Source organism: Lycorma delicatula, chromosome 8 (assembly GCF_047948215.1).
Source record: "Lycorma delicatula isolate Av1 chromosome 8, ASM4794821v1, whole genome shotgun sequence".
NCBI lineage: Eukaryota > Metazoa > Arthropoda > Insecta > Hemiptera > Fulgoridae > Lycorma > Lycorma delicatula.
In genome coordinates this window covers 117380342-117957057 of record NC_134462.1, presented here as the reverse complement: position 1 = coordinate 117957057, position 576716 = coordinate 117380342, and the positions used below count along the sequence as shown (strand labels likewise).

Below are 576716 nucleotides of genomic sequence, written 5' to 3'. Positions count from 1 at the left end.
ATCTGATCAGGTCCTGGTGCTTTTCAATTGTGAGTCTGATGATTTGACTGATATTTTGTCAGATGATCTAAATATCTGTTGAGTTGTTACGTGTTCATAAATACTTCTTTCTGCTTCCAACCAGCTGGCATCAGTCACATGGTTTTTGGGTTGAGAACATAGTTTTTTCCAAAATGCTTCTGTATCGTCTTTGGTTGGAAGATCTTGCATTATTTTTTTGTGCGTAGCCCTGTTTCAGTCCATTTTAGAAACTACTCTCATTCTTCTGCGATGCAATGTTGTCCCTTTTCCTCTGATTTGATTTTTTGTACCGTTTCAGTCAACTATTACTAGAATTAGACAACTTACGTGTCTAATTCTAATTCGCAGATTTTCTATGTGCCTCTGCAGTCGTGTTTGCCATTTAGGCTGTTATTTCTTGTACATGGTGTGATAGGCATGATTGTTAAGTTGTGTCACTGATAATTCTGTACAGTATATTATGGAATATAGTCGAGAGACATACCCAACTGGACGAAAGCTGGAAGAATAGCATTTGCTAGTCTTATTAGAACTAAAACTAATGACTTCTTATGGTAATGAAGTTTGGGAATTTTAGGTCTGAGAGTTGGATCTACTTCTGACCATATCAGCAAGTACGTTTCGAGTCCTTGTACAACTGACTGTTTTAACACATTTACAGGCCCAGGGTGGAATGAGTCCTCATCCCTTATTTCCGTTAGAGAATTTCGGGATATTTGGTCTTCATTTTTGGTTGTTGGTGCCTCTGGTTCTGGTGTATATGGAGATGATGATTGATGATGTTCTTGCTGCTGATCAAGGTTTTCTAAAACTTGTGCTTGAACACCGTGCTCTGCTGCTAACCGGTTAGAGATATCCGTCAGTTGTCGCTGCTGATTAAGGTGCTCTGCACTTGCCTTTTTATATTTTCTCTCTCTAATAATGGTAATCTATTGTTTATGATGATTTTCTTCTGATCCATTAATTTCTGTTCTGTAACATTTGTGTATTCCGGAAATTTCTACAAAAAGTGTTCTCCTAATTAGGGCCTGTGAACGGGTTGTTTTCTAATTGTGAAGTGAGGTAGTAGCACCAGATAACGTGTCTTATTTGATACATTCTACCATGCTATGCGTTGCCTTAGTTTTCCTGCTTTGGTGGCTACTGGCTGACCGACAAGCAGAACATCCGCACCTAGGTTTTGTGTTGCCATTTCCAGTTACCGTGCTTCCAATCTCCGACTCGGGAAACTTCTTCCCTCCCCAGAGGGGGACTGTCCGCTAGTAGTCCCGTTGGCCTGTGAGTCCGAGGTTTGGTTTCTTCTTCTAGGAACCAGATTATCACCAGTGTAGGGGGTTAGCCTGTCACTGGGTTTCTTTTTTGGTCAGCGGGCGGTATTTTATTTCCCCCCACCTACCCTACATAAATGTGGAGGGTTTTCCAAGCCACTACCTGGGGACGCGCTCGATGGGGGACAGAAAACTCCACAAGCGGCTGTTATTATTTAAACTAACTTTTGATATTTAAACCAATAGTACAAAAAAGCGCACTGTCACACACATTCGTATTGTAATCTACCTTATTATATCGTACCTTCTCTATCTCTCTCTCTCTGTGTGTGTACATAGAGATATTCAATTATTTATTTTTAATTTATTATTCTTTTTAAAGGTGGTTGACAATTTTTTCATCCTCCAGGATTACATTCCTTTTCTCCTTTACCCTCCTGAATTAATTTCAAAACTGACAGATATATAAGAACATGCAACAATGAGTAATATCATCCCCACACAAAATATTAATATTAATTATTTTTTCCATTTTTAAACCAAATTTTATGCCCAAAATTATTATTATTATTTTTTTTTTAATTTTTACTCAAGTACTAGTATATTATATATCTAATTAGGGAATTATTGAATTAGAAACTGATCTACATAGTTAAAAAATTACTACTTTATGGTGTCTTTGAAATCTTTGGTCCGCTATATTGAATCAAATCTTTTTTAGAAACGGATAGTGAAAGTGTGATTCATGATTTTAACGTAATATATTAGGATAAAAAGATGTAAAAATCCGTCCGGTTCTTTGATAAATGTCTTTCTTTTCGAGTTATAATTAATCAAATTTGTAAAGACAAAAAATCGCGGTTGTAATAAAAGAAGGTAAAATGCTCCGCAGTAAATTTGTTTTTCATAATTACAGCCAATAATAAACTTTAAACAGTTGACGTTGGAATTAACGGCCTAGATACTAATAACAACACTTTTAGAATAATAAATAACAAATAATAATAATATTAATAATACATAATAACTAATAATTTGCAACACTCTTCTTAAAACCAACTTCAAAGGGTTTTAAGTTCCCTAGGTTTGGTCTTGACAGATTTTTATTTAAAATATGCTACAGGTTTTAAAATAGTAATGACTTAATTATGATATATTTACAGTAAAATTGCGAAAAAGATCAAAATGTTTAGTAAAATAATATGGGAACGAGTTGATCCTATTTATCAAATAATGTTTATACTTTAAAAACTATATCACATTAGAGTATAACTGCTTAAAAAAAAAATAAAACTTTTTGGTTAAATGTTTTGGGTCCCACTTGACCACTTCGACCAAACGATGTTTTTATCGTCAAAATTATGTGTGTATTTAAAGCATAATTCCTAAAAAAACAAAAATTTTAAAAGCAATTTAGGGTCTATTTCAAGACTTTCTTGACAGCTACCTCAAGCAATATTCTTAACACAATAGAAGTATCAGAAATTATGAAAACATTTTATATAAATTTTAAATTCTGTAAGTCGGATCCCATAAGACTCTTTCTTACAAAGTTCCCTTGTTCCCTTGTCATGTACATTAATGTTAAATGCGACTGCAATTTCAATCTTAAAAATTAAAGTTTAAAAAAGTAATAATTTTAGGACGGATCCCCTTGTTTTTGGGAATAAATAAACTTTTAATTAGTACGCAAGTAGTATCATACCGAAAAAAATAGATCCTTTTGAGATAGTAGCATTTGATAAATTTTATTTTATTTTATTTTTAGTATTTACTGTTTAGAAGTTATATCAGAAATATTTAAGGTCTTTTTTGAAATTAGAAGAAGAAAGATAATGAGAAGTCTCATTCAGAAAAGTAAATAGTTTTGAGGAGCATTTGCTAACCTTCATTATTTTATACTTGCTGATTGAAAAGTTATGTATGGGTTCCCATATTTTTATAACAGTGCATATATTATATACTCTAATTTTCATGATTATTAATATTCTTGGGAAAATTCAGAAAATATTATTCATTGATAATAAAAATACAGATTGATTATTTTTTTTCTATATTTACTACTGAAAATGTAATTAAAAGTTTGAATACTTTAACTCTGTGTATATCCATATATATATATATATATATATATATATAAACACTCATCCCCCTAGAATGATTACATTTTTATTTTTTTTTAACTTTTATGACATATCGACTTAATATTTTACAAGCTGATAAGAAATTTTTAAAGATATAAAACGGTTAGGATGTATATTCTAAAAGTAGGACTTGTGTTAAGTTGAAAAAAATGACTATTTCTCTCAACAACCGTGAATTTTTTCATTGCTCTGTTTTTTTGTTTTTTTTTTAATTAGGAATTATCACAATGGAAATAGTTTTCAACGTTTATTCCACAGTTACAAGGTAAATTTAAAAATATTTTGAAATGAAGTTTTTAAAATTGGATTGCACAAAAGTTAGAAAATATTGTTATTCGAGGATATGTATATATATATACCTACGTGTAAAGTTTTGTGACTCGAAAATCTCAAAAACCTAGGTGGATCAATTTCATTGAAATTTCAATACAATGTAATAATATACTGGAAGATGTGCACGTGGAAATTATATAAATACTGGTTGAGTCTTTTTGAGTTACGCTCTTTAAAATTGAAAAAAATTGAGGTTATGTTGACTGAAGTGGTGTAATTTTCATAATCGCTTATGCTTATCAGTGGTGAGCGAGTTGAAACTTAATGCTTGTGTGTAGGGTCGAATGTATGTTATAATCTGAAAATCAATGCGTTACGGAAACAAAATTCGGTCATATTTAAGAGTTTTTTTCTTAAATATGTTTTATAATATGTTAAAAAACACTAATCTAGCTAAGGACTAAATTATTTTTCTAATTATTATACATTACATGGAAGAAATCTATGAATGAATTTCAACACTGTAGGAAATATCAAATTTTAATTTATGTGCAATTTAAGTTAAATTTTAACACTTTTATTAATTTTAACAATTTTAATTGTTAAAATTAATAAACAACAATTAACAATTTTAATTGTTTTATTATCAATTGTTAATTGTTAACAATTTTAACAGTTAATATTTTGGCTAATATAAAATCAATATTTTTATTATTTTTTCTTAAATTTTAGAATGTTTTTCTTATTCAAAAATTCTACTTAAATTCTAATTATAAAAACAATGATATAATAATAACAAATCATAATAAAGAGGAAATTAAATATACGTTTGATGGAATAAACGTTTAAAAGATTATTAAAGTATAATTAACCTTCGTCTAAAATAATCGTTTAATAAAAACTAAGCGTAATCATTGCGATTCCAAAGAAATATTCATATATCTTTGTGTATGTATGTGCGCTCGTTCACACGTGCGCGTGTGTGTGTCAGAGTAAGTGTTACTTTGTAAGGGTTATAAATCTGTTTATGCTTTAACAGTTTTACTTCATTAAATATGAAATATTTGCCATCAAGTCACAAAAGAAAAATTAAGGTGTTTCTAGAAAATAATATTCTCTTTATCTTAGTTTAGCGGCAAGAATATTAAGGTTTAGTCTCTATCTTTCTAAAACTAAAATAAGTCTTTGCTCATCTACCAAATTTAAATGAATCATTCTAAGTAATTCTACTTCAAAGTTTGTTCACCAACCGTGAAAAAGTTCAGCTGTTGAATTGAGCAACCAAAAGAAATCAAGATCACTCTGTATTTACTATTGTATATATATAAACATAAATACACACGCACACAGTCACAACTAGACTAGGACAATTAAAGAAGTACTTAAATACTGTGGGGGCGGAGTTATTTCTGCCCTAAATTAGAGGCGGTACATAGCTTGAGAAGAAACCAATGGTCCATACCGTTCTGACACTTCTCTGTGTAATGACTATAATTTTCTGGCGAGAAATATACGCCTTCAATTCATCTTGTTGAGTAATTTTTTTTCTAGTTTTATTTTATTTCTTATTTCATTGAGCCAAGTTTTATCTCTATCATTACTATTTTGACTAACACTACTTTAAATGATTATTAATTATATGTTTATGTTGTTGTAATCGCTGTTAAGTGAAATAGAGTTTAATAGTTAATTAATTTAATTATATACTCGAGTATATTTAAAATTATTAAATCTTTAATATAAAACAATCTGATGTGGACACCATATTACTTCTTTGCACGCCTATTAAATTACATACACACATTTCTGCTGTACTTCATTTAAACTTATTTCATTTGAAAAAACGATACGATCCTCCAATTCTTTAATAAAGTAAACAGTTGCACAATTGCTGAAACTAGAGAACGTGTACGCAAATTAAAATCAGAAGAATTATATCAAACCAAAGAGCGATTAAATGATTGGCAACAAAAAGCAAATAAACGAAATGAGAATCAACTCCGATTTAGGGAGAATATTGTGAGTAATTTACTAAGAGATAAGAATTTTTTGCAGTTAATTAAATATCGGACATGTATGCCTCAAGTGTATATGTTGTTCTTGTGAGGGTCTATTTTTCAGACACTCTGTAATTAACTTTAATATAGATAAAGTTGAACAGAAATTCCAGAATAACTAAATAGAATTAAAGAGAAATTAAACTAGAAAATCTAAATCCAACAACAATACAATTCTAAATTAAAATTTTCAATTAATATTAAATAATCAGATATTTCACCAGATCTGTTACATCTACTCATATGTATATAATAATGTCTATTAAATTACATATACACAATTCTAAAAGTACATAAAATTTTATTTCACTAATAACTTCTGATTTTTAAAAATATTTTTTCTTCATTTTTATTATGGACTTATTAGTTATTGTAAAACCTTTTTTTACAATCACGGATTAATAATTATTAATTAAATATTATATTTAAATTTTTTAAAAAATTAAAATTCATAAATAAAAAATTAAAAAAAGGAGATGTAGTCTGATTCAAACTGATGTGGCTCCCTTGTATCTTCCAAGATAAAAAAAAAAAATAGAAAAAAATCGAAAAAATTAAAATTGTAATTGAAAAACTTGAAATGAAAATTGAAATTGAATTGAAATCTGAAAACAGAATTTTTCCGCGATCGCGATACTTCTTTTTATTCGTATAAGTAAGTCAAAATTATAAATAAAATTTGTAGAGAAAGAAAATTAAAAAAAAAATCTATTTAGGCCATTTCTGTACCGTGTAAATACTTACGTATGGTTTTAATCGTTTTACTCCAGTAAATTTTTTATTTTTTGTGAACAATATAATTATTTGTAACTTTTTACTACTATCATTTTTTGAAGTCGGTCTTTATTTTTATCTCCTATAAATTACTTTTCACATGTTTTAGAATATTTAGTACCTATATATACATTATTTTTAATATATGTATTATATAATTAAAATGTGGGTAGGCCTGTTAAACGGACTTTAAAGGAATTGCCATTAAGGAAATGATTGTTTAAGGAAAAATTAGGAAAGAAATGCCATGATTATTTCCGCAGAGACTTCTCAACAATGATAATGTAGACTCCCACAAATGGAACGTACAGCAGTCGACTGTTACGGAATGGAAATCTAAAGTCATGCTCATCGTGTCAATTTAATAAACAAACTTTTGTCAAACGAAAGCAAGAGCAACGTTCTCACCGCCTTGACCTGATATACGAAGAAGGAGAGTTACCGGAAACTGTACTCATAAAATTTGATGACGGGACTATCGGTCTCAGAATGAAAGATGTTGGTGGTTGCGTAGCCATTTCACCAGTTTGTACAACATTCCATGCGACAAAGGGATACGGAGATGTCGAGCGCAGAATGCTATCTCTAATATTAAGCCCTGCAGTAATCGTTCACAAAATGCAGGGTAAAACTCATGAAGGGTAGTGATAGAGTTCGAGAAGATAAATTTTGTCAGGGACTGATTTATGTCACTCTTAGTCGAGTTAAAACTTTAGGGGGCATCGTCTGGTCTGATTTGGACCCAAATAACTTATTAAATAGACCATACGGTGAGAAAGCTCTGACAGAAATGATGAGGTTGCGTTATCTATCCAATTTATGGATTTCGTTATTGCGAGTAGACATTTGGCATGGTTTTCGAATATTCGGTTAAGAAAGTGCTTATAATAACTATAGAAAATTGTTTATTGCAAAATTATAATATTTAAATCGCTTCGTACAGGATGATGTCGTTTGGGATCTTGTTGTATGACTATTTATTTAATATTAAAAAATTGGAATTTTAATTGCAAAATTAGTATCTATTATTGCATAATATAAATATTTATATTATAATTTTGGAATTAGAGCTAATACACTTTCACCATATTATATAAATATTAATGTAGGTTTAATATTTATATGGTGTTTAGAAGACAGTAGCCAAGAAAAAAAAGAAATGATTGTTTTTATATAGATCGTTAGAAATTAATTATTAATATTATTATTAATAACCTAGTCATACAGGGAACAGATCAATACGGTACTGGTGCGAGCGGTAAGCGGCTAAGGGTGTTCAGTAGTTCAGTTTTTTGGTAATTCTCCTAAGATTATCATCGGGTTTTTTTTTAATTTATATGGGACCATTCCGAAAGTATACTATCCCGATTAAAAATAAATTATCAAAATCAGTTTACGAACGTTGGATATATTGCGTTTTGTTTTTTGTCTTCAGTTATTTGACTGGTTTGATGCAGCTTTCCAAGATTCCCTATCTAGTGCTAGTCATTTCATTTCGGTATACCCCTGCCTACAATTTTTTTCCTTTTACCTGTTCCCGCAATATAAAAGCTACTATTCCAGGATGTCTTAATATGTGGCCTATAAGTCTATCTCTTCTTTTAAATATATTTTTCCAAATGCTTCTTTCTTCAACTATTAGGCGCAACACCTCTTTATTTGTCACTTTATCCACCCATCTGATTTTTAACATTCTCCTATAGCACCGCATTTCAAAAGTTTCTAATCTTTTCTTCTCAGGTACTCCGATCGTCCAAGTATGTAAAGCTACGCTCCAAACATATACTTTCAAAAATGTTTTCCTGACGTTTAAATTAAATTTTGTTCTAAACAAATTATATTTCTGACTGAAGGCTCGTTTCACCTGTGTTATTCGGCATTTTATATCGCTCCTGCTTCGTCCATCTTTAGTAATTCTACTTCCCTAATAACAAAATACTTCTACCTCCATAATGTTTGCTCTTCCTATTTTTACATTCAGTTGTCCATCTCCGTTATTTCTACTACATTTCATTACTTTCGTATTGTTCTTTTTTATTTTCATGCGGTAGTTCTTGCGTAGGACTTAATTCACGCCGTTCATTGTTTCTTTTAAATCTTTTTACTCAGCTAGAATTACTATATCATCAGCAAATCGTAGCATCTTTATCTTTTCACCTTGTACTGTTACTCCGGATCTAAATTGTTCTTTAACATTATTAACTGCTAATTCTATGTAAAGATTAAAAAGTAACAGGGATAGGGAACATCCTTGTCGGACTCCCTTTCTTATTACAGCTTATTTCTTATGTTATTCGATTATTACTTTTGTTGTTTGGCTCCTGTAAATGTTAGGAATCTCTGTATTTGAACCCTAATTTTTTTAAAATGCTGAACATTTTATTCCAGTCTACGTTATAGAATGCCTTTTCTAGGTCTATAAATGCCAAGTATGTTGGTTTGTTTTTCTCTAATCTTCCTTCTACTATTAATCTGAGCGCTAAAATTGCTTCCCTTGTCCCTATACTTTTCCTGAAACCAAATTGGTCTTCTTCTAAGACTTCTTCCACTCTCCTCTCAATTCTGTTGTACAGAATTCTAGTTAAGATTTTTGATGCGTGGCTAGTTATTGTGTAACATACAAAAAAATACAGTCGAATTGATAACCTCTTCTTTTTGAAATCGGTTAAAAAAAATTAATCCAAGGAACCATTATAAAGATATTGGATTCATGATTACGGGAATGTATGTTATATTTTTAATCTACAGTTTTCTTATTTCTTTTCATGTATTTTTTTTTATTAATTCGAAATCCTTTGAATATCATAGTTATATCAGGTTAGATTACATTACGCTATAATAATAAAATATTAAACAATGATAATGACAAAAATAGAAACAAATCTCTTCAAATCTTTAATATAGATTTTGCAAAGTTTCGTTAAAAGAAATCGTTCACATAAGCATTCAGAAAAAACTTAAAATGGGTCCAGAGATGAAATTATTCTACAAAATTAAGAAAATATATTTATGTCAATGAAATATGTTTGTATGGCCTGAACAAAAACAATATTTTAAATAAAAGTTATTTATAAAATTAATCTTTCTATTTATTGCAGTATGTTTTATTTTACTTCAGCAACTTTGTAGTTCTCTGCTACACCAGAGAATTTACGTGAAAATTTAAGTTAAAATATTAAAAATATACCATCTCAGTCATAGGAGAGTCATCTCGGTCACTGGTAAAATATTTCTTATTCTGCTGCTATTGAAATTTGAGAAAGATAATGGAAGAATATTTTTTGTATCATAATTTAAATATATATTTTTGAATAATTTAAATTACGTGTATTATTTTCCTTATCTAACATCAAATTTATAAATTTTCCTTTGTTATTAATTATATTTTTCTTTTCGTCTTTTATTATTTGTGTTTCATCGAGAATAAGAAATAGAAATCTAATTAAACTAATCACACGAAGGAAAGTAAAATCTGCCACATTATTATGATATGTTTACAGTAAACATCAAAATTCTTTCGTTTATCGTTAATTTTTTGGCCTTTATTCGTACCATTTTACTCAGAATCATATTCGCTATAAGTTTTGTTTTTATCTGTTACGAGTTATTACCCATTTGACGAAGTTATTTTACGCCAAACATAAAGTAGTATGTTTTATTTACTAATATTTTTTCCTTTACACCAGCTTTATCAAAAAATTATTAAAAGTACAATTATGGACTAGTTTTTTTCAATTTTTCATTTTTGATTTCATATAAAACCACTAAGTTTATTCCTTAATTTGAATCCAAATAGTTACAATCTGGCTTAATTTTCCGAAAAGCGCAGAAATCAGGGCGAAACCTTTTTCCAGTCAACACTCGCTAACAAAGATTTCTGAAAAAATGTTTAAATAAGCTTTCTTCTTTATTATCGCCAGTAGACCTTATCCTGAAAATTTGTTACATTCTTTTTTAATCACTCTATATAACTAACGAGCAGCTAAAATTTGAACAAGATTGTACTAAAAAATAGTGCGTGCCATTAAAATTATTTAAATTTATATTTAAAAATATACATATTGAAATTATGATAAAAAAAATAATTCCATTATCAGCTACAAATTTAAAAAAATTATATTAGTGAGACCACGATTGAAGGAAGACTCATAGAATCATTCGTATTGTCACCAACTGCTTGGATGAGGAAAGGTTTTGTTCGGCTGCCTTTCTAGATATACAGCAATCAATCGATAATGCCTTCCTGATCTTTTATAAAAAACTAAAAAACAGTTCTATTTAATATTACATAGTTACTTAGACCAGGTTTTTTTTTTTTTTTTTTTTTTTTAACTCCCTCAAGACGACCAGCCCACGCTAAAAAGCTTAACACAGTCGCCTCAGGGTTTCATGGCAGCGCAGTCTGCCCTCCCTAGCTCGTCCGAACTCGAACATCCCATCGGGGTTTCTCGTACCTCCTCGAAAACATACTAATCACCTCTTCCGGTAATCAGAATTTTTCTCCGCAGGAGAGCACCCTTCCAGTCCCTATTGTACTTGATCAAGACACACATTTCGTTTGCCCTTCACAATTACGCGTCCCCCCATGCACACCACGAGGGTCCCCCATGCCATCATCGGGGAGCTCCGATCCACCCACTCTTGCGCGTGAATAGACCCGAACACCCTAGGCATAGAGGCTGCCTCCCTGGCCCCTACACGCATCAAGATGGACTTGTACCTGTCCTCGATCACCCACGCATTCCCATGACCCCTCATTACTTGTTGCTTAGACCAGGTTAAATACAAGTAAAAGTTATCTGCATTCTTGATACTTCCTCGAGTATTCCTCAGGTCTCAGTGCTGGGGACTATCCACTACTTCATCTTCACTGCGGACCTTCCAGTTACAGATATTACCTCTATTCCTTTGTTTGCTGGTGACATGGAAATCATAGCTGTAGATGATGATCCAAATCAAGCCTCGACTAAAATGAAATCGGAATTAGACCTTCTAGCTGAGTGTTTGAAAAATGGAAAATACAGGTCAATCAAGCGAAATCGACTCACATGGTACTCGCAATGAGAAGAAGTGACTGCCGAGGAATCCATTTAGACGGAGATTACATCCCACGAGTTGAACGTATTCGGAATTTAGATATTCATTTACATCATTGATTCTCAAACTTTTTCGCCCCCCCGTCCACATTGAGAATCAACAATTTTCTAGCGCCTCCCAACATTTTTAACCTATTATCTGTTAAAAATAATAATTGCAATTACTGTTTTTAAGATGGGCTCTTAAAAACAGCAATTTCAGTTATTATTTTTAAACATGGTATATCCTATTTCTGAGTTGAAACTTATATTTTAAATAAGAGCCATTAAAACGCATATTTAATCACATTTGGAAGTATTTTTATTAGAATTGCTTTCAAAAAAATTTCAGTTGTATCTATATAGTTATTATATAACTAATTTTGATCTAGCTTTAATGACAAATTGTGATGTCTTTAATGTAGCGTTGCAGTTTTTGGATTTTTTTCATTTTCTGCCGAGATATTGAAATCCTTAATGATTGAGAGGGTAACATGATCTTGGGTTAAGCTGAAAACTGGTGATACATGTTGCACTCTCACTCTTTAAAGATTTCAATACCTTAGCACAAAATGAACAAAAGCCAAAAACGCAACGTTACATTAAAGACATCACAATTTGTCATTAAAGCTAGATCAGCTAGATGAACACCTTTTAATTTCCATATTTTTTTTGTATTAATACGTTGCTTATATCGGGTTATATGCAGCATTAAATACAAAAGTGGCTTTCTCTCTTTGAAATGAAACATTTTGATTCAGAAAAAGAGAGGGAGGGACATAAAAAAATAAATGAAAGCTAAATTCTTAAGCTTTTAAACTATTTTAATGCAGTTTACTGAATTTTGTTTTTTCCATGCGCTTGATCAAGCGCGAAGAAAAACTTTCAAATTTTAAAAAATTTTCTTCTCACCGATTTTTTTTATAAATTTAATAATTTTTTAAATCTGAATATACTGTAAAAAAAGTAGAGTATTCAAGCTTTAATCTTTTTTTTGTATTCGTCTCTCTAAGTCTCTTGATTGCAAAGTTAAAGTAGTTTGAATATAATCATTTTTTATCATAAAGTATAGGTGTCCCTTTAATTTTTTGTTCTAGTGTAGTAGGTATTAATTTAAATTGAAATATCAGGAAAACATCATTTTTCCTTTTTTAATCAATGATCGCCTTCCTAGACCGCCTAAACGCCCTTAATTTTTTGTGGGCCTTTTACCCCCCCCCCCTGAAGGCCTCCAGCGCCCACAAGGGAGCGTTATCGCTTACTTTGAGAACGAATGATTTAGATCGTAGCCTAACGTGGAAGGTTTGCATTAAGGAAGAAAGGCAGAACAAGATATCAAATTTAAGGAGCTGTACTGTTATTAAGCAGGAAATCGCAACTATCCCTATTTTACAAACTGATTATAAAATCGGTTTGGACATACGGAACCCAACTCTGGGGTGTGGTGCGTATCAGCAGTAAAGAAATTATTTAGTGATTCCAGAATAAATTTGTGTTTCGTACGGAATAACGAAATTCGAGTACTTATGGAGAGGAAGTCGATCGATTCGCAAATAAGTACAAAAGAAGACTTAACTACCGCGTAAATTTTCTAGCTATTAACCTCTTAGACAATGGCGATTATGTAAGGTGGTTAAAGAGGATTCATGTACTGAATCTGGAACATAATACTGATACTCAGGACGAGGCTTCTCTTCTAAAGCTGTGCATCATCCAAGTGTTATGATCGTTTATGTTTCTATTGTTATTTGTTCCTATTTGCTATTGTTATTTGCTCCTCCCCTATTTTGAAATCATTTAAAGAAAATCTAAGTGAAGAAATTATTTATATAAATAAAAAAGAAAAATATAAGAAATTTCAGTAGTTCATATTTTATTTAAATAGTTGTTACTAGTACAGACAGTTGTTTGTTCCATTGGTATTTTTGTCAATTTTTGGATCGTCAAGGCTCCTTATCAGAGGATAAAGATTCAAGTTTTACTTGGTATTTTATAAGTATACTCAACCTTCAGGTTATTTTACAGTAATTATGGTCACTACTATCACACTTTTTATAATAATTTCTAGAAAATTTGATTCTAAACTCGTATAAAATAACATAATATTAAAAATAATTAAAACACGTTAATAAATTAATGTTTTTTTATCAAGTATAATTTTAACTTTATTTATTATTGGATATAAATATAAATTACATAATACTGCAATAGTTAAAATAAAGGATATACTGTACATAATACATCTCGTAAACAAACGACTACGCAACAATTAACGGCGGTATTGGCAAGCCTGCAAATGTGCAGGCATATCTTTATGAAAAAAAATTTCTCTTATCCCTCTTAAATAAATAATATTTAATGATTAAAATGATAAATGTTTAATGTTAGATAAATAATTTCGTGGAAATAGAATACAGCGTTTTATCAGAAATACAATTGCTCATAATAAACCGGCTCTTAATTCTTAAATTATAATGATCGAAGAAATGAACTGAATAAACGGTAAAAATGAAATCTAATTTTGTACATTAGTAATAGAAAAAAATTATAGTTTAACGGTTAAGTTATAAAATTATTAAATATAATCGTAATGACTGATTATAATTATCAAATAACATTATACAGGTGATTCAAAAAGGGCTTCACGTCGTTTAAAGCAAATATAAATTTATTGAGATAATTTACAGATTCGGTTCAGGACTCATTTTATAGAAAAACACATCAAGTATGTCAACTAACATACGGTTCGATACGGCTTTTGTAATGCGACGTACCATCTGAAGACTATTTCATTCCAGACTGTAGTCAGCAAGTCGAGTGTTACCTCTGCAGATACGGCGTTAATTGAAAGTCTTAGCTCAACAAGATCATCCCAACCCCGTAAAGGAAGACATCCGACTTGTGACCCTTCCGGTTGCCACACCAACCCCCCCGTTACTAGCCCTGATGGGCTTTAAGGGGAGTCGTCTTTCGCCGGTGATTTTTAAACTCGGCTTTCGCCTTCGCTGTAGGCCTCGTCCGGACATTTTGAATGTCTTACATCGTTTCCCTCTGAACTAGCTAACCAAGCTCGCGAAAGCACGAACCCAGCGGCGCTCAACATGATCAGCAGGCAAAAGTGGTACATAAACTCGATTTTTAATGAAATTCTACTAGAAAACTGCTATCGGAGTCAAATCTGAGAAGTGAGGTAGCCATACAACGGGTCATTCACGGCAGATCCACCGACCTGGTAATCGAGCATCAAAAAGTAATGGCATTCATCTTGTTCATCTAAATCTAACTAAGGAATTAGAAAATTTTGACACATGCCCAGACAAACCATACCATTTCCGGTTGCCTCCAGGAAGAAAAACGAGCCGTACAGTCTTTGTTTGCTTAGGGCACAAAAACCTTGAAAACCTTACTGCTATCACGAATGGGTTTCAAGGTTTCATGACGGTTTTCGCTAACCTATATTTAGTTTACAGGTGTACTGCTTGCCACTGATGTGGAACGTTGAGTCATCACTAAAAATTACATCGTCTAAAAATGTATCGTTGTCTGAAATCCTACCCGTAATTTCCACAGAAAACTGCCGCCGAGCAATTTTGTCGCCATCTCTAATGTGTTGAACGACGGTTAGTTTGTACCACTTCAAGGTAAATCGTTTACGTAATACGGTTTATTTCGTGATTATGGTTATTTCTCTGAGTTATTCCGCAGCAGCTTCGGAGAAGCGTGGGGTCATCCTGGTGATTTGTATGTTTAAGAGAACAACCTATCTCAACAAAAGTTTGGTGCCAAAAGTAAAATTGTACGTCTAATAGGAGGCTCCCTACCGTATTCTCTTTGAAAATTACGTTGAACTGTAGTCGCTAACTGCAAATCGTGAAACCAAAACTTATAGCGAACACGTTTTCGCACTAGTAAATACATCCATTTTTAACAACACTGGTGGCCATATTTGGTACTAATGAACTGTGTGATTTGAAACGTGGTTTGCTATAAAATGAGACCTCAACCGAATCTGTAAGTTATCTAAATAAACTTTTATATGCTTTTAAAATTGTGAAGTGCTTTTTAAATCACCCGTTATTACCGTTAGATATATATATTTACCTTTAAAATTACTTTCATGAATATTTCTAAATCTTCAGTTATCATTATTATGTTAATTACATATTAAATAGTGTTTGTTTGTCCATCTATTTTTCAAACAATCGAATGTTAAATCTGACAAAGCAAAACCAAATAAATTATTAATTAAACTAATAGTGAGGAAAGTGTTACTAAGCTTAATTGCTGTTTCAATATTAACGTATCTTGATGATTATTTTATAAAATTAAAAAAAATGTTAATACATTGGTGTTTAATATTACTGAGAAAAAAAAAAAATATATATATATATATATATATAAATACTATAAATTGACTTACATGTATGGTTAATTTTTTTTTTTTACTTGACCATAGATATTCATTAATTTTTTTTTTACATAATTATACTTTGATAATAAAAGAGAACACCTGAAATTGAGCTCTTATGTCTTGGAACTGCTGTGTAAATTATCAATATTAATAGAAATTTAAAGCCTGTTTTTTTTATCTATATTACACTGTTAATTCTCGTTAACAAAAATTAACCGTTGATTTTTTTCTTTTTTTTAAGAAAATAGAGAAGCTGATTTTAACCTTGATTAGTTCGATAATAACCAACTTCTTTACTGATTACTTTAAATAAAAATCACTGTATCATTAAACAGCAGTTTATAAATTAAAATATAGATTTATATCTTTGCTTACGGTAATTTCAGGTTGTGTTTATTATTATTATTATTTCATTTCTAATAGGAATTTAAAAATCGATTCAACTATCCTGAGTTTCAAAATAGTGTTCAAACAGAAGTGAACTTTTGAGAGTGGACGTTAAAAATAAAACCAAAGGCTGCTTATAACATTTTTTTAAAAATTATATTAATATTTATTTTACTGTAAGAATTTTTTATTGGAAAAAATAATTAATTACAATCCGTGGTACTAAATTACAATAAAAATATCTTAAAAATTCCGGTGAACATCATTATTATCCAGTGACTATGATTATACATGATTTTGCAATGTTGTTTCGTACTGCAATTGTCAAACTGCCATTGGCAATTGAACACGGATATTTTTGTTATCATTAACCTTCTCTCATTCTTTTCAAAACTCGTTCCAAATTTATATACACAAAATAAGCATCGATATCCATTCTTCTAGTTTTATTATTAACGTATTTCTTATGATTTAATTTAATTCTTAATTTAAAAAAATATATAAAGTAATTTAATCTAGAAAAAAACAGTTGGCTTTTTATGTGCTGGAGTGGCGCAGATGATTAAATCGATAGCCTTTTGTGCGGTAAGTTCGAGGCCTAGTCAAACCAATTGTATATTAACATTAACGACAAATTCATGAGATCCATCTGAATTAAGAGATATCCGTGTATGTCTCAACCTATAGCTATATTCATTACACAAACAAGACACGCGGTTACTTATGGACCTCGAATCAAAAAAGCTGTAACAGACAATCTGGAAGCCCCTCTGGAATATCATACGAAAAAAAAACAAGATCTAATTTTCTAAAATAATAGAATTTTTAACATATTTTTTTTTTTTTTAATTTAGTTCCTTTTATAAAATATTAGGTTATATACTGGTATTTTCTTTCGTTACTCAAATTACTAATGTATTTTGTATTTTCATGTGTTAAAATTGATAAATTTCAAACGTAAATGTACGATTATGAAATATCGTAATATCACGTATTGTATGATTTAAAAAAACAAAAAAAAATATTGAATACATTCTGTACATACAGTATTTTTAACAATTAAATAAATTTATCTAGTATTAATTTTTTTTAAATTTTTTGTGTAGTTTATATCATCAGTAACAATTGTACAGGTTTAAAATGTTGTAATTAATATCGATTTAATACAACATGTAATAAATCACCTAATTTACTATTAATGTAATAAATAAAGAAAAGAAAAATATCAAAATCGAATAAAAAATCTGTTGCACTAGTTAATAAATGCACTCAAAATATATAGAATAGAAGTGTGTACAGATTCTATAAATTAGTAAACGTTATAAATAACTAATAATTTTTTTTAAGTATCAGTAGAATTCGAGTTTTTTAATATTAAAATTACAAGATAATCAGACTACATTCTTTACAAATTTTATATTTATAACTTAGGATATGTTAATTAATAATGTAAATTATCGCCAAAATTGACGTTACTTTTTTTATATTTTAAAAGTTAGTTCGCTCTCTGTGACAAAGTTACTGTATTTTGGTTCTGAAGTTCCGGATTTGAGTCCTGTTGAAGCACGGTAAAAAATATTTTTATCGGGCATCATCCTATTGTCGATGTATAAATCTATAAACGTAATTTGTTTTCATAAAATTTTAAATACTCTTGTTTACATCGATAATTCAAAAGGTATAAAAGGAAAAGAGGTAGAATTATGAGTAAAATGATAGGAAACAAATGATAAAAACTATTTTCAGAAAGTTTTGAGTTTTGAAGGGAAAAGGTTAACCTAATTCGGAATAGTATTGACGAACGGTAATTGGGACGTAGAAATGGTTTTATCAGTGTCACCAACATACATCCGTCTGTTCGTTTGTGTCAATTTATAAAATAACATGGCCTATAAGAACGAAGCAGCTGTCACATATTAAAGAAATTGTCTGTTTGCCTGTCAGAATAGCACGCGTTTACTATTATAACTACTGAATAAAATGCGCGACCCTTATAATTAGAACGAGCTATAAATATGTATCAAACATCTTCCATGTCCTTCCTCGTCTTCCTTTAATTTATTTTTTTTTTTTTTTTTAACTGGAGAAAGGGAACTGCTATCTGCACTAAACGTACTTTCTTAAACCCTCGACCGCCGACTATAACTGGGAGCACGTTAGTTGTATACACTACACAGAATACATCGTTTCCGGACATTATAAAGCATACGTATACAAGGTTATACGCTGTGTTATAAAATACAATTAATGTGCTAGTACATCTCACAAATCACAATTTACGGCCTCATTGTCTTTAAAACTAAACTTTCCACTTGAATTAATACAACATGTGTTCATCACTATATATTCTACACCTAATTCAATGTGTGAGTTTTACTGTTTACTCCGCATACTGTTTAACCTTCTTATACTATTGTAAATTTATACCATTAATTAACTACGTTGAATTGTTATTTTATACGTACAACTACAAATTGGCAACATTCATAATGTTTGTATAAAAAAGAACCGCTTATTCAATTGCATACTTAGTAATAATTAATGTTAGATGTATGTCAATTATAATTTACATCGTTTTAAATTTGCGTTAGAGTTTTAACAAATCAAAAATATAAATAAATAAAATCCGGGTAACGTCGATGATGAGTTAATATATCATATCGATTTGTAATTTCTAAAGAGCTTAAAAGTTAAACTTTTGGGAAAAAATAATATAGTATTACTGTAACATTTACGTAACCTTACGAACTTTTTCATTTTATCTATTTTCTTGTCAAAATAACAGTACACAACATTTATCTGCTGATTACAACAATGTATTTGGCTTAGGAAAAAAGGTAAGAAAGGAAAATTACTTCACTTTTCACTTTCCCTAATAAGTCTGGCATAAGATGCTCGTAATATTTGGAAAAACTATGCCGTTTTCACGAAACATAGGGAACTTTACACGGAAATTATAACCAGGGGGAAAGTGTGTTAATCTTGCCAAAAATACTTTTAACTTGTTTTTTAGTTCTTTAAGTAGAAACAAAACTCCAAAATAGGATCGGAAAAGTGATACGATTTTCATCGATGTTTCAACATCATGTAAATGAAAACAAGCAGAAAACTTACCGAAAAAAATGAATAAAAACAGATTGAAAAAAATTATTATTAAAATTATTCTAAAAATTATTATACATCAAAATCATAACTCCATAAAGCAAACATTTTTTCAAAGCAGTTGCTCATTGTTGCCACCAATTTGTTCAATGAGTAATTCAGCTCGTCTAATAGAATCATTATTTTTCCTAACAGTTCCTCCAGCTTCTACTAAATGATATCTTAATATTTCTTGTGCGCTAATACGAGCGGAATAAATTAACGGTTTCTTCTAACTCCAAAGGAAAAAGTCCGCTGGCGTGAGATCGGGAGATCGAGGGGGGCCATTTTATTGGTACGTTTCGACCAATCCGTTGCTTACTAAATGTGTTATTTAAATGATTAATCGCATCACGACACTAGCGAGCAGGTACGCCATCACTGAAATACCGCATGTGCACTCTATCTGGAAGTGGAATATCTTTCAAGAGATACATCAGATTTGTTTAGAAGTACCACTTTCCATTGAGCCTTGGTGGTAAGAAAAAAGGCCTATTAAATTATCACCAAGAAGACCGCACTACACGTGAAACGAAAAAGCGAGTTGGAAATAACTAGTAGCAGTTTCATGAGGATTTTCTTCTGCCAAAATACGAGTGTTTCGATAATTTATAATGTCATTTCTTATAAAACAGGATTCATCAGTAATTAGAATGACTGGCCAAACAAACATCGCTCAAATGAATATTCAAATGCTAAACACCAAACTTCATTGTTGGTCAGCTGTTCTTGCCAACATATGTAAGAAAAATATACATTTTTAATATGTTTTAGAAGGATGTTTTTCAAATTTATTTTTATGATTTTTAGCATTTTTATGTTAATTGTTGAGCTTAAAAATGTATCACTTTTCCGATTCGGTTTATGCGTTTCGTTATTTAGTAAAGCTGAAACTCTCAAATTAATGTTGAATTTTAATCGACGTAATCTACATCAATTTTCTCAGAATTAAAATCTGTAAACAGCTAACTAAAATATTTACTTGTTTATTGGCAAATTAATAAAATTATTTTATTCCAAACTTATAAAAGAGTATTTTCGACACAAGTTTTCGGCTTTTACCCCGTTTTTTCTTAAAATCTAATTAGAATAATGATCTTGGGATTACTTTTATTCGGTTTTTTCGATCAATAAAACATAAGGAAGCACGAAATTTACTCCTGTATTTGTACACCAAGAATTTTTGTACGATTTAATTTCACTTAGGGAGTAGAAAGCAAGGCTAAATGTTTCAGGAGCTGAAACTCGTTAACGAACCATTTTCTGGCCTATATTTCTATGTACTTTCTTCTTATTTTTAGCTATAAAATCATCTTCCGAACATTACCGTATAATACGGTATCACTCTGTATATATGTCTATTTCAACTACCTATTCTTAATTACATATTCTTTGCGCGCACACAGCGGTCTGTTCTGTGAAAGTTACGGTGTGTAGCTTTCGATTATTCGGTTATGACACCTGTTCTTATGTCCTATATTCATTTTCCACGCTGCCTGGAATTTCATTTCTGTCCGTATTCTGAGGTAAGGGGTTGACTAGAAGAGCGGTGGAGGTGAACCCCACCCAATAATTAGATTATTATTATTATGGTTACTACAGGAACCTTTGGTACGTCTTCTGTTTATGAAAGACCTAATATTGTATAACTTATGAAAACAAATAAATTTATTTATTATTATTATTATTAGTGTCACTTGTACCTTTAATTCTTTACGTAATCAAACAGTTGTAAGAAGGTAGATAAAGGAAAAGATTAAATTTTGTGAAAAATCAAATATAAAAACAATATTAGTGTTCGTAGCACTTGTTAAACGTTTAGGATTAGCGGTACTTGTTAAAAAATACAAATATAGAGCAAAGTATTTAATCGAATATCAGATATATTTTAATATATCATAAAGAAAGAAGTTGAAGCGTGAAGCAGATAATTTTGGATTAAGTTATTTGTGAAGACCCCGAACATATTATCAACTATCTCAAAAATAAGCAAAAAAAGAATTAATTATCTTTAAATAAGCTTTTATTATCCAACGACTGGCTTGGTCTTTCATAATCTTGTACCTTAAATATTTTTGCTTTCGTATTATGTTAATGTGAGCGTCTAATTTACGTTAGTTGAAATTTATGTAGATCAACCTTTTTCTGTACATGAATAAACTATTGTATTAAGAAGACTAGAATAAATAATTTTAAATATGACTTTTAATCATAAATGATAGAACGTAACAATAATTGGCACAGTGCTATCTGGCTAAATAGTATTATCATATTCTACCATCGTTTATTTAAAACCTATTTTAGACGTTAAAATCATTATTAATTATTAGTAATTTTTATAGAAATATTTTTTATTACAATGAACACTATTGCTCTATTAGTAAAATAAATTTGTTAGTTGATAATTCAGTATTTATATTTAAACGTTGTGTGTGTATAACATTGTATTATTCCTATTAATAAGCTTTTATAATATTTTACGTTATGACAGGTAATATATAAGTGTCTTCTTTCTGATTTTTAAACGTTTATTTCTGGAGAACAGTAGACTAATTCTGCTTAAAATAATAAAATAAAGGCAATGCTAAGAAGATTATTTCATATATTTTCAAAATTTAAAACCGTTAATTAATTGTATACGTTTTTCTTTCAGATAATGTAGATCGTATATCTAATCAGATAAGCTATTTTAAATCATAAAATACATCTTTAAATAACACAAAAACTAAAATCTATTTGTTTTGTATGTTAATCCTCCATTTTTCGACCTTCATTTCTGGTTTTTAACTCATTTTAAATGATTCCTGTGACAAAATGTAATTTTTCATCCTACGTAATACGCATAAAGTATGAAAAAAAATTTATTTCTGTTTTTGCCTCTTATTATATTTTTATATGAAATAAAAAGATTTGTAAGGTCATTAAAATACCAATTAAAGGTAAATTTTAATAAAGAAAATTGGTATTAATTTTTATTTCTTCTTCCAGTAACATAATAGTGAATTACCTACAATGTTAAAAAGTGGGAATCTAAAAACTCTGTAAAATATTAATGGGCATCTTCATTTTTATCTCAATTTGCATGAAAATTTTATTATATGGTTATAAAAGAGGTAATTGCTAAATTACTTTTTAAACTCAGCCATTTTCGTATTAAAAAACTGTTTATGTTAAATATACGTAATTAAGAAAAAATACATGATTTTTAAACTTCTATTTGTTTGTTTTTAGTAATATTATCCTGGAATAATTTTTATAAAATACGAAGTGATTTCTAATTTATTTTCAAAAGTATTATTTAAATCAAGTTTGCCAATATGTTTTTTGGTAAAGATAAATTGATGAAAATATGTTTACACGTTCTTCTTGCATTGCAAGTGCACTCTAAGAAAGGTTTTTTTCGAAATTCCAAGTTTAAAGTGATAAAATGAAATACCAATGTAATTTAATATTTTTTTTAATTTCTCGGTAACAAATTTCAACTAGATTTTTAGTGTATATATGTATGTAAATATCTAAACAAAATTTCGATTTTTTTTTTTTTTAAATTCCGAGTTAATAGGATTAAAATGGATGAATTTTTTATTGCTTATTTTTGTTGAAATCCAGCTATTATTTTAATTTCTTTGTACGAAATGAAGATATCAACTTGATTTTTGATGTGTGTTTGTGCCTAATCTTGAGAATATGTAAAAACCGATTTCTCAAGTTTCTGAAATTTGACCTTGAATGTGGTGAAGAAAGGTAAAAAAATTTGAACAATCCTTTGAATAAATTCTCCCAATTTTTGTCTATATTAACAAGAATTCACTAGATTTGGGTTTGCAGATACTCTTTAGATAAATATTTAAAAACTATTTTCGGGTTTTTTGAATTTCAATTTTTTAAGGGATGCGACGGTGTTCAGCGCTACAGGTACACCAACACAACGACAGTAATTGTTACTGTATGAGCTTTGCGACTGGGTGCACCTGCCTCCGGTACCTTTGTTAACAAACATAAAATAAAATTATTAACAAAATTAAAATAAAATTGACCGCTTCGGAAAACGCAAGTATCATTCTTTGACCGAGTTTGTGTTTTCTCTACTCATTCGAAGTCTCTTTAAGTTTCTATTATAATACTGAATGTTTTTTTAAAGTTATATTTTTCTTTCGTTTTTCTGGAAGTTCCGTTTTAATAAATGTTTTTTTTTATACGTAATTTATTATTATTTATATATATATTTATTTATTATATATATAAAATAATAATTTTCTTCTTAAAAATATAGTTTTTTAAACTTTTTAACTTTGTTAAAACATTAAAGCATCATTCTCGGAAAAGGGTTCCGTTAATTTGTTTCTAAAAAAAAACCTGTTTATTTATTTAGTTATTTAAAAAATATAAGTAGTAAATGTAATATTTAAGTATTCTTGTTTAAATATACATCTAAGATTATAATTATTTAGATTAGATTTAAACATAAAATAACATTACAATATCTTATACAGCCTGAGATAAACGACTTCCGGTACTGGACCATTTACTAATGAAACCTCAACGGAACAAAGTAAATCGATAACGCATGAATTCAAATTTATTTAAAACTACCTAATATAGAAATCATGTATTTTTCTTAATTACGTATTTTTAAAATAAACAGTATTTTAACACAAAAATGGCTGAGCTTAAAAAGGAATTTAGCACTTATCTCTTTTATAACCATATAATCAAATTTTTATACAAATTGAGATAAAAATTTAGATGTCCATTAATATTTTACAGAGTTTGTAGATTCCCATTTTTGAATATTGTAGGTAACTCACTATTAACTAATGCAGCTTTAATTTGGCTTGAGTAAATATGTTACTAGAAGAAGAAATAAAAATCAATACCAATTTTCTTCATTAAAATATACCTTTAATTGATATTTTAATGAACTTACAAATCTTTTTATTTCATATAAAAATATAATAAGAGGCAAAAAAGAAATAACTTTTTTTTTTCATATTTTATGCGTATTACGTAGGATGAAAAATTAAATTTTGTCGTAGGACAACTTTTGAGCTGACGATGGTTTTGGGGTCTGGGGGAGTGTGAAACGCGAAGATATGTCGAAATTTTCCGGAAATCTAATGAATCACGGTACCCATTAAAATAGGTAACTTTCTTATGAAATCTACATAAAATTAATTTTTTCACCATAACAAAATAAATAAGTTGCAAAGTTTTCATCGTCAACGATCTGTGACCTTTAGTTACCATAGTTAATACTATTCTGCTTTTGTAATTTAGTTTCTTCTTCAGGTTTTTGTAAAGTCTGAATACTTTAATTGTTATTTATCAGTATTATTTTCATAAACAATATAAAATGTTGTAGGTATTATTTGATAAAATATTATATATATATTAGTAAAAAAATTTAGTTAAATTATTTCTTTAAGGCGTAGAAACAAAAAAGTAATTTCATATATTTTTGGATGTTTTTTTTTTTTTTTATAAATTTATGAAATTTAAAATTGCTTAACAATTTAAAATTCCTTTCGTCCATAACTGCATAATCTCCTTTTAAAACATCATTGTTTGATAAAAATTGGACAAACACAATTCATACTACTGGTAGATCGACTAGGTACGCTGGTAAAATACTTTTATATGAAATCTAAAGAAAAACTTCCTATAAATATAAAGGGAATATATTTTTTACGCCTTATTTTATACGGCATTAAATAAATAATGTAATACAATTTATTTTTTAATTAAATAAAATATTCTCAAAAATAAATTGCACTGTATTTGGTCAACTAATACCGTTCAGTTAAATACAATGCTTTAATCCATATTTTAATGTGGTCTGACTGACTATTAGTCGCTAGATAAAATAATTGTGTGGTGTATAAAATATTATTCCCTTGATATACACTGTAGCATTGAGACGCACATACATACTACTCGTAATTATCATTATTTCAGTATTTTTGAAATAATCATAGCAGTATTTGCACAATATTAAAAACAGCGTTGATCTAAAAGTTACTAATTAACCATTTTATAGGATCAAAATATTAATAAAAACAAATCATTTTTTATTAATAATTATAATCCATGCAAAATACTGGAAAATTTATATTAAAAATATCAAAAATTAATCTTTACAGATGAATTTTAATATTTACGTACAATAACTGATAATATTTCTGTATCATTATAAATGTTAAATCTTCATTCTTCATTACCCTGGCACGGTTATGCGGTATACGTTTTATTCTATAACATTTTTATGATTTTTTTTTGTAGTGATTTTTTAATCATTTTTGATCGCTTACAGATTTTAGTATTAAGGCACTCAATAATATAAAAAGGTACCGTAAAGCATTTAATTTTTCTGTATTATTTTTTTAAATATCAAAAATTATAAACATATCACTTTACAATTAATGGAACTATTTATACAAAGATGTTTCGGGTCTTTCTCTTCTGGGAAGTTTCAATTGTCTCAGTGCTATTAATGATATTCGGCTTAAAAAAGGTTAGGAAACCTCTAAACATGTAATCAAATGATACGTTTCATAAAGGTTATATTTAATTGCTAAGACGTTGCTTTATATTTATTGTCTTCTGAAACGTAATACTTAACGACCACGTAAACTATCTAGCTGTTAACTTCTTAGAAAATTAGGAAGTTGGAAGACGATTAAAGCGGGTACATGTAATGGACCTAGATACATAATAGCGATACTCTTTTAAGTTGTGCATCATCAAAGTATTTCACTGTATGATCATTTATGATTCCAATGTTTTCTATTCCTACGTTACTATTATTCTTTTATGTTGCGATTTTATTCGTAGTACTGGACATTATTATAATTTCTCTTTCACTACTGGCTAGAATTTTATCAAAGCCTATGCTACTTTTGATTTAAAGTCGTTGACAAACAAAATAAAAAATGACGGGTCCAGGTCTTATGGCCCACCAGATGTTGCCGTAAATGTCTTTTTACCAGAACTCTTACCCTGAAAATTCTTCGATAAATAAAAGATCTAATCTATTCAAGTATCGCCCCGTGAATAGTATACTCGTGAGTTTCGTACCAGTATATAGTGCGGTACAGATCAATTTGGTGTAGACACACCAAATATATAACGTAATATATAATATATAATACGTAATATATAATTTTTCCTAAGTATTAATTACTTATGAATCTCCGTCATAAATTTAAAAAGAAAGGTTCTCTTACCATATTTACTGAAAACCTCATAGTCAAATAAATATTAGCATAATTTTTTTATATTTGACTGGTTTGATGCAGCTCTTCAAGATTCCCTATCTAGTACTATAAGATAATAATTGATGATAAAGTTGATTTGCTTTGATTTTGTATTAAATTTAAAGATATAAAAGGGTATTCCGAAATTTTCAAATATTTTATTCAGATTATAATATAATAATACGAGTACATCAAGTAAAACGGTCGGTTGGCTATTTCACGTATAACAAAAACAACTGTTTCAGCAATTATCAGCAAGGGGAACCGTGTGAAACCTTGATCCTAGCATCAATAGCAATTATTATAATTTATATACATAAATAAAGTATTATATTAAATTACAATTATAAATAATATGTGAATAAGTTACAGAAAAAATACAAAAGAAAAAATGTATTTTATAAATTCATTACATTGTTTGATATGATAATTCTTTATGACTACGCAGAAAAATGTACATTTAATAAGCCCTTATCTGCATATTTATTTATTCTTTTTAATAAATAAGAGAGGCTGAAGCCAATTATTGTTACTTATTTTTTGGACTATGAGATGAAGTAAAAAGTGAAAAAATAACATAAATAACTATGATTCGCTCCGATTTAGATCTTCCCGTCCCATAGACCGTATTAAAGACACAAAGCTAATACTCCTCTCTCTACAAAAGACGGAGAATTTGGTACACGCAAGCGTGCATTTGCATATTTACAAGCTCACACAAAATATTTAATCGGATTTATCTTAAATTTATGATATCTTTTTCATTTCCTTTAAACGGAAAAATTAAGAAAAAAATGATAGTAACGATTTAGTCTTTATATTAAAAAGACGTAATATTTTTTTCAGTTAAGAAAAACTATTACTGACCAACACGCCACTAACTCTCCTTCTTATCATATAGCCGAAAACTTAAAATTATCTTTATTCCACTTTGGTAATGATTTATTATTACAGTAAGAAATCTTTATTCATTCATCTCTAGAAGAAAGAAAAGAGGTGAGAAATTACCTACTGGAAAGTGCTTACTGATTAATTTATCACACATTTTCAAATTTATTGGAAAGTTAAAAAGCTTAATTTGGCAAAATTATTCCTAAAGGAATCTTCAGGAAAAATAAGAAAATTTTATTTTTTTGATTAATAGTTTCTAAGCGGTTAAATAAATTTTAAGCTTAAAAACTCTATATTCTCCTACCACGAACGGATGTTTCAACTAGTTTTTTTTTTTACAATGATAGTATATATAAATACCAAATTACTGCAGATAGAATTATTAAAAATTACGTTTTACACGATAGACATACCTTGTATAAAGAAACACTTTTAATTTCATAATAATTAGAGAAAAAAATTATTTAAATAAGAATGAATAAATTACTCTGTTGTTTTAAATTAAAAAAAAAATAAATAATCTACCTTCAAAATATAATTTTTGATTAACAAGGAAATAAAAATAACAATATAATATTTTCGGAACTAAGCCTAATTCATTTTAACAATTTATCACGTACTTAATTATAATTTTTTAATTACCGAGATAAAAATAAATATCTTCAGGATTCTACTTGTTTTATACAGTGAAGTCTTTTTAAAATAGTTCATGAGGTTCTTAATAATTAACAATTATTAAATAAAAATAATAATAATATAGATTAATTTATTCAAACTATCGAAAACCTCGGTGTTTACACGTTTTAAAAGATAACAATGCGTATAGTAAGTTACTTTAAATTGCAAATTTTAGTCAAAAAAAAAAAAAAAAAAAAAAAAAAAACAGCCTGAATGAAATTAAATTAACGAATTTATATCTAATTGCTTTTTAATCTATGTGATCAAATTAAGTTTTTCCCTCATAAATTTTGATATAGCAATTAACACTATAATTGGAATATATCTACAGTTTAAACCTGTTATTATTGTAATGCATATCCGTTTTTTGATATAACAACTAATCTTTGGTGAACATTTTATTTTATTATTAATTTTTATTAAAATTATTTTTATAACAAAAAAAAAAACATTAGATCTAATTTTCTATATATATATATATATTAGCAATTATCAAAGATTATTTACATTTATTACGTTGAAAAGGGGGTGAAAATGATATGAAACGGTGCAGGTAAGTAATGAACATGGAATGGGTTTTCAAAGTAACGTATTAACAAATTTGTTGATTTAAAGGGATTTTAAATTTGTGGATACTCTTTGATAGTGGGAATTACATTTTTCCCAATCATGAGTTTGAAATTTTACGTTTTAATTTCGTTTGATAATTTATAAAATATTAATAACCTAATCTTTGTCAGATATAAACATGCAAAAACATCTTAATAAACTGTCGGTGTAGAAAACAACCTTTTGAATCTGAATAACTACTGAAAAAAATTCAAGCAAATCAGGGTAATCATTTATTGATATTTCAGTAAATGAAATGACGAAGTGACGAAGGGGACTGACATAATGTAGATGTAATCATTACTATTATGATAATTATGTATCTTATTAATGTTAATATATTATAATAACGTAAATCGCCATTAATTTACATAATACATCGAATAAATAAATTTCTAAATAGCAAGTATAATGAGTGAACTCGCTTAATTACTCCACATTTCTTAGGATATTTGTCTTTATCTAGCCTCTGGTTTTTTGTCACAAGGTATTTATTAGTTTAATATGAACCTTGCTCTTAACTCCCTCATAAAAAACATTACAAACGAAACCTATTTTAATTTATTTTTTATTTTTTAATCCCTAATGTTAATTTTTCTATTTTTTTAATAATGTTTACTTGCATTATAATAATGTACAGAACGTATGGGAAGTTACTGTGCACCGGAATTATGGAAGTATAATGACGAAACTTTCTTAATTATTACTTTGTATTTTTGTTTCATTATTTTATAGAAACGGATATTACAATAACTGGAATAGTTTATAAAAGGCGTTGAAAATTATCTTCTACTTCAATATAACACTGCACACGTTTCGATTTGTTTTCAAACACTTTAACGAGTTATGTCTTGTACGTGTACCGTTATTACGGTTTTTAGTTCGACAACCGTGCGTGTTCTGTTACAATGCACTACTTGTTTTGCTGTCCCCACAGAAAGTAATTTGGGGGAATCAGATCGAGTGATCGTGCAGGCCACAAACGTCTCGAAATGATTAGTTCACCGAAGGCATTTCGTAAAAAAAATCATTGACCTGTTTCTTAGCAGTGTGTGCTGTGACGTTATCTTGTTAGAACCGCGATTGATTTCCACTTCTGTTAACTAACTAATGAAGTCTGTTAAAACAGCACAATAACGATCACTACTAACTGTATTTCAAAAAAAGGAATCTTCGTATAAAGATTGTTGGTGTTTATTGGGGTTAACTGTCGACCGCATTCGTGTATTTTGTGAATTAATATACCCTCCCAAATGAAACTAAGCTTCATCTGCAAAAGGTAACGTTGAGGATACCTTCTGAATTTGGTCAGTAAAATGTTTAAACCACTGAAAATAATTTAGTCTTCTGGCACGATCTGTAGTCTTCAGTTCTTGAACATACGGTACATTATTTTGCAGAAAAAAGTTTCAGTTCATTATTTACAGCTTTATGTGCGGTAACAAGTCCAATATGTTGCTGCTGTGCTAACTTACGTATCGACTTTGATGGGCTTTCAGCCATAGCATCCAAAATATCAAGCAGCATCTGTTCGTTTAGTTTAGGCGGTCTTCCGCTTCGAACAGCTTCTTCAATACCTCGATGCGGTTGCTTTGTTCAACCGACATAGTAGTTTTCCTAAGGGGAAAGACTCCTACCGCCCTGCTACAGGAAGCTAACCGAGTGATATGGCTGACTACCAGCCAGATTAATGCTCCAAACGCTTTAATGGTGGACAGGTACTTGCTGGTATTCAGCGGCCTGGGCGTGGCAGCGAATTGCTGTCTTTGACGAGATAAATTTAATTATTGACAGTCATATATGTTTTAGTAGTTGACGGGGTGCGCCTATCTATTTTAGTGATATATGATAAGTGGGTGGTGGGACACGCAAGCGAGTATCGTATGATACCGCGCTTTTAGGTTAGCTTTAGGAGCTAGTTATGACATTGGTCGTTAAACTGTTTTGAGGCTCTGTAACCGCTTGCGGCACAGACAGTCTCTATTACGCTTTAGGACAACCGAATGGGGTGGCGGCGAGTAGAAATTGCAAGCAAACCAATATCCTGTTGGTGGAGATAAAAGGATGGAGAAGTTTAATCGGAAACCAAGATTGTTTCTTTAATATCGCAAACTTTAGGTACCTAGTAATATAATCATTCGGAGTTTTCAAGTCAGTTACACGATCGATGATCATCAGAATTTCAAGGAACAATTTTTTCTCGTATGATCTAATGTAATTTTCTTAGATAAACTACAGAAATGATTTAGTCATGCTACAGCTGGAATAAATGAAAAACCACACTGTTATTTGAAATAAATTTTTGGATTTTTGAATAAAGTTTATGTTTATTGTATTTTTTAATGTATAAAAAAGTTTATAAACTTAAATTTTCACTTACTGAAATAATCAAAAGATTCGTGTTATAATATAGTTACAATTTTATTTAATAAATAAATGATATTTATTTATACACGTAATAATTATTGAATTTTAACACCATTTTAAGAATAGCTATATTTCATGTAAAATCTTATTATAATCACACTTTACATACATTTAAAAAAAAAAGGGAATTTATTTGAGCATCTCGTTATTCACTCTTTTACTAGCTAGTAAAAATAAAAAACGAAATACAACAAAAAAAAAAAAACACTTCTAACACTATATCATTAACATATGCAAATATGGTTTTTATTTAAATTTCTGTATAATATACGTACATAACAAGGATGTACTTGTTTGTACATTAATTTTTTTTATTTATGTTTGGATTTGTTCTACAATATTAACTCGCTTGTTATACCTGTTTTTAAGTTAAGTTCTACGCTTATTATGAAAGTCAATTAGCTTAACTCATCAGTAAATTAAAATAATATATTTATTACTTTATTTCAAGTTAATAAGGGTTTAACTAATATATTATTAGTATTATAGTTATACTAATAATTTAAAAACAGCAAAAATTAGTAATTTAATACAAGTTGAAAATATTTTCCCACAATAAATATCATTTTTTAAACTAGTTTTATTTATTTATTTATTATTATTTACATATTTTTATACGTTATTGTTGGTGTTTTTAATAAATTATTTTTAAATAAGTTCACATGCAGCTATTTAGAAAAAAAAATTATATAAAAATAGGATAATTTTAGTTAATCTTTAGACAAACTGGATCTGTCTCCTAGAAATATTGAATAATTATTTTACACAGTAAATAGGACAATTATTTTTCAAATTTTAAAGCGTAATTTCTCAAAAGTTATTATAAATAATATAGGTATTTTTATCATTAGTAGGTAACTGAATCATTATAATAAAGGTTTTTGAAAAACCGTTTTAATTTAATGTGTTTATATCAGTTATTTTAATTAACGTAATTATAATTTGAATTTTATAAAACACTTATTAAGTAAACAAAAAATTGTGAGTAAATAATGGTTACTGAAAGGAACAAAAGTAAAATGTATAAATGTAAAGTACAGATTTAACGGGGAAAAAACGGAAATAAAAATGAATAATCAATCGGTAAGATAAAAACAATGATAAATTTTTTATATTTGAATCTTTTTCTTCTCGTTTTAAATGTTACGATCCGCCAAAATAATTTTTTGACGATTATTTATAAACTAAGTTACAAACCGATAATGGTACCAGATTTAAAATATATTACTTAATATTTAAGAGTTCTTTAAAAAAAACAGGAAAAAAACAGATAAAGTTTTTACACGACAATCCAAAAAGGAGTGTAATCGTTTTAGGGTGTATGTATGTATGCTTGTTTGTTCCACTGTAAGAGCTCAACGGCCAAACCCATTTAGACGTATGACACCGCGTTGGAATCATTATGTTTCCGGGAGTGTCATAGGCGATATATATAAAATACATGTTGTAATAGAGATTTGCTGGTTAAAACACAAGCTTTAATGAACTGAATTAATGAACTGGAACTAACTAATTAATAACTGGAACTAGAAGCTCACAAGCTTCTATCACTTTGTTATCTAGGTCTGAAGTGAGTGATTCAAATCAATCGAATGAATAAAATTAAAAAAAAAAATAATAATAGAATTAAATTTTTTAAATCTATGTTTAACAATAATTTCTGTTTAATAATAGTGGGCTTCCCGTGGGGTCAGTGTGTGCGACTAGAATGGTGAGGTGATGCGAGAACCTCGTTCGAGGGTTGACCAATCGTCACTATCAGCTATGAAACGGGGTCCACGCCCTTCAAATATCAGTAAGATAAAGAATAACTTTTGAAATGTTACCAACTTTCCCGTGTTAACGTAATTTTTTTCCTTTTTTTTACTAATGCGTACGTTAAGATCGGTTTCAAATAAAATTATCAATAAGCAACCCCCCCCCCCACAAGGATGATATGTATAACATGTAGTCTTGTACAGACTCAGACCGACCATTACTGAGATATGTGGTTAATTGAACCCCAACTAATAAATTTCAACGGCATCCACTGTCTAGTATTCAAATCCGTATAAAAGCAACTTACGTTTGCTAGGATTTAAACCAAGAACCTTCAACTTTAGCGACGACGATTTAACCGTTGGACCCGGCCGATGAGTTATTCAAATTTAACAAACAAATTTTTAAGTGTTTTTTATCATTCTTTTTTACGTATGATTTTATCTTTTTCTACGAGGTAGTAATTTTTTTTTTCATAACATAGTCTGCTGTTATACAGTACTTTAAAACCACAAATTTGTAATTTATCTTATACATATATAATTTTGGGAGGGGAAATACGAGAATAAAGAAAACTACGTTGTTTTTAAAAATACATTTTTTGTCCTTTCTATAAAAATTAAAAGACGACTCGATGGTTGTATGAGAAAATAGCCTGGTTCCTGCAACAGCTCGTTCACAATAATGGAAGGCCTACAACCACCAATTAACCCATAGTTTGACCGTAAACTGAGATAAAAATTAAATGCTTAGCTGCAATTTACAGCAATAGTATTATATTCAACATGCAACTACAACTAACCAAGGACGATATCAAAGCCTGTACGCGCAGACCCTACTGGTAAGCTTTACAATAATCTTTCCATAATTCTTTAAGAAAGAAAGAAAAAAAAAAAAATTAATTCGCCACAAAGTATGTATTACACAATTCTATTACGTCTGTCTATTAAATTGTTATAATACTCATTTTATCCAATGTAATTCAAAGATTTTTATCATTTCGTATTCTATATATCTATATATATATATATATATATATATATATCTTTATTTCGCTGATTTGAATTTTTTTTTCATCATTTCCATTTAATTTAATTTTAATAAAGTTATTACTCCTTATTCCTTTAATTTATTTTGTATACTAATCACGTTGAGTTAGAAACCTAATCATTTTTTAAAAAATCTTGAGGCCTTATTTGATCTCTCAATTACTTTTAACTTATTTAATCTATACAATATTTTTAAATCACCGTAACAAAAATTTATGTTAAAAACAAATCTTTTACATACTATGATTACTTTTAATCCACAAAACTTTTTATGTATTTGAAATATACAATTTTTTGTCTAAAATATATTCATTTAATTGGTTAACAATTTTTCATCCCACTTCCATTTGGTTTAAAGACTGGTTTATTTATACTGAAACACTGTTCATTAAGTATGTATTTCAGTCGGAAATATTTGTATACATTTACCGTTAAATAACAAATAAAAAACAATTAAATTATAATTAAAAAACAAATCAACTAAATAAAAATTAAAACAACACTTCTAACACTGTTTTTCCAGTCCAAGGTTTATTTCCAGAAACTTCTTAGGTTATCTTTAATTACTTTAAGATCCTGATATCTACAAAAATAAGTACTATAATCTATTCTATATAGTTGGGACGATCTGTTAAAAAAAATAAATAAATAAATTTATCTCTTCGATTTTTGTTGTATATTAATTGAACTTAATTAAACAAAGATCTCAAGCAAAAATTAAAATACAAAAAAAAATTAAAATAAATATATTAATATTTATTAACGTAATAAATCATTCTTTTTTCTTCTGAAAAATAATAACGAAACCGTTAAAATCGAAACCAAAATTAAAAAATCATCTGCCTTGATTTCGCAGATTTCCAGCACATCTCGAAAAATCAGAAATGCAATTCCCAAATTAACGATCTAAAAGAATCAACATAAAAATCAGGTTTCAAAATTTATTTCCCGAATACAGAAATCATTAAAAAGATTACTCCAGAAAATCAACAACATCCAAGCGTGGAAAAATTAATGTTACAGCCCAGTAAAAATATTTAGTAGAATTAATCAGTAAAAACCAAGACAGACAAAGCATCTTAGAAAGTTTTTGAAATTCAAATTAGAAACATTAAATTTCCAAACCAAAACAATTTACACCAAAAAGGATCTTTCTATAAACGAAAAATTTAGTTATTAAAATACTGTAGACATATATTAAGACTGTACTCTTAAGGAATTGAAACAGAAAATTTAATGGCGCGAAAAAATTTCTTGAAATTTGAAAGGAGAATCTACGGTCCAGAAAAAAAGAAGAATGGTACAGATTAAAATCAAGTTTTATTTTGTTTTTTTTTAAAGAAGTGGAGGTACCCCATTTACGGGCGTCTAGGCAGTGTCGGGCTTGCTAACAGGTTCCGCAAGGTGTTATTAACTGCGTATGTGTACCTGCGCACTACTGACTAAACTTCCACCCCTGGCTCCCCAATCTTGCGTGCGCCACAAGCACACTAAAAGTTGCAACAGATCAACAAAGACGCATGATACACATCATGCACTCAAGTCTTTCACACTACTTACCGGAGGTCACCATCGAGTTTACGGGCGGAGTGCCCCCAGCCTCATCGCACCCAGGCGATCCCCACATGCACGAGGTACCCCCTAGGCGCTCAGCAGAGGACCTGTCCGCCCCCGCACCCTCCGATGCCTCGTTCTCTAGCGAGACTCCTACCAGGCCCTTTCTTCTTCCATGATCTTGTTTGTAAATCCAGACATCGCCTTCCAGTTACTCTCCAATTCTAGTAGCACAGCCTGGATCTCCTCAGGCATGAACATGGTCTCTCTGTAAATGTTACTCAACAATTCCACTCCCGCATTCTCAAATCTGGGGCAAGAGAAAAACATATGAGGAGTCTCCTCCTCGTCACAAACCGGGCAAGAATTAGAGTAGTCCAACACAAATCTAAATAGATAGGATCTGAATCCCCCATGGCCCGCCAGGAACTGAATCAAACAGTAATCAAGCGAGCCATGGGGTCGATCACACCATCTCCTGATATCTATCACCAAACGGTAACTAAAATTAAGTTAGAAAATGTATAAATCCAAGACGATTTGGAAATTAGAATTAGCAAAAAATTACAATTTCTTAGATACATGATCTAAATGAAGCCGTATACCTTTGCTATCTAAAAATATTTAATAATTCGCAGCCCTTCCTTTTCAAATAAACCTTTTTTACTTCCTTGTACAAAGTAAAGGAAGTATTGTGATCGAAAAAAATTTCGGTTTTCAGATTTCCACAGAAATATCCATTTTGACAATCCCAGATTCTATTTTGACTAGTTTCGGCATGTCGTCTGTACGTACATATGTATGTATCTCGCATAACTCAAAAATGATTAGTCTTAGAATGTTGAAATTTTGCATTTAGGACTGTTGCAACTGTTGCGCACCTTCCCTTTTGAGTGCAATCGACGGAACCAAAAATGTCAAAAAAAGCCCAAAATTAATAAAAAATTGGATTTTGGACTTTTTCTTAACTGGAGTAGCCAACCCTCATTGAGAGCTTTTAACCATATAAGTCGTAATTATTTTTATTGATTCCAGAGTAATAGCCAAATAAAATTTTAATTAATGAAATAATTGGATATTTTAAAGCTCATCGGTTCGAATCAGACTTCAACTCATTTTGTTTAACTTTTTTTTTTTTAATTTAAATGTATTGATTTATTAACAATTATTAACCTCTTATTGTAAAAAAAATAAGATTAATAATAATTCAATAATTACAATATTATTTAATTACAATATTTATTGGTAGTTTCTTTTTTTTCTTTTTGAAAAAAAATAATAGCAATAAAAAAATATTTTTAAAAATGAAAAAATATCAGATGTTATTAATGAAGTAAAATTCTAAGTACTTTCTTTAAAAAAAAAAAAATTTATATGTAATTTAATATGCGTTCAAGGAAGTCTTGTGATGTCCACAATAGACTTTTGTTTTATTTGGTGTATTTCATTTTAAGAAGTAACCAGGTAAGGAGGATAAAAAATAGATAAAATGTTTAAAACGTTTTTACTTGTATGCAGAGTTTTTTTTATAACTTTTATTGGTAATTTTCATCGTGAAATAAATAATAAATTCTACTCGAAGGAAAAAAAATTATAATTATATAAATTTTGTAAATATATTTATTGAGAAGAGTAAACAACTAAATCACGCATTTTTCCATTTATGTTTAGATTTTATCGATTAAATGTTACATTATTAAAACGTTGAATAGAAATCAACATACACCTTATGAACCGTCAAACAGGGTGAGTAAGCAAAGAAACTCAACAACTTTTTACGGTAATACAACACGGATATACAAGGTGAAAGTGGGAGAAAAGTCGCTGACAGTTCCTGAGGAAGCTGTCACGAGCTTTTGAAATACTCAACATAAGTCTTCAATGTCTACGTATCTATCTTTCTAAGGCGGCTGTGAAAAGGACGTTTTCCTTTTTACCGACTATTCATCTATCAGCCGATGTTATTCAGTCACGACAATTGTCAGGATCTTTAACCTTAACCGTAATCGAAAAAATAAAATTAAAATAAAGTTGTAAAGGCTACGTACGTAAGAAATATTTGTGAAAATACGTACAACCTTTTTTTTTTATTTTTATAAAATACAGGAAAATTATACAAATTAAAGAAAGTTTTATAATGTTTAATTTTAATTCTTATCCAATTATATACTAATGTATTTCCTTAATAGTTAAATTTTATCGTACTGTGATTTACAAGAGACATCAGAGTAATCCACTGTAAGAATTAATTATAAATTCAATAAATATTTCCGGTAAAACTCCTATGTAAATTTTTATATAGGTTTACGTTCAACTATAAAATTAGTAATTATCTTACTACAGTTACCGGTTGGTTGAATGTCTTCATAAAATCTCATTATTTCTCCGTTTACAAACATTCCTTAAACTTATTAATTAATTTTCAGATAGTTCAAGTTATTGAACTAAATGAAAAATCTGATGTGGACACCACACGACTTCCTTGTACAACTGTTAAATTACATATACACATTTTTTTTTTAATGAAAAGTACGGATAATTTTATTTCATTAAAAAATTCTGGTATTTATCATGTTTTTTTTTTTAATGAATTATCATTATTCATCGTAAAAATCATTTTACAATGGAAGATAAATAATTATTAATAAATAAATATATTTAAATTAAAAAAACAAAAATTAAAAAAGGATATTAAGTCTGATTAGAATCGATGTGCCTTCCACTAAGATCCAAATATTTCATAATTAAAATTTTATTTGGCTATAACTCTGGAACCAATGAAAATAAGTAGTACTTATGATGTATCGTTGAAAAGCTCTCAATGAGGGCTTATTGCTGCTGTAAAGAAAAAGTCCAAAATCCAAATCTTCTTGGATTTTGGTTTTTTGGTTCTGTCTATTGCAATCAAAAGGGGAGGTGCTCAGCTAGATCCTAGAACCCAACATTTCCTAAATTTCAAAAGTTCAGTCCTAAATCCAAAATTTCATCATCGTATGGCTAATCGTTTATTAGTTAAGCGAGATACATACGTACGTATAGATGTCAGGCCGAAACTAGTCAAATGGATTCAGGAATGGTCTTAATGGTTATTTCCATTGAAAGCTGAAAATTGAAATTTTTCGCGATCACAATACTTCCTTTGCTTCGTATAAGGATGTAAAAATTTGAAAAAAGTAACTACTTATTTGGGAGAATAAAGAGGTTCAACTACATTACTAAAATTTTATTTCTACAAAATAAAAAATCTTAAAGTTAATTGACAAAAATGCTGAAGTCATGAATAAATTGTTACTAAATTTGCATGGAATGATAAAGGGAAATCGTGAAATACCTAAAATAAGTGCAGAATTACAAACGAAAAACTTAATATAAAAACAAACAAAAAATGGTTAAATTCAATATCGATAAAAGTAAATACAAGTATATGAGGATTATAGGCCCTAATAATTATAATCCATAAAATATAAAATCATTTTGAAAACGGTTGTAAAATAATTTTTATAGCAACTCGAATAGAATATTGGGCATCAGTTAAAAATCTCCTTTGCTTCGAAAAATTTCCCTCCGAAATTTGCAAGTTGCTACATATTAATTTTTATAGCCGCTTTCATTACTGAGTATAATTAGTTAAAATAATCACGTTGAAAATATATTTATTTATATAATAAAACAGCTAATACAATTATTTTGATTTTAAATATTCCTATTTATTCTTCAGATTATTTCGTAAACATTTTAAAAAAGCTGACGACAAATTTCTGATACTTCTCTGGCATTGGTTATTTTTTATTCTTATATAGTGGAAAAATAATTATACAACAAAATAAAAAAAGTTTTAAAAAATACACAAAATCGATATTTTTAAACTTTGATCAGCGCCTCCACCACCAGTATTGCCCACAAACTATTTATTTTGTGTCACTTGCACAACTACTATGCCTAGGAAGGTATAAAAAAAAAAACAGTTCAAAATATGGGATTAATAAAAAGATAAGTGTTTGTTTTTTTTTTTGTAGAGGGGGAATTATGGAGAAACGTCTCTTTGTATAAGCAAGCAAGTCTCTCTGTAGAATAAGCAAGCAAGCATTTATTGAGTTTAATATAAAAAAGGGTTTTATTTGCAAAGTTTTGATAAAATGTGGCTCCAAAGAAACTATCTACCCCATCCCTTTGAATTATTGGCCCCAAAACTTTACCGACAAGTTGCTCCATACACACAAGTCTCTGTGGAAAATTTCATCAAAATCGGTCTACCCAGTCAGTTAAGCTTCAAACATGCCGAAACACGAACATTACCCCTATTTTTTTTTTTGCGGTCCCTGGGTCTTGAAACACCGATAAATGAAAAAAAATTCAATTTTTGACTGATTACCATACTTTTTCTTCTTGCAGCGTAGCGCTAGTATTATTATACCAGGGAAGTAAAAAGCTGAAAAATCTTTGCTTCAAAAAGAGTACGTACTAGATAGTACAATTAATAAATATTATTTTTATGAATTTTGATTACAATGAATATATTCCAGGATCGAATAAAAAATTATAAAGACTTACAAAGAATTATTTACTTTGCAATAAAACTGAAACTATTATCAAAACCAATTCATAGCTTTTTTAATGATTTTATTTTTCGAGTTAAAATAATAACTTTAAAAAATTTTAGTTTAAATAATAATGAAAAAAATATAGAAAACGGTTTCATTAATCGGTCGACTTTGCCCTTAGCAGATTTTTATTTCAAATATATCACAGGTTTTTTAAATATTAATGCCTTATTTATATAATATTTAGAATAGAATTGCGAAAAAATCTAAAACTTCAGTAAAATAATTTAGGATCGATTTTACCCCTTGATTAACTATGTTTTTACATTAAAAATTAACTAGCATTTGAACTAAAGTTTAACTGTCAAAAAAAAAAAACTTCTTAATTATAACTGTTGGATCCCAGTTAACCACTTTGACAAACAATATTATTAACAAAATTATACTGAATTTAGAGTATAACTACTACGTTAAGCAATACTTTTAGTAGAAACGTTTGAATCTTATTCGAATCCCCTTGATTAACAGCTGCCATTAATAAATTCATTTTGAAAAACAGATAGTGTAAAAAGTTATAAAACATACAAAAAAAGAAATGTTAAATTCTTAAATCGGGACAATGGGAGTCCTATTCTAAAAAAGTTCAGATATCAATTACATTTAAAATTGAGTTGGATTTTTATTTTTAAAAATTAGTATTTAAAACATACATACATACATATATATATATATATATATATATATATATATATATGATATAAGTCCGGTCCCCATTCAGTTTCTTTGTATCTAGAGGCTCAACAGTTAATTTTTTTCATAAAATTGGCCACAATTGATGCAATATTATTAAAACAAAAATACAGTTCACTAAAAGCAATGTGGGTACCGTGTTGCCCTTACTCCGATTGGATTTTAAATCAGGGCAAAGCTGATATATATATATATAAAATAACATGTCGCGAGTCAATCATAATCAACGCTCAGCAAAACGTTTTGAAGTTAAATCGATGAAAGTTTGTACACACATCTTCTTACGGTGTATGCACATTAAGAAAGGATTATTTGAAATTCCAAGATTAAAAGGTTAAAATGAAATAAAAATAAAATTTACTACTTTTTGAATTCCTCTGAAAAAAATATTGTAATCAACTAAATTTTTCACATATGTAATCTTCATGTGAATATCTAAAAATTAATCTCGCGCTTTTCTGAAATTCGACGTTGAAAAGGGTAAAGCAAATTTTTGAAAAATTATTACAAATGTTCCCCATTTCCGATTATACTAAACGAAATATTCAGCAGATGTGGGCTTACAAATATCTTCAGATAAATATCTAAAAACGTTTCCGGGTTACTTTGAATTCGATTTTTTAAGGGGTGCACGGTGTACAGCGCGGCAGCTCAACCAACACAGCCACGGCCAGTGTTAATGTATGTGCAACGCGACTTGGTGCACCTGCCTCCGAATACTGATTAAAAAATCTGATGTGCTCGCCGTATGACTTTCTTGTACTCCTATTAAATTACATATATATACTTTCTAAAAATGAAAAGTATATATATATAATTTTATTTCATTAATAACTTCTGATATTTTTTCATAATTTTTTTTTTATTGTTATTAATGAATTATTAATTAAACTAATTTTTTTTTTTATAATCGGGGAGGTTATAAATTATTAATATATCAATATATTTAAATTAAAAAAAAAAAAAAAATGTAAGTTTTATTACCTTTTTGTATATCTTTAACTAATAAAATTTTAACTCTAATATTGTCATTTACAAAAAGCCCGATATCGAAACTTTTAGTCGACTGCTATATTTTCCCTTTATATCTACTAATGCTACAGCAATAGATCTGTAGCTTGAAGAGTAAAACGATTGAAAATTAAATTATTTTTAATTTTAATAGAAACTATAATTATATTGGTTGAAGAACAAACGGTAGTAGCATACGGTATTCATCGTTATGTCAGTATGGAATAAATCCCTCGTACTGAAAACACTGATGGAGAAATCAACCCCCAACTCTATTGTTAAACATTGCCCTATTACTAGTATGTTAATAGCACTGTAATACTAAATCTTTCAGCTCATTATACGTTAAATTTACGAACGAAGAAATGTCAAAAGATTAAGAAGGGAATTCAGGTTTCTAATAAATATTATTTAAATACCAATAATTGATTAATATTAATTCTGTAAAGGAAATCTCATTATTAATTTAGATAACTTAGATTAAGTAAGATAAATTTAGATTATTATTTACAGATAAGTTTCTAAAAACAGGGGTGATAATACTAAATATGTAATATATTAAAATAAAATATTAGGGGTGTCGTAATTCACGCACAATAATGAGAAACTGATGCAACATTTTCTTGAAATAACCAAGAAAACTGCGGAATTAATAAGAGCAGCATTAAAAAGTAAAAATAAAATAAAGAGCTCTTTATTATATAACGAATACAAAAAAAAAACAAAGCAAAGCAAAATCTCCACGACCGGGTTGGTCTAGCAATAAAATTATCATCATAAATCAAGTACTTAACAACTTGTTTTCGAAGTGGAAGGTATTCAATTTCAAATCCTAATAAAGGTAAATTAAATTCATACGGATTTGAATACTAGACAGTGGATACTGGTATAATTTTGTAGTTGGGGTTTAATTAACCACCCATCACAGGTATGATCGGCCTGAGTCTCTTTATATATCACCTCTATTATAAATCATACATAACATCTTCACCTCACCAGGTCGGGGAGTTGCTCTCTGTTTTCAAACAGATTGCAACGTATAAATTATAAGTAGAAAAAAATAACAATTAAATTAAATTTCGATGTTTGATAACCGTTTAAAAGATATATATATAACTGCGATATCAAATTAAAAATGGTTTATCCTTATTTACAGCGTTCAAAAAACTGTTTTTTTTTAATCTTAGTCAGTGAAAACCTAGAAATTTTTAATAATTATTATTGTTAATTTTATAGAATATTTATAATTTTTTATAATATTCATCTAAATGATTTCTGAATTATAATTTTCGGTTTCGATTCTCGTCAAGGAACTCGTACTTTTATTTGCACAAATTTTAATTTATTCATCCGTTAAAATTAGTTAATAATTTTATTGTTAATTTTTTTTAATTATCCTTCAAAAATCCACAAGCATAATTTCTAAAAATATTCTTTTTTTATTATTTTTGTTTGATAAGCAAAAGATAATATTTATATACATATGTATAAATTCCAAAACTGAATCGTTCAAAAGAGTCGGTGTTAAAGAAAGATAATTTTAAAAAACCTAATTCACATAACTTTAGTTAATGCGTCAGAAAGCGGCCATACACCTGTCTTTTTATTCAATATTTCTTACCGTGTTTTATACTTACAGTTAAAAGGAAGAAATAAATCGTCTCATTATTTTTTTTACTACTTTTTCTACACATTTAAGGCTATTAAAAAACCACAGAAAAAATACAAATAAAATGTGACTACTGGAATTATAATGTAAAAAATGGGGGAGAAACATAGTATAATTGAATTTTAATTGTACGTAAAGAATAATTATTATTATGATAGATTATCATAAAACATGGAACGCTAATTTCATTATCGTAACGATTATTAGAATACTTGTTTTTTTATGTTAGCATAATTTCTTTTATTTCAAGAAAAATATTAGTATGAAACTGTGTATCTGTATCCGTGTATGTGTTGTATACATTACCTAAGGTAATAAGAAGGCTGCATTTACTCATTAAATCTTGCATACAAATGAATGATTAAACGCATTTAACACGCGTGGAAATGCATGTATTGTTGTTCATTAGTAAAACATTACGAAGGAGTTTTAACTAGTAACATTACAATCTGGATACCTAAAGACTTAATGGTAATTGGGGTTTTGAAAAGATAACCCTTTTCATTTGTTATTTTTATTAATTTATTTATTTTTTTAATAATTGATAATAATCATATAGAATTTAATTTTTATAGGTGTTCGTGCAAATAAATTTCATTACACTTGTACCCTTTATTAGAACATAAAATTAATTATAGAGTAATAAATTGCTTTTTAAATATGAAAATTATGGTAATAAATTAAATCTGCTTTACTTTTATTTGTTAAGTCAAAAGGAAAAAAAAACACGTACAATTTGTTGTACAACTATTACATTTTATATATATATATATATTTTAATTGTTAATCTAAGGGTAGAGTAATAAAAAAATGTACATTGTTTTATGTACATATGATAAATATACTAATAAAAATGAACTAATTAGCAATTTGAAACCACAGTAAAATTTATACTAATAAAAAATAATATGGTTTTACCCGAGTGCTTTTAAATATTTTATTTTAGGTATATTTGAAGGAAAATTCATAATTAAAATATATATGAGTATGAGTATATATATATATATATATATATATATATATATATATATTATAAAAATAAATATTATAAGATTCACTAATAAAATTATTACTAAAAATAAGATAAATACATTTATTAATACATAAGATAATAATAAATAGCTTAAAAATTACAAAGTAATAAACAATATTTTTTTACCGATTTTGATTATTTTGAAATGTGTATCAAATTAAAAAGCTAATAAATATTTAATGTAAATTAAAAAATTCTAAATTTAGATAATAACTGAGATAATTACGCTGGTTCCTGAGGGTAATTATTACGAAACAACCTTAAAGAGAAAAAAATAATATTTATATATTTTATGTGTAATAATTTGACAAAGTTTTACTTCATTCAAACAACAAGACGCAAGATAATTCTGTACTATACGATATATATTACACGAATGGATCACTACGATTTCATTGAATATCAATAACAAATTTTGAAATTCTTACCAAAAAAATAATAATAAAAAAAAAGCTTGCATCAAAAAGACTGATCCGATTTCAAAACTATATCCCGTCCACGCATGCGTGGTCAGTGAATGAAATCTGCGACATTTCAAAGTCACAGAATTTCAAATAACCGGCCGGTTATAGTCAACAAACACTTGTTGCAATACTAGCACCCAAAGGTACGCCAATCTCAGTCGTAAACAACATGGCGTCTTTGCAACAGAAGATATTTTGTGTTCTACAATTTAACTAAACGGTCCACTGTTTTCCTAACGACTCCGTAATAACGGTTGAGGGTAGGTTTTCGTAGTCCTTCAGAATTGATCCACTTTCGGCTGAGAACATTCATCTTGGAAGAGTCCGAAACGACCACGGATTTCAGAGGAAAATATACAAAGAATTCTAGAGACTTTTCAGCGAAGCCTGAAAACGTCTATTTGTCGCGCAAGTCTTGGAACCTGCGCTTCCTTATATGACTGGCGTAAGTTAAGACGATGCTTGAATTTTAAGGCATACCGATTACAACAGGTACAAATCTTTCATGTAAGCTGTAGAATTTCTGAAGAGTGAAGAATTTCACAATTTAAGTGAAGATTTCTGTGATATGCTTTTGGTTGATAAGGAAGATGGTAGGTTCTTTCGCACTTAATTTTTATTGGCGAAACAACATTTCATTTAAGCGGTAGAATTTCACGCCACAATTTTTGCTTACGAAAACTTGAAAATCCACACAATATCGTACGGTAGAAGCGAAAATTACCAAAAGCTAATGTTTTTTGCGGTTTCGTAAAGAAAAATGTTCTTTTTTGAAGAAAACACAGTATCAGGAGATTCTTACCTTGAGATTCTTAATACTGGTTCCATAATTAAATGAAAACTGTAAAGAATTAATTTTTCAACAAGATGGGCTCGACCTAGATCGGCCCGACCGAGTTCGTCGGTTTTTAAATGAAAATTTCTCTCAACGCTGGATAGGAAGCCCAAGACTAGTGACTATATTCATGACCCCCCAAGATACCCAGTTATTAAACCTTGTGATTTTTTTTTTGTGGTAATATAAACGTTCCAAACAAGCGTTTATGTTTTAATATTATCTACCGATTTGTATGAGCTGAAAACCAGGATCACAGCTGCAGCAAGTGGTATTAGAGAAGGCTGGCTATCTGCAACGCGATGGTTAAGAATTTAGCTACCGTCTGATGTTATCCGTGCAACAGATGGGAGCCATATAGAGTATTTATAACTTGGTAAGTAAAATGATACATTTTTTTCAGTAATATGTAATTTGAATTGTAACTGTATACATTTTTATTATGAAATATATCTGTTTGAAATCGAGTAATTTTTTTATTCGATACACACTGTGCATTAAAAATATTAGAATTTGATATTTAACAAATATTAATAAAAATAAATTTGAAATAACGTTTATTATGTAGCATTACCTAATTTAAACAATGTACATCGTTGCATTGATGTACATTTACGTCGTTTATAGGGGTGATTTATTTAGAATTAAATATGTGATGTTCAAGCGATAAGAATCAGAGTTGTTAATTCAGAGATTGCTAACGATATTCACTATACAACCAGACCTTACGGTGAGCAGAGTGAAAGTATTAATTTTAGAGCTGATGAACGAACAGTATATTCGGCTGCGTGAAGAAAACGGAAAACTACTTTTCAACTCACTTTACCTAATAGAAGTGGCATGGGGTTGTCACCTCACGGTAATCCACATTAGGATTACAACACGAAACAGAATATTTCCATTGTTGTATAGGTAAATTAATGCACCTCCTATGGAGTAAATATGATATTACAATGAAGGATTACCATCTCAAAAAACCTTTTGTTAGATTTTTCAAAAAATTGAATGTTTTATATGTTTTATCTCACCCGGCTGGTCTAGTGGTAAACTCGTAGTCACAAATCATTTAACTGCTGATTTTCAAAGGTGACAGTTCTGAGGTTCAAATCCTACTAAAGGTTAGTTAGTTTTATACTGGTTTCAATACTAGACAGTCAATACCGGTGTACTTTGGTGGATGGGGTTCAATTAATTACATATCTTAGGAATGGTCGGCCTGACTTTGTATAAGATGAAGTGAGGTGTAGAACTCATTTATACGTTACACTTATCATTCTAATTGGGTTTTGAAGGTAGCTTATTGCTCACTTGTTCAACTGATTGCAACGTACCCGTTAGGAATAATATATATAAAAAATAAATAAGTTAGAAAATTATCCAAATTAATAGAAAATTTCCTAATACAATTCATTAGGTCAACACTCAAACACAAAATAACAAAAACAAAAGCAGAAAACCTCGACAACATAACATTTTTAGTAGTGGGGGGTTTTGGTTTTTATTAGATTAGGTGGTTGGGGGGGGGGGGGTTTACAAGTTTTTGCTTGTGTTGTTTTTTGTCATCTGTGGTTTGTCTTGATAAACAACTACATCTTGGACGACACGTCGAGGTTTTCTGCTTTTGTTTTTGTTATTTTGTTTGTTTGGTTGTTAACCTAATGAATTACATTAGGAAATTTTCTATTAATTTGGATAATTTTCTAACTTATTTAGTTTTTATATTTGTCTAACCAAAGAATAGAGTTTAGTTATTATTTTATATATATATATATATATATATATATATATATATATATAATATAAAATATATATATATATATATATAGAGAGAGAGAGAGAGAGCGATTGAGAGAGTGTGTGTGTTTAAATATACATAAAAATAAAATTGAAATATCGCCTGCTTATTGCAGTTTAATACGAACTTCTACAAATAAACAACTAAAAAATTGGTCAAATATTTTTTTTTATTATAAAGATTCAATTTAAAGCTGGAGGATACAATTCTATAATCTTTCCGTTAATATATATATTTTGCAACATCCATCTTCGTAATATGAAATTATAGGTAAACAAAAAAAAAATTTCAATACCGATTGTAGTTGAGAAAGATTTAAGTTTCATGTCAGATCGATTATAATACTTTGGTATTTTATATATAATTACTGGAAAGTCATGTAATGAAGATATAATGAAATTCTTCGTAAGACTGTAGATTGAATCTTTTACCATCTGATGCTTACGAAACAGCAGGAATATCTAAAAGAACAGCATTCTAAAAATGAATGTATTTATATGGAACAATTAAGTAATTTAATGTAACAGGCCCAAACATCATCCAAGTTAAGAACGCGGTAACTATATACGTATTTGTTGCATACAGTTGGTATTAATTTTTTTTTTATAATGACCTTGATGAGCATAATAGTAAATGCAACTTAAAATATAATAATATATATACTCGAGGCTTACGTTGTTAAATAGACTTGGAAATGACTTCGAAGAAATCTTGATTTAAAATATCTAAATGGGAAATTTCTGTTTACGTTTTAAATATTTCTACCGCAGATCGTCAACATTGTTCTCCTAAATAATATTTTCCTTTGCGTTTTGGTATTTTCACGCAATGCCTACGCTAAACTACTTGAATTCATCTATAATTATAAAAATCTCGTTATCCTACCGAATATATTATTTATATAGCCTGCCTAAATTGTTAGTAAGTGATTATGCGGTCAGTTTTAATTTAGATTTTTAAAAACGATAACACCACGTAGCCTACTTATCTCATAAATTAAAAAAAAAAAAAATTAATATAATTTATTACTTAATTCAGCTGCGTATTCTCGTATAATGACCTTTTTGTGTAAACTAAAATAAATATCTAAAATAATAACAATGTTGAAGCTCTAAAAATACGTATACAGTTTAAAAAATAATAATGTAGTAAAGAGTATCCACATAAACAATTACCTCAACGTTGTCTACTTCCTCAAAATTATAATGTATAATTATAATTTATAATACAAGTATGTACCTAATGTTACAATTTATATTTTCATAACTAATTTAATAGCAACCGGTGTGATTGCGTTAATAAAACACTGTTACAATTTTGCTAATTCGAATGTGCATATACTATTTCAAGGATCACAATAATTTCCGTGCGTCCTGTCATTCTTTCTTATCGTGTTTACCTTTTTTTTTTTATTTCTTATTAGCGTATAAAATTTATACAAAGCTATTACACAGTACATACTCTTGTGTCAATTTATTTTTAAAAAAAAAGTTATTATTACTATCCTTAACAGATTATTTTTGTAAGCTTCCATGAATCAAAATATGATTCCAAAAATTAAAACCTAGTAAAGTCGTGGTTTAAAAAAATCTGTATATAAGGATAAGTTCTTCATCTTTTCAGTTATGATTTAACCTTCTATTAAGGAATTTATCTAGTAGGGAATTTTAAACGAATTTTGATTTGAACGGTGGTTAAGTGCAAATCAAAATTCGTTTCATTTATTTTTTTAATTTGAATTCTAAATATTCCGTAAAAATGAAAATGCTTGGTTAATGTTTGTGCGTATTTTTTAATAAAATGGATTATTATTACAAAATAAGGGTTTTTTCATATAAAAATATCAAAATCTCATTTAAAAATAACATAAAATATTGATGCTTCAACCATCCATAAAGAATTATATGCAGTCTTTTTAATTCTATATTGACTCATCTACATTTACTTAAGGTGAATAAGTAAAATTTGAAAATACAAGTGGAATTGGCAGTGTTCTTCCATTGGTAAAGCGTATAAACTAGTTTAAGCTTAGAGAACAAGCGATATATTGTAGAAATATTAGTAAGAACCTACTAAAAGTCAACCACAAATGTTAACGTTACGCTGGAAATACCACAATAAAATTATGAAATATTATAAAGGAATTGAATTTTAAGAGTTATCCGACATCTTATTTTATGTAATTTTTGTAAAGATGATTTTGAGAGAAGGGTAATATTTGGTAAAAAATGTATTATTCCTTGAACATTTTCTTACTTCCCTTGATCTGAAAAGCAGATCACATATTGCTTAGTTCAAATTAAGTGGACTAATAAACAATTAAACTGTATTTATTAATCTAATGAAAATCTTCAGATATATGTGGGAAATGGGGGTCCAAATACCTGGAGTTCATAATTAGTATGGGATTATAAAAACAACAGTGTTCGGACACTATTTCTTCAATTTAAGCGTAACAGTCAATACACATCTCGAAGTGTCTTGATTAACTGATTAATCACAAAATACTCTTATGAAAAATCTTATTTTACACGACCGTCTCTATGATCGGTTGATAGATCTATGTTTAAATACGAGAGTGAGGATGTGCCATCCATAATGACCCTCCTTACTATCGTCTTTATTTTACAAACTTCAACAAACTTTTCCTGAATAAATAGTACGCAGAGAAACAATTGAATACTCACGATATTTATTCCGATACGTTGCGATTTTTCGATCTGATAATCTTCAAATATATAATATTTATTTCATATCCAAATGATATAAAACTTCAAGAGGATATTGATGGGAAATTCAGTCGATCGAATTTATCGGGATAAAATTTTATCGGAACAAACATCTATATCAATGGATAAACGCTGCCATAAATCTATAATATCAGAAGGATGTTGCTGTTTTCTTATTAGTAGCTGGGAAAACTGACTTTGGTACACACGGTATTTTTAAAATTTTGAGGTCATTTACACTTCTAAGTATAATTTCTTTTCGCATCGTAGAAAGTGTAATATGACTGTGTAATATTCGTTATGACATACCACGGCACACTCGTTTGGAAACTACTCTGACTGAAAATCCGGCTTGACGTACATTTCAAGATTAGGTGAGGCGGCTCTTCACCAAACTACTTGGTATTGCTTTGATGTTATTTTATAAATATTAAATCTTTTATAAGGGGAGCTTTGGTTAAATTCCAACTAAATTTTAAAATCCGATTCATTTTCATTCCAAGGTGTTGTCGTTTCATCTGCAAATGTTTTTATGCGTCATTTGTACAGGTGAATTGCCAAGTATTTAATTTTCTCTAATTGGGAAGTCTATATGCCATCATTGCTTACATAAGATGTGTTATTTTCCTTATATGGATATTTATCGTCTTTCAGCTTAACTTTCCATTTTTATCCCATCTTTTACTTTCAAACATCCTGAACCCATAGGGGAAGACACCCGCCACCACCCCCTCCGTACCTAGCCCTTGTAGGCTTTACAGGAAATCATCCTCAAAACTTCGGAATTTGACATATTTCAGTCAGCCTCATCCATGATGCCACCGATGCAAATGCCACAAAATACATTCCCATCGGTGTACTACTATCTATAAAGAACTCATATCAAAACACACCAACCAAGTCTTAAACAAGACTGAATGGACTAAATTACATCGAAGAACTGAACTGCCTACCCGAAACAGGTAAAGTTGAGTCCAACACGCAACGTAAACGCACAATAAGAATATAAAAACAAAAACATAAAACAGAACAACAAAATCATAAACCTTAAATCCAAACACCAATAAGAATGCAGAAAGTAAAAACCCAGGCAGGATCCTAAATTCCTTCAGAAATTCTCTCTTTTAGTAAGTAAACTAAAGTTTTCCACAATTTCCCGCTGGGCCTGGTCCTCCAATTTTCACGGAGATCCAACGCCGACCCAATAATATCGAGCCGACAAATGGTCTCCGTGCGCATTAACTCGTACTTAGAAAACTCGTACGTACATGGTAGGCCTCAGTAATATTATTTATATTTTTTGCTTTTCATAGGCTCGAGATTGTCATACATCTGTTGTTAGAATTACCCTATCGACCGCAAAAATAATAATCATTACTAATTAATGTTACGGTAGGCCAGCGGTATGAAGAGAACACAAAAAGGAAAGCATTTCCTCAAGGTAATGCTGTAAACCTGAATTTAGAGTAAAAATATTAGGAAATTACTTCTCTTTTTCAGCAAAGAAATTCACAAGTTAAAAGATAAAATAATCGATTTACCATAATGATTTCATTACAATTATCCACCCCTATTATTTCAACTCCCTAGATAAACATTAAAATTGGATACAAAAATCAGATACATACGCCTTATATCTGAAGCACATAATTTAAAAAATTAACTGATTTCAAAATTAAAAAAAAAAATTCTGCAACAATGCAGCTAGATTTTTCGAGAAAATAATTCGAGACATAAACACTAACATCAATATATGTTTCAACTGTTTTGAAATCCCGACTCCAAAAATTAGTATCATTATTGCTCCTATAAATATGTCACCTTGAAAAGTTTTTCGTGAATCAGTCACAATTTGGTTACTAAGTTAATGCCAACGTACGATCTGTCGTTATTTTTTTTTAATTTATATATTTTTAAATATACTGTAGCATATCTACGAAAGAAGTCCACCTGAATATAAAAGATATTCAGCCCTACAGTTGTTCACTATGATGATCACAATTTGTTTTTCCAGTTATTTTTTTTTTCATTTCTCGATGTTTTCTAACCCCCTTCAAAAAAAATTAAAAATTTGAAAGATGATTTTTAACACAGTAATCGTACTTGCCTCTTTTTATTACGTATAATACATTAAATCCATAGTAAAAATCATGAATTTTTTTACGCAGATTGCTATTGTGGAGAGAGATTTTTTTTTAAATCGAATAAAAGGGTGGAAAGTTTCTACGAGGATCTTAAGACGCTAGTGCATGCTTTGAGTAAATAAAAAAAAAAAGAATATCAGAGGTAATTATATTAATATTGAAAACAATTTCATAGATTACCTATTAACAAATTTAATATTTTAAACATTTCTGATATTTGACTGCTTTAACTTATAGGATGCATTAATTGTTACTAGTTTTATTTAGATAATAAATAGATATACACGGCAGTATTTAGTACTGCCGTGTATATCATATTCTTTAGATCTACAAATATTGTTTATAACCATTTTAATAACACGTTCTTAATCCGAAGATCAGCGATTTGCAAAACCAGCCTTAAAAATAGCAGTTTTATTAGTACTATCTATTTCTTCTTCAATCAATTAACTTAGCGTAATTTTTTTAAATTAATTCTTTTCAGAGTACAAAATTTTCCTTATAGTATAAAACGGTTTGAAGTAATTATTATAAATAAGAATATAAATTTTATAATCTTTTATAAGCATTTACTTTTCAATCGATTATTGACATTCAACCTTTTTTAGGTACTGAAAATCTTAGACTGACAATCTTTGCTTTCAAATTTGCAATAAATTTGTAACATTTATATTTATGCATACACAAAATAACAAATAATTCAAAAATAATAATAAATGTTAATATCAATAAGAGTTATCATTCTAAGAATCAAGATATGATTCTTCTGTAATTACAATTACAAATTATAACTATAAAGTGTTTTTTTGTTTTTAATGTGTATGTGTGTGTGTATAAACTCTCTTTTATTTTATTTCAATAACCAACATAATGATATAAAAAAGCATTGAAAAACGAAACCCTATAAGACATAAAATATTTTCTAAATATTACTGACTGAAAAACTGTATTCTTTTGGGATTGTATAAAACGAAAACTGTTGTTTCTTATCTTTATCTCACTTTTAATCTAAAATCCCTGTAAAAAGACTTTTTTTTAGAGTTTTTTTAATACTATTTATTTAAACCTAATAATTTTTATTACCTTATATTTTAATTTTTTTACTTATACTTTTTCATTGACTACTGACGATGACTATGTAACGAAGAGGACATTAAATTGTATATTTTAGGTAAAAGGTCTTTCAGCGAAATCTTGTTTCCCGGTTTATTTCACCGTTTACCGTTGCTCTTTATGTGTAATTATATATTACTTGTAACATCTTAATATAGTTTATTACATAATTCTACTTTGTTTTCAAACGAACAAAGTAGAATTCTGTAGATTTTTATATGCTGAACTAAATCGTTTCATGAGGTTAAGTCGTAGGCATAATCGGCATTGATTTGATTTTTAGTTTGGTATTAAAAATTTCATAAAACCTAGGTCGGCGAGGTCACAGATATGAAGAAGAACTTCTAGGGCTACTAGAATTAGTGGTGCTAGACAACGTTACTCTACGCTGGAAGTTTCTTAGACTTGAAGAGTAACGTTTGCGCTCGGCTCAAAATCGAGTTCGATATTCAAATAATATGTTGTCTCAAATGATTTTTTGATTATTACCCTGAAATTAACTATTTAAGTTTGAAAAATATTAAAATAGTTAATATGATTAAAAAAGTAACCGCTGTGATACCGAAAAATGGAACGATAAAACTCCTGTACTTTGCTGTGCTGGGAGCAAAGTAGTTGTTTGACAGCCCCAGTGTCCTTTTGTTATCATTAAAAATCTGATTTTGGCAACAAATCTTCTTTCTAAAGATAAAATATTTTATTTGGTAAGCTGTAAATAGCGATAATGTCTGAGAGCAACGGCCTACACATAATTACTAAAAACCTATTTCCAATTTCTGAAGTTCTATAGACGAGTAGCGCGATTGAATCTGGGACGTGGGATGTAGTGTGTGTGTGTGTGTGTGTGTGTGTGTGTGTGTGTGTGTGTGTGTGTGTGTGTGTGTGTGTGCAGCTTCAGTTGACCCTATGGATTAACAGATATGTAAATGATTAATAATATTTTAATTTTATTTTCTTTAGTAAAGTGTAAGTAGCAAATAATAGACCACACATTTCACGTGGAAATGTTAATTTCGTTAAATCCGTAATACTGTATTAGAATGAAAAAAAAATCAGTTAACGTAAAACAATAGAAGATTACGGTTAATGTAAGTAATTACATTGTGAATTAACCAGTTAATTTAGCAATATTCTCATCAGATAAAAAGGTGAATCTCATTTCCTAGAAAAAGAACCATATCTCGAATTATAATCATAATTAAAATTTTTATACCTTTTATTATTGTTACTTATTGTATTTTTCTTCGCAAGAAAATAATAAATAGAATTTATGGAAAAATTTTTGTTTGACGTTATCATTTATGAAAATATTATAGATTTTTATATTTCTGATTAATATAATTATAAACGTTACGTTGTTGAATGTAATTTTATTAATTGGCAGATTATTACCGCAACGTTTTATTTTTTTGTTTCATCCTGTTTTTGTAAAACATAAATGGTTGTTAATTATGGCGTTATATAGGAAAATATTGAAAAAAAGATAATCCTATTTTTCACATACCATTTCTACACACGATTATTAAATTCGTTTATTATTACGTTCTTTGTACTTATTTAATAATGACTTCATACATACGCATGCTTGTTCTCACACATACACATACACATACACATACACATACACATACACACACACACACACACACACACACACACACACACACACACACACACACACATATATATATATATATATATATATATATATATACATACACACACACACACACAAACACATTAAAAATAAAAAAAGAGTTATTTGTTAAGAATAAATTATTTTAAAGTACTACGTGACTTTTAAGCAAACATAATTTTAATCTTCTATTTAAATTAAAAAAAATATATTTATTTATTTATTTTTGTTCCAAACTATTGTAGAAATAATTATAAGATACCTTAGAAAAGCAAGAGATTATCCTGAAAACAATTATAATACGCTCAAAGAACAATACTTTCATTAGGCATATAATATAAAATTTAGGAATGGAGGAATTTATCCCTTAGGGTTTTTTTTTATTGAGCCCAAAATCTACCTTATTTAAATGTGTATGAATTTTTTTTTGAAATTAAGAGATGTGTAAAGTTAAAAAGGTTTAAACTAGAAAATAAACTATATTAAGATGTTACAAGTAATATATAATTACACATAAAGAGCAACGGTAAACGGTGAAATAAACCGGGAAACAAGATTTCGCTGACAGACCTTTTACCTAAAATATACAATTTAATGTCCTCTTCGTTACATAGTCATCGTCAGTAGTCAATGAAAAAGTATAAGTAAAAAAATTAAAATATAAGGTAATAAAAATTATTAGGTTTAAATAAATAGTATTAAAAAAACTTTACAGGGATTTTAGATTAAGAGTGAGATAAAGATAAGAAACAACAGTTTTCGTTTTATAAAATCCTAAAAGAATACAGTTTTTCAGCCAGTAATATGTAGAAAATATTTTGTCTTACAGGGTTTCGTTTTTCAATGCTTTTTTTAATCAAACTACTCCTTTCTTTATATCCTACAACTAACGCAAGTCTTAAACAAGGCCTTATTTTTGAGCCTCTTTTCGTGTCCCCCACTTAACGTTCAATTGATTAAATATTAAATATTTTTATTTATTGTTAATTCTAATATCGTAAATTAGTATCAAATTAACTAATAATTTTCTCACGTTAAAATTTAACATTACATAATAATAACAAATTGAAATTAATTTTTCACAGCGACTATAACTGCCGATCAAGTTAACAATGTAAAAATGAAGCTTGTTTCAACAGGAATGGAGTTCATAACTATCACAACCAGCGTATGTTGAGCGACGAAAATCCTCATAGTATCTTCCAAAGCAGCCATCAACAAAGATTTTTCCTGAACATACGGGCAGGTATTTTTAATGACTATCTTTTAGATTTAGTCAATCTATCAAATCATTTAAATGAAGAGAATTACCTTGCTCATTTGCCGAAAATCTTCCATATTTTTTGGAACCTCTACAATTAAAAGGAAGTATGTGGTTTGACCACGATGGAGCTCCAGCACATTTCAGTCAGTTGGTATCAGATTTCCTGCATGAAACTTTCCAAACAAAAATAAATAGGCCGCGGGGGCCAGTGTCCTGGCTTTTCCGATCAGCTGATTTAAACCTGCTTGACTTTTACCTGTGAGGCCGTTTGAAACATATTGTTTATTCAACTTCAATACTCAACAATGAGGATCTTCAACAAAGGATACAAAATTGATTTCAAGACGTTAAGAATACTCCCAGAATATTTGAACGGTTAAGACAATCTCTCAGAAAAAGACTGGAGATTTGTGTAATCTGTAATGGTGGACACTTTGAACATCTCATAACTTTAAACAATTGTTGACTGTTTATTTTTAAAAAAGTATACCTAATGTTCTACAACAATTAACGTAAAATTATCACAAGTAGTTGTTTTAGTTTTTTCAACTATTAGGTCTATTATTGTGAGAAAATTATTACTTAATTTGATACTGATTTATAATATAAGAATTAACAATAAATAAAAACAAATAATATTTATTCGAATTGAACGTAAAGTGGAGGACGTGAAAAGCAGAAACAAAATTACGTCAATTTTCTGCCATAACTCGACTATCTGTAAACCGATTTTCAAACTAAAATGTCATTTTGTTCAAAATAAAGGGCTTAATATATAAGAAAATAAATAAATAAAAATAAATTTTTATAATATTTTATAATACTTTTAACTTTTATAATAAATTTGATAAAATTAATATTTACGGAGATGTAACGGATTGAAAAATAAACATGTCCGCCATTTTGTAATTAATTAAGGTATTTAAATCCTGATTTTTTTCTAATTTTAAAACTTTATTACAAAGACGCTTACAAAATATTAATGTGATTCCTTTATCCGAACTTGAGATATAAATTTTTATATAAAAATAACAAAATGGCAAACAGTGGGAGAACGAAGGAGAATGCACCATTTTTCTTAAAAATACTTTTTGTTTAATTTTACAAGTAGAATCCGAAAATATATAGCCATCCCATCATTTTAGAAACACTCTGTATATTATTGATATAAATAAACTGTTTTCTAAATTTTTAGAAACCAGTCATAAAATTACATCAATTTTCTTCCATAATCGGCTATTTCTTAATAGATTTAAAAAAATAAAATGGCATTTTGTTCACCATGAAATGCTTAATTTTCTAATATAACATACATTTTGATAAAACTTATATTTATGGAGATATAACGGATTGAAAAAAAAAACATGGGCGCCATTTTGTAATTTACAAAGATATTTTAGTCCTAATTTTTTGCTAATTTTAGAACTTGTATTACAAAGACGCTTACAAAATATTAATGTGATTTTTCTATCCTTATTCTAACTTGAGATATAAATTTCTATACAAATATCAAAATGGCGGACAATGGGAGAACGAAGGAAAAATTACCATTTTTCGTACGGATATTTTTTGTTTAGTTATACAAGTAGAATCCGAAAACGTATAACCAGTCCATCATTTTACAAACACACTACGTATTTATATAGCCTATGACATTCCCGGAAACATAAGGATTCTAGCGCGGGGTAATACATCTAAATCGGTTATTACGTTGAGCTACTACTACGGTGGAACAAACACACAATTAATATATACCCTGAAAACATTACACTTTTTTTGACAGTCGTATAATAAAACTAACATTTTATTTATTTAAATCCATTCATAAATAACAAAGTTACGGTAAAAATCTTGAAGTGTCATTCTAGATTAAAAAATCGGTTCTATCCGAATAAAATTAGATAACTCGACACGGTCTCAATTGGAATAATTTTATTAATTTTGTCATATAAAAAATTGCAATGATTTAAAAATATTGAGAATATTCTTTAAATCATGAAAATATTATAATAATAAATATTATTAATATTGAAAAAATCGGCGTTACACGTTTTTTGTTTAATGAACAGGCATTGGTTATTAAACAAACTTGTTTTCAGTTAAAATTTATTTAACAATAAATTACCAAATCGTACAATAAAATATTAGTAAAAGAAACTATTGTAGCTGTTCAAAATACATGCATCCAGGCATTTTTCGTTGACTGCCGGACACTTCCAAAAATGACAGGTATCTGACGAATCCGTCCTATCCCATTTAGAATTCTTGTGTGCAATACTTCTACAGTATCTACGGGTTGTCTTAATACAAGTGTCTTTAAATTGCCTTATAAGAAAAACCAAGAGGATTGAGATCGGGAGACCTTGTGTCCTCTTCGACCAATCCATCTGTTTGGATATGCTTGGTTTAAGTGACCTTGAACTTATAATCTGTAATAAACTGGAGCCCCATCCAGCGATAAGCGCATTTTGTTGCGTGTGTTTAGTGCCAAATCTTCCAGTAAAAGTGCAAGCTCAGCCGTCAACAAAGCTAATTAAATATCTTTCACCCCTGAGCGTTTCAGGTAAAACCAGTCATATAATTCACTCAGATTACTAGCCGATACGTATACAGAAAACTGATACTGGTGACAGCTATCTTAAACGGCATGGAGGTTTTCAATTGGTCGCATGTGCGTGTTGTGGATGTTAAGAATGGCCGATCTTTAGTACATTTTCAGATTAGCCGATGGTATAGCGAAAACGGTGAGTATAATTTTGAGATAAAGTAGCTTATACTCGCTGATAGTAATAGTTCAGGTTTTAAGCTTCCTGTTTCTCTGAACCGTTTTTGAATGGAAGGAAAAAATGTGTGAAAAAATAACACACGATTAGAAAAGTGTTCCTGATACCGTCGTCTCACCTTAAAGGTGTTAAGTGCAAAACCGTGCATTAGATTCACATATTCCATTACTAATTACTATAATTATGAATCACTTTATTTTTTTTTTTGAGGGGGTTCCATCACATTACCTGCCATTGTGAATAAGATAATGGTAAAATAAATAATTAATTAATTCGTACAGCATCACTGTATTCACAGGTCAATAGCAAAGACAAAAGGCATATTACTTTTTGTTTACAACAACTTGTTAGTTGTAATATCTGTTTTAATGTAAAATACTTTTTAATATTATTAAATTATTAAAATTTATTACACGATAGCTTTAATAAAATTATTCCAGTTAAGATCCTGTCGAGTTATTTAATGTTATACGAGTGAAAATGAAAACTGATTTTTTAATTTAGAACGACTCTTCAAAACGTTTTGCTATAACTTTGTTATTTATAAACGGATTTAAATAAATAATATGCCATTTTCTTTTTCATAAAACGCTTAATATTTTTTTTGCATAATATTTAAATAAACTCTAGCATTTGCAATGATATTAACAATTAAAATGTTTACATAGCAATAATTTTGAAATGGATTGAGAATCAGATCCATTAGTTTTATACAAGTATATAAATCGTAGCAATGTATAAAATTTCAGCTAGATACAATTAACCTGTTTTATATATATAATTCATAAATAATTTATAATTTTATTTACATAAAGACGGTTAAAGTTATAATTTTCTCTCTTTTCAGAATAAAAAATTGGTGAAATTATTCTAATAAGTGTAGGCTACTGTAAAAAGGCTGTAGGCAATTTATAACTACACTTCTTTATAAGCAGTAGCACACGGTGATTGGTCGAAGGGAAATATTTTATAACTATATAGTTACATTAGCGAATCTCCTGTCTGATGTAAAAAATCAAAAGGATACAGTTTCTTCTCATTGCTTGCAGAAATTATGAATAAATATTCCATTCACTTTGCATGTTACGAGTATAAACTAAAAGTGAAAACGAATCAAGAGGAAGAAGTAGAGAAGTAAATAATAATCATAGAATTACAGTAACAACGAACAAAGTGGAAGTTATTGTTCTTCAAGGTATTAATCTTCATGCACATGCAACAAGAGCTATTATCTGAAGCACAGTCTGTGACTTAAACGAAAGATTCCAAGATGTGGGGTCTTTTTGATGTCAAATTCAAAAAAAATTTATCCCGTGGGTACATCAACTAACCGTTCTCAAACGTGTAAAAATTAAATTAAAAAATAAATAAATACAGGAAACATAGTTTTATTTCTAGTCTTTTTTTAACTCGCTAAAATATAGTTTACATTAATTTGAAACACTTGTTGGTTTTAAAATGTATAAAGAATTGCATGACTTTTAATTTTATTCAACTAAAATTTGACTAAAATAATATCATAATGCTCAGCTACTAGATCAAATTAAGAGTCCGTAATAATTTTAAAATCTAATTTAAGATAAAATATACTATAATTAATTCATTTGAATATATTTAAAAGAAAACACGACATAAATAAAACGGTTGGTTTAGGAAATAAGATATTGTTTCCCTCATTGTTAACATAAAAGATTGTTACTTTTACCGGTAATAATTTTTTTTTTTTTGCTCAATAACAATTATAATTACAATCGGCTCTCCTGCGGAGCCATAAGTAAGTTTCTTGACAAAAGCACGTGATAAGAAGGTCCTTAACAAACCCCCAAAATAAATAATATACAATAATCAGTTGTAAGGAAACTTAAAGTCAAATATGAAATTTCAAGCCGAGTCATAAATTAATTTAATTTAAAACAAACCAATAATTTCAGCACCATATAGTCTAGAAAAGAAACATTAATAACAAATAAAAAAGAAAAAGAGATAGAAGTAACAAGAAATTACAAGAAATTAAATTTAAAGAAGTAACACGACTAAACTTGACGGTGTTAGATTCTAAACTGTTACGCAGACCCTAAGTCGAGTACATGGGTTCGTTTCTACCGTCGGACTCTCTGATGTTATCGAGTAGATTAATTGCAAAGTGGTTTACATGATTCTCAAGCCTCTTCAGGTATTTGACATTGCGCTGTCGAGGAATCTCACCAACCGACGGGAGCTCCAGATAATCCTGAATCTCATCATTCCGCGTGAACCACGTAGCTTCCGCATTTACCCTCGCTATTTTGTTCTGAAATAGTTATATAATTTCCACACTACTAGTACTAGCCGTTCCCCACAATTCCACACCGTACGTCTAGATTGGGCGCAGGATAGTCTTGTAAATTAAGATCTTGTTTGATAACGTGAGGCCTGAGTTCCTCCGTAGCAGCCAGTGAAGTTCCCTGTACCTTGCGTTTAGCTGTTTCCTCTTCATCCTCACGTGGCACTTCCAGGTCATCCGCCGATCCAGGTGAAGTCCCAGATACCGCACAGTCTCCGTTTGCGTGATCAAAACACCATCGAAGTACACACCGGGACAGTCACCTCTCCACACGACAAATGTGACGTGCCTCGACTTACCCTGATTAACCTTAATCCTCCACTTTTTCTGCCAAACGCACACACGATGCAGCGCCATTTTAGGGCCTACGAGGCTAGGCCAGGGTTTTCGTTAACGGCCAGGATAGCAGTGTCATCAGCGAACGTGGCGACGACACAATCATCCAGGACCGGAATGTCCGCAGGGAATGTGGAATACAACACAGGGCCCAGCACAGAGCCCTGAGGGACACCCGATCCAATCTCAAAGAACCTTGAATGCTCGTCATTACATTTCACCTGAGCAAAACACCTCCCAAGATAATTCCGCAAGACTAGGTAGTAGGGTTGAGGAAGTTGATTTTACTTGTATTAAATTTTAAAAAGTTACTTTTTAAATTTAACTTTTTTTAAAGTCCGTGTCTGACAAAAAATACCCACAATTTGTTAAACAAATGAAATTAATTTGAATCCAATTATAAGTAGTTGGAACTTAAAACAAAATTAAATAGTGTATCTTTTAGTGGAGTTTTCAAATTCCTTTCGTACTTTTTCTAAACCAGCTTATTTTTGTTCTTCTTTTTTAAAACTACAATTTTTTTACAAATCTGTTCTCATTCATTCTATACAGATATTCCAAAAGAGTTCAAACATTTTTCCCTCATTGTATGTTCTATTTTTTCTAAATTTATATAAAGTTCCTCTGTTTTCTACTTCGAAGTAAACGAAGTAGTGTGATCGCAAAAAATTCAGTTTTCAGAATTCAACGGAAATATTTTTATCATTCCTGAATCCATTTTTTCTAGTTTTGGCATGACGTCTGTACTTACGTAAGTTTGTATGTATGTATGTACGTATGTACCTCGCATAACGTAAAAATGATTAGCCGTACGATATTGAAATTTTGGATTTAGACTGCTGTAACATCTAGTTATACACCTCCCCTTTTGATTGCAATCGACTGAACCAAAGATGTCAAAAAGCCCAAATTCGAAAAATTTGGTTTTTGGACTTTTTCTTAACTGCAGAAATAAGCCCTCATTGAGAGCTTTTCAATGATATATCAATCATCAATAAGTGGTACTTATTTTCATTGGTTCCAGATTTTAGCTAAATGAAATTTTAATTAATGAAATATTTGGATCTTACAAGGGAAGGCACGTCGGTTCAAATCCGACTTGCCTTCCGACTTTTTTTTAAATTTAAATATATTGAATTATTGAAAATTATTATTAACTTCCGATTGTGAAAAAAATTTTACAATAAATAATAATTCAATAACAACAATAAAAAAAAGTGTATATATATATATGAAAAAAAAGTATATATATATATATGAAAAAAAAAATTATTAGTGAAATAACGTTTTATGTACTCTTTAAAAATGTGTATATGTAAGTTAATAGGCGTACAAACAAGTCATAAGGTGTCCACATCAGATTTTTATTTTCTACTAAAACTATTATTTTGAAATATTGTCATAGGACCAGTATAACGGATTTCTTCCAATAAATAAGAAAGAAAAAGAAATTAGTAATGAAAAGGAGATTCAGAAGAAACTAAAAGGGATTTTTTTTTCAAACTAACAAGTCCGTTTATCAATTTGTTCTTTGCAATATGACAATCTCATAATATGTTGTTCGATCAGAAGGGTTACCGGACCGGAATAAGAATTTATAGAAAAACGTAAGGGCGCGGGCGATGAAAATTTTTACGCTTCAACAATTAAAGGACTAAGGCGGGTACTGTTCTGTAGGCCAGGGTATATAAATACTGCCAGCGACCAGAGGAGAGAGGCAGTAGTTCTGCTAGGCCGTGTTCAGCGTAGCCGTGATAACAAGCAATAACAGTGAGTAGTTTTTCAAGCCCAAGTTAGATGCGGTTGCGATGTCAGCGACATCAATAAGCGTTTGGTAACAAATGAGGAGTACGTCATCGGTATTTCAGCGTTGACGGTGAAGAAGATAAGCAGGAAGTTACTCGGTGTATTACTGGTAAACAGTAGTGAAAGTGTCAATACTCCATTCAAAAAGTGTAAAATAGTTCAAATGTAAACAGTAAAAGTAATAATATTTGCAGAAGTTTGAATTACACGAACTTTAGTTTAGAGTTTTCTACTGTTATCTTGTGGTTTAGGCAATATCAGATTCTAGCGGTCATTTTAACATTCTTAATAAGTTATACTGTATTCTGGTTTTATAACTGATTTGTCATTTAACAAACCTTGTCTTTTTATTTGAAATACTATTATGTATTATCATTATTTTTTTTTTGTCTCGGGGATGTTTCACATCCAGAATTTCAGCATGAAGGGCCATTAGGTCATACCTCATTCAGTGCTATGGTGTATAACACAGTTCGTACAATCCTGCACGTCTACAGAATTACTTATTTTGGGTTTTTGAAATTATGACTAGGATTCAGGCCAACCTTTTCTATGTATTTCTTTAAATTTTTGTTGATTAATCCATTTGCTGTTATCATAACTTTTATTGAGTTCAGTCTGGAAATTTTTTTATATTCTATTGCCACAGGCTTTTACTTGGTTATTTTATCTGTTTCAGCCTTATTAATATTGTGATGAGTGAGTGGCGTCAATGAGAAGAGCACTTTTTCTCAAATATTGTGTAGAACCATGCTGGCCTATTTGCAGCAATAAATTTGTCAGTATGTATGAGAAGATCATAATGCGTCTATAATGTTCATTTTCCAATTAAGTCCTCCCTTATATTCATAATAAGGACCCTCTCTGTCACCTACAAGTCCTAATTTTAATGCCAATGCCTGATGAACAATGTTTACTTTTAGACTGTGGCGATGCAGATATTCCGTGTTAACCAATTATTATTATTATAATATTATTATTATTATTTTTTTTATTACTTATATATCTTCCGGGTAATAAATTGAGATTGTAGGAAATTTTTACGTTTGTTAGTCACTCAATATCCTTGTCGAACCGTAAACAGTGCACAATATTTTATGAACAATAATTTTACTGTTTTGATGCATGCAGATTTTCATTTCTTCCAATCTGTTTTTAATTTTTTAACTATTTTTATTCTATTTTTGTCGTTTCTTACAATACATACTTTACATGTTCTTTCATAACTAAATCAACTTAAATTTTAGAGTTTTTCATATAATACGATCATAAATCAAATTCAAAATTTTATAACATTCAAATTACAAAAAGCCTTTCCCAATTTATGTTAATAATTTTCATTCTGACTTTCATCGAACTATTTTCATAGTTGTTCAAAAAACTTTTCATAATATGCATTATAAACACACATATATCTTGTAAGCCTACAGAGTGGATAATTTCAGCCCACAGGATTTGATACTAATATGAATTTATATTTACGTAAATATATTTTGTTTAAACATAATATATTTAATGTATACTTTGTAATATATACTATCAAATAAGTGTAAATATGTTATGTAGTGTGAAAGTGGGTATAATTAATTATAAATACTCATTTTTAATTTAGTTTTACTACCTTTAATGAAAAATGTATTCCTAAAGAAACATTCCTTATACAGTAACATTTGATAGTTAAACAGGGTCTTTCATTTTCAGGGCAAAAATTAAAATTGTAATAAAACAAAAAGTATGTGTAATATCAACGGACATTTGCTTTTTATTTTAAAGCTTATTACATTATGATGACAAAACATCATTCGTATGGCCTCTACGGCTTTGCTTGACATAGCTAAGTCTATAATAAAATTTTTCGTAACTTTCGCACAAATAAGTTTGAATTTTACTAATACTGCGTCGAATATTGCCTTTCATGTGAGTAATCGTTGTGGTGTTTTGTTATAAATTTGTGACTTATAAAAACGTCTGAGAAAATGATCTAAAGGAGTCAAATCGCACAATCAATGTGACCGACTGACATTACCATTTCGTGAAATTATCGAATCACCAAAATTTTTATGCAATAACTGAATGTTTCAGCAGATAGGTGGCATGTGGCACAAACGTTTTGAAACCACATCTCATTCATATCAAGATTTTTCAAATTTCCCAACAAAAAATCACGAATAATAGCTCGATAGCGTTCACTATTTGCATTAACCCTATGCTCATTTTCGAAAAACAAATAGCCCATAATCCAAACCAAACAGTGATTTTGGTCGAATGTAATGGTCACTATTGAATGATTTGTGGATTGGAATCATCCCAAACATGGCAATTTTTCTTGTTTATAAAGCTATCAAACCAAAAATGAACCTCATCTGAAAAGACAATTTTTTTTTAAAAAGAATTTGGATTCACTTTGAGCTGCTCTATAGTCCAATCAGTAAACCACACAAAGAATGGTCCTGTGCCTTTAATTCTTGAGTTGGTTGAATTTTATAAAATTTAATTAAAAAAATGTTTAAGTAATTTTTTTAAATTGAAAATTTAATTTTTGAAATCGATATTAGTAAATCTATTTCAAAAAAAAGTATAATTTAAAGAGTAATGCTTTTTGTTTCTTAAAATTTACTACTTAGAAATAGGCTACAATTTTAAATATAGCTACGAACAATTTAGTAACCCTTTATTTGGCGCCGATTTCAAAAAGTCAAAATTTAAAGACGAGGAAGTATATTTTGCAACTTTCTGAAGTTTATTATTTTTAAAAGCTAACTTCTTTTTTATATTATATTGTATTGTACTGCACTGATTGGCTTATTAAAAGAAAAACTACCTTAAAGAAAAAAAGCCGGCTGAAAGAATTACAAGAGTACAAAACTACTTACTTACTTCTTATTTTTTCTTCAGAATTAGTTTGTTTATAGTCGGTTCCTACATTGGAAACATAAGTAAGTCGTATAATGATAAGAACATGATTCAGGGTTCTTATAAACTCCCACAGTAATTCAATCATATTTAAGGATAAAAAAAAAACAAATACTAAAGTTATCGATATGTAATGTTATAATATACTCTCACTCACTTCGTCGTTCAAAAAAATAACCATCAAACAAATAAATAATCAACAAACAGATACTGGAATAAATAAAAATAAACATGTGTATACACTTGTACATAAGTACGCTCAACAAATGTCGTTAGTGAGACGACAGACACATAACAAAGTAGATAGTAACAAGTGGTAATTAACAAAACAGTATAGAAGTAAAAAAAACCGATTGCCGATATAATTGAAATCCGTCATCCAGTATTCCATAAGACTAGCACTTGGAGACGTTTCTACCTTCCGACGTCCTCGCTGTTATCAAACTCATTGGTTTCTAGGTGATTAACGTGATTTTCTAAACGCCGTTGGTATTTAATACTGTATTGTTTCACGACCTCACAAACAGACGGAAGCTCAAGGTATTCGTGAATCTCATCGATCCATGTAAACCTTGGCGCCTCCGCGGTCCTAGTTACCTTGTTTTGTAAACGTTGTATGTAGTCGACGTTACTATTACTTGTTGTTTACAACAACTCTAAACCACCGTAACTCTACCGTAACTTTACCGCAACTCTAAACCATATCAGCAACTGGCGACGGCGCGAACGCTAGTCTATCAAGGCATCTTTAAATAGAATGCTGACAGAATTCTCTTTAGAGACTGGCAGGCTAGGTGGGACGCGTCCACAAAGGGGAGTTGTACGCACCGCCTGATAAAAAGTATGGAGCCGTGGGCCAGAAGGGAGTATGGAGAATTATGATTCTGGATTACGCAATTCCTGATTGGCTACGGGCTATTCCGTGCATATCTGTATAGACGCAGAAGGACATCTACATATTGTTTTACAGTAACCCAGCTCGGGCTATTCCGATAGCCCACCACCCCCATACTTCCGAGGCCAAAGCCTTGTTTACCTGCGGTCCTCAGAAAGCCCTCGGTTGTTAACGTGGCTTCTGCCACGTTAACAACTGAGGGCTCGGATGTCTCTTACCGGACTCAGATGTCCCCTTACCCATCCTCGGCTAAACCCCCAGCTTCATCAGGAGCGTTTTCTCAAGCCAATACAAGAATATTGACCCGGTCGCTTATTTCAGGGATATAACCATGCTAGTGATTCACACCAACCTACCTACGAATCCCCAATTGAATTCCCTGTATACAATACCAAATTTGAAGCTGTCTTCAGCTACGGACTGTCCAACCCTAAACGGAGTCCGGACTGGCCTCAACAAGGAGCGTGACCCCAAAGGACCCCACCCCTCTAGCCAGCTCACTTGTCCGTACCTACCTATGCTCAAACAAGCCTTTAATAAAGTCTACCAACGGTCGGTAGCTGCAATCAGTAGACAACATACTTCCTACATCAAATTATAGGGGGCGTTTGAGGGAAACAGAAAGCCCTGACTGTCCTTACTGGCAGGAGCTAAATACGCCGGAACATGTTGTATTTCGGTACTCGCGGTGGGACGGGGAACGCCGCGGTTGCATCGCAATAAACGGACAGCTGGAGGAAGAAACCGTAGTCGAGATAATGTTACACAGTTGGACAAAATATGATGCGGTAGTAAGGTTAGTAACCGGAATACTGCAGAGAAAAGATCACGAAGATAGGAATAGGCAGGACGACTAGATCGTAGCGAAGTCCTTCGATTTGAGGCAGAAGAACTGGACCGCAGAGCGAGGGGATGATGGACAGCCCCCTGCGGAGCCTTCGTTCGTCTCGCGTGCGTGGATGGGCGATGGTAATGACGCACGGGGATTCTAGATCCTCGAGCTCAAAGGCACCTCTCGGGACTGTGTAAATGCTTAACTGTGGGTCCAGCCCCGGGAGGGGAGTCGGTGAGGTGGTGAGGTTTAGTCTGTAGGATGCAGGTACACATACGTACTTTAATAACAACACTGCTCCCTCGTGGGGCGTACGTAAATGGTATTCTCTCACCTCATCAATAAAAAAAAAACTCCAAACTGTAAGTCCATATCGGTCGTAGGACACTTTGAACATCAGAATGTTTGTCATGTTGTTCAATTTCTCGAACTTTATCCAAAGTCAACTCACCGGACTTCTTAGCAACATCCGCTGCTGCTTCTCAGACGCAATCAAGTCTATCGGTTTCACGTCTGCAATCACCCCCCCCCCCCGGGAAATAGTACGGTAACCGCCCGTTACCATTAACAATAAGTCATTTCTTCTTGAATGTGATGTGCTTCCATTTATTCTGATTAACTTTTATTACCTACCTGTTTATCATACGCAGGTAAGCCACGCTTTTTATTTATTAATTAAAAAAAACTTGTTGCGAAATACTAAAAGAGACTACCGCTTGATGTGAGAAAAGGCTTTTAAAGGAACATTCTTTACACAAAAATCTCCCATTCCGTCTCGACTTTTCTTCTTTGGAGTCCCGGGTTTTAATCCCGATGAGGCATGGCTTCATATATAATAAAATTCCATTTATTTTGTACAAGTTTCTCTGTACGCTGCTGTGTTGAATTAATACAAATAAATTAATTAAGTACGTTTCATCAAACTTAAGGTTTAAACCTACAGAAAAATTTACAAATACTGATCCTTTTTTTTGAATTGATTAAAATCTTTATTTTAATTTTCTTATAATTTATTCAAATACTGGCCTGGTTTGTTCGATAAGCTCTTTTTGTTGAGCTTATTGCTTTACACCAGTTAGCGTTACCAACATCTTTATTTGTTACTTCGCTCTCAATCTTTCCTGAATTAGATATAACCATAAAAAAAAAATGTAATGTCTTTCCCAAAAATGTATTATTTTTTAGATCCGACGTTAGCAAAAATAAAAATAAAAAAGGTTTTATAAGATACCTTGTTAAATCAATCGATTCATTCGTAAAATTTAAATAAACTTTTGTTATTTTTTGAAAAAATGAAGAGTAATAATTTGATATTATTATAAATTATTTTTCGATAATTTCTGAATAATCAAAATTACTTATTTAATTTATTTTTTTTAAATATAAAAAGAAAAAGAAAATTAAAAATGTAACATTGTCTAGGATACTGTAAAAAAGTTGCAAAAGCACCTTCCATATATATTTTTTTTTAGATTTATGACTTAATTTTTTAAATGTAAATTGTTAATTATCATTATAATTATGACAGTAATACAAAATTATTACGTATGTTATTAAATGAAATATATATGTAAAGGTATAATTAATTTTTATCTAATTCATCATTCCACATGTAAAAAATTAAAAATTAGAGTTAAAAACATGACAAGAAACATTTGAATCGTGACTATAATGTACAAAAAAAGTTATTAAAAACGAGAACGGTATTTTAGTTTGTATTATATATTACCACGAGAAGGATATAAATTTTAAGTAATTTACGAGTTCTCAAACTAAATATTAAGTCATTGTTATTCAAATGAATGTAATAAAATAATTTTAGCGTATAAATAAAAAAATATTTTATCGCTATAGAAAATATATTTTAGAAGTTATTTTAAAAATAAAATTATTAGGTTTAATTTTAGTACGATACAGTCCACATAAAGATAAAATTATGTACTGTGTAAAATAATACATTAAAATCCGATAGTGAAGAAAATGTAACTAACAATATACAAAGTTAAGTAAGGAGTACACCATTATGAACCTAATAGTTAATTTTATCTTTGTAATAATCTTTCCGTCCGAGTTATTAACTTAAGGAAAGAGTACTTCTTTTTCCTGTAATCATCGTTCAATGCGATCAAATGGTACCCGTTTACAATAAGGTGTTATATTAACACCCTCTCACTTTAACATGTTTTTTTTTCAATTTAATATTTATGTAAAATATTATAAACTGCTTATTTTAATTAAAATTAGAAGTTGAAAAATAATTAAAATTATCTTTGTAACATCAATACTTCAATAGAATGTCGGCGTCGATATAATTTTTCTTTTTTCATCGACGAATATTTACAAATAAGATCAACTATTCACAAAAGAGTTAAGGGGGATCTATAAACAAAATATCAAGATTGTAATTATTATATTTTATAAATCATTAATTAAATTACTGGTTAGGTAAAATTAAAAAAATGTAAATAAGATATTCAAAAATTTTAATTAACTTATTTGTTACGGAGTATTTCTGAAATATTTCACATAGCGGCGTAATACTTAAGAGCAGTGCAGTATTTTCTTTTTAATTTTACTATATTCCATTCTGATTTATTATTTTCCAAGTTCTTAAAAACTAATTTTGCTTAATTTTTAATAGACTTTAAATTACTCCATAGAAAAAGCATAAGACGATATTTCGTCCAGAAATATGGATGGATGACCAAAGGAGATCATTTGTAATTAACGTCTTAGGAAAGTTTGTATTTATAAAGAATCAGGCTTAGTCAAAACAAAATTACGTGTCAACTGACAACATTCAAAGCAAATTTTCTTTCTCTTGTAATAAAATATTATCGATAAAATCCATTAACGAAGATTAAATCCATTATGTATTAATAATAATAATATTATTATAATACATAATTTATTTATTTTTATATATCCGATGTGTTTTAGATATCATAACAAAATCATGCGTATCATCCGCTGAAGTTAATACATTACGGTGGTTCCGGAGGCTAAACAGAAAAAAAGAGATACCATAACAAAAATAAATGGTCTTATATATGACAAGAAGCAAATAGCAAATATATGAAATAAAAATAATAAAAATAAATAGCAAATATATATGAAATGACAAATAGCAAAATAAAGTATCAAATTCAACAGTCTTAATTATGAAAAGGGAGAAGTTGTTTCCATTTACTTTATTGGTTAAGATATTTATACTGTTACATATAAGCCAGTGAAGCCAGTACAGATGCAATTGATATTGAAGCCTGTAAGTGACATGACTCTCACTACAGATTTTTGCTTTATAATAATACCAGTATCAAAAAAATTACAGTGAACAGTCTTGCTTGGCTTAATATATTTTAATTGTGTCACTGTAGTAAAAGAGGCTATGCAAATTAATTGTTGTAAAAAAAATCGCAAATTAATGTACCCATTTGCACGGTAAACAATACTTTATAGATCCTTATTCAAGTCAGTAGGTCAATAATGTTTTGTATTTTAACATAAAAATTATTATAAATTTCCTTATTTACAATCGGGCATTCTGAATGAAAACACACTCTTTTTTTATAGTCAAATAAAAAAATTTACATAAAATGTCTGATTTTTTTTCTTTAAGCAATAAACAAAGACTAAAGTTTATAGAATATTAAATTAAGGGTATTTAATTAAAATAAAATAATTTTCCATTCATGAGAACAGTTGTCTATGTGATGTGTTAGTTGTACTATTTAAGTTACTCATTTTCTATTTATTTTTATTTTATTTGTGTTTAAATTGGTCTTGGGGCTGGTAAGTACTAGACAATAATTAAAATAGCCCGCTAGGGCATTAATATTCTATAATTGGGGTAATGCAGCTACATAACCTTCCAAGTTCGACTGTTTCGACGTTTGGCCTAGCTGACCGTCGTAAAAAAATATCTCATCTGTGTTGCGTCCTCTGAGTACAGCGGAATAGTTATGAGTATGACCGACCAAGAAACGATTTGTAAAAACATTTGTGAGAAGAAACCTGACGGAAGTGAACCGCAGACAATCTTGACTAAACATGGTGACCAAGCGAATGAAGCTGTTTACTCAGAGAATGACACCCGTCTTACTGGACAGATGAAAAGACCAGGAAGTTACGCCACCTTGGCCCAGAAACTGACTTAACCTGGCAAAACTCAAGCCATCGTACTGGACGCCATAGGAGGTATTCCGATTAGTGCATATATCCTGGCCATTGGTAAACTGGTTATTCCTAAGAACATATTATATTCATCTAAGATCTCTATGAACCGGGTGTGTACCTGGCGAACAGTGGTCTTGTTAAATCAATTACCGAGAAGCACAATAAAGTTAATGTTGGGAAATACCTCCTGGAGATTCGCTCTTTGTTAACTAAATTCAAAAGAGTAGTCCTCTCTAATGTGTTCCCAATTATCCCGAATGAGGTATTACAAGAAGAACTTAAGCGTTATGGCATCCGCATTGGGTCGGCTACTACCTCCTTGCGTGTTGTTGTCCCAGAGCCGGGCTACGAACATGTCCTGAGTTTTCGTCGCCAGGTATATGTTCACCCTGAAGATCATATAAAGTTACCAAGCACCATGGACCTAACATACGATGATTCACAGCACTGGATATATCTCTCGGCCGATGCTGTATCCTGCTTACTCTGTAAACAACCAGGGCATGTAGCGAAAAATTGCAACCTGCAAGAGGAAAACCCATGCAGCCTAGGAACATCTCAAGGGAGTACAGACCAGATTTTAAAGACCTGTTTTCCTAACCTTAGCGAAGCAGCCTGAGGCTGCTTTGCTAACTCCAACAACTAGATCTGCCTGCCTCAAAGATCCTTGAAAAGGGAATAGGATGTGGCGCTCCTTGGTTACGCGCGTCTCCAGAGATCGTATACATACAATCTTTTTTTTTTTTTTTGTTTTTTTTTTTACATCTTTTAACATACAGGGGCAACAACCGGCAACCAGGAATCGCCGTTAGCCATCTCGTTAGTCGGCCCCGCATGTAATGGCGGATGATTACCCCCACCCATCCTGTCTTCGTCCACTGTGGAACTCACCCATCGGGGTCTCCTACATATCTCCGAGATAACCGAACCTCCCATTCGGGAAAGCGCCCAGATACCCCTCAATGTAGGAGCTGCCCTTCCCGGCCCTATCCTGATGTTCCGGACATATATTCCATATGGCCTTCACAGCGCGCCCTCCCGCTCATACCTTGAGGGTCTCCCTTGACATCATCGTAAATACATCATCGTATACTTACAATCTGGAAGTCGTTAACTGGACACAGGTTTCTGGTCTGTTAGAGAACAATATAATAACATGGCCAAGACGTACAATGGGTGCACTCTCATCTACACAGACGGATCTGTCTCGGCCGATGGATGTGGCTGTTCTGTTGTTCTTTCTGACACCGAGATATTATATAAACTTAATGCCTGTTTGCTGAGTACTTTTGCGAGGCCTTTGCGATTTTCTCTGCCTTGAAAGTTATCGAAACCAGTAGTGACGACTGCTTCGTATTAATTACAGACTCTAGGAGTGTACGTGAGAGCTTGAGTTGCAAACGTTCTAAATCCATCGTCCAGATTATTCATGATATCCTTTCAAGGATAAATAAGACTGTCGTACTGGTACTGGTCCCTGGCCATCGTGGCATCCTCGGGAACGAACGTGGCGATGAGGCTGCCAAGAGAGCTGCAATAAATGGCATCCGAGTACAATCGACATGTGAGAAAGAGTTCATGAGATCAGTCCGTATAAAATTGCAGGCTCAGTGGAATATATTCTGGCTGCTGTCCTTCTACGACATTACACAACATCAGGGAGAATATGCTCGAGAAACCTCCATCCTCGAGCAACAGAAGAGACCAAGTCATCCAAACTCGGCTAAGGATTGGACACCAGGCTTACCCACGTTCACCTACTTGGCTCTTCTCAGAAGATCTGTGAGGCTTGCAAGGTCAAATGGTCCGTGAACCACCTACTTGTTAATCGCCCAATCTTTGGTACCATCCGACAAAACTTAGATCTGGTTTCGGTTATGAAATTTCTATTAAACCAGAACGAAGGTATAAAACGTCTGTTGCGGTTCCTCTCCTACAGTGGAATGAAGAATACGATTTAGTGATATTTGTCTGATCTATGTATTTTATTTTGTATTTACTGTTGTCACTTGTTTATGTTTGTTATTTATTGTTCCTAATTCTTTATTGTTTAATTTTGTTCTTTATGATTTTTGTTGTTTTATATAATACTACATGATAGTGTTATTGTAGTCTCTAATGACCATAATTATTGATGCGACTATAAATAAAGGCATTAAAAAAAATTATAATAATAATTTTTAAATAGAATATTAAAACTGGGGAATCTTAGATTTATCACCAAAGACACGTACAATAAGAAGAATCTCCCCAAGATTGCGAAATTAAGACATAATATAACTGCAGGAGGTCCAGTAACTTTATATCACACTGAAAGGTTAGACGTAACCGACCTCGATAAATTGCCTAAGATCACAAAAAGCTTACTAAGACAAATCCACGGTCCAAAAGATAACAGAGGAAGGATACAGACTGAAATCTAGCAAGGAGATCTACTAAAATCAAGAAGATCTAGAAATAGTAATAAGGGAAAAAAGGTAAAATTTCTTGAGGTATGTCATCAAGATAGAGTCTAACAAATTAAATAAATAAATATATGACAAGCTGTGGAACATGAAAAAAAAATTAAATTAACTAAAAAAGATAGAAGTGGACCTTCAAAGGATATGCTTAGAAAAAGAGGATTTTTTCGATAAAAATTTCTTCTGAAGAATAATTTACAATATAAATTTTTTTTGGCAGAAGAGATAGGAAGAAAATGGATATAAGAGCAAAAATACAGCCATGTAGAAAAAAATGAGAAATGCGTGGAAGACGAGAAAATAAACTAGAATGATATTTGCGTGATCCTAAGTTGGCTTTAAAAAAAAAACCTAGAAATTAACAAGCTAAGTTTTTACGTTAGTTTCTGAAAATCTGATCAATAATTTTCACATAAAACTCGTATTTATTGCAGTAGTACGATTTAAAAATAAAGAATAGAGAAGAAATTTACGTTTTTTAAATTTTGGAAGCAGAATTTGTAGACTGAGTATTTGTACCAAACAAGTCAAATGAAAAGTTATAAGAAATTACGTAGTAAAAGATACTTTGAATCAATACGCAATTATATTTTTGTGATTATTAAGAGGTAACAAAAGTTATAGGGAAAATATATGCTGTAGGGACAGGTTGTTATAAGAAGTAATAACAAATTTTTTATGAGATTGAATTAATGCATAGTTTTCCGTGTAATAAGATTACTTTACAACAACAATTATAATATAAAAATTATAAAAACCGTTAAATTTCATGCGTTAACTGAATTTAATTGCTCTATGTAATTACTGTACTTTAAGAATATACCTTGGCATTAGTTGTCACTTTTAATGTCAGTTTACCGTTTAACATACTTCCTAAAATCTTTGTTCCAGTTGCAATGTCGTTAGATAGATTCGAAAAAAAAAAAAAAAAAAATATATATATATATATGTATATATATATTTGCATGTGTATACACGTGTGTGTTCCTTAAATAAATCTAAAACTTTGTTTCAGCATTTGTTTTAATTGCGATAAATCAATCATAATTTATTTAAATTACTAAATATATTTTTGTTTATTTTTTTTAATTACAGGAATATAAATTACATACATTTATTAATTTGTGTCATTTTAGTTACTTTATATGGTAATTTTATATGTATTTGTAACGGACGTGCAATTTCCTGGCATTGTAATTTCCTGGCATTTACCAAAACCTGATCTTTTTTAAATTTAGTTAAAAAAAATACATACATATACAAAAAACCGAAAATATTCTAATTAATCAATTTTTAACTAATGGAAATCCTTCAAACTGTAATTACATTTTAACGGAACCGTATTACAGGATATATACAGGAATGGTGTAGTTCTACGTATTAAAAAAAATAATAATAATTATAAAATAAAAGATCGTAATTTTGTTACACTGTATTATGTATTTAAAAATAAAATTTAGAAATGTCAAAAAGAATAAAAATATACTTTTATAAATAATTGGAGATAAAATTTACCATCGTTTATTTTTTATTTTTTGGTGAAATTATCTATGCATGTGACACTAATAACTTGTAATATTTCCTCTAGTTTTCTTACTATTTAGATTATTAGTTCAATTGCTGACGATTTCTCAAGAGTTTTGTCGGTCTGGTTTGTTAAAATCTATCATAGATCTTAATTAATGAAGGACAGTGAGAATCCATAATGGCAACAAGGTGGGGGGAACATTTCCCAACTTGAATTTCTTTTAAAACACTATATTGAAAAATTAATCTCGTATAATACATACTATTTCTCATGGAATATTTTAAATACAGTTTTATACTCGCCAGTAATACTGCTTAACTTTCCTACTATTTCCTAAAGCTTAAAATTTAACCCTTTTACAAAAAGTAGAATATTATTTTTATCCTTAAAACGATTCTTATTTGTTTTTTTTTATTATGAACGAGTGAGCATCAACAGCTGTGGTCATTAGTCCGGTAAAAATCGGTTGCTTATGAAAAGGTGACATACTTGATCGGGGTTCGAACCCGGGACCTCCCTACGGAATACTGCCTACTCAGCCACGGAAGTTAGCAATAACAAATTCCTTTTTTTTCTTTATTTATTTGTAACAAATATATATTTTTTATTTAATTATTATTTGTTAATCAGTTGTAAATTAATATTAATTCAATCTTTACGGAGTTTCTATATTTAAATGCAGTAAAAAAAAAAAAAAAAAAAAAAAAAAAAACATTTCAAACGAGAGTATTTTTGAAATATTTTTACAAATATCAAATAAAAAAGTCTTATTTACTCTGTACCTTGTAACATAAGCAAACATTTATTTAAATTATGAAGCGATTAACCAATCGCTTCATAAAAATAAAAAAAAATAGTAAATCATTTCCAAGCTTATAATTTGATAGAAAAGAAAAATTTATGCCTTTTTTTTGGGCTTGATTCTAACATAAAACTATGAAACAGTTTTATTTTACATTTTCTATTTCAAATTTATTTGTTGGTGTAATAAGTAAGCAGTTGACAAAATTCCTATGTTTAAAGGTTTAAATTCTTTCAAAGTTAAATTGACCTCCAAAAAATCCTACCAAAAACTAATTCAATTATGATTTTTTTATGTTCGCACCAAGTTAATTATTAAAAACTTATTAAGCCGTAATCTTTTTCTGATTCCAAAAATCAAAATTTACAAAAATTAAACAACGATTTAATTTTCATTTTATTGCATTACGGAATTCGTTTGTACTTGCTTTAAAAAATATTATTTTATTAAAAGGTTTTCCTTTTGTATGTATTCCTACAAAAACAATTTATTGGTAAAAACAGCTTCAATGAAACACATCAAAAGCTAAAAGCTAGCTTCTTGATAAAATGGAAAAAGGAATACAGCGAAACGACAATGAAAACCTACAACCGAGTAAAATTTAAAGCTGTCTGGAATCCGGGAATGTGGATACATTTTTTACTTAGAAGTTTTCAATAGTTTACTTGAAGTTTTACGTTAAAATAGATTAATATCAAAATGAAATCAGGTTATTATTCAGTATTACTTAATATTTTTTTATTCGATTCCTGTCTGTAATATTTTTTCCTTCTTCTCTCGTTTCTTCTCATCTTCTCTTCCTTTCCGATCTTTCTTTCTTCTAGCCTTTGCTGGGTCCTTCTGTTATCGTTCTTATCTTCTGGAGTACTTCACATGTTTTTAATTTTTGTTTGTATGTGTTTTTGGTAATAATTCTGTGTGTTTCTAGCTTTGCTTAGTTCTATGACCGTTTGAACCTCTTAATATTGTCTTTCTGTTGTTTCTTTGGTCAAAGATTTCCTTGGTTATTCTGTTTTCATCCATTCTCAACAAATATTCAGAGAAGGTGAGTCTGTATTTACAAATTATATTTAGTCTATCTTTCAGTAAAGTTTATCGATTTTTTCATAGCTTCCAATCATCTTTTGGTTTTCTGGTTCCTATTATTTTCCTTTCTAAGTTTTAACTTTGTTTATTTCTTCCTGGCCGCGTATAGTAGGATCTTACTATTGCTGTGCAATACATCATCAGTTTCTCCATCCTTAAAATTTGTTTCTATATTTGTATTTGATTATTCCATACCCTTTTATGAGTTTTGTGATCCTGCTAATATTATCTTCTTTATCTATCTCTCTGAATTGTATTACTTCTCCAATGTACTAGAAGATGATAGCTCTCTTGATTTTACGTATCTTGTTTTGGTGATTTTTTTTGTTAGTTTGCTATGTGAGGACGGAGAGTACTTATCCCTCTTCCCTGTGGTAAAAACCCGTTGAGGGTGGGCTGATATGAGCTTGCTCTGGCGAAGTCTTGCGTCGTCAACTCAACTGAGTCCCTATCGAGACTCAATTTGGTCTCGATAGGGACTGTCCCTTGGGTAAGGGTATTTGAGCCCTTACTACTTTGCGGGAAGCCTGGGATATTGATATAGCGAGTCAGACTTTACCTGACTCCCCGACATGGGTTAAATTTGTATTTGTGGAAGACGACAAGACGACTGACTGGGGAAAGCAATCGGTGATCCGGAGCGTGACCGACCTCGCTCCACCTCACCTTGCGACGTATTTACTGGTGACTCTTAATTCATATATATTGGTTTGCTTGGCATTTCTCCCGCCACCACCCCATTCGGTCGCTCTAAAGCATAAGACCGAATGTCTGTGTTTAGCGACCAGTGTACTAAATAGCTTCTAGAGCTTACCTAACAGCGTGAGCGGACTAAGCGCGGTGCCATAAACCACCGGCTTACGTGTCCCAACCGCTCACTTGTCATATATTTACTAAAATAGGTAGGCGCACCCCGTCAACTACTAAAAATATTTATGACATCCGTAAATTAAAATTTACGTTGTTTAGACAGCAATTTGCAGCCACGCCTAGGTCGCTGAATTACAGCAAGTACCTGCCCACCATATTAAAGCGCTTGTAACCCTAATTGGCTGGTGGTCAGCCATATATCTCAAGAATAACTTCCAACATCAGTGCGTTAGAAGTCTTTTCCTTAAGTAAACTACTGAGGTCGGTTTAACATAGCTACTGCATCAAGGATCTCCCACACCGTCCGACAATGCGGCTCTCACCAAATTGACTCGCCGCTTGTGAGTGACCAATTTTTCCCATGATCTCTAAGTTCCAGAGTGGCTCGGTCTCTGGTCACCCCAAGAGCAGGGCAGTCAAACATCAGGTGTTCATTTGACTGGACCTCCCGCAGACGGACAGCTGATCAGCTGCCAGGCTGATTAATTCATGAATAGTTTAACTTCCACGATTTTTCTGATCAGGGTCCACATTTAGATCGCTGAAGGTTGAGTCTTATGTTCAGGTTGCTGCAGCTGCCGCAACGTCCTTTAAAACAAAAGACGTATCTCTGAACTGGCACCTGCTTTAGCGAAGATGGTCAAACGCAATAATAATCAGAAATTGAAAAGTCTTTTAATTAGAGAAAAGAGGCGAAAACTGATATAGTCGGTAGCAGATGTTATTAAACAAAAATTTATTTTACTAAGGAATAAACCATCACCTATTTCTAAAGCGTAGAGAAATGAAGCTAAAGCTCAAAGGAAACCTGAACCAAATGCACCGCAAGTGAAGATACAGATAGAAAAATTTCCCGTTCAGGGAGTTAGGAAGGAAGAGATAATGAAGATAGATAAAGAGAAACTTGAACAAAAAAAATGGAGGCCTCAGAAGCACAGAGGCCTCTAAAAGAGGAGGTGAGCACCTTAGCCACTCAAAACGTTTTAGCGGGAATTGCATCAAGTCTCGACTCCGATGCAATGGTCACGCACCATCTGGACCGGTATCATTTGATGCCGGGCGCAAGATAAGACAGAATTAAATATATATTTTTAATTGTCCCAAAAAAATTAAAAGGCGTTATATAAGGAGTAAATTTGTTTATTTTAACTTTTCTGGCCTGCATATTGAATAAAACAGATTCCAGGAAAATTCGATGACGAAAAACACGTCATTTTTTAGGTGTGAAGTACAAAAACGTTTTATTAAATGACTAAGAAATGCGAAAATTTAACTAAGTATCATATTCTAACAAAATTGATGTAATAATTTCTATGAAAAATAAAAATTCAACTTTTATTATTTAAAATAAAACTTTACAGAAAAATGTAAAATTAATTTGTCAAAATTAAAAATAACTGTTTTTAGTAAAAAAAATTATTTTGGGATTTTAATAATATGTGATGAAATATAAGGGCACTATTTCATCCCAGATTTAATTACAATAAGTTTCGTTTACACTCACCTCTATTTTTTAAAGCAAAATCCAGTTTTTCTCCAAAAACCTTCCTTTAGTTTCATAAGGAAATCTTTATTTCCTTAAAAGGAGATAAACTTGTAAAAAATGAAAAACTAATCGTCCTTAATACTGTGCCTTAATTATAAAAGATAAAATATAAACTGAGATTTGTTCTTAAAGGAAAATCAATTAGTTTTCATTTTTTCCTCAAGAACAATATTCGCCCTTACACTGTCGCTTAGAACTATGGAATGTCTATACCTGTAAACTTCAACAGTGGGGTATCATATAGAACAGAAAGGAAGGGCGCTGTAGACTTATTAAAATAAGGCTTATATTTAGTGTCATGGGACAAAAGTTAATTTAAAGAAATTTTAGGGGGAAATAAATTTGACTAGAATGAGGAGGTTTTTAATGTTGTTCAAAGGAGGGCTCAGCACCAATCTTCTTTTGTTGTAAGTCTAAACGCTTTTTGAGCGCTGTAAGAAGCTAATTTTTAGTATCAGGACTCAATATTCAGAAATAGTGTGTAAATTTAATTAATTTGATTCAATAAAAACAAATTTTTAGCTATAAATATGTTTATTTTTGCTTTCACCTTCTAATATGATTAAAATTTATTTCCGAACTTTTATTCATTGAGAAACGTTTAATGATTTTTGTAATTATTAATTTTTTTATTTTCACGGAAAATATAGCTAGAATAATAACATTAAAGGGAAAAATACAGTGATTATGTCGAGAAACAGGTATCGGGCTTTTTGCAAATCTTTACTTTTTAGGGTCCAACTAGTTTGTTTAGACCAAAGAAAAATATATGTATATGGTAGGTATGTGCGTATGTGTGTATATGTGGTGTACCTACGTATAGCCCTACTTTTGGCCTTATATCTCAGGATTGACCAAACCGATATTCTTCAGATTGGGCTTAAATATTTCTGTATATAGGGCCATTGATTATATTATTTTTTTTTTTTAATTCATCTGCGGGTATTGCAAAAAATTCAGTTTGGATTTTCTTTAGAGGCATTTAAGGAAAATTTTATTAAAGTAAATCTATTACCAACAATGCATGCGTAAATAACCAAACAAAAATCTTTTTTCAAACAATCAACCCCCAATTCTTAAAATTAAAATATATGTTTTTGGTTCTTTTGCTCTGGTTTCCTTCGGTTTAAGTATTTAAAAAAAAAAACTTTTGAAAATTTATGCTTTTCATATAAAAATATCAAGATAGAAATGTTCACAACTTTGTTTTTAAATTGTAGACACTGAACTTAAAATGCAGAAAAGGTTTTGAGAAAATTTTCTATTTCTATTTTAGCCTTTATTTAAGGGGGTGTTAGATTTAGGGAAAAAGTTTATTTAACTTTGTCTGTTAAGCTTAACATACATATGAATATTTTTAGAAAATTTTTAACTCTAAAAGATATATATTCTGTTTTCTTTTTTGTCTCTAACCCTTTTAAATTTTAATATTAATAACCCGGAAATTCATAAAATACTTCTCCAGCTTTTGTCTAAATATCATTATATACAATGTTTTCCCTCAGTAGAGGAGTATTATATATTGCAATTTAAAAATTTAATATAACCATAATATGGTACGGTTGAAAAATATATTCCTGATATAATATAATAGAAGAAAACAAAATTTTGTAAGGGGATTTTGAGACACTTATTGAATTATCTTGAGATCCTTATAAAATTAAGGTCATTTCTTATTGTAGGAGGAAATTTTGAGACACTTATTGAATTATCTTGAGATCCTTATAAAATTAAGGTAATTTCTTAATGTAGGAGGAAATTCTTTGTTCTGTCAAAAATATTTTTATTCACAGCATGTATTATAAGATATTTATCAGTTTTAAAATAAGGGCCCAATTTATGCAAGGTTTATGGATGATTGTTAAAAATTAATCTTTTTTCCGTAATTATATAATATTGAAATTTTTGTGTATAAAGTTTGTGAAAAAGAGTTATAAAATTATTGAAATTTTATAACTTATAAATCTTGTCGTTATGAATATAATTTAAATTTAGACATTAATCTTTATGTTTTTTTTTTTAACGTGGGAAAATACAAATTGAAAAAATTCAGTTGATAATTTAAAATGATATTCTTAATAAATTACACGTAATATAACCTTCGTAGTGGAAAGTAGATTTATAAATCTTAAACTGATAATAAACTAAAAATATAAATAAAATAAAGAAAAACACACACGCATACGTATACGCGAGTAGATAGATATACATTGAAAGAGATAAAACGAAACAAAATATAAAATAAATAAAAAAGTAGGACTTGACGTATAATTGTCAAGGAGATCGAATGACAACTGTTTAAAGAAAGATATACGGTAGCTTATAAAATAAACCTCATAGCACTGCGATCTGTTCTTTACAGCCTTATGCTACAGTCTTAAAGGTCTTGAGCTGTTAAGATGGGGATTAATGTCGCAATAAAAATGGAAATATCCACAGTTTTAAATAAGTATATGACATAGATAAAACAGATAAGTTGCTACTTTATCAATATTCTTCTTACTCATTTCTTATTTTTTTATCGTGTTTTACCTTTAATACTGTTGGAAACCAAGACTTCAAAACAGTATTAAAACTTCTGCCGTTGTTGTATGTAAAGACTCTATTACCATAGCGACTAAACATTATTATTAGTACAACTTTAAACGTAAAAAGTACATATATAAAGGTGGAATTTTATCACATATATTTCAATGTTTGATGTCGTTTATAAACTTCGTGATTTATATTACTTATTAGGCAGACATCTTTTTACCCGGCTATCTGTATACATTTAATGTTTATTAACTAATTGTCTTATTTATATTTAGGACTTTTGATTAATATTTTTATCAATAATACAAACTTTTTAAGTTATTTTAATTAAATATAAAATTTAAATAATTAGAAAAATCAAAAATATAGGTTTAAACACACACATACACAAACAAATATATATATATATGTATTAATTTATTTTAAGTTTATCATACTATATTTTTAAATATGGTTTATCAATATTAAAAATTCAACCAGAAAACTATTAAACTACCTAACGTCAAAATTTCATAAAAAAAAAGACAAAATATGTAAAATGGAAGGAAAAATAAATAAAGTTTAAAGTAGATAAAAATAGTTGATTATTTTTAACTTGGAATAATTTTTTAATGTTGTTAAAAGTTATTTAACTTCAAAAGAAGAAGCAGTCTCATATCACCTGTAAGTAATTATTTTGCTTTTTTAAATGCTTGTTTAAGCGTTCACGACGAAATACACAAATTTCGGTGAACTTTTTTTTGTTCCTAAGAAGAAATTCGTTTAATGGTAACAACTGAGTTACCAAATGAAAAACGTTTGTGGATTAGATTATAACAGATAAAATTTTGTGTAACGCTTTTCAGTAATAAACAAAATCGTTTTCTATTTAAGCTTTCATTTTCATTAAAATTTGTATCGACAATCGAATGTATACAAGCTCATTGAGTGTATTTTTATAATTTAAGCCACTGATTATAAAAAATCTGATGACCACATGACTTCCTTGTACGCCTATTAAATTATATACACACATTTTTTCTCCTCTTCAGCCGATCGGGTTCTACAGTGAAGCATAACACAAAACGGGGAAGTGTCCTTTTATTCTAATAAGCCGGCTGGATCTTAACAATTAATGCCTGCCTCTAACTCTCAGAGTAGGGTTACCAGGCCTGACTATGTCATTTCTGTTCCCCCACCCTAGGAACCGGTACTCGGTCTTTATGTCTTGTTTGACTCAAATGAGAACACCCAAAACAGCATTCTCGCTGGAAATACGGAATTTTCTACAAGAGAACGAGAGTTCCCGCGCCTCATCACTGCTACCCATCTGTGCATGCACAAACGAAGAGCAGCTCAGTGGGGAGCTGTCCGTCATCCCCTCATTGCCCTAGCTGCTACCCTTTTCGGAGGTGAAGGCCGCTGATATGCATACTATTCCCAGAATTCAGCCGATTTTGCATTGAAATCATCAGCCACCACCAGACTATCATTCTGATGACGCCAAATTTCCAAAAATAAACTGTCAAGGAATTCAATGTAAACATAAAAACCGGAATTTGCGGGAGCAATAGCAAGAGAATACCGTCAGGACACCAAGATTTGTCCAAACGAACCCCCTAGCGGCTCCACTTGACACTACAGGCACCCCTGTCCATAAGAACCCGATACACATTTTTGCTGCACTTCATTTAAACTTATTTCATTTAAAAGTGCGGTACAATTCTCCAATTCTTTAATAAAGTGGACAGTTACACAATTGCTGAAACTAGAGAACGTGTACACAAATTAAGATCAGAAAAATTATATTTAACCAAAGAGCGATTAAATTACTGACAACAAAAAACAAATAAACGAAACGATGATCAAATCCGAGTAAGAGAAATATTGCCCGATAATATTACAGGAGTAATGATGAATTAAAAGATAAGAATTTTTTCTAATTTATTAAAGATCGGGCACGTATGCCTCAATCTATATGTTGTTCTTGTGAGAGTCTATCTTTTCAGTTATTCTGTAGTTAACTTCAATGCAGATAAAATTAAACATAAATACCAGAATAGTTAAATAAAATTAAACAGAAGTTAAATTAAAAAAAACAAAAATAATACGATTCTAAATTATAATTTTCAATTACTATTACATAATCAGACGTTTCACTAAATCTATTACATGTACATATAATAATGCCTAATAAATTGCTTATACACATTTTTAAAAGTACATAAAATTTTATTTCTCTAATAACTTCTGATTTTTTCATAATTTTTTTTTATTGTTATTATTGAATTATTAGTTACTGTAAAAACTTTTTTTTTTAATTAGAGGTTAATAAATTATTAATAAATCAATGTATTTAAATTACAAAAAGAAAAGTTAAAAAAAAAGGAGATGAAGTCTTATTCGAACCGATTTTCCTCCTCTTATAATATCCAAATATTTCAATAACTAAAATTTCATTTAGCTATTGCTCTGGAACCAATGAAAATAAGTACCACTTATGATATATATTGTTGAAAAGCTCTCAATGAGGGATTATTACTGCAGTTAAGAAAAAATCCAAAATCCAAATTGTTTTTATTTTGGGGTTTTTGGACAGTTTTGGTTCAGTCAAGTGCAATCAAAAGGGGAGGTGCACAACTAGATGTTACAACAGTCCTAAATCCAAAATTTCAACATCCTACGGCTAATCGTTTTTGAGTTATGCGAATACATACGTACGTACAGACATCATGCCGAAACTAATCAAAATGTATTCAGCGATGACGAAAATGGATATTTCCGTTGAAATTTGAAAACCGAAATATTTCGCGATCACAATATATCCTTTACTTCGTACAAGGTAGTAAAGACCATTAAAAAGTCAACATAAATACGTTACTAACTTATATATCGTTTGATGGTGTACAGATGTCACTATCTAACAGCATGTAAATCGATTGGGTTTGATAAGTAAGCCCTTTAGGATTATTTTAATCACGGGTCACTCCCTAATTGTGGGATTTATAATTAGGTTATATAATACATTTTATCAGGACTAAATAAAAATGCCTTAATGGTTTTAAGATTTCTTTTATAATATTAAAAATATTTCTGCTGTTCAATAAAGCGATAAATAAAAATGCTTAATTAATAAATGCAACGATATCTGTATTTTTGTGAAAGATAATTTAAATGTAGGAATCGTACGACGTGATATCGATGATCCAAATGTGTTAACTATTTGAATTATGATTAGGAATGATAGAATGCTGAATCCCATGGCTATTCGTAAATTTCCAGCTAGCCATGACGTTTTCGTTTTAGCACGGTTTGGAAAATTGTTAATGTAATATACCAGTATATACATATTCATTTTTTTATACAAGGGGCGGTTGAAATGTAATGCGTAGTGGAAACGTAACGGAATAACAAAATATTACACAAAGCAACAGTTGCTCCATTTTGAAGTTATTCCACTACTCTACTTTTAACAGTCCGAAATTCTTTAATCCACGCCCTCTCATTTTCTGGCGCCATTGTGGTGGAGACGAGTACACCTGCTATTTCAACGCGTCAAAAACACCGTGCAACGATTGAATTTTTAATAACGGAAAAGTGAACGCTAGCGATTATCATAGTTCATTACAAAAGAAGTTTATTTTGACGAAACTGTTTATCGTAGTATTGGAAGTATTTGGGTAATAAAATGTTGTGGATCAGAAGATGATAAAGAGGATATTGGGAATGAACTTGCAGCGGTCAACTGGTTCTTATGACTGATGAGAAGCACCAAAATAATATGGAAAGACCTCTCCTTTTGGTTTACCTAAAACACCTTAGATTATGTGAATCGTGGACTGAAGTGATGGATAACCCGCTGAGCTGATTTTTCTGGAGCATGATAATGCTCCAGAAAGATCTGGCACCCTATAATTTTATTTTTTTCATAATTAAAAGAAGATATTAAGGTTCCATCGTGATCCAACTATTCCATCACGGATGATGAATTGAAGAACGCATTGAGGTCGTGGATCAAGGCAAGACCACAAGAAATCTTCATTGTCCAAATTAAAAACCGGTTCACTATTGGGAATAACGTGTAACTGTAAATGATGATTACGGGAAAATAAAATATAAAGTTCAGTAACAAATAAAATGTACTTTTACGCCGTATTTGTTTCATTACACTGTCACCTTTCATTTGTGAATTATGAGCGACTGTACATTAAATTTCAGCCGACTCTCGTAAATAAAAACTTAAATTTATGAGTATATTAATATTATATTTAGAAACAGTTTACAGCCTTTCTTGTTCAGTAATATTAGCAAGGCCGATGAGACCGAATACTGCTCGGGCCGAGCACGATTCAGGAAGGAAACAATCAGCTTTAGCGTCCTCGGTGGGGCGCCGCGTTGTCAGGTAACGGCGAAAGCATGACTTATGATAGTGAATGTAACCTATTCTCTAGCTTAAGGACAACTCTCTCAATGCATATAATACAGTTTACCTTTTAGTTAAATTACAAAAGTTACATAAAAAAATTTTTGAGGGCAGAAAATAATAATTTTAAATTCGCCCAAGAAAAGTCGGATGCCATAGCGACTGGCGAAATGCACTAAGATGGTCGCTAAATTGTGCTAGAATTAAAACAATACAGTTGGAGGCCCTGATTGATCGCCATATGTAAGGTAGAAATTCACGGAACCCGGCCACACCATCAAAACTCTCGACAAGCAGAGCAACTGTCGTCACCATATAGTGCGAAAAACAATAATCACACCTTCCATTTACTATGTAATACCGGAATCTATGTTTAAGAAATATAGCACATCTACGTACCGGGTTTTCTTTTCAAACGGCTGATAATATAAGTTCCATTCTTTCATCGTTTTCTTAGATATTCGCTGCTGTTCTTCTTAGCGATAAACACAAGGATTCTGTATCCAATCATTAATTCTGTCATCGGATGCTTCATATTTTCTTTGCGCATCACAGAAAGAAATAATCGAATTAGATTTTTACATTAATTTTTACCTTTATTCAATCGAGTAATATTTCTGCAAACGTGCTGGCTTCTAGTGTTGAGTTTTATTAAACTTTACTTCTGAGATACCAGGTAAAGAATGTGTCGGTAAATTTGTTTGGTGCGGAAGTTATGCGATAAACCAGATATATTTTAAGGTTATTATCTTCTTAATACTATCTCCTGTCGCTATTCCGTTGCCGGGTTCTAATTAACAGTACTCAGTGAATTGATGATCCAAAAGGTTTATGAATTACAAAGGTACAAACTCAAGAGATTGCTGATTTAACAAGGGACGCAGCTGCTTTCTGATGAATTGAGTTACAACCTTCTGATTCAAAATACAAAATCTTGTATTTGATACCCGAAGATTTTTGGAGGATCGAATGGATAACTCAATTAACTTAGTTTCATTAATTGCTCTAATTAGTTGATCGGATTATTAGATATCCAGTTACCAGGAAATATAATAATTAAAAAAAAGAAAGACTATTAAACGAGCCTATTTAAGTCTCATAAAATAATAGTTTTAAAAAAAAACATAAAAAAATATTCAGATCCATTGAATCAAAGAATACCTCCTGCGGAAGATGCTCAACAGCATGAAGTAAAAATTACACTCGTAGCGAATAAAAAATTCCTTTATTTTTCTTTAAAAAAGAAGTTAATATTAGCATGACAATTCTATTGCGAGAAGAAAAATATCCTTCTAATCTGTAGCGTAGTATTTTAATAAAAATATTATGAAATTTTGAAACGAGAAAAGATATTTGTATTTTATAACTTGATAAAAAGGAAGGAAAAATCTTATGCAGTTATCTAAACCCTTAGTGATAAAGGGATAGTTAATTAAAAGAATATTTATCTTTTACGTAACATAGTGAGAGAATTCAAATCTTATGTTTGTTAGATACAAGGAGCCAGTTGCTTGACTTGTGATAAGTGTATGGATACCCTTACTTCTATTGTTCTTAGCAAAATATAACCATTCGTCGCTTAATTATATATGTATACACGTATATATATAAAACACGTAGTAACCTTCCGGTCAGAAGCGGAACACACTCCGTTATGCTTGTTGCAGCTGTTTCTTCACCATGGGGGGCCAACTCCCACAGTGTTATGCTAAATAATTGTAACGGAGTGCATGTAATCTTTATTATTAATCAAAACAAAATTTAAAATGCGCATATCCCAGTAAGAAAACTTTATAAAACGAAATAAAAACTGAAATTTATGTTACCAACAACTTATTACTCTTATCCTAAATCTGCTGCGAATTAAAAGAAAAACATGTTAAAAAAAAGAAAATATTTAGACGAATATAAGTAGTATAAAAAAACCTTTAATTCTTTGCGATGCAGAACAAAAAATTGCGCTTAAATTATTCAAAAAACTTGTGTTTGAATTCGAGCTTGCAAAAACGACATCGAGTTCTGCCGGCAGTGACTTATGAAAATTACTATTTATAAATAATAATGTTATTGCGGCTGATAGTGATAAATCACAAGGTTGCCTGTAGTCAGGGATTATTTAACAAATCTTATAGCTACTTTAAAAATAGAAAAAACTTATTTTATGCAAATATCCGTGACAAGGGAATTCCACATTTGTTTAATCTATAAATAGTGTTTAATGACATTATAGAGCTTCTATTTTCAATGGGCATCTTTCTTAGGATACTTGTTAATCTAAGCGGGTGGCAATACACTTCTGCAGATAGGAAAAAAAGCAATGATGTCCATGAAGAATTGGATAAACCAGCAAAATTTAAATATTTATATTTCTAAGAAAATGTTTCTAAAGTTACAGCAAATATAAGCTTCAGATACTTGGCGCGTTATTCAATAAAACATAAAAATTAACTAGAATTAATAGTCGAGTAGGGCGTTCAGTCTGATGATAAACTGCTGTTTAATAACGAATTCAGGCAGGTTACTTTTTTTGTCTTCAGTCATTTGACTGGTTTGATGCAGCTCTTCAAGATTCCCTATTTAGTGCTAGTCGTTTCATTTCGGTATACCTCCTACATCCTACATCTCTAACAATTTGTTTTACATACTCCAAACGTTACCTGCCTACACAATTTTTTTTTTTACCTGTTCCTCCAATATTAAAGCGACTATTCCAGGACGCCTTAATATGTGGACTATAAGCCTGTCTCTTCTTTTAACTATATTTCTCCAAATGCTTTTTTCTTCATCAATTTGCCGCAACACCTTTTCATTTGTCACTTTATCCACCCGTCTGCTTTTTAACATTCTCCTATAGCACCGCATTTCAAAACCTTCTTATCTTTTATTCTTAGGTACTCCGATCGTCCAAGTTTCACTTCCATATAAAGCTACGCTCCAAACATATACTTTCAAAAATCTTTACAGGCAGGTTACATAAATTTTAATCACAATGATACACTTATGTATCATTGTTGTCATGAGAGGAGACCTCTAATCAATTTTTGGGGCTTCTTTTCGAGTAGTCACTGGATTAGATGCATAGGATTATATATTTCTTACTGGTTCAGTGTTTGGTCAAGATCGCAGACACAACGTTGTTCGAGAAACCACAGTTTTGCCGATTTCGCAATAACGGCTTAGGGTTTGTCAACAAATCAGTGAATAAGTAACATAACCCAAGGTTGTTTATTATTACAATTCTGACCTGTGTGCGAATGACGATGTCAGCTGTTTTTGTCAGACTGTTCTCTTCGTGCGTTGGGTGTTTTAACTTCGGTGCTGTGTACGTTGTTTTTTTTTTTATCAATAAATCGTCGGGTCAAGCTCTTTACAAGATCTAAGTTATCTAAAGACTTTATTTAGTTTTTACTTACTGCTCGCGGCTGTTTCTGTATTGTCGGATAAAATATATATAAACTAAAATTAGATTATTTTTTAAGTAAAATGTTGTGCTAGGTAAGACTGGTCGTACTATGTTTGTTCGTGCTGTAAGTTAATTATGTATTTGAATTCCTCTTTTTTTATTTTGTGAATGTAATGTTTATTCAATTATTCTCAGTTAAGTATTCTGTTCTTGTAGCATAAATATTATTTACCGTATTGTTTTCCTTTATTATAGTTGATGCATAAACTCTTTTTGCGTTTCTGGTATAATTATAAATTCAACAAACTTTAAATAACGTTGAGGTGCTGTTTTATTTTTTCTTTCTTTCTTTAGTAATCACTACCCAATCCAGACCATCAGATCCTCGAAGAACACTGGTAATAATACATTTCAAACCTTATATGTATTAAATTTTTAATATAACATTAAAAATTAAAATTTGGTGATATTTAAAAATTAAAGAATTATTAGACTCACTTTTGGATTGCAGTACCAAAATGGCTACTACCTTCAATTGCTTGAACTCTCTAGGCACGCTACCGGTCTGCATTATGTCAGTGAAGAATCTGGCCAGCCAAAGTTTTGCGTTTTTTTCGCAGTTTAATAAAAATTCCGGATTGATATCATCGAACCCTGGTGCTTTCTCTCGAGCAACATCTTTGAGCGCCGACTCAATCTCTTCAAGCGTAAAAGGGTGAGCGTACTCAGTCTCCCCTGCTTTACACCTCAAGTTTCTTAGTTCGCGTTTTATCTCAATTGTGTGCGTCTTGTCTCTTGGTGCTCTGGATGTTGCCACTATGTGGGATGCCACGGTGTTTGGGGAGACTCCTGCTTTTGATCTCTGAATAGGAGATCCGCTTCCTAATTTTCTTAGCAGAGTCCATGCATGACGACTCGAGGTCTGAAAGTTCAGGCTTCCCACCGTTTCTGATCATTTCTTTTGTCTTGCTGCATCGAGGCTATGGAGAAGCTCGTCTGCCACCTCTTGATCGCCCGTCTCGATGGAGCTTCGGTAGAGAACGTCGTTATTTTGGGACCACCCTGGGATATATTCTCTACGACACCCTCTAGGGATGCACTTCTTAGCGGTACTTGTTACTGCTCCAAAAAAACTGCTATAGTTCCTGCTGATTGGAGGTATCCAGCCTAGGCATTTATCCAGGCCCATGGACAAATTTCCCAATTAGCCTTTTTGATGTTCCATCTAGGGCGGGGTACAGAGGTCATGAGATAATTTCGGCTACCTGCCTCTATAATAACTGGACGGTGCTGGCTGTGGGGAAAGTCGCAGAGAACTTTTCGGATTACTAGCAGCGGCCGAATTTTGCTGTCAGTTGAAGTGAAACATAGATCCCGGTTATACACTCGCCTCCAAGCCGCTGATTTAAAAGTAAATCGGTCTTTTGCATCAAAGACAAGACTAAGATTCTCATCCTCGGCCCATCTCACCAGAGCCTCACCGTTTGCATCACAATCCTTATATTTCCATTGCTCATGGTGGCTATTACAATCACCCAAGTAGATCGCAGGATGAGGTTGTATTTGGATTACAGATATTGGCCATGATACAGCTGGTGGTTTATAGATATTGGACATTGTTATACTTCTGATTTTAACTACAACATTATGAATTTCATTGTCCGTGGATGTGGAGATGAGAGTGGCGTTTTCTATATTGCGCCTAACGTAAGTAGCGACGCCGTACGCATCATGGTATGTGGCACCAAGTAATTCAGATCCAGGTATTTTGCCTCTTCTCCGCAACTGTTCCTCAGTGTTACAATGTGTTTCCTGGATTGCAACCAGATCAATATTGTCTTTCTCAGTAGTTTTGATAAATACTGGCTCTTACATAACTTATGAATAACTTATGCTTTCCCTATTTATGTAGCAAATTCGGACCGAAGGTCCAAGATTTCTTGTTGGCATGTCCTGTAAAGGACTGTTGGGTACATCTAGCGACATGGCCTGCAGTTCATAACACTGTAGGCTTGTGTCTGTGCGGTCAGGAGAACCTATCTTCTTGGTTTGTCTGACTGCCAGTATCTGCTAGCTAATTTAGCGTTACCAGGGTGCACCACGTAGAGGCGAACTAGCTTAACTAAACACTGAACGCTCTGAATACTGCAGCCTAACAAATATATGGCTGCAGTGTTAATATATATTGTTTTTAAGGTAAATTTACAAGCTGCTAATTAATAGCCTATTTTTAGTAAACTTTTTTAACATACAGAGTGATTCACGAGGAATAAAACAAACTTTTAGGATACATACTACTGGTTAAAATAAAGAAGAAAGTTCGTAATACATAGGTTCGAAAACGCTTCGTTAGCAAGTGGCCGCTAGCGAAAGATTTTGCCTTCGTTTCTGCGCCTTCGGTAAAATTAAGCCAGACTGTAATTCTTGGAAACCAAATTAAGCGGTATAAATAAAAGTAAATTGGAAAATTACAGTGGTATAAATAAAACTTTCTTATATTACTTTGGTTATTAGAATTCTTGGTGCGGTAGGCCAATATAAAAAAACCCTGAAGAAATACAGAAGCCACCAAAAACTTTGTTCGTCAGGCAGAGTGTTATAGTAAAATTCACTCCGATGGGGGGACATTTTTAGAGGTTTATTTAATTGTTTGAAGTTGATTTTATTGTCTATTTCCGGATTTCTTATTTTTCTAAAATTTTAATTCTTTTATTTTGTGATATTAAACATTTTATTTCATTTAATACGTAGTTAAAATCGGCTACGTTTTGATGCTTTCTTTTTAATTAACTTTTGGAATTCTTAGATTTTTATTTAGTTTTTTGGACTGTATTGATAGTCTTTTACTCAAAATTGATTTCTCTACAAGGTTTATAAACACTTTTATGTGTATTTTATCCATTTAACAATGTTATTTTACATCAAATATAAAATAGTTCGTTTTTCGACATCAATCATTTGTCTTTCGTCGCAAATTTCTCAAAAAGTATTAATACACAATTCTGAAACTTAATTATAAAATTTCCCAAGTCAGATTTCGTATAAATCCACTTAATTTATCCCTTAATTTGGGTCCTAAGAATTACAACCCGGCTTAATTTTAGTGAAGACGCAGAAATCATGGCGAATTTTTTCGCAAACCGTTTTCGCTAACGAAGTGTTTTCCGGACCTATGTATATACAACAAACTTTCTTCTTTATTTTCACCAGTAGAACATGTTACAATATGTTGTTATGTTTTTCATGAATCACATTATATAATTGAAAATATTATTTAATTTTTAAAAGCGTCTATTTTATTTGCTTACCCGTTATAAAATTTAAAAAAATATATTATGATAAATATAAAATGTACAATTAAAATTATTGATAATTTGATAATTAATTTTTTTTAGCGACTATTTTCATTTAAATTACTTAGACTTTTGGTGAAAAGATGGGAATTAGTAAGTTTTCTTCTCGCATAAATTTATCTAAAACAAATATTTTATTTGACAAATTTACAAGTTGTTTATAGTCATCCTTTTGACCTATATGGAAATATAGAGTGTTTATTTCTTCCTTTTATTTTTATTATAATTTAGTTTTAAGACGTCAACCAAAAAAAATTAAAAGATTCTAGTTAAAATTTCAAGGTCATTTATAAACAACTTCTAAATTAAAATAAAAATTACAGCATAAAAGCTATGACTTATAATTTTTATTTTTGTTTTAAAACTAAATTATCGATTATGAAAGTATTTTTATGTTTTAATGAAACACAAAAATACGGGTATAAAACACTTAAAGATAAATTTATAATTAGAAAAGTTATATTATATCTCTAATTACGGAAGTGGATAAATAATGACAATAATCTTGTAAAGATATTAAGGTTATCACTGTAAGTTATTTGGCGTTAATAAGTATAAATTATTTATAACTTATTGTACCTTATGTAAGTTATAATAATATATATATATATATATATATATATATATATATATATATATATATATATATATACAAATGATATGCTACAAATTTATTATCCTATTATAGTTTTCTATCTTCACACAAAAAATATCTTTTTTTTTTTCATCTATATTATTATAATTAGTATGTGTATTATTTTGAATATTATGTATTATATTAATATTTTATAATAAGGTATGTAGTTACTCTTCAGAAATAGAAATTATAAATTTAGAAACGTCTGATTAATCCACCGATGTTTTTCTTTGTTTTTATTATATATATATATATATATATATATATATATATATATATATATATATATATATATATGTTATACAGTCATGGAGCTGAACTCCTCCTTAGAATAATAGCATTTTAATTCTCAGTGTTAATTATATTCATTTTTGAATTTCACAGAATAATCTTGGCCCGTCTGATTTCTTTAGGCAAAGGATTTTAAATGGTTCAAACTGAGCTTAACCATAAAATTTGAATAATTAAGAAACGGACATAATCCCATTATTAGAAAATTTTAGTTAATTTAAAAAAAATTTAAACAGGTACGAGAGATTTAACATAATGTAATTTTAGGGTGTTGCAATTTTGAAGTAAAACATTTATTTCAGTCATCAAATTTTGAGGGCTAAGTTCAAATAGGTTCACTTATTATGATGATGATAAGTGAAAAATCTGTATTTAAAAATGAATATTAAAAGAAAATTTTTACCCCTATTTATCATTTTAATGTTTATAAAATTATACAAGTGAACAGTTCAAAAGTGGCCTCTAGAAGAGGAAGTATAGATACATACTTAATTTTTATTGCATTAATCTGCATATTATAGAATACTAAATACTAAATTAATACTTACTATCCTTTTAGTGAGTCTTAAACGTGTTTATTTTAAAAATAAATATTCGTGAACTCATCTTGAGTAAAAATTGTAAAGGGATCAGAAATAAAAGTGTGTTAATAATTGTCAATAAAAAAAAAGTAATAATAACAATTATAATTTCTAAATGATCGCTGCGATCCAATAAATTTTAATTGAACAACATAATTTCATTAGTCACTTCCGAACGTTAAAAAATACTTTGGTATTTCAAAAGTCTCGTTTTGGATTTTATTCCTGCAGGAAATTTGTACCGGTGTTATGAATAATTAAATAATCATAACTAATTGAAATAACTCTAACTCGATAAATAGGGTATGACCCAATTTTTAATAAAAACAACTTCATTCACTTTTTCTTCAAACTGAAATTCTCAGTAAAATAGCTTTTTAACCGTTAAAACTATGAAAAAGCAATTATCCGTAATAGAATCAAAATACACGAGAACAAGATAGTAGTATCCTGCAAGCCAACATCGAGATTGTACATTCTCATAAGTCTAATGTCGCTTGTTAATTATGATAGTAGCTGCTTGTTCATTGTGTTTAAAATGAATTAAATGTTCTTTTTAATAATTCTACTGAATAATAATCTTTGTTGATTACTATCACTCTTGAGATTTTTAGTTTCTTCATCTCCTTATTATCTTCTCGATAGATAGCACTTTTGAGCGTTATCGTTATTTTTTTTTTTCACTGCATTTAAGAATAATGATAACAGACATAAATTTATAAGAAAAAATTAATCTAATTCCCCTAATTTAACAAAAAAACTAAAAAAGAATTTTTCCTTATTATTTTATATATCTGCTTTGGTGAAAAGTAAATTTTTCACTTTAATTGTTTTAATTTATTTACAGCGTATATCGCATGTTTTAAAACTACACCGCTTCTAAACTTGTTACATATACTATTAGATTTAAAATTCAAGGAAAATGTTGTACAAGACAGTTAAATAGGGGAAAGGAGAAAAAGGTAAAACTTTAGCCCACGTAGTTCACTATATTTACGATCAATTTTTTAAACAAAAAGGTGTAAAGTTCGTTAGAATTGAGTGACCGTTCGGAAACTGATGACAACCTATAGTTCATGAATATTCAAATTAAACTTGTTTTTAGATACGCTTTCTTGTTTTTAAGAAAAAGATCTATCCTCGTCGATCTGAAGTCAAAATAAAGATACCGATCTGGAACAACATAACCGAACCGAAGTGAAAGGAAATAAACAAATGCGATCTAACTTCGTACGTAAGGCTATATTTAAGTTCTTTTTTTTCAAACAAATTTTTATCTTTTGTATTTTATCATCGAAATTTTTTTTTAATTTATTTATTTTTCTTGTTTGTTTATTATTAATATCAAATACCATACGATTTAATATATTCCAGTGCTATTATATCGATTATTTATGCAGTTGGTTTTCATTTTATTACATTTTATTTTAATATTATTTCAGTATTTTAATGGGAAAACTGTGTATTTTTTAATTTGAGATTATTGAGAATTCGTTCCATTTAATTTGATTTATGAAATTTATTATCATCAATTTTTAATGCTTGAATTAATATTTATTTTGAGATTATACTGCTTCCTATAAAAGATTATAAAGTTTAATTATAATTCAGCAACTAGTCTTATTCAGTTCAAACTGAATTTAACTATTACATGGCTGTTAATTAAACCCCATTAGCCTATATATAATTAATTCAGAAATTCTTTTATTATTTTCATTATTTTTTATTCGTTTTCGTTCGATCATTATTTATCCCTTTTTTAGTATATTAAAAATTAATAATCAATAATTTATACAGCTTTTGTAAATCTGGCAAAATCACGATATAATAGTTAATTTTTAAAATATCTACTGTTCTTATTTCAATTCTTACTTTCCTCCCGGTCTTCTATATTCATTATTCTATGTGCACAATAAACAAAATTAACGTCAGAAAACATTCTTAAAATTTAAAAAAAAAATTAGATGTAATCCTTTTTTAAAGGAGTATATTTCGTAAATAATCGAATGATTCTCTAATATTCTTTTTATAGCTTTCTACCTTTTGTTTTAAAACATACTTACCGATAACCTGTACTTTTGGTCAACGTTACTCGTTTTATTCTTAATTTTTTATTTCTTTGTACGATGTAAAGGAAGTATTGTAATCGCGAAAAATTTCGGTTTTTTTTAAATTTCAACGGATATATCCAGTTTGATCATCCCTGAATCCATTTTGAATAGTTTCGGCGTGACGTTTATACGTTAAGTACGTATGTTCGTATGCATCTCGCTTAACTCAAAAACGATTAGCCGCTGAATGTTTAAATTCTAGATTTAGGACTGTTGTAACATCTAGTTGTGCAAATTTCCTTTGGATTGCAATCGACTGGGCCAAAAACGTGTATATAATCAGAGCTCTAAAGAAGGCGGGGTTTCAATTTTGAAACATCTGGATTTTGCACTTTTTCATAACTGAAGTAATAAGTCCTTGTTGAGACCTTTTCGACTATATAGCATAAGCGGTACTTTTTTTTTTGAGTTCCAAAGTTATAGCCAAATAAAATTGTAATTAATGAAATATTTGGATCTTAACAAGGGGAAGGCACATTGGTGCGAATCCGATACTTTATATACATATATATTTTTAACTTTTTTTTTTAAATTTAAATATATTAATTTATTAATCATTTTTAAATCCTGATTGTAAAAAAAAATTTACCAACAAATAATACTTCAATAATAACAATACAAACAAAGAAGATGAAAAAAGAAATCATAATTTATTAGCGAAATAAAATTTTATATATTTTTCATTTTAATTAAAAAATTTGTATAAACAGAGGTTAATAGTTATTAATAAATCAATATAATTAAATTAAAAAACAAAAAGTTAAAAACATGATATGTATAAGAAGACGGAATGGAACTGATATAGGCATGTTTATGTGACGTGTGAGTGAGACGTAATCTAGGGCCGGCCTTAGACTGTAAGCAAGGTAGGCAGCTACCTACGGCGGCAAAATTTAGGAGCGGCAAAACCGCCTGAACTAGAACGCAAAAATAATAAACACAACCCACAAAAATAATTTGTTTCAATCGCTTGAATCTAGAAAATAATATTATTTACACGATGCCGCATGAAATGATCCAACATTTGCTTTGGCGATAATTGTTTAGATTAACGTGTTTTATGTTGGCAGAAGTGATAGAAGTTCATGAATATTAGTTTTAGGCATGTTTTAGATGTATTTTAGGTACGTTTCAAGATTTTTTATTTTAATGATTATCTTCGGCCTAGCCTCTCCGTTTGGTTTTGGTTTGAGTTAGGTGTTTTCCGTTTTGTCGATATTTTGTTTAGTTTACAATTTTATATTTGTTATTTATTGTTTGTTTTATGTTTTCCGTTTCTGAAATAGTTAGAGCCTGTTTTGCGTGTTGGACTTACTCTCGCTCGCAATCGGATGGTCCTGTGTAGCACTTAATAAGATCATTATTACTTAGATCCGCGTTTAGGCGTGGTTCACCGATGGGAATGTCCCTTGTAACATTCGAATCGGTGGCATCTTGAAAGATTTGGCGTGCGACAAGATTTGAAGTTTAGGCAGCGGCATTTTTCGGGTTAGCCTACGGCGGCAAAAACCTAGGGCGGGTCTTGTGTAGTCCTGTAAAGACTCAAGTCGAATAGAAGTCCAGTAATTGAAACTCAACCACCAAAGAACACCGGTATCTACATCTAGTATTCAAATCCGAACCAAGACCGAAGGGGGTAAAAGCAACTACCATCATAAGGATTCGAACCTTAGAACTCTCAACTTCGAAATCAGCTGATTTACGATGATGAATTTAATCACTAGACCAACGCGGCAGGTAATTAAGATAAGAGATTTATAAACACGAACCCATGAGACGTTTAATCCTTAGAGTTTTAGATAATAAAATTATAAACAACATAATTATTTAAATAAAATAGTAAAGTTAATAAAATAACTCAACGCATTGTTCTCCCTCTATGAATCATGAGACCGTGGCGATGGTGAGGGGGCTTGAGGGTTCAGTAATACAGAATATTACTGAAGGTGCAATCATATCGGAGAGGTATCTGTTGAGAGCCAGACTAAGGAATGATTCCTGAAAGAGGGCAGCAACTCTTTCAATAGTTATTAAGGGCGTAGATCAGAAGGGCTTAAACGGCCATATCAACATCAGTCAATCTTCTGAATACTGCCCAGATGAAATCAATCGAAAACTACAGCTGTTTTTTTTTCCTAAGAAGATGTAGCTCTCTGCATTTTCATGTAACAAAGATGGAGGCGCCTTCCACGGTAAAATATTCTAGCGGTAAATTAGTCTCCAGTTTGGATCTACGAGTGGGGACTACTAAGGAAGGGTTCACCAGAAAATTAAAAAATAACATTCTATGAGTCGGAGCGTGGGATGTTAGAAGCCTAAAAAGGTTGGTAGGTTAGGAAATTTAAACCAGGAAATGGAAAGGTTAAATGTAGCTGTAGTAGGAATTAGCAAGGTTCGGTGGGAAGAGGAAAACGACTTTTGGTCAGATGATTTTAGAATAATTAACTCAGCTTCAAATAATGAACAGACAGAAGTAGGTTTCGTAATGAACAAGAAGATAGATGAAAGAGTAGATTATTTCAAAATGCATAGCGATAGAATCATGAAAACATTTTTGAAAGTATATGTTTGGAACGTAGCTTTATATGGAAGTGAAACTTGGACGATTGGAGTACCTGAAAAGAAAATGTTAGAAGCTTTTGAAATGCGGTGCTAAAGGAGAATGTTAAAAATCATATCGGTGGATAAAGTGACAAATGAAGCGGTGTTGCGGCGAATCGATGATGAAAGAAGCACTTGGAAAAATATAATTAAAAGTAGAGACTGACTTATAAGCCACATATTAAGACATCCTGGAATAGTCGCTTTAATATTGGAGGGACAAGTAGATGGTAAAAATTGTACAGGCAGGCAACGTTTACATTATGTAAAATAAATTGTTAGGGATGGAGGATTTAGGGAGTGTACCGAAATGAAACGACTGGCGCTAGATAGGGATCTTGGATAGCTACATCAAATCAGTCAAATGACTGAAGACCAAAAAAAAAGAAAAAAAAACATTGTTTTATTTAAAAATAAATTTCGTGATTCATAGAGTTTGATAAATTATGCTTGATTTTTCGCCGAGGTACAGATTTGTCTTTGATTTCTATTATTTTTTTCTGAATGAATATTTTTAATTTTGTTTTGGTCACTCTTTAACTCTTGCAACTTGAACAAGAAATAGTACGTTTCTTATTTGTTAATACCTGAAATGAAAATCAACTTTTCATTAACATGTATGTATTAAATTTTTAAATTTATGTAACAGATCCATCATTTGAATAAATAATTAACAGTATAATGACACAACCGAAATAAAATAGAACGATTAAAACTGTTAGAAAGGATATTTGTACAATAGAACCGATTGGGAGAAATTAAATGATTATGTGGAGGTAAGACGAAAATAAGTTTTTCTTTTGTTACGCGTGAAATGTGAACTATATTATATTTACGGTACGACAAATCATGTATCACGTGTATAAGTGCTGTGTGTGAAACGTTGGCATATATTCTGTTCTTGATAAAGCCTATCAAGAACAGAATATATGCGAATTAAATTTTTATTAGCCAAGCCGGTTAATAAAACTTTGATTTTCAGGTAATACGAACGGGGATTATTTTCACTATATTTTATAAAAAAGTAATCATATTATTTTCGGGTCAGTTTTTTTGTATATTAGGTGTATTTACGTTAGAATAAACGTTGCACGATAAATTTAAAAATAAACGAACAAAACTTTTTATTTATAAAAGAAATTTTATTTCTTACATCAATTTTATCGATAAGATATTTTATGTAGCAATAAAATCGTGATTATTTATGGTAAATATTTAAATCTTGGATAGAATATAATAACAGCTTTGTGCTATGTTGTCAAGAATATAAGATGGGAGCTAAAGATTGTGATTATAACTTTGTTGGTAAAAGATTATAACAATTCACTATGTACACGAACCCTGTCAGAGTATGTTATTGTAAAACCAACTGCCACGGATGGTGACAGCTTTTATGGTCACTGATCTTCTACTTCCACATTGCCTTATACTTCATCTTCTTTTTCATCTCTGTTCTTATTCTTCTTCATTTTTACTATATCATTCTTATCGATATTCTTCGCCAACCTAAAGACTTCTCATGTTAAAATAGCCTACCGGTGAACTTGATTAATTGTTTATATTGATCGTAATGACACAATCCTTTGGTGAGAGTAGAATTCTCTTTGTCACTGATTTTTTTCTGTTTTTTTATACGTGAAAAAAGGTAAATTATCTGATGAAATATCAGTGTAAAAAATATACGATTAAAAATTTAATATATGTCTTTTTCTTAAAATTACGTTTTTATAAATTTTTTTTAATAATAAAAACACATGTTTAATCAGTACAAATTTTCAGATAATAGTCTATCTAGCGATCGGATTTTTAAATTTTTGAACCGGTTTGACTTACATTTATTATGATATTTAACAAAATTAAGGTTTTTTTTTAGTTTTATATATATATATATATATATATATATATATATATATATATATATATATATATTTTTTTTTTTTTACCCAGGACAATTGAAGATGAAAATTCTCTAAAAATATTCCTAGACTTTTTAAATGAACAACCGAACCAAATTTAACAAATACATTTTTATTAAAAATTTACTTAAATATAAGACGACTTAAAAGAGGATAATTTTATTAATTCATAAACGTTTTCAATAATTTTCTTAAACATCTTTTATTTTTTTTTAAATATTTTTATTTGAACTCGCATCAACAATTAAAGTCATTAGAGACTTATCATTATTTTGATAAGTTGTAATATAACTGGTACAGTTAATTATTTACCATTAACTGTAACAGTAAATATGTAGTCCTGAATAAACTCAGACCGACCATTCCTGAGACGTATGGCTAATTGAAACATAACCGCCAAATAACACCGGTATTTTCAGTCCAGTATCAAAATCCGTACAAAATTTCATATAGTACACTCAATTATATAATAAACATAAACAATTAAATACACTGATGAATCTAAAATACACTATTTTATTTATTTTTTTGATTTAACCTGTTTCTTTTTTCTCTTTCTATTTCTTCGTTTGCTTAGTTTTTATGATTATTTTGCGAAAAGCAAAAATTAAAAAGCCTAATCGAAATTCATCTAATAAATCTTTAGAACAAACTAGTATTTACGAATCAATTTTTTTTTTTGAAAAATAAAAATTTATTTCATGTGTTTATTCAATAGTTTTCATTCATTTATTTCGATGTTTTATCTGAAAATAATGATAATCATTATATAGCTTACAGCTCCTATTGTGAACAAAAAGCAGGTTTTACTTGTGGAGCTGAATATTATCAGGTGATGTTTTTCTGGACTTAAAATGCTGATGACTAAAAGTAAAAGGAGAATTGATGTTAGAAGATAAGGAAAACGGGAAACGAATTCTTCATTTTCCTAAATAAGTCAATCGAAGGATTTTAAAGTATAATTTATAAATTATGCTTGGAAATGATAATTCTATTACCAGTATCTCATTTCAGATGCCTACAAAGTCTAACGGCAATACAAAATAAATCTCTATATTATATTTTAATATAATCAGATTATTTGCTAAGTAAAACGTTCAAGTCCTCGTCAAGGCAGTTGTTTTTATGTGAATTTTAATGCTAGGCTATGGAAACCGGTGTTCTTTGATATATGTAATTATTTATTTATAATATTTTGATAATATATAATATTAATAACTGACAATACATTAATAAAACTCAATTAATATAATTGAACTATAGTTCAATAAAATTACAAATAATAAATAAGTTAGTGATAATAGAAATCTGAAAATTTTATTTCCACTAATTTATTTACACATGCGATAATTCAACCAAAGATGTTTATATAACCTTATATTCTTTTACAATAATTATAATTTAAATGGTGTTTTTATTTCCATTCATCATCATCATGCGGTTAACTACTTAGGGGCAGGTCTCACTATATTTGTCTCTATTCTCTTTTTTCCCCAGTTAAACTTTTATGATATTGATAGCGTCCATTTCCTTTTATAAATATTGTCAATTTTAATTATTTCCAGCTCTTTATTTTTTGCACTTTCTACTTCGTCATTTTTTTATAACTATTTTTTTTTTTATTATAAGAAAAAAATTTACACGATATACAGAGCTAACTTAAAACAGAACAGAGCTAACTTAAAATTTAAAAAAAGAATTAAGAGCCCAGTTTTCGTACAAGAAACATGAGATGGTGTTTCTTGTACAAGAAACACCATCTCAGTTTTGTACTTGAGTTTTTAACTAGCACTGTATAAAAAAAAGTTTCCTTGGATAGATTCATAGATAGATAAATCACCGCCGCCCAAAATAATAAAATACAAGAATGCAATAATTTTACATATTCCTAAATCACAAATTCAATAGTCTTACCGTACATCTCTCCGAGAAAGAGAGTATCACGTTTTAGGGTAAATAGTGGATAGTCAAATTGGAATCTACAAACAGAGGGCGAAGAAATACTCAATTCCCTTCAGGTAATAGATATCGATTCTACTTGCTATTCCTCAAGAAATCAACTTTTATATTTACTCGAGTCGATAACATTATATTACTGGTAAAATATTCTGCGGCAACCTGCCAGATATAATAAACAGTAGTAATTTTTACTTCTTTTCGTTTAAATACAAAATAATTACTTGAAATAAGCTCAATGTTCAATAAATACAACTCTTGTTCTTACTTAAAATTATGTTTTCACGTAGCACGTATGACACTCTTACTGAACAATAAACGGCACCACCATATCTCCAATAATATTTTAATTACAATAAAAATGCAATTTTTTATTTCCTTGTAAGAAGTAAAGGAAGTATTATAATCGCGAAAAATTTCGGTTTTCAGATTTCAATGGAAATATTCATTTTGACCATCCCTGAATCCATTTTGACTAGTTTCGGTGTGACGTCTGTTCGTACATAAGTATGTACGTATATATTTCGCATAACGCAAAAACGATAATCCAATTGGATTTTGGACTTTTTCTTAACTGCAGTAATAAGCCCTCATTCAGAGGTTATCAACGATATACCAAAAGTAGTATATATTTTCAGTGGTTTCAGAGTTATAGTCAAATAAAATTTTAATTAATGAAATATTTGGATCTTACAACGGTATGGCACATCGGCTCGAATCAGACTTCATCTCCTTTTATTTTTAACTTTTTTTTTAATTTAAATATATTGATTTATTAATAATTATTAATCTCTGATTGTAAAAAAATGTTTATGATAAATAATAATTCAATAATAATAATAAATATGAAAAAATATGAGAAGTTATTTATGAAATAATATTTTATGTACTTTTCATTTAAAAAAAAAAATTGTATATGTAATTTAATAGGCGTACAAAAAAAGTTATGTGGGTTCGCTTCAGACTTTTTTATACTGAAATTTGTTTCTTTATTTACTGTGTTTACGGTGTTTCCTGTGTTATAGTTATAATTTTAATAATATTTAGAATTTTTTGTCTATATGTGTACTACTTATTTACTAGCCAAATGTGTAGGATAAAATAACTTCAACAGAAAAACTGTTGTTTTCATTTAACTCTATCAGGAAGGAAGTGGATTCAATGCAACTAAAAACAAAGTAAGATTTCTTTTGTATGCACTTAACAGAAATCGTTTTTAGGAAAAAAATTGTTAAAAATAAAAATTAAATGTATATTTTGGATGATTTTCTAATTTTTGCAGAAAAAACTCTCTATTATGTTAAAAGATTTTTTAATGCAAATACTTTGATGATTATAAACGATAGTAAACTGTTAATACTTTCACAGACCCTGAATGATATCTGTAATAATTTTTTTTCTTTACCTTACAATAGACTGTACCTTTATTATTTTTAGAATTAATTTAACTAATGAATAAGGGAAGCAATGATCTGATCATTTTTTAAACGGAATATTAAAAAAATAATAATAATATAAATACAAAGAATCCTAATTATTATAGATATACATTTTACACAATAAACTTATAATTTATTTTCCCAGATGTTGTACATCATACGTAGTATATATACATTTTATTGATTTATTTTTTATTATTAATGAATTATTGCCTAAGGATTATAAGTCTATGTATATAGAGTATGTATATATATATATATTGGAAGGAACAAGCACATGACAGTAAAGGATTTATTGGTATTCCTGCCTACACACACGTTTATCCATTAAGTAAGCAACAGACTTCAAATAAAATGACAACGTATTGATTAACGATATAATATCTATAAGTCTTAAGGCTATATTATCCATTCCCTAAAGATGATAATCGAATGACCTCTTCACCGGTTCACCCCATCTTGCCCTTCCTTGTAAGTTTATATATATATATACTTTTTTCTCACTCATTTATATATTCTAAGCTTTTTAGAGTTTTAGAACAATAACCACCAAAGAAACATATGCCTGCCACCCCTCTTTTATGTCTTTATCTTTGCCGACCTCTGTTAACCCTCACAGCTTGCGATCTTATCGGGTTTTCCCTCTAAGATATAGACCTAGCTATGTATTTTAAAGTATATTTAAAAAACTATGACTGGCTAGAGATAAAGTATCCTCGACTTAAATAAATAGATTGCTTTTCTCATGTTTCATCACATCATGATCTTGATAGTAAAATAGAATATACATTTACAGCCTAATATCTAAATCGATAAGAAAAAGAAAACTAATAAAAGTTTAGTGCTGAATGATTTTACGAAATATATATATATACACACACACACAAAACCGTATAATTTTATTTTTTATTTATTTTTATTTTCTCATTCATATTTCTTTTTTTTTAATTTACATTAAATACTAAAATGTAATAAAAACATAATTATGAAATAATTATCAGAAGGTACCGTAAAAAGATTGTTTTATAGTTTATTTAATTTCTATACAATTAATACAATTTTATTCATCTAAATACTTTTTTTTGTTTAAAATTTTAATTCACAATCGATTACATTTTTGTTGGAACCTTAAGTAGATTATATCACATATATATTCACATTAAAAATGAATTCTCTTTAAAATTCCTCAAAACGCATATACTAGTACTATATAGAACTTCTGAGGGTAGAACTTAAAACGTACTCGAAGTAGTTTTGAAGAACTGTACTATCAGAACTTATGTAGAAAATAATAACAATAACAAAAATATAGGCAGATTGATGAAATATTTAGAAAATAAAAAATAAACCAAAAAAAAAAAATTAATGTGAAAACAGAAACAAAGACGAAGGGAATCAAGAATTGATTAATTAATGCACAACACTCAGCGTGTGTAATAAATACACTATTCAGTTACTAAGTTCTAGGAAGTGTAGCCGCTTAAGTCTTCTAATATCCTCACCGTTGTCTAGAAGGTTTACAGCCAAAGCGGTTAACACGGTTACTTAGACGAAGTTCATAATTCAAATGAAACGATGTATTTTTCCGTGATGCACCGCAGACTCAAAAATTCGTGCAATTCACTGTTTTTAACAGCCATGGTGCCTCAGCTATACACCACGATAATTTGGTCTGAAACCGTTGTACGATTTGAATGTTTGTCTTGTTTGCTGTGTCTCAGAGTCGGACGCCATATGTCCATATAACTAAATATAATATTTTTTTGAGCTGTGAAATAGACAGGATCAAAAATAATTTTTAATGACAAACCTGTTCAACAAACGTATAATCTCTATAAAAGTGTTTCTTTAGAGAAATATACTTACTAAGAGAATATAAAATATGCAAATTTATTGAAATATTTCTATTGAATCGGGTAAAACTACAAACCGTTTATAAAAGATGGATTTATCATTTTTACAGAGTTGGAGTTAAATTATTGTGTAAGAATGAATTCGTTACAAATTATAGGAGAAAAATCACTGAAAGGCCTTGGAAAAGATGGACGTATAAATCCGTTCTAAAATTCGTATAAATATGAGCACACAGCCAATTCATTTAAACAAGATGATAAAGAAATTACTTTTTTAGGCACTATTAAATGAGTAGATTAAATGAACAGAAGAGATTTTATTTAATTCGTTAAAAAAGGTGTACGATTCGTTATATCCGATGATTAGAAACCGAACATGACCTACCACCAAGAAAACTAACATAAATTTTTTACCTTCTTTTTATTATTTATATCTTATGTCAGTCAGTGGTTCTTTTTCTCGTTATCATTATGGTAAATTAATACATTTATGTGGAAAAACCTAGAGAATGTTCACATGTTGTTCTAAATTATATAATTTATTATTTTTTTTTTTTATTTTTTTTATTGTTTCTAAGGTTTTTATATTTTTCATTACCTTAACGTCTTTTTTTTATTTTTAAAAAGTAAGTAGTAGATTAAGTTTTTAAATTAGACCGATGAGTTATATTTATAAAAATTATTGTTTCTTTTTCACTATGTTTAAAATTAGTTGAAAAGTTGTTATAATTTTTTAACGATGTTTTTAATCCAAATTTCCATAAATACTTTCTGAAGAAGCAATGAACTCTGCAAGAGCACTATACGTAGAGGAATGTAAAATAAATATACAATAAATAGAAAAACTAATTTTTATAAACGTATTCTGCTGTTAGAAAGCAATTTTCTGATACAAGAGTAAATTGCTAGATTATTTTTAGTAAAGCTTATATACAAACAATTATGTATTAAGTCATCTATCTAGATATTTTATAAACTAATCAAAAAATAGGAAGTGGATTCTCCATTCGAACGAGATTTTTTTCATCAAATACACTAATTATATTGATTTTTATTTAATTTCATATGAAATGTTTCTACAGTGGTCCCACTTTGTTTTCATACAAGTTAGTGAAAGATTTTTTAAATGAAATATTGCATTGTCTATAAGCATCTGAAGAACTTTTTTTTATCATTTTTTAGTATTCTATATTCATACCTCTAATTATGATATTCAAAATGTTTTCAAATAAAAACTTAAAAAATTATTTAAGAATTAAAATACAAAAAAATTGTACCTATTTTCAAAATCCTTAATTCTTGCTCAGATACAATAATTTTTTATTAATTTCTCTGGATTTTTTTTTTCAATTTCATCAAAATATACGAGTAAGTTTCATGTAAAAATATGAATCTTTTATTTTTTTATTTTATTTTATTTTTTTTTTTAATACGTGAAGTAGTTTTGTTGACCTACTCTTATTTTAAGTAAACAAAGATATTTTTTTTAAATTATAGAACCTACTTGAAAAAATGATACTTTTTCAATTCTTTAAATTTTCACTTTTACAACTCAGTTCCGAATTAAAAAAAAAAAAAACTAACAAATTAATACATAATTAATTTAATGTTGATTTAAAAAAATTAAATCTTACAGGAATTGCATTGTAGGATTTTTTCATCCCGCATCGTAACAGCGTGCGATACCTAGGACTGCATCTAGGTCGCCGTTTGACATGGAGGATTCATGTTAGGAAAACAATAACGGAGGATGTTAGAACGAAGGAAGGAGGATACTAAATTCAGGAAGATGTACTGGTTTTTAGGCAGGGGTTCGCAGTTATCATTACCTAACAAGCAATTCCTGTACTCAGTGGTCCTGAAACAGATTCAGACCTACGGAATACGACTGTGGGGTACCATAAGCGAGAGTAAGAACGAAGTCGTACAGCGATTCCAGAAAAAAACAATTGAGAAATATATAAGTCCCGTGGTTTGAGACAAACACAGAAATACAGGAATATCTGGATTTCTTAACCGTTCGGGAAGAGATTCGGCGATTCGATACAAGATATAAATTGAGACTGAACGAAAATACCTCGCGGTTAACTTCCTCGATAACAGCGAGGACGTTAGACGTCTAAACTGACTGTATATTCGTATATTACATCTGTAAGTTCTTCAAGAATTGAGGTGAACCAGCTTCCCTAGGGTTTTGTGCATCGGCAAAGTTTGTAATTTTGTTGGTTCTTTGATTTATTTCATTTTTTTATTTTTTTATTTTATTGGTTATTATTTATGTGATTGATAAGAATATTTTTGGTATTTTCTTTGCTTTTTATGTTCTGAACTTTATCAATATTCTTTGAACTCATCTTTGTATGTACTTATGTTTATATATATTGTGTAATATATGTATAAATATACAGTTCTTTGAGGGATTTCAACGGAAACCTCTCTTTGCATTTAATTTTTTTTTTTTATTCAAATCTACTTATGGTTCCAGTAAATTGGAACAGATTGTAAATAAAAAATTGCGACAAAAATATGTTGTAGAATGGAATCTTACTGAGCCTTATGGATTAATTTTTTTTTACTCAAATTATAAGTCTACTATATAAACTATAAATAATATTATATAAGTATGGAGCGATATAAGTAGAGATAAATATGTAAAAAAAATAATAATAATAAGAGGAAAAATAATAAAAATTCGCTAACTTCAAGGCTAGCATTTTAATTACGGTTGGAAGCAAGTGTATTCTTTTATTTCTTTGTAAATTTTTTTTTTCTAATTTGTGCAACACGTATTCATAGGATATTTTTAAAAATACGATTATATATTTAAAGATTTAAATATTTGATTTAAGATTTTAATAATACTTATGGAACATTTGTATTTCACATAATTATTTTATTTACATTCAAGAAATGATCTTGACGATTACAGCTAAACCAAGGCTTTCTCCTACTACAGAAGTATTCATTGTTTGAAAAGCAACCGCGTATTAAAAATATTTAATAAACAACAAATGATAATTACAGAATATCGGTAAAAATGACATTTATGATCCTGGACCAGTATAGCTAAGAATTTTGAAAGATTTTAATCGAATCTAAAATTGTTAGAAGACGATTTATCCTAATCAGCATTTTAACTTAATAATTTAATCCTTCAAAATTAAAATACGTAATAATACTGGTAATAAAAATTTGATCGACCAGATGAAACAAAAGATGTTTTTTAACCTTGATTGTCTGAAAAATATAATTTATTACTAAAAATTTAACTATCATTTCATTTATATTTAGACTTATAATTAATTTATTCTGTTAAACTAAATTTTTCTTTTAATATTTTCCCAGTAGTAATCTATTTAATAATCAATTAAATAATACTTTATTATTTTTGGTTAATACTTGTTTGTATAATTTTAATTAATAATTGTATATTCTTTATTGTTTAGTATCTACAATCTTATATCTAACGTTACTTCTTTAAAGATTTATGTTCTGAAAAATAATTTTTTTTTGTGTATTTTTCTTTTCCACCATTGTATATTTACCGGATGAATATAGATTCAGCACACAGGATTTTCTCCATTTTCGAATTTGATTTTTATTACAATTTATATGTGAAATTTCATTACTTCCAAGTTTTTTGTTATTAATCTTTTAAACTTATGTTATAATTTGATATTTTTTTCTATTTTGGCAAATATGTGTAAATTTTTCTATATATTGCACTTTAAATAAATATATAAAAATAAAGTAATTAACAAATATTTTTATAAATATATTAATATTAATAAAAAAAACACATAGATCTTAATCTTCTTTTTTTTGTTTAGCCTCCGGAACCACCGTAAAATATTACTTCAGAGGATGGATGATATGTATGAATGTAAATGAAGTGTAGACTTGTACAGTATCAGATCGGACATTCCTGAGACGTTTGTTTAATGGAAACCCAATCGCCGAAGAACACCGGTATCCACGATCTAGTTTTCAAATCGGTATAAAAGTAACTGCCTTTACTAGGATTTGAACCTTAGAACTGTCGACTTCGAAATCAGCTGATTTGCGATGACGAGTTCACCAGTCGACCAACCCGGTGGGTATATAAATATAGACCTAGACAGTCTATAATAAAAAAATATCTCTGCTTCAAACGATATTTCAAGAAAATTTTAAGAAGATAGACCAGTATAAACTATTTATAATTGTTTTCAAGCCGTACTCATTAGCCCATCCACAGATTCGTTTTTTTATTTTTTTAATGAAAATTTCTCTGATAGTTTAATTCCAGGGTTTTTGAGGTAATATAAGAGAAAGCGGTTTGAGATTTGAAAATGAGGTTCCCACACATTTTTTTTTTAAATTTAATTTGAAGATTTTTCGTCATTATTATTGCTTAGTATAGGATTATTAAAATGTAGTGATGTATACCCTATTATCGTTTAAATATATATTCATATTTCTTGAAAATTCAAGAAAATTTGTTGCAAGAATATGTATTTCAGAGACCTTAAATCACTAAAAATATCCAAATCTTCTTAATGAAAACGAGTGTTTCTTCCTTTACGTTTCTTGCAAACGAATATGAGCAGCCTTTTTTGGCAAAATTTACAAATATAGGAAAAATATAACAAGAAAATTCATTAAATTTCGATTTTTTAAAATCGATGTCAACTAATTATCAGTCAGTAATTTGTTTGTAATTGTAATGCATTTTCAACGAATTTAAAAAAATCAAAAATTTAAGACAATTACAAAAAGAAAATTATTTGCATTTCTGTCAATTTTTTTTGTGAAGTTATTTCACTCTTATTATAATTTTCTGTGAAACTGAATTTTACATCGCTTAGAAACCTAGGATTACACCCGAAACTAGTAAAAATGATTGAACTAACGTTAACACGTACTCTAAAATAAAATTCAGAGCAGAAATATCAGAACCATTCCTAATCAAAACAGGTTTAAGACAAGGAGATAGACTATCCCCACTGCCCTTCAACTGCGCCCTAGAATATGTAATGAGAGAGTGGTACAAAAAGACCCACCACACGTAACAATTGAAGTAAGGAAACATGTAAACCATTTCGAAGTAAACCGTCTAGGATTTGCAGATGACCTAGCGTTTCTAGCCAATAACATCGCAGAAACTAGAATTCAAGTAACTTCATTAGAAGAAATAGCAGGGAAAAAAGGCTTAAGAATATCATATGAAAAGAGTACAATAATGGCCATAAATCCCCTGATATTGAACCACGCAATCGTAAACGGACACAAAGTCTAGCTAGTTGAACCGTTTAAATATTTAGGAGAAAATGACCTCAAATCAAAAATAAATTGAAAAGAAAGAACATAAAAGTTCAATTATGCACAAAATACTACCAAAGCAACATATTTAACGAAAAATGCATCTCAATAGATACCAAACTCAAGTATTAAAAAACTAATCAGATCTATAATATCATATGGAAGCGAAACAGACTAAGATTTCCTAGAGGTAAATATGTAGAACCAACCTGCTCTAGACTACTTTAGAAAGAAAAGAAACTCCTTCTTTGCACACATAATAAGAACAGAACCGTACACCCTCGTCAGGTAAGTGGTCGAGAAATACTGAAAAATGTCCAGAACACCGACTTGAATAACCAAAATTAAACAAGATATCCAAGAACTAGAAATCATAATAGAAGATTTACGAAACAAGACTGATAATATAAAATTACTACAAGAAGCAAACTCCAGATTTAAAATTAAAGAAAAGAAAACAACAACGACGGTTTGTTCAGAAGAACTCAAAAAAGCAAGATCTGACAGAATGAAGAAGTATTGGGAAGCAATCAAGAAGAAAAATGAAAAGACGAACCAGAGTTGACTAAAGTGGTCCACTGTAATCTAATAATCCTCCAAAAAAAATTTTAAGTTGTTTTTTATAAATGACGTAGGCTGTTCTTTTCTTTTTTCAATTCGTCATTTACGAAACGTATTTTTCAGAATTTATTTGAATATTTATAAGAATTAGCACAGCCGTTCTTAAGTTGCATGCAGAGATGTAGAAACATAATATACTATCCTTCTACAGTACAGTAGGGTTAAAAATGCACCCAAAATAGGTAGTTATATAATAAATATGAAATTTTTTTACTTTTTAAATTCACCTATCAGCAGAAAATGTTTAAAAATAAAATTGGATAGCTTTAGTAAAATGTTATTTGAATTTCCGAAAACTCAGATTTCGTATACTAAAAGGTTTTAGATTTTCTATATTTTATTTTAAAAAAGGGGGTTGAATGAAATTGTAAATTTGCATATTTATAGATAATTTAAAAAGTGCAAAGGTTCATTGTGGACACAAGTAAAGACTATGTGCTATATTGAACACTGTATGTATTTTTTAAACGATTTTGATTTAAATAATTTCATAAGGCCTGAATAATGTAGTAGTAAGAGAGAAAGTCCAGTCTATACTTCAAGACCTCTACATCCAAAGGGATGGAATCCACCTATACTTTCTCTCCCTCGTTTTTATTGTTTTGATTGTTTACTACAATCCTGAAAACATTCTCTTCCACATTTCCAACATGAAACCTTTCATACAAGAAATATGTTTTTATTCAAAACCTTCTACTAGTATTTTATGATTTCCTACAAAGTGGTTGCAAATTGAAAAAAAAAAAATTATGTGTCGAAAGTTAAAAGTGAATGATATTTCAAAAGTTCTACCGGAATATTTACAGAAAAAAAATGTTTATTTTCCTCGAGGCGTAGGAAAGATGAACATTTACTCAAATCAGAGTTATAAAATAACTAATAAAATTGATTCTCGCTTTCTAAATATAAAGCTGAATACTGTAGATTTAAATGTGAATATGGAAGTCTGTAATTATGGTACTGTTATAATTTTCAAACATCAGTATGTAAACAAAGGGATATGTGAAAAAATTTACGGAACATATTTTAGGAAAACGAAGGTAAATTGACCTTCGTCAAGGTCAATACCAAGGTCAAGGTTAAGGTTATGCTAAGTAGCATAACTATCTACTTAAATAAAAATCATTAAAAACATGAAAATGGAAAAATAATTTACATATTAAGGGAAAAAGTACCTTCTTTAAATGGAAGACTCAACTTACAGTCAAAAATGTTTAGATTAAAAGAAAATTAGAAAAAAAAACAAATTATATTTCTTAAAAATTACAGTGAGATTTATTACGACTGGTGGATATCGATATGTTACATTTTTTATGATTGATAAAATACCAGATCTACTAGTCGATAAATTGAATTTCTATTAATTAAATAGGATTTCTTTGTATAACTTACAGAATTACATTTTGAATTAGTATTTAAGAGTATCTATTTTTTATTAAAAACAAGATACATAGGATAAATACTTTGATCCGGCATAATACATATTTTTTATATCTATAAATATACACTACGGCTTAGCTCGTATGTAATTGAAAAAAAAAACAATTATCAAATTCTAGGCTTCCTAAAATTTTAAATAAGTTAGAAATAAGAATTAAATCAAATCTAGCTTAAAACTAATTTCAGTTAGTCTGTCAAAACAGGTCCCATACGAGAGTTTGATCGTTATTCTGCTTTTGAAGATGGATTCATTAAATGGACTCTTTAGAATAGATTTTTAAATTGAGATAGATAAATATATTTTCAGTTTAACAATTTAAATTATAATCAGACAAATATATATAAAAATAAATTAATATAATATTTAAAAGATTTATTTTTCACCTGTTAATAAAAGATACATATTAAATATACAATTTGTCTAAAATTAAATTATAAATAACCGTTTGTTAGAGGTAGCCAAAACATTTGCATGTTTCTAAAATAAAAAAAAAAAAGTCAAATAAAAGAAAATATAATCTTTACAACAAACAAGGAACTACTAAACAAAACCAAAAAGAATAAGGAAAAATAAGATACAACAATGATTTTTACAGAAAAAAGACAAAGATAAATATTATATATAAAAAAAAGGAATAGTATAGGAGATAATAGGGTGGTGTTAAGATAAAATCTGAGGTGTTGTCACTTCATTGATAGGTCTACGACAAAAAGGTCCCGCAAACCCCAGTCTGTTGCCATAACTTAATAAGATAACATCGTCTCACAGAATGTACTTGGCGTCCCAAAGCTACTTGGTACCAGAAGATTTCAAAGAGATAATATAGCAAATAAAATAAAATATAATAATAAAATAGAAACGTAAATACAACAATTATGTCTACTTATTTCTATATAATTAATGAGAATAATAATTTACGTATGTTATAAATTGTAATTTCAATGATTCTTACATAGATATCAATTGAAAATAAATAAAAAAAATTATAAATACGTATTAATTGTAATTAATAAAACAAAAAGAAAACTCATGGCAATTTAATACATCAAATTGCAATGTGTTATTCTCATGGATGTGAGATTAATACTGCTAAATAACAATTAAAGCCTGAAAAGCTCTCTTTCCTCTGACCTCTGTTTTAATCTTCACTTAGAAGCTCTGACACCCCCAAGGGAGCTAGGCTCTCAATCTGTGGCTTAAAACTTTCCCTGGAATAACACAAATACTGAAAATTTGAAAGGAATCGTTCGTTTGGTTCTTGCGTTATGCTCTGATACTCCCTCGATTATTTCGAAAACTACAAAGTTTGGTGCAAAGTTCCAATTCGTGTCATCAGGTTATTTTTAGTCTTCTATTAGAGTTTAACATTGTTTTGCTCGATTTTATATTAGTTTACGCGCGAGTGCGCACACGTGCACACACATCTAATACCTTCCTCCGTACGATATCATTAAAAATTTTAATAAAATCGGTACAGCCGTTCGAAAGTTATAGAAGCGTTGAAAAAAACATTATTAAAAGTTATTCCTCGAGATGTAATAGGACAAAAATTATGTACACTTTTTTATTTACACAAAAATTTATCCTCCCCGTTTCTAATTACGTAGTTATGTCGAATATGTAATCGTACCTGACTAGTTCATCACAGTATTTAATTGAATTACGTAATATTAGCGATTTATTTTACTCGTACAAACAAAAAAATCAATTTAGAATAATTAACTTTTTGTAATTTGAAAAACTGTTTCTGGCGTTTTTTTTTTTTCAAGTTTATAATGATGATAAAATCTGGAGTACACAAGAAGTAACAAGAAAGTATTGATCTTATTAGAGATAACATTTTGAATAAATAATATTCATAAACCAAATTAATACAGGATGGCAATATTTAATACCGGATATCGGAGAAAGCCTAAATACAAGAAAATTTTATTGAAAATTAAAAATTGTTTTCTTATTTTAAATAATGAATTTTTTTTATAAATTTATTTATATCGATGAAAAGCCAACAACGCCAACGAACACGCCATTTCGTTTGGCAAAGGCAACCAAAGTATTTCTAATGGTGTGCATTCCTGAATTTACGACTTTCTGACATAAGGACTACTCTGTTATATGCCTACCACGAACATAACTAAACCGACTTGATTACGTTGTACGAAAAGAAATTAAAAAAAAACAATAATAAAAGAAAAAAATAAATAAATACAATTTTATAGTTATCACAGAGATGGTGTGAACCATTCTAAATGTGCCCTAAAACAGGCTAAAAATGTTTCACCTTCAAATTTTAAAATGAATATTTTTATCAGTAGATAATACCATAAGTACGTTAAGGAATATTAATCTTATATGTACACTAATGTATTTTTTAATTCACTAAAATGAGACTGCCTGAAAGATAAGAAAAGGAAATAATAATTTATTTAAAATACAATTTAAATAAATGTACATCAAATATCTTCTTAATCTTTTGGTATTTGTCGCATTGAAACGGCTAATTTCAGATGAATTTGAAATAAACTGCTACTGCTTATCTTTTTTTTATATATATAATTTTTTGGGGTGAATCATGCTTAACTTATAAAAGAGTTCAGAGACGCGGTTGAATTATAGAAATTATGCTCAAATAAGGTGATACAAATTCCTGATCGTTAACTTATATCAGGATTAAAGCTCCAATTTTATTAATAACCAAGAAATATATGTTAATAAATTGTTTAGCCGACTGCATCCTAGCAGCAGAATATAATTGCTTATTAAAATTAATCTCTTACAGTTTTATTTATTATTTATATTTAATATTTTCGCAAAGATCTACGCCGCGTCAGAACGTTGTTTTATAAAATTTAATTACAAATATAGGTTTAAAAGAATCTTAAAACTATACAGATATTATGTATATCAGCTCGGTCATTGATATAAAATTCTGTGTGGTTTAATTATTTTTTTAATTAAACGTTATAAAACAACATTTTCTGACGATGCAGAGATCTCTCCAGAGCACTAAATGTGCATAATTAAAAAGAAACAGTTACTGGAACAAATTAATGTGTTTTATAAATACAGGGATATATGAATTTATTCAATTTTAATGAAACTTGTGGAATTTTTTTAAGGAACATAGTAAGCCCTTCTTGACGACAACCTATTAGAATTTCCTTGTGCAATTTTACATTTAAATTCCGTATGAATTTCATACGTGGGCATATCAAAGGTATTAAAGCAATTAAAATGCGAGTATGAAGGAGATTAGTTTTTTACTTTGTAAATAAAATTTTACTGGGTGGTGAATGTGGTCTGGGGTATTTTGGGAGTGTCGGGTAAGTGGGTTTGCACTGGGAGGGTATTGCGTTATTTTTTAATGTCTTTATTGTTTTACAAAATACGTTTTGAGCATTAAAAATTCGAAATTGCGATTTTTCTTTTGTTTTTTTTTGTTTTTGAGTGCTCCCATACTCAAGAGAAAGCATTGGGATAAAATTAATATTTAAGAAAATAATCTTTGAGTGTTGATAAATTTAAAAAATTTTTTTTAAATTATTTAAAAAATTCACTAATATAGCCGTAATTCTAAATAAACAAAAATATAATTTTTTAGGTAGGGGTAAAAACGCTTGCTTAACGGTTTTTTTTTCAAGAAATACTGCAGAGTAATGGTTTATCAAAAAATTAAGATTTTTACATTTTAAATCAATAGGTAACTATCGAGATTGTTTGAAAGCTAAAATACAATTTTTTCTAAGTTTATAAATTAAAAAAAAAAAAAAATTACCTAGTGTAATGAGTAGACAGTGATTATAGTAATTTTAAGGTTTGCTGATGTATTAAAGAAATTATTTTTTTAAAGTGCCCCAGGAAATATTTGACATTTTATTTAGGTCAAGATAAACCCCGATAAACCCCCCTTTATTCTAGTTTTGTAAAATATTTAATACATTCTTTCATTCCAATGCTAGTAACTTTTTAACAAGTTTGAAAAATAATAGAAGTCCACCGAACAGAATTTCTTTCCTTTTAGGAACTTGATGACACATACCGTCCTGTGGACTATTAAATGGTAGAATGACCACCACTAAACCCAAATTGATGATCTGGAATAACCTTTACCGGCTCCATTGTTTTTGAAGAAAAACCGATCACAGTTTTTGAATAAACAGTCTCTCAAAAACAAATAAATAAATAAAAAATAATAAAATCTGTAAAAGACAACGGTCTGTAGAAAATTACGTCGTGTGCAGGTTTACCTGGTTTCGGAAGTATCACTACCTTCCACTCTGATAGGAAGTATGATATCCGAAGGATGCCATTGAAAAGGTGTGTAATGATGTACTTGGTGATGATGAGCCTTGAACAAGAGCATATCTGGTATATTAGAAGTCAGCAAGTCAAAAGCTGTAGCTTTCTTTGAGAGTTCCCCTTGTTTGGGTACCTGTAGTACCTCGCTCATTTAAATGGGTCTAATAGAAAGGCTTATAGTCATTGGGCTGTCCAAGAAATCAATTATTTCCCTATCATTAGGATTGCGTCTGTCATCTGGGAGAAATTACTTTCTAATGTGTGTAGAAAATAGGCGGACTCTTTTTTCCTAACGCTCCTCATCCAAGACCCATCAGACGCTTTCAATTTAAGAATCGATTGCGTAGATCGCTGAAAACCTCTCATGGCTTTCTCCAAAGTGCAACCATTTCTATTCAAGTGGAAAAGATTCTCTCAAACTACAATCATTCTAAGATTCCTGAGAGGGGAGATCATCCTTCCAACTGTAAACCCCTTTTCTTATCCATGCCTATTCCTGATTAACGGTTAATTAGGTGAAATTTTGATCCTTACAGCTCCCTGCTAAGGAATATGTAGTCACTGCATTCTTGATCTAACAAGTTGTGAGAATAAGCTAACTGAAAACGATCGGTAGAACTCTGTTTCATGTAACGTGAGTGCACAACAAGCCTATATTCAATGATTACAGTGTACTTTCTAATCCTTTCTGAAGTACAAGTACATTATTTTTTAGATTGAGATTAAATCCACTATTTCGGATACGTGTTAGTATTTAACTATTTATTACTGGACTTATTACTGCAATTAAGAAAAAGTCCAAAATATAAACATTTTCGGATTTTGGGCTTTTTTGGACACTTTTGGTCTAGTCGATTGTAATCAGAAGAGAAGGTGCCCAACTAGATGTTACAACAGTCCTAAATTCAAAATTTCAACATCCTACTGGTAATCGTTTTTGAGTTACGCGAGATACATTCGTACAGACGTCATGCCGAAACTAGTCAAAATGGATTCAGGGATGGTCAAAATGGATATTTCTGTTGGAATTTGAAAACCTAAATTTTTCAAAATTACAATACTTCCTTTACTTCGTTTAAGGAAGTAAAGATATAATTTTCAAAAACATTTTTCGTGAATAAAGTTTGTAAAATTTTTAAATAAACAAATAACAATTTGTTGAGAACATAATTATGATAGTATTTACTTAGATATTTATTATGTATAGAAATAAATTATCTATTTACTTCCTGAAAATCTTTTTTTGAATAAGATACTTCTGAATGGAAAACGGAATTCATTGATTCTCAGGAAAGATATCTCTGTAAATACCGTGAAATTTTTATTAGATAACATATTTATTTTATTTGTTTTGAAACTATAAGGGGGATGTACGTATAGTTCTTTACTCATATCATCAACATCTAAACTAAATAATTTCTAAGTTTAATTTTATTTATACCATTACTGCATAAACCAAATTACTTTAGTTTATTCATGTCCAAACTCAGTTGCTTTAATTCAATATATTACTGTTAATATAACCTCAAGCTAAACAGATATTTTATTTACTACCCAAAATAAATATTCAAATTATTTAAATTACCTAAAAATATAACGTTCATTATTGTTGCCTATTAATTATGTCTAAATAAATAATAAATAAAGTAAATCAATTATTATTTCTAGAATTAAAAGAAAAACTCATCAATCTATTGGTTTATTTAACAATAAAATTATAAAAACCTACAGTTAATTAAAATTATCTTATTTTGAATTTATAAGAGAGGTTTATGAAGAGGAATTTAATTTCAAATTATGTTTAATAACTACAGGTTAAAGAGTAATAACTTTTAAGTTATTAAACATCAAGTTAAGCGTATATAGTACTTAAAATTTATAATTAACATATTTTTTTCCTAATTGAACAGGATGTTAATAAAACAAAATCTTTATTAAATCAGATGCTTATAAAGATCTCACAAATTAGGTACATTTAAAAAAAAATTAATAAATTTATTTCTAATCTATAATTATGAAAAAAATATAATTGTATTATTCATAGTAAATATTATAAATAATACGAGTATAATGTAATACTACGAGTATTTGTTTTCATTGAATATAAATCTCTTATTACAATTCTAAAAATAATAACCCGAGGTTATAGATAAAAAACACATTTCTTTCTAACACAAATAAACTTATAATATTTTATAAATAAATTCACATTTCATTTCAAAAACGACCGTGGAAATATTTTTACTGTTTATTTTTACCGGTATAACACTGCATTACATTTTGCAATACAGATCAAACATACAGTGACGAATTTATCGTTTATATCTACCTTTCAAGGACGAATTAAATTGTAATCTCCAATCTTACAACCAATCCCGAATGAAGATTAAAAAGCCGTTAGAGTAAAGCATAAATTATTATAATATGCATTCCTTTATCTAAGTTATAAACTGTAATTTCGGTTGGATAATTGTTATCGGTGTACTTATATCTGAATTCACTTCTGCAAATGTGAATAAAACCCGGTAAAATTTAATAAAATATATTTAAATTTAATAAATTGCTAATTAAAATTTAAATTTCTACTTATACGTTATATTCCAGTCGACTCATTTAGTTATCATCCAGTCGATTCTATGAGCTATGAGCCGCTTTAATTTATTAAAATTCAAGCCTTGAAAAAAAAGGACTACTCAGACGGGAATGAAAACTGCAACCGAATAGGGATTCAGGATTCACAGACATCTACTAATGTGTTTATATGCAGACAAATCACAAACTATAGAGAATCTAATCTTGTTTACAAACAAAGCCATTAATCCGGTTGAATTTTGAAAGAAATAAATATTACAGCGTTTCTGAACTCAACATAAGGAAAATCAGAACAAAAACCCTAACAAAAATTTACATGCATTATAAACGTAAAGCCACATTTTTAAACAGATCAATTTAAAAAAAAAAAAAAAAATCAAACGACTAAAAATAAAAAAAAAGTAAAATAAAACAGTTAAACCATCAAAAAAGGTATTTAATCACCGAGCAATCAAAAATGAAATTTATCCAATATTACACCTTAATTTGCTAGTTTTCATACATTTCATTCATAAATGATAAACCCAGCGTTGACAAAATCGCTTTATACCATAAAGGGATGTTTTAAAACTTGCAATCTACGAGGGTAGTTCAATATTTAAAGATACAAATAACCACAGCGGAAAAATTATCTAATAAAATAAACTGGCCAAGCTGACGATCAACTTGACGTCAAGAATATCATTTACTCTTAAAGAATTTCCATTATCTTTCTTTTGTTTATTTCAAAATGTCGATTCACCTTTAAACATGTATCGTGAAAGAATATGTTATAATTTTTTTTTTTGTGAAGGCGAAAAACCGCCCGAAATTCACTTCTGGACATTAGAACAGTAAGATAAAAGAATATTAACGGTGATTTTTTTTTTTTTTTAAGGGAATTGAACAGTTTAAATTGGATAAAATATTTGTCACCGATTTTCATCGTAGCGAAAGACACTGTGCAAAATAGCGTTAATGACATTATTCCAAAGGAAAAACGTCTAAAATTTTGGGAAATCGCTGAAATCTGTACTGAGAGTATCGGTATTGTTTATTCCATTATCCATTAAAAACTGGATTACTACAAAATTTGTTCAAGGTGCGTTCTGAGGCGGTCGACTCAAATCACAAAGGACCCGAATTCACATCTGTGCGGAATTTCAACGATAGTTTACAGCAGAAGGTTTAAAACAGTAAAATATATTGTGACGATTAGTATGGAATGGAATCATTTGAGCTTGCTTGCCAGAAAAAATTCAAAACCTCCGCGTCAGCCAGTAAAGAGATTATAACGATGTTTTGGGATTTTAAGGAACAATTTTTGCGATTATTTGAAAGAACAATGCACAATCAGCAGTCGGTATTATTGTGATTCGGTAAGGGTAAGGAGGAAACGTCCTTGTTTTTTTAAAAAAAGTGTAATTATTTTTTTGATAACGCCCTCCCTCAAGCCACTCAAAAGTTAGAGGAATCTATTAAAATGTCGGGTCGGGAAGTGTCGCTAAATCCACCTTACAGTACTGATCTCTCACCATTAGATTTTTGTTCCTTTAGTCAACTCAAAGAGATTTTAGGGGGCACAAAGTTCAGCAACTAATGAGAGGATCAATAATGCGTTAAAAGAACGGCGCAAACAAAGATAAACAAAACTTCACTACTAGAATAAGAAAGCTCATAAAAAATGGAATAAAGAGCTTAACTGTAGCCCGTGGAATATATTGAAAAATAGATTAGTTTCATTGTTATTGTTATAGAAGAACTCTTAGAATGAGAGTTGGCAATATTATAGAAGGTCTAAGTATAAAATAACTTTGAAAAGGGCTTCTCGTAAATTAAAACGGCTGCTGAGGTTTATTAAAAAAGAGTCGTCCAGAAATTTTCTTGATAATCTATCCCCTTTGCAAGAGGATGATCATTCACTATGGAAGGTCACAAAAGAGTTCAACAGACCGCCACCATCGTTCCCACCTTTGAAAACGTTGGTCGAGGGCTCGAAGCGGCAGTGACAAAGCTGTCATTTTTGCAAGGCGCCTTGAAAAGATCTTTCAGCCTTTTAAAGCATTTTTGTTCAGCAGAGGTCTTGCGAGTAATCAAGAGAGGAAGGAATTCAAAGAAAGCTCCCGGATATCATTTGATAAAATGATTTTAAATGGTTCCATTTAAGGACATCCAGTATATAACAAATATCTTTAAAGGCATTTTTCAAATTACTAGCTTCCCGAGAGAATGGGAAATGTTGAAGTACTGGCCGATAAGCCTGTTACCTATTCTATCGAAGGTGTCTGAAAGATTATTTCTTCTGAGGCTGTCCCCAGTTTTTGAGGAAGGTCGTGTTATTCCTGACCATCAGTTCGGCTTCAGACGTGATCACTCAACAATAGAACAAATCCATACGATTGTCAAAATTATCATCATGTGGCTAGAAGAGAATATGTATTGCTCCGCTGTTTTTTGTCCAGCAGGCTTCCTGGCCTATACTAAACAGTGAAAAGGAGAATTCTTAACCGTATCTTACACAGATACCTGGAAGGACGTTTTTATCAGAAATACAATCAAGACTTGTCTTAATTCTTTGATAGTGGGTCAGTTGTTTCTCAGATTTCCATTCTCGGTCTTCACTGCGGACCAGCCGACTCCAGAGGACAGCAGAGTTGCATCGTTTGCGGATCAATCGGTGATCCTGGCTGCGGATGCACAACCTACCGCAGCATGGCTGGCTAAATAGAAGATGAAGGTTAATCCGGCTAACTCTACGCTTATAACTTTTCCGATGAAGAGGGAGACTGCCCACGCGTTCAGATTAATGACGTTTTCATCCTGCATGCTAACAGCGTATGACTTTTAGGAAGGCATCTGGATCGCCGTCTGGTGTGGGGGATTTATGTCAGGGAGAAAAGACACTGTTAACAGTATTAAGTTCAGGGAGATGTACTAATTTTTAGACAGAAGATCGCAACTATCATTACCTAACAAGCAATTGCTGTACCCAGCGGTCCTGAAACCGATTTCGAACTACGGAAATCAACTATAGAGTACGAAAAGTGAGAGCAATATCGAAGCAGTACAGCGATCCCAGAACAAAGTATTAAGATATATAATAAGAGAAGCGCCGGGTTTTCGAAAAACAAGATACAAAAATGTGAACTGGCTAGCAGTTAACCTCCTGGATAACAGCGAGGATGTTAGGCGCCTAAGCGACTGTATACATTAGATCTGCACGTTCCCCGGGATTCGAGATGAATCGGCTACCTTAGGGTGTTGTGCATCGTTAAAGTTTTTTTCGTTTCGTTAGTATTGTTGCTTCTTTGATTTGGTTCACTGTTTCTTTATTTGATTGATTATTCTTTGTGTGATTGTAAGACTATTTTTTGGTGTTTACTTTGCTTTTTTTGTTCGGAACTTTATCAGTGTTCCTTCGACTTATCTAAGTAAGTACTTATTTATGCTTATTATAAATTCATTTATACTGCATAAGATACGTAACAAACACTACCCATACATATATAGTTCATTAGTTCCGGTAGAACTGATTGTGATCAAACACTGGGGCAAAACAGAATTTACTGAATGCTTCAAGAGGATGAAAAAAGGTTAAACCTGAAACTCAAGGTATATTCAGATTTTATTTTATTGAGCTTGTACCAAGATTGTACATGATTATTTATATGAATCAGAAGTAAATGTTGAAGTAAAATTCTGTACAACTTACCTCGTAAGGCCTTTCAAAATGTGTAACTTGAAAAATTAAATTATATTTAATATATTTATGTTATTATATTTTTATTTTATATTTAATTAAATTAAATTAAATTGTATTTAAATAAAATATAAATCTAGATTTTATCCTCTTTTAAGTAGTATAAGGTTGTAGTAATTATGGACAAACATATCTACGACACATACATAGTCATTAAGTAAAGCTATTATTGCAGGTAAACAAGGGATTTTTCTAAAAATGGTTCTAACATTCTATGGCCTTTGGTGTTAAATCTAATATCACATATTATAAACGTATCTGCCGTCAAAATTTAACTCTTTTCCAATTCGATGGACTATACATAAAAGACCTTGGACTTAATATTTTGGTTTCTAAATTAGAGCCCAGTAATCGAATATTTAGTTGTTTTTTATTTTTTTTGAAGTGGCAATGAAATTTAATTGTGTTGCAATAAAAATAAATAGAATAATATCGAAAAATTTCATTTTTTTAAATTAATCTAACCTTTATGATTGAAAAGCATTACGCGTAAAATCATAAAACAACTGAATTAAAGAATTTTGAATTTTTAAAGACCACCGAATTTGTTCTTATATAAAAATGATTATAATTTTCTTACAATTAAAACATCGTACATTTAAATTCTTTTTAAATCATAGGAATTTGTTTCTTTTCATGGACTTGTTATTTTCATATTCTAACGTAGACAACAACCTCTTTTTTTTATTTTTTATTTTGTAATGCTGTTCTGATCAAGACTTTTCTACGGTTTCCATTGACCTTCCCAGGCAATTGTTGTAGGATTTGCTTTTCTTACCGGTTAATAGAGCAATTATCTTACTGGCACGACGAAATTCATAATTATATAATAATCTGAATAAAGTATTCTTTTAATACGCGAATAATAACAAATAAACCAGAATTATTTTTTGGAAAATGTTTAGAAATTCGAGGTGTAAATGACAGATTCATACTGATCACAATAGAAAGAGTTAATTATTAAACGAATAAGAGCATTGAAATAAATAGCTAAATTATAACATATGCGTTTGACAAGAACAATTTTTTTAATAAATTGCTCGAAAGGTCCTCCAGATAAATTGTATTAACGAGAGGTTCTAGATTTTTTAATCAATCCTATATACTTGGCCATATATACTTTATTAACAAAAAAAAACCTTAAATAATTGCAGGAGGGAAAACACAAATAACGAATAAATTCGCTGGGTTCTTTTTCGGAAAAAGAAAAATTATAAAGTTTCATCTGGAACGCGATGAGAAATTGAAAAGAAAAAAATTGTTGACCTATACGAAATAAATAAAATTAACAAAAAGATTGAATTTTTTATTGGACCAACCATTAGGTTACGTAGGTTTTAACAAGGGAAAAAACTATCCAACATGTATGATTAGAATAAAACGAAATAATTAATCAGCAATTTTGCAGGATCGTTATTAAAATGTAAGTAAAAGTACATAAGTTTTATTTGAAATTACAATTTACATTTCATTATATTTAGTTTTGTGGGTCTCAATTAACAGTATATCAAACGTTATGCCGTTATGAGTAAGTTAGAGTTATGAGTTTAACTCTAGAAAGATTAACTATCAAACTACATTGTGATTAATTGATTAATAAATTCATGAAACATAGTCTTTAGTAATTTTATTAACAGAATAATAATCAATTTTAATATTTTCTTCCCCTCAAGGAAAACCAATTATTCGAATAAAAGGGCATTCTATCAAATAGTATATATATATATATATATAAAACATTAATTTAACTCAATTAACAGGGAGACTTTTCCCGTTCATTATACAGTAGATTTGTTTTTAAAGAAATCTCTTTTTATTGTTTTAGATTTTAAAAGGCCGGTTTTATGTAAATTTACATACTGAAAAATGTTTATTATGCCAATGAGGAGATAAGAGAGACACAGGATGCAGCATCCGGGAATAATCGGGCAAAGTAATTAGCGATTTCATAGTTTTTTCTTGATTTTTGCTAAAATATTTGTCGGAATATTGAATAATTCATTCTGAAAGGCAAGTAAATAAAGAATGACATATATATATTTCAACAAGCAACGATGAGAACTAAACGGTCAGTGATCTTTTTTTTTAAACAGTACGCTATATCAATTAAATGAAGATGTGAATGCAAAGAGAAATTTTTTGTGTGTTTAAGGAAGTCGATCGAGCCAATTTGACGTTTGACAAGAGAAGAATAAAGGGAAGACGGTATCTCCGTCGTAGAAGTATGTGTATACGGACGGACGTACGTCGTAGAGTTTTAAAAGCAAAAGGGGTCGATGCCAGATCACGATGCGATGCGTTTTTGTAATAGAAGTGGGGAGAACGAGGGGAATTTAAGCCACTCCTATACCCCTCTACGTTCGGTCACGCCCCCTGATTGTGGCGCCGGCCGCTGGGCGCGCTGTTCGGTCGACAGTCACCCGCCTCCCTCGAAAGGAGCATGCGCCCGCTAGTCGTCTAGTTCTCTTCGACGTGCTTTTTCTATGTCCTCATGCTCGAATGTAATATATCGGGTATATATGTGATTGAGGTTAGGGTATCTGTGAAGTGATTTGGGACGACCGAGGGCTTTATTTATAAATAATAAAAGGGGCAATCAGTGTAATATATTCAAAAGTATAGACTGTCTACAGACCGTTGTAACGTTTTTTTTTGTTTTAAAGATATCCTTTACTTATTTCTACGATTCATGACAACTTAAGATTAATCCAAATTTGGTAAGTACATAGTGCATATCATGTTGTTTCTTTTGATAAAATATACTGTAAATAAATTCTACCCGTAATTGTGAGAAGATTATTGTCATCATTTGTATTCTAATCGTCTTAAAGCGATGGAAATATAATAAATTTGTTTAAAAACGAAAAATACTAAGCTACCACTTATTTTATAGAAGTAATTTCATAATTATATACTTATTTGTAAAAAATAATTATAATAAATTCATTTGTAGTCATGATTGATATATATATATATAAATGTTTCAAAAAATCTAAGGTCGTAGTAACTTGCTACTAAAAGTTTTAACAGATTTTTAAATGAAGCTATTTTAATCAAATTTTTCGAATATAATAACAAATTAGGTAGACAATTTGTAATAGCCTAAAATAAATATATTTCATTTTCAAAATATTGTACTTTTTAATCTAATTTTATTTATTTTTTAAATACATTTTAAGAAATTTTATAAATTATAAACATAAATCAATCCACGTTAAGATGTAAAAATAAATATATATGTAATAAATTTGATATAACTATACAAATTACAGCTAATTTGTTAAATTTTTAATTTTATCGAATTATTAGTAATACAGCAACACGCTGCTTCGTACAGTAATAGACTAAAATGTTTCGATTTTACTAAACATTAATAATATATTGTAACGTTCTTGTATTAATAACAGAACTGGCCCATATAAACCGAACAAAAATATACTTGTTAGATAATAGACGTTTAAATAATTTACAATCAAGAAAACTTAAAAATAAACAAAACCAAACCGATAAATAATACTTTAATCTACCAGATAAATAATTGGCTACGTATGTGGAATTTCTTTTAAAGTAATCGTGATATTTTAAGGATTATGTGAGGTTTAAAAATAAAATATTAAATTATTTTAAAATAATTATGTATAAATAAAAGAAATTATTTGTATTAAATCTATTTTGCTAAAGAACAGGAGTATAAAATTTTACCTCTCTTTTAAAGGAATTAAAAGAAATATTAGGGATTTAGATTTACAACATAATCGTGTTTTTAAATAAGAATTTTGATAACGTTTCACAGATTGAAAAATAATTTATTTCTAAAATAAGTTTTAAAATTAAATAAAGTCAATCTCTCTATTTAGGCACGGTTTTCTTCATGTAGTCTTTATTAGGCGACCAAAATATTGTTCGTGGTATTTATTATGGTTTTTAAAAGAATTATTTTTGCGATAAATAATACTTAAGAAAAAAATTGTTTATGTTTTACGTTTAGTTTGTATTTTTTTAATAAATATATTATATAAATTTTCCAGAAAAAAAAATTAAATGATTTCTATCCGTATTTAAATTTTAAAACTGTAGTCAAATTAATTAATTTTTATAATAACATGTTTGTATAAGAAATTATTTAAATAAATTAAAGTATAATATATTAAACGATTATCTATAATTATTATTTGTACTTGTTTTTATATACAGTTAAATAGGTGTATTGTAAAACATGTAAATGTACGTAAAAATAAGAAGTATTTTTTTTTAAATTCAATTATTATTAGGGTAGACCAAAAAATATAAAAACTGATAATAATAACTTTTAATTTAATCTATGATAACGGTACTATTTACCTAAAAATATAACAAATGTTATTTTTAATAAAATAATAAACAATAAAAGTTGCTTTAGACTTTATTATATTATTATTTTTTGAGTAATTATAAGATATCACATCTTAAATATATTACTCAAATCCGTACGTAATAGTAAATTTATATAAATTACTTTGGGAATGGATAAATATACTATTCCACTGATAAAAGAAGGGCACGTTCCAGAAACTTCCTGGAAGAAACTTATTGATAAAAAGCTATATTATTATATTTTTTTAAAAATACACTAAAATATTACGTGTATTTAATAAATAAATAAAACCGGTATTGAATGACGGCGATTAAAAAGGCGTTAATTTAAATTATCTGAGCTTATATTGATATATTTGTTGTACACGTTAAACGAAGATATAAATGATTTGCAAAATTTAAATTATTATTATTTAAACATTTATTGACTTATTAATGGAATCGATGTTGTGAAATAAAACATCATTTTAAATAAAATGATTGTAATATTTTGAGTAGTTCAGTAATTTATTAAAACTAAAAATACAACCATAATACGGTGATTTCTGTACGCTGAATTATGGACTTGTCTTAATTCGAAAATAATTCAATTATTAAATTCTTTTTTTTTCTTTAAGGAATAAATTATTGTAATTTTATTAGCAAATGCAGTGTATTCTTTTACAGAATTTAAAAGTGTAATCATAAATAAAATAGTTTTATTAAGTTTTAAAATAAATATAATTTTAGGTTATGTATTTTAATATCGATGTACATTATATGAATATATATTTATAAACATTTAACGAATAAATTGGTTTAAACTGTAGAGATAAGGTTTGATAATGCTGATAATTCATTCGATTATCATATTTCTTGTAAACAATTAAGTAAAATTATTATTTACTTACTTTCAGTTCTATTAAAATTGTTTTACGTTAATCGATTAATAAATTATTTAATTTAGCCTGAATTATTTATCAACATATCGGTTAAAAATTGACCAATCTATTACGATTTATTGAGAATAAACATTTTCATGTTCGCTCGGAAACCTGGATTATTAACCAACGAATATGATAACGGTATTTTCTGTCAATTTTTCAGGGTTAATATTTTTCTATAAGTTACACTTATATTAAATTAAATATTACTCATATTAAATTTTTCGTGCAAGATTTTTAAGAATTTTACTGTTTAAGTATACATATATTTTTTTTTTAATTCAAACCTCTTTAAGAAAGATGTAAATTGTGGTTAATATAATATTTGAATATTTAAAAAAATAAATAAATAAATACCCGTAATTTTGAAATTATTATTGATTTTTTTCTGTGAATCTAATTTCTGCTAAATAATTTTAAATCCTATCTGCTTATCATATTAAAAAAATTCAAATATTATTTTAACCACAATTTACATCTTTCTTAAAGAGGTTTGTTGAGGTATTTATTTATTTAAATATTGTATGTATAAATATATATATCTAATCTGAAGTAACAAGTGAATTTCAAAAAACAGGAAAAAGGTAGTTTGCGGAAAAACAATTTTTTTTTATTATTATTATTTAATGTGATCAGAATTCATAGCCTGTATAATATGAATACAACATTGGATATTTTTTATCGACCCTGAATCAAAATTATATCTTATATCAATAGTATTATGTTCTTCTCCTCGTTTAAAAAAAAGAGTCAGTACTAAATATTGCAATGAAAAAGTTATGTAATTTTAATAGCAATAGTAATATGGAAGTTTTTTAAATCAAACGTAGGTTCAAAGAAAAAATCTTATAATTCGTTTTTCTAATATAAATTAGTTTACGATATTTTTGTAGTAATGTTTTAAAAATGATTTATCTTAAAATGCAGGATAATGTATAAAAGGATCTAATATATTTTTAGTAAATAAAATTCAAATTGCTCTGAAACACGATATTTAAGGAAATACTGTATGCGGTATTTTGAATATTTTTTTTTAACTTTAATAATTTTTTTTACATAAAAATATCCAAATTTATTAGTTTTAAAATAATCTTTATTAAATAATTATTTTTAATAATTTGATGTTTTTATAGTTTAGGATTGATGATATCTTTCTATAAAATAAGATTGAATTCAATTTTAAATACCGTAATAATAAGATATGTCTACTCGTCAACGTTGTTTGATATTTTGTACGAAGACTATAAATCATGAATGAATAATAATTTAAACCAAAAATAATAAATTAATATTAAAAAAAAATAAAGATTTTACTGTTACTTTTTATTAATGATTGAGATCATAGCTGAATTTTCATGTCTGAAATTTAAATGTGATATGATTTACAAAATAATTTAGGGATAACATACATAACATTTAAACATTTAGGGTTAAAATAATTTAGGGGTAACATTACTGTGTACAGAAAAACATTTTCATATAAAGAAAACAGTTTTATTTAGAGAATTTTCTTCTTATATAACGCATACGACATAGTATAAATTCAATTCTTTTACTTATTACAAATTTTTCAAGAAGATTCGAACATATTTTACAGTTAAATTTTTAAATTATTTATAAATATGTGCATATATAAATTATTATGTAATTGCTTGATTTTTTATTACTACACATATATATATATATATATATATATATATATATATATATATGCATTTTTTTTATTAAAAAAGAATAATAAATAAATACGAAAAAATTAATTAAAAAACCTGTTTAGACGAAATTCCATGTCAAAATTAATTAATATTTTTTTTAAATCACAGCTAACAGTAGATATTAATTAAACCACCTGTCATTTTGTATTAATTTTTACTGTCAAATTATAAATTCCATGTTTCGATACTAAATAAATTAAAAACATAAAATTCGAAAATTGTAGTTATTAGAAAAAACTAATAATTTGTGGAATTGAAAAAAAAACATCAAGTATTCATTATCCGTTATACATTCTAATAAAATGTAAAATAGAAATTACATACATCACACAACTAATGAAATATATATCAAATTATTTATCGATAAATTTGTGGATTTTTTAACTCTAGCTTTATCAAAAGGTAAAATTTCTAACTTCTTATCCCGAAATACGTTATATTTGTTTTTAATCATAATATTCTTATTAATATTTTTGTTCGTAGAAGAGAGTTTTGAAAAAAAATTAAACTGAAAATAAAATCTTTTTACGCTTTGTACATCAGCAAAATTATATATAAGGAATGATGCACAGATATTATCGCATAAATAACATCTTTACAGAGAAAACTATTATAATTTTAATGGTATAAATACATTTTTTATGATTTTTTCCCTAATGAATTAAGCAAAAGATATGGTAAAAATAATCGTCTAACTGATTTTTCGAACACTAACTACAAAATGTTTAAGTAGATTAAGTAAAACGCTAGTCATTTATAGAATTCGTTGCAGAAAGAAAAAAATCATACAGATGAAATTTCTCTAACATTTTTCTTTAACAGAGGATACATTATTGCAGAAAATTAAAATAAGAAAAATTTATTAATTTTTTTTTATAATTTTTATACAATCGTTTTACATTCCCTTGTAAATATTTTTGGTTATTAAACTGAAAACAAATTCACGATTGAAACGCAGATTATTAACTGAAAGAGCTTATTTAATTTTTAGTAATTATTCTGTCAATATGCCGCAAGTAAAATACGAATATTCTTGGTATGAATATTCCTTGCAGTTAATATTGACTTGTTTTCGATTATAATCCGATTTGTTCCTTAAAGAAATTAATAATCACTTATTTTTCTTTCTTCCATACGTCTAAGTAAAAATATCCGCTTAAAGTTACCTGTATTTTATAATTCTCCCGCTTTTTACGATTTCTAAAATTTGTATTATTTTCGGTATATAAATCAAAAAATTGATCCGATTCAAAATAATCTTTTAAATCATCCAAAATTTACAAGTTTTAGATTACCCCAAAACTTAGTTCGTTATATTTTAGCCATTTATTAACAAAATCGAATAAATACGTTTGTTTTAAAACTTATTTCTTATAAGTGATGACATTTTAGTCGCTTACTCAAATCCTTAAACTAGGTGTGAATTACAAATTAAGGAAAAATTTGTTTTTTATGAGGTAAATCTTTTGGCCTACTAAAATATAAGTAAATGCTATAAATAAACAGATGTCAGAGATAAGTTTAAAGTTTCCTTTGGTTTTTATATTACTGTAATCTTACAATCGGATCAAGAGATATTGTTGATTAAATTTTAACGTCGGCATATACTTGCTTTTTTCTGAGCCTTTTTAAAATACTTCCAGCTCGGTCTTAAACAGGGAATTAGAAATTTTTTATTTGTTTAAGTAATTTGATAATATGACTACTAGTCTATTACCAGATTTAAAAGTTCCCGTCAGACTTCTTCATACCTTTATAGATTTTTTCCAACATATGAGTTTATACCCTCCGCAATAAATTTTATGTTAAACGATTGTGAAATCAACAAAACGTGGTTACACAATTATAATTTTTACATTTTATAATCAATTTACACGAATTATATGCAGAAATTCGATAAAAATGTAGAAGTAAATCTTTTTAAACTATAACATAATTTGCTACAAGTTAAAATTTAACTTATTTTATAAAATTCAGATATGGATTCAGAAATTCACATTGCTACGTTATTGATTGTATAATAATATTATTGGTATTTTTTAAATAATTATTATGTTTTTTATTAATTTAGTTTAAATAAATAATTATTTTGGCTTTTAATTTTTTTTTCATTTTTAGCACTCAAATAATTTCTAAGTAACTTAAGAAATTAGAAGTATTTATTTTTTGCTAAAATTATTATTAAATACAAGTTATAATTGAGAAACGTTGCTATTAAAATGTTTAAATAAATATTTATTTAAACGTCACGTATTAATTAAGTTTTCTTTGTTAAAAATATACAATAATTCAAACTGGTTAATATGAAAATAATTTTAAACTAAATTCTACTAAATTAATTTAAAAAATGTATTTTAAAATCTTGTAAAAATAAAATAAAGAAAACAAGCGAATAGTGTAATGAATATAAGTGAATTCATGTTAATTCTCCCCGTGTATTTAACTTCGATTCCAACTTCAAAGATTTCATTTGCCTCCTACAAAACAAAATTATATGAAAAAAGATCAGAATTTTTATAACGCTTCTAAAATGTTACGAAAAAATCAACTTTAGTATTGTTTATGACAAAAGTATAGAAATATTTAAATATTAGCTGCTGATAAATTAAAAATAAAACTTTTTCTTAAAGTATATTAAACTTTCAGCTTTAGTTTTTTCCATGAAATAAATTTATTAATAAGTATAATTTCTATCTGGCAAATATGTATAAAATATCCATTACCTAAAATATATAAATGTTTAACGGCAATTTCTTACTTCGTATGTACTACAAATTCATCTCCTTCAAATATAAATCAAAAAAAAGACGATTTAATATTTCTTATTTACATTAAGTAAACTTTTCTAAAACATATTCCCAAATTAATCGTAATGTTGTTACTTTCACTGTTATGTTTAATTAAGAAATAACTTTATAAATATTTATTTTTAAACAATCCCAATCGTATTTTCCGGTTAGAACTTCTATAATACGACCTAATACTTCTGACCGGTGAACGGAAAACTACATTCATGAAACATAAAAACTGAATAAAATAAAAAAACTCTTTCTGTTGTTTAGCGGTTGGGTTTCAATTAATCACACGTCTTAGGAATGGTCGCCCTGAGTTTGTTCAAGACTTCACGTTTACCGGTACAGTTACGTTACTCTGATGAATCGCTAATGACTTTAGTTTTTGATGCGACTATAAATAAAAATAATTATATAAGAAAACACTTTTGTTTTTTCGTTGCCTTTTCCTATGCAACATTTACGATAAGCAAGTAGTATACTATTATAAATGCAGTATTTAAAATTTTTAACATTTAAGTAATTTATTTAGGCCTATAATTCGTCAAAATTATGAAAAATTAAACCCTAACGCCAAGTTAAGTATATTGTTTTTGGGATCACCCTTCTGGGATCATCATTGTTAATAATTACTTCTGTACACAAAACTCCATATTGTTAAATTTATGTTTAGAAATTTCATCATATAACCCCACTCTATTATTAATACATCAAAAATCCACTGTATAATCCGTAATTACATGAATATCTATAATGATATAAAATAATTTATTTTTGTGTATATTTATTTATTAAAAAAATAAATTGCAACTAGGAAGTATGTATATAACCTTTTTTCAAAGCTTCTATAATTTTATGAATTATAAACCCGTGGTGAAACAATATAAATGTAATATTGTAACATTTTACCTTCGAAATTTCGTCACATTTGATGATAATGTAGGCTCGAAAATACCCTTGAAGAAAATCTTTTTATTAAAATCGGCAGACGTTTTTTAATACTTTCTGAGATATATTTTTTTATTGAAGAAAAAACATTTTGTAAGTTACATCATATTTTAACATTCTCGTTGAACAATGGACGAACTAAATTTTAAATGAAGAAAAAATAACATATTTACACAATTTATGTTAATCATCCATACCGATTCTAAAAATTAAAAAGTTTAAAATTATTGATATTTTAAATCGTTACGTTGTAATCGCTTAATTATTGAAAATTATTAGACGTTTAGCTGATACTTAAGCTATATAAATATAAGTAATTAGAATTTACGATTCATTTAGCCTCTTTTTATGATAATATTTTAAATATTTACGTATGAAAGTGGCTAAAGGTAAGAAATTTTTTAAGAATTAAAATGTCTTAAGCGCCATTTTCTCTAAATTTTGATTTTCTACAATACAATTCTTTTCTCAGGACTTGGTTGTAATGCAGATGAAATTTTTAAAAGCACATTCAACGCCTACGTGTCGTATTTTATCCATATATTAATATAAAGTTTAAATATTAAAATATATTCTTAGTAAATCTTAAAATGTTAGTTTCATATTAAAAGTAACAATTATTTCCGGTATAAATGTTATGAAAACCAAACTGAACTTTCATTTAAAACTAATACATTTAATAGTTTTTGAAGGAAATTTTTAAGAATCCTGACTTCTTAAATATTGATTAAAATTGATTCTGTCGCTATATTTTTGCTGTAAAGATGAATATATAAATTATACTTAATATTACGTTATATAATGAAAATAAAGAGCTGTATCGATAAAAAACTTACCACATTATTGGTAGATGAATCTTGAAGTAAACATCGATAATATATTAACTGGAATAAAAAAATACAGTACTTTAATATAAATATAGTTTTATTGGAAATTATTACTTCAGAAATAAATAAAGAATTACTTCAAAAACAGTCTTATATTTTTTTTTGTAAATAAATAAAAACGTAGTCAGTCTATCATTATTTAAAAAATACCTTTCCTTCAAAAATGTATTACTTTTTCCAAGACTTAATATTTTCTATCAGTAGGAAAAAAGCGGGTCTACCGCCCGCCGCGAAATTGTTACTTGATTTATGTTTCATTACACATGATTTTTTTAAAATGTTTTTGCCATTTTAACTAAATAACGTTCATGAATTTAGCGTAGTAACAAAGAAAAACCTTTTCAACGAAAATCTTCAAAATCCTGAACATTTTTAGCTGTTTCTTAAGTTGTGATTTTTTAACCTAGTTCTAACCCCAAGTTTCCCTTATTTATTCCCAATAACACAAATATAGTTTTAGATAATTCGTTCGTATAAAGAAGTAAAAATCGTTCGAACGAATGAATCGTTTGTGCTTGTCCGGCGTACTACATGGTCCGCTCTGCGCTAATAGCAGCTGAAATAAAAATGTAAGCACATACATCTAACAAAAAAACCCAAACCATCGTTTTTAACGGGATAGAAGATAAGTTTATCACAAAGTTATCTAAGTCAAATAAAGTGAAATTCTTTGTTGCTTTGAGAATAAATAAATACATATATTACTCATAATACTCGTAAATATTCATCTTTTTAATGTAATTCACTAAAAAATATAATTTCTTAAAATAAAGTATTTTTTCGAGATTATGCATAAATTTTTTTTTAATGCTTTTATTTACAGTCGCATCAACAATTACAGTCATTAGCGACTACACTCTCATGTAGTGTTACATAATTACTTTTATATAAAATCAAAATAAATATTTATTATTTAAGTAAATATATTTTATAATTATTATTTAAAATTTAAAAACTGTTAAACACGACTAATAAAAACAAGTCATCTGATACTAAATATTAGTCACATTTCTTCAGCTAACTGCATTAATTATTTGTAAATTAATAAATAAAATAAAAACCATAAATAACCCTGAAAAGAAATAAAGTGAAACAATATTAAAAGTGTAACTACATTTTATATATACATATTAACACTATTATTTAATATCCTTTATCCTGCATCAAACGCTAAACTAAATTTAAATAATGTCATTTATCATGTATTTAACGCTAAAACAATTTTTTTAGATCGATAGTAATTTTTTCCTGAGTTTTTATTTTTCTAGTAATGCAGAAAATAAAATAAAATTGTAAATAATAGCTACTTTTTTTGTTGTTAGATAAATTAATTGATTAATTCACCGCAGAAGCTTTGGAGCTTGTAACATGAGAATATGGAAACGGAATTTTATAGCGTATGAAAAATAGTATGTCGAACCGAGATTCAAATCCGGAACCCTAGATTAAAGGCCGAGATGCTGCCATTTTGCCATAAAGATCGGCTTTTCTTAATAATTAATCTGTATTTTCGTTATCAAATATCCATCTACCGTCAACTGTTGATCGTTAGAAAACAAGAATTTATTCTTATACAGTGTTAAAATTATTTAAGGTTTAAAGAAACGTGCAAAAGCTTGAATGAAGTATGTCTGCACCTCAACCGTATTGTTTAAAAAACAAAACGAAAAGGGCCGTTTGAAAAAACTCCTCAAAGATTAATTTTTATAGAATCGTGTTAACAGAATCGTATTATTATAGAATCTTAAGTAACAGTTCTGTTTGTTAAATCTTTGTAAATTCTCTCTTTTTCTGTCCGGAACCACCGTAATGTATTACTTCAGAGGATGAATGAGTATGATATATTTGAATGTAAATGAACTGTTGTAGTCTTGTACATTCTCAGGTCGACCATTCCTGAGATCTGTAGTTAATTTAAACCCAAACAACAAAGAATATCGGTATCCATGAAGTACTATTAAAATTTAACTTTTATACGGATTTGAATACTAGATCGTGGATACCGCTGTTATTTGGCGGTTAGGTTTCAATTAACAACATATCTCAGGAACGGTCGACCTGAGACTGTACAAGATTACACTTCATTTACATTCATACATATCATCCTCATTCATCCTCTGAAGTAATACCTAACGGTGATTCCGGAGGCTAAATAGAAAAAAAGAAAATCCTTGTAAATTATAATCAATTTCAGGTGTTTATTAAACACGATAAGAGATTTTGAAAGAATGATGTCACCGAAAACAACTGAGGACAATAGGTTGAAACTTTAAAAAATTTAAAAACTATTCTATAATAAAAATGATTTTATTCAGTGAAGAACTACTAAGAAATGTTTTTATGATGTACTATTAATAGTGATCATGTTAAAAAAAAATTTAGATAAAATTTTAGCTGCGCGTGTTAAAAATTTTGCCATATTTTCAGTATGCAGTACACTAGAGAGGAAACTTCTCATTTGCAACTACATTTGTATTTTAAGAAACAGTAGATTTCAAGTAGGGTCTTGAAAAAAATCCCGTTAAAAATTTTATTTTTTGTGAAAGAAATTTTATCCATCTAAAAACATCTTCGTCTATAATTATATATAATTATAGACAATGGATTAACATGAACTACAAGAAAAAAGCCAAACGAGTGTTCTAAATTCAAACTTTAAATTTGTTTACCGTTGCATCAGACTTCTTTTTTCTGCGAAACGAAATTTAATTACCGGTAAAAATCTTTAAGATCGACCCGTACTTTATAAACATTTGGATCAGCCGTGAAATGTCATTTCCAAAAAAAAATCCCAACCTTCCAATCAAAATTTCTTTGGATTATTCCTGTTTTCCAACTATGTTACAAACTTACATCTCCAATTCAACTTTCATATTTAATTTATCCACGACAAGTGAAAATAAAGATACGTAAAGTTCACTTAACTTTTTTTTTTACATTACATAAACCTTTCGAACAAAAGATTTTCAATCGGTATGCCTAATACATTTCTTAAAAGAACGTGCACGTTATTTTTTACTTGTTTTAATTTTTATCTTCTCTTTTTTTATATTAATAATTGTTGTAGTTTTCTTTTGCGCCTAATTCTTCATAAATATGTTTTATGAATATTATAATTTATTTTAATTAAATAAATTCATTAAATTTTCTGTTTTTGTTATAGCTACCATTTCGTACGTAACAGCGGAGGATTGTAGTGTTCTTTGAGTTTCATTTAAAAAGATTTTGTGTTTTAATCCTGGTCAGGCTTAGCATTTACTTATAAGTTATAAAATGTAATCATCGTTATTAACTGTAACCGGTTAATGTAAGTTATATTACGGAAGAAAATAGATGTTTAATACAAGAATAGGCGTGTGCTTACGTATGTACACACACAAATATAACCCTAAATAATTAATTAGTAAAATTTGTAAAAATAAAAAATTATAAAATCTTTTATTTTAAATCTTTACAAATTATTTTATGAAAGAATTTATATATATTATGATGTAGTGTAAAAGGAAAAAATGCTCAAAATAACAATCGTTTAAAAAAAATATTATGAAAATATACATGCTACGGAATGAAAATAATATTTTTTTTGGATAATTCCTTTTCTAAATCACGCTTTTTAAAGAATTTAGATTATTTTATGTAAAAATTTACTAGGTATGTCAATTATAAAATAAATTTTACATATTTTATTCTGTTACATAAAATTTATGCGAGAGATTGAATACAATCGTTTGAAAATGTTAAAATGCGCGTAATTTAAGTTATTTTATTCATTAATAGGTAGGATATATTGTGCGTTAAAAAAATGCAGAAAAACATAATTTATTTCTGATAGCGTTTAGGCAAACACAAATAGAGCAATTTAAGACAAATTAATGTCGTATGTTGTTATATGAACAATTACCAGTTTCTCAATTAAATAATTAATTAATTGTCATTTGACTTAAAAAGTCACATTAGTCTCCTCATTAGCGGCTTATGTACCATAATTAAAAGTTCAATCTCTTTTTTTTTTTAATAATTATTTAATTATTGTATTTCTTATTTAAATTTGTAATATTATTCATCCTTTATTTACTTGTTAAAAGATCAATAAACTTATCTGTAAAATATAATTTTACCTTAGTAAAAATTAGATTGTAAATTAGATGTAATAAAATTACAGTTCAAATTTTTTTACCAGAAATCATAAAGCCAAATTTAATTAAAGATGAATTATTTATCTTATTAAATATTCAAAACTAGTTATTTGTTTTATAGAATTATAAAAAATCTTACTACATTTATATATAGTAAATATTACATACTGATTATGAGGAAATAAAAATGTGCAAACTAAACTTTAAAAATCAATTTTTTTTCAAATTTAAGAAGATAATTTTTACTTCATAGTTTACAAACCGAGTGATTAAATTCCTTAGACTAACATTTATTTTTCCGATAACAACTGTCATTACTTTTTTTTAGCATGAGAACACATTTCCTGATTTATTTTTAGTTAAATTTTAAAACATTTAAAAATTTCAATCGCTGAACGTCTACAAATTTACGAATTATAGATTTACGAATTAATATCCTTTAGTTCGTCTCGGTGAATCAAAAGAAACTAGAGAAAAACGTTCGGAAGAGTAAAAAAAAAAAAAAAAAAATACAATCATTATCAAAAAGATTTGTCTGTATTAGTACTTAAAAATAATAGATATGTTATCTAATTGTAAACTAGGTGAAGAGGTAAAATAAATAAGTATTAAATAATAAAGGTTAAGTAGGCGTTAATGAAAATTATTTACTTCTACAATAATACTAAATGAAATTCATATGTATAATACTTTAAACGAAAAACAGAAAATTCACCTGTTTTTTTTTCATCATATTATTTGTCCAACAGGCTAGTCTAGTGGTTAACTCGTACTTACAAATTAGTTGTTTTTCGAAGGTTCTGGGATTCAGATAATAGTAAATTTTAGTTAACTTTTTACGGATTTGAATATCAGATATTGGATATGGGTGCACTTTGGTGATTGGGGTTCAATTAACTTCACGTCTCGTAATGGTCGGCTTGTGTTTGTATAAGACTACACCTCATTTACAGTCACACACATCATCCTCATCTCTTTGGGCCACGGAGGGATTGCTAGTTGAACAAACTGCAACGTACACGTTACGAGAATAAAAAAAATATATATATTATTTAATTAGTTTTATTTAAAAACTCATATACAGTGCTTCAATAAAATAAAATGTTTTAATTTTATTTAAGGGGATCCTGTACTATGTATATCTGTAATGTTAAAATAACATTTCGTGACTTTTTCTCAGCTTCTGTTACACTTTGAAGTTACAGCTTTGAAATTTTGTGCACTTTTATTTTAAAGTATTTTGTATGTACTGACATTTATTTGAGACATTTATACAGTATACTCTTTTATTTTCAATTTTTTCTGCAACACATGTCTTGGTTTTACGTTTTGGAGAAAATTTTTCATTAAATTGTTTTCTTTTTAATCTAAAAGCCCACAAAAATGTAAGTTAACAGCTATGTTTGTATTTAATTGCCAGGAAAAATTTCAGCTGAACATGACCTGTTCCTGAGAAACGGGTCATGTGTATCCAAAAACCTAATTTCCGGTAAAGTACAAAATAAAGATTTTTTACAATAATAGTGCATTCCTACTGTATATGCGGGATTTTTAGGGTCTTCCTACACTTCTAATTTAATTTTCTTTGTACATCTGTTGCCCAAAGATTCTGTTTATTTTTCTGATTTTTTAATGCTTAATTTATCAATTTTCGGGTTTGTTGCTATGTAGTAGAAAGTGAGGTTAAAAATAAAACTAAAAATTAAACGTAGATCATATGTTTAGTTGCTAAACAAAAATTCAAACATTTCGTAAAACAAAAATTACCTTTAAAAAATAATGAAGAAAGCGAGAAAAGGAGATATAGGGAAATAATAGCCAAAAATCTATCAGTTCCTGTAGAAGTTGAAAAACACAAATTAATGACTACGCAACTATTCACTAAACAAGCATTATCTTGGTTAAAACTTATTTCTCAAGGATAAACGATGGCTCTCCGTAAAGCGGCAATTTAAAATTATGAAAATATAAAGACACCGAAGTTTTATATTCTTATCCAACTTCACGGTACAGTCTCTCATTAAATGAATTAGCGCTAAGGTTTTTCTTTTTTAATACTTCCAGTTTCTTTTTCGATTAACCGGTATAAAACGTCAACTTCAATCGATTGAGACTGTACCGTAGTAACATACATAATGATACGTAATTCCTATCAAAGAATTTGGATTATAGCGATGTGATAGCCTTTCAAGATTTCGCTATCAGTAAAAGCTACAGATTAAAAAAAAGAGGAATGATTTCTCTTAAACTGGGCAAGAGTAGCACCTAAGATTAAATTTTAAAAAAATGATTGTGAATTATAAAAAAACTATCTCAAATAAAAAGAAAACCCGCACCAAAATGGATTTTTCATATTATAAATATATTTTTTTTTACTTTTAAATATTAAAAATACGATTTTCTTTTAAACAGTAATAAATAAGATAAAAAAGAGAAAAGTAATCTAAACAGAAAATAAACTTAATATATAAAATTGATAAATCAGAGAAGAAACAGAATAATAAGTAGTGGAAGGATTTAAACAAAAAATTGCTGTGCTTTTAGTGGTACGATACAAAGATAAGAAATCAAGCTCTTAAAATGTTCTGATCTAAAAAAATTTACAATGTTTGCCAAAAACAAAGAACTTGGGATAAAATACTACATGTTTTTTTTCGATTTTATGTTAAAAGGACCAGTATTCACAATAAATTTACATAAGATGGGAATTTAAATTCAATTTTATGTATTCGTATAAACAGTATTTTGAAATTGCCCTACTAAGTTTACTTCTATTGGCGAGATGAAAATTTCTTCGATTATTAAATTATTGCAGGAAATTTTATAGTATAGTAGTTTTTAATACTTGATTTTGTATGAAAAGCAAAAAATATAAAAGTTAAAAGTTTATAGAATATAAACTTTTCTTTATAAAACCTGGTAAATATAATTTGAGTTGCTAGCCCTATTTTTAACGTGCTTGAAGTTATTAATTTTATTATTACGAGCAGCTTTTTCCATTAATAAATGATTGAATATTATTAAGAGTGTAATCGTTTTACGAGCTACTTAATGGCGTATCTGTACTAATTTAATAATGAATGTTTTTGTTCTGAATTTTATTGAATTTTCTAATGATAAAAAATAAATTAGAATTTTACAAACAGGATTAATAATTTTTATCTGATCAAAGTTTCATAAATGTAAAGTTGTCAAGTTATTATTTTTCACTTCTTTTTTAAACAGAACTCTCTCGTTTTTTTGCACCCTTCGGTCTCTACCCACTGACGATAGAAATGTTTATGCACTTGTGTAATATGCTTTTGTTTAAATATAAACGTAAAAATGTAATGTAAGTAACACTCGTATATAACTATAAATGAGTGTGTGTGCATTTGAACCTAATCATAATGAACATTTTTTAAACTACTTCTTTAATAGATATTTTAAAAACAGATAGAACTGATCGAGTAAAATTCAATTAATAAGCAGCAATGTTATTACTTATTTTGAAATAAGTTCTAAAACGATTCAAATATGAAAATAGTTAAATGTGTTGTATTTACGGATGTACAACTTGGAACACTTTTAGCCTGTAAAGAGCTGTTACTATCAACATAGCCCACGGCGTACAGAACTCTTCAACGCTTTCTTAAAACTACCCCGTTATAGGTGTTACACTGACCGTCATAATAATTCGAATCTAGAAATCCTCAAATAAAGAATATTTCATACATTCTGTTTTGTATCTATTCACTAATTACGTCTACTCTAATTTTTAAATCATTAAACAGTACTTAAGATTATGTTTAATAGCACATCCGATTAGCGAAAGCAATGAGACAATATGTTTAAAATTACAACCGATCTGATCATCCCTTCCTTTTTGCTTTTTAGCCTCCGGGAATTACCGTCAGGTATTATTTCAGAGGATGAATGAGTACGATATGTATGAGTGTAAGTGAAGACTGTACTCTTGTACAGTCTCAGGTCGACCGTTTCTGAGATGTGTGGTTAATTGAAACCCAATCGCTAAAGAACACCGGTATCCACGATCCGATATATTCAAATCCGTGTAAGAGTAACTGTCTTTACTAGGACTTCAACGCTGGAACTCTCAACTTCCAAATCGGCTGATTTGCGAAGATATGTTCACCACTAGACCAACCCGACGGGTTAATAACTGATCAACCCGCCCTAATATTCGTTTATTTCTAGATATAATGTATCGATACGTGATATAAAACGATTCTAGGAATAAATATTTTTAACTGCGTTTAATATATTATCCACAAGTTTGACGATATTATTATTAATTTTATATATATATATTTTACGTTCCAGTTTTCCTAGTAAAACTAATCGTAGCAAATTTGAAAAGATTATGAGATGATCTATTTTCTATCGATCACGGAAACCCTTATAGTAAGTATCCTTTTGTAACATTATGTTTTATCATCAACGGAGTTAATCTGTTCACAGCGTTTCAAGTACCTTCTAAAGAAAAAATATAGGGGGTAATTTTTTAGAGTTTTATTTATAGTTTCTCTTGACACCGATTTTATTTTCATGCAACATAACTTTTCAATATGCGAATATTACCTCTCTGTTACCGAGAGGCTATTTCATCGCACCGCAGAGGTGCCAAATTCATCAAATAAATTTAGATTTATTGAATGTATATTCATTGTTTTAATGTTATTATTTAACTACAAAACCCGGCAATGCTTCCTTTATTGCTAGATTAGAGTATATATAGATTAAATGAACAAAATTGAAAGTTTGATAAAACATTAACAAAATGAACATTACTGAACTTCACAAAATTTAACCTTTCCCCTTTCCTCATTTGCTTTCCCCCTTTTCTCTTTTCCTTTTCCCCTGCCCATTTCCCGTTTTCATTTTTACCATATCCTCATTCCATTTCCCCCTTTCTTCCCCATTTCCCTTTCCTTCCCCCATTTCTCTTTCTCAGGTTTTCCTTTTTCTCCTTTACCTTACTATTTACTTTTCCCCTGGTTTTCCTCATATTTATTTTTTCCATTTTCCACTTCTTCCGTTTTACCTTTTTCGATTTTTCCCTTTCTTCCTTTTTCCTCCTGCGTAAATCGGTCCTAGTTTTTTAGTCTATAGCGGACACACATATTGGAAACATTGAAATTGAATCGGAGAATATTTATTTTAGCGTGTGTTGTTTTTCCGTCCAACAAAGAGCGCTGTTTTTCAAAATAAGCATGTTTTTACCTGTCTCAGGTGCGACATCTTCGGCATATAAATAGTAAGTATATAAAAACGCGCGTATTCGAATGCTACGTTGTGTCAAAAATTTCAAAGCAAACGGTGAAAACTTTTGGAGATTTTAGATTTTGAACAAACGAACATTTACATTTTTATTTATAAAGGTTTTAAAAATATTACACAAATTAATAGTATAAGTTTTAACGTTCGTATTAAATTTATGTTGACTCATAAGTTTTACAATTTTTTAATTCTTTATGTAAAATAACAGTTAAGAAGAACCAATTTATAAAAAAAAAGACAAAACAATTAGATAAGAAAAAATAACATATGCTTCCACAATCGAACAATCATATTTAGTTAACAATAAATTTATTTTTAAAATATTTTTAAATAAGCAATTTAACAAATATTTAATCAATTTTTATGAAGAGGTATAATTTTTATAAAGAATTTTTCTATCCCTTATTTTTATAAAATCAAATGTCTTTAGTCAATCAAATCCCAAGAAATTCAAATGATCTAAAATATCTTGAAGTATTTAAATAAAATTTTACTGCACAATTAAAAACTAAAATACGTATCATAATGAAATATCAAAAAAAAGAAAACGATGAAATTAAAAAGGTATTATCGGTAATAAATCTAACAGAATAATTAGTTAATCAGATGTAAAACACAGATAATTGATCTCAGAAGTGAATAAAATATTAATTAGCAAATTAAAACAACAAATCGAAATAACAATGTAATTAATTTTTATTTAAAACCGGTTATAAAATTACTATTTATTTTTTAATTCATATATATATATATATATATATATATATATATATAAGACATTTATGTTCAATAAAAGTAAATTCAAATGAAACGTTGTTCTATTATTATTAAAATTTTTGTTGTTATAACTTAAATCACCTAAATATAGATTTAAAGAACAGGAAATTTTTATCTATTTTCTTTAACCCTGATCAACAAAATAGCTAATAGATTAGGTATTTAGACACCTGTATATGATGTAGTATTTACGTATAATCAATTGGTCATTTTATAAATTTTAGAACATCATACTATAATAAAAATAAAAGACAGAATTGCGTAAAATTCCTTTTTTCATATTCCTCTAAATTTTTTTTAATTTCGAATTAATTGGCTAAGTTATTGATTCAATTCAATCCATTGTGATCAATTATATTTATTTTGTTTCTTACACACACACACACACACACACACACACATATATATATATATATATATATATATATATATATATATATAATAAGCTTATAATACTTTTTTTTTAGCTTTAACTACAACCATATCCAAGATTTAAATGTCTAGTAACAAAATTTATTAGAATACCTGTTATTTTTTCTCATACTTATATTAAGATAGGCCAACTCATTTTTAAACTTAAAATATATTTGTTTAGATTTAATTTTGAAAAAAAAAATGAAATTAAGGACAATTAATTTTAAAAAGAAAATTTCTAAAACTTTTTCATAGAAATCACCGATCTCCACGGTGGAGTGTTAGCGTCTTGGTCTTTCATCCGGGAGCCCTGGATCGATTCCCGTGATCGTTTATATGTCGATGGATGTGAATCCGATTCCCGGAATTTTTCACACGTTAAAAAATTTACTTTTTCATATCCCCATGCTCAAGCTTCAAGCTTATACGGTAATTTATTGTAATGAAAGTACTTATTTGTAATTACTTAATTAGTATTTCCTAATTTATTATTAGTTTTATTATTATTGTAAATAATTTATTATAGTGAATTAATTAACCAAAGGAAAAAATTGGTTCTTTAGAATAACACATACTTTTTAAAAAGTTTACAGCTTAAATGTTTATTTAAAATTTTTAAAGTTATATATTTCATCGATAACTTCGACAAGAATATGAAAATATTCATATTCATTTTAAGGGAATGTCAGGAACTGAGTTTCAATCGAGTTTCTGAAAATTTATTTAATAATTTTTAATATATAAATCGTAAATACATCTTCATAGCTTTTAACTTCAATCTTAGTTGTTTTTTTTTTATTAATAGAATTAAAGTATTTTATTTTCTAAGTGTTGGAGTACATCTACGTTCAACAATGTTTTGATTAGTTTTTAAATAGTTTTAACCAAAAATAATAAATGATAGAGATATTGACAACATAACATATAGTTATAACAACTCATGTGATAAAGGTGTAAGACAAATATAGTCACTAAAAAAAAAAAAATCAAAAAATATTTCCAAAATATAATATACATGTTTAAATTTATTAAATTTAATTTAACGATTATTTATCAAACAATGATTAGAATGGAAAAGTTTTATTTTAAGTTTATTTATTTAACTCGATTTATTAGTTTCCGAAAAAAAAACTGTAAACAAGAACCTTTCCATATTATTTTTTTTTCTTTTATGATTTTAAGTACTTGCAATATCAGACGCAATCGGCCTCTGTGTCGCCTAATTGGTAGCGCCTCGACCTTTCATTCGGAGAACCCCGGTTCGGGATTCCGGTCAGGCACGGCATTTTCACACTCTAAGAAAATGCCATTTTATCTAATCCTCTCAAGCAATACTTAACGGTGGTCCAAGTACTCGAAATATTTATATATATATAATTTTTTAATTAAAAATACTAATTATAAATTTCATAAAATATTTTTTTATATTTCGATTCTTATATTTTCATTGATTAATTAAATTAACCTTGACTTAATTTTACAACAAAAATTATTTTACACGTACGGTGAAACGTAAATTAATACAGGTATAAAATTTAAACAGCTGATCACATTAAAATTTTATTTATAATTCTTTTTATCGTATTTTATTATTTTCAAACGTAACCAATAAATAAAATTTTATTACAAAAAAATTAGCTTTAATATAAAAACAAAGATTGTCTATTTTTATTTGGTTGGATAGATCAAATATTGAAAAATAGATCTCAAGGAAGGAACCGACCAAATCCTTTTAATTCTTAGCGAATACACATTTTTTTGTACTGTACGCTTTTCATAGTAGCTGATGGTAGCATTGAAAATTCAGTCCTCCGGCTGATAAACTACGCAAGCATGTACATATAACGATATTAATTATTTTTTTCAGCATAAAAAAAAATGACAGGGAAAATATTTTTTTATTACTTTTAATATTTAGATTTTAAATAGGTCCACTGTATTTCGGTTTTTTTTTAATATAAAAAATATACTGTATAATATCTTAAGCGAAGATGAGGTAATGCTGCTGCAGATGTGTGTGTGTGTATATATATATATATATATATATATATATATATATATATATATATATATATATATATATACTTAGTAATTTGTTAAAAATAAACTTATTTATGTATTTGAATAACACTACCTGACCTGGGTAGCTTTTAAAATTGACTGTTAAAACACTCCTAGATCTTGTTTGTAGCAGTTGTTAAATATTTGATTTATGTTCATTTAAAACAAGAGAAGTTAATTTCATTTTAACTGGAGAAAATTATTCATCTTTGTTTTATGATAAATATTTCAGAAATTTCTTGTCTTGTACAAGTATAGAATAATGTTAAAGAAGTCACGTTAAAATGATTAATATCTTTTACCAGCGTCAAAGAAAAAATTGGTTTCAATTACCAAAAATCAAACACAATATTATTAAACATATTATTTGAATAATCATTATTTATATATTCATATAAATATAACTTGTGTGTGTGAATATATATATATATATATATATTTGTGTTTGTGTTGTAATCATAATAATATGTAATTTTTCACGATTTATTGCGTTATTTAATTGTTTTCTTCTTACCTTAATAATTTCTTAAATTACTGCATCTAAAATATAATAAAAATCACATGTTTAGCACTGATAAATTACATTATGCTTCTTAATCGATTTATCATAGTATTTTTTGTTGTATAAAATTTTGTACTTTTTAATAAAATAAAAAAAAGTATTTCTTAAGTCAATCATTCCTTTTTTTATTCAAACAAAAAGATATACACACTTTTATTTACTAAACAAATAAATTTCGAATAAATCTATTTTGATCTTTTTGAAGTAAGTTTTTCTGGTGATTTCGTTTTAAATTTATTCATTTTTTTACATAGATTAATTTGGAGGATTAATTAAATTAATCATAATAATTAATTTCTTTATTTTAATATTAAAATCTTATCTAAAGTTGCTGATTTTTTTGAAAACTATTTAAGGAAGATTAACTGCTTATTCTGCTCTTAAATAGTCGTTAGGTTTTTTTACTTTTTTGTTTTAGTTCATTCTTTTTTTTTTTTTTTTTCTTAATTTTTTATTAATATATTCCTTTAATATTATAGTCGTAATTATTAGTATTAGGTTTTATATTAATAGTAATAGAAATTGTATTAAAAAATAAAAAAACAATAATTTTTATTTAAAAAAAGAATATTTTAACTAGTTATTTTTATTCAAATTATTAAATATTTGTTATACTTAGTTAAACTGTTTTGACTATTATTTCCTTTTCAGTCAATTTGATGGTTATCTTTCGATAACACTAAAACGTAAAGTTTTTTGCCGACATAGATGTTTTTTTGAATTTTTCCTCGTCGAATTTTTATGTTATACCCCGAAGTAATTAAAATGTAAGATAATTACCGAGAAAAAAGTAATGTATTACTAATTTCAGTGTAAAAGACCGTAATATATATTCCCGCGTTCCGATAAGCGTTGGTTGACTCTCATTTCTTTATATCGTTTATCTGCATTCCTTTTTGTATTTTGTCTTCTCAAGAAGCAACGTTTTCTATCCTTTTGGTTTTGTACAATTATTTTTTTCGGATGAGGAATTAAAATTTTTTTAAAATTTCTTAGCCCGTATTTTCTGTTAAAATAAAGAGAATGTAAAACGAAAAAAAATTAAATAAAAGCGAGTTAAACAAATTAATTCTTTATAAAATTCTTTAAATTTAGATTATTCGAAATTAGTCAAAATTTAGGGATAGCTTGAAGACCTTCACAAAAAAACAGAAAATTAAAAATTGTTTTTTAATTACTCTTTTCAAATCGATACTATTTTTTATACTTAAGCTTATTTTATTATATTTTTTAATTTTTTTTAAGATTAATTTACTCGTTTTATGTGTACTACTATAACCTTTTACTCCAAACAACAAAAGAGACCAAGTATTGGGCACACAAAGCTAACTCACGCTCACCTATTTGGCTCTCCTCAGCAAAACTGTGAGGTATTCAATGTAAAACGGTCCGTAAACCACTTACTTACAATAACTTGAAGTGTAATCACTTCACAATGTTCGCAACTATTTGTGTTCAATTAAAACTGGATTCAGATGTGAAAACTTTTCTCAAACGTAAGAAATGCATCAAAAAATTGTGGCGGTTTCTCTGTGTTATTGGGATGAAGAACTCAATTTAGCGGTTTTGCTAAAATGAGATCCCTTACTGTATGCTTAGTGAAAATAGTCTAGCGGTCAACGTTCTTGTTTCAATAGTTATTATCCAACGTCGGTATATTATTGCCTAATTATTTACGAACACTTATTTAAGTCGCTGACTCTTATCATTGATACGACTATAATTAATAAACAACGGGGAAAAATAGAAATAAGAACTTTTTTTATTTAGTGAATCAAAAGATGAATTTTAAAAAACATACCGTTTGATTATTATTAAATAAAAGTAATTTTATAGCATTTATACGGAATTAAAATATAATATTTTAATGTTATACATTACAAAAGTCGAAAATCTAAATCGTAAAACCTCGACAAGATTCGTTTTTCCAATGGACTAACTCATTAAATAAAAAAAAAAGGTAGAAATACCCTAGAATAAACGGAGTAAGATAAATATTATTTTTAAAAAAATATTTTTATAGAACATTATTGTATGTTAAACTAGTAAATACTGGGTACTATTATATTCCGACCGAGCTCGGTCGTGATATTGAATATATAATAATGCTTTGTAAAAAGTTTTTATTACTATGGGGTAAGCCATATAAATTATTATGTAAACGAATAAGTTATTAATATTAAAATAATCTAATGTAGATTGCATAAATAATCCGTTATCATATTGAAAATTTATGTTATAAAAACAATATAAAATACACTTCGGAAAGATTTTTCTTTTAAAAATTTATGTATTTATTTCGTTATGTCTGAAAACTATAACAAATAATATGGTTACAAAAACTGGGTAAAGAATTTATTAAAAAAAATATTACGATAATAATTTTTTTTTTTTTTTATATAAAATATTTTCAATTGACGATCAGACCAGAAAAATATAAAACGAACACAAAAATTTGAATTAATTGGTTTACTAATACGATTTTAATTAATAAAATTTGACGATGAAATTCAGAATTAAGCATTTTTAATTTTTTGTACCAGAAAGAAATTTTACTTTGTATAATAAAGAAAAAGTATTTTGGCCCAAACATTAGTATATTTTTGAGTATTAAATTTATTAATATTTGCTAAATATTGAAGAGCAGATGTTAACAATATTACGTAACCGGGTAATCCTTTCATTATTTTTTTTCAAAAAGCTAGCTGTTTAAAAAAAAAAGAGTTAAAAATTATGCTAGTCTTTGTATAAATAATGTAGCCAATTAATTTAATATAGAAAATGGCATATTTCTTATTATAAAAGATTACAGGTATAGTAACATAAAAATCGACTTTGTAAACAAATCTTATTTGCACTAATAAAAATTAAAATTAAATATGAGTATATTTAAATATAATAAACAATGAAAATTAAATAAAACAAATAACTCTACCGTATGTAATTATTTTTTTAATACAGTAATTGAGAAAATGAAAATTATTTAAAAGGAAAAGAACATTTTGATTATATTAAACAGCTGTTAATTATCTTTTTTAAATATTACATTTTTTTATTCTGAACGTAATTTTTTTTTTATTTTCATTTAACTAATTAGATTTGGCAACTACGTCGCGTATTTTGGACGTAAAAATATATTTAAACATATTTTGGACATATAAATAGAATTTAAACAATTAATAATAATACAATGGATTTTTAAAAACGCAGAATTTTAACTTCCTAAATTTAACCAACAACAGCGTTAATAAACTTAGAAATTATATTTATCAGTAATACTGTGATATTTCTCGTCTAATTAATGGCAATAAAGCAATATGAAACTAATAATTTTAATTTTTTAGAACTGAATAATTTTGAGAGCGTTCTTAAACTTTATTTGACAGAACTAACGGTTGCGGTCAGGTCTACTCAAAACAGCAGCGATATTAACATTTACGTAAAAAGGGTAAAACTGCTATAGAAAATTGGCGATCTCCGTGGCTGATTGGTAGAGTCTTGGTTTTTAATCCGGAGGACCCGGGTTCAAATCCTAGCAGTTACCATACGTTACAAAATTCTATTTCCATATTCCACCCAAAGCTTCAAACTTATGTATCTGTATTGTCATCAAGTAAACTCTTTTAATTATAGGAAGTTCGAAAAAAGCACGATTAATTACAATAATCCTACCCTGCTAAACGGCAGTTGTATGTGCGTTCGTCCCTCTTAGCTTAGCACCGTAATGTACTGATCACTAGCGGAAAATCCCGATTAGTTAGTACATGTCTCGTGGTGGTCAAGTGGATACTTGTTAAATTATTATATATCGATATACCATATATATATATATATATTGAATATATATCCGAATTTTTTGACGAGAATCGCGAATATCTCAAAAACGATCGGTCCTAGCGCTCTGAACAATTTTTTCGACCCCCCCCCCTCCCCAACTGTCCCCATCCGCTCCCAGTAGTACCCCTCCGATGATAATATTTTCAAGTGCCCCAGGGGCGCCGTTTAGAAATTAGGAGCGGGTGCAAAGGGGTGCCACAGAAATATCTCGGCAACCGCTCGTCCGATTTTCACGATTCGAACGGCGTGTGTATCAGCAGGTCTTGCGCTAACTGTTTAACGCATCAGGTACGATCTTAATCGATCGGATCTTGGTTATCCGGAAGTTAAATTGTTTAACCATATATTTTAATTGCACTTTTCCACCGTAAAACGTACCGTTCCCATCTTTCGCTAAATATGTTCAAATCTGTGCGCTAGCGCAGTTGTAAAGTATGAAGACTAAAAGTTAGAAAATAAAAAATATTTTAAAAATCACTCTTGTATTATATGCACTAAAAAGTAGAAAATAAGAAATAAATTAAAATAATTTTAAAATACCACTCTTAAATTAAACGCACTAAAAGGTAAAAAATAATTTTAGGACGGTTTCTCAGAATGGATTTGACAACAACCTTTGGTGGTGATATCTAAGATTATGTGAAAATGATAGCTTCAAACTAAAAATTTGATATTTTTGTCAATTTTTTTCATATGCGTGATGAATAGCCTAAAGAGCTGAGGGCCGTGTCAAATCCATTCTGAGACACCGTCCTAAAATAATTTTTTACCTTATAGTGAGTTTAATTTAACAGTGGTATTTAAAATTTTTTTTACATATTTTTTATTTATTTACGTGATTGTTTTTCTTCGTAAAATAATGAACTATAACCAAAACGTAGGCATCGGAATGTACCGATCGCTAGCGGAGAATCCCGATTCGTTAGTATCATTTCTAGAGTAAAATTTCTTATTTAATTTTCGTTATATCAATTTTCATCATTCAAAAAAAAAAAAATTTTACACAGGAGGTAATCAATTTTGGACACCTAATAATCCCGTTCCAAGACGCCGCCCGCCAGGGCAACCCGCCCGGAGGGCCTAACTGTGGAGGCGTACCGTAGGCACGCTCTTCAGGTAATATCCTTAAATAAAATTTTAAATAATCTTCTTTCTGTAAACAAGCGGTCCTATGTTAGTTCGGGAATAATTTTTAGAATTCTGGAAAATTTTAAGAGGCCGGCGTATATGTTTCAACAACTTTTTTTATTACATTCGTTTGTCTATACGGGAATATATCTTCCTTCCATCTTAAAACTTTTTACTACATCGGAAACCGCCATTCTTGTTACATACAGTTCTCAAAGGATCAGGTTTAGTAATTAAAATATAAATATTATTTTTCAAAAAATAAAAATATGAAAATATATTTTTCACACTATAAAACATTTTATAATAAAAATTATACAAGAAATTTTCATATAAAGATTCAGTCGGTAGCAAAAGCCTTTTGTGCGAAGTTTTAATGTCAAAATACATAATATATTTATGTTGTTTTAGTTTTATTTATTTATTTTTATTGTGGAATTAAAACAAAGGGAATCTTAAGATTGTTCTTTTATTTTATAAATAAAACATATTACGAAAACAATTGCAGTTCAGAATTATACTAAATGGATATATATATAAAGTCCAACAACATCGACTACGGAAAGACAAGAGCAACAAGCTGCCGCGTGCTACACAATTCCATGTAATATAATTTACTAAATTGTAAATAAAATAAATGAAATTCAGAAACATTCAAGAACAATATACCTGTTAACGGGTTTCCGGCTCATATTTTCCGGTACGATGATTCTGCCTGCATGAATTATACCGACAAAATTTTTAAAATTATTTTATTTCGTTTAACATCGTCAAATCTAAAGAGCATACATAATATTACTCGACGTCATTTTCCCAGGTTTTATTTTGTAAATATATACATATTTATGCGTGTATATGTTATACATGTATATGTATATATATATATATATTTTTTTTGTTTTTAGTTTTCACGGACGGTAACTTTATGTTTTATGTTTCCCGAATATGGAAGACATTACGACGTATTCTGTTGTTTCTAAGACACATCAGTGCTCGCGTTTACTTGTAGCCAATTCTTGTTTACATTATATCTAATTCATATTTACTTCCTCGTATTTAAAATTTACGCTCACGCTTTTACACACGCACACACGCGTACATGTGCATGCTAGTCCCAGTGGCACTGACATCAGTAATCATCTCAAAAGATCTGCGGCTACATCTTACTCCTACAATCGTAAAGAACTTTTTTTTTAATTTCACCTATGTTATTTTGCATAAAAAATATAAAACTTGGCTTCGTAATTTCTTACCTAATTAGTGGAAAAAAATTATTAAACAATTTTTCTTTTCTGAAATTTTTCATGCACTACACCGTTTTATAATCATTATTTTGAAACTTTATAGATTTTAAGAAACGAAACAATAGCCAATATTTAATTAATTTTCGAGAAGATTGTCTACCATGCTATAAAACATATGCGTTTCCGTTAATTGAATATTTTTCTGAAGAAAAAATATTCTTGAGAATTGTTTGAGTATTTAAAAAAAAATTTTATGTTTAGGGCATTTGTGTTTAGGGCAATTCTAGACAAATAAAATAGAGATTTATTTCTGACCTTCAGATATCGCTTTATGTTATTAAGAGAGTAATAAAATAACGTGAAATCTACTAATTAAATCTATTTAAACAAACTATTTATTTGTAATAGTGTGTTGATAAAGTAATAAAATTTATAAAAGAGAAATTTAAACAGTAGCTACTATTTAATGTAACTCTAAAATAATATAAAAACTCTAATATAATTTAAACTCAAATATGATATATATTTTATAATAAAAATAAAACAGAACATAAAATTAAACTTTTTTTCAAATAATTTAAAACCGTCATTATTTAATTTAAATTATGTTTAGTTAGAGTAATTATTTAAATTATAAACTCTCATTATTGTACTTTTTGCCACTACACAGAATGACATGTTTTTTTCTGAAAAACATTATGTAGTAACAATATGAATTCTGTAATTAAAATTAAGTCAACTCAAATACGAATTTTTAAGAAATAACCGAATGTTATTTGTTACTTAATACTGGTATTTATAACCTAATCCAATCTGTTACCTAATACAAATATTTTAACGCAGAATATAAAGGTATCGAATAGCTTCATATTCTGCGCTAAATGTACTATGAAATACTATTCCTGAAACGGTACGACAAAATATATTAATAACCAATACGGTACATAATAAATAAGTGATAATAGTAGATAATAAGTGCGTAGTCGAGTCCCGGCTGACTGGATAGGGCCTTGGGAACGGCATAGCCGGGCCCAAGGTTATTGCCCAGGTGGTTTGAGGCAATGGCACCCCACCCCCCAGAACTGAGTTTCTGGTTGATTATGTGTCCGGCTCTGGGGGTGCGAGGCAAATAAAGAAGGAAAAAAAGTGCAAAATAATAGTGATAGAAAATGCACCTGTAACTGAAAATTATTCACGTAATTTAAATACTGTTTATGTTATTGTATACTTTCTGTTAGATAAATAAAAAAAATTACACTTTTTGGATTATTTCAGTAATTAAAAACTATTTTTTTTTTAAATTCAGATACAAAACTCTTACATTAGAAGGTTGAAACTTAACTAAAGTTCCTAAATATAGTAATATAAGTTCTTATGTATAAGTTAACCCGATAAATGATCTGAAGGATAACTTACTTGAAAAACTGAATTAAAATCGGTTACTTTTTTTATTTATTTAGCGTGTAGTTTGCGTTCTGCTTGAATACACTCGGATTTATATTTAAGTTAAATATTAATTAATATAAAGTTTTTGTATAATATATTTTTGTTTTTATATGTTGTCGGCTTCCTAAGGCTGTAATATGTTTTATACAAAAACAGCTTATTATTTCTACAATATTTTAATTAGGGTTAACGGAGGTAATATTTTTATCCGGGACAGACTACGGCGTTTATCAAATAATATTCCCAGCAATAAAAACTATTCATAAGTACAGCCGAAAATGTTTTAATGGAAAACTTTGCATTATTTATAATTTGGTTCGGTTTATATTAAAATAAAATCGTTTATATTTAATTTTCCCTAATTAATACCTATCTCTTCCAAGTCACTAATAAATAATTCTAATGATAAATGCATTTAAGAATTTCTAAAACCACTTTACCTAACTCTGTAGAGATGTGATCGCGTGAATGTGCGTTATCAAATTAAGTATATACTTTCTTAAAATCCAATGTTGAAATTTATTTGTAACTCACAACAAGCTTATACCGTATATTCTTCTATCAGTAAAAGTGTTCAAATTAAATTTTGAGCTTCTTTTAAACTCATGCAGAAAAAATTAAGCTGGTTTTATACTGTAATAGTTTTGTAATTCTAACTGTTGGTTTCGTAGCGGTAACTTTCGAGATTAACGAAAATTACATTACTTCATAATGTACTTCTTTATTATTTTTGTTAACATATCATAGGGTATTTTAAACTTCTTTATTTAGTCTTTAAATCTTTGTTCTGTACGTAACCACTAATCTGATAAATATCTAAATACGAGTAAATTCAGATTTGTTTTCCTCACAGAAACTTAGATTTAATGAACTTGAGATTAGGCCTTATTTTTAATAACAAAAAGGAATTTTATCAGTTCTAATTCAATTTTTCAGATTTTAATGGAACTGATTATCAGTATGCTTAATTGTCCATTTATTTATAATTTAATAAAAATTACTTTTCTTGAAAAAAAAAATGAATAGGAAGATTAAATTTTTCCACAAATACAACACTGCAGCCGCAAACAAAACGTTAAAAATATACAAAAATTACCAAGTTATATAAAATAATTGTTAAAAAAGTACCCCTGTTATCTGATTTAAACATCTAGCAACGTACAGCAAATTGCTAATCGGAAGCTGGTTTACTTTACAAATATAAATTCAACAGAAAAAAAAATTACTTTCCTTTTTTTTGCAAATATAGACATAACAATTTTTCTAAATAAAGATATAATCAAGATTGACCAGTAAAAATAAGAATATCTTTAAAAAAATAATAAAAATTCGGCGTTTTAAATTATTTAGTTATTACAGGTTAACAAAAAAGAAGGAAATGATATTGGCTATTTTAATTTAATAATTTATTTTTATTCAGAATTTCAGGGTGAAAGTCATATATTGGCCATATTAAGTCGTTTTAGTTACCAAATCGTCCAGCATGACGTAGTATGGAATAGCTACACAAGTTTTGGTTCTAATAAAAAACCTTGTTAAATCCAAATTTATACGTCGTAAATGTAATAATTTTAATTCACGAATAACAACATACATTATAGAGTAAACGAAATAGCTTGTTACTTTCGTTAATAATAAATTATTAAAAAATTAAGTTCTTCAGGTTAGGTAAAAATAAATATAAAAATTAATTATATGTTCATAAATCTTTTATTTCGAAAAAAATTGTATTTTATTACCTCGCAAATTTCTTGTCTTTAAACTAAGCTCGTCATTTGCTACTCCTACGATTTCCTTTGGAATTAAAAGAAAGCGAACCGTGGGAGTGAAGATATGCGATCCAAATAGACGTTATATCGCTTTTCCGGTACGATATTTAAATATCTATGACAAGCTTGTCACGGGAAGCGATTAGAAATAACCTTTCTATAAGATATAATATGTTATGTATCGTTATACACCGTATTGATCATATAGTGTCACAAAAATTGTTTAAATCAGAAATATTAAACACATACGTGGATAAAAAAAGAAAAATACACAATATGAAAAAACATATTAGTTCGAGGTTCAAAAAAGTTTGACTTTTTCATATAATACGAATGCATTTTTCATCCAAAAACTCGTAAAAAAAATTTAAAAAGGTGTTATCATCCAAATGTGATCGAAATAAACACATTATACGGATTGGCCTGGCATGTTTTGTCTAAATTTCAGGAGAATTTTGACTGCTTCAGATACGAGTAAACCAAAAATCATACGGATAAATGGCCTAATTTACTTTATTTTTTCCTCTGTCCCCAATTTTGTATTCCTTCAATAAAAATGTACGAGGTGTGTGAGAAAAGTAAAGAAACTGACTTTTTACTTATCAAAGTTTTTATTTTTTTCAAACAACAATATTATCCCCTTCAAAGTAGTTCCCTTGGGCAGCTATACACCGGCGGAGTCGTTGTTTCCACTCCTGGTAGCAGCGCTGGAAGACTTCAACTGGTAGGGCTTTTAACTGGTCAGTCACAGTCTTTTGAATGTTCTCCAGAGTGCCAAAATGACGTCTTTTTAAGACACGTTTCAATTTCGGGAAAAGGAAAAAGTCACAAGAACTCAAATCAGGTGAATATGGGTGGGGGGGTGAGAAACCATAGGAATGCGTTTTAAGGTAAAAAATTCCGTGATGGAAATGGCCGTGTGACACGGGGCATTGTCATGATGAAGCATCCTCTTGTCTGTAATATCTGGGCTCACGCGAATCACTCTTTCCTGAGCCTTTCAAGGACACATTTGTAAAACACTTCGTTGACAGTTTGTCCTAGATGAACAAATTTTTTATGCACGATACCCCTACTGTCAAAAAAGCAAATCAGCATGGTTTTGATCTTTGATTTGCTCATTCGACATTTTTTCGGTCGTGGAGATGACGGAGTGTGCCGCTCTTTGCTTTACCGCTTTGTTTCAGGATCGTACTCAAATATCCAGGATTCATCACCTGTGATCACACGATTGAAGAATTCTTGATCGTTGTCAATCCTCTCAAGAAGATCAACGCACACGTTTCTTCGATTGTTCTTGTGTTCCGTTGTGAGGTTTTTCGGTACCAATTTCGCACAAACCTTTCGCATGTCCAAATCGTCTGTCAAAATTTGATGTACGGTAAAAGCGTTTAAATTTAACTGTTCACTCATCATCCTTGTTGTTAAACGACGGTCTGATCTCACAAGAACCCTCACATGCTCAACGTTTTAGTTAGATTTTGAAGTTGAAGGTCTTCCTGAACGAGGCTGATCTTTAAGTGTTCTCGGCCTTCCAAAAATGATTTGTGCCAGCGGAAAATTTGTGTTCTTGATAAACAACGTTACCCGTAGGCCTGTTTCAACTTTGCAAAGGTCACATTTGCGGATTCCCCAAGTTTAACACAAAACTTGATCGCACAACGTCGCTCTAAATTCCGATGCTCCATCTTCGTAACACACAACAAAAACACAACTTCACTGAGGGCGCTGTCAAAAATAATGTATTGGCTGAACGGAGTTGCAACTCGTACTGAGCGTGTGGAAGGGATGAACAAACCGGTCTAGAACAGACCGGAGACACAGCGTTCCCAGTACGCTCGCAGTGTTACCAATCTCATTACTTTTCTCACACACCTCGTATATCTCAATTGTAATATTTTAATAAACTTTTGTATATATGACCAATAACATCAATCAAATAAATAGATTTGAAATGTTTAAAATTCCAAAACGGCAGTCTTTTAATCGTTAATATCTGCATAAATAAGCCTTTTATTACGATTCCTTATGCGTTCAAATCGGTTGATCAACAGCGGATTATGACCGAAATTGTTAAAGTGGATTATTGGAAAAGTCATGTGCGAAAACAGACACAAAATTATCAGATTGAATTATTTTATTAAAATATCTGAATCTCTCTTCTTAAGATATAAATTTTTATTTAAACAACACAAATTGCAGACTTTGGGAAAATGAAGTCAGATAAGCATTTGTGCACATGTACTATTCTTTATATTTTGATATCCTGAATCAGTCCTATAAATTTGACCTCCAGCTCCGCAAACAGTCACCATATAGTAAGATAAACTATAAAAAAAAAAAAATTATATGATAGTAATATATAGGCATATTTTATACATGAAAAGTTGTCACACTGTTGTGCTTAGCGAATAGTTTTATCTTTTATAGTTCCCTGAATTTTGTTTGTTTAGGCGGTGTTTTTTAATCATTTACATATATATATATATATATATTTTGAGATCATAGGTATCCAAAAAATATTCTGAATCAGGTTATGTATTTTAATTGTTAAGTATCTTGCTTAAGAAAGATTCATTTATAGTCATGTGTAATAAATATTTAAATTCTTTTCGAGGTCGGATAGTATCAGTTTTATTATTATTCATTGATAACAATACCTGTTTCAAACAGGTCATTAATATATATTTTTATTATCTTCTTCTTAATATCTACCGGTAAATAATCTGGTTAAAAGTAATTTTAGTTGTTGGTTACATATTATTTACCACAAATTTAATTTTTGTTAGCTTGTGTTTGAAAAAAAAAATTAATAATTTGACTATGTTATTATAGTTTATTTTGCTATTAACAAAAAGTTATTAATTGAATTTTTCATGGATTAAGTTATTAGGATGGCAATTATAAAGTTATTCAAGTATGGCAATTAGGATAATTTGAATGTATTTGTGGTTATCCTATAATTTATCTCCTGTAATTATTGACACTTATAATCAGGAATACCGTTGTGTTGGTTAGCCGTGCTCGCTCTAAAGTCGTAATTCTTTGGTCCTATTCTTTTTTAATCCTACTGGGTGTAGTGATAATTTGTTATTAGTCGCAATTATAATGTAATAATTTTAAATTTATTTTCAAATTTCAATTATTATTTAGAATTTGTCATCTTGTGTAAATTTTTTATTTACTTATTATAGTTTTTTTAATTATTATTAAGTAATCGATTATCATTATTGATCGATAAAAAAGATACGATATTTTTAGTTTTGAGTGAGCTCTTTTGAGCCTCCTCTGGTTTGTTTATCTTAATAGTTATAATGAATTAAAATAATCGTGTGTTCTAGAATCTAATGTTAAATTATCTTCAGGTTCTGCGTCTATTATTTATATTTTTTGGATCGTCAGCGGTCCCGTTTAATAGTTCCGTTTAGGATCCGAATAGAGATCCGTTAAGGATCTCGTTTAATAGTTATTTTTTTCTAGACAATCTGCTATTCTTCCAACTCTCCTTCATCTTCAAACTCTGTGTCGTTTCTTTCACTCTTCTGACCGTTTCGTATTACTCTACCTGTTTTTTGTTGTTTTTTTGTTTTCTTCATACATGAACCTTTTTTCTTAATATGACTGCGTTCTCTGTCTGTGTCTTATTTATTTACTTTTGGAGATGACAGGTATGGACCTGTACTTTGGTCAACTTGCCTTATGAGAATGGAAATTTGTAGCGTATGAAAAATGCCATGTCCGACCAATTATATTTTTTTATAATTATAATATAATAATATTCTATTATTAAAAATAAAATACCTAATTATTTTATTCTATCATCTCTGAACAAGATCGCGGAAAAAATTAAAAGAGATTTAAATTCTCACCGGTCTAGCAAAGAGTCTGACAATAAACGATATAAAACTAAGGAAACTAATGAACCAGGAGTGGGTTTAGCGTGGGTAAAACGTCTAAGATGAAGCCGCAGGAGTTGAAGATAGTCAAGGCAATGCTTCGGATCCAATGCCATATTAACTAAATCAGGTCAAACGAATAAAAATTCCCTTTTCTCTCTTTACCGGATTTTATTGCAAGTTTTTCCCCTCTCATATTCGTTTTAAGACATCTTTATTTCGAATATCGGTCAATATTTTCAATGTCCTTTGAAATACCGTATTTAAAAAGGACACAGTTCTTTTTCTTTCTGTTTTTTCTATCGTCTCGCTGCCATAAAGCGTTGCACTCTATAATTTCCATCCTTCATAAATAAAAAATTACCGAAATAACAAAATTCTTCCATGTCTTGTATATTGCGTTCCCATCTCAATATTAATATTTCTTTATTAGTTTTACTCTCTAGAAATTCTCTCTTAAAAATAAATTCATGTCATTAACTTTCTTCTAACTCATCTTTTCTTTCTGTCAAAAAACATCGTCAATCAAAAATATTTGCATCTTTATATTTTTTCCTGCGGATACATTGTAAAATATTTCATTTAATTTCTACATTACGCTTGCTACTTCTGCAATGTGAGGGTTAAAAAGCCAAAATGTGTAATGTATTTAGAAAAGCTGACAAAGTTTTAATACTTTCCTGGCATCGGCTATTTATTCCTATGAATTGGAAAAATAAATATGTGAAAATAATTTTGTGAAAAAAATTTCCTAAGATTTATTTTTTTGTGATGAGGTAAATTATAATAAAATTTTATTGTAATATTATTACTAAAAGTTTATATAATATATTTTTATTACTAACTTTTAATAATATTAAAAGTTTAAATAAACCGAAAAACCTTTTGAAAAATTCAAAAATCTACCTTTACAAACTCCCTTAACCCAGTTTTCCCCAAATTTTTGTTTTGAGTTGCTCGTTCTGCTACTATGCTGTTAAGACATTCAAAAAATCGTTTAAAAAATATACAATAAATAAAACGATAGTTTTTTTTGATTTTTGGGAAAGGGGAATTTTGAGGCTAAAGGTTTTTATAAATGGTAAGATAAGCATGCCTTCATGTATTGAGCTTAATGTAAAGTGATTAATGTTTGCAAAACCTTTACAAAATTAACCCCCAGTTAGAGATTGGCTTCAAACACGGCAAAACACGTGCATACTTATACGTACGAAAATTGCTCCATTTTTGGGTTCCTGGGTCATAAAATATCGAGAAATACAAAAAACCCTTACCCAATTTTATGACTGATTTCTATTCTTTCCTTCTTGTAGCATATCTCTAGAGCTATAATGCCAGAAAAGTAAAAAACATACGTAGTTTTAGAAAAATTTTCTAAAAATTCATCAGTTTGAGTGTTTTAAAATAATTTATTCTGTTGCTATTTGTAATTGATTAAAATGAAATATTCTTGTTATCTTAATATTGCAAATAGGTATACATGTATTAAACGGTAAAATTGATTTGAAATTGTAGCTAAAAATTTACCAACATTCATCAAGAATTTATTGATTCCAAGATAACCAAAAAAACCAAAATTTGATTAATATTAGATACATTGTTAAAAAAAAAATTATTTCACTTTAATTGTAATCGTTTCACACGGTTTTACAAATTATTTCTTTTATTTTAACAAAAATCTTTAATTTAATAATAAAACCCTATATCTTCTTATATATAAATAGATTTCATTATTATATTACAATCGCCATTCTAGTAGTAGCCTTTGGTTATCTGGACGTTCCGGGTTCTTGACGCGGTGAGGCATATCATTTTCCACACTACCAAACTTAATTCTCATTCATTGGTAGCTAATAGAGCACCAGCCTGTTTTTTGTTGTTAAATTTGTAAAGTTTTTTAAAATCTTTTTTTTTTTGGCAGAATTTGGCAGCGGTTTTGCGGGATGGGACCCGCAACATAGCCGCAGCCATTGAAAATCTTAACGAAAAGACACCGAACCTCTTCCACTCATGGGAGTGTATGAGGCCAGCAGCGACTCTAACGGGATGCATTGGGTAAGTAAAAGATTTATTATCTTATTAAAAAAAAAAATTCCATTATCTATTAATATATATAATTGATATATTTATGTGAATGTTGCAGTGTAAAATTCCGTTATTTTTTTAGGGTAAGGACATGTTATAAAAGAAAATTAAGGAATTTTGTGAGTAAAATATTCACATCTCACAGTTTTTATAATTTAATAACTGTTCAAAGTTCCTCAATGAGAGTGAAAAAAATGAGATTGGTCAAGGGAAATACCGACGTAAGTAGTAGTATACAACAATTATAATTTAGTTTTTATTTTTATTCGTAAATGAAAAATTACAAACTTTAACGAATTTTTTCAGTTATTCTATCAAATAACGGATTTTAAACTTCAGTAGGTCAATTTGTCCTTTACCCCAATTTCGGCTTGCTTTTTTTTTCTTAATCGGTAGTAATTGACTGGATTAACAAGATTATAACATTTTATGGTTACTTTATAAAAATAAATTTCAGGTTACAAAGTTGTAACAGTAACATTTTATTTTTAAAAATCCTTTTAGTATAAAGCGTAATTTAAGTCAAAACATAGTATAAGTTTTCTGAGATGTAAAGAACAGTGACTTTTTTTATGATACAAGATTGTTTTTAAACAAAAATATATGCTTAACGTTAAATTTATTAACTAAAAACGTTGGAAGTTGTTCATATTCTTCTAGCTTATAATTAATTAAAACTTTCCGATTTTAATAATTAAAAAAATATTTAGCAATTGATTTTAATCATTAAAATACGGAATATTTATTCACGTAAAAACAGAAATTTTTTAAATAGACAAATCAATTTTCACGAGTATCTATTCTTTTTTATTTGTCATTTGGCTCACTGACAGCAAAATTTTAATTAATTATTAATTTTGGCCGAATAAAAATCTATTTTTAGAAATATGAAAGAAATATTCTTCTATTAAAATTTTTATTGATTAGTGATAATCTATTTGTAAACAAAACTTTTAGAAAAAAGTATGTATGAAATATCTTTCAACATTTATTGTTTTTGAAGTGTTTTTCCTGTGATCGAGCAATTTATCGTACAAAAAATTCTATATCGTAATAACGTGGTAAAAAGAAATTCTTAAAAGTAAAGAACAGCGTGAAGTAAATTACATACATATATATACATACATGGTTACGTTAAAAACAGGTATAAGAAAAGCGAATTGGATTCACCAATTTAGCAGGTATTTTTTAATCCCAAACCTAGTTAAGTAGGAAATAATTAAACAAAATCCTTTTTTCTTATTACTGGAAATCGGCCATTCCGACAGTATTTATTCGAAGGTTTCACTACTTTACGAAAATTTCCTCTGGTTTTTGTAATCATTCAATAGAAATATCCATTTTGACCATACCTTAATCCATTTTGACTAGTTTCGGCGTGACGTCTGTATGTAGATACGTATGTGCGTACGTATCTTGTACAACTAAAAAAACAATTAGCCGTAGCATGTTGAAATTTTGGATTTAGTATTAACGTCTAATTGTGCACCTACTCTTTTGATTGCAACCGACTGTGTCCAAATAACCACCAAAATCCAAAACAAATTGGATTTTGAACTTTTTCTTAACTGCAGTAATAAGCCCTCATTGAGAGCTTTTCAACGATATTTCATAAGTGGAACTTATTTTTATTGGTTTCAGAGTTATAGCCAAATAAAATTTTAATTAATAAATATTTGGATCTTATAAGGGAAAGGCACATCGGCGAGAATCCGACTTCTTTTCCTTTTTCATTTTTTATTTTATTTTTTATTTTTTAAATTGAAATATATTGATTTATTAATAATTGTTAACCTGTGATTGTAAAAAAAAACTTACAATAAATAATTTAAAAAAAAAAAAATTAAATATGAAATAAAAAATATATGTAGTTAATAGGTATAAAGGAAGTCATATGGTGTCCGCATCAGATTTTTAATCATTACTATTTTTCTCTATACACAGCACATATTTATGTACAAAATTCGAATCGCCTTAATAATCACTTTCAGCTTTGGCTGGAATTTTTTTTACCTGGATAACATGACATTTATCAGTACGAAAATATCACGAATTGAGGTCATCGACTAATATGTTTGGTTCAATTAATTATTATTATTTTTTTTTTTTTATTCTAATGTACCGAATATAAAGTGAGTCAAAAGTATGGAAAAAACAACAACGTTAAACCGGTTCAAAATAGAATAGAATAACTTTAAGGATAATGTGTCGGACAACTACTTTACCTTTTGAAGAGAAATAGAATTTCATCTCATTCTTGGGGGGGTGGCCCCGGGGGTTGTAACTCAAAAATTTTAAATGATAACACCCTTTGTGTGATAAATCATTTTAAAATCTCTTTAAAATAAGAAAAACGGTATAAATAAAAACCTGGTATGTCTGTACCAAAAATGGCGGCGGGAAAAAAATGATCTAAATGTTACTTGTAGATCTTTACAAGTAACAAAAACCAGAAGCCACTTGTTCTTTCAGTATTTCAAAAATACCGATAGTTTATCAATGTTAATTTTTTGTTTTTGTTTAGGTTATACTATTGAAGATGATGATTTCATTGGAATCGAAATAGCTATTAGTGTTTTTATATAAAATAAAGTGTCAATTTTGATAATTTATTAAAGTGTAAAAATTGACAAATTAAACTCAAGAAGTTTAACAAAACAGGGTTTTTACAAAAATCTATTGGTTTTCACCCCATATTTCTCAACACCTACTGCAGATACGCTTCTGGGCCCTATTTTATTCGATTTTTCTGGTCAAATATTACAAGAAATCACTATTCTGATCCTTAATTAACAACCTAAAAATCTCAGTACGATCTCATTTCATCGGAGTAGCTGAAATCCGAGCGAAATCTTTCACTAGCTGTAATTCGAAAACGAAGCGTTTAAAACATATATTTATATGAACCTTTACCGTTACTTTCACAAATAGAATAGGTTATGAAAGTCCCGGGAGAACTTCCTGAAACATTCTGTATATAAAATATCAGTCGTTGCATATTGATTTAATGCAAAAATATATTATAAACATAATTAATAAAATTAATCGCGCGAAAAATTAATAAATTAATTAAGAAATAAATTTAATTGTTATGATATTATTTAATTTTTGTTAAGTGGAAATAAATTAGGGATATTTTTTAAATTATCACCGTTACATTATTAGTAGTGCTACACAATCATAACCCAGGCCCATAATTTAGGGCAAACTCTTCATATTTTAAAAACAATAAAATAAATTAACAATAAATATTATAATTTTTAATTAATTATTTAATTTATTTATATTTTTAATATGTACTAGAATAATATGTTTTTGTGTTGTTTTTTTTTGTTGGTAAAATTAATAAATACGTTATTTTATTTTTAATGAAGCAGTTAATAAGATTATTACTTAATTTCATCCGATGATTAGGACCTATCTAATACAAAACAATAATATGTGTTAATTAATTTGATTGTCTCCAAATAATATAAAGCCTATTAAAATACTAATTTAATTAAGATTATTTCTAACAGAGAATTATTAAAATAGTAAACGATTAATTTATTTTGGTTAAATATAAATTAGTTAATTTACATGTTTATTATTATTATTATTTTTATATCATAATAAAGATATTTTACTCATTTTATAAAAAACTTCTACCAATTTAAAAAAAAAAATTTAATTACTTACAAACCTTTATTTATTATCTTTAACCTATATTTAAAATAAATTATTTTCTTTGTATGACGTTAGTAGTTAAACAAATTTAAAACAAATCCGATGCTACTGGATTATAAAAGTAAATAGCTATCTAACAATAGTTAGCTCTCTCCTTTATATGTTTATTACATTTTTAACAAACTTATTTTACATTAAATATAAGAAACAGGGTTTTTTACCCCTATTTAATTATTTTCACCCCAGACTTCTCAAAAACTACAACAGATACTACAAACTATCTGGTTCTGTTACTATTTACGTTTATGGGACCTATTTTATTCGATGTTTTAGGTCAAAACCATAATAAATCATAATTCACAGAAGACGACACCAGTCGCACGCTAACCATTTCTAACAAATATTTCTTTAACACGGGTCATCTTTCTTCACATCCTCTTTTCAACGCAATGTTAAACTATATATGCCGGTTACAGATTAGTCCCTTGATTCGTAATCAGGTACGTATAAATTTCATTTCCATACGGCATTAAAAACAAGAATGAATCCAGTAGGGAGCATAAATGAGATTTATTTGCTAGAATAGAGCCGATATGGATCGATTACATTTTGAAAATTATAACTACGTTCTGGTTTTTACCTTATTAAATACATTAAATTTTCTTTGTCCTAAAGATTTTTAAAATAGATAATAATTTTTAATTATTAAATTCAAAGATGGGTTCGCCACTTAAATATTTCATTTCTGAAATCACATAACGTTTAACGTAGACAATTATTTGAATAGATATTTATAACTTACCATAAAATTACACGTAAGTTAACTTGTAATTTACAATTTCTTTAAACCAATGAAACGATAGGAAAATGCTTTTTAATTTTTAAAATGTGAACCATTTATGAATACTAAGCGGGTAAAAAACGATGTCTCCTTATATTTTATTTGAATTTAATCAATTCAGTTCAGCTGAGTTACCTCAATATGTGTGTATTTTTACCTACTAGCAAAGAAAAACTAGCTGACAAAAATCCTAAAATTATTTACTATGTAGTTCAAATTTAACCTTCCTAATCCTCCGATTTTTTTAGAATTTATAATAGGACGAATAAATATATTTTTCAAGGAGGATGGTACTCCCCCTTTTGTCAAATAATTATACTACTATAGTATATTCTGAATAATTTAACTACACAACAGGCAAAGTATGTGTGTGTGTGTGCGCTCGCGCCCACACACACACACACGCATGTACGTGTACACGGTGGACCAAAAGTCGGTTTCGCTCGCCTAAAAATTTAAATTATGTTAACGTGGGTGGGGGAGGAATTGGTTATGTAATTTGCAGTATTTAGCTGATATAATTACTGCTCATTTTATTTCAGTTACTGTTAAAATTATCGTTCTGTTCATTTTTATTTTGTATCGCGAACAGTGAAGTATATAAAACCTAAAACGAGTTTTTTTTTTGTTTAGTGTTGTTGGCAAAGCAATAAGGATATTGACGCCCCCCTTAAAGAACTCAAATATGAGATTTCCTAATTCTCTAATATCCATCCACAGGTATAATATTTGTCATTAGATATTAAACATTAGACATATAATCCTAGTTACTGAAAACGCCTATGACCAGTTAGACCTAAAACTTGTACACTTTTAAAAACAAACTATTTCAGAGACATTTGTAAACAGCCCTCAAACGTTAACTGGAATTGTTTCCATTAGGCTACAAACACCCAGAATATGTTTTTGAAGTTTATACAAGAATTGAAGTTTAAATATTATGAAGCGCATGAAGTAACATGTGAAGATTACCATATGCTCTTTGTGAAAATGATTTTGAGAGAAGGGTAGAATTTTGTGAGGAATTAATAGTTGTGAAATAAATTCTCATTTCTCAAGATCCAGTGATGCGGTCTGATAAACTAAAACGATTTATAAAACTATAAATATCGCAGCGGTTTGAAAAAATCTTTGTAATTGTGGAAAAGGATTTACTCCATGTAATTCTCGTTTGGTACGGGACCACAAAATCAGAAGTGATGGGAACTAGCATCTTAAATATAAACAGAAATATAACAGACTTCAAATCTTGAAATATTACGCGATGTAACTTCTTAGCTAATGAACAACCATGTTTTTGACGTCGGTCATCCGTATCTTTGACAGCAAGAAAACGTTTCCTGAATCAAAAAGAAGTCGAAAAATAATTTGAATTACCATCATGTTCAAGTTATTTGATGTGCGATTCTTCATTGCGAAAAATCGTCAAAGAAATTGATTTTTTTTCAAAACGACCAGAAGCGCCTGAAGGTATTAATTGGAAGTTCACGTATTAGTTGAAAACAAGGGAATTCAGGGAAAAATTGTAATTCAGTAGTTAAACTCTTGTCAACAATAAATGAATCAGGTCAAAAGGATGACAGTTTGAATGATTCCCATGAAATTCAAAAAAATTACTTTACTTTGTTTAGTTTTTTTATTAACTGGTTTCTTATCCAGTTAATCTGAGAAATCTATTAGCTCATGCTAAAAGCAAATATATATATATAAGTCAGTGTGATTTGTAATTAGTTATAAGATATAATAATGCCAATTCATATGTATAATAATACGCAATTATAACTAAAATTCTTTGTCAATAGCCAGTGAGGAATCAAGGTAATAGAAAAATAATTAATCGGAAAAACCCGATAGAAAATTATAGGAAAGGGAATAAAATTATATTACAAATTATTTGTGTAACTGTGATAATGTTCTTTGAAACTCTAACCAGGAATTTGGTTCGACCTCCATACGATAAATGATTATCAATAATATCTTAACTGCGAATTAATAGTAGAAAACTAATTTTTGTTTACAATGACTTTTATAAAAACAAATTCATAATATGTTCAAAAATAAATCGAAGTTATAATTATATTTTCTTCTAAAAAAAATTTATTCATGAATAAATATATGAGGTTTTATACAGCATTATTATAAATTATAATATAACAATAATTATCTAAAACTTGTATGTTGCCAGTGCTTTAGGTCGTTAATTTATGGAGGATGAAAGAAATAGTTGGGTCATAGTAGGTCATGCGTGAATATTTGATAAAGATATAACTTTTTTCTTAACCGAATGACTGAATCAAAATAACAAAAAATTAAAAAAATGCAGTATTCTTGACTTATTCTGATAAGAAGTTGATTTAACGTTATCAAATAAATGAACACAAGCAGTTCAGTCATAAAATATTCAATCTTTTGTACTCTGAACAGCGACGTGTTTTTATTTTAAAACTATGTAGAAAAAACATAATAGATTAATTATAGGTTTACATAATTTTAACGTTTTCTTTTTTCTTATTTTACAAAATGTTTTATTGAAATTTGATCTTTTTATTAAAACAAAAGTTGCCAAAGGTTATATACTACAGAGATACTGTAGATACAATAAATTTTGGATATTATAGATATTAGAATGTGCTATTAACAAATTTACTTATGTAAGAAGAGAAATAATAAAGAGTTACTACTAGTAAATTTAGCGTGCACACTGTTTATTTAATGATCATTTTTAATTATGGAATCTTGTATAAGTTATGCATGATGAAATCCGGCTTGCTTTAGTGTGTCTTTATTTTGTCTAGTAGTGTGTTTGAGCTTACACGTGTGAATAATGCGAATCAGCTTTTATTAAAAACAATTATCAGTAATGTGATCTTCTGACCATGATTAAAGTTCGTTAAGGATTTGGAAAATTATTTTTGGAGGTTGTACATTTTTCGGTGAACCTTCCTTTTCTCGCTACCCAAAATTCTGCAAATCTTTGATTATATTTTTCCAAGCTAAAGTTGTAAGGGTCTGTGTTATCGAAAATTTTAAATTACAGCAAAGTGAACATGAAAAAATCATTGAATTCTTGGTTTTTGTATTATTATAGGGATTATTTTGTCTTTGAACCTAACCGGAGAATTTTTCCATTCAACCTTGTAAAAAAATCCCGTGGGCTGACCTCCTAATATATGTGCATTAAAACATATATATAGTAGTTCCTTGTGGCAGATACGCTCGTGCTGTATGGTTACTTGCGTTTTTCATAGTAGTTAAACGTTTTATTTGTTGTTTATTAGTCAAGTAACCTGAGGCAGGTGCAGCCAGTCACACATACCGTAACGGTGGCAGTGGCTTTGTTGGTTGAGCTAAATTGGGATAAAAAATAAACCGAATATAATGTTTAAATATTTATCTGAAGAGTATTTGGAAGCTCAAATCTATTGACTACCTGGTTTAATATAGTTGGAATTGGGAAAATTTACAATCATTGTTCAAAATTTCTTTTAACTTTTTAAGATCAATTTCAAAAATCTAAAAATTGGTTTATTCACGTGAAAATTACACTAACCAAAAATCGGGTTATGGTTCTGAACTTACAATATGTTGTCTTCAATTTCAATAAGACTTCTATTGAAAATATCTCTACTGAAAAATATTTTTGGAGCGGCTCGCTGTAAGATAGGTACATCAGAATTTACTGGCTCGCCACCTAGCAGCCCGAATGACAAGTGGAGCATCGTAACGGATTATTTTCTATCGACACGTTTTAATAAATAGTTGTTCATTTTTAGATAGCATTTCAAATAACTGCGATCTGGTAGAAAGAGAGAGTACCTGACGCATGGAAAATTTAGTCTTCGATCTACTAACAAATATCCCGTTTGAATTTTGAAAATCGGATGATTGTTTGCAAAGATAATTATAAGAGAACACCCCATTGCACCTTTCAAAACAGCACTCCAGGAGTATCTTGTTTGTTAGCAGTTGATGGTTGATTGGTCTAGCCTCTCAGGAGGTGCTCGTCATCACTCCACCTTATACGCAGTCCTCACGGGAAGCCCATTATTGTTAAACAGAATTTTTTTTAAATTTATTTAATATTATTTTATTTAAAGTAAATTTAATTCTATTATTTCTGTATTATTATTCATTCGATTGATTCGAATCGTTCAGTTCAAACCCAGGTCACACAGTGATAAAGACTCACAGTTAATTAAATTCATTAAAGTTTGTGCTTCAATCGGAAAATTTCCGCTTCTACATATTTTTTTTTCCAGATGAAATATATCTAAAAATCTTCTCACTTATGGCAAGAAACATCGGTAAAAATTTGGTTGCAATTGATGGAATAGTTTTTTGTTTATCCCGAACAAAAAAAAACCCTCTTCCTCTTTATCTAATAGTATAGATATATATACATATACGTTAATGAAATTACAGTTTAAATTTTACTAATACACGTGGTTTTGGTTTCACCTTCACCATAAAGAAGATTTATAAACTGACATATCCATTAATTATTCATAAATAATAATAATGTTTCAGATGCAATATAACCATACTGTTTAACATCTGATCTACGAGAACTGTTTTATTAAATACTGCTTTAGTCTTTAGCATTTCACCGTTACTTCATACCGTTAGAGTTTTCCAAAATGGAATATAGAATGGGTTGTTCTAGGTGTTATGGTTTTATCAATCTGGAAAAAAATAATACATTTTACTGTTCAACACAGGATCTCCTCCACCGTTACCGAATAATATCAGCTATCTCAAGCAGTAATTTAGGTAAAGTTACATTCCCTAATTAATAATAATATTTCATTGTAAATGTTAATTTATTAAATTGTTTCACTTGACGTAAAGCTGGGTTACGATAGAGCAATCGTATGATCATGAAATGTACATAAAATACAATAAACGTAGATAAGTTCATAGAATGATGAGTCCAAGAAAAGCTATAAAGTTCAGAACATAAAAAGCAATGAAAACACCAAAAAATAGTTTTATCAATCGCACAAAATAATTAATCAAATAAAGAAACAACGAGACAAATCAAAGAAGAAACAAAAGTGACGAAATGAAAAGAAGTATTTTGACGATCCATAACACCCTATTGTAGTCGATTCAACTCAAATCTCGGAGAACATGCATATCTAATATATGCAGTCGCTTTAGGCACCTAACGTCCTCGCTGTTATCCAGAAGATTAAACTCGAGCTAGTTCATACGTATGATCAATCTAATTTTTATCTTATACCGAATCGCTGTGTTTCCTTTCGAACGGTTGACGATCCAAGAAAATCGTGTATTGCAATGTTTTTGTTATAAAACACGGCGTTTCTATTATATATCTTAATAGTTTGTTCTGGAATCCCATGACTTCCATGTTAGTCTTACTTATCATGCTCCATAGTTGAATTCCATAGGACTAAATCGGTTTTTAAGACCGATTTTAGTACTGCAACTATTTATTAGGCAATGATAGTTGCGACCTCCTGCCTGAAAACTAGTACATCTCTCTGAACTTAATGTTAACCTGCGTTCTCTTCTCCCTGACAAGAATCCTCCACGTCAGTGATCTAAATGAAGTCGTAGGTACAGAACGCTGTTAACATGCAGAATATGACAACGCCATTTGAGTTATGCCATTTGAGGCTATTTGAATTAGCGGGCAGTCACACGTCCTCATCGCAAACATAACATCCGTAGACTTAGCCGGATTTTCATCTTCCATTTAGCTAGCCATTAGTTAAAAATTAAAAACAAATGCTCTACTATTTAAGGATTTCAATTTTTTTTAATTGTTTATAAACTATTTTCATAGATTCCTTTTAAAATATAAACTGATTTTTATAAAGTTAGATGCAAAATAAAATTTAATTACTGGAAGAAACGTTTTTCTTAGTTATATAACTAAGAAAGTCGATCGTAAAATTATTTGAAACTTAATTTCAATACTTTGTGTAGCTTTTAACAATAATTTATTTTCCATTTATAATGAAAGATGTTAAGATAAAAAATAAAATCAAGTATAATTTAATTTTATGTAAATAAATGTGGGCTTCTCTGTTAAGTAATTTTTAAGTTGAATTATATAAAATGTTTAATAAAAATGATTTTATCATTGGTAGAGTCTAGCGTTAACTCATAGGCAACTACTTATTTCATTTATTAATAACAAAAATTGATTCTTATTTATCTGAATAGAAGAATTTTTGAACTTTCACCGTTCCAGATTCCATATGTAATGCGATTACAGTTTATAATAAGTGACAACTAAGCCTTCAAAATTAATTTTTTTTTTATTTCTGTTTTCATGAATTATACAGCAATTATATTATCTATGCTAAGCATAAAGGAATATACTTTAAAATTACTGTTCCAGAACTGTTGATTTAAAAGATTTTTTTCGTTTTTAATATTCTTATTTATAGTAGCGCCAACAATTAAAGTCATTAACGACTTATCATCAGTGTAACGTAACTAAACCTGTGAAGGTATAAACTTCACAGGTTTATAACCTTGAGATAATTGATGGTTCCCGAGATTTATGGTTAATTGAAACCCAACCACCAAAGAACACACTGGTATCCACCATCTAGCATTCAAACCTTAATAAAAGCGACTACCTTTGAACCTGAGGACTTCGAAATCAGCTGATTTACGCCGACGAGTTTACCACTAAACAAACCGGATAGGTTGAAAAGATTATTTAAATGAGTTTATATAGAAATAAAACTGTAAAAATAATAAAATCTGTAAATGATAGACGAAACCAAAAATGTTTTTATCTTACAAGATATACGTAGTAACTTACCAAGTATATAAAGACTACTTAAAACAGCATGTTTTTAATTCATGTAGGAATGAAAGTATAAATATATGGAATATAGTCGTTTTTAGATCGAAAACTAAAAACTATATTAAATAATTCCAGATGAAAAATGAGTAAATTCAACATAGAAAGTAATAGTGGGATAAAGCTAATTAAACGATACAATAAATAATTTAAACTTAATTTGATTTTTTTTTTAATTTCATCACTTTTTTAATCATAGATGATAAATGTGAATATAAGTCACTACAGTTTTACTCAGTCGCCACAATAAAATTGTAAGGCTATTGCTAAAAAATATAACATACCGGTGGTATTTAAATGTTAATTAAATAAAAGTACTTTTAAGCTACAGATAGAAGAATTTAATGGTTAAGCTTTTATCTTTTGTGCCACAAATCTTATTAAATTAATTATTTATTGGTTTCCCGTACATCCGGTTGGAATTTTCCCGTAATAGAATAAGATAATTCGTATTTTTTTAAGGAATACTTATTATAATACTTATATTGTAATATTAATATTTCATATAAGTACAGATAATTTAACCTAAATTATATAGGCACTACCGTTTCCACGGTAACATTATTGATATTTATTTTTGCGAAGCAGGAATCGATAAGATGACGGTTTTCAATTAATTAACATTGAAATTACTCAATAGTTTCAGTTTCTAAGCTTTGAATAATATTTAATCGCTAACATTTTAGTAAAATCAATCATTTTTTAGAAATATGAAAAAAATTCATTTCTGCGATATAAATATAGAATCCCTTTGATAAGTAGCCATATGACAACTTTTTGAAACGACAGTGCACATGTAACTGTTGTACCTAGACCAGAAATCACTATAATACACAGGTTGGTCTAGTGGTGAACGCGTCTTCCCAAATCAGCTGATTTGGAAGTCGAGAGTTCCCGTGTTCAAGTCCTAGTAAAGTCAGTTATTTTTACACGGATATGAATGATAGATCGTGAATACCGGTGTTCTTTGGTGGTTGGGTTTCAATTAACCACACATGTCAGGAATGGTCGAACTGAGACTGTGCAAGACTGCATGCACTTCATTTGCACTCATACATGTCATCCTCATTCATCCTCTGAAGTATTATCGGAACGGTAGTTACCGAAGGCTAAAACAGGAAAAATAAAAGACCAGAAATCACTGATTATTTATATAACCTAAAAGCAAATAATATCCGATAGACAGAATGAAGTCCCTATTACTATCAAAATATAATTACGCTCTGTATAACAGCATCTGTTTTAGTATTCTTTACCTCCTCAGTGTAAATTCATTAAAATATGTATGGCTTATTTTAATTCCTTCCTCTATCTTTTTGAGAAATTTAATTCTTTACAAAAATAACTTATTTCTATTTCTTGAAGAGATTGCTTCCTTAAACCTGATGTGAAAAATTATGATCTTAATTAAACCTTTACTTAAAATTTTTGCATACATCTTTTTTTTGAGTTTTCTCTGAAGAAATAAATAGTAAAAAAATTAGGCTTTAACTTCATATTGCTATATTACGGTTCATTCTTCTTTCTATTTTACCTTCCACAATTCAAATTTTGTTTTTCGTTTTATTTTTTCAGTTAAAACAGTTATTATTAAATTTCTTTTATTTGAAATGAATAAAGTTACACAGCAATGTAGTCGAAATGGCTTGATTTGGTTTTTTGCTAGTATAAAAAATAAGATTTGTAACCCATTTAGCTATTAAAATTTTTATTTAAATACTTTGGTTACTTATATTATTAGTCAATTAAAACTTATCTTAATTAGTAATTAAATAGGATTATATAAACTAGCTAGCTGTTGTCCGCTGCTTCGATCTCGTAGATTTTCAATTTGTACGTAAAATAAGTTTTCGAAAGAAACGTTAAAATTTTTAATCAATTTTTATTATAATTTAAAGGTTGGTGTTTTTGTAGGCGTATTGATAAACCGGCCTATTTACTTTGACAAGGATATTGGTCTTTTCAAATTGTTTCGATGTGTTTAGCTTATTCTTGAATGTTCGTTCACCGCAGACTTTGTTGACCAGCGGACGGATTGCTTAGCGTTCGTGGAAGAAATGTTCTTTTGTCAAAATATAAAACATTACAAAAAGTCTTTTTATCACTCTTATGTCAACTACATCAGCGGTTTTTTTCGCTAACTCGCATAGTAAAAATATTATGAATAGAATTATAACGGTAAAACTATGGAGAAAGTGGACCGGAGTCGTCTTCTAGAATACAGTCATTATTAGTTAATTATTATTGTTGAGATCTGAAATTTTTATCCGTCCCCTAGTCCTGCCAAATTAGATTTTTGGAAAATGGTGGAAAACATAACATTTTATTTTTATAGGAGTATTTTGACAACAATTTTCACAACTACAACACCTTTGGTTCCTGAGTTACTGAATTTTCATTTAAAAAATTTGCCCCACTCCTTTATCGTACTTTTAAAGACGGAGTTTTAAAAATAATTCTCCCTAAAATTCATCTACCTAGGTTTAGCGATTTGAGCTTTGCGATTGATAAGTTGGTTATCAGTCAGTCAATATACTTTGTTATACATATATTACGTTATACATTATTATACACACATATATATATATATATATATATATATATATATATATTTATGTTTAAAAATATATACATGTTAAATGTTTTAAATAGATAAGAATACAGCGATGGGCGGGTTAAATCGCCAATTAATGAAAACATACTATATCTCATAATACATTTGAAATTTAATTGTAGAAAAAAGCAAAAATCTTCAACAAAATTATATAATTATTAATATTATAATAATTAGCATCGGTATTTAAATTATTGTAGTTTTGATTTAATTTTATACTTTGCGAAAATAATAGCGTTTATTTAATGCTTAAGTCTTTTTTTTTTTTAATAATGGATTAATAAAACTTAGTATTTTTTATTTACAAAGTAAATATTTACAATTCAACTTCTATACCAGGTTTGCTCACCCCAAAATTTGGAAAATGATTTGATATGAGATTAAAATCGCTCACGATATCTGTCTAACAGTTATAAATACCAGCTTCATGCAAAGTATTGTAAAAGAAAAATGAAGAGGGATTTAAAACTAACTTCATTGAACTAAACGTAGCACATTGTCGTGCTAATCACAACGAAATAGAAACGGTGGATAGATTTTGAATACTACAAGTAACGCCATAATTCTAGGACAACACAAAGCTTGTGTATATAGAAAAAAATTATATGTAAAGAATCAAATGTGGTTTTGCTCCCTTTGTACTTCAAACGCTTCATTTGTAATTACAGTCATGAGACAGGGATCGTAAAAAATAAAAAACACTTCAGTAACGTTAATTTCCTCGGAGGAAAATTAAAATTATTTTTTTATTTATGTATAGTTTTTCTGTTATTACTTTTATTGATTAGAATGATTAATATATTAATAAATCAATCACCAAGTAATCTATGGATTTATGGTATAGGAATGAGAAAAACCCGATTAGAAAAAAAAGGAAAGTTTTTCTTTGATTTATTATAAAGTGATAATTTTAATACGGTAAATAAAAATATTTATATGTCAATTTTATTGATGTAAATGATAATAATAAAAAGAAGAAGAAATTATTACCAAAATTTAGAAAAACAACAGGGAAGATTTAGGATACTTCTTGATTTTTCCTATCCTTTTTTAAATATCACTTCAAATATGATCTGTTTTTATAATTATTTGCGATAATAAATTTTACAATATTAATCGTTATTATTATATGCAAACAATTTTACGTAGAACCGATTCGTTTAAAGAAAAACATAATAACTACTGTAACGTTAATAATAATAATAAAAAATATTAAGTAGTTACACGTGGTATATAAATATGGAATGTCGATATACAATATAGGCATTATTTCAAATATTTATCAAATATGTTATAAATATTTTTCATTTTATTACTACATTTTCCATATAACTGGCAATAAATCTTTTCTTTTACGTAAAATGTGATAATTTTTTTTACGTATCATAAGCGTAGGGTAACCCGTGAGGGTTGTAACGAGGATTTGAAGAATGTAGATTACACCTAATAATATTATATAATCAGTGTTACATTAGGGGTGAAATTATTTTATTATTATAGGCCCTAGGTCCTACTAACCCTTCTAGAGCAATGGTGTTTCGTAACTTGCTTTATCAAAAGGCCCAAAGTAAAAATCTGGAAAATAATTCCCGAAATTTTACAGTATATTCTTTTAGATTTAAAGCATATTTCTTATATTATATATATATATATATATATATATATATATTTTAATAAATTTTTTAGCAATCCATAAAGATGTAGTAATTAGTTATCGCTTTTTCTTCTTTTTCTTGTTTTAATTAATATTATCTATTAAGAAATTAATAAGAATTCTTTGCGCTTCTTCTCTATCTTATATTGAAAAATCGGTTGTTTTGAGGCAGGAGCATTTGATAAGTAAATTTAATGTTGTTTAGTGTGTTTATGGAATCCACCGGCTTGGTCTTAGTCTATTTGGAGGTCGAGAGTTCCAGAGTTCAAGTCCTGGTAAAGTCAGTTATTTGTACACGGATTTGAATACTAGATCGGGGATACCGATATTTTTCGGTGGATGGGTTACAATCAACCACGCATCTCAGGAATGGTCGAACTGAGACTGCACAAGACTACACTTCATTTACAATCATACATATCATCCTCTGAATTTTTATCTGAAAGGTTATCTTGAAAGTTACCGGAGGCTAAACAAGAAAAAGAAAGAAAGTGTGTTTCATGGTTGAAAATTTATTTAAGGGTTCCCATACTTTGTTTAAGATTCTACGTATATATATATATACACAAAAAATCTTTTTCCACTGAGGTTAATGATCATCATTGATCGTCAAAAAAAGTGGCCATCAAGGTTTAGATATTTATTAAATTATTTCTTGAGCGTATCTCTTGTTTTCCATTTGATTTCAATTATCATTTACATAGTTCTTCATTTGTACTCATCTGTAAGTTTATTTAATTATTATACATTAATAAAAATAATAGTATTTTTTCTAAAAAAAATAATTTTATATAAATAATAAATTATAAAAATAATAAAAAAGCTTATAAAATTGTAAACTAATATTATTATAATATAAAAATGTATTTTTTTTAATAAAAGAGAAAATAGAAAATCTGGAAAACCATCATCAACAACATGATAAACAATTGATATCAAGTGGTTGAGTTAGTAGGTTGTCACTGAAGTTTTAAAAAATGTATTACCACAGCGTTAAATGTTCCATAATTGCACAAAATATATTATGCAATCCTGCTAGGTTTTTTTTTTATTAATAACTACATTTGTGCACAAATTTGCTTGCGGTAATTAATTCTCAATGGTTTTTTAAAGAGAAGTAAAAAATATATATAAAATATATATATATATATATATATATATATATATATATATACCAAGAATAACAGATTAAGTGTTATTCATTATTTAATAACACAGTAACTACTATCCTTATGTCTAATTACACATTCCATCCCGTCTTTTGATAACGGTTTTTTGATTTTTAACACGTGAAAGATTCAAAGCCTGACAAGGATTCCAACTCAGAATCTCAGGAAATGAGACAAGGTACTTACCAATTTATGACAGATTTCGGCGGAAAATCTTAAACATTGATGAGAAAAACAGAGAATTATAGAGAGATTTATTTAGAATTTCGTTTAAGTTCATGATTTATTTATTTTTAGCTCTCATAAGGCTAAATTATTAATACATATACCTTTGAATAAAGTCAAAATACAATTTTTATTAAAAATCTGTAATGAAAATGTTTTCTTTTACCTCTTAAATATACGCCAACTGAAACTAGTTAATTCACTACATGGATTTTTCAATTTATATATCACGTAAGAATTACTGAAATGATCTTAATATGAATTATACAAAAAAAATTAAAATTTTACACCAAAAATTATGATTAGTTATTGTCGCATAAGTCTTCTAACATCCTCACCGTTCCCTAGGAGGTTTATGGCCAAACGGTTAACGCGGTCATTTAGCCGAAATTCATATTTCAAACTAAACGATTTATTTCTTCCTTGACGTATCGCAGACACAAATGGTCGTGGATTTCTCTGTGTTTAGCAAATCACGGCATCTCAGCTATACACATCGCTAGTTTGCTCCAAAACTGCTGTATGATTTCAAAATTTAACTTGTCATTGCCTAGAGTTAGACGCTATATATCTATATCGGTTCTTAGTGTCGACTTAGTGTCGAAGAACGCAGATAATGCTTGATTATATTTTACCAGGGAGAAACGCCCATCAAGATACGAAGAACAAAATAATAAGTTTGAGGATGGTTCTTTTTAACTTACCTAAAAGACCAGGAAGTTAGACCTTATTTATTGTAAGTTATTTTTAATTAACATAATTAAACCTTGATTATTATATTTAATTTTATTTTATATTTTTTAAGTCTACATTTTTGTTAGATTAAAAGTAAAATCCCATTTTACTTCGATGTTCGAAGTAAAATGGGACTTGACTGATAGAGTTAGTCGACTTATTTGCATCAAGATAGGCTATGTGTTTTAAATCAGGTTTACGCCGGATGTCCAAACATTAAATTAATTTAATTTTATAAACGATTAGATAAATCTAGCAAATATATTCATAATCAATTTACTACAAATCGTTTGAAATATATATTTTTTAATGGAAAATTTTACCCTCTTCCAGAGAAAAAAATAATTTAATGTCAACAGACGGAATAAAATGTTTAAAAATTAAAAAAACAATTATTTTTAATTTTAAATTGAAGTTGTTTTTTTGTGATTAGAAATTCAAAATCTAGTTCAGTGAAATGTTGTAGTAAAAAAAACATTAAAATAAATTATATTTTATACCAACTTTCCTAAAAAAATACATCGTTTTTACTTAGTTAAATTTCAAACGAAGGCTGCATCTCCCTCGTCTTATAAACTACAATAAAATTATTTTTGATACTTCCTCGTTGAAGATACATTTCAGTAAATAAATATATCAATGAATAAGAATAAAAAAAATCTAAATATATACGCGTATATTTTTTTTTAATTTTAATAAAGGTCGCTTTTTTTAAGGATAATAAATACGTTTTCTAACTAGAACATCCACTACTATACTAAAACAGTAATTTAGATTATCCATCAAGTATGAATTTCAGATTTATATAGTATGTATTAAAAAATTTCGGATAGTTTTTCCGACATTTGTGAAAAGTAAACCCGATTTTTCGCAAAACATCAGGATAAATTTATATCTAAACCTAGATTTATTAATAGGCACTTAAAAGTTTTGGTCTAGTCTTCCGATTAGTAAAAGATATTTTGTTTATCAATTAATAAATATTTGTTATTGGAAAAAATAAATTAGAATTTATCAAAGATTTTGAAGAAAAGTTATAATTTTATTTTAAAAAGTATCTGTGAATTAGTTTGAGCGCAAAAGGTTCTGAGAGAATACTTTTTTGTTTTTTATTTTTTTAATTATAAAAAATAATGTTCCATTTTATTCAATTTATAAGTTATAATTTCGAAAATAATTTAATAATAAAATCTCTTATGGTAATATATATACACACAAGTTTATTTAAAGTTATTTTATAAAAGGTTTAAATTTTCAGTAAAAATTAGATACAAATAAAGAATAAAATCTGAAAACAAACTCTGAAACGTGAGTGAGTGTGCGTAAAAAAACTAAAGTCCTCTATAAGGTACTAATTTTATCGTTTTTTGAATAGGAAAAAAGAAAATTAATAAAAAGTTCAAAATAATTTTCAATTAGTTGTGGTGATATACGCCAGTAATATATGGGTATAATGTATTTTAAAGATTTACACTGCATAGGCAGCTAACTAGCAACATCAGTCATATGTTTGCATTTATACTGCTTTAAAATTCTTGAATATAAAATACAATGTGTATATATATATATATATATATATACCGCTATAAAATTTGCATCAGAGATACAATCGGACGGTAAAACTTTCATATATTATCTTTTTATATTAAAGGTTACGTTCAGTTCTATTACAGTATTAGTAAAATACAACCTGAGTCTTAAGAAGCATTTTTTTTCTTATTTTACAATAAAATATTTATTGTGATTTTTTATTTATTTAATAATAATAAATGAACTAATTGTATTTAAAGTATTATTTAATTTACTCTACTTTTTATTATATACGTCCAACGTGTGAGTTCTAATAAATAATAAATTATACTTTTTAAACCGGCAAAAATATAAGGTACACCAAATTATTCTTACCCAGAAATATAATCCCACTTGAGAGTAGGCCGTGGGAAACCCTCGTTTTTTTTTAGGATTTTAAAACGTGTCATTGAACTATAAACCATTTAATCAGGGGCTTCTAATGTAGGGTTAAATTAAGCCGGTAACAAGAGCATTAAACCTTTTTTAATCGTTTACTTCTTCTAAAATGGTATTTTACGCAGTGCGTGCATATTATTTAATATTCGGCAAAATTTTGAAAGCAAAGTTGACGGGCAGGATAGGGATTGACTTCTGATACGGCGACTGGCTTCTTTCATCTACGACGAATTTACTGTTGCGAAACGCTATACTCTCTACTATACTATGAGCTGTACCTCTACTACTTCAGATCGCTTCAGATAGAACTATTGATTATACAATTTCTAAATCGTAAACACGATTTTGTTGGAAAATTTTGCTTTAATTACAGCGCGTACATTTAAGTTCTTATCATTTAATTTTTGAAACACAGTCAGCTTCGATGCCAGACGTGAATTATTTTTAATGGAATCGGGAACGATAAAATGATAGAACGTTTATCCCCGATTAATGTTGGAAATTTTCGATTAAGGATAGCTAGGTAGCTCAAAATTTTGCATATCTCTTTGACTTACTGAAATAATAGCCGTAGGTTCACTTTTAATTGAAAATTATATTATAGGATTTACATGACGTGAACTCGTTTATACGGAATTCCACCGGTTTAATAAAAAGAAAATAATAATTTTATAAAGAATTAATCGTAAATAAAACAGGTGTCTGTTAAATGCCACGACCGTAACGGTAAATAATATGATTTTAAACTCAAGGTCCTCCAAGTAATTTCACTTAACCGTACTGAATTATAACTACCCGTATTTACATATTGGAATAATCGCCGTATCCCTTGTTATTAACCGTAAATCACTGTATGTCATGCCGTGCTTATCGAAACAACTTATATTCAACCCTATAATTGTCACCTTTGATCACCAAAGATGTCTACTAAAATTCTTAAGTGGGTATAATTACTATCAGGAAAAGTAAATCTGACTGAAGGTAGGATTAACATTTTAGGACGTAAAATCTAACAGATTATACCTTATATTATTAAAATAATTCTTCTAATGATTTACTTTGTATGTTATATATATATTTAAACATTTTCGATAAAAATGAAATTCATTTATTTACATATTTTACTTTAAATTTTGTTTACTTTAAATATTATGTATTGAATTCGTAGTTAACTAAATCGAGTTTTTATTCCAAAGTTAGTTGATATTAACTAGTTATAAACTAAGTGGGTTTTTTTTTAATTTATTGAATTTGAAATAATTAGACGAAAATCATGCTAAAAATAATGCAAACTACAGATATCAGTATTTGTATATAAATAAATAGGTAAACAAGTTTTAAAATCAAGTTCTAAATATTTCAGGTTAAGTTAATCAGTTGCTAAAAAAATTTATAAGCAGTAATTTTAAAAAACTCGATTACAAATATGTTAAATTTTCAGAAAATAATTATCATTAAATTTTATTTAAATCTCTTAAATAAAAAATAAAACCAGATTTTGTACAAAATTTTGTAAAATTGATTTCGAAATTTTGTAAAACTGTATATTTACTTCAAATATTTATTATACATTTCATAGCGCTTGAATATTAAATCAAGAGTTCTTGAGTTCGAGTTATGTTTAAATTTAGCAGGATGATAAAAATATGTAATCATTTTTAAAGCTAAAGAGAAATAGCTTTGTTTATTTTTTATTTATAAATTGGGATTTAGGTAAATACTTACTAGTCAATGCAAATTACAAAGAAAATTTATCGAACAATTAAATCTTCATTTTATTTCGTTATATAAATTTTAAAATAGTTATTTTTAATCATCGGCTTTTTTAAAAGTATTTATCCTTTAAATTAGGACGTACAGTAATATTTTCATTCGGTAAAAAGTTTCATACAACAATATTTTCTTTTGTAAATGAATCATTTACATATATTAACTAAAGATTATTTTTTATTACCGTTATTTTTAGGTAGATTTCATAAGAAAGCTACCTGTTGTAATGGGTACCATGATTCAACTTCCAGAAAATTTCGAATATATATATATATATATGTATGTATATATTTCACTTTCTTGTAAACACGATAACGCAGTAATTTTCCCTCAATCACTTTCAAATTGATACATAAAATATAACTACTATAAATTTTGGTCGATTTCGTTATCGGGCAAAATCGGACCATAGTGGTGGAAATGGGAAGGCATTTCGAAAAAATAAAATATCGTTATAACTTTCTTATTAAGTAAAATATCGAATTCGTTTAAAGTCCCTACTATTTTTTGGATAAGGATCTAAAGCATATCTCTGTAAAGTTTTTTGATATCACTAACCATGGCACAGGGGGTGGAAAAAATTGGTTTTCGAAGACAAACGCAACCGTTTTTCATAGGAAATCTTTTTTATCTCCTACTTAGCAGTAGGAGATAAATCTACATCCGCCTTTCGGCGTGCCGAAAGGAATTTGTTTTATTATTTGATATTGTCATTAACAAAGTGGTTAAATACATATGGCTGCCGAAAATAGAATAAAAAAAAAGAATAGAAAAAAAAGTACTTTGAAGAGTTAAAAAAAAAACCGAAATTACAAGTATTTTATATTATTTATTAATGAATAGATTTTACAAAATATTTTACAATACAAGAGACATTATACAGTTGAAGGAAGAAATATTATAAATCTAAATGACTTATTCTCTTGGCGATAATAAATTCACTATTTATTAGCTGAACAGTGTTCATGTTATCAACGTTTAAGGTCGTAAGGTCAGGCTATCGCACGGGCGATCCGGCTGAACTGTTTTATAGAATTCTATCTATCTATAAAAGTTCGTTCTTCTCTCTCGTTCTTTCGCTACGTCTGTCTCTATCAGAATCTCTATCTCGGTTTTATTATGTCTATCTCTTTTCCTCTTCGGCTTAAGTGGCGGCGCAGTAGACGGCGAGTGGATAAAGAGAACGCTATACCGTAGCTAATGCGATTCTAGTTTGTATCGGCGGCAATAGTATTATTTGCATAAGGGTCTGGTTGGAATGTGTATATGTGCATTATGCAAGTAGCTTATGTATTACGCGATGTTACAATGGAGATAGACGATATCTCTACAACCACACGTGAAGTATTATGTCCTTAGTATGATGCATTGCCTTTAGTTTATTACCGATGCAAACCTTTTTTTTGGAGATCTACTTATTGGATGAAATTTTTAATTAAATGTAAATATATATTAAATATATTTTTAATCGACAAGAATAATAATTAATTTTAAGCAAATGCCTATTCAAATCTCGTAAAGCTTGCCTGAGAAAAAGTTGCTAATGCGATCTAAGCTTTCTACAGCAAACATGATGAATATTGATGACAGTTAATATTATAAGTTTTTTTTGATTTGCGATTATGTAATGAGATAAAAGTAATGACTGATAAAATATTTTAAAGTCCAAATCGATCATCGAACCGGGTTTATCATAATTGTACTTTTATTCCTTTATTTTTCAAACTATGTTTGCTAATTGATTTTTATTTCTTCGTAATATAGAAAATTTTAAATGGAATGCTACTTTTTTTTAATAAATATTTTTACATTCCTAAAAAAAAGAAAAGTAATTCCGATAAAAAGCATATTAGCCCCTCGAATCCTTAAAATGATTATTTGAAATTAGCAAAGTTTTGTGCCTTTGAAATTTGAGAAAACTATATTTTAACCAAAAAAACAAAATCAAGTAAATGGCACAATTAAAAAAGAATTTAAAAAAATAGATAATTTATTTAAAAGCAAAAAATAAAGTTTTATATCTAATACGTACATTTAAATACAGTAACCTATCTTTTCTTTTTATTAAGTGTAGATTTGCCTATTGTAAATCGATTATTTAGGGATGTATCATAATAATCAGGTTTTAAGCTCAGAATAGATTGGATATCTTGTCAGTTTCAGACCGACTGGTTTTAAAAGAAATGTTTTAATTCCAAAGACATAACACAAAAGACTGATATTTAAACCAAGTAAAATTTTACCCGCTTGTGTGCTACATGCGTGTGTTTGGACGCGTACTAGATATTTATAGATTAAAATCAACTTGAAATTTATAAATATTATATATTTCGCTTTAATTAATAAAACTTTAATTAACAAAGAACTTTCAGAATTAATCATCGGCTCCTTCCTCAGAACAATATAGATAAATATTCGAATATTCTTCCGTCTTACAAATATTGGGAAAATCCACCCTTAAATATGTAAATAAGAAATATATTCAAACTATGTTGTGCTTGTTTGTTTAATAAGCTGTTGTTATATGCTTTGTTTTAAAAGCTTAATCATATTTCATGTTGTTCAAAGAAAAAAACTTGTCGGGGAAAAATTACCAATGATAACTTATATATGCGTGGGCATAAATTTATATATTATATAAAAAAAATGATTCTCCACTTTTTACTACTATTACTTCAAGAATAACTTTATCCATTTATAAAATTAGCTGACTAACTGATTAACAGGAAGTTTGGGGTATAATAGGTATTAAACAATAAATTACTAGATAAGTTGGGTTAATCCGTTAATACGACTATAAAAAATTCCAAGGAAATCAAATTTATTTATAAAGACTATTTCTACGTTAACTTAATTCCAAAAAATCCTGTGATTTCAGTAAATGGGATCTAATTTTAAGAATTTTATTTACAAAACAAAAACAAAAATGTTATATAGATTTAGACATTTTTTCCTTTTTCTAAGCGCATCGTAATATTTTTGAAATTAATTTTTTATTTTTAAAATATAATTTTATCGAATTTAGTTTCGACAAAGGTTTCTTGTTTACCAACCAAATTATTTTAAATATCAATTGAAATATTAGTAGTTTATAAATACGTCTCGTTTATTTTGATCTGTCTTTAGCAAATTAAGCAATATTACAAAATATAACTTTTATCGTAACTGACGGTGAAGTTTTATCCATTATTAAAAGTAATCTTACCCTATTATCAGGTATCTAAGTACTGTTTTCATAGACAATGGAAAAATAATATATATATATATATATATATATATATATAAAATAATGTATAATTATTATATTAATAATAATTATAAGTTATTTTTTTCTGTATATTTAAAATTTTTGTAAATACGATGTGTTTTGGTAAATAACAAAAAGTGACAAAGCTAAAAAACAAATTTATCTTAAACTAACCAATGGTTAAATATTTGTACTGAGAAAAACATGATTGTTTATGTTAGTTGGGAGACAGTATAGAAAAAAGTTCCCGTCACGCGGCTTTTTTCTGATGCACGGCTTACACACACAACTTAATTTAAAATATTTATCATTTTATTTAAATATATTTCTTGTTTACTTAATTCAACGATTCTAATTGATAAAACGTGCGCACAAACGGCATTTCATTCGCGGATGTGGCGGGTGTAGCGGCCACTTTAAATATTTTTTTTACACTTTAAATATTATTCATTTATTTAATTCTACCATTCAACTGTAACGTCACAACATAGCCGTCGACTACAGCAGCTGTACATCAGTCTTTTATACGGATTTGAATACAACATCGTGTATACCGGTGTTCTTAAGCGGTTTTGTTTCAATTAACCACACATCTCAGGAACGGTTTACCTGAGAGTGTGTAAGACTACATAATTTACATTCATACATATCATCCTCATTTATCCTCTGAAGTAATACCTTACGGTGGTTCCGGAGGCTAAACAGAAAGAGAGAGAGAGAGCTGTACGTTAGTGCAGCTTGTGTATTTTACAAACTACTACTACTACTACTTAGCCACTAGTTTATTTAGAGCATTTTTTGGGGTGGCTGTGCGATTTTGCAAAAATTTTTTTTGGAAATATTATTTTTTAATTTTTAACAATGCCTAAGAAAAATAAGACTTTAATTACGTGAAATCTCGAGATACTGAGGGTGACCTTGTTCTATAGTCTCACCTCCTTGACCTTTTTTAAGTTGAAAATTTAATGGCATCAATGCCCCATGTATAGAAGTAATCTGACCAAGTTTGATCAAAATCTGTCGAGTAGTTCTGATGATGTAAGGTGATTTAGAAGGCGACACTGAAAGTACACATATGCATGCGAACATCCGGAAAATTTACATCCGGTTTTTGGATTTTTTGGATTCCTTAGGTGTCAAAATGTAAATTCAGTGAAAACCGCATATGCCTAAATTAGACCGTTTACAACAATTTCCCTTCTAAAGTTATAGTCTGCTATAGTGCTAGACGGGAAAGTAAAAACGTTATTTTTAAAAACTGAGTAGAATATAAAGTGAGGTAGAACGATCTAATTCATAGTCTCTGGTGATTGAAAGTTCCTTTCATTTATTTATACCTATAAAAAAAAGAAAAAACCTAATTTTGGAAATACATTTTTATAAAACATTGTTATGCAGTACATACCTATAGCTAGAAAAATTTACTGAAAAATATTATAATAATAAGGAAATGCTTAAGGCGTAACTACATCCCAAACATAAACCAAATGAAATACAAATTGTTCGTTTCAACATAGCATCTCGCTACCCTCGGTGTCATGTCTCGTTTAATAAAGTTATTTCGTAATACAGTAAATATTACGGTATTTAACCACATATTTTATGCGATTTCTGTTGTTATGCAACCGATTAGATATTGAAAAACTTCTTATGAAAAATAAGACGAGTGAGTACTCTAGATTATTTTAAGAATGTAGAAGTAATTGACTGAAAGTTGTAGATAACGAAAACGATGAGAAGCTTGAGTAAAATGCGAAGAGGAAAATTAAAAAAAAACTTTTAATACATAACATCCAGTTCGATAAATAAAAAATAAAATAAATGAAGAACAATGTTACTTAAATATGTACTTCCTTGTTACGCGGCATTCTTTGTTAGACCATTTTTATTAGGACTAAAGAATACTTTTATCTTTTGTAGAATCCAATGAGGGACTCTTCCTGAAGATAGACAATACTATTTTGTGCAACATTCCTTAACGTACCTATCAGATTGTTTTACTCGTATAACAATAATTCTAAAGGACTACTTATTTCAAACCATTTTTGTCTTTAGTGTTCATAAATAAAACATTTACGGTCACGTAAACACATCGTAAAATTAACTTGGTCGATTTATATTGTATCAATCTGTTCATTAGTATTATTTTTTATTTAAAAGTTTCTAAAATTTTTAACATTATTAATTAATTACGTATATTAATATTATATTTCGTTAATTTATCTGCTCTGGATTAACTTTTTATGTTTTCTGATACGATATGAACATTTTTAAGCGATTTCAAACGTATAATTAATTGTTTGATAGATAAATTGTTATCTATGAAGAAGTAATAATTTACCAAACGAAGTAAGATTCTATTTTTACGACGTTTTGGCACTACATCTTTTGTGTGCTTATTACAGACTTACGATCAAAGGAGGTTTCTGATATTTATGATATATTGGCATAGCCATTTGACGGAAAGATATATTTGTAACTATTTTTTCATAAAATTTTACGTTTTAAAATGACAAGTGTTATATTTCTTAGATGGGAAGGATTGAAGAGAGGTCATTATAGCCAAGCCATCAATATATAAAATCCCATTCTTGATATTACACACCATCTTTCAGTCTATATTTCAAGCGGCTAAGCGTTACATACGTTGTATACCACTCTTTATCTTTTATTTCTTCTTTGTTTCTCTGAGAATGCTTTTTAACCGACTTCAAAAAAGGAAGTTATGTATTCGACCCGTATATTTTTTGTTTGTTTGTTCGTGTGCAACTTTTTTCTATTAATCCGACTGAAATAAATCTTGTTGCGATCGATACAACTGCTTTTAGTGGTGGTACCATGATATTGAAAAAAGTTTATAGACACATAAAATCGGTCTGAAAATTGACAAAAACAATTTTTCGCCGTCCGGCGTGAAGGTAGGTAAATATCTCGCCTTAAACTTTTCAGACTCGATACACATTATATATAATATACAGCATCGGTAGGGGCAGTGAGAATTTTATATCTCTATATAAGTGCATCACATTACATGAACTTGATGTCGGTTCCCTTTCTTTTTTTTAAAAATAATTATTTACTATACTACTATAATATTTTCTCAACGTTAATAAACTTCCATTGGGTTTAGTTTTGTATACTTTTCTCAGCATTAATAAACTCTACATCTTCCTTACATTAACTTTTCTTTCTCATTTTCTTCTTTGATACTATGGAATGTAACCGAAATAGTTGCTCTACTGTCACAAAAGACGCAAATACATTGCAAGTCTCTCTCGGTCAGCCCAAGTAAAGATTTTTCAATTTTATCTGTAAAGATCGGAACACAATCTACAATTCCTTCCGTAAGCAAAACTAACATATAGCCAACATTAAATAAACAAACATCTGCCCGTTAATAACAAATACCCAGCAACAAGGGACTGTTTTCCAGATTCTGCGATTAATGGGGAATAAACGTTTCCCGTTATCCTTTCGTTCCGTTCCCTACTGTCATCAGTCAGTTATAAGCCGGTGTCTCTGTTAGCAGTGCTATAATATTACTAACAAACTGACATTATTTATGAAAACGGATAAACTTTTCTCAATTAATTAGAATCGAAATTTCCGTTTAGTGTTGTATTTTAATTTGTTATGTATTAATTCAACTTGATTTCAGAGCTTTGATGCCTTTCTTTCTTTTTCCAGTTTAGCCTCCGGGAACTACCGGGTATTATTTCAGAGGATGAATGAGGATGATATGTATGAGCGTAAATGAAGTGTAATTTTGTACAGTCTCAGTTCGACCATTCCTTAGGTGTGTGGTTAATTGAAACCCGACCCCCAAAAAACACCGGTATCCACGATCTAGTATTTAAATCCGTATAAAAATACGAGACTTTACTAGGTGAACTTGAACGCTGGAACTCTCAACTTTCAAATCAGCTGATTTGGGAAGACGCGTTCATCACTAGACCGACCCGGTGGGTTGGTTGTTTGATGCCTGCCTCTAACGGGAGCGACCCAAAAGCTGCGCCCCACCAGAACTCTGTCTTAACTGCTTCAGAGTGCCAGAGTCCCCGTGCTTCATCATCGGCGCCTACCCGCACAAGTACGGACGGAGGACGACTGTGCAGAGGGTTGTCTTATTATCCGGAATAAGTAGTCACCTGAAAAGGTTTGTTTATGAGACTCAAAATATTCAACAGCATCGTAATATAAAAACTTTAAAAATAAATGAGTTATTTTTATTCTGAATTTTGTTTTCTTCAATAAATAATTCTTAATTTTTTGTTGCAAAAAAAGAATTCTTAAAAATTTTGAATTCAGTTAAACTTTGTAATATTTGTTAAAATTATTTTGATTTCAATTTATATCTTAATCAAGTTTTGGAGATATGTTGATGGTATTTTATTAATTTAGAAATGGTTTCATCCATAATTTATTAAAAATATTGATCCGAGAAAATACATGCAAATGATCTGAATTACTCATATCTCTTTTACAATCTTGATTTTTTGTGTGGAAAAAATGAAACGTTCTCAAAGTTTTATTTTTCATTTACTTACAATTTAAAAAAACGTTATAAGCGATTGATTTACTGATGGTAAGGATAAATTAATTAATATCTTTTAAATACTACAACTATGGTATATCTTGAATATAAAACCAAACGATATTTAATCAAAGAAGGAAATATGTATAGTAAATTCTACAATGAACTGAATCAACAATAAATTGTATAATATTTGACGCAGTTTACTATATAAGTTACTTTTTAGGTTGCACTTGTTAACATTTTATTTAGTAGTGTTATTGGCGGGAACAATATCTGTGATAATAATATTTGTGGTTAAGATAAAACGTACATATAAAAATCTATTTACAAAAGATTATTTTTGTGGTTACAAAAACTTTAAAATATACAGTTTGCTATTGATCTTTTTTTAATTAAACAGCTAATGAATAAAAAAAGTTAGTAAATGTATTATATTCACGGTTCCAGAGCTAGATGAAAGTTTTATTCTTCAAAAAATAATACATTAAACAAAAATTTTGATATCGAAAATATGTGAATTATGTTTCTTGATTTGATATTGAAAAGTAAAAATGAATATGTAAAATTTGATTTTTAAAATACAAGTTACTATCATAGATTTTTCTTTAAATAACTCTGCTGTGTATTTAAAATTGTCTTTTAATTTGTAAAAGCTAAATAGATTTGTTATTTTAAAATATTTATCTTGTTATGAAGCATCTTGATGTAGGGTTACGCATAGAAGAGATTCTTTCTTGAATCTCTTATTTTTTTTATTTCAAATTTTTGTATTTCAACTTGAATAAATGAACCGTTTTATCTTACCTTTAAAAGGATTCTATAGTTTTATGTTTCCTTTAAAATAAACCTGTTGGATATCGGCATTACAGTTTAAAGTATATATCACTGTCGTGTAAGAGATTTAGATATTCGCAATTTTATTTTACAAATATATATATACACCAGAGTCGTTTGGAAAGATCTCTGCTTGACACAGAGAGAAAATAAGAATAACCAAATGATTTTGAAATTTATCAAGTATGATTCTTTAGATAACGCGCTATGAAGATTCAAAAGCGAGTGTTTAGTTGCTTGCTTGTGGCGATTGAATAAGCAAATATTTTTTTTTTTTTAATTATAAAATTAAATTACCCTTCGTTTTAGACGGTAGTAAACAAGTGGGCTGTTGAATTTAAACGGTCATACATTCATTCAAGATGATAAACGGCCAAAAACCGGTACGACCTATAAATTGTCACAAAAATTCACAGTGCGTATTAAATGATTGTCTAATGAAGATACGCGAGCTTGTTGGCATCGAAAAAATATCGATAGACCGTGTCCACTACATTTTATGAAATTTTTTTTTGAATTAAAATCTTTCATTCGATAAATGCCACGTTAGTTAACAATCGACTGAAAACATTCGACTTAACACTTCTCAAGGGTACTGAGACTTAATTAGCGATTTCACTGGGATTTTTCAACGTTTTACAATAGTAATGGAAATGTGAATTCACTTATACACCTAAGTGTAGTTCAATCTGTAGTTCAAACAGTGAGTGGGAACAAATGAAAGAACGCAAAAGAAAGAACGGAAAACGATTCCAGTTGCAAGTATAACAGTTCACTACTGAACTGATTTAAGTGATATTCCGGATAAATGTGCACATCTGCCTAAAAATAAAGTACTTTTTCATCACAATAATGCACCACAGACAAATCTCACATTGTTGCTGTAAATCTCCATAACCTACAATTCAATGTACAAGTGGTAGCAGAGAGATTGAAATTGAAACTTACCAAACCTGAAGAAATGGCATGCTGAAAGAAGATTCACTTCAAATGATCAATCCAAACTGAGATAGCCGCTTATTTTGCACCGCTTAAGTTGGATAAATTGCATTATACCGAGTATATTAAACATTTAGAAAGCCGTTGGTTTAATTGCATCAAATTGCAAGGTGACTGCATTGAAAAATAAAAATCAATTTTTTAAAATTCTTTTATATTTTTTATCAGGCCGAGAACTTTCTGAACGGCCTTCGTATAAATATGCTACTTATAGTTTTAGCTGTTTTTTTTTGGAAAGTGTATTAATTTTCTATCTGATATTGCAAAAAAACGTAGCTACAAAAAAAAAGACCCACTTCGATATTTGTATGCATACACAAAACTTTCATATTTTTGGATACAGGACCTCAAGGACTTCAAGAAATTTATAAAATTATTTAATATTCCTCTCCCAACATAAAAAAAAAAATAAAAACCATTGTAGCACTTTGGGGAGATTTTAAAATAACGAGGACAAGAAGAGAACTATAAAATAGTAAACTAAACAGAAATTTTAGGTTGACATTTATTTTATTTTTCGGTCGGTAAAAATAAAAACAAATAATTTTATTCGTATGCAATTTTGATATTAAATTTCAAAAACTAAAACAAACAACGATAAACAAACAAACGAATAAGTAGAATATGAGATTAAAATAAAGAGTAAAGACTGTAAACATTTACTAAGGTAAAGCGACGTAATGTAACTGTCAGTGCACAGACATAACCTAGAGGGGAAAACAATATCAGCCTTATCAACGTAGTATTATCTGAACCACAGACTTGATGTAAATGAGCAAACCGGGGCAACCGTACACAATAGCTTGTAACTGTGCGCATAAAAAAATAACTGGAATACAATTGACCGGAGTGAATATACGTATACGTAAAACAACCTCTGTATATGTGTGAGCGAGCATGCCCGCATGTGTTCCCTAACTATTATGATTGAAGAAAGCGTGTAGAAAACTTATCTGATTGTCTTTTTCTACGGTATTTTAGTACATGTAATACGTATATGTATAAAATACACACGTTATATTAGTAGTTGTAGTGAATGAATTCCTTATTCACTACAACTGGGTAAGTATGTTTTAAAGATGATGGACGTAGGCATGATGTGGTTATGTTACAATGAGAACTGTTTAATTCTGCGTTTATTTTTTTTTAATCTTACATAAAGATAATAACCGTAACCTAATTTATATATATATATATATATATATAAAACACATTACAAGAACGAAATGAATTATTTTTATTTTAATTACAATTTCTTTGCTGTGATTTTCCTCCTACTATGAAGAGATACTTTTTATATCACATATTGTTTCTTGATAGAAAGGATAAACTTAATTTTATTAAACTATCTGTTGCAGCTTTTATTACGTCTGATATGAGTGTAAAGAATAAGAGTTAATTCCATTTAAAATAATGATATTCAATAAAAAACTAACTCTTAACGGGGTGTACTAGAATGATATAACATTTCGTTCTGAATTTTAAGCTGTATAATTTTTGTTTGCTTTTCCTTTTTTTGTTTCTGAAGTAACACCAACGATTACTATGAACGCAATATGTTTGGGTTAATCTTTTTTAAATCTATCGATCGAAATTTAGATGAATTTAAAAAAAAGAGATATTTCAATTCAACGAATAAAAATTTATTTATCTTTTCGAAACTAGTGAACTGCACAACCGATAAGAATATAATTTATTGTTGGTTTAAAGCGTTCATAAAAATTTTCATAGGTGTGTACATACATAAATACATACCGTTCTCTTTGATGTAAAAAAAACTGATGTGGAAACCACATGACTTCCTTGTACGCCTATTAAATTACATATATGCATTTTTAAAAGTACATAAAATTTTATTTCATTAATAACTTCTGATATATTTTTTTATTGTTATTATTGAATTATTTATAGTAATTATTTATTTATAATACGAGGTTAATAATTATTAATAAATCGATATGTTTAAATTAAAAAGGATATGAGTCAGATTCGAACCGAATGTCTTTCCATTGTAAATTCAAAATATTTCATTAATTAAATTTTATTTGCTATAACTCTGGAACCGATGAAAATAAGTACCGATTATGATATTTTGTTGAAAATCTCAAATGAGAGCTTATTACGAAAACGCCCAAAACCTAGATTTTTTTGGATTTTGGCCTTTTTTGGACACTTTTGGTCTAGTCGATTGCAATCAAAAGGAAAGGTGCACAACTAAATGTTACAATAGTCCTAAATCCAAAATTTCAACATCCTACGGCTAATCGTTTTTGAGTTATGCGAGATACATACGTACAGACGCCACGCCGAACTAGTCGAAATAGATTCAGGAATGGTCAAAATGGATATTTCCGATCAAATCTGAAAACCGAAATTTTTCACGATCACAATACTTTCTTTACTTCGCACAAAGATGTAAAAAGGAATAATACTCAAACATTATTACAACCCTTAAATACATGATCGATTGTAATGGTTAATTTAATGCTGTTATTTCATCTAATCATTACAAATTCATTGAGAATTAACTCGTTTAAAAATAATATGGATTGTCCCAAAGTGAGCTGACATTTTAATTTTTTAATAGAAAAATTTTTTTTTCTTAATTGATAATATTTTTGCTTTATTAGAAAGTAATGACATGGGGGTTATATGTGATACAAAACATCTGATAAATGAACGTTCTGGTCTCACCTACACGTGTTTATTCTTTAGACAATTTTCCAAAACATGTTGACATAATTTCTGGGAAATGTCCTTAAGATAACACCAAAGAAAAAAGTCCAACGGTATTCAAAAAGTCACACGATATTGGCGGCCGATTCACATCACATCAACCGTTAATATTTTCTTGCAATAACTGCTTATTTTTATCGATAGTGTGGCATTTGCACCGTCTTCTTACACAACTATATCATTAATTGTAGGCCTAATCATAGCCAGATCATTAAATTTTAAATCATCTTACGATATCGAACTTCATTGACGGTAACTGCATTTTCATTTTCATTTTTGAAGAAGTAAGATCCAATAAATCCCCTAGCCCAAACTCCTCACCAAACCATGACCCGTCGGGCATACATAGGAAGGTATTGAATTTTTTTTTGGATTTTCTGATCCGTAAATTCGACAATTTTGTTTATTGACAAAGTCAGTAAGAATAAATACGCCTCATTGCTAATTTTTTTTTTTCGAAAACCCGTTATCATCTCGTTATATTGTTATTTTTACAATTTTTATGCACGGTTCACGTGAGTAATTTTCTATAATTTAATCTCATTGTTTAATTATAACAGCATATAAAAAATTCTACTCTGGTTTTACCGCGAAAAAAATGGTTGAAAATTTTAAATATTAGTTCATTTTTGGGCCCCCCCTTTATAATATATAGGTATCGTATAATATAAAACGGTGAAAAATTAATAAAAGCGTTTAAAAACGATAGTTTTTTTTAAATAGAATAAAAATTCAAAACCCAACAGATAATTTTTTTAAATAATCAAACTATGAATGAGAAATAATAAGTAAGCTTCCTAATATTGTGATGTTTTATCGATTGAAAAAAGTAAATTTCAATCTAACCACATATTTTTCTTTTGCTTTTTTTTTAATAAGCCTCTCTTCATGTAATAGATTGAATTCGATGTTTCTTTTCGAACTTTGCACAAAAAAAAATCCTTTGATAATTCTGATGTTAAGTTTTTATAAATAATATAAAGAAGGAAAGGTTTTTAAGCTTAATCTTATGCTGTACACATTGACGATTTGATGAAAATTTTTGTTTTTATTCTGTTCATCAATGCTTGCTACTGGGTTATTATAAAATATTGCACAGCTTGTGTAATACATAGCCAATACTCAAAGCATTTTTTTTTTATTACATTTATTTAATTTTTGACAAAAATTTAAGAAAAGTAGTTAGAAATCTTACTATAAAAATATACATATTCCTGCATTCCAGAAACAATCAGCTCTCGTTTCTACCAGTCATTTTTACGTCTTTTCACAGCATTCTTTTTATTAAGAAACAGGATTCTCGTTTTGATTTTTTTTTAGCAACTGCATATTTTTAAACAGAAAGCAGTTTTTGCAAAGAAGACCATATTTTAGTTAAAAATAAAGACTTTAAAATAATATAAACTCTTAATCTATAATCAAATAATAAGTGTTCAATATTTGTTTAGATTTCAGTATTTTGAAATCGGCATTAAACTCATCAGTTTGCAATTTGTATTTTTTACTTTGTAAAAAAAAAATACTTTGTATATTTTTTTGCTCTGAATTTTTAAATTAAACTTTAAAAGTGTTTTTTTTTGTTTTTGTTTTTTTTTTATTATGGATTTTAAGAAGAATTTATGAAATTAATCAAAAAATTATTATTATTGTTTCAATAGATCGAAGATAATATGAAAGTAAAATAAGGTATTTTTAAGTTTTTATTACACATTTTTTTATAATAATCACGAACAATAATTTTGTATTATGACTGGATTTTTTTTTTAAAAAAAGAGCCGTATTCTTTAATGTATTTAATATTTCCATTGGACGGTTATGTCTAGCTCTTGTTGGATACAGTCAGATTTCCTAGCTCTGCGTAACTGCGGTTATTATTACGTTTTTTTAAAATTTTTAATAGTTTTTTAGTTTTGTTCTTCGTTTTTCGTATTTTGTGTTATTGTTAGTAGCTTTATTCGTTATCTATTGCGTTCTTGTTTTTTTTATTCGCGGCAGACTATTTTTGGCTGCGCGTTATTCTTCCCTTTTGCGTTAGAAATAGTTTCGTTAGATAACGTTAATCCATTTCGTTAGGTAACGTTTATTTTGTGTTTAGTTTCCGCTTCGCTGATTTATTTAATTAATTTTTTTTAACGCCTTTATTCATACTTGCATCGAAAATTATGGTTATTAGCGACTACAGTAATACTATCATATAGTATTATATACTTAAGTATAAATATAGTATTATTTAATTTAAATAACTTATTTAATATTTATTTTTGTGTTTGGCCCACGGTAACCAAGGACTTTTCTTGATTACACAGCCGGTAATATTAGTTTACTTAATTTGTTTATATTCGACTTGAAGAAGTTGCTAAGCCGAATTTTCATAAAAACTTTAACTGTGGCTATGACCGAATCGGATCGGTCCGTGCGCCTCATCCCCTGCTGTTGGGAAGGTTTTCACTCCTGTTGCAGTCAGACGGTCCGAGAATTGACGGGTTTTGGTGCGTTAGGTCCCCTCCGATAGGAGTGGGAGTGACAGTACAGCAGATATTGAGATGACCGAACTTCGGCGCAAGGAGCGATAGTTAAAAAGACGTCGAGAGATGATGAAGGAAGACACGTCGGCTAGAAGGCAGCAACGAGCTGCTGATTTACTGGCTTTAGCCGAAGTTGACGTTGCAGGAAGTAGAGGCCTTGAAGAGGATTTCCTGCCTCTTCCAAGAAGGTCCGATGATGATATTGAGGTGGAGCAAGAACTCCGGAAGACATCTGGGAAACGGAGGTTACGTCTCCCCACCCCCCGCCAAGTTGAAGAGAAGAAATCCAAAGGTACTATATAAGTTCCTTATCTCCCAGTGGTTTTTCTCCATTGGTCTCTCGAATGAAGGAGGAGAAACCAGAGGGAGAGCAGAGAATTATTTCTAGTAAGGTTCTTCAAACGCGGGTGAAATGTCTGGCAAATAACACGGCGATTCTTTTTCATTACTTTAAATAATTGGATTCTCTCGTTAACCGTAAAGTGACCACATAATTGGAAATTAAAGAATATTCTCGTAACATGAATGGCATCAGCCAAATGGTAGGTATGTTCCGGAATGTTCTTAATGACATTGATGTGGAGTCCCAGGATAGGCAATCTAAGCAGCCGGAAATAGTAAACGAGAGTACCCAAACGTACTTTATCATTACGGATGTACATTCGCAGATCCCAAATGTGGGAATAGACCGGTCTGCGTCCTGGTCTTATGTGGAGATTCGTTGTATGATTGACGACGGTGTCGTTGACGGAGACCTTGAGAAGCTGCTCCTTCGAGGCTGGCCTGAGTATGTTTTCCTCCTCAGTTCTGGTTGAAGACATCTCTGGCATCGAAGAAGACACGGGTTTTGCTTGGATGATTGACTTGACGACAAGGGCTGACCACCCGAATCACGTCCCGGTTTACCGAAAAGCGCCGTGGATCAGGGACCTGACTCGTTCGAGTAAATTGACGGCGAGCCAAGTCCTTGTAGTTCAATCCTCTGCTCGAGACTTGACCGGGGACGATGTTGGTTCACGGATTGACATGGGTCACACTAATTACGCCCTCATAATTGATTCGGCGGCCGGGGATCGGGAGGTGGCCTCCATTGTCTGTCAGTCGGTTCCCCGAGTTATAAAGGATAGTCACAGTAGGGTGGTGTGCTTCGCAGGGCCTTTGGGAAGACTCGGCCAACTTTTGCATCACTCAGTCCAATACTTCAGTCGACAAGTTGGGAAGAGTTATCTTGTGAACCTGTTGGGGTCAACGCCAAAGGATGTCTTCAGGAAACGATCGGTAGGCCTGTTGACGACGACGGTGGTCTTTAAAATGGCCGGAAAAATCTACGTCAATCTCCTCCGCTCAGTGAAAGGAGCTGTGTTACTAGGTGAAGTCGAGTTCCTCTCCGCACGTAAGGGGCAGGGAGAGGACCTTCATATCCGGGTGCGGGCCGATAGTGGTGCAGCTGAACGAATTAGTAAGGGTATTTCCGTGAAGGAAAGGACATCACTATGGCCTTGACAAGGAGGGTTGGCAGGAGGGTTCACGTCCTTGTCAGGAATGTGGATGTTCTAACTACTCAGGATGAGTTCGTGAAGGAACTTTAAAAGGTAGGAGGAAGTCAGTGTTGATTGACGTTCTGTCTAATGGATCGACTTATCCTGAGATGCAGGTGGTCACTGTGGCCGTGCCACCCATCATCCTGGCAGACAAATTACTGGCCGACGGACGTGTCATATTGAATGGGTGGCTTGTAGAATCATGAGGCGCTCAGTTAACGACCTTTGTTTCCGCTGCTGGAAACCTGGCCATAAAGCCATCTCTTGTACTAGGCCAGATCGAAGTGACCACTGCTTTACCCGTGTCGTTACCTGCGGAAGGACTGCTGGCGGGAGGCTCGGTGTCCTGCCTGCAGGTTGCATGGACATGCAGCCGGGGCGGGGATGTAAGACTTCACCTGAGCCATAAGATGTGGCGTCTGCTTAGCGCTGTTGAATGTGTCTGTGGGGGACAGCTCCGTCCAGCAGGGGTGGGAGGCTCCGGCGTCCACCATCAAGATTGGCCGGGGACTCCCTCGCAGCACCTTTGGGTAGGGAATGTAGTTCCCCCTACGGTCTTTGGGTAAGACCGTAGTTCCGTTGGGGGATCCCTTAGGATGTTCCTCATTAGAAGCAGGGCGTAAAGACCGGAGTCCCGGTGAGAGGCTCCGATTGGAAATAAAGAGAAATAAAGAGAGGCTCCCCGCACGCAAATAAAGCCGTGACCCGGCTACCTGGGTTGGTCTTTGTTTTTACCGAGGTAGCTTGAGGCGATGGTAACCCCTGGACCTGAGATTATGCTTGGTGGCGAATCCCGCTCCGGGGGGCGGGGAAAATATAGATATAAAAAAAAATATTTCCATTGCAAATTCCAAAAAAATGTTGTTAAAAATCGCTGTAATTCACTATTGTTATTTTACTTTTGGTTAATGTTTCTTAAACGTACTCATAATTACAATAAAAATGTTTTGAGTCTATTTTTTTATAGATTTTATGTAACATAAAGAATACTTACGTTAAGAAGGATAAGGAAAAGTCAAACGCATACTAAATTTATTTGATTTATTTTTGAACGTGAATTTGTATTTGTCATTCAGCCCTCAGCCACACGTGATACGCAATTTATTCATTGATGATAAGAGAGTAACACGTCTCACGTTATTAATGATACACATTAACGTTAAATAAAAAAAAAGATAAAGAAACCTGTTGTATTAGGTTTACTTTGAGAGATTCAGATGGTTTTTAAAGAAATAATAATACTAATAAAAATAATAATACTTCAATTTTAATTACTTCACAATTAGTTACTTTTTTGTAATCTTTTAATACGAAATTTTATTCGAATAATCTTCTTTTTTCTTTTAATTCTCTAATACCTTCCTAATTGAAATCATTAATAAAATGTGAGATAAACTGTATGATTACACAGGGAAAATGTGTAATTCTGCTTCACCAAACTTAAAATAAGATAAAAATTTCTTAATGTTTAAAAATATATGTAGTTTAAATAATTTATTTAAGCTCTGAATTTTAATCGTATCTCTTTACTACTTCTAATATCCAGAAGTACAGTAATTAAGCTGAGAAAAAAAATTATTTTATTATACTGTCACTTGTTCGCGGCTCGATCAGGATATTGAAAGATTGACAATTGAAAATATTTATATAAATACAAGTTATTAGTTTAAGAACAAGAAAAATCAATAATGACAATAGTAATAACAACAATCATAAGCGACAATAATGAACAACTCACAATAATAATCAGAGTAGTAATAATAATAAAAGAAAGTGATTACATACAAAAGAATATTTAAAGTAGTCAACATGATCTATTTACAGGTAGTTAAATATTAAAAACCAGAATTCAGTCCCACTGATAAAAAAAACAGTAGCGTGACCGCTAATCTTAACACTTTAACAACTAGTATTGTATTAACAAAATATATTACAGTAGATTAGGCAATTATAAAGTACTTTCACTGCAAATACCTTTGCTGTTCACAAATAAAACTACCCTGACAATTTATGAATGAAATTTACTCATTATCTCTTTCACTTATAGTCTAACAGTAACTCACCGAAGCACATCTTGTTTTCATCTACTGGAATTACTTGTAACGTCACCTTAATCGCGTCGAACTTTTACACACTAGAAATTCGCTCGTTCACTGACCTCCTCGCAGAATACGCTTGCTTCAAACTTGCATAATTACTCCTCGCTTAGAACTCTGTTGCAGAACTCTATCGTAGCAGACTAACCGTCAACTTGTCTTCCCCGGAAGTTTTATACTCATATCCTCTTTACCTGCAGGACCAGACCCTACTCGAAGCGTGAGATGATCGTCCACCCTTACATATTACCATTAGATTCCTATCCTGGCCCGGTAACCCCTTTTCATTAGACAACATCTTTTTAGGTGTGTCCGCGGGTAGTATTACAAAGGACGATTGTTAAACGGAGCTGTTAGCTTTACTAAAAGGGTTCTTTTAGCCCCTTTCTAGATTCCTTCCATTATTATATTTTCTTCTTAATTGGAGGAATCCGTTTCACAGGGCCATTATACTGGCCTTGTTACAATATAATTATTTAATTAGAATTATTTCGTTAGTTCTTGCATACTGTTATACTAAATTTGAAAAAAAACTTCTGAAAATTTTAAATTTCTCAAATACTTGATCTTCCGAAAAAACCTTTTAGCTACATATTTTTCTTTTATATTTTTTTTTAATATGTTAATATTTCTTTTACTTGTCATACATATCATCCTCATTTCAATGGGCCATGGGTGGTTACTTAATGTTCACTAGTTGAACAGATTGCAAAGTACAAATTAGAAATAATAAATAATATTAAAAAAATTATTTTTCTTTTTTACTACGTGCTTTAGCTAAATATTTTTCTTTACCGCAATGAAGAGAGGAGACTGTCCAAGGGTCCATCTTGAAGGCATGCTAAAATTAAGCTAGGGGGACTTCACCTGGATCGTCTTTTGACGTGGATATTTCATGTGAGAGAGAAAAGAAAACAACGTGAAGTTCAAGAAATGTATTAGTTACTAAAAACAGTGGAATCCCCGAATATTTGGACCTGCGATATGTCAACTAAAAAATAGGTTCCCTCAGTTTGAAATATGAACTTCAACTAAATGACCACGTTAAGCAGTGGTCGTAAACCTCCTAAACAACGGTGAGGATGTTAGAAGACTTAAGCAACTACACGTTCTGGACCTTAGTAACTCTATAACTCAGTGTTTCTCAACCTATGGGGTGCATCCCCCTAGGGGCCGTGATAACACTAAACGGGGGGCGCGGACATATTGAAAAGAAAATATTAAAAAAACAAAATAGATTATATATATTCTGACAATATAAAATACACATTTAAACTGATATAATACAATTATAAACAGGATTGCATCAGTAGTTTACAATACATTTAGTAACAAAAATAATACAAATCTACTTATTTTTACTAAATTAAAAACAACTTTAATAATTATTGGTGACTCCCTTGGGTCTGTCTTGCAGAGTAAAGTTTTTCGAAGAAAGGTTTAATATTAGAAATAGACAGTCCGGGTTATTTTTTTATATTTATCTGTGATCTATATTTTGGCTTTAAAGCAGCCGTTGCAGAAAAACCGGTTTCGCAAAGGTAAGATGTTGAATAGTATACGAAATGCTATCGTTTTCAGTGCAGAAAACTCATCATCCACCTCTGCCCAAAATTCAAAGAGTTTTATTACTAAATTGTCTTTTGATTTCACCATTTGCCGTAAAGTCTATGAAGATTTCTTTTTCGGCAGTTGAGAACCCTTTGAGAGTATTTTTAAATGGATCCCTACCCACTTGTAACTTGTTACCAAGTTGTTGTCAGCAAGAAAATACTCTTTGAAATTCTTTTCCAGCATGACTAAATGATTTTCAACGGTTACAAAAACAACTTTCAGTTTGTCCTTCAGCCTTGTAAATTTAACACATTCATTCACATCTGCAAATATTTCTAGGTTTTTTGCTTTAAATTTCTGCTCCACAATTCAATTTTCTATAAAAAGCATTAATTTTATCACTTGAATCTAACATATGTGTATTTGCTGCTTGGAGTTGAAGATTCAAGGTATTTAATTTCTCGAATATATCGGTCAAGTAGCTCAATTCCACCACAAATAAACCATTTGGGAACTTCTCGACTTCCGGTAGGTTTTCCTCTTCTATAAAAATGGCGATTTCAACGTTTACTTCATAAAAAACACGTACAAATTTTTCTCACGTGATAACGATCTTGTCTCGTAATAAAAAAAAATAGCAACGTTGAATGTACTGCACCCATGTCTTCACAAAATGCAGACAAGATTCTTGATTTTAGAAGTCTCATTTTTAAATAATTTACTACATTTACAACCGTCGTTAGCACAATATTCAGAGTAGGACTCATTTCTTTGGAAGCCAGAGCGTCTCTGTGGATCATTTAATCTGTCCAGACACACTGTGGAGATTTTTATTTCACAAATGGTTGTATATTTAGGAATTTGCCAAACATTTAACGATTACCTTCTGTGCATATTCCGACGCAAGTTTTTCACTTTATGTTTGCCTCGTTTATAAAATCATTTACGTCAGCAAATAATGCGAATGCTGCTGCTTTGAGTTCTATTGGTTTGCAAAAAAGTAGTTTTTGTACTACTGACATACCATCACAAAATCGAACATAGGCAAGGAAATGTGCATCTTTATTGCGGTCTGTTGCCTCATCAAGCTGAATTGAAAACAATTTGTCGTGCAACTTTCGGAAAAGCTATACTACACATTTTTGGCTATATCAGCGATTCACGGGTAACAGTATCATTTGATAGAGGTATGGACTGCAATTGTCTAAAAATTATCTCCAAACATATTTCCTTCAATCTCAATTGCAGCTGGAAAATTAAGCTTTTCACCAGTGGTCTGAGGCTTTTTACATGTGACTATTCTATATAAAAATTTGTAAGAGGCAAGTAAAGCTTTTTCATTCACAATTTTTTTTTTAAATGATGTTTGCTTTTCATATGATTTTAATTTTAATTTGAAGAATTCTCGGGATTTGTTAACGACTAACTATGAAGCGTTTCCAAATGTCGTTTAAGTTTATTAGGTTTCATGCTGTCTGCTGCCAAAATTATTGAGAAAATGACACACAGGGGCCTTTCTTTTTCGTTTACTTTAGTACTACTGGTAAACCCAAAATTTATGTATTCTTGAGAATATTTTCTTGATTTTATTTTCGGAATCACGCTCGTCTGTGCACTTGATGCTTCACTATCGTCTAATGCTCGCTTACGCCCACTTAAAAACTTATCCATGATTCTGTATAAATCTACTGCCGGGAATATTTAATACCGTGAATTGTAATTAACACTCAAATTACAACATACTCATTCACAATAGATTTGATAGCGATACTAGGATCGACTCTATTGCGACTGGGTGGAATAAAACGAGGTGTAGCATTTTCTCCGCGTTTGCACAGACGTTCGCGCAACGTTCCAAAATGTTTGATACAAATCGGAACTTCTCGCCAGAATGTCCGATGTGGTGGACATAAAATAGAGACCAACGGAGAGGCATCGATTCTTGCTTTGTCAGTGCAACGGATCGGTGTTACCAAAAATCAATGAACTAACCTATTCTTGGTAATTTTTAAGGTTTGTAATTAAGGTCGTAGTTTAGCTTTAGTATCAGAATAAACAAAATAAATTATTTTATATATTGTTATTTGGGAGAAGGGGGGACGCGATGAAAATTATGATTGAAAATTGGGTTGCAGATACTGAAAGGTTGAGTAACGCTAGTATAATGTTTACCATATTGTACCAATGTACAAAACTCTCTAAGCGTTGTGTATAATCAGTCCTATATTCTCTTCCATCCAGTTTCTGTTTCACTTTCATTTAATTTTTTTTTTTTTGTTTATTTTCTCTTCACTGTTTCATCAATCTGCTTATTTTTACAATTCTTCTTATTGTTTTCTACTGTGTTACTGATAGTACAATTGTTCAAAACTACCACGTGCACGTTTTACGTTTCAAGCTATATATAAATTTTGCTATATACAAGGGTTTGTGAATAAACATAAATTTTTTTATCAATTAATCGTTAGCAGTATTGAAAAAGTCCTGTTTCTCGAAAAGAGTTTGGATTTATAGTACTTAAATAAATCTTACACAAACATAAACAATAAATGGTGATATAAAAATGTTACTCATTTTATTTGTAGAAAAACGAAATAATAAAAATACGTGCCATTTTATAATTTCTTAAAATTGGTTCAGCCATTCAGAAAAACTCTTTCTTAACAACACTTTTGTAATTATTTCAAATCCGTACATTTATTAAATTTTTTGTGCATTGACAGGTGGAATTTAAATACTCCGTTTGACGTGTCTGTCAAAATGGTTTAAGCTAATCAAAAAATATATTATTAATCTTATTTTTAATCAAAATCATTCACAAAAATTAATTTAGGAATTATTCTTTTATTTAGAAATTATTTTATTAAAAGCTGTTTAATATTTATTCGTACTCAAAATTAGATCGCTAAAGATTTATAAATATACTTTCAGGCGTTGAATCAGGTATCATTCGCATGAACGTGTATGTGGTTTGGAATAAGATATGATTTCTTTTTTTGCACGGATAAAGAGTAAATATTTTACTTATTCGTTTAACGTGATTCTGAGTATCTGAATTTTCATTTAGATTTTATGAATACAACATAATCTCAATTTGAGGTTACATTGACTTTTGTCGACCTTAAATTGAGTCTAACTGAAGAATAACTCAACCAATCTTCATAAAATTTTCACATGCACAACTTTACATACAATACTATATAAGCATATCTAAAATTCAATGAGATTGATTTAGTAGTTTTGGAGATTTTTGAGCCACAAATTTTATAGTAGTCCGATATATAATATATATATAAGGAAATTATATATTAAGCGAACGGTATTTTCGTATTCCTCATACCTCAAAACGTAAAGAAAACTCATCTTCATCCCTCAATCCTACCTTGCAACCGAAAGTAATACCGTTTTTTCTGTACGGAAAAAAAAAATATGTCGCATTAGTGTTACTCGCTTCGTACGTCTTAATGTGAAAATAAATATGAAGATGACAAATGTTTGCAACAGTAAAAAATAATTTTTAAAAAGGTTTATATAGTAAATCCCCCTTATACTCGAATAACTAAACCAAGTTTTACGTGTTTAAAAGTGTTTTATGTGTTTGAAAGTTTTAAAACACTTACTGAAATTTAAAATAAAATTTAATGTGTATATGCTAACCGAAAGAATACTCAAACCGTTGAGGAATCAAAGAGAAATTCCATTTTTTGAGCAACTGATACATTCGCTTATTTTTATATCCTGTTTTATCATTATTATTTTTTTATTGTAAGAGAGTCTTAAATGTTAGTAATTCTAATTCATGAATATTTTTTACATTTTTTACACCGGTTTTGTAAAAAAAGAAAACACAATTATAATAACATCTTATAAATGAAATAAAATTTTGAATTATAATCTTGTAATCAAATTCCGGAAACATTGTTTTTTTTCCTTTCCCACGGTGAACAACATCTAGCGGTGTGTTATAATTTTAAACTATTTGAATATTTTTATAAATACTTTAATGAAAGTTAATAAAAAAAAACTTGCAAAATTTTTAAAATAAATTTATCAAGATTGGCTTTATTTCAAATTAATTAGCATTAATTAATTATAATAAATTGAATATATTATAATTCTTGTTTCAGTGTTGTTTTTTTTTATAAAGTGTATTAACCACAATATAAATATGATTCTTTTTTTTCTCTCTCTCAATCTATATATATATATATATATATATTGTATAAATTTAAGTTCCACTTACCAATAATTTTAAAAATATATATCCGAGTACTTTCGGAGTCGTTACTCCATCATCAGGGATTTCCCATAAGATTTTAATTCTATAATATATGCAGTCTTTGATGTTTGTAAATTTCAATCAGGTTTGTGCTAAACGTGATTTTTGGATTCTGTGATCACGACTAATTGCTGTAATGAGCGTGCGTCTCTTTTCCTTCTACATTAGCTAGTTCCGGGATCTTATTCCGATAAAGTCTGACATTTTTTTTTTTTACTTGTCATTTCATTTTTTTATCTTTCTCGTTAAAATAAATCCATATACGCATACTATGAAAGAAATTAAAAATAATTATTCAAGGTCGAAATAATATATAATAAACTTAAATAATAATATTATTTTATTTTTGTTTATTATTTTTATAATTTTTTTTTTCATAAACGTATGTTAGCCCACCGAGCTGGCTTGTCGTCGCAAATCGGCTATTTAACAGCTGATTTTTTAAGTCGAATTGCAAAAATTGCAACTTTTTTGAAATTTTTTTCTGAGGTTCAAAACCTAGTAAAAGTTGTTGCTTTCATATGGATTTGAATACTAGACCGGTATATTGTGGTGATCGGGGTTCAATTAATCATACGTCTCAGGAATGGTTGGCCTGAGGCTGTACAAGACTACACCTCATTTATATGTTATGCATATTATTTTCATTTCGTTGAACGTTGGGGATTGCAGATTTTTCACTAGTTTAACGATTGCAACGTACAAATTAGAAAAATAAAAATAAATATATGTTAAACCAATAGTGATTTAAATTAAAATAAAATAAGAATATTTTTTTCAAAACTTTAAAAACTACAAACTTCTTCAATTATGACGGGGTATTTATTTTTTATCAATTTTTGCATATAGATAAACAATACCAATTAAGTGAATGTAGCTGTTGACAAAAATTTCTTTCATAGTTAAAAGAAAAACAAAATTATACAATGATGTTTAAAAAAAATTCTGATATGAACACTACAAGATTCCTGGTACGCATATTAAATCACATATTCACTTTTTTTTTTAATGAAAAGCACGTAAAATTTTATTTCATTAATAAATTCCATATTTTTTTATTTTATTGTTATTATTGAATTATTATTTATTGTAAAACTTTTTACAATCAAACGTTAATAATTGTTAATAAATCAATATATTTAAATTTAAAAAAAATAAAGAAGTTAAAAAAACGATGAAATCTGATTCAAACCGATGTGCCTTCCCCTTGTAAGATCCAAATATTTCATTAATTAAAATTTTATTTGGCTATAACTCTGAAACCGATGAAAATAAGTACCATTTATGATATATATCGCTGAAAATCTCTCAATGAATGCTTAATACTACAGTTAAGAAAAACTTTTTTTGGACACTTTTGGTCCAGTCGGCTGCAATCAAAAGGGAAGATGCAAAACTAGATGTTACAACATTCCAAAATCTAAAATGTCAACTTCCTAGAGTTAATCGTTTTTAAGTTATGGTAGATACATACGTATGTACAGATATCACGCCATAACTACGCAAAATGGATTCAGGGATGTTCAAAGTGGATATTTTCGTTAAAAACTGAAAACCGAAATTTTTCGCTATCACATTACTTCCTTTACTTCATACAAGGAAGTAATAATGTATTAAATAAGTAACTTTTTCTTAGTTTAATATGAAACTACATTTAGTGTATTATATCACTAACTGTAAATATGTAATAACAATAGTAACGCTTTAATTTAAAAAAATATTTTTTTTGATCTGCAGTTTCTTTTATTTTATAATAAAGTAGTTTATATATGTAAGTGTTTACATTTATAGACAAGTGTGATTGTGCCAATAAATAATTATAATAATAAACAACATATGTAACGGGTTTTTTGTATTAAATAAAATATAATTAATTAGATAATTGTTATCTGCACTAAATCACCTTCAGTTATCCGTTTTAAGTAAAAATTTAAAAAAATATATTATTCATTGTAGTTTCCCTTATATGTTAATACTAATAAAAGCTTATTTATTTATTTTGTTATCTAGTAGAATATTAATGACTTTTCCTTCCTTACATAAAAATTACTGCATTAAACATAATAAACAACGTGAAATTTTCTTAAATAGACCAATCACAGACTGATGTACACTCCTTTCTTTTCCTTCAGATATGATTAGATTTTTAATTAAGGAATTCTTAATAAACATAGTATAATAAATAGTTTCCAGTTGGCGTGGCAACAACCCTACTACTTTTATTAATTTATTATTCCAAGATTAATATTATGGAAGGATAAAATGATTTCATCTATTGTCGGGTGTATATATAAAGTTATTATTTCTTTAAATATATACAAATTTTTATATAAACTTAGAAAGGTATTGATACATGACAACAATCTTACTGATGCACCACCTTTTTAAAAAACAAACCTTTTACATCTGTAAATTTTTTCTATAATAACCAATGATATTATTGAAATGATTACTAGCAAATGTAACAGTATACATCACACAACTTACACTGAATTTAACAAATTTAATTTAAAAAATGAAGGGCAAATTAAAATAATTTGCAAAACAAAATGATCAAAATGATAATCGATAACGGAAAGTTATAGTCAGTACCAAAAATAATCTTAATGAATAAGTAATAAGCACGTATTGTTTCCAAGGGCACCGGGCATCATCGACCGATATCTATTGAAAAAGAAATTCGGAAAGGGTTGACAGATTGATACGTTAGCGTTACCTTGACCACAACACCGTGGTTGAAACTATGCTCTTTAGTAAGATAAAATGAGATTGCTGAACTCTGCTCATACTGCCATAGGATTGATGCGCAGAAGTCAAGCTCGCGTCAAAGAGTAGAGGAAATTTACGTGTTCAGTCTCGTAAATCTTCTGTCTTCCTGTCAATACCATCATCATGCCTGTAAAATATGCTGGACGCCAATTCAAATTGGAAAATTAAATGAAAAATTGGTAAATGTATTTAGTTCCCTGTGATGGAACCTTACCGAAGTATTGCTTTAAAATCTGAATCCATATTTGGTCTCGTACATGTAAACAAATTAAATGGAAAGAACAAATTAAAATACGATTTTTTTTTTTTTTTTAATTAATCGCATATATTATTAAGGTACTTATACTTATTGGCAACAATATCCTACTAATCTATTAGAAATAAAGATTAATTTTTAATAAATCTAATAGCAGTATAGAAAAAATACAGAGGTCTTTGACTTTAATTTTACAGAACGATTGATTTTTTACATATCCAATAAAAATCATTAAACTGATCTGTAATTCTGTTTTGTTGATGAATGATTTAACCAAGGAATTTCATTAGAACAGCCCCCCAATTTTAGGGTTATTTAAACCACCGAATGTCACATCTCATCGTAGAACGAATGCAGCGGTAAATCTATAGCCAAATCCTTGATTTACAACAAATAAATAAGGACCAAGGATAATTAGCTAGATTAGAAAATGAGAAAGAAGCTCTCTTCTTAATACCAATAAAGGAACCAAAAAAACAACACAAATAATATCCAAAAGAATTCTCTATGTACCAGTTTGGTAATGAATAGGCATTCCACCAAATTTATTAAGAGATGAGTGATATTTTATTCCAGGGTTGAAGCAAAATTTTATTGTCTATTTTATTATTGCACTGACGAAAATAATTACGTGATGAAAAAATTGGTTTCCCTTTAAATATTAAAAACCCACCGAGCACAAGCTTCAGGATTTCTTAACTAAAACTTATATCCAGCACTCTCTTCCATAGTTTTGACAATGAAAAATATCCAACAAAACTGATGAACTCAGTTTAGCCAGAACATTTTCTCTATAGAAGTTTTAATATCAATTACCATTTTTTCTTTTCCTTCATTGCTAGATAAATAAATTGATATTTATCAAAAAAAATGATCAAATAGCATATATTATTATAATTATATATATATATATATATATATATATATATATATATATATTATCAATCAGAGGATAATATATAACAAATGTAAACACGCGAGTACAATCAAGATTGATTAATTTATTACTGAGTAACTAACCTGCACCTAGTACTCGTTATATATATATATATATATATAACATTGAAAACTCAACTATCCATCCCTTTATATTTCTATGATGGATCACGGAAAAAATTTAAATATATTTTGTAGTCTAAATCAAACAAATATTTATTTTGAGACATCGCACAATTTTTGTGACAGATTGTAATATAATATCGAATACTTAATCTACTTCCATTTCATATATTGATTTTGAAAAGCTATTTAATAATTTTAAAAAATGTGTTCAAATAAATATTTTTAAATTTTGTTGAAACATAGAAAACTTTATTTGAATACAGTCTATTCAGAAATTAAATATCCGTAGTAGGAATATAAAACGATGAAGGACAGCTCTAATTAAGTAAGGAATGAAACAATCATACTTAGTTATTTTTTTCATAAAGCCGAATGAAAAATTTTAAAGCGAATTAACAATCAGAAAATAAAAAACGTTTCTTAAGTCACAGATAATATTATTCTTTAGACAGAATAAAAAAGAAGAAAAATTACTTAATGATATTGAGGCATTGTTCCAAAGGAAATTGAGTTTGAAAAAAAGAAAAAGTTAGAAAAGTTAACCTTGTGCATCAGAAATAAATGTTTTTTAAAAATTATGCTTAAAAATGATATTTTTTTTGTTATCATTCATTTGTCTGCCTTCAATACTTCAGTTTTCTGTTCCATGTTAATCATTTAACCTCGAAATATTTACTATATACCCAATTATTACTTTTATTTATTTTCCTGTATAGTTTATTTATTAATTTATTCTCCTCTATAGTAATAATTAAATTATTCATCCCTTTGGGTTACCGCTTAATTATCGAAACAATAATTAATAGTTTTAATAAGTAGTAAAAAAAAATCTAGTGCGTTATATTAATGATTCAACCGTAAACACCTGTATTTTAATCATCTTCATTTCGTTAACCTATCTAATTTTCGATATTCTCTCATAACACCACACTACAGAGGCTATTTACTTTCCGCTTCTGCTACTGATTATATTACTTTACCGTAAAGCACCATACCTAACAAATTAAAAAAAAATAAAAATTTTTTCAGATTTTTTTTATATAAGCCGATTTCATTTCTGCGTAAAATCTTTATAAGATTATATTACTATTATTATATTATTTTTTTAATTTATGTAATAAGATAAAACCAGGAATTATGTTATAATAATAGAAATGATTTGCAGAACTAGAAGAGATTTCATAAAAAAGAATCGTTGTAAAAAGTATAAATCTACAAATTGCTCTTAAAAAAATATGGAGTTGAAGTATTATGAATACGAAATAAGGATAGTAGAAAAAATAAAAATATACACGTTTGAAATGTGGTGAACAGAAAAAATCTGGCACCAAAGTTGTTATGCTTCCTGGCACTGTTTATTTATAGTGGATAAGATAAAGATCTGTAGTATACCTGTAGATATATACCCACCGGGTCGGTCTAGCGGTAACTCGTCATCTCAAATCAGCTGATTTTGAAGTCGAGAGTTCTAAGGTTCAAATCCTAGTAAAGGCAGTTACTTTTATACGAATTTGAATAATACATCGTGGTTTCTTTGTTGGTTGGGTTTCAATTAACCACATATCTCAGGAATGGTCGACTTGAGACTGTACAAGATTACATTTCATTTACATTCTTACATATCATCCTCATTCATCCTCTGAAGTAATACCTTACGGGGGTTCCAGAGGCTAAACAGCAAAAGCTAGTATAATAGATAAATAGTGGAAAAATTATGATACTTAAAAAAAGTTTAAAAAATCCAAAAAATCAATTTTTTTTTAAATTTGATCAGCTTTTCCAACCACAATATTGTCCCGAAGTATTTTTCTTTTTGGCACTTCTACTTCTAATATGCTTAAAGAAAAGATAAAAATACTCTGCTAGAAAATAGGCAATAAATAAAAACATATTTTATCTCGATTTTTGGGGAAGGAAAGAATTCGGGGGAAATTTTAGATTTTGGTAAGCATGTACACATGTACTGAGCTAAATATAAAATGGTGTTATATTTACAAAATTTTTAGAGAAATGACTCCAAAGAAACTATCTGCCCTCCCCCCTGGAAATATTAACCTCAAAATTTTATCAACAAACTGACCCATACACAAGAGTCTCTGTGCCAAACAAATTTTATCAAAATCGGTTTATCCAGTAAAACGTTATTAAGCTTTTAAAACGCCAAAACACATACGTACGCTCGTATGAACATTATATACGCTCGTATATTACGCTCGTTCGAACATTACCATCCGCTTTTGGGTCACAAAAGGTTGTGAAATGAAAAACTTCATAACCTACTTTTTGACTAATTATTGTACTTTTTTTCTTACACCATAGCTCTAGAGCTATGATACCAGGAAAGTTAAAACTGAAGATTATTCAAACTGGAACTATGTAAAACGATCTGAAATATTTTTTTTTAAATTTGAGAAGACGAAACCTGTGGGAATATTTTACGTGAGTAAAATAAAAAAAACTAGCATGACTGAGAGAAATATTACAACAAAAAATGTATTTTAAGTTCGTATGAAGTATAAAAAGTATAAGTTTTAAAGTAAAATATATTACGTAATTTAGAATAAAATATTAGTTCCGAATAATTTGATTAAATAAATCTAAATTTTTACTTATACGGACAGAATAAATTAATATTTTGTATAAATTCTTGAATAAAAAATATTTTTTAATAACGCAATACATTCAGTACATTTATATTCCTTTTTATAATATATATGCTTAAATCTGTTTCGCATTGTCTAATCTATTTCATTACATTACGTTTTCTTAAATATCATAAATATGAATAATTATTATCTGTCTTATAATCTATTATGTAAAAGACAGTGAATGTGTTTATTCTAGGTTTATTCGATATGTAAATTTTTTTTTATTGCTTAAATCTTTTTTTTTTAAGACATGAGAAGATAAATTTAAAGTAGCATATCTCTGAGAGAACATTATAAACAGGTTTTGGCAAAGTAGAATCGGAGGAAAAAAATGCTTGTCTGCATTTTGTTGAGCGTTACAGCTACTTGCAACCTTACAATATATAAACTTGATACAGTAATAGGTTCGGTTAGAATCCTTATTGTCAAGGGAAGTTACTAATAATAATCATAATAGTAATAATAATAATAATATCAAAGATAAAAATAAATATATCTACTTTTGAAATAAAAACAACATTCCTGATTTCTGATTTCTTCTAAAAATCTGATTTGAACACTGGTCACTAGGATTATTGCCTAAATAAACATTTTATAAAATGATTCAATTAAAACAAGTTCCCACGTTTTTATATGTTGAGATTGTGTGTGTGTGTGTGTGTGTGTGCGCGCGCGCTAGCTCGTTTAGAAAAATAGAATATTTTCTCAATAATTTCTTATAGAAATACAATCGATTTTACGAGTATAGTAGAAGTGGAAGCAAGATTGTGAATTCGATTAAAAAAAATGCTGTTAAATGTAAAATGTATTCAACTTTTTAATTTAAAAAAAACTGTCAGTTTAAAAAAGAAAATCGCTACTAATTTAAAAAGTACTTGTGTTATAACGAAGTTATAAATACCGAAAATTCCTTAGTTTTGATAAATAATATCTCCATGTTTTTTTTTTTAATACTGCTATTTAATCGTTACATTTCCATTAACTGCCATCACCGGTATTTCGAAATATAATTTATTTCTAATAAGATTGTTGATTTGATTATTAGAGAGATCTTAATATATTTTTCCAAAAACATTTTAAAAGATATATTTAGATTAAACATTACATAAATTTTTTTGGAAATATTTTAAACATACGCGTATTTTATAGTTGAGATTTTAAAATTAATTTATTTCTATTAAATCGAAATTTTCAATTTTAAATACACGATGTACATGCAATATCATTAATAATGTAAATATTATAAAGTACATTTCATCGTATAAATTGTTTGTTATTACTATAGCATACAAGAAATATTATCTATCACGCCACATGTTGCTCTATGTTGCCAAATTAACAAATTATCAGAAGTAAAAAAATTTATCCATGTACATTTTCAAAAAAAAAAAAAACTGAGTCGAAATCATAAAAAACATTTCCCCTTCTTCGTATTTTGATTTTTATAAAATTAAGACAAAATATTTTTCTAATTACAAAATAATAGAACCAAATACTGTTCGCGTATGTGGAACATATTAATACTATATTTTATTTCTTATAAATTTTGATTAGTTTATAAAAAAACTTATTACAATTGCTTCCCAGCAAAATAAGAGTCAATGGACGGTGAAATACCCGCGAAATTCCACGAGGCAATGGTTCAACTACGCTTGTTGGTAACCATAATCATGTGATAACGAACGTTCCTTATTACGGGTGATGGTGACGAGTCTACGATGAAAACACAAAAATTTTCATTATTTTTAATTAAGGTCTAAATAGATTTGCATTGTGATTGACTTTATCTTTATAACAACAAACGTTGTCATCCTGAATATTGAATCATAGTCTTTGTGAATGAATAATACATCGTTACAAAATAATACAATCACGTTACAAAAATATTGGTTTGTGTTATGATTTTGGTTTACAATTGCGATTTTTTTTGTTGTAGTACCTGGCGATTTGTAAAGGCCAATAGTCTCATTGTGTGGTTAACATGTGGTACGAATTTAGACAAAAAAGACCTGTCTAAGAAAGAACGTACAATAATATAATTATTCAGGGGTACATAGAAACACTATTTATCTTACATACGACTATGGTATTTTCTACAATAGTTAATTCTTCGTCTACCTGCTTCTGCTTGTTTCCCTTATTTTATGTATACTCTTGTTTTATGTAGTAAAAGCATAAATGCTTTTACTACTTTTCTATTTGGAGAGGCTTCCGTAAAAAGAAATTAGATAAAATAAATAATACTGATTTCCACTTAATATACAAGTTTTAAAGCTAACTATTTCATAACAAAATATGCGGTAATCGCAGTTTTATTAATAATTTATGTAACCTTAAATTTATTAGTTTCCAGGTAATTCCATTGCCTTAAGAAATAAAATTAAAACTAGTGTACTCTGGGATTTCTTTAAAGAAATACTAGCTGGTCATGGAGCTCATCTACATTTATGTGAGACTAATATTGATAAATAACAGTTAAAGCCTGAAAAAATCTCTTTCCTTCAACGTTTACCTCGTTCTTGACGTGGAAACTCTGATATCCCTCTCATACACTCCAAGGAGGCTAAGGCCTCAATTTATGTTTTGCAACCTTCCCTCAGATACTACGAATGTAACCTGAATATTTGAAAGCAAACGGTCGGTTGGTTCTTGCGTGATGGATACCGTCTCTTAAACCCCATGATTATTTAGAAAACTACAAAATTTGGTGAAAAGTGCCAATTGCATCATTAAATCATTTTTGGTCCTCAATTAGAATATAACATTTGTTTTGCTCGATTAAATATTAGCGTTATGCGCACTTGCACACACACACACACAACACGCTCAATCTTTTTTAAATGCATAGATTTCCTGAGTTCCCATATGATTTAAGAGTCCCTTTCTATTTCAAGTTATAATTTCACTGTTTATTATTACAGAGTAATATTTTATTTTCTTAAACTATAAAAAAAATATTAAGAGAGGAAAGTAAACATTATTATTTTTCTTTCGTTTTATTATTCCAGATATATAATTTTCCTGTAATAAATCTGGATATATTGGTAAATATTTCTTTTTTACATTCTATTTGTCTCATTAACAAATCTTCAATTTATGCTTAGCCCTGATGTTATAGGGATCAGATATCGATTACAAAAAATTATTTATACTCTCAGAGCCCTGTTCCTTGATCGTATAACTGGGCTCAGTAAAGTACTATTATTGTAGTTACATCTAACCGAGTGGGTTGTTCGATAAGTGATACAAATCATCTACCATAATTCCAACTTAACACACTCAACCGAACAACTTTTAAATATTCTAAAAGATTAAACTATTCAGTTAAAATTTATTATTTTTTGTTAATAAAACAGTTATTATTTAAATAAGGAACAACATTAAGCAATGTTTTTATAATTGGTAAATAATAAAATTTTAAAAAGATGTAATTTCAATAAAAACAGTAAAATATAATTTATTTTTCAAGGGTATATTTAATTTTTATTGCATAATAATTGCAGGTTGGTCTACGATATATATATATATATATCGTTAGGTAAAGATCTATTTTTTTACGATTTTTTAATAGACCTATTCGAAGACTGATGTATACACCATCCGCAGGTGGTCCTTTATGAGAGGTGTTTAAGCCCTAATAGAAAATAATCTAAAACACGTGAGAAGGGAATGTCTGCGTAAATAGTGAAATAGTCTACCTGTGTATAGTACACTTATAATATTTATATGTAGCTATATATATATATATGTATAAAATGTCAAGTACATTATTAATAATTTTCTTTTCTTTTGCATAGGTTATTCTATTATAAAGTAACCCCTGCTGTTGTCGGAGTAGAATGAATATAGTTTACTAAGAAATATTAATTCTATCTTTATTTTCCAATTTAATTTATTTATTAATTTTTTATGCAGTGATTCTAATAACTAATACCTACATTTTATTCACTGTTTTATGTACACTTTTTTACTTTTTAAAACATTAAATAAAACTGTTACTTGCGGTTGATTATTGCAATAATACATTTTTACCTCTTGAATTTAAACGAAGATTATGCAAATCTAAAGAAAGACTTTAGTAATTTTCTGTGTACATGTTCTGAGACAGATATCTGCGAAACAATCTTTGTATTTATCCGTTCATTTCGGAAAATAAATAACTTCTTTCTTTGACGTCTGTCAGAATTTAATTCTTACCCCTTGATTTTTCCTTCTATGATACTTCATCGTTAATAATACCCGCAGAATATGTGAACTTAAATTGTCACCAATCTGTTTTAATTACTCGACAATAAAAAAGTATTTTTTTCCCTTTCAACCTTCTTTTTCTCCACGTCTTTTTCCTCCTTCAATCGTTTCAGTTTTTCTATTGTTCTCAGTAACCATAATAAATTGAAAATTTAGTTTTTCATCGTATGATTTTTTTATTTTATTATTGGCACGTTTATTTATAACCATGTACCGCTAAGTTATAGTTATAACTCATTCAAAAATGTTATTATAACAGAATAAAGCTTAAAAAAAGTTTTTTTTAACCTCCGGATGAAAATCCGCCATGCCTGAGCGGGGTTCGAACCCGGGACCTCCGGATGAAAGGCTGAAACGCTACCACTCGCGCCAGGAGGCCGGCTCATAAAACAATGTTTTAAGTAATAACAAAATTACGCTGTTCCTTCGGTTGGCGATTGTTCATTACCTCTAATTTTTATAAAATATTTCCTGTAATCGTTACTTAAAATTTTATTACTTTTAACAGTAATAATTTTTGTTTTTGGGTGTTACAAAAAGATATTTTATGAAGATAAGAGCTGAACTCTCTACTTTACAGCTAAAATATTTTTTCCTATGAAACTTGTTTAAAGTTATTATTTTTTCTTTTTCTTTAAAAAACCAACGGATAAATTATAACAACAAAAATTCATACGTACAGTGATGAATTTAATATTAAATATTTAAAAAAAAAACAATTCTCTACTGAACTGTTTTCCTTTAGTTTTCTTACTTGTAATATTATTCTGTTTAAGTTTATCGATGTTTTTCTGCGATCGATTCGGATAAACGATGCAACTGTTGTTTTAATTTACACTGTAATATAAAAATATATAATAGGGCTACCGTATTGCACCTTGGAGCAACTTCTAAAATTTACAATTAGTTTTTACGATAGAAAATGGGGCTCCTGGTGTTTGTTTGACTCCGCTAGACATGTTCCATTTGACCAAATTATTATTTAATCTAAACATCCTTACAATTACACGCGTTTATCTTTACAAATTTGCGCAAATTTTGACAAGTCAAAGCCATTTATTCTTTCCAATCCGTAATCTTCACTTACATCAGATAACTATTTCCATTTGTACAGAGACTTGATCTAGATAAATATTTCTACCTACCAGACGTATTATGCTTCAGATTCTGCTTTTAATAACTTATGACATCATAAAATAAGAAAGTAAGATAAAATAAATGATAAATTAAGAAAGAAGCCGTAATAAGAAAGGGAGTCCGACAAGGGTGTTCCCTGTCTCCGTTACTTTTTAATCTTAACATGGAACTAGCAGTTAATGATGTTAAATAACAATTTAGATTCGGAGTAACAGTACAAGGTGAAAAGATAAAGATGCTAAGATTTGCTGATGATGTAGTAATTCTAGCCGAGAGTAAAAAGGATTTAGAAGAAACAATGAACGGCATAGATGAAGTCCTACGCAAGAACTATCGCTTGAAAATAAACAAGAACAAAACAAAAGTAATGAAATGTAGTAGAAATAACAAAGATGGACCACTGAATGTGAAAATAGGAGGAGAAAAGATTATGGAGGTAGTAGAATTTTGTTATTTGGGAAGTAGAATTACTAAAGATGGACGAAGCAGGAGCGATATAAAATGCCGAATAGCACAAGCGAAACGAGCCTTCAGTAAGAAATATAATTTGTTTACATCAAAAACTAATTTAAATGTCAGGAAAAGATTTTTGAAAGTATATGTTTGGAGTGTCGCTTTATATGGAAGTGAAACTTGGACGATCGGAGTATCTGAGAAGAAAAGATTAGAAGTTTCTGAAATGCGGTGCTGTAGGAGAATGTTAAAAATCAGATGGATGGATAAAGTGACAAATGAAGAGGTATTGCGACAAATAGATGAAGAAAGAAGCATTTGGAAAAATATTGTTAAAAGAAGAGACAGACTTATAGGCCAAATACTAAGGCATCCTGAAATAGTCGCTTTAATATTGGAAAGACAGGTAGAAGGAAAAAATTGTGTAGGCAGGCCACGTTTGGAATATGTAAAACAAATTGTTAGGGATGTAGGATGTAGAAGGTATACTGAAATGAAACGACTAGCACTAGATAGGGAATCTTGGAGAGCTGCATCAAACCAGTCAAATGACTGAAGACAAAAAAATAAAAAAGATAAAATAAATCTTCCGACCGGTTTATTTTATAAAAACAATTCAAATACTTAGTTTTACTAAAACAATATTATTTACTATTAAGTTTCAAATAATAGATTACAAATTAGAGAAGCCAGAAGATTTTTCCTACTTGTTTAATGTATGTTTAAATATAAAATCAAATATCGAGTAATTTAATTAAAGATCAATATTATTTTATTTTTTACGTTTTTCATTTAGTTTTTTTTTTATTTCTAGTATTGATCTATTCAAGTTTTTCAATGTTTTCCTTTGATCCTTCCAGGTAAATAATTGAACATTTATTTTTTTTAAACAGTAAAATTCAATATTTTTTTCTTGTTTTAACTTATAAATGTAAAATTTTGAAACGATATGAGTAAAGTATTTATTTTTTAATCGTTTTGCAAATTCTGTTTATTTCCATTAAAAACAAATCAGTAATATATAAATTAATTACTACTAGCTATATTTTTAATTTATACAATACCGGATGTGTTGCAATCCATCAAAAACTGTACGAAGTAAACTATTGCTTGGTTAAAAAAAAATTATGTTAAAATAATTTTTATACAATAATTTTTTAATTTCTATTTATTCATTTTTTTTGTACGATTTAGACAACATTTTTCAATATAATCTATTCTATTTTAAATTATTTTATGTAATTTATTTAAGAACAGTGAAACTTGTAATAACGTTTTAAATTTAGAGTAGGCGATTTAATAGCATTTTATGTATATATAAAAAGATAATTTACATTCTTTAGAAACACTCATAAAATATGATAATAAATATAACAAAAGGAGCGCGTACTAGAACACAATATTAACATACCTAGGTAATAAAATAAAATATCGACTTTATTTGTTGTAAAACCAATCGATAAAGTAATATATTATTCAGCATCAAGAGTAGCATAAAATTATTAATGGGCATTATGTTATATTTTTCTGACAGTTTTTTTTAGATCGACTTTAGTACGGGTACTTAAATAATATTATAACATAAAATAATGGTTTTTGTTTTTTACAAGGGTAGTACTTGGAAATAATAAAAATGTATAGGCCTTATTCATACTAATAACAATTTTTTAATACCTACTCATGTGTATATAAAGAATTTAATGTACAATTTTTTCCTTCTTGTTCTTTTATTTCTTATATTCAAGTATTAAGTTTGCGCCTGTTCCGATCTCAAAAACTAATTTTTGTTTTGTTGCAGAAATCAATATTTTTAAAAAAATATTAAGGTTACTTTAATATTGTACTGTAACAGAAATATATCCCGAAGTACGATATTTTCAGATATTACTTCTTTTGAAATAAGTACCTATTATAGATATTACTGCCTTCTATTTCAAGGACATCCAACTTCCCTTTTACCTTATGAGTACCATATATAACTTTTAGAGTTAACCCTTTATTTGATATCATTTCCAAACGTTGGCGCTGCCGATTACCGCAATCCAGTTGTGATGTGAGCACGTTTAACTCTCCTGTAAAATCTCATCCTGCTGCTTCGGGGATAGCCCACATTTGAATTCCATACAAATAATCGAAGCAGTCCATACTTTATAAAATTTCATTTTTCTATCTATTCCGACTTTATTACTCGATGTTGTATTAACGGGTGCTACAAATCATTTAGATTTTGTTTACTTTTCCTTCAACGTTAGAATTTAAATATTAACATCACACCCTCAAGTAATCAAAGTGAGACACTTACTATGAGACTATGTTTTCAAACAAAATGTTTGAATACACCACACCTAACTGCCATAAATTTTGTGTTATCAGTGAAAATTTATAGTTATACTTTTTACACAGATTATTTAAAATATGTATTGATCTTTAAAGACAATCGGCAGGTTACCAAATAATCCCTAAATCATCCGAGAACCTAATGACGGAAGTAAATACTTAATTTAATATCATTATTGACATTGCGTTTTAGAAAAATTAAAAACTCGTATTGTAACGAATTTAAATTACTCGTTTTTGTTGAAAATACGAATAAAAAATATAAATTTTTAAATATAGCGGGCGATAAATTTTGCCTTTATCTTAAACCTTGATTAATAAACTCTTTTAAACCTTTCGTATTTCTATTTTTCACTACTCAAAAGTTCTTGTGCATAATTATAATCTGCGAATAATCTATACTGATATATTATATATTAGAAATATATACTGAATAAATTACTTAATAAGTTTGTTACACGCGTATGTATATCTATGTACAAGCGCGCGCGCGTCCACATAAATAAATATTCTAGCTAAAAACATTTCCTAGTAAAATATATGTACACATTACGCTTGCTAAAAAAAAACACATTTAAAAATCTGATTTCGTGATTTCTTATTTGTATAACAGTCCTATACTTATCTGGAAGTCGAAAGTTCCAGCGTTCAAGTCCTAGTAAAGTCAGTTATTTTTACACGGATTTGAATACTAGATAGTGGATACCGGTGTTCTTTGGTGGTTGGGTTTCAATTAACTACACATCTCAGGAACGGTCAAACTGAGACTGTACAAGATTACACTTCATTTACAGTCATACTTATCATCCTCATTCATCCTTTGAAGTATTATCTGAAAGGTAATTACCGGAGGCTAAACAGGAAAAAGAAAAGTCCTAATCAAATATTTTTCCACCGCATCTTTTTTCGGATGTTCTTAACTTTATGAAATATCAGTGCAAACGACAGTGTTTATACTTCCTTTGCTTTTTTACCGCTCTTATTTTCCTTCAATCATTCTTTTTTTACTTTCCTGGGATCACAGTCCTGGAGCCTGCAAGAAGAAAAACTGTAATCAGCCAAAAAATAGAGCATGGGGATTTTGCTTTTCTCGGTGTTTAATGACCCAGGGACCCCATAAAAAAATAAGATGTGGGAGGTAAAGTTCGTACGCATATATGTTCGTGTGTTGGCATGTTTAAAGCTAATAACTTTTGACGTAATGAATTATTTTCAATGGGATTTTGTGAAGAAACTTGGGTACAATAGACTATTTGCTGGTAAAAATTTGAGGTCGATATCTTCAGCGAATGGGGTAGATAGTTTCTTTGGAGTAAATCATTTTTCATAATTTTGAAAACATAACACCATTTTATATCGAGCTCAGTCCAAAAATCGAAAAAAACGTGTGTTTTTATTTATTGCATGTTTTTAACCGATTTTTTTTTCTTTCTAGGCATAATAATAATAAAAGTAACCAAAAAAAAAAACTTCTGGATCAATCTTGGGGAAGCCGGATTGATTTAAATTTATTTTTTTCTTTATTTTCATTTATCATTATTTTTTCCATTACATAAGAATAAATATCCAGTGAGAGGAAAGTATTACAACTTTGTTGTCAGCTTTTGTTGTATATAGACCCTCCTTAAAAATATTCACACTGAATATATTGAATTTTCTTTTAAGAAACTTTCAAAAACGGAATACTTTATAGTTAGTCACGAACGTATTTTTAATTCGTTATAATCTATTTTAAACCTTACTTTTCAATTTTTTTTCGTTTAGTCATTATAGCTTTGTGTCATACCTACGACAACTAGTTGAAACCATTTGTAATTTGATTATTTTACAAATGATTTATAAGATTTATGTAAAATTTAGTACATGTATGTAATAGTAAATATAAATTATTTTCTAGATACCTAACATGTATTCAGAATTACAATCCAGTTCCTTCTAGATCAATTTATCCATTCCTTAATGTTGAGAAGCATTTTCATTCCCGCGGTTTTTTTTTTTTTTTACATTATCACTCAGACAGAGCGTAAATGCTAAGCGTATAATTGCCAATGCTGGAGCTGCCTGCAGAACCTAAATGCTATAATTGTGTTCTAAACTTATCATTGTAAGACCTTTTCCCTATTTCACACTAACGATATCCAAACGATCTTCATCCTCCGATAACTCCAGTGCAACCTTCCTCTTTTTCTCTTACTGTAACGAGAATATGCTCTAATTCTATTTACATATATTCTAAACATGTGGCTTTATCATTTTTGTTATTTCCTTATTATACCATTTATTCTTATACCTTATTTTCCTGTAATAATTATATATTCCTTCTAACTATTCCCTTTACCACTGAATAGAACTACTAATTACTCGTATTTCTCAACAACCTTTACGTCAAATCCCTCTGTTGTTTGTTATCTTTTATATTAAAATTAAACTATATAATTTTTCTATTATTGTTATAACTGCATTTAAATTCGTCTGAAGTTAAAAAATCTCTTGGCCATTTAAGAGATAAACTAATTACGCTTATTAAAAGTTCTTCAGGAAACGCGCTTACAAGAAATTTATTAAGAAAACTTTAGTTATTTATTATTAACATAAAGGGTTAAATCTTATTTCATCACATTTATTCACGAATTAGTAAATTTATTTTTAACTAACATATTTTACAATATTGTAGGTCACTTTAAATTTTTTTTAAAAATATTTTATATTCTTATCATACGATTTTTTTTATTACAACAATCTATTTAAATATGCTTTAACAATAGTAAAAAAAAAAAATATATAATCGCTTTAAGAAAAAAAGGTTTTGCAAATGGATATGAATTGAACGTTGACCACCTTTAACAAATTCTTCGGATCATCTAAAATTTCATTCTTTGTAACTAACTACTAGTTTTTTAAAGTTCTAATATATTTATTTCTGAAGATCATTAGGCGTTCTTATGTGACAGCTTAAAAAAAATATTTACGTTCCTGTGTATCAAGAAAACTAGACGAAAAGTTTAATTACTATATCTGTACTTTATAAATCTTGTGTGTATATATATATATATATATATATATATATAAAAAACTGAAATACTTACTTTTTTATGTGATACAAACCAATCCGTTATTCTTAAATTAAAAAAAAAAAAAAAAAAAAAAAAAAAAAACAATTTTTTTTATAGCTTGTACAATAATATGTGAAAAAATAAATAAAAACTGAATTAAAATAATATCGAAAGTAATAAAGACAAAATAATTTTCATTAAATAACAACTCAGGATGGTTAGTCTCAGTCTGCGCAAGACTTCACCTCTTTTAAACAACAGGATTCCTTATTGTTCATTACCTTAACAGATTGCAACGTACACGTTAAGAAATAAAAAAATATATAATAAAATTACACCCTCTTTTTTATGATAAACATAACTAACCCAAAATAATAATAATAATAACAGAAATTTTAGTTTATATAATATTTTGTTATTTAAATATAAAAATTTCATTTCATTGAAAATCAGAATAATGTTAATCTGTATAAATAGATTATCGATATGGGAACGATAAATTATTTTTCAGATCAGCAATTTAATATGTAATGAAACATGAAATGATGCAAGTTTAACAGGCTATCAGGTTCAGTGTTATATACCAAGGACTTTACGATAAAAATTTAAAAGAGACCGCCAATAAAAAGGATTTTTTTTTTAATAACAAAGAATGGTATAGTTTATTTTAATAACGTATAGTAAAAATTTCTGTAAGAAGTAGATATATAGTGAATGCACTGTTTTAATTGAGTCATGCGCTGAAATCGATCGCCTATCCAATTCTTTCTACAGTGAGTCTCTTGTATATATAAATGAAGGCTTTGTCTTCACGGACAGAGCACACGACTTCTTTCTTCTCGGTTGTACGGCCCACGGCCTTAACTTTACTTTGCTTACGATCTAAAGGAAAAACTTTCTTTACCTCGTATCCGTCACAATCGCGCGGTTTATTTTATTCTCCTAATTGCGCAAAATCACTGTGTAAATAATCTTATAACTTTATATAGCAATAAACTCTCGTTTTTGACCCTTGACTGACTGATTTCTGACACTTGATATCCTAACGACAAATAACCACGTTATTTATATATATAAACTTTATTTTATCCTAATCATTATTTCAAGCGATGTATTGTGGTAAATTAACCGTGAAATATATGTAACACGATTTTCATACAAATATTATAAAATTACTAAAAAACGAGAAACACAAATAGTTCACAAAACAAAATGTACAATATTACAATGCTGAAACTTATATTTACCTCTTATATATCTATATAATATAATTTTTTTTTAAAGAACGTAAAGATTTACAAAAAGCTAAATAATTAAATTATAGACTATTAATTAAAAATAAATTAGTAAAACAAAATAAAAACTCTGATTCTTCTGCATCCCTTCAACGTACACATAAATAATTGCCAAAAAACAACAATTTTCAATATTGCCTTCTGAATTGCGAATAAATTTTTAGTACATTTTTTGTTTTATGTATTTACTTCATCATTATTACTTATGCTTATATTTAAATAACTAATCACATCTACTTTTTTTCTTATAATTTTTACTTTTATATTTGTTATTTATCTTATCTATATAATGTTGTAGTATTATTTACCTACCGGAAAAAAAGATTTCGTTATTTGATAAAAACAACTAAACTGGAAGATTTTGGAAACAAATTTCTGGTAAGTTTTGGGAAGTGTGGATGCTTATTTATTTAAAATTATTTTTTTATTATTTGTAAAAATCAAACAAAAATTCCGAAAATTTGGCATTTTTTAATTTTTAAAATGTGTTGTTTAGAAAACCATCTACAAAGTAATATTACTTTGTATAAGAAAATCTTTTAAAACAATAAATGGATTCCTAATTTAATGGTAACGGAATTATATAATAAGGGCTTTTCTCCAACGCTGAACTATTATATTCAATTATATAAAAACACTTCTATTTTCTTATTAGGTACAGGTAGATATTACAATTTTTTTTTAATCAACACTAAAGACATTATAAAAAAATATTTTATTTAATTTTATATAATCAGTTTCCTGACTTCATTCATCTTTTCTAATTTATCTTAATATATTTTTACAATAGTTTAAAGTATATACCTTAATAGATGTTTTATTTTAAAGGAAATAATATATTTCTGTAGCTTCAAAAAAATTTATTGTATCTATTTCCGGCTTGACAAATCACTAAAAGTAACATAATAGTATAGCAAGTTATTCATATCAGTACATACTATCATGTAAGACATATGAATGATGTGCTAAGCTGTGTATTAAAAGATATACCCAGTAAATCTTTACAATTTTCTGGTATTGAATGGAAGAAGAAACATCACATTTGGATGAATGAAACCTTTTTTAACACTTTTAAATGTTTCCGTGAAATAGGATGGGTTTTACGGTTGATATATTTCCTTAAATAGAAATAAGTTCCTTCACCTTAAATTTTGTTATATATTGGATGTACGAGTTAAAACGAATATTTCTACCGAAGTATTTCTCGGTAACAGTGGAAGGTTAGCCTGTATGTTTAACGCTGTCCTAATTCTTCATATGTCTGAACGCATGCGGACAGTTTAGATGACGTGGCAAGCCAGGTAGCCAGAAAAAAATAACCCCCTGCTGTTTCTGTTAACTTCATCTTCGTCACTCTGTGCTATTATTAATCTTCGACCACAGACCCACAAAACCCACTTAAAATAAAATTGTCAACTGTTGAAGTGTGGACAACTTGTGTTTATTCCACCAAACATAACACTGGTGGTATAAGTTGACTAAAGGTATGCCCTTCCAATTTTTGTCTTTTTCATCTTAAGGAAAAAAGGTGTGATATATATATATAAATATACGTGTGTTGTGCACGCGCACACACACACACACTCACACAAACATACCACTTATTAATACTATATGTCAAGTATAGTAGCAGCTTTTACTTTTATTTACTATGTTTGATTTTAGAATAAAAAAAATTACGTTATGGCAACGTTTGGACCAGTTTGGTGACTAATTAAGTATAAATAAATAATATTATCACGGCTATACTCTCGTAGTAAATAAATAATTTTCTAACTTGAAAGTAAAACTTAAATTAAAAAAAATCTCAAAAAACGTAGCTAATTATTACAAATATTAATGCAAATTAAACTAAAATTAAAAATATTATAAATACATTTAAAATTTTTAATGATAAACCTGTAAAATAATTTTAAACAGTGAATTTTTGTAAAACTTTTATTATTTTTATTTTTGTGAAGATTTTTACCTATCGATGAAGATTGTACGAATATATTTAAATAAAGTTCTTCATATAGCAATTAAGGCATTTCTGATACCTGTAAATAAATTTAGATTGTTTTATTATGATTCTATCCGTATTTCCAATACTAAACTGAAAACTTGTAGGTAACTTACATGTCACTCGAAAATGACAGTAAGTATTTTTAAGAATACTGAATATTTCATGAAATTTCTGTGTTGTAATTTTCAATATTTTACTGGAAGTAATATCAAGTTTCTTTCTTCATTTAATGATGCACAGACAGTTGATACATTAACAAACAAAAATAATATTTTTTTTTTTTTTAAAGAAACGTTCTTTGTAGTTATTTTTTAAATTTATTACCTTTAAATATTAACTTGAATATTTTTTATGTTAATAATTAATATAGACTTTAATCAAATTTGTTTATTTTATAACTGTCTGTTATTTGATTCGATTCTGATCAAGGTTTAACCCCCAGTTTAACTTGATCCATTTGATAAATATAGACAGTTCCTTTTTGTATTTATCTATAAAGAAGCCGATTAGCAAACGATTCAACATCGAGAATTATATCTGTAAAGAATTCCTGTTTCATTTGGTTATTTTTTTTATCGAAAATGAGCAAGGAGCTGTTACAGTAAATGGTAAACACTACCGAGCTATAATTGATGATTTTTTGTTTGCAAATTTGGAAAAAATTGATTTAAATGAGATTTGGTTTCAAAAGGATGGAGCCACATGCTATACAGCTGCTGAAACAATTTAGTTATTGCGTCAAAAGTATGCTTATTCGATATTTCACGGAATAGTAATGTAAGAAGTTGGATTCCAAGATTGTGTGATCTGACACCCCTGGACTTTTTTCTCTGAGGTTTTTTCTCTGTTAAGTTACAATTTGTAATAGCAATCCATTAACGATTGATGATAATCAATGATGAAAATCAAATATTCGACGCGTTATTAGTGGAATTCAAGCTGACTTGTGCGAACGAGACGCAACATTTTGTTATAAACTTGGCTGTCAAGCAAAGCCGTGAATACCATATGAACGTTATTATTTTTTGAACATAATCTAATGTTAGAAAATTTAGAACAAGAAAAGGTTTGGTTGATATTACTTATACTACTTTTTGTTTTATTGCAATTCTACTTTTTCAGTTTAAAATAAAAAGCCCTTTATTACATCCATTAGGATATTACGTTAAACACTTTGTATCCCGAAAACGGATAAATTAATTACAAAAAGCGTTTTTCTTTTAATGAATTATTTATTCTATCCTTTGATTTTACTTCTTTCATCTTCAATTTTAATAAATACATTAGATGAAATAGTACGTAAATCGGATAACAAAAAATTAACTTGAATTTAAAAAGCGTTTAAGAGAAAATTTCTCAGTTTCATCATTCAGAACTGTATTAAAACATAAATATTTTAGCCTCATATGCTTTATAATATTTTTCCAACAATCATTGCAATACAGTGTTAGCTGGTTTGTTCAGATTTGTAATGCAGTTTAATAATAATATAACAAAATTCGTTATTTTCATATGATAACCGTAAGTCCAAGCGCATAGTTTTTTTTTTGTTGCAAGGAAATTGCATTAAACGTTTCAACTGTAAACGTTAGACTTAAGATATTACATTTGTTTCAATTAAAAAAAAAATAATTGTATGTAAAAACCTAAATGGGCCTTCAACACCTTTATAATCTTAAGTTTAGTTCAATTTATGAAAAAGTATTGAAATAATACTTTAATTTTTTTTAACCATTTAAACCTACTTGTAAATTAGAACAGCGTTTAGAATTTTTTTATGTAACAACAAATATTTTACGACAAAATAAATTACTAAAAAAAAGCAAAAAAGGATTACTAAAAGTAAGAAATTGTACGATAACCTTTGTTAAGTAAACAATATAAATAAATAAGTTAATAAATAATAAAAAAAAAAAAACAAATTATAAAGTATAAGAAATATTAAAAAAACTGTAGTAGTAAATTGTTAATAGAGGGAGCGATAAACAACGTGCTGATATGATACCCACGGCTGAGCCCGTGAGGGAACATGAAATAAGTAAGGCAAAAAATAAATAAAAATGCATCTACGTATATTTTACTAAAGAAAAGCGATGCAGCACGACTGCATTCCGATATAAATCAAATTGCAGTATACTATTTAAACTGCAATTACGTCCACTGCACATAATGCTCTAGTGAATAAAATATACACTATGATTTTCTCAGGTTAGATCGCAACAATTCTAAATTTAGATAGGAACTATGTCATGTGATATTGTTATTATTGTTATACTGTAGAATTTTACCAACAGGTAATGAAGGTAACACAGCTCTATAATTATGACGATAGGTATTGTGTGATACCAGTTGTTTTCATTATTAAGCTATTTCTTTGTGTCTCTATTATATTTTTATTTATTTATTAATCTACGAATGTCTTCTATGATCAGCTCGTATTTTTGTTCTTCTGTTAAATCATTTTTACACATCACTGACTATGGATATTTTTCTAATCCGACTTAAATCTAATGCTTATAGCTTTATAAACTGTACGGTTTAATATTAAAATACACTTGACCGAAGGAAACTATGCGAGTAATTTAATAATTAAACGATTATTTACCAGATTTATTAAATATTAGAATAGGAGAAAATAACACATCGTAAGAGAGAATTATTTTGTATAAGGATGTAAAAAGTAAATGAGATAAAACCGTAGTTGTACAAAACAGGAAAGATCCTTTATAGGAAATAAATTCACTTGTATCAAATATAAATTAAATATCGTACAAAGTATTTTACATTACGAAATATGGTTGTCAGGTAAGCCGAAAAAGAAGTAGGGACGTTTCAGAGTTACAGCGTTGCAAGAAAATGTTAATAATTAACTCACTGATCTTCAAACGGATTTACAAACTGAAAAGATTTGAAGATGATTGTAAAAGGTTATAAAAGAAAGAATATGTCGGTGGGCGTATATATTTAAACATAATGAATTTAGTTCTAGATGGAATTCAAAGATTAAAATGTATGAAACGGTAAATAATGTATGAGTGATGTATGAACAGTTTTGAGTCTGCATCTGGAATAGAATAGAAAGGAATGAAAAAGTGCATAAAACCAGTAATAAAAAAATCTGATGTGGGCAACGCATGACTTCCTTGTACTCCTACTAAATTACATTTACATTTTTTTTTTTAAATAAAAAGTACATAAAATTTTTTATTTCACTAAAACTTATGATTATTTTTCTTTTTTTTTTTTAACGATTTATTATTTATTTTAAAATTTGTTTACAATGAGAGGTTAATAATTGTTAATAAATCAATATATTTAAATTAAAAAAAAAATTAATAAAGGAGATGAAGTCTGATTCAAACCGATTTGCCTTTCCCTAAGATCCGAATATTTCAATAATTAAAATTTTATTGGCTATAACTCTGGAAGCATATTGGAAATTGTTATGAGTACCACTTCTGATACATCACTGAAAAGCTCCCAATGAGGGTTTACTAATCATAAAATTAGATCGGCGAGGTCACAGATAAGAATAAATCAAAGGGCTAATAGAATCTAACATCGTAAACAATATGAATCTACGCCAAAGCATTCTCAAAGACTAGATCATATACACTCGACTCAAAATAAAATTCAATTTTTGGGAAATGTTAAAAGTTGTGATTAGCTATAACACTTGAGAGTAAGAACCAACACAACTAATAAAAAAAAATTTTAATCTTTGAAGTTCTTTACGCAAATTGCGCGGGTAAAGCCGCGACGGTTAATGCTAGTTTAACCATGAAATAATTTTAAAAAAGGTATATATATATACATATATATATATAATGTCAACTTCTTCATTTGTAAGCAGACTACATAAAATACATTTCCGTACTTCCAGGCTTATCAAAGTTGGTCTAGTGGTGAACTCGAAGCTGATTTCGAAGTCGAGAATTCTAAGGTTTAAATCCTAGTAAAGACAGTTACAGAGTTGAATACTAGATCGTGGATACCGGTGTTGTTTGGTGGTTGACTTTCAATTTACCACACATCTCAGGAATGGTCGATTTCAGACTATACATTTCATTTACATTCATACATATCATCTTCTGAGGTAATACTTTACGGTGGTTCCCGAGGCTAAACAGAAAAAGAGAGGCTTATCAAACTAAAAGCAATTTTAACCAATCTAATAGAACTGTAAGTTTATATATATATATATAGCCTAGAAATCATCAGATACGAGTAGAAAATTATGACTAGTGCACAGTATCGAAATCCCTAGAACTGGAAAGTTTGTACTACCTTCAAAAGTTTATATCAAACTTAAATAAGTTGTATTTCTGTATTCCTTAGATCCAGATTGCCTTTTATAAAACGTATGTTCTATAAAAGCTTTATAATGTTCTACAAAAACTTAGGTATATTATACAAATATTATTTACCGATGACTGATGTATGGGATGTAAATGATTTGCTTCTTTTCCGTTAAAATAATACAACAGAATTAAGAAGTGAACCGTTCTTTGAACATCTACATAATAATTCTAATAAGATGTAAAGACTAGAAACGATTTATAATATATCTGTTCCTTTCCAAAGTAAAAACATTTATTTTCAAATAATATTTATCGCATTAGCCTCCCGTCATTTAACAGTTGTTATAACTTAAGAGAGTATTTAAACACATTATTATAACATTAAACATTTTTTTTTAATCTTCATATCCTGAAGTGCCAGAGAGTTGGATCAAACAATTTTTTTATGCTGTTACACATTTTCAACCAATTTTTTTCACTTCTTATCTGAGTCGATTACGAAGAATCATTAAAAAAGAATGGCAAAAGAACAAGTGGAAAATATTGATAAAAAGAGAAAAAGTACAAATAAGAACTAATATAAATGAAAAGTATTTATTTTCAAAATTTCATGAACTAATTTCCCAAAAGAAATAGCATGGTTGTAGCAATATGATATGAAATATTTGTAACTTATGAAAATTTTAAGCTTGATTTAAATTCGAACCTGGATGCTACCACCACATAAAATATTCTTAAAATAAATTTTAAATTTTAAAAATATGACTTTCGTTTTAAAAAAAGAATACCACTGATAAAATATATATATATATATATATATATATATATAATAAGAGATTTGAAATTTCTAAACGTAAACTCATAATAAAAATATATATATATTTTAATTTGGTAGTAAATAATTTCATAATAATAACTTATGCTATTTTAAACAAAGAAACCGTCATAACTGACATATAAATCTACATTATAAGGCTAGGAAATAATGTGTATTGCATTCTTTTGTAGACATACTACTTTAGTATAGCTCAGCAGGGTGGATGTCAGGGTTGAAGAACAAGAAAAAGGCAGGTGCCTTAATGTCTTTGACGTCGTCTTTCTTTATGAATGTGCGTGTGAGGTTAGGTTAACTTGTGAGGTATTAAGATATTAAATTTAAGACAGAAAGATTACATGTATATAAATGTAAAAATAAAAATATTATATATTAAAACAGCGGTAGTTTGCATGTGCGTGTGTTTGTATTTTGTAAAATAAAAATTAAAAGCAGGTGCTGTTTGTTTTTGCACCTGTAAGATATTAATTAGGTACAATTAATACAATAGCCTTATTTTCTCTATAAGTTATTTTTCTAAATTGCTAACTAAATAAAATATCATATTTTGGCCTACTTATTCTAACGCTTTCATTTTTCAGCCTATAATAATGTAAAAAGGAATATTATTCGTTGTCAAAAAAGATTAAAATATTTCCATATAAAATACCCTTTGACCAAAATATTTCAACGAGAAATTATTTTAAATTTATTTTTCGAACTATGCAATTAAAATTTCATCTTGAATCGCGTAAAACCATTAATGCCCGATAAATAAATACATTATAGTTTGCAATTAAAATAATGGATTACAACTAAGAAAGTGAATGAACGTTTACAAGAAAATAAAAATTGTATTCATTTTACGAGCTAAAATATTATTTTAGAAAAGTTTATAATTTTTATCCAGAAAATATGTTTCTTTATCAACGATTTGACTGCATTGATACTCTATTTTTTTCATAATATTTTCAACATCTACGATTGTAGATAAAATTCATTGGTGATTACCAATGAATTATTATTATTATTGTAAGCTTTGTTTTTTTTTTTTTTATAATATGATTGATTACCTTGTGTTTCAAAATCAACGAAACATGGACATTTTAGTTTAATGTCCAACGAAAAATTAATTCTTTTTACAAAACTCTGTTTCAACTTTACTTATTTTCAATTCGTCTTAAAATATTTTAATTTCGTCATAGAAAAATTTAACGTCTATAAACGTTTCCTTTGCGGTTTTCCAGTTATCTATATTTCATTTCTATTATATTATTACGCTTCATATAAATATTATTTAAAAAAATTATTTTTTATTTCTTTGATCACAATTGACGGTAGATTATTTTTGCTTAGTGACACGCCTTTCTTGTAACGGTCAATTTTCACTCTTCCTTATTTAGTTCATTCCTTTTAATTTTATTATTCTAATATATTAAGATGGATTAGGAAATACATCTTTATTCAATCGTCTTAGCCTCAACTTACGCTTTACGTAAATAAACCGATTAGGAGACAGAAAATCTCTGAACGGGACCGCGAAAAATACCATAAAACAATAAAGATGAAGTTAATGACCGTCTAAAAACAAAAAAAAAAACCTACAGAAAGTCATTGAGAAGGAAAGATAAAGATAATATAAACAAATTGAGCGATTCCACACGAGATACTTCAGGCTTTCTCTTGGTAATAGAAATTCATTCCACCAAAAATCCCGAGGGAGATCGGGATAACTTTATCCAGGATGATTATTAATCAACGATTTTCAACTCAAAAATATGATCTAACAAACTGCTTTCTGTACAGATGATTCAGACTTCTTTAAGGAAAACTCATTCACCTATTAGTTTCATATGACGTATGGAAGTATCTAACAGCGCTGCACATTCTGACTGACTAATCAAACTTAAAGTATATAGTAATTTTAAGGAAATAATTTTTACTGTAACTACTGGTTCATTATATTAATAGAGACCTTAGCATTTAGTCTTTAGTTATTACATTATCATTAATTTCTGTCAAATAATCTCGCTAACTTTGTTGATTATGCACTTTTTTGTTTTCAATAAAAAAAAAGGAATGACATTACCAATTTTTACATCTTTAATGTATCTGAGAATTAAAAATCTATTTAAAAAAAAAACTCAAATACATCTTCACCATCGTACAAAGTGATTTTAATATTTTTTAATATTAAAAATAACTCTATTGACGTATAATTGTTTTAAATGGTTTGGGAAGGAATAAATATTTTCTACCATCAGTCGAGATTTAATTTTTTCTTTACATTCAAGTATTACAAAAGTATTTTAATCTACGACTTTTTTTTAATTTTTTTTTATAGTCCAAAAAATAGTATTAATAATAATAATAATTTATAAATATACAACATTTATTATCGGTATATTTTATGTTAAGAAATAACCAACGAATTCTTTATAAAATTAACCTAATAAAATTTGATTCACGACTGGTAACGTGAAGGAGAGAACGCTCATAATTTATGTATAGGCTACTACTTAATAATATTGCATTCAAATTGCGTAAGTATTCTACATCGGCTATATTTCATAATTATTCATTCTTAAGTAATAAAATTATTATCTATTATTTATTGATATGTTTATTTTTTTTACTGCCAGACGATATAATTTTATTGATAATATTTTTGTAAGTATAATTATACCCATTAAGAATAAAGTTATGATAATTAACAAAAAATACACACAACATAAATAATACGGAACGTTTTGATTTTATTTTTATATTAGTGGATCGGTCGATAAGACGCCAATTTGTTTCTTTCGTCGCCGGTATTGATTTATTTATATTTTTGTAGTATTCAGATATCTAGGATAGTTTTATTGATTCGAGAGTTGTGTGCATTTAGCTTCGTAATTTGTTTGTTTAGGTAGTATACCGCTTAAGTTACTAGGATAAGAAGTATTGCGAATATGAAATTGATAACAGAACCGTGGTTGGAAAACAACATTAAAGAGAATTAAAATAAAATTTATTCGGCCAGACCTCAATCTCCTGTCACATGAAAGACAAGGCCTACGCTACCTGCACCATTCCGTAATACAAGGATTAGTAATTACAGTTATTTTATGATACTTCAGTACCTTGCGTAAATTCAGTTAACAAACAACTTGAAACCTCATTTGGCTAGATTAGAATTTTTATTATTTGGATTTGGTTCACACTATTTGTGTCAGGACTTGTTTTAACTGATTTTTGATAAAACTGGCGTCAAATATGTTTATCTTCACATGTGTGTAACTGTAACACATACTTCCCTATTACAAGGAATCTTCTAGGTAGCTGATATTACCCGTAACGTGTGAAATAAATTATATACAGAAGAAAATATAATGCTTATGCAATAATGTAAAATAATAAACCGATAAAATATTAAAAAATAAATGGTGAACAATTTCTTTAAAAAAATAACAAAAGCGTTAAAGTCGGAACGAAAAACTGTAGCCTAAAAATTATCTGCCTTGCTTTCGCAAATGATCAAGCACTTCTCACAGAATCAGAGAAACTCAGTTTCCCAAATTATCGAGCTAAATGTAATAACAGAAAAGGTAAGCTCGCAAATTTTCTTTTCAAAAACAGAAATCATACAAATCTTAAAGAATATTTCAAAAAAAGATCAGTGCAGATCAAGAATAAAGAAATAGATATCATAACCCGGTGCAAATATTTAGAAGAAATAATCAATTAAAACGGACAACTTATTCTTCAATTTCATAAGAACCAGAAGAAGGGGTTAAAAATCAAATACAGAAATTTATTTGCCAAGAAAATTTGGAAATAGGAATTAGAAAGAGTAAAATTCTTCTAATATATTATCCGAATGAACCCAGAAAGACTAAATTAAATATTTTCGAACATTTTTCGAAACAAGAGAGCCAAACAGTACATATTAAGCATATAAAACAATCTAAAGTTAAAAAAGTCTGACTAGATAAAATTAAGTTTAGTGAAATAAATGCTATCTCCGTGGCGGAGAGGTATCGTCTCAGCTTTTCATCCGGATGTTCCGGATCGGAAGCCCGGTCAAGCATGGCATTTTTCATAGCTAAAACTTTCACGTTCATATTCCCATGCACAAGCTTCAAGCTTTTGGGGTGAAATCATCAAGAAAAAATAAAATAATAAATTTATAATTCGAAGGTTCTTGTGGATGAAGGAAGAAAGAACACCAGAAGAAAACGGGAAAAAGAAGAAAAACGTGTGAATTCCAAGAAAATGAAAGAAATATAGAGAAGAAGAAAAGAATAAAAAAATGATTGGGTGTGGTCATTAGTAGACCACTTCAAAAGAGGAGTTAATTTCGAAATATTTATTTACGCAATTAGCTAAAAGATTTAAACGCACATTTAAGTACATAAAATAAAACTAATTATTTATTAATGGAAAAGTAATTAAACTTTATCGCTTTACGTTCTGATATAGAAAAAATCTATTTCACATTAATTTTTATAATAAAAATATAAATATATTATTGATATTTGGAAATAATCTCGGTTAATATAATGCCGAAAAAAATTAAGAAAAAATATTATAAAACTAGAATATTAAATTCGTTAATACAAAAGAATAAAGTAATTTCAAAATATATAAATTAAAAAAAAAAGTAATATCTCTGCTGTAACTCAAAACGACAACTCCTTACCACAAATCATTCCTAGTAAGAAATGTTTTCCAGCCTAATTACGAACCATCATATTTTTATCATTTTCAAGTACCGACTTGTTTTTTTTTAATGTTTAAAAATTTGCATAATATGGAAAAAATATGATTATTAAGCTACTTTATATATGTGGGTTTTTAAATATGGAATTTATTTTTACGACCTCGGAAATGCTTTAAAATACGTTCACTCAGCGTTGTTACGACAGACGCAACCAACCTGTTTTATAATTACATGAAAAGGCATCACGTTTAAGATTTTAAATCCAAACTCAAATAAAATTTTCTAATAAAATGTATCGTTGAAATTATTCCAATTATATTTATCACAACCCATAATTATTATAATTTTATTCCCAAAACAGGGAATAAAATTACGGTAACGATACTTCTGGACTTTCCTTTTTATGAAGTTAAAAATATAATAACTTTTCCAGTAATAATTATTAATAGCTTACAAATTTTCATTATTTTTTTTATAAAGAAACATAATAAAAAAATTATTAATTTTTTCTGAATCTACAAGACAAATTAGAGATTCAGATTTTATTAATATCTAGAAAAGAATTCAATCGTTTGCAACGGTACTACAATTTAAAGCAAAGTAAGAGCGAATTAAAAATACAATATTTAGGAGTATTAGCTTAAAGTGCAACTATAATTTAAAAGCTTTAGTTTTGTCTAAGAAAAGAAAAAAAATTGTAATTCTTTTGATGATGAAGTCTCATTACCAAAAATTACTCTAAATAATCCGACAGACTGAAACAATAAAAAGTATGCAAAATTTGTTTAAATCCTATTTTTAAGGGTAATTTCTAAGATTAGTTTTGTAAATTCTTTTCCTTATTGATAACGACAAAATTCAGAGAAAGCTTATTGTTTACGTTCATGGAAAAAACGGTCAAAATACAATTTTAATGGTGGGGGGATTAAAATCATTATTTTAAAAAATTAATTAAAAGAAACATATTTATTCAATTTTTATTAAGATAGAACTATTTAGAAATACAAAAACCCTTCAAATTTCCCCATTCGATTTTTTAATTTTTCAAAAAATTAACACTGCACGATATATAAAGTACAACTATCGTTAAACCGTTCACATAATATAAAGCTAATTATAGACTGCGTACGTACGCCCGCAAATTTGTGTGTGTGTGTGCGCGCGCACACACACACAAACAAATTTCTGAATTTTGAATCTCAAAATAGGAAGAGAATTATATTTTAACAGGCAGCTATTAGTAGTATTTTCAGACTGGCAAAAAGAAAAAAAATTAATTCACGTGATACAAATGTTTAAGTGACATCAAGTTCGGTTTAAAACAAAACAAGTACACAAATATAACAAACAGAATAACAGTAAAAAATTAAATTTCAATGAGAAGCCGTACTAGTAGTTAAATATTCTGACAGTAAAACTGGTTTCTGGAAATACCAGAGTACAAACGTACAAATAAAATGTTTCATTTGATTGTGTTTACTGTAAAAAGTACTATTACGTTCCACTTTACCTCGCGAAACAATTGTAAAATACATTATATTTCATTATTCCCCTGAGTTCAAGGGGAAAAAATATTATACTCGTGGTAACCGAATTATAATTTTGTTTTTCTAAAAATCAATAAAACACGATTAAATATATCTTAAGATTGTTCAAATGTAATGTGATATTCATTATATATAAAACAGAATCGTTCATTATTAATAATGTAAAGAATAACAAAAGATAATATGAAGGAAGACAGTTACTTAAAATATATATATATATCTTTTCTTATTTATTCAGATAAAATTAATATTTATCGACAACCAAATCCATCATAATCTATATTTTATTTTTAAAATAAACTTACCATGTTATTTCTTGTCTTTCATATAGACCTACGCTTTCCAAAAAAAAAAAAAAAAAATGTAATTAAAATGATTTGAAGAAACAAAAAATATTTATAATGTTATTCAGTAAAGCGGTTCTTATTTATATTATTATGATTATGTTAGTTATACGATAGATAAAATGTAATAACATTAAAACAACATTATAATAATCTGTTTTATCGGTTCGTATCAACAAAGAGTGAAAAAAAGTAGATTAATTTGAGAGAAGTATTACAATCTATAAAGGTGTTTTATTATTGTATAGGCGCCATTAATCATCCCCTTTTTTGGTGGTACGAACAGGCATATTTATAAGAGGATTATACTATCTGTTAATAAAATATCATGTAACCTTTCATTCTATATCTAATTTTTTACGACAGGTTATATAGACTATGTAACTTCCTATATATACAATGAAGCTTATTGAATGGAATTATTTTTTTGTAAGTTAAGGAAATTACATTTACTTTACACTAGATGTCAAACGTTACCGTATTTTGGAAAATAACAATAAATAAAATACTTTTGAGGAGCTTCAACAAAGGTACTGCAGAACAACACTGGAATCTTAAAACAATAATAAGAGATAGGATGACAAGGCATAAAAAATATGCAGTCGTCTTGTTAGACTTGAAAAAGGCATACGACTCAATCGACAGAACTTCCTTATTTAATATCTTAAAAGAATTTGTTGTAGATCCCAAAACAATTAACATTAGTAGACAGACTTATAAATACAAGATCAAAAGTAAAATTCACGAGAGAAATCGTACGTAGAAGAATTCGAAATTAAAAGACGTACGTTGAGAAGGATGGTTTATCGCCATATTTTTTTTAACTATGTCCTAGAAAAATTAATAATAAAATGAAAAAAATTGGAACACACCACGAAATAAAATCGGGTGAAAAATTTAAAGGAATCGGAATTAACAATTAACTGTTAAGACTTTCCCGACGATATCGCAATTTTCCCGGTTAATTTCAAAACGGTAGCAGAACAAAGAGCTAAATAACTATCCTTAAAAAGAGTAAATTCACGACCTACAAGGTGTGTGAGAAAAGTAATGAGATTGGTAACACTGCGAGTGATCCGGCAAGGCTGTGACTACCGGTCTGTGCTAGACCGGTTTGTTCATCCCTTCCAGATGCTCAGTAGGAGTTTCAACTCCGATCAGCCAACACATTATTTTTGACAGCGCTATCAGTGAAATTGTGTTTTTGTTGTGTGTTACGAAAATGAAGCATCGGAATTTAGAGCGACGTTGTGCAATAAAATTTTGTGTTAAACTTGGGGAATCCGCAAGTGCGACCGAGAACACTTGAAGATCAACTTCGCTCAGGAAAACCTTCAACTTCAAAATCTGACGAAAACGTTGAGCGTGTGAGGGTTCTTGTGAGATCAGACCGTCGTTTAGCAATAAGGATGATGAGTGAACGGTTAAATTTAAACGCTTTCACAGTACATCAAATTTTGACAACGATTTGGACATGCGAAAGGTTTGTGCGAAATTGGTACCGAAAAACCTCACATTGGAACAGAAGGACAATCGAAAAAACGGGTGCGTTGATCTTCTTGAGAGGATTGACAACGACCAAGAATTCTTCAATCGTGTGATCACAGGTGATGAATCCTGGATATTTGAGTACGATGCTGAAACAAAGCGGTAAAGCGAAGAGCGGCACACTCCGTCATCTCCACGACCGAGAAAATGTCGAATGAGCAAATCAAAGATCAAAGCCATGCTGATTTGCTTTTTTGACAGTAGGGGTATCGTAGGTAAAGAATTTGTTCCTCCAGAACAAACTTTCAACCAAGTATTTTACAAAGGTGTCTTTGAAAGACTCAGGAAAAGAGTGATTCGCGTGAGACCAGGCACTGCAGACAAGTGGATGCTTCATCATGACAATGCCCCGTGACACACGGCCATTTCCATCAGAGAATTTTTGACCTTAAAACGCATTCCTACGGTTTCTCAACCCCCGTATTGACCTGATTTGAGCTCTTGTGACTTTATCCATTTCCCGAAATTGAAACATTTTTTAAAAGGTCGTCATTTTGGAACTCTGGTGAACATTCAAATGACTGTGACCGACCAGTTAAAAACCCTACCAGCTGAAACCTTCTAGCGCTGCTACAAGGAGTGGGAACAACGACTTCGCCGGTGTACAGCTGCCCAAGGGAACTACTTTGAAGGGAATAATATTGTTGTTTGAAAAAATAAAAACACACACCTCGTATATCGAAGATTCCCCCGAGTCTATAAATACAAAATATGGAAAATTCAATAAAGAAAATAAATTTAAATATCTGGGAAAATTAGTCCAAATCAGTGGTTTAGATAAAGAAGGCATAAACAAGAACAAGAAAAATGGAATCGGCCAACCGACAAACAAAAGATATACAACTAAAAGAACAACTACATAAAAGCAAAAATCAGATATCCCAATACTACAATCAAGTCAGGCCTACACACATCAAAAATTAATAATTTTTGTTTATTAAGTTTCAGCTCCAATTAAATAATTAATTCTTATTGAAATAAAAAAATAAATAAATAAAATAATTTAAATTGCATCTTTGTCATGTTTTATATATATATATATATATATATATATATATATTTATATATGACTTCAGAGATATTGTCTCAGTACTATCAAATACCACTTTTTATATTTGTAAATTTCTAATGTCATTAAAACTACAATAAATTACGGAATTTAATTGTAACATTAAATTTTAAATCTGATTTTTACTTTTATCTACCAAAAAAAAGTGAAATAATTTGAATATTACTAATGCTTGACTTTCTTATTATAAACTGGTTAAAAATAAAAACTCCTTGAACAAGTGTAAAAATAATCCTTTACTCCCTTATGAAATAATGTGTCTATTCAAACTGGTATTTTTAAATGAAAGTAAATCCCCTATTACAATTATACTGAGGTATGTAATATCTGTACCTGTTACACCCTTTAGCAGGTAAAAGTATATTTTCTGCGTTCCTAAACGTAGCACATGTGACCGCCTATCACGTTGCATAACAGGAGACTTGCCGTATGACAGCCATCATAAATATATCTACCATTAAAGAGGTCAATGTACTAGTTAATATTATTGATTTAACAAAGGAAATTTTGTTTTACAAAATGGGAAAATAAGAATAAAAGTGGTTAATTTTTTTTTTTTTTATTCTGGTTGTTTAGATCGGTTTTATGAAGAGAGGAGTAAAGATCTTATTAATGTAATGAAACTTATAAAATATCAGGTTTAATCAGAAAAAGAAGAGTTCTTCGGTCACCTTAATGAGAATGAATAATAGATTTACAAAAAAAGTTTTTTAATTATATTTACAAAAAAAAACAGTGGAAATCAATGGCCCTCTGTGGTTAAAAAAGATGAAAATATGTATAAACAGAGCTAAATAAAATTGAAATCTTTGAAAAAGTAGTATAAGATAGAAAAATGTTCAGAAAATTGCGTTATGATTTCAAAAATTTACACAAGCAGGAGAATATGAAATCAACATCATCTCGTCAGAAGAGAGAAGGAAATAACTAAACGAAAGAATGAAGAACTATTGGATCAGGAAAGATAACGCCCAGAAGAAAGAGAATGAGTCTTCACGTAGTGAAGAAACGTTAGTCGGCCAAACTCGAGAAAATCAAATACTTTTAGCAAAGTTCCAATACTGCTAGAAAAAGGAACCTTAGGTCAAATTTCAATAAAATCTTTCCTAAAAAAAACAAAAAAAATAATTTTTGAAATGTTTAACTATTCCGTCAAATTTTTTCCCCCAAACAATTTTTTTCTATTATTTTTATTCTAAAAATTAATTATACCTTTGAATAGTAATAGAAAGTTTTTATTCAAATTTAAACAGTATTTATAAGACAGGTTTTTCAAATTAAAATCTCGTTAAAATTTTTTCCGTTGAAATTCTTTTGTAAAATACATCTTGAAAAAACACAAAAACGTTACGAAGTCCCGATCCATTATTAAAAGAAAATTATTATAACTCAATTAAAATAGTTTGATTAGATGTGATACTTAAAAAATACCAACAAATTTCACAATAACTGTGATCCCGTATATAAAAGCTTAACAATAAATATTGGACACAGTGAAATGAGGACGTCACACCTAATTTATTTACTCAGTTCATGTTATTGTTTGTATAATTCAATTGCTACTTATGGTTAGTGTAAAATTTATAATGCCGTGCAAGAGTTAGTGTTTAAAAAAACTTTAAGTTCCTTTTTGCATATACGTCATCCATCGATCAACTTAAATTATTTTTATTATAAAAACTGTAATTTTTTTAACTTTTATATTTTGAATTCCTAATACTTTTTAAAAGGTATTCTATAATTAAATAACAAATAGCTATTTCAATCGAAATGTAGTTCAAGGCCCGGTTTTATTCAAAATACGCAATAAAGTAAGGATAATAAAAAATATATATATATATATATGTCTGTATTTTGAAGAATGTAGTGTGGAGGGGTCAGGAAAATTGCATAGGTCATTCATTAAGGTGCGGTACAGAAGAAACTGGATTGTACAAAGCTCGCGTGTTGCGCATTCGATAAACATTCGTTTGATAACATTGACTGTTTTCATTCGTAACTTACTAGTATAAGCTAATGTTATTATAAAACGAATAAATGGTTATAGAAATTCTTACTATTGTTTGGAGCATTATCTTAGTAGTACTTCTTTTGACTGTAAACACAAAGTTTAAACAATTTTTATATATAACATATATTATTTTATTTAAAAAAGCGTACACACACATACAAAACAAAACAAAATTTCCTAATTTTCAAAGAAAGAATTTTATTTAATTTTTTTTTTTTTTTTTAAATAGAATATTGATCAATGTTAAAAAATAAAAAAAACAATAGTTATTGATAACAATTTTAGAAAAGTTAAGATCATTTATTTCGCGGTTTTTTTAAAGTGTAATTAACTATGTATTTTAACCTTAATAGATAACATCTTGCTGTATAAATAAAACAAAAAAATAAATATCTAAATAAAAATGACATGTGAATATATAATTCATGGATCATTGAGTATAGTATACGTAGCAGTCTAATAGAACAGCTATAGATTAAAAACAATATTTTATAACTTGAAAAGAGTAGAATATAAAAAAAACGTTTTAGCGCGTTAAAAAGCTTTAGTAACCTTCTAGTAGAATTGTGAAATACTACTAAATCAATCCAAATACGGTTTACAGTAGACATGATTTTGGCAATAATTTATAATAACCTATGGATTTATTAAAGTAAAACGGAGCTTTAAACGCATCTTCTTCACCATGTTCATGAATTAGATTCAGTTTAAAAGAGAAATTCCGAATAAAATATCTGTAACTTACCTTCATGACAGCTGAAATAATTATGTTTTCATTGTTTTCTTTGAAGATTATGCTGATTATCTGAAACAAAAAATAAATTACTATAGAATAGTTAATTGTACACGATATATGTAGTATAATATGGTATTTAAAAATTAAACCTCGCATTAGTTCTACCACTGCAAACGGGTGATACTTGGTTTTACCGGGCAGGTGGTAGACAGTTCAAGATCCAGCATCACCAGTTATATTTTATAAATAATGGTTCTTCAATTTTACCCCCCAAACATCATTTTGCTGTTGGTTTTAATTAATAAAAAATCGTCTGGCACAGTCTTTCATAAATGTTAATTCGAACACCATGTTAAGTGTTAATTCGATACACCGGGTTAGTCTAGTGGTGAATTTGTCTTCGCAAATCAGCTGATTTTGAAGTCGAGTGTTCTAAGGTTCAAATCCTAGTAAAGTCAGTTACTTTTATGCGGATTTGAATACTAGATTGTGGATACCGGTGTTCTTTGGCGGTTGGATTTCAATTAACTATGCATCTCAGTAACGGTCGACTGAGACTGTTCAAGACAACAATTCATTTACATCAATACATATAATCTTCATTCATCCTCTGAATAATACCTTACGGTGGTTCCGAAGACCAAACAGAAAAAGAAAAGTTATCGGTACATACAGTATATAAGCAACAAGCGGTGCAATTATCGACAAGCGTAGAATCAACAAAACTGCACTACATATAATGAAATACTTCCAAAATATCATATGAATCAATTGACTTATAATAAATATATTTTTAAAATTACATCTAGATTGCTGTTAATGTCGGAAACATTTATCCGTCTATAATTTTTTTATGTTACTGAAATGAATTATTTAAGAATATTGTTTCGGTATTATGGCAGTTTAAATAATATTTTGTGTTTCAGTTCTAACGGTATTATTAAATATATATGTATAGTACTTTACATCTTATACGTATAGTACATATAAAATGCGAAGAATCAATCTTATCCAAGTTTTCCATTTTTTTAAGTCAAATTTTCTGCTGTAGGTAAAACTTTGGCGGAAAAATGATAATTTCTCAATATACACAGAAATCCGAACGTAGAAGCGATGGATTTTGCATTTTATTTTTACGAGACTTCGATTTCGGAAAAGTTTATATATCAATTTATATTACGTTTATTAAATTTTATAATTTTTTTAATGCGCTTACTGTTACATAAAGATACTAAATGTTGTAACGGAATACTTGTGAATTTAGATACCTAAAAATTAATAATTTTTGTTTATTAAGTTTCAGCTCCAATTAAATAATTAATTCTTATTGAAATAAAAAAATAAATAAATAAAATAATTTAAATTGCATCATCTTTGTCATATATCATCATTTGTCATCTTTGTATATATATATATATATATATATGACTTCAGAGATATTGTCTCAGTACAATTAAATACCACTTTTTATATTTGTAAATTTCTAATGTCATTAAAACTACAATAAATTACGGAATTTAATTGTAACATTAAATTTAAAATCTGATTTTTACTTTTATCTACCAAAAAAAAGTGAAATAATTGGAATATTACTAACGCTTGTCTTTCTTATTATAAACTGGTTAAAAATAAAAACTCCTTGAACAAGTGTAAAAATAATCCTGTATACCCTTATGAAATAATTTGTCTATTCAAACTGGTATCTTTAAATTAAAGTAAATCCCCTATTACAATTATACTGAGGTATGTAATATCTTTACTTGTTACACCCTTTAGCAGGTAAAAGTATATTTTCTTCGTTCCTAAACGTAGCACATGTGACCGCCTATCACGTTGCACAACAGGAGACTTGTCGTATGACAGCCATCATAAATATATCTACCATTAAAGAGGTCAATGTTCTAGTTAATATTATTGATTTAAAAAAGGAAATTTTGTTTTACAAATTGGGAAAATAAGAATAAAAGTGGTTAATTTTTTTTTTCTTTTATTCTGGTTGTTTAGATCGGTTTTATGAAGATAATTTTTACTACTATGATCAAACAAATATTATCGGACAGTTTACTGCTTTTATACATAGCGTAATGATTATTTCCCGTGACATTGTTCATAATTTAGCTCACTACGCTAATAAACCATTTGATTAAATCTTATTCAACAGAAAAAAGAAATTCACAAGCATAAAACAGGATTTATTTTTGACTGTATTAGCTTGCAACATTTCATTTAACTGACTGGATATAATATACAATCGTTTAAACTTAATTTCGTTCGGCGGTATAAACCATTAGTAAAACGCAATATCTTCATAACGTGTAGTTTACACTGCAATTTATAATGCAACTTAGTGTTTAATCATGCGAACGTTATTATAATGTGGAAAACAGAAGCATTATAGATTTAGTTTATATTAATAATTTCATTTGTATTTATTAGCTGCATAAAATAATATACTAATCTGCACTTCAAAGTCGATCTTCGTGGAGGAATGGTACTCAACCTTTAATTTGGAGGACCCTGGTTCGGGTCAGGCATACAATTTTTCATACTATAAAATTACATTTCCATATTCCACGCCCAAGCTTCAAGCTTATGTGGCGATATCATCAAGCAAAGAAAAAGAAAATAAATAAACAGAAAAGTGTCTTTTTAAAAACCGTTTATACTTTAGAGGAAATTATCAGTGGTTGCTTTTCGTTATATAAATATTTATTCCTTTAATGAACCATAAGTTGTAAAAACTTACAACTTGGTTAAGAAGTCTACGTATTACTTTACGTATATATATATATTTTTTTTTAAAAACAACTGAAAATCCTATTTAAAATTTGAAATAAGAAGACACAAAAATATTATCTCTTAATGCATAGTAACTACTGATAGAAAATTTTAAAATTAATTTTGATGTAAAAAATCATTAGAATCTGAATAATGGTATAAAATTGACCGAGATTAAGCAGTCCATTGCTATTGTGAATAGTCAGTTCTTTTACATACTGCTGTAAAAGAACTGACTCCATGCAGTCTAATAAAAATCAAATATCGAATCTCAATGTAAATTTTTAATTTTCCAAAATGTTTTATATAGAAGATGAAATTATAGACAACAATACTTATTAATTAAATCATTATTCCTTCAAAAAAACAAAATTGGTTGTAATTTTTCGTTTACAACGTATTACAAAATCTTCTTTTTTTTAATAGTTTTGTACCTTGTTTCCGAAATACATATATTTTATGATCAAATTATTGTTAAAGTAAATAAAATATATTAGGCTAAGACTTTTCAATATAAATTAAAAATTTAATTTAGTTTTAACTTTAATGAACAATAAAAGTTTTACAAATACGGTGTTAGAATAAAACTATTTTTCATTTAATGGCTTATACAACGAAATGATTTTTTTCGAGAAAAATATTTAACATTAGTGGAATAGGTGTAGTTTTTATAATCTACAAACGTAATGTACAGTAATTAGTAATTTTTAAAAATCATCTCTCGAATAAAAAGTTTTAAAAACGTAGCTAAATATTTAACTGATCAAACGTTTGCTATTCACGTACAAGATATTTAAAAATAATAATAATAAATTATATTTTGCTTATTTTACCTATTACTAAGCAAAGATAGTGTACATAATCTATTGATTTTCAAAAGAATAATGTAAATTAATTTCTTGTTTTCAAATCTATGACCAATCTATCTACGACTCAAATAAAAAATTCCAAGGTAAAAAATGGTGCTTATAACTTTCAGATACGCCGTACATGATAGAAAAAATGTTATCACCAAATATTTACTTGTATGGAAAATTTAAGGGGTGTAGGAAAGCTGAATATTAACCGTCAGTGAATCGGTATAGGCTAAATTACATTCAGGTGACAGAAGTCATCGAGAAACTTTCTTTCATTATTTTCGCTTTTGATTATATTGTGGAGAAATTTTTCTAGATTTTATTAAATTGCCATAACATTAATGTAAAATAAATAATATACGAACAACTATTAAATAAATAAATATTTATGAAAATTAATAAAGAGCTTTCTAATTTAAATTTTTAGTTTGCAAAATACATATAAATTTAAAATAATTGTTTATTTTATTTTAATAATTAGGGGAATTATTATAAGATTCTATTATTTTGTTGAATACGTTATTGACACACAGAAGCATTCTTACAATTCTTTTTGCCGTTCACCGCGGCGGAGTGGTAGTGCCTCGGCCTTTCATCCGGAGGTCCCCGGTTCAAATCTCGATTAGACAAAAAAGTTTTCATACACCACAAATTTCCATCTCGGCTAACGACCAAAGCAGTTAAGCTTGTAATTAAAAAAAAAACAAGTTCGTTTTGTTTGTAATTCGGTAATATCTCATTATATATATTTATTTTTACTTGTTAAAATTTAATCATTTACTTCTTTTTATGTTGCAGCAGCAGCAGCAACAGGAGCGTCCCCAGATGCTAGCGACAGCCTACGATCCCTCCCGAGATCTATCACCCAATTTACCCACGACGTGTCTTGAGTCGATGTCAAGTAGCACTAGCAGCTGCTGCGGGTTCAAAACAGAAACCTCATGCCATGACTGCGGCGATGAGGATTTAGAAACTAAACAAGAACCCGGAAATCAAGGTACTATACCGGAAGAAGAAGTCGTATGTGCTGGGTGTAGTAGAAGGATATCAGACAGATTTTATTTATACGCTGTTGATAGGCGTTGGCATGCATCTTGTCTACAATGTTCACAATGTAGGCGAGCCCTTGATGGTGAAGTGACGTGTTTTGCACGAGATGGCAACATTTATTGCAAGAAGGATTACTACAGGTATTTTAAATAATATTATATAGAAATTTTTTTTCTTTCCTCTTTGTTCAAACTTATATGTTAAATCTGTTTAATACGTAATTATTATTATTTGTATTTTTTTATATATATATCTATTTAATTCGTTCAATTCAACTTAAACAAACTTTTATAATATTATGAAACTGAAATTCCTTTGTGTAGTTAAGTTCAACATACGTGGGAGAAAGCCGCAAAAATAATATCTCAGTAAAAATATAAATATTCATTTTTTTAAAAATATAAAATTCCCGATTTAAGAACGGAATTTTGTTATGAAACTATCAATTTTTAGGGTTACACTACATAATTTATGTATCTATGAATTTACATGGAATGGTAACTTCAATTATAAACGAGAATAGTTTATAAAAGGTATCTGGAAAGGTAACTGGAATAATTTTCCAGCATCAATAAAATGACTGTACTCGTTTCAATTTGATTTCAAACACTTTAACCGGCTGATGTACTGGAATGTCTCGTACGTATGCCGTTATTGCTGTTTTTAGTTTGTCAATCATGCGTGGTCTGTTGCGTTGCACAGCTAGTTTTGCTAAACCCCCCCCCCCCCCATTGAAAGTAATCGGAGGGAGTCAAATCGGGTGATCGTACAGGCCACAAACCCCTCAAAATAGTTTTTTCATCAAAGACATTTCGTAAAAAGTCATCGACCCGTTAACTGTGTCTGCATTGTGGCGCCATCTTGTTGGAACCAACCGTGATTGATTTCCACATTTGTTAACTGACTAATAAAGTTTGTTAAAACGGCACAATAACGATCGCTATTGACTGTATTTTCAAAAAAAAGATTGAACCCACAATGCGCGTTCTACTCACACCGACTCAGACTCCAATTTTCGCATCGTGTAAAGATTGTTAGTGTAATTCATAGGGGTTAATTGTCGACCACAGTCGTGTATTTTATGAATTAATGTACGTACTTTCCCACATAAAACCATGCTTCCTCTGTAAAAAAAAATGTAATGTCAAGGATACCTACGAAATTTTGGTCGATAAAACGTCTAAACCACTGAAAATAATGCAGTCTTTTGACGTGATCTGTTGGTTTTAATACTTGAACGTACATTACTTTGTTGGGGAAACGTTTTTTCCTGCAGCAAGTCCGATATCTTGCTCTTGTAACAAACCCAGGGCAACCAACCTAACGCCAAAAGAACAGAATGTACCACATAATTCTGAAGCATTCTGCACAGCGACTTTTCGATCGCACTGTCATTTTTTTCAACTATTAACTTATACAAGTTTTTTACTCTTCGTTAATTAACCTTAAAATAAGTAATACTTGATTATCTAAAACCAACTTTGTTTTATTTCTTTCTAACAATTAATTAACAGTTTGGAAAACGACTGATATAATTGGCTAAAATGATAAAAGTATCAGGTAATTTGATGTCTGTATTCAATCATGTTTAAGATTAGTGCAATAAATTAACTCATAATAAATTACTGAATTTTTAATCAGGCTGCATTGCTAAGGAAATATAATCTATTAATTTTATCAAGTACAGCAATAATCCGTACAATTGATATTTTAACTTAACTAACTTTTTTTTTTAATATTTGTACGTATAATTTAAAAAATGTATATTTTAAATAAAATGTAGCGTAATATTATCATATAAGTTTTCTATTTCAATCGTAATTTAAAACACGCGAGTCCGTTTCAGTGTCTTTTGATATAATTCTACTCTATGTATATAAAATAATAAGTCAGTAATACCATAATCAATTTAAAATGAATGACAAAAGTTATTAAAAGTTATCAAAATAATTTTATACCCTGGATTATAGGTTAATTCTAGTAGATATAATCCAGAGAAGTATAAGTTAAGCTATGCTTACGTATTTAGAGAAAACTTAAAAATAACAAGTATATTACATATATAATTTTAAATGAAAACCTTCATTCTATGAACGATACAAAAAATATGGAAAAAAAGTATTTCCTAAAAAAAATATACAATTTAAAAAAAATATAAATCTATGAACAAATTAAATATATAATTAAGAAATTATAAAATTAATATAAAAAGTATTCCTGCTTTTAAAACGATAAAAATTTTTACTTTGATGAATTATCGAGAATTTTATAAAATAAATAACAGACGCATATAAGATACGAAAAAAAATCTTGCATTTCATTTACTCTGAAACTATATTAATAATGATGATTAACGCGTTGAATTATTCCACAAATAAATAAAAACCTTAAACAGTTATACAGCTGAAAAGTATGTTACAATAACCAACTTTAACTTTAAGAAATCTAACTTTAATATTTTAAAGTTAACGTTGTATATAGATGTTCCAAAAAATTAGCCATTTTATTAAAGATTATTCGGTGATCTCTTGTAATTTTGAATAGCTGCAATAAGGGAATGAACCTTAGGTAAAATTAATTGAAATTACTCGTTTTATTTAAATCGTAAATTATAAAATCTTTAGATGAAAATTCTTAAACTACACTAAATATTAAATTCAATGGGTTGTACTAAATCGTTTTCGTCTGAATATATAATTTTTATAATATATTTTGTTATTAGAAAATACTCAAAAAAACTAGTTACAAACAGATCTAACATTAATTTTAAATTCTGATTGTTAAATAATTATTTCAAATAGTGACGGAATTAGTCAAATAAATCATTCAGTGTTATAGTATAGCAAATTATCAACATTTCTTTAATGCCGCTTAATTTTTACTATACATTTGGTTAAAAATATTTATATTTTATTTAAACAATTACGTTCTAGTGACGATGATTGTTTAGCCATCAAAACGGTACCTAATTTTAGATCTTTATTTTTTTTAAATAAAATTTTGAACGTTTTTTTAATGATTTTCATTGAATAACTGTTTAACTCTTTCTGTATAGCTGAAGTTTAGGACAAATATCCGAATAAAAAATATATATACATATCTGTTCAATCTAAAACTGCAGTAGTATTTCCGTAAAAGCATTTCGTAATTATTTTTTAAGTTATAAAATTTTTGGATCACTGAATTTTTCTAATATCTTTAAAAAATATTATCATATATTTAATAAAATATTATGTTTACTAAATAGTAAGAGTCAAATACTACTAAAAACATTAACGGGTAATTTACCGAATTGTAATTTTAGTAATCACTGTAAGAAAAAAGTAAAATAATATTACATTTTAAACAAGATTAGATAAATCTTACAACCGTCTTAATTTTTCACTTAATTGAATAAAATTCAGAGAATTATAATAAAAACGTACTCTATTTTTAGTTTCTTTCTAAGTTTTTTAAGTATAAGGAAAAACGTTTCTTAAATAATTGATGAGTGAGATTTTTTAACCGCAACAATAGGACTATAAACAGTACATTGGGATACTCATGTGTTCTTAAAAAAAAAATCCACTTTCATATCTTAGAACTACATCATAAAACAGGAAATAAGAGAGTATATTTTTATCAGTACCTTGCCTATGATTTATTTTTACATTTTTTCCGCAACGCTTAATTTCAATCGGTTACTTTACTAAAATCATAAGTATATTTGAATACAAAAAATGGTATGTAGAGAGCGGTTTCAATTGAATCCCTCAAATAAACATATATGTATACATATGAATGCATACAGATACATATCTTATACAGTATAAATAAATATATAATAAACATTAATAAGTATATACAAACACGGATCCAAGAAACACTAATAAAGTTCAGAACATAAAATGCAAACAAAACACTAAAAAAACAGTCTTATTAATCGCATAAAGAAAAACTAATCAAACGTAGAAACTGTGAAATAAATAAAAAATCAACAAGTTGGCGAAACGAAATGCTGAATTTTGATGATTCCCAACAACCTAGGATAGCTGATTCGCGTTAATTAACAACTTAGACATCTAAGAGATCATATACATATATAACTTGGACAACTTAGAGATCTAATATATGCAATCGCTTTAAGCGCCTTATATCCTCGCTGCTATCCAGGAGTTTAACCGCGAGTTAAATTTAAATATTTATGGTTAACTTTTTTTTCATTTTCCCTAATAAAATTACGAAAGCTTTTTTTAGAATAATTATGACGATGAATTTTAATATAAAATATATTTAAACTGGAATGAATATAATATTTTTTATGATATAAAAAAAGTCTACTTTCAATTTTTCTAAAATTCCTTTTCTATTTAATGAAAAATTAACGGTTTTTATGAAATTTTCAATATTCAAGCTCTTTTTATTTCTTTATAAGTTGGTTTCATTAGTTGATTTACGTAACTGAACGAGCATAAAATTCCTATATTCGTAATTTTCACAGTTTCAAACGAAATATTTCTTTAGTTTTGATTTTTAAATAAACATCAAAATCGTTTTGTAGAAACATAAGTAAATCAGAGTAGGCAAACATCGAAGCATATTATTAGGGGTTTTAATGTTATTATCTATTTGTTTTTAACTTTATTCTATGACGAAGAAAAATAGTAAAATTATACATTATATAAATTTATAAATAAAAATACTTATATTTTATTAAAAAAAAAAAAAAAAAATTGTTAAATTTAGTGTTATAATATATAAATAATTAAAAAGATGTAACATTTAAAAGCAATTATGAAATAAAGCTAGTTGACCGAGTTGCAGTTTAAATAGCTACAACAAGTGAACTTCCGTGCTCTATACCGATGAAATCATTTGGAGCATGCTCTATGAAATTCTCAAATTATATTATCTATAATATTTTTTAAAGAAACTCATACATTGTTCCTATTATTTATTGTTGTTATAATGTTTTGTAACAATGCTTTACTTCTATTAAAAAAAAACGAGAAAATAATGTAAACGAAGTAGTAACTAAGTAAGGAAAATAGAAAATTTTCAAAACATGTATTTTCATACATTCTTTACTTTTCCGGCGAATATAACAAAAATTATATTAAAAGAGAGTATTGTTTACAGTCAAAAATGGGGTACCGGGGTTATTTTGTAAATCTTTACGTTTTATGATCCAACTAATTCATTTAGACATAAAAAATATATATACAAGGGTGGATCACGAAGTTCTTCCGGAATTTTCATTACCTACTCGTGTAAATAATGGAAAGTACAAATAAACTTGTGTCCTAAAATATTTTGTTTGCGAGTTACGACTAGCGAAAGATTTCGCTCGGATTTCATCTACCCCAGTTAAATGAGGTCGTACTGAAATTTTTAGGACGTTAATTGAAGGGCAAAATTAGTGATTGTTTTATTATCTTTGACCTAAAAAATCGAATAAAATAGATATCACAACCATATCTGCAGTATTTATTTTTTTGAGAAATATAGGGTGGAAACCAATAATTTGGGGTAAAAAAACCTGTTTTTTATGTTACGAACATTATCTTTGTTAAATAAACACATAAAACGTATAAGTAAATTTTGTAGAAAATTTAATTTTGTTCAAAATGATGTAAGATAAGTTGAATAAAACAAAGAAAAGTTAGAAAAATTCGATTTTTTTTAGAAAGAGTACACTTGACCAAAGTGCATTATCCGTAACAGATAATAAATTTTCAAAAATAAGCCTGCCATTTTCAACAAATTTCTTTGCACGCATAAAGAAGCGTGCGATTTCTTTGCACGCTTCTTTACTACTTGGGTTGCCCTTTTTAGTTCTTCAGGACTGTTTGTTACTCAGTCGCATCTATAATGCGGACAATTAATTCCTCACGAGAATGTATTTTTGTTTTGTGTTCAATATTTTTCATCCATTCCCAGACGCAAAAATCTAAAGTGTTAGATCAGGCGATCTTGGAGGCCAGGAATATGGGCCTCCACGACCGACCCTTTTCTCAGGGAAATGATGATTTAAGTGACTGGAAACGACGCAAGAGAGGTGGGGAGGTGCGCCATCGTACTGGAAAAAATAAATAACACATCGGCGTACTCTCTGTTCTAAATAAGTACTGCATTACTTCAATGGCAAACAGATCACGTTCAAATTAAAATTCACAGAAAACTTTCGCTAACGACAGCACAGTTCACAGTATCCGATGTAAGTAATGCATCTTACAGAACGATCTAATCACTAACACAGTATTGCGCATCGTTGATAAGCTGTTGTTATTTGATTGCTAACTTTGAAATAATAATTTTTTAAGTAATTTATTGTATTTCTGTCATTAATAAAAAAAAAATATTAGCAATCTTTATTTACAATTGTAATTTCCTGTGTTTTAATTTTTTTAAAGTAAATTTTTTTTTTAATTTTTTACACCAAAATAAATTTGGATTTTATTTACATTACTTTTTAACAAATGTAGTAATGTACTATTTCTAAATAAAATCCTAGTTTTTCTAATATTTCATTGTTTTATCTAGTTTCACTTTATTCAAAATTACATTCTCTACAAGTTTTGTTTTAATAAATTTTATGTGCGTACTGCTTATTTAACAAAGTTGCAGCACGTCAAACACAAAAAAAAAGTGTTTTTCACCCCAATTTATTGGATTTTACCCCAGATTTCTCAAAAAACTACTACATACATGGTTCTGGAACCTTTTTATTCGATTTTTTAAGGTCAATTACCATAATAAATTACTTATTTTGTCCTTTAATTAACGTTATTAATGTTTAAGTACGACCACATTTCATCGGAGCAGATGAAAATCCAAGCAAAATGTTTCACTAGCCGTAACTCGCAAACGATATATTTTATCATATACATATGTTTATAAGAACTTTTTCCATTATTTTCACAAGTAGAAAAGGTAATGAAAGTCCCGGGGGAACTTCCTGATTCACTCTTATGTATCTGCACCCTTGTGTATGCGCGTAGGTATGTGTCGTACTGCTTCAAGCCTTATATCTCAGGATTAACGGAACCGATTTTTTCGAAATTTGGTAAAATATTTCTTTAGAGGCATTGATCATATCAATTCTTTTTTAAAAATTCGTTAAGGAAGTGGGAAAATATCGCGAAAAAAAAAACAATTGCGTGTTTTTCAGAGGCATTTAAAAAAAAATTATTAAAGCATATATACAATACATATATGTGTGTTTATTAACACATATATGCAACGTATATATAAATAATCCAAAAAAAATATTTTCAGAATCAACCTCCCATCTCTTAATAATGAAATAAATCTATTATAAGTTTTTTGTTCTTTCGCTCTATCTCTCTTCGTCTTAAATATATTTTTCTAACATTTTTTAGATGTCTACATTTTTTTTTCAAATTGTAGTCATGTAAACCTGGACCTAGAATGCAGACGTTTTTTGAATATTTTCTCTTTCATATTTTATCCTTTATTAATGGGGGTATTACATTTAGAGAAAACTTCTTAGGCCAAATCTATTAAGCTTAAAGAACATTTTAGAAAAAAACTTTCTTAAAATTTATTACCACCTCTAAAAAATACTGCTATATATCTAGATTTTTTTGGCCTAACGCTTTTAATTTTTATTATTAATAAAATAAATAAAACGCTGGGTAAGTCATGCAATAATTTACCAGCTACTTTAAGGTTATTTTCCTTATATCTTTTCCTAAAATATTTGTTAAAGAAGATTAATATTTTTCACCTACTTTTATCGTTACTATTTTTTAATGCGTTCTCAAATTTTCCATTTGAGCTTGAAGCAGAAATGTTGTCGACCGATAGCCGTACGTGTTAATCGAATTATTTATGTTTTAAAACGCTTTCCTTTTGAAATATAAAAATATAAAATTATTAATTTTTTTTATTATAAAACATATCGTTCAAATTTCGTAAATAAAATGAAAATTGAAAAATTCATATTAGTAGGACATATATCTTGCCTTTCAGCAGAAAGTAAGTTATTGATTTACAAATCCGTTTTGAAGCCTGTTTGGACTTACAGGCTTGAATTTTGGGGTACAGCGTGCAACTTCAGAACGCTTCCAAATAAAAATACTGCAGAAAATGCTCAACATACCTGGAACATAAGTAATAGTACAATAATATATAATATACAATGACCTTAAGTTGCAAACCGTTCGGCAGGAAATCTCTCTGGTCAGATTATGAATCAAAATCGTTTGGATTGGCACCCGAATTAGCTGGCGGTCAATTTATTAGATAACACGATCAGTATTTTTCAAGATTGCTGAGGACTGTACTCTTGGTTTGCCTTATCGTTTCAATTAGGTGACCTTTGTGGTCTGGCCGTACGGAGTGCGCATCTATTCCATTTTTAAGTCACAAGTCCGTTGGGTCTGTGGCAACTCAATATTAAACCAAACACATGTTATTTATTTATTGTTCTATGAACAAATTGTAAAATGGCTGTGTCGTTATAATAAAAAAAAAATTTATCTTTTTAAATAAATATATAGAGATTAAAATTGATTGATTTCTAGAATATAAACAAAAATATATTTTTTGTCATGAAGTATTTGAAGCCCTTTATCATTGAAAAATAGTATTTTTGTTCAGCGAGTTTAAATTTACGTAGATATATATATAAATAGATATTAACAGTAATGGTAAAGGATTTTCTGATCGGTGATTGAGTTGACTTACATGTATATATATATATATTTTTTTTTAATTTTAATTTTAGAAGATTAAGGGTTAAATCTAAAATCAAAAATTTATTGCACTCTACTTTTAGGAACAGTACTAATACTATAGACACAGAAATATTTACTATTTTTAAAGATAATAATGTTAAATTATATAAAAAAAGAATTTTGTAACAAGCAATGTGAGAGATATGACTATTTTTTTGGACGTAACACACTAAAAAAAAAAGTTTCCCCACTCAGATGAAAATCTGTCATAATACCTTACGTCAGAACCGCAGAACCGTTTGGTCGTAGTATAATTATTAAAAAGGTAGTCATATTTCTTCTCTGTTACCTTTATTTAAACTAGTAATTTATATTCAAATTACAGGATTGCATATTATATACACATACAAACAGTTTAATTTCATTTGCTTTTTTTTATAACAATGTTATACTTTGAGATGTTACATTAATTAAAAAACGGGATGGATATATTATTAAAAAAAAAAAACGTCCTAGCAAAACAGGAATTACTTGTTTTAATTCTTACAATTATTATTTTTATTTTATTTTTTACATACAAATTATAAAATAAATAGAAAAAAAATTATGTTATAATTAATAATTTATTGAAAATATCAGATTTATTTATTTACATGCACTGATTTATATCTTAAAAAGGATTAATTGATTACTTTATTTGGCTACCGGTTTTGTAACATTTTTTTATCAAAAAAAATTGACAAAAAAGTTAATTTCTCTTTGATCTTCATTGATAACAGAATTATTTTTCTCACGTTATTTACAACAAAATCTAATTTTTATAATAGATATTAATATAAATATAAGTGTAGTTACACGTAAATTAATATTTTTTAAAATTATGTTATCAGATGTTTTGTACATTGTATTTTATTTTTTTATTTAAACTATTTCATGTTATTAGAGGTACTTACAGCTTCATTTTTAAATAAATAATTTATATCTCTTATTGTTAATAAATAATATTATTGAGTTTTTATTTTTTTTTACGAGGAAATAAAAATATTTCGATAGTGATAATTATAGAGGGTTTTAATTCTTTAAATTAATTTACAATTTTCTGAAAGAAAATATGTATATTCTTTACGTACGCGCGCGCGTGTTTGTACCAATTAAAAAATGTATAAATATAATACTGAAAAATAATTATGTGGTGTGAAAAATTATAACCGTTTTAAAATATGGAGTTCAAAATAATTCGAACGGTAGGTTTTTTTTGTATCTGTTTTGTACAATGAAGCGTGTCCCATTAAAAGGATCAATTTTGATGAATTTTTTTTTATTTTATAGAAGTAGTTGATCTAGCGATTCCGTTGTTTATCCACATAACTTAAACGTAAGAAAATCAACTTTTTGATTTTCTTTTTAATAATTATTTAATGTTTTTTTATTTTATTTTTTGATTAAGTTTCCTTTATTTGGATTTTATTTATAATGAACAATTACACGGTATGCATAGATGATTTGAAAATATAAAAAATAATAAGTTTTTCTATCAGTTGTATTATTATTATTAATACTGTAATCTAATGTAACCTATTGTCATTCCAGCTACAATTTATTTCCATAAAATCAAGAAAATTAATTCGCTAATCAAACGTAAAAAAGAAATTCCTGCATTCTATAAATCCTAATGTATGTTAGAAATAATTTACGTAATTCTTTCTTTGCATTCCTTCTTATTTTTATCAAGATGCTAATTTGTAGTTTTTGCAATTCTTACAAACAACTTTTTTCATACTGGTAGCTTTTTTGTGTGCTCTACTGCATTTTAAATGATTCCAAATAATAATAATATAAAATCAACTTAAAATAAATAAAAAAATATTCAAAAACATAATAAAAATGATTAATATTACTTTTTTTTATACTCTTTAAATTTCAGTTTAACCAGATTAGTAAGTTGATGCTAGCTTTTTTTAAATTTCACTTCAATTTCGAAACGATTGAAATTTAAAAAAAAAATAATTGAAAAATATTATTATATTTAAGTCTGTATTATTATTGGTTTTATTAAAAAATAAGTGGAGTTTTTATTTATTTACGGAAGACGGGATAAATTTCTTACAGGCTGTCGGAATATTATTTTTTTAAATAGGTTTTAATATTTTTATTTATAGTTATCTTTTATCTGATATATTCCTAATATTAATTACTAAATTGCGTGTAGTCTGCTCATCATTATGCTTTTCAAAATTTAACATTACAAACTTTTATAAATATGTAAATTATTAGATTTTTTATCTTATCCCAAGGATAAATAAATGCATACATTATGGGAAAGAGCAATTTATTTAATGAAGTATAAGTAAATTTTACAAGATCACATGTAAATCGTCACATGTAACCGCAGGAGAATCAACGTTAAATACGCGTAAAAATACTTAAATCGATGAATAAAAAAGATATATAAAAAATGAATAAAATTAGTGAAATATTTATTTTTTGCCTCAACATATATCTACAACCAGTTTCACATATATAGAAACCGTAAGAAATTGCGTCAGCAAACAATTACATGAAGAGATGTTTCCATTGAAACTTCTCAAAGGAATCCATAAAGTAGTCGTGTACGTAGCACGTATGAGAAGTAACGTACATGATGAAATTATATATATCACGGTGAATAACATAATAAAAATAGTAAAAAGAAATTAAGAATGAAATAACAAAATCAACAATGAGATGAACCACAATAACATCTTGAACCACGTAGGTGAATATGTCCACATTGTAACGATCCCGCTACAAAGCACAATAAGAACAATAACACTTACGGGAAGACGTTCCACTACAAATATCACACGATATCTCCCAGATACAACATACGGACTCGTTTCAGCAATCTAATATCCTGGCTGTTGTCCAGTAGGTTTACAGCCAGATGGATTTCACGGCTATTTAGCTTTAACTTATATTTCGAACTAAATCGTTTAACTTCCTCATTAACATTTGGTATAGTTACGGTTCCTCGCAAATCACTGTGCCTCCGTTATACTCCTGATAAATTTGTTCTGAAATTACTGGTTAATATCAACGTTGCTTCTATATATCGTTCCCAAGAGTTGGATATCGTAGGTCTATACCGTTTTCAAGAGTATACTTTGTACAGCAACTGTTTGCCGGGCAATGATCTTCCGTCTAGCAACCAGTAGATCTCTTTAAACGTAATATTAAGCGAACGAAGCAACAGCAACTTGGTCTGGAGTTGGAAGGCCCGCAGTGAAGATTGAGTATAAAATCGGTCCCAAAACTGAGCCTTGAAGAACACCCCACTGAGTGTCAAAAAACTCAAACTCCTGTTTATACTTAACTTGGGAAAAACCACCGTCTAGTTAGTTTCATAGGAACGAGTTAAACTGTTGAGGCAAGCTCGTTTTCAGCTTATTAAGTAGACCAACTAACCACACCTTACCGAAGGCCTGCTGGAAATTTAAAAACACTGTCGAACAATATTTCTCCCCTTCCAAACACCTGTTGATGGCATTAACATCCTATGTTTTTTTCAGTACTGAAATTATCACTTTCAAATCAAAGTGATGGTCAGAAACAACATATTCATCCTCTAAAGTAGGTCGCAGTCTTTGAAGAAAGAGCCTCTCAATGATCTTCCTATTACCTGTTCCCCCCTTACCTATTCTCTCATTTATATATATATGTATAAATGATATACATAACGAAACACATCGTGTACTGGTTTACTTGGTTTCGGGATCAGACGGCACTTGAAGTGAACACTGTGAAGAAATGGGTTGTATATTTTTTTTTAGGAATTTCATTTGCCAATAAAAAAAATAAGCTAAAAAATATTTAAAAAGATAAAAACATAGTATTTTTTAATGTTAGAAATCTTTAACTGTAATGTAAGTTTAATATTATTCACTGTTCTAAATGAATGTGAGGTGAAAATGGCGGTTTACTAGAAGAGTCATTGTCTCAAAATCCGTCTTTATATTCTAATATAAATGTCATTGAAGAGTAATATTTGCAGATCATCGTGAATATTTTTTCGAAATTTAAATAAATATCTCCTTTTTCTTTTGCAATAACTGAAAAATTTTACATGCTTTAAATCTAAATATTAAACATTTTAAATTTACTCATATGTTAATAGTTGAGATAGAAGTCGGTATAACTATTTGAAACTCTCATAAAATTTTACATTGTAATTATACGTAAGCTGTTTTTCATAGTATATGGGAAAATAATAATATGTGTGCTACGGCTAAGGTTTGTTCCACAAGAAAAAAATTCTTTAACAAATGAATAAACAATAAATATTATATTGTTTTTATAATAGATGTCTTTAATACATTGTCCATTAAAAATTTAGAATTTTAGTTACAAGATGAGTTGCTGAAGCGTACGTATAACTAACAGTACGTGAGTTTTTGTAATTTAAAGTAATCGTTGAGTTGTTTGCATATGAAACAAGAAAGGGTTCATTAATTAATATACAACTATATAGTTATACAACAGTAAAAACCAAGTAAAATTTTATCTACTGAGAATACTAACGAATTGCTTGATTTATAAATATTAATGAAAATATTGAAATAAATGAAAGTTCTTTTTCTATTAGTTAAAAGAAAAAAAAGGTTTAGTTCTCTACTGCAGTAAGTTAACGCTTTTAAAAAGCTGGTGACCTCGACAGAAGATTGGACCAAAGGCATATATGAATGTCATTCTACATACTTATCAAGATATATTTCACTGATATTGTTTATACTCTAATCCTTTTAATTAATTTATAACATAGATGATAAAACTTACACGTATTTATCATTAAGTATTCATTGAACACCTTGTTTTATTTATTAATATTATTATTTTTTTAAATTATGAAATAACTTATCTTCATAAAATGCACCTGTTGTAAGGTAAGCTTAAATAATAATTTTTAAAAATGTAAAAATAATTATAAAATTATATAATGATTTATTTAAAAAAATTGAATCAAAATAAAGTAATTTAAAATATTAATTTAAAAATATTTGAAAAAAAAAATTTAAAGCCAGAGCAAATTAAGTGTATTACAAAAAGATTTTTTAAATTAAATAATTTTAGCTATTTATTTTTGGAAGATAAAAATAAAAATAAAAAGTATACTTATTTTATATTGAAAATTTCGCAAGAAAACAATTCCCCAAAAAATTTACAATATCTTAAATTATATTCTGGTTAAACTGGTTTTAATTAACTAGAACAATGATAAAAATTTAAACATAAACTTTTATTAGAGTATTAGTCTGGGTAAAATCAATTACCCAGATTTTGGGTAAATTCAATTAATCAAGATAAAGTCAAAGGCAAAAATTTTATTACTGTAAATGCTAATATAATTAAAACATCTGATGTGGGTGCCACATGACTTCCTTGTACGCCTATTAAATTACACATACACATTTTTTTTTAAAATGAAATGTACATAAAATTTTATTTCATTAATAACTTCTGATATTTTTTCCTTTTTTTTTTGTTACTGAATTATTATTCATCATAATTTTTTTTTTTAAATGACTGGTTAATAATTATTAAAATCAATATATTTAAATTAAAAAAAAAAAAAAGTTAAAAAAAGGGAGATGAATTCCGATTCGAATCGATGATCTTCCCTGCTAAGATCCACTTATTTCATTAATTAAAATTTAATTTGTTTATAACTCTGGAACCAATGAAAAAAGTACCACTTATGATATATCGTTGAAAATCTCTCAATGAGGGCTTATTACTGCAGTTAAGTAAAAGCTCAAAATCCGATTTTTTTGGATTTTGGACTTTTTTGAAACTTTTGGTTCACTCGATTGCAGTCAAAAAAGGAGGTTGCAATCAAAAAGTGGGGTACACAACTAGTTGTTGCAACATTCCAAAATCCAAAATTTCAACATTCTACGGCTAATCATTTTTGAGTTATGAGAGATATATACATTCGTACGTATGTACAGAGTCACGCCGAATCTATTCAAATTGGATTCAGGGATGGGAAAAATGGATATTTCCGTTGAAATCTGAAAACCAAAATTTTTGCGATCACAACACTTCCTTTACTTAGTACAAGGAAGTAAAAATCATGAAATAAATTTCAGATTACTCGTATATTATGAAGAAAATAGGATTTTTCCGTTGGATACCAGGTGTTTTTGATTAGAGTATTATTATTGGTGAAGGTATATTTAAAATCTTTAATCCACAAATTATTCATGAAATTCGGTACAATACTTTTCTTAACATATGTATGTTACTCCGTTTACAAACATTGTCAATGTAGGGAACCTATTTTCTAATATGTTTACTAATTTTCTAATTCACCGGGTTAGTCTAATGGTAAAACTCGTCATCGTAAATCAACCGATTTTGATGTCGGGGGTTGTAAGTTCAAATCCTAGTAAAGGTAGTTGCTTTTATTTTAATTTGAATACTAGATCGTAGATAGTGTTCTTTAGTGGTTGGGGTTCAATTAACCACACTTCTCAGAAATGGTCGGCCTTAAGTCTTAGCAATATATTTACAGTTACATTCTAATGGGTAATGGTTTTATTTGTTGATGCAACTATAAATAAAAAGGTAGTAAAAAAATAAATTTTCACTCTACGGCTGTGGGTTTTAAATACACATATTTATATATATATATAAACTTTAAATACTCGTGTATATACACGAATATTTAAAGTACGCAGTACTCTATATATATATATATATATCCACTTCTGAATATATATCAGAAGCCCAAGTCATCATACTCCACCACATTCTAAACCATATTCTACCTTCTAAAAGTGAACGTGTCTTCCCAAGTCAGCTGATTTGGAAATCGAGAGATCCACTGTTCAAGTCCGAGTAAAGTCAGTTATTTTTATACGGATTTGAATACTAGATCGTGAATACCGGTGTTCTTTGGTGGTTGGGTTTCAGTTAACCACACATCTCCCGGAATGGTCGAACTGAAACTGAACAAGACTACACTTCTATTACATTCATACATATCCTCATTCATCCTCTGAAGTAATATCTGAATGGTAATTACCGGAGGCTAATCAGGAAAAAGAAAAGAAATCATATTCTACCTTACTGTTGTTCTAATAAGAACTTCGACGAACTGTACCTGTTATGCCGAAGGATGGTTTCTACTAATGTGCTAAAAAATAACTTGAATTCAACTTTAACCATTAGCGTAGAATTTAATTTTTGTCATGGGCTAATGTTTTCCTTTTTAAAGAAAAAATAATAAAAAAATAAAATATTGAGTCTGGAGAAACTCACAGCATAATTTCTCCTTGACTGTTATTTTCTTAAATAGCAACATTATACTTTTATCAGTAAAGAATTGTTAGAATATTAGACATCTATAACTTAAGAATAATGTTTTAATAAGGTTAGTACTAGTCCATATAAAAAATCATTAACCAATGTACCAGTTACATGTAGAATTTTAGTAGTAAGCACTGAAAGTTGTGGTTTGACATATTTTTATTCCAGGACCTCCTTATAAACTACATTGGAGGTTGTTTTCTGTTGTGCTAGAATGGATAAGCAGCTTTCTTTGCATATCATCTGTGTATCTCTCTCGTCGTTTTTCAGTTGTTGCCTTTGTAACAGATACCGCTGTGAAATGATGGTAGCCGGTTAACGTTCAGAGTTTGTATGCCTCACACTGATCAATGGATAAATCTCACCAGAGAAGCGCATTCTTAGTACAGAGTAAATGTCGTTACCAAAAGTAGTGTAATGTTCACCACTGCGGTAAACCTCGAATTACAAATGGAAATAATCTACCGGCTCACACAATCCACCATAAGTAGAATCTTTGGTCATTTGAACGAAATATAAATCGCAGGTCGAACAGTTGTAACCCCAATTATCTTCCATCACAGTTGAATATTCCTCCCAATTCTCCACCATATGTAGCACAATTATTTCTCGCTCTTCGGTCGTCAATAACAACAGTGTGTAATACAAGAGATGAGAGAGAGGTCGAAAAAGACACGAACCAACTCCTACAAATGAGTATTATTTTATGAGGTAACAATTCTCCATTAACATTTAAATATTTTATGTGAAATACTGTGCATTAAATTAATTAATTTCGATTCATTTCTAGCTACCCCATTGCGGCTTCGCCCGCTTTATTGGTTACTGGCGTTTCCCTTCGCGGTCACGGGATATTTATCCGGTCATGAGTCTCTTCGCTCGCCCTTCCGTATAGTCAGAGGACTCTGCTCCTTGGACTACGCTGTGTTCATTAAACTCGCTTGTGAAAATAATATTATAGCTGATCAATTTGTAAGAAATATCAATATACTGTAATTTCTTCAGAACAACAGTTACAGGAAAAACGTTGAGTGATCGAAGAACGTAGGTTTCAAAACAGTTGGCCTCCATTTTAAAAATATTAGTTATAACCGGTTACCGGTATGAAGCACGGTAAAAATGGATTGTGCCCGGTTCCCGAAAAAATAGTTTTTTGATATTTATCCGAAGAGTATTTTTAAGTTCCAGTCGAGTGAATATCTCGTTTAGTATAATCGGAAATTAGAAAAAATTACAAACATTTTTCCAGGTTTTTTTACCATTCTCAACCCTTTTCAAGGTTGAATTTCTAAAAATCTAGAAATTATTTTTAGATGTTCACTTAAATATTATGCAGATCCCAACCTCCGTAGGGGAAGACACCCACCTTGTGACAATTCCGGTTGCCACACCATCGCCCCGTTCCTAGTCCTGATAAGCTTTAACGGAAGTCATCTTTTGATGCTCTAACTTATTACATTTCACAGTAATAAGCTAGGCCTCTTTGTGGGATGCCATCGATTTAAATGCCTCGACATTTACATCAGACATTCGCATCAGTGAATTATAATTCAGCCTTCGCTTTCGCTGTAGGCTTCTTTCGGACATCTTGACTGTTCTACTTCGTTGCCCTCTGAACTAACTAACCGAGTTTGCGGAAGCGCGAGTCCCGCGCCTAGTTCTATATTTAACTGAGCTGTTGTGAATAAATGTCTCATAATATTCTTGGAAATATCAATAAAATACATGCCACAAGAAATGTTGTTCGCAACAACGGAATTTATTCCTAGTTCCCTTAGTGAACTCAACTTTATAGTTCGAACCACTGATTTGATTACAACTACGGACTTCGGTCTGGTCTACCAGTTAGAGGAGGACAGACCTCCTACTCCCACTCAGCTCCATCGCACAGTCCCGCGTGACATTTACTTTCTTCAACCATCGTCGAGAAGCCGCTACACCTCACGTCTGCATGGGAATCCGTGCCCTCGGCAGTGCAGTTGTCGTTCCGCCGACAGCAACCACAATAATAATAATCACCATCCTTTTTCTAACTAACCGTAACTCGATGCCAACACGCCTACCTCCGGCCAAATATTATGCATATCCCAACCCCGTAAGGGAAAGATGCCTTGTAACGATTCCGGTCGCCACATCACCCCCTCCCGTTTCTAGCCCTGATGGGCTGTAACGGGAGTAAATATTATGGGCACCAGAAATCTAGTTGACATCTTCATTTGTTACCGGAAAATTAAAAAAAAATTATTAGCCGCGTTAAAAAAAAAATCAAATTCCATTTTAACCCTTTAAACTAGGAATTTAAAAACAATCCAAAAATAGCTTTTATATATTTACATGAAGATTACATACACACAGCATAAATAAAGTTGATATCTTTATTTTTTACCGAGAAATAAAAAAAAAAAAAAAAAAAAAAAAATGGCAAAGTTCACTGTTACTGCATTTTATCCGTTTAAACTCGGAATTTCAAAAATTCCTTTCTTAGTGTGTACGGTAAGAAAAATATGTATACAAATTTCATCGATTTATCTTCAGTAGTTTTTGCTGGGCTTCGATGAATCTGTCAGTCAGGACAAGTTAGGCGAGTGTAAACTCTTATTATCATCTATATTAAAGTCGATTTCCGTGGGAGGGTGGTACGGTCTTTGCCTTTCATGACCGGTAACGGGTTCGAGTCCCAGTATGGCATGGAATTCTTCACGCGCTTGAAAAAAATTATTTTATTATCAACCATCGGCAACTGTTACAGGTTATTAGCCAGAATAAACGGAATATAGAAGAGTTATCTACTATTTGGTTTTCTCCCTTTAAGTCATTTATTCAGTGTTACGAGGGAACAGATTGTAGATATTTGATTGTAAAAACAAAAATTTATATTAAAAAAGGTAGAACAAACTAACAATTAAATAAAACTCTAGCAAAAAAAAAATGATTTTTAACTTTTTAAAACTTTTTTAGAAAACTATTTTTTTAAATTTATTTTATCAATATATATATAGATACACGCAAATATGCATACATACATTTATGTTCTCGTGTATATATATATATATATATATATATATATACACACACACACACACAAACATATTTAATGCATGATTGTAGAACAGATTCACATAGTCATACAAAGCGATTTGTAAAAAGGTATTATTAAGGATAGGGTAGTAAAAAGTTCGTGCATGATGATTTCTGGTAGCTTTTTATTTGATGCGAGTATGACAGCCAAAGAATTTCATCTCTTAACACGTATAAGCTAAGCCGATATAATCTATATGGGATGACTTGCTGACGCCGACTGACGCTAACATTACTATTGAAGACACGACGCCTTCATTTCTTCTATTCAATACTACTGTCTAACGTTCTTCTTTTTCTTTCTTTATCTTAATATTCTTATTGTAATTTTGGGGGCACGCGCATAACCTATAATAAACTAAAACCTGTGATAAACTTGGCCGGTATATATCAAGATCCATCTGCTTTTTATATCAAACTGGCGCCTATCTTTTTATACATGATTTCTCATGAATTTAAAATAAATTATTATTTATGACTTTTTTATAACTTTAATAAGAAATTCTTAGATCTTTTTTTATAATTCAGCATTAGCTCTTTAAGTTGTCATATTACCGACATATAAAAACATAACTACCGATTTAATTGTGCAAATAATAGTTATATCTTTTTACTTTCTTTCTTTCTCTAACAGAATAAGATGAAATAATCACACATCTAACCGACTTAAATTAAAAACTTAGATTGTTGAAATTAGAAAAAAAAGGAAAAAATTATTTATTTTTTAAATGGCCGGTGAATTTGGCAGGAATTTTGCGGCCGGATGTTCTTGCTATCACCAACCTATAAAAGGAAGTGCGGTATGGGAATATGTAACGTGTGAAATAATGCTGGTTCTAACCGAGATTCAAACCCGGAACCTTAGTACGAAAGAAAGAGATGCTACCGCTCCATCACGGATGTTGTGGAACACCAATAAATTTTATTTATATAAAAAAAAAATCTAATGTCGACACCACATGACTTCCTTGTACGCTAAATTACATATACACATTTTTAAAAGTATGTAAAGTTTTAATTCACTAATAACTTTTGATGCTTTATCATATATTTTTATTTTTTTATTGTCATTATTGAATTATTATTTATTGTAGATTTTTTTCAATCACAGTTTAATAATTATTAAATCAATACATTTAAATTAAAAAAAAAGGAAATGAAGTCAAATTCGAACCGATGCGATGTGCCTTTCCCTTGCAAGATCAAAATATTTGATTAATTAAACTTTATTTGGTTATAATTCTGGAACCAATAAAAATAAGTTCCACTTATTTTATATCGTTGAAAACTCTCAGTGAAAGCTTATTACTATAGTTAAGAAAAAGTTCAAAATCAAAATTTTTAGGATTTTGGGCTTTTTTGGACATTTTTGCTCAATTCGATTGGAATCAAAAAGGGGGGTGCACAGCTAGATATTACAACAGACCTAAATCCAAAATTTTAACATCCTACGGCCAATCGTTTTTGAGTTATGCGAGATACATACGTACGTGCAGACGTACGCAACGGAAATGTCCATTTCCGTTGAAATTTGAAAACAGAAATTTTTCGCGATCACATTACTTCCGTTACTTCGTACCGGGAAGTAATTATGTTCTTAAATTTATTTACTAACAAAATTGATCGGTAATACTTCGAAGGCATCATCTAATTATTATTAAAATGCGGTGAGTTAAATTTTAACTAAATGAAAAATTTTATATACTTTAACAGATATTATACTGTAGTAGGTGATTTGTAATTTGTATTAATTTAAACAATAATTATTTTATCATTTATTCCTTTTACTTTTATCTCCGTTACGAATTTTTTTTCAGATATCTCTGCTTTAATGCAGTTAAAAAAAAAACATGTTAATATTGAAAATAAATATTAAAAATCTTATTTAAGGAGTTAAAATAAAATTTGGAAAATATAATCGTTGATAAAATACGAAGAAAATAGCGATGAAAATATAATTAATAAATAAAATTTGAACCCGATAATTATGTTAGGGTAAAAATTAATTTAAATATCGGTATTTTTATATAAACTTGTATTAAAAAACTGTAGTAAAGAAAAATATTTTCAATATTTACCGACAAAAATGTAAAAGAAATGGAACTGTAAAAAGAGAGACTTCTGTAACAGTTTTTAACGACATTAACGTATAGATGTAAAAGTTAAAGAATTTAATTTTTAATTAAATGATTGTTTTCCCCAGGATGCAATGTGCTAAAAACGATTTATTAAATTTTAACTATTTAATCTTTTTTTTTTTTTATCAAACAAACAACAAAATTTAACAAACAAACAAATCAAAATTTTTTATTTTGCGATTTTTATTTTCTTTGTTTACTATTTTCTTTGACTCATTAAATATATCAAAGACAAGAAGGAAATTTAAAACAAGCAAGATTTAAAACTATTTTTCTACCACTTTAAGGTATTGTATTTTTATCTAGTATTACGAATTTTCCAACCGCCTTTAAACAACATGTAATATTTGATTCATTTCCTTATATATACACAGAGTATATCACAAAGTTCTCACGGGACTTTCATAGTTTTTCTACTCGTGAAAATAATGGAAAAATTTCATTACATCTTAAAATGCTTCATTCGCGAGTTACGACTATGAAAGATTTTACCCGGACTTCAGCTATTCCGTTGAAATGTGGTTGTACTGAAATATTTAGGACGTTAATTAACGGGCAGAATTAGTGATTTCTTATGGTTTTTGACCTGAAAAATGGGATTAAAAGATCCCAGAACCGCATCTGCATTATTCTTTGAGAAATCTTGGGTAAAAACTAATAAACTGCGATAAAAATCTCTGTTTTTTATGTTTGACGTATAACTTTGTTTAAGTTAAACCAAATAAAAAACATGGTTTTTTACCCCAAAAAAGTTTATAAAATTCGAATTTTTCTTTTTTATTCAACTTATTTTAGATCTTTCTGTTCAGAATTAAATTCTCTACACGATATTTTTTAAATGATTTATGTGTTTAGTACCCATTTAACAAAGTTATTATTCGTCACACATAAAAACAGCGGTTTTACCGCAATTTAATAGTTTCCGCTCCAAATTTCTCAAAAACTACTAGAGATTCTCGGACCTATCTTATTCAAATTTTCAGGTCGAAAACCATAATTATTAAAACCATACTTCCGTCTCTTAAATAACGTCCTAAAAATTTCAGTACGACCATATCTCACCGGAGTACCGAAAATCCGAGCGAAATCTTTCACTAGCTGTAACTCTCAAATGAAGCATTCTAATCTAATGAAAATTTTCGAATACATGATATAAAAACATTTTTCCACGTTTAAAAATGTTGTAGCTCATTATTATTCCGTATTCCATATGAAGTGTGATTTTGGCTTCATATACGTCTCTTTTTTTGGTAATTAAATAAGGAACGTCTTATTAAAAAAACTAATAAGGAAGACATAATTAAGGAAAGTAAAAGTTAAGCGGGTTTTAAATTCTAAATATAATAATAATATTTTTCTTCTTACTTTTACATGAAGGTTTTAATTTAGTTTTATTTGCAACTAGTAACGAAACTTTTTCATTATACCTTGATTAATGTAGTCAAAACAAGTTGTAAATTTCATTATAAAGATTATTTATCAATACAACCAAATAAGTATACAGTTTTTAAAAGTATATTAAATGTAAAAGAATTGCCTTCATGTTCATGATGGAATTTAAAAAATATTTTTTTTACACAATATAGTAATAAATTTTTTTCTGTAAACAGATTAATGCATATGCAATATTAAGTTTAATAATATACAGATATTTTAATTTAATCCGTTAGAATTTCTGCGTTGTACTGATAAATCTAAATATACTTTCAGAGTTAATTTATAATAAAAGAAAAATAATTATTTGAAAAATTTACTAGAAAAATGATTTAAAACACTAACGTATATGAAAAAAAAGTTACATGTACATTCACCAGAAAACAAAGGAAAAAATATAAGAGATAGTCGTATATATTTTATACATACAAAATAAAATAAAGTAAAAAGTGACATAAACAAGACTTATATCCGACAAATGTACAAAATCTTAAGTAGGCCATCCTGAGCTAGCCAGATAACAACACCAGCTACCTGTTTTTGGAAAAGTATAAGAGGATTATAATAGGAAGAAGGTATTCTATAAAGGTGAGGTGAAAAAGAGGTTTTACGAACGAAACCTGGACAAGATTAACTGTTCTCTTGTTTGTCCTGTTCTGCCAACTATTCTTTATAATATTTTACATTTATTTTTTTATTTTTGGGACGTGAAAATAAGTTGACTTATGTGGAGGTTGGTCTTCTACAAGCATAACCTGCACTAACATGTATACGCCCACGCTTATGAGTAAATATTAAATATTTCATTCTACCAAACATCTTAGTAAAGTTAAAACAAATAACCAAATTGTATGTCGATTATAATAATGTTTTAATTTCGCAACAATAATTAAAACTGAACCGGAAGAAATATAAAAATATTCAATTGTAAAGAATGCCAAACAATATAGATAATTATAATGTTCTACCTTTTACCCATTAAAAAATCAACAAGTTTGGAATAGTTTTTATAATTGCCAAATATGAGTAATATTCTATTTCCATAACACTTGTTATATAATATTCCAATGAACCCTTTGAATACAAACTACTCTTACAGCTAGAAAAAGGACAATAAATATTTGGTTTTTTTTTGTAATTCGCCTGTCAGTCGAATAGTTTACCATTCCTTTCTGATCTGAGCTAATCTTTTAACCACAAACAACTGTCTGTTTCATTTATTCCAATCTTTGCCTTCTTATACACCTTTTAACTTCTTCTGCAGGTCCTTTCATCACCATCTGCCAATCAGTTTTTGCCAAAAATTTCTATCTTTTCCTATTCGTATTAAGAAGTCTTCATTTATAATTATATATATGCGTCTGAATTTCAACATTATCATGTAACATCACCTTTAAAAAGTCTTTAATCGTTTCCTTTCCGTGTTTCCAGCACTCCACGTTTCTCTATCATAAAATACAACGATGCACATACAATCTATTCAAGTTCTTAGATCTGTATTCGAAACTACCTGAATTCTCTCCTACATGAAAGCCCTTCGTACTTTTACTATCGCTGTTAGATGTCAACATAACTTTCATTCTTCTTAATTTTACTGTCTAAGTAACAAAATTCTCCCGCTTCTAGCGCATGTATTCTTTTATGTTAATATTTAATCCCTTACTATTATCATTCTCCTTTACGTTACATTCCATTTCTTTAATTTTGCTCTTGAAGTTTTCTCCTAGTAATAGATTCATATTATTCAGTATTCATTTTTACTTATCTTGGGCTTTTCCACAAAAGTATAAAATTATAGAATCGTTAAAGCTTCTTTGCTATTAGGATAAGTTACTAAATATTTTCTTTTAATTCCTAGACTGTTTTTTTTTAATGATCTACATCCTTGTCTCATAACTTTCTGTAACACAACATATCTTACTTCATCTTTTTCGCTTACTACTGTTACTTGATTCTTTTTATAATCATCTGATAAGAATTAAAAATAAAAATTAATACCTAGTACTGTCGTTTTTGTGCATATAGAATTGTGCAAAAATATACATATTTTTTTTTTTTTTTGCTTAATAACAATTATAATTACAATCGACTCTCCTGCGGAGCCATAAGTAAGACCCCCAAAATAAATATTACACAATATACAGTTGTAAGCAAACAAAGTCCAATGTGATATTTCAAGCTCAGTCATAAATCACAAACCAATAATTTCAGCACCATATAGTCTACAAAACAAACATTAATAACAAATAAAAAAGAAAAATAAAGAGAAGTAACAAGAAATTAGATACGATATCACTAAACTTGACGGTGTTAGATTCCAAAACTGTTACGCAGACCCTAAGTCGAGTACATATATGTGTATATAAATTGTTTCAAACAAATGTATATTTAAATGATTATAGCTAGAAAAACGAACAGGGATAGAAATGACAACACCATATTACTTCATAGTTCAAAACGTCTAATTTTTATTGCTCTCTCTCACTGTTAGAAAGTATATTATTTATTCCGTAATAAATATAAATGAAATCCAATTGTCTTTTTATCCACGTAAGTGGCTTTTGATGTGTAATTGGAAAACTAAGAATGTAAAAGAGGTTCAATGACATTGGATAATAGAATTAAATGTTATTAATAATGGAGTTAAATGTATCTAAATCGAAATACATAAACTTCCAGTTAAATGTTGAGAAAATAGCAACTCGCATGTTAGATATCATAATCTCACTTTCTCTAAAATAGCTAAGAGTAGTTGCGATAATATTAATCAAGTCGATAGTATGAAATATCGAGGGGTAACTATTGACTGCAATCTTTCATCGGAAAAACATATTCTTAGTCTAAAGAATGAAATTTTATATTACGTTAGAAAGTTTTGTTATCATCGGGATTTCTGCCCGACTGGTTTTCTAAAAATGCTTTACTTGGCTTTGGTTGAATCTCGTTAAAGATATGGAATTGAGTGTTGGGGTGGTCCGTATTTTAATAAAATCCGACCTATAGTGATAAGCCAAACCATCTTATACATATAATATGTAGAATACCTGCTAGGACATTCATTCCCGTTTTATTTTTTATTTTTTGTATCTTGAACTTGCCCCCTTTGAGGCATTTATGCTTGTTTTAAGGTAGTTAAACTTTTCTTTCATAGGAGTGAAGATATAAACTTTCTTTTAAGTATAAAATAATTGACCGAGATATGCAAAGCAAGGGTAATTTTGTACCTCCTAGACCCCGAAAGGAGTGATTTAGTAGACTTCTTATTCAATTGTAAATAAAATTGACAAGTTATCCTAGGAAAGCATAAAGCTTATGGCTTTCGTGAATCACTTTTTGACCTCTAATGACAAACCGAATGATTTTCCCTCTCTTTAATATCTCTATAATATTTAGTAATTGTTAAATATTTACTTACCCACTTCTGTCCGAATTTATATATCTTTAATATTCGAATATTCGAATTAATATCCGAATTTATATCTTTAATATTAATTATTTACAGGACTAAAACAGGACTCTTGTCCTCAAGGAGTACCTAATTTTTCAAACTATTAAATCACAAAAATTATTATTTCCTCATAAATTATTGCATCACAGTTTTATATTAGAAAATTATAGTTTCTGTTATAAGTCAACAAAAGTATTTATATAATTCATAACCTTTGACTAATTTGTAACTCTATTATATATTGTAAATGATATTGTATTGTCTCAAAAAGTGTATTCTTAGTTTGGAAAAAAAATTATTATTATTATTATTAATTTGGAACACCACACCGACGAGAGCAACACTTAAAAGAACTCGTCTGGGTCTGGGAGAAAAAACGTCTATGGGTAATTAAAATGAATACCGCTTTAGAAATGCAAACTTTACAGAATCTCTGAAGAAATCTTAGGCGATATTTTCATGAGACTGGTATAAAAAAAGAAGTGTTCATAAAATATTACGATCTTTTAAGTGGGTCTATACCTCCCAAGAATTCTATAAGTATTAAATGAAGATAATTCAGACAGGCGTGTACAATTTTGTGTACGATATCGGAACAAGTGTGATGCAAACGAAGGGTTTAAAACCTTAACTAATTGCTCAGATAAAGCCATTTTCAAGTTTAACGGAACAATTAAGAGGCATAATAAAGCTTACTGGAGTAACGCAAATCAACGCATAATTAAACATAATTTTCTAGGCCCAACAGTGTTTTGTGGTTTATCTTCTAGTAGTATTGCTGGGCCATTCTTCTTTGTGAGGAATGTCACCAGCATCTCTTATTTACCTAATGGTAAAAAAACGTAATTATTTCCGCTCTACATAACCTTTTTGTCGATGAAGAACTATACTAGTTACAACAATATGGGGCTCCACGCCGCTATCATCGAGACATGATGGAAACTTTTGATATACCTTTCCTGCGTATAGGTCAAAGAGAAAGCGTTTCATAGTTCCCAGCTTGATTTCCAGACTTATTAACCATGGACTTCTTCTTTTGTGGTGTTTTAAAAGACATTTTATAAGCTAAAAACCAAGCACTTTGCAGCAGCTGATATAAAGCAAGTGGTAAATGGAATTAACTTGATACCTTTTTTCTACAATATAGTTAGAAAATCCCTGAGTATTAAAACGTTGTCGTATGTGTACTGATGTTAATGATTGTCATTTTGTACATTTATTAGTTAAGTTAAAAAGGAACAGAAAGATTATGTACCTAACTGATTTCTTTGATAAAGTATATATTGGTATAAAATCCTTTAAATATTTTCTGTAATTCATCTCAAATCATTTTTGAACACTTTACATTTTCGAAAAGAATTTTTCACAAATTAATTAAATATATTTAGATTTCCTAACTTTAGACTCATTTGTACACACCGTCAATTTTTCTGTCATGTTTTAACAAAATGTTTCAGAGATTAGATAGGCAGAATATTTTTATGTAATTATGTAAAATTTATAGGAATTAATTAAAATAACATATAAATGATATAGATTAGAACGCTAAACCATTTTTTTTTTATATTATGTAATTTTAAACTAGAAAAAAACCTATAAAGTTTTTGTTTCTAAATATAGCTACACTTTTTTACACATGTTTTTAAAAACAATTTAAATGCATCTGCATATATTTACCTTGTCATAATATATATAAATGAATTAAGTTATAATAAATTCTTTAAATCCTCATATTACAACAGTTTATTTCTTATTAGATTAATGTCAAAATGAATATTAAAAAATGTATACTTAGTAATTCAAGTTATAGTAAGAGGATTCGCATTAGACATTGGATTAACATACTTTTACAGAGCAAACCATGTACAGTAAGTAAGATTACAAAATTTTTACGTTAGTAAATCTTCGTGAGAATCATAATATAAATGTTTATTTATGAGAAAGTATAAATTAGATTCATTTAGATTTGTCAATGGTTATCAATATTTTATGAAATAATAACTTCATGTTAGTATAAATCTTGTAACCATAACTAATAATAACAGTAATAATAATAATAATCACGGGACATAATTTGTATTATAAATATACTTTATACTTCTTAGAATACAATGTTTATCATATTCCTTAAAGTTAAATAATAAAGTTTAATAAAATTCCTTACACATAATTTATTTCCCATTAATAATTCGTAAGCATCAAAAGATTACCATTAAGTAAGGAGCAGATTTGTCTAAATAGGACCTAAATAGCTGTTCCGTTTTTTGCTTAGTGACATTGTATTCGTAAAAGTGTAGGTAAATTAACCGGCATAAAAAATCAATCATCATTATGTACATCACATATATTCTGAGTATAGTACTAGGGGAATTTTTGTACGGATTTGAATACTAGATAGTGAATACCGGTGTTCTTTGGTGGTCGGGTTTCAATTAAAAACACATCTCAGGAACGGTCAACCTGATACTGTACAAGACTACACTTCATTTACATTCATATATATCATCCTCATTCATCCTTTGAAGTAATACCTTACTGTGTTTCCGGAGGCTATACAGAAAAAGAAAGTACTAGGGAAATTGAAAACATTGAAAAGAAGTAGGACATTCAAACATGTAAAAAAGCTTTATTAATATTTTTAGCCAACAAATAGGGTATAGAATACAGATGGTTTTAATGCCTAATCCGTGTGTTAGCTACATTATGTATGTTGTATACACCAAGAAGCATATATTTAATTAAAATTTATTAACAGTTGGTTCTAGGTAAACAGAACGAAGACCAATAATTTAAAGTAAAAATTTTATTGATAAAGCCTTACTAAAATTTAAAAAAAAACTATTAGTAATCTTAATTTTATTATTTATTGAAGTAATGAAAATGCATAAATTAACAAATAATAATTTTGGAAAATAAATTAATTTTTAATATAATAAAAGCGATAATTTCATTTTAAAAAGTACATTAATTATTTTAGTTAAATTAATAAAACTGTATTTGTCACAAATGTTTTGTTAATATGAATTATAAAATTTAGTAAACTATATTATCAAGTGGGTTACAAGTGATTAAAAAATTAGGTGACAGGAAAATAAAAACAAAAAAATAATACAAAAAAAATTAAATAGTTTTCTTTTTAACAAATTGGAGTTTTTGTTAATTTTTGTTTGTTTGTTTATACCATTATTTTATTTTAGGATAAAATAATAATGAATTAAACGTAAATATTATCCAAATGTTTTAAAAAGATCAGAGATATATTTTAATAGAATTTTATTGATATTAAAAAAAAGTAAATTCGTAAAACGTTACGTGAAACCTTAAAATCACACTGTCAATTTTACTCACGAATATTATCTAAAAAGGAAAAGTATATATTTATAAAAATTTCTGTAAAGTACAGATTTTATTTATACGAGAAAATTTTGTTTCCCAATTATTATTAAAATTAAACGACTTCTTTTCGGGATTAAAAAACCTTAAGGAAATATTTTCCATAAGAACATTGATTGGGGCTTCCTTTTTGTGATGATAGATAAGAACGATAACCAGAGGAACGCCAGTTAAGTTAGTTTAATAATAGAAAAAAAAAGTTATTGGAATTATCAGTAGTTAAAAAGGAAACGCAATAAGGTTACAATATAGGCTATTGATGTAAATAACAGAAATAAAACAAAAAAAGCAAAGGAAGTGGTAGAATCGCTAGTTGGCAAATGTCTAAAGTTTATCAGGCTGTGGTATAGTGTGTGTGTGAAGAGAGCGGTCATGCCTGCATCTGTGAGAACGGAAGTCTTATTGTACGGGAATAATTCAGCTCTTGTTTTGATATGCAATTACAAACTGCCTACCTTACACGTTTTCAATGGTAACTAGCACGCTATGTATCTTCCGGATCAGAATCATGAGTACTGCTCGCATATTCATTGTTTTATGTACATTTAGTAATATATAATGGTATATTAGGAATATTCATATCTGCATGTAGACGCCATGAATGAATATGTAAATGTCAGTTATTATTACATTTAATAAGTCCTATATGAAGCTATAAAGTACGAGAAAATCATATTCTACATCGTTTAGTAGTATATTTTGTTCATTCAGTAGAGTACCTCTTTTTAAATTTATTAATGTTCTGTTTACAGTTTTTTTCAGTTTATAGATTAATGTACGTCAAGAACTCGTAAGGATGCAGAGAATTTTCTTTCTTATTTTGGAATGTACTTAAAAAAATTTTGTAACCAAACTGAATTTTTTCGAGATTGATAGGAGATACGTTTTAGCAGTTTTCTATAAATAGCATGACTTCAGGTTGTGGAAGCGTAATATTTATAATTTTTAAATGATATAAGAAAATAAATTTTCTAACTTAAAAATTCATATAATAAAAAAAATATATATACTTACGTAGTTTACTGAACTTATTTTTATCGATTTATTTCCTAATTCGTGCAGATAAAATAAATATTTTCTGAAATCTCTTTTATTAAAATGCAACGAGACGTAATATACTTGAAATTTTACTCAACCATTTAAAATGGCATTTAGATTCATAGAATCAAATTAAAAAATAAATAAATTAAAAATTATATCCTGTATCTATACAGAAAATTAGTTATACTAAATATTCATGAACTGGTACCCATTTTAAGAAAGATTAATATCCATTTTTCAACACTACTTCTAACGTAATTCTCATGTAATAATTTAAAATATTTTTTTTAAACAATTTTCAAAAAAAAACATGATTTTGATTCTAGATGAGTTTTGATTCTCTCATGAGTTTGGTTCTAGTTTTACAATATAATGTTAAAATCTTGTAAATTTTCATAACAAGCCCGTCGGGTTGGTCTAGTGGTTAACTCGTCATCGGAAATCATATGTATAACAGCTGACATTCGAAGTTGAAGGTTCTGTGGTTCAAATGTTAGTTGTTTTTATACGGATTTGAATACTATATAGTAGATATGATTTATTTGGGTAGTTGGGGTACAATTAACGACACGTCTTGGGAATGGGCGGCCTGAGTCTGTAGTATATTACACCTCATTCACGCGTCATAGGCGTACATATCATCCTATCTCATTGGGTCGTAGCGGGCGCTTATTCACTATTTGAACAGATTGCAATATTTACGTTAAGAAAAAAAATTGTTCGTATCAATTTTGTCGCAGAAGGTAAATGAAATGATAAAATACAATTTTGAATGTCACATTTTTTTTAGAACCAAAGTATAATAATTTGTTACTATAAAAAATAATTTTTTAATAGAGTAAAATAATTTATTATCTAGAAACAATTAATTGTTTTTTTTAATGAAATTATGAGTTATATTTTTGAAACTGAATGTACTGAAATTTTAAAGAAAACCCTTTTATATAGTATTGGCACCACACTGAACCACAATAAAAGTGGAAATAAAATTAAATAACATAATTATTCGACGAAATTATTTTTTTAAATCATTGAATAATTTTCCACATAAATTAAAAATGTGCGTGGGAATTTCGTATATATGCGTAGTTCCTTCGTACCATAAATGCAAAGTTTAACCGGAATTCGAATTCAAGATAATCTGAAAGAAAGGCGAGATGCTATCATATTACGATATTGAAACAGAACAAGTTAGCGATCTAACTACCTTAAGGCAAGAATAATCGTTTTATAGGATAGATGCGTATAACTTTACAAAGCGAAATATTTATTTAAACCAGGATAAGGCACTAGTTCTATTTACGAGTATTAGGAACAAGCAATCTAATAAAGTGGTATAATTGCGTTTACTGCTAGTATAGATTTGATTATTCATTAATAATAATTATTATAATACATCGTAGTTTATCAAAATTACTGCAATAAATTAATATTTATTTGTCATCAGAACTTTTTTTTGTCTTATATCGATAGTTTACATTTTATATAAAGATTAATATAAATAGTAACTTACACTATTTTATAACGATAAAACTATAATTTATATTTCATAAAAATGTTTTATTTACGGAATAGTAAGTACCTTAAATATTTAAAAAAATCGACGATTGTTTAACGGATGTGGAAACTTTTCGGGGTAAATAATCCGTTGAATTAAACCTATGCTACACATTAGTTCAGTTTTATTTTAATTTAAATTTTTTAATGTAAGTTATATGTATTTGTAGAATTAAATATTATAACAAATTAGATCAAAATTTTAGTTATTGTGCAATGTGTTAATGTACACACATTAGGATGTTGTAACCGTCAATAACACAGACATGTATTTGTGGCAAACATATCATTATTTTTACTTTATATAATAATTAAGTGCTTACACGCCCACAAAAAATCACAAAAACTGTTTATATGGGATAACACGTAACATTTCTTAATATAAGAATGAAACACTGTTTACTTAAAATGGTTATATTAGGGTAGAGGGAACCGAATAATACTGAAAGACATAAAATACAATAGATTTTGTAGTGGTTTATTTACATCTATAGACTACATCGTACTAGTGACGTCAGATTTAATTGAACAAGTTTTGTTCACCAAACCGCCAGGCCGGTTTACTATTTTCTTTTTCCACCTAATACATGTAACACACACACACACACACAGAGAGAGAGAATAAGCGAGAGAGAGTGAGTGTGAGAGTGACACACACACATTTACATTAAGCCTTTAGACTACTGCATAAATAACCCAAAAAAGAAAGGTTTCAATTCACCATAAAAACTTATTTTATTTTATTTTTTAACTGGATATCATTAAAAAGGTACTTACAAAAAAATTCCTATGTGTTTTCCTATAAAACCTTTTTCATCAACAAAAATTTCGGATGAGGTCAGGAATGAGCGGAATTTAAAGAAGGCTCCCGGTTTTAACTTGGTTATCCCAAAAATGCTTTACAAGTTGCCATTGAAGGCTATTTTGTATTTAACGTACCTGTTTAATGGCATCCTTTGCAAGACTTTATTTTCCGTCACAGTGGAAAGTTTCGCAGATAATTTGATTCTGAAACCGGATAATCCACTGCACGTTTTGATTTCTTACAGGCATATAGCCTATTGCCAGTTCTCTCTAAAATCTTCAGGAGACTCTTTTTTCGAAGACTGAAGGCTATTTTAATGAAAGGATATTTTATTCCTGACCATCAGTTTGTCTTCCGGAGGGGTCACTTTACTACATAACAAAATCACAGAATTTTTAATATCAACAGCTATGTAAAAGAGAAGAATTATTGTTCAGCAGCGTTTTTGGATGTCTGTCAGGCCTTCGACAAGGTCTGGTTTCCTGGTTTATTTTATAAGCTGAAATCGAGTTTGACGCAACCATTCTACTTGATCCTGCATAGATACAGGTGGTCTTTTTTCCAAATTAAACTCAGACGTTATCTGAGGTTTTTGACGTTCAGTCTCTAGGCTCAATTATAGGACTGATTTTGTACTCTTTACTGCAGCCTTCCGACAACGTCACTGTTTGCTAATGACACGGCGATCTTGTTGTTCGACGATGACCCGACACTAGCTTCAGGAAAGTTACTATCTGAGATAAATCTAATCAAGGGTGGCTAACTAAAAGTTAATCCGGCGAAGTTTACGTTTCCTCAACGTTTACGTCGTCTGGCTTGGAAACATGTGAAAGAAAAACGGAAGCAGCTGAGCATTAAGTTTAAACTGATGTACTGGTTGTTAGGCAGGAGGTCTCAGTTGTCACGGTCTAACAAACAGTTATTGTACAAAGTACTTCTGAAGATGGCATAGACTTATAGTATCCAGCTTTGAGGAACGACATGCAAAAGCAACGTTGCAATTACTCAACCCAGGATAAATTAATTAGGAGCATAACACCTCTGTTATCCTCAAACGATCCTCATCAAACCATCGTTTGTAAGGAACAGCGAGGTCCATTTTGGGGTCCAGGTCCGTGGGCTGCCATACGTTCTGGAGTTGCGTTACGCTCTAAATTCAACGATTCAGTACGGAATACAAATTACGGCTTAACAACCATGAAAACTATCTTCCAGTTAATTTACTGGATAACATTGAGGATATTACGTCGATCTACGTTCTGGACCTAGGAGGTAATGTGTGATATCTGATGCAGGAATTCTGGGCTCAAGTAATGTTATACATCGCCTCATCATTTATTTTAAAATCTGTTGATTATGTTGTTTCATATTGTTATATTATTTATTTATCGTTGTGTTTTTTCATAGCGTTCTATTTTTAACTTTTCTCAGTGTTTGTTGACTTTTAAAGGTAACGGACATAATTGCTATTTTTGAGGGGTGTCATTGGAAACTTTTATCTAATCTACTTATAACTCTTATTTTTAAAACAGACCGTAAATAAAACTGAAGCAAAAAATAAAGATTACAATTATAAGGTACCTCATTCCCCTAAAAGAACTACATAATTCTGCCGTTTTTGGCGGCTTAAGAAATCAATCGCATAACTTTTGGTCTATATGCTCAACAGAAATAGTTACTTATCATGAGTAACATTTTTCTTATATTTTATTGATATATACGTACGTAGTACTCGCAGAATTTTCATAGCATGCAGCAGTAGGTTACGTAGAGTATTATGTTGCAAAATATTAATTTATAAAAACGTGTATGCCGAAAGCATAAAATAAGTAAAAGGAAAAAAATACGGAATAAAAATAAACCGGAAACATCTGTCATAAATGAAATATTTATATACGTACATATTATGCAAAACAAAATAATGATTTAGCAAGTGCACCGTGATATCAAAGTTAATAGTGTTATTAACATGATCATTATAAAAATAGTAGTATTATTACTATTATATTTTTACGAACAATAGCCGTTTAGTATGGACATTATAAAAAAAATTGATCGTGTGTAAAAAAACAATAAGTAAAAATTTTAAATTAATAACTTTTTGCAACCTTATCAATAAATTGATCTGAATTTATTAATATTAATTTTTTATTATAATAGTAATAATAATTAACTCAATTATTCTTTTTTATTATCTGTAAAAATTATCATATTGCAATCAACTACTGGTCTTTTTTTATTCTATAAAAATTATTATTACAGTTATTATGATTATAATATGGGCGTTAATTATTTCATGCCACAATGTGTTATTTAATATTACCATTATTATTATTATTATTAAAATAATTTTATAATGTATTACTATATAGTTTATATTAAAAAAAGTAAAAAAATTGAACCGATATTAATTTTGAACTACTTTTATGCGAATATAAAAATATATTTTAAATAGTTCTAAAAATAGCTTTATGTAAAATAGTTTAGTATTATCTAAAAGATATATCTTAAACTTATTTTTAATTTATAATAATCATTAATGAAATAGTAATTTTATTTATACTACGAATGAACAACAAAAAAAATCAGCTAATCCAGTTTATAATAGAGATTGGTGTTGAAAAATTAGTTTAACATACTAATAGGCAATATAAAACATTTATACAATTAATTTATTTTAAATATTTAAGATTAAAACAAAAATAAAAAAATAAATAAAAAAATAAATAAAAAATTAAGATAAAACTGACATTGAAAGGCTGTCCAAAAAAGTGGAAATTAATTTTTATCTGCAACATTTCATTTTTAGAAGCTTCCGCCCAGTTAGAAAAAATCTTCATTCAGGGAACTAATCTTTAATTTAGCCTACACTTCAAAAAGTGAAAATTTTGTTTTATTATGATTAATTTAAAAAAAAAATTAATTTAATAATATATATATATATATATATATATTTTTTTTTTTTTTCTTTCCTTTTTTTTTAAATACGGATATGCCTACAAACTACTATTCGTATGTAAACAAGTCATTCGTATGAAACACAAAATCAAGAAACATGCATTTTTATTAAAATAAGAAATAGATTGAAAAGAAAGACAAAAGTTACTATTACCGTATATTAGTTAAACCTCGCTGAAAGAGAAGTATGCATTTATTTTTTTGCACAACTGGTTTCAATTACTATATTTGAATCTTTGAGCAAAAATACATGAATATTAGTGACAAGGCGATATATAAGGCTCGAGTCATTACCAATAATACAAGAAATAAGTAACGATGAAATTACATTGTATATAAATATTCATATGGTTTTTGTAGTCTCCATAGTTTTTTATTTTAAAGCTTTTCTTATTTAAGAAGAGGGACGTTTTCTAAAAAAAAAAATATAAAAAAGGCGATAAAACTGGCCGATTTGGTAAAGGGATAAGCCTTAAAAATATATAAAAAAGGGAATACAAGTTTTTCCTTTCGATAGAATTGTAAACCTCTTCCTGAAATCTAAAGTGCATTCAGATCGAAACAAACGTCATGTAGTTTAACGATTAACTAATATAAAATTCTCAGATTTAACTCGATAAGAAAACGAAATATATTTTATGAAATATTTATAACGACATAAATGTTTATCATGTAAGTATTAATTAAAATATATAATACTACAATAAAATGTTGTTTAAACTTAAATTATTTTTCGTTTTATCTAGTTTTTATTCATATTTTATGTTAACAATTCAACTGTGTAATGAAAGAATGTTCGGAAATTTGTTTTTACAAAGCTGCACAGACCCAGTTATATATATATGTATATATATATATATATATATATATATATATATATATATATATATATATATATATATATATATATATATATATAGTATAGAGATTATTTATACAGACAAATACAGAGATTATACAGATAATACAGATTTATACTGAGAAAAATATACACATATGCGCGCAACAGAGATTATTTGAAATTTTTTTCTAAATGCAATAAATAAAGTACGACCAAGTTGATAGAAACTAGTGTTTCAAAATCTAAAAAAAAAATTCCTGCAAATAGCCCGTATGATTAGTAACTTTTAGTTAATATATTTTCTAAAAATATTAAATTTTATGGGCAGTGGGCAATCTTTTGTTACTAATAATAATTTTATAATAACTAAAAATAACATTGATTAGTAATAAAATATTAAAAATTTGTGGTAAAAATAATAAATTGAATTTTTATTACAATTATATGAATTTTTCATAATCTTTTACGTGAAACATTAACGTGATAAATATAATTAACGTATATGTTCAACACTAAGAAGAATTGCATCAGTATAATATGACTGCATTAAAATATTTCGCTAAGTATTTCAAGAATAAAAAAATATCTAGTTTTTAAACAACAAAAACCTACTAAAGACTTAAACTGGAGCGCTGAAATTTTATCATTATATTTAAAAAAGATAACATACATTTAAAAAAAATATTCTAAAAAATCTCCTGGTGAATGAAACGGCTTCTGTTGAAAATTTTCATCGCATCACGTTCTCAAAAACATATAAATGAAAATAAAAATTATGTAAATTTATGAAATTTTAAAGCTAATAATTAACTTTAATTTTATGTACAAATTTAGAAGAAAAATAAACTTGAAAAAACATAAAATATTTATATATTTTCAATGATAAGTATAATTTTATACGTAGTCTAGGAATCTTGTACGAGGGGATCTAATCAAATTTTTATCAGGTTAAATTTCTCAGCTAGAGTAGTTAATCGTATTTTTATTTTTACCTTATTATTTACCTTATTTTTTACCTTATTTTTACCTTAATATTTTGTGAAAATTCTGTTATTAGGCCGGTATTAAGGATAATTTTTTAACAATTTTTACATTTTTTTTGCTATAGTTACCGGGGATGAAAGTTTTATATACGTTCCTTTATTGCCCTATATCCCTTTTCTTTTAGGCTATTTTAAATTTCCTGTTTTAGACAACATCAAGGGTTACAACGAATCAGACATTGATCCTTTCTATTCCTTGACATTTTAAGATTCTTTGATTTAAAAAAATAATAAAATCTACGTAAAAAAAGTCTTTCCTTAAAAGTTGCGTTTTATTATTATTTTTTTTTTTGTCTTCAGTCATTTGACTGGTTTGATGCAGCTCTCCAAGATTCCCTATCTAGTGCTAGTCGTTACATTTCAGTATACCCTCTACATCCTACATCCCTAACAATTTGTTTTACATATTCCAAACGTGACCTGTCTACACAAGTTTTCCCTTCTACCTGTCCTTCCAATATTAAAGCGACTATTCCAGGATGCCTTAGTATGTGGCCTATAAGTCTGTCTCTTCTTTTAACTATATTTTTCCAAATGCTTCTTTCTTCATCTATTTGTCGCAATACCTCTTCATTTGTCACTTTATCCACCCGTCTGATTTTTAACATTCTCCTATAGCACCGCATTTCAAAAGCTACTAATCTTTTCTTCTCAGATACTCAGATCGTCCAAGTTTCACTTCCATATAAAGCGACACTCCAAACATACACTTTCAAAAATCTTTTCCTAACATTTAAATTAATTTTTGATGTAAACAAATCATATTTCTTACTGAAGGCTCGTTTAGCTTGTGATATTCGGCATTTTATATCGCTCCTGCTTCGTCCATCTTTAGTAATTCTACTTCCCAAATAACAAAATTCTACTACCTCCATAATTTTTTCTCCTCCTATTTTCACATTCAGTGGTCCATCTTTGTTATTTCTACTACATTTCATTACTTTTGTTTTGTTCTTGTTTATTTTCTTGTTTTATTATAAGAAAGACTTTATTAGGATTTATATCTTAAAAACCTATAATCGTGAAATTTAGTAAGATTCCTTTTGTGTTAAGAACATTGATTCAAGTAAACTTTTGAAAAAAAGAATGTACGACGTATCTGGGAGATTTTAAACATAGGGAGATATATCAAACGATATCAAGTCAAGAAAATTTTACTCTTCGGTTTTCTTTTTTAATTATTAAAAAATAATATATTTAAAACAGTAAAAGAGAAATAATTGCATAAACCGCCGTAATAATTTTGATGTTTATAATATTTTGGTAGTTTTCCTGCCTTATTTATGTAATTTAATTTTTTTTATTATTACGTATATTTGGATCGGGTGAAAGATAAAATCACTGATCTAAATAATACGTTTTATCGAACGGTTGTTTATTGTTCAAACTTAGTTACTCGAAATTTTTTTATCTTTCTATAAATGAAACGTTATCAGGGTGGAAAAATTTTTTTTTGTTCATTAAGAACAGATCCGCATTGCTTTAATGATTTTATGAATAAATTATTTATAATAATAATAATCTAAAAAAGTAAGAGTAGTAAATTATAATATGAATTATGCTACACGGTAGGTAATGGGTTTGAATGAATAGCATATATATTATCTGAGGCATTATACTGGTGAATTATTAGCCAGGAAGTGTGTATATAAACGTACATACGTATATACTAGAGAAAGGTTAGACTTTATCGAAGAGGGATTTCTTAACGCTTTTATCTTCCTAGCGTTAGCCTCTCCTATTCTTTATCTAAGCCATCGAGCATTGCATCAGTGCAGTTGGCCAGCTCTAATGACGATGTCTGCACAGTATATTCAACTTTTAAACCGTACTTATTATACAAGGGTTAACTTACGTTACCTCTGTACACAGTCGGCCGATGCAGTCTGCCGGTTAACTAGTTTAAATGCTGGTTAGTTATTCAAGAGCTAAATTGTAATTCTTATTAATAAACAACATGCAAGATAAGTAACGTTTTTATGTTAACCATAAATTTTTTGTCCGAGTTTAATCTGGCTCCACTTTTAAAATTTTTATTTTTTATATTTTATTTTATTTTATTAAAAGAACACCTAAATTCTCTTCCAAGTTTTTTGTAAGCTTTATTTAAAAAAAATAATAATAATTTTATAATAGAACTGTAAATTAAAATATTAAATGAATTCACGAATTGTTTCTTCTTCTTAACAAAGAAGTAATTAGTTTTTTCCGCAGTGTTTAATTTAAAATCGGTTCCACAAGTAAATTTTTATACAAAAAAAAAAATTATATGCAGAGAGGGTTTCATTGAAATCCCTCTTCAGGCATTTCAATAGAATGGAATTGGATAATGTATATGTATACATATCTTACACAGTGTACATAAATATACAATTAAGATAAATAAATTCATAAAAAAATAAGTCCAAGGAACACTGATGAAGTTGAAAACATAAAAAGCAAACAACAACGCATGAAAAGTCTTATCAATCACACAAACAATAATTAAATAACTAATCAAATAAAGAAACAGTCAAACAAATCAAAGAACAAATAAAAATAAGTGGTGAAACGAAATGAAGAATTTTGACGTTGCACATCACCCTGGGGTAGTGAATTTACCTCAAATCTCGGAGAACTTGCCATCTAATATATGTAGTCGCCTTAAGCGCCTAACATCCTCGCTTTTATCTAGGAGGTTAGCTGCGAGCCACCCCACATGTATGTTCAGTCTCATTTTTTATCTTGTACTGAACTATCTTCTCGAACGGTTAGCAATCCCAGATAATCATGTATTTTTTCCTTGGCAAACCACGGCGCTTCTGTTATATTTCTAAATAATTTGTTTTCGAATCGCTCAACGACTTCGATGTTACTGTTACTTTTCTTGTCCCATAATTGGATTCCGTGGGTCAGAATTATTATCATTAATTGCTTGTTACGTAATGATAGTTGCGATGTCCTGCCTAACAACCAGTTCATTTCCCTGAGAAATAAATATATATTTTTTTCAATTCAACTTTCTAACAGTAAATCTAATAATATATTTATTTTTACATTATTTTGTGTGTAAAATGAAATATAAAGTAAATGGAACGACTATTCAATACTTTAAAAACTTAATATGAGTGATGAAAACATGTACACCATCCACTTCTGTAAAAAAAACTCAGATCAGTTTTATCGCTATTTTTTTGAGAAGAAAAATTATAGTTCATACTATCGTGAAACTGTATTTATTATTGTAGAAAATCTTTATTCCAAAATTATTTCAGTCTTTGTAAAATTATTTGGCAGCTTTAACGACTACAATTTTCTAACGAAGGATTCTTTATACCCTGCTAATCTTTTGTGAAATGTTTGGTAACAATTAGTAATTTTTCAGTTTTGATTTTTTTAAGTCACAAATATATTATAAAAAAGAATTGTTAAAAAAATTACGGAAATAAAATTAGTTTTAAATCACAGTGGAAACATCAGGATCAGTAGGCACAAAGGGCGGTAGCCAATGACATTACCTTCCTGGTCCCTACCCTTTTCCAATAGCACCAATCGAGTAACCTTCCAAGCATCTGGCACGAATTCATGTGTTAAGCAGTAGTTGGCAACATCTTGTAGCTTCTGCGAGACCACGTTAGCCAGGACCTGCACTGCATCACCGGTGATGCCATCTATTTCAGGGCTCTCCCTCGGTCTAATGCGTATAGCGGCAACTGTTACTTCATCCCCGTTTAACAAAGACACTGTACCTTTCAGAGCGTTTTTCCGCCAAGGCACCCGATCAGCCTTTGGAAATAGTTTTTGCAAACAATCCACCAGGCGCTCTCTCGGCGTTCTTTGGAACCTTTGGAGCACTTTAACATTACTGTCACTAGTCGTCCGCCAGAGCCCAGAGCTGAATCCCATACGACCATATCGGTTTCAATATCTTATATAGAAGAACCTTGTTAGAAAGAAACAACTGAGAATCCCTACCCTTTCAACCCCAACCCCGTAGGCGGAAGACACCCACCTTCTGACGTTACCGGTCGCTACACCTTTTTTTCCTGTTTAGCTTCCAGGAATTACCTTTCAGATAATACATCAGAGGATGAATGAGGATGATATGATGTGATGTATGTAAATGAAGTCTAAATAAGTCATGTAATGATTTGCACAGTCTCAGTTCGACCATTCCTGAGATGTGTGGTTAATTGAAACCCAACCGCCAAAGAACACCGGTATCCACGATCTAGTATTCAAATCCGTATAAAAATAACTGACTTTACTAGGACTTGAACGCTGGAACTCTCGACTTCCAAATCCGCTGATTTAGGAAGACGCGTTCACTACTAGACCAACCCGGTGGGTACTGGTTGCTACACCACCCCCTCCGTTCCGATCCCTGAGGGGCTTTACCGGAGGTAGTCTTTAGACCCTCTAACGGATTACATCATCAGCCAGGCCTCGGTCGGGATGCCACTGATGTAAATGCCACGGCAGACATTTGCATCAGTAAAATACATATCAAATTTTGCCTTCACGTAGGCCTCAAACGGACATGTTCATATACAATCTAACATGATTACCTCAAACTAACTAACCGAAAACCCAAACCCCGCGCCTAGTCCAGATTTGACAGCACCGTTTGTGAATGTGAGTGCCTCGGGAGTTTGAAGTTAAATCAGTTTAAAGGTAAACCTACCCTTACCCAATACATACGATTGAATTTGTGGTCAACCTGATTTTTTTTTCTTCAATAGATGATCTCTCCATGTCATACGTCGATCTAGGTATCTCACACTAGTTGTATGAAGAATTTTAATGTTATCCAAGTAGAATGGAGGGCAGTCTCTCGTAGTCGTAAAAATAACGCGGGTAGATTTTATCGAATTGGGTTTAATCTTCCATTTATGCTACTTACTGATTGCTGCTTCCAACGAAAAATATTTGAAAAAAAAAATCATATCCTTTTTATTATGAGTTTTACTTTCTTTTAAAAATTTTCCAAAAGATTTCATACTTTTCTTATATTGGCTGTCTTTAACAGATGTGGTAAAACACAATGAATTTTACTTTATTAAATGCTGACTGAACTGATCAAACTAAACAAAATTTTGAGGTATTCGAGATCTAGTAGTAATCTATTCCTAAATACTTTCCTCTGGATAAACAACCAGCTGTGCAGCAGCGTGTAACGTACATCACTCTAACTGAACGGAATCATTTAACTGTAATTTTTAACCTGATACATATAGAGTTGAGTGAATTATTTAACATAATATTTTATACTGTAGAATGTATGGATGTGTTTTATATATATATACTTAAACTTAAATAAAAATTAGATTTATTTATCTACGTTTTGATCTAACAAATCATTAACTGGTTACGTCCAATTCACCAACGGCTTTCGGAAATGAATATTTTAATTTTTTCTTATCTATTAACGTTCTACATTCTTAGTTAACTATTTCATGTATTCTTTGTCTTCCGTTACAATTATAGTACTGTTCCTTATTTTCCTATCTAATTCACCACATTAAATTGAAATAATTTAATGATCTCGTTTTTTAATCCTAAAGTCTGTTTTATTTAATTTTTTATATTTTTAAAGAAAAAAAAATATGTCGCTAAACAATTTTTTTTTTCTTTTTTTCCATCATTAGATAGACCACAAGTACATATTTTTTTTATTGTCAATAATTATTAATTTCATAATTGACATAGTAGAATTACCTACCGTATTTCATTATTCATGAAATACGATCCATTAAAACATATCTTCATAAACATTAAACAATTTTTTAATAGTAACAAAAATAGAGTATGAACAACCTACTATGGAAAAAGTAAATGATATTCCTTTTGAATTTATAAAAATAAAATTAAAGTATTAAAAAGGGAAAAAAAACATTATCTAGACAAAACTGGACATTTACGTAATTATAAAGAAATATATGTTACAAATTATTAATTATATATACATACATTTACATTTCATATCTATACTTATATCAAATGTAAATTTTTAGTTTTTCCATTTTCCATGTTTTATTATTACTGCTTTTCAATGTAATTTTTGTACTGGCTTATTAATTCCTATTAAAAATGCAAAAAAATATTAAGTTTAACGATAATTAAAAGATATCATAAATATTCAATTTTATATTATATTTAATTATTTTTTACAAAGAAATTTAATTATAACATTAATTTTTAAATATTTTTGTTATACTTGTAATTACAACCAATCGATATACTGAACAAATAAATTGATTGCACTTTACTGAGGATTAACGTGGATCCCACACATAATTAACACATTACAAACATTATAACAGAGAATTAAATTTATTTATGAACATAATTGACGATATTCTTTGTTAAAATCTAGAAAATTAAAATTAAACGTTTAAAATAAAGTAAAATCTAACGATTATAGATTGTTTTTCGTTGCCGGCCAGCTGTTGCTCGAAAAAGTAACTTGCTCAACAGATAGTATAGATGCTGTGCCTTACAGTAAAAAAAAAAAAAATTTTTCTCTTTTTATTTTTTCCTAATTTGTCTCGTACGAGGTCTTTTTTCTTTCTTCTGAATATTTATTCCCTTAGATATTCTTTGAAATTTTTCTTTCTGAAAACATTTAAACTCTTTAATTTTCTTCCTGAAGTTATTTCTTTCAAATATTATGTCTCTTTTTATTCATATATCTAATTAATCTTTTCTAATTTATCCTTTCCACTCTTCTTTACCTTTGTCAGTTTTCCTACTTTCAAAAACGTTACGTGTTTCTTACAAGTTAATCTTTTTTCATCCATTCGGTGAAATCGGTCATAAAAAGTAACTCTTCTTTTTCTAAACTCATCCGTTATTTTTGAAAAAAACCTCTAAAAAATAAAGTGAGGAATGAAAAAACAATGAACAGGAACAAAAAAGAAGAGCCCTTATTTTGGAAATACACAAAGAGAAAGGAAACGATTAATATATATGGTTATAGAAAGTGAAATCTTGATAACTCCATTAGAAGATCCAGTAGAAGGAGAAGAAAATAAAGATGAAAGTAATAAATAAAGCGATATTTATAAATTCCAAGGGGAAGAAGGAGAAGGATAGGGTCAGGGATGAATTGAGACAGAAGTGGAGTGAGAAATCTGTCGCTAGGCAGACCATCAGATGATGATGATTTACCGTTCAGAATTTTTCATCTTATCCCATAATTCTAATCGTTAATGATTGGATCCAATATTTTCCCCTAGAAATTTTCTTTCTTCCTTTTCTAAATCTTCTATTTTACAATTACATCCCGTTAAAAGTAATATTTCCTTAAAGTAAAGTAATTAACCATTTACAACTATTGATTTACTACAGTGATACTTTATTTAAAAACTATTCAATTTTTTTAGAACTAGAAAAAATAAAATGACCTAAACATTATAAAAGATTTTATTACTTGTATCAAACTTTCTCATTTTACAAAATAATGTAAAACTGTAAAAATATTGGAATTCAAAGGAAATTATGATATTGTAAGAGAAATTTAAAAACGTATGATGTTGAACAAATAGTGACAAACTAATTCCTATCATTAAGTATTTTTTTTTTTTTGTCTTCAGTCATTTGACTGGTTTGATGCAGCTCTCCAAGATTCCCTATCTAGTGCTAATCGTTACATTTCGGTATACCTCCTACATCCTACATCCCTAACAATTTGTTTTACATATTCCAAACGTGGCCTGCCTACACAATTTTTTCCTTCTACCTCTCCTTCCAATATTAAAGCGACTATTCCAGGATGCCTTAGTATGTGGCCTATAAGTCTGTCTCTTCTTTTAACTATATTTTTCCAAATGCTTCTTTCTTCATCTATTTGTCGCAATACCTCTTCATTTGTCACTTTATCCACCCATCTGATTTTTAACATTCTCCTATAGCACTGCATTTCAAAAGCTTCTAATCTTTTCTTCTCTGATATTCCGATCGTCCAAGTTTCACTTCCATATAAAGCGACACTCCAAACATATACTTTCAAAAATCTTTTCCTGACATTTAAATTAATTTTTGATGTAAACAAATTATATTTCTTACTGAAGGCTCGTTTCGCTTGTGCTATTCGGCATTTTATATCGCTCCTGCTTCGTCCATCTTTAGTAATGCTACTTCCCAAATAACAGTAGAAGTATTTAGAAGAATTTAAGTATTTAGAAGAATAAAAAAATCGAAATATACTATTTTAGTGAATTATTAAACCTAGATCAATTAAATCTAGGTTAAAAAAGTATTTAACCTAGTTAAATACTTATTTAAGTATTTGAATACCGGATATTATTTGTAATAATAACTTTATAGGGGTAAAATCGGAAAACAATTATTTTGTACAAGAAAATGGACAGTTGTCCATCTCCTTGGTAAGAATGTCAATGAATAGTGGGGTTTGTCAATCGAAAACGTTTACCATGGTCATTTGAAAAATGGAATCATTAACGCCCTTAGAAGAAAGGGAAGTAAAAAGAGTAGATACATCTTTATTAGATTAAGTGGTAAATAAAAATTTAGATATATATGTTTATAGCTTTTTTTAAAAAAATGGGCGTGTGTGTATAGTGTAAAACTATGCCAGACGATGTTATTTAGACTTTGACATGAACGTTATATAGGATTACAAATATATACATATTTGTAATTGAAAGTTAGTATGACGTATTATAACATAATATAATTGGCTCGTTGAAATAAATAGTTAGTATAGAGGTAGTTAACCTTGATGAATTAACGGTTACTTTAACAGTACTACCAGAAAATTACACGACGATGTTAAAGCAAAAGAAAAATCATTTACTTGGTTAAAATACTTTAAAGAAACAGTTTTTCTTAAATATAGATAGAATTGCATTGTTGCTTAACTTTAATGTAAAATAAACAAAAAAAGTGTTTAAAAAAGTTGTGTGTGAGCCCATATCGAATATTACCTAAAGAATCTTATATTTCTTATTAATATAAACATTTAATATTTTCTGATTTCTTTTTTTATTACTTCTGATTTTTTTAATTAGTTATATTTTATGATTAAAAATATATACTGTTTTGAATAGTTAGTTTAGAATAAAATGAACGACTACAAATATTTATTCTTCAAAAAAAAATATTCCTTCTCAAAAACATATATGAAAACTTAGAATCTAAATATTTAAGTTAACAGAGATTTTGTTTGAAACTTAATTTCATTTATTGTTTTTTTTATTTTTTATTATAACGACACGGCAACTTTACAATCTGTTCAGCAAGACAATTGAACAATAAGTAAATAAGATGTATTTGGACTAACATTAAGTTGCCACTGACCCAGCGGCTTGTGACTTAATAATGGAATAGAAGAGCACTCCGTACTGCCAGACCATAACGTCACCTAATTGAAACGATAAAGCAAACCAAGAATATTGTTCCTCAGCAATCTTGAAAAATCGCTGCTGGTGTTATCTGATAAATTGACGGCCAAATAATTTATTGTAAATTTGATTTCATATCTTTTTTTTTTTTTGTTTTATATCCTTTCAGTCTTTTACAATTGCAAATTAGTAATTACATTCGTAAAAATACATTTTTTAAAAATTATGTTGTCTTGTTAAAGTATATTATTTGCATAAAAATTTTAATAACTTTTTAACAAAAAAGAAAAAAAAAACTTAAAAAATATATTAATGAAGAATCTCCGAATTTTTTTAATAGAAAATAAAGAAATAGAAATAACAAAAAATCCACACGCTTATGTAAAAAGATTGTTAAAATAATAAGATGAGAGCTTTTTTTAAAAAAATCTTATTTCATGTTGGCTGTATCCTTCATGTAGCCTTTTGGCTGTTTTGACAACATAATCCTCATTTCCATCATTTAAATATGCTACGAACATATACATTTAAATCCATTCGTTTAAGCTATACTAAGTAGAAAAAGAAACTGATTTATTGTTATTATCGTCTATATATAAAAATAAACAAGTTTTATTTTTACGATTTTTTTATATTTATATATTAATCTTATACATATTCTCATGCAGCAGCTACATAAAACGAAATAGTGAAGAAATTATTGGATGAGTTTCATGAATTATTATACTGTCATTTATATTAGAATAATTACATATTTATTATTAGATTTTATTATCTGATAATAAAAAAAGTGGATTTTTATCTGAAAAACTGCGAGTTATAATGTGTTAAAAAGTAATTTAAAATAAATGAAAATAATTTACATTTAAAAGTAAGCTTAAATAAAATATTTATATAAACCGTTTACATTTTAATTATGTATATCATTAATCTTAATAATGTTAAATTAAATAGGGCTAACATAATTGATAAGGCTTTTACACAAAGGATAATATCCGTTTTTTGTTTTTTTTTTTTTGTATACGATTAGTTACATTGTTTATAACGTCTTTGTTTTCTATATGCCACTTATTTTTGATAAAAATGATATTATTAAAAAAAAATAAATATTTCTTCTATATTTATCGAAAATATTTTTGTGGTAAAATACCAGGAAAACATTGTAAATTTACTTTTCTTTTAATAAATACAATATTTTATCAATTGAACCGGTAGTTTGAAGAAGGGAACAACTCCACTGAGGCTTATTTTTGGAAAATAACAAAAAACACTGTATTGTCGAGTAAATTTTTTTTTTTAGTACATCCTGCGTATGTTTATTTTAACCATTATATCTCTAATTAGTATATCAACAAATATCTGAAAAACAAAAAAGTAAATATTTTTTTGTAAAATATTAAATTTGTTTGAGTTATTCCCTTACTCTAACTTAAAATATTTTGAATTGCTTTACCCATAAAACTCCTTAATATTCATGCAATTTATTTAGTTATTTTATTATAAAATATATCAAAAGAAGGTGCTGAAAAGACAAACAGATTTGGAGTGTAGTATTACATATTTTTAGTTAAAAAACGCCGGTAGATAGAATTTGTAACATAAAATCGTCCTAAAACGTTTTTTCAGGCCTTAAAAGTGTTTAATAAGTTCACTTTATATCTATGATTAAATTAAAGGAGTATGACTGACCGCATAATAAAATAACAAATTGCATTTCTTTAATAGGCGCTTTACTTGCATAGGCCTGTTCATTTGATAAGTTTAGGTTTCTTATTACAAGTTTAGGCTTCACAAGACGGAATGAATGCTTTAAAAGACTGCCAATAATTTTCGAAGTACCTACATAACCGGGTAAAAAGAAGGAAATAACCTTCTAACCACCATTATAAGAACATCTCACTCCTAGATTTGGTGCTTTCTTCCAATTCATAATTTGTTGTGCGTTTTACTGCCGAACCAAAGCCCGGCACTAGTTTCCTTTTTTTCACTTTTTTTGTGTCTATCTACTTAAAATACAAATTCAACATAACCTTGAAATTTAAAAAATGGCGTTTGTTCCCTTTTTCCACCTACAGGTTCAATTAATCTTTTTATAAATTAAAAATGAAGTAACGCTCGGGGATAGCATTCCTATTTACGTTTTTTTACAGTTAATAATTTTATAGAGTGGTAAAATTGATTATTTTAATGCATGTTTACGATTGGATTATATCTTAATCTTTATTGTATATCACATATTCTAAATATTGCTGCAATAAATATCGGTAGAAAAATCTATACGCATGCTATACTGACATGTTGTTTTATATTTAGTTGAATATATGATTAATAGATTCTTATAAAGTATTAATTAAAACTTATAACTAATTAACTATTTACAACTAATAAACTATCATTATTCTAATAATGAAATCAGACGTTATACGTAGAAGAAACATTTTACAAAAAACAGTAATAAAATGTTTACGTTTAAAAATGTTACTACGTCAACTTGTAATACAACTAATAATAATTAATTTTAGTTATTTTACGTAATAAATAAATTATATTAAAAATGATAAAACAATCTTAAAATCAGGAAATACGAAAATTTATTAATGGTCTATTTATCATGAGAAATTTTTATACTTATATAAAATTCATAAAATGTTTAGTTTATCCAACCGACAGTTTGCTCTATTTGGCTTTGCCTCTTGGGACTATAATACCATTTTCCATTTCAGCATAAAATCACTATAGTCAGATCACTATCCCAACAAATCCATGTTACCTCCAGATTAAACAAATATTCGTTAATTTTTTTTTTCACTTAATTGTTTGTAGGAACTCATTTTTTCAAAATATTCGTTTAGAAATGTTCAGAACGTAAAAATTTATCCTTTAATTAATTTTTAGTCGGGGGTAATTTTTCATGAGTGCAGGTTTACTTTTTTTTGTATCCTGAGTTTACAGAAATATTAAATTGATTAAAAATTTAAATTAGTTAAATTAAAAAACGTTAACTTTTATTAAAGTAATTAATAAATAATGATTATTTTCTATAAATTTATCAATACCGTTAAAATGATCGATGTTTGGCAGATAAATATGTCCAAACAGATTTATGAATGAAAAGGTTAGTAAATTTAAAAAAAAGTAATATTTAAAACAGAATAGTATCAAATATTTTAAGCAGGAAAATTTAAGTAAATCACGTAATAAACTAGTTAATTATTAAAAATTGAATGGGCTATATATTTATACTTACATATAATGCGTTTTGTGTGTGTGTATTTGTGTGAGCGCGCGAGTATGCGCGTGTGTGTGAATGGTGATCGTGAGAAATGCTGTTGGATTTGAATTCACGAAGCAATATTATGACGTGAAGTATGCAATCATTTATCCAGGTTGCGTGACAAATAAAAATAGAATTCACGTTAATTGTAGAAAGCAAAAGTTAATGTATCTGAAGAAAGAAATCTTTTAATCCAGTCATGCATTTAAAAAATTTAATAACAAAAATAAATTAGTAATTTAGCGCTTATTAAATAATTTCATCAATGTAGAAGTCTAGTTTTGGTATAAGGGACTTCTTAAAAGGGGAAACAAAATTGAAAACCAAATCGTTTTAAGAAGGTTTGAGGGTGATCTATATGCTGAATTCACTGCTGCATTATTTACACAAAAGTTTCACATGCAATTACTTAAAATTTATTATTTAACCCAAAAATGTTTTACAATTTTGTTTATTATTTTATATATGTATTTAATCAAGTTCTTATTATGATAACACGTTATAAAAAAATGTATAAAATATATATGTAACTTATACGTGCATATATTTTATTCAACAAAAAAGATTTTCTATAATTAAATCGATTTATATAAAACTTCTTTAGATGTAATTTGTAATTATGCTAAGTACTTGTATATTGGATACTGTATTAAAGAATACTCATAAGAAATTTATAGTACGATAAAATATTTCCTTTATTATCATTATTAGCCTAATTTTTATATCGCCCCTTGTAAAGGATAATTAATGATAATTACTTTTTTTTAATCTATCCTCAACATGCAAAATCACAGCCAAGTTATTCTCTCTGTTCCCGTCTTATAGCCTTACAACACACACACACACACACACATATATATATATATATTACACGTATAATATGCAATTTATTTATGTCAGTGATTTTATAATCATTTTTTCCAATAAATTATATAATATTATTTATTCAAATACATTCTAATTTAATAAATAGAAACTTTTATCAAAGTTTATTATCTGCGATCAGAATATCATGATTTTAACTGTGAAAGGAATGTATCCAATTTAATAATTTAATTTAAATATTTCGGTGTTAAACTTTACGTATAGTTTTAGAAAACTAGACTATACGTAAGAAGTACAGCTTAGTTTTATAAAATTATACACTGTACAATAAAATAAGATGAATATATCCAATCGTGAATACGAAATAATATACATTATTTCTTTACATGATCTTTTACATTTTATATGCACATATCTTTAATTTTATATCTGTATAGATATACTAAACGTTAATTTTGAAAAAAGAAAATACTTTCGGTAAACCGTAATATGTATAATATGTATGTGTGTAACGTGATCTTTAGGTGAATTTGTATATAAAACTTATTGATATTATAATATTACAAAATAGTTAAAGTTCCCATCTTTCAAATATAGCTTATTACTGCTATAACATCACGATAATTTATATATTTCAACAGTAATATTTATAGCAATCAGTTTTATAATATAAGGTCATATGAATCACGTTTTAAAGGAATGCAATATTTGTTTTTCTGCATTTATATACTATGCATAAAACAAATACTGTATTGATATCAAATATTTATCTGATAATTCTTCAATAAGGAGACTCTGTGTTTCAACACAATCTTGTCATTCTTTTTTTTTTTTTAGACTATACATATATTTATGTTTCTATAACTTAACGATAGATTGGAAAGAGATTGCTTTTAGATTGAAATTTATAAAAATCAAACGATATTTATATAAATGCCGGTTGATTAAAGTTGTGTAGTACGATCTCAAAAGAAATATAGTTTATTGTAATATTCTTTAAGATTATATAGTATAAAATAAGATGTATTATTTGAAAGGGAAAAATCGTAATTTTATAGTAAGAAAATACGAAATATAAGCAAAATTGATATTTTTATTGGGATAATTACATGAAAAAAAATTAGAAATGTTTTCGTGGAAAATACCTTTAAACTTTAAGTTTTCATTTAACAGTACCTTTAAATTATATAACTATTGAAGTAAGGCTAAATAATTTCTTACCAGAAAAAAAATTCTGCCAGTTTTCGCAAAACTTTTACACTTTAAAATATGTATTACTAATTTCACAGACAGCTTATTCAAAGCCCAGGTAAAACATTTTAGTTTTTACACTTTACAAGCTATTTAAGACTTTCTTTATGTATTTTCTTTTTCTAATAAAGTCTACTTTTACCTTTCTAATTTTTATTTAACTTTTATTTTAAATACTTTCAAATCGTAATATTTAATGGTACTAAACTGTTATACGTTTATATGGGATCATCTGTTTATATTTAATCATAGACAATCGTATCTACAGTATTTTATTTTAAATAAAAGTATAATTTTTTTTTTATTCTCAACAAAGTTTCTAGATAAAACGCAATTATTTAATAAATAATTCTCGGTAATAGGTTTTATCTGTATTATCTAATCCTTCTTTTTAATTAAAGAATGTGGAGAAAATAAATAGTACAATTAAAATATACAGTGTTTTTTTTTAATTCTAAAATTAGAGGGCTATTTATTGGCTAGCAAAAGAAAATAAATGAACAAAAAGTGGAACGTAATTTTAATAGAAAAAATTAAAAAAAAAAAGTTTAATTCAAAGTTTATATTTATAATATATTATTATTACTTTGATTAAAACTTATCGATAAATATTTATGTTGTACATTAAATATTATACAGTGGTTTTCACAAAGAAAGAGAAAGAATTTCACAACGTGGACAGCAAGTGAAATAAGATAAAAAAAGTTCAAATAAACTTGAGCTTCATTTTTGAAAAATAGTTCGCAAAAATTGTTTCCATGATTTTTGTTTCAAAGATAAGTTGAAGCTAAAGTAAAATTCTTGAAACGTAAGTTAAAGGATAAATTTGATGATTTTTGATCTGAGATATTCAATAAAATAAGTTCTAGAACTGTATGTTAAAAAAAACTGTAAGAAAATAACTATAAAATACAAAAGATTTATGTCAAAATAACAATATTGATTGATATGTAAATAATTTTCTTAAAATTCAAGAAAACAGAAAATTTTATAAAACAAATTAGAGATACTTTATTTTTGACAAAGATATGTATATAATTTCAACTGAAAAAATAACAGTATAAGAAATTAGATTCTAAAAGAAGATATACCGAAATGTGGCAGAAAAATGGTGTATTGTAGTTTTAAACTAAAACAGGATCACAGTAAAAAAAGTAAAACAAGATATAATTCGAAAACGAAACGTTTCCCGACCCATGTTTATGTGAATTTTTTTTTATTTCACTTCTATACATGTCCTTAAATTTTTACGATTTCTTTGTGGGAAAAAATATATATATAAATTATTACTTACGAGTATAATTTTTAAACAAGTTCTCTTAAAAAAAAAAAATTAAAATAATTAATTTTGTAGCACACCTCTATTAAATATAAATTTCATTTATTCGTTTTCAATTTCAAGGCCTTTTTTTTAATTAAAAAGACCCATACAGATACATATTGCATAATATATTTTGTTGAGTCCTAATCACGGGACAACATTTTCTATACACGTTTTGACAAAAATAACTTTCTTTCACTATTTCTTTATTCAACACTTAATTAATTAAATATAACTGGAAAATATAATAGATTTTTGACGGAAAATGATTTATTTATAATTTTATTTGTTTTGTAAAAATGTGAAAATATTTTAAACCTACGTAAATAATGATCATGTAAAAAATAGGTGTAATTTGTAATTTTATTGTTTTACTAATTTTACTACTGGATATCATTTTATCAATAACACTTATTATGAAAAAAGAAAAACAACTAATAATACGAAATGCTATGATGATTGACTATTAAAAAAAATTACCCCTATTTTAGTAGCAATCACATACATAAAAAAGAGAGAAGTTAAGTGATTTGAATCACGCACAATGCAACAGACAGAATTAATTGTATACCCTCAGTAAAAATGATATTAAAAAAAAACATAAATAATAAAAATATAAACCTTGTATGCACATTGGAAAATTGTAATAAAATTTTCTGTTCCCATGAGAAATAAAGATCGTTGTATTCTAAAAGTATTTTAGTAGTCGGAATTCGCATAATGATAACACTTACTTCTGGATAGTCTTCCGATAGCATATACTCTTACTTGCATTATTCCGATAGTAACCCTTCAGGGTGTAATCACAGAGTAATTTTTGCAATCTTCTTCACCGTTCTTTTTTTAATATTTTCGCATACATTAATCCAGATAGTTGCGTGAGGATCCATGCAAATTCTTATCGCTATTTTCTCTAGTCTACTATTTGAATACAAAATTATTTAACTACATCGTCTCGGCTATCCCTTATAAAAATACTCCTTTACAAAATGTATAAATTAATGTTTGTTCAACACAACGCTATTCATTAATTTCAGTTAATAGTTATATGTATACAACGTAATCAAATAAAGATGTCAATAATAAAAAAAGATTTTAGAAATTTTATTTACCTTTCACGGCAATATAAAAATTTTAATTTAGTAAATATATTCCTTTTAATAATTTCTTAATTTTAATTCTGTAAAAATTTAATAAATAATCATGGCCTTCTTTTTAATATTAGAAAGAATGTAGTAATTTACTGATAATAAAACTATTACGATTTTGAATTTGATAATTTATAATAATAATAGTTTTTTATAACATAACCTATTTTTCTATTACTTTATTTGTAAAAAAATTCAGTTAATATTATTAAAGATGATGCATATTAATTTTTTGTCATTAAAATAGGACGTATTTGTAATTTAAATCTATGTTCTTAATATGTAATTTACTGGATGAGGAGGAGGTTATTTTAATTAAATTTATTTCTTAAATCACTTATTTTTATAAATTTAAAAAACGTAAGTGCATATATTAACAGTTACCGAAAAGATCGAATTAATAAATGTATGTATTTACTACTTACATTAGTTTAATTTCTTAATTTATTGTAAATTTGTAAAAATAATTTTTTTTAATCATAATTCGTTTATTTACAATCTGTTTAAGAAGGAACTAGAAGTAAAAAAAATTACAATAAGCGCTTGATGAGGGATTTTCAGTGAATTCCCTGTATAAAACATAAATACTTAAGACAATAGTTCATTTCTATAAATACACTTGAAGAGATCCACTTCGTAAAAATTACAAAGTTCGAAAAACCCAAACAAAAAAAAATCAAATAATATTTAACGAAGAAAAGAAAAAGAGAACTGTAACATAATTTGCTTATGAAAGAAATTCAGGCCCTTTATCAGGCATAGAGAAGATGCACAATCACGTAAGGGACGACTCCCCCAGGTCCAGCACTTGAAGGCGTTTGAGTCGCCGGACATCCTCACTGTTGTCTAGGAAATTCAGCTCTAGATAGTACATATGATTTACTAGCGTGGTTTGTATTGTGAACTGAATCGCTTGACTTACTCGCGGACTTAAGGCAATTTCAGATAGTTATGAATTTATTCGTTCCGTGCAAACCATGGCGTCTCTGTAATGGTTCTTTCCAACTTAGTCTGAAAGTATAATCTCGATGTTGCTCTTTCTCGTCGTATCCCATAACTTCCCATAACCATACGTTCAAAAGGGTTTCAAAATGACCTTGTATATTAAAAGCTTGTTGGACTGTAACAGCTTGTAGGACAGTGAATTCTTGCATAAAATTAAATATATAGTATCTCATTTGTGATGTACCATTTTGAGGTCCCGTGAAACGTCTTTAAGAATTACGATTACAAACCTAAAAAAATATTTCGAGGTATAACGAGATGGATCTTCTTCAAAAATGTTCCCTACACCTACAGACTAGCTTTGATATGTATATTTTTAAAATTTATTTGACTTTATTGCAAACTAATTAAAACAACTGATTCGATTTCATACCAAGTTTTTTCATTTCATCCATACGACTTTGGTGTTTTGTTTATAGATATCAAAAACTGACAAATATTTATAAAACACGTTGATCCCAAATATTTACCAAAATTAGCTGCATTAATTTGAAGGCATTTTTGATACTGTCTTTACGGTTTTTCCCAAATTTATATATTTTTTGAGATGAATTACATCGTTCAGCATTACTTATTGGAAAAAGTGTTTATCATTACGATTAAGGCCGTCCTCCGTGGCGCGAGTGGTAGCGTCTCGGCCTTTCATCCAGAGGTCCCGAATTCGAATCCCGGTTAGCCGTGGCATTTTCATGTACGCTAAAAGTCGTTCACCTTATCCTCTGAAGCAGTACGTCACGGTGGTCTCGGAGATTAAACAAGAAAAAAAAGAGTCTTTCTCCTTATTACTTCCCATAGAAAATTCCTTTGCATCAAAAGTCTACATTATTATTCTAAGTAAATTTATTGAAATTATAAGCGGTTTAGAGTTAAATGAAGTTAAAGTTATTTGTTAGAACTGTCATCGGAAAACGTTTCCTATCCATAAAACTGACGTGTTAGCTAGCGAGTTTAAAATAGCTGATCACGGTAATTGCATAGCGAGTAAAATTTAATCCTTCCCAGACGATAAAATTGAATTTTTTGAGTTTTTCCATTCCCTGTTATAAAAGGGTGGGCCAACTGTTATCGGAAGAACTCTTTTATGCAAAATTGATAGCAAACTAGTTTTAAAAATTTCAATTCGATAAATTAAAATAATAAAATTTATTACTCAAATTCTTGTTTTTTTTCTCAAACAAACTTTTAATGATATTATCAACAGTGACGATAATTTTATGGTATTAATAACTATTTTTTGAAACAATAAAACTTGCATAAATAGACCTTTCGTTAATGTAAATACTTTTGAGATAAAAAGCCCAAGATTTTTTTTGGAGATGAAAAAACCCAAGATGGGATTTTTTTTGGGAAAATATCCCATCAGCATGCCTCCCCTACAACCTATACGTAGGTTTAATAGGTTAACCTATAATTCGTGAAATATGAAAGACAACATATGAAAATACATCCTTAGTATCAACAAATATTATGGCCAACCGCCATAATATTTGTTGATACAAATATCATGGCGGTTGGCCATAATATTTGTTGATAACCGCTCGCTCTTTCATTACAAAAAAAAAATTCCCCAAGCCTTAATAATTTAAATTAGGTTTATAAATTTAAATTTTCCTTAATTATTTTATTTTTAAGAATAAATAAGCAGAAAGCCTAGGTGAGAACTTTGTGGTTTTTCGACAAACGATAATTTTTATTTATGTAAAAAAAATTTTTCGCTCTTTAAGAAATGTTTCACACTTAAATTTTACATAAACACACACAAATCTCTGTTTTATTATTAGTATTTTTTTTTCTAACCGTTAATGAATTAATTAAGAAATTCTTCAAGTAAAATCTACGTATTTGATAAAAAAAAGTTATTGTAACAAAATCCGAAAATAATTTAATTAGCAGAAAATACAATAACTAGATATAGCTATATATTCTATTAGATATAACTATTATTCTAGCTATATTACAGCTAGAAATAAATATAACTTATATAAAGCATTTCGTTAATTTTTCCCATTTCTTTACTGAACTCAATCTTTAATTTCTTTCTTATAAAACACCATATCATTAAAGAGTATCACGGTATCACCAAGTTATAACGTTTTTTATTAATTATTTCTAGTTACTTTCCTTTAATTCCTTATACTCAACAGCAAACTATTTTTATTCCTTACATAATTTAACACATGTTAGTGAAACAATAAAATAAACAGTACGTTTCTTAAAGTATAATTAAATGAATTATACAAGATGTGACCGATAAAACAGAGCAATTTATTTCTAATATCACGTATATAAAACCAATATACAACACAAATGTATACATGATTATAAACTTAAGATCCATTGTAAACTACGTAATGTTTTTCGCTTGTAAATAAGCGATACTTTGAAATTAAACACCCTATTAATAATACAATGATGACACTCGTTAGGACTTATTAAGAAGCGTAACATTTGATGTAGTTAGATGAAAAAGAATCATTATATACGGCTCGTTTTCCGTGTTACAAGTATAACGTATAATAATGGAATTTAATGTAATGTAAAAGTTTAATGTACGCATAGTAACATAATTTTATAGAATTTATTTATATTTTAAATGACGTAATATTAAAAAAATATATATATCAGTTAAGAAGTATAACTCGTTAAGTAATTTTAATTTAAAAATATGTGCATTAATCAAATACGTGGCCAATTTTTTTTTTAATAGGTTTGTTACACCAAACCACTTAAGTATGGAAAACTTAAGTAACACTCTTCAAGATGAAGGTAGTTAAATGATGAGAAGTTATTGAAAGTGTTATTTAAGTTTTTATATACTATATTCACGTTAAATGTAATTTTTTTTTGTCTTCAGTAATTTGACTGGTTTGATGCAGCTCTCCAAGATTCACTATCTAATGCTAGTCGTTTCATTTAGGTATACTCCCTACATCCTACATCCCTAACAATTTGTTTTAAATATTCCAAACGTTGCCTGCCTGCACAATTTTTTCCTTCTACCTGACCCTCTAATATTAAAGCGACTATTCCAGGATACCTTAATATTTCTGTCCTTAATATGTCTTAATATGTCTGTCCTTATAAGTTTGTTTCTTCTTTTAACTATATTTCTCCAAACGCTTCTATCTTCATCGATTTACCGTAATATCTCTTTATTTGTCACTTTATCCACCCATCTGATTTTTAACATTCTCCTATAGCACCGCATTTTAAAAGCTTCTAATCTTTTCTTTTCAGGTACTTCGATCGACCAAGTTTCACTTCCATATAAAGCGACGCTCCAAACATATACTTTCAAAAATTCTATTCCTAACATTAAAATTAATTTTTGATATAAATAAATTAAATTTCTGTCTGAAAGCTCGTTTCGCCTGTGCTATTCGGCATTTTATATCGCTCCTGCTTCGTCCATCTTTAGTAATTCTACTTCCCAAATAACAAAATTCTTCTACCTCCATAATCTTTTCCTCTCTTTTTCTCTTCCTATTTTCACATTCAGTGGTCATCTTAAATGTAAATAAAACTGTTATAATATTAAATTTTATGTATTGCAGTTTTATTTTGGCTTTTTAATAAATATCTTCTTTTGTATATCGTTTTAAAATATTCAAGATAATGACAGATTACGATAAACCTAAGATGTAAAACTAATTTTCAGTCAACTTTCTAATAACAAAGAAAACTCATTTGTTTCTAATTTCCAACGGATCAACTATACAACAATTAATTACATTGGCTCATTTTACATTTAATGTGGATGCAAAATGTACACTAAAAGAACCTTTTCAGACGTCAATCAAGCTTTTAATTATATTTATAAAAAATGATTCTTAGCTAAACTTGAAAAGAAAGATGACTTTATGTAATCATTTCATTGTTTTGAAATCCTTTCTAGCTTATGAAAACTGTACATAAAACCTAATCTACATTTTATGTGGTGTTTCTCAGGGATTTAGCTACTTCTATTTAACATTTATTTATACGAGTGAAATGCCAGAAAAAGACTACTACACTACTACTATAATACTACTGATATATATTAACGGCTACGTACGCTGATGACACTGTGGTTTATTCTCGGAATGATTTTGATAATAACGCGATCCTTATCTTACACTATTATACAAAACTTAAATTCGTGAACGGATAAAAATAAAGAAAATTAAATTTAACTCCAAAAAATTTATACACATGACGTTCTCTCTTTACTACGATTCTTATTAACTTATTTAAAAAAAATTATAACTCCTACGTTTACTGGCAGTAAAATATTTGGACAATAAATTGACCGGAAACCAATACGGAAGGAAATCCCACGAATGTAATGAATGACGTACAGTACAACCGATTAGAAAGATTCTTTACAATCTTGAAAATCGACAATTTCTTTATTGTTATGTTATTTAGGAAACTTATTAAACACAATGGTTTTCTGAAATTATCTAAAAGCACGGATGCCATATCTATAGACTGACTAAAGCTACTAATATTATGTGAATCCCATAATTTCAATATAAGACGGTGTAATAAAACGGGTTAACTTTATAGTTTTTTGAATAGGATCGTACTTTACATATAGCTTACTTAATTTTTAAAACAATTTTATATAAAACAAAATTTTTAATAAATAGAAAAGTAAAGAGCTGATTTAGTAGACAGTATCACAAGGAAAACCCTGAAATAAAACTGCTAAAAATATATTATTTTTTTATTTATTATATAAGTAGCTAATAGAAGAATATAACCTAATTATGCCACAATAATATATACATTTTTAAAAATTTTTCTTTAATTTAAAATAAAAATACACGAATTTTTTTATTTTATTTTTTATACAAAAATATTAATTTGCGGTTTATTGTTTTATTTGACCTTTTATAATTTTTTATTTCATAAGAAGAATAAACGTTGTATTTTATTTTATGTGCATATTCCCATAGAATATATTAGATTGAATGCATTTGAAAATTATTATCCGTGTAAACTTGTTTAATATATGTATCCTTGATATTTAGGCTTATATAAAGATAAAAAATCCTACATTAAAATTTCTGATTATTATTTCCATTTTATTTATTTGAAATAATATTAGGAAGTTTACATTTCATTAAATTTTTTTAAAAATTCAGCACTGAATTATGTTGAATTAGATAATGCTGTACAGCAGCAAAATTCGTACACAGACAATCGTGTAACTCGTCAGAACTTAGGAATATCACTGGCTTTTTGATAATTGACATTCTTTCGCAGCAGTACATTATTACTGCTACATTTTGAAAATCATTAGGAGTTTACAACTACTGTACTGTAATTTTTTTTTTTAGTTTTTAAAGTACGAGACTTAAATTCATTACACAAAAAAAAAAGTTATAGCAAGACTGATCGATCATATAAACTCAGATTTGATTTAATAACCAATATTTTGTCATTTATATTAAACACTATTTCCTCAAAATGATTACCTTTTATCAGAAACTATCATATATTAAAACTATTTGTTTTAATGTATTTCATTTCATTTATCATTTAATAAATTTAACGAACGGTTTGATCATCCGAATTAGAAAAAAATAATTATAATCGGTCGTCGTTTCAAGTTTTCATAAAAACAGTGATATTCATGCCATGAGATGAGTCGAAACCAACTTAATAATTCGTTTTAATCTTATATCATAATTTAATCTGCTTAATCTGTGACATATAGCATTATTTTGTCATGATATTCTTAACACAAACACACCGAAAAACAAGATATTACATCTTTATACTCAACATTATATTATATTCTGACGTCCGTGTGAACTGGTTCATCATCTCATTTATCTTTAAAGCTTCTGGGTTTAAATCAAATTCAAACTTGAAATTTTTTATACGCTACAAGTGATCAGTATCTTATTCCAATATGAAACCTAGATTAATTCAGTAAATTAATCATAAAAAACATAAATAATAGATTCGTTTCAAACGACTTATCGATGAAATATTGTTATGTGAAAAATCACATTAACATTGGAAGAGATTTTCAGGAATATCAATTAATTCAACACAATTCTCATTTTTTTCGGTAAAAAAGCTGTCGTTTAAGTAAATTATATAATTGAAAAGTAAAACAATAAAAATTACGTATTGTTTTTATTTAATATTGATGATTCTTACAGGGGAGATTGCGATACGTTGTAGTAAGCGACTACAGAAACGTACGTACAGCAGCAAGAAATAAAAGTAGATATACCTTGGAATCCGCTGAATATCTTAGTAGAACTAGACGTAGCGGCAGACTTGGTACCGCCCACTTCCCACGATTTCCCATCTCCCATGACAGAGCAATACAGAAAGAAAAAAAGATAAAAGAATAAGCGAGATAAAAAAAGTTACGCACCAAAAAAACCGATACTAAATTACTCTATTACGATATTAGAAGCTATCTCTATTGAAATTCTTCAACAATTAGTTAAGAATGTCGATTCTTAATGACCATTTTTTTCTTTTTATATTGAAAAAGAAAAACATTAAGTTATAAGTTAAAGCAAAATAATACGGTATTAATAATACTTAATATTAAGTCATAAAGATATATTATACTTTTAGTGTGTAGTCCATATTTGAATAGATTAAATATTTCGATTAAATCAATAATGAAAGATGTTTCATCGTTTAAAGTTTTTTTTAAATATAAATTAATTAACGTAAATTCAAATATGTACGTATCTAAAAACTACAACTGAATTGCAACATTTCAGTTAGCCGTTCTATTTGTATAGCCTTTCTTTTTCTTTAAAAAAAAAACAAAGTTCTAATAAGCTGCTTTTGGTTTGAAGAAACAGAAAAAGTTGAAAGGATTTGAAAATTTTACGCTACTATTCTTATTGCAGAGAGAAGTGTTGCAATTATTGCTCACTATTTGCAGAGCTGGTTATTTATTAGTTGTCAATACAACGCCGAATTACCGTATTCTACTAACCGTATAATATCTAACCATTAAAAATACAATTTCTGTAATGAAATTATCAGTAATTAAAATAATTAATTTCACGATAATTCACTCTGAAAGATTTTGGAATTAACGTTATATTTAAAAGAAATTTATTAAATAAATATGCATGCAATCTGATTCTTAATCTAATGTTTTAGGTTCATACCATACAAAAATATTTTCTTGCAAGTCTTTATTAAGTTTTCACTGTTCATAAGAATTCATGATCAAAATTAATAACAATATTATTGATAAAATAATATATATTACATATTATTGTTGTAGCAAAGAAGAGGTTTTATTCTGAATATGCTTCTAATTTAAAGAAGACATTTTTTTAATTTCCATCACAGTAATCTTTCTAAATTTTCTATGTCGTGTTTAGAATTTTTAATAGTGACCGGATATTTTCCGTCTGATATAATTACAACGATAGGGTGGAGTTTTTAAAACTGAATGACTAATAAGATGAAAAATTTCATGTATTTTGGGGCTTGTTCGGTTTTTAATAACTTTTATAACTCTGGTTTTCAAAAAGATGTAGTAAATATTTATGGATTTTGTTAAATTTTTTCAAAAAAAAATTGTTATATTATTCATATAAATCTTTAAAATATTTCTCAAATACGGGTAGATTATTTATAATTTCAGTTTTATTCTCAAGGATACATCAATATTGCTTTTATTAAGATAATATTACAAAATTCTCTTTGTAAAAATTAAGAGCCAGATAATTTTTTTTACCCAAAACAGTTTACTAAATTTTAAATTCAGTTTTTCGTATTAAATTTTTGAGTGATTTTCCAGGTAAATCGTATTAGAATTATACTTCCAAATATTTAACTTCTATTTATGAGAATAATCTAAAATTTTAATTTAATATTTTAAAAGTTTAATTTATGTACAGTAAATTTACTTAAGATTGGTTTATCAATGATAATATTAATCTTTCATTTATGAACCGATACCCATAAGTTTGCTATATAACATTGAATTTTCCATTTGAAAAATAATGCTGCTATACTGTTAAAGAATGTAGCAATAGTTTTACTTTAGTAAATTAAAATATATCTGTCTTAAATAATCGTATAAAATTAGGTTCAAGCTCCAAGTCTGAAGAACTCCGGTATATATTATAATCGATTCATCAATATTAATAAAAATTTCATTTAAACATTTTTTTAAAGTAAAAATCAGATAAGTCGGCACACGCATTCATTACATAAATATCTAAATTTAATTTTAGATTTGTTAGAGAATGTATAACACTACCATACGCGATAAATTATAATATGTTTAAAAAATAATTTTAGAAATCTGTTTGCTTCTTTTATAAAAAAATTCTTTATAATATTAACATTCAGATTTATTATGTTTTTTATTTACATGTTAGGTTTTTACTCGATGAGAAAATTATGGGTTACTATTCAAAGTTTTGTAATTTTCTTTAACTAACCGTTATTTGAATTTTTTAAATATTAATTTATAGTTTTGCAATTTGTAATTAAATTAAAACACCTTTTCATATATTATAGTTATTTTCATCGGTTAAGATTTATCAGTCTATCCTTTTAGAATTGACTTAATCAATTTAAAAAAAGATAATAAATAAAAAATAAACATATTTGTGATAAATTGTAAAGCTATACCTTCTTTCAAATATTTTTTTAAGTTGTAGTAGCCATATAATTTTGAAATATTAAAAAAAATTATGAAAATAATGATAGATGGTTACGGTAATAGCTTTTGTAAATACGTACATTTTTATCTAATCGGTAAAAAACCTTTTTTTTTCTTAATTATTACAATAATGGATGAATTATTTATTACGTTACAATAATCATTACATTTTATTATCTTGCCGTAAATAATAATGTCTAAATTCGATAGTAATTAACAAATTAACAGTAGATAAGATAAAATTATCTTAGTAAACTAGACGAAAAAACTATGCCGTGAAAAAAATTACAAACGGTTTGCGAGTGTGTGCGTGGGTTAAATGGGTATGTGTGTGCGTGCGCGTGCGCGCACGCCCTGGGAGAGAAAAACATAAACTAATAAAATTTTTATGACGCGTATCGAATGGACCACACAACTATGAAGAGTGGAGGCCGCTGCGATTTATTAAAAAAAAGCAAAAGAATATAAAAAAACTAGAAAGAATATAGTTTATATAATATATCTATAATCTTAGTATAATCTTAACTTGTGGTCGCCAGAGATTAGTGTAAAACAGAGACAGAATAAGAGAAATGGATAAAAGATAAAGGCAAAAAAGAAAGATAGAATTAATACGAGATAAAAAAATACGTTGAGAAAGAAATGAGTAATAAAGCTCTCTCTATCTTCGTCAGAATCACTTCAGGTCACTCACTGTTTTGCTTTAAACAAGCTCTTTTCATTTCATTCTTTACTCGTATATTTATCCTTTTCTCTTGTACACTGTTTATCTTTTACTATTTTTCGACTTGCTATCTACCAGTAAAACTGCTTGAAATGAACATAAATCTAATATATGTGTCCGTAAATCCATCTTACGTACTTGTCAAAGATCATGAAAGATGAAAGTTATCTTATGATTTTATTACTATAAAGTTATAAATATAAAACATGGCCTAGCTCGTAATGTAATAAAATTTCCTTATATAAACGTAAAATCTTTTTATAAAGATATAAATAAACATTCTATTTTTTTTTTTTTTTTACAAAAGTATAGTAAGCTACAAGCTACGTATTAAGAAAATTTAACTAAAATATAATAATTTTTTTTTCAATTTATTTTTATATTTTTTCTACCACTCATTTCTCTAATAAAAATATAATGTGTGACATCATTTTATTTATCATCAGTAAAACTGATTTATACAGAATACGTCAAAAAAAAAAAAAAAAAAAAAAAATAATGTGCAATTTAAAAAATAAACTAATTTCCATGATTTATTATTATAATTTATTTAATATAAATCTTTCTTGCATTCGTTTTTTTCTTCTTTTTTATAAAATATATTATATTAAAAAAAAAGAAGAACATGTATCTTGTATGTGCATATAGATTTATGCCAAAATAAATTATATATTAAAAGAAAAATCAAAATATTATTCAATTCTTTTCCGATGTTAAATATCATTATAATAATATTAAAAATTTCCTTTTAATTATTTGCACGAAATTATAAACCTAAATTTTAAGTGGAATAATTTTTCTTTTAATTATTAAAAATATTTGTTGAAATCTTTATATTCATATATATTTGCCGACGCCTGGCTGTATTTGAATAGATTGATATTCTGGCATAGTTTAAGTGTAATAAATAAAATAATACGAGTAACAAATAGACATGAATATAAAAATAGAGAGATATAGTGATATTTATTATGTTAAAGAGTAAGAGAGATTGATTTAAAGGAAGATAAATTAAAAATGAATTTCCATATTATTATAGAATAACAGAAAAAATATATTAAGATTAAATAAATATTATAATGTAGCGTAAAGTCTTATATAATGGAAAATATATCAACATTAAAAAACTTAAAAAATAGAAAAAAAATCTTTTACTAGTCGAGTGAATAAAAAAAACATTCAGTATTTACTTAAATAAAAATACTAAATGTACAGAAAACATTTAAAAAGAGCTGATAAATTATTGACGTAAATCCAAAACTTCACAAGTTTTTCTTATTCTGGCTATTTTATTTATTTATTTTTTTAAACAGAAACTAAGCTGCATTGATTTATAATTAGCCTAAAAGGTAGCGTTCAAGTCTCAAAATAAATAACTTATTTTAGCTATTAGTATTACATACATATAAAGCTACCTATATAATGACTGTTTAGGAGTCTATTTCGATGCAAAATAAATAGTTCCAGATTTTATATTAAATTTCACAAGAAGTTTTATTTACTTTTTTTTTCATCGTAACTGAAATATTCTTTTTTCTCGCGTAAATATAAATGAGGAAAATATATTTTATTTAACCTATACATTACTTCGTACATTTTGCGTCTAAATATCCGACCTTTATTTTTATTTATATTTATATAAATTTGATTATCCAGGGAGCTTACAAGAACGACTGAACCGATTTTTATGAGTAATTTTACTATATAATAAAATATTAACAAGAAAGCTTATATATTTATATATATATATCTTTTATTGTAATCTGAATGAAGAAGTTCTCTTGATGCAAAACCGTGTTTTTTGTTAATTTTTTTTAAGCACCAGAATTTATATTCGGGCAAATTTAATCTATAAACTGAAATAAGTAGTTTAAAAAATATTCTCAAAAAATATATTTAAACATTTTTGAACAGTCTTTCGAATTTAAAAGAATGTAAATTAACTAATAATTTTTAAGAATAAAAATTAAAGGAAATATAATTTTAAATAATATTACAAAGTAATCTTTTATAAATGACTAAAATATCACTCCCAAAAATTACATAAACATTCCTAAAAATTACAAGCATCCTATGGCTAGATTTACTATGGTGAAGTGATTTCCCATTTTTTTCTTCACTGAACTAAGTATAATTTTCATATACGTTATGAAAGCCTGCTGAAATGTAGGTTACAATCAGCCCTGTAATAATTATAGGTGTCAACAATAGAATACTAACTTAAAGGTTTCAATAACTGACATCTTCATTCTGTTCACTACAGGAACTAATCGCATAATTAACATCATTACTCTCAGATAAAGGAATTCATACCGGTTGATCTTGTACCTCAGATTGTGTACATTTGTTATAGTCATAAGAAATATTGAGTTATGGAGTGTAATGTAATGTCGATATGTTACATCGATATGTTACTAAATGGGAATATACTTTAATAATAAATTTCTGGAAGAAGTTTTCATAGAAAATATTTTTCTTATATTTATTATTGTTTTTTAAGTGAAAGAAAATTAAAAAGAAATCAAACTACGATTAACAACTGCAAAATGAATTTTAATGATTTTCTTAATAGCATACATATTGCTAAGAATTTTTACCGTTAATGAAACGTTCTTTTAACAAATATAACAACCATTATCGTACATGCAGTAGAACAATAGTGGAAATCCGAAACATTTATTGTACCTAATATTAACGCGTGCTAATAGTCAATGTTTTCAGTCAGTATATTACTATGTATAATATATGTCGAAATGCTAATAGTGATTTATTCCAAGCGATTTATGTCGTATTTAAAAGAGGAATTCTAATTGTGCAGCAAGCGCTACGATTATAGTACTTTCTTTCATTCCTTATTTCTCTTAACTGCTATAAAAAATAGGAGGAATTATAAATTAATTAACGTTATTAGTGAAAACCATAATTTTAAAAGAATATGGGTAATATGACAAAGTAAATTAATGAAAAAATTAACAAATTTAAATAAATAATGAAAATAATTAACTGTTGTAAAATACGTTTAAAATATTCGGAGTATTTTTGAAGATTGGTCAAAGCTGAAAAAACGGCGGCCGCTATCGGTCAGATAATGGAAAACATCGGGAGTCTTCACACATCGAAGCAGGGGGACTTGTCTCAGGTGGTGTTCTCGAAAGCCGTATGGAGCCCCAGTCTCATCCGTCACGCTGCAGAGGGGGAGAGCCGGTGCAATTCTTAGCCGGGTGCACGGGGCAAGGTTGTCTCCTTTCAAGTATGCTGCGTAAACAGGACCATCTCAGGCGATGTGTCCCTGGATCTCCTAGTTCGGAAGAGTGAGATGTACAGGGGCGTGGATCAGGCGGATGTGATGGCATCGCTTGTCTGCAAATGGCCGAATAGATCGGATCAGTCGAAGAAAGACAGATGGACCTACAGATAATCCCGGACCTCCAGAGATGCCAAAAAAAAAAAAACGGGGAATTAGTGTATTAGTGTACCCGGTTCCTTACCGGTCACGGATGTTTTAAGGCATACTTGTGCGCACGGACGTTGAGACCCTTCGCGGATTGCGATCACTACGGGGAGGATAACAGTATGGAACACAAGATGTTCGTGTGCGATCGGTTCCTGCAGAATAGGGAAGCATGCAGAAATGATCACTGGGACAGTGCTACAGACCGAACGATCGTGGCACGCGGCATCAACGATGCTGGTTAAGATCATTTGAACCCAGTTGGTGGAAGATGTCCAGGGGTGAATAACTACCTCTGAGTTTCCCTTGGGGCAGGTCCTCTGCCCCAGAAGGTCGAAGATAAAAAAACCAGAACCCGACAAGTTCGAGACGTGGGGGTCAGAAAGGAAGGCGCGGATGTGGCCAAGACACGTGGGGTGGCTGTGATAATAATGTAAGGGCCCGGAATTCCATGTTGTAGAATGGGAAGGATTTTAGTGGGTAGCCCCACAACGGGAGTCCCAAACTACTACAGGTATGATACGGCATTGTGCCTATAAAAGGTTTCCTTTCCTCCAAAAAAAAGTATTTCTGGAGAAAAAACTATAAATATTTTTATTGTATTGGTTATACAATATATATTTTTAAAATAAGCAAGTACAATAAACGATGAATAACAATAATTGATACATGAAAAAACGAATATATATATATATATATAAATATTTATAGACTAAATATCTGAAGTGAGGTATATATATATATATATATATATATATATATACATATACATATAAAACATTGTTCGTACATTAATTTGTTGCTTTACACTGTACACTTAAATATTTATTATAAGCGTAATGCATGTAAAGTAATTAAAATATAAAAACACCAGCTATAGCTACTTTCTCAAAAAAAAAAGTAATTATGTGCGCTATAAAATAAATAAAATGTGCCGTCAAAATGTACTGCTGTAGCATAAAAAAGCACTTTAATTTTTACGAAAACTTTTATTTATCAGAAAATGTAGATTATCTTTTCTACATAAAATCATAAAGTTTATCTATACATTTAACGTAGCGTGACATGAGTGTTTCTACACCTTTGTTAAAATATTCCCGTCCCACATGCGATAAAATTCCCGCGAAGCATTTTGTTCTTTTTCATTGGATTGATATCAGCACTACACAATGACTTCTTTCATGGGACCGAGCGTATGGAAATCTCACAGTGCAAGGTCAACATTGTAAAAAGGGTATGCTCATTTTTCTTACTTGAAAATTTACATGAGGTCCTTTCTGACTCGTTCTGAATGAGGTATTTCATTACTTTACGTTTTCGTGTCCGAGCGATGAGACATTAAAACCTTTGCGACCAGTATTGTGCCACCGAAACACCAGAAGCATTTCCTTGCCACAGATCTTCTAGGGTGCATTTGAGTGGGCAGAGGGTGCATTTTAGGAGATGTTGAGAGTCCTGAATCTCGCCGCACTCGCAGTTCAGGTCGTTAGGCTCTATTTAACGCCATCTAGCGCGGTTAACTCTGGTTGGTGCAACCCCAGTTCGAAGCCGGTTTAAAGTCACCCACGTTTTCCAGTCCAGGTCATGTCCTGGAGGTGTTGGAGCTCTGTTTGGGAACCATGGAGGGGGCTCGATAGATGTAGAGTTCAAAAATCCCTTTCTCGATTTCAGTCTCGGAGGTAGTGGTCGCTCTATCTGGTACATTGTATGTCGTGTATCGAAAGATTGTCTGAACCGTTCAATGTACTCGGCTTCAGCTCGACGAGGTATTTCATTATTATGTAGAAGCTAGAAAACGGGATCAGTCGACGAAAGGCAGATGGACCTACAGACTGATCCCGGCAATATCATCATATGATTTAGCATTATTCGTAGAGCCCTTCGGCATGCACTTGTATGTGGAATAAAAAGATTTGTATTATTTTTCCGACAGATGGAATCTTTTGATGCTTTTTTGGAGTGAACAATAAGTATTCAATTAAGTGAACTCCGCTTCGTTCCAGGTCAAAAGACGAAAGACGCAATACTCATCTTCGGTAAAGATTTTGCCGAATCAGTTATTAACTTCGGTAAATAACTTCGGGTTATAACTATCGTAAATAAAGCACACACACGATTGACGATAAAAAATTTGTAACTTATTTCTGTTTCCATTTTGATAGAAATATAACAGTTAACTAAAAGAATTAATCTTTTTTCTATTGATAATCTATAGTTCATAACTTCACCCTCCAGAGGTACTAGGTTCTCTGTCTATAACTTAAAATCTTCCCTGGGATAACACAACTCTACCCTGCAACTTTGAAAGCAATCGATCGATTGGTTCTCGCGTGATGCAAGAACAGACAGAAAGACAAACTTTCAAATTTATATCACACACACACACACATATATATATATATATATATATATATATATATGTTAAAATAATATTCATTTAGTTTTATCGATAGCTAATTCTATATCCTACCAAGATATTATATAAAAATCCGTGTTTCCTTACTTGTTGACTCATCAATACCCAGCCTTAAAAATAAGGAATTAGATAAATACACAACCACGGTTATCGTGTCACGCTAAAAACGTTAGGATTTACATAACCAATTAAAGTGTACTATATACACATACGCTATTAGCGTTCGTGTAGTTTATCATATTTATTTTAATGTGTTTAGTATAACTCCATGTTCTTAAAGGTAATGTAAATTAGCTTTTATAAGGTTTTTTTTTATTTTATAAAACACTGTAGATATTATAAAACTTGTCCTTTTTTGAATATTTTATTTTTGTTTTTAATTTACAAATCAATTTTAATCACTATTTTATTAAATCATCAAATTACAATAACTATTTTAATTACGCAATTAAATAAAATAAAGTGATAAAGATTACAAAAAGAATAATAAAAGTAAAATCGTAATAATAATAAAAATGATAAATAATAAGAAAATGGGGCTGCACTGAATTAGAGGCGTGACGTTAGGCGCCAGTACTGTCTTCACACATTGTAAGAAGGTAAAAAACTGGCTTTCCACTGCAGCTACTATAACGCCTACCTGTAGTATAATCAAACTTATCTCACACTTTTATTTATTTATTCCTCTTTTTTATTATTATTTTTCTTAAATGAATTCTTTAAAATTTTTTTTGTCACTTTAGCTTCTACCTATTTATTATCGATGTATGTTTTTATTTACAAATTGTTATCAAGAAGTGCATTTCTATTACTATAATTTATTTATGATAAGATTTAATTTTTATGAAGTATTTTGTAAAAGGTTATTTATTTATTTATTTTTAATATTACATTTAAGGTGTTTTATATATATATATATATATATATGTATATATTTTTTTTTGTAAAGAAAATAATTTTTATTTCGTATCGTATGGCTGACTATATACTTCATTAATTCACCACGGAAGCTTTTGAACCTTGTACGTAAAAATCTTTGGAAATAAAATTTTGTAGCATATAAAGAATGCCACGGCTGTCCGGGTTTGAATCCGGAATCCCCGTATAAAAGGCCTACACGCTACCGTTTTGCCACGGAGATCAACAATTTCCATTAATTATTCATCTCTTTCGGTTATTAAAACAAAGTCATAGTCTATACATCTATATATAAAAATCTGATGTTGACGTCACACGACTTCCTTTGTGTCTATTAAATTAGATATATACATTTTTTTTTAAAATGAAAAGTACATAATATTTTATTTCATTAATAACTTCTGATATTTTTTAATTTTTTTTTATTATTTTTTTTATTGTATTATTGAATTATTATTTATCGTCAAATGTTTTTACAGAGTTTAGTAATTATTAATAAACATTATATTTAAATTAAAAAAAAATTTAAAAAAAAGGATATGAAGTCTGATTCAAACCGATGTGCCTTCCACTGTAAGATCTAAATATTTCATTAATTAAAATTTTATTTACCTATAACTGTAGAACTAATGAAAATATGTACCACTTATGATACAGCGTTGAAAAGCTCTCAATAAGGGCTTATTACTGCAGTTAAGAAAAAAGTCCAAAATCCATTTTCTGTACGGATTTTGGACTTTTTTGAATACTTTTAGTTCAGTCGATTGCAATCAAAACCAGAGGTGCACAACTATATTTTACAACAATCCTAAATCAAAAACTTTAACATCCTACTGCTAATCGGTTTTTAGTTATGCGAGATACATACTTACGTGCGTACAGACGTCACGCCGAAACTAGTCAGATGGATTCAGGAATGGTCAAAATGGGTATTTCCGGTGAAATCTGAAAACCAAAATTTTTCGCGATCACAATACTTTCCTTACTTCGTACAAGAAAGTAAAAAATATTTATTACAGCTGGAATTTCCTCTTTTTTTAATAGGTTCACTACGGACGAAAAAATAAATTTATCTTCCTATTTATCAGGAACTGTTTTATCTAAAGATATTAGTCGAGCGAAACTAGCTTTTGACAAGTTGTGAAACAATTACGAACAAATATGTTGCTCGATTTTAATGAAATTTGATTGAAAGTTTCCTTTATATAAGGAAGAACGTATTTAAAAGATTTTATATAAAATGTTTTGTTTTAAATTGCTGTCGTTACTTTGCTTTACAAGTGGCTGATCAAAAGATGCGACAAAGAAAATGTTTCCGTTATAAACTACTAATACCAGATTTCCATATGTCACAAAACATTTCTACTCTGGCTCTCGATAGCTAAGCATCAGATAATTTAATCTTTCTGTTTTCCTATATCTTTTAACCTTATTTTTGTCCATACTTCTGCTACAGTACACCTTTCTTAATACACTATTAAACACTTAATCTTAAATTAGTTTCCGATGAACTTATTTTTTTCTTCAGTCACCTTACTTAAAATCAATGTATAAATACGGAAATAATAAAAAAAAACATATGTAATAGGTGTACAACAATTCCAGCCGCGGAGTAATTCGTTGGTTGTATAAACTGTATACATTAAGTAATTGCAGGATAACCAAGTATTGTTAAGCACTCCTTTATTTACTTTCAATTTATATTGAATTAACTATGACATTATGTTATAATAGTTTCTTACTTTTAGTTAAGTTCACATTTTTAAATATATATATATATATATAATATGCTGTCTAGCTAGAACATATATAAAATTTAGTAATGTTATTTCTTCAACATTTTAAAGGAAAGTGTGTCAAATACACACAATTAATAATTCTAACGACGATTAAGACCATTAACAAATAAGAAGAAAGAAGATGACAGGAAATGTTTACATTGAAGCAAAAGAGGACAAAGAAAACAAATGGATCTGAACAATAGGAACATATGGATTTATCTGCTTGATTGTCATCAGTCGCTAATGTCTGGTGTTCCTTGAGCGGTTACGTTATTGCTAATATCTAGCTTAATCTTTTATAATTAATTACGACAGAAAGTTTCGGTTTTTAATTTATTTTATTTCGTATTATTAATATAATTTTATTGTAGATCCTAATTTATTAAATTCATTATAAAATGAGGAAGAGTTTTTGTTCATAAAACAACAAATGTATAAAGTATTAACTGTATGCTATTTATTTTTGAGATTAATTAAAAACCACTATTATATATTAGAACTTAGTTTATATTTTTTTAAAATATTATTTATTCTTAAATACTACAATTATTATTATTAATATTATATATATTCCATTCAAAAATTAAGTCAAAAAAGGAAGGAAAAATATTTTTTCATTATTATCTCGCTTTGAAACATATTTTACTAACTTTTATCGGTTAAAGAATTGTTTAAAAGTTTTCTTTTAATAATAAGGAACTTTATGAAAATAAAAAAAAAATTAAAATTGATAATTTTTTCTAGGATAATGTGGTTAATATTTTTATGAATGAATAATACTTACGCGTAAAAATTAATGTGACAGATGAAAAGAAGGATTAAGTATAAATAACTAAGTAAAGAAAAAAAAAAGTTAAAAAATAAACTGTATGTTGCTCCTGCATGTCTGAAAATGTTGTTTAAAGTAAAGGAAGTGTGCTGTGTGCTGCTAAATAGAGTAGATAAAAAGAAATTGGACAAAAAGAAAAAAACATCTGTTATTTACATAACACCTGCATTTTAAGTCAAAATGAATTAATAATCACCGATGGTTTCTGAGTTGTTTTCATAAATCATTTACTTTCTCCCTCACATCACTCTTGTTTTATATCTTATCTCATTTTATTACCCTCGCTCCATTCAAAAAATAATGTGTTAAATTATTAATGATTATGAATTCTTTTAATGCTTTACATCCATAAAATAATCTATAAAGTCTCTATATTAATGAGTTGAAAAACAACATTGTTTGTTATGATTAATTATATTAAACAGTTTTAAACATTTCTACTAATAAGTACTATGTTGAATATGAAAAAAATTAAATAATTCGACTTCATAGAAAAAATACCAGCTGCCGTTCTATATATATATATATATATTTCATTTTAATTAATGTAGATGAAAAAAAAAAAATAAGTTGTGAAAATCTTAACGTAAATTGAAATATGACCCTACTCCAAGGTTATACCTCACGCACCTGCTTTCAAAATTTTTTGTCATAAATTTGAAAAGAAAATTATTGAGTTAATCTGGGAAGGCAATGGTACGAATTAGTAAAATCCAAAAATATAAACGACTAATTCTTAATTAAAATTTATAATTACAACATTAAATACATTTAAAATCTTACTATATTAATTAAAAATTAATATATATGTGCAGTATTTAATAATGCAGAAAGGAATAGTTGATTTCTTTTTTTGAATTTTAAGATAAATTAAATTTAAATAAAAAAAGAGGAAGTTGTTTTTAAAACCTATACAAGAACCAATGACCGTTACAAAATTATAAGATAAAGGCAAGTTAAGATGATTCAGAATGAAAAGAAACAAAGATGTAATCAGTTCTTGTGGTTATTTTTAATTTATACGTTAAAAAATAATTATACATATTAAAGAAGAAATTTGAAAATTAAATTACTATCCAAGGAGAGATAAAAAAAACTTTAGCTAATAAATTTTTTATCAAAAATAAATTAAAATGAGTTAAGATATATAATTGAATGGCTTGAGTTTGTTGTCGGTTAATGAAATGCAACAAAAAGGAGGGTAGAACGATTTATCCTTTTACTCTTAAATAAGGAATAATGTAGATCTAATAAATGTTATTAAATGTTTTGTTATTATAATAATATAATAAATATTATTAAATGTTATTAAATGTGTAACGCTTTTTCATAGTGAAACGTGGACAGTAGAATAAAATACAAAACAGAATAGGGTAACCTTTAAAATATAATAGTGCAGGATGGTTTTAAAAATTATATTGATTAATAAAATTCGAAATATGACTTTAAACAAATAAGTGTTGAGGAAAATTAGGGGAAAAATCTTGTAAAGACGAAATCAGTTGGTCGGTCATATATACTTGGTATCTTTGTTTGGTTAATTAAATAATAGAGGAACGTGAAGAAGGTAAAAATTAAAGAGGAAGTTAAAGACTTAGAAAAAAAAACAAACTATAATTGGCAATGTACGAAGCAGTAAATATCTTTAAGTTAAACGATTATAGAATATAAAGGAATGAATTGCTGTCCATCCAATACTGGTTAATGATTAAAAACATCCTGACGGCACCATTCGAATTTATTCTGAATACAGAAATTATATTTAAATATTTAATATGGACTAACAACAATCTATAATATAATTGAACATACTGTATATAATTTTACGTATTTAACAAGTGTTTTCGAAGAAAAATACGGTATTACTTTCATTCTTTTTATAATATGAAGTTGAATTTTCTTTACGTTTTGAGGTATGAGGAGTACAAAAAAATACCATTCCCTTAAAACGTAACTTCCTTATATATATATATATATATATTATATATGTATGTATAAACTTTGTGGCTCAAAAATCTCCAAAAATACTGGATAATTTTCATTAAAATTTAGATATGATGTAGTAGAGTATCTGATGTTTTGCATAAGAAAGTTTTAAAAAGATTGGTCGAGTCGTTCTTCAGTTACCCTTAATTTAATGTCGACAACAGGCAACATAAACTCACTTTGTGTTGGTGTATTTTTCATACGCACTTATGCAGTGAACCACAGCGATGAGTGAGTGAAAGTCAATGCCTGTGTGTAGGATCTACTAGTCAATCGAACGTATGTAGTATGTTGTATTCTGAAAATAAATTTTGACTGTGAAATAGTGTGGGTGGCGGAAACGACAAGTCTTTTTTCTTACTCAGTACTGAAAATACTATATTCTTTTTATAATAATAATATTATTATAAGAAAATAATATTATTATAAAATAATAACTGTTTCATTCTACCTACAAGCTTTGTAAGACAATATTTTTCGAACGGTTTTTCCTGAAACCTGTATCAGTAGTACAATGAATGAGCTATTTACAAACTAAGCAACTTGTGATGTTTTTATATTATAATTAATAACAAAATAATTACATTTATAATTTCTTTTTTGATCTATAAAATGTAATCCATAACAGACGTATATGGGCTTCGTTATTTACAAAGAATAATGAATGAAATATTTTAATGAATGAGACAAAACCCATACATTTATGAATGAATTAAAATATACGAGTATAGAAAACACGTATACTTTTTATATTTAGACGTATAACATGATACTGCTAAGAATATTACATTTTGTTTTTTCATTGAAAATTACACAGCAGATTTTTTATTTATAATGACCAAAGGATTCAGTAATTCTTTCTCTCTTTTTACAATAGATCTAACCTACATGATAAAATTATGCTCTTGTTATATATATCATCATTATTATTATTATTATATTAATAATTACTTAAACTACATTGTTATAATATATGTGTGAACATTCATACTGCTGCTTCATCTGATATTATCGTAATACAATATAGCAATGCTTTTTTTTAATAATTTTTTCCCTCGAGTCCAAGTCAGTCAAGTATGTTATTTAGTCACTTTAAGATGGGATACGCGTGGAAAAATATAAAGTTAAAAAAAACTAGTAGGGAAAAATATCGTTTAAACTCCCACGCATAATAATCTCACGTGTTTTATGCAGTAAATTACACCTTGCAAAATTTATCTTGAGACATGTTTTTTGAAATCTTAAAGCGTCGTATAAGAGAAAAATAAGATGTTTATTATGAATATACTTTTATGTTTTGGTACGTTACAGTAGAGAAAATGTAGTAGAATAATAACTGGGTGCGTTATTTATAATATACATTTATACTATACTGGGTGGGAGCGGTTTTTTTCTTAAAAAAAAAAAATAAATAAATAAGGGGAGAGTTATGTTAAAGAGTAATGTAACATATAGTATATAAAGAGAAGCTGAAGTATCACCACATGGGTCCAACAAAAATATCACGTACATTTCTTGTATTATAAATATCAGTGACACGTGTTAAAATGTAGAAACATAATATTTTGACATGACGGTGATATCTGCATATAAGCCTTATCAATGTTATAATCTTACAGGTGCTTCAAATGAACCTGGTAGGTAGGTGATGTACACCTAACTGGACATATATGATGTATGAATGTACGAACATAGCATATAAACTACTCTTCTACTTAAAAAAAAACAAAAACAAAAATAGAAATTTGATACATTTATGGTTAATTCAGAAAAAAATTGTAATATATATATTACACCCTATACGTTTATTATATAGGTATAATGATACGTCACTATATTTAATTTAAATACAAGAGATAATTTACCTTTTTATAAACTAATATAGAATTTCTTAAATTTTCGTAAACTTAATAATTACTTACAAATGTTATTTTTAATAAACTATTAACATTAAGTTTTTGAAAATAATTTTATCATTTTTTAATAATTAAAATAGATCAGACATCACTTCTTATGAGGACAATATTAGTTTATTTCGTAGTATTTCATCAGTAGGAAATTTTAAATATTTAACTAAAACGAGTTTACCCTTTTATCTTGTCATAAGTACACTCTGTAGGAACAGCAAAACAATTTATACTTCAAGCGGGTACTTCCAGAAACAGTATTATTTTTAAGGAGTATATTCCTGTTGGAAATCAGAAAGTTTCTGAAAGAAAATATATTAACTTACTCAGTTAAAATTAGTTTATAAATAATGTAATGCACTCATCCACGAAAAAATCGACCAATTCATAAATTGAATCATTTATGCCGAAATTATGGAAATGTGCGCAGTCATTTTTGTTACACGGTCTTTCCTGTTACTAAACTTATTCCATTTTATATTCAGTAGTATGTACTTATCAGCCAGGTTTTCTACATCCAACAAAAAAACAATAAAATATATTAATTAAAAATGTATGACGAATATTTTTATATTTTCTTTAATACTGGAAAATCAAAAAAACAAAAAGAAAGAGTAATTTCATCATTAACAAACACACTTAAAATCACTTTTTATCATTACCTTAAGAAAAATTTAAGATATTTGCATGAATCAATTTTCAAACCTTGCATTCTTTTATTTTTTTATAAATAGTTCAATGTGAGAATAATAAATGGCATATGAAAAATTATTAAAAAACACCAATATCCAAGGTTAACAAGCAAAAGAGGATTCATAAATTGAAAGAATCTAAAATCTAAGAGTTTGATTTTCTTTATATCAAAAGGGAAGACGAGACGATTAAAGAGGTGTGTACCACCGGTTTATAAGAAACAAAAATTGGGTAAAATAAGACAGTATAGATCAATAAACATTATTTTGAAACTTTGACGAATAAAATATTAAAGAGTAAACAAGAATAACGACCATTAGAAAAAAAAGTATAGTTCTAAAACAGTTAGACCAAAGAATAGAAGATATGAAAAGGAAAAATAAGCTGTCTAGATTTTAAGAATTAGGAATATAATAATTGGTACATCTGGTGTTCAGACAGATCATTTTTATTTATTGACGCATATATAATTATCTTTTTTATGATACTTCCTTACTACGTATAAAGAACCTTTAGGCGAAAATAAATTCTAGATAAGCAATCAGGGAGTTTTAATAACCCTCAAAAGGACGGTAGATAACCTTTGCTTAATATTATACTCTTAAAGCTATAACACGTTCTTTGTTAAAATTTAAATTACTTTTCACGCAAATCACCAAATTCAGTATTTTTCCTAAAATTATTTAGTTTAATTTAATAATAATATTTATAGAGTAATCATATCAAAATAGTTTAAGAATATTAACCAATCAAATAGGTTAATAAAATTCTGTTTTCTTATTTAAAATGTCATCGTTTTGAATCCTATGAACTTTTTTCTGTAACATAATATTTCAAAATTATCTAATTCGTATCTTTCTGCATATATTTTATTTTCGAAGTTTACTTGATGTAAACCTTTACACTATATATAATACACTAATATATTTACGAATATATATCAAAAAAATCTGGTCTAGATACTAATGACTTCCTTCTACTCCTAATAAATTACTTACATACATTTCTGAACAAAAAGAACATGAAATTTTATAACATTAACAACTTCTAATATTTTTTCTTTTTTTATTGTTATTATTGAAGTATTATTTATTGTAGATTTTTTTTACAATCACAGCTTAATAATTATTAATAAATCAATACACTGAAATTAAAAAAAAAAGAAAAAAAAAAGGAGATGAAGTCTGATTCAAACCGATGTGCCCTCCTCTTATAAAATCCAAATATTTCATTAATTAAACTTTCATTTGGCTATAACTCTGGAACCAATGAAAATAAATATCAATTATGGTATATCGTTGAAAACCTCTCAACGAGGGCTTATTACTGCAGTTAAGAGTTCAAAATCCAATTTTTTTTTGATTTTGAGTTTTTTGGACACTTTTGTTTCTGTCGATTGCGATCAAAAGGGGAGGTGCATAACTAGATGTTACAAAAGTTATAAATTCAAAATTTCAATATCAAACGTCTAATCGTTTTTTAATTATGTGAGATACAAACGCAAATACGTACGTACATACAGATATCACGCCGAAACTAATCAAAATGAATTCAGGGATGGTCAAGAAGGTTATTTCCGTTGAAATTTGAAAATCTATATTTTTCGCGATCACCATATTGTTTTTACTTTGTACAAGGAAGTAAGAATTATTTTTTTGCATGATAGCCATACGTTTTCGGTTATCTGCTTTGATATTTTCTTTACTTGGTCCAGGTTTTGCTATTTATTCCTTAAATAAGTAAAAAGATTATCCAGTTTTTAATATTTTAAGTTATTTTAATAACATCAATTTTAGTATTATCTTTTCTTTTAAACTTTAGTTAATGTCTTAATAAAAGTTCTTTTTCATAAAGCAAAAGTGTCGTAATTTCTTTTCAAATAAATTTAAGGATATTAAAAAAATGTATTACTGTTTGTCATTAGATTTTTTTTATAATTTTGAATTTTTCTATTATTTTCTTTGTTACATCTTCTATATACAAGATGAGAAAATATATTAGAGAGAAAATTAAATATTTTTCACACAGTTTGTAATATATACGTTATGATTTCCTAATTGTGATTTTCTTATCTAATACAAATAACTTTAAAAGCACGTAACAATGTATTGAGCTAACTTACAGATTTTGTTAAGGTCTCATTTCATAAAAAACACTTCAAATTTCGACTCACGTTGTTGATTAGTACCGAATTCGACCATTTGCGCTGTCACCAGTGTTGTTAGAAATGGATATATTTACTTGTGGGGGAAGTTCTGGCTGTGTGTTTTGGTTTCACGATTTGCAGTCGGCAACTGTAGTTTAACGTAGTTTTTGTTGAGAGTATGGTAGGGACCCTCCTACTAGGCATACAATTTACTCTTGGCATCAAATCTTTGTCGAGATAGATTATTCTTCTTCCAGACAGAATGACCCTTTCTTCTTCCAGGAGGCAACATTTTATAATTCTTCAGTTATATGACCAAAATGGACACCATTACTATCAGAAAGACGGGAATCATTTCACTACCGACCAGAAGTCTGAGATTTTCTTGAAACTCGATTCCCAAGTCGGTGGATCGGTCGTGAAGATCCAATTGCATGGCCACCTCACTCCTCAGAATTGACCCCACTAGAATTTTTCTTGTAGGGTTTCACTAAAGATCGGTTTTATATACCACCTTTACCTGCTGACTTTGTTGAGCTAAGTTTTGAATTAACGCCACAGCTGCCGAGGTAATGCCCGATCTGCTGTCTACTGTCTGGAATGAAATCGACTTAGTTGGGATACCAAACCAAAGTGAACAAACATGATGTGTTTTTCTATAAAATGAGACCTCAACCGAATCTGTAAGTTATCTCAATAAATTTTTATATGCTTTTTAAATTTTTGAATCGCCCGGTATTTTAACATACCTTTACGTTTCAATAAAATGTTTAATGTAAAATTTTTCATATCTTATTCCCTTACTATTAAAATTGTTCCACTAGTATTATTAAAATATTTTTTTTTATATTTTAAAAAAATCACCAACATAGATAAAATTATACGTCTGCGCGCGTACACACATATATAATATATACATGAACACAAAAGTGACAGCCTTGTTGTTTCGTAATTCTGCTGTTATCTAAAAACTTATATTAAATTTATTATTTAAAGAGAAGGGAGATGACTGTATGATTATACTTACATGGCACCAAGCTAGCCGACTGTTTATAGGAAACCGGCGCGTAAGCAAGCATATAAGCTTTAAGAACACCGACTATGTAGCGCGGACAACATACTAACAGGTGAGATAAGATCGATAACGAGTCCGCAACTTCACCTTATCTTAAGACAATCGATAATATAGACTGTATTAATATATTTAATTATAATTTCCAAAGCACGAGTATAGAAATGCAATTGTTGCGTGTACTATCCTCCCACATCCTGTGTGGAAGTAACCGTACCGTGACGTCATTACCTATTCTCACGCAATATCCTATCCTAGCCTAAGTTCAATTAATTTCATCAGCGGTTTCGCATTTTTTTCTCTCTCTCTTATCTTGGTATACCCTTATAGGCAATCGCATAGTCTTATTTTTAATAATTTAAAAAATACATTTTTATTTAAATACACATTCTTTATCGGTCATACAGAAAAATATTCTCAATAAAGAAATCATTTTTTTAGTAATTTGATGTTTTAAACGTACATTTTAATATTTTTAAGTAATATACCAGCATTCTTATAAATTATGATAAGCAATAAAATCACTAATAATCGCTCAGAAATGGTTTAACCGATTGAGACATTTAGATGGTATGTTATACACTGTAATGTAACCTTTCTCTTTTGACTTGGATTATCCAAAACAATATCGAATTATTATTTTTTAGCTATTTCATTGTTTTATAAATTTAAATAAATATACTTTTTTGCAGTGTTTCATAAGTGTTAATAATTAATATTTAATAATGAATTAATTCACAACGGTAGCTTACAAAGGAGCTTGGAAATTGGTATGTAAAAATGGAAATTTGTAGCGTATGAAAAGTACCATGCCTGACCGGGATGTGAATCCTGGACCTCCGGATGAAAGTCAGAGACACTACCACTCTACCACGGAGATCAGCAAATTAATATAAAATATAGATATTACTAATATAGATATTTATTTTATATTATCTTTTCTTTTATTAATAATTACGAACATACTGATGATAATTGTTTGACTATCAAAATGCTGATCTGAATTTACATTTTCTAACGGTCAGGAATGTTTATATTACTGTATTGGCGGATATTACTTGATCGTAGTTCAGGCTCAAGAAAATGTCTAATATAAAAGAATTTATATGAAAACATATTTAAAAATTATCATCAATTTTTGAATCTTTCTTTAAATAAAGATGATGATAATAAAATAACAAAGAAATTGAATTCTTAAAAAATAAAACTGAAATTATATGAAATAACATACAATGAGTAAATCTTGTAAAAAAATTATGGTTGATAAATGTTGTTATTGTAAAGATTAGAAGAGTAATACGGCTAATCAAATTAAGATTAGGTTATGACAAACTGGCTTTACTTACAGTATTAAGAACGCAAAGTACAAGGTTTGTTGAATATAACAAATTTTTTATGATCCTTTTTTTAAATTACAGTCAAAATATTTTCAAACAGTTCTTCGATTTTATCAATTTTACGGATATACATTTTTCTCAAAGCAATGGCCACTTATTAACCCACCGGGTTGGTCTTCTACTGGTAAACTAGTCATCGTAAATTAACTGATTTTGAATTCGAGTTCTAAGGTTCAAATCCTAGTAAAGTTAGTTGCTATTATACGGTTGGATACTAGATCGTGGATAGCGGTGTTCTTTCGTGGATGTGTTTTTTTTTTGTTTAACCTCCGGGACCAGCGATAGGGATTGCTTCAGAGGATAAGGGGATGAATGATTTGTAATTTATGTGAAAATGCCATGCCTGACCGGGATTCAAACCCGGGACATCCAGAAGAAATGCCGAGACCCTACCACTCGCGCCACGGAAGCCGGCGTTCTTTTGCGGTTAGGGTTCAATTAACCACACGTCTCAGGAATGAGTCTGTTCAAGACTGCACATTTACGGTACGGTTATTCGTACAAGTGTAATTTTGATGAGTCGCTAATGACTTTAATTGTTGATACGACTGTAAATAAAGACGATAATAATTAATCACCAGTTATTAAGTAAAATCGATAAGCAATTACAAATTTAAGAGCATACTCTAAGAGTCAAGAATAGCTTAACATAACAAGTGAAAGAAACATATCTAATAAATTTAATCTCAGCTACTATATATCAAAATTATTTATAAACAAAATAGTTAACGGTATTTTTAGCAGTAATCGTTTTTCAAAAAATACCTTTTGAAGGATTTATATAAGTTTTTTAAAATTGTAATAAAACCTTCGTTTTACTTAATAAGTTAAACAAATTTTTATGACAGAGTATCGTAAGTTTTTTTTAATTAAGAAAGTTATTAATTATAAACTAATCCTTTGCTACAACTTAAGAAATACAATTTTTTTTATAAATAAATTTTATCTTTTACAAAACGAATAGTTAAAAAAAGATCTTTTTAATAATACCACGTTTTAATTGAGAAATCGTTTATTTTGAGAAATCGGCAGATTGTTCTACCAACCACATACGTGCGGTTTCTGAAAACAAAACTAACACTAACTGTAAATAAATGCAAAAACATAAAAGGTCTATTGAGGAAATACATTTATTATAAAACTATTACTTGCATGTAAATAAATTATTTTAACCCAATATATAATTTAAAGAATTTAAAACCGCTTTGAAACCCTTTTTAAATAATTTATCTATATATTTTATTGTTTACATCTACTCTGTAAAAAAATGTTAATATAAATTTACTCTTGTTGGATTTCCCATGGTAAATCGTATTTATCAGCAACTACCTGCTATGTTTATTAATACCCCCTTCTTAATGCCCTGGAACCATTCTTTCTGATTTTGAATTCTATAAATGTAAGTGGAACCCGATCTACTTTAACTATCCCATGATCTGTGTAACCCTGGGTTCGATCGGATGGTGTTGAGATAGTTTTTAAATTCATAGACCAAAAAATACATATGGTAATAATTACATTTCGTTAAGTAGAAGCATTTATGAGAAAAGGATTCGCTAAACGAAAATTCGTAATAAGAAGTTTGGCTTTACGGTATTTTTACGTTTATTTTCGCAATCTGTGCGGGAAAATATTAAATCCTAAATAATAATAAAAAATAACGGTAAATATTTTATTAAAAAAATGACGGAAGACTGCAATTGTAATAATAAAATTCAATAAAAAAAAGAAATACAGCGTCATAATTATGAGTTTAGTGCAACACTGGTGAAATAAAGAGTAGAAATGATAGCAATAATACTATTAAGTGTAGTGTGTTAGGTTTTTACTCTTGGAAAAGACTACTATAACATCAGTTGGGGGCAATTTGTCGAATTCCAGCACGTTTGGACCCCCGGAGAGGGCCGGTAGCTCGCCAGCAGCACACAGTCATTCGGACACTTTATGGCTTCTCTTCATTATCTTATTCGCTCGGTCTCTGTCCACGTAATAGTACATAAGTGGACCACAAAATATAAATGCAACAAGTACTCTAGACTTTAGACTTGACATACTTGAAGATATTAAATGTTATCTTCATTCTACTAGAATTGCGATGAAAACAAGATAAGAAGTTACGAACGCTGTACAATATTAAAAGTACACTTATCGTCCATGTTAATTTACAGAATTCTTTATACCGCTAATTAAACTTAATAGCAAACGCTACTTTTTATTATTACCTTTTTTAATTATTATTTTTTTAGGTACATTATAGATGTCAAATTTAACTTTTCTGCTTGAAATGATTAAATTTCGGTATATTTAATCGATTTATTTTCTTTCTGAATAATATTTTAGAATTTAGTAGTTTTACTTCATGTAAATAAACTTTTTAAAAATAAAATTAAACAATAAAAATCTACATAAACCTTATTAAGAAAGAAAATTCTTATTCCGCTTCAACCTTATTGATGTATTTTGTTACATATTCAATATAATATTATAAAATTATTTTTAAATAAATTTCAATTCTGCATATTCATTTTTTATACAGGAAACGAGTTTCTGTCATTATAAAGCACAAGTAACGAATCATACAAAATTTGATCAATAATTAAAACGAAACAGTTATATAAATGACCAACCTAGCCGTTTAATTCATTCGTTTAGATTATTTTCCAATTTCTCATTAACATATTCAACAAAACGAATAAATTATATCCTGCCTTTTATTGTACATAAACATAATTAGAAAAAACACATTTGCATTGGATTATATATTTTAATTAAATAAATCAGTTCGCCTTTCGTCAACCAATCTGCCATTTATCAACTAATGGAAGAAAGAATTCGATGTAGAAAACGAGCGATTATCTTCTTCATCGACTTTCAATCTGCCTTTGACTGCATCCACTGTCCGGCGCTTTGGAAAGCACTGGAGGCAGAGCTCTTCCATCAAAATCAAGCAAGCTTCTATTGGAGAGCTACAATGGATCGTTGATTTAGAACGCATTCGAAATGAGCTATCAGAGGAGTTTTCCATTCGGACAGGAGTCCGCCAGAGAGACGTTGCCTGCCCACTCCTCTTTAACGTCATAGTTGACTCCGTAATGCGATGAGTTTTTCAGGGCAGAAGAAGAATTCAATTTGGTTTTCTGATTGATCTGATGTTCGCCGATGTCAGTAGCGTGTTCGCCAACAGTGATGCTGAGGCTACTGATATTTTTTGTGATATCTGCAGCATTACCCAATCTTATGGCCTGAAAATAAATGCGGATAAGTTACTTGTACTAACAACAGACGGCTCACGTGCCCACGTCCGGCTGGATGATGTGCAAATCTAACAAGTGCAAGAATTCAAATATTTGGGCTCACCGGTCCAGGAGAAGAAAGTAGCAACTACGGCGAAAATCCACGGTCGAATTGGTCAAGCAACCGCAGCATTTGCTTCCCTGAAGTGGCTTGTGGAAATAAAGCGACATCTCGCTGAAGACCAAAGTTTGTCTTTTCTGAACCCTGATTCTGCTAATTTTATTGCACGGAACAAAAACGAGGAAACTATTTAAGATAGACCTGAGCAAACTTGAAGTGTTTCAAACGCGATACTCTTGATCATCAGAGCCTCACTTCGCGATCGCATACGAAATGCGGATATCTGTCATCGCTGCGAACAACAGCCAACAATCAAGAACATATATCCAAACGCAAAAACTGCGATGGTTTGGCTATGTCTGCCTGAAATGGCCGGTATTAAGAAATTTCTTAATAGATGACAAATAAAAAAAATAAAAAATAAAAAAATCACGGAAAATATTAGTTAGTTTACAGGTTCCTAAACAGCTTTTGAAAAATATATGTCTGTATAAATTAACAAATCTTTTTTATACAACAATGTTTTTGGACTAAATAGAAATTTATAACTTTAAATGAATGGATTATTGCAGTACGAAATTTAAATTATAATAATCATAAATGAAGTTCTTTTGCTAATATTTCTGAAACAGAAACAATAAAAGAAAATTGGTTAAATAAAAAAATAATAACTTTTCAATTGGAATTTTACGAAAATTATTTTTAAGTAGTTTAAAAACGTGAAAAATTATAAAATTTTATATAAAATTAACAAATTAATTTTTTTTCAAAATTAGGAATACCCCACAACGGGGCTCTAGTTGTTTGGAGGGAGCAATGCGCCTCCTTCTTCGGAGGGAGTCGCAATTGCTGATTTAATTAAATTGTAAGTAGTTTTGAGGAGTGCGTATAAAGGGTTAAAGATCTTCATCTTCTTCTTCAGTGGCTGCCCTTCACGTTGCTAATCTTCTGGGCTCTTCTTCCAAACTCGAGTCCGTGACGGCGGGTGGCGTAGTGAGTTTTCTTTCTTCTTTTCTTCTTTCGATGACCTCTTCGTTCTTCTTTGGCTTGCACTTTCCGTGACTCGGCAGTAATCGAAATTACACGCCAATAACGTTGTTATTCCCGTGGCCCTGAAGGACTGAACGGGGGGAAGTGCAGGTTACTTCTTTCTTTGTTATTCGGTATGCTGCCTGGCTCGTTCCCTCTTCTTCTTTCTTGAAAGGAAAAGAAATAAGGAACTTACCACGGAGTAAAATTTTGAAGTCGAGGGTTAAAAGATCAAATTCTAGTAAAGGCAGTTTTATGCGGATTTGAATACTAGATCGTGGATACCGGTGTTCTTTAATGGTTGGGTTTCATCAATTAAGCACACGTCTCGGGAATGGTAAACCTTATAGTTTATAAGACTACACTTCATTTACATTCATCCATATCATCCTCATTCATTCTCTGAAGTAAATACCCCACTGTGGTTCCGGAGGCTAAACAGAAAAAGAAAGAATGGAAACGATACGTTAATGCACTTCTTAACTCAGCACGGGAACGTTATTTTTGTACTTACTAATATATTTTCATTATAATTTTTTAATTAAATTATTTTATAGGTTTTGTAATCTTATACTCTTTTTTATATACGAGATATTTTATTTTAACATTTTTTTTATACGTCAACTATAATTAGTTTCGGTTTTCGAAGTTCATAAAATAATATTTATATCTTGTAAATAAAATGTAAAACAATAAATATTACGGATATAAAAATATGAAATTTAAAATCCGATAAAAAATAAATATTTTTATAAGCTAAGTAAAAAGGAACCCTGTAACTGCAAGAATAATAATACTAATAATAATAATTCTATTCCCGTTCATTCGGTGTTCAACTGAACACACACACCACCGCAGGACGTCGGTTGTAAAGAGGTACTTTACACGATCTAATGCCCCGTAATAAATAATTTGCAACAATAAAACCTGCTGAAGAAGGATAAAATGAGAAGTGCACTCTCTTTCTATAAGAAGAATATAAAGAAAGAGAGAGAAAGAGTAAAAAGATACATATATAGAAAAGAGAATAAAAGGTAGGAATATTATGGTTAACATCACATAGGCAAATGTTTATAATAGTTTAGTAATAAACCGTCATATCGTTTGAGTGCAGTTAAAGCGGCTTCTATGATCATTATTGTTATTACTACTATTATTATTAGTATGCTTGAGATGCGGCTCTTCTACAATAAATAGCAGGGAACGATGAACAGCCAGTTCTTCATCTTGACGGTAGGGACACCCACTATAACCAAGGATCATCTTTTTAAAGAAATTTTCCAAGCTTGTTGTACTTCTATTAGTGCAGAGGTACATGATATTTATCTTTTTTTTCTGACACGTGTACCTATATATTCTGTACTTTTCTTTCTACCCACGCATTCGTTTGTTTGTTTTTTTATTTATTTAATAATATACTTATTTTTTATATTTTTATCCTCCCACCAAAAAACAAAATCTTACTTCTTCTTAGGATATATGCCAGGTAAAACAAATTTATGGAATATACCATAAAAATGCTTCCACGAATGCATTTTATTTATTAAGTACAACGTTAATAATAGGAGTCCCTTGTAATCAATAAGAGTTATTCATGAAGTACTTTTGAGTGATCTGGAATTAGATCACATAAGATAGTTCATATCTTTCGATATACACATATAAACTTGTGTAATAATAATAATAATAATAATAAATTATAGAAATATATCTACAGGCTTATATTGTTTGATTTATACAAATGATACAGATTACGTCACTAAAAACAGTACGTCGAAGTATAAACAAGATGTTAACAATTAATTGTTAACTGAATTCTTAATATTATTAGTTAATACAAATAAAAATGTTTTGCTCAACTGTACACAACGATTATCAGCCTGCCTTACAATTCTTGGAAATCTGTAAACAGTAAAACCGATATCAGAGCAGAGATATGGTAATAGAAGATAAAATTAACTATTTTTTGTTAAAATAATTAATTATTTCCCTAATTACTTCCACTATCTTTCTCTTTCTCTCTCTACCTCTATCTCTCTCACTCTTTCTCTCTCTCTCTCTCCCTCCCTCTCTCTCTCTCTCTATATATATATATATATATATATATATACGCCCGTGTCACTAAGTTAAAAAACATATCTGTCTTACTATTACTTCGATTATTACATTTTTTAACGTAGTATTAATTATATATGTATATAAAACACGTAGTATTTGGGAATGTAGGTAATTTTTCAATTAAAAAATAAAAATTTAGGGTAAGGAAAAATTTTTTATCTATTATCCATAACAGAAAATTCCATAAACTGAACCATAAGATAAATTTTTCCTTTAAAATTATTTACTAAACTTCAGCTCGGTAAATAAATAACGCAAAAAAATTAATTTTGTCTAAAATGTACTGAAAAAGTAGAAAAATGAGGATATTTTTTAGATTGTAAGTTAATGGAGTGGTGTATTAAACAGTTTTTTTTCTATGAAACTATTCCGAGAGAATTATTATTTATAGTGGAATTTTTTTGTGTTTGGTTTACAGTAATTTTTTTAAATTTTATTCATTTTTATTTTATTTTTATAACAAAATTTTGTTAGTGTTAAATTCTATATATTTTTTTTCCTGTTTGATTATTTAAATTTAAAAAAAGTTATTTAGCCAAGCCTAAAAAAAACATACTTTTTATTTTTAATTCAATTTTTTGGAGGGGTTTTGTGACAGTTTTATCGGAAACTATGGGGGATTCAGCACTGCATACCCTTTTTTTCAACTTTTCATTGTAAAACCACTTATTTTCCTCAACAATTATGTGTCCGCAGTGTTTTAGATAGGATTAGTTGAGCTTTTGAGCAGAAGTATGGAAGAAATGTTCTTTACCCGTTACTTGAAAAAATACCCTTTCCAGACCTATTTCTTTACGAATTTAATTTATTATTTTGATGAGAGAAATTCACCTATAAAATATAGTAAAAATCCTAAATCACTCCGTGTAGGTGTGTGTGTGTGTGTGTGTGTGTGTTTATTGTTACACACATATACAAGTAATACTAATTTGAAATTATATTACCGATACGTTTAATTCATCTTGAACATTTTAAAATATGGATTACAGTAACCACTTTCTAGCAGGAGTTAAATTTTAATTTTTAATTGTTCTTTTTACAAACCTCTAGTATTTTGTTGTTAAACTATTGTTTATTTATTAATATTGATAAAAAACTAATTCCCTTTTACAATCTTCCAATTTATAAAATTATTATTTGCTTTTAATATAAATTTTTGGAGAAGTTAAAATTTGTTGAAAAAAATTTAAACGACAAATGATCTAAATTTATTCAAAAGTTATAAAAAATTAACGTTACATTACGTTACATTATGTTTGATTAAAAATGTATATAACCATTAATACTTAATGCCATGATAAGTAGATCTTAGTTTTATTGTGATGTAATATACAATCCCCCTGGCTGAATTATATCTTCCTTTTTGATAGAATTTAATTCAAATTTTTTTTCTTTGTTAATAAGTATGACTTTCACTCACCATAGACATCAAGCTAAATTACAAAAAAAAAAATTAACTGACATTTTTACTACAACACCATTTATTATCAAATAAAATAGTGAAAGGGAAATATGTAACAACAAACAAACGCTGAATATAGATCTCAAAGTAAATCTTGCAAACGAAACGTTCTTTTACTTCGAGAATAAAACAGATGATTATCATTTTCAGTAATCATTATTGATAGAACAAATTATACTAAACTAATGAATGCCGATTTATATCTTGAATAATACAAATTTACGTTGACATTCATTTTTTGTATCATTATATAGACTTAAATTATGGTTTATAAAACTGTCATGAATTTTCAATTAGAACGCATAAGAAATTCGGTCAAGGATTTTTTAACTCGCCTATTATTGCAAGTTTTTTTAAAGATATTTTAAGGTAATGTTGCAAGTTCCGTTTTGTTCTCAGTACATATATATATATATATATATATATATATATATATATATATATATATATATACACATTATAATTAATCTTTTACTCGTAATTTCTTTCAGTGTATTTTGATAAGGAAATTTTAGGATTCGTAATACGCTATTTCCAATAAAAGGCAACTTTGTTAAAAATTTTTGTAATCATTACTTTACTTACAGTAACTTGTATGCAAAATTAAGTTTTAAAAAACCTATTTTTAATTTTCTGCCATTTTAAAATATAAAATGTAAATTTTTCTACTAAATTCAACGGTTTTCCTAATTACAATATATCGTGTAACAATAATAAAAATTATATAGATTTACCTTTAAAATGTGTTGTATATCTATAGATCTTTTAGAGCAACGTATACCTCATACGTTGAATATTGTGTATAAGTATACATTTATACTTCGATAAATAGGTTAGTGTTTTATCTTGTCCTAATATATATGTAGATGAAAACAAAACGGCCTTGATAGACAGTTCCATTCATTTACCGCATTAAAGAAACAAACTTGTAATTTATATTGTAAATAAAACTGGGTTTTTAAGAAATAATCTTTTTTTAAGAAATTGTTTTAAAATAACGGAGTACTAAATTGACTTTTGGAATTATAAAATAAAATTTAAAAAAATATTAGCTTTATTATGCTGAAAATGTAACATATATTTGCTTAATATCAAACCAATTCCAATTTTTTTAAGCTTACGTACGTTAACTAAAATCCTCTACTAAAATAATTTAACATTACGGTAATCGATTAAGTGAATATAATTTTTTTTTGTTCAAAAATTTAATTTATCTTTTTTAACTGATAGAGTTTCTAATTATTATCCTTTTAAAAATAATTTTTTTTTAAACATAATAAACGAAATTCAAGACCTCTTTAATTAGTCGTTTAACTTTGTCTTTGAATGTAAAAAATATTTTTTTAAACTTTTAAACAAAATTGAATTAGCATTCAGAAATGTGAAATTAGATTTTAGGTGTAGGTTTAATAGAAATAAATGTACTATTACGTATGATTACATGAATGAATTTATATAGACTGCTTGTGGTTATTTAAAAAAGTAAGTTTACTTATAATTTAATTATAAGACAAACTATTAATTACGTATTATTGCACGGATATTACTTTCTAAGGATAAAAATGTCCTACCGGTTTTTAAAAGAGAGATTGCGTACATAAAAATATTCTATAGAATAAAATAAAAAGACTCATAGTGTATAGGATTAACGAGCAAGATTCATCGATAGAGATATTATCTGCTTTAAAAATGTAAAATTGTTGGGAAATTTATCAAGAACAGATTAGATTTTAGAAGACGGCTAGGAAACCTTTTTAAGAGGATAAATAAATGAATAACGAAAAATAGGGTGACCAAGAAGGAGATAGAAAGGGAATTTTATGGAAAATCTACAAGAACGCTGTGTCAAAGTGATTGATTAATCAGAGAAGGGAAAAGAACGTCGATGCACTGCGGAAATCCTGGGTTACCTTAAGCTGAAATATTCATAAGAGAAGATGTCTGGTAATAATTAATGAAAGTCGGTAACAATATTTTATTGAAGATGAAGTGTGACAAAGATACTTAATGGTTAAAGAACAAAAGTATCTCGGTACGATATTCACATCTGATAGGAAATCAATAATGAAAAGGTTGCAAAAGGCAGATTGATTACCAACATTTTGTTCCCGGTTTAGTGGCACGATCGAATATAAAAAAAAACACCAACAAAGGGATATTCAGTTCTTTTGTTGAAAGTACATCCGCTTACGGAGCGGAATTGTGGACTCTCCAGTCCAGATTTAAAGGACAGTGACGGTAATGGATATGAATTTTTGGAGGAGAAGTTGTAGGTCGAACGTTCTGGAACGAGCTCGAAATGACGATCTTGTAGAGGATGACATTACTATTCTGTTAGCTGACAAAATCGAAGAATGACAATCACCTGATATGGTCGTGCGAGACGAATTGAGGAAAATAGAATACCTCAGAAAGTGTGGTCGTATATTCCAGCCAGACGAAGAAAGAAGAGAAGGCCCGGGCCAGAATCGATGAATGGAATCATGGAGGCCATAAATAGACGTCTACTGGACGATGATGTGTTTGACAGAGGAAAATGGCCTTAAAAAGAAAAGAGGTAGTGTAGTGTATTTTTTCAAATATTTTCAATAAATTTTCAAGTATAAGATCGTTTTATAGAAAATATCTGTTTATCTATTTTTACATCCTTTACACTAATAAAAATAAAGTATAAAGTACTCCTTCTTTTTTAACGAGAAACCTTAAATTTTAATTATAATCTCAATAAAAATTATATTTAAAAATTTTGTAAATTAAAAAACCAAACTCCTATGATTGTTAACTCAACAGAAATGATCATCGAGTATTCAGAAAAAATATGTAATCAAATATGCGATATAATTACTGAGCTCAAATGGAAAAATATTGTAAGTTAAATTTTTTAATATCTTAAGAAAATGTTGTTAATTCTTATTCTAAAAAAAAAACCTTGTTAAAATTGTTGTGAGATGAAATGACAGATGTTACAAATAATTTAACAAATATATTGTGAATTATGATATTATTTTCCACATTAATGAATGTATAAAATGGATAATGTCAAAATAATGTACCCTCACGTTTCTAGTATATTTTAAAAAGCTAAATTTATTTCCTTTCTTCGTAATACCAATAATAAAAAATAAATTTATGAGAAAAAATAATAATTAAAATTTCGACTGAGCAATTTTTTAAACAATACGAATTTATTTAAATTTGTTTAACAATTTTATGAATTCTTTTAAATAAAATATTTTTTTGGAGAGAATAAAATTAAAATATAATAATTATAGATTTAAAATCAAACCGCTATATAAGTATTTAATGTTTCAGGTATAACATGACGTTTTATATTTCAGTTTTATTAACTTAAAATTTCATCAGTTATTTAGAAGTACCTGAAAGTTATTTAGAAATAACTGATAATTTCAATTATTTAAAAATAGTTTTGTCCTATCCTCTCCAATATCTTGGCTGTTTTGAGATTCTCTTTATGTTAAAATCGTATATATTTTTTTACGATTCCTTCATCACCATATAGACCTTCTTCTTTTCCCTCTTTAGCCTCCGGGAATTACCGTTCAGGTATTACTTCAGAGGATGAATGAGGATGATACGTATGAGTGTAAATGAAGCGTAGTATTGTACAATCTCAGTCGACCGTTCCTGAGATGTGTGGTTAATAGAAATCCGACCACCAACAAACAACACCGGTATTCGAGATCTAGTATTCAAATTCGTATAAAAGTAACTGCCTTTACTAGGACTTGAACGCTGAAACTCTCGACTTCCAAGTCAACTGATTTGAGAAGACGCGTTCACCTCTAGACCAACCTGGTGGATCATCTCCATATAGAGCTACCTCCTTATTATGTCACCCAAAAACCTCTTAAACATAACCGACTATTTGTTGTAGAGTACCATATTAAAGTTAACAAGATGACTGACCTCTAAATATATTACATTATACATAAAGCCTATCATTTAATATATACACCCGATTATTATCTATATAGGTCACCAAGGCTTAATTTTCTAGTTGAATTTAATATTAAATGTCAACGTAATAAATCAGTCTGTCAATCAAAAACTAACTTACGTCAAATAACAAATAGGGTAAAGCGAACATGAATGATACGGCTGACTGAATAGTGTGCTAGTAGACGTATAGTTATGAGTTGGTTTAATGTTTGTGTGTGTGTGTGTAAATTAGGTAGAGTGAGTGAGGGGAAATGAGGGTAGGCACATAGAAGTTCGTAGGTTACTGTAACGGGTGTTTATTCAATGTTTGATAACTATATATATTTTGTGTGTATGTGTATTGGTTACTAGGGAGGAGGGATTGAATTTACCGGGACGTTGGAAAATAGAGAGAGGGTCATACGCTCGAGCAAGTTCCGATTAGCTTAGGTGGCTTACCCCCGATTACGTGCAGACCACTGACTGTAGGATTAGTAGGCTTTGTGGTCTCGGAATGCGTGAGAAGAGTGTAGACATACATATGTTTCCATGAATGGGCATTAATATCCGGTCAGAAAAACAAGTACAATAATGTTGCATGTTTTTTTCACAGGTCAATAGTTTTATATTGAGGGGTCCTATATATTTTTATACATTATTATCTTCCGATACATTGTTGTGTACCTTCGGTTCAGCAGAACAATGTTAGGAATCGTTTTTATGTAATGGATTATCTGGGTAAAAATAGTTTACTTTCAATAACATCGTTCTATAATACTTCATAAGTTCTTATAATGTTGTATGTTTGTATCTCAAGTTTACCGAACGGTGGTCAAACCTACCGTTTTAGAAACGCTTTGATGATTCCAGAGAGATGCTTTTTCCTCAGTGGTTTCAAAGACAATATATATTTACGAATATCAGCTTTAATTTCGTTCTACGAAACAAATACTATTGTGATTTATCAACAGTGAAAAAATATTATGTTTCAAATTTATTTAAACTCACTGTGTTGGCTACTGATTTTCAAAGGGCAACTTATTCTCTCATTTTGATTGCGTGAATCGTAATCCTATGAGGAATTAATTAGATTGTAATAATAGTAAAACCGAATGAGAAAAAATTTTAATATGCACCTGATGGTGAAGATCTTTATTATACAATTAGTTAAGTTCTCACTTGAGCGTAGATATATTTATACGAATTAGGGTTTCTATTAAAAATAATTATATGCGGAGATCCTTTATCCTCCAACCAAACGATTAACTTGGTGAAACTTAATTGTACACGTTCTTGTTCATCACTAGCAGAACGTTTATCCAAAATCCATAGAAAACTGCCAAACGGAAGGGATCAGACGATAAAGCAAAAGGGTGAATGATAGAAAAAGAAATATCTATCCAGAAAGAGATCTCTTTCGCAATCTTCAGAAGAACTTAACATTTTATCTACGATTGGAGCAGAAAAATTTGAAAAGTTTCTCATCAGATAGCTTAAATATTTGTTGCAAAATATTGATTTTTATTTAATAACTAAAGAACTTATCTGATAATCAGCTCGTACTTCCTTAAACGAAAATATTTATCAAATTTTAAAATCGTGCTATATATGGAACTATCTAATCGAAGTATAAACCGTACAGCTAGATTCCCATTGAAAGTTCAGATCAAAAGGAGAGAAAAGAGGAAATTTTCTAGAAAGGTAATGATACACCTGAAACAAAGAATCATCTAATGGCAAGTGCTTAAGGAAAATATAATGATACTATTAGGAATCAGATGGAGAACAAAGTTAGAATTTGATAACAGATGGAAAAAAATAGAAAATTTAGCGGAAGAAGATAAACATCCTTACCAAGAAAATTGTGTGAACGATTATGTTGTATGAATCAATCATATTTTTTTCTACAGTTGTAATAAGGAAAATCTGTAAATTTTTTGCAACCTTACTTCCCTGAAAAATGGTACCGATTATAACATTATTATTTTAAAGCTTTTAAATAGAAAAAAAAATTAATTTACTGAGGTGATGGCAATTTGAAAGCAAATTAAACCTGAATAACAGACTATAGATTTATTCCTATGGAAAATTTATAATTAAGTCAGAGATTTATGGAAAATGTTTAACCGATTCAGATCAACTCATTTATTCAATTTTATAACAATATAAAAAAAAGTAATGTTGGATGGTTAAATAAGAAATAATATAACCAACTTAAAACAATTTTTTTTATTTATTTTGAAGACTGTCTACTTTATTGAAAGTATTTCGAAAAACTGGTTATATTGTTTTTGTTTTCTGAATTTTGCCAGCATTTGTAAAAAGTATAAAAAAAAACTATCCTATCACTTCAGTGATGAAGTGGATAATTAATTTTAATTTTAGCATATTAAATATTTTTTTACGAGAAGAAAAGTATTATTAGTAATCATATTTCCCGATTGATATGATAAACAAGTTAAGAACATGCAAAACTGGGCGTTTACCGTTGCGATAACGTTCTTTGTCGGAATAGGAAATTATAATAATTCGAGATCTTTATAAACAGAATAAATTAATTTTTTTTTTCTTTTTAACTCTGATTAGAATGGAAAATTGCGCTTAATATGAAAATTGTTTTCCGTTAAGATTGGAAACTCGTTTTCTATATGATAATGCTTTACGTGGTAAAAATTAATTTTAATAATTTCAAGATGATAAATTGGTACGATTACAATTTAGAAAATTTTGTGAAACTTATATTTTAAAAGAGAATACATTTTTTCGAAGAATTTTTCAAAAGTTATTATTTATAATGCTATCTGTGACAATTTATTTTTTCATTTGTTAAAAAGATACAGCGATACACTCTACCTTTCGTTTAATCTAACCTTGTACAAGATACAGCAACGTCGTAATATCTTTCAGTTTGTTATAAAATTTCATTTAGAATCTATTCCCTAATACGCTATGCGCTAGTTTAAAAGTAGCGCATAATTCTACATTATTTATACTTTAAAAAGCTAAAATTATATAAAATAAAATACACGCCACTTGCAATCACCAGAATCTTTTTACAAAGATTTCAGTATTGAGGGAAGTAAAAACTTCAAGAAGTAAAAATAAAAATAAAATATTGATGTAGGAATATTTCTGGGTCGGAAAAGAAGAGAGAAAGCAGGTGCAACCGTTTTCAATATGTGCTGGATACGTAAAATTTATTCTTTATTTAACTTTAATACGGAATCTTCCATTCCTTTGTATAGATAATACATAAAAACTGTTTTCCACAAAAATGAGTACATCAATTTCTCCCTTTATGTTATGTTTCAACCTTTCTTGTGCATATGATATAAATAAAAACTAGAGCAATTTAAATTTAATTTCATTGTAAATTTGATGTGAAATTTTTGTATCTGTTAATGTTGCTTTTAATAAAACCCAATATTCTATACCGTTCTAACAAAACGGAAAATCCGAGTTTTATTTTTTTATGAGCAGAATAATATGTTTTGACTCAATGAAGAAGATGCCACTTTAATGGTCTCACGAGAAAAGAATTGCAGCATTTTACAAACTTGGTAAGAAATTTATTTCTTACTTTGGATTGGCTATCGTGAATGAATTTTGTTTCATATTAGTTCGCTGACAACCATTACCGAGTATATAAATATGTTCGGTATAAATATACACACACACACACACACACACACACACACACACACACACACACACACACACACACACACACACACACACACACACACACACACACACACATAACTGCAATTACGATTTACTATGAAAAAAATTAAGTTACAAAAGCTGTTAACACTTACTAATATATGGAAACCACTATCTGTATGAGACTTTAGCGAGGATGTAAATGTAATTGTAAACTTAAATATGAATATAACACACAATAAAAAAAAATCTATATATTTATTTACGATTGTGTGAGTACATTTTAGCAGATGTTAGCCGGTGAGTATTATACTAACGGCATAGAGAGAGGCTGGGATCCATTGTTAAAAATCTTGCTCCTGCCCTCTTTTAAAAAGTATGTACAATTACGAAGGGGTTTTAAATGGAATGAACTGAGACTGGGAGAGGGTAACCGGCATGTGCCCAGCATGAGATCTGTTTGTTTGTTTGTTTCTTTTTTCTCCCGTTCTTATTTGCAATACAAACTTAGATGAATGTGGCAAACCCGTTCGGTTCCTATTTTGGAAACAATACTACTTCTTCTCTGTAACCCTATAAATACAATTCCCTTTATTGACACTTTAACTTGTCGTGAATGTATATATATATATATATATATAACCGGAATGGGAACTATCACCAAAGGAGAAAATTACTATATTTAGAAAATGCTGTTAACATTTTTCTTTTTAATTGTTATTATTTATTCTGTCTTTATTTAGAATAACAGCATTGATGTAATGTCAGCAGCTTGTCAATAATACAATAACACTAGTAAAATTACTCAAGTAGAAAAAATTCCGTTTTAGTACCTGATGAAAAATATTTAGTTAGAATCAAAGACTAAATTCAGAATTTTCTTTGAGAATTTATTTATTAAAATTTCAAAAAAATTTTATTCGTTTTGTTATTGTGACAAAAATAATAAATTTACAATTAAATTAAACATTAACGGTTAATAAATAAGTAAAAATTAAAAACGTGTTACCAGCCAATTTAAATACGTGAACTCAAATAAGAGAAAATGATCTACGTGATTTATTCTACAGGATAGAAATTTTATACTGCGTTTCTTAGGATAGATTAGGAAGCTATCCTAAAATAGATCCTCCAACAGCTACCCCTCAATTAGGGAAGGTTAAAAATAAAATTGCTCAGATTGAAATAAACGTAAGAAAACGGCACTAATAATAATTTTTAATAATTAATTTTCTTATTTTTATTTTAATCACCATATTTATTTTTTATATACTTTTTTCAATTTTTATGTAACAAATTTTACAGTTAATTGTGAAATTTTCTACCTTTACTTATTAACGCCTGGAGAAATTTGTTGTACATGCTATACTGCAAAGCTGTATTACGCGAGTACAGAATAAAAATAAGCCTAATTTTTAGCGTTGATAATATATGTTCTATTAAATATTTTATAAAACAGAAGCCAGTTTAAGTTGAAATTAAATTAGTGGGAAGGGAACAAGAAAAATGTAATTAAAATCATTAAATCTCTTAATAATTCCCTGGACATATTTTTAAATATATTTACTAAAATTTCAAGAAAGATAATACCATAATCGGACACGATACCGTTTCTTTATATTCCTTAACGCTTAAATAATACACATGTATGAAATTACTTTATTCCTGATTTTTTTATAAAACATTACATAAACTGGTTTGAAAATTTTGTTCAACCTAAAAGGAAGAATCTGTACAGATTCACTCAAATTCCATCCGTTTTTAAATGAAATACATTAATTATTAATATAGAATAATTAATTTTTCCCTTCTTTCATAAAAAAACAATCTTGATTATATTTTATTAATACAGTTGTAATTTATTGGCAAAGAGATTCCAATTATTAATAATAAAAAATAAAGTAAAAAGTTAAAAATTAGTCCGTTAAGTTTCCTTATTCGACACTGGTGCTTTACTATGCTTTGAATTAATGTTGTTTTATTTTGTATGTATAAATTATTATTCTTAAATAAATGTAGTAACATCTTTCATAATGGAAAAAAAATCTGGTGTGCACACTACATGACTTCCTTGTTTGCTTATTAAACTATACATATACGTTTTTAAAAACATAAAATTTTATTTCACTAATAACTTTTGATTTTATTTATTGTTATTATTGAATTCTTATTTATTGTAAATTTTTTTTTACATTCAGAGATTAATAAATATTAATAAATCAATAAGTTTAAATTAAAAAAAAAGTTAAAAAAAAAAGGAAATGAAGTCGGATTCGAACCGATGTGTCTTCCTCTTGTAAGAACCAAATATTTCATTAATTAAAATTTTATTAGGGTATAACTCTGGAACCAACGAATAAAATTACCGTTAATATATACAGCTGAAAAGCTCTCAAGGAGGGCTTATTAATGCAGTTAAGAAAAAGTCCAAAATCCAAGTTTTTTTTTGAATTTTGGGTATTTTTAGACCTTTTTGGTTAAGTCGATTGCAATCAAAAGAGTAGATGCACAACTACATGTTACAACAGTTCTAAATAAAAAATGTCAGCATCCTACGGCTAATTGATACATACGTACGTACAGACGTTACGCCGAAACTTGTCAAAATACATTCAGGGATGGTCAAAATGGATATTTCCGTTGAAATCTGAATAACGAAATTTTTCGCGATTACAATACTTCCTTTACTTCGTACAAGATTAATGATATAAATAATATTTTAATTATTTCATGGCGGAAAAATTGTTTTATGCAAAAGATGTGAACATATACAGTAAATAAATCAGAGTATCAGTATGCATGTATGTATGTACTGATGTTTTTTTTTTTTTTTTTTTTTTTTTTTTTAAATAATTAATCTCCAGTTGAATTTAATTAATTATTTTATCACTTTATTTTTAGTGAACCTAAAGAAATATCTTTTAGAGTGATTAGTGTTTGTCTGTTTTGTCTTCAAAAAAAAAAGAAGAAAAAATATATAAATTTTATCACAAAAATAAAATAAAAATTATAATTGCTATCCTTAATATCGGAGTAGCGTTTGAAAAAATAAATATTATACGTAGGTAGTACCGTACACTTTTATTTGTTTCATGTTTTAAATTAAGTTTATTTGTTAGAACTAAATAAATAGTAAATTTTAAATTTTCTTTTTCTATTTATAGTTTTGGATATTAATCTTCTACCACAGGAATTTAACAAAAAATACTACAATTTTTTGATACATTATTACAAAACGATTTTAAAATTTATAAATTAATCGTAAGCAACAGAAAAAAACATATATTCTTTTAATATTATAAACCTGAAAAATTTTCCCAAATTAATTTCTGAAAACCTTTTTTGCTGTCTGTTAATATTTACAATCGGTATCACACAGGGGACTATAAGTAAATATGAGTCACGATAATCACATGGAGAGTGGTTACCGACGAAAATTCTCATTAAAATATACAAAAGTTCAACACCACATACGTAAGAAAAGCACTTTTACAAGTGGTCCAAGTAAAGTTCGATGGTTAACATAGAACTAGAAATAAAACACAGGAAGAAAAACAAATAAATAAAAATAAAAACAACGTCATCAATACCGGTATATGTAAACATCAGAAAACAAATATACATCGGTAAATAGAAGTAGCTATAATTTGTAAATTATCAAAGTGACAAAGCGCATGTGTTCCCATGTCTGTGTTCCTTCTCCAGGTCACTCCTCTGGTTCATCTCTCAGGTCCAGCATACAGAAACGTTTCAGTCACCTGATCTCATAGCTATTGTCCGGTATATTACTGCCAGATAACTTATCTTTTTGTCTAACCTCTGTCTGCACGCGAACTAAGTTTTTGGATCTCTTCGTTAACAGATAGTCCTGAATTTCTCTACCTTTAACAAACTACGGCGTCTCTGTTGGGGTACTGACCAATTTATTTTCGAATCTTTGAATTTTCTCATTATTTCCGTTACTCGTCGTACCCCATAGCTGGATGCCATATGTCCAGACAGGTTTAAGGATAACTCTGTCTGTAGATCTAAAGTTTTTTAGATAACGATAACTGTAAGTTTCTACCTAGCAACCGGTTTGGTTTCCTATATTTGATTTTAAGCCGTTTCCTTTTTTCTACCGCGTAGCCTTTCCACGTCAGGTGACGTGGAAAGTGTAGGTCAAGGGTAAAACACCTATCCGTCCCTCAAACGATCCGTTTGAGGGATATAAACTTCATTCAAGTGGATTCGTAAGCAATTATCTCTCATCATCGTAACTGTCACATGGTTCGATTTTTTCTGATTCACCCTTATTTATTACACTCTGATAAATCGGGGCAAAATATTTTAAAACTAAGTTGTTCCTGGTTATGCTATACCAAAAATTTGTTGTTTTTTGGTTTTTTATTTTGGTTTTTGTGGTTCGCTTGTTCGATTACTATTTGTATATTTTTTTGTGTGCTTAATATAAAAATGGGAAAAAAGCATTTGTTCCACAGCAATTTTATTTCAGTAAGTAAAAAAGAATTTCGGTACATACATATATCTATTACTTTTTTTTAATTTTAAAGGTTTGATTAATCCTTTAATTATGATTTATATGACAGCGGTTGCTGAATTTCAATGCTGCGAAAATACGAAACTTTATTATAAATTAGTTTTTTTATTTAAAAGATATACGAATTTTAGATGTAAAATAATAATATATGTGTATAACATACTACGTTATTATTTTTTAAATTAAATTACTAGTAATAAAATATTAATTTATCTAATGATAACGATCGCAGAATTAGTCCATAAATTAAAACAGATAATGAAAAAGCATGTAATACACTCGTACTTCAAGAATCTCCAATAAGTAAGATTATTTCTTGAACTGCATAATCTAACCGTATTTGGTATTAAAGCTGACAACAAAACGCTTTCAATAAAAGTTTACTTAAAACTTGAATGAAAGAAAATTTACTTGATTAAATCACTGACCCCGATTATTAATTTTCTATTTTTCTTTATATGTTATTTATTTATAAAAACAAGATTTATATCCATCTTAGATACTGAATATATCGAGAGTATATTGTATACTAAATAATGTGTCAATAGGCTAGAATGTTTGTTACTCAGTACATGATCGTGCCTACATATTGATTTACACGTATTCTATTAGGTTATCCGTTCTAGATGTTCATGTTTGCAATTATTATCGAGGGGAAAATCTAGTTTCTAAAATAACAAACGGAATTTACTTTATACTAAAGAATATTAATATACGTTTGATCGCAGAATCGTTCATTAAAAAAATACAGCTTTCAAACGTAATATTTATTTATCCCTACGATATTTATTAAACATTTTTTTTTAAATTATTTTTAAATGGAAAACGAATTGTTTTTTAATCAGCTTGCCAAATTATGAAAAGAAAACAGACAACTGCAAACTTATGACTGCAAAGGTACAATGTTGAAAATATATGTTGAGTTAATGTATAAGTATTTTAATGAATTCAGATGACATAAGTTGTAATAATAAAATATCCGTTAAAAAATAAAACCAACTTCAAAAAAATTCGCCAAAATAAAAAAATAAAAAAAAAACATTTTATTCAATTTTCTTTTAAATGTATATTTTTTGATGTTAGAACTCCCAAAAAAAATTGTTCATCAAAACAACTTTTACCCTTAATTTCGTTTCTACTTGAAACTTGAAATTTAAATAATTTACAGCGTAATATGTTATTTTATGTGAATTTTAATCCGTTTTAAGTTTATCTTTATTAGTTTTGTTTTTCTTTAGATTGTTTATCTTTAGGAACAGAGCAGGACAAGGAGTCACATCTTGACAAAAAACCCACTAGAGAAAAAACGTTGTAAAAATAGTGTATTTTTTTTCGCCCACTACTAGTGACTACATGAGTTACAATTATCTGGAATTCAGAAGTAAACTACTGTTTTTAATCTCGATTTTTCGAACAAATTTAAAAAGGATTGGAAAAGGATCTTAAAACTTTAAAGGGATTTAAACCTAATTCAGAATATTTTAATTTATTTTATCGAGATATAATTTTACAACTAGATGTATCAAATCTAAAAAAAGTAATCAGTCACTTTGTTTTTGTGTGTAATTGCGGTGGTGTTTCAATTTTTGAATTCATCAAAACTGAGACTTAAGGGTGGAAGAATAAATACTTAATATTTAAATAAACGCAACGAAAAAGAGTGAAGTAACACTAAAAGAATGTGAAGCGGGTATGCAGTCGGATAATCCTTGACCTGGCAAAGGGTTATTAAATAAATCCTGGACTTTTGTGCATGGTGGTGCGGTTTGTACTATGAGACTATTCGGGTCAAAACCTTTTTTTTTTTAAATGAATGTGTAATTTAAAAAAATTGATTCTACGATTATTTTGAATAAACTCTTATACCCTTTTAAAAAGACTTCTCATTATTTATTTTTAATCGGTTGTATTATTAAACATACCATTGCGCTATAACAATGCAATATTGCATAGTGATGCAATACCAACTAAAAAAATTACGTTTAGATGTTTTTATGCACGCATACAAATTTTGATTTTAAAACTCTTCTAATAATGGAAAGCGATAACTATGGAATTTAATAAAAATTTTAAATATAATAAAACTGTAAACGTTGATAAAATTGAAGATTTTTTTTAATTCATCACCGTAACAGCTGATTTTTCTTTTTTTTCATAGACTGGGTTTTACTTCTTACGATATAAAAACATTACTTACTGTATTTAAAGTAATATCTCAAAAAATTTCATAAATCAAAAAGAAAAAAACTTTTGCCCAGTTCTGCCCAAGACGACAAATTTTTCATTTCCGACACCCTCACTATTCGCAATAAGAAACGCACTACAAACGTTCCATTAACGAATAGACCCTACACAAAAGCTTCAACTCACTGCGACTCATTGCATAAACGCGTATAAAAAATACACCATTACAGTCAACATAACCTCAATTTGATGTTGTCGGCCCTTAAATTGAGCTTTTGAATTCAACCAATTTTCATCAAATTCTCATAGACCAACTTTAAATACAATGCTATAGCATATCACAAATTCAATGAAATTGATGTAATATTTTACCTATTTTCGAGCCACAAATTATGTACGTACGCCTATGTAAGGAAATTACATTTTTAGTAAATGGGTGTGTAACAGCTGTTTTTGTGTAAGCCAGACGTGTCCAGTGAGTTCTAGAGAGAATTTATTTTATACCGAATATAAGCAGAAAAATGTATCTTATACCGAATATATTGTCTCAAAAAGAAATATTTTTACACAGTGTCGTTTTTAAATAAGCGACATAACCTTTCGTAGCGTGTTACTATGGACCAGCTACAAGCTGTTACTCCTAGCTATTACTCCTATATGCGTAAATAGAATACGTGGGCTTCTAAAGTGTTCTGACAGGGACACTTTAATTCGGAAATCGTTGCGCGGCGTAAGTTAAATAGAGACGACATTATCGATAACATGAGTGACTTTTCAGGAGCAAAGAGTCAAAGTTATATTACGGATTTTAATGATGTAAACATTCCCTGCCAAGCAATACCAAAATTGCGCAAACAAAACGAAAATGTCAATTGGCAGAACTGTGAAATTCCAGGGGCAAAAAAACGTCAACGCACAAATTACACCGAACCTAGTATTTGCGTACAATCAGCTGGTCCATCTACTTTTGCTGTTACTACGTCAAATAAATTTAGTCTTGAAAAAATTGTTGGCAAAGAAGGTTTTCGTGCAAAAACATTGCAACCTGAGAATATTTTTGTAACAGGGGTTAATGCAATAACTGAATTGAAAAATTATCTACCACAGTTATTTTCTAATTGTAATGTTATTAAATATAAATTAACAACAATAAAAAATCGGGCCACACGGTAAAACTTCTGCCAGTTGATATTGAAACTTATAAAATTATTAGGTTAAAAATGCTTGAATACAATATCGTTCACAATGCATATAAACTTAAATGTGAAAGACCATATAGATTGGTAATGCGAGGCATGCGTCACTCGGAAGATAAATCAGTAATCATTGATGAATTGACAAAGTTAGGCCACGAGGTTAGAAACGTTACTAACGTTCTACATCGTCAAACGAAGGGACCACCGCCACTTTATTTCGTAGATTTGGAACCCAAACCTGATTAGCACTTACTCTTCAAAAAGATTTTGAAAAGGCTAAATCAACTTACATTATCTTATATTTCTTTAACGTGTTCCCTAGGAACAATGAATAAATGTGGAGAATGCCTATAACTGAATTAAAGGAGCTTGCAATATTTATTAACTCCTATATATTCCCTATTCTAGCTGGTACGTGTAATAGCTCCGCTGAACGAAAAAGAAATAAATTTTTTTTTTGCGAAAAATTGCCTGACCTGGATTAGAACCCCGAATGTTGATTTCTGGATGTTGTGCAGAGATAGAGACCGGCTTTTCTATTACAGAATAATTATTTCTTCCATTTACAGCTATTACAAATGTCTATTAAATCAAACAGTAGGTTTTATGCATGTAATAATAACATTAAACAACATTATTAACAGTATTTAAATAACATACCGTATTAAAATACTGACTACATGTTCATTAAAAACAATGATCAGAAAATTTTGAATTTATAGGTTAACAGTGAAATTATTATTATTCATTTTAATATTGTAATGTGTGTATGTCTCTCTCTCTCACACTCTCTCTCTCTCTCTCTCTCTCTGTGTGTGTGTGTGTACGTGTGTGCGCGCCCTTGTGTGTATGTATAATATATGAACTATTCGCGCAGTAGACTAGGCTTCACTTGGTTCCTCTTATCACCAAGTCACGCAATTTCTCTTCTTTTCTCTTAATCATAAATATTAAGATTATTTATAGTAGTTCATCTTTTCATAAATAAGTAATTTCATAAGACCATACTGTATATATTTTTTATGTAAATATTGTTATATATTATAAGAGGGCAATCCTTTTTATTAATAATCCAGAAATGAATGATAAGAAAGACTGGAAAAAAAGATAGCTGCATTGCTTTCAGTTCCATTGCTTTAATTTAGTAGAAGATTCAGTACCGCCAGTCCTAAAAAGAACAACTTACCGTGGATCGTGGTTCTGTGGTGGTTGGGTTTCAATTAACCACACATCTCACGAACGGTCGAACTAAGACTGAACTACACTTCATTTACAGTCATATATATCATCCTCATTCTTCCTCTGAAGTATTGTCTGAAAGGTAATTACCGGAGGCTAAACAGGAAAAAGACCGAAAATCCTAAAAAGAATGTATTTTTTACATCTTTTTTTATGGCAGCCTAATTATTTACATGCAAAACAATCATGGTAATCTGTAATCGAGATGCGGGAGGGTTTAAACAATTAACAATTGGCTAAACAGGAAAAAGAAAGAAAATCCTAAAAAGAATGTATTTTTTACATCTTTTTTTATGGCAGCCTAATTATTTACATGCAAAACAATCATGGTAATCTATAATCGAGATGCGGGAGGGTTTAAACAATTAACAATTTTTTTCATGTGGTTTCTGGGTCTAGCAAATATATTATTCGTATGTAGAAGAATTAAAATTAATAATAATAAAATAAAAAAGTTTAGCTATATTACAACAATCCGTTTAACATCACGGTGGGCCATGTATCAGAAAATTCAGAAACCCAAACTTTGCTGTAAACGAATAAATAATAATTATTTTTATTATTATAATTATTTTTAATTATAGTATAAGATATACGATATTAAATATCGCATATTTTAAATATTTATAATTGCTTAAACACAATCTGTAAACTTATATAATAACGTCCTACATCATCTTGAATGTTTATTTTAGTCTATTTTAAATTAAAAATAGAGAAGTATAAATAGACATTCTAACGCTTCACTAAAGGAAGTCTAATGATAAAGTTTATTCTACAGCATTATGTTTTTGGATTTATCTATTTTCTTGGAATTCTGTTTTATCAAAGGTACTTCCTATAGCTACATCCTTTTGGATTTAAAGAAAAAAAGAAAAAAGGAAAGAAAAAAATTGGATTATGATATGTGCTATATTTAAAAAAAGTTGAAGTTAATTGCCATTATTTGATAATGAAACTTATCAGGTTTATGTTTTCTTCAGTAAATAAATTAAAAAAAAAGTTTGTTTAAAATAATACTGGATGATTTTATCATCGCCCGATTTCACCCGAAAAAAGTTAAATAATGAGTAAATATGGTAGATTTATAAATGTTAATTCCGTAGGGAGAAAATTGTAAGCAGTCAACTTGTATCATGTTATACAAGTCATTGCTAGCTTATAACACGTGCCGAGTCCACCAAAATTCAGCGCCGCAAATTATGTTTTACCACTTCACGGCGTCACCGCAAATATCGGCTGCATTCTGAACATCATTACTCTCACAGAAAGCTAATATGAGAGATGTCAGTTATTCTTCAGGTTATTTTTTGTATGGATTACAGTTATATGAAAGACTGAGATAATATTAAAAAGAGACAGATTAAGAATGTAAATGTCTCTACAAATTACTGCAATTAATCGCTATAGAGAATTACATTCTCTACAGAGAATGTAATGTCTCTTTTCTGTTGTGAATATGCGAACACGCAATATTTCTACATCTTAGCGAGGATATATTAACTATTAATCTAAATTAGAGCTGTTTAACACTTATAGTTGACAATTTCTAACGTCTTATTTTAGCTCTTTTTCCTATAGCACATATAAAGAATTTTTTTTTTTTTGCTACTTTAATATTATTAATATTATTTTATAATGAATCGATATCTATTAAAATAAATATTATTTATTTTTAATTTATTAAAACTTTTAATAATTTTACACGCAATACTTTTATTTCTAATTAAATGAAAACTATTTTATAATATACATGTAGATTTTTATTAAGTTGCTATGTATGTATGTATCCTTTTGGGTAATTTCCTATTACAAGGAATAAAGTACGAAACTTTAACCGATAAAGCTTCTCGGTGTGAATTTTTGTTTTATGTAGTCATCGGACTGGAAATTCATTTATAATATACATCCATAGTCAAAAGATTTTGAATCTTACTATTCTACAGAAATACTGGAAATAAACCTTTAAGGGTCTCATTTACTGATTTCTTAATTACTGCTGTGTCTATAGCCAACAAAATCCATAAACATCAAATGGAAGTCAGAATAAAGGATAATGGAAAATTCGGATAAGACTGTGTCGGGGCGCACGGCCGTTGATTTAACGTGAAACGTTACAGACCTAGGATCAAGTTCCTCCAAGCTACAGACCAACAACTTAATCTGTATAGTTAAATGGGAGAGCCACCATCGTATTTTTTTTTAACAAAACTGAAAATTGAAAAATTTAGTCCCTTCATTTGACCAACTCTATAAACAAATTGGTCGCTCTGTATGTCAGCGAGTCATTTTTACTCTATTGGATTGAAATAAAAACGAGACATTGACTGCGTAGTAAATTTAATTTTATCAAAAAACAGACACTAAATGTTACATTATAGTTATTTCGACTAATATTCGACAATTTTGTTCAACATTGGTCTGTGATATAAGAAATAAGAAACATAAGGTATAATAAGCAGCGGTAGAGGTGCTCGCGCCATCGGCGTCGTTAACTGAGCGCTCCGTGCCTGTTATGTGACGCTCCCGAAACAGTCTCGCTCACTCGGCACCGGATATTGGCGTGGCCCATAACCTCCCCTTTCCAACGATATGCGTAATTTATATTTCCGGCTGGCTTTTGCGCGGGGTGATGCTGAATATTGAATTTCTATACTTTTTTACACGTTTACTTTAATCTTTTACACATAAATATTGTCAAAAATACATTTATTATTACTTAAATCGATCTATCTCGACAAACTCTAAACACAAACACACGAATCACCGCGCTATCACGTCTAAGTTGTGAGCTACACTGAATGGAAATGAGCGAGAGCGCCAGTTTTGGCCGATCTGCCCTGTGCTCCATCTTTGTCAACCTGCTCGCCAGTGACGCAAACTCAAAGTCGTATCGGTAATCTGACCGTGTAAGTTATAAAATGACACCGCATTTACGTCTCCGAGACTAATAGTTAGGCAGTTATTAAGGCAGGACGATATAGATCTTTTCGTTACGCTACAAATTCTGTTCTGGTACTCGTCGTATGTTTCGGTGTGATTTTAAAGACGTTTCATGTCAGAAGGTAGTAAAATAATAAATGAATTATTTGCCTGTACAGAAATCGTGAAAGAAGATAATTATCTCGTCGAAAAGAGTACTTTCCTAGTGGTGCTAGATTCCTGTCCTACACGAAATTTTTCAGAAGATTAGATGATTATCTTATGTCAGATTTGAATTTGAATGTAAACGATTGACGATTTTACGTTGAACAGTAACGGATATTTTCGTAAGTAATGATACAGTATCAACCAGAGGGTTGATACTGTATATGTATCATTACTGTATATGTAAAACAAATAATACTGTAGCATACAGAGTGCTACAGTATTATTTGTTTTACTAAGATATTAAAGAACTATTTAAGAATATACAGACTTGCTTTAGAAATAATGTACACCCGTCCTGAGAACTATTCCACCTGATTATAAATCCTAAGTCGCAATTTCATAAATAATAATTTAATAATGTGTTTAGCCAAAGATTTTCTAGTATATTTTTTATTCCTTTCCTCAGATAAACTTATGTATATATTTTTTAAATTCAATTAGAAACATTTTCGTTAAATAAAAAATTCAAAATTGTAATATGTCAGTTTTGTTTATTAATTAATATTATGAAAAAGTTATTTGAAAAATATTTAATTCAATATTATGTGGAACGTAAAGAATTATGTTTAATAGAAAAAATATGAGAAACCGCAAATAGCCTACTTATTTCATAATATTTTACATATAAAAATTAAACCCATTACCCTTGAACGTAAAATTTAATCGTAATACATTATAATGTTTGTTAGTATTATTACGAATATTACCAATATAAGCTTATAGATGTTTTTTACTAAAGAACATTGGCAGGGAATAAGACAGACTACTATTATTCTATTGTATACAAAGTAATAAACAATATATGCATATTTTTTGGTTGTTTAGTATATAAAATCGATATTTCATAATTTTTACCTTTGTTCTGAACCGATTTCTGTTTACGCAATCAAATAATTCTTTGAAAATCGGTAGGAATAAAATATAGATTGATAGATATGCAGTTTGTAGATTGTTTTGTTTTCTTCTTCTTTTTTAAGTTTGAATAGTATAGAGGGGGGCAACTAAAGAGCAATACGATATCGGGAGATCGGACTATGGCCTTAACCAGAGGGAGTAATAAGGAGAAGGGAATGACAGATTTGGATCAGAGGTCGTGTGTGGTCAGACGGTGGAATGCAGCACGATCCTGCCTGATTGCGCTAGTGCGGTGCACGTTTATTTCTTTAGTTGAAATTTCTACCTAGACATCTATCTATCTATCTATCTTATTGCTCCTTCGAACTAGACCTTCAATCTTTCTTGGACCACCCTATTTAACTACCCTTCCTCATATAAGTAGACTTATTATAAATAGGCCTGTTAATATGAAATGTAAAATTCTAGATTATCGGCTAAAGTAGTTCCGTATAACATAAATTATGTCAAACAGGTCAGTTTTTGGAGTTGACAAAATAAAAGTTAATTTTGTATTATTAAAGGATTTTCTTTGTTAAAAAAGTATAAAAACTTCATTATATTTTGATCGATTTTTAACCATAAAATGGTTGAAAAATGTGTAATTTTGGAATCACAAAAATTTTCTGTTCTATTTTCCAAAATAAAAATTTTAAAAGTAACTCATAATTCAGGAAACGTATGTTACGTCTCGAAAGATTTTTTCTAGTATCGTCAATTTCTCTTATCCGTTTTTTTTTTGTATTGGTTTGTGTTTTTTTTTTTTTTTTTAATTATTCAATAATCTTTTAAATTCAAAGGTTTGTGCATGTATGTAGCTGTATGTAGTTCCAGCCAAATTTGCTGTAAATACAACAGATACTACTACTACTACACTGGTAAGAATCGGTCTACAAAAATGAGAACCTTTTTATACATTTTTTCTGTAAAACATTTTAGCCTCCCAGAATATTCTTTTGCTTTTATTTTTCACTTTTTACGCTATGTTACTCAATAATAAACTTATTACAATTCTCAAAAAATTACTGACACTGAGAATATAAAATCTTTTCTTTTTTTTAAATAAATAATCATTTTTAAATGTTTTCAAATAAATGAGAGAATTAAAAAAGAAAACGGGGATTTTTATTCAAAATTCCGACCTTCTTTAGTACTACTATCTTTAGTTTTAATCTGGTAGGTCCTAGGTATGAATCCTGATCTGGCTATGTATTTTACAGTCTCTAGAAATGAACAATGATTATAATTATGTGATTAAGTCACTAGTTTCAGAAAATAATAAACTGTTAAGATATAACTGTCGTGTATCCAAATTGAAAAAAATTATGGCCGGGTTGGAATTAATACAGCGGTAAGGACATTTTTTGGGTTTTTACAAAAATCCAATTATGGACTCCTGTGCGGAAATGTAAATTAATACACATTAATAGATCGATTATATTAATGAATGCAAAATAAAATTATTTTAATTTTATTATACTGAAATACCCATCAGTATAATTATTATGCTTTAATCTAATATTCTAAGTTAATAAACTATTGAAAATAAATTTTTTTCTATAAAAAAAAAATGAAAAAAATATTGATATAAAAACGAAAAAGAGATATCCTCGGTTTTATTAAAACTTTCCTTAAAAAAAAAAAAAAAAAAAAAAAAAAAAACAATCAAACAAACCATATTTATTGATCAATTTTCAGTTCACTGAAGCGCCAGTGTAATGATAAACAGGGTAAAAACTTGCGAAAGTATTTTTTTTTCATTGTTTAAAAAACTACATTGAAATCAGTCAATCCGTTTAAGAGCAGAGAAGCCACAGACAACTCGATAAACATACAGGTTAAATATGTAATATAACCACTCAGTTTCATTCAAAAGTAAAAAAAAAGAAGAAAATGATACCTGTTTTTTTAAAATTAAATATAGTGTTTGTTATACACTAATATTATGTTATATCTGATAGAATGGTTAACTGTCTGCATCATAGGTATAAATTCTCAGAAATGAAATGGAAAAAAATGTATGTAGTCTGTGTGTATATATATATATATATATATATATATATATATATAAAGTCACGTGTTAACAACAACTGATTTCCACAGGTTACTTTTTTATGCATAGTAATTTTACATTGATTGCATTTAAAATTTCATCGTATCTCCTATTATTTTCTGTAGATTACATTTAAAAATAAACGGTTGAAATAAACAAACGTTTGCAAATAATAATAAAAATAATAAATTGAAAATGTAAACTTTTCAGTACAGTAATTTAAATGAATTAAAAGAAAATAAAAGTGTGTGTGTGTGTGTGTGTGTGTGTGTGTGTGTGTGTGTGTGTGTGTGTGTGTGTGTGTGTGTGTGTGTGTGTGTGTGTGTGTGTGTGTGTGTGTTAATTTAAATTTATTATATTTAAAAATTGAACGAAATTTGTCTTTTATGAATACATGAAATGCTTGATTTCGCCTTTTTATTAAAATTACGGGAATCTTTACCGGCACCCTAGGATATGTCACAAACCGAAAACTTCCTATCCTAAAATCATTATGATAAAAAATAGATTTTCTATAAAGTGTAAAAAGTAACACAATTTAAAAATGAATCAAAATCCTTTTACAATTTACTTCCTAGAGAGTAATTCATTGTTTAAAGCGTACAAAGATTATTAATTCACAAGTTTATTTAAAACTAAATTCTCATCAAAAGTAGAATTATACAATTATATTTTCATATTTAAATAATTAAATAACGTCAATTTATACCTAATACCTAATGGATATTATCTTACATAGAAATCAATCATCATACTTTATAAATTCTTTTTTAAATAAAATTAATTCCAAATGTTTTTTTGTAAAAAAAGAACCATTTCTGAGTAAATAATTTTAGTATTTGTTTGTTTCTAAGTATTTATGCACGTTACTGATCTAGTTGGTAAAGTTTTACAGTTTCTGTACTTCATCTGGAAGGTTCCGAGTTTGATTTCCATTCAGAATAATATTATGTTGCAAAATTTCCTTTCCATATTTCTACGCACTAATTTAAACTTTATATGTTATAAAGGTTATATGTTAGTTATGTTATTTTATTAGTTATCTAAAAATTATAATAATAACTCAGGAACCAGCAGGTCAATTTCAATTTCTCTTTTACGATTGTTTTTACTGATCTTTAAGAATGGCTTAAAATATAAATTTATCTACTGCAATGGATTATTAAATTAGCCCTAAGAACTAAATTTAAACAGTCACTTTTCTGTATTATTTTATTAATATTCATTTCCAAGTGTGGTGTCATCAGGGTGACAACAGGTTTTAGTCCTCACTTCAAAATAAAAACTATAGATATGAGGTTTTTTTATTTTTACTTTTTTTCTGAATGAGGTGATGTCAAATTAAGAATACTTCCAATTTTACCGGTGAGGTAAAAATAAATTGGTTAAATTTGTTGTTCTAACAAAAACGAAAAATAATTTTCGTTTGAGATATTTAACCATAACTTTTGATAAATGAAAACAGATTAGTTAGTATAAAATTAATTTGTACAATTTGTTTTATAATTTTATTTGATCAATTATTGTAAAAAACTATATTTTTTTAATTTATATATAGAATCCTCAAATTTAATAGAAATAATATTTACCATATCTTTTGGGAATAAATATATTTGAAGTTTATTCAGTTCAAGAAACTTTAATAAAAAGTCATTACCGCTGATAAAACTTCATATAATTAAACATAATATCGATTTAAATGTACAATGTATAAACACGCACACGCACACACACATATATATATATATATGTGTGTGTGTAAATACATATCATGGGTATATAAAAACGGTCGGCCTGAGTCTGTTCAAGACCACACGTTTACGGGTACATTTATAGTTACAGTCCAGCCGCTAATGACTTAAATTTTTGATGTGACTACAAATAAAAGCATAATAAAATACAATTTTATTTATTTAGTCAAAATCATTTTAATACATATTATACTGACAAAACCAACATAAAAAAAAAAAAAATAATAAATTAATAAAAATAAAACAAAAACACAAAATGTAATTTATAAAAGTAAAAGTACAGTAATTACATAAAATTAAAAAAATGTTTGTTGATTACTAAAATTAAATTTCGTGAGTGAATAATAATTTATATATCTGTAGAAGTCTACGATTACAATGCAGGATGATTATAAAAAAAATAATTTTAATACAATTTATATTAAAAAAATTTTTTTTTTATTTCTATTTTTTTTTTTAGGATTAATAAAAATATAGATAGCATTGATAAATGGGCTCAGCTGTATAGAAAACAATACTTATTTGATAGATGTAATTATTATACCTTAATTATTTAAAAATAATCGGTAAAGGCCATGAGAAAATTAATATTTAGGCTATAATTTTCTCACTTTATTACATTACATGTAAAAAATACATGCGTATGAATAAGTTTATTTCACAATCTTAAATTCATTCATTAAAATTTTTAAATTAACTATCGGCTATTTTATTCCGATTGTACGACGAGTGTAGCAATACCGAGTTAAAATTCAAAGATTCCAGATTTGTTAGAAACAGAAATTCACGACTATCTCTGACTGTCTTATGTAGACGAACAAATCAAAAAAATTGGCTCGGTTAGACAAACATGTAAATTATCTGGCAGTAAATCTATCTGATAATAGTGAGGATATCAGGCGACTGAAACGCATCCGTGTACTGGACCTTGGGAGTTGAAACCAGGGAAGCGATCTACAGAAGGAACCTAGGAGAGAGAATGATCCTATCGAACTATAATGAACATCGCATCGATAATATACAAGTTATAGTTATTTTTATTTATCTCCGATGGTTGTTTTATGTATAGTATTATTTTCATATACTAGTATTGATGACATTTGTTTTTATTTTTATTCTTCCTTTTTTCTCCTGTGATTTATTTGTAGTTTTAATGAGGGGTTTTCTCTTCAATGATTACCGTACTCAAATTTACTTATTTTCCCCTAACAGGTATCCATACTATATACCTACTGAAAATACTTTTTCTCGATAATAAAAATCAAGAATATTTTAATAATTCATAAAAAAATTTCAAAATGTATATAAATTGCAATTAAAGATTATACTCCAAAACCTGTTTACAAAAACTTTGACTTAAAATTTAAATCGAGGTAGCCATTTCTATTTTTATACAATCATCATCACTAGATACTACCTAATAAGTTTATATAAAAATATTTTTAAAAGTAAATTAAAAAACAAAGAAATAATGAAGAGTGATAATCGACAAAAAACCAGAATTTAGGGAATTACAAAATAAGTAGATTTTTTAAATTTAAAACTAAATGTTAATAAATGTAGTCGTATTAAGAATCGCAATAAAAAGTAAATTAAAATCATCTAACCTGTTTAAACCTTCAATTTCTCCAGACATGTAGACTTGATAGTTTGTTGGTAGAGATTGGAATTTATGGCAAATTGGATTGTCCAGAACGCAACATTTGTATAATTATTTTATTATTGTTCTAAAATCTCAACTAAAGATTCTTATATTATATTTCCTTTTAAGTATTGGTTATTTTTTATCAATAATGTTTAATTATTGCTTGTTTATATTTTTTCTTTATTTATTTTATTTTATATATTTTTTTACGTATACTTTTTCCGTAATATCTACTAATGATGATTGTTTAACAGTCGAAATGGCCATCTACTTTTAAATTTTAAATAACAGTTTTTGGGCTGTAATCTTATTTTCCAATTTATTTCAATAACTACAGAAGAGCGTAGCTCTCCTTCGTATTCATATAAACATTTCATTCAGTTTTAATTTATGATTAAATCTATTTAAAATCTATGTTGTATAATTATGATTTTCTATTTAACTAGAAAATTCACACAATATATATGTATGTATATGTATATATACAAGTTTACTTATATACTTATTACAGTTTACTTATATACTTAGTAAGTTTTCTATTAAACCAATTATACAGCCATTATCACTCAACACAAACTCAAGCTGGCCTGAGATCAATTCTCGGGAGTTGTCTAATCGTTTCATAACAAAATCTTTTTTTACTACCATTTTTGAAATAGCTGTTTAATTAAAAACCAATATCATATATCTTTTCACGTAATAGCAAGAAATCGTACTGCAACGTTTCATAGAAATTGGAAATCGCGGTTGGCCCATCATTCGACCGGTTAATATCCGTTTATCGGACTTTCGTTTTTTCGGACTTAATTCATATAAAATCTGCAAATTAGTTGTTGCGGCCTGTTTTATTAGAACCACATCCTTCACCTGTGTCTCTAGCTCTAAATAATAAAGTTCTGAATCTTTCACCTGGAAGCAATTATCCAATGTATACTATATCGATTATAGAAATAGTATACTGAGCAGCAACTTTGTACTAGTATATAATATAAAAGTAATTGAAAGATTTAAAAATTATTCTAATAATAAAAAAAATATCTCGTATAAGTAATGAATATATTTCTTTCTAATCTTTTAAATTTAGTATACAAATAGTTATGAGTGAAGATTCGTTTACGTTTATGTATCAGATGATGTTATATTAAATTTAATTTTCTTTAAGCTGTAAGACTTTTTAGGAGAAATAAACTATACACAAAATAAAATTTGTTAACTTTTGTTGGAATTACGACAGTAAATCTATGCAGTATGACATAACCAGAGAGTTCATTTAAATTATGGCCCATAGGAGTAAAAAATGTAAAAGCTACTAAAAACGTAAAAAATGGGAACTTCACTCATTATCTCCCAAGCGCAAGTACAGTATTGGCATTTTTAAACTATTTTCCAGTTTTTTTCAAAACGGTTGCCAACTTTATTTTTAATAAGCATAGTTTATATTAATTTTTGTATATATTTTTTTTTTTTTGTATATTTTCCTCTAATACAACCTTTCAAGAGCTTCAAAACCCTTGCACACTTGAAAACTAAAATGGCGGACATTATTTTTTCCATAATTTTACTTAATTTTCTTGAGCGAATGATGGAAATTATGATGGATAGGATGATCGGACTATTCGTGAATCGTCTTGAGAAAAAATGAAAAACTTTCACAGATTAGCGAACTGGAATGCTAACGGGTTATCTGATAAGAAACTTCGAATTTCGAATCATTTTTAAATATTAATAACATAGACGTAATGTAAGTGTCTGAAACACGGTTCACTGATAGACATTTTGCCAATTTCCGTAGTTATAGAATATATTGCACCCACCACCCATCAGGAAAAGTACACGGCTTTACTGCTGTTATTATTATAAGTATAGTTTATATTAGAAGTTCTCACTATGTCCTGAACACAAAAAGGACCTTTTACAAGCCACTACCGTGGTTATCCATGGTGGACGATCAAACTTTTCTGTCTACTCCGATTATTGCCCAACAAGACGTGCTAGGCAGGCGGATCAGTTTACAACATCCTTTAGATCTTTGAATCCAAGATTCATCTCTGGTGGTGATTTGAATTCTAAACACCTACAATGGGGATCACGAGTGACATCGCCAAAAGGCAGGCAACTTTTCTGATCAATGACTGACAATAATTTGGAGTGTTTGTCATCAGGACGACCAACCTACTGGCCTACAGATCTAAATAAAATTTCCGATCTTCTGGATTTTTACATTTTCAAAGGTATTTCTAGGAACTACATGTTGAGCCGTATTTTGACTTATCGTCAGATCATACGCCAGTTGTACTTACAGTATCTATTGACGTTACGCTAACTACTAGGTCTCCCACTTATTTAATGAATTGACTAACACACGACCTTTCAAGACTTTTGGAGGAAAATACGAGATTGGACGCGCCTTTAAAATCACAGGTCGATGTGGACAATGCAATACCCAATTTGACCAAATTGATTCAATTAGCGTCGTGGGCCTCCATGCCCAATTTGGATTTTGCTCCTCCGGCTCAAAATACGTATTTGGTCTTCATCAGAGAAAAGGTAGAAGAGCGCCGGATATTATGAAGCGTATTGCAGAGAAATCGTTACTCTGCCGATAAGGGGAGATTTAACAGGTCTTCTCAAGAACTAAAAAGATTAATAATACAAACCCTTTACAACACTTCGTTTCAATCTTACATTGAGAATATTTCTGGTGGGCAGGCTGCTGAATACACTTTATGGATAGCTGCATAGTCGTCAAGTTTAAAAACATGTACTAACTAATAGGACATACATCTCTGTTTTCAGTAGAAAATAAATTATTGATTCATAAAGCCATTTTGAAGCCTATCTGGACTTACGGGTTTGAATTGTGTGGTACAGTAAGCAATACTGATATACTTGAACACTACCAGACAAAAACACTGTGAAAAATGCTAAACATACCCTGGTACATAAGCAATGACCTCATATATAACGTCTTTAAATTGCGAACCGTTCGACAGGAAATCTCGCTGCCCCATCTACGATATCAAAATCGTTTGGATCGACCCCCAAATTATATCGCAGTCAATTTATTGAATAACACAATCAGTGATTTTTCAAGATTGCTGAGAAGCAATATTTTTTATTTGATTTATCGTTTCCTATAGGCGACTTTATAGTCCGGCCTTGCGGAGTACTCTTCTATTTTATTTATTTTATTTCGTCACGAACCATTGGGTCTGTGGCTACTTAATTTTGGTCTAAATTGATCTTATTTACTTTAAAAAAAAGATTTTATTTATAATAAAAAAATAAATTGGAAACATAATTTTAAAGCTTTTTTATTGTTCAATTGAAGAATTTATTATAAAGATTATATATTTTCCTATCCCTGCCTACTTTTTTACAGAATATATTAACAGACTATCAATTTTATTGGATGTTTTTCCCAACACCTCATTTTTTCTTCTTTATACACTTTTTTATGAAAATAAAAATTAATAAACGAGACAAGGAAGGTATTTTATTTGTTAACGTAGATTTATAATTTATACGAAAAATTTCGTATAAAAATAATTCCGTCTAAAACATTTTTATTAAAAGATTACGTCTATTATTTATTTTTTATAAAAACAAACGATAAAATTTTCGAGTAATTAATAAATAAATTTTTTGAATGCTATGTAATAAGAAAGTTCGTACGTACGTCAAAATAACAATTATAAAAGGTAAGGATGAACATAAAGTTTTCAACAGGAATTAACCAAGATTGTTGTTTGTAATTGATATATCAATGAAACTGTGTGATATCAATGATTGTTAACAAGTAATTACGCGCTTCTAATGTCGCTAAATGCAAATAACTAATAGTAACTCCTTTTTACTATTAGTTACTATCGGACATTAACAAGATTTACACAATGTCTTATAAGATTTATAGACTGGACACTCAAGTCGTAACTTTTAGAATGTGTTGAAGATTTCATTACAATGTTACTATCATCGTCTAAGAATTAAATTAGAAGTTAGTTACGTGTTTATTTATAAAAAAATAAATAAGTAAATATATAAAAAAATAGCTGAAAAATTATTTTCATTTAAATTATTTTCTCTTCCTTTTAAGAATTGTGAATTTTACAAAAAAAAAAACTAGGCTTATTTTTTAGCAGAAAAAAACAATTTATATGAATATAAATTACACAATTATAACTTATACAATTATCTTTAGGTTAATTATACGTACATTTCATGTCGTAATCTTATTTCATGGATTCTTTCATTCTTTTCGATTACACAATAAATTAATACTTTTTTTCTTCCCTATTGTAAACGTTTCAATCTGTTCAAATATTGAACAATATGCAACCCTTCCCATGGCCCAATGAGATGAGAATGATATGTAAATGAGGTATAGTCTTGCACAGACTCTAGCCGACCATTCCTAAGACGTGAGGTTAATTGAACCCCAGCCATTGAAATATGCCGGCCTCCGTGACGCGAGCGGTAGCGTCTCGGCCTTTCATCCGGAAGTCCCGGTTCGAATCCCGGTCAGGCATGGCATTTTCACACGCTACAAATCATTCATCTCATTCTCTGAAGCAATACCTAACGGTGGTTCCGGAGGTTAAACAAAAAAAAAAAAACATTAAAGTACTCCGGTATCCACTCTAGTATTCATATCCGTATACAGCTAAATTTACTAGGATTTAACCTTAGACCCTTTGAATTCAAAAATTAGCAGTTAACTGGTTTGCGACGTAGCCACTAGATCAGTTCGGTGGGTAACATACTACATTATGAAAAAAAAATTATAAAAGCAATAAACAAAAATGAAATGACATTATTATTTAAGTTTATTATATATTATTGTGAACTTGATTATTTATTTATTTCATAATATCAATATACGGATTTATTATAACGACAATTATAAAAAAATGAAATAGTAAAAACCAAATAAAATACCACCAATATCTTAGATTCTCAAATTTTATATACATGTGTGTGTGTGTATATGTATATATATATATTCTATATTTTATACACATATCTACAGAGTATTTCTAAAACGATGGGCTGGCTATACTTTTTCGGATTTTACTTGTAAAGCTAAACAAAAAATATATTTAGGAAAAATGGTAATTTCTCCTTCCTTGTTCCCCTGTCCGCCATTTTGTTATTTTTATATAAAATCTCGTATATCTCAAGTTCGGATAGTGGAACCACATTAATATTTTGTAAGCGTCTTTGTAATAAAGTTTAAAAATTAGCAAAAAACAGGATTAAATACCTTCGCAAATTAAAAAAAAATGTCTGGCATTTTTATTTTTCAATACGGTATTTACTTATTACCTTATTATACTTATTTTTGTATTACATGTAAAAACTTGAGTTAATAGAACACGCATCGGTCAACAGGTATTTTCTTTGAGAGTAATGATGTTTATTGTACAATCTGCGGTGTCAAAGAAGAAGCTTAATATTATCACTATTTTGACACGTTTCGTATGATATTATATCAGTATACTCAACTCGGTAAAGGAAGTAACTGGAAAAATTTCATTCGTTACGTTTCTTTGCTATCCTGATTAGGATAGCAAAGATCGATCAATTATTTCTGAAAATGGTTATGCCGTTTTTTTTTTTAATTCTCACTCATACAGATTAAATACAACTATTTTGAATATGGTATTAAAAAAAAAAAAAATTACGGGCTTATTTTCGACATACATGCTACATAATTTTGTTATTCAATGAAGCCACCATATATTGTAAACCACATTTAAATACTTTTATACGTTTGAAAATTATGTAAGAACAAACATTTAAAAAAAAACTATACCTTCATTCAAAAATATTAAAAAAAGAGCAACTTATAAAAAAAATATTTTTAATAAATTAGTTCTTTTCAGGTTATTTATAAATTCTAAATAAAAAATAATAATTTCTAAAAAAACGCAGTTCATAAGAATTTAGTTGTTTTTATTTTCAAACAATATTTTTAGAAATTGGAAGCAATTTTCAACATTTTTGAACTTTTATTTATATTATCGGTTTCTAATTAAAAAATATAAAAATATTGGTTGGAAGAGTTCTATATTGGGACAATATCTAGTTAAATATAAAAAATAAATTTTAAAAGAAATAAACACAATCGAAATTAATCTAAACGTATAATTATTTAATTATTAGAAATCTATTGTACCCGCATTTATACATAGCATACTTCGTAAATTATCATCCACGGTAGATTCAAAGAGAAAATAATTTTGTTTTTTTTTTAGATTTAGCCATTATGAACTGTTACTTTAACTAATCACTTTTTTCAGTTTCTTTTTCTTCCATATCTCCTGTCTAATTTTCCGGTTTTCTTATATGTTGTTATATTTCTTCCTCGTTTTTATTTTTCCTAGAAACCCGTGATGTTTACTCATTTCTTTCTCGGTGGTGAACATTTTTCACCACCGAGAAAGAAATGAACTTATGTCTTCTTGTATTAACTACTTTATTACTTTTTTTTTAAAGGAAATTTTCAAGAAAAATCTATTCGTGCTGAATCTAATCGTACAATTCATTTCTTTTAATAAATTATCACATGAGTTTTCCTGCTTTAAATTCACGTTTCGGATAAAAATATAGTTTACGTTTATATTAGAATAATTAATATTAAATTTCTATTCCATAATTATTTTCTAGATAAAATATGAATATAAGTGTCATGTAAAAGAAAGTTTAGAGGTTTTTCCTCCGTGTAATAAAAAATGTTTTTACAATAAATAATGTTATATACTTCTCTTTCGATTAACATAACAGACTTATATATATATACGTGTGTATATTATTTCATAAATTACAATAAAAAATGTATTTTAATATTTATTTTTATTACTCATATATTATAAATTTATTATTATTAAAAGTCAAGAATTAATAATGAATAAAAAAAGGGTTTTTTTTGTAGTTACCATTTAATAAAATATATTATCTATCATTATAACAGTAATAATATTATAAGTTACGTTGCATACATGACGTAAGACCTTGATTATTTACATCGTTTTAATACTTAAAAAAAAATTCACTACAAAGCCTACACTGATTATGATATTTATGAGAAATTATCTTACGGAAATCCCAACAATTCTAAGGTTAAATTTTTTTTGAAATAATCATTTTATCATATAAGATAATACAAAAAAAAATATGCAAACACTTATTGCTAAACAATTATTAAAATAATCTAGAGAACACCAAACAATTTGTGAACTGTTTCCAAAAAAAAAAGTAATAATAAAAAAACATAAAATACTTAAATTTTACAGTATTTTTTACAAAGTTATGAAAGTAGTTGGAATTCAAAATACAAATTTTTTTTGTCAATCCTAATCAAAACTTAAATTCAACTAAATACATCTGAACCGCTGATAATATAAAAGTTTCGATTTATGTTCAACTAAGAAATACCAGGTGTATGCTGGCCAAAAATTATATTATTTTCGTTTACACATTCTGTATTATTAAATAACAACTAAATTATTTTTTTTTTTTATTTATTTTTTTTAATTTTATTTTATCTATCAAAATTTAGCTTCAGATATAATAAAAAACTAAATTTTGTCTAAGGAATTTTTTTAACCCCAACTTTGTGTAAATGCAGATTTATTATCTGTCATGTTAAATTTAATGTAAATTTTGTCTGACTGATTTACTATTCTTGTCATTTTCTTGATCGTTACTTTTTGAAAGAAATTAATTAATTATTTTATCTTATTACATTTTTTAATTACTTTTGCAATCTGTTTTAATTTAATTTACAGCAGTGTAATAAATAATAAGTATTCAGTAAATTCAATGAATAAAGGTGTAGAAAATTTGACAATCCACTTTTGTTTATAACCTCCGGGACCACATTTAGGTATTGTTTCAGAGGATGAGATAAATGATTTATAGTGTCTGTGAAAATGCCATGCCTGACCTGGATTCGAACCCGGGACCTCCGGATGAAAGGACGAGAGGCTACCACTCACGCTACAAAGACCGACAATCCAAATTTATTAAAATAAGATAGTATCACCAGATGTTATAATTAATGAAGTTTTGAATTATTGAATTAAGATGTATATCGCAAACATGCATCTCAAACGTCGTGTTAAGTGAATCGCTTTCGATTAATGTGAAACCGAAATATCTAGCTTCTTATCGAGTTCCAATACATTTTGATGTGATGTCAAAGACATTTGTTAGCCGATGCTCAACAGTATATTTAGTCCGATGAAGAAAGCAATAATAAACCAATTTATTCACAATTTTTAAAAAAAATAAACCTGGCAGTTAATTCCTTGAGACCTGACTTTCCTTGAGAATGTTTTAACGGTACCTAATATACATAAATAAATTAAACAAAATTATACTCGTAAATACATCGGTTTATAAAAAAGAACAAAAAAGTAATCTTTTGTAAAGCAAAGATTGAATTAGAACTAAAAATATATCAAATATACTAATTTAATATTTTTTTTTTTTTAGTAAAAAGTATGTTGAAATAAAAAAAACAGATTAATAATGAACAAGATATACTTAAGAGTTATGTATATGATTTAATGTAGTAATGAATAAATACTCTTTTATCATTTTTTCTTAACATAATTCTAAACTCATTAACAGAAAAATGTTAAAAGCAACGGAAATATCTCGAGGAAAATATTTTTATTAGTTTCAGTCGAGTTATAATTATAATAATAATATACGTTATCCGTATAAAGTTTTTATAATTTGTTACTAACGATAAACAACTAGAATTTCATCATTTTGTTGTAAACTAAGAATTTACGTCTGGTAATCGCGTGTAAAATTAATTATTATCCTAACTCATATATCTATGTATGTGTATAATTATGAACAATTTATTTAACATAATTGTTGTTAATGTTTCATAGTGAAAAATAAATATAATCTGAGAAACTAACGGAGAGAAAATTACAAAATTATATTAACAAAAATAATATTATAATTCTGTGTAATTTAAATACAATAATAACCGAACAATTATAAGTAACCTTTGTACAACAGTCACGTTACGTCAAAGAAAAAGACATATTCTTAATAATAATAAACATAACATGCTAGGCGCAATATGGAAATTAAGGATTGATGCTGTATGCCTTTTTTAATGATGACTCAGACTTACTTTTCTGTAGATCAGATAATATTAAGCCCAACGATTGATAGTTTCACTTGATCATCGATGCTGATTTCTTCTTTTTTTTAAATTGAATACTCTCAGAGAAAAAGAGTAATTAGATGATCTGTGATGATCCCAAAGGAATTAGATAATCTATGCCTGATATACAATTGAGGATTTATTTGTTTAACTCCATAAATAAGAATTGGCTAGATTAATCGATATATAATTTCATTTATACTGAAAATTTTCACTGTTAAATATTGTTTCTATTTACGTGGAAAGAGATTTTTCTCTTTCAAAACATATTCTGACATCTAATGTGATTAGGCGAATACCCAGGTAACAATTAAAAATCGAAAGGAACATTTTTCATACAACAAATCTAATTACTAAATTTTATTTTATTTTTTATATATGTTTTTTTTTTTTAATAGATAGTTTTTCTCAAGAATTAAACGATATAAAAATTATTTAAAAAAATAATTTATATTTAAGAGTTCTAATATTTACAATTTATCTGTTTATAAAATATGCATTTTAAAAAGCGTGCAGATTAAAAGCATTTTGTTCTAAATTTGTAACGATAATTTTTACTACAAATTAATTTTTTGTTTTTTTGCAGGTTATTTGGAATGAAGAGGTGCGGTCGTTGTCAAGCGGCTATTTTATCATCAGAATTGGTAATGAGAGCGTGCGACTATGTATTCCATGTTCACTGTTTCTCATGCGCGGTTTGTTCAACCGTACTTACAAAGGGTGATCACTTCGGTATGCGTGACGGAGCAGTATTTTGTCGTTTACATTATCAAGAACTACCGCCACGACCCGCTTCGTCCGGACCCTATCCATCTCCCGGTCCTGATTTACATTATCACCCTCGTCTGGGAGCTCCTCACCCTTCACCTTCTGTCCCTGATCCTGTAAAGGTCAATAATTCCTTTTTTAATGGTGCTCCCACGCCGAGACAGAAAGGACGACCTCGGAAAAGGAAACCAAAGGATTTAGAGACTATGACCGCTAATTTAGGTGAGTTTATTTTGAATAGTTATTTTTTTTTTCAAAAATATCCAGCAATTTAAATAATTATAAACAATTTTACTGCAAAAACTCTGTCGGTACAAATAATTTTTACTTGATAAATTATACGATCGCGTCGGTTAAAGAATAAATTTGACGTGTAAAAAACGGAACTGAAAGTAACCGTATAGTTTCTATTCGGATTCCATAGACCGGAACTGGCAGTAGAAGCTTTAAAAATAGAATATTAAATTAATTTATATTTTATTGTCGCGTGATTTGCTCTAATCATTTTGCATACACAACGTTTAACAACTTGTCTATAAAAATGTATAACTATTTTAATAGTTTAAAAAGTATTAAAATCGTACTTAAAAACTTAATTTACGGGCTGCAGCCTTGTTCTTTAAATTACTTGTGGTTTTAATATTTTATTATGATTTTACTAAATAATTTTAAATGTTCAATTTAAGTATGATTTTAGATCACCTCTTCGTAATAACTGTTATGTTTTATTACCCGTATAATTTTATATATATATAAAATTTTGTCGTAAAATACTTAGGATACAAGATTAATTAAAATTGTGGTCGTTAGTATTTCTCACAGTTAGGACAACAGTGGTCAACAGCACCGCATTTAAACAACTACTCAACAATGAACTAGAAAAAAAAAATAAACAAAAGATAAAATTAAGCACCCAAAAGACAGAATAGTATTGACCGATATAATAATACACAGACCTTTAAGGAGGAAAGCATTACAACTTCATCCCCAATGGGGCTAGGGACTCAATCTACAGCTTAAAACCTTTCCTAGAATAACTCAAATATATCCTGAAAATTTAAAAAACCAATCGGTTGGTTGGTTCTCACGCGTGATGTTGCAAATAGACAGATATAACCTATCACACACCCATCGGGTTGGTCTAGTGGTTAACGCGTCTTCCCAAATCAGCTGATTTGGAAAGTCGAGAGTTACAGCGTTCAAGTCCTAGTAAGGCCAGTTATTTTTACACGGATTTGAATACTAGATCGTGGATACCGGTATTCTTTGGTGGTTGGGTTTCAATTAACCACACATCTCAGGTATGGTCGAACTGAGAATGTACAAGACTACACTTCATTTACACTCATACATATCATCCTCATTCATCCTCTGAAGTATTATCTAAACGGTAGTTACCGGAGGCTAAACAGGAAAGAAAAGAGAAAAAAGATAGAACCTATCACAAACTTGTGCATTTGTATATACATTTATATATATAAAGAGGGTAACCGGGTCAATAAAAAATATCAGAAACATTGGTGTTGACAATCTATACATAAGCGCATCACTAACCCTTATGCTGTTCCACCCTAAATTAACTTAGAGGTTATTGTGATTTAAAATCTATTACAAAATAAGTCGGTTATACAGTGAACAGTATCAGAATAATATTATTACATATTACTTTTACTGCAAAGGAAATAGATAAAATATATTAAAATACAGAAACTTTGTTTAAATACTACTATTTTTTACTACATTGTTGTTGTAGTTATTCCGTTTTCAGTATTTGTTATGAAAGGTTATTTTAATTAGTTACAGTTACTCTAAGAAATTTATTTGCCTAAGCATTCTAATGCATAACAAATAAATAAACAAATATTAGTAGATTATGATTTTAGATGTATTAACTTTGGATGTACCTAATTTAAATGATAAATTATTTTTTTTTTTGCAAACAACAGACCTCACAATTTGTATAGATTTAAATAAATTTTGCTGTGCGATGAAACTGATTTAAAATATAAAATTCTCAATAAATTGATCGTAAAAGTTTTATTCAGTCAAAAATTGTTTCTATAATTGAAATACCTTAAGAATTATTTCCAGGACTAACGGACATCTAATCGGTTCATCATTATTGAGGAGGTACTTCCATTACATCCCCGAGTTTGATATTTTTAATTTTACTTTTTAGAAATAGCTTGTTTCGTTTTCCGATAGGAAGGTGATAAAAATATTTTTTTTCGAAAATTATTTACAAAGAAATCCAAGATACTGTACAGCAATTGGAAAATATCAAAAAGAAAAGACAGCCTTAAAGATAATCTAAAAATTTAATAAGTTAATTAGTGTAAAGTAGTCTAAAGAAAAGCCGGTAATAAACTGACTAGAAATGGGCATGATAACTGGAGTATGTCTAGTCAGAATTTAATGACAGACGAGATTTTTTGATATTACGATGGCATATCGACGAATCCTTTCCCTCCCACTTCCCACACGTCTTTCATTACTACCTAAAGAAGACATAAGACACCATTTTAAAACATAATTTTACAAAATATCTTTACACATACGTAGTTTAATCTAAGAGCTAGAAATTAAGAAATTACGGATTTTTTCTGCACCACAAACACTCAAACAGACAAATCCTGAAATGTTTGGTTAAAAGCAGATTTTTGTCAATAAATGCTAAGTTCTTAATTTGTACTTAAAGATATAAATTTGTTTTATATAATAATGATACCGGTTTGATTTATTTTAATACGTTTTGTATGAATATTTTGATAAATCGTACTACCCATATATAAGGATATATTTCATCCCTTTATATTGTGCGTTATCGTTAATATTAACATTAGAAAATTTACTTAACTTAGATGCTTTAATGCGTTATCAAACATTGAGTATTCTCTTTAATAGAAATCTATGTATCACACCCTTCTCTTTTTGCGAATCGATTAAAAAATATATTAATGTAAAACTTTATTAGCCATCCTAATTAGCAAAATTCTTCTAATGTGCCACTTTCTAAAAGCTTCTTTCCCTGATCTTTCTTATTATTCTACTGTCATTTTTTCCTGCCAACACTGTGTTAAACTACATTCAAATATATATTTTGTTTAAAATTTTTCTCTTATTCCTAATTTTTTAGTAAAATAGTATTTTTTTTAAAGCATACAGGCTTTTCTTTCTTTTTTATTATTTTTTTTCTCTTAGTAAATCATCCTTTGTAATATTACTTTCTAAATAACAACCTTTTTAGATTTTTAAAATACAGATTTTTATTATTTAGCCTACCACTTTTTTAAAGTATTTTATTATACTTCACAGAATTTTATCTATTTTTTAATATTATTTTTCTCCTATTAATAAAATCCATTAAGTATTTATTTCTACTAGAAAAAAATCGGGCCTGAAGCCCGCCGCGGAAATGTTACGCTGTTCATGTTTCATTACACACGATTCTGTTAAATGTTTTTGCCGATTGTAACTAAATGACGTTCATGAATTTAGCACCAGAAAATTTTCCAACGAAAAACTTCAAAATCCTGAACATTTTTAGCCGCTTCTTAAATTGTGATTTTATAACACAGCTCTAACCCCAATGTTTTTATTTTTTATCCCTAAAACACAAATATAATTTTAGATAAATCGTTCGTATCAAGAAGTATAAATCGTTCGAACGAATGAATAGTTCGCGCTGTTCGTTCAAAATAAGAATGTGAGCATATACAGAAAACAAACCAACGCACCGTGCTTTTTTATTAGATTGATTTTTTTTAATTCGTTCTAGTTTCATAGAATATAAAGAAAGATAAGGTTGCAATTACGATTTTTTCCTCTGATGTTTCTTTCTCCTTCCTTCTCAGTATTTTTTCATTCTAAATTCATGGGATTTCTTTCTTCTTTCACTCAATTTAAATTTAGATTTGATGTTTTCTCTTCGACCTGTCCTTTATTCCTTTATTCTTTCTATCATATCTCTATCGTCACTCCTATTTCATAAATCTTCATTTTGATATTTTCCTTTTCCACGTCTTCCTTAACTTCTTTAAACTGATTTTTTTATCACAGGCCATCAACGTCTAACAAAACCAGTATTTATCCTTTGCAAAGTCTGTATTATATAAACAAAAAAATACCGCTTTAGAAACATACGTTTCCATTTTTTTCTCTTCTCACTTGTTAATTAATTAATTGATTTTTAAATAATTACGAATATTTAATACTTAATTTTTCGAAGTATAATTTATATTTTTATAGACGTAAGAGGAATTCATCTCTCGTGCATGAAAAAAAAAGATTTTTGTTTTTCTGAATATGCTTCGTTGCAACGATTTATTTTTATTAAAAATTACGCTTTTTTTAAATGTTTAGTTAACATTCTATACTGTATTTTTTACTATTAAATTTAATACTGTTCTTTTTTAACCCAAATAATGGACGAATTCTACGAGGATTTTTTAAAGTAAATTTAAAAATCATATTTAGTAATTTAAGAGTATTTATAAAAATATAAAACAGCGGTTAAGATAAGATATTTAAACTAAACTACTTTTACATAAGAAAGTATTAGAAAATGAAAACCAAAGATCACTTGTCTAGTGCGGCTTTACGGTCGACCGCAAGGAACGTGCCCGGCTCAGAACCAAGTGTTCAGACCGAGAAAAACAAACTGAACAAGTTGTTAAAAAAATAAATATAAAAAAATCAGATAGTAGACAATGAAAGGTAAAACCACAGCGGCGTGCAGAAACGCGCCCAGGTGTAGTCACCCGTCAAACAGAAAAGTACGTGATTTTATACGTTGGTTACATTAGGTGCTTCTTTTTGCTGTTTACCGGTTTACGAAGTTAAGTATTGATTACACTAAAAGAAAAATACTGATTTGTTTTGGTATTTTTTTTATTTAAAATTTCTATACTTAAAAAATGATTGCACTAAAATTTCAAATCATGTATTCGTTCTACCAAAAAAGGCTCACACAGTTAAAAATATTTTTTTCTTAATAACTTTCCATTTTGAAATTTTAAACCAACAGATTTTATTATTACCTCTTTCTTTCTTTATTTCTCTCTCTCTCTCTATCATTCCATTTATCTATCTATTTATCTATCTTTAATCTAATCGTCCTGAATACTTCATACATTCTATTCATCATCTTTTTTGTCATATGGGGGTTAATCACTGACTGCTTAAAATATTTTATCTCTAAAGGATATTTATTTCAGGATTTTTCCTTTCATTCTAAAAAAAAAAAAAAATCTATTTGTCTCTTCGGTGTAATAAGTTACTTTTTGAATTGTTTTTTATTTTCTAATAAGCAAATTTCATTACAATTTACTTTACCCCCTCGTTTGGTAGAGTTTATCAAATGATCATTTCTGTTAAGTTCTCAATTGTATCCATTTATCGTTCTGCTCGAAGAGAATTCTGTATCACTGGAATTACAGGTTCAGTTTTTACTTATTTTTCTAAAATTAATCACATTTAAATTCCTTTTTGATTTTTTTGATTTTACTTCGATATTTTTTTATTTTTTGTTTGTAACATGAAAAAGCTTTCTTTTTGTGCTATTCTCCAATTTAGTGATACAACATCCGGTTATAACAAATATTTATTATTTTCGAGATGATTAATGTATAATTTAAAGTACTACCTGTCCTGATAATCCGAATTAAATACTTTTAATTAATCGGTATCCGAAAAAACAGTGCAGTTTTAAATTCATGAGAACGGTAAATTTTTATGGATTTTCATCAGCATTTTTATAAAAATAACCTTTTTTTTAAATAAAAAATGATTTGATTAAAAAAAAGTACACTTATTGAAACAAAAAATAAAAAATACATTTTATTTGAAAATGCTCACAGTTTTAATATAATATATTAAAATACAACCTTTTTTCTGGAAGAGCTTGGGTTTGAATCCTGGTAGGGTATGATATTTTTTATATAGTAAAAGATATTCTTCCATATTTCCATGTAAGCTTCTATGTTGAAATAATCAGAATACATTATTAATAGGATCTTTAAATTTTTTTTAAATTTGTGAATATTTCTCTTCCTCTATCCGACAAACGTCACATTTGAGAATCATGAAAATTTTCTATGATTGGAGAAAATAAACATAAACATGTAAATGATAATTCAGAATATGAAAAAATGATAAAAAGCATGTACATTTTAAACTTGAAATAAATAACGAACTCGTAACAAACTGTACAAACACTTTGCAATAAACTCGTAACAAAATTAAATCAAACAAAAAAATCATCAGTAAATTACGACTAGGATTAGACAAAATTTCGTTAATAAAAATGAAAAAAATAAAGAAGAGAACGAACAAATTCAACGAAGAAACTTTAATGATGTGGTTAAAAAGCTTCAGCACGTGTGTTCAGTGGGCAGTTAATATTGCTGGATGAAACAAAACGAAAGGAAGCTTTAAAACTTATTATTAACCGATAAAAAAAAGAAGAAAAACTTTTGGAGTTATCAAAAAATAATTTATTTCACCAGTATTAAGAGATATTTAAGCGTTTTATGGGTTTATTTAATAAAATAATTCATATATCTGTTTCCACAATTATTCATGCAGTAAATTTTTTCTTAAAATGCTAAAAAGTTTTCTGATATTTTATTTTGCCAGAGTTTAAAAGCTAAGTAATAAATATTCAATATTGTGGCATTAATAAGCAAACGTTTTAGTGAAAAATGTTTAATTTATATGCGTTGTAATTCTTAATTTTTGATCCTACAATATTTCCACTCGATAAAGCGAATTTTTCTGTAATCCGATCACTATTAATTAGTTCAGATTACTCAAATTCTGTTGTACAGTAATTTTTAATTAAATTTTAGTTCCTCTGATATCGGTGTAAATTGAGCTATGAATTATTTTAATGGGACTATCCAATAATTGTCAACGTTATGTTTGAAATGATTAGCTGATGAACTCGATTTCTATTGTTACGCAGTACAATAAAAAAGAGAAAATATATTGTAAATAAATATTCAAAATACCTGAAGTTAATAAATTTATAAGGTGCAAATTTATAAAAAAAAGATGTATTTGCAAATAAAAATTAATTTGTAAAGTTAATTATTTTAGCAAATTATTTGTGCTCAGAATATACGACGAAAGCAAAAAAAAAAAAAAAATTAAAAAAAACACTCGGATTTGTTTTCTATGTTCTTAATAAGTTTTCATAGTTACATAGCTATTTTTTTAATATTTTTCATTTCATATTAACAGTTTGAGTACATCATAAATAACGATTATTTATTTTATTATTTTAATTCCTTCATATGTCTATTATTTTTTTTCTTAAGACCCATGTAACATGTTACAGGTTATTGACGTCAATTGTATTAGGCATATCATAACATCAATAAAAATAGGCTAATGAAATATTTTTAATGATATTTTTTGAAGCAATCGTGCGTAAAATTTTCTTAATTAAAAATCAAAACGTTTAATTTTTTCAATCAATTGTTTTGATTATTTTCTTAATTTTCAGCTTTGCCAATATGTAAAAATTCATTTTACCTTGTTAAAATTTTTAATCTTATTTTTCAATCAATTTGAATTTAATTTGTATCGGCTAATCAATCATACGTATTAATCTTAATCAGAAAAAGAGATAGGAGATAGGAATTTTACACTTTCTATCAAAGATTCGCCAAAAACAAGGTCATACAACCTGACCCTGCAATCCAGGTTCGAACTTTAAATTGTTACATTGTCTTCCTCTTTTAATCGGTTTTGAAACTTGAGTATATGCTACTTTTGCATCAGTTATAGTAGCTAAGTTGATTTTGTTCAAACGAAAACATATCGCTTAGAAACCACGATGTTTATTGAGTTTTGTCAAAAATAACTAAGAAATAGAAACAAATCTGTAATATTTCTAGCGAAATACAATTGAAAATAAGTGTAACATTTAAATTTAAGACTGCACCTTGGACTAAAAAAATATTACAGTAGCTTTAAATACACGTATTTATCACCAACCAAAGATGCTTTTATTTGTTTTAAATAAATAATTTACACTTTATTACCTACGTAATTCATGCAAAAAATTTCAACTTACAGGACCACCTGATTTAATTATATCTCATACATTAATTTTATCTTAAGTACTATGATACGGTACGTAACAAATATTTATGTAATATCTTTAGAAATAAATAAATAATTATTTTAGTAAAATATTTTTTTTTTAAATGTTAAATAAAAGTAAGTTAAAAAATGTCGTTACGGGAAAGTATTTTTTTTATGATTTTTTTTCTTTTGAGTAGTTTACAGTAAACAGTGCAATGAATGTTGATCTTGGAATGCGGCCATTTAATTTTTCAAGCAGTTGTTAGCTGTCAACAAGTTCACCATATATTTAAATGACATATAAAGACTAGGTTAGAAAATGTTTTAACATGTTATGGATTTCTTAAGTTTTTTTTTTGAAACTTTGGCTTTGGACCAAATAAATTTGAAAAGTTTTTAATCACCTGTTGCTTTAAAATAACAGACATATTTCAGTCATTTATATTTATTATATGCAAAATAGTTTAGAATGAATTCTTATATTATGTTAAAAATCACAGAAGTCAAGTTTTTTGTAAAGTATATTGTGCTTACATACTGAATTGTTGTTTTAAAAATTGGCTCTTAATAAATTAAATATTTATAATACAGGGTATAATTTAGAATAATTTAAAAACACATCTTAAATTAATGTAAATTTCAATTAAATTTAAAAAAAACTTTCACAAGAAAAAATATTTTAGTGTGATAATGTTTGTTAAAGAAAATTTTTATCGATTTAAAAACTAATACGTTCCCAAAATTTTACACAAACACTAAATTTTAAGTACAAAGTCCAGTACTAGGAACAAGATATATTCGTTTGCAACAAGACTTTCATGGTTTTATTCAATAAAATTATTCATAAACTGTGTAAAACGTTAAAAATAATTGGTTACTACCTTGCTAAATTCTCCTTCATGCACTTGCAGACAATTTAAAATGTAACCCATTCCCCCAGTGATCATACTGGTAATTTACTTTTCTGATCTATACGTTTTATTTGGAAATATTGCTTTTTAAAAAAATTAAATCTTTTTATCGTAGCTCAGTATGTATTTGAAAATGTATTATTTTAAAAACTGTATTTTTACATTACTAATAAAGTCAAGTGACATTTTGAAAGTTTACATTTTATAAAATTCAAGTTTTTTACTAGTCTTCAAAGCTGTTTTAAGAGAATTCTTTTTATAGTACATAAAATAATATTGTTTTTTTGTGAATTTAAAAATTCACTTAACAATAAATTTTCATTAAATACAACCTTCGATATGGAATTATCCAAATTACCTTTGTATCCATTATCCTAAATTTTTTTTCAGTAATTTTGTGAAGCAGAAACAGAAAAGAAAAATTAATCCATTATTTCCTGACAATTATAATTAATTAAACAATTATTTTTTTAATTGAAAAATGTTTTATAATTTAAGAAGACGAAAATATAATTAATAAAGCTCGTTACTTTAACTTCAATTATGAAACTTTATTATGAAATCTCAACAGATTCTTAACGTTATTCTATAACCGAATAGTATGTAGCATGCATTCTCACTAAAGAATTCATAAAAGAAATCTTCTACCCGTTAAAACATCAACTGGTTATTTCATTTTTTTTAAATAAGTTATAAAAATAAGTAAAGCTTTCGTATATGGTTTTTTTTTTCAAATAGTCACTTAAAAATATTAAAATTTGATCATGTTTTCTTTATATTTTAAAATTGTTCTTCATCCATAGCAGAATTTCATTTTTTATCTGTTGATAAAAAAAAAATGAAACAGGTACCACAAATTAAGCCCACCGGACTGGTTTTATGGTTAACTCGTTATCGTAAATCAGCTGATTTCAAAGTCGAGAGTTCTGAGGTTCAAATCCTAGTAAAGTCAGTACTTTTATACGAATTTGATTACTAGATTGTCATTAACGGTGTTCTTTGGTGGTTGAGTTAACCAATTAACCATAAATCTGAGGAATAATCGACCTGAGACTGTACAAGACTAAACTTCACTTACACTCATACATATCCTCATTCATCCTCTGACGTAATACCTTACGCTGTTCCGGAGGCTAAACAGGAAAAAGAGAAGGGTACCATACATTTGGTTAATTTAAAGTTTTTTTGTATGTTTGGCAAAAAATTTTTATCTGAGAATAAGTAATAAAATGAAGTTAGAATTAAAAGAAAATTCATAAAATTTCCTAAAAAAAAAGTTTTATAACCTTCAAAATCGTTCAGATGTCTTTTCTGAAATTTCTGTAAAATAAATTTTTCTCTACTCAATCCTCTTTTAGAATGAAAATAATAAAAATTAAGAGTTTGGATTTTAAATAAATTTAAAAGAATCAATCCCGAAACGCAAATTTTGGGACAAGTCAATTTTTTGTCTACTTTTAAGTTTTAACATAACGTATAATACTAAAAGGATTTCACGACTTTAAAAGCGTGAAATAAATTTATTCAGATTATTTACAGATTCGGTTAAGGTCACATTTCATAGCAAAACACACCAAGTTTTAACTCGCATAGTTCATTAGTACCGAATTCGGCCACCAGAGCTGTCACCTAGTATTATTAAAAATGAATACATTTATTGATGAGGGACGTGCTCGCTATGTGTTTTGGTTTCACGATTTGCAGTCAGCAACTGAAGTTAACACGTAATTTTCGTAAAGAGTACGGTAGGGGGCCTCCTAGTAGGCGTACAATTTGCTCTTGGCACCAAACCTTCGTTGAGGCAGGTTGTTCTGTTAAATACACAAAATCAGGGCAACGCCTGTGCAATTCTGAAGCTGCTGTGCAACAACTCAGAGAAAGCTTCGCAGGTAGTCCAAAAAAATCAACTTGACGTTCGTCACGTGACTCTAATATTCCACAAACGACTGTTTGGTGCGTATTACGAAATACATATTCAACTTAAGCGTTTATTATTCTACCCATTTTGATAAGGGTAATTTTTTGGTTTGTTTCTATTTTTGACTTGCAACAATATTTTTTCTTCATTACAGGTAATTTTTTAACCGGGTAAATAAATATTTATTATTATTATTATTATTAAGTCCATTATGATTTATAAAAGATTATAATTAGATTTATGAAATGATTCTATTGTTATTATGTTTCATCAAGATGTTTCATATTATTATTACTACTACTGCTGTTATAAAATTAATATTTATATATATAAGATCTTAATTTTGACCACTGACCTGTTGGACAAAGATTGGTTTTGAAACGTGTTTACGCTTTATTTATTAATACTGTTGTTATTATTTTTTTAATTAAAAAATTAAAATTGATAACAACTGACACATTAGGTTGAAGTGAACGATAAACTACTGATAAGTGCCGTAAAGTTCTACTCGACACCAATCATTAAAAAATTAAAAAAATAAAAAAAGCGTGAAATATAGTATCAAAAAAGGTTACATAAATGGAGTTTTATATACAAATTCATTATATAACGACTGGAGTAAATAACGAGGTTTTTTTAAAAAATAAATTATAATCAGTTAAGTATTTATTTATTTTTCATAAATTCTACATTTCCGTAATAAAAAAATAAAAAAAATATTATAATCGTATATAAATAATTATAATTCCTGTGTATATAGAACTCTCATACACAAAACAAACACTCTTAATAAAAATTACTTTGTTATGTTTCATGTATTACAATCGGCATTTTTATGGGTTTTGTTTGTGAAGAAAAACAACAATGTAAAATTAAAATTAAATATTTAATAATTATACAAAACCGAAAAATGGCAGTCATAGAATAATTTTTTCATTCGTATGTTTTATACAACGATCTAGGAATGAAATAAAATAAATATAAATAGCTTTCGGATTAAAAATTATCTAAATTTTAATAAAATTATCCTTTCCGGATAATGATAAGATATTTTTGTATCATAACAATTGATAAGCAATTCGTTTCATTTATAACAAAAAATTCTCTAAAAACATGCTGTTGTAACTTTTACAGCAAGGTCCAAGCACCAACTCTGTTGGATTGGACCTTTTATTTTATGATTATTTGTTTAATTAATTTATTGAAAAAATAATTTTTTCTAATATACATAAAATCTTTGCGTTTATACCTAATTTTCAGTTATAATCAACGACAAATGGTTACTACAAAAAAAGTCATCAATAGGGAAGTTTTGATCGATAAAATGTTTGTCAATCTGTGTGTAATACTAAATTTTAGACGGTAAATATTGATAACCAGATTGAGTTCATAAAATGCGTTAGTCAATTGTTTCAAAACAGAAGAGTATGTACTAATCTGTCTTGCATGCAATCTTCTTAGTGATCTTTCTAATACATCTGACGCATATGAACTGCCAGGGTTTTAACAGAGTAACTATGTTATAGAACCAGATATCTACTACATTTCGGCATACTTGACATGATAATGCACATAATAAATTTGGATCGATGAAGAAGGCAATAGAATGCACACTATTATAAAATAGATAATTAAAGGCAATAGAAGAGATAAAGAAAAAAGCACTCCATTCCAGACTTTCTTTTAATTAGGACGGCATGGAATGTAATTTTTTCTTGAGAATGAATATTTCACTTTGGATAGCGTCTTATCAATCATGTCAGTCACTATCAAGAATAAGACGTTCAATCACTACTTGGAAAGTCTTTCCCCTTCAGGTAGAGATTCGTTGTGGAAGGTTGTGAAGACTTCTTCAGCCTCCGCTCTCATTTCCATCTTTAAGGACACCGACTCTATGAACTCGAAGTGATAGTCAGAACTATTTTCTGAACACCTAACCAAGATTTTTCAATGATTTAAACGAAGAGAACAGATGATGGAGAAATATATGACTTCTCGGATAACCCGAATCCTATATTTCAACCTTTACCGGGTTTCACATGTGCAAAAATATGGAAAACGATCGGGAAAGTAGGAGGCTAAAACAAGGTTTCTGGGTTTGACTTAAGAACTCATAAAATGCTGTTTATGTTACCATTAAGGGTTATCAGATACATAAAACGCTCTTCAATGGCATCCTTCGGACCACGTATTTCCCATCGGAATGGGAAGTGCCACAAATAATGATGGTCACAAAACCAGGCAAATCTTTAGAAAAGATGTATCGTCCTACAGACTTATAAGCCTTTCGCTAAATCTCTCTAAGATCTTTGAGAAGCTCTTCATTGGACGAATCAGACCTATTTTAGTAGAAAGGAATGTTATTGCCGACCAGCAATTTGGTTTTCGGAATGGGCAACCCACCATTGAAGAAATTCATAGAATTAGTTTCATCTCGGTTGTTTAGAAAAGAAGTAATACTGCGCAGCGGTATTTCTGGATATCCAACAGGTTTTCAATAAGGTAGGGTTTCCTGGTCTGTTGTACAAACTTAAGTTGAGCCTACCTTGATGAACGGTTTCACATGTTAAATACGGCCAAGTATTATCAGGATTTTTTGATACGAAATATGGGATTCAGCAGGGTTCAGGTCTTGAGCTCGGTTTTGTATTCAACCTATTCTGCTGATCTTCCTGCACAGAAAATAACACTCGTCCTTTGCTGATGACACTACGATTATGGCGGTTGACGTTAAACAACAGTAACATCGGAGAAACTGCAGTCTAAGTTAGAGTTTCTCAGTGAATGGCTAGCTAAATAGAAGACTAGGTAAACGGAAGGTTAACACAGCAAAGTCAAGTCATGTGACGTTTGCAATGAGGAGGGAAGTCTGTTCACGAGTCTGTCTAAATGGAGTACACATCCCTTATTCGGATAACCTTCGTTGCCTAGAACCGCCACCTAACTTGGCCGTTCAAGTTAGGTCGTTCATTTGGACCGTCGCGTAACTTGGAAATATAAAAAAAAAAAAAAAACGCGAGAGAAAAGAGAAAGCAACTAAATATCAAGGTAAAGCGGTTGAACTGGTTACTAGGAAGGAGGTCCGTGTTGTCTTTAAATTACAAATTGTTGTTGTATAAGGCGTTATAAAAAGATTTATTCTGAAAACTTTATAAATATTTTTTATTTCTGTTAAACTTCGTAACTTATACTACTTCTCTATATAATCGCCACATGAATTAAGACATTTATCGTGGCGATACACTAGCTTCAGTATTCCTCATTGTATTCTTTTGCCGCCAGTCCATTTAGTCACTAATTAACACCATTTTTAAGTTCATCGTCACCCGCAAATTGCTTACCGCCAAAAAGTTTCCCTAACAAATGGTAATCAAAAGTAGTTAAGTTCGGACTGTATGATGGGTGATCGTAAATTTCCCAACAAAATGTTAAGTTTTGATGGTTTAAAAAACGTATTAGACATAGAAAGAAATTTTATAAATTTAGAGAGTTTTTTTTAATAACTTATTTACGTAATAAAGTTCCCTTCATCCATTCAGGTAGTTATTTTTTACCTATGAAGTAGCGAATAAAGCAGTTCCTGACGTGATCTGAAAGAATGATTTTATTTATGCATTTAATGAATTTAGTAGTTCAATCCAATTTTTTTAATATAATGATAATATGATTATCATTTTCACAGTTAATTTCTTTTATTTATTCATAATATAGATCGATATAGAATAAGTTTCACCAAGAAGATTTTATTACTTTACAAATAATGTATAATAAAAAGATTCTGACTGTTTATTACATGCTATTAACCATTAGCAGTCGTAAGCATTAAACAACAAGGACCAAAGTGAAAATTGGGTACCATATCATTTAAATTTGAGTGCCTTTATGGGGGATCTTATTACTTTCGTTTAATTATTTTATCATAGAATAAAACAAACTACAACAAAATTATACTTCTTTATTTTTATAAGATACATACAAAAACCATAAGTTATTTCTGGACTAACCTAACGTTTTTTAATTGCTTATTCTTACATCTGAACATTCTACACGCAAACTAAAGTAATTATATATATATATATGACACTGACTGTTCAATAAAAGTCATTCGTGTTTATAGCTCACAGGAAGTAAATATGAAATAATATTAATTTTGTGTTTATGAAAATTTTTAATGTTTTTATTTAAAGTAGATAACTCATTAAATATTTAAGATACAAATGTAATCGTAAAAGTTACATTTATCAAGTACAGACACATTTAAAAACGACTAGCTGCAATTCTTTGCAATATAGATATAAAGTTTTACCCCTTTCAACAGTATAATAATTAAATAAATTATAATGTATATACATTTACCTTGAAGCCCTTATTTATTTTCTAATAACATTATTATAAAAAAATTTCAAACCCGACTGATAAGAAATAACTAATACTCAAGTTAAACATAAAACAAAAATCTGATATGGACATTACATGACTTCCTTGTACGCCAATTAAATTACATATACACATTTTTTTTTTTTTTTTTTTTTTTTAAGAAAAGTACATAAAATTTTATTTCATTATTAACTTCTGATATTTTTTTTTATTGTTATTATTGGATTTTTATTTATTGTAAAACGTTTTTACAATTAGAGCATACTAATTATTAAAAATCAATATATTTAATTTTAAAAAAAGTTAAAAAAAGAGATGAAGTCGGATTTGAACTGATATGCCTTCCCCTTGTAAGATTCAAATATTTAATTAATAAAAATTTTATTTGGCTATAACTTTGGAACCAATGAAAATAAGTACCGCTTTATATCGTTGAAAAGCTGTCAATGAAGGCTTATTACTGAAGTTAAGAAAAAGTCTAAAAATAACAATTTTTTTTGGTTTTTTGAGCTTTTACGAACACTTTTGTTTCAGTCGATTGCGATCAAAAAGGGAGGTACACAACTTGTTGTTACAACCGTCCTAAATCCAAAATTTCAACATTCTTCGGCTAATTGTTTTTTAATTATGCGAGATACATACGTACGTACAGATGTCACGACGAAACTAGTCAAAATGGATTCAGGAATGGTCAAAATTGATATTTTCATTGAAAGCTGAAAACCGAAATTTTTCGCGATCACAATATTTGCTTTACTTCGTACAAGGAAGTGAAAATCTATGCCTGATCTATGCGTGATTCAATTGTTAAGAATTATAATGAAACCACTTTAAAGGACAATTTCTATAATTCATCACAACCTAACATTTTGATTTTTACTCGGCACAACTATTTACTTAGAAGGTACATTTATGAAACAAACAAAAAAGATAAAATGACAGCTATAAAATCCGTTATTGGATATTAAAAAAAATTACCGAATAATAAATTGCAAAAAATCAAAGTAATATTTAATACTTTTGAATCTACGGCATACAACTTTTAGAATACATATAGTCACAGAGGTATTAAGATAATTCAAAAGATTCCTATCAAAAGTTAATGCTACGAATCACTAAAAACTCACATTAGAGCATATCCCCATCAGAGTAATACGCGGTACATGAAAACTCCAGCAAAAAAATTCCAACGAAAAATTAAAATGTCATATATAAAAAAAATACGATATTTCAGTAGCTTTAACCTGTATAACTTCACAGAACAACTGAAATACTGAAACGACTACACATTACGAAGCTATCTTTACAGTACCGCAACCAAAACTCACTGAAAGAGAAAAAAGCATTAGACATACATCAATGGGTATATTTTTAATCAGAAGATCAAACATACAACATATTTATTTCTTGTTCAATGAAAAGATTATTGAAAACGTATTAAAGTAATTAAATACAACAGGGATATACTGCTCCACTGAAATAAGGATTAAAAACTGTTTCTATAAAAATAATGATCCATTTAGTTTTTTTTTTTTTTACTTTACTGGCATCATACCTCTAAAAATTTGCTGCAAGAAGGTAAGTATTGTAATCAGTCAAAAAACAGGGTAAGGGGTTTTTGCATTTATCAACGTTTCATGATCCAGTGACCCTAAAAAACAAAAAGTGGGGGGTTAAATTTCGTACGTATTGTACATATGTACGTGCGTGGACGTGTTTGAAGCTTAATAACTCTTGAGTGACCGATTTTGATGAAATTTTGTGGAGAGAGTCTTGTATTTGAGACATTTTGTTGGTCAAAATTTGATTGTTTGGGGTCAATATCTCAAGGAACCGAAATAAATATTCTTTTAGGGTTAATTTTCTATTTTGTTAATATAACTCCACTTTCTATTAATTTCAGTACCTGCGCGCACGCTCATCTTACCTTTTATAAAAAAATAATTGTCTTAAAACTCCCCCTTCCCCAAAATCGGAAAAATCCATCTTTTTATTTATTGATTACTTTTTAACCGTTGTTTTTTAATGTCTTCTTAGGTATAGTAGTATTGCAAGCGGTCCAAAAAAAGATAAAAACTTTGGGGGTTACGTACCTTCAAAATATTTTTATTATTACGGTTGGGGAAGCCGATCAAAGTATAAATATATAGATTTTTTTTTAATTTTTCAACACTTTCTTGGTTTATTTGAAACTTTAATAATATTAAAAATTTAAATAATAAACTTTTACTAATAATATTAGAATAAAATTTCATCATAATTCATACCCGACCACCAAAAAAAGATATTTTAGGTAATTCATTTACATGCATAATTAATTTTCCACTATATAAGAATAAATACCGATGCCAGGAAAGTATTAAAACTTTACTGTCATATTTTTTCATATTATTAGGAAATGGTAAAGTAAAACATTTTATACATTTTTAAGGTTTACGATATAATAATTCTTTTTTATAAAAATAGATCCAATAGTATTATTTTTAATAGCGTTTTGAATAATTATAATTTATAAACGAAAGATTATGTATAAATAAAATTATCATTAAGTCAAGTATCCTTCGACTTACAGTATGCTCTTAATTTGTCTACCCCATTGTTCGAATAAAAAGAAAAAAAACGTAAAAAACTTAATCCTGTAAGAGACTGCCAACCACGTAAAATTTCATGTTTTAAATAAAATTTTTAATAAGATGTATAGAAAAATGTATTTAAACAAAAATATAGATTGTAATTTATAACAATTTATTTATATATATACGGTAATATTACACACACACACACACACACATATATATATATAACATATATATATATATATATATAATATTATAATATTGCACTTTTAATAGAAAATGACTTTAGTAAAAGGTATTCGATTCTTATATACATTAATAATTTAATATTTTTCTTTTATTTTGCACATAACAATTCTATGGTGTTCTTTTTCACACAGCAGAATTTTTTTTTGTAAACAACAAAATTGTCTAGACAGATAATTTCACGATATTTAAAAAATATTTTAGTCGTAATAATTACTTAAATATGGATTATTGTAGCAAAGTGAAATTATTATATATTTTCGCAAAAATTAAAAAAAAATTATTTGAAAATCGTAGAATGTATCAGAAATATCCCAGCGAGACTTACCTCACGTTTAGTACTATACATGTAGACATTTTTACAGCATTACTTCGCATGCTTTTCATTTAATTTTGAAGATCCAGATTACTCGCCTTTGCATTTCTTGAAAGGTTTTTTCATGTGAAAAATGTGCTTTTATAATCATATGTGAAGCGTATATTTTAGTAAGATATAAATAAAAAAATGGCTAAAATAAACATTACCGATTTTTAAAAAAATTCCATTAAAAAATAATACTTTTTAATTTTTCTTTAGATGTCAAATATTTTTATTACATTTTTTAAACATCAAATTAAGGGTTCTTTAATATTTATTAAAAAATGAATTTATTCTAACGTTTCAAGTAATTTTTACGTTAAAAATATCTTTTGAATGTAAACTGAGACTGGATAAGATCAGATACCGAGTCAATTAAGCTTACAAAAATCTTTTAAGAGATATTCTATATTAACAGAAAAAAATGTTAAATTTCAATTTTCTAAAATAGGTACAGTGTTCTAAAGAAACTAAATTCTATATAACTAATTTGTATTACTAAAATTAGATGTTTTCTCAATTAATAAAGTATCATAAAACAATTATTATAATACGAACAATATTAAATATTTTTATCAATATTGAATTCATTTAAAACAAAATATCCCTTTTTTAATGAAAAGTTTCCCTACACATATCAACAATATACTAACATTAATTTTGTCTAAGGCGTATTATATGTAACCCAAAAGTTGCGTAGGTAGAACAGGTAGTATAATGTAAAAATCAAAATGACTGCTAACTATTAAATTTTAGATAATTTAACGAAAGATAAAATAAATTTTGATATTGACTTTGACATTATTTATAAAGCGACAATATATTCTCCTTTTGTATTTTACTGTGGGCTGCATATCATTTTTTTAAGTGATACAAAAAACAAGTAACTTTAAGAAAAAATAAAAAACTAATGCTACTGATTTATACCGTAGTAAATCGAATTTTTAGGCAACGTACAAGAAAGTTATGAATGTAAAATGGAAAGATCTAATAAAAGCCGAATTTTTCATTCAATTTTTTTATTGTAAAGATGTGTGTGTGTGTACACGCGCGCGGGTGTGTAGTATTTATAAATTTCTATATAGACAAAAAAATGAGATCAGTGAACCAAGGAACTTGTTAATTCATTATATCCATTAGTGCAAATGGACATAGGTATGATAAGCAATTTGTTACGTACTGAATCAGGACTATAGACCATTAATTCTGTCGTTCGTGAATAAGTTACATGTCATCAAGTAGCTCTTAGTCTAGTTTTCTTTTCTAAATTAAAATTTTTGAAGTCATTTATAACGAACCATTTAATCTTTTATATAAAATATATATATATATTTATCCTACTAATAATTTGTTTAATGCATACATACTTGTCAATTTATAATTAATTAAAAAAAAAAAAGTAATAAAAGAATCCAACCTCCAGCTGTAGATAAACCAACATGAAAAACACAAACATTAACTAATTTTTATTTAACATCTTATCACAACAAATTCCACCAAAAAAATCAATTTAAGCTATCAGTACTCGTTACTTTAACAATAATTTTTTTTGTCAAAAAAATTAATTTCCAAAATTGCTGTAATATAATAAATTTAAACTTAGTGCAGGCTTAAAATATATAAATATGTAATACTTTTTTAAGGATGAAAGGAAAAAGCTTCAGCTGATCTCAATAAAACATTGCAAATCATAATTCAGGATAAAAAAAATAATAATAATTTATTAGTTTACAAGTCTGTATACTTGATAGGGAGAATATTTAAGTGGGTGTTAATCAGTAGGAGTATTTGTTGCTACGGGAACGTTGTTAGCTCATCTTATTGGCTAGCGACATAAGTTTTCACGACATCTACTCCAATCAGTACATTTTATTTATTTTAATTGATATAAAAAAATTTTAATTTTCTTGGGATCTTAAACGTTAAACTATTTTCATTTCAGAATAATTACAGTCTATTTTAAATAAAACAGTTCAAATTAAAACAAGTACATCAAAACAGGACTGAGACAAGGAGATGGACTGTCACCGCTTTTATTCATCTGTGCCCTTGAATTTATAATACGGGGGATTGGAAAAAATTAAATCAAGACAACGTTAAAATTGGAAAAGGTATCTCAGTAAATTGCCTAGGCTTTGCGGACGATTTAGCCCTACTATCCCAAAATATAGAAGAGGCCAGATAGCAACTGTCAACACTGGAAGAGATTGCAGGGAAAATCGGTCTAAAAATTTCATACGAAAAAACCAAAATTATGGTGAGAGACCCACTATGCATAAGCAAAGTAAAAATAAACAATAATGACATAAAACTAGTAGAAAACTTTAAATATTTGGGGGAAAACATCACGCACAACCTCCAAGAAAATGCAAACTGGAATGAAAGAATAAATAAACTCATCAAAGCCACAATAAAAACACAAAACATCTATAACAAAAAATGCATGTCCATAAACACAAAAATAAGACATTATAACTCAGTTATCCAACCAGAAATACTTTACGGATGCGAAACCATATTTGGACCGTACCAGACAAGGTTTACCGACAAACTGGAAAAGATTGAAAGACAGATTCTACGACGATGCATCGGGAAAAATCACTAAAAAAGACGGGATTTGGAGAATTATTCCAAACGAAGAGATTTACAAAACTATTATCCCGATAACTAATAAATTTAGAAAGAAGAGAATTTCCTTTCTAGGACATATTTTCAGAACGGAAGAGACCAGACTTATCAGACGGATAATCGAACTTTTCTGGAACAAGAAAAGCAGACCGAACTGGTTATACGAAGTACAGAAAGACATGGAGGAATTAGACATAACCCGTGAAAACCTAAAAACGAAAACCGGAAACTATGAGAAATTAAAAAAATAAAGAAACAAGATTCCTATCAAAACCCAAGAAAACAATAAGCCGGGTGTACTCTGAACAAGAAAGGGCAAGAAGATCTGAAACCCTTAGAAATTACTGGCAAAAAAGAAAAGCTGAAAAACAACAAATCAGCAAGAAAAGAAAGAACTTGCAAAAAAAAAAATGAACTAAAGTGATCCATTATGGTCTTAAAAGTAATAATAAAAAAAAAACAAGTACGGTAATAAAGTTTCTTCATTAAAAAAATATGATAATTAATAATAGACTTTAAAAATAGTACAATATGTAGTTATTTTGAAAATAGTAAAAAATATTGCGTGATAAATAACCAAAGTAGAGATGATTAAATAATGCTGAATAACATCATATACAAAAAACGCATTCTACTGTTTATTTTTCATATTGAAGTTCTTCTACATAAGTGACGTCAGATTTATTAAAAATAAGTTAGGTTTTTCTATCAACCATTTTTCCGTTGGTTTGCCACGTAATACAAGAGTTAAAAAATTCAATTTTTGTATTTCTTAAAAATGATTTACAATTGCAATTATTTTCAAAGTAAAAATGAATTAAAATGATTTTGCATTTAAAAATATTTTCCAATTAATATTGTTTTATTTTAAAAAGGATTGCTCCCAGACTTATATTAAATATTTTTTTAAATTAAAATTTAACTTAGAGATTTTATTATTAATTTATAATTTGAATTTCCAATAAAAAAAGAAACAAGCTGTACGACATTATTTAGAAGTAGTACCAAAAATGGTTCCACTTTATGGGAAATTTGATCAATATAAAGAACTTAAAAAATAGTTTATTTAACTAAAAAATTCTTAATCTTTTTAAAATAATAAAAATAAAAGTACTAAATTTACTGAAACTGACGAGTATGTGAAGTAAGCATATTTATCGCGACAAGAATGATGTGTCATAGAAATGGCCTGTGTGATTGCGCAAATCGGCGCCGGTACGGTTTGAAACGAATCATCTGCACGAGATTTATGCTGACAATAAACTATCCGTCAACTTGTATTCCTTTCTTGGATCGACTGTTTGTTTCTTTCCGCTTTATTACAGATGGTCGGTATCATTTCCTCGAACTTCCTTCTTTTTTTTACGAGATAATTATGGGAAATTATTATAACGTTGTTACTCCATTTTATCTGATATTTTATGCAGGATGATTTTTTAATTACGCTGTGTTTTATAACCGTGTTAATGCAAAGTTTTTTATCTGCGATTTTTTATTTTGATTCACTTTCTATTTATTAATTCTAAATAATCATTTTTTTATTATTATTAATTTTGTATTAACATTAAATTCTTCTTGTTTATACCATCATATACGTCTAAGATTTATATGATGTTATAATTAAAAAACATCTAGACAGGAATAAATAAATGGTTGAATCTCCCTTTAGAAATTTTAAAAAGGTAAAAATAAAGGGTTAATCATATAATTTAGATAAAAATAAATAATAATAATTATTAAAGTCAGAATAAAATTTTTCTGAACTTCTTAATTGCTTTAATCAGTAAATACAATACATAAAACAGATATATTGATGTATTTATTGAAATAAAATACCTTAATTAAATGATTTTCATCGGCGCTAGCTCATTATTTTAGCGAGTCCTTTATTGTAACTTGTTCATATTTTACTTTAAAAATGTTGAAAGCTAGAAAATCGCAGAAAATATATTTACGTAATTAGAATTGTTTATTTCACTACTAGAATTGTTTAATGCTATACTACTAACATATTTTCTGTCTTACGTGGCGAAGTGGTAGTCTCACTTCCTTTCCTCCAGAAGGTTCTGAGTTGGAATACCAGTACAGTAGGCTTGCCATTTTTTGATACGCTACCCACATTTCACTGTTCACAAAAAGAAAATCGTAAGGTATTTGTATCCGGGCAACAGCCTGTGATTGTGAGCATCTATATGACGTTTTATGGCTGAGAGGGTCTGATCCCGTTATAGATAAATAGATAGAATAACAGGGCCGGGAAGCTAGGGGCCCGCCTGGGTGTTTACTGCGCCAAGGCAGGACTTTTGGTATAGAGCCCCGGTTAGGTGAGAGATTCGCTGTTAAGATGAGAATGGATGTGTGGAGAACTCTGTGAAGGAGCTGCAGTGTGGGAGGGTAAAGGGACTGACCTCGTTTCCGAAAGCGGACCGGAGCAAAGAGAGATAGAATATGTTTACATTAGAGGCTTATTAAATTTGTGAATTTATTTCTTGATTTTTAATGAAATCAAGAGGACTTCGAGTAAATTGAATTGTAGGAAAAAATTGTCGTTGTTGCGATCAACAGTTTTTATTGGTAAGAGGATAATATTTTTGGTGTTTAAAGAACTCAGTCTAGTAATGATCTGAGTGCATAGTCTAATTGAAGTTTTATATAGGTCGTCTAAAAGACGACCTCTGGTAAAACCTATCATGGCTTGGAACGGCGATGGTGGCGTGGGGAACGGGATCGTGAAAAGTTGGGTGTCTTGCTCTACGGAGGTCAGGATGTGAGCGTCTATAAATGAATAAAGGTTATGAAAATGAAAAGAACCTTTTTTTAATTACTGGTTTTTTAACGCTCGTTTCCAAAAAAATCTACTCAATTAGGAAATTTTAATAATCATAAGATTTCATATCTAAGATATTTATAAACGTTTAAATATAATGAGTAATTAATTCTGATTGGTAAACAGAAAGAAGATTTTTAAGATATATTAAAAATGTTTGGTTAAATATGTAGTAGATCAGTTATTGTAAAAAACGGACACACAATACGACATACTAATTTACTAAAATATTTATTGTATAAAATCTTAAAAATCTTAAAATCTTAACTAAAATCTTAACTAGAATTTTATACAGAAGAATTGAGAGGAGAGTGGAAGAAGTGTTAGGAGAAGACCAATTTGGTTTCAGGAAAAGTATAGGGACAAGGGAAGCAATTTTAGGCCTCAGATTAATAGTAGAAGGAAGATTAAAGAAAAACAAACCAACATACTTGGCGTTTATAGACCTAGAAAAGGCTTTCGATAACGTAGATTGGAATAAAATGTTCAGCATTTTAAAAAAATTAGGGTTCAAATACAGAGATAGAAGAACAATTGCCAACATGTACAGGAACCAAACAGCAACAATAACAATTGAAGAACATAAGAAAGAAGCCCTAATAAGAAAGGGAGTCCGACAAGGATGTTCCCTATCTCCGTTACTTTTTAATCTTTACATGGAACTAGCAGTTAATGATGTTAAAGAACAATTTAGATTCGGAGTAACAGTACAAGGTGAAAAGATAAAGATGCTACGATTTGCTGATGATATAGTAATTCTAGCCGAGAGTAAAAAGGATTTAGAAGAAACAATGAACGGCATAGATGAAGTCCTACGCAAGAACTATCGCATGAAAATAAACAAGAACAAAACAAAAGTAATGAAATGTAGTAGAAATAACAAAGATGGACCACTGAATGTGAAAATAGGAGGAGAAAAGATTATGGAGGTAGAAGAATTTTGTTATTTGGGAAGTAAAATTACTAAAGATGGACGAAGCAGGAGCGATATAAAATGCCGAATAGCACAAGCTAAACGAGCCTTCAGTAAGAAATATAATTTGTTTACATCAAAAATTAATTTAAATGTCAGGAAAAGATTTTTGAAAGTGTATGTTTGGAGTGTCGCTTTATATGGAAGTGAAACTTGGACAATCGGAGTATCTGAGAAGAAAAGATTAGAAGCTTTTGAAATGTGGTGCTATAGGAGAATGTTAAAAATCAGACGGGTGGATAAAGTGACAAATGAAGAGGTATTGCGGCAAATAGATGAAGAAAGAAGCATTTGGAAAAATATAGTTAAAAGAAGAGACAGACTTATAGGCCACATACTAAGGCATCCTGGAATAGTCGCTTTAATATTGGAAGGACAGGTAGAAGGGAAAAATTGTGTAGGCAGGCCACGTTTGGAGTATGTAAAACAAATTGTTGGGGATGTAGGATGTAGAGGGTATACTGAAATGAAACGACTAGCACTAGATAGGGAATCTTGGAGAGCTGCATCAAACCAGTCAAATGACTGAAGACAAAAAAAAAAAAAAAAAATCATTCGTGATAAAAATTTCATGAAAGTCTTTCTTATACATTCGTTTTTTCCCTTAATACTAATTACTACTGCTACAGTGACAACGATTCCCCACATGTTGATACCCGTGACAATTCTATCCGCATTTAGTTTAAAGTTAAAAATATCGTTTATAAAATAACTTAAACTTGCTCTATCAAACAGGTAAATAGAATAAGATCTATTAAACATAATGCAACAATATTTAGAAAGTATTAGTAATTATTTAAAAAATACTAAAGTAACAGAAACACTTTAAATATTTATATAAACTTGCTAAGGAATATGCTTGGCTTTCTAAACAATTTAATAAGTTTGAAATTACTGTACACAAGTATCACACTACGGTATGATTTTCTAATGTGTAAAATCTTCGGTTTTGATCTTTCAAGATAAATTTAAAAAAAATATATATATACAATTCCATTCATCATTTATTTGTATAATATACGACTTCAATTTATATACAAAGTTTAAATTTTCGTTTTTCCCAAATTAAATCCTGGCTGACTTAAGAAATTTTTTCATACATATTTTTATAAAAATGTTATTTTATCTGTAACTGTAATCACTTACAGAAGCTATAACATTAATAGCAGATTCGACTTTTGTAAAACAGAAAATAAAATGTTGAGGTTAAAAAAATCCTATCTCTAAGTCAGATGAAAGTAAAATCGTTTTGTACATTATATTAGTCATTAATAAAACTAAAGCATAGATATCATCGATAAGGAAATCTTCACTCGGTTGCATTAATGTAACGCAACAAAATCAGGCTAATATTTAAACTTGTTTCTGAGAAAAAAATTCCCATGTTGTTTTATGTATACTGAAAATTTATATGTATATGTTGTAAAAAGAAAAGAAAAACAATTAAAAAGGACGTGAAAAAATATAAGCTATCCAATCAATTTTTTTCTTCTTTTACCAAAATAACCTTTTAAATAAATATAATATTATAACTAACATATAACAATATCTCGATTTTTTTACGTAATGTTGCTAGTTATATTTACAAATTTCTCCCCGAATGCAAATTTTATTAAAAAAAAAAAACTGAAAAAGATTTCATACGTTTGGTAGAAATAGGCTAGTTTAACTTAATGTAAATACTGAAAGTTCAAATGTATTTAAACGGTAAAAATATTCCAAATTTTTTATTAAGGTGTATGAGGACTGTACACTTTGTTACTCAACGTGCATGTACATATGTTAAATTTTTAAAAAGTTTGAATAAAAATTATTTTTAAAAATTTTCGTTTTTTATAGGTTTTAATTACATTAGTTTTTTCAGTATTTTTTTAATGCCTTTATTTACAGTCGCATCGACAGTTTCATTAGCGACTAAACTATCATGTAGTGGTTACATAAAACAAAAACAAACAATAAAGAAAAAGGAACAATAAAGAATAAACATAGACAACTAACAAGAACAAATATAAACTAAAATACATAAATCAGACAAAAATCACTAAATCGTATTCTTCATTCCACTGTAGGAGAGGAAGCGCAACAGACTTTTTATACCTTCGTTTATCAATATTAAATTCTCTATAAATTGTATTTTCTGTTTATAGTTTAACAAAATAAAACCTAAAACACCTGTTTTTCTATTTCATGTTTTTGGGCTTTTTATCAATTTTTTTGGAACTATTCTGAATACAGTTCTAGAACCAATTTAAAAAACATTATCTTCAACAATATATTTCCCTAGAGTTTTAATATATTATTATATTATATAACATTCAGAGCAGAAATCTAGATGGAATCTTTCGCAGGACGTAATTCTAAAACAAGCCTTTTTCAGACCTATGTTTAAACGAACATTTTTTCATCATTCAATGAAGTTTATCTACCTATGAAGTTATTCAATGAAGTATAAAAGTAATTTCCTACGGCAGGAGTGTTTAACAGGAATTATGTATATAACTGGTACAGTTAGAGTTTCAGCGGGCGGCTGAAAACATTTGCATGATGATGCATCATGTCTGTGTTTTGAATTCGCTTATTGCCGCATCAAGAATTAGGTGAAATCTTAGGAATTAAATCTATTTTATTTTTAAAACAGATTATTTTTCTAAAATAAAAGAGTAATTTGTTAAGGTTCTACTGATCTTACAGTTGTTGTTGTGGATTCACCGTTTAAAAATTTGCAAATACATTCCAAAGAACGTTTAAAAAACAAACATTTTTAAAAGCTTTTTTGTTTTTAATTTGTATTAAACCGATAAATTTTTACTAAGCTATATTAAACTATAAAATACAATAAACTCATTTCGGATCTCCAAATGAATAATGAACTTCCTAAGAGGAAGTTCTACGGGTCTAAAATTTTCGTGTCAAATTTACCTTCCATATCGGTATTGAGTAAACGGGTACCTGAAAACTAATAACCTAAACTGGATATATTACGAATATATTGCACTATTTTAAAAGTTATAGTACTGCAATAATATACTACATTTCAGCGTAATATTTATATATCAATTATTCAGTAAAAGAAACACGTGTTATTTTTCGATATTTGTTTAATATATAAAAACTTGAAATACCTGTTTTCTTTAAGAGAAACAATAATTTCTTCTTCAATATACGTTTTCGATAAATACGATGAGTAAATAGCTAATTAGTATTGTATGATTATTTTCTAATAAAACATTTTTAAATTAACCCAACTTCCAGTTATATATTTATATTTAACATTCAACTTGATAAAAAATTAATAAACTTATCTTAATAAAAATAATAAGGTACCGATGTTATCTAACTGATGGTAGCCTATTTAAAAAAAAATTGAGCTACATTTTACTGACAGTAAACTTTGAGTGAATTTCATACATCTTACACAAGAATAAAGTATAGAAAACTGTCTAAAAACTTTATTTATTACTCTATACAAAACATTTCATGATCAAAGTATTCGTGGTCAAAGCGCAGTCGATTTTACCGAAGCTGGAATACCCGAACTATATTTTATCGCATATTATTTCATTATTGACATTTTCTTTCCTTTGTTTTCATATGTTTATTACAAGTATTTATATCAGTATAAAACACATAAAACTTGTAACTTAAAAATATTTTGTTACGATAAAGATGTCTAATTTCCACAATTCCATACTGATTATAGACAATGAACTGTGTACATAACTACATTATTTTACTTCTGAACTCGATGCGTTAAAAATTCATCTGGTTTGATTAACAGAGCCAGTGAAGCGAGTGAGGCTTATCCAAAATTGTTTTTTTACGAAGAAAAAAATCAAAGTGATTTATTCTCAAACCGTATAATATTTAGTTTATAAAATTAAAGTTTATTTTGTTATATCTAAAGGGATTCGACTTCTATCATAGTACAACAAAATTTGATACGATTGACACATATGGATTATTTATGCTATTTTCTACAAAAGAAAGAAAAATGAAATTGAAAAGAAAAAAAAATATATATATATATATATATATAAATAAACTAAATAAATTAATAAAAAATGATGAACTTTTTAATTTTCTTCACGCAGGTAGATAAGTTTTTTCTGTGGATAAGGTCTTCATGGTGATAAGGATTTTTCTGTATTCTACACCTATATACAACAATTTTTAAAATTGTCCGATTAAATAAAACTATTTAGAATTGTTTCAACGTCACCAAATCGTTACATGCTTACTTCCTATATCAATATCAATAGATACAATTCCTGACTAAGATATTAAAAACATTTATTGCGAGTCAATTTCAACGTTATTCAGTAATAAACCTAATAATTAATCTCACTTAAAATTAATATACATATTTTTTAATAATTTGTTCTTTACAAATTTGAAATTTTTTTGTTGAAAGATTAATTAAAATAATAATTAAGAAAACATTTTTTCTGTGCACATATAAGTAAATTTACGTATTCATGATACATTTTATTCGTTATTATAATAAGTGAATCTGACAAAAAACAAATAAACTTACTTTAAAAGGTTTGCAGATGGCCACTAAGCATCACAGTTTCCCAGAGAAATTTAAAGAAAAGTGGTAGTACTGCATGCGAACAAGTACCCAAGTGTATTATGTACTTCCCGAGTAAACTTGAATTTGAGTGTTATCATCATTAAGTGACAGTGATAGTTCACATAAAGTATGTTGAGGAATCGCGTACCGTGGGAAAAAATATCGATCGATGTTACACAGCCGTTTAATAAAACCAGCTTCCTAAACCTATGAAATGTTCAAAGAAAATTTTGATGAAAAGTGTATGTCACGTGCAATATGTTTCCGTCGGCATGCAGCATTTATGGTCGGACGAAAAAGCGTGGAAGACATGGAACTAGCGGATCGACTGAATGTGTCTATTAAAGTGAACAGCGAGCATCATCGTTCAAGAAGTTATCTATTGGTATGCGGCAGCAGTCGAGGGAACAGCTGAACATCTCAAAAAGCAGTACACGTAATATTCTGAACTAGCGAATGGATATGAAACGCTTTGCGTGTAGTTGGGTTCCGAGGCTCTTAACGCCTGACCAAATAGAGTACTGCGTAGTCTTCTGCGAGGAAGAAGACTTGTTGGTCCGCTACAAGTTGGAACGAACACTCTTTTTTCTTAATGCGGTAATTGACGAGTTTTTTAATATTCCATTTTAGACCCTGCAAATGTTTAATGGACCCTTGTTCCATTTTGACAACAAAGCTCCCGCTTTGTTGTTTCATCTCAAACAAAGTTATTTGGATCAAGCCTTCAAAAGAAGTGAAAGCTACGCGCAGCGCGAGTAAATCCGTGAGGATCATCTTTTTTATCACGAAGGATTAAAAAAGAGGTATACCCGCAGAGAATTCAAGCATGGCATTTTCAAACACGCTATAAATCATTCATCTCATCCACCTAACGGTGGTCCAAGAGACTAAAAAAAAGGTACTTACAGAGATGAGTGTAAATGCTCTCTGGTATCAATTTGATGAAGATAATGCTGACTCATGTTAGAAAAATCGCTGGAAAATAATGAAAGAACTTCTGTTACATCGCACGACAATGCGTGCCCCCATTTCGCTCAGAGTCAGCGAATTTTTAAATTAAAAAAATTGAAAAATTTTCTCATCCGCCATACAGACCACTTACAGCACTGTATAAATTCTGATTTTTCAAGAAGTGAAGGGCTTCAAAAGGCGAAAATTTGAGACAAATCTAGCGGTCGTAAAAACCGTAGAGGTGAAATGCAGACTGTATCTTATATTTCGAAAAAAAAGAGTATTTTATATTTATAAGTAATATTACGTTGTAATAAAAATTATATCTGTATAATAAGTCACAAATGACGTCAATATTATAATAAAATAGGGTATTGTTTATTAGGAATTTTAATATTTATAATTGCATTATTCCGATATCATTGTTCATCCTACTTAATTTTTTTAACAAAAAAAATAATTATTACACAAATAACCAGTTAAATGAAGTATAATATTTTTATGGTAATTTATAATGTATGTATCTATTTTATAGATAAATATGCAAATGAAATAAATTGCATATTTATGTAATTTTTATTCTTTATATTCTAGTGACATTTACTTAAAAGTGACACGTTATGGCTGTATAAGTTGAAACAGTATTTATCATGCAATAAATTAAAAATTACACACACACACATATGTATATATATATATATATTTGAGATAATAAATTTAATGTTATATCAATGTCATGTAAGTTCTCAAGAAAACAAGACATTTGTAATTTGCATTTAAAAATTTAACATGTTGTAAGCTTTTCTATGTGAAATTAATAGAATTTATTATTTATACATAATTACTGATTTTCTAGTAAGTAATTGGTTTATCAGCAATAAATTTATTTACATTATAAAGGCCAAATATTCACTATTTTGTTTATTTATTTAAAATTTGATGTTAGCTTCAATTTTTTATTTTGAAATTTGAACTCGTAAATTGTGCATTAAAATTTTAAAAAGTGTTTCTTTTTAAATTCCCTAAATAATTTTTTTTAAACCAGATTTTTACATACCAGTATGTATCTTTTCTTCAGATGATCTGTAGAAAGTCTGTAAATTTCTTCAGATTTGTAGTTAAATTGAATAAACATTATTTCAGATAGAAATAAATTCGATTGTACCAATGAAAATGTTTTTTTTTGTTTTTTTGTTTTTTTTTTACAAAAAAAATGGTTGTACTTGTACATATTTACTTAAAGTAAATAATTGCTAGTTATGAAAAAAATAAACAGAATATGTATATATTTCGGAGGGCTCCGCACCGTGGGACCTCCGGAATGTTCATTACTCTCATGGATCTGAGAATAATACTGATAAATAACAATTAAAGTATTCAGGCTTTATAGAAACCTGAAAAAACTAAATTACAAAAGACAGATTAATAGTAACTGCAGTAACTAAAGTACACACAACTTTGACGACGAAAACTCAACTTATTTCTTTGCCATGGTGTCAGAGATGTAATAATGAAATAAAAGGATTAATCTTTTTTCTGTAACGTAAATTTATAATTCATAACTTCACCCTCAAGGGGACTACAACTTCTGTATACGACTCAAAATCATTCCTGGGATAAACACAAATATATCCTGCAGGTTTGAAAATAATCGGTCGGTTGGTTCTCGCGTGGTACTACAACAAACAAACTGAAAAAGTTCAGCTTTGTATATAAGAAATATATAATGTATCATAGTGTTTTGAACTAAAAACAAAATTATTGAGTAAATTTAAACTCTGTAAAAAATTCTTAATATAGAAAAAAGATCATAATAATTAGTAAATTAAACATTTTTCAAGTTCTTTGTTTTTATTTGTGGTATATATTTTTAGTTTAAATATAATTTAATTTAGTTTATCGAATAATTATTAAGAATATTTTAAAACTACGTATATATCTTTGATAAGTAATAAAACTATATGAAAAAGAAAACAGTACAATAATTTTTTAACAACTTGTAATTAGTTTAATTAATACTTAATCTTACATTACTGTTATACATTTTTATTCTATTTTCACGCATAATTTATTCATTATCTGATAACTCAGCCTTATAATTTTAGATCGCTAAAACCGATTAGAAGTTTAAACCAAATATTCTTCGTTGGCTTAATTTTGGTCCAACTGATAAACTGCCAACTACAATGTAATTCTCTCGTATTGTTAGCATTACTTTAATGTTTTCCGTATTTTATACCACGTAATGTGACCGGTTTGATGCTGGTCTTTATTTCGTTTTACTCTCTCTCCTTAATTTATGCTTTAAATTCAACGTTATCAATTACTGCACCTTATTTATATGTTCTAATATTTTTCTCCTTCTACAATTTTTATTCTCTTTAAATCTCTTTGTAATTAGAGTTAAATAAATTGATGTCTTTAATAAAGCCTACACAAGAATCTAGGCTTTTTCACGAAAGAATTAAGGTACCCAAAACTAAGATTTACGGGGTAGTGGCTTGTTACTTTACACTAAAAAGAATTCATAACCATTTAATAACAGATTCATTATATGTATATTATAAAAAAAGATTTATTTTAAATAAATTATAATATACGTGATTAAAATTAAATATTTATGTTAATTTATAATAATTTGTAACCTCACAAACTTGTTTGTGATGTAATTTAATTAATTTCTTTCATAGATTAATTAAATAAAAATAAAAAAAAATTCTTTCATATTATGTCTTATAAATAATGATGTGTAGTATTATTTAAATTATTAATAAAAAATGTGATTTGATCTATATTATATAAGGTTACTGCACATCGGAATATTAATTTTACTTTTAAAAATGTAGATAAAAACTGTTTCCAGCAAGGAATTAATTAATTATTGTTTTATATAAATATAGATAAAATTATTTGACGGATAAGGTTTTGCAAAAAGGATTATAAAGAAAGAGAAAACATGTAATAAAAGTGACGATAAAGAAAAAAATTTCTGATGAACGGAAACAGGCAAGACTAGGAAGATTTAAAATCAGAGAGGGGCAAAAGGGGGAGAGAGAAATTTCTGAGTGAGTAAGGGCAATTAGGAGAGGATTACATGCAGGAAGCTAATCTTTGAGCATGGCACCATATGCAATCACTTTCATGTCAGCTTATTCAGTTTCTGTGACGTCCCCGAAATTAATTGGAGAGTTTGTCTATACTCCGTGGGTTGCGCCACGCGTACACTCTTCAGCAAGCGGATTACGATCAGCAGTAGTAATAGCAATCTTCTTTAAACCCTCTCTTCTTGTAACATAGTCCTACACAGGCGTTTGCCTAATAATTTTGGTCGAATTGATATATAAATACGTCCGTATCAGCTTTATTTCTCATTTTTAAAGGTATTACCCCTTCCCAACATTTCTTTTTTTTTTTTTTTTTTTAAAGTAACTTAATCACATTAATATAAATTTATCTTTCTGCTTAAAAGGAATAAATATGGCAAAGATGATAAACTTTCTCGCTATTTGGATAGAGTTTAAATATTTCTCCAGAAAAACTTTAAAATTATCTTAAAATCTTTATTTTTTTTTTTTAATTTTCGATCTAGGTATTAAACAAATAAATAATTATCAAGTTTCATAATTTAAAGGGAGTAAAAAATTATTTTGATTAGTAATAAAGTAAAACAAATCACATTTTTAAACACGAGAAATATTATCCGTACTTCTTTATTTTTTTTTTTGTCTTCAGTCATTTGACTGGTTTGATGCAGCTCTCCAAGATTCCCTATCTAGTGCTAGTCGTTTCATTTCAGTATACCCTCTACATCCTACACCCCTAGTAATTTGTTTTACATATTCCAAACGTGGCCTGCCTACACAATTTTTTCCTTCTACCTGTCCTTCCAATATTAAAGCGACTATTCCAGGATGCCTTAGTATGTGGCCTATAAGTCTGTCTCTTCTTTTAACTATATTTATCCAAATGCTTCTTTCTTCATCTATTTGCCGCAATACCTCTTCATTTGTCACTTTATCCACCCATCTGATTTTTAACATTCTCATATAGCACCACATTTCAAAAGCTTCTAGTCTTTTCTTCTTAGTTACTCCGATTGTCCAAGTTTCACTTCTATATAAAGCGACACTCCAAACATATACTTTCAAAAATCTTTTCCTGACATTTAAATTAATTTTTGATGTAAACAATTTATATTTCATACTGAAGGCTTGTTTCGCCTGGGCTATTCGGCATTTTATATCGCTCCTGCTTCGTCCATCTTTAGTAATTCTACTTCCCAAATAACAAAATTCTTTATTCTCCGTAATCTTTTTTCTTCCTATTTTTATATTCAGTACTCCATCTATATTATTTCTACTACAGTTCATTACTTTCGTTTTGTTCTTGTTTATTTTCATGCGGTAGTTGTTGCGTAGGACTTCATCCATGCCGTTCGCTGTTTCTTCTATATCTTTTTTACTCTCAGCAAGAATTACTATATAATCAGCAAATCGTCACATCTTTATCCTTTCACCTTGAATGTTACTCCGGATATAAATTGTTCTTCTTTTAAGATCATTAACTGCTACTTCTCTGTAAAGATTAAAAAGTAACGGGGATAGGGAACTTCCTTGTCGGACTCCCTTTTTTATTACGGCTTCTTTCTTATGTTCTTCGATTATTACTGCTGTAGTTTAGTTCCTGCAAATGTTAGCAATTTTTTCTTCTACCTCTAAAATTTAACCCTAAATTTTTAAAAATAGTGAACTTTTTATTCCAATATACGTTATCAAATGCCTTTTCTAAATCTCTAAGTGCCAAGTATGTTGGTTTGTTATTCTTTAATCTTCCTTCTACTATTAATCTGAGTACTAAAATTGCTTCCCTTGATCCTGTACTTTTCTTGACACTAAATTGGCCTTCTCCTAACACTTCTTTCACTCTTCTCTCAATTATTCTGTACAGAATTCTAGTTATGATTTTTGATGCATGCAGTTATGGTAATTATTTTGTATTCTTCAAATTTACCTGCTCCTGCTTTCTTTGGTATCATGACAATAACACTATTGCCCTGCAGTCTTACGGAACTTCCCCTTTTTTCGTAAATATTACATACCAGTTTGTATAATCTATCGTTTCCTCACTTGCACTGCGCAGTAATTCTGCAGGTATCCTGTCTATCCCAGGAGCCTTTCTGCCAATCAAATCTTTTATGCTCTTTTAAATTCAGATCTCAATATTGTATCTCTCTTTTCATCCTCTTCAACCTCCTTTTCTTTTCTATAACACCAGTTTCTGATCCATATAACTCTTCAATATATTCTACCACCTATCGACATTTTCTTTCGTATTATAAATCGGTGTATCATCTTTATTTAACACATTATTAGATTTTAATTTATTTACCACAAAATTCTCCTTAACTTTCCTGTATGCTCTGTCTATTTTACCAATGAACATTTCTCTTTCCACTTCTGAACACTTTTCTTTAATCCACTCTTCTCTCGCTAATTTACACTTGATTATAGTATTTCTTAATTGTCGATAGTTCCGTTTACTTTCTTCATCACTAGCTTTCTTATACTTTCCACGTTCATCCATCAGCTCCAATATTTCCTCCGATATCCAAGGTTTTCTACCAGTTCTCTTTGTTCCACTTTTGTTCGCTTCTGCTGATTTAAGAATTTCCTTTTTAACATTCTCCCATTCTTTTTCTATATTTTCTACCTTACCTTTTTCACTTAGACCTCTTGCGATGTCCTCCTCAAAAATCTTCTTCTTCCTCAAAAGCTTCTCTTCCTCAAGTTTCTCTAAATTCCACCGATTCATCTGACACCTTTTTTCATGTTTTTTATTCCTAATTAACATTTCATTATTACTAAATTATGGTCGCTATCAGTGTCTGCTCCAGGATAAGCTTTGCAGTCGATGAGTTGATTTTTAAATCTGTTAAATTATGATATATTCTATCTGATACCTTGCTCTATCGTCCGGATTTTTCCACGTGTATATTGTATTATGATTTTTAAACTGGATGTTGATCATTACTAAATTATACTTCGTGCAAAACTCAATAAGTTGTTCCCCTCTTTCATTCTTTTTGTCAGCCCGTATTCACCCAGAATATTTTCTTTCTTGCCTTTTCCAATGCTGGCATTTCAATCTCCAACTATTATTAAATTTTCATTTCGTTTTATGTGTTTAATTTCTTCGTCAATTTCTTCGTATACACTCTCTACCTTATCATTATCATCATCATGAGTACTTGTGGCATATAGACATTAACAATCGTTGTCGGTTTAGGTTTTGACGTTATCCTTATTACAATGATTCTATCGCTATGCATTTTGAAATACTTTACTTTCTTTCCTATCTTCTTGTTCATTACGAAACCTACTTCAGCCTGCCCTTTATTTAACGGTGAGTTAATTATTCTAAAATCACCTGATCAAAAGTCGTTTTCTTCTTTCCACCGAACATCGCTAATTCCTACTATATCTACATTTAACCTATCCATTTCCCTCTTTTTATTTTCTAACCTACCAACTTATTTTAGATTTCTAACATTCCACGCTTCGAATCGTCGAATGTTATTTTTTAACTTTCTGGTGACCTCTTTCTTAGTAGTCCCCACTCGGAAATCTGAACGGGAGACTAGTTTACCTCCGGCATATTTTACCAAGGTAGGTGTCTTCATCTGTCTAACATGAAAATGTAGAGAGCTACATTTTCTTGGATAAAAAACAGCTGTAGTTTTCCATTGCTTTCACAGCTGCTTAGTACTCAGAAGATTGAGTTAATATGGCCGTTTAAGTCCTCCTGACCTACGCCCTTAACAACCATTGAAAGTGTTGCTGCCCTCTTTCAGGAACCATTCCTTAGTCTGGTTCTCAACAGATACTTCTCCGATTTGATTGCACCTTCGATCCTGCTACTCTGTATTACTCAAGCCTCCTCACCATCGCCAAGGTCTCATGATTCATACAGGAAGATTACATTGTTATTTCTTAAATGCATATTAAACCGTTATTGTTATATAAAACAAACTTACACAGCTGCTCGATGGGCGTGTTCTGTTATAACATCTATATCTTTTGTAGAGTAAGTCTTTAACGTTAATACGTTATATTAATTTTATAAATTTATTTAAAAAGAATTATATACATTTAATTTTTTTTCCAATCAAAGCCAAGTTAAAGTATGCTACATTCAAGAATATTATAAAACTGCTTGTATCTAATTATTTTAAAAGAATGTATTTATTAACGACCGGGTAAAAACCCGGGCAATAATTTATAGGGTTAATATAACCCTAAAAATTATTCAGGATTACGTAATAATGTAGGATAGTAGTTGAATTTTCAAAAGGATATAACAGAATTAAAAAAAAAAAAACAATCGCAAAGACTGCTGCTACATTCTTCATCTGGAACCTTAAGAATATATTTTAAAACGTTGTCCAGATAGCTACGTTTCAGTAGTTACATGTTTTATGTATAAATTAGTTAATATATTATAATATAGCATATCTTTTAATACTGAAACATTTTTGCATGAAATTTTTGGACATCTGTCAAATTAATTTAGATTTAGTTCTGTAATAATTTTTTTTAAAAATATTCTTAATACCGGTTTTAGAAATGTTGGCAAAAGAAGCTTTTTCAATTACTTAGATATATCTAAAATTTTAACAGATAATATGATGATTAAAAATATCTTCCTAGATGTTTACGGATGATCCGGGTGTTCAATAATGAAAATTATTTGTTACATAAAAAACTCCGATCAAAATTAATGGTGTTGATGATTAATCAAAATAATTTAATTAAAATAAATAACATTATAAATTGTTTTTTTTATATCCATTCCATATTCTACATTTTGTTTATATGTATATAATAAATAATACATACTTATACTTACCTAATACACAAAGATATAAAGTTTTTTGTTTTGTAAAACGCAAAGAATACCTTTTTATGTCCATTGTGAAAAATAAATCTTTTTATACTTTTCGTACTTTCACGCTTTGATATATAATTTTTGTTTATTTTCATGATGTTGAAACTTCTCTTCTTCAACAAATAGACTAAACTCAAAATTTTTTTTTTTTTAATTTGTAAATTAATTTCACCGGTACCTTATGTTTATTTTTATCCAAAAAAATTTAATGGAAAGTTTTTTAAACAAAAATTTTAATTATCTACTTAGAGGTTTTCATGATTTTTTTTCCATTTTGCCATTTTGTTTATCGCTGGATATTAATAGCAAAATGTTGGCCAGTTATTTTTATTATTAATATTAAGTTATATAATTACTTGTTAATAATTTTTATTACATTTAGTGGAGGAAATAAAAAAAAGTCAAAAGTTATCAACTTGCATTACGGTGCGAAAGCGTACTGCCTGCCGGGTTAATTGTCTGCCGGCAAAAAACTAAAGGTTAATTGTCTGCAATAAATAACTGGATTGTTTGTCAACGGATTTTGTTCAAAATAAAAAGCTTAATAAATTTTATAAAGTAGTTTGATTTAACAAATAATTACAAAGATATTAAAGATAAGAAAATTAAGATGGCCGCCACTTTGAGATTTTCGAAGGTGATGTTTTCAAATTTTTTTATTTTACAGAATAAGACATTAGTCTTAGATTTTCCAAATTTAATTAAGATAGGTTTATCCTTTCCTGAGAAATAATATTTTTGTCGAAAATTATAAAATGGCTTCCAGAAGGAAAACAAAGCAAAATAGGACTTATGTGGATATGAATTTTTTTCTCATTTTGGTGTCCTGAATCAGTTCCTAAAGTTCGGGCGAATACGTCCCGCAATATTCTGTGTTCTTTTTTTTTATCAAGAAGTGATTTATCTAATTTTTTATTGTTTTTTAAGGACCTAAATTCTTTTCACATGGATGTTGTTTTTTTTTATGTATTTAATTTATTTTATTTTTAATAAAATTTTAAAAAACGCTTATAAATTATGAAATATAATACTTAATTTTTTTGCTTTTTTAATTTTCTATTATTTTAAAGTAAATGAAATGTTAATAAGTCTTCAGAATTTATTTTTTATTTGGCTCAAACTTCTAAAAGGTGTATTCTAAAAAAATTAAAAATATTATTTGTAAAGGAAAGTTTTTATTTTTTAACCTCAAAAAAAGTATAGAAATGAAAATAGCAGTTATTTTTTTCTTACATAAAAGGAGTTTTTTAATCTATATGGATTCGTTTATAAGAATTTTTTGCTTTTAGATGTAGATCATTAATTTTTTTTTTCACCATTACTGTTTGGACGGTTAAAATTTGTATTTATATTATATACTTATATCAAATTTTAGTTACAAATTAATATAATGTCCATCAGTAACTTCTATTCTTACGTCTAAATAATTAAGTTTGATATGAACTGATGATATATTCCGTATCTTCAAAATGTTTCCTGGCTTTTGTAAGCAGGCAGGTAAATTATTATGCTATTTTATCCTCAGATTTGTACCAATACTAAGCTACAGTTCTGAGGTCTTATTTCTTCTTTTTTTTTTTAATAATGATATAGGACATAAAAATTTGGAGTACAGTATTAATTTGTTTCTATTACTTAAAAAGACTAAAAATTAATTTAAACCATGAGAAATAAAAATACAAGAAAAAAGGAAAACAATATATAATTTTTAACACCATTTTACCACAACTTCAGCGGAAAAAATACCTGTTTATTGATCACATCTGATTTCTATAAATAAATTAGAACAAGTAGAAAAAAACTAGAAAAACTTCTAAATAACTTTTTTTTAAAGACATTTTGAAGATTTTATTATTGAAATATTGAGACCAGTATTTACTAGATGAAGGAAATTAATTATCAGAATTGAACGAATGCTATTTCATAACTAATTATTCATTTAGCTTGACTATAGGGTGGGTTTAAGACAGGCTCTACACATGATCGTGTATGTTTATTCGTCTATTTTAAATTGATCTTTCCAAGTAGAAAATGTTTCTAAATATGTTAGTATATCTTATTGTTGTTTATTGACCTAAAACATGAAAAACAAGATTGAAAAAATGCACTGTAAGTTCAAAAACAGAGAAATTTACATATGAATTCATTCTTTTCACTTGATTTCTTTATACAAAAATAAAATGTTTGAAAGTCAGTTGCGGTTGAGAAAATGTCTAATTATGTAATTTTGATTACATAAACTCTATTTACATTACAATTTAGAATTATATAAAGCATTAATTTTTTTCTAAGTAACCATCATGCATTTAACGTATTATTGTCATTAATATATTTCTACTGTGTGACTAACTTGTATTCTAGTTACGTTAATACGGGAACCTATTGATAAAACTTATGTCTTAGTGGGACCAAATATTGTACAATTAATGAAAACAAATAAAAGATAAATAATAATAATAATATTATTATTATTATTTTAATTATATAAGATCTAAATTAAAAAACTTATATTTTATTTAAATATTTTTACTTTGAAATTGTTATTTTTTAATAAAAAATATATTTTATTTACCGATCAATTTTTTTTTAAATTAAATAATATAGAAAAACTTTTATTTTTTTGTTTGTTGTAGATCTGAGCGCCGATGCTTACCTGGAAGTTGCATTCGGACCGGGAACACCAGGGATGGGCGGGGCAAACGGAAGCCACCATCAACGCACGAAGCGCATGCGTACATCTTTTAAACATCACCAGCTGCGCACCATGAAATCATACTTCGCAATCAACCATAACCCGGATGCCAAGGACTTAAAACAATTGTCACAGAAAACCGGGTTGCCAAAACGAGTGTTACAGGTAATTTAATTACTCGTTATTCTACAATTAACAATTTCGATTTTATTTCTTCAATAAATATGTTTGTTTCAATTATAAATATAGAATAATCAAAAAATTCATTTGGAAATGAGTTTTACTACTCTGGTACGTAGTTGTGTGGAAATAAAAATAAAATTTACATTTCAGAAAATTAAACATATTCTGATTTCAGCATAATAAAACTAATATTTTAAGTAAATATTTTTTATTGTTACAGAGTTATATAATCTTGTAGTTTATAATTAGTAACACAAAGCATAAATTACTCCAACTTCCTTACATAGCGTTATAAAACATCGACCATTTAATCATTAAATATTAAATTGCATGAAAAGTAATTTAAGATGTAGTTTAAAATATATATATATATATATATATATAAACTTAATAAAGAATGCAATTAAGTGATTTTGATTTAAAAAGGGATTATGACAATCAAAGAGAAACAAAAACAAAACAAAACATCGCTTAACGTTGTTTTATTTAATTAATAAAGAACATTTTGAAGAGTTGCAACAAATTTGTCTGTTTGTAAATCGGTACTCTGAGGCCTACAGATCATTTATGATTGAAAAAAATTATTCTTTTATATTTTATGCTGACAAGGCACATCGTTTTTCTTAAAAATACCGTAAAAATTAAAATCATATTGCAAGAAGTAAAACCATATAAGTATAAGGGGGAAATTATCCGGGCTTTTATTATTTACTTCATATTTTCCAGCTGATATTATCTTATGACAGCGTAACATCGATAAATTTATTATTATCTGAAAACTTTAATTTAATTCGTAAAATTAGCTGTTAATTCTTTGAAGTATTATCAGAACCAGATTTATTTTCCAAAATGTATAACTATCTTTCAACTTTTGTTCTCGTTACGGTCACCATGGATTAATGATGTAGAGTCGCAGGATTTGATCATAAGATTACAATACATAACAAGCAGTTTCGATTGAGTTGTTCGGTTGAACAATAAAATTTGGAAAAATATAAGTCGTTTACTAAATATATCATAACCGAAAACCTACATAAATACACCAAACTTAAAAAATACCTGTTCAATACATAATTTCTTATAAAAAATACAATTTTTGACATTTTCATTTTTTATATTTTCAAAAATAATGAATAATTCTTGTACAAAAAGTACATGCAGAATATACAGCAGAGCATACAGCAGAATATAATTATTTATAACAAATTAATATTGTAATTTACTTTGCTTAATTTTTTCTCTTTTCTTTTTACTATTTCATAGAGATTTCTGCTTGCTTCTTCATAATGTGTTAAAACATAAAATGTTATATATATATATATATATATATATATATATATATATATATATATATATGTTCTTTTTTTAAATTAAATTTAATGAGGCACACTTACCACCTTAGACACAGATATAAAATGAATTATCCCGCTGTTATATTTTTATAAAGAAAAACCTTCTGGTACGTGCCTTATGAAATAAGTAAGAATAAATTTAAATTTCTTATTCCCAAGAAATACATATAATAAAAAATAGTAACAAAAATATAATTAATGAAGCAGAAAAAATTGTTTTTGATGATTGTATTTGAAATATAGTAAATTTAAAGGATTGAAATTATGAGAGTTATATTACTTGTCAAAGATTTTAATAGAAGCAGAATAATTATTCACATCATATCATTGACTGAGATGATATATATATATATATATATATATATATATAAAACTTTCCATACTTTTATTTTTCTAATCCAATATATTTTCTACCTTAATACATTCTGATGAAGAAGGCATCTCTACGAAAGCGCTTAACAAAGATAAAAAATTATAAGTTAACCATTAAATAAATTAAAAACTAACGTTTATAAATAAGGAATAATTGTATAAAATCATTTTAATCAAGTTAGGTAATGATTATAAATAAATAAAAAACACCTCTAAATTATATCGAAATATTTCAATTGTTAATTATAAAATACTCATATATTAAAAATAACAAAGAGAACCCCTCACAAACCTTTTTTTTTAAAATGAAAATCTATGATTATAAATTTGCATTCCAGTAATCGATTAAGGTAATTAATTAATACTAAAAAAAAAATGAAAACTTTCTAGGTTGAAAAATTAAGGGTAATTAAACATTTGTTTTATTTTTAAAATAAGGCGTTTTATATACCTAAGTTGAACTATTATTAAGTAATGGTTTCTTTAAGTTTTTTTACCGAATTTTTGAAGAAAGTAGAGTATTTTTGGTTGCACTCTGTATTGGGAAGTAAATTGACTTTTCCATACGTTTTGAGGTATGAGAAGTACAAAAATATCGGAAAATACGAGGAAATTTTGCTTTGTATTAATAATGCTAAGCCACCAAGTATATATGGATTAATTAAATTACATAAAGTGGGATATAGAATGAGACCAAATTATTTAGTAAAAGTAATTCAAAATGTAGTGAGTAAAAATAAATTTCGTATCAAGGACTTATAGGAATTCCGTACGTTCAAAGACAAACAAACCGTACCGGAAAAATACAAAATTGTAACCTTTAATGCGGTATCACTACACATAAGTATACCCGATGAATTAGCCATACAGGCAATCAAAAATAAACGGGAAGAAATTCGGAAGTTTACCGGCATAAATAAGGAAGATTTTATTAGCGGTATTACATTTTGCATTAACAAAACATTCTTCAAATTTGAGGAAAATTTTTACGATTAATGTTGTGGATTAGCCAGCTATGGGATCACTCGTTTCTAGTAAATTTGGTTATGGAATTTTGTGAATTCCAAATACGTGTATTGGCAAAATTAAACTGTAAAGTTGTTTTCTACAAAAGATTTTTCAATGAAATTTTACTGTACTTACCTGAGAATTTACAAGTGAAGTAGAACATAATAATAATAAGATAGAATTTCTTGACATAGCCTCATCCTATCGGAATGGAAAAATATAGAAGTGGTTCGCTAAAAAGACTTCTTCAGGTAGATATCTAAACTATTTGTCAGCTCAGCCCATGGTATATAAAAAATCTGTAGCAAAAAATTTACCTAAGACGGTTTTAACATTCACGGACCCACTCGATAGAAAGAAAATGGTTGACGGCACAAAAAGGTTTTTTAATAAAAAATAATTATTATCCTGCAAAATTAATTAACAAAATTTACCTTGATAGCTGTTATGAATTGTGCAATTCTAAAAAAAACAACATTAGCTTAACTTGACAGAATGAAAATGAATATCAACTGTATATAACCGTTCCGTATATTCAAAAGTATTTATTTTTAATATCATTTATTCAAAATTTGTCTGAAAAACTCAGGAATATTTGTAATTGAGAATCTAGAGTTCTATTTAAAAACTTAAACAATTTTAACCATCTTTTTTCCAAATTAAAATCATCTACTGACCCACTTAAAAAAATTCAATTTAATATATAGTGTTCAATGCAATTATTGTCCAGGACAGTATATTAGACAAACCTCCCAATATTTAAAAAAACGGTTGGAGGCCCACAAATAAAGAAATCATGAAGTTACTGCCTTGTCCAAACATGAGAAAGAACATAAACGTAGTTTTAAATTTGAACAAGTAAACATTTTAGACTATGATATAAACAATACAATGTTAGTACTGGAAATGATACATGTTTTCCGATGGGAAAATTCTATTAACAGCAGAATTGATATTAATGGATTAAGTAATATTTATACAAGTATAATTCAATGTTTTTCGTTTAATTAGAGGTATTATGTTAAAGAATAACGGTTTAGGTATTTTGTTTTTTTTTTTTCATTTATCAAAATTTCCATTTGGCTGAATAATAAGAACGGTATATTATTTAACATACGATTTTGTAAGTTTGCTTTAGTTTTACTTGAAAAAGCTTCGGATATGAAGTGAAACTTGTTTAATTATTTTATGTAATTTATTAATGTTAAATGGTTGTATAACGTTAAGAATATTGAAATATAATATTTATTATCTACTTAAACAACCAAGAAGTTTCTTTTTTAAAAAAAAAAATATATATATATATATATATATATATATATATATATATATATATATATTGATAAGCATAAAATAATACCAATACGTAAAACGATACGTGCATCGCTTTTTTTTTTATTTCTGATTAGGTAATTTTTTCAATAGTTACACGATCGATTTAAATCAAATGTAGTTTTATTTATGAAGGAACATAAACAAAGATCGTTCAATTATTAAAGAAATGAATGACTGTAAAAACCTATTATTTATTCAATAGAAATGAAAATTAACACAATTTTCAACATAACAGCTAGTCTTAAGCGCTTGTCGCAATATTTCATTCATTCCAATAGTAAATAATTGTTCACCATGATGTCTTCAGTTATTCTATCGCCGCAGTATTTACTTGGTCATTGGAATCGATCTTAATACCACGTAAAAACTCTATGAGAGGACCATATAAAAAAATGATGAAGGGAGATCAGGACTGTAAAGTCGATGTAGCAAAAACCCTCTACCCGATTTTTGAACAGCTTCCCTTGTCCTTTTTAACGATATGGGGGTAAATGAATGACATCTTTTGAGAGAAAACCAGGACGTTTCCTGCTTACTGCTAGTTTAATTCCATTTTCTAGAACATCACAATATATGCGATTATTGATAGTACGTTTTCTTCAAAATAATCGAAACATATTAGGCTTTAAATTTTAAAAAAAAACCCCTATTAGCATCAGTTTACTTGGTGAACAGTATCTTTTTTCGTAGCGAACGAATTTGAATGTTTCTATTTCACATTCTAATGTTTAGATTCTGCTTAAAAATGATGAATCCTAGTTGAATCACATTTTATTACGCGATCTAAAAAAATTTAACCGTCCGAAAAAAAAAAGTTTCGTTCAATTCGGGTGTCTGCGATTTTGTGTCAACTGTATCGGAACTCACCTTGAACAAGTTTTGTGATAATTCATTTAGTCAGTGATAGTTGAATAGACAGTGCTGAAACTAGCCAACAAATTTCAACAGTTTTCTAAAATTTATGTTTCTGTCCTTGTGAATAACAACAAAAATGCAATTTGTTCGAAAGTTCCACCAGTCTTTCGCTTCTATGAAAATCCGTGAGACTCGTTTTGTCCGATTTAATATGCTCGATTCGCTGATAAAAATTATAATTTCTTCGATTAATAAACTTTTTATTATGCTGTTTTAACATTTGCCAGTGAATTTCGGCCGGTTTTACATCTTAAGAAAATTGAAATTTTATATCACAGCACATTTTAACGGTACACGTTTAAGAGGAGTCGAAATTTTGTAATAAAGAATAATGAAAATTCTATTCTAGCAGCTGATATTTTCTACGTAGTAGATCAGAGATGCCAAATTTAACGTCACAAAGGTAACAGTTTATTATATATATATATATATATACTAGTACACTCGTTTAGCAAGAACCCTTGGGGCTCAGGTCAGCCCAGCCGAATGGCAGAGCCAACTCAGAGGCTTCCAGAGCCAATGGCTGCTGCCGAGCTCGCTTCGTTCACCATTCCCACTATGCCCGGGGGCTGACGACCTAGTCACCCACCCACCTCCTGGACCCCACACTGTTCGTTATCCTTATGGTTATGAGAATAATACTGATAAATAATAATTGTAGTATTCTGACTTTATAGAAACATGAAAAAGAAATTAAATTATAAAAGATAGAATAATAGTATCTTTTTTTTAACTTCCGGGACTACCGTTCGGTATTGCTTCAGAGGATGAGGTGAATGCTTCGTAGTACATTCAGCTTATGTGGCGATATCTTCAAGAAAAAAAAAGAAATTAAAAAGGAAGTGGTACTCTGTAATATTAACGAAATGTGATATTTTTCAGCCCTAACTGTGAAAAATTCAGACTGTTTTCCGCATCAATTTATTAGTATAGAGAAGATTAATCAGTCAGTGAAATTGTGATTACTAAAGTCTATTATAACTCACATGCTTTACCTGTAGTATAATTCTATACTTCTTTCTTAATTAAAATAATAAACTACGAAAGTTATATACGCTTTCTTCTTAGTTAGGGAACTGAATGTGTAAAAAGTATTGTAATTTATGCCCTGTAAAAGTCGTACAGAGAATCCTGACATCAGAAATTATATGGTGTCTTCTTTCCCGTATTTTATAATGCAATATAAGTAGATTATTTTGATGTAAAATTACAATAAAAGATGCCGTAGTAACCCTGTGTATAAACACTTTTCTTCAGCCGTAAGAAAAACACCAATAAAGGACTAAATGTCAAATTGTTTTATTTCGTTATTATTTTTACAAAAATAATAATTTTTCAAGTAATAAAATGTCAAAAAACATTTTTTTAAATGAAGAGCCGTACAGTTTTAAAGGTATATATAACCCTTGCTTAAATAAGAGAAATCAAATAAACCTATTGTTTTTATTAAAATCGAGTAATAATTAAAAGCCAAATAATTAAAACCCAATAATTATGTCTGTTTATTGACAGACATATGTCTGTCAGTAAAGTATCTATATCAAAATCAATAAACTAGAATAGGTTCTAAAAATATTAGCTTTTGATCATATCTCATTAAAATTCAGCTGGCATTAAAACATGATTAACTACATGTTATAACTTTATGTATAATTTTGCTTAATTATAATGTAGTATATTGAATTAATTAATAAATTAATTTGTTTTTTTTTCTTTAGTATACATTAGTTATTATAAAGTGCAAATGGATACAGTGAACGGAGGAAATTCATCCATACCGAGAATTGCATGTTGCATACTAGTTTCCGGAATTACTACAATAATTATACGCCTAAATGTAGATTAAGGTAGGCGAGTCGCGTGGCCTGAACTAAAAACTATAAAGCAGTAACAAGAGAGTTTTGCTAAACAAACTGGAATTTTTATTGGGTAAACCTAGGCGTAGATGAGAGATTGTTTCATTATAAATAATTACCTTTTAAAATGATAACTAGTCAGGATTTTCATGATGTAAGAAAAGAATGTCAAAATGTATTCAATAAAAATTTTATGGATATAAATTGTTGAATGTCAGTTTCAGTTATAATTATTTGTTCAGTTGTCGATTATATGGCCTAAAGAAATGTTTTATTTTAAATAAATTATTATCTTTTGATTATATCACTTTAAAATCTAACAAATTATATATATTTAAAGATATTTCTCTCTCTCTCTCTCTATATATATATATATATACACGCTACTACATAAAAAGGAAGAGAGTCTTTATTTATTGGGGATAAACAGAAAAACTACTCGATCAATCGGCAATTTAATTTTTACCCATGTTTCTTAGCATAAATAGGAAGGTTTTTAAATATATTTTATCATGGAAAATAAGACAATATGTATACTGGAGATTTATCGGTTGAAGCTCAAACTTTAATAACTTGGATTAATGAACTGTGAACTATGAGTCTCTATTACCGTGTGAGCTGGATTTGAACTGAATGATTCGAATTAATCGAATGAATAATATTACACACACACACACACACACACACACACACACACACAAACACACAAAAGTTTTCTGTTTGTTTTCTATCGCATCACTCAAGAAACCAACCAACTGATTGCTTCCAAATTTGCAGAATACATTCATGATATCCCAGGGAGGGCTCCGTTGAAGGTTGAGATATTAAAAATATTCATTATTTCTTAGCTTCCAATGAGGGTGAAGCTGTAAATTAAGAATATTCATTAAGGAAAAAAAAAAGATTAATCATTTTACTTTCATTATTATATTTCTGTCACCACGGCAAAGAAATAAGTTATGACTTTTTCGTTGTGAAAGGTCTATGTACTTTAGTTACCATAGATACTACTATTATTCTGTCCCGGGTTTGAATCCCGGTCGGGCACGGCATTTTAACACACACTAAGAACATTAATCTCATCCTCTGAAGCAATATCGAACGGTAGACCCGGAGGTTAAAAAAAAGATACTGTTATTCTATCTATTGTAATTTAATTTCTCCTTCAGGTTTCTATAAAGTCTGAATACTACAATTATTATTTATCAGTATTATTCTCATTAACCATGAGGATAACGAACAGTGTGGGGTCCAGGAAGTGGGGGGGGGGTGTCTAGGTCGTAAGCTCCCGGGCAAACTGGGAAAGGTGAACGAAGCGAGCTCTGCAGCCATTGGCTTACTTATCCCAGTCGTCTTGCATCATCTTCTTTTATTCTGAGGACTGCTCTTGCAAATATTGCAAAATTATGCCAGTGCCCAGACATAACCAAGAACGACTCCGAGAGCTGCTCCGGCCGGGTATGCATCAGTCCTGCATTTATACGATGTTCCTCCCATCGCCTGCACACGAAAAAAGTTTGTTCGACATCGTCAACCGCATCAGTCAACCGCATGAGTTGCGTTGTGTGGTAACCTAATTCGCCATGAGAGCGATCTAGCCGAGCATCCAGGTCCGATTCTATAATACGGGAAAAATGGAAGGTGACACGGGCGGGTTCAGCAGTGGTCGCATGGACGTGAGGAATTATCCCTCACCTGGATGCTTGCTCCTCAGAATAAAAGAAGATGATGCAAGAAGTCTGCGATACTGAGGGTTTTAGTTTACAGCAGGGTTGGGAGGACAGCCCCGTTCCTGAGGGCTCACGTGCCCTGGTGTGTGGGTTCCCGTGATGGAGCGGGGACTCCAGGGGTCCGTTAGGTGTGGTTTAATGAAAAGACCGAGAACCGGCCGGCGATGTGGGTTCCCGGATACGATTCGGCTACTGCGCCGCCGGTTTGAGGCTGGCAAAAGGAAAGACCGAGACCCGGTCTCCACCGGGGTAGCGGGGAACGGCATAGCCGGACCTGGTTTCTTCCGTCGGAAATTAGAGGCAGACAATTAAAAGATCCGGAAAGAACACGTCCCCGAGCCTAGTATACTTAATTGGATGTCCGGCTCGGGGATGTAGGGGAAAAAAATTTTCTTCAACATTATTCGGATCGGAATATTAAGGTACTTCAGCAGTAAATAATTAAATAAATATACGTGATATATATATTTTGTTTATTTTATAACTATTCTGTAAACATTAGGGATAAAATAATAATATAACAAAAAATATATAGTACAGGAAATATATATTTTTAAATCTACTTTTTAAGGCCTTTTTGTTGAATACCAGTTTTTTTTTTCTTTTCTTATTAGTTTTATTAAAGAAAGAACCATAAATTAATAAGTATGACCACTTTTGAGAACTCGAGAGTGGTTAAAAGTTTGACCATTTTTCACACATCAATTAAAAATAAAAACAGAAACGTGTAGGCTTAAAACATTTGTTCTTTTAAATATTTTATTCAAACCTTCTTTTTCCAGTTTTAATTTGTATATTCATTTACATACACGTTTTTATCCTTTTTTTTTCTTTGAGGTAACAATATAAAATAATAATGCATTGGCCGTTACCTTTAAATTTTACCCCTCCATATTTTTAGAGGGAAAAACTAATATTTTTGTAGGTAGTCTATTTAATACTGTCTATAATTTACACTAGCATCCTCGTCGCGGCTTCGCCCGCGCTATATGGTTACTTGGTTTCTCGTCTCGGTTACGGGATATTTAGCCGGTCATTGGTGGCTTCGTTTTCCCTTACTGTCTAACCAGAAGCTTCTACTCCTTGGACCCCGCTTTCTTCATTAAACTCTTGCTTATGAGAATAATAATGATAAATAAAAGTTATAGCCTGTTTAATTAATAAAAAATATCAGTCTATTGTAATTTCTTCAAAGTAACAGTTTCCAGTTCAGGACCCGAAACTTTGAGCGATCTAAGAATGTGGGTTTCAAAATAGTCGGCCTGCATTTTAAAAATATTTGTTATAACTAGTTAATCGTACTTCATAGCATAAAAATGTATTTTCGCCGGTTAGCGTTTTTTCTTTGAAATTAGTAAATTTATATAAAAAATTTCTAATGTAAATTTAATGGAATTTGAAATCAATTTTTTAATGAATAAATATTAAATATAATTTTATGCCCTACTAAAATTAATTCATCGATAGAACTACATGAACACAAAAATTATTGCAGTTGGATCAAAATTATGTAACCTTACTATTCATGGAATTCTGTTTCTTATACTGTTACACGAAAAAAGGAAACGGTAACAGTAACAGTAAAAAACAAATAAATAAGGAACTGATACGTATAAAATTACGTATCAGATAATATACCAACGTATTTCGTGCAAGATGGAATAAATTTTAAAATGGAACGTATCGCATACATTTAAAAAGCGTAGGCTATCGGATATTACTCGTATATCGTGCAGCAGTATGATATGTTAAGTAAGCTTAAATTAACGTAAACAAGCGTTTCCTGAAGCTATTTATATTAAAATTTTGCTACTTTGTATAAAGTATACGCTAAATAAATCTTTTAAATTTGTATTTGATTAATTATTTTGGCATGACTAACGTTAAGGTGTTTTTGCATGCTTTATAAAATTTGTATTTCTTGAAATAATCTTATAATTATTTAATACTTTTTTATATGAAAATATATTTAATTTTTTATATTATAATAAATCGTGTTAATTATTTTTCTTGTTTTAATCATAATTTACCGTTAAAAAGACTTATAAAAATTAAAAAAAAAACTCAATAAATTTCTTTTGAATATCTATAATTAGTAACGATATCTATGCAAGCTTCGCTAAACTGTAATTAAATAAATTTTAATTCTTATCGGTGCTTAATAATATTACATAGGTGCTAATCAATTGTATTAATGAGTATATATGCTGGATAAAAAAAAAAATTACCCACAATTTGCCTGGATGAATCAAGGGAAACCCAGGTAAAACCTTGATCAGCGCTGCACAAAATACACAATTAATTAAGGAATAAAAAACAGATAAGATTAAAATCCATATTAATTATTTAAAATATAAACACGTAAAATAATTTTAAAGTAAATTCATGAAGATACGACTTGTTAAAAATAACAACAAAATAATATTTAATTTTTTAAGGTATTAATGAAAATTATTTTAGCACACATTTATATAGTTTAATCTGATGCAAAAAATCAAAAGTTTTAAAAAATCTTAAAACTAGTATTATTTAAACGTTCATCGAGAGAGTAATATTGTGGAACTGAAAGAAAATCTTCTAATGAAGCCCTTTTCTGAACCCGAATTACTGTATTGACTTACACAGTCGATTGTACCTTTTCATCAACCAGATTGCTTGGTTTGATAGAGATCGATAATATTATTTAGTTTTTAAGGATGCACTTTGGTACAATTTAAAAAATCTGATGTGGACACTACATAACTTCCTTGCACGCTTATTAAATTACATAAACACATTTTTTACTGCACTTCATTTAAACTTATTTCATTTTAAAGTGAGATACGATCCTCCAATTCTTTAATAAAGTGGACAGATACACAATTGCATTGTGGTGGACACCATATTGCATCTAATTTTTTTTGTGGTATCCGTACTAGCATTTTATATTAGTTTACATATTAATTTTGTTCCTAATCGCTTAAGTAATGTGGTGTAAATGAGGATGTGTCGGATCCGTAACCATGGACACATCGGTTTTTAATCCGAATTCAAATACATATATTATTTAATTTTTTTTTTTTTTTTACTCTAATTATATTAATTTATTAACCTCTGAATGTAAAAAAGTTGGATTAAAATAAAAAGTACTTAAAATTTTATTTCACTAATAACTTTTGATTTTTTTTCGTATTTTATTTTTTATTATTATTGAATTATTATTTATTGTAATTTTGTTTAAAATCAGAGGTTAATAATTATTAATAAATCAATATATTTAAATTAAAAAAAAAAAGTTAAAAAATACATGTATATGAAATCGGATTCGAACCAATGTGCCTTCCCCTTGTAAAATCCAAATATTTCATTAAATAAAAATTTATTTGGCTATAACTCTGGAACCAATGAAAATAAGTACCACTTAATACACATTGTTGAAAAGCTCTCAATGAGGGCTTATTGCTGCAGTTAAGAAAAAGTTCAAAATCCAATTTTTCTTTTTGAATATGGGCTTTTTTGGACACTTTGGTTCACTGGATTGCAATCAAAAGTGGAGATGCACAATTAAATGTTTTAACAGTTCTAAATCCAAAATTTTAACATTCTACGGCTAATCGTTTTTGTGTTATACGAGAACATACGTACGTACGTACGTACAGACGTCACGCTGAAACTAGTCAAAATGGATATTTCCGTTGAAATCTGAAAACCGAAATTTTTCACGATTACAATACTTCCGTTACTTTGTACAAAGAAATAAAAATTCTGTGCATTTGTACTTTCACAAATATGGATGTAGGATAAGTTAAAATTTTAATTTTCAAAGTTCGTTCTATAGATTCATATTTGTGAATGCCGTACAATTATTTGACAGTCTTTTGTATCTTAAAATCTAGATCTAACTTTTTGAGGAAGCCCTAAGAGGTAATATCATACTTAAATCAGGCATATATATAAAAATAAAAAATATTTGATAATGATGACACAAGCTTAGATTTTTATTAAGAAGCCTCAAAGTAAAAGGTATGATTTGGAAAAAGAATCGAAAAACGCTAAAGAACCGCTTAAAGGACTTACATATATATCATCGATAAATATAAAAATGGAATAATAAAAATAAATACATTTTTTAAAAAATTAACAATTAAAAAAGTAATAATAAACGAAACTAAAATACAGCCCGTACATAACATTACAAAAATATAATCCATAGTTATAGAAAAAACTATTAACTTAAAAAATGATACAATAATACCTTAGATATTCCAACACGAAAATGAAAAGTTTATGCATAACGAAAGTAAACAATAGTGGTACTTACCCCCTCAGATTGGCTGAGTTGAGAATTTAAGATACTGCAAATTATACGAGTACATTGTTTAATAGAATTTACTGGTTTAGATTCTTATAATCCACGTATTTAAACGTCAATGAATAAAGAAATACAAAAATTCGGATCGATCACTTGTTCGTAAGTAGAATATTTTCTTTATTATTAACTATAAGATATAACAGCTGTGGAGGTGAAAAATAAGCTAAGTTTGACCGATGTGGTTAAATTTAAAAAAGATTCTTCATTAATTTATTTGTTATTTTTTTAAATTTAAAATTAACTTTTTACGCTGAAAGCTTTCTTGAGCTAACGGGTTTCGGTTAAAAAATTACACAGGTATACATTTAAAAACATCACGTCGTTAACACTAATTATTTTTTAAGAAGGCTACTTTTTTTGTTTTTATGTTTTGCAAAGTACAGTTTTTTTTAATTTTCTTTTAATCACGTGTTCCTTGTATTTATTAACATAAAACTTGTAACATATTTTAAATTCAAACAACTAAATTCCATTCTTTTCGAATACGTATAAAAGAAACAGTAGCTATTACTTACTGACAATTAAAATTTTTTCCTAATTACAAATTTAGCTGCCATTATATTATTATTCTGAACTAATTTTGAGATAAAGTTACGTAGAAGAATGCGGAAGGAAACGGACAAAATAAAATTCTTTTATTATCTTTTTTTTGTTTCTTTATAGCATTTAAATTGATGGAGGTTAAGGTTTTCTTTAGTTGTTGATTTTTTATATTTTATTTTAGACAGGTGTTCCTTAAAAAAGAAATGTTAAAAAGAAAAAAGATACCGGCTGAATAGGAACACTAACTCGAGAGACTTAAATTTATTTCCCGTTTCGTCTCAGAGTTGAAGTATATAATTAATATTTCAAATATAAGAAACGGTTGAGAAAAAGAAGCGATCTCTGATCATTTGTCGCTGCGATCTTCAAAAGGAGAAACAGCACATAATCACATTCCTCTTTAGTTTTTCTTCTTATAAGTCGTCAAGAATTAATTTGAGTCGAGCAAAGAAACTCATCCATTCTTTTTCTCCGAGCAGTAAAAACGTTCTTTGTTTTCTCTCAGTCGTCCCCGCCTATTAAATTCTTTCACTCTGATGGCTCACGTTATTTATCTGCTTCGTTTCTTCTTTACTTCGTCCTTCTCCGTCTTTAGTTTACGTTCCTTTTGCCTTTCTCTTTTTCTATATTACTTACACGCTTTTCTCCCTCTTATATTTCGATCCCCTTGTTAAAACATTTTCCCGGGATTGATCCCGAGCGGATAGGCTACCGTACCGTACTCAGACTCCTTTTTTTATTATATTATTTTTTTTTTTATTTATCCGTTGAACTTTGGAGTACCGTTTCCCCCTTAACTTCTTTTCTTCTCACCCTAAATAAAGGAAAGCCTTGCCTTCTTCTCACTTACACGGTTCAACTTTATAATACAGTAGAATTGCTATGTTGTGTTGTGAACTGAATTGCGATCTTCCATCATTATTTTTAACAAACTCTTCTGAAGATAGGCCTCGTTTTGTAAGTAAAAAAAAAAAAAAAATTGCCGTTGTAGAAGTTAATATCAAAGCTATGTGAAAAAATTGTATTAAACTTGTGAGAGGATCACACATAGACAGATAGTGACACATTTTGAAGATACAATAACATTTTATTTGTAATAATAAGATAATGATTTTTGTACGGTGTAACTTTCACAGAACACCCGCGCGTGCGCAAGCACATATATACAAATAAATGTATACTTATGATAAAAGTCTGGTAAGGAATAAATTACACTTCGAAAGGTTTAGAAGTTCGCTAAATCTGATTCATGAACTTACAGGTAATAATAAATATTAAAATAGAAGTGGTAGTAGGCTATATTAGCCCACAAAAGTAATAATTATTTTAAAATAATAACGCTGTAACTGTAAAACAGCTGATAAGGAATTAAAAAAAAAATACTGATTAATGAAAAAAAAATTAATGTATTAATTTAAATATATTTGAGTTCATACAAACTTCAGTACTCTATAATTTATTTTTTAATAATTTAAAAATATATTAGGATTAGTTACATTCGTATTAACCTTGACTAAATTGGATCACACTGGCAATCCCGAGTAAGGTGTTCCCAGCAAACTCCTCAAAAATTACACACTAGTATTACTAAAACCTTTCGTGCCAAGCAGCAAATACACTAAGTAATTATAAAGAACATTTAACACCTAACAGTAGAACAAGAAAAAGCAAAATTAAAGAAGTGATAAATAGTAAGAAAAACGATTAAACAACGAGAAGAAAAAGAAACAATACGCAATAAGTTTGTAAATAAAAATCGGAGAGAATATGGACAGCATTCACACTTGAAGTTACACTTAAGACACAATAGATTCACTAAGGTCCAGAACGTGTAGCCATTTTAATCTTCTTTAATTTTAATCTTCTTTAATCCCCGTTGTGCAGCAGGTTGACATCTAAGTGATTTACGTGTTGTTAAGTCGCAGTTAATAAATTGAGGACATAATTTATATAATCTGAATCGTTTGAAATCATCAGCAAAATAAAATTAGATTTAAAAAAAAATTTATGAATTTAATTTTAATTAAAATTTTTGAGTTCTATTAATTATTTAGATAATTCATTAAATACGATAACGGATTTGTCTAATCCCTTTATCTTGGACCGAAGTATTTTTCTGTATTCTCTAGTTTTATAGAAATGCTAATTAATATTTAGCTAAAAGAAATAACTTGTTAACAGAAGTCTATAGACATTTTATCGTATTTCATTTACTACATATTAATATACAAAATTCAATTTACCGGTTTTGAAAAATGATCTACCCATTTTGTACCCGAAAAAACTTTGCTTTTTTCCACTTTTTGAAGGAATCCCAAGATGAAACGTTGTATAATTTTAATCTTTAATTTTTGACAATTTTTCCCTAATTATTTATACATCTAGAATATATTGAGGTATTTAATAAAAAATAGTTGTAAAAATATTAGGCGTTATTTTATTACTATTAACTACATGAAACTAACTATTTTCTTGCAGTACTAAAAAAAAAATTTAGTTCTTGAAATTTTTTTAATTTTCAATTTTATGATATATTTTTCAGGTTAAATATTCAAGATTATATTTTTTTTAGTATTTTTATTTATAGTCGCATCAACTGTTAAAGTTATTAGCGACTTATCAGCGTAATGAAACTGTACCGGTAAACGTGTATTATTTAATAAACTCAGGCTGACCGTTTCTGATCGGTTAATTGAAACTCAACCCCCAAAGAACACCGGTATCTACGATCTAGTATTCAAATCCAAATAAAAGCAACTATCTTTATTAGGATTTGAACCTCAGAACTTCGACTTCGAAATCAGCTGATTTACGACGAAGAATTTACCACTAAACCCACCCGGTGGGTTTCTAATTAATTTACTTCTTTAATTTTTTATAAAGGATTTATAAAGAACTTTAAATATGGAATTCCAAAATTCTTTGTGAATCGATGTTCTAAGGAGAAGACGAATATAATTTCAATTTCTCTTTTTTTTTCTTCTATACTTCCTTTATCATTTTACTGTGGTTTTCGCTTCTTTATACAGACTACTGATGTTTCTTGTTTTTCTATTGTACCACAGGAAGTTTTATGTTATGAACTATTTTTCTATATTTCTTTTAACCAAGGCACTCTTTCTCTGATGTATTTCTTCTGTTCTTTCATTTGTTTAAAATACCTACTTGAAATTTTGAGATTCAAAAATTTTAATCATTCTGGGTCCGTTACTTTATTTACAAAAAAAAAAATATTACTACATTATAATAAAAAAATATTTACATTAAAAAAAAATTGAATTTATGTATCTTAAACAATAAAAAATTATATTCTTTTTTTATTTAGAAAAAAACAACAAATAAATAAACAAAAGGCATATGTTCACGGTAACATAACAGAATTCATTATTTTATTATTCTGTTTGTAAGCTATCACAAACCCAAATAAATCATAAACCATATTTTATGAAAAAACATGCAATAACAACATGATTTGTATTGCTAAAACAATTACATTACAATGTGTGTACAATGTGGTCTCATTGTTGTAATGCCGTAAGGTTTTAGATTTAATAAACAATATAACTACGTCGCCTTAAGAAAAATATTTACTGTAACTATATATTTACTGTAACTATATATATATATATATATATATATATATAAGTATATATATTAATTAAATAAAATATAGTATAAATAAAAAAAAGTGTGAGAAAGCTAGTTCGATTAGTTACCGTCAATTAGAGATACTGTGAGTTAACTATTTTGTTGTTTATAGAATGTCTTGTGTTGTATAAGTGTAGTATTGTATAGTATATAGGCAGGGATTCTGATGGGACGGTGTTTAAAGTGTTTTTTAAAAGTACTACCACTACTTTTACACAGCGATATCCCGTTTCTTAAAGCGGCAAATCACAGACCGCAAGTGAAGAACGTTAAATAGAACAGGCAGGCCGGTCGTCGGGTTTAACAAAAATTGTTCTCCCAGAGTAAAGAAAAGATATAAAACGAAACGAAGTAAAAATGAAACAAAAAAAGGGTAAAAATAAAATAAAGAGGACAGGATTCCAGCGTATAGAGATAATAATGGCGACAAATATCAAGTGAATTGAAAACGGGTTTTTGATTCCATCGCTACATCCAGCTGCCGACCATCCTACCAGCTGTATCATCGCCGTCGTCTGCCGGTCGATTACAGCATCTAGTCCTACATCACCTGTTGTCGGTGTAGCTGCCGTACTGGCCGATGCTGTTCTGTCAACTGCGTTGTCGCTGCCGCGGGAGCGGTGCACCAGTGTAGCAGATGCCGACCGGGTACGCCCACTTTAAAATCTACCGGTACAACTAACTCAACGATATGGCTTTTTTTAGATGTCATTAATGCTATTTTTGTTTTGTTGACAATACGTAGATACTTTATTTCTTTTTTACATAATACATCTGTAGTTTAAAGAAAATATATATAATATTAAACAACTTAAAGCTACAAAATAAATATACTACCGATAAAAATAAAAAAAATAAATAAATTTCAAACACTAGTTATAATAATATAACGCATAATAATAAAATATTTTGACTTCTCACTTTGTAATTATCTACAAAAAGTAATAAAGCTATAAGGTAACTTCTTTACAACAACGGTTCAATACTCTTATAAGCTACTTATTTTCTTTTATTAACTTTTGATCGAGGAAGAAACATTTGGGAACGAAGTTGAAAAGATTAAAAAAAACAATAAGAAAAAATTGAAAGGAATTCATCCGAGAAAGGAATCGATGAATAAACGAGAAGAAAATCAAAAATGTAGTCATTGAACAGCAAAACGAATCTTGATAACAATTTTAAATTATTAAAAATTACAAACAATGCTACTTAAAATTACATTATTTTAGTGTTATGTATTTTATAACCCAAAATCTATTCAATGTTTCACAGAACATATAATCTATGCTATGACTGTGTATCAATTTAATATAAATTAAGTTATATAAGAATACTGATATTTTAATAAAAAAATTACTGTCAGTTTAACAATTATACACACAAATTGGACATCAGGCAAAATAATTAAACTATAGTTTAATTATAATAAATCGTATAGACTGGATGAACATTAAGCAGCAGTTAATAAAAAAAAAACCATGTACATGAACTATATTCAAGGAAAACATTTTACTTTTGAAAATAACTAAAGTGAAAAAACAATACCAGCTATGGAAATAATGACCCATCGGGTTGGTCTAGTGGTGAACGCGTCTTCCCAAATCAGCTGATTTGGAAGTCGACAGTTCCAGCATTCAAGTCCTAGTAAAGCCAGTTATTTTTACACGGATTTGAATACTAGATCGTGGATACCGGTGTTCTTTGGTGGTTGGGTTTTTCAATTAACCACACATCTCAGGAATGGTCGAACTGAGAATGTACAAGACTACACTTCATTTACACTCATATATTACAATATCATCCTCATTCATCCTCTGAAGAATTATCTAAACGGTAGTTACCGGAGGCTAAACAGGAAAAAGAAAGAAAGCTATGGAAATAATAATCTTTGCCCGACAGAAGGCGAGATCTATTATATTAGAGATATATGATTTACACATATACAGTGCACATAATAGTTTACAGGAGTACATAGACGTTTTACTTTGGCCCTATTTATCACGAATGACCTGGCTGATTTAGCTGTATATAAGAAATTTTAATATTTTACATAAATTTCAAACCGACACGTAATTTATACATGAAAATTACGTAAAATTGTAAATTATATAATATATTACGATTTTTACATTACATGTTTTATTTTACGATCTTATGTAAAACAGTTTTTACATCACTGTTTCGTAAAATTGCGTGTAACATACCCGCAGCCTGTTCAAATTTTACTGTAAAAAAGTTGAAATATTATTTTTTTTAAATCTCTATTACTGTTAGGAAATACAGTTTAAAAAAATTAAATCCATAAAAAAATGAATCATTTTACATTACATTACAAAATAAAAACAGTTCTGTTTTTCTTATCGTTTACAAGTCATACTTGTCTTATATAAAACATATTTACTGATAATAAATATAAAAAAAGACAAAAAGAAAATTATCTAAACTTGAAAGTATATTCTATGTAACATAATTATCTAGGTACGATAATACATATTAGATAAAAAAACAATTTAACAAAAATGTTAATTACGATATTTTTCTGTTGTTTTGTTTTATAATCCAAGTATTTAAAAAAAATAAAATAACAGTACAATAAACAACATAAGTGAGATACCCAAAAAAAGTAATGATAATTGTTTTTGTATTAAAAGTAAAAATACAAATAATTATAAACTTTTATAGATTACAATTACAAAAAAAGAAGAAGACTATTTCCAACGTATCCAAAACGTTATGTGATTTTTAACGTATAATTTGGTCTGATACACTTTTTTATTCCCATATTCTTTACAAACTTATTACTAAAAAACAAATCGGTTTGATATATTGATTTGATATACTTTATTTTTTCTATTTCCCCATAATCTTTCAACATTTAATTAACTTCTTACTTTAATATATTTAATTATCCATTTTATTGATCTTTCGTCGTTTTAATCGTTTACACTTTTTTCAGTAATAAGTACTTATACAAACAATAAATAATTCTGAAGGCCTTAATATACAGAGCGTTTGGAAAGTTACTGTCCAGTATGTTTTAGAATTATGAGGTGCATTTTGTTCTTTCGGTCTTATATAGGTTGCTTTATGGTTTCGTTAGGCGTTGCTCATTAATAAAGCAAGATGTCATTTGTTCAGTTGTGACTGAACGTGCTTCATTCGTTTCGTTTATCAGAATCGGTAGTTGCGAGAAACGTAATGGTTTTTTTGATAGAGGAACGAATTTTTTTTCGTTGAACACATCTTTCGTGAAGGTGACAAGCATTCTGATTTTATACTTCTTTTAGTTATCGAAATGCAGCTCGAAATTTTATGAAAAACATTTCGGCGAACAGGCTCTGTTGAAGATACTGATCGACGTGGAAGACATCCTAAACTAAACGAACAGAAGCTGCTTGATATTTCGGATACTACGGGCAAACGTCCATCAAAGTCAAAGCTTAAGTTAGCACAGCAGTAAGATATCGGCCTTGCTATTGCATATAAAGCTGTAAGAAAAGAACTGAAACATTTCCCGTACAAGTAACGCGTGCTCAAGAACTGAACACTACCGAAAGTAGTAGATCATGCCGAAAGACTAAATTGTTATTTTCAGTGGTTTAAACGTCTTATTGATCGAAATTGTGTAGGTATCTTCGACATTACATTTTTTACAGATGAAGCGTGGTTTCATCTGGGAGGATATATTAACTAACAAAATACTCAACTGGTCGACAACTAACTTCCATGAATTACACGAACAGTCTTTACATGCGGAAAAGATTGAAGTCTGGGTCGGTATGAGTAGAACGCCCATTGTTGGTCCGATCTTTTTTTGAAAATACATTTAATAGTGATCGTTATTGTGCTGTTTTAATAAACTTCATAAGTCGGTTAATGGAAGTGGAAATCAGTTACGGTCGGTTCCAACAAGATGGCAGCACAGCGAACACAGCTAACAGGTCGATGACATTTTACGAAATGTCTTTGGTGAAAGGATCATTTCGAAGGGTTCGTGGCCTGTACGATCGCCCGATTTGATTTCCTCAGATTACTATCTACGCGGAGCAGCGAAACAAGTAGGGTATCGCAAAGGTCCACGTAAAATTGAGGAACTAAAAACCTCAAAAACGGCATATGTACGATACATTCCAGTATATCAGCCGGTTAAAGTGTTTGAAAAGGAATTGAAACGTTTGCAGTGTTTTATTGATGTTGAAGGAGGCCATTTTCAACACCTTTTATAAATTATTCCAGTCGCTGTAATATTCGTTTCTATAAAATTATGAAATAAAAATACAAAGTAATAATTAAGAAATTTTCGTCATTACGCTCCATAATTCAAGTGCCCAGCATTTTTCCCAACGCTCTGTAATACCCACGAACTTTGTGGGTTCTTTTTACAAAATTCTGGATAATTTTTTTTTCTATATTTTACTATACCTTATAATTATTTCTAGAGGAATAAAAACCTTTATATCTTTATCACAATTAATATATATATATATATATATATTAATTTTTCAAGAAAAGCGGGAAAGAAAATACTGACTTTTTCTTGTATAGATTATTATAAAAGTTTGACATCGCTATTTCATAAAAAATGTAATTTCTGTGAGTTATTAATATCTTTGCTTATTATGAATTAGAATGGTTTTTATATCCATAATTACTGGTGGGTTACTTATAACGATTTTTAACTCGTATTATAAGCCATTAAAAATTACGTTTTAAAAAGCATAATTTAACCGCGTATTAAGTACGTTATATTTTATTCGGTTTTTACGTTAGCAATAAGAAAAAGAAAAGAGGAAATTAAAGCGCTGCTGAATTTGGCAACATCGACAAATATGATAGTACACGTTCTTTTAGATTCCACTCGTTCTGGATCGGTTTTTATTTTAACATTTCTTTCTTTTTGTAATTGCCGGGACCTTCTTTGAATTTTAAAGGTATTCTTAGTCCTATAAATACCGCCATGTTTTCTCAGGCTGTGTATGTTGTAGCCTATATGGTTACAGCTGACATCTGTTAAGCGGGAATCTTGTAACAGAAAAATAATTCTTCTCATCGACCTCCTCCAGTTCTTTCATTCCTCAACTGAACGTTTTACATTTTTTTATTTATTTATTTTTTATTTTAAACAGAATAAGTAGGCATATTTACGGTTAGTTACTTACAATTCATCATATATAAAAAATAAAAAAAACATTTCTTAGTTGACATTACGTAGAAAATTTATATTTCTTTTAATAAAAAAGAAATTGAACGTAAATCTATTTATTTTTATTATATATCATTAATTTAACAACCGCTTAAAATTATTTAATGCGTTTAAATTAATGAAATAACATTTTAACCTAAAAAAAAGTGGCCACAAAGTATTATTATAGTTTACTAGTTTAAAGTAGTATAGTAAATAAATATATATTAATAAAACATCTTAATAAACCAGAATTATACTCTAGATATTTTTAAAAATAATTGTTCACAAACATTTTTTAAAATTGCAGAAACCATTATTTTAATTTTTATTATTGCATTTTTTTTTAGTTCTAATTGTTTACTAGTATTTGAAATAATAATAATTTAAAATAAAGTATTTGAAATCTATAAAATCAAATTTCATCGCGTCACTTCCATTCATCAGCAAACTTCTGAGTTTGAATCCCTGTCAGACTTAAATCTTTGTATATACAAATTCACATTAGGAAACGTAATTAGGTTAAAATATCTGTTATTTTTACTTAAAGAATAAATAATAGTTGAATACGTTATTAATAAAAATTAACTTAATAAACTATTTGTCTGTATTAAAATACAACGAAAGTTTCAAATTTTTCATTCATTTTCAAGTTTATAACTTATTCAGGAATTTAAAAGAAAAATTAGTTAATTTCTAGAACGAGACATCCGTAAAACTTTAATGTGTAAATTTTTTTTAAAGATTTCTTTTAATTTTTTTAAATTTATAGTTATTATAATATTATGAATTTACTTACAATACGGCACGACATGAATTTAGTAGCACGGCATCAGTCAGTAGTATAATGTAGATATAATCATTTCTTGTACACCCTTCTTTCTACCCGCATCTTTCAGTTTTTCTCTACTGTGATTTCAAATAACATACACCATTTTTCCTCTCCTGACTTGAAACAAAGTGAACATTAGTTTACATGTAATACTTTTAAGCAACATTTAAATAGCATAAGAAGTATAAAATTTGTAAAAAAAAGCAAAAATTAATCAACTTTTAGATAATAACAATGAAAATAATACATAATAAACATCCAGTACTAAGGTTTTTTATACTTATAAGTATTTATAATGTTGCCAATTCTAATAAAATTATAAACCGAGTGTAAAATCATCGGAAATATCTGGAAGTCTTCCAGGATACCGATGACGGAAATAAGATCCGTCAGAAATAACATCGTTCTTTATTTTCATAAATTTAATTGTGGAATATTGTCAATATATTCTATATTGATTGATAATTATTTTACCCAATAATTCTAATCAAAACGATAACGCAAGTCAATACTGTTTGTAAGGCTGAGAAAAAAGGATTGACGTTTCAAGAAACACTGACAAATGTATTGTAATGTTTAATTTCGCACACGTAAGCGTAAAAACCGATAAGGTGGATGAAATAATCTGTTTTTTAGATATTTTAGAACGCTTTTTTTTCTTTTTATGGTAAACCTACTCGTCCACGCACATGCCTACTTAATTTACAACACTCATCAGCAAAGGCAAAACATTTTAGAGATACACTTAATTACTTCTTTACCACCTGGCCCACTGAGGCGATTAGAAAATAGAAAATTATGTTATGAAAATGAAAATAGAGTGACTTAACGCTGGCAACAGTGGTCTTAGGCGTAGCACTTGTTGTTTACCAATCTTTTCACATAATATAGGTTTGGATAAAATCAGCTCAAAACCATCATTTAGACTGATAATTTTTTATAGGCACAGTAGTTATATTAGCCTTTTGGCTATTCCCCCGCGTCACGAGATAAATCTCTCGATACCCCCTACACTTCCTACATATAATGCTCGTTATTTATGAAGAAAAAACTCATTAATTTTTCTTTTAATGTACTGTTTAAAAAAATATATATATGTTTTAGAACATGAATTAAATATCTAAATAAACAGGAAATTCTCATATTTTATCGCTTTGTATTATATATATTTTATAAAGATGTATTTTTTAGCTTAAATAAAAAATAACACTTTAAACAATGGAGAATTTAATTTAATTTATAGTTGTATGCCTTTACTTAAAATAAATTATTATTCGAAATTCGTTTATATCTTTACACGTGTAATATTTTACAATATTCTTTTTGAAAGAGGATGTATTTAAATGTGTGGGTATGTTTATAATTTGTGTATATAATTATATATATACGTGTGTGTATACGTTTTAAAAGTAGGCAAACTTGACAGTGTCAACCGTGTTAGAATGCAGATCCTACATTTGTCATCGCCTCTGCCACATTAGCGTCTCTTCTCGCTATTTATTGCTATCTACTCCCATCTATTTACTAACTTTACATTTTGACTAATGTTTGAAGCCAAACTTTTGTTTCTTATACGCTTTGATTTAATTTTAAACTACATAAAATTCATTCTAGACTGATTCATGTAAAAATAAAAGGTCCATGTGTATGTAAATATGTATAAGTTATTTAAAATAAAAATTTAAATATTAAAAGAAAATCCTTATACAAATTAAATTCTAGATTAAACAAAAAAAGAAATAGAATTAATTTATCATAACACAAATAATGAAAATTTATGTCATACCTAATTTAAAATAAATCCAAACAATATTTTTTATGAAAAAAAAAATTTATTTTCTATATTATTATTTTTAAACATTTCTACTGCGTAAACTACTGTTATTTTTCATAAAAAGGACCATTTTATTTTAGGTAAATACTAATCTTCAACATAAAGTGAATGAATTTATTTTAAGTTACTAGCAGAGTTAATCTTAACCGGTTACATTACAAAACAGGTAAAAATATCTATAAAATGTGTAAATATTATTTTAATAGAAAATATAAAACTAATAATTTTTTTTAACAATTTTGTCGCATCATACGACATTTTATTTATTCTTTCCCAGTGTTTAACAAAAAAAATCATTAAACACAAGAACAAATTCAGCAAAAAATTTCAATAATTTTTTTTTTTTTTTATTCTTTAAACGTTCGTCAACGAAGAAAATGGTTTAAAAATCACCAGTAGTTCAAAACATTAACACTATTCAGGACATTTTATATTCAAAAAAGAAAAATTCAGCCTTATGCTTCTTCTGTCTATAAATAGTCCCCAGTAAATGTTCACGCAATTAAATAGAATGATCATGTGAATCGCATTCAATTTATTCCTTTCCAAGATTGATTTCTTAAAGAGTCGGCAGTAAACCGTACAAAATAAAATTTTCAAAAAATTAGAATTTTGTCAGGTTAACTCGAATATAATTAGTGTACTAAGAATAATTACTTTCTGATATTTGTAAGAGCAATTAATATATGCTTCATTATGATACGTTAATATTCTACATAATTGTGGAGATAACCTTTTAAACGTTGAACATGTTTTAAGCTGGCTCTTTAGTAAATCAATTTATTTTTAAATATATTTCAGTTGTTTATGCAAAATTTATGATCTTAATGTGCTCTCATCCTGGGAAAGATAATTCAGCCTTCCAGGATAATGCAGGGTATGAATTCTGACAGCCTGGAAAAGGTTTTTAAACATACTATTTTATGTGTTTTTCACGTTTTGCAATCTTCCATAGGAATATCATCCCTTTCGTGTTATCAACCGTTTTTCTTTACCGTTGACACCTTCCAAGCCAGTTATAAGGTACTAGTGATCTTTAGAGGTCTTTGCCCTTGGTATGGTTTGGTTTACTTGGCATTTCTCCCGCCACCATCCCATTCGGTCGCCCTAAAGCATAAGACTGAATGTCTGTGCCACAAACTGTTACTGAGCCTCGAATCAGTTTAGCGACCAGTGTCCTAAATAGCTCCTAAAACTAAATTTGTCCTTGGTATTAATACGTTTTGATGAGACGGTTATCTCTGCTTATGCATATATCAGAGAAATCTGTTTCTTATCAGATGGAGAAAAAAAGGCAATATGAGGCTGATGTTTTTGAATCAGATATTCTAAATGTTTTTAATACATAACGAACATAAGATCAATAACAATTTTCCAAATTTTTGGAAATTTGGCTAATCAAACAGACATCATTCTGTCTTTTTTAGTCTAGAATCAACCTACTTTGCTATAAGTTGAAAAAGGAAACATATAATAATAAAAACGAAATTTTAACATTGGTAGATATTAATTCTGTAACATTTTAATGAATAGCAATATTAATGTTCTATTAAACAAATGACAATAGCTTCTAAAAATATAACGTTAACATAGTCGTAAATTACTTTGATTCCCACATATATACTGATATTATTTTATATCGTAATATAAAAATCTAAGAAATCTTTTGTAATTGATATATATTTTTAAATAAACAACCCAATTACGAAATTTCGGTTTAAAATCAAATGAACTTTGATGATTCTATGAAAGTACATTAAGATGATAAAATTGAAATTAAAGCTGGTAATATAATGGCAGTTTTAATTCCAATTTAGTATATCATTATACACTAATAATTTAAATAGAATTTTACGATATAAATCAATAATTCTAGTTTTAATATCTGCAGGTGTTATAACTGAAGATATATAATAAACGAAATTAGAGATTTAAATATTAAATCAATCATTCTTATCTGTAAATATCCGTATAATTATTACCATCATGGTCACATTTTAACAATTATGATTGCGTTATAAAACCGATTTTATTTTTTTTTCTCATTAAATACTGAAATAAATCTGATAATTGCATAAGCATAGCCTATTAATAACTTTTTCAAACTACTGTAATTGTATCAGTTGACATTAATGAGAGTGTCACTTTTTCTGAATCCATTATCTTTACTCAATTTTTGTAGATGAGGTCTAAACGTATAGTGAAAATTATTAATTTGTAGAAAATATCCATAATTAAGATTTGGTTGGCTGGTTGATATAATTACACAAATTTTCGGGCAGTGTGGTACGGTAAAATATTTATTTATTTTTTTGTTTTCTATGTTAGGTCACTTTCTAATTAATCGCAAACAGGATTTTGTAATTTTATTTATTTATTTTTACTTCAGTAATAATAAGTACATTAGACAAGTATTCTACGTATGATACATAATTTTTTTTTCTGTGAATTTTTCTACTTACTTTCATCTAAAATAAAAATGAGAATGATTTTATTATATTTTTTACTTTTCTTTTTCACTACTTCTAAAAATACTCACGAATAGTCCTGTTCAATTATCCAATTATTCTCGTATATAAAGAGCGGTTCCAAATTGCAAGGCAATCTTTCAGAAAATAATTTTATAGCAAAAAATAAGAAGATAGGTTCATATAAACATAGGTCAGAAAAGGGTTCATTAGCTGGTTTCGGCTCGCTAAACAATTAGCCCTGCTTTCTGCTCCCTCTGTGAAATTAAACCATACTAAAACTCTTGGGGTACGAATCCAGGGGTAAATTTGTTGTTTTCTTGCGGGTTTTAATTTAATAAATTGAATAAAATTGGTTCCATACCCCTAACTCACTGAGGTTTTAGCTCAGCTTTGTCGGAAAGTAGACTTTTTAGGTTTAAAATAAAATAATTTTCTTAATTTCCCCCAATAAATAAATAAAAATTTCTAGTAAATTTCTAGTTAATTTTGTATAGAATTTAATTCTGAAAAAAATGAGGTATAAAATAAAAAAAATTACGTCTATTAAAATTAAACTCATATTTGTTAAGTTCAACTTCAATTAAAAACCAACTTTATATACATATGTGTGTACATATCTTATTCAGTATACATAAATATATACTAAACATAAATAAGTACATACAAAGATGAGACCAAAAAACATGCATCAAAGTCGAACGTTCATAATATCAAAAGAAAAAGAACACCTAAAAATATATTGTTATCGATCATACAAAGAATAAATAATCAAAGAAAGAAGCTGTGAAACAAATCAAAGAAAAAATACAGTAAGTGGCGAAACGAAGAGAAGAATTGTTAAAAGTTAATTTGTAATATTTTTTTACTTTTGTAAAATGTAAAAATTTTGTATTGTTAATGTTTCATTTAAATAAAAAGTAAAACAAGTACAAATATGTTAAAGAATTTCTTTTTAACTGCTAAACCTATGTTTAGTGTCAGCAGATTTATTTTTTAATAAGTCACTTTATGACTTCCTAATTTGTAACATTACTACGTAAATAAAGAATTCTAAAATTTCTTTATTCTGTTTTCTTACGATTTAATTTTCCATTTCTCCCCTTTTCTATCACATTCTATTTGAAAACTTTTCTTTTATATATGTTTTTCAGGAATTTGAAATTCTCTACCAGACAATAAATCCTAACCGTAACATTAATTTTGATTCATTCTTATTTTCAGTCAAAATAAGAATACATCGAAGAATTTTTAATATTTTTTTTTCTACTATTTTTTTGTCTAGACCTGAAATTTTTCTTGTAGTTAATTCATGTTGTCTTACAAGCATAAATTAAAAAGAAGTATAAATAATTTATTACCGTATCTTAACTATTACTACTGTTCGATTTTCTCATTTTCTACTCTTACTGTAGAACATTGTTATTCTATTAGTAGAATATAACCCTTTTTTCAGCTTTAGATAAAATCAGAAAATGTCTTGTATTAGAAAATTTTCTGAAATTCTATAAAAAAAAAAAACTTCCTTTGATATTCTTTCTTAAGAAAACCGAATTAGTATTTCATTTGCGGGCTATACCTTACACGTTTTCATTCTGTTCTATGAAACACTCGTATTTTTGAGATTTGTAGTAAATAATATAGTAATCTTGTAATTTTAAAGCTCTCACGTTCATCATTGTAGTGTATAATATTTTCTTTTCAATAATTATTTAGGAGTATTTATTCATTCAGTATTATATTTTATCACACTAACTTTACAATTTATTTAATCCTATTTTGTTCAAATAATACAATAATTGTGGTTATATATAAATAAAACATTTAAAAACTACTAAAAATTTTCTAGAATAATCAGATGCAAACAAAGAAGGAGAAGAATTAAAATTAATTGTTTTGAGGTTGAATATATTACGGTTTTTTTTAATTTTTAAAGTTGAAACACAGGATAATCAACAGCAGATGATTTTATAATTAGAAGACTTATATAAAGAATAAAAATAAGATTTATATAAAGAATAAAAATTAATGTTTGGAAAATTAATGTAATTAACGTAGGAGCCGATTTTCATCAGCTGCTAAACTAATTACTTGAAAAAAAGGAAGAATTGAAAATATCTTATACACCATGAAAACAGATGATTGTCGATGTTAAAAATAAATGAAAAAACAAAAATAGTACTAAGAAGGAGGTATTTAACGTAAAAAAAATGTTTTTATTACGTAGCACAATGCATTTAGACTTAACGAAGCGTCTTGTGTAGGTGTAATGTTTTTAATGTATTGATGTGAAGCAAAGATCTAAAAATACACTAAAAGCATATGAAATTTGAGATAGAGAATACTGGAGAAGATTTAATAGAAAAAGAGAATAATGAAGAACTGATGATGGGAGAGAGAACGAAATTAGAAGTAATCGGATCAATTTAGAAAAGGAAAGCACTGACTGGGGACATAAGATGAGAAGAAAGGAATCGATTAAAACTTTAGCAGAAGGATCTGTACAAGGTGTAAAATAGTTGAGACCGTAAGAAGTAAAATTATACATGATCTAGCAGGTGGGAGGTATCTAAATCTTAAAAATGTAGTTAAATAAAGAAAGTCAGAAAATAAAAAATAGATGGACGTAGCGTAAAGAAATCTCATCAGGGCATATTACCGTATGATACGTAACAAATTTTCACGGGCATAAATTATTTGTATTAAAATACCAATTAATTTTGATTTGACAAATTATTATTTTACAAAATAATTACAACAAATTCCAAATTTTTATTTTATTACTATTTCAAGATGTATTAAGAGGGAACGTAAAAGACTTTTTTGTAAGTTATTATACTTACACAGTACGATCGATTAATAATATTTAGGTTACATAATAACGCACTGTATATTGCGGATGTAAAATATAAAAGGCTAGACTAAGATTATATATGTTAGTAAATTGAAGAGCAACTGTCGTATCTAAATTTGCTCTGAAGTCGTTACACGGATAATGTAGCATCAGAGTGTTGCTGGTGTAGCCATTATTCAACAATGATAATTTTACTCGCTCGGAATTCAAATGATTAATGCCGCCGCTGTGTCATAATAAGGCGTCGGGACGCGGGCGAGGGGCCGACGCCATTACATCTCTTGCGATGCTAATTGCCGACCCGTGTTGTGATGGATGTTGTGAGCACCGGTTAGCTTGGCTCGGCTGAGCTTAGCGTCGCTTTTTAATGACGTTCAAACAGAAACCTCCCTTCTAGTTTTCCGATTGCTTTCAAATAGCATCACGGTGTAAGTTTAAGCTATATACCGGCTACGCAGTCTACCACACCGTTTGTGTTGTGGCTTGCTACACCTAATGAATAAACTTCAGAAGCCCGTTCTAATTGGTCCGACTAACACTCAAACCGCTGTGCACAACAAGTACAAACTAAACTTTAAACTGCTAGCGCAAGGCTAAAATAACTTTACTTTCTAAAACCGTACGATTCAAAATTAAAAATATAAATGTATATAATCCCCGTACCATTTAATCGACTTATTAACGAGCCTTTTTTTTTATATGTCCGGCAAAATATTTAGAAAAAATTAAATGACCCGAATCTGTACGATATACGTATAATTTGTTTAAAAGTTGAAAATTTATTTCTAACGTTCCACTAGACTGTAATTTGTTCATTTTATATATACGTATATATTTTTAAAATAATGTAAAAACTTATATTCGTGTGGGTTTTACAAGCTAACTGTTCAGAATTAAAATGATTTTAAATAACTAACTAAAAAATAAATTTACTTTTTTTTGGGTCGTAATTCAAAAATATTTCGCTTTTAAATTTAAATTATAACGAAAAAACTTTTTCATTTTTTATAGCAAATAAACAAAACAAAAACAATGGTATATTGCTGTTCAAAGAAATTCACTTTATTTATCGTCTAATATTTCATATATTTTAATTTTTATATTCAAAAGTCTTATATTTTTTCCGTTTTGTAAAATAGGGAAATGTACCTGTATTAAAATATTTTTAAAAAAATAGGATTCTAATTTTAGTACAATAAAAGTTGTTTTAATCACGTAACAGAGTAACTTCCTTTATGGCACTTTATTGCAAATTACTTTTATCAATATATTAATCTACGAAAGAGCAATTACCTAAAACTGTTTGTTTACAGATACTAATAACAGATTTTGTATTACACTTAATTAATAGCTCTAATAAAATAACAAAAAAAACCCTAATTAATATCTATATTTTGTTTTTACAAAATTGTATATTCATGAAAATCAATTAAAATATCAATTTGATTTCTTTAAGTGCTACTACATAACTGTATATAAACCTTTGGGAAGCATTACAGTCTGTAAGGCTTAAAATTAAAACCATTATCGTTACCTTTGTCTCTCAGAAGAATACTCGTTAAAAACAAGGCCGTTAGTTATGAAAAAATTATTTCTATTCTGTACATTATTTTTTTTTTTTGTTAATTTACAAATATTTATGGAAAAAATATAATGAATTTGTTTTTGTTTATTTAGGTATGGTTTCAAAATGCCAGAGCAAAATGGCGAAGAATGATGCTTAAACAAGAAGGCGGTAAAGGTTCATCGTTGGATAAATGCGGCGAAGGTGGATCAGGGTCTGCGCTCGATGCGGCGTATCATTTGCCTCCACACAGCCCTTCACAACATTATCTAAGTTCCTCACCTTTAGAGTGCTCATCGTAATTGAATGTTAATTAATATAATAATTTAAAATATTTAATTTTTAAGTTATAATAATTATTATTAACTTATTAAAAAGCAGTTATTATCTTAAGATTTCATTCCAGTTAAAAAAAAATTAAAAATAGATGTAACGATTAAAATATTTCATGAATCGATTAAACATTTTCGATAGGAAATATTAAGAACAATTTGAATATTTCTCCTATTACTGCTTCCATTAACGCGCTCTTGGACAATGTATATGAGATTAACGGTCGGATCTTATCAGTCAAATTTTGAAGCACTTCCGCTTATCCATTCGCTCTGAAATTTTGCGTAAAGGTTTGCTCCTGATGACAACACATTTTAGCAATATTTACAAGTCCCTGAGATGCCCTTAAGTTGCTAAAAAGATGCCCCTTGAACTTATGCGACCTCGTTTTCATGCTTATTTTCTTAGTGAAAGAAACCCTAGCCTGTTTCGGTAAGTTTGGATCTAAAATTCGTTACCGTAGATTTGGGAAAATTTATTACTTTTAACCGGATCCGAATTTTCGGACGAAAATCGCAAAGCAAATATTTCGAAAAGGGTCGGTCCTAGCGCTCTGAAAAATTTTTCTATACCCCATCACAACACCTCATCCGCTTCCAGTAGATCCGTCGGATGAAGATAATATTTTCAAGTGCCCCCGGGGCGCCGTTCGGAAATTGGGGAGGGGGTGCTACGGGATCCCACTGTAATATCTTGAAAACCGCTCGTCCGATTTTTACGATTCAAACGGTGTACGTATCAGCAGGGCGAGCGCTAACTATTTAACGCATCAGGTACTCTCTTGATCGACTGGATCTTGGTTATCCGGAAATTAAATCGTTTCAATCAAAACATGGGGCGTTTTGATTGCACTTACCCACCGTAAAAAGTACCGTTCCCATCTTTCGCAAAATACGCTCAAACCTGTACGCTAGCACAGCTGTAAAGTATAAACTTATGAATACTAAAAAGCAGAAAATAAAAAATATGTAAAAATATCTTTAAAACCACTCTTAAATTAAACGCAGTAAAAGGTGAATAATAATTTTAGGACGGTATCTCAGAATGGATTTTACAACAACCTTTGATGGTGATATGTAAGATTATGTGAAAGTCATAGCTTCAAATTAAAAATTTGATATTTTTGCCAATTTTTTCATATGCGTGATGAATGGCCTAAAGAGTGGGGTACACGCACCCCACATAATCACACTATCACCATCAAAGCTTGTTGTCAAATCGATTTTGAAATACCGTCCTAATAGCGTTTTAAATTTTTAAACCCCAATTAATCTCATTAATACCTAACGGTGGTCCCGGAGTTAAAAAAATAAACCAAAATAAACAAACTGTTAAACGTGGTGTACAGCTGGCCAAAATGAAAAAAAAAAGGTTAATACTCAAGAATAATAATACATATAGATAAAATTTAAATATATTTTTATTCATCCACCGCGGTAATGAATGAATGAATGATTTGTAACTATTGCTTTACTTTTTAATCGTCTTATTTAGAAGTAGTTACATAAGGTGGATCATAGTTTTTAAATCTGTCTCCCGTTATTAGACTCCATAACCGAGATTGGAAATTTTGTCTTATTCATTAATTTTGCTTTAATATTTAGTCAAAGATTCGTAACCTATTATTATTATTTATTTAATTTTAAAATGCGTTAAAAAGATTATTATATCTGATAAATTATCTTGAAAAAATATTCAGTTATCAGCTACCAAAGGATTTTTTCCTTTGATATTTTTTGACTAATCCTAATACGATATTAAAGCAAATTAAAGATTTATTCAAATAGTAAAAGAAAAAAAATTTTATTTGTATTTATAAAATAAAAAAAAATCTGGGATGTAAATTATTTATTTAAAATAAAAAAAACTGCTTTTTAATAAAATAATTAAATGTGTTTTTAGGAAAAAAGTGATTCGGTTAAAAAAAACAGTGAATGTATAGTGAAAAGTGAAATATTGTTATTTCTTTTGTTTGTTTATGTAGATGAATTAAAGATAAACATTTAAATGAATTGTAAATTAATTAATTAAATGCAATTTAACAAACATTATTTATGTAATATAGTTTTTTTTTATTGAAAAGTGGAAATAATTTCAATAAATAAAATTATTAATAGTTAATTAAAAACAAACAAAAAACTGTATCTGCAGCTAGAGACTGATGTTCTGTATATGTGTATAAATAAAATTTATAAATGTTAGTTTTACTTATAAATTACATAATATAGGCTAATAAATTTATATAAACAGCCTATATTAATATGTGGAACTGCGAACTATTTTTATACATAATCGGTTAAATAATGTACGTTAACTAATTTAATTCAAGTAAGAAGTCTACGTATAATGTATAAAAACAAATAAAAATTAATATTTGTACAGAGAAAAAATAAATAAATACTGTAAAAGAATGGAAGAATTTTATTCATTTAAGTGAAACAAAAAAAACTTTTTTGATAAATTTAATTCATCCGTTATTGGATAGTTTAAATTTCCAACAATGTTTTACTAGTTAACTTTATCTTCATAATAACTCTAGAAAAATAAAAAAAAAATTTATAATTGATAGAAAATATCATATTAAAAATTATGTTAATTATAATTTAAATATCTAACAAGAAAACTAAATATGAAAAAAAAAACAAAATTATTCAATCAAATTTTTCTTACCCAAACTTCAAGATGAAGTATAAAAATGTATGAAGATTTTAATTTTCCATCTTTATTATATATTTTATATAAAACACTAGGAGAATTTTAGCCTTGAATCAGCTAAAAAATATAAATAAGATAAATATTCCCATATCAGTAAATTTGTAGTTTAAAAACTTGTTTTCTTGGTCGAGTTAATAAATAATAAAACGAAATCTAAAGCATATTTTTTTTGTCTAATATCAATTTTTAAAAAAAATCAGAAGAAAAAAAACGTGTGAACTAAATGAAATTTCATTAGATTTCCTCTTTTCAAAGTGTTAAATTTATTCATTGATAGAAATTAATATATATATAATATAAAACCTCTTACTGTTACTATAACCAAACCTTTTTAAATAATTTATCTACAACCTGCATTTTTAAATTTTGCTTATTTATCTTAAAACATATTTAATACATCATATTATTTTCGTTGTTTTTTTCGATGATCGAATATTATTACATAACTACAAATAAAACGAAAATTAAAACACTAGGTGATCAATTAACAATTTATCTAAATCAAGCTTTTAACTTCGTTTTTTATTTATAATGAAAAAAAATAAATGTCTTTTAAAATGATTTGATAATAATATCAAACTATAATATACAAAATAGAGATTTATATATGTATAAATCAATAATTAAAAATTAAAATTTTAAACGCGAAAAAATTAAAAAAAAAAAAGAATACAGAGTTAGGTTTGAATGCCATATTTCAGGTTTAAATCATGTTAAAATTTATGAAGTAAACATCTTTATAGATGAAATCTGGTTGAATATATTACAGTGCTAGCTTGACTGATATCTCACCTTCTATACAGGGCTGGCTTTTATTGTGTGTGTGTGTGTGTGTGTGTATATATATATATATATATACTGCCGTCTACTGGAAAACTTATTTTTAACGAAAACTTTCGGGTGATAAATAATTTTATTTGAAATTAAAAATCATTAGTTTATCAATAAAAAGAAAATTCATCACGAGGTTTCGGGTTCCAATCCCGGTAAGACGTGGAATTTTTCATACCCTACAAAATTCAATTTACTTATCTCACCCAAAATCTTCAAGCTTATGTGGCGAAATGATCAAACAAAAAAATAATATATAAACAAATATGTTACTCGATTTTCACAAATAACATATTTGTTATTAAAACATTTATTTATTTTCTTTTGTCAAAATGGATTTCATCAAGTAACGGCTTAATCCATTCATTAACATAATGACAATATAAATATTATTGTCTATCGATTCAAGTTACAAATTTTTCTTATAAATTTAAGAAGACAAATAAAACAAATATTCATTACGGTTGCATTACGAGTGATGTTAACCGTTACGGTTGGCGTCTTCCTCCTTAGGATAACAGATTCCTTTTTGTTGATGCCATTAAAATGCAATCAATAAATTTAGCAAAATTAATACAAATTTTAATATTTTTATTACTCTTTAATTATTACATCAAACTCTTTACAATTGTTCATTTAAAATTTGTATTACTTAATTTATCTCACGAGCACACCTATTAATGTTTGTCTTTTTTATGTTTAATTAACTAGATAAACGTAAAATTCCTTCATGGGAATAATTTATGGAAAGGTTTTTGTATATTAAAAATATCAAGCCCGATCGGGTTTTGATCGTAAACCTTTCGAATGGTAATCGTATTTACTATCACTATGCCGTTGAGGTTGTGTTTATATATTATATAAGATTAATAACCTAAAAGGTATCATTTATTCTTAATTTTTTGTAAACGTTTTTAAAGTTATTCAGATTTTTCTCTTATCATTTATTAAATTATACTAACATGAACGAGTGTTACCGGTACATTTTTATACGCAAAGTTAAAATTTCACAACGATGTTGCCAGATCTTTTGTTGAGTGACTGTTTATCTACAAACTGAAAAAAGATTAAAATAAATTGAAAAAAAAAGAAATAGTAAAGCCTTTTATTTTAAAAATACTTGTGACTTGATTAAAAATTAACCCACTTTTCTAATAAAACTTTATTATATCAGATCCTTCATAATGAAGTTTTATTGAAACGTTTTTATAGAATTAATTTCAGAAAAATGTTTAAGTAAAAAAAAAACTAAAATGTACGCACCTAATATTTAATATTATAACATAATTATATCTAATATTTATATCTTCCATTCTTTAACAATTATTTATTAATACTTTATGTAAATAACTATATCATAAGGTTTAGGTAAATAATAATTATAATAATAGTAATAACAATAATATATATATATATATATGTGTATAAATAAAAGTTAGGAGGTATTTTAAAAAATATCATTTATATTTAAACGGTAGATACGTAAAACAAAATAAAACTAAATGCTGATATTTTTGTTTTATAAACTGCATCAATAATTGTTGTATTACTGTGGTTTGTGGTAGAAGAAAAATTACTTAAAAACATTTATTTAATACAGTAATCGAATAAAATTCTGCCATTTCCTCGATTTATTATTTATTTACTATGCCACAAATAATTAGAATATACATAATCTTATTCGTAAATAAATGTGTTATTATTAACCTTTCAATAAATATCATAATCCTTCAAACCTTTCGACTGAATTATCAGTTTGTTCTTTACTGTTCAATGTTACTAAAATTTAGGCGTACATCTTTTCTTTTTTGTGACCACTGTTGTATTACCACTGTTATATGTATTGCTTCAAAAGATGGAATGAAATAACAATTTTTTAGCGTGTGAAAATGTCACGCCTGGGATTCGAACGCGGAACCTGCGGATAGATATAGGTATATCTCTAACTCTAGCAATATTTATTCACTAGCGATTATATTTGGTAGGGCGTTTAATGTATAAATCTGTAAGAATCTCTTCTGCTCTTTATACCTTGCAGAAAATACTTAATGTTAACCTAATAATTCCTTTTTAAATTACCAAGCTTAATTAAAATTATGAATCGCTTCCCAAAACCAAAACCTTGTATTTCATTACGAATTCGTGTAGAGTATTCTCAATCCCAAATAGTTGAGACTATCTTTCATTTGGTACGCTTTGTTCTAAAGAATTCGTTATTATTGTATAAACAAAATAAAAAATAAATTTCCTTTTATAAATAAAGCTCTAATTAAAAAATAAACAAAGATTGGCTTTGTTTATTTAGTTTTATTTAGAACAGCTGTACCATCACGTAGAGCTGTTAGCGATCGCATTGTTCATGACCATTTAGGTTTCAGAAAGGTTTGTGCACGTCGGGTGCCGCACGTCTTAACGGAACGTCACAAAAAAATCCGAATGGGATCTCCTTTCGAATTTTTTATGCGCTATACATAAAAAGATGATGAGTTTCTTAATTCGATTGTTACCGGCGAGGATCATAGATTTCGTATTACACGCCAGACAGAAAACGGCAGTCAAGTGAATGGCGTCATCCTCAATCACCAATCAGACCGAAAAAGGGCAAACCACAGCCATTTGGACGCAAACTCTTGGCTACAGTCTTTTGGGATAGCTTTGGCATACTGCTGATTGATTTTATACCTTGTGGAACGGCTATAAATGCAGAAGTCTACTGCGAAACTCTACGTAAGTTACGGCGAGCCATTCAAAATCGGCGACGTGGACGGCTGACTGACGGCGTCGTCCTGCTGCACAATAATGGACGGCCACATGTTGCTGGTTTTACACGTGATTTACTGAGGACATCTGGTTGGGAATTTTACGATCACCCACCATATTGTCCGGACTTAGCTCCTTCTGATTACCATTTGTTTGGGAAATTGAAAGAATTTTTGAGCGGTAAGCGATTTGCGGGTGACGGTGAACTTAAAAATGCTGTTAAACAGTGGCTAAATGGACTGGCGGCAGAAGAATACGACGAGAGTATATCGAAGCTACGATAAATATCTTAATTCATGTGGCGATTGTTTAGAGAAGCAATATAAGGCATGGCGTTTACGAGAAATAGTAAAAAATATTTATAAAGTTTTTTGCAATGAAACGGTCTTTACTTTAGAGATAACCTCTCGTGTTTAAAGTAAAAGCATTTTACAGACTAAAATAATTTGAAATTTTGTAGATAAAATATTCTCTTGTAATTTAGAAAATATTTGGCGTTGCCTTTTTTAACTATATCCTATTCTTCTCATTCAAACACATAAATAAAAAACGTTTTCGTTGGCACACTGCTTATATTTTTAAGAATTAAGTATATATTTTATTTAAAAAAAGACAAAAAATGTTCCATACAACTCTGAAATTTATTTATATATTTTTCTCGTTTAATTTAAATTGTTATCAAGTTACAAAAAATAAGTCTTTCTTTCAATGGATATTAATGGTGTTTTTTTTTTCCATAGGGCAAGTAATGAATCTGGATTTCTGTTATTACTCTAAGATTAAAGGAGCTAACGACGGCCTCGAAATAATAATATTAAATAGGCGCCTGCATGTATGATATAGTCAATAATTATATAAGTCCATTTAAAAAAATGTATTATCTTATACAAATTTATAACAAAGAATTAGAAAAATAAGAATTAATTAAATTCGGCAAATTTAACTCCATAAACCTTTTTTTTAGTTTTCAAAAGATCCCTTTGAAAGTTCCCATCATCCGTTTTATAGCACTGTAGAAAGAAGAATCATATATAAGTACGTGTTACTTGTGAAGACAGAATATTTTAAAGCTTTTCTAATTACTTAAATCAAAATTTTTTAGCTTTTTTTTCAAAAAATATTATAGAAAATTGTATGAAATTTCTATATATGTTTATTGAATATTAGATTATTATAATTTGATGCATATATATATATATATATATATTTTAAACAAATGCTGGCAATTGTCTTAAATTAAAGAAAAAAAAAGTTAACTAATTTTAAACATTTATTTTTATGAGAAATTATAATTTTCAAAATTAAATATCTCAAAGAAGACAATCTAATTTTATTAAATTTAATAATATTCTATTATTTATTTGTAGAATACTAATTATTGAAAATGTCTCCTCTTAATCTATAGTTTATTTTCACAAAATATTTAAAAAAACATCATCAATTAAATTTATTCTTAAATTGGTTTGGTTGGATAAAAAATAAATAAAAAATAAAAAAATTGTTGGATATAAAATCATTGTAGGATCTGAATTGATCCTGATGATGATGATTCTATATCAGTAAAGAAAATTGTTTAAAGCAAGTTACTGCTGATTTTCCGAGATTTCACAATTCCTTTTGGTTATCTATAAAAATTAAATTACTTCACCTATAAAAAAACTTGCACAACACAAGTTTAATTATACAGAATCTTATTTATTTATTCCTTTGTTTTTTTGTTACATAAAAACAAAAACTATGTTTCTAACGTACATAAAGACCAGACCTTGCTGCCTACATTTAACAAAGTCAGTTTAATTCATATAAAAAAAGTAACGTATTTCATGAATTTAGAAAATGAATGTATTAATTTTTTTGAAAATAATGTTTTTTAATAAAAATGACAAGACATAACAAAATTATTTTTTTTTATTACCTATAAATATTTATAACCCGATGCGTTTACAACTACAAGACCCGTATTTAATATTAAAATTATCCCACCGGGCTGGTCTAGTGGTTAATCCGTCGTAGTAAATCAGTTGTGTAACAGCTGATTTTCAAATCGAAAGTTCTGAGGTTCAAATCATAGTAAACGGTTCCGTTTACTATGAATAGTAGACTGCCGATGTACTTTGGCGGTTCGGATTCATTTAATCACACATCTGAAGAGTACATACATATCATTCTCATCTCATTGGGTGGTGAGGGGGATTGCTTATCGTTCGCTAGTTGAAATTGCAATATACACATTAAGAAATAAAAAAATATTAAATAAATCATCGTAAACATTTAATAAATTAAACGTGAATTTTGTGTTTTTTTTTTTAATAATTTTAAATTTTAATTGTATTTAGTTTTTAAAATATATTTATTTTGGTTTAATACAAAGAAACAGAATAAAATACTACTTAAATAAATTTTTTTAGTGTTCGTAAATGATTATAAATTTAAAATTTGAATAAAGCAATAATTAACTGAACTCAATTAAGTTATTCATATTCAAAACAACTTAAAAATTTCTAGTTTTAATTACTAAAAACGAAAATAATAAAAATATCGTTAATTGAAGAACAGATAGAAAAATAGTAAACGTGAATTTAAGAACCCTTTTTAATAATAATAAAAAAATGTTAAAAAAATTTACAAAGAATATTTTTATAAAGTTAATTGTTTATACATTAAATTGTTATGTAAACGATTAAGGATAAAGAACGGTTTCGGTAAAATATGATTTTTCGGGTGAGATAGGAGAGAAAAAAGAAAGATAAATCCTATAAACAATCTAAACTAGATCACTTTATGTAAAAAATATAAATAAATAGAAAAAACTACGGAAAGAAACAATAAGGTGTAATTTACCATGCCGTAAATTTACTGAGGTCTGACAGTTTGAAAAAGGCATATAATAGAGATTTTAAAAATAAAAATAAATATATAACAGGTGCAATGTGTGTATAAAGAATTAGTCGCGCCTCTTAGTGTTTTTAATTTGTTGCGACTCATTAAAACGACGCTTTTTCAAACCATTTGCAACCGTACCGCCATACCCTTTCTCCTATGCTTTAAACTCCCGCTTGTCCTTCAACGTAAACAAATAAATAAAAATAAAAAAATCCAAATAATTTGTACAATCATTTCGAGCCATTAACTATAAGAATCTTAACAATTAAAATGATCGTGCTCAGTGTTTTTTATTAAAACAAACTGCGATCTAATTTTATTTACAATACAATATAATCAAAATGTAAACAGCTTAATTTTTACATAAGTTTCTTTATAAATTTATTTTTATTTATTTTAATTCTACAAATAAATACGCATTATAACTTGAGAACTTTCATAGTTAATTATGCTCAACGTGTATATGAATTACGTGTAACGTAGTAACCGTACTAAAAAAAAATTATTTCTTTTAGAAAAAATCTGTTTTAAACTCACCGAAAAAAAACATGTGTTTATACCTTAATAAACCGTGTTTTTTCAGTACTGCTAAAACAGTGTATAGATTAAACAGTGTGTAGAATACACACTGTTTTAAAAAACACTAACAGTACACACTGTGGTTAGAGAAGAGTACAAACGCTTCATTTAAGCGTATGTGACAACACAAGTTTTTAATTTATTAACACATCTGTTTGTCGAAATTTACAATATTTTTAAACGAAAATTCTTCTCATCATAACAATCCTCCATCCTGCTGATAAAAATTACAAAACTATATTCGTACCGCTATAATTTTTTTCAAACATAGAAATATAGGTACTAAAAAAACGTTTTCCTACAGTGAATCAGAGTACAAATAGCATTTTTTTAACAGCTGCAGTACTGAACTCAACCGTTTAAAAATTACTTTTAGATACTTAAAACCATAGGTAAAGACTTTGTTTTAAAATTTATTTTATCGATTTAATGTCGATTTTATCTTATCGATAATATCGATTTTTACAATCTCTTGTTTTTGGAATATCTAAAGAGGGTGAGTGGGTAATGCCTTCACACTGAAGTAGTATATTTAAAATCAAGGTATATTTCATCCATAAGCTACTAAATGTCTAATTTCAAAATATCGATGATGAGCAAATTTGAAATTATATTTTTGCAGTACATTCGTTCTGCTAAATATTCCAAAATCTGTTACTTGAAATGGAATCTAACAGGAAAATCTAAAGAAAAGATAAAGAATATTCGCTTAAATTTATATCCAAACCAAAATATAATAATAATTAAAAAAAATGAAGGCTACTCTGATATATTAATTATTTGTTTAAATCCTGTTTACTAATTATATACATATACTCGTATATTTCAGAATAATTACATTTAATATTAAGAAAAATGTTGAAGTAACTAAAAATATATATAAAAACGATCTTATCAAGAAATAAAAATGAATTTCTATTGGTAAACTATCAGCATCAGTAGTTATAACGGAATTAATTAATTGAAACATATATATATTTTTAAAGGCACATTTATTAAGCAGTCGAATAGGAATCTAGGCTCATATTTATAATTTAAAATAAAATATAGTATAAAGCAAATAATAATGCAACCTCTCAATGAGAAATCAAAACTGGAATAAAGTAATTACATAATATAATCTATAGCATCCAATCGCTTGAACTTTCAACTTCATCCTCTTCGACTTATTTTAGCCATTATAAAACAGGATATGGAACGGTGTAGAAGAACTAATAAGATATCTTCAAATATCGCAAAAATATTTTTTATGATGATAAAAATAATCATTTTCCAAAGAGTGCTTCAAGACATTTTTCAGGCAATGTCTTGAAGGAATTTAGGAACAAAGAATTCATCTGATGCGTTGTTCTTCAAGAGATTGACAAGTTAATCAAAAATGGAATCACTGAAGATCAACCTGAGTACAGGGTCAAGGTTTCTATTCAAGAAAAATTATTGTTCATTCCAGAATTACGTACTGTATAAAAGTAAATATCTAAACTATTAACCGTTTTTCCATCAGACTCTTTTGAAGCAAATAACATCAAAAATACTGAATCTGATGAAGTTTTATCAATAAAAAAAATATTTACTGGTATTTTTTTTTTAAGTAAATATTTTTGGCCGTTTGATAACAATATTTCCATTTCTGTAACTGTTAAGAATACATAACCTGATGACAGTAAGCAATTCATCACCAGTAAATTCAACGCCCGTTTACGTATGTAAAAATGCAAATACGCCCTATAAATAGAAAAAATAAAAATGAAAATAGAGACAAACCTCTTTACCGTGATTTTTTTCCAAACAATTCAAATCTATTTTGTTTTATTCTGTTTCTAGTACAGATTTTACAGTATACAGAAAAGATAATTCCTTTACAGTGGTAATAAGTTAATAAATTTAATCCAAAATAATTTTATCATTAATAAAATTCTTAAACAATGATTACAGAAATAGATAAATGGATTATTTAATTAATTTAAACAATTAATCAAATCATTATTAATTATTAAAAACAGCAATAAATTATTTTATGAATTTTTCTTCGAGTTTATGATATTAACTGTTGCTAGTACTCATATTTATGTTTAAATATACATCGTCTAAATATTTGTAATAAAAAAGAAAATTTTAGATTTAATTATCATTTGTTTTTTCTTATTAATAAATATAAAACGATAAAATGCATTGTATGATAATGGTAAAAGAATAAATTGAATTGATTTGAAAATGTATGTAATTTAAAAAATGTTTTATTTTATTTTTTTGTATTAATGTAACGTTCAAGGTATTACAAAATTATAATTCTTCTACGACTTTCTATGTAAGCGGGGTTTTTTTAAGTGCATAAATTCACGCGCGTATGTGTACGAATATGTTGTTTTAGAACTAAGTCCGGTTTCATTAAACTTTATTGCGTTGATTTTTTTTCTCTTTTATATATGCATATAGCTCTACAACTTAACTCGTGAAACTTGTATCATCTCTGATAATGTGTGTTTAAAACTGTTTTTATGTTTTAGTTTAGTTCACTAAAACGTGAGATGAGTATTAATATTCTTCTATTCCATTTGATTATATCAGACGTCCTTCTGAAAAAGGTATAATAATATACAAATGTAGCCTACTTACTACGAATAGTTAATGTTGCTCAATAAAATGATACGGTAGATATATATTAATCTTCATATTTTGTTCGAGTAGCTTATCTGTCTTATTTTTAACTTTAAATCTTTAAATATATTATTACTAAATTATTTAAAAGATATATAAAATGCAACGTAATTTTATGAACGCATAATTACCGTCTAAAACGGTTTTATTTTCTATTTTACTTTTAATATTTAAATATTTGCGCGACATGATCAGTTTGATACATTCGATGTTATTTTCTGTTTTTATTGATTATATATTAAAATTAGAAAGAAAAAAACTACATCCGATTAACTTTTTTAATTTTATTTATTCTTTAGACGGTTCAAAAAAATGTCATTACTGTCTACTAAAAATTTGATCCCGGGTTTGATTACATCCTGATCCCCATAGGGAAGGACGAGTGTCTTCCGCTATAAGTGGAGTGCCTTATAACGATCCCAGTCGCCACACCATCCTCTCCATTACTAGTCCTGATGGGCTTTACCGGAAAATTTTTTTTAGACTCTCTAAATTTGAAAACACAATACAGACATCGGTTTGACCTGGGTCAAGATGCCACGGGTGCAAATTCTTCGGCAGATATTACCGTCAGTGTATTTACACAAGCTACTACCGTCTTCGTACGGCCTCTTCCGACCACTATCATCTACTGTAACAAAAAACTTTCAACTATCAAATTAACCGATTCGCGGAAGCCTGATCCCCGCGTCTTCTTCTAACACCGAATGTTTCGCACAAAACCCCTTCCTATATCTAACTTCAATTAGACTACACGCTCAGATCATTACTTGTTTGAATCTCTAAACACCAAAAATACTATCTTCAAACCGACAAAACAAGTGCTGATCGCAACAACGAAAATATTTTCCTACAATTCAATTTACTGAAAGGCCTCTTGGATTTACTTAGAAATAAAGAAACAGATTCACAAATTTAATAAACCGGCAAGGAAAACATTTTTTTTCTTTCCTCTGGTCCGCTTTCGGTAGCGAGGTCAATGCCTACACCCTCTGCAGGCCTAAGAATCTAAAAAAGCCAACAACTATGATCCATTCCCTTTCTGTTTTCCAATTAACTTAGCAAAATTTAAGAATATTTATGGCAAGATGAATTACCATTCAAGACCCTCTTTCTAGGAATGTTATACTTAAAAAACCCACTACGCCAAACTGAATTTTTTTAGGTAATTCTACAGAGTAAATATTTACGTACGGTTTTTGTTTTCATAGTCTTATATTTTTAAAAGAATTTCTTAAAATTGTTTAAATAATGGTATTTTCCCCCTCTCAAATTTTTAAACTGATTTAATAAAACGAAAAAATACTATTCGATTATAAAAGTAATTTTCAAAACAAAAAATGAAAATTGAATATGCATATCGTATTTTATTTTACAAATGTATTATCGTTACATTTCATATCTGTTTTTTTTTTTCTAGTCTCCGTGGTGCGAGTGGTAACGTCTCAAACTTTTACGGTCAGGCATGGCCGTACATTTGCATACACTACAAATTTGCATTCGGGCTAAATGACCTCAGCAGTCGATGCCCGCATTTCTCATTAAATAACAAAAATAAAAATTGTTTTTGAATTATCTCTAAGGCTTTCATTTAGAACGAAATTAATTAGTGGTTTTTTTAATAATCTATTTCCTCTCCACCGAAAACACCCAGCGCTTATTTTAAGTATTGAATTTGATTAATTACAAATGTTCTGTTTTTGCTATCATTTAAATCTTCATATACTGAAAAGTAGTAGCTGTAATGAACTTGTTAAACTAAATCCTATTCCTCTTATTTTGAATTTCCTTTTGTTTTTTTTTTCTTATGTAGGATTAGGGGGCCCGGATTCGCTTGACAGATATTTCAAATATTAGATATTGCCTAATTACCGGGTAAAAAACTGAATGTTTGAAAATGAGCATATAGCCGCCTCCCACCAGATCACACGAAGCATTGGGTTCAAAGATTTCCCGCCCTCATTTAATGTAACTAATGTAAACGTACGTAACTTCTCCTTACTCAGTTTGAGCATATATATAGATATATGTATACTTTATAGGGTCTGACTTAATCAAGGATATAAATAGATTAATGGTGAACTAACACTGCAAAGGAATCGGCGAACAAGAAAACACCTTCGTTAAGATGATAGATGTATGTTCTGTAGCAGGCAATAACTTGGTGTAAAGTCTATACCGCATGGAAGATAGAGATTTTTTTATTCAAGAAGAGATACGGAACTTTAACGATCAAAGGGATTTTTGTATATATATTTTAATATAAAATGCAAAAAATAGGAATTACAGAGTGGATGCTTCTTAATTAAATAGTTTCAGACATTCGTGATGTGTGGATGTAAATCTGTACGTAGAAGAATTCATCTTAACATAAAAAAACCTGAATTATCGAAAATTCAATCGTGTTTTTCACGAAATTATTTGAGTTTGAATGCCATTTAATACTTATTTTCTACTGAATGATGAACTAGGTTTTCTAATAAATTAAAAAAAAAATAATAATTAAATATGTATTGGAAATACTATGTAATTTTTATTTAAGTAAATATATTGTTGGCTAGTCCCGTTTACTTAAATTGCATCGGAAAGATATCTAGGCAAAAACGGACATATGTTTTCGGAGAAGATAATGTAGGAGTGAAGCGTTCTGTAAATGCACACCTTCTGTAGGTAGATGGTTTATAAAAAAGAAAATCGTGTAAATATATATTTTTCCATAGCTTGTCAAAAAATATTTGACCGATTTTATTAAATTAAGTACATAAGACCTTAGGTTGTTAAATAAGTGCATAGTACATTGATATAATATTGTTATTTTATATTTTACTCATTTTTCTCCAGAAATGGTAATTATAATGAATAACCATCGTAATGTACCACGAATTTTATTAATTTTCGGGTTTAGCGTACACAGGTTAATTCAAAATAATTTTAAATTAAATAAAGGAAATAATTTTTAGATTGTAAAGCTTGAAATAGGAAAAACAATCCTTTTCGGCACGCCGGAAGGCGGAAATAGATTTTACCGGTGCTAAGTAGGGGATAAAAAATATTTCCACCTAAAAGTTAAGAAAAACTTCAAATTTACTCAATATGTCTTGTGAAAACAAGTTTCACAAGTTTAGTATACCACAAGCCCCATCTTCTTACAAATCATCAACAATTTTGTCATCCCTTGCCGTAAAGGTTAGTTATATCAAAAATTGTTTCAGAAAAAAGTATTAAGTTATATTTAGAGGACTAACGACCACTTTAAACCGATCCGATGCTGTACCTATTAAGGGAGGTGTGATTTTATTTGTCTTCGAAAACCCATTTTTTCCACACCCTGAGGTAATGGTTGGTGATATCAAAAGACTTTATTTAGGTAAGTTTTAGGCTTTTATCCAAAGAATGGTAGGAACTTTAAATGAGTGTTATTTTACAAGTTATGGCGATATTTTGTTTTTTTTTCGAAAAAGCCCTCCATTTCCACCCCCATGGTCCGATTTTGCCCATTAACGAACTCGACCCAGAGTCTGAGTCGTTATATTTTATGTATCAATTTGAATGTAATTGGCGCAAAATTACGGTAGTTATCGTGTCCACAAGAAAGTGAAATATATATATATATATAAAAACTTTTGAACTGATGGTGGTTTTGGGGTCTGTGGGATGTGAAACGCGAAGATATGTCGAAATTTTCCGGAAGTCAAATCATGACACCCATTACAATAGGTAGTTTTCTTATGAAATCTACCTAAAAACGTACAGACGTATGTCTGAAAAAGCTTTGTTATCGAGTTACTAGCAAACATTTTCGCCCGGATTTCAGTTCCCGCGGTGTAATAAGGTCATATTAAAATTTTAAGGCGTGATATAAGGGATAAACTTGATGGTTTCTTATGTTTTCTAACCTGAGAAATCGAGTAAAATAGATCCCAGAATTGTATCTTCTGTAATTTTCATGATATTCAACGTAAAACAGAAACATTCACTAACGAAATCACGTTTTATTTTAGGTTTCAAATGTAATAAATTACTAAATGGGTAAATTTTATTATCAAAACTAGTAGAAAATTTATGTAATAAAGTTTATTAAAAACAAAAAAAAAACATCTTTTATTTATTAAAAAAGATCTTAACGGAAAAATATTATGAATTTAAAAACACCTGTTTTTAAATAACAATTACCTTTGAAAAATTAGGTTGGCAACGTTAACTGGTGCTTGGAAATTAATTTGAATACTACTCATTGTTGTTATAAAACTGAATTAATAATTTTAAAGCAGTTTACTTGATTTTGATATCATTTTGATTGTGTTCAATTAACTTTCAGAATCAAGTTATATAGCGTTTCGTGTTTATTTTACTCTAAATTGAACCTACATTTTTCCAACTGAATCTAATTTTAAAGATTGAAATTTTTTTTATCTTAATATTTTGTTATAAAAATTCCGCGTCTCTTCACTCACGCAGAATATACTAATATGATTTTTGTTTACAGCTTTTGCAATTTACGTACCCCATCTGCGGTGGAGAAATACCATCGTAGGTATCCTAGACGAGTAGTTCCAAACCGTAAAGTATTTTGTAGAATTTTTAATAATCTTCATGAGAACGGTACACTTTCCAGCGTTCATGTTTCATCTGGACATCAACAGGTACATGGTAATGAAAGGAAAAACATTCTTCAAATTATTCAACTTAGTTCTACAACGAGTAAGCGAAGGATTTCTACACGATCCATCATTCCACAGAGGAGAACTCGAATATTCACGGACAGCATCCTTAATTTGATTAGAAAGTTAAATACCAGTTTTGTGCCATGCCAGACGGCTACTTTGTCAATGCCAGATTTTTGACAATGGTTTAACAATAAATACCAATTAATTCCGTTCATACTATGTTCGGACGAAGCTGTTTTCACCCGTAATGGCATAAACAACACACGGAATACAAATCGACGGTCTGGAGAAAACCCATACGTGCTGTAGTTGAATCGAATTCCCTGGGATTTGCTGTGAACGTTTGGTGTGGCACGATCGACAATCAATTAATAACCTCTTTCATACTAGAACAACGTGTCACGGGGAGAAATTATATGTGGAATTTTTAAACAATGAATTTCTTACAGCGCTTGAAAATTTCTCACCGGCAGAACGAATTGAAGTAAACTTGATGAAGCACCAACATATTTCACGAATGAGGTAAGACAATTCTTAGATGAAAAATTTACTGGTAAAGGGACTGAATGTAGAGGTCTGGTAAATCGGCCACCTTTCTTTCTTTCCTTTTCCTGTTTAGCCTCCGGTAACTACCGTTTAGATAATACTTCAGAGGATGAATGAGGATGATATGTATGTGAATGAAGTGTAGTCTTGTACATTCTCAGTTCGACCATACCTGAGATGTGTGGTTAATTGAAACCCAACCACCAAAGAACACCGGTATCCACGATTTAGTATTCAAGTCCGGGTAAAAATAGCTGGCTTTACTAGTACTTGAACGCTGGAACTCTCGACTTCCAAATCAGCTGATTTGGGAAGACGCGTTCACCACTAGACCAACCCGGTGGGTTAAATCGGCCACCTAGATCACCGAACCTTACCCGCTAATGTGAGTTATACAAGCAATAAGTGGATACACGTAATGCTGCTGCCCTCATCAAGGAGTGCAAAGATCATTAAGTTGGCGACAGAAAATGTAAGAAAACGAATTAAAAAGTGCATCTATGTCAACGGTGAAATTTTTGAACTTATATAGAAAATTAAAACAGAAAAAAGTTTTTCTTTTTTTCGCTTTTTCAAAGTTCCAGATTTAATGTTTCAAAACCAGATGCTTTTAATTTCAATAAATTCGTAGTATTTTCCTGTTAAGTTTTGATTTAATAATAAAAATTGATTCTTTTGTTTTTCATAGACTTTATTACAAAAATTTTCTCAGTATTCAATTTTCTACAAGTTTTCGTAATAAAATTTACGCATTTCTTTTACGTTAAGATATCATAAAAACTACAGGACATGTATCTCCTGGAATGGAATATCTCCTGCTATGGAATAAAACAACAGAAGAAACCATAAAGTTTATATAATGCCTTAAAATTTTTAGTATGATCTCATTTCACCGGGGGAACTGAAATCCGGGCGAAATTTTTCGCTAGCCGTAACTTCATAACAAACGTTTTAGGAATAACGTTTGCATAAACATTTTTCTTTATCTTAAGATCTGTAATCAGTTTCCAAATTTTATAGGATGATTTAACTAATTTTAACGGTACAAAGAAACGTAACATTAATTTATAACGGAAAGAAGGAGAAAAATTTTCTAATTCTTCTGTCTTGAAGTATCTAAAATTTATTTTTCTTCTAAAACACTCTTTTTTATCAAATATTTTCTTTTAAAAGGCCATAGGCGCCTTTATTCTGCTTGAAATGATGATTTCATAGTAAAAAAAAAATAAAAAAATGGTTACGCAAGGCTGGCTTAAATGGTTTAATTGAAACTTATAAGATGAATATTATTAAAACCAATTACCGCTAATATCCATAATTAAATTATATTTTGATTAAAAATAGCGATTCACCGACCCTCTTAAACAGCTGTATTGTCTTTCATTTAAAGCTATTCTGTTAGGATGCATTTGTAATCTGCTGTAAGGTTTAAGGAAACAACTTTCAGAGTTATAAATGGGCGCTTTGATGGACATTAGAGGAAAATACTTTACTGTTATAAAACGCTCATGAAATATTTAAAAAATAGAGAAAAACCACATTTATAATAAACTTAGTAAGAATTTTTATGAACGAAGGTTCCATTTTAATCTTGATAAAAATTTGTAATGTTTTATAATATTCTCATCTACAGTAAAATTTAACGTAAGGGGTGACTTAAATGTGTTATAAAAGCTGGTCTGTTAATCTGAATGGTGGGCACAAAATAATAATGATTTTGAAGCTGAATTTCTTTGAAAAAAACTGATCGATTTTGATAAAATTCTATTATACTAGTATAACTATGTGAATATGGTATTAAATTTTTAATTATTGAAAAAAGTTTTCTTTAAGTTGAAATATATTTCTTAAATTATTTAAATAGAATTCTTATCATCCGTCATTGGATTAAATTTGTGAAATTCTCTGTTTTTTTTTGTTCTATTCTGTATTCTATACCGAATTCTTCCCTTAGATATATAATTCCTACAGCGTCCTAATGTATTCCAATATTTGTCTTCCTATACTGCTTTTACTTTATTCTTTTCTAGAAGAACCAATTTCGCTATTCATAAAAAAACTTGCCATAATGTATGATTTACCAGACTTTTCTTTCTTTATACAAGCATTTTCTCTCTTTTTTAACGTACATATATAACCTCCTCGTTTTATGTTTCATAAACCTACCGAATTTTCAACCCAAAATTTTCGTCAAAAATAATACTAAATTTCAGAACCCTCTTTTCTTTTTTTTCTGATTTATCTATTTCCACGTTATATTTCTTTACTGCAACGTTTTGCCGCTTGGTTTTTTCCTATTTCTTTTTAAATAGGTTATTAATCAACTATAATAAATAAATAAAAGTCCTAGATCAGTATATGATAACAAATTTATTTTTCAGTATAAAAACTCTCGTGATTATCTCTATATTTTTAGTATCTTAATTAACAAATTCCAAAATTATAGGAATTTGTATTTAACAATTTAGTATTATCAAAAAATGTAAAAAAAAATTACATAAATAAAAATTATTTTTTAAATTATAAATCTTTTTTTTTATTCTTTGATAAATAGTAAAATAAATTTGTTTAATTGCATTTATATAGGATTATTAATGAAATTTTACTATTTTTAAATTAGAACTAAATACTAAAATTTTGAATCATTAAACATATTCAGCGAAAAATAAATAAAATATATAAAAACACTTATTACACAGATAGGTTTTCATACTAGAGATATAATGAGTAATGTTAAATTATTTTAATACATACTACTTTACAAGTGTATATAAATTATCAAAAATATATTCTGTGTGACTAAAATTTATTAGTACCAGATTTTGGGATATGTACCTAAAACGACAAAAGAAACAACCGTTCTAGTATTACTAAATTATGATTATATCAACTTAATAGAATTTATGTCACCTACAAATAAAATTTATACACTTTAAATAAAGCGGCCTACTTTACGTAATATATAAATGTAAATATAACGAATAAATGAATCAAGAAAATTAACAAACAGAAGCATTGGTCTACGACAAAAAACACGATTTTCTGATTTGATATTTTATTAGAATTTAACTTAACTAACAAGCTTGAACGTGTTGCAAGGTTGTGAGTGAATACGCGTGGGTTTGAAGGATTTTTTATTCGAGTGGGTTTTGCGTTTGTTATTTAAAGAGTTAGAATATAAGGAACATAGGCATAAGATAAAATGTAAAAAGAAGAAAAGAAAGAATAATAGTAAAATAATACAGTAAAGTAAAGGTAGGTAAGAAGCGTTCGCTAAGCTATCTTTTTAAAAAGTATCGAAATAGCTTATACAGCAGATAGTAATTACAGTAGGTATGTAGGTAAATTTACTTAGAGGCCTACATAGAGTAGTACATGGATCCGACAACAACTAAAATACTCATCTCATTGTTGCTTTTCTGCCGTTGTTATTGTTACTTTTATTTTCTTAATCGTGTATATTGTCACCTTGCCAAGTGGCAAACAAGCTTTACCGACCGACCTAGCCCAGCAGCCGACAAGCGCTAGCCAGAAGTCATCCTTCCCAGACAACAGTGGCTGGTATTCAAACAACATATATTACTCATCTGATCCTTAGAAAAAGAAATCCTATTGTAGCTGTAATAATAAAAATATACGAAACATTCTGCGCCTAATTTAAATTTTAAATTTTTATAAATATTTGGTAACCGAAATCAACAGGTATACATTTACTTTTAAATTTAATAAATTACTAGTCTTGCAATTGATTAATGTTTAAATCATAAAAAAAACTGGGTTGTGTTTTTTGTACAATTTATATAATGAAAAAATTAATTTAACTTCCAGCGATAAATTTCAAGGTAATTTATTCAAACTATCGTACTTATTTTTACTATTAATTTATTTGCTACTTTTCTTTTGAAAATAAAAATAAAATTATATTTTAAATCGTTTAAAAAATATCAATAATTTTTTTCTAGTAGTAATGTTCACTTCTTAAATATAATAAAATATAACACTTTAAGATTACAATAAAAATTATATTTTAAGATACTCGAACAAAAAGATTAGTTAAAAAAAGTTATTTAATAAAATTCTCAATGATTTCATAAAAATACCTTCACGATAACGCTTCATTTCAAAATTGATGTAAAAAAAAATTTATTCATTTCATTCAAGATGCAGTTGAAATATTATTTATAAAATTAATAATACTCGATAACATTAGAATTAACCTAAATATTTTTACCTTTTTGGTTTGAAATTAGATTTAAGAATCATTAACATTATCAGCAAAATCCAAATCTTATAGTAAATTACGTTAAAAACTTAATCCTTCTTTAATTTTCGTTTTAATATTTTAATTTATCGGTATCATTCCACGTGTCTATTAATTGACACCAACTTTAGATTACATAAATACGTTTACGACTTAGGTATAAAACTAATTAAAACCATTTTAATTAATTCGCTACTTCACAAAGGCAGTGCGTGTCAAACGACGTACTCAATGAAATAACTTCTGGCTGCTGAGTCCTTCCACGGCCTAACTCGGCATCCGGGAGAACGTCTTCGAGAAAGGTTTTATCCTAAAAACAGAAGAAACCAAGTCATCCTTACGCGGCTGAGGATCGGGCGCACAAAGTTAGCCAACGCCCATCTATTTGGCTCTCCTCAGCAGAATTGTGAGACGGCCAACGTAAAACGTTCCGTAAACCGCTTACTCTTAGATGGCCGTTGTTCGAGACTGTTCGTCGTCAATTAAACTCGGGTTCAGGTTTAAAGGGTTTGCTCAACCGGAAAAAAATGCGTTATAAGACTGTTGCAGTTCTCTGTGATGGCGGGATGAAGTCAACTTAGCGGTTTTGCTTATGTGAGAATACTTACGGAGTACTGTGTGCGCAGTGAAAATAATCTAGTGGTCATGTTCATGTTACGATATTTATTGTCCGATGTTTGATGTTCATAGTCTAATCACTTCCGAACACTTAGTTTTATTTAAGTATTTAATGAATATTATATATAGTTATGCGATTATAAACAAACGATGAAAAAAAAAATACTAGAGAAAATCATTTTTTTTTAAAGATTTATGCTTTTTTCTACTCGTATATACTCGTACAGTAGATCTCTTATAAAAGTTAAAAAAAAAAAATTGAAATAATTTTTTTTTACAGCAGTAGGGTAAAACAATTATATTTTTAGAGAGTGATAATACTATGGTCTAACATATTAAAAGAGGGTAGATATATTTTATCGTAAATGAAAATGTAAACCGCGGAGTTATTTTTCTGTAGGGAATAAATAAAATACATTACGAACATTTACATTGAAGAATAGTAATTATAATAAAAAAACACATGTGTTACTATGTGTTTTTCTGCATTACCTTTGCTTCACTTTACAGTATATAGGCCTAAAGAAGGATTTTGTTAATTACTTGATAAAATTTCTGTTAAGTATTGTCGTGAAATGTTTCAAATTTGGTTTATTCACCGTTTGGTATAATTTTGTACTGTAAAACACGGGATAAATTTATTTATTTTCATTTTTTAAATACCGTAAACTTAAGTTGATGTTATCGCCTCAATCTTTTACAACATTTTGTAAATAAATTGAAAAAATGAATCTGAATTAAGTCATAAATATGTTGTGCAACATTCATTTTACTATTAATCCGACGCACTTTTCATCACTCTGCTTATCGAAAATTAGTAATTTATAAAATAATCAGAAATAATATGGATTTTGGTATATGTCATTTCAAAATACTTTATTCATTTTTTAACCGTAAAGTTGTAGACGACAAAAATCATATCAGATCAAAAGATCGCGAAGCCGTTTTCAAGATTAATAGAAACATTTCGTATCAAGCATACTATTGATCTACCCGATTTCCATTTGCCTTCTTTAGTAGTTAAACGTATTGCTGTGTTTCGGAATTTCAAGCGTACAAGTAAAAATTTCATTTATTTTATTTGACCGATTAAGAAAACAATATTACTGTAACAGAAAGCAACTTTTACTGATTATATACTTTCCATACTTTAAAGTTAATAAATCCTAGGTCAGATAATGAAAATTAATAAATAATGAATTTCCGTTGGTTTTTGAAAAAATGCATTAGCACTAATCACCTTCTGTATTCAGGATAGGAAAATGACCTGAAGTAATCGTATAAATTAAACGGAATTTGGATTTTAATTTTGGATTTTCTTTGAAATATATTTTTTTTATATAAAAATCTAAATTGCGGTTTTTGATAGTTAAATAATTTGAATATAAGATTCCCGAAACGGCGAAGCAGTATTTTTTTATAATAGTATGAAATCGGATCAAATCTATTTGATTTTTCATCGCGTAGCCCAAATCTACTTTGTTTAAAAAACCTTCGGAAGGTTTTATAGAAACTCAGCTTTTTTATCAACTTTTATACTTAAATAAATACAGCTGTGTAGAAAAGCTACAATACAGCTGTGTAGTTTTTAAAAAATAAAAAAACTGGATATTTTAAATTGAAGAAATTTTTTTAATAAAAAAAAATAAGGGACTTTTTTTCCAATGGTCTAGTTAATTAAAAAAAAATCTAAATATGGACTTACCGCTACGCTCACTGTTTATAAAATTAAATAAAATATTTATTGTGAATTGCTAACCGGCTTAATTTTTTATTTTTTCAATTAATTTTAAATTTTTTTATTATTTGTTGAAAGAAAAAATATACTAGTTATATTTTAGAATGTGAAGTAAACGCGTTGCATATATATATATATATATATATATATATATATATATATATGTCGTTCATTTTTCTAACAACAATAAAAGTAATCCCACCCAGTCGGTCTAGCTGTAAAACTCGTCATTGTAAATAAGATAATTTCGAAGTCGAGGGATTTTAGATTCAAATCCTAATGAAAGTAGTTAATTTTATTTGAATTTGAATACTTGATCGCGGATACTGACGTTCTTTGGTTCTTTGGGGATCAATTATCCACACGTCTCAGGAACGATCGGCCTCAGTCTGTTCAAGACTACATGACGACCGGTACATTTATTGTTACTCTCCGGTCGCTAATGACTTCCATTTTGTTGATTTTTTGATAATCTCCTCACAAATTTAAATCAGCTACTAGAACTGCTTCTTTAATTAAATTTACAAAATAAAGGAAGAAATCTATAAATAGTGGCACATTTCGATTATTAAGGCCCTTATTATCAATAACACTAAGAATTATATATATATATATATAAAACAAGGCTTAATGAAACAAATGTATTTAAGTCTTGTACTTGACTTGTACTATGACTTTAAATAAACGTAAAAAGTAACCTACAAAGCGTTATTTACAATAATAAAACAAAAATCTTGATGATGAAAACTAATCCAACATACCGCTGATTGAACTGTTCAATGATAAAACAATAGATCAACATAATGTACAGTGCGGAATAAAACAATTTTAACTCTCTATTCTGCAGGCCTAATCTATTCCAGTCGGATCCAAATTCATTTGTGTCTATCTACTGCGTATGCCGAATTCTATTTTTAATCTCGTATTTATATATAATATTTAATACATATTATATTAAATATTAATTTTTTTATTATATTCAGAGGCTCGGCATCGAAGATTTTTGGCTGTTCTCTTCATCTTGTTCTGGTATTGCTACTATATGCTGCAAAAAAGCTTCGCAGCTCACAGGAACTTGATTATTCAACCTATCGCCAGGTGATTGTTAGCAAGGTCTGTTATACTGCTACTTATCCCGCATTTATATTGTACTTATATTACAGTTTTTATCAATTTTGTTATTTATAGTTCAATAGACTATACTGAAATACAACCTTTTATTTTCAATTTGGTCATTATTATTTTTAGCTATTTTTTTAAATTATTACTTAACGGTGACATAAATGCCTGTAATTTTTTTTCTTTATGTTTTCTTTCTCTATTCATATTAAAAATCGAAATAATAATTTCTTTATATTTAAGAATGATGATCGTTTAACAATGAAAATTCCCTTTTGATTAGAAATGTTTATTTTTTGTAAACGAATCTTTCTTGTTATGGTATTCATTACTATAATATTTTCTTTACGTGGTAGTAAAAATAATAAAAATGCTTATAATTTATTCTACTGGTTTAGGTGGGACTGGGGTTTAAATAAGTTTTACAAATTGCATTTTGATTGGTAAAGACATTAACCTTAAGTATAATTATTTTCATATTAAATGTAATATAAATACAGGATAAAAAATTATTATATTATTTCTTTTATTATTACATTTTTGGATTATTTTCTGAAAAAGATATGATACAGATAAAATAATTATCGATTCTTTTACTTAGGTCAGTTGTTTACACTTGACTAATATTATATTTATAATATCACTCTAATTTAACTTTATTATAATAGATAATAGGTTAAACAGTTCAAGGTGATTGCTGAATATTATTACGTTAAATATTTTTATTTAAATCGGATTACATACGATCTAAATTTGTTTCTATTATTTCATTTCTATGACCTTTTATTCAGGTTATATAAAATTAAAATAACCTACGATTTAAATTATTAGTTTATTTATATTCTTTAAAATTTCTAAGAGTAGAATAATAAATTGAACAACAAATAAGCTTATATAAATTAACCGGAGAATAAAAGAGAATTAGCTAACATTCATAGAAAGATGTAATATTTTTCTTTTCGCTTCTCGTTTAAACGATAAAAATTGTTAAAATATTGAACGCTAATAAACATAACAAATAATAATATATTACAAGATTATGTCGGATGACAAGATAAAAATAAAGTTTAGATCAGTCGGATTAAATAAAAGGAATGAATCCGTACAGCATCAAGACAAGCGTAGGAGTGTGCAAGATATCGAGCACAAGTTCCACGGCCACATTGAAGAGGAGAAGTTAACCACGCCTATATCCCTACCATAGACGTATTGACGCCAATCGTATTCTAGTGCTGGAGTTCACACTGTCATTCTTTAATATTAACGTACCCTACCTACATTATACGTAAAATGATATTCGTTCATGACCTTACCGGTTGTATTTGTTTGAGATTCAACATTACACACTTAGCACGGCGTGATGATCGTCATATTTTTTCTACTTCTTTATTTATTTATCTTTTTTTTACGAAATAAATTTTGATGTTAATGTATTTGTTTTATTTATCCATTAATATAAAATATACCTTCAAATAATTTAATTTTGAACTATTATTTTATCGTACTGTAAAAATAAAACGGTTCATATCATAACAGCTAGTATAAAAAAAATTGTACTTTTCTTATAAATAAATACGAATTAAATAATGGAACGTATTTCGTAAAAGAAAATTTGTAGATTTAAAAAAACCTTGTTGGAGTTATCTGCTGAAGTCTTTTTTCTTTCTAGATACAAAAACAAAATAAAATATGTAATAAGAATTTTTTTTTTAATCAGATAATTCATATAACTTAAGAAAACATACATAAAACTTAATACGAAATTATAAAAATTAAAAATTACGCTTGTATTCTGTTATACGTATTCTCCAGTTAGAATAAAAAAGTATTTTTAATCTACATCACTGTCTTTGAGAATAAAATTCCTCAGTGGTCTTTATTTATTTTTTTATTTTTCAACCTCTCGGACCACCGTTAGGAACTGAGGATGAGATGAATTACAATTTTTGTAGCGTATGAAAATGCCATACCCGATCGGGATTCGAAGCTTGTCTTTGTTTATCAGCGGCCAGATGTCTTCGTCACTTGAAATCTGTTGGTCATTATTTGTAGGATTATAATGACGTAGTTAGTGGTTTAGTTATCTTGAAATCAGTAATAAAACTTTGTTTATCACTCCGCTGAAATTTTTTATTAAGTTCATAATATATGCTAAACAAATGTTCATTCGCCTGGCAAATTTTACAGAGCGCTCCCAACCGAGGGATCATTTTCAGTAAAAACGTTTGCATACATTCCCCTAAAAATTAATTCCCCGAATATTATTTCGTAAATTCATACAAACTTGTTGCCATAGGAATTTTTTCACATAGAAATATACAGATATTAAACGTTCACATTTAACCCTTGTCCACTTGACAAGTATCGGTACGGGAACACGATATGTTTCTGCACAACTCGACTTGTTTCTATACAAGAACAAAGAAATATTGAACTGGACTACATTATATTGTTTTTTTTTTTATTTTAAGTCGACAAATCCGTTAAAATAAGTAATGAAAATATCTACCGCATATTAAATCAATACCGAGAGAAACAAGAAATTAGGTCTAATGCTCTTTGGATCGGTTGATAAGAATGGACAACAGACTCAAAAAAAAATCTATAAAATTATATACCGGAAAAAATTTCCCAACCCCAAATTAAAAGAAATCAAGAAAGATTTAACCGGTCTTGGGATCTCAGAAACGGATGCGCTAGACAGAAGCAAGTACAGGAAAATAATAATTGAATTTAAGGAATTCCAAGAGGCGAAGAAACCAAAAACAAAGATAAAACTAACAGCCGAACATCTGGCAAAAATGGCAGAAGTCAGAACAATCTTAGAAAAAAAGAGGAATGTGAAAAAGAATTTGTTTCGCGGTCCCCAGTAGGCCAATTCGCACTTATATAATAACAATAATAATAATAAATAAAAATAAAACATATATATATACCAATATTACACATTTTTTTCTTCAATAAAATTAAATAAATTATAATCGAATCAACTTACGTAGACTCCATTTTTTGTTTGTATTGCTTTTTCAATAATACTTATAGTTTATAATTAAATAATAACTACAAACTATTAATTTTTATAATTATGTAATTTCAATTTGAAACAAACAAATTTAATACCAACCGTTAATATAATGATGAAAGTACATAGTTCTTTAGGGTTATTACAATTAATTAAAATATTTATTTTATATATATATATCACGTGAAAAATACACAATTTATTCAGTTTATACTTTTAGTGAAAAATAAAAGATAATTTTGTAAAATCTCATCTCGTCGCTCTCTCAACAAATGAAGATAAAAATATCTCTTAGCCAATATGCCATTTAAAAACTCCATCAATGTAACATTTTATAAATACAAACAAATATAATATGAGTAAATCGGTTCATTATTTGAATTAGTATTTTATTTTATAAATTAAAATTTTCTTTTAAATAAACTTAACGTATTTTATGTTACATAAATTCAACATTCATCTTATTTTATTAATACTGCTAAGAGTAGAGTATTTTATCCACACAGTGAATAAATCCATTAAAATATTGAATAACGTTATTCAGTTTGAGTATTATCTTTATTTTTTATTGGTTTTACAAATTTATATTTAAAAAAAGTTCCTATTCAAACAAAATAATAAATAGCCTAACTGCTAAATAAATAGCGACATAAACAACTTCAACCGTGGTTTTTTAATATTGCAGTAAATCTAAAATTAATTCGCGTAACGTCTTAAATTATTAATGTCCTATTTAAAACGAAGAAACATATATTAGTATTATTCAAATATTTAAAAGAAAGGTAATTGTGGTAATTTTAACCTACATTTAAATAAGTACGTAAAATAAATTCTTTTCAGGTTTTTAGGAGAATTACAATTTCAGTGGTGTTTTATACCTTTTACATTTCAATAGATTTCTAGTCTTTTTTTGTATGCGGTGATGATATCTTCATATCTGTAAGAATTATCTTGCCGGGTATAGCCTTAAATCTTTCAGGATAAGATTTTGATGATTTGAATAAAATTCTAATAGAAATGTTTGAAGCATTTCAATATTGCTGTGAGATTAATTGTAAACTCAGAGTTGTATATCCTACAGCTGATTAAGGATTGTTTTTGAAATATTTACGACGGTCGTTCAATAATTACAGCAAAAAATAGCAAAAGCCGAAAAACTATTCAATAGTTTAACGTTAGACTGAACTATGACGTTTAAGTCGATATTCCGAGATAGAGAATGTCAGCTGTTCGAAAAGAATTTCTACTCTTTTAACCTCTATTGTTTATTTCAAAATGTCAGCTCCGATTAAAACGTACTGGAAGAACGTGGAAGAACTGGTGTTATAATAAGATTTTTATTTACTGAAAGGTGTAAATCAGGCCGAAATTCACTCGAAGATGTTTTTACAGTATGTTAAATAGTGTATTAACCGTGAACATTTTTATCGGAAGATTGAAGGGTTTAAATCGAGCATAACCAGTGTTAGAAATTTTCTTCATTGCGAAGACCGGTGCTAGTTTCGATTGACGCTTTGTAAAATCGTAATAATGATTTTATTCTCAAGGAAGGTGCATACGAATTTTGGAAAGCGCTAAAATTTGAAGTGCGAGTATGAATTACCCGTTTTGTGGTAATGAGTGTCTGTTCAATTCTAACGGTGACTAACAGTAACAAAGTCACTCGAATTTATACTCGTACGGAACAGAAATAATGGTTTTTAGCGGAAGGTACCCTGCTTACTTTCTCCTGTTTAGCCTCCGGGAATCACCGTTCAGGTGTTATTTCAGAGGATGATATGTATGAGTGTAAATGAAGTATAGTCTTGTACAATCTCAGTTCGACCGTTCCTGAGATGTGTGGTTAATTGAAATCCAACCACCAAATATCACCGATCTAGAATTCAAATCCGTATAAAAATAACTGACTTAATTAGGTCTTGAACGTGGAACTCTCGACTTCCAAGCATCTGATTTGGAAAGACGCGTTTACCACTTGACCAACTCGGTGTGTTAGCGGAAGGTACCTTAGTAAACCTTAGGCTTACTTCTAGTTATATGTTAGATCGCGTAATAAAAGGGAATAAAACATGAATTCATCGTTTTGAACTGTAATTCAAATATTATAATAAACAAAGGAAACATCTAAGTTCACCCGGCAGGAAAACTCAAAACTTACGTTTCAGCCGGTAAAATGATGAGAATGATATTTTGGGACTATAACCATCGAATTTAATGCGATTAGTTGTTAGAATAAAGGATAACCAATAGCGAGTACTACTGAGATATGCTATAAAATACAATGGAGTCCACTGTAAGGAGGTAACTACTTGGTTTTCACTCAAAGGAATGATTCTTAATTAACGCCCGCTACGATAGTTCTATAAAGACGTGGAAAGCTAAAAGTTGTGTTGGGAGGGGTTGCCGTACCCATCTAGCATTCCCGGATCTTGCATCATCAGATTTTGTTTTCGTTTTCTTCTCTCAAAACTTTTAACATAGCAGTATTGGAGATTATGAGGAGGTAAAAGGGCTGTAAAAGAGTGGCTCAGATATCGAGGTGAACAATTTTTTTACTAGTGGAATAAGAAAAGACACACAGAGATGGAACACGTGCCTAAATGTAACTAGGTATATTTTGAAAAGTATCGTTAGTTTCATTCTCCTTGAATCAATAATAACATTTCAATAGTTAATTTTTTTTCTAATTATTCTACGACCCTGTTTTCAAAAGATACTATTTCTTTTCAACTGGACTCGGTCATTTATTACTGTGGGATATGAAAGTTTAAAGATTTACAATAATTGCATATACTTTTCGGAATTCTCCCTAAATAAGTAGATTATTTTTTTTTAAATTCTATATTATAATTACCCGTTTTGGAAATGGAACTTGAAAATTATATTGTGCTAGTGTTTTATGCTAAATTTTACTGCAGTTTTGCAATAATGTACCTATACTTATTTTTGTTAAGGAATTTCGTATGACAGTTTTTTCAGTATTAAACATTCCATTATATTGAGCTCTTATTATAGATAACCTGCTTATTATACACCAGAAAATACAAAAAAATCATTATTAAAACTGGTGTTCTCATCTGTGTTTTTATCAGCTGTTTGATACCAATCTGGAGGGAAGAATATTATATTATTTTAATGCATCAATCTAATGGAAATTTTTTTTATATTTCTATCGTTATAATTATGGTAAAGTAGGTTTAATGGTTATTAGAAAAGACTTATTTTTTTTAAAAAAAAGAAGAAAAACAGTGAAGTGATTATACTTGTACCGCATCTACATGCTGTATTGTTAATAACTTCCTTTTTGCTATAGAAGATGAAGTGGGTAGTAACCCATCTCCTTCTGCAGAATTAGAAAGATTTTTTCCTTAAATTTAACAACATTTTAATAGGTTTTGCAACGACTTAAACATATATTCTGATGCAGTTGTGCATGCAGAAGCGCAGATTTATTATCTCAAATTTTTTTATTGCTGACTTATTCCTTTTTGCATCTGTGCGACAGATTTTAAATTATGTGAAAATAATATGGGTTAATTTAAAAATTCTAAATTTAGTTTGTTTATTATTTAGTTTTATAGTTCTATTTAAAGCATAGTAATTGTATTATAAACAATATAAAACAAACCAGAGTATTATTATGTAGATAAAATCAGACATTAAGAAGTGTATACCAACCTACTCTCTGGAAACAAAATTATTTTATAAATCAGTCCTGCAATTTAAAAAAAAAAAAACTAGGCTCAGCGTAGTTTAATTTTTTTATTTTATTTTTTAAAAATTAAAAAAAAATGGATGCATAATTTTTCAAAAAGTCGCTAATATTAATTCTAAATTTCCTGAAGAGTTAAAAATTTTTTTAAGTTTATTTGTTTGCAGGAGTGTGCTGACTATTTTCTTTCTATTCAGCGCTGTTTTTTTTTCTTTTTTTTATAACATATTTAACAATTTTCTAACAACAAACATATTATTTGTTACTTAAAAATTTCCTTCACACAATTTGCTCTTTACCACTAAAGTAAATTGAGTAAAATGAGTTGTAGGTAAGCGATTTTTTTTATATTAACTTTGATTATATTATTACCTACAAGACAGTTAATTTAAAAATTATTATTTATTATCATTTATTTATTATAAGTTGTAAATGCTTGGTGTTTTGAATATTTCTTGAATCATATTTTAACTATACCATAAAAAAAAAAAAAATTTAATGTTTACAAAAACCGTAGTTTCATTTATTACTATCTTTTTTTACATCTTTTAACTTTTTTAATATTACTGAAAGTATTCAAAACAATCATTTATCATCATCATATAACATAACTCTTACTGGGTACAGCTTGTGGTTTCTTGACAAAATTAACAAACAAAAAAAGAATCTATTGGTAACATTTATTTTTTTGTATTCTGTAAGATTTGACCGATTAAAATTAAATATATATATATATATATATATATATATATATATATAATTTCAGTTCTTCTGTAAAATCTGCATTATGCATTTTATTTAAAACGTGGCTTTTTAATAGGTAAGATATTCAGTATACCTACTACAAGATATTTTTTTGAAATTACAAGATTAAGTAATGAAGTACCACTGGGTTAAAACCTGTCAGAAGATAGAATAATATAAAAAAATTTAAATTAATATAGCTGGTAATTAAAGCAAATATTATTAGAAAAATAATTACTTTGAAATTAAAAAAATAAAAAAATCTGGAATTAATGAGCGATAGTTTACGGTAATAAAATTACATAATATATGCAATAGGTAAAAGGTACTACGCACCTAATAAATGAAGTTTAATCAATGCTAAAGAAAAGCTAAAATCAAATTAATTCTTGCGTGAGTTTAAAGTACTTAAGAAATAATATATCCTACTGAATAAGTTAAGAGTTTAGATAGCGAGCTCTGTAAACAAGGTAAATTACAATTACTGAGTAATTTAAAGAGATTGTGAATTGTTACCCGCTACAGTCAGATATACTACTATCCTACACAAGTACCATGTCGCTATAACAGCGTGGCCGTGTGGCATAGATGACTAGGGAGATGTTTTGATGCCGTAATTAGCATGGTCTAATTAACACCCGCCACGCTACATTCTGTTATTCTAGCTACGCTCTGTCTGTTTCATTCACCTAAGAAATGATAGACGCACGCACATACACATACACACAGACATAATCTTTACAAAATACTTAAATATTTAACAGTAATAAATCTTTGCCGATTCCTCTTATTAGATCTACAAACAGATAGGTCATATTGATTAATAAAAAGATATATTCATTTTATACGGAAAAAGTACACATTAAAAAAAATTATAGCTCCAGACGAATTACTTCAAATATGACCCTTACTTTAATAAAAAATAAGTTCGACTTAGAATAAACAGAGTCAAAAATCTATATACGTAAAAACTATTCTATTGACGCCTCAATAAAAACCATTTGAAATACTTTTTTCTTGAATATTAGTTTATTTTTTTAGTATTTTATTTTAAAGTGCAGAATTTACACTGTAGTCTAGGAAAATGGTATGAAAGAAATTTCATTTAATCGTTTTTATGTTTATTCGATGACAATAATTTCGTTCAGAAATTATACAAAATATTCATGATATTATAATTATTATAATACAAATATAAATTTTTAATTTAAATATCACATTTAGAAAGTTAAAACGAAAAAATCCTACCACAGGAACAATCTAGTCAAATGGTTACATTAAACTGATTCCACAAACTATAGATTTCATAACAATTGTGATACTCTTATAAAACGGCTGGTTACTTTAACTTATCACTTTTACATTACAACATGATCAGTAGTTATATATTTAATTTTATTACGTGAATTTTACATGTTTCATATATTTTAATTATAAATTCCTCTTGAAGATGATAGAATAGCCGAAAGCACTTGAGGAAGACGAATGAAATTTTGGTAACCTGTTCTTAAAATTATGGCATTAAATTTAATATTATTAATATATTTATTAAATATAATTTTGAAGTTTATGGAAATTTCCATTTTATAATTTTAACTCGTTTCAAAAGATGAGAACATTTTTGTATTTGAATCGTATTTTTTTTTTAATTTAAGTTCAAGCGTTATTCTTTAGCGCATAGAATAGTTTCAATTACTATTGTTTTTCGACTCAGAGGAAATTACTCTGTTAGTCCCGTTGTAACAGTTCTTCTGCATAGGTGAAACATTACTAAAAGAACAATTATTTAGTTTTTATAAACAACATATAAATAATTTAATTTTATATTTTATTTGTTAACATTATTATTACAATGAAAAATCCAAATTTATAATAAAATTTTGTTAAGAACTTTTGAAGTATGTTTGCAATTATCATTACTACTAGGATTGTTTTCTCAGCGATATCGACTTATGTTACGTCAACTAGTAAACAATAAGCAAAATCGACCAATAAGATGAAAATATATGTGTGACGTGTAAATGAGATGTAGTTTTGTACAAACTCGGGACGACCATTCAGGAGAAATTTGGTTAATTTTACCCCGACCACCAAAGTACATCGGTGTCGTCCACTTCTACTGTCTTGTGTTCAAATCCGTATAAAAACAACTAACTGACTTTTGAACCCAACGGGTTGGTCTAGTAGCGAACGCGTCTTTGAAAATCAGCTGATTTGGAAGTCGAGAGTTCCAGCCTTCAAGTCCTAGTAAAGGCAGTTTCTTTTATACGGATTTAATTACTAGATCGTGGATACCGATGTTCTTCGGTGTTTGGGTTTCAGTTAACCATACATCTCAGGAATTGTCGAACTGAGAATACACTTCATCTACAATCATACATATCATCCTCATTCATCCTCTGAAGTAATATCTGAACGGTAATTCCCGGAGGCTAAACAGGAAAAGACAGCTTTTACCAGGATTTGAACTTCAGAGCCTTCGACTTCAAAAATCAGCTGACAAACAACTGAATTGCGACGAAGAGTTAACGATTAAACTAGTAAGGTGGGTTTTCTTTAAATTTGGGATTTTTTAATTGTTTCAAAGCTTATTTACAATCGGTTAAATTTTCATAATCCTTTTGTAAATTGAATCATATCCCAAACATTTGATAAGGAGTCCTCAACGAAACTCCTCAAAAATTACACACTCGTATTATGAAAACTTTACGCCAAGCCAATACAGTTAGCAATTATGAATGACACTCAACAACATTCGAAAAATAGAAAGCAAAATAAGATATGATAATTAGTAAGAGAAAAGAAACGATTATTCAATTTTAAGAAAAAAGAAAAGTATTTGTAACAAATTTGAAATTAATAGTCGAACAGATAATGCACAATACTCATATCCGAGTTTACAATAGACACATTAAAATACCATAGGGATGCTTAGGTCTAGAAAGTGCAATCAGTTTAACTTTCTAATATCATCCCCGTTGTTCAGTAGGTTCACTGCCAAGTGATGTGTGTGGTTAAGCCGAAGTTAGAACTTGGAACTGAAACGTTCTCTCCTCCCGCACGGACTATAAATCTAAATAACTCTGGATCTCATTGTTTCTTGTAAACCAAGGTGTCTCTGTTATACGCTTCGCTAGCTTATTCTGAAATCGCTGTAAGATATTGACATTACTTCTACTAGCGGTACTAGGTTCACATAGGTTTTATAATTGTTGAGTATACCAGCAACTTATGAGACAAGGACAAACGATAACTTCTGCCCAACAACCAGAACATTTCCTTGAACTTTATCTCAAGTTACTTTCTCTTCTCTCTCATATGAACTTTCCAGTAGACGTGGAAAGTTCACGATCGAGGTGGACCTAGGTATCGCACATTCTCAGTTTGCAAAATTACAACTCCGTCAAGGTAGGCCCGTGGGCAATTTTGTCAAATTTTTTATTGCGTTGAATTGTGTCTGTTGTCCACTTAGTACACCGTTATTGTGTATTTTTGTTTTTTTTTTAAATGTTGTAATAATCACTATTTTCATATTCAGATATGTCCTCTTGACAATCCTGTCACTATTTAAAACAAAAAACCAACATATTAAAAGAAAAAAAATCATTATATTTTAAATAATTTTTCCTTTTCTATCTGGTGGTTACACGAAAAACGAAAATTTTTTTTTCAGTAGAACCAGAGATAACAACCATCCTATCATTTTACAATTTTTATAAAAAATGTAGCAATTTATAAAGTTAAACTCATCCGATTTAACGACTTTTCTGATGTTCAGCATTTTTTCTTTTTAAAATTTTTCAAAAGTGCCATTTCACTGGAAAACCTAATTCCTTAGCGGACATAAACATACTGATTCCTTAACTGTTAAAATATATCGAATTGTAACTTTTATTTTTTTTTCAATCCTTTATGATTAAAATACCTTTTCTATCTAACCCTAAAACTTTTCTTAAAATTTTTCCTGAATTGATAATGAAGATTTTCTCTTCCAACTTATAAAATTAAATCCGCTTTGTAAATTGTACGCATCTGCTGCTTCCAAGTTCAATCAATTTCCGACATTTCAACAAAGGTTCATATTTCAGATAAACTAGAGCTAACTTAATTGCCCAGTTATAATGACTGATTTATCAAAAATTGAAAACATGCATAGCAAAATAAACAATAAAATAATTTAAAACCTATAGAAAAAAATTGAAAATAAATCTTAAATATATATATATTTATAAAACAAAATTTTATGTCTACATAAAACACACAAAAACCCATGTGATCTTTTCTTTTACGAAAATTATCTTCATGTAAATGCTTTTGATTTTAAATTTTAATAAAGAAATATTGCCTACACCAGTTTTTAACAGAGGCTGTTGAATCTTTTCTTGCAAATCGTTAATATTAGTTATAAAAAGTATAAAATAATAAATTAAGATGGCTTTATAAAATAGAATTTTATATATATATTATAAACTTAAATATACTTTAGTATTAAAAATAAAATAAAAAATAAAATGTATCCACAAAAAATGAAGTCAATAACGTAGTTCAAAGATCATTTTTAAATTATCTCTGTCGAAACCCATATAAATATGTTTAACAAACTTACTTATTTTTAGGTAGATGATCAAAAAAAAAAAAATCTTTTTAGTGATTTCATCGGATGGTGGACAGGGGTTTCTTACGGGAAAACACGGGTTTTAAAACAAACAATTAGAAAACATTTTAAAGTAAAACAACTGAGATAATGTAATCGTGAAACGCCGATTACTTGGTGAAACCAAATTTTTTATATGAAATAATTAATTGTATCTTTCAATAAAGATAAAGCTAAACGGAAAGAAAACTAAAACGTCACCGCTATTTATATATATATATATATATATATATATATATATATATATATATATATATATATGTATACATTTTGTTCTTGAAGCAATTATTATCCCAAAGAATTATGACCGTATGTTTTTACTGAAAATTGTTTTACAAATTATTCAATTTCCACTGATAAATATTTAAATAAATTCCACAAAAAGAAATAAGTTAATTGCTTTTAAATAACAAGCCAATCCGTTGTAGTTAAATAAGTTGTCAGAGTCAAATCACAATCCCATTTTATTGTTTAATTATTTGTTTTGATGTTATGTTATTTCGGTATTTAATTGTATACGTTTCTGTATATATATATATATATATATATATATATATATATATATATATATATATATATATATATTGAGTTTTCATAAGGTGAAAGAAAAGAATACAAATGAAAATAAGCAAAATAGAATAATGAAAAGAAAAGAAATATTCCATCCAATTAATGGTTTTATTGGGTTTATTAACATGATATCTCCACTATATTATTATAATGCGGGTGTTTCCTTTTTTCGTTTTACCTTTTTTTCATTAGGGGTCAACCAACCAATACTGTATTAATGAGTATATATGCCTTATTTATAAAACAAAAAAAGCGATCAGTTGTTTAACTAAAATATGCTTCTTTTTAAAAAAAGAACAAATAATAATGCCGCTAAATAACTGAATTTTTAAACGGAAATTCATAATCAATAAACGTTTAGCCCTCAGTTTAGAATATATGTATCTGTTTTGTGGAAATTTCATGTCTGTTCGTGTGAATATTTTTAAATTACTTAACGGATGTCAGTATATGATTGGATGATTATATTAATCATATGCATATTTTTAATATTACAGAATATTTTTTTTAGTTATTGGAAGTGATCATCAAAGGAAATTTAAAAATATTTAGAGTAATACATCCTGAGGAAGTAAATATATTTACTAAGTTAGTTTCCGGGTAAATAGGATGTTCTATAAATTTTGTAATCAGTATATCAAAAGAAACTTAGGTTCCTTATGATACAGCCTATTATTTGTTATAATAAACATGAAAATACAACTATACAATTTTAAAAATTCGATTTTTAATTTTTTGAATAAAATATTCAAAAAATATTCGTTATAAAAAACGATCGATAAGTCTTATAGCGTACTCGTTATTATAAACACTCGTTAGTTTTTATTCCGTTTTCATAAGTTATGTCCACTTGTGTATAATAAGTGACCAAACTTGAATTATAAGTAGCTCGTAAGAATGACACAGCTATCCGTAAGAATTTCAAACATTCCTTCCAGGCTTAGTATAGTAAGTCAGGAGTGAAGTGGTAGCCCATTGCGTTCTTCACCGATTCACAAATACTGCTGTATATTAGCATATCAAGCCTACCGAAATGTTTTGATATTTACTCATGAAAATCTTTCTCGCAGGAGAAAGATTTTCATAATGTTTTTCACAGCGTCTGATTATAGTTTAAATATCATTGCTATCAGAAAAATTAACATAGAATGGTTCCTTTAAAATCTCAGGTGTTTTAGATTCGTTACCGTTGTAAGAAATACTGGGATAGTTTAAAGCAAAATATTAATACATCCCTTCCTGTAATAGAAACAATCCGTTGTATATATTTACTTGATAGATGAAGTCTCATGTTTACATGATCAAATCTCTACTAAATATTACACCCTCTGAAGCAGTGCGGTAAATTTAAGAAACGAGCAAAATGGGAAAAAATAAGCAAATTAATAAAATGTTTCAGTAGAGGTTTGATTAGAAAGCGTGTTCGCATGTTAGAGAAGATTTGTCTGTTTTAGTAACGGAGAAAACTCATAACTATTGATTGTTCAATAATTAAAAAAAAAAAAATAATACTTTACGTCTGCTTTCTAGGAAAGGGGCTCTGCGGCACTAAAATTTCAATGTTTATATCTCTTACAAGGTAAAACAGCTTAATTTTGAGCTGGAAAAGAATACTTAACTTCGGAATTTATAGATTATATTTTATTGAAATTAATGAATTTCTTTAAGGAAGATCCTAAATGCTACAGGCATACGTATCGTATCAGCTAATGCTGAATTTTGGTTAGTAAAGAAGAAGAAATAGAGCACATTGCAAATGAATGAATTAAATGGCAAAATTTTGAGAATAATAAAAACAATGTAGCTATTTAAAGGGATTCCTAAGAAATTTACCTTACGCTGGGAAGTTGGAAGGAATTTTATTACATTTTACAATTTACGTAAAAGATTTATTATAAAAGATTTGTATATAAACTATATTTTTGAACTTATGTAGGAAGGTAAGAAAAGGATACTTGGTAAAAATCAACTACTAGTTTTCTGACGAGCTGCAGAATATAAACTTTAGACAAAACTGAGAGAATGGTCGACCACATCTGGTATGGATGAATAACCTAATCCGAGAAGAAAATTATAAAGATTTACGGAATGGATTGTATTGCAATCCTCAGACCACGAAAGTTTAAAGCAAAATATTAGTGATACTAATCTTCAAAACATTGATTTTTAACAAAGAAGTTGGAGTTGGTTTTTGGAGCTTTCTACACGTCCATCACCAATCTGGATAACATTAACGAATTGCCCACTAAAATATTTTATCTCTTTACAAGGTTCTGGAATAAAATTTCTTTCCTTATCTATTTATCTTAAAAATTATTCATTTTAAACTTCTCCTAATTTTCCTCCTAATTTTCAAAATCATTCTGAAACTCCACATTTCAAAGACCGTTATCGAAACTGGTGAAGAAAAAACCAGGTGAAAAATAACATAAATAACTTTTATGTTAATTATACAACTTATTACAAAAAATCTGAGTTTTTATGACTAATATGTCAAACTGAATAAATCTGAAGAAAGCTGGCAAAGTATTGCATGACTTTCCAGGGTTATTAATAACAAAAATTAAAATAGAGCTAAAAAACAAAAAAACACACAGAATATATATTTTTTAGTGGTGGGAAATAAATTTTAAGAAATGTTTTTCTAAAAATATTTATATACAGGTTAACAACTTCGCTCTAGAAAAGTTTTCTCTAAATCTAACTCCCCCCACCCACCACCAATAAGGCTAAAATATGAAAAATAAATTTTTCAAAAAACTTTTCTGTATTTTAGTAACTGGGTAACAAATTTAAAAAAAATTCAATATTTCTTGATTGTTCTATATTATGAAGTATAAATTTTCAAAAAATTCTTTAAAAAATATTTAAACCTAAGAGAGATAGAGCAAAACAACAAAAAACATACATTGCAATTTTAAGAGGTGAGAGTTGATTTAAGAGGTGACAAATTTGATTTAATAAAACTTTCCCTAAAATTCCTCTGAAGAAAATCGAAATTTATTTTTTCACCATATCGCTTCTCCTTAAAATTTTTGAAAAAATTAATACGATCAATATATATGCAATATTATAGAAATATATACATATATATAGAAATATTTGAGCCAAATATTAAATAAAAATATGATCAAACCTAAGGTATAAGGCCAAAACCAGTGCGACACACATACTTACATACGTACGCACATACATTTTTTTTTGTCTAGATGAACTAGTTGGACCATAAAACGTATAGATTTCCAATCCCATTTCTGGCAAGATAACCATATTTTCCCCTTTATTATAGCTGTTCCAGCTATTTTCGCCGGGAAAAAAAGATTATTGTGAAAAAAAAGTAGTATATAAATTGGTAACTTGTGAAGATTTTGTAGCTATTCCGGGTTAAACAAATCTCATTATTAGAAATCGTACGGTTTTCTTCCATAACAATATTTTACTTTATAAAAAACACGACGTAATTTTATCTAGATTGATTTTAATGTGAATTTTTTTCATGACCTTTTATTTGCACTACGAAAATTCATATAAAAAACTTCACTGAGCAAGTAAATTACTTATAGACAATGTTTTTATGCAAGTGAAAATTTCATCAATGTAATTTTAATTTTATCCCACCAAATTAAAATTATAAAGGCAACTAAATTATTACCTATCGTCTATAATTTTTTTATTTTTTTATCTTGTTTCCCTTGGGCTGGATTCACCGTGAAGCATACTACAGCGCAGGGGATTGTCCACTCTAACGGATCTTTTCAGTGCCTTCCTCTAACCCCTAGGGCAAGGTATCCAGACCCGGTTCTGTCTTTCCTGAACCCCACTCTAGGGGCCGGGACTCGGTCTTGATGCCTTGCCTCCAATGTGAGTATCCGCTTGTTTGAGTCCTCCAGCGCAGTATCCCAAACCGTGATTCCATAGAGGAGTACCGAGTTTACAATATGAACATATATCTTCCTGCGAGATGACCTTGGACCAGACAAGTTACTAAGCAGCCTGTGTAATGCCTTTACCAGTCGTTCGTATCCATCACCGGAGCCACTGGATATGACAGGGATACCGGATTTGGAAAATATAGCTGCAGATAAGGATTGATCCAGCCATATTTCACTGTGTGTGATTGATGCAGGAAGCTGCGACAATATGATGAAGTCCATGGATTGGCGCAAAGCCACATCCTAGGTTATGTCCAGTGACCTCCTACTCCTGCTCGTATTAATTTGGAGATACTTCATCGAAGGGTTGGACAGACCTCGGCCCTGTGACTCTTCTTATCACAAATCATGCATTTCGTCTTGTTCTGACACTAGACTCGCCTGTGGCCCGGCTGCTCGCAGTTGGAACACAATCCGGATCGGTCCGATCCTGAACAGTCGGCAGACATGTGCCCCAGGGCCCAACACCAAAAGCGGCGATCATCTGGGTCCATGACTTGGTCTCTGCAGTGGCCCAACCGATCTTAATCCTCTGGATTCCTCACTATGCCGTACCAGGTGACAACGGTTGGATTTTGCATATCACCGTACGCTGGATGGAGTGAGGTCACTTTGATCTCTTCCCCTTCCCCCACCACCCGTTTCACCATTACTACAAGTCTTTCATAGTCCGAGTAGTTCAGCAGATGTACGCCCGGCTGCCTTCACGACGACTGTGCCGCTGGTTGGTACAGGTGGCGTGGATCTCTTAGTCGCCGAGGTATTCGTGCCAACCTTCAACCCGCTCGACCGAGGATATGCCGTTAATTGTGGACTTGTAAGTTAAATGTTGAACACGCTTCATAAGTTCTGCCGGCCATTTCGTGATGTCAGCACTGACTACCTCTTCATCCGTCAGCGTTTGCTCCATGATGTTCCGCAGACTACGACCTTGTAACTGAGTCTGTGTTACTTCGTTCACCTGAATCGGAGGTCCCACCACTCGCAAGCTTTGTGTAGTGATCCCCGGCTACAATCGCGGTGTCAGTATCTGACATCATTTAGTTACACTAGCAAAAATTTTTAAGTAAATTTGTAAACAAAAATCAGCCGCTAAAATCTAATACCGAAATAAATGTTTTTATAAACCAAATTAAATCCCAATGATTTCTTTCAAAAACGTGTTTAGAATACCAAACAATTTTACACAACAACAAAATTAACGAAATAATCGGAAAATAACAGAAAAACTGAGTATACCGGAAGACCGATTGAATAAAATTAAGTAATTAATTAAAAAGACAAAACGGAAACATAACAACACAAACAATTAATATCAACAAAACATAAACAAAACAAACAAAAACTCAAAAACAAAGGGAAGCACGTGAAACTTAATACTTTAACGACACAATAACAAACTTACGACTGCATTTGAAGCCAAACTTTTAACTACCCCGTCTACACGTCTCAAAGTACTAAGATCGAACAAAATACGGTATTTAAATAAAGAAAGTTCGGTAATAAACATGTTTAAAATGGCATTACCTAGTCTACTAAAGTAAAACATCATATTATGAAATATTTTTTTTTTGTTATTATTATTAGTATATAACTTTTTTTCCTTCAATGCATCGTAAGCAGATAATACTTAAGAACATAATATTTAAATAAACATGTATTATATGATAAAACATTTTCATGCCTATTACGTTAACGTCAATTTGTTACTTATTTAATTTAATATAATTAAACATCTGAGGATCTTTTTATTCATCATACATTGATATACGAGTAAAAGGAATTTATAAAAAAGGGAGTATTAAAAGTGAATCTGATAGCCCCAATATATAAAGAAAAAAATACATAAATCTTATTTAAAATCAGAAATATATTTTCTATAAATGAAATATAAAATATAAAATAAAAAAAAAAAAACAGATATTATATCTCAAGAAAAGGAGAAAACATGACAGTAAAAGCATTTTTTTTTTTTTTAGTATTACACATTTACATCTTAGAGCTACATTTAAATTAATAAAAAAGTTTTAATTTTTTACAATTTATATTATAAAATAAGACAAAGTATTTATATTATATTTTCTATTTAATAACTAATCCAGATTAATAAAATTTTAATTGTCACATTTATTTTAAATCAATTTTTTTTTAAATATAACAAAACATGCTGCAAATTTAAATGAATCTTATTTTAGAACACATCAAACTGAAATGAAAAAAGAAATTAGTATAAAATGTTAATAAAACTTAATAAATTAAATAAACAGACGGGTGAAGTGAATCAAAAAGTTGTTGTTCATAAATCTTACATGTTTTTGATTGCATCTTGATTTTACGTGAATAAAAACTGTAGGCGCTATTATGACTAGATACTCCTTGGATTTCCCGGACTGGCTAGATACGTCTTAAATTTTGGTCTGAATAAAGATTCTACGTCTTCGACTTAAATTTATCTCTACATTTCATAAGACTGGGCGCGTAAATGTATTAGTGATTGTCAGTTCAGTTCTCATTCATCATCGTAGTGATATTCATGCCGGTCAGACAAGAGAAAATATCGTGTTCGAAAAGGTATAAGTAAATTTAAGGAATTTTTATAGTAGAAGTATAGACGTTTTGTAGAGGACTTTTGCCAATAACTGAAGAAACGAGGAGCCCTGACTCCCAAAGAATGGATGGAGATAATTTTCCGTTGTACGGGTGGTCCAGGCTTACGAAGTGGTATAGCAGAGAATTTCGGTCAATAATTTGTAAAACTGTCGGTTGCATTACGGATAGTGTTCTTGACATAGCCAAAAATCGGATTACTTTGCCATCTGCATGACAGGAAATTAATAATGCTAAGTTAGACTGACAGACAGATTTTTGTCTGCCCACCGTAATAGGTGTATTGGACTGTACTCAAATGAAAATAAAAAAGGCAAATGAACATGGCGATGAGTACGTAAACCAGAAAGGGTACACCGGCATCAACGTGCGAGCTACGGTCAATGCTAATGAGAGAGTTACAAACATAAGTGCACAACGGCCTAATAGCGAGTACGTTGCTAGCTTGGAAATGCTTGTTTATTGGATGATTCTGGTTATGGAATATTTCCACGGGTTATCGCTTCGTTTAAACTGTAAAGAAATGCCTACGATGCCGCTAAAATTTGATCTGTGCCACAGAAAGAGAGAGTTAATTAGTGCATTTGGTTGATTAATGCAAAGTAATTGCTCCGAGTTAGCCTCTGGAAAATATCTCCAAAGCGGTAGTCACAAGCGGTAATGCCCCGCTGAGTAACACTGATAAGCACTTGAATGATCCATTTGATTGTTTTAAAAGATCAAGAGGAAGCAGAGAATGAGAATATACTACACATAATAAAATAAAAATGGTAATAAAAGTAATGTTGAAAAAGTTTTGTAAAGGTAATGTAGTATTATCAGTAATGAACTTGTAAAATTGGAACGTGATCATTGAAATAATATATAGAACTTAAATTATTCTATTTACAGTCGCCATAAAAATTAGTTTTATTATTTGGTAATAAATTTTAATATCAGCAGAATAGTATATTTTAATCAATGTTTGAGAAGAAAATACATATACATAAAACTTTGCAGTTTTCAATTATTTAATAATTTTTTATTTTACAAAACAATGCTTCAATGTAGCAGAGATCTCAACAAAACAACATGGATAGCAACATGGATTAAAAATTGCTATTTTGATGCTAGACGTAATTTTTTAATTTCTTTTTTTTTATCAAATCGAAATTGTATCAAAAAAACTTCAGATAAAATGTCTCTTATTATATTCTTTTTTTTGAAAGCAGTTTCTAAATACAAATTGATTAATGATTCCATGTTTCGTAGAATAATTTTATTTTATGTAAGAAATCTCATCGTTAACTAACACAGTGGAAACTTAAATTTATTTATTCAAAATTTAAAAAAAAGATTTTTATGAGGTATTTTTAAAGATGCTACGATTTGCTGATGATATAGTAATTCTAGCCGAGAGTAAAAAGGATTTAGAAGAAACAATGAACCGCATAGATGAAGTCCTACGCAAGAACTACCGCATGAAAATAAACAAGAACAAAACAAAAGTAATGAAATGTAGTAGAAATAACAAAGGTGGACCACTGAATGTGAAAATAGGAGGAGAAAAGATTATGGAGGTAGAAGAATTTTGTTATTTGGGAAGTAGAATTACTAAAGATGGACGAAGCAGGAGCGATATAAAATGCCGAATAGCACAAGCTAAACGAGCCTTCAGTAAGAAATATAATTTGTTTACATCAAAAATTAATTTAAATGTCAGGAAAAGATTTTTGAAAGTGTATGTTTGGAGTGTCGCTTTATATGGAAGTGAAACTTGGACGATCGGAGTATCTGAGAAGAAAAGATTAGAAGCTTTTAAAATGTGGTGCTATAGGAGAATGTTAAAAATCAGATGGGTGGATAAAGTGACAAATGAAGAGGTATTGCGGCAAATAGATGAAGGAAGAAGCATTTGGAAAAATATAGTTAAAAGAAGATACAGACTTATAGGCCACATACTAAGGCATCCTGGAATAGTCGCTTTAATATTGGAAGGACAGGTAGAAGGAAAAAATTGTGTAAGCAGGCCACGTTTGGAATATGTAAAACAAATTGTTAGGGATGTAGGATGTAGAGGGTATACTGAAATGAAACGACTAGCACTAGATAGGGAATCTTGGTGAGCTACATCAAATCAGTCAAATGACCGAAGACAAAAAAAAAAGAGGTATTGTTATAAATATTAAATTATTCTTAATTATTTGTAAAAAGTTTCCACTTTAAAAAACACACCGTAAAATTATTATTACAGAGTTACAAGTCTTATTTAAAATAATAAATAATTGCTTATTATAAATAATATTGATATTAAATTTTAAATAACAGATTATCATATGGAAGCGAGTGATAAAACGTCCAGGCTTAACGTGATAATTTGAATCTATTTGTAAGTGACCGTACATGAAAGAAAAAATTGCTGTATAAATTCATAAAACTGCCACTCGCAACTTGTAAAAATACAGTAATCAAACTAGTACTCTCAATCTTATAATGTATTCAGCATGTAGCTAAATAATTTCGTAATTTACAAAGTTATAGAATTTTTTTTAATAGAACCAAATGATTGGACTACTATGCAAAAGAAAAATAATTATTATTAAAACAGAAATCTTAAACGTAGATTAGAAGAATTACCTTATGAAGGTTACAAGAAAAAGTAAAATAAAACTTGGCAGAAATACAACATATTTTATAGAAATTTTCTGCAGATGAGAATGTCAAAGGAGAGACAAGAGAGTATATAATGTTAAAAGATATTAAAGAAGGAAGAAGTTATAGAGACGTTAAAATATATATTCAGAAACGTAAAAAATGGAGGATGTCTAATGTAATACCTTCACATGACATGACAGATATACAAATGAAGAAAACGGCTGCATTTGGTCTTCATTCTAACAACCCACTACTTATTTCTTGCATAATAAATTTATGCAAATGAGTTATTTAATCATTCTATAGTAGATGTTCTGTCAAAGATTACGCGCTCCAATAGTATGTAATAGCCAAATAAATTGTGGTTTTTACTGGTTTATGCGACATAGATATGAAAATGTTGCAACCTTTAATCTGCCAAGTTTTTCTGTTTATTAATTCGTTTTACTAACAACATACGTTTATTATTTTGATCGTAGAACTACATCAAAAAACAGTCAGGGAAATTTACAAAAAAAAATGAAGTGCGTGAATCAGTTCTTTTTAATTCAAAAAATTAACAAAAATTGACGTTTTAATTTGTTTATAATTGCGTTTAAAACAAATTACGCCTAATATGATAAATTAATGAATTTTTTGTTAATTTTATACATATATATATATATATGTATATATATATATATATGTGTGTGTGTGTGTGTGTGTGTGTGTGTGTGTGTGTGTTTTGCAATACGTTACTTTACTTTAAACATAACGAATTTAAGAAATAAATTATCTATTAAAATTCAGTGAATTTTCCAAGCGTAACGTTTACTCAGCACTGACTGGTCATTAAAGTTCTTTGAACATTGCTCGGTAAGGGGCTTCAAGTACTTTAAAGATAGGGGCGTCGCCTAGCAACGGACTACCAAAGCAATATAGCATTGGACCATTTCTTTCTTTTAAAACTTAAAGGTTCACCGTTATAGACCGAATGATATTTATATATAATATCTATAAATGAAAATTGAAACTATAACGAAAACAGTTATAAAAAAACAGTTTTATAATAAACAAACCTTTTAACTATTTGCTAATATATATATTTAGTTAAATAAATAAGAAATACGCTCTCTATCTCTTTTTTAAGTGTAGTTAAAAACTAATAATAATAATATGTATTATAAAATACAATTTAATCATAATATAGTCAATTTCAACATACGTTTGTTCATATAACAACATATAAGTAGATGTAAAAACTTAGTTCAACTTTTCAAGCTTCCATTATAGGACTGTTTGTTTTTTCTATAAAAATACTTTTTATGTTTTGTTATAGTTAATATATCAAAATTCATTTTGATATAAAAATTTATTTTTTAAAAAGTACTTTTACTTTTTTAAAAATAAATTTTTATTTATAATGTACTATAACACGATAAATACATTGAAAATATAAACGGTAAAATAATAAAATTAAACATTTTTTAAAGAAATATTAGACCCGCTGAAGTATTTTCTGGATTATCTAAGTAAAAACTAATTAATTTGGAAGTAAGTTTTAATTAATTTTATTTAAATAAATTAAATGCTGATGGAGTAATTTACTTCATTTAAATATAATAAGTAAATGGAAGTACATGAAATAATATCAGTTATAATACGTACGATAAAAATTGTAACAGATCTTTTATTTATTTAGCCGTCTTGCCGGAAATTTTTATTGTAGATGTGATATATCTACATTTTTTTATACTTACTATATTCAGAAAAACTAATTGAACAGACGGATGGTCAAAATTCTTTTCATGTAGGGGGGTTGTTAATTATGTGATATATGTTGTTAATTTTTCTGGAACGTTTGACATTTTTTGAAACGACACCGTTTTACAAAACCGTGAATTAGTATAGTATATACACACTCATGATTGTATACATCAATTTATTAATAAAAGATAATATTAAATTTGTTATTGAATAATCGACATAGTTTAAACCAGCAGTTTTACTGAAGTGATTTCATCTTGATATGTTCAGAATATGTAAGCTAACGATCCAACTGTTCAATGCTTCTACATATTCTATCTCATCATATAAAATTCCCTCATTTTTCAAAATCATTAGAAATTTTTTTTTTAAGTCCCAGAAATTTACGTATACAGATTTTATTTCATATTCTCTTGTTTTAACCAAAATTCAAAAGAGTTTTATGTGTTGTTGATGTATTAAGAAATAAACCGTTTCTAATTTTGATGATATTAGAACTGCATTGGAGGTTCCGGCAATATCTGACGTATAAATTTTAATAAAGAAATAGTCACAGAATGCTGTCTTATGGGATTCTTGGGTGTCTAATTTTTTGGCCAAACTTAGTTTAAATCTTAGAAAACCATATTTAAAAAACTGATCCTATAATGTTATAGTACGTATCACACAGGAATAAGTTCAATTTATATTGTATCCCTTTATGCCAGACCTTACCAAATGGGCCAAGAGGTATTTCCGATGCTTTCTTAAGAAAGCGCCGGGAATAAGTTTATCTATTTAAATCACATACGGTGAAGTTGATGATTGTATGCAGTTGTATATTGGAATAATTTTATTTGAAGTCAAATTGGAGCGTTGGAATCAAGTTATTTTCTCAAACGAATGGTATTATTTGTTTTGTAATAACTATTAGAACACTTTCTACATAGCTGAAAGGAACTAACAGAAAACTGAAGCCTTTCTTTCGTTAGTTTTTCCCACATATTGATATAATTTTCAAGTAAAGATGAAACACAAAGAACTTTTAGAATTAGTTTTTTTCCTTTTTACCGACTGCAATTGCTAGATTTGAGTAAGAAAATTTGATTTACGAGTTTAGTTCTTTGTGGATTGTATTTTTTTAGACTCTTTGAAAATCTACTGAAAGCAAATTTCGTCATATAGGTGTCTTTTTGCTTGGTACAATCGTAAAGAGCTATAGAAAGGTATATACAGAGTGGAAAGAGACTGGCGTGCTATATAATTCTAAAATTAAAGACATATCTCTGGCACGTACTAAGTTTTTTTACTGCAGGTGATGCTAACACTGGGTATGTCCCAATATATTTGGCTAATGAATTCGATCTCATTACCTTAATTTGTTGTGCATAAGTTCTCTTATGAATTGAGGATAATTTTCTTTATTAACTGGTCTGGAACTAGAGGGGTGCAAGAGTACCATGAAGCATGTTGAATGAGTGCGATTAGGTATTCAACTGTTTTATCGGTGTCTTTAGAGTAAATTGAAAACCTGGTTTTTTTTACATGCAGGCGAAAAAAATCTCAAATAATTTCACCTGAATTCGATGTTAAGACTTTGAGAAGGATGAATTCTTCATGAGTTTAACGATAGAAAATTCAGAGACTAAAAACAAACTCGTCTTGACTACAAAAAAATAATTGTTAGATTCGGAAGTCTAATTTGACTGGAATATCGATAGATATATTTACGAAAGATAAAAGTTATCAATAGAATAACAAAGTAGAGACCGGCCTTTATGATTGGTAGTCCTTTTTACAGGAAATATGCTTCACGTTAAAATTTCCACACACACTGTTATCAAACCTACAGAACTGAAAAATTTCGTAAATTCATTTCGAAAATTTGTTGATATAAATGGAAATTATTTGAAGAAAGAATGGAAGTAAATATATCTGTTTTGATTATAATTTTAAAAATTCGAGTCGAGAAGGAGTTGATGGCGAATTATGGCCTCGACTAAATTGCTAATTCTTTTATACATTTACTTTTGGTACTATAATTTAAAATAAAGAACTGCCTTACCGATTTTAGATATGTTTTCTTTAGAAGAATAACTTCCAATTCTCTTGCTACGAAAATGTGTACTTATACTTGGTGAGGCTTAATAAGTCCAGCTTCGTTCCAAGCACAATTGATTGGATAATGAAGTAAAATGATGTACTATACTGAACATAACTGAAGTAACTGATTAATCTCCGTAGCCGATCTCCGTGGCGGAGTGGTAGTGTCTCGGCCTTTCATCCGGAGATCCCGTGATCGAATCCCAGTCAGGGATGGCAATTTTTGTGCGCTACAAAATTCCTATTTCATATCCCACGTATACGCTTCAAAGTTTATTTGACGATATTATCAAGCAAAAAAAAAAAAAAAAAAACAGCTATATAAACGTGCGTGTGCGGGCTCTAATATTTCTAATTTAGCTTAGAATATATCGATTGAATCCTTTAGACATCATTAATAAAATTAATAATTTAGTATTATTTTCTTTACAATAAAAAAAGTTAGGTTAAACAAATAAATTATTTGTGACTGTACGATTATTTCATTGCAATTATGATAACATGCTAATCCCTGCAATTCATAATCAGAGATTTTTATTCGTAAATTATTATATACCATTTTCAATTACAGGCTAACTACCCGACTAAATTTATTTATTAAAGATGAATTTTGTAGCTTACGAAAAATGCCACGACTCACCAACATTCGAACCCAGAACCTTGGGGATGAAAGACAGAAAATCTACCACTCCGCAATGGAAGTTTTATTTTTAAGAATTAAATTAATAAAAAAATAAAATGTAATTAAATTAAATCCGTTATAAAATACAGTAATACTTTTCACATCTTCTTAAACAACTACTCTTAGTAACTTTCAATTTGATTAGACACCAAACATTAAAATTTTAAAAAAATATGAAAAAAAAATCTAATTTTTAAAGATTATTAGCGATTTCTTTTAATTAGAATTCACTTTAGCTTTTTTCTTTCTTGTACTGTAATAGCGAAAAATTTCGGTTTTCAGATTTCAACTACAATATCAATTTTGACCATCCCTGAATCCATTTTTACTAGTTTCGACGGCGTGTACGTACGTGCGTCCGTATGTATGTACGCACGAATGTATCTTGCATAACTCAAAAACGATTACCTGTAGAATGTTGAAAATTTGGATTTAGAACTGTTGTAATAACCAAAAAATCTGGATTTTGGACTTTTCCTAAACTACAGTAATAAGTCCTCATCGAGAGATTTTCTATGATATATGATGATAAGTGGTACTTATTTTCATCGGTTCCAGATTATAGGCAAATAAAATTTTAATTAAAAATAATTGCACCTAACAAGGGTAAGGCACATCGGCGGAAATCCGACTTCATTTCCTTTTTTTTTAACGAAAAAAATTTATTTTGATTAATAATAATTATTAACCTTTAATTGTAAAACAAAATTACAATAAATAATAATTCCATAACAAAAAAATAAAAAAGATATTAAAAATACGTAATAAAAAATATAAATATATAGAAAATATATGTAATTTAATAGGTTTACGAGGAAGTCGTGTAGCGTCCACATCAGATTTTTTTTTGAATATATAGATATTTAAGAAATGAAAACAACTGGCTGGACTATGCAATTCTTGTATGTATTAGGTATTTTTACAGCAGATAATACTAGTCTTAGAAACATCCCGATTTATGATTATTTACAATTGTTTTTGTCTTGATATCACTTGTAACAATTTATTGGACCAATTCATTATTATGAAATATATAAAATATTACTTTCGAACAATCATGCAACAATTAAATTTGCTGTGTGTAATATCAGCTGTGTAGTTGATGCAAGAAGTAAAACCAAACGATTCGACCAAGAACACGGTGTGTTTAATACATTAAAACAAGGGACAGATCCTGTGTGGTCTACGCTGTTAATTTATTAATTTATTCGTGAATCGCCAATCTGTATCGCCACGAGAGTGAGTCTAGGCGGCCACTGGTGGTACCTGTACTACCTTATTTTCTTTCTATAATGCCTTACCTTACCTTACCCAATAAAGGGGAGTTAAACCTAACTTCTTGTGCTTGTCTTTTATGTCTGTGGTAGGTGTTGTAATGTACGTATTATAATGGAGAAGAAAAACATTTGACTGCTAAACAGATACCTTCGAACAGATTATACGTGTGGGCATTACTACATTAGTAGTATTATCTGTGTTCAAATCCATTACAGAGAACTTTGGCGACTGAATTTTTTTATTTAATTTTTTAAAGAAATCTCCATTAAGCGAAAACTAAACGTTAATATGTTGTGTATTTAAATAAAAATTTTATTTTTCTTAACTGTAAAAAACGAAATTACGATAATTTTTTATTTCTCACAAATTTATAAAGATTAAAAAATTCTTACAATTGTACTTCGTAAGAATTACACTACAATTTTCCAAGAAAGATAATATTTTCAAAATGTACTGATATTATCTTTTTCTCTTAAATATCTTATTATAGATAGTGGAATAAGTTTCTTTAATTCTCATATTTGCAAACAAAATTATATATAAATTTTTAATATACTGTATGCGAAATTAATTTTCGATAAACAATAACAAAAAATTTCTCAGTATCAGCTGACTCAAACCTGGCGATCTTTTCTCACAACTGGTGGGAAAGTAAAAGTAACAACCTCATTTAAAAAACTAAGTCCAAGTAGATCCCTTTCTTTCTTTCTTTTTCCTGTTTATCCTCCGGTAATTACCTTTCAGATAATACTTCAGAGAATGATATGTATGATTGTAAATGAAGTGTAGTCTTGTACCGTCTTAGGTCGACCGTTTCTGAGATGTGTGGTTAGTTGAAACCCAACCACCAAAGAACACCGGTATCCACGATCTAGTATTCAAATCCGTGTAAAATAACTGACTTTACTAGGACTTGAACGCTGGAACTCTCGACTTCCAAATCAGCTGATTTGGGAAGACGCGTTCACCACTAGACCAACCCGGTGGGTTAAGTCCCTGTAGATCCGAATGATATCTACAATGGTAAATCTTACTCTTTGCCGCTATTCTTAAGATTACATATGAAAACTGATCAACAGTTTTGAGAGTGGAAAGGTTAAAATTTACAAAAATGAAGAAAATACCCAAAATTAAAGGTTGGTACCAATTATGGTACCAACTCACGATGAATAACAGCTCTCTGATTCTACAATAACCAGAGAAAATATTTGTTTAATTTAGTACCAAAAATTAAACTTGAAAAATATTTCTATTCTTTCAGAAAAATGTACTGGAACGATTAAAAATAAAATATCTTAAATAACGCTAATATCTTAAATAAATAAAGATATACGAAAAAACAATAGAAAAAAAATATTTACTATTTTATTAACTATCTTTTAAAAAAACAAAATTCCAAATATTTTTATTTTTAATCTGGCAAATTAATAGTTTGGATATAATACATGTTACTATCAGATGCTTTTATAGGAAATCGTTACTTACGCAAGATAATATTCCGAAAATCATTTTTTACCTGTAATAAACTTATTATTATTGAAATATGTCCAAGTGTATTTCTATGAAATCTGGAATATTTAAAAAAAAATAATTTATGATTATTTTCTTTTTTCCATCTTATTTCTAATGATTTAGAATTTAAAAAATTAAATATCTAATTGTAAAATTATCAACAGATATAAATTTTCATCGTTTAACATGGAAGATTCATATTAAAGAGAAAAGGAAACAGCTAGGTAATAAATTTAAGGACTATACTAGTTATTAGACAGGAAATCGTAACTATCCCTATCCAACAAGCTACTTCTGAAAAACGTGATCCTAAAACCGGTTAGGAAAATATGGAATTAAACTCCGGGGTACAGCTAGAACCACCAATACAGAGATTATTCAACATTTCCAAAATAATTTTGGGAGATGCATTGCACAGGCACCATCGTTTTAAGGAATAACGAAATTCACGAGTACTTACGGTTACCGTATGTTGGACCTAGGAACCTAATAGTGATACTCTTCTCTTAAGTTGTGCATCATAAAAATATTTATATGTATGATCATTTAGGATTCTTATTTTATTTGTTACTATTATTATTTTTATGGTGCGGCTTTAATCGTAGTACTGGATATTATTACAATCTTTAGTTCATTACTAGCCGGACTTTATCTACGCCGTGATTTACTGTTGATGTGTAGAATGTATTTATTTAAGGTGTTTCAATGAAGACTCCTCGATTTTTATGATGAAATTTACTTATGGTTTATAATCTAAGAAACCGATTCTAAATATAATTTCAGATAAAAAAATTATAAATTTTGTTTTTACGTCAATTATGTTGCACATTTGTTTAAATTTAAAACATCATTTAAATTTAACATTTGCTTCAACATAGAACCTATACAATACTAAATACGTATCCCAGGCCATGATTTTTACAATAATAAATTACTTCATACGGTTCTCGTTACATAAATAAACATAATGTAGATCACGCCAAGAATGGACTGAAGCGCTATAGTACAGATAATAAAGGACATACTCCTATAATTTATCTGGAAAAATCAAAGGAAATCAGAGAACATAATAAAATCTCAAAATTAATTTTATGTCCTCCCGTATTAATAAATAAAAATAATAAATGTTTAAAGTAATAGTACTGTAAATAAGTGAAGATAATATTATTATAAAACGCGGTAACTAAATTTTTTTAGTATATATTACTTGTAAATATTAGATGTGGGTAAAGAAAATTTCTGTTTTTTTTTTGTTATCATTATAAGTTAATAACTCATTAACAATGAAATTTTGCTTTTTCGAAAGAAATCGTTTAATTTTTTTTAAATAATTGACGTGGTGTAACATCGGTGGTTAATTTATTAAAGTTATCGGAAAACTATTTGTTGAGAGTCTGAAGTAACGAGCAATATTATTTTAGTCTATATTGAGATAAATCGTTAATTTTTTTTTGAAAAATAATTATATTATTTCAAGCACATTAATAATTGTATAAAGATGAAAGCGGTAGAGTTTTTAATTTATTAAATATCAGTCAACAAGATATATAAATTACGTAAGCCAAAAAATTGATCTATTTTACAGGAGCAGTAAAATGTGCAGTATTATATTTTAAAGTAAAACGATAATTTATGAACAAAAGCATACCTTACCTACTTTATAAAATAATCTGCTATTAAATGTTACGATATTATGATATATCATCGTACATTTTATACTAGTCATAAATAAGATTCTTCTAATGCATTTTTTTGGAATTTAAAAAGATTGATTCCATACTTTATATTTCATCCTCAATTTTAGAACGTAGGTGGGATGAGAATCCATGTTAAAAATGTAATATATTGCGCCACGGTTAGTCAGTTCCATCTCCCGGTTTACGTTCCACGGACAAAACCGATCCGCAGTTTTGACGATAGAAGAGAAAGTTACCCCTCTACGCGAAAGGAGATGGAAGTACTTTAGAGTGGAAACCCCGAATGAAAATTCTTAAATTTGGAGATAATGAAATTCTTTCAATAATCTACTTGCGAAGGATTTGTAACGCGGTCAAGTTAGAAAAGATTCTCACGATGCAAACAATATAAAAAAGATGCAAAGAAAATTATTACACTATTAAAATGCTGTTGTAAATTATCTTGAAGTAAAGAAATCATTGTAACCCGGTAAATAATTTTCAGTAACATTCATAGTTAATTAATATATTAATTAAACGTCATCGTAAGCTTAGAGTCGGTGTATATAGTATAAGTATTTTGTATATTCTAAAGCTTTGTTTAAATTAAATATGCATAGCAAAAATTAAATCGTCATGCTACATTTTTTTTTAATTTTATTCAAAGTAACGTGAATTAAAACAAAGTTGTTATATAGGGTTTTATCATAACATCCTTAATTTTCCCGGTACGCTTATTACTTACAACTATAATTAAGCTTCCTTGCCTTTTTTATTGCGGTTATTGTTAAGTGTATAATTAAAAGACTTGTGTTTTAATTAAAATAGACAAATCAGTTATGTCTTATAATATTTACCTTATAATTATAAGTCATAAAAATTAAAGAGTTGATGTGATATAAACCTATTATTTATATATTTATATAAAAGTATATATATCATGCGTGTAGGCGCTTTGAGCAACACAGCACACCGCGTTTCAATAAGAAAATTTACACGAAGGTTATTTTATTATAATATAATCCTATAAATAATTACTTTAAAAAGAAATTTACTTAGATTAAAAAGATATCAGTACGATAAAAAAAAAAAAATTTTGACATAGATTACAAAATTTCCAGAAAAACATACCTTAACGTAAACAAAGTTTAAACGTCAAAACTTTTCAAAATTCCTTATTCGTTACACACGCAGAAATATTTATTTTAGTATTTGTATAACTGAAAAAACCTCGAGTAAAATCTTATTCCGTTTGTGCAGGATTAACTAATTTCCGGTTTAATGTTCCGGGCACGCGACTTCTCATCTGTCCTTGTAATTTAACAACAAATTTAGTATAGGTTTAACTCCAAGACCCGCAGAAAAATAATCATTTTGTAATCAGTCTTCACTCGTAGCGTCTCTGGCCGATCTGAGAAATAATATTCCGCCGTTTACATATGCATGATGTCTGAGATCCTCCAACTATCGAGATATTATCGACTACGACAATAAGATGAACGTTATCAGCTATCATTTTGAAAACAAAGATTATTCGATATCTGTATTTTGTTAAAAGTAATGAATTTTTATAATCTTGAAAAAAGTAAATTCTTCTCGTACCGTAACATTAGATTGGTTAGTTTGGATTAGAGTGGATAGATTCGTATTCACCAAGAAATTTTACTTAATTTTCAAGTAAAAAAAAAAATAAAAAAAAAATGTAATTAATAGTAAAAGTATTAATATTATTACTATACTTAGTATTAATAATTATATTAATACATCCTACATCCCTATTGTTAGGGATGTAGGATGTAGAGGGTATAATGAAATGAAACGACTAGCACTAGATAGGGCATCTTGGAGAGCTGCATCAAACCAGTCAAATGACTGAAGACAAAAAGACAAAGTATTAATATTAAAAGTAATATATAAAGGTATAGTACAGTCTAGCTTAAAATTAATCTTTTCTTTTTTTGTTGTATATAAAACAAAATCGAAAAAAAATCATTTATCATTTTATATTGGGTTAAAAGATGACAAAATTTAAATTCGTATTCTAGTTTTTATTTTTTATATTCTACAATAACTAAATAACATTCTAATCTTTAATTTTATAATACGCTCTATATATTTATTAAATGATATCGTAATAAGTTTAAAATGCATATCTAAATAACTTTCATATGACTATTAATTTACTTCTAAGCGAATTTTGTTTGGATAAATCTACGGTAGCTTCTAAAAATAGAGATGAAATATGATATGTTATTAAATCAGAATCTTTTGTATGTTTACGAAATTATTTATAATGATTAGGTTATTTCGTCAAAACCATCTAAAAATAGATTCTTAAGGTTTGAAAAAGAATAAATAAATTAAGTTATTGTATAAAAAGTTTTGTGATATAATAATTGTACTAATTTTTTGACAAGAAAAACAACTTTTTTTTCTAACAATGAACAAATATGAAATTTAAGGAATACACAATATTATGTTTGTTTTTAAATCTAAATTGAAAAATTAAGAACAGAATTTCGAGTAATAGAGAGCATTTATAAAGAAGGATAGATATAAAAGACAAAAAGATAATATGTTAAGAGAAAGACAGAATATGAATGGGAGTTATGGAAAAAGAGGAGACGAGAGGAGAATGCTCACGTGGCCAACAGATGGAAATTTTCTCACAGCTACTGATTTATATATGTATATATATATATATATATATATATATATATATATATATATATATATATATATATATAAAACCAAACCCCCACTACTAAGATGGGGCACCGTACCCTTGTACCACCCCACCACCATATCACATTATTCATTTTAAGATTTCTCCCGCCATTAAGCAACCAACATGAAATATCATATATCTACACTTCATTAGGTCTATTTTTATTATTAACTACAGAAACAACCCTAGAAATCATTGGTATTTACATCATAAAACATAACCAACATAAAATAGAGACATATGAAATAATTGTTTAAATAACTTTTATGAAAAAAAAAAATGGTAAAAGATAACAAATTGATTTTAATTAAAAATAAATATAATACATGTGTGTATGTGTTTGAGTGGGTAAGGAAAGTTAATTAAATTGATATAAAAATAGCTTCACATTTTATAAAATTAATTAAATAAAAATCATGAACAATTGGCCTCCGGTTATTCTTTGAATCGTTGAAACTGAAATTAATTTCTTTTGTACATGCAAGTTGCTTTACATTAAATAGATTAATTTCAAGGTTAAAATGCTGCAGATAAAAAATTTAATAGGTAATTTAAATGATAGGCTACTTTTATTTTTATTCTACAATTGCAACAATATTTTATTAGATGAAATAAATTCTTATTATTTACTAAACAATTAAGTAAATGTATCGTTGATTTTTATTTTTTTTGTTGAAAATTTAAAAATTATTATTTAAAGATTTAATTATCTAAGTTCATAATATGTTTTAAGGACATACTCTTTCAAAACAGAATTTGGTCTAGCTTTTATGATTAACCTTTAATTTTAAAAAGGCGTATTACCTCTGTTTAGATGAATGAACACACAAACATGCGTGGGTTTTCAAAATTTATTATTCACCCACATATTCCACAAGATGAGTTCTCATTCTTCGCCCGGGAGAATCGAGTAAATTAATAGGGGAAAATAGGAATTGCATTATCTATATAGTTTTTAATGAACGGCGCCGAAAAAAAACCGAAGTGTTTGTAACTTACTCTGCTAAACGTAGGCCAACAGTGACGATTGAGTTGGAGGGTGGAAGAATTAAATCTAAAGCCGCGATAAAATATTTGGGCATTTGGATCGATGCTAGACTGAGATTTGGTAGGCAAACTCTTGAAGCCTCTGGAAAGACGAAGCGAGTTATGCGCTATATTGCGGGCATTTTGCCTAATGTAAGAGGCCTAGAGCAACAGAGGAAGAGGCTACTCACTGGAGTGACATACGCCACCTTACTGTATGGTGCTGAAATTCGGGCGGATGTTATTAAACATAGGAAATACAGAGGCAAATTGGAGGCTCTCCATAGGAAGTGTTATTTCAGGGTTGCGACAACTTACACAACTATCTCCTTGGAGGCCGTGAAGGTCATTTCCGGGTTGCTCCCGATTGACTTCGTGATTATGCATAGAAACAGGATGCGCGAATACGGGGCTATGGTCTCAGTTAAAAAGAAAGAAGTGAGTGCGGCAATTACTGAGAAAATGTTAAAGAATTGGCAGGAGAGATGGGACTGCTGTGCGAAGGGCCGATTGATCTTTGCTGGCGGTCCATGGAATATTTAGGTCGTATCTCTTTAGGTTTGGGTTGGACCATTCAGATAGCTGCCCTGATTGTGGGGTTGAAGAGACGCCTTTTCATGTATTTTTTCGCTGTTCTAGATTTGTGGTAGAGCGTGAGGAGATCGTGGATGCTATTGGTAGAGAGAAAATATTTAAACCTGAGGACCTCCAGGGAATTATGTTAACCGGTGAGAATCACTGGGCGGCTGCTGCCCGATATGCTAAAGCAGTTACAGCGAAAATTCAATCTGTCGAAGAAAGCCGCAGATTAAATAGAGGCCCTGTGGTCCAGGTGCGGAGGATAGGGCCGCGAGTGAATGTTTAGCGGGGCCCCCCGATCTTGTGGGGGTCGGCTGGATGCAATGAATCTGCAATCACTCCACAAGCTGGAGTCCCCTACACACAAGCTGGGGAGGGGGGGGGGCTTCTCCCCACTTCTGAGCTAAAACTGATAGCATGTAAGTATGCTTATGGTAAGTATGAGTGTTGCGAGATTTGTTGGTGTTCGTGTATCTGTGCGCGGGTGGTGTATACATGTTGGTATGTTTGGTTCAAGTGTGTTTGGTGTTGTTTTGTGCTGGTTTTTTAGTTACGTGTGGATCTGTTTTTGTGAATATATGTGCCTTGCTATTTGCTTTGTTGTCTGGATGTATGTGTGAGCGCTTAGCCCCCCTTCTGAAGTAATGTTTTACCAGCTGGTAAAGCAACCAGCTGGCCTTACCAGCTGGTGACCCGATCGTCCTGAGGATAGCTATTCCCAGGACGATCGGGTCGCCAGGGGTGGAGGTCTAGTCGGTAGTGCGCAGGAATACATACGCCTTTTTTACTATCTTGCGGTACCTGTTAGCGAGTCCGATACTGCTTCAGCGCCCGTAAATGGAATTCCTCCACCTCTTAAAAAAAATACAAAACAAAAACCCTCATCCAATAGAAACTTAACGGCTTTTCCTACAATCGCATTATGAAAAAACAGGTTCGAACAACATTCAGAAATATTCCCCCTCAATATTTTTTTCGAATATGAAAGTATACACCTGAAGGATACAATCGTTCAGTCAGACTTCGTTAGAAATACTATTACTTGTAATAAATTATGCAGTAATTCAAAATAAATTGCTATTTACTTTTCATTCCACATGAGATTATAACATGATTCAGTGTGTCAGACAAATGTAGGTATCCAGTTCCGAAAGACTATCTCTTCGTACAATTAAATGTAAAAAGAAAAAAATTACACTCTCATCAATTGTCACGCTCCTATAAATGAAGGCAGTAGAAAAAATTCACAAAAAGTAGAAGAATTCCGGGATCTTTTAGAAGAAATATCTGAAATTCCGAAATTAATATAATAATATTCTTGGGCGATTTCTATGTACAAAGAAGCAGAGGAAGAGGTTTTAGAAATATAATTAGTGAATATCCAGAACATAATAATATCAACAAAAATGTTATAAAGTTTTTCATCTTGAAGTAATGCCAATATTCTTTAGTAAACTTTCAAGCAAAGCTAAGTCATGGGTATCTGCTAATCTAACTTAGGAGAATTTCATCTGGAACATGCAGCTATCTTCAAAAGTAATATTAAACAGATTATAAATGTTAAAATAAAAGAAGCGGAGAGTTTGATTCTGATCATTACCTTTTCTAAAATTAAAATTAAATATTTACCATCTAAAATTAAAAAATAAACATAGAAATTAGTGAGATGTAACGTACGAGTAAATGAAATTACTATAACGAAGAATGCAATAGAAAAATTTAAAGAAGAAATAAATTATCAAAAAAAGGTGATCGGCAAGAACTGTCTAGAAAAACAGAGCTGCTAAAAAGATTTTTTCGTTTAGTGAAGATCAAAAAGAAAGTACGGTAGAAGGAAAAATGTGAAGTTGTACTAACAGAAAGATCCGAAAAATGTAAAAAGTGGAAATCTGCTGGAAAGAAAAAAACAACATGAACAGAACAAACAAACAAAAGAAAGAGCAAGAGGAACAAAGAGAGCTTTTGAAAAAATTCATCTTGTGGAAAAGCAGAAAAACTTCGCTAAATACAAATCTAGAGATTTCTATCAAACTTTCAAGTGCAAAGTAAAACGATACAAAACACCTAGTGTCCGTTTTTAAAAGGAAAATGATAAAATGAGCCTAATTAATTCTGAAAATAGTGAAATTTTTGCAAAATATTTTGATAACTTCTAAATTGTCCAAAATCAAATGATAGCTTAGAATTTTTAAATATTTTTGAAGACTTAGAAGATGATTACCGCCAACCTCAGAAGAAATTAAAAATGCATTTAAAACATTGAAAAATAACAGAGCTCGTGAGAAGGACTCCTCCATAACAGACGAACAACTGAAATACTCGGAACCAAAAATCATAGGAGATCCTAAAAATACTTTTTGAAGAAATATAGAAAACCGAAAAGATCCCAGAAGAGTGGAAAGCGACTTTAATAGATTCGCTCTACAAGAAAGGTGATAAGCAAAATGTTAATGACTACAGAGGCATATCTCTTTTGCCAGTTGCCATCAAAGTATTTTTTAAACTTTTATGTACAATTTTGAAGAAACTTTAGATAAGGAAATAGGTTAATCAGGTGGATTAAGAATGAGCAGATTCTACTCAGAACAAATATTTCTCCTAAAATCAATAATACGGCACAGAATACTGAACTCTAAAGACATAATACTTCTCGACTTTAAAAAAGCACTTGATAGAGAAACTTTATACAAAATAATTTAAGAATTTTGTGTTAAAAAAAAAAAATAGCTAACCTAATACGTGAAGCTCTCACAGACACAACGTTAAAAGTTAAATTCATGTTACAAAATTCAAAACTCTTTGAAATGAAAACAGGCGTTACGCAGGGGGATGGTTTGTCACCGCTTCTCTTTAACTGTGTGTTGGAAAAAATAGTAACAATTTGAAAATAGAAATTAAAAGAATTAAAATTTTTACCAATAAAATTGGAAAAGAAGAATAAACTTATTGAGAAAACTGCCTAGCATTTGCAAACGATTTTGCCGTACTTTCCAAAAATCTAACAAACGCGGCTACAAAAATTAATATTTTAGAAGAAATAGTTAGTAAAACACGTTTAAGAATTTCTGTAGAAAAAAATAAATTCTCAACATTAAAAATGCACCGAGATATTTGTTAACAAATATCGGACATAGAAAAGGTTAAATAAATTAAATATCCAGCAGAGGCAATCCAAGAAAATTGATTAGAGAAACCCGTCATAGGTGATAGGCTTGTAGAATGCAAAGAGCGTATGGTCTGATTAAGAATATCTATAACAAAAAATGCTTATCAAAAATGCAGAAATAACGCGATTTAACACTGTAATTAAAACAAAATATTTAAATGCTTGTGATTGTCTATCGCTTAATACATTAAGTAAATTAGAATCGTAAAGAGAGAAGAATTATTAGGAAAATATTAGGTTCACTAAAAACCAGTGAAGACTGGAAAATAAGTATGTAATAACGTAGAAACAATTTAAGGAACAATGGGAAAAGACGATTGATTTTCTTTGGGCACTTACATACAATGAATAACAACAAGTTAACGAATCAGATCTGAAGTACCTTTGGAAAAAGAAATTAACAACAAGCTGGATCCAAGAAATCAAAAAAAATCTATGAAGAAACAATATAAAAGAGGATGACATAACCAAAAAGATGTGAAGGTTTCATAGGAAAGTGCAAAAAATAGAAGGATTTCAAGGTAGGAAAGGTACAAGAACTGGGGCAAAGTGGCCCGAGGGAAGGAAAAAAATATATAGAAAAAAGATGAAAGAGTGCTGGAAGATAAGAAAACAACAAAGGGAAAGAAAAATGAAATTGTTACGTGGTCCTTAGGCGGCCATAACGAAAGAAGAAGAATAGAAATATATTTAGTTTGGTTATAAAATTATACAATCGGTTATAAACTTTCTTGTTCTCTTAAACCGTATAAATTTTTGAACTAAAAAAAAAAATTAATAATAATTACACTAATCATCCACTTTACTTGCAAATCCATCATTATTTGATGGAAAAGAATAGATAATACTCATTAAATATTGTTAAGAACACATCTTCATTACTGTTTTGAAAATAAGAAAGTAGAAAAGATTTTCAGTATTAAAACCAGAAATAGATTAAACTAAATACATTAACAAATTCTTAATAAATTATTTCTCTGATACTGCACTGAATTCCTTCCTCTTCACTACACAACAACCAAAAACACAGAAAAGCGCACATACCCACACACGCACGTACGCTTTTTTCATCCTGGTACTTCCATTAAAACTGTGCCCAGATACAAGACTAAATAACTATTCTGCCGAGATATACATTTTTTCGGTTTAAAGTGAAAATATCAGATAAATAGAAAAATGTAGTTTCAGAATTACTATTTTTTTATTCATCAGAAAAATTGTGATAAAAATTAATATATTTTATTTATTTTTAGTATAAAACAATAAATATATATTTTTTATTCATATAGAAATATGGAATGAAATTATAATTTAATCGACTACTGTAATCTGATTTCACACTATAATTCATACTAAAATGTTATATAAACTGAAAAATCTAAAGTCACTTAAATAGATATTTAAAAAATGTACAAGAAAAGTATTTAGTTTTTCTTATACCTTTTAACTACTTATATATAAACCCTATAAACTAACATATAAACAATACCTATTACCATACAAACATACAAACATATACCATACAACATATTCCATATAACATACAAACAGTACCTATAAACAATATAAATTTTATAAGTAAAATTTCTTTTTAATTAGAAAATTAAAATAAATTTATCTCAAAAACTCAACTTTTATATTGCGTAGTTACTTGGATGGACGCTTCTCCCAGATTAAAATAGAACGAGTTATCTGAATTCTTTGATATTTACTAAGATGTTCCTCGGGGCTATTTGTTGGTACCTATCCAGTAAATCATCTTCACTGCGTACCTTCCAGTCACATGCAATACTACTATTGCTCGTTTGCCAACATGGCAATCCTGGTGGTCGATGATGATCCGACTCAAGCCTAGACTAAGTTTCAATCTGGATTAGCCTTTCTAGCCGATTGGCTGAAGATTGGAAAACAAAGGTCAATCAAGTGAAATCGACTAACATGACTTTTGCGATAAGAAGAGGTGACTGCCCAGGAATCGATTTAGATAGAGGTTACATCTCGCCAGCTGAAAATATGCGTTATTAAGGTCTTCACCTAGATCATTGTCTTTATTTGTGCTTACGCTACTTTTGATCTACTGATGTCTAAAATGTAATTAAAATTTTTACGTTAAACTCATTTGTAACTTGATTATTTTGATGTACCTATGGTTACTAATCTACGAATCAGATTGTAAATGGAATTTGACGTGCAAAAAAAAAAAATTAGAAAATTCATTTATTTTTTTACAAAATATTTCAGATGTCAAAAAATGTCCATTTCATCTTCACTTAATCAATATAAACAATAATAATAATAACACCAGGAAGCACAACAACGTGGTAAAAATTGTACACATAGAACTCTGCAGTAGATGCAAGTTAGAGTTTCAAAAAGGACCCTACTATGCTTATGAGCCAGCATCCTTTTTTTTGGATAACAACAACGCAAAAATGACATCCCATCAAGTAACAACATCAACACTAAACACAATGCGAAGCTACAGAAATATACAGATCTTGCTTTCGAATTTAAAGAAATTTGGAATCAAAAAGAAGTTTATATAATCCCGATAATTATATCTCCGTACGGAATAATATACGGAATAAACCCACGCGCTAATGCAAAGGAGCTTGGTAATTGACACCTGCCATGTTGCCCGGAAAGCACTTCGTCAATAATTGCAAGCCTAATCTCGTTGGTATAAATTACTCCGAGTTTAAGGAATGTCAACGGCAAAAGTAAAAGCTGTGAAAGTGTAGGATAATAATAAGAATTACAATAATATTAATAATAACCAGAAGTATGTTCTGGTTAATATCAGGTATTTTTAAAAAAATTGAATATCAAATGTGAAATATATTTTAAGATTCTGAATATTCCTGATGCAAATCTATGTGAAACTTCTAATTAATTTTAACACTACTATTAACGCTTATGTGATTTTCCATTTTAATAATCTATATTGAATTGTGACTAATTTCTCAGGTATTTTATTCTCTCTTACGTTTTTCTCAGGAAAACTGTAATACATAATAAAAGTACTTTATCGGGGAGTACATTTGAAATTTAGATAGATTTTAATATTATCATGAGGAAATTTTACGTATTTTATGATTTTATTCGTTTAGTTGACATTTGTTACGGAATAGTTCAGAATTGTAAATATATATTAATATCGTATTTTATAGATTGCATACAACTGTACGTAATAGATAAAATATTTTTTTTTAATTTTATATTTCTTAACAGCTTCTAAATTAAAAATATTTCTATGTACGATTCTATTTAGGAATTTTATTTAGAGTTAAAAAAAAATTCTTTTAATATGACACTAGTGAAAAAGAATACGTTATTCATTTATTTTTTACTTTTATTTTGTGATGGCAATATAAAAAGGAGGGATAAAATAAAAAAGAAAGAAGATGGAAACGGTAACAGTGTTGTAACCTATCGTTCAGGACCACACAGCATCAACTCCATTTCCGTCAGTTGTCAACCCCGAGCATTTATCTTATTCAAAATATCATTAGCCAGTCCTTAATTAAGTAAAGTATACAGATTTTGCTACATTCTTTGATCAGCACTTCGTTAGGTATATATCATTCGATCCTGATACTTTGCCAATATAAATATATTTAACTCTCTTCCTTATAATTTAATATTTATAGGCTAAACAAAAAATTACATAGAAGTATTTATTTTAAACAGAAAAAGAAAACATAAAAATGAAATAAATATATAGTTAAGCCGTCAGAGTATTTTTTATCATACAAAGCTGTTTCCCTCACCACTCAAACTACAGTAATTAAATTAATAAGGTAATTTGTCATTCACATAAAATTATTACCAATTTTTTTCATAAACTTTTTAAATACTGTACCTAATTTACTATACTGTTCTATAGTTAAATATAGTTAATATATATATAGTATAAGTATATATATATAGTTAAATATAAAATTTATATTTAATTATTAAAAACATTAAAATAAAAATAATATGATAAAATGACTAAATTATTGAAATAAATAAACCAAAAACATCTGCTCAAAAACGTTTTCGTTTTACTTAAATAAAAAAGATTATAATTACAGTAAATTTTATAAATGTTATCTGTTAAAAAATCATCATTATTACTAAATATAAAGAAATAAATTAAAAATTAGCATAAGGAAAAAATATTAGCTGGTAAACTATTGAATGACTCTCCCAGATATTAATAAAAAAAATTAAAAGTTAAATCCAAAAATCAAAAATCGAAATATATATATATATTCATGTGTAGGTTAAGCTTAAAAAATTTGCCTAAGTTAATCTACTTCTAAATCAAACAAATCGTTCAATAAAGGCCGAAATTAAAAAAAGAAATTTCAAAAAGCATTTCTGCATTTTAGGTCTGGAGTCTATAATATTAAAAAAATCATAAATTTCTTGATAGCTCTACATATTTTTACTTACTTGTACGAAGTAAAGGAAGTATTGTGATCGCAAAAAATTTCGGTTTCCAGATTTCAACGGAAATATTCATTTTTACCAACCCTGAATCCATTTTGAATAGTTTCTGCGTGACGTCTGTTCTTACGTATGTATGTAGGTATGTATCTCGTAGGTATAACTCAAGAACGATTAGCCGTAGGATGTTTTAATATCTAGTTGCGCACCTTCCCTTTTGATTGCAATCAACTGAACCAAAAATGTACAATTAAAAATCTTAATTGCACTAATAAGCCCCCATTGACAGCTTTTCAACGATATAACATAAGTGGTACTTCCGACGAGCTCTTTAGCACCTTTAATGTACCGTTAGCCCACATTTCAAGAGCTGCGATCTTGCTGCTGGTCCTCCAGATTATCAAGTCGTCAACATAAAGTAAGGCCTCTGTACTACGCGATTTTTACATCGGAGTATCGATAATGTCATTAACCATAACATTAAACAGCATTGGACTGAGCAATATCCGCTTGTCTTATCAATAATTTTGACCTCCTATCATAGGTTCGTTGGCCTCGACAAGGCTATTGTTAATCCTGGATATAAACTTTTACATTCTAGCTCCATCTTTTCTGAAGTCCATGTTTGTAAGGAATCTTCTATAAGTTTCTGTCTTTGAGGTTATAATGCATCTTTTAAGAACACCTTTAAATTGTCTCAGGGCTACGCAATCCTTATGGGAGCTGCTTGTTTGAGCTGCACCTATTTCCACCCTATGTTTTTCAAGTTCATCAGTCCAGAAAGGAATATAATATATACCTTCTGATTTGATCTCTCTGTATGAATTTCGCGGAGAATTTCATAATTTGGTCTTTTATTTCCTTATATAATAGAATGATAGTTTAGATCACTACATGACTTCCTTGTACGCCTAATAAGTTACATACACACATTTTTTTATTTCATTAATAACTTCTGATATCTTTCCGTTTTTTTTGTTTTTTTTTATTTTTTATTATTATTGAATTATTTGTTGTAAAAAAAATTACAATGAAAGGTAAATAATGATTAATAAATTAACATATTTAAATGAAAAAAAAAAATATATATATATATATATGTATATGGATTTCAACAGATGTGCTTTCCCCTTATAAGATCCAAATATTTCATTATTTAACATTTTATTTGGCTATAACTCTGGAACCAGTAAAAATAAGTAAAACTTATATCGTTGAAAAGCTCTTAATGAGGTTAATGTGGATTACTGCAGATAAGAAAAATTCCAAAATCCAATTTTTTTTTGATTTTGTGCTTTTTGGACACTTTTGGTTCAGTGTCCACTTTTGGTTCAATTGCAATGAAAAGGTACAGTACTAAATCCAAAATTTCAACAATTTACGGCTAATCGTTTTTGAGTTCTGCGAGATACATTCGTACAAACTTACGTACAGACGTCACGCCGAAACTAGTCAAAATGGATTCAGGGATGGTCAAAATGGATATTTCCGTTGAAATCTGAAAACCGAAATTTTTCGCTATGCTTTACTTTGTAGAAGTAAATGAAAATGAATTAAATAATATGATAAAATTATAATATATCAGAATATTTGTTGAATTTGTACATTCTAGTTATTCTAACTTAACTTCAAGATTACATAATTCAAATAAAGAACAATGTTTAAAATGAAAAACGTAAATAAAATAATGAAATATTTTAAACTAACGTAAAGAAATAGTATATTTAAATAAATTTAAACAAACTTTATTAATTTTTTTTTTTTCATTCGCTTTTAACTTTTATATTATGTATGAAATTAAATACATATTAAACAACAAAAATGCATTTAAAGTTGGGAAGTATAAAAGTTAAATTCTCCTATTTAATTTACGTTGAATTGGATTAGAAGCAAGAATCAATTACTTTCAAATTAAACATTAACAACAACATAGAATGCAACTGTAATGATTAGTATCATAAAACGGTAATAAAACTAAGGCAATGACAAACAGTTTGCATAATATTACACTGAAATTAGAATACATTGAATGGAAATAACATTAAATCTCATTAAATTAGCATTAGAAAATGTATTCCGAATAACGAACAGCTTACGATTCCATCATTTCAAATAGTGTTCTAAAGCCTACCTGAATGAAACAACACACGTGTGCTCATATAATGTACACTCACTACATTGTATTACAAAATTATTCAATGTAATACTACATAACAACAGTTGATATATAACATTACATAATAACAGTAGATATATATATATATATTAAAAATTATTATCAATTTTTTTTTATTTAACTATTTTTTACAAAGAATAAAATCTATTTTAAATTAAAAAAAGTAATTTACGGTTACCAGAGTAAACTACCTCTAATAATTAGCATCGCGAAAGAAGGTTAAGCCAATGAATATAATTTTATTTTATTAAATTTTCAATAATTATTAAATTATTTTTTTAATTATTTATTTAAAAATTTTTCTCTGTCTTTATTCATTAACATTGATGAATATATTTATGTCGTTGGTCAAACTGATACAAATTAAATGGAGCCGGTTAGATTACATACATCATTATTTTTATATCTCAACAGCAAAATGGTGACCAGGAGACAGTTTCAAACAGCGGATGTTGTTGAAAGTGGTACAAATGGTACGGTCAAGCCTTGCACAGTACATTTTGCGTGTGAAAAAAAACTTTAACCTTCTGTGCCATTCAAAAAACTCGTAACTGTATTAACACCAAAGCATTATACGTACCTTAGAGATTCCTTAGATTCAACGTTTTAGATTCAAAATCTTAAGAAAAATTTGTGAAACCCATAAAAGACCTTTAAAATTATTATTATTAATAAAATAAATAACCATATTTAAAACGATAAGTCTTCATTAGGAAGAGATTATTATTGGAATTATAATCGATCACAGTTTTTCGGTAATAAAAATTTAATTAAGTCTACATATCACAAAAATATTACAAGAACGTCACGTTAAAGAAAAGTTTTTCTTGGAAATTATATTTTATAATATGGTTTTTTAAATCAAAAGAGAAATTCAATTTTATATTGATATACCAAGTATTAAAATATTATAAACTGATGCTAAAAAACCTCAAATGAAAATAATTTGTGTATTTAAGGATTTAGAAGAAATAATGAACGGCATAGATGAAGTCCTACCCAAGAACTATCGCATGAAAATAAACAAGAACAAAACAAAAGTAATGAAACGTAGTAGAAATAACAAAGATGGACCACTGAATGTGAAAACAGGAGGAGAAAAGATTATGGAGGTAGAAGAATTTTGTTATTTGGGAAGTAGAATTACTAAAGATGGACGAAGCAGGAGCGATATAAAATGCCGAATAGCACAAGCTAAACGAGCCTTCAGTAAGAAATATAATTTGTTTACATCAAAAATTAATTTAAATGTCAGGAAAAGATTTTTGAAAGTGTATGTTTGGAGTGTCGCTTTATATGGAAGTGAAACTTGGACAATCGGAGTATCTGAGAAGAAAGGCTAGAAGCTTTTGAAATGCGGTGCTATAGGAGAATGTTAAAAATCAGATGGGTGGATAAAGTGACAAATGAAGAGGTATTGCGGCAAATAGATGAAGGAAGAAGCATTTCGAAAAATATAGTTAAAAGAAGATACAGACTTATAGGCCACATACTAAGGCATCCTGGAATAGTCGCTTTAATATTGGAAAGACAGGTAGAAGGAAAAAATTGTCTAGGCAGGCCACGTTTGGAATATGTAAAACAAATTGTTAGGGATGTAGGATGTAGAGGGTATAGCGCAAATGAAACGACTAGCATTAGATAGGGAATCTTGGAGAGCTGCATCAAACCAGTCAAATGACTGAAGACAAAAAAAAAAATCAAAAAAATGCTAATGGGACAAAATACTATTTACATCTCCGATGGTTATTTGCGTCATAAAGTAAAAAATATATAATAAAAACCACAATCAAGTTTATGATATAACATCTTTTTTTGTAGTAGTTTTATTACCCCGTAACAATCCGGTAAGTACTGAAAATCATTCCTTCCCAAATAACAAACCATTATTTTAGAAATATTAGTTTTTCCCCCTTGAAAAGGACACGAAGCAATTAAAAGAGTTGGGTACGAAGTACGCGAAGAAAGAAAAATGATATCAAAAGGAAAGAATGAAAATTAAAAATTATAGAGAACGAGACAGTAATAAAGATGAAGACAAACAGAGAAATATGCAGTATGGTGGAGAAGTAAAGATTAGCGATTCATTTAAAATTATACAAGTTAAAATTGGAATAAATTAGAAAAATATTTTAAATTATAAAAATATCTTCCTTCTTTTTATTAATTATGCAACAATAATGTGGCCGTTTTACAATTAATAATTGAAAGTTTTTAAAAACAAAATGAAATTTCAACGTAAGTTTAGATTTATTTTTTTATAATATCTTTCAAAGATAAAATATAAATAAAAAAAATGAAGAACATTTATACGTTACCGGAGTGAATCATTACATGAACGCAATTAAAATGTGTAAATTACTTTTTAGCAAAGTAATTAAAAATGTTATAAGATCTTTTGTAAAAGAGTGTCGGATTTAGAAAGGTTCTGATAAATTAAATAGATCATTATAATAGTTTACCATTTGGCACAGCGGTATAACCAACAAAATGAGCAATAAAAATGTAAATTGGTTTCAACAAGTGCATTTATACACCACTAGGGGGGCCAGCACAGGTGTTGGCGTTAGATCTTGCTCGAGAGAGAAGGCAGCGGGGTGGCCTGCACGTCACAATCTCTATTGGTTCTAAGCACGATAACTTGGCAGCTGCCCGGAACACAATTCTTAAATATCGGACATGTTTTTAGTGTAGATAACATAAGCACAACTACATATTATATAACATATAGGTTTAATAAACCGATTCTTCTTCTGAAGTTTACTACAATACATTTCAAAGCGTTTTAGAGTTTCATCCAAAATATTTTACCGGATTACTAACATTAATTAACACAAAAAGAAAAGTTATAAAATACAGTTTAAAAAGTTATTTGGTATATTAAAGAAATTATTTTAAAAAATCGCTTCGTCAGTTTGTAGGATCAATGTGAAACAATTTATAAAGCTGTACTAAATAATAAACTATATTTTTGAAATAGCTTATTCATAAATAACGCATGTAATTAATTACAAGAAAATTTGTCCATACATGTAGCATATATGATAGGAAATTCGACTGTCCTTAAGTAGTATTATTAATATATATATTAACGGAAGCTTTATATGTATTAAGTTCCGTAACCGTAACAGGTGTAATCGGGAGATGTAGCAAAAGTTACCAGTGAAAATCTAAGAATAAGAGGCATACAATGCTTACTAGGGAAACTGATCAGTGAAGGGATTTCCTGCTGTCTTCTTTGCTGAGCCGACGACGAACAAGCATCAAGCATGAGCATGACGATATGTTATCACATATCGTCATGCAAACCCATCGACATGCAGATGATATTAGTCTTTTCGAAAAAGAAAATAAGTTCACCATTCCTGATATCTGTAGTTAATTGATTCCCAACCACCAAAGATCACCGGTGTCCACTATCTAGTATTCAAATCCATATAAAAGGCCTTTAGTCCGTCTTGAACCTTACAACTCTCGACTTCGAAATCGTCTGATTTCCGATGAAGAGAGCACCACTAGATCAACCTGGTGGGTTAGGCGGTATTTAGTCTGACAAATGACAACTTCACTCTATTGACCGATGAGAGGCGTTGTAATAAGCATCATTAATCTCAAAGAAAGCAAATTTAATTCTGCCTTTATACCTCTGAGGCTTATACGCATAACAGCCGTAAGAAACACAAGCCACAAATACAGGTAAGTAATAAATTAATACTTAGTAAAGCCTCCTTCCTAGTATAATCTTAACAATACAATTAATATCTTGTTCGTAGATATGGAGCCAGATTTATTTCTAACTAATTTGAATAATCTGCAGAAAATGAAACCCCCCATAAATTTAGAATAATATTTCTTAGCTTCCTATTTTATTATTATTATTATTTTTTTTTTAGTCTCCGGGACCAGCGTTACTTATTACTTTAGAGGATGTGATGAGAAATGATAATTTTTATAGCGTGTGTATGTCATGCCTTGACCGGGATTCGAACCGGGACCTCTGGTTGTAAGGCCAAAACGCAACCACTCGCGCCTCCAAGGCCTAATTAGTTATGTTTGGCAGGCTGTCTAATTAGTTATGTTTGGCAAATAAACAATTAGACGAAATTATAACTATATATTTTGCAGAATGGGTTTACCAGTTTTCGATGTTTTCAAAAATAATCTACATTAACTTAAACAGAAAATCGTTTCTGTATCTTTATCGTTAATAGACAGCATTTTGTCTCTCTCTGAATGTACCTTTCAGTTGGAATTCTTAGAATTATGGGTCGTACAACGTTCTTCAATACAATCACCATCTCGAGTTACTATTTATTTATCTTTAATTTATCTCTCTCTAGTTTATTAATGCTAGTGTTTTACATTTATTTTAACTTCTTTCATTTCTATTTAAGTTCATTAACATTGTATTTTGGTATTTATTTAATCATCTTATACTTACTTATATTTTATTTCAACGTTTTATTATTTTCATATTTCATAATTTTCTTTCTTAGTATAAAATATTAAAACTTCAAACTTGACTGGTAGAATTTATATCGTGAAAACGATATAATAAATCTTCCTGGCGTTGTAGAAAAAATTGATATATATATATATATATATATATCAATTATTTCTCTAAATAAATTCTCAGAGAGGTTGTACTCTACATATACGTACGGAGCTGTCCCTCACCCCCTCGCTACCCGATATTTCATTTGCAGTATTCCCGACACAAACTCCGTCACAGTGTCGAAGTCCACCGAACTTCGTAACATCGTTCCAACGATGGTCCCCAACTCTAGATGAGCAATTACGGTAGTACAGTCGCGGAGTTCCTCGTCCCACCACGGGCACTGGAATATGGAATATCACGTGTTCCGGCGTGTCTAACCCTCGACAGTAGATGCAGAAGGGGTCTACAGCTCTTCTTCGTCCACAACGAAAGACCCCCATGGCCGGTCAGGAATTGGGTCAGCCAGAATCCTAGTTCGCCAAACTTCCTCTCGGCCCACCGCTCAATGTGCGCGATCAAACGATGCGTCCACCTCCCTTTCGTGGACGCATCCCACCTGGTTTGCCGATCCCTGTAGACAGTTCTGTTGGCATTGTTCTTAGAGATACCCTGATAAATTTGCGCACAAGCCGCCACCAACTGCTGAAGTGGCGGCATCCCAGCCACCATCAACACAGTCTCATAACTGACTTGAAGGTGATAAGTCCAACAGTAATTAACTCTTCTATATTCCGATTATTCTTGGTGGCGCCATATAACAGCAGCCGATTGATATTGATAAATGAAGATTTTTGTGTTAAAAAGCCTCCGGAGGAAGGCAGATATGTTACCACACCGTCAGCAGCAAAAATTAACATTGAAAAAATATTATCATTATCTAAGCGCAAATATTAATCCACGATCAGCTGGTATTGATTACGTCACACTAATTATAATTAGCAATTGTATCACAATTTACATCATTGAAATAAAGTTATTATATATAATAAATTTTACTGATTGGAGGATATCTTTAGGTTAAAAAGAAAGAAAAAAAATAAATAAAAAAGATAAAGGTAAAAAAAAATAAGATTTTAATTTGATAAATTTAAAAACATCGCTTACGTACTGAATGTGTTGGATTCACTGGTCCATAAATTGGACAAGTTATAGAACCTAGCGTTGATAGTGATTATGACAATGAGTGTGGATCATATTACTATAAGTATGTTTATTAACGTGGACGTTTACTTTTGTTTTACTATTTTTATTTTGTATTTGTTTTACTGCTTGTTTCAGTGGGGTAGGGGGAACTGTTGTTTTATCAGGAGAAACCGATTGTAAATTTTGATTCTAAAGAGAAAATAATGTGAAACAAAAAAAAATATACTAAATTCTCGTGATGTTTTGCCTAAAATGGAAGCATTTTCCACTATGAATCTTCATATGATCTTAGTTTATTGTTTTTGTTTTGTTTTTTTTTACCTGGCTATACTACGTTTTTTTTATGTAGTTTCAGTTCTTGTGTTTTCTGTTGTTTTGTTATTTTTGTAATTGGTAACTTAAATAAAGAAGAATTCAAATTAAAGAAGATATTACAAACATATTTCTTGAATTTCATTAACGCCGATATATTTTACAGTACAGTGTAATAAATATTAACAACATTCTTATTCTTATTTAAAATAATTCTTTCTTATTCTTTCTCATTCATATTTATTTAAAATAAATTTTTAAATAAATTTCTTTCTTATTCTTTAAAATATTTTTTTTCCAAAACAGTACTACTTACAGAAACATTATTATTTTTCAAAAAAAACATTTTAATAACACCAACAAAAAAAAAAAGTAACCCGTGTTTTCTGATTTCTATTCAACGTTTAAAGAGCTATATATTCTCGTTTAATCTTCAACATTAAATTTATTTAGTATTATTCATCTTATTATTTATCGTATTATTTATCTTTGCTTTTTAGTTAAACGCTAGTTAATTTACTAATAACTCAAATGTTTAATCGTATAGACTTTAATCACTTATTTGGTGAAGACTGTTTGTCAAAATCAAAAATTACATTAAAAAATTTGCGATACATTTTACTAAAGAAAAAATATCTGAATTTTATAGTCCTTTGTTGTATTTCTGGATTATCATTTCATTCTTATAAAGATCGCATGGTGAATGTTTTTAATGGTGAATAAGATTTGTGTTTATGAAAGAAAACGTTTATTAAAAAAGTTTATTTTAGAATAATATAGAAATTTCAAACGGTTATAATTACAAATAATAACAAATATAAATCATTGTTACATGTAAGTTCATATCAACGTTATTTACAACATTAAAATTATATTTATATAAATAATTAAATACTATAATTTAAAAAAATTCTATCGATAGTTAAGGAAATTACACAACAGATATGTCGTGGGATAAAACATAAAATTTTGACCACTCATGAAAAAAAAAACAGATTTTTATGCAAGCAGTATAAAAATAAATTACATTATCCAAGGACAAGTTTCTATTAACTATACTTCCATTATAAACATCAATATGGAATGTAATTCAAGGACAAAGATATGAAAATGTATAAAAATATCAATTTATACCAGTTATATAATAAATATACTAATAAAAACTAATATTAATTAAAATATCTGGATTATTAAATCAAAAATTTATTTAAAAAAAAATTACCCTCAGGCTGTACCTTATACTGTACCACACAATCGTACGAACAAGGCAATACTAAAACTTTAGTTTTAGTATTTGAAATATTAATAAATGTATATAATACATTTTTCTACAAGAAGAAGTTTTAGTTATTCGTTGATAATATTATAAAGAAAATCTGATAATACTCGTATTATGAAGAAAGTAATAAATAGTACGAGTATGTTTGATCCTCTCTCCTGTACGTATTTTAAGTCAAACCAGTAAACCAGAACATTAAACATTTCATATTTATATATTTTACAATATAAATTCATACCGAATAGAAAAAATGTTTCCGTATTTAAGTAACAGCATTAATAATCCAGTATTTCTCCCGTACATAGACATTAATGTGTTTATTATACCATCTGTCATAGTCGTTATTTATGTTAGTAACACATATAGAACATCTGAGATACAAGCGAAATCAATCACGATTTGCTTTCTGTGATAGTAACTGTGTATATTGTACTAGTGATGTTCCTAGAGTTAAATAGAATCAAGATGTCATTTGCAGGGTCGAATATCACGATCATTTTGGTGGGTTTAATATCAGCATCAGAGTTGAAATTGAGCCGAATATATTTTATTCTTAAGAATGATTGAGAGTCATTTTTAAGAGTAAGGCATCTAACACGCAGATAATTGAAAATACTGAGTTACAAAATTAATTACCGGTTTTTTTTCTTCAAAAATACGATGTAGTAATAGTAGTAGTAGTAGTAGAATTTTCTAGAAATTTTTTTCATAAAAACTACTTCTCCGTGACGTATATATATTTCTTCTTTCTTAATTTGTACTTTGAAATCTGTTCGATTAGTGAACAGTAAGTAAACTTCCCCGCTGATCGGCCCAATGAGATGAGAATGTTAATGTATGATGTGTAAATGAGGTGTAATCTTATACAGACTCAGGTCGATCACTCCTGACACGTGTGGTTAATTGAACCCCAACCACTAAAGCACACTGGTACCCGTTGCCTAGTATTCAAATCCGCATAAAAGCAACTAACGTTTACTAGGATTTGACGTATATACATGTACTCGTATATAATTCTTTTTTTCATGACAATGTAACGTCAGTTTTTTTTTTTAATTCTATTGTTTTTGTTATTTGAAAGGTACTTTAGTAATAATGTAGTAGGCGGTCTACCGCTGTAGTTAGTTAGTTCTTAGATGGCGCCACTGAAACGCTATATTGAAATAAGGAAATAAATAAATAAAATTATAAATTAATCTAACCAAACTTAAACTGCCCTCGCTAAGCTTGACTAGTGAGCGTAGGTTAAGTTTGGTTAGATTATATTTATATATTTCCTTATTTCAATATAGCGTTTCAGTGGCGCCATCTAAGAACTAACTAACTACGCGGTAGACTACATTAATACCGATACTTTTCATATTTGGTGCCATAATTATTAGGGTTATATGAGGCTTCAGATAAAAGTAAAATATCTCATCCAGGCTTAGAATAGAAAATAGTTCCTTTTTTACAGCTGAGCGAAATAATTCTACACATCAGTCTTATAGAAATGCTGGCGATATCCAATCTTAACAAAAACTTTTTATCTGTATAATTAAAATCGCTACTATCACAGAAAGCAACTTTTATTATTTCAAATTGAACCGCTGATGATTTATATGCGTTACAACTGCAAGAAAAATTGTAATAATGAGAGTAATAGATTAACCTATTATTTACACTTCGTATAACCTTCTAGACAACAATTTTAAAAAAGGGAGGAGTAGAGTATTATGTAAATGAATGGTTATCACACCATTTAATATTCCCTCTCTTTGTTACTTTACTTCAGTATTCAATTAAGAAGTGGTGTATAACACAGAAATGCCGGTTTTAAAAATAACTTAAATGTAAACAGCATTTTTGATATTTTAATTAGTTTGATATTTTAATTTTTTTGAGTAAAATTTTTTCAGTACCGTTATGAAAGTTCGACTTAAAGAAGTCAAATAGTATTCTGTACTTGAATATAAACAGTTTATTTTTACGTGTAAATTTTTATACTTATTTTATTTCTTGTTTTTGATAATAAAAACACTACAAACATAAAAACAAGTTATGCGTGCTTATAGGCTACTAATGGAATAAAATAAAATAAACATATTTTGAAAGATGTATTCATGAATGAAAAATATCTGATCCGACCACCCGGATTGTTTTATATAATATTTAATGTTCAAATGATATTAACTACATATACGGCATCACATAGTCATTAAATTGTTAATCCCTCATATCTAAGTCTGTAATCCTACTTTTTTCTAACCTCCTGTTTTAATTAGAACAGAAATTCAACACCTATATGTTTATATGTATACTTAGAATTATATTGAAACGGTCCGTCTGATTTTATTAGGTATAACTATAAAATAAATTGTTATGGACAAATGGGTAGATTATTTTTTAAATTCTTTTAATCTGCCCGCATCATAAATGTAAAGTCATCATCACTATCATTCAGTTTACTTCTTTCTTCGTCTTCTTCTTCTTTTTAACCTCAATTTTTTTTTCTGTCTTTTATAACCTATACGATCATACCATTCTGATTATTATTATTATTATTATTGCGTCATCATTTCGCACTTACTTCTACGACAAGACCTAAATTATTAGTATCTTATAAAATTAGAGTTTGTTGTAAAAATCACTAAGACAAGTCAATATTCATAAATATGTCGTCTCCGAATGACTTACTTTCTACATTATAAAATAAAATAACCTGGTTTTTTTTTCAATAAAAATATCTTTTATATACGACAATCTAAAATACGAGTTAGCAGTTGATTACTGCAATTTCATTCTTTGTTTTACGTACACTGTTTTAAACAAAATGACCCAAAGTCAAAAAAAAAATCTTTCATAAAGTGCTATATAATTAATTTTAAGTATTTACATTCATCAAATTTTCCAAAAAAGAATACTTAATTTATGCTTGCAAAGCAATTTTCTCTCATATCACTTACAAAACAAAAAAAAAAACAGATTTGAAAAACATATTTGTTTTAAATTAAAATATGTGAATTAAAATCAAAAATAAAATAATAATAATTTTGTTCCTTATGATATGTTGTTTTCATATCAACCACTAGGTAGAACATTTACTAAAAATATTTCTAAATCTATTAAAATTTTTTAAGTTATAAATTCCTAAAGTTTCGTAAATTTGCTTTTTTAAATAAAAAAACCCAATTTTTTTAAAATTAGATTTCTCCTATTGTATAATTAAAGGAAAAAATACATTTATTGAAATTCTTGTGTTGTCTGAAACTTTTGTTTAAAAATAAAAAAATTGTTTTTATTTACAAAGTATTAATTTAGAATCATTTTTTTGTATTAAAATTTGTTTATTTTCAATCGGTTCCAAGAAGTAACCATAAATAAACAGAATTACAATAAACGCTTGATGATGCAAAAGAATAACAGTTTTATATCATTAAATTAATTTTTTTAGTATTCAAATGTTTCGAAAATAATATTGGAAGGATAACCTCGTAAGTACGTATTTATTTAGAAACTGGTTCATAGAGCAATTTTTTTTTCATTTAAAGCCACTGATCATTACGAAAATTTCACTTAAAAACTTTTATCCTTGTTCCAAATAAAAATAAATGATTAAAACGCTGTAAAAATACATGTTAGAAGCTTTACTAAATCTTAGTCAGATGTAATAGTTCGTAATGATTTCTATAAAAAAAATAAATAATAATAATAATGAATAACATAATGGTTTTTTAAATTAATATAATTTTATTGAGTAACTAAAGCTGATTTTTTTAAATTTTAATGATTTTTTTTGTTCACAACTAATAAAATTTTGTAAAATTGAATAAAACAATTTTAAGGAGCTAAGTTATTAATAAAGAAAATTTGAAAACATATGTTAGTTTTCTATATTTTTTTGATTTTTGAATAAAAGCAAAATCACTGATAAAATTGAATTCAATATTAGGCTAATCCGAAAGTTTTATATGTACTATACTCACTGTACGAATTAAATTTATTTATAATACAAGTATTTCGTCACAGAAATGAATATTTTCGGAAATAGTCCACCAATAAAAATTTATTATACCTCTTTACCATCTATTGTTTAATCATTCGTATTGGTTGTGTTGTAGGGAAGCAGTTTCATTAAATATATTCCTATTGTTTGACATTATTGTTTCAATGTTGAGCAAACTTATGTGTTACGATAAAAAAAAATGATAGAAATAATAAATAATATTATTAGATTTTCTTCTTTTTTTGAGGTCAACTCTTCTTCTAGTAAATACTATCAGATTATATTTTTCGATAGGAAGAAGTACACAAATTTGCTATTTTTAACTATCTGCCTTTCTTGCGGCTGTGACGCATTTGTAGTAGTATTTGAGGTACAAGAGTTGGATCTTATTTCAAAAGCGGATACATTCCTTTATTTTCATTTTTTGAATTACTAATATGTGAATTATTTATGGATTAGGTAATACTAAACAATATTAAATCGTTCATATTTATCTTCTACGGTTCTAATAATTATACTTCTATTTGTTATCTTATCACAGTTATATCGCTGGCTGTGTACTAGACTGTGTAGTCAATTATGGTTGTACCGCCTGTGTTTACTATGCTTCCCAGTATTCGTTATTTTCATCAGATATGAGACCGATTTACTTAATTCGCGAGGTTCAAAATAAACAACTTACTGTTGCGTTTTTACAAGAGTGGGATTTCCCATAATTCTAGGTTTTGCGTACAGGATCATGAAATGTCTCTTTCGTTAAACAATAGGGGAAAATAAATGACGCTCTGCAATGATGAGTTGTACCAATTTGGCTCGTTTAAGGAGCGGTAGGTGGCAATGCAACAAACCGAAATCGAAAGTTGTTTGTTTCCTGGAATAGGGAATATATCAGCTTTAAGGTGAGCAATCAGTTACAGTGGCACTGATTGAAAAAATGTTGTAAGAGAAGTGTGTGCGGAAATATTACTCCGTAACCAAGTTATAATAAGGGAACGGTCTGAACATGGAAATAGACGAATCTGTTTTTTCAATTCGAAGATAAAATGCGAGGAATTTTGCCCTGAACAATTGCTCTTTGCGGAAAGTTGCAAAGAAACAAAAGAATTTTTCACCACGATCGAACGAAAGATACGTAACCAAGTTTATACAGGAGTGAATTCGAACATAATTTCTGATGTTGGCAGAGTTACAACGAAATATCTAATATAAAAGGTTGCAATCTTATATAACCGCTGTTAATCACCCGGTTAACTTTCGAGACAATTATAAGGCCGCAAACAAATGCAGTGAAGAGTTTATGGGCATCGTAAGGAGTGTAGTACATCGAGATCTAGGCTAAACTTCTATTTATGGGAATTAATTTGGCGCCAACGAAAAATTCCCAGGGTCCCATTCGATCAAATTTTGCAGCATATCGCCTTGTTTTGCTCCTCCAAAATACTGAATATAAGTAACACCTATTTTTTACGATTATAATAACTTAGGAAATGCGTTCGCTTTCAAAATAAGGACCTAAGAGTCATCAGACTGAGTTGGCCTGTTTCAGGGAAATCAGAATGAGATATAAAATGCCGGTATTTTTTTTTTATAACCGTTACAAAAATCTTATGTAAATTTAAATTAGGAATATTCTATTTGTTAAAATAAAGAAGTAAAGCATTTTAAAAACACTGTTAAAACTTTAGTAAAGCAAATACAGTTCTGAAAATTGAATATTAACTACTCGTATTATTCATTTACTTTGGTCTCTGTATAACAGCAATCTTTAGAGTAAACCAATAAAAGTATCACTAATAAGTATGTGGAAATCTCCTTAGTTTCAGTGGATTTGAGTTAGCAATATTTAAGAGTGCCTTTTATCTCATTTCAAAAAAAAAAAAACTTAAATACTGTAATTTTGTATCTGGCTTTTCATTTTATTTCTTGAAGATTACGTGATTTTTCTGTAACCGAATTTTTCCTTCAATCGGTAATTCTTCTTTGACTCATATTTAACGACGCTTCAACAATAATTCTTTTCTTTCTGAAATATAATTTTCGTAATACGATCTAATCGATAAGTTAAAAAAAGAAACAATGCGAATGAAAGCTTAAGATACAACGATTAATGACTTATTACTGAAAGTAATAACAGGACTTGATGTTTAGTAACTAGAAAATTACAAAAATTATTAAATTTAATGTATAGTTAACTAATAATTGTACAGTGGCTGAAAGAAAACAATTTATTATCTGGTAAATTATAACAGCTTTAGTTTTATCGCGAAGTTCTACAGTCGGTTAGCAACATTCCAATAGGAAAGAAAACAGCGGCGCCACAATTCAACAAAACATAACAGTCTTCAAGATTTATAGGCTTTACTTATAGCAACCTTTAACCGGTGGCTATCTTGATGAAGTCCATTTTTTTGTATGATTTTTAACGAGTTGCGTGAGCATAAAATAATTGTTCTTATATACTTAAGCGTCGTTTAATTTTATTTTATTTTTTCAATTTTTTCTCTGTACGAATAAGTACACAACACTTATTGTATCCTTGTCTAATGTTATTTATTTCCACGTATTTATTGCTTAAACTGGAGAAAAGATATTACTTATTAATAGGTACTTGAAATAAAATACGAGTGGATGACTTAAATAATCATTATAACATGAGGTTTATTAGTTAACTAGCAAATGAAAATAACATCGGTTATTAGATATTTTGAACGATGTATGTTTCCAAACGGTTATTTAAACATCGGTAATTCTAAATTACTTGACATTAAGAACGTATTTCTAATCGCTTTTGAAAACATAATAATAAATATACCTGGAATCTAGAATTACATTAACGACCTAGATATATAAATAGTAAATAGAGTGTTTAATTATTAAAGTAAGTTTACTTGAAACGATTTGATACGTGTGTATATCGTAAATGAATTGCGTTTTCAAGAGTTTTTAAGTTACGTCTGAATAAAGTTACACGAGATATCCAAAAAAAGGTTTTAAGACCGTTTCACTGATTGTGGTAAAAATTTAAATCTTTAATATAACACTAGAAAAATGGTCTGAATTTATTTATAAAAACGTATAGAAATGTTCTTTAGTGAGCGAATAGAAAACGATAAAACTGTAACATGATATACAATAAAGATTACAGCAGGAATCTAGGATTAATATACACTGACAAAATAGGAACTACGGTGCGTTTGAACGCAACAAAATATAAAGACTGTTCGAGCTGCTGTATAGAAGGCCAAACTGTTAAATTCGTTGTTATGCAGCATCTTTACAATTACATTTTTCAAGTGACCGAAGAATACTGTTGCTGGGCTTACATTACCACTAATGCCGTTGCAGATCATCCAAGAACTGTAAACAAACGATCACATAATCCGCTACCAAACCTGTGAACGAGTAAACGAGAAAAATTACTTGTTCAACCTAACTGTGAATTATGGACAATAAATATCTACTTTAAATGATTTATGAATAGATAAAATTTTCGTTCGTGTGGACAAGAATATCTTACAGCTACATCAGAGCCCAATACACAGGAACTAGGTAACCATACAGCGTACTGTGACATCGTACAGCTTAATAGACCATTATTTTTTTGTAAACATAAATAGCTTCGCTACTAAAATCATATCAGATTGATGCGTACCTTTCTGAAAAAAACTTTGTAGCAGAAAAACTAAAGACATTTCCACAAATTACTGACAACGCTTGGTTTCAAGAAAGTGGATCGACATCACAAAAGCATGAATTTTAATGCTTGTTGTACGCCAACGTTTTGGAAAATGTATAATTTCGAGAAATTATGAGATTCCACCGCCTTCCAAGTCTCCTGATTTGTCAGTGTGCGTTTTTGTCTTCACGAGTCACCTTAAAAGCAAGGTGTGTAGCAGTGGACCTGCTACGACAGACGAAATAAAAGACAAGATCCGAATTGCAATTACTGAAATTTCCGTTGAAATGTTGCGTCGAACCGTGCAGAATTTCAGTACGAGATTGTTGAAATATCTACGCTGAGTCAGTGCTCAGATATGATCTTCATATAATAAATTGTTTTTAACCTGCGGGACCACCGTTAGGTATTACTTCAGAGGATGAGATGAATGATTTATAACGTGTGTAAAATGCCATGCCTGACCGGGATTCGAACCCGGGACCTCCGGAGGAAAGGCCGAGACGCTACCACTCGCACCACGCAGGCCGGCATATTAGAAATTTTTGGTATGTATTAATTAACGACATGTATTTTTTTTCTATTTAAATATTATAAATAAATTTGTTTAATATACTTTTTCCATAAGAATATTTCATTTTCAAAATTCCAGTTCCCCTGAATTACCTATATACGTAGAAGGGACAAACAATGCGCGGGCACATCTTTTTGAATGTTGAAAACTCGTTCTATCTTTTTAAGCCAGCCTAAAGTTGATTCCTTCAGTTATTATTAATGATTATTTAAACATAACGTTCTTAGATTAATCTTTTTGTCAAGTTTAAGCCGATTCCAATTGCTACTACTATTTATTCTGACAGTTACATTCTCTACACTCTTATGAAAACAAGGAAAGGTGAACAAAATTTGATAAAATTTTAGTATTTAATTTTTATTCAGAATACTATATATTTTTCGCTTATTTTTCAAATTGTAAACAAGTTTTTATTTATTTTCCCTCATTATGAAGTACGTAATCGTTCCAGTTATTTTAAACGTTCAAATTTATTAAATATGTATATCCGATTTTAATCAACAGAAACAGAAATGTCCCGCGTAGAACAACCAATATTCAAATTATCGTAGTGTAATCATTCCTGAAATAAGTTCGTGTTTGTTCCTTTTTTCTATTTCCAGCTAATCTTAACAGGTCCCATTTCCTTTTAAATCGTAAATAATTAAAATTTTTTTTCTGACCTATCTTATTTGCATCTTCTACTGAGCCATTTAACCGTTTTAATCACTACTTCTACTCTAATAATATCTTCTACCAATGGATTTTTATACGAGTTTTTCAGATTGAAGTTTTACTCTCGTTAACTCTCTTCATTAGTTTTTTAATATTTGATTTTTTTTGTCCATTTATTCTTCTCCAATCTCCTTCCTCCATGCCTATATTTCAATTGCTCTCAGCCTATCATTTTCTCTTTTTATCAGTCTTCGAGATTCATATTCTCACAGAAACACTCTTAAAATGAAAAAATGACTTTATATATGATGAAGGGGGTTATTTTATTTCAGGCTTTTATTATAGAACAATTTCCAAGACTGTTCTAGACTAACGTATACCAGTTATTTTCATGTAATTCAGTATTGGTTGTCTTTAGAATTAAATGAAAGTAAATCGAATAAAAAATACTTCTGATAAGACAAAATGTCACATTAAAAATAAATAAAAATAAAACATTTCAAAAAGAAATCGAAGATTTTATATAAATGCACGCTAGCACACGTAATAAAGCAATGAAATTATACAGCTAAATCCCTTCTACGTAATTCCGTTTCATTAAAACATATAATGGCTAGGTTTGTGGAGAATTTTCCCTTTATTTCACAATTGGTTATTCGTGTAAATTGTTTAGTTTTAAAATTACTTTTTTAGTTACGATTTTATTATTTACAAATAGTAATTATTATTTATATAAACTATAAACTAATGAAACACAAAAAAAGGACTATACTGTTAAAATGCACTTTCAAGGTAAATTTTAGAAATTAAAATCGACTGCAATGTTTGCTGGTATCATGTGTCCATGAAAACAATTTATTATAACTTTAAAAGTTACAACAGTCACTCCTGATTGTCTTTTAAAATTTATCTTGAATTTGTTCTACGCTCTTTAAAAATGTAAAAAGAAAACAGAATTTTTTAAAAAAGGTTAATTTTTTTTTACATCAGAATCGGTAGTGCTCATTTTCAAAAATAATTGAGGAAGAACCTTCTTCTAGTTTTAAGCGCTTTACATTACTGTCTGAAATTTTTAATAAATTTGTAAAAATTCTGAAGACTTCATTATAATTCCTTAGCACGTCTACGTTTATAAAAACACACTCTTACTGCACCATTAAAAAAATAAGATTATATATATATTCGTGTAAATTCGAAGATTATTTGATGATTTTGTAGTATTAAATCTAACGTAGCTTTATTGATTTGGAACTTTTAGCAGCTGCACCTCTTGTTGGTGCAGTAATAGTAATGTATATTGTATCTCTAAATCTTCAGGCCAAGAAGTGTTGTTAATTAGAAACACTCGACAACATAATAGTGGTCAAGAGAAGATATAAAAAAATTAAAATATAACTTTTCCACACAAACGTTTAACTGTTAACACAGAGCGTGAGAATGTACGCGCCAAGTATCGTAAAGATTATAATAAAGTCCGCAGATAACATTTGTTCCGCTCAAAACCAGAAATTTTTGTAATATAAATAATACTGTTTTTAACAAAACGATCCTGATATCAAAAAAAGTAAGAAACTGAAAGGTAAGAATTTCATTTGTATGTAATCCATATCACATTTACAGAAATAATACAACTCTTATGATTATTCGTTGTTTAATAAATGAAATCTGGTAAGAGTTTCGTAACAATTTTTTATATTTTTTGATTATTATACGGAACGCTTAAACATTGTTTATTAGCTATTATTGTATGTATGTTGTCTATTACAAATATTAAACATGTATTTTTTAAAACAAAATTTTAAATTAATAACAGAAATGTAGTGTCTAACCTTTTTTGATATCAGAATCATTTTGTTAAAAAGAGTTTTATTTATGTTACAGAAATTTTTCTTTTTTGAGCGGAAGAAATGATATTAACGAGACTCTTCCCTTACGTTTGACAATATCATTGTGTTTTTTTTTGGATTCAACGCGTTTTATTAGATTATTTTTTTTTTTATGAATTACTGATTGTTATCTTATGGATTTATTATTAAAATTTATTGCCTTTCTAGAACAAACAAATATACATTTTTTGGAATTTCTCGGCCAATTTTTTTTTGTCGATAGTCATATCATTCACTTCATACCATACTTTTCCTTTTTTAATAAAACTAGTGTAATTACCTACAGTTATCGAAGATCCGTGAAGTAATATCGAATTTATTACTTTATAACTGTAACCCTAAATTTTTATTGTACCCGTGGACACAATTTTTATATTATTATTAAATGAACTTTTTTTTTCCATCGATTAGTTCAAATACTTCTAACTTTTTTCTTTTTATTTTTCCTGTTTAGCCTCCGGTAACTACCGTTTTTAGATCATTCTTCAGAGGATGAGTGAGGGTGATATATGTATGAGTGTAAATGAAGTGTAGTCTTGTACATTCTCAGTTCGACCATTCCTGAGATGTATGGTTAATTGAAACCCAACCACCAAAGAACACCGGTATCCACGATGTAGCACTCAAATCCATGTAAAAATAACTGGCTTTACTAGGACTTGAACGCTGGAACTCTCGGCTTCCAAATCAGCTGATTTGGGAAGACGCGTTCACCACTAGACCAACCCGGTGGGTTATAAATACTTCTAACTGTAGAATAAAAATTTTACCGATCGAATTTATTTCTGCTTTATGTAACAAATCTTTGTTACTTCATTTGCAACACTGTTTTATGTGTTTTATTAGCAGCTATAATTTCTTGTAAACTATTACTTTTATTTTTTTTAATGAACTGATGGGAATAAAAAAAATTGTTTCATCTTCATTACTTTCACTTACAGAAGAGCATTTACGATTAAAACAAATTGTAGTATATTTTCATTAAAATTTTATTATTTCAAGTACATTATCAAGTTTTTTTTACGCTATCTAGTACTATCAAGTACTTCTATTTAGTGGCGCGTTTCGTAAACCCACCTTTTTGAGAAAAAGTGACATATTCGAGTCCCGCTGTTTATCAAATGAAAGAAAAAAACGTTGTCTAACAAAATTCGTGATATTTTTTTAAAGGATTCTTAATTACAAATTTAATTGAACTGAATTTTAATGTTTTTAATTTAATGCTTATTTTTTTCCATTTTCATTTCAGTTTTAAGTTAGATCATGTTTAAATTGTAAACGTAGTTCGTTGACTTTGCCGTGCCGTCCAGTTCTGCGGACTCTTACCGGCAAAGTTCTAACGAACTTCTTGATCTATAATCATGTTGTATTATTTTACACGATGCAAAATTTTATTTGTAATTTATTTCAATTTTCTTCATTAATTATATATCTTTTGCGTGATATTTATTGTTACTCCGAATGATTGAAAAAAAAAGGATTTTTAGTTTAAGATGGGTAACGAAATAAATGTTTGGTTTCATATAACTTCAGTTTTTGAGGACTAAGGAAATCATGCATGTGTAACGCAATCTTATATATTTTACAAATTATATTAAAAAAAATATAAATTTATTTAATAGTAATTGCACACACGAAACTAGAAACAAGTCGGTTAAATTGGGATTTGTGAATCTTGAGATAGTAAGATATACGTATGGTAAGCGTATAGTTAATGACATGTAATGAAGTATTTGGTTATCCAGGCGTTGATATATTTACCTGACGGGTGATGACAAGCAGCGCTTAATTAGTAACACGCTGACTCATTCAAACGACTGTCTGCGTATAGCCTGTAAAGCCTATACTTCCACACGTAGTATGCTGAGTTGTATATTCCACCGCAACAAACGGTGGTAGAGAGAAGCGGTTCAGAAGAAGAAGAAAAAAGAAAGAAAAGGCGGAACGAAGAATTCGTAATGCGCCTACCAAATTACATTCATTGTATTTACTAAGATTCAACTGTCGATCGAAACAAACGCAGATCTATTGAAATATTAATACATCACTGACTGCCAAAACGAATGATGTAAAAAATTTTACATCGAAATTACATAGCAAATTTTTTTAATGTTACTCTGTTAATTAGATAATACTGTAATTTTTTTTTCAAAATAAAATTAATATTCTCAACATTTTATTTTTTATTTATTTAGTGTTTAGCAACTACGATCAAATTAAGTATTATTTAGTTTTGTTAATTAGGTTATTTAAGCGAAAACAAGTAGACTACTTCAAATTTGTTATTATTATTTTCTGATAAGATAGACTAAATAAACTATAGTGTTACAGAATGTTTTTTTCTGAACGTATCTATTAACTAATTATACAGTATGAAAAAGTATAACAGGGAATATTGTACACTGAAATGGAATATATACGCAGATGTCAGATATTTCTCAACTTACGTGAATAGAATGATGTAAATAAATTAGAAAACTTAAATATACGATTAAGTTAAAGAAATATTAAATGGTATTGTTCATTGCTCTGATAACAAAAAATCTGATATGGACACCAAATGACTTCCTTGTACGCCTATTAAATTACTCATATAGTTTTTTTTTTTTTTTTTTTAAATGAAAAATGCATAAAATTTTATTTCATTAATAACTTCTGATATTTTTTAATATTTTCTTTTTTATTGTTCTTATTGAATTATTATTTATCGTAATTTTTTTTAAAATCAGAGGTTAATAATTATTAATAAATCAATATATTTAAATTAAAAAAGAAAAAAGTAAAAAAAAAAAAAAAATAGATGAAGACTGATCACGAACCGTCTTATGCCTTCCCCTTGCAAGATCCAAATATTTCATTAATTAAAATTTTATTTGGCTATAACAATGGAATTGATGAAAATAAGTACCACTTATGATGTATTGTTGAAAAAAGCTCTCAATAAGAGCTTATTACTGCGATTAAGAGAAAATCCAAATATTTTGGGATCTTGGGTTTTTTGGACACTTTTGTTTCAGTCGACTGCAATCAAAAGGGGAGGTGCACAACTATGTTACAACATCCTACGGCTAATCGTTTTTGCGTTATGCGAAATACATACGTACGTAAGTACATACAGACGTCACGCCGAAACTAGTCAAAATGGATTCAGGGATGGTCAAAATGGATATTTTATTTGAAATCTGAAAACCGAAATTTTTCTCGATCACAATATTTTTCTTTACTTCGTACAAGGAAGTAAAAAGATTGATTTAAAGTAAAATTTATTCGGTTTCTTGTTAAAAAATAATATTTTTGAAAATTTTTTAAGGTTATATATTAATTTAAAACTCAGAAAAAGAAAAACGACAATAATAATATAATTTAAAAGATTAAACGAACTTCCCCACTATTCTTTAAATTTCGACAGTACAAGAGTAAATTTTACTAGAATTTTTTAAACTGTTTGCAAATAAGTTGCTTTTAAATTAAATCTGAGTTCAAAATTTGAAATTTAAATAAAATTTGTTTTTTATTTTAATTTCTTCAGATGTTTTATTCGGTATACATATTTCGTGGATTATTTTAGTTTTATTTTCATCTAATAAACAATAAATATAACCACTGCTCATATGAAAAGCCAGTTTTTCTTGAATAAAACTGAGTAAAAAACGAGAAATTCTTTTTAAAATATAAAAAAATACAAATGCAGATTTACAAACAATTTAAAAAATACTGCAATCGAACATGAGTTAAGATACTTTGGAATGCAAGATTTTATATTATATTTTCAATGTAATATTTTCAAAATTTTTTTTTTATTTCTGGAGTGAAAGTACGTAAATATCAGAATGACCGATTACTACTTCGCTGTAATAATCCAATATTAAATAAATATTACGACAAACATTAGAAATAACTTAAAATTATCTAGTACGCAACATTAAATATATTTGTTAAAAATATTATCCATTTACGTTAATTGAATGTACCTTATAACGGGACTACCAGAGAAGATTGGCTAATTCTGAAATATTTTTGGATTACGGTTGTTATAACCAAACGCTTGTCGGTTACGTGATACGAGACAAAATCTCTGCATAACAAGAATCCTATGCGAGGATTGCAAGGAAACAAATCATCCGGTAATAATTAACAAGGAAAGCATGGTTATTTAAAGATGGATGAAATTCAACCTCGCAAACGACAAGTTCATAATTTTAACCAAATTTTCTGGTTTATAATGAATATCGAACATTATTGTTCTAATAGAATGTAACAGTCGTAGGTAAGACTAGGAGAGATAGTGCAAATCAGGAAATCAATATACACCTATATGTGTGAAACAAAGACTCCCGTTTCATTTTTCAGTGGAACTTATGTGTTGCAATTCAGTTAGTTGAGAAAAAGATATTTAGTTTAGGGTATTTTATCGTAGATTTGGGGAGTGGATTGTGACCAGATGTTTATTTTTCATTTTATTAATTATGTTTATCTTAAAATTTAAATAATTTTTTTAATGAGTCATTTATTGTCTTCCATGTTATTATAATTTATACAGAATACACAATATTAAAAGAAAAATAGAATTAATAATGAGTATACGTCACTCAATCGATCCCGCCAATTTAAACATTTTTCAATAAAACGTAATGAAAATGATCGGTTATGAAGAAATTTTTAGAAACTGAAAGTGAAAATAAAATGGAGGTCAAATACTTTAGTGATTACTACGACAGTAACCCGTACTTAAATATTCTGGACGAGTATCAGGCTGTAAGAGAAATAAATAAATGAGGAAGTTCTTTCTATTCAGTTAAAGTTAAAAGATACTTTTATAATAAATCTACTTCGAAATTATCTTGTTCGCGAGTGTATGAACACAAAAGACACTAGCACACACGTACACACACTCACACTTATATCAAACTCCCACTACTACACACGAGTCGGTATGTAAAGGAGTGAGAAAGACGGCGTTGGAAGAAGAAGGTTTGAGGGAGGAAAGTAGATAACAAAAAGAGCGAATGGAGGAGAGAGAGAGAGAAAGAGAGTGACTGGAAGAAGTGAATAGGTCTTCGCTACCGGTTCATTAAAAAGAAAAAAATTGTAGAAGAAAACAATTGGAAATACAGTATGTGGACAATAATATATAGGCGGTTTCCAACAATAATGGGATCATAACTCAGCGTGTTGATGGATTTCCTGACAGCTCGTCGGCCACTCACAATGCGCGAATCAATCATTAACCTGCCTCTGGCAAAACAATTTTCCTTCTCCTTACTAACCGATACAACTTGTATATATATATTTCTTTATCGCTCTTCTTCATTCTACCATCTTTCTATTCTTTATCATTCCATCCATTTATCTATCTTTTTCTATACGGTTTTCAAGTTCCCTTACCACCTTTCAATACCTCGACTTAATCCATTTCATTTTTACATCTTTCATCGTAACCATCATCATCATTATAATCATTAACATCATCATCATCAACGTTTATACAGCTAACCTATTTAAACGAATAGAATCATTTATTTTTAACAAATTCAATATTAATTTATCATTGTCAAACTTTACGGACGGTCAGACAGACAGATGTTTAAATCGGTAATTAATAATAATAAAAAGAAATCTACATATTTAAATAATCTAAATTGGCCTAAACAAATTATATAAACCGAGCATTACTCTTAAATAGAAGAGTAATCAAATTTAAAATGAGTAAACTTATTTGTAATTTTTGGAAGTAATTAATTTTACTTTTTTAATATATAAACGAAGTTATATTACTTTGTTATAAAATTATATTTTTTATTTACTTATATAAACAAAGTGATAAATATATTACTACATTTTATATAAACGCAAAATTGAAGGACTGCAATATTGTAGTGAGATAAGTGATATTTTACAATATAGAAATAGCAAATCTGACTGGCTAAAGAAATTCCTTATAGTCAAAAGGAAATCCTAAAATAATCTACGGTCCCAGAAAAACAAAAGAAGAGTACAGTTTAAACAAAAAATGAAATTTATAAAATCCAAATAAATTTGGAAATCGCAACTTGAAAACTAGGATTCAAATTTCTGCGGTACATGATACCAATGAATTTGAAAAGAAAAAAATAAATAAAATTTTGAAAAAACTTTGGATACTAAAAAGCCAAATAGGTTACATAAAACCGATGAAAGAGGAACTTCAAAACTTCAAAAGGGTAAAAGAGAATGACTGTTTGGATGGAATGAATTTTAGAGAAGAAATATATAACCTTATAAAAGGAATTTATCACTAGGGTTATATTAGATCGTCGATCTCGTTCGACCTGGAAAGATCAAGTCAGAGAGAAGAGGAGACAAATGAATACTAAACTTTCACGAATGTACTGGCTTTTTGGTAGACGGTCTCGTTTGATCTTGACAAATAAATTGTTGCCGTATAAGTTCTTCCTGAAATCAATTTGGAGATATTTTGCATAAGAATGTGGGACTACTTGTAATAGTAACGATGGATTCGTTCAACTGTTTCAAAACAAGGTGCTCACGATGGTATCAGGTGCTACACGGTTAGCTACGAACGATGAGGTTTACGGGAATCTTGGAATACCACGTGTGTAGTGAGAAGATACGGAAGGCTAATAGGGATTACATATCAATGCTGGACCAGCATGCGAATTATCAGGCGCTGAATTTCCTCGACGATGGTGAGGAAGTAAGATAATTGAAAAGGCTTCTTCTTTCTTTTCCTGTTTAACCTCCGGGGATTACCGTTCAGGTATTACTTCAGAGGATGAATGACGATGATATGTATGAGTGTAAATGAAGTATAGTCTTGTACAGTCTCAGTTTGACCATTTAAGAGATGCGTGGTTATTTGAAACCCAACCACCAAAGAACACCGGTATCCACGATCTAGTATTCAGATCCGTGTAAAAATAACTGACTTTACTAGGACTTGAAAACTGGAACTCTCGACTTCCAAATCAACTGATTTGGGAAGACGCGTTCACCATTAGACCATCCAGATTGATTGAGAAGGCTGCATTTACTGGACCTCACTGATCTTTGAGGGCATGGACGGATGATCACTGGAGTGCATGACCCATGATATGATACAGTGGTTGTTATGTCAAAGATAGTGTAAACTATCTATACTATTTTTATTAGCCTTAATCTGACTTTAATTATATGTTACCTGTTATTTTTTTTTTTTAACTAATTGCTTTCATTGTATCATGAGAGTTGATGCATATTATTAATATTGTATTTGGGGCGGGCTATCTTTGGATGGTTTCCTGTCACGTTACTCTTAGCCATAAAATTTTACTTATGGTCGAAATTTTTTTGGGCGCGGTTTGAGAAAATGAAGGAAATATAGAAAAGAAACAAAAAAATAAATGATATTGGCGTGGTCTCTAGGAGGCTGCTTTGAAAAAAAAGTACTACTCAAAGATTTGAAAATCAAAAAGTAAAGAATCATTTATGATATTCACATCCTTTTCGGTGCTTACAATAATAAAACATTGTTTCCTTCACTTTACGTAATTCCTTTTATAAGTATTTTGTTGATCTCTTAATAAACTTCTGTTTTTCAATCTCGAATGATCTTTTCAGAATTAGAATGTTATGTCAAAATGACGTTTTTTTAGTGAATTTTAGTCATATTTAGGTATTTTTCTCTTTAAAATTTAATCACTTTTGAACGGTTAAAAATGTTTATATTGAGCTTACCCGTTGATACATTACACTTAAAGATTATCAGAACTCGTTCGGTCAATAGGTTTGATACTACCGACACAAGCCTTTAAAGTAGAAAGCGTATCTGAACGTTGTACATTACAAAAAGATATCCGGCTATTTTTAAAACTATTTATTTATTTATCAGACCTTGTTTTTAACTAGGATACTAATTACTACTTTCCAGGAATAATACTCTCTTTAGTCTTCATTCAACAGAATGAAGAAAACACATCAATGATCCATTTTTTCCTTTATTACACACAGACGGTAAAGCACTTACTACTAATGAACTAGATATCGTAACAACAGAGAATAAAACGATAAACCTTACTTTAAGCGAACATTAATTCTGCGGGATTATGAATAACAACTTACAGACCAACCCAGTAATCAGGAAAATTAAAAAAATTCCTTTAATTTTTGTTTGAACCAATAAGATTTTAAAGAAATTCTGCAGTTAATGATGGCCGTTCATAATATGAGACGACTGATTACAGCTAATCTGTAGTCAAAATCAAGACTACATTTAAGACCTTTTAATAAGAAGAGTTTTATATATTATAGGTTTTATAAAAAGTTAGACCGTCTAATATGACCTTCTTATTAATTTCTTATAATTCTTTTTCTGATAATAAATTGTAATAAAAAGAAATAGAAGTGGATTCAGGGAATCCAATAAAAAGGGCATAGATTTAAATGCGATTTTTTACTTAATTCAATTATAATTTGAGATTAATGAATCTTCAGCATGTAAAAATCCATATACCTATAAAATTAGGAGATCATTAAACCTTAAAATATTTTTAAAATTTATAAATGTGTGAAAATATATATACTATATTAAACAGATATAAATTCCACTCATAAAATCATAGAAAAGTGTAAGATTGTATGCGGATACTATTCACCATGAAACTTTGTAGTATTCCATAAAAGATCTATCCGTGAACGATAAAAAGAAAATGAACACTGGCTTTTAACTACTCAAAATATTTTTTACAATGATTTAAAACTCCGGGATGTGATTATGGTTTTATTTAAAATTAAAAAACTTTAATTACTGGTAAATGTTTTCGATAAATTTGTTTAATTTATCGAATTTGTACTAATATACAATCAGGCAGCTAATGAGCTGTGCGTCTGCGGGAAGATCCAGTCAAACGAACACATGATTTTGACTGCCCATCTGTTGCGGAAGGGCCAGAACTCAGGCCACTGTGGAACTTAGAGGTCAAGGGGAGAACTGGGCATTCATAAGCGGCAAGTCAATGTGGCGTGAGCCGCATTGTCGGACAGTGTGGAAGTTCCTTGATGCCGTTGCTTTGTTCAACCGGCTTCAGTATTTTAAGGGATATAAGACTCCTACCGCTTGCTGTAGGAAGCTACCCTCGAGAAACGGCTGATATTGCTCCAAGCGCTATAATATGGTGGACAGGTACTTGCTGGCATTCAGCAATCTAGGCGTGGCAGCAAATTGCTGTTCTTAACGGAATAAATTTTTATTTATTGATAAATAATATATTTTAGTATGTAGACGGGGTGCGCATACCCATTTTAGTAACATATGACAAGTGAGCGGTTGGTCACGCAAGCGAGTGGTGTAGGGCACCACGCTTATTCCACTAACGCAGTTAAGTAAGCACTCGGAGCTAATTAGGATATTAGTCCCTAAACCGTTTTGAGGTACAGTAGCCGTTTGTGGCACGGACATTACAGTCTTATGCTTTAGGTCGAACAAACGGGGTGGTAGTGGGAGAAATGCCAGACAAACCAAACACCTATTAATATCCGATCGACTTGAATCAGTTTTTTTATCTTTTATTTTTTGTAAAAATGTAACAGAACAATTAAGGAAGTCTGGCTATGAATTAGATGCAGTTTCATTTTATACGTTAGTAATACTGATTTGAAACTGATAATAATTCATTTATATATGAATCCTACAAAATTGCTAATATTTTTTAAAAAATATTTTCTAAAATGTAATGAAAATTTGTATTTAAAACCCTGAATTAGTTATGCTTATTTTGAATCGCCTCAATGTGTGTATGGATCGTAACCTCTGGTTTGTGTAGGTACAAACCAAACCTAAGCTGTCTCGCCATTGATCGGATGGTTCCAAGCTGGACTAGGTCCCTATGATTTGTCAATCATTAGTTGAGTGGCTCTGTCTCACAATTATATGCACAAAAACAAAACAATTGTAATGTTGATATTTTGTTAATTTCTACTATAACTATTATTATAAAAAACTAATTATTTTGTGTTTTTTACATCATTATTAATTTTTTTTGAGAAATTAGTACCGTAGATTGTGCTATGTGACCTCACCTGTTGGTGGCTGAAAATTGTTACCTCAATTCTCAAAAAATACCTTTAAATTTAAATTCATCGTTGTTTTAAAGAGTATTACGTTAGTTTCTTAACATAAATTATAATTGCCCACAATACTCATACAGATTTAATTTTTTTCCACAACCAGTATTTACAATCGGCTCCTTAAGTGAAACCATAAGTAAATAGTTTGATAATAAGCGCATGATAAGGTTCTTAAGGAACTCTTCCATAAAGTCAATCCTAATAATAGTTATCAGTAATCTTAGAGTTCATTAGAAAAAATGTTTCAGCCATCACTTCACAATCAATAAATACAAAAAATAAAAAATAAAACCAAAATAACAAATAAATAGTCAATAAAAGAAACAAACAAATAATCCAGTGATAGCTACATGAAAAAATAATAAATCAATTTGTAGATATAAACAAAAAATAAATTAAACAATAACAATATCACTAGATTTGGCGATAGTAACTGCCAACTCTTAGCCCCTCACGTCAAGCGCACGTACAGACGTTTCAACCTTCAGACGTCCCCACTATTATAAAGTAAGTTGATCGCTGTGATTTTCTAAACGTAGTTGGTATTAAACACTGTGCTGTCTCACAACCTCACAAACCGTCGGAAGCCCCCAGATATTCGTGAATTTGATCATTGCGTGTGAACCATGGCGCCATGCAATTCTTCTCGTTACCCTGTTTTGGAAGCGTTGTATCTACATTACTATTACTTACACTCCCCCACAATTTCACGCCATAAGTGCAGATTGGTCGTACGATAACTTTGTAAAACAGAACTTTATTGGACAACGTGAGATGTGACTTCCTCCGTAGCGGCCGATGTAGTTCCTTATACTTTGCGTTCAATCATTTTCTTAACATCCTCACGATTTGATTTAAATAACATGATTTTTTTTATCTAAAATGTGGATACTCTGTAACTTTTCATTTCGTGCTACGTAATAACGGACAACAAAGTTTTCTTAAAATAATATTAATTCCCAGTATTTTCAACCTCATTTCACGTGAGGTTTACATACGGACCGTTTGCACTCTCACGAATAAAATGGAATTCAAAGTTTTACTGAAATAGTCATTCTAGTTTCCATTTTTTATATGGATTAAAAAATTTCTGTATACTTTTGGCAAGTAAAGAAAATATTAAAGAAAATATTTATTTTTTAACGCGATGAAAAACGTTTCAAAACGTTGCAAAAAATAGTAATTTAATTTTTTTTTGTCAATAATAAATATAACAACAAGAATTCGTGAACGTTTAGTTAGTAACATCTTGTCAGCCATTGTTGATTGACTGCTATGTTTTACTTACTGCTACGTAAATGCGATGAATAATGTTCTCTGTAATGCGATTGGTTGGATTAATTTATAGCCTCTGCTTAGGACAAAAAAAATTATCTTATACTCAATTTTTTTATTAATAAATTTATTAGCATACATGGTCTGCTTAGGCACATAAAATTCAACTCCTTATACCGTAGATTCAATAAAGTTTTAAGTCTTTTAAAAAATAAATTAATAAATAGTGATACTAATATATATGGTTTTATCAGAACTATTTACTTTTCAAAGTACAAAAAAAAAATTTTAACTAATTTTTTTAAAAGTAATTACATCGGAATAAAAATACGAAGGAAAATGAAGAACCATAAAGTTTAGTTTTCTGACCGACTGGTTACCAATCCGATTCTTCACCACCGACTGGCTATATTTTTAAAATATATGGCTACCTATTTTTAAAAAAAAAGTTATGATCAAAAATACTTCTTTAAAATCCAGAATTATATCGATCTGCTGCGGCCTTTTTCATATATATTATATTTTATTATGAAAAATAAAAATATGTGATACTGAGATTTAATGAAATAATCGTCAATAATAACGTAATGGTGGATTCATTAGTTTCAAATAATAGCAAAATTACTAAAAATATTTAAAGCAGTTGTTTTTATACTTTGGGATTTTATAATTTGTTATATAAAAGTAATTATTATACGAAATTTTACATACATATAAATATACTAGCGTTATCCCGTCGCGATATAAATTCGGCTTCACCAGCAATATTTTTTAATATCAAACATATTTATTTATAAGTAAAAATTACTTAATCGAAGATATTATTTTTAGATTTTCTATAAATCCTGATAAAGCGGTTACGAAAAATGATTTTGTTAAAAATTATAGAGAAATATACGATAAACAACGAATTGTTACCCTATGCTTAAACAAAGAAAAACAAAAAAGGAAGATAAGAAAATTGAACAATCTTTGTGTGATCAATCTAACTATCTGATTAATGAATTGAAATAATCCATTAAAAATTGATAAGCAAAAGCCCAGTAAAAAAAAAAATGTATAACAATCTTCGTCGCGGTTCGGCCGCGCTATATGGTTACTTGTATCTTCCGTAGCGGTCAGGGGATATTTAGCCGATCATGACTCTCTTCGTTCGCCTTTTCCAACTATCCAGAGGGCTCTGCCACTTGGACCTCGCTGTATTCATTAAACTCATGCTTGTGAAAATAATAACGAATAATAAAAATTAAAGCCTGTTCAATTTATTAAAAGTATCAGTGTATTGCAATTTCTTCAGAGAAACACAGGATCCGGGTTGGTCTAGTGGTGAACGCGTCTTGCCAAAGCTGATTTGGAAGTCGAGAGTTCCAGGGTTCAAGTCCTAGTAAAGTCAGTTATTTTTATACGGATTTGAATACTAGATCGTCGATACCGGTGTTCTTTGGTGGTTGGGTTTCAATTAACCACACATCTCAGGAATGGTCGAACTGAGACTGTACAAGACTATACTTCATTTAAACTCGTACATATCATCCTCATTCATCTTCTGAAGTAATATCTGAACGGTAATTACCGGAGGTTTAACAGAAAAAGAAAAAGTACAGGACCCGAAACTTTGAGTGATCTAAGAATGTGGATTTAAAAACAGTCGGCCTCCACCTGAAAAATAGTAGTTGTACGGTGACAACAGGTAAATTATTTTACCCGGTTCTTAGCATTACCCAACAAACACCACTAGGAGGTGACCGTTCGCATTTCTCTCTTTTTTTTAAATTTTTTAATTACTTTTATTTTATGCTTTTAGTCAAGTAACTTGAGGCAGGTTCAGCTAGTCGTATCGCACATACGGTTACAGTGGATGTTTTTTTGGTTGAATCGCCACGCCGTACACCGTCGCATCCCTTAAAAAAAAAACGAAAATGGTTTTTAGATTTTTATCTGAAGAGTATTTGCAAGCTCCAATCTAGTAAATATCTCGTTTAGTGTATTTGGAAGTCGGAAATGGGGAAAGTTTACGATCATTGTCGAAATTGTTTTTACATTTCTTCATCCCTTTCTGGTCGAATTTGGAAAATCTACAAATTCGTTTTTAGATATTTATATGAAAATTACACACACCAAAAAATCAAGATATTATCTTCATTTGTTACCAAGAAATTAAAGAAAGTACTAAATTTCATTGTTACTCCATTTTAACTTTTTAAATTTGGTATTTCAAAAACATCTTTCTTAGAATACACTTTAACCGTAAGAAGAATATGTATACAAATTTTCATCAATTTATCTTTACTAGTTTTTCCTGGGTAAAAGTAGTTCTTGCTGGGAACTGAATTAGTCAGTTGTGACAAGTGGCTTTTATATATATATATATATATATATATATATATATATAAATTTCTAGAGTGTATATATATATATATATATAGAAAATAATTAAACATGTTCCGTAAACCGGGAAGATGATTTGGTCCTATTACCTCCTACTATATCAACGATGTTTAAAATATTTTCACTAAAAGATTATTGTTTTTTGTTTACCATCTCAACTAAATTTAAATGGATTTTAGATTTTTGGGGAACGATGAAAGTCATTCAGTTTTATATCAGAAAACTGTAGAACTCGGTTTATATTCGAAATTGTAACAGGTATGTAATAAAATTGTTTATGATAGAGGAGCTTGAAAAATATATTACATAGAATTTATCAACATGAGTTCTAAAAACTATAAGGACTGGTATAACTTAAGAGAGCCCAAAGGGATAATGAGTAATATTTTCCTGTTATCAGAATAAAAGGGGAGGTGTTTTATACATATATAGAATGTCTCAGGAAGAAATGATCACAGTTTCAGGTTCTGTTCTGCAAGTGAAAATAGATAAAAATTCATATAAATTTAAGTCAGGAGATTCTTCACTTTCGAGCTGTAGCTTGTCTTGAATTTCGTCTTGATTTATGCTGGAAGGGTAATGTGAAACCACAGTGAACTTCTTTGAACTTAAATTTGATGGTTTCATACCTTTTTTAACGTTAAAAAATTGAATTAAACTGGTACAAAATCACAAAAATGATGTTACAAAACAGAATTTTTTAGGCCTGTGATAAATAACTTAATTAAATTGCCATAAAAAACAATTTAAATTTTCTAAGAAAATTGGTAAAGAATTTAGTTCTGCAAAATTTGTATGATGTATGTTGAGTACAAAGAAAAAATTGAAATTGAATTATATTAAAAGCAAAACAAATCGAAGCATGTGCAAAAAATACTGTATTACAATTATATCAAACTGTAATAAGAATCATTTCAATATTGCGAAATATTTATAAAAAATATACATTATTAAAATATACATAAACAAAACCGCATTACAAACGTATTATTACAATAACTAATTAAAATGCCCTTCTTGACTTTTTAATTAGTCACTATAGAAATTTAATTTTGTCACTTAGACATTTTAATTAGAGTGACTATGCAATATTTCAATCCATTTAAAACTCCTTGGGTAGCTCTTAATGGTAAAGAATTTTTTTGTATAATCTCAACTGCGTTGAAAAGTTCTTGTCACTTATTTTTTTTTAAATATTTCATATTTTGTTATTTTATTTAAATGGCAGAAAGGCTCCTGGAATAGACGGAATACCTGTAGAATTACTGCGCAGTGCAGGTGAGGAAGTGATTGATAGATTATACAAACTGGTGTGTAATATTTATGAAAATGGGGAATTTCCATCAGACTTCAAAAAAAGTGTTATAGTTATGATACCAAAGAAAGCAGGGGCAGATAAATGTGAAGAATACAGAACAATTAGTTTAACTAGTCATGCACCAAAAATCTTAACTAGAATTTTATACAGAAGAATTGAGAGGAGTGTGGAAGAAGTGTTAGGAGAAGACCAATTTGGTTTCAGGAAAAGTATAGGGACAAGGGAAGCAATTTTAGGCCTCAGATTAATAGTAGAAGGAAGATTAAAGAAAAACAAACCAACATACTTGGCGTTTATAGACCTAGAAAAGGCTTTCGATAACGTAGACTGGAATAAAATGTTCAGCATTTTAAAAAAATTAGGGTTCAAATACAGAGATAGAAGAACAATTGCTAACATGTACAGGAACCAAACAGCAACAATAACAATTGAAGAACATAAGAAAGAAGCCCTAATAAGAAAGGGAGTCCGACAAGGATGTTCCCTATCGCCGTTACTTTTTAATCTTTACATGGAATTAGCAGTTAATGATGTTAAAGAACAATTTAGATTCGGAGTAACAGTACAAGGTGAAAAGATAAAGATGCTACGATTTGCTGATGATATAGTAATTCTAGCCGAGAGTAAAAAGGATTTTGAAGAAACAATGAACGGCATAGATGAAGTCCTACGCAAAAACTATCGCATGAAAATAAACAAGAACAAAACAAAAGTAATGAAATGTAGTAGAAATAACAAAGGTGGACCGCTGAATGTGAAAATAGGAGGAGAAAAGATTATGGAGGTAGAAGAATTTTGTTATTTGGGAAGTAAAATTACTAAAGATGGACGAAGCAGGAGCGATATAAAATGCCGAATAGCACAAGCTAAACGAGCCTTCAGTAAGAAATATAATTTGTTTACATCAAAAATGAATTTAAATGTCAGGAAAAGATTTTTGAAAGTGTATGTTTGGAGTGTCGCTTTATATGGAAGTGAAACTTGGACAATCGGAGTATCTGAGAAGAAAGGCTAGAAGCTTTTGAAATGTGGTGCTATAGGAGAATGTTAAAAATCAGATGGGTGGATAAAGTGACAAATGAAGAGGTATTGCGGCAAATAGATGAAGAAAGTAGCATTTGGAAAAATATAGTTAAAAGAAGAAACAGACTTATAGGCCACATACTAAGGCATCCTGGAATAGTCGCTTTAATATTGGAAGGACAGGTAGAAGGGAAAAATTGTGTAGGCAGGCCACGTTTGGAGTATGTAAAACAAATTGTTGGGGATGTAGGATGTAGAGGGTATACTGAAATGAAACGACTAGCACTAGATAGGGAATCTTGGAGAGCTGCATCAAACCAGTCAAATGACTGAAGACAAAAAAAAAAAAAAAAATATTTTGGAATGAAGTTTTTATACTTACCAACAGAGTTGGTGTCGTAATTCTGGAAATTGTATGGAACAGAATCTTACAATCATAGAAAAGGGAGAAATACAACAATAGATCTTCTATCGTTAGCGAAAATCTGTAACTACAAAATTAAAATAGAAATTATGGGAGCTGGAAACAATGAGAAAATTTTAACACCGGTCTATTCGAAGATTATTAAAAAAAATCAGGAAGATACATAATGAAGTAATAAATGTGAGATACAAAAATAAGGGATGCTACGCAGTTCTAAAATATTTCAAATTTGTTCCTGGTCGGTGGAATTAGAAAAGGAAGAATCTGAACATCATTTCAATGAACGCGAAAGGAAAGACTGCATTTAACTACATATTATTTTACGCTTTATATAAAGATGAAATTTAAATTAATATGTTTTCATCAAGAAATTATCAATGAACAACATATTTCCATTTTATTTTTATTCACAATAAATGCAGTATACTATAATATGAAAAAGAAAAAATATTCCAATCATACATAATTTGTAATTATTTTTTAATAACCAAATACGTTTAATTAAAAAAAAAAAAAACGTGTTAATACCTACAAAGAATTAATGACGAAAAAAAAAAAATAAAAACATTTGGTTGTCATTTTCCACCATGTTTATTTCCTACTTGAATTTTCTCAGAAACAAATTAGCTTCATTTTATTTTAAGGACAACTTTGTAAAATTTATGTTAACGTTATTTTTCATACAATAAACGAATACTTACGTAAAAGTAAAATTATGAAACACTGAATTTATTTTACAATACTTGTTATTATACTGATATATTATTTACTAAAAGAACCTTCCCAATGATCAAAGGATGAAAAAGGAAAGAAATCAGAAGCGTATATTTCTCAAAGTACAAAAATAGAAAAAAAATATATACAAAGGAAAATCTCTTATGAAAATACGTGGTCATTAAAAATTTCCAGAAAAATAAAAGCAATGCTATCAACAACATCAAAAAGAAAAACTACAACATTAATAATAACGCTCTTTTAGGCGTTATAAAAACAAAAAAAAAAAACATACACACAGAATATTTCCACAGAAATTTCATATTTAGTGTTCTTAAATTCATGCATGTTTTACCCCATCAAAACTAATATTTATAAATTAAAATTCATTACTGAAATATTTTTTTTTCACAGAAATAGTTCAGGGATTAAAACCATAAAAATTGTAGAATTTGATAGGATAATGATATTTTTATCTCGGTTAAAACTAGGAATAAATTAAAAGAAATAAATGTGATCTCTCTGTTATAAGAGAAGTTAGATTTGAAAGTAAATTTAAAAAAAATATATAATATAATAAGAAAAATGAGATGTTAAATATTAAAATAAAGAAACGAAATATATCCAAAATTGAATAGTTTTATTATGTAGGTATATGAAATTAAAAGGGATTAAAATTTGATTACTATGTTAAACGATACAAAAATGCAGGTTTTTACTAAGCAGGAGAGATTTAATGCAGAAATAATACCTATCTGCTGATATCAAACTTTGATTTAATAATTTAACATTCAAAAAAATATATATATATGAGTATGGCGTTTACTACTAGAAAAATATGTATATATTTTATGAAAGCCGGAAAGATAAACAATATGAGCTTTTAGAATGTGGAAGCAAAATGTAAAGTGGAAAATTCTGATAAGTATATAACAGAATTTAAAATGTAAGGGATCAAGAAGAAATAGAAAATAGAAAAATTGAGACATGGTTCTGTAAAACAAAAAAATGATAATAGACGAAGTTGGTCGGAAATATATTAAGGCAACTACAATCTGTAAATTTGGTTTTAGAAATGTTAGTTATAAATAGTAACGAAAGACAAAGATTTTTTTTATTTTTTTATTTAAAATTCTTAAAATTTCGATAATCACACGGAGTGAAAAGTTTTAAATAGGAATAGGTAAACATAGAAAAACTGAGTTCTCTTAAGAAGGAAGATAAAAGTGGATATCATAAATGAAGAAAGAAATAATAGGTAAATTTATTTTGTAATAGAAGGATATGTAGAAAAAATATATAACGAAAAACAATACGTAAATTAAGATTAAAGTAAAATGTCGGACATATTTTACTTTAAAAAAATTAGGATAGAAGAGAAACAGAAGTTCATGAAACCATTTAAATACAGATGAGAAAAAAGTTTTATTAAAAAATATTGTTGCTAATTCACGAATTTTATTATAATTAAAGTTAGGGAATTAATAAATTAATCTCTTAAACTAAAGGTTAGTTTGTGTTAACCTTCTCTTTTAATACAAAAGATCACTTTCTTTTGTTTTTAAACTTTTTTATTTTCATTAAAATATTCTTGCCTTGGAGTTCCTTTCTAATTTAAGCACCATTACTTTCGTATCTAATGAAGCTATGTAAATTATCTTACTTATAAACTAGCCGATCGGAGCTCATTTCGTTCGCCTGACCGTCTAGCAAGGGGTCTCCACAGGTTGACACAGGCGAGTCCCGGGTACGGCCAAGGGGCTCCCCGGGGTCTCCAGAGATCACGGGCCGCAGAGCTCGCTTCACTCGCCCTTCCTTCTTAGCTTGCTTCAGTCGCAGTTTCTTCAGATCACTGGCCATTTGCCAAAGGGCAAATGGCCAACGGTCTAGCCAAATGGACCCCGTAGTATTCGTAGAATAGTTTAGAATAATATCCGCTCATAGAATAATAACCCCTAATAATAGAATAATCCCTCAAAGTTGTAGAATAATAGTGACAAATAAAACAAAAAGAGACTAAATTACAAGACAAAATAGTAGTGACTATGGTAACTAAAGGGCACACTTTCGTCCGACGACGAAATATTCATAACTTACTTTGCCATGGTGACAGAAATGTAATAATAAAGTAAAAGGATTTTTAATGAAAATTTTTAATTCGGAACTTCACACCCAAGCGCCTCGAGGATCAGTCTGTAGCTTAAAACCATCCCTGGGAAAACATGAATGTGTCCTGCAAATTTGAAAGGAATCGGACGATTAGCTGGCGCGTGATGTGAGAACAAGCAAACAGTAAAATCTTCGGCTTTATATTTAAGATATATACATACACTTATTTATATTGTGATTCTTGTGATGTATATTTTAAGCTGATGTATACATAAATTATAGGTTGCGCAGTTGCACAAGCTTATCGATAAAAGTTTATTAGAATTTTTAAAGGTTTCCAGGATGTAGTTTCTCTCTCTTTCTTTCACTCGTTCTCTCTTTCAAAACGAATATTTTTTTATTAATAAAACTGTCTTTTTGATGTTTAAGTAAGAATAATATTGATGCTTACATTGAGATTTGATGAGTGAATGACTTGGAGAAAGAAAATAAATTAAAATTAAAAAAAATGCGATTTCTTGTAAAAATAATAAACGTTCTTTGTATCGCTCAATAATTCTATTAAAACACATAAGCAATAAAATAAAGTGAATATCTACCACCATATTTAAAAATTGTAAGAATTAAACCATAAGTAAAACGTAAAAATAAATTATTATAATTAATAAAACTCATTTCAAAAGAATCCCGATAAAGCAATAAAAAAAGGTACAGTGTACAGCGTGAAATAATTAACTACTTAAAAGTAGCATTATTTAAAAGAAAAAAAAAAACAGTAAAATGTTGTCATATATGATTCAAAAATTCACCTGGTAATACGAATTTGTTTTAAAAACAAAGAAAAAATAAAATTAAAATAAACACAGAATAAACAATTAATCTTAAGTTATGTAGACGATACCTATCAATTTTCTGTATAAAACAAAAAAAATAATAAACAGAAAAAATATTGTGGTTTCATTTTGTTGTCTCTCTTTTTCTCACATTCAGGAATGTTTTTGGATATTGGAATATAATGTAGTAATAAAATAACTTAATATTGACTTTTTATGCTTTTTATTTTATAGATAGGGGTATTATTTAAAAAAAAAGAAAGATTAAAATATGAATGGAATTTTTTTTATTAAAACTATAAAACATGATATTTGTTAATAGAAATTAAGTCTAATTTAAAAATTTACAGATATTTATAATAAACTTCAAGAAAACCTAAAACCGGCATAAAAAATAAAGCGCTAAAAATAAAAAATAAAATAACCACAAACAATTCGTCAATTCACATTTGAATTGCAACTTTAAATTTTGTTGCAAAATTAAAAACTATTTTGTTAACTTATAACTTGTTGCAACTTTTAACTTTACATTTGAATCAGACTTTATTAATGAGAATACGCTAATTTGGTGTAGCAGTGTGTGTATATAATGTGTATGTATGTGTGTGTGTGTGTGTGTGTGTGTGTGTGTGGGTGCGCGCACACAAAGTCAAAAACAAAATACTTCTGTAAACCGTATTTAAATTTAACTGTTTTACAATTACAGCCTCCTCTATGAATCATGAGACCTTGCCGTTGGTGAGGGGGCTTGAGTGCTCAGGAATACAGAGTAGCTGGACCGAAGGTGCAACCATATCGGAGAGGTATCCGTTGAGAGCCAGACTAAGGAATTATTCCTGAAAAAGGGCAGCAGCTCTTTCAGTAGTTGTTAGGGGCGTGAGTCACAATGACTTAAATGGCCATATCAACATCGCTCAGTCCTCTGAGTACTGCGCAGCTGAAAGCAATGGAAAACTACAGCTGTTTTTTTTTTCCAAGAAAATGTGGCTCTCTGCATTTTCACATAACAATAATGGAGGCGCCTTCCTTGGTAAAATATTCCGGAGGTAAAATAGTCCCCCGTTCGGATCTCCGGGTGGGGACTACTAAGGAGGGGGTCACCAGAAGATTGAAAAATAACATTCTGCGAGTCGGAGCGTGGAATGTTAGAAGCTTAAAAAAGGTTGGTAGGCTAGAAAATTTAAAAAGGGAAATGGATGGGATGAACTTGGATATAGTAGGAATTAGTGAGGTTCGGTGGGAAGAGGAAGGCGACTTTTGGTCAGGTGAGTTAAGAGTAATTAATTCAGCGTCAAATAATGGGCAGGCAGGAGTAGGTTTCGTGGTGAACAAGAAGAAAGGGAGGAGAGTGGAGTATTTCAAGACGCATAGCGATAGAATCATTGTAATAAGGATAAAATCAAAACCTAAACCGACAACGATTGTTAACGTCTATATGCCTACAAGCGCCCATGATGATGATGAGGTAGAGTGTGTATACGAAGAGATTGATGAAGCAATTAAACACGTAAAAGAAGATGAAAATTTTATAATAGTTGGAGATTGGAATGCAAGCATTGGAAAAGGCAAGGAAGGAAATATAGTGGGTGAATACGGGCTGGGCAAAAGGAATGAAAGAGGGGACCGACTTATAGAGTTTTGCACGAAGTATAATTTAGTAATTGCCAACACCAAATTTAAAAATCATAATAGAAGAATATACACTTGGAAAAAGCCAGGCGATACTGCAAGGTATCAGATAGATTATATCATGGTTAAGCAAAGATTTAGAAATCAACTCGTTGACTCCAAAACTTACCCTGGAGCAGACATTGATAGCGACCATAATTTGGTGATAATTAAATGTGGATTGGGGTTTAAAAACCTGAAGAAAAGGAGTGAGATGAATCGGTGGAATTTAGAGAAGCTTGAGGAAGAGGAGGTAAAGAAGATTTTTGAGGAGGACATCGCAAGAGGTCTGAGTAAAAAAGATAAGGTAGAAAATGTAGAAGAAGAATGGGAGAATGTTAAAAAGGAATATCTTAAATCAACAGAAGCAAACTTAGGCGGAATAAAGAGAACTGGTAGAAAAACTTGGGTTTCAGACGATATATTTCAGCTAATGGATGAACGTAGAAAATATAAGAATGATAGTGATGAAGAAAGTAAAAGGAATTATCGGCAATTAAGAAATGCTATAAACAGGAAGTCCAAACTGGCGAAAGAAGAGTGGATTAAAAAAAAGTGTTCAGAAGTGGAAAGAGAAATGAACATTGGTAAAATAGACGGAGGATACAGGAAAGTTAAGGAAAATTTTGGGGTACATAAATTAAAATCTAATAATGTGTTAAACAAAGATGGTACACCAATATATAATACAAAAGGTAAAGTCGATAGATGGGTGGAATATATTGAAGAGTTATACGAAGGAAATGAATTAGAAAATGGTGTTATAGAGGAAGAAGAGGAAGTTGAGGAGGATAAAATGGGAGAAACAATACTGAGATCTGAATTTGAGAGAGAATTAAACGATTTAAATGGCAGAAAGGCTCCTGGAATAGACGGAATACCTGTAGAATTACTGCGCAGTGCAGGTGAGGAAGCGATTGATAGATTATACAAACTGGTGTGTAATATTTATGAAAAAGGGGAATTTCCGTCAGACTTCAAAAAAAGTGTTATAGTAATGATACCAAAGAAAGCAGGGGCAGATAAATGTGAAGAATACAGAACAATTAGTTTAACTAGTCATGCATCAAATATCTTAACTAGAATTCTATACAGAAGAATTGACAGGAGAGTGGAGGAAGTGTTAGGAGAAGACCAATTTGGTTTCAGGAAAAGTATAGAGACAAGGGAAGCAATTTTAGGCCTCAGATTAATAGTAGAAGGAAGATTAAAGAAAGACAAACTAACATACTTGGCGTTTATAGACCTAGAAATGGCATTCGATAACGTAGACTGGAATAAAATGTTCAGCATTTAAAAAAGATTAAGGTTCAAATACAGAGATAGAAGAACAATTGCTAACATGTACAGGAACCAAACAGCAACAGTAATAATTGAAGAACATAAGAAAGAAGCCTTAATAAGAATTGGAGTCCGACAAGGATGTTCCCTATCTCCGTTACTTTTTAATCTTTACATGGAACTAGCAGTTAATGATGTTAAAGAACAATTTAGATGCGGAGTAACAGTACAATGTGAAAAGATAAAGATGCTACGATTTGCTGATGATATAGTAATTCTAGCCGAGAGTAAAAAGGATTTAGAAGAAACAATGAACGGCATAGATGAAGTCCTACGCAAGAACTATCGCATGAAAATAAACAAGAACAAAACAACAGTAATGAAATGTAGTAGAAATAACAAAGATGGACCACTGAATGTGAAAATAGGCGGAGAAAAGATTATGGAGGTAGAAGAATTTTGTTATTTGGGAAGTATAATTACTAAAGATGGACGAAGCAGGAGCGATATAAAATGCCGAATAGCACAAGCTAAACGAGCCTTCAGTAAGAAATATAATTTGTTTACATCAAAAATTAATTTAAATATCAGGAAAAGATTTTTGAGAGTGTATTTTTGGAGTGTCGCTTTATATGGAAGTGAAACTTGGACAATCGGAGTACCTGAGAAGAAAAGATTAGAATCATTTGAAATGTGGTGCTATAGGAGAATGTTAAAAATCAGATGGGTAGATTAAGTTGCAAGTGAAGAGGTATTGCGGCAAATAGATGAAGAAAGAAGCATTTGGAAAAATATAGTAAAAGAAGAGACAGACTTATAGGCCACATACTAAGGCATCCTGGAATAGTCGCTTTAATATTGGAAGGACAGGTAGAAGGAAAAAATTGTCTAGGCAGGCCACGTTTGGAATATGTAAAACAAATTGTTATGGATGTAGGATGTAGAGGGTATACTGAAATGAAACGACTAGCACTAGATAGAGAATCTTGGAGAGCTGCATCAAACCAGTCAAATGACTGAAGACAAAAAAAAAATACAATTACAGCACGTTAACACTAAATTCCCAAAAATGTCATAGAATCTATGTTTGAAAATTTTAATTTATGATATAGGAAAAAAATTTATTTTAAAAATATTTAGGTAGTCGACGTGAAATTTCGTTTCACAACCTTCCTTTTTTTAAGGGACGATCGACGTATGCACTCGGACAACTAAGTTTCATTTGACGATCAGACAAACATATTATTCCTTTTATTCCGAAGAATATTCGAATGCCCTTAATCAGGAAAAAAACTTACGTTTATAGAAAAACCAGATTTGCTAACTTAAAAACATAGTTGTGGATTGCGAAAAAAGTTATTCTACGAGTTGCGATTCAACGAGTTTAACTGGAGACAGAAATATGAGGGTGTCATTTTTGCTTGATTCATGCATGAGACCAAGTAGTGTAAGTAATCTCTTATAGGGTAGTGTAGTGTAATCTTGGATTAGCCTCAAACAGAAAAAATAAAAATTCCGAAATTGGCAGTTACGTCCACGCTATCCTTCGGAACGCTATTTCTTATAATAAAAGTATATTTTTCCCGAAGAAATAAATCATTTGATTTTAGATATAATTGATTCAAAATATGCCCAAGGCTATAAGAATTGGCAACTTATGAATATACTTAGTTGGCAATACGTATTAGGAAATATCTTCACGTTTATCAGCCTCAATCTGAGTCTAATGAGAATTACGAATGTCTGCAAGTCACTCCACATCCATTTCAATAAAATTTCTGGAATAGGCACATAACAGTTTTTGATTTTTAGAATTCCTTAAGGAAGTTCAAACAGAAATACACAAAAAATTGTAGAGTGCAGTATTCGAAAAAAATTAACGAAAAAATGAAAAGAAAAACTTTTACTACATTCGACTGACTTGTACAAAAAAAAAACAAGTAAAAATTATAATTATTCTTATACTTATACTTTAAAAAAACACAAGTTTTTTTGTATAAAATTTCAAGAATGAATTTTGTGAGAAGGATATCAAATGTAAACAAAAACTAATTTAATTTTTATAGGCCTTATTTGAGGGATTTTATCCTACTTATAAACTCATCAAATTACTTATTACTTTTTACTACTATGAAAACGTTTTAGTTCTTATGACAAGACTACAACATTTCCCAATGCAAACTACATCTAGTTTTTATGTTTTATTTCCAATGTATAGGCGACCTTATTTTGCCTAGCTGGATCGGGATCAGCAGAGTGCATTGTACTATGTTTGACTGGGTACCTGATTCGATCCTAGTGCAATGACCTATTTAATTCGACTGGCAGATCTCGAGGATTATCTCTCTAACCCTCTCTTTTTACTGCTGTTTGGTCTTAATGTATATATTATTCTTAAGTGTTTTTTATTCTCAACCAATTTCAATATTGTCATAGTTCCTAGAGGTCTATTTCTCTTTGTCTGCCCTGATGTCATTTCTTCAACTTGCGTATTCAGAAATTATTTTATCAGTCTTACGTAATTCTTTAGTGGTCTGCTTGCTTGTAAATTATTTTTGTTATGTCTTCGTTCCCGAATTCCACACGTTAACTCTAATCGTTCTCATACTAACACTAAGACACTACTCTTGTTGTCAACACACACACACACACTCTTCTGTCCATTGCTTTGTTCGCTTCCCCTACTTCTCACCACGCCAGTTTTTTCATTTTAGTCCTGACTTTCACGCTGTGCGGATCCTGGTCCTCCAGACTTGGAAGACCAGGCTTCGATGTTCTCTTTCGCTCGTATGATGTTAATACTTTCTTTGTCTTCATAAACGTTGCGGTATTTCTCTGTCAAAATATTCTCTAGTTCTACTCGTCAGTTTTTCGTGATTTCACAGTTTCCTATGCTCGTCCAGCCTCGTTTCTTTGTTAAGTTATTCTTCAAATTCACTATATTACGTCTCTGTTGAAAGTGCTTCAATCACTACATCCTGCCAATTCTATCGACGCCGAATCTTCTCGAGCTGCTGATTATATTTTTCATCGATGCAGAATCTCTCCAAACTCGTTGCTACATTTTTGAGACGCCACGTCAAGCTCAACCTCAAACCACGTCTCACCCCTGCATTCCTGATACACCACTGCGGACTACGCCCAGGATTCTGTTTGTATTCATTACCTTCATTCACGAGTTCGTCTCTTACTAATATTTGTGAGCTACAGGCAAGTTCAATTTGCATTATTTATTACGTTAAACAGTTATTTTTTCATTAAAATTTGTGAAACATTCAGTTCATCGTACCTTATGCATTTTCAATCTCAAGTTTGGTTTAAAAACCATTTATTCATTTAAGTGCAGTTACGACATGTGACTTATATAAGGTTGTGTCATTGTTCAGCTGCAACCTATTTTACGTGCTTAATTATTACAATTTGTTGTTATTGTAATTAACTCTATAATTTAATCTTGTAACTTGTTAATCGCCGAGATTATTTCTTTTCTACTCATGAACTGTATTCATATTACTTCTCTTAAATTAACCTAAAGCAAATTACTCCTGATGTGCAGTTATGTTTTAGGACTTCTTTGTAATTTTATATTTTCAAGAAAGCTTGTTTACTAATATCAATTCTTCTTATATGTTTACTTATTTCAATTTGATTATTGTAATTAACTTTTTTTGTAATAGAATATTATTGTGGCCTTTTTTCTACACTAAACTGTAATTGCTAGTTTTAATTATTTAATGCTAAGTTTGATGATGTTCATAAATTAGAAAAGGCCAGTGCTAATTAAGATTTACTGTAATTTATTTTTCTAAGTTAATGACATTTGTCCATTGCTAATTTTTTTCAATATTACAGCATATGTCAGTAATGTAATAGTTTGCCAGTCATACTATGTTTATTATGTTTTGTTTTTCTAAGTATATTTTTTGTAAATCTCATTTAATATTATTATTACTGATTATTTATTTCTTATGTAAAATTAAGTTATGTTTATTTCCTAATTTCATTTAATTTAAGGTTATGTTCAGTTGTTTTACATAATTAAAGTCCAATTTCTTTTGGCAAATACGAGCTGTGTGTTTTTTGTTAACTTTACCCAACAGTACCTACATAAGATAGACTACAATAAGGTTGTTCGGAATATCAATTATATTCAATAAAAATATCGCTCACTGAACGACATATGGGGGGTGTAAACTGAGTTATCGATATTTTTCGTGTGCAGGATAAGTACTGACGGCAGAACCCTTGATGCAAGAAAGTAGAAGGATCGCTCTGATGTACAAGTTCAACACCTGGCGGCTACATAATTGATCATGTTTCTCTTGATGTTAAAAGTTCTATTCATTAATATTGACGTACGGATTTATAAATTTTGGGAAATAGCTATTCCGAATAATATTGCCAGATCGAAAACTGGCTGCTTAATTGCTGAATTTTCGGCAGTATATAAATTATATAATTTTAAGAAACTTTCATAAAATCTCTTGCTCTCTTCATGGTATTTAGATATTTTAACAAAGAATATTATTATTTTTTTAAATTCTTAAATATTTTTTAAGAAATGGAAGATTTGTGACATTTTATAGTATTCAATTTTTACGGTTTTTAATTTACTTTTATTACTTTCTTGGTAAATATAGCTAGATTTGCTATAACCAATACGCGGATGAAACGGCAATCTTGGCGGTTGACCGTAGCTCGGCTACTGCCTCAGAGAAATTACAATCTGCAACGGATGCCATCAGCGTTTCGTTGCGTACATGGAAGATAAAGGTTAATCCGGTGAAATCCAGCCACGTGACGTTCACGATGAGGGAGGAAGATTGCTCTGAGGTTCGGTTATACAATGTCAGGATATCACAAGTCAATACGGTACGGTACGGTACCTGGGCTTTACCTTGATCGCTATTATCGTATTATGGAGAAGAGAAAGTTGCTTGAAATTAAGCTTAAGAAGATGTACTGGGTATTGGGTAAGAGATCACAATTTTTTTGTCCAGAAAGGTTCTGCTCTACAAGGCTTTCTTGAAACCAGCGTTCTTGGGATTGAACTCTGGGGAACATCCATTAATATCAACATGGAGGTCATTCAGCGGTTTTAGAGCAAACCTCTATTGGACATAACCCGCGCGCCGTGGTTCACGAAGAATGATGAGATCCACGATTACGTAAGCATTTCATACGTTCGAGAGGAATTTGGACGTCTAGTGTCAAGGTATATGTCCAGGTTGGATAAGCATAATAATCATCTCGCTTTGAATCTGCTAGACAACAGCGAGGACGTTAGGGGACTAAAAAACTCCATGTTCTTGATCTTGTTGATGGCCCGTTATGATGATCCGGTTTGGCGGCTTGGTGCTCACATTTACTGTTTATTAGCTGTTTCAAAGTTGCTGTTCCGTTTACCGTTCTACTTAAACTTATTTATTTTGCTGTTTTTATATTAAAAAATGTTGGCTGAGAATTCAAATCGACAAAGGTCAAATGTTAATTTGACCTTTGACAAAGGTCAAATGTTAATTATGTTATACTACTGTTTGTTTGTTTGTTACGTTATGCTTTTGTTTTTGAATTAATTGAGGATTATCACTGGGTAGTCCTCTTTCACGTGATGGTCAGTCATAAGACTTACTTTTACTTTCATTGTAGAAGCTGATTGTAAGTAAATAATGTAATTCAGCAAAATAAAAAATTAAACCCACCTTTAAAACATATATATACGTCCCTAACTCTTTTAATTTTTATTAATAAAAAAAATAATAAATGTTTATAAATTTTTCTTCATCACTTGAACGGCTATAAAAATTAAAGTAGCTTTGGCACTAATTATATTCCAGACCCAAAACGAGAAGTAATCGTTCTTACTTTTTATGAACTCAACGTTTATATAACAAATTTTGGTGAATATAAATGTTGTTAAAAGATCTATTTCCTAATTTTTAAGTAAATCAAGAAAAATTTTAGTAAACTGAATTGTAGGACAAAATTGTCGTTGTTGCGATCGACAATTCCTTTTTTGGTATGAGGATAGAATTTTTGGTGTTTAAAGACTTAATCAAGTAATGTTCTTCTGGGCGCACACTCAAATTGAAGTTAGATGTAGGAAGAGTTTTTGTGTGAAACCTTTGTTAGAGGAAGGAGTGGGGATCGCGCTTCCGGAAATCGGTTAATTTGATAATTGAGGGTTGTAAGTTATGGTAGGTGGTCGTGGTTGGAAAAACCCATACGAAGGCGGTAGTAGGTGTGTAAAAAACACTGATGGAAACGTCTGCCGTATCATTACATCGATGGGGCATCCTGAAAGAGGCCAAACTGATTACTGTGTTATTAAAAGAGTGTTCTTTAATATGAAAAAAATTTACAAGATCAAATAATGAATTTTTATGGCCTTTTTATTTCATAATTTTGTAGAATTTTTTACGTTTTTATTTTTTTACCACTTTGATTAACACTTTTCATTTTACTTTTTTTTTTACAAATTTGTAGATTTTTGTTTTCAAATTTTTTACGATTTTATAGCACCGTTCTTTTAAAATCTATAGAATTTTTATTTAAATTTTTTTTTGCGATTTATAATACCACATTTTAACTGGCACAGCCTGGAATGTCACGCAATACTTCGATTAAACTTGATATTAAAATATACAGAATTTTTGAAATACGTTTTATATCACTCTTAACATAAAAAAAAAGTTTGTAGAAATCAGATTATAATGAATGCTTCTTATAACAATTCTTATTGGTGAGAGATTACTATTTATAAATTAAAATTATTGAATTTTTCTCAGAATATTCTAGTTCTCTGTGTTAACCAGTAAACTGCGGGGGTGTGTAGCATGCAAAATTCATTATTATATTAAACAAAAGATTTTTATACTCTGAAAGAGTCTCGTATTTTTATTACATATGTAATATATATATATTTAGTTTAGAAAAGTTTAAAATGAAACTGAACAGTGAAATTACATTCAATATGTGTATCCATACGGTTTTTTTTTCAATAGAACCGCGCTAAAAGACAAATATGAAAGGCAGATACGACGTTATGAATTATCATAGCCCAGAAAACAAAGGGGTAGTACAACTAGTGAACGGAACATAGGGCTGAGAGAGAGTACAAGAGGGGTTGTCAAGTGGCTTCATTAAGCAGGAAACATGCAACCGGGATGGTGTCCCGTTCCCACCCTCAGGCGGCGCTTGAGGCGTGAGGGATTTGAAGAAGCTTTCCATCTCTCTTATGATATATATATATACTTTATCTCGATTTCCCTTTCTACCATCACTCTTTTCCCATTCTAACATTTGTTTTTATTTTATTCAATTTTTCAGTGTTAATAATTCTTTAGACTACACGTTACTACATTTGTCAATTTTTTATTATGTATGAGCCGTAATTGTATATTTTGAGTTTGGTTTTGTTTTTATTTTTGTAATTTTGCTTTATATAATAATTTAATCAGTATTTTTTTCGACAAAACTACGTTATTTATTAAATAAAAAATTTATTCGTGTAATAAAAAAATACAATTAAAACTTTGTTAAGATTGATAATTTTTTTTTTTAAATTGTCAGCTGCGTCTTTAATTTATTTAAATGCATTAAATTACTAAAATTAATACCGTTTCTTCATACAAAAATAATTCAAATAATACATTCTTTAGCTTATTTTTGAAATATCCTTGTTTTCATTTTTACCCATTAAATCATACAAGGAGACCATACAATTAATTTAAATTCGATTTGTGAACAGAATCTATAAAAGATTTCTATAGTCAAAATTTTAACATAAGCTTTTCTTGTGTTAAATCTTTGGGTAATTTTGTGTTAAATCTAACGCAAGGTAATTTCTAAAATATTTCCAGCGTTTTTAAATACAAACTCGTAATACGGAGCCCCTTCGTTCAATCTTATTTTATTAAAAACTGTTTAAAAGTAAACTCAGAAATACCTTTCTAATAATTCAAAATTGAATAAAAAATTTCTCAGTTATCATTATTAAATTTTATTTTTTAATTAAAAATATCCAGAAAATTGGAAAAACCGTGTTTATCTTTCTTCATCTAAATAGGGCAAATTAAATAGGTATACCTAATTTATAGTTATACAAAATATTGGAGTTTCATCTGGGCTGAATTGATGATATCTTCTATCATAACATTTAAATAGGACGTAAGGGAACTGGGAAAGCAACTTTAATTCTGTTTAACCATCTTACGTGGTTTTAATGTGCTACGCAGCATAAAACCTAACAAATTCTAGTAAACTTCAACTTAAATGGAATGAAATAAGCTTCGCTGGTTTTGAAAAACGTGATTTACATAATTTTTTTGGAGTATATAAAAATTCTACTCGGTATCAAATTTTTACTTTCCTAAGCTTTTACCTATTTAATTCCTATTTAAACTAATCTTTTAGAATAACTACCAAATTTCAGCTTTC

At 28.6% G+C, this 576716-nt stretch overlaps 1 protein-coding gene across 2 annotated transcripts; it reads left to right on the top strand.

The window, feature by feature from the left end:
- The first annotated feature begins 128616 nt into the window (after window positions 1-128616).
- On the top strand, window positions 128617-458724 carry LOC142328866 (protein apterous-like). Of its 2 annotated transcripts, none has more exons than XM_075372993.1 (6): window positions 128617-128900; window positions 166273-166406; window positions 255045-255433; window positions 383195-383598; window positions 424383-424606; window positions 456582-458724. In XM_075372993.1, the coding sequence occupies exons 2-6, from the start codon at window positions 166362-166364 to the stop codon at window positions 456768-456770; spliced, it is 1251 nt and encodes a 416-aa protein (XP_075229108.1). In that variant the 5' UTR covers window positions 128617-128900; window positions 166273-166361; the 3' UTR covers window positions 456771-458724. The 2 variants fall into 2 exon arrangements, with proteins under 2 accessions (XP_075229108.1, XP_075229107.1); XM_075372992.1 differs by having other exon boundaries at window positions 255042-255433.
- Window positions 458725-576716: the final 117992 nt, after the last annotated feature.

Coding starts and splice junctions, on each gene's coding strand:
- LOC142328866 (XM_075372992.1), top strand. CDS start 166,362: ATGGGAGTGTATGAGGCCAGCAGCGACTCTAACGGGATGCATTGG. Junction 166,407..255,041: donor ACTCTAACGGGATGCATTGG/GTAAGTAAAAGA, acceptor TTTATGTTGCAG/CAGCAGCAGCAACAGGAGCG. Junction 383,599..424,382: donor GACTATGACCGCTAATTTAG/GTGAGTTTATTT, acceptor TGTTTGTTGTAG/ATCTGAGCGCCGATGCTTAC.